The 576,716-nt window shown below is 42.5% G+C and overlaps 4 protein-coding genes across 4 annotated transcripts; 2 read left to right on the top strand and 2 right to left on the bottom strand.

Annotated features, from left to right (window-relative positions):
• Nucleotides 1-82,451: 82,451 nt before the first annotated feature.
• On the top strand, nucleotides 82,452-83,102 carry LOC124545963 (classical arabinogalactan protein 9-like). The gene has a single exon (XM_047124928.1). The coding sequence runs from the start codon at nucleotides 82,452-82,454 to the stop codon at nucleotides 83,100-83,102; it is 651 nt and encodes a 216-aa protein (XP_046980884.1).
• A 37,749-nt stretch (nucleotides 83,103-120,851) lies between these two features.
• LOC124544988 (flotillin-2) lies at nucleotides 120,852-438,965 on the bottom strand. The gene is made up of 8 exons (XM_047123744.1): nucleotides 438,861-438,965; nucleotides 423,579-423,780; nucleotides 180,685-180,917; nucleotides 148,358-148,477; nucleotides 142,707-142,921; nucleotides 140,078-140,261; nucleotides 135,736-135,882; nucleotides 120,852-122,067 (listed from the first exon to the last, which is right to left on the bottom strand). The coding sequence occupies exons 2-8, from the start codon at nucleotides 423,775-423,777 to the stop codon at nucleotides 122,038-122,040; spliced, it is 1,128 nt and encodes a 375-aa protein (XP_046979700.1). The 5' UTR covers nucleotides 423,778-423,780; nucleotides 438,861-438,965; the 3' UTR covers nucleotides 120,852-122,037.
• Nucleotides 438,966-475,779: 36,814 nt separating this feature from the next.
• LOC124545962 (glucose dehydrogenase [FAD, quinone]-like) lies at nucleotides 475,780-518,703 on the top strand (the record flags this gene model as incomplete). Its single annotated transcript, XM_047124927.1, has 9 exons — nucleotides 475,780-476,099; nucleotides 479,027-479,207; nucleotides 487,683-487,939; nucleotides 490,886-490,891; nucleotides 494,830-494,925; nucleotides 500,303-500,493; nucleotides 500,594-500,759; nucleotides 508,958-509,240; nucleotides 517,093-518,703. Coding segments are annotated over 9 exons (3,111 nt in total), but the record flags the coding sequence as incomplete, so codon positions are not given.
• A 20,769-nt stretch (nucleotides 518,704-539,472) lies between these two features.
• Nucleotides 539,473-542,324, bottom strand: LOC124544792 (glucose dehydrogenase [FAD, quinone]-like). The gene has a single exon (XM_047123474.1). It carries the CDS (start codon nucleotides 542,315-542,317, stop codon nucleotides 540,431-540,433), a length of 1,887 nt encoding a protein of 628 aa, XP_046979430.1. The 5' UTR covers nucleotides 542,318-542,324; the 3' UTR covers nucleotides 539,473-540,430.
• Between the last annotated feature and the right edge of the window lie 34,392 nt (nucleotides 542,325-576,716).

Here is a 576,716-nt window from a genome sequence, read left to right as displayed (position 1 = left end):
ATAATTTACAGTCAGATACTAAACTTTAAACCAATAAAGATATTGAAAATCTGATTACATCATCAAAATCGTCGTGCAGATAATGGTAATGTACATGTTTCTTTTTGAGGTATCATGATTCATCTGGCTACTATTAATATCTAAATGAACTGTGAAATGTCTGCCATTAAGGTTTCACAATGTCTGCCATCTTTGGCACTGCCCGCACGCCTCGTTCATCGACACAGTGTCACCGTGGAATTCCCAGCCACTCCGGTCAACGTACAGCACAGCACCGCGTGGCCGCCGACGAGTCGTGGCCCACCGAGAGGCCGCGCCAGCTCCGAACTCACAACACTTTCAGGCCGCCACAGCTCGCCCGTCACCTCACAAGACGTCACAGTATTATCAAGTACCGCAACCTGCCAGTTACCCTACCTGCACGGAGTCGAGACCCAACCATCACACAACTAACTCTTGTAGGTTTTGAATATTAAATGGCGGTAAAATGCCTAATATACTTTGTGAAAGTCCATGGGTAACTCTCTGATATGTCACTTCAAAGCAGGGCCAGAATATTATTTAACTCTTTGACTATTAATGTTGCTTACAAGCAACTTTTGATTTCCTATAACTGAGTTCAGCACTGATGTAAACTGAAAGTTTCTTCCTCTTGTTGGTGCCAACAGCCAGGCTTTAATTTTCACCTACCCTCGATCGGCCACTATAAAACTGAGTGGCAGCATCTCGACGTTTCAGTTAAATTTGTGTCCGTGGAGAATGGCAGTAAATAGGCCACCGAAAGACTGCCATTGGGTGTGGTGCATATAGCCATTTAATATGAATGTGCAAATCACCGAAGAAAGACAGATAATACCCCCTATCCTTCTGCATACAACCGCTTTTAATTATTTGATCTCCGCTCCTCCGCAAGTTTTCCTCCATTTTTTTGCCATTGGTTAAGAAGTAACACAGAGAACGTCAACTGGTTGAAGCCGTTACTTTTTACTTCATACTTCCTCCCAGTTTATCAGCGATTCCATTCGCCATCACAATTCATTGGCATTGCCCTTAAGCCCTTTATTACGAGGGACTCGATTGTCTCAATCGACTGTTTGTAGCAAGTGGGTCTACTACAGCGTCCCAAGCGTTATGTTACTGTACTGAGTCTCGCCGGTTACGAGTGATTGTTCACGTTTAAACGTCACTGCCAGAATTATGTGTGCTGTGAGACCTATTTGCTGTGACTTCGACACTTGAACAGTGAAAGTCAGATTTGACAAAAGTCGTATTGAACTCTTAAAAACTGTAAGAATAGGAAAAGCGTCGTCCAAACATTTCAGAAATCTAAATTTATTTCCTCGAGAAAATACATCCTAAAAACACGTCGAACAATCTTCAAAAGGCAGTAAATAGCGTCTTTTCACTTTATCCTTTGCATCTTGTTTTCTTTCTAACAAGGAATCCCTTGCGTGCGAGATCGCAAAAGGCCAATGATCTTTACGGCATCCGACGCTCCACATTTTGTCTACCATGCAGCCACAATATTGGCTGCTAATGGCAACAGGGTGCGACACTGGAGGTACCCTATGGTGAGCGCAGTGTGAAGCTACGGAGCATAGTTGAACTGCTTACACGACGAGTACACTCACAACAGTGCTACAGTGCTAGAATGGAGAGCAGCTACAAAGGCGGGTGCGTCACGCATTCTGCGCAGAGACAGGGAAGATACGATGCGACGCTGCCAATATTCTTCCGTCAGTTCACGCAATGAGACAGCTGACGGCGCGCTAGTGTACACGTCGTTCCAGTGAACTTGTGGCGTTTTATTTGTGTCGGCTCGATGGTGATGGTTGTCCCAGTCTGGTTGACATGGAACAGCGTCCGTCGAACGCGACGACTCCTCTATCTGTCACTGTTGAAAAACAAACTCCTCGCTTGGTTGATCAGTTTCAGGCACTATCCCCCTTAGACTGATATCAGCATAGCGATGGAGCAGCACGACGGAATGTGTAAGAAGCCCTTGTTTAAAACTGAAGCACTGGCGTTCGAAGTCTGTTGCTCTTCTTTACTTCGAACCCACAGCGACTGCACCGCTCGGTCCTGCAACAACTCCCTTGATTTGAAACAATTAACCAAATATGCTTCGCGTGTTCGCGACAGACTGATAAGCTCACGCGAACTTAATAACTGTAGTTCTTATGACCGGTTTGCGAACGAGTGTTCAAATGCAGATAATAGGATATCATGGATTATAAAGTCCATCACTCAAGCCGATGCCACATCATAGTTTTGCGAGGATGTTGATTTATTAATTAATATGGCGTCGTCAAGGCGTCGCTACGGCATTAATGCAACAGCTAATACGAAGTAATACCAGACATAAAATACTCTTCTGACAACGTACGGAAAACGTCGTATTTCGGTGTAAACTTGCTGTTCACTGTTAATAAAATCACTTTTAACTTCTGTGTTCTCTGAAGAAATAGTTAATTTTGACAATTACACAGTAAATTTCTATTAAATGACGTAGGCGACACGAAGCATTACGGTTATATTGGAGTTCATTGAACTTCTTAATTATTTAAACCTGTACTGAAAACACACCGATCTGTCATTCAGGGTCTTGAATCAATTTGCATCAGCGATTCTAACATTGACAACAGCTTCCGACAACACAGCGTAACTGTAAGTTCTTCATGATCAGGTGCAGCTGTTCACTACTCAAGGCTAATAATAGAGTTTATGTCGGCAGTTGGTATATTGCTGTGTCCTTTGATGCTTGTGACAATCACAGATCACGAAGGCTAAGTACCAGCATCGATCAGATATCACACGATTTACTTTTCATTCACATATAATAACTGCTTCGTTGTCTGGCTAAACAGTAAATGTTATTTTACTTCAGTTCGAAATCCTGTACATCAAAACGATACTGGAAAACTTTTAAAACTTCAGATCTATTTGAAACAATCTATTAGCGTTCAGTAGGCTTACTGCTATTGAGACGTCTACAAGAGAGACTGAATTAACGTCTCGATTGCAATGTTACATTGTAGTCACAGCGAACTTACAACTCGATGTGGCTACAACTCTCTTCTTGAATAAATGTTATCTCTGATCTACTTATGGTCTGGGCTTTAACCTTCATAAAGAATATATTTTGAATTATTTATTTAAAGTTTCAGGCTTTGCATCATCTGATAGTCTTTCATTTAGTCCTTTATTCATAATAAACGTTATTGGTTACATAGTATTCCTGTTAGTCAAACGTGCATTAGTGTTAATTTTGTTGTCAGTAGCTCCCTTCAATGTCAGGATAACTAATTTTGCTATTTCTTTTACTACAAAAGGGCTTTCATTAGAGGTTCCATATTTGAGGTGTTACACATGTGCCCCGGATGATGAAGTGGGTACTTGACTTCCCACTTCAACGTCCCTAACCAGGTAAAGTCTCCTTTTTTTTAATTATTACTGCCTTACTGGCTCACACACATACACATACAAAAAAATCGAATCATTACATTGTTCTTTTTACATCAATACTGAACTTAGGGTTCATGTGCCTTAAATATTTCATCACTTCATTTTAATGTCACAATTATATTTTCGACACATTGCCACACTGCCACTGTACCAGCACTAGACTACACAAAGCTGCGAACATGGTCCGGTTCAATGCCAGTGCCTTCTTATTGATCTACCAGGGCGAAGCTTCAACAGCACTGGACCGCATATGGCAGCGAGTACAATCCGATCATGCATTCTCGTCTAGTTACTCTCGTTGATCAGTGGCTGCGCTCCCATTAGACTGTACCACATGTCAGCACAATCTGTCTGAAGACAGTCTTCGTCACCATTGTTGAGTGTTCTGGAACATCTAAACCACTTCTCTTTTCGGGACTAACTACTACATGACATAAAATCACACCTAGTTACCGCAGTTCTTAATATTTATCATTATACATTGTTTCTTAGCTTAGTCAATAATGTTTGTGGTTGTTGTTGTTGTTGTTGTTGTGGTCTTCAGTCCTGAGACTGGCTTGATGCAGCTCTCCATGCTACTCTATCCTGTGCAAGCTTCTTCATCTCCGAGTACCTATTTCAACCTACATCCTTCTGAATCTGCTTTGTGTATTCATCTCTCGGTCTCCCTCTACGATTTTTACCCTCCACACTGCCCTCCAATACTAAATTGGTGATCCCTTGATGCCTCAGAACATGTCCTACGAACCAATCCCTTCTCCTAGTCAAGTTGTCCCAAAAACTCCTCTTCCCCCCAATTCTATTCAGTACCTCCTCATTAGTTTTGTGATCTACCCATATACTCTTCAGCATTCTTCTGTAGCACCACATTTCGAAAGCTTCTATTCTCTTCTTGTCTAAACTATTTATCGTCCATGTTTCATTTCTGTACATGGCTACACTCCATACAAATACTTTCAGAAACGACTTCCTGACACTTAAATCTATACTCGATGTTAACAAATTTCTCTTTTTCAGAGATGCTTTCCTTGCCATTGACTGACTACATTTTATATCCTCTCTACTTCGACCATTGTCAGTTATTTTGCTCCCTAAAAAGCAAAACTCCTTTACTACTTTAAGTATCTCATTTCCTAATCTAATTCCCTCAGCATCACCTGATTTAATTTTGCTATGTTCCCTTATCCTCGTTTTGCTTTTGTTGATGTTCATCTTATATCCACCTTTCAGGACACTGTCCATTCCGTTCAGCTGCTCTTCCAAGTCCTTTTCTGTCTCTGACAGGATTACAATGTCTTTGGCGAACTGCAAAGTTTTTATTTATTCTCCATGGATTTTAATACCTACTCCTACATTCCCCTATTCACGAATGACTACTGTTAGATCTTTCATTGTGCTCGCGTGCGTTATTTAAACTCGTGCCTCGTTTGTGAAATACAAACAAGTAGAGGCATGTTAATATAAGAATATGAAAACATTAACTGTTACCATGAGAATATCACCTAACAGTTTCTACTTAATTAAATAAAGATCAACTAATACAAATTAGTTACTGTTGTGAACCTGTTGCTCATAACATTTCTTAATTAATTAATTAGATATAACCCTTTTTGTAGCAAAAACTACTTAAAACTAAATGACTGCCCACTAATTCTACATATAAAATAAAATTCACAAACATTGTTGTAACATATTTTTGCATTATATCTCCTCCTACTTTGTGTAATTAAAAGCTAAATCGTCAATTAACTGAAATATCTCTTTAACTCAATATGAGGGTACACCCCTTCCTTGTATCCTCTTGGTTTCTTCACCTTCTAATAGTTAGCTTCCTTCATGTGGTATCTTAACGATTTTATACGGTCCTTTATAAAGATTGTTCCATTTTCGATTGAATTTTCTTATCTTTGAAAACTTCAGATGATTCTTCAATACAATACTATCACCAACCTTATAAGAGATTACTAAGTCTATTTTTTGTCAAACTGATATGTACAAATCCTTGCTCTATGTTGTAAATACAGGTACACCTCCTTTATAATTTCATCACGATCCTTTAGGTCATTTTACATACATGGTAAATTACCAAGCCAATTATCACTATCCTGTTTATTCAATAGAATTTCTTTGGGTGAATACCCAGCTGTCATACGGGATAAATCATTGTACATCTTTTCAAAATCTACAATTAATTCGATCCACCTATGGTGCTGATTCGGTATATAAGTTCTTACAAATCTATTTACTTCTCTAAATACTCTTTCTATTGGGTATCCTGATGTATTAAAGCATGCAATGAATATATGAGGAATTCTATATACCTTCTTTGTTTCTTTCCATGCTTTACTCCGATATTATGAGGCATTATCTGAAATAAGCATTCCCGGTTTCCCTACATTAACCAAATAATCATCAGTAATCTTTCTCGACATGGGTATCACATTGGTTGTTTGCAAAATGTAAAGTTTCACATACTTTGAGAATAGGTCATACACCATGAATATATATTTAAAATTTCCTTTGCCTATGGGAAATGGTCCACACATATCACACAAGACTATACTCAGTGGTTTTGTCAGTGTAATTGGATGCAATACACCCTTAATACAATAATTAACAGGCTTTGCTTTTTGACAAATTTTACATCTTCTGAGTATCTTCTGTGCTCTTCTTAATAAACCCAGATAAAAACATTGTTACTGTAATTTCATCACGCATTTGTGAGCCCCAAAATGTTCCCACCTAGCATGCTTGAACCACAATAATGTCTCAACACATTGTGATGGAATGCATATCTTCCAATCATCCTCCTCGTTCTTTCAATAAACTAGTACATCTGATTGTAGCTGGTAATGGTCACTAAAATTACTGTGATTTCCTTCTTTTAATTTGCTTCTAATTTTTCTCTATTTAGCATCTAATTTCTGCATCTGTCCTATTTGTGAAAACATTTCCTTAAAGTCTTTGCTATACAGAAGTGTTTCAAACTTCATTACTTTAAAGTCCATTACCCTTTCTTCTTCAATCTCATCTACATTTTCAGTCAGCAGTCTTGATAAGGCATCTGCGGCAACATTATCCCTTCCCCTGACATGCTTAACGGTTATATCATACTACAATAGCGACAATGCCCAATGCGTTAATTGGCCGTGCAGCATCCTACTGGTCATTAGAAACGCTACTGCTTTATGGTCGCAATAAACTGTAATTTGTTTCCCATTCACGAAATACCGAACCTTTTTAAGTGCCCAAATAACTGCCAGCACTTCTAGTCAGTTGTGCTGTATGATCTCTCCAACCGGATAAGGTTCTGCTACCAAAGGCGATGATTTTTATTGTTTCTATATTACTCTCATCTTCCATTTGGAATAGTGTACCACCTAATCCTGTTTCAGCTGCATCTGTAACTACATAGAAGTCTTCATTAATTTGGGGATGATGTAATAATGGAGCACTTATAAAAGCATTTCGAATATCATCGAAAGCTTTACTACACTCTTCCATCCAGTGCCACGGAATATTTTTCCATAACAAAAATAACAGACAATATTTATTTAAGAACTGCCATGACACAAACATTCTAAAGAAAGAGGCGAGGCCCAATAATGACTTTTATTGTCTTTTATTTTGTGAATACTCACAATTTTTAATGGCATCCAACTTTTTAGGGTTCATTACAATCCCTTCTGGCGTCACGATATGTCCTAAGAATTTTATCTGTTTTCTACCAAAATTTAGATTTTCTCAAATTGACCATGAGTTCATACTCAAGAAATTTACTAAACACTCGATCAATTAACTCGACATGCTCGCTCCAGGTCTCAGTAGCGATCAGTAGATCATCTACATATACAGGGCTATTACAAATGATTGAAGCGATTTCATAAATTCACTGTAGCTCCATTCATTGACATATGGTCACGACACACTACAGATATGTAGAAAAACTCATAAAGTTTTGTTCAACTGAAGCCGCACTTCAGGTTTCTGCCGCCAGAGCGCTCGAGAGCGCAGTGAGACAAAATGGCGACAGGAGCCGAGAAAGCGTATGTCGTGCTTGAAATGCACTCACATCAGTCAGTCATAACAGTGCAACGACACTTCAGGACGAAGTTCAGAAAAGATCCACAAACTGCTAACTCCATTCGATGATGGTATGCGCAGTTTACAGCTTCTGGATGCCTCTATAAGGGGAAATCAACGGGTCGGCCTGCAGTGAGCGAAGAAACGGTTGAACGCGTGTGGGCAAGTTTCACGCATAGTGATGTGAAAGATTCAGTGTTTAAACCTCCTCTACCAAGAAATGTGCCAGAACTGCGAGCTCGCATCAACGATGCTTTCGAACTCATTGATGGGGACATGCTGCGCCGAGTGTGGGAGGAACTTGATTATCGGCTTGATGTCTGCCGAATCACTAAAGGGGCACATATCGAACATTTGTGAATGCCTAAAAAAACTTTTTGAGTTTTTGTATGTGTGTGCAAAGCATTGTGAAAATATCTCAAATAATAAAGTTATTGTAGAGCTGTGAAATCGCTTCAATCATCTGTAATAACCCTGTACAGTGACATGCTCTAACAAATCAGGTCCTAGCACTGTATCCAAAACACCCCTGGTAATATTGAGACCAAACGACATTACCTTGAAGTGATAACTCCATTCCATGAAGATGAATGCCATATATTTTCTGCATTCTTTTGATATTTTAGTTTGCCAGTAGGAAATTCAGAGGTTGAGGGAGGTTAAAAATTTCACCCCGTGAAATTTTTGCAGCAGTTCTTCTAAGTTTTCAGGGCGATTTCTTACAGGTTTTGTAATTTTATTAGTGTCCCGAGGGCCAAGAACCAGCCAAATATCACTGTTTGGTTTAGTTACTGCTAACAATGGACCTGAGTATTCAGAAGGTGAAGTTTCAATGATTCCCCAATCTATCGTCTTTGTTATTTCTCTGGCCACAGCTTCTCTTTTTTTCCAGGGAACCGAGTAAGTGGTTTAAAAAAACGTGGAGTGTGGATACATTTGAATACAATATTCAAAATCTTTAATAACGCCTGGTTTCTTATTAAATACAGGTAGCTATCGTTGCAAAACTCTTCCCAACTCATCTTGTTGTTCTGTAGGCTGATATTCCCATTCACGTACCTTTTCCATGATGCTTGACACTTTTATCTCAGCATCGTTTCTTTCCATACAATTAATGCTTTCCAAAACATATATCGTTTACTGTAAGACAGTCAACCATTACCTTTTTTCCCACATAAGTTTCCTCTTTAATAAAGTTACCTTTAATGGTTGAGTTTTAACCCTGAAAGTACATACACTGTCCTTAAAATCTATCACTGCACCATAGTCACACAGAAAATCCATTCCCCAACTACACAACATTGACATCCAAGATACTACTAAGAAGGTCCATTCAATAGCCACCCCTTGTAGTTCTACCGTCGCCAGTATCTGTTTAATAATGCAGTGCGCTTTTGCACTAAACACTCCTGACACTGTGCAGCCCATTACCGGTAAGGTGTGTACCTTTTGTTGCTTACCAACCATATTTAGACAACTCATCATCATTATGCTAACTGTCGCTCCTGTATCTACAAGCACATTCATCGGTGTGTCATCGAATTTTACTTCTACAATTGCTTGTAAAATATATCCACTCTCATTTTTATCCTGTCTCAGTTCTAACATGAGATCCTCAAGAATATCACTTTCCATGTTGTAGTCCAGTATATTTATCAGCTTATGATGGGTGCCTCCCTCCTCAATACCAATCACCCGAGGAAGGCCTAAAATGACTGACATTAGTTTGACCGACCATCCTTTAGGTCCCTCGGCTGTTCATACACCTCAACTATATGAATTTCGATCCCCAGTTGTGGATACAAATTATTCGTAACTATAACTCTTTCATCGGATAATGGTATGGGTCTATTAGACTTGGAAGATGCACTCGAAGGGTTTGAATTTCCCCAACATACATTGTGCATCAGACAATTTTCCCACTTCGATTGATTCTGTTGATTCATGAGTAGAATCATGTTGTAGGTTGTAGCTCACTAGCACAATATTAAAATAAATCCTGTATTTTCGTGAAATCTTCTCGGGTGATCAGCCGAGTAAAGGCGTCAGCTTCTTGCAACGTTTCGAAGGGTTTCGTACCCATCATCTTCAAGCGAAGATGATGGGTACGAAACCCTTCGAAACGTTGCGAGAAGACGACACCTTTACTCGGCTGATCACCCGAGAAGATTTCACGAATGGAATACGCCGAGAAAGTCTCAAATCACATTTAATCCTGTATTTTGTAAGTAACTTAACTGATTTTATAAAAATTCAGTATATTTACTTAACTTAACTAATTTTAAAAATTTAACTAAGTACCTAATTTTTATAATAACTCAATTAACTATACTAACAGATTTATAAGTTAATTATTTTATTCACAACAAGATTTTCACACAATAACATGTGTTAGTTAAAAAAAGTAAGTATCTTTAAATTTTACGCTCTGAACGTAGGTAAATTAATTAAAACGCATTAGCTAACGAATGTACATTATTTTAAAAATCGCATTGTGAACGTAATTAGGTAGTTAAAATGTATTAGTTAACAAAAGTAAGTTATTTTTTTAAAAATTCATGGTGAATGTCAGTAAATTAATTAAAATGTATTAGTTAGCAAAGTACATTATTTTAAACATTTAATATTGTGAGAGTAGGTAAATTAATTAAAATGTATTATTGAACAAAAGTAAATTATATTAAAATTTTAAATTTCTATATCCTTCTTAAAATGTTTCAGAAATGTGTATAAGTGTGAAGTTAACACTTTCATAAATTTTTTAAGCTTTTCATTCATTTATATAGAAGCAAATGTTAATAATCAAAATTTTTCAGTAAGTAATGTATGTTGTGCATCATATGTAAGATTATTTTCCCGATACATAATTATGTAAGCAAGTGCATCATTTGGAATTCTATCATTAAAAGTTGCACAAAGTTTCACATTTGTTGTTTGTGTAGTTATAAAATAATTTTCTATGTGAAGCAATTCTTTTAAAATCAAGATATGCTTCATATGCTTTTATAAAATTATTTCATGAATTAATATTCCTCATTTCAAAGAAAAACTTCATTTTTACTATTTTTTAAATATATATTTTGTAGATTAACGTGATCAAATATTGGTGAATCAACCAATTGATTATTTTTACGATTTGTCTGAAATACAAAAAAGCAAAATATGGCATATCAACTTCTGTTAAATTATAATAATTTGTTATATATAGTTCAAAACTGTTTTCACTAGATAAACAAGCAACTTCTAGAGTTTGAAGCTCATAAAAAGAAATAGGAATCTTAGAGTTTTTAAAAATATTTTCATGTTCAAGTTCATAATTTCGTTCATATTTAACAAGAGGCACACGAATTCCTATAGATTCAATAATAAATTTACCTTCTTTAGGAAGTGTATTTTTTATTTCAACATCAGCATCATTTTTATCAAACCAACATAAAATTGCATCTCCAGAAGATGAACTACATATTGAAACTACAGTTAAGTTTCCTTCAAACATAATTTCTTTATAATCTTTAAAAATCCACCAAGTAATAGCAATGGATAAAGTACTTCATTTCTTTACTATTTATTTCTTCTGTATTAAGAATATGTCCTTCTTAACTTATTTTGTCAGTAACAGATGAAGTTAGATGTAGTAAAACTTTTGAAGAAATGAAAGGATGTTCAATTCTATATAATATATTATTTCCTTTTTTTATTGTTGTGAAGTCAAACAATTTAATTACATAATTATCAATTAATTTTTTGTTTGATTTTCCATCATTAGTTGGATTATCTGTCCCATCATTTCCAATAATACTAAAATTCAAGTACGATTGCGCAAGATGTGTATGAAGCCAACCATCACCAACGTTTATTTCAATTTCTGTATCTTTTTTAGGATCGTTTCAATTATTCTTAGTTTTTTTATTAACAGGAAATGAACAAAACTGGTAACTTTCAATTTTATTCCAGATTTTTTTAGCAATAACTTATTCATTAACGAAAAAATTTATTAAAATGTTTCTAAAGTAACCGTTACAGTAGTAACATTAAAGTCAGTTAAATTATCATTTACATCAGTTATAGTAACTTCTAAATCCTGAATTGTGATAAAAATAGGAACATTTTCAGGCTAATTTGGTTAATAAATTATTGGTCCACCAAAACTGCACTATGTTTAAATGAAGCAATAATATTAATTTCCTTATGAAAATGATTATTATGTTTTACATACATTCCACCAGGAAGATAAAAATTTATGTAGATTAATACAAAAGGCATTATTGTAGGAACATCTTTAGCTACAACTTTTTCATTAGCTTGAACAACTTGTTAATTAAAACCAAGTAAACTTCCAATACTATCTTACATATCCATATACAAATTTACATCACTTTCAATAACTATTTTGTTTAAAATAGCATCTGCTTTGAAGTATGTATTCGTTTTTTTTTCAAATGTATATATTTTTTTTTAATTTTTCAAACTATATTGACCTACAGGAATTTCTATTGTTTCTCCATCACCTTAAAGTTTATTATTTTTTGTTGTAATAGTTGGTGTTAAAAAGTTGAAGAAATACCAACTAATGAAACATTTCTATAAATTTCATGTATTGGGACAGTTAATTGTTTTCAAAGTATAGAAGATTTATCACTAAGTTGAAATAACCTACTCACTTACAACTGAAAAATTATTAATAAATGAAAAAATTGTTAATAAGCGAAAAAAATTATTTATAAATGAAAAAAATTAATAGTAACTGAACAAAACGGATTGGGAACCTAAAGTAAGAATTCCAGAAAATAAGTTAAAAAACATACAAGGTAAACCCCTACCATATTTTATAAGATGTGCAATAATTGCAGCAAGTGGATGTGGAAACACAACATTAATGACTGATAATTATATTACAACTGTAGGGTGTTGAATTGCAATAAAATTAAGCCTTTGTATGTTAATTCAAAAAGTTAAGAACAACCAAAGTATCAAGAATTTATAAAACAATGTAAAGGAATTGACGACAAAAATATTGAAAAAATTGTTAGTTTTATTGTAAATAATGAAGAAATTATTACATTACATGTATGTGACAATAATTCAGTTGATAAATTTGATAACTTTATTCTAGAAAATTATTTTGATAAAGGTAGACACAAAAATATAGATTGCTTTTATTTAACTCAATCTCATTCAAAAATTACAAAACTATTTACAAGTTTTAAAATTTTTTAGACAAGATGATACATATTTAAATCATATTTACCATGAATTTGCGGTGGAGACTTAAAGTTTGTTAATTTAAACAATTTTGTAGTTAATGTTGGAATGATGAATTTGGTTTTTTGGCAATAGATATGTCTAAGATATCAAATTGAAGGTAAGTTTACAAATAAAATCCAACACTTCTTAACAACACAAAAATTAAACATAAATGTTATACCAAAACATTAAACATTAACTTTAACTTTTACATTAAATTTTACATCAACATTAACTTAAACATTAAAATTAACTTTAACAAAAACAATTAACATTAACTTTAACGGTTACATTAACTTTAACATCAACTTTAACTTTAACATTAAAATTAACATTAACAAAAACATTAAACATAAATATAAACATAAATATTGACAATATACATTAATATAAACATAAATGTAAACAATAAACATAATTAAAGGTTTTTCGCCAGTAATAATTGTTTGAAAATTATGATAGAAAATTTGTTAAACAAGCTACACAAAATAGAAAGGAATTTTGATTAACTAAATGAACAATTTCAGCTTTGGAAAAGTAACCAAGAACAGCATACAAGAAATATAAAATGGAAAATCAACCTGTTATGAATGCTATTGGAAATGTGAAACAAGGTATTGAAGGTTTAACTGATAATGTTATAAAAGAAATCAAAGAAAATAGGGAAGTTGAAAAACAAGAAATCCATATCAGCATAATATAGAAGATTTTGATGATTTATCCCCAATAAAACGGTTAACAGATTGGTCTGATGATATTCCTGGAAAATATGGTTATATGTTAAGTGAAACAGAAATTAAAGATACATTTAATAAATATCAGAAGACAAAGAAAGTAAAAAGATAAATCAAACTAAAAAGATAAATGTTAGTGAAAGAATGTTGAAGAACATAAATCATAGCGAAAATAAAGTATTTGGTTTAAAAGCTGTTGATATGTTTTAATAGTTTGGTAATTAACCTAGGGAATTTAATGGTGATAAATCAACAATTGGTAAAACAAACATATGAAGGTACAGATGGATTAATGAGACTTTTAACTGAAAAACAAATTACTATAGATGATTTAAATGAAAAGTTTATGGTGAAGATTTATCAAATTATGCAGACATATTATTAAATTCAGGAGCATTGTATTCTGATAATAATCCAAATAAAATAAGTTCAAGTAGCGGTAACAAACACAAATATTTAATAAACCCAATTGTTGATGATTATTTTCCAAACATAAGAAGCACAACTCGAAACGATACAGATATTAGTTGAATGATAATAGACAATTACTTGATAGATTAGAAGTAATTCAGGGTGAAGAACTAGCTGGAGTGAAAGATTATCATAATGAAAAAGTTAGTATTACACAAATGTTAATAAATAAATTTAGTGGTTTTATAATTGATAATCCAAAAGGAATTCCATATTTAATTAGGTTTTAAATAATTTTCCCCATACATATTGGAAAAGTGATACATATGGAAAAGGATTAGTAAATACTTTAATTAACTAATTGCCACTTATATTCCAGGTTATAAATTTTGTGATCAAAGTACCAAATTAGTAGAAAGATTAGCTAAAGTTGGTTAAGGTATAAATCCATTAGGTGAACCTTGTAACAAACATGATAATGCATACTAAGACAAATAAGATTTAGAAAAACCATGTATAGCTGATGAAGAACTTCAGTTAGCAGCAAAAGAAAGAATGTATGCTTCTTTTCGTGAAAAAGTTGCAGCAACAGCTGTTAGAGAAATATTATTTTGAAAAAGAAATTTAGGCACGGGAATTAGTGTTAATCTATAAAAAATCTTTATAAATTTTTAACTATGTAAAATTGATTTTAATTAATTGAAAAAATTTTATAAAATTTTTATTTGTTGTTAACTATGTAAAAATCCTTAGAAATCCTAGTGGTAAAACTAAACGAAAGTCAATTAAATTAAGGTTAAATAATGAACAATAATTGCAATTGAACCTTTTTTAACAGATTCTCAAAAAGGTAAAAGAAAAGAAAGTAGGTAAAAATCTACTTTTCACATTTGCTATTCCACTTGTAAAAAAATTATTGAATATTTGACAAAAAACAATTATGGTAAACAATGAACACAATGAAGGTGGATTTCTTCCATTATTATTAGCTGCATAACCATATTTAGTAACAATTGGTAAATTAGCTGGAGGATCTGTAGCAATTGCAAATGCAGTATTAAAGAAAAAAAAATGTTAAAGAATTAGAAAATCTAAAAAAACATAACTTAGAAATGCAAAATAAATTGGTAATGAAATAAGGAAAACAAAAAATATTAAAATAGTAATTGATAAATATCTTAATGCATTAATTATTTCTGATATAGAAATATTTACTACACAATTACAAATTAAATACTTATGTGTTGTATATATGAGTGATGAATTAAGAAATATACCCAATATAAACTGAATGTGGTATAGTAAATTTAGATACATCTGATAATCCAGGTACTCACTGGATTTATTATTAGAAAATAATGACACAAAAGTTGTTTTTGGTTCATTTGGTGGGAACATACCAAAACAATAAGATAACTATTTAGGAAAAAATGAACCATATTACAATACAGAAAGAATAAATGTTTGATCAAGTAATATGTGGTCATTTATGTCTATTTGTTTTAAAATTGCTATGTGAGAATTATTATTTTAATGACTTTTTGGTTTAATAAATTGTCATTTTTGAAAATGAGATACATCTACCTAAACAAACTTAACAAGTACTTAATAAACATACATTTAATTTAGAAATAATCGAAAAAATTGAAACAATTTAAGATATTATAAAACAACTTCAATCATAAATAATCCATAGAAAACTAATGCAACTACCTAATTTCAAAAATAAATAATAGTTATATTGATTTTAAAAATAGAATACTTGCTAATGTAAATGATACAATTGATGCAAATTATGCAGATAAGAAACTATACACGAATATATTACAAAACCAGAATACACAAATTAATAACTATTTTACCAGAAAAAAGTGGAAAAAGATTTTTCAGATTATCTCTCAAGACCAGATTTGATTCCATACTTAAATAAGTTCAGTAATCTTAAGGATAAAATATATTATAAACAAATAATTGAATTTACTTTTATAACAGATGGTGAACACAAAACGTACAATTGTGAATATGATTTCTTATTTAAAAGGATGAATAGAGATTAAAACTTTGATGCTTTTTTACATAACAGTAAGTGAAGCTGATGAGCTCTTTCAATTAAAGAATAATAATCACTTAATAATTATATACAAATCAAATTTTATAACTGTAACATTGGACGGTTCTGTTAAAACTGTTCCTGTAGATGTAAATATGATTGTATTTTGTGAAATAATTCGAAATATAAAGAATTTTTTATTTACATAAATGAATAATCACAATTAACATTTAGTACTTAAAGATGATCAGATCTATTGCTTGGGATGTAATAAATTTACAGAAACTAACACCTACATAGAATAACAACAAAAAATGGAAGTCAAGCAATTGAAGGTGTTTGTACAATTTGTAAATCTAATAAAAGGAAATTCATGAAAGAAAGTTTGTAAATGGTGAAGGTACAAATAATATTCACGAAAATATATTTAACGAAATAGATAAATCAATTAGAAAGAATTTTAAATGAGGAAAACTTGTTTCTTTTGGTATAGATGATTTACGGCAAGCTGTTCTAGTTGAAATGGTTTAGGTAATTTAAAAGCAATTTTAAAAATAAACAAAGGTTATAAATATTTATTAAGAATAATTGATATTTTTTTCAAAATATTCAATTGGTAATTCTATTAAAGATGAAAAAGCTTAAAATAGATAAGAAAGCCAAATAATTTACAAGCTGATAATGGTAAAGAATTCTATAATAAAGAATTTAATGTTTTATGAAGAAATATAACATTAATAATTATTTTACTTTTTCAAGATTATAAGCACATGTTGTTAGATGATTTTACAGAACTCTTAAAGAAAAATTGTGGAATAATTTTGCTTTACAAGGAAATTATAAATGCTTAAATTTTTTTAAATAACTAATTGATGGATATAATAACACAAAACAGTCTACAAAAGAACGAAACCAAAAGAAGTTACAGAAAAAAATTTAAAAATAAGTGACAATGTGTCTAGTGAAAATGCTAAGTATAATATAGGTGATAAAGTAAGAATTAGTAAAGTTAAAGGACTTATTGAAAAATTATATATAGCTAATTGGTCAACAGAAATATTTGAAATTGAATATGTAATTCTTTCTGATCCAATTACATATAAATTAAAAGATACAAAATTTCTATGAACGAGAACTGCTGAAAACAAAACATCCAGATATATACTTAGTTGAGAACCTTTTAAGAGAGAAAGGTAATAAAGTGTAAGTCAAAGGGTTAGGTTTAGATAATTCACACAACAATTGCGTAAAGAAAGATAAAGTTATCAATCAATTAGTTTTTTAAACAATAAGTATTTTAAACGAATTAATTTACTATTTAGTTTAGCAGTCAAATACTCTTTAAACAATCAGTTTTTAAAAGAATTAATTTACTGTTTAGCCTGAAAATCAATTAGTTTTTAAACAAGTATCAAACATTTCCATCAAATTTTGAGTTTCAACATCTTCTGATTTAACTATTTCGACTTTTACTGTAATTCGTTCAACATTTACTTTAATATTTTCAACTTTCATTTTAATTCTATCATCTTTGCTTTAAATTATTTCATTGTTAATTGTATCAACGTTTTATAGTTTTTGTATACAAATATCTTTGTGTTTTATTTTCTTATTCTAAAAAGTTAATATTTATGTAGAAAAAATGTATATATAACAATTTTTTGTAATTTATACATAGAACTAATTTTTTTAATTTTTATATAAAATATTCTTTTAAAATATTAATAAATTAAAATGCCCATGTGGTAATGTATCTATCGTATTTTCCAATAGATATATTTTATTATCATGAGGACTTAGTGCTTTTTTGTTAACTTGAATTGTATATATTTCATGTTTTTCAATTTTAATTAATTAATTATTTTGTATTGCTCTGTATTGTTAAATAAAAAATCTTTCTAATCTTCTATACTAATTTTGATTTTAAGAACACATTTCTTAATTCCTTTATTTTTTGACTATATTGTCACCAACTTTATAGAGATACCCCTTTGCTCTTAAACCACAAAATTATTCAATTACTTTTCCATTACATTGATCTCTCGTTTTACCAAAAACTTTTTTGTTTACTTGGAGAATACTATATATAATACCTGTAGGATAACTACTGCTATCAGAGTTATCAATAATTGATTTTATATCTTCATAGAAACCTTAAGATTTAATATTCTAAATATAACTATATGTATTTTGAATATTTTCTCCTTATTTACGTTTCATAACTCTATAGTGAAAATCATACATTAATTCTTTACATAAATTAAGTATTTCTTTATCCAACATAAATACGTTTATCAAATGTAATTTTTGTTTTATACATATGAATGAGAGCAAGATTTTCATTAAATATAGTTCTACATTTAAATTTTGGTTTACCTACAAGTTTATCACATACTTTACTATCTATATCTTGTCTGTTTCTTATATATCCATTGTTTTACAATTAGTTTACTTTCATTTGTTCCTGGGACAAGTTTTGTTAAAGGAACTAATGGTAAATCATGAAATTCTTTTGGATATTCTAAATCTACTTCAAATATATAACCATGTTCGCAGTTGTTTGAAATTTCTATTATCTTTGTCCATTTAAGTTATTTGGCTTATCTCATTGAAATCCACCATATGATAAAAATATTGGTTTATAGCATAACCATATAAGATATTTGCATTTACTTATGTTATATAATTCTATATTTCTTTATTATTAAAACCTCTTTAATATTTATTATTTGCTTTTTCATAAATTTTACAACACTATGAAATAACTCCACTTATTCCTTTTTCAACCATTAAAAGTGTATAATTATCATATAATAACTCAACTTTTGTCCAGTAATTTTTAACAATGCATCCCAAAATCAACCTGGTGCTGCAAAATACCAAGGAGGATCTAGATTATATGTTTGTAAACACGTTTTAAAAATTTTTTTTTATCATCACTCAATGATTGTTCATCAGTTTTAACACATGAATCATGGTATTTACCAAGATTTTCATATTGAATTTATCCCAAACTAATTTTGCATGTTTATAATCTTTATCAGTTATGTTACAATTATTTATTTTGCTGTGAAATTTTTCTACACTTGGCATTCAACTTTTAATGTTTTTAATTAACCAATTTGGTGTATGTTTATCTAATTTTTCTTTACAATTGAAATTTAGTAAGCATCAATCACAAATAAATATTACTGTTCATGTTTGGTGATTTGACTTGATACAAGTATAGATAAATTTTTTATGTAACATTATTGTGAATTATTGTCTTTGTTGAAATAAAGTAGATTTGCATGTTCTTCCTTTGTACATTTTGTAATTTTTAATGGATATACTTGATATTCCTCATCATCTAATGAATAGGACTGATAGATATATTAATTATATTTTATATTTTTGGAATTTGATCAACTACTCCAGGAAATTCTACATTTTCAAGTTTTTTTATCGAGATAATTGCCAACCTCCTTATATTTTGTTATTTTTTCAGCAATTTTATCTACAGGATACAAATCGATTATATGGACCACAGAAAACACTTTTGATCACTATTTTTAACATTAACACATAGTTTCTAAATTATAATTTTATCTGGTAAATCAATGTATGATGATCCTTTTCCTAGAATATTTTTATTAATTGCTAATTGCAAACCAATAATTTTATTTAATGACCATCCTGATCTCTGTGCTTGAAAATTACATACATTTTTTCTCAAATATGCACTTTACCTTGTTAAAATTTTTTACAAAATCTTTTTCTGTCATAATAGTATAGTTTCGTGTTTGTTATCCAAATTCTTGAGTTTTTCATTTATTTCAATTTTTGTAGTTGATATTCACAAAAGTGATTAAAATTTGCTCTAAACCATTATGTACTTTCAAATATCCTTTAACACTTTTCAAATTTTTTCTTTTTACTGCAGTTAAGAAATGAGTAGGTTCAAGTATACCTATACTATTTTCAAAATTTATAGTTTGTACTCTGGTTTCAAATGCTTTTTCAACCAAGTAATCTATAATTGTATTTTATTTACAATATGATAAATTTTTCCAAAGATTTCCACTTACTTCAGGTGAATAATTTTTGACAATATTTGTATCTTTTTCACTTATTTCAGGTGTATAATTTCTAACAGTATTTGGTAATTGCTTACAAATATCATCACTGACTTCAGATGTATCAGTTTTAACAATATTTCTAAGATTTTCACGTCAGGTGTATAATTTCTGTCAATATTTGGTAACTGTTTCCAAAAATTTCACTTACTTCAGATGTATAATCTCTAACAATGTTTGTATTATTGTCACTTACTTCAGATGTTTGATTTCTAACAATTATTGATAACTGTTTCCAAAAATTACCACTTTCTTCAGATCTATAATTTCTAACAATATTTATATTATCTTCACTTACTTCATGTTTATTATTTCTAACACTATTTGTATGATTTTCACTTACATCATGTCGATAATTTCTAGCAAAAATTAAACTATTTCTAATTGTAAATGTAATTGAATCACCTATATGTAAGTTTGAATATCCTCATAGATTATTTACTTTGTAAAATTTTTAAGACTTGCAACAGTATATTTTTTTGTTGAGTAGCAATGGATGTTTCCATTGTGCTCTTATTTTACAAAAAAATTCATTGTAACTGTAAAAAATATTTTTTTTGCGATGTGATAATAATGTAATACATTGATAATGATTTTCATATTATCGATAATCAATCAAAAAGAGAATTAGTTTATACTTTAGTTTAACAATCAATTAGTTTTTAAACAATTGGTTTTTAAGAGAATTAGTTTACTATTTAGCTTAACAATCAATTAATTTGCTATTAAATTGAACTATCATTTAGTTTACTATTTAGTTTTACAGTCAATTAGTTTTAATAATTTATTTAATAAATAATAAATGTTGAAGTTAAAGCTTTCTTATTCTCAATGTATTCTAAAGTACACTTCTTACTTTTATTATTATGTTTATCTTTCTGTGAAGGATTTATATATTAACGATTTAAATGTTTAATTTCTTGCTAACCTTTCCTTTTTTTTGTAGTTGTAGATCTTTCTTCAGTTACAACTTCTTCATTATCCATTGTAGATGAAGATGGGGTGGATGAAGAATGGGGTACTTAAAACTCTAGTACATAGGGCGCGAACTATCTCTGACGCCGAGTCTACCCCAGTAATTGGAACATCTGAGAACTGTATTTCGAAAGAATGGGTGCCCAGAGTGGCAGATTCAACGTGCTCTCTGCCCAACCACTGCAGCACAACCTGTTGAGATGGATGAAGTCACGAGGAAGGAGGTAGGCACTGCATTTATTCCATAGACAGGCGCACTCTCGGGGAAAATCGCCCGCATTCTGAAGAAACACCGGGTCAGAACTGTGTTTTGTCCTCCAAATAAAACTCGTGCATTGGTGGGGAGTGCCAAAGATGACCTCGGTTTGAGGAAGGCCGACGTGTACCAGATTTCGTGTCAATGTGGCAAGTCGTATATTGGTCAGACGATGCGTACCGTCGAGGATTGATGCCGTGAACACCAGAGGCACACTCGACTGATGTATCCGAGCAAAACGGCGGTCGCTGAACATTGTTTGTCGGAAAATCACGCCATGGAGTATGACTGCACGAGGATTCTGGTACAGACGTCGAGATACTGGGACAGCGTTGTTAGAGAGGCCTTCGAAATTCGCACCAATGACGTCCTCATAATCCGTGACTGTGGCTATAATCTTAGCAAGGCTTGGGAACCAGCAATCGGGTTAATCAAGAGTAAATCGAGCAAACGTGTAGTTGTGACGACCACGGCGGACAGAGCCATCACACCGACGTCATCTCAGACGCCGTCGCAATCTGTTCCACCACGCGACCGTGGCGCGGGGCGCGGACGGCGGAGGGAGCGCGCCGCGGGCGGAGGGTATTTAAATCGGCCGCCGTCGCGACCGAACCCAGTTCCCTCTGAGCAGCCATAGCGTACGGATCTCCGTGCTGGCACGTTCACAGGAGCTCAGTCCGTCAGTTCACCTGATGATGGCGACATGTATGATCGCCGAAGTATTGTGCCCGTTGGACACTATAGACCGGCAGCATACCCGTGGATATTTTGATTATCAAATACGCCGGGAGAAACTCAAGAATCACAAGATATTTCTTCATTATTCATTGTTTATAATATTTATGAATGTTCTTCACTTGGATTTCAGCATAAATGTTCCTTAAAACAATATTTTGCACCACTTTTTCCACATATACTAGGACTTGGATTTTTATTGTAATTTTTTACATGATATATAGTTCTATAACCCTCTTTTGTATATTTCTGTAAGGTAAAATTATCAATTTATTTCTCCATATTACAGTATTTAGAAAATTTGGATTTCACAGAGGACTCCTGTTGAACTTGCTCCAATGATATATTAAAAAAATTATTATATTTATAAAAAAGTAAATTTTTATAATTATTATAATTTTTATAATTTATGTAAGTTAAATATGAAACTAATCAAAATCATAATAATATGCTGGTTCACCATAAATTGCTGCTTCATCTTAAGCATCCAAAAAATCAAAAATTGTAATTATTTTAACTGTTTTTCATACTTTATTTTAATTATAGTTCTACAATGTTGACAATTTTCTTTTTCCTTTAACCAATCATCAATAAATTTTTTAGAAAAAATATGATTCCAATTTGTTTTAACAAACTGATTGTTATTTTTACTACTTAAACATATAGGGCATCAATGTCTTCAGATTTTTCAATTAGTTCAAATGTTTCTTTAAGTTTGTTTGCTTTTCGTTTTCCATTTATAAGAAATAATTTTTATTAAATTTATTAAAAATAAAAAAGAATAATTTTCAATTAATCATTTAGCTGTTGTTGTTGTGGTCTTTTGTCCTGAGACCGGTTTGATGCAGCTCTCCATGCTACTCTATCCTGTGCAAGCTTCTTCATCTCCCAGTACCTACTGCAGCCTACATCCTTCTGAATCTGCTTAGTGTGTTCATCTCTTGGTCTCCCTCTATGATTTTTACCCTTCACGCTGCCCTCCAATACTAAATTGGTGATCTCTTGATGTCTCAAAACATGTCCTACCAACCGATCTCGTCTTCTAGTCAAGTTGTGCCACAAGCTCCTCTTCTCCCCAATTCTATTCAAACTTTCTCATTAGCTATGTGATCTACCCATCTAATCTTCAGCATTCTTTTGTAGCACCACATTTCGAAAGCTTCTATTCTCTTCTTGTCTAAACTATTTATCGTCCATGTTTCACTTCCATACATGGCTACACTCCATACAAATACTTTCAGAAACGACTTCCTGACACTTAAATCTATACTGGATGTTAACAAATTATTATTCTTCAGATTTGCTTTCCTTGCCATTGCCAGTCTACATTTTATGTCCTCTCTACTTTGGCCATCATCAGTTATTTTGCTCCCCAAATAGCAAAACTCCTTTACTACTTTAAGTGTCTCATCTAATTTCCTCAGCATCACCCGACCCTATTCGATTACATTCCATAATCCTCGTTTTGCTTTTGTTGATGTTCATCTTATATCCTCCTTTTAAGACACCGTCCATTCTGTTCAACTGCTCTTCCACATCCTTTTCTGTCTCTGAGAGAATTACTATGCCATCGGCGAACCTCCAAGTTTCTATTTCTTCTCCATGGATTTTAATACCTACTCCGAACTTTTCTTTTGTTTCCTTTATTGCTTGCTCAATATACAGATTGAACAACATCGGGGAGAGGCTACAACCCTGTCTCACTCCCTTCCCAACCACTGCTTATCTTTCATACCCCTCGACCTTTATAACTGCCATCTGGTTTCTGTACAAATTGTAAATAGCTTTTCGCTCCCTGTATTTTACCCCTGCCACTTTCAGAATTTGAAAGAGAGTATTCCAATAACATTGCCAAAAGCTTTCTCTAAGTCTACAAATGCTAGAAACGTAGGTTTCCCTTTCCTTAATCTTTCTTCTAAGATAAGTCGTAGGGTCAGTATTGCCTCACGTGTTCCAACACTTCTACGAAATCCAAACTGATCTTCCCCGAGGTCAGATTCCATCAATTTTTCCATTCGTCTGTAAAGAATTCGTGTTAGTATTTTGCAGCTGTGACTTATTAAAGTGATAGTTCAGTAATTTTCACATCTGTCAACACCTGCTTTCTTTGGGATTGGAATTATTATATTCTTCTTGAAGTCTGAGGGTATTTCGCCTGTCTCATACATCTTGCTCACCAGATGATAGAATTTTGTCAGGACTGGCTCTCCCAAGGCTGTCAGTAGTTCTAATGGAATGTTGTCTACTCTGGGGGCCTTGTTTCGACCCAGGTTTTTCAGTGCTCTGTCAAACTCTTTACGCAGTATCATATCTCCCATTTCATCTTCATCTATATCCTCTTCCATTTCCATAACATTGTCCTCAAGTATGTCGCCCTTGTATAGACCCTCATATACTCCTTCCACGTTTCTGCTTTCCCTTCTGTGCTTAGAACTGGTTTTCCATCAATGCTCTTGATATTCATGCAAGTGGTTCTTCTTTCTCCAAAGGTCTCTTTTATTTTCCTGTAAGCAGTATCTATTTTACCCCTACTAAGATAAGCCTCTACATCCTTACATTTGTCCTCTAGCCATCCCTGCTTAGCCATTTTGCACTTCCTGTCGATCTCATTTTTGAGACATTTGTATTCCTTTTTGCCTGCTTCATTCACTGCATATTTATATTTTCTCCTTTCATCAATTAAATTCAATATTTATTCTGTTACCCAAGGGTTTCTACCAGCCCTCGTCTTTTTACCTATTTGATCCTCTACTGCCTTCACTATTTCATCCCTCGAAGCTACCCATTCTTCTTCTACTGTCAATTGTTCCCTTATGCTCTCCCTGAAACTCTGTACAACCTCTGGTTCTTTCAGTTTATCCAAGTCGCATCTCCTTAATTTCGCACCTTTTTGCAGTTTCTTCAGTTTTAGTTCTAGTAGATTGTGGTCAGAGTCCACAACTGCCCCTGGAAATGTCTTACAATTTAAAACCTGGTTCCTAAATCTCTGTCTTACCATTATATAATCTATCTGATACCTTTTAGTATCTCCAGGGTTCTTCCATGTATACAACCTTCTTTCATGATTCTTGAACCAAATGTTAGCTATGATTAAGTTATGCTCTGTGCAAAATTCTACAAGACGGCTTCCTCTTTCATTTCTTAGCCCCAGTCCATATTCACCTACTATGTTTCCTTCTCTCCCTTTTCCTACTGGCGAATTCCAGTCACCCATGACTATTAAATTTTCGTCTCCCTTCACTACCTGAATAATTTCCTTCATCTCATCATACATTTCATCAATTTCTTCATCATCTGCAGAGCTAGTTGGCATATAAACTTGTACTACTGTAGTAGGCGTTGGCTTTGTGTCTATCTTGGCCACAATAATGCGTTCACTGTGCTGTTTGTAGTAGCTTACCCATACTCCTATTTTTTAATTCATTATTAAACCTACACCTGCATTACCCCTATTTGCTTTTGTATTTATAACCCTGTTTTCACCTGACCAAAAGTCTTGTTCCTCCTGCCACCGAACTTCACTAATTCCCACTATATCTAACTTTAACCTATCCATTCCCCTTTTTAAATTTTCTAACCTACCTGCCCAATTAAGGGATCTGACATTCCATGCTATAATCCATAGAATGCCAGGTTTCTTTCTCCTGATAACGATGTCCTCTTGAGTAGTCCCCTCCCGGAGATCCGAATGGGGGACTATTTTACCTCTGGAATATTTTACCCAAGAGGACGCCATCATCATTTAATCATACAGTAAAGCTGCATGCCCTCGGGAAAGATTACGGCTGTAGTTTCCCCTTGCTTTCAGCCATTCGCAGTACCAGAACAGCAAGGCCATTTTGGTTAGTGTTACAAGGCCAGATCAGTCAATCATCCAGACTGTTGCCCCTGCAACTACTGAAAAGGCTTCTGCCCTCTTCAGGAACCACACGTTTGTCTGGCCTCTCAACAGATAACCCTGTAAGTTCAAAATTACAATCATTTAAAAAATATGTTAATACAAACTAGAAATTTATTTTTGTAAAACTAATATCATTTTTTTCTATAAAATGGAAACTACTTTAATCAAGAAACTCAACAATTTAAGTATTACTAAAGAAATTAAAAAAGTATATGAGCTAGAGACAAATATTTTATATAATATCACGAAAAGTGAATATTTAAATACTAGATATGGAGAACAACTTTGTCTAGAACTCAATAATGATTTTAAAGTTTTTTATATGAAATAGATTTTCTAAATTAATTCATGATTTTGATTTTGAAATAATTATAAAAAGGACAAATGAAACTGAAAATAAGGGTATGAAGAAACTTAAAAATAGAAGAATGAATTTCATCATACAGAGTTCACAATGTAAAATGTCTAAAAAAATTTACTTTTGTTTTAGCTAATATATTTTATTATCTTACAATCACATCATAAATTTTTATAATTTACCTTTGTTAACCAATTCATTTTAACTATTTTAATTATCTTCACAATGTGATTTTTTGAAATTATATACCTTGTTAACTAATAAATATTAATTAATTTACTTACATTCAAAATGAAAAATGTTTAAAATAATGTACTTTGTTAACTAATACATTTTAATTAATTTACTTACATTCACAATGTAATTTTTTAAAAATAACTTATTTTTGTTAACCAATACATTTTAATTAATTTACTTTTGTTCAGAGTGAAATTTTTTTAAAAATAACTTACTTTTATTATCTATTACATGTTATTGTGTTATGACTGTGTTGTAAATGAAATAATTAAGTTATAAATCAGTTAGTTATTATAATTAGTTGAGTTATTATAAAAATTAGGTGTTTAGTTAACGTTTTAAAAACGGTTAAGGTAATTAATTATACTGAATTTTTAAAAAATCATTTAAGTTACTTATAAAATACAGAATTAAGTTTAATATTGAGCTAGTGAGCTAGAACCTACAAAATGATTCTACTTTCATAGGAATGCAGTTGTTCTTACTATTATTATCATAGTATTGAGGGTTCAGTGGTTGTCACCTACCATACTGTCTGTTACTGGTTACAACATTAACTTGCTGGAAATTTCCCATTCCAGGCATTTGGTTGTTGGTTCCATATTGTAGTGAACTCGTGAAATTATTTTGTGACATTAGATACCGTGAACATTACCCATTAGGTCGCCCCACGTTAGGCGCCAAAGCTATTGTGGACTCGGGAAATTATTTTGTGACAACAGATACCTGTCGCCCCATGTTAGGCGCCAAAAAAAGGAGTGAACTGTACATTCTTCTCTCTGCTGTTGAACGTGAAATGATGATCAAATGACTGATTCGATTGCTCCACATCAGGAGCCAACAATTAACTGATATCAATGAAATCATACACAAAGGGTACAAAATTAAGGGGTTCATGTATGAATGTAAAAGATTGATTATAGTATCAAAACGTGAAAGAAATGTATTTATTTTTCGTGCTGTTCACACAAACCGAGACAAAAGTATAAATCTCAGGGCCAATTTGACTGGGCGCGGCCACGACTCAATTATTAAGGGGAAGGAGGAAGGATCGAATCGCCTCACCATTCTCCGTTATCGTTCGTCTGCCCGATATCGGTTGCGTGGCCGAAGCTGTGCTGTCAGGGTGTCGGAAGGCGGGTGTCGGCGATGGGCGGAAGAGCGCCCACGTCCTCTGGCTTCGGCGGTGTCTCCAAGACTCCCTAATCGCTTCTCCTTCATCTCTCACTGCAATATTCGAAATATTCTACATTTCGGCATGTCATTGGCTGACAAAACTTTCAATGCATCCCAATGACAGATCGCCGTTTCATAGCCACGCCTCTCCGTGTGGGGTGCAAATTTTCTATCTGGCGTGGGCAGCCGTGTGGCTCGTGAATCGGCATCTTTCTCACGATTTCACCTTCTTGAGATGTTTTCCTCCATTCCGAGGCCGTTGGGAAAGCAGTTCCATAACACTTCTTCATAACCGCTCTCCCTTCGTGAAGCCTGGACGACTCGTGTTTGGGTTCCGTCTGAAAACCTACCGGCATCCGTGATTTATAAGGAATTTCCTCACTGTCTAGAAAGATATCCTCTTAAGAACGGTGACTTCTTTCAGGCGCCTTCCTGCGCCAGTTCCCAGCGCTTTTTGCACGTTCCCCCCTGTGCCCGTGGGGTGCTGGAACTGTCGGACATGCCTGCTCTCTAAGGCAGGTGAAACGACTGCTGCCAGGCCAGAAGAACTCAGATGCTTTCGCGCGTACCTTCTCGGCGTTCCGACCTAATGGCAGCAGGTGTCCATCAGCTGTCGGCACGCTTCTCGTTGTCGGACGGGACGCGACCTTCGCACGCTGTGTGCCCGCACGGTGACTGCGGTGCCCGTCCCTCCTCTGTGGGGCTCGCCGCAGGGTGTCCGGCTCCCTCCTCCTCCGAGGCCCGCTCGCGGCGCCTTGGCGAAAGCGGCCGCGGTCGGGCGTACTACAACATCAGACACATCATTACCTACATCTGAATATCTGTAGTCACGTTTACATGTTTAATAAAGTGTGTGCACGCAGTAGTTTGTAACTGATTTACGTTTTCTTTTTTTTTTTTTTTTTTTTCCAGTTCAATAATTGTCACCCTGTAAGCCGCACGTTTATCCGAATTTCGTCCTCGAAAAGGTAGGGTGTAGCTTATATCCTCTACCTTGTCTTCTTACACATTCTTGCTGTAAAAAAATTACGCTCATTTGCAATAATGCGACAAACGTCTCTAACCGAAACTGGCGGCAGGGTATTTTATTACGCAACATAGCGAACTTTTACCGCTGTTTTATTGGTGTTAACATTGCGTAGGTCTGACAACACTGTTTTGTTACCTTATAACTCAATTTCAGTTGGATATTGGTAAAAAATTGTGTGTTTTCTGACGATATGTAAGATCATTTAGAACGAAAAACATTATCAAAGCCAAGGAATTTGGCGCAGCTTTACGAGCTTCAGACTTGCAGTTGTGCGCTATGCCAAAACCACAACCACTAATGCGCGACGTTGGATTGCTTCAGAAGGAAAATGGAAGAAGGCATTCCAACGAGGAAATCGTCTAACGGACCGAAATGTGATAAATATTCGGAACTTTAAAAAGGTTCTTTCCTGTGTGCAAGATACGAGGAAAGATGAGATATCTATCTCGCAAGAAGTAATTCAACTGAAGGTCTAGGAAACCGTAAGAGTCTTAAACGTGCCGTCGAGTATTGGTTGGTGTCGTCGGTATATGTGGAAAAATGGCCTTTCTGTACAAGGAAGTACTACATTAGTACAGCGAATGCCAGCAGATTTCAAGCAGAAACTGGCTAACTTCCAGCGGTACGTGATCCAATTCTGAAAGTGTCACTCACGCCCTTTTCGTCAGACAAGCAATGCTGACGAAACGCCAGTATTTTTTGACGTAGATAGCAATACGACAATGGATATGGTAGGGGCAAAAAGCTAAAAGGAACTGGGAATTAAAAAAAGAATACCTGTGATGTTAGCTGTTATAGGCGATGGGGGAAAGTTAGCCCCTTATGTTAATCTGAAGAGAAAAACTACGCTCAAAGAAAATTTTCCTAAGGGCCTTCGTGCCAAGAGCTGGATGACAACGCAAATGATTGTTGACTGGCTGTCTAGTGTTTGGAATCGCAGACCTGGGGCACTGCTTGCTACGAGGGCCATGCTAATTTTGGATGCTTTTACACAACATCTAAGTGCTGAATTAAAAGATAGACTTGCTGCACAGGAGATAGACTTTGTCGTAATTCCTGGAGGACTGACTTCAAAACTACAGTTGTGGCCATAAACAAGCCTTTCAAGGACAACCTCTGAAAAACGTATTCAGATTGTTCCTTGAAGAAGACCATGTGCTCACACAGTCTGGTAGGTTTAAGAAGCCATCAGTCACCCTTTTGTGCAAATGGGTTTTTGCTTCACGATCCTCCATATCATGAGAGCTCATCATCAAGGGGTTCGTCCGCCACGGTAGCTGAGTGGTCAGCGCGAAGGAATGTCATGCCAAGGAGCCCGGGTTCGATTCCCGGCTGGGTCGGAGATTTTCTCCGCTCACGGACTGGGTGTTGTGTTGTCCGCATCGTCATCATCTCGCATCCATCGACACGCAAGTCGCCGAAGTGGCGTCAACTCAAAAGACTTGCAACAGGCGAACGGTGTACCCGACTGGAGGCCCTAGCCACACGACATTTCCATTTTCCATCAAGCGGGTCAGGAAATGCTGCATCTCGAAAGCGCTGGATTACAACGAGGAAGACGTTTTGCGGGAAGAGAAAAATGAAAATGATGAGAGTGAGGTTGATGAAGTGAAATGCTACTGTAGCGGCCGTTACGAGACTATACGACTCAGGGTCATTTCAAGGTTCTACAGCATTGCCGGCTGGTGATAATTCCAAATGTAGTAAAAATTCTGAACAAATTTTAGATATCTCTGTTTTTAGTATAGAATATGATGGAATAATTTTCAAAAAATGCCCATCTAAAGGTTCTGCCGATGTTTCTGCACTGTCACAGCAGAAAACAGGGGATTCGGAAATATCACACTGTTTTGTTGTCGTGGTATGAACCTGCCCGAAATTTATGTTATTCAAGACATCTTCACTTTTGGTTGGATCAGTACAAAATCTTCAGTATGTTCTATACGACAATTTTAGTTTTTTTTTATCATCTCGGCCGTGGCTCGCCTGCTACGAGTTTCCACTACATTCGTGAAACTCATAGAAACTGCAGTATCATGTCTTAACAGAGCTACGATGAAAGAGGACTATTTGCGAATGTTAGCAGATGGGACATACGTTCTGCAGGACAAATACGGAGCAAGCCAGGGGGTAGTTCCTGCTGGGATTAGTTCAAGGTACTAGTTTAATTTTATTAAGAATTTATGTCAATTCGTATTAGACGAATGATAATGTTATCCGATTTTCCTGAAGTTTACTCTTACAACCATGTCAGATAAGAGTGCTCAAGACTTATTTTCATATCCCTCGTACTTTCTGACCACTGACGGATTAAAGCTTGTAATACATTAGCAGAGCGTTCAGTTTACTTGTGAATATGTACTATTACGAATGAGGACATTGCGTGCTCGTAACGGATATGCGTTCCGAGTAAGTGAACCAAAGACGCTACACTGAGTTGAAACTATTGTTTTTCATGCTTTTAATTAATTCTACTTGCTGACCGAAAACGCTGCTGAAACTACACTCCTGGAAATGGAAAAAAGAACACATTGACACCGGTGTGTCAGACCCACCATACTTGCTCCGGACACTGCGAGAGGGCTGTACAAGCAATGATCACACGCACGGCACAGCGGACACACCAGGAACCGCGGTGTTGACCGTCGAATGGCGCTAGCTGCGCCGCATTTGTGCACCGCCGCCGTCAGTGTCAGCCAGTTTGCCGTGGCATACGGAGCTCCATCGCAGTCTTTAACACTGGTAGCATGCCGCGACAGCGTGGACGTGAACCGTATGTGCAGTTGACGGACTTTGAGCGAGGGCGTACAGTGGGCATGCGGGAGGCCGGGTGGACGTACCGCCGAATTGCTCAACACGTGGGGCGTGACGTCTCCACAGTACATCGATGTTGTCGCCAGTGGTCGGCGGAAGGTGCACGTGCCCGTCGACCTGGGACCGGACCGCAGCGACGCACGGATGCACGCCAAGACCGTAGGATCCTACGCAGTGCCGTAGGGGACCGCACCGCCACTTCCCAGCAAATTAGGGACACTGTTGCTCCTGGGGTATCGGCGAGGACCATTCGCAACCGTCTCCATGAAGCTGGGCTACGGTGCCGCACACCGTTAGGCCGTCTTCCGCTCACGCCCCAACATCGTGCAGCCCGCCTCCAGTGGTGATGCGACAGGCGTGAATGGAAGGACGAATGGAGACGTGTCGTCTTCAGCGATGAGAGTCGCTTCTGCCTTGGTGCCAATGATGGTCGTATGCGTGTCTGGCGCCGTGCAGGTGAGCGCCACAATCAGGACTGCATACGACCGAGGCACACAGGCCCAACACCCGGCATCATGGTGTGGGGAGCGATCTCCTACACTGGCCGTACACCACTGGTGATCGTCGAGGGGACACTGAATAGTGCACGGTACATCCAAACCGTCATCGAACCCATCGTTCTACCATTCCTAGACCGGCAAGGGAACTTGCTGTTCCAACAGGACAATGCACGTCCGCATGTATCCCGTGCCACCGAACGTGCTCTAGAAGGTGTAAGTCAACTACCCTGGCCAGCAAGATCTCCGGATCTGTCCCCCATTGAGCATGTTTGGGACTGGATGAAGCGTCGTCTCACGCGGTCTGCACGTCCAGCACGAACGCTGGTCCAACTGAGGCGCCAGGTGGAAATGGCATGGCAAGCCGTTCCACAGGACTACATCCAGCATCTCCACGATCGTCTCCATGGGAGAATAGCAGCCTGCATTGCTGCGAAGGGTGGATATACACTGTACTAGTGCCGACATTGTGCATGCTCTGTTGCCTGTGTCTATGTGCCTGTGGTTCTGTCAGTGTGATCATGTGATGTATCTGACCCCAGGAATGTGTCAATAAAGTTTCCCCTTCCTGGGACAATGAATTCACGGTGTTCTTATTTCAATTTCCAGGAGTGTATATTTAGTTTGATCTTGTACTTACTTCCAATATTTGCTTCGTCTGTTTAAAATTTCCTACAAATATAGGATCTGTATTTAATAATGGAAATAAATCAGTGTCCACTAGATATTTTCAGTGCATCCTTTAAATTATTACTTCATCACATCAGATGAATTAACTATTGACGCACTTCACTGAATGTGCAGGTTTCTGAAGAGCCCACTTAATGAAAGTTTAACAAAGAGACTAGCATTTAAATTCTAAATTTCCTAAAGTGACTTCTAATAGACTAACAATATTGTGGTGTGTAATGCAACGTTACGGTATGTGGTCTGTTTTTATTACAAAACACGACAAAATTTAGAACCTGCGCTGTGTCATTACGAACCCGATGCCAAGTTTATTTACATTTAATACAAAGCTTTAGAAAGCACAAGTAACGCCAGACAGCCAGGACGTTGGACGTGCAAATTACAAACTAAAAAAACTGATACATTTCTTTCGCTCATAGTCTAAGATAAGTTTACTCAGTTCCGCATAAAGCTGAAAATCTAAGTCACAGACGAAGGCCGCTGTTAAAAATGAAGGACTAATAATCATAATATTTTCCGCTTCAATTTTTGTTTCTTTATAGTTCCCAAAACATAGTATCATTATCTTAAAGAGAGCCGAAAAAAATTAAGAGCTGTATTCGAAAGAACAGATGTTTATTATGGCTAATTTTAATTCGAGGTAGTGGCTGAAAGGGCTACTTGTGATCCTGTGGGTTGCGTTCAGTGCCGAAGAGAGGGATGCAAAGCGTTTCTCGTATATAATTGTAGCACCACCAGCATGAGGAGACATACGTGCAGAAGCATCACACGTCCGACTTCTACAGCAGTTTCGAACAGCGATAAAGAGCCAATCAGCGACGAGTGTGCGTAAATGTGTGCATTGGATTTACGCCGTTCAACATTGTTAGTGCCGAAGGTTTTACTAGCCTTTCACAAGGAGTAATCTAAAAACTCAAGCAGGAGATGATATACTCCTATCAACATAATGTAATGGAGGGCGTAATTAAATTCCTTGAGCCTTTTAAAGAGACCACAATTGACCTGGAGGATGAAACAAACCGACGCTGCTTTTTGTGCTGCCGTGGGTATTTAGTTAACTAGATACATGCTGAAATGTAGATGGCAATACAATAGTTAAATTGCTGAAAGGACAAGCAGATAGCTACCTAAAAGAGAAAGTCGTTAGTTCAAGGAACTCTTGGTACCGAATGAGGAGAACAAAGAAAATATTAATCAAACTGTTTGTCAGAAGCTAAATAGCGTATTCAGGGAAGAAGAGAAAGAAGATCCCACTCCCTCTCCCGAAGAGAAACTCCAAAGCTGGCGTTCATCAACGGCTAGGCGCAAAGTTGAACATGATGAACATTTGAACACAGACTCCCCAGGTGATAACGTCAAGAAAGTTTTGTCGTGGTGGAAGGCCAATGACTGTGTCTTCCACGTGCTCTTTAAAAGTGGCCAAAGAAATCCTCTGCAATCCCGCTAGTAGCACCCCAGGCGAAAGAAATTTTAGCAGGGCAGGATTAATTCCATCCGAACAACGCTCCTGTATCGATCCATTCCTTGTCAATGACATTTCGTTAATTCACAGTAATAAGAGGGACAAGCAAAATATTTTATGAAGACAGTCGTATCGTACGAGATGAAACACAAATAATCTGTATGAATACCCTGCACTTGTATAATATACATGTAATATAAGGTCTGCATTCAGAAGTTTGTGTGACCAAAATAGTTTAGTACTCTAGAGACTTAGATGTCATGTCCTGTGTTACTTTATCTTAAATCTCTGCTTCATTAAATGAATCCGTTCAATTATTCATTGATGTGATTCTCCAGTTTCTCCTGGCACATTTCTTGCTCAAACAGTGCACGGATGTACTGCCGGCCCATAGTGTCCAACGGGCACAATATTCCGGCGATCAGACATGCGCTGACGGACTGAGCTCCTGAGCGCGGCCGGCCGTCCTAAGCCCCCCGCCCCCTCCCCCCGCGAGGCGCTCCCTCCGCGGTCCGCGCCCGCGGCCGCGCGTCGGCGGTCGCTGAGAGGCTGGCGTCGGCGTCTTGTGGTGGCGTCGGTGTAACTGCCTCGTCCGCCCTGGCCGCTCGTTCGTTTTCTTTGCCGAGCCTCTTTTTAATTAAACTCAGTGCTGGTTCCCATGCCCTGCTGAGGCTATAGCCGCAATCTCAGTTGATGAGTCCATCCCTGGTACGAATTTCGATAGCCTTTCTAATGACGCTGTCCCAGTATTTAGATGTCTGTGCCAAGACCCTGGTATGCTGGTAGTCCATTTCGTGATTTTCGGACAAACAGTGCTCTGCGACCGTAGACTTGTTGGGGTACCTAAGTCGAGTGTGCCTCTGATGATCTCGGCAACAATCTTCGATGGTGCGCACTGTCTGTCCAATATAAGTCTTCCCACACTGACACGGAATCTGGTATATGCCGGCCTTCCGCAAACCGAGATCGTCTTTCACACTTCCCAATAATGCTCGGTTTTATTGGGTGGGCAAAAGACAGTCCCTACTCGGTGTTTCCTCAATATTCGTCCTATTTTCCCTGATTGTGCACCAGTATACGGTATATAGGCAGTGGCTATCTCTTCCTCCGTGACTTCTTCCGTCTCCACATGCTGTACTGTAGAGGTGGGGTGGAGAGCGCGTCTGATCTGCCGTTCCGAGTATCCGATTTTCTGGTATACAGTTTTGAGGTGTTCCAGCTCGTGGGGCAGACTCTCTGCGTCAGAGATGGTGCGCGCCCTGTGCACCAGTGTTTTTAGCACCCCATTCCTCTGCGCAGGGTGGTGGCAGCAATCCGCATGCAAGTACAGGTCGGTGTGCGTTTCCTTGCTGTATACCCCGTGGCCCAGGGCGCCATCCGCTCTTCTTTTGACCGAGACGTCCAGGAATGGTAATCTTCCTTCTGCTTCGGTCCCCATAGTGAATTTGATGTTCGAATGTATGGAGTTCAGGTGTGTAAGGAAGTCTAGGAGCTTGTCCCTTCCATGGGGCCAGATCACGAACGTGCCATTTACATAACGGAGAAAGCAAGTAGGTTTCCATCTGGATGACACCAAAGCTTCCTCCTCGAAGTACTCCATATAGAAATTCGCGACCACAAGCGAGAGTGGGCTCCCCATTGCGACTCCTTCTGTTTGATCATAGTATTCTCCATTAAAGAGAAAATACGTATAGGTCAGAACGTGCCTGAAAAGGTCGGTCGTCTTCTCGTCAAATTTCTGTGCAATAAGCTCAACTGACCTCGAAGAGGCACCCCAGTGAATAATGAAACAACATCAAAACTCGCCAGGATATCTGAGTCTTTCAGCTTGAAGTGATCGACACGTTTTACGAAATCTCCCGAATTACGAATGTGATGAGGGCATTTACCCATATAAGGGCTTAGTAGTTCTGCCAGGTATCTGGCTATCAAATATGTAAGTGCCCTAATGTTTCTGACAATTGGGCGTAACGGCACCCCTTCTTTGTGGACTTTAGGGAGTCCATAATGTCTTGGCAGTACAGCTCCTTGAGGTGTCAATTTCTTGGCGACACCCTCTGGTAAATCCGCGTCCTTGAGAAGAGCCCTAGTCTTGTTCTCCACCTTCTTTGTGGGGTCAGCGTTGATCTTCCTGTAGGATTCGTCATTTAGCAGGCTCTGCATCTTCTCAATGTAGTCCTTATGGGAAAGAACAACAGCAGCATTGCCTTTGTCAGCCAGTGAAACAACAATCTCAGGGCTCTGTCTCAGGTCTCGAATGGCTGCCCTCTCCCTGCTGGTAATATTCGACTTGATCGGTTTAGTAAAGTGCATCCTCTCACGAACCAAGGCGAGGTTAGCACGCTTCTCAATTTTCTTAGCTGCTGCAGAATTGATGTGTTGGGTGACCGTAGCAAAGTTTGGCACAACCTGATCGGCACGACGTCTTTACCAGACGCAGCCTTGAGTACAACTCCCTCCCAGAAACTACTTAAACTACATCTACAACTAGACAATCATTTTAATTCCGGGACCTGGGACTGGATTGATGGTGTTACCTGGGTGACTGCCGATTCTGCACATAAAAAGGCCTCGGGATGTCAGATATCTAAATTCTCTCATCTCTCTGACAAACCATCGCTGGAGGCCCCACGGAAGACGGTCATCAGTCTCATGGACATTGAGGTGACTGGGGATGCAGTTTCTGAAAATCATTCATTAGTCTACTAGTTTTAATCTTTTTTTCATTTAAGTTTCCAGAATGTTGTTCTTGGGTTAAACAACCATGAATGACTTCATAAACTGAGTTTGAGAAAGAAATGTTTACTTCTTGGCACACTCTCAATGGACAAATCATATGACCATTTTCTGCTTACACAATGTATCTAATCAAGACAGCACGAAAATGCAAAGATCAAAATATTACGAAGATGAAATTTAATACATGAAACATGTACGCATCGTACATGCAATTTCCATCACAGATCTTTGATTACCACACTTGGTATTTCCCTTCCCCTACAAGTGTGACGAAAGAAAAAAAAATGGGAATGAGCGTATGGCATCGCTTGCCGGGAGGCCCCATTCGGGGAATATGGTTCAAATGGCTCTGAGCACTATGGGACTTAACTTCTGAGGTCATCAGTCGCCTAGAACTTAGAACTACTTAAACCTAACTAACCTAAGGACATCACACACATCCATGCCCGAGGCAGGATTCGAACCTGCGAACGTAGCGGTCGCGCGGTTCCAGACTGTAGCACCTAGAACCGCTCGGTCACTCGGCCGGCCATTCTGGGAAGTTCAGCTGCCAAGTGCAAGTCTTATTTCATCCGATGCCACATTGGGTGACATGCGCGCCGGTGACACGGATGAAATGATGATGAGGACATCAGAACACCCAGTCCATGAGCCGAGATAATCTCCTATTCTACCGGAAATCGAACCTGGACCCGGTTGCATGGGAGGCAAGCACGCTAGCAGCCAGCTCAGCAGGCGGACAGTGTGACGGAGTCGCTTCACTGGTGAGTTCCCGTGCTCAAGCCACGAGTTACTGGCTGCCCACTCCCGAGCCAGCCGCCGTGCTCACGAGTTAACGTGTAAGCTGGCCGCCTATTCTAGAACTGAGGACAACTGTGTGAGCTGAAATGACAAGTTTTATGTCGCAAATTTTAGCACAAAAATTACAGCTTTTACACAGTTTTCAACTCGACAACATAAAAACAGCGCAATGGATAACGCATCTCGCCAACATCAAAAAGTGAAATAAGCCTATACACAACACTATTAAATATTAACTCTCTGAAAGAACACTAGTCCTAAACACAATAATCTGAAAGTTTAATTGGAAGTTTCTTTACAAAATAGCTCCTACACATACGTTATGATGTTGGTCAGATCTACGAAAATCGTCCGATTCTGGTCCAAAGTTCGGTACCATTTAGGATGACAATCAAATCTACGATGAATGGTCAGTTATGTGACAAATTTGAGCGCAACGTTACCCAAGGCAGCTCGAGTTTACAGAGGACGCAAGCTGGTGAACCAACATAGTTTATGCCTCTGCACACAGTATTTACCTTAAGCTGCGACGGGCTGACGACTGCAAGGCTGCTCCTCCCACTGAAATTCCTACAAAACTAATCAGACGTTTGCTGAACTTTTCAGCAGAAACTTTCCCTATGTTTCTCGTTATGCGATAAAACATGTACTCAGCCCAAGTCTTGGTATGTGGCGATATACATTCGCATGGTTGGAGCAGCGTTCATATTATAGTGCCCTCTCAGTTCTCGTAAGAACAATTAACTAATTTGGCTGGTTCGTTTCTCCACAGTTGGAGCTAAACGTTGCTACAGCTAATCTCTAGCTGGATTACAGCCGCTGTGAATGCAGAGTCCACACAAATTTCCTCTCTGCGTCGTACAGAGCGATAAGAGCATCGTTCTGCACTTGATGACAGTTCAGAGAAGAGTCCCTGAAAATTTCTCTCTTGTCCTGCTCATTGCAGAACTTCCTCCCCCACTTGGGTTCATTCGTTCTTCACGTTACGGCCTTTTTCGACCAATAGGAGCGTTCCTCTTATTTTGTAGAAACTCTTTCTATCGATCGCAATGTCCCTTCTATCAAACTCCGTCGAACCTTCAGTATTTTTCTCCTTCCTACTGCGTTTCCGCCAATCGGTCGTTTTGTGCCCGTCCTAGACGTCTAAAGTACAATGACCTTTCTGTGTGTCCCACTCACTGGGCACGTGATCGAAATGCGTTACTAAAGTTTTTTCTCTGTCCCTTGTGCAGATGTGCCGCTAAACGCGGTTCTCCCTCCTGAATCACCTGGTCAGGGTTGCTGACCTTCCTCCTGCCACCCCTTTAAGTGGTTACTGTCGTAGCCCCTGCAGCGTACCTTCGCTACGCCATTGTCTGCCTGGCTTTTCAAACTAAAAATGACTCGCGTTGTCTGTTCCACCTTCTGCTCAAGGACATGCATTATACAGGAACGGTGTGTTAATTACTGTCGATTGACTGTCATCCCTTTTTGCATTACATACTGATAGGCAAATGTTTCTGAAAGTATTTGTATGGAGTGTAGCCATGTATGGAAGTGAAACATGGACGATAACCAGTTTGGACAAGAAGAGAATAGAAGCTTTCGAAATGTGGTGCTACAGAAGAATGCTGAAGATTAGATGGATACATCACATAACTAATGAGGAGGCATTGAATAGGATTGGGGAGAAGAGAAGTTTGTGGCACAACTTGACTAGAAGAAGGGATCGGTTGGTAGGACATGTTTTGAGGCATCAAGGGATCACAAATTTAGCATTGGAGGGCAGCATGGAGGGTAAAAATCGTAGAGGGAGACCAAGAGATGAATACACTAAGGAGATTTAGAAGAATGTAGGTTGCAGTAGGTACTGGGAGATGAAGAAGCTTGCACAGGATAGAGTAGCACGGAGAGCTGCATCAAACCAGTCTCAGGACTGAAGACCACAACAACAAAACAACAGGCAAATGTTCTCATAGCTGCCAAATTACGTTAGATGTCACATTCACCTTCTCGTTGCGATGTATAAAACTCTCATGTAAGGTGCAAATCTGACCATTTATTCTGCCACTTTACAAACGAGTGAGCCAGATGTGCGTACTGACCAACTCTAACGCAGGCCCTTGCACCTGCATTTCGCTCACTACCAAAAACAAGTCAACACACCGTTCCACGGAAAACTGAAACCGTACGTGAATGCACGATATCGCCCAGAAATAGAGAAAATTCGGCTGGCGCTCACCCACTGCAGTGTTAAGTGTGGATGCGGCAACAAAACTACACTCAAGAGCCAAAGAAACTGGTACACCTGCCCAATATCGTGTAGGGCCCCCGTGAGTATGCAGAAGTGCCACAACATGACGTGGCACGGACTCGACTAATCTCTGAAGCAACGCTGGAGGGAACTGACACCACGAATCCTGCAAGACTGTCCATAAATCTGCAAGAGTACGAGGGGGGGGGGGGGGGGTGGGGGGGGGTGGAGAACCCTTCTGAACAGCACGTTGCAGGGCATCCCAGGTATGCTCAATAATGTTCATGACTGGGGAGTCTGGTGGCCAGTGGAGGTCTTTAAACTCAGAAGAGTGTTCCTGGAGCCACTCTGTAGCAATTCTGGACGTGTGACTTGTCGCATTGCACTGCTGGAATTACCCAAATCCGTCGGAATGCACAATGTACATTAATGGTTGCAGGTGATCAGACAGGATTCTTACGTACGTGTAACCTGTCAGAGTCGTATATAGAGGTATCAGAGGTCCCATATCACCCAATCTGCACACGCCCAACACCATTACAGAGCCTCCGCCAGCTTGAACAGACGCCTCCTGACGTGCAGGGTCCACGGATTCGTGACGTTGTGTGGATCCCCTTCGGCTCTGAAAGCCCATATCGATGATGTTTCGTTGAACTGTTGGCATGCTGACATTTGTTGGAGGCCCACCATTCAAATATGCAGCAATTTGAGGAAGGTTTGCACTTCTGACACTTTGAACGATTCTCTTCACTCGTCGTTGCTCCCGTTCTTGCAGGATCTTTTTCCGCCCACAGCGATGTCGGAAATTTGATGTTTTACCGGATTCCTGATATTCACAGTACACTCGTGAAATTGTCGTACGGGAAAATAAAATCCCACCTTCATCGCTACCTCGGAGATGGTGTGTCCCACCGCTGGTGCTTCGGCTATAACACCACGTTCAAACTCACTTAAATCTCGATAACGTGGCATTGTCGCAGCAGTAACCAATTTAATAACTGCATCAGAGACTTGTCTTATATAGGCGTTGCCCGCCACATCGCCGTATTCTGCCTGTTTACGTAAGTCTGTATTTGAATAAGCGTGCTTGTACCAGGTTTTTGGCGCTCTAGTGCGAGAGGCGGCCGAATCGTGGATCTTCGCGCCGGCGGACTGCAGAGAGCGACTGCGACGTCGGGGTGTCTAATTTTGTGGCGGCCACACTACTGTGCTAGGTGCCAATGTGTTAGAACGAATGTTTACAGTTCTTACCTATGTCTTACATTTAAAAATAAGTAAATTTCTAATAATTTTCCCCTCTCGGTTAGTGTGCGGCTTGTTCTCGCTCAAGGTATTTTTAATTAATTAATTTATTTATTTGCTACAGAAATTTCGGGGTGCACGTTATACGGGGTGGCGGCTTGTTGTCGGGCCAGTACGGTAATTGCTAGCTGTGGCGAGGGTGTGTGGTGGAGCGCGAGTGACGGTGTGGCAGGCCCCGCGTGCAGGCGGAGCGCTTCCGGCTGCGCCACGGCGCCTCGCCGGAGGAGATGCTGCGCGACTACCGCCGGCTCGTCACCTACCCGCGCCAGTGCCCCGTGCTGAAGGCGCAGCTCGTGCTGCGCTCGCGCCCGCTGCCGGTCGAGCAGTCGCAGAGCGGCGTCGCCTCCAGGTACCGCCACGCCGCCTCGGAGGTACGTACGTCGCACTGCTCTCCCTTACAGTAGTTTCTCTGCGCTGCTCGGACATAGTCATCGCTCGAGCATGCAGTGCGTGGAGACTGGTGGAACCAGGGGGTAGTTCCTGGGCGACACCGTCTGACCAGAACTCAAGTCTAGAACACAATTAAAGTTGTCATAAGGCGTGATACATTCGTCAACAGAGCTTTCCAAATCGAACACCATAAAGGGGTGCGGTCGAGCTCAGAATAGTCGTATGACACATACACAAAGGCTTCGGAGACTAAACGAGAGAGACAGCCACGTGGCGTCAGCGGCCACGCCCACCTCAAGTGCCGGCTCCACCCACTACGGTACTGTGCCTCAACTCGATGGCTACACAGCTTGAAGATCTCTGGCAGTGCATCTGCATCGACACTCGGGCTGGGTGGGGAATCTGAATCACTGTCAAACCTCCCATTCTTTAATCGACTCGAAGGGCTGAAAATGGCGAGATTTGTTCCTGGCCCGCTGACGAAGTGAACAGAAAGGTGCTCGAATCCCCGACAGAAGGTCCCATAACGTGTCTACCTAATGAGAGGTCGATTTCGGTAGAAAAGAACAGTGCACTGGTGCAGCTGTCACTTTCACTCAGGCGACTCTCGTGTGAAAAGGTTTGCGAAATGACTATGGCCGCACGACGGGAAGTAACAGACTTTGAACGCGGAATGGTAGTTGGAGCTAGACGCAAGGAACCTCCCATTTCGGAAATCGTTAGGTAGTTCAATATTTTGAGATCCACAGAGTTAAGAGTTTCCCGAGAATACCCACTACCTATCACCACCGACAACGCAGTATTTTGTTTTAGGCCACAAAAACAACTAGGGTCATACGTGATAACGCAGTAGCCGACTGCCTTCTCATAAAGACCGAGGGCAGTGACATTTATGTAGAGTTGTCAGTGCTAATAGCCAAGCGACATTGCGTGAAATAAACGCAGAAATCGATGCCAGACGTACAACGAAGGTAGCCGTTAGGACAGTGCCACGAAATTTGGCGTTAATGGCTACGACAGCAGACAATCGACCCGAGTGCCTTTGCTAACAGCACGACATAGCCTGTAGCGTGTCGGTTGACCCCAGACGACGAAAACTGTGACCTCGTCAGACGAGTCCAGTTTTCATTTGGGAAGAGCTGATGGTAGGCTCCGAGTGCGACGCAGACCCACGAACCGTGAACTCAAGTTGTCAACGAGGCACTGCGCAAGTTTGTTGTGTCTCTGTAATAGTGTGGGCTATGTTTACATGGAATGGACTCGGTCCTTTGGATGTTCAGCTACTTGGAGACCATTTGCAGCAATTCACGGACGTCAAGTTCCCAAACAACGATGGAATTTTTATGGTGAGATTGCGCCGTGTCACTCGGCCACAGTTATTCGCGACTGGTTTGAACTACATTCTCGACAGTTCGTGTGAACGATTTGGCCACCCTGATCGCCGAAATGAATCCCACAGAACATTTATGGGACATAATCGATGCACCAGAAACACTTCCGCAATTATGGACAACTAAAAGTCAGCCTGGCTCAATATTTCTGGAGGGGACTTCCAACGACTTGTTGAGTCCGTGCACTACACCGAGTAAAAAGGGGTCCAACACGATATTAGGAGGTATCCTGCGATTTTTTTGTCAACTCAGTCTATGTCTCTGGAGCGCACTTCCGTGGGTACCTCACTATTTTTTTTCCTCTTAGCTCTGCTGGTATTTTTTCGTTCAGATGGAAATCGTTGGTGGTGGTTGCGAACCACCAGTGGTTTTGTGGGTGTCAATGCTTTTATGTCCACCAACTCCCATCGTTGCTCATAGTCAGCCCGTTGCTGTCACTAGAGGCGAGGGCAGAGGGCAGAGCTCATACTGATGGTGGTAGGCAGGCTGGTGATCTTGTTGTGGTTGTCTCTCTGTGCCCAATTCAGCTGCTCGTTGGGGAACCGGCGGTGAGGTGTCACGTCTTGCCACAAGTGTTGGACCAGCTGCTTCTGATAGGTCGGAATTTATCACTGCCTATTGCGGACGGCAAAGCCGTAGGTCCATTTGGGTTAATGGGTCGGAAGTATGTAACCTCCCCATTATATTTGTTTCAGAGTGAAATTTAGCCCAATTTTACCTCCCACTCTATAAAAAGTCTACGTATTACCAAGACTATGTACCCACAAACTGTTACACAACTTAAACTCGTATGATAACCTTTGACTAAACAGAACCTTTGACTGAAGAGAACTTAATTTGAACTGCACTGCAACTAGTCTCAATACATCTTGTCTTTTATATTAAATGTGCAATTGAACTAAAACAGTTATCTGGCCCTAATAAAAATTTCCAGTTACCTGGTGTCTTGGCAACATTGTTGCAGATTTCTGGGAAAGCACAACAGCAAACAGAAAGTAGGCAGTGGCTAAGCTAGATTTCAATTTCTAAATAAAATTTCAAACTATACTCAAATTGTTGCATACCACACGGTGAAATGTGGCAATGGGTAATGATAAACAGTGGGATGGGGAGAGTATCTGCTCTTATGAAATAATATTCCGAGACAACGATTTTAGAATGAAGCATGTATTCAAAAGGACAGAGCAAAGCTTCGCCTGATCATCATACATAACATTGGTCTGAACAATGCTTGACAAATTGAACAATGATTTAAAAAGGAACAATGGTAACAGAGAATTTCTATAAAAAACCAGGCAGTTTAATCAGTTAATATGTTAATGCATAACTCAGGCAAGTAGGGTGATCTTTCTCTTAGGACTGAGCAAGTGAACAAAATTAACTGTCAGGGGCGCCGATTTATAAAAAATATTGGGGGGTGGGGGGTGGGGAGCATACTGAGGGTCTTGCCCCAGGAAATTTTCTAAATTTTAGATAAAAAATAGTGAGTTTTTAAAAGTTTTTTAAAGCATTTTGGAGTCATATGATCACCATTAGCACCCCGAAAAATGGACTCCCCAATAACTCAACACCCTCTGGGACACACCCGACAAGCCCGGCACATTTTTTGGCTTTGAAAAAAGAAACAAAACTTAAAAAGTTACTTGAGTTTACAGTAGTAATCATTCTTATAGACTATTACAGAGCAGTGAATATATAGCTCTGAAAGTACTGAAATTATATTTAAGTAGATCCTAAAGTATCATTAAAAGAACAAAACATAAAATATTGCTGTATGAATGAAGGGTCTCGCGGCGATAACATTGAATAAAATGTTCTCGGGTTTCCAACTGCGTCAATTGGTTAAAACTACACGAGCTTTCGCCCAAGCACTCCTTGGCCATTGTCAAGTGTTATGACTGCCAGTGGGCAGCTGCCGGCTGTGACGTCACTGGTGCCCGTGACATTGTCATATATGGGCATGTTTTGAGTCGGCGTTCGATGTGCCCTCTTCAACCGCGCGATCGCTGGATCCCACGCAGCGCTGAGCTGTAAGCCACCGTCTCTATTCACGGTGTTTGTGGTAATTTTTATTTTAATAGCTTCCTGTATTAAACTGTCCCAGAAGCCGTTAGTGCGAGCCACGACAGAGGTATCGTCAAATTTTATGTGGTGACCGTTTTCTAACGCATGCTCAGCTAACGCAGATTTCTCTGGATAGCGTAGGCGATAATACCTCTCATGTTCTTTCCTGCGTTGTTCCACAGTGCACACTGTTTGTCCGATGTACTTCTGTCCACACTCACAAGGTATTTCGTAAACCCCAGGTGTTCTGAGACCTACAGCGTCTTTAACTGGTCTCAGTAATTGACGGATTTTCGTTGGAGGCCTGAAGATCGATTTGATCTTGTGTCTTTTCAGCAGGCGGCTTATCTTGCCTGACACAGAGCCACAGAAAGGCAGCAAAGCAAGTTTCTTTTCCTGCTCTTCGTCGCTGGTCTTATTCTGATATTTCCCAGAAATCACTTCTTTCACTTGACGGGTGCTGTAGCCGTTATTCCTGAAAACCTTGCGTAGGTGGCTCAGTTCGTGGGGCAGGTTGTCGTCATCTGATATTGCTCTTGCACGATGTACCAATGTTTGCAATACTGTGCGCTTCTGTGCTGGATGATGATGGCTGGTAGCGTGCAGGTACAGGTCTGTGTGGGTGGGTTTTCTGCGTTAGCTGAGCATGCGTTAGAAAACGGTCACCACATAAAATTTGACGATACCTCTGTCGTGGCTCGCACTAACGGCTTCTGGGACAGTTTAATACAGGAAGCTATTAAAATAAAAATTACCACAAACACCGTGAATAGAGACGGTGGCTTACAGCTCAGCGCTGCGTGGGATCCAGCGATCGCGCGGTTGAAGAGGGCACATCGAACGCCGACTCAAAACATGCCCATATATGACAATGTCACGGGCACCAGTGACGTCACAGCCGGCAGCTGCCCACTGGCAGTCATAACACTTGACAATGGCCAAGGAGTGCTTGGCCGAAAGCTCGTGTAGTTTTAACCAACTGACGCGGTTGGAAACACGAGAACATTTTATTCAATATAATATTGCTGTCGCACAGTAATAGCACTTTGATTAATAAGTGAAATAGCAAATTTAACTTGCTTTGAATAAGGCTCAGGGTTCATTAAATAAAAAGAATATCTCAAAGTTAATGTTTAATACAGTTAATAAAGTAATACAGTATGCCTAATACTTTCAGTCAAAAAGTGTGTAAATAGCAGGTTTTATTTGGGTCTTACACCCTAAAAATATTTAAGTACTTGAAAATAACTAATGCTATTAGTGCTATAGTAATATAGTGGTTCACAGTGTGGGTTCCTGTAGTCATGTCCTAGTTCATGAACCACGGGCAATGTATGAGTGGCCAAGTAAGTGGTCCCGACAGTCGGGATACCAGTTACTTTGGAATAAGGCTGGGCATCTCGGACATATTCTGAGTCGTGGTCACCTTTGTGCTCATACGGCAAAGACTACCAAATCCACCGGTTAGTCCCTCAGCCGTTATGGGTAAAACTCAATGGGACCCTGGGCAAGTAAGGCTAGCAACCTGCTTCCCTGGTACTTTAAACATGATGCTGGCAACAATCAGAGCAAAATGCCTCGGACCTTTGGAGGTGACGCAGTCCTATCTCTAACTGACAAACCAGGGACTCCTAAGATACGACTTGGCAAACAAATGGTAATGAGATGGGGAGCTGTTAATATCAATGGGGGCTACTCTGGGAAGAAGGTAGAGCTGGCAGAGGCTGCAAGTAAGATGGGGCTGGACGTTTTAGCTGTTAGTGACATTCGGGTAAGGGGTGAGAAAGAAGAGGTAGTGGGAGAATACAAGGTCTACCTGTCAGGAGCCAAAGCAGGAATAGCACAATGGGGTGTAGGGCTTTACATCAGGAAAGAAATGGAACCCAGCGTAGTTGCAATAAGGTATGTAAACGAACGACTGATGTGGATAGATTTGACAGTGTCCAGCAAGAAAATTAGGATTGTGCCAGTATATTCGCATTGTGAAGGGACAGATCAAGATAAAATGGATAGTTTTTATGAGGCACTCAGTGATGTAGTTGTTAGAGTAAAGGACAAGGACAGTGTTCTACTCATGGGTGATTTTAACGCCAGGATTGGAAATCGAACAGAAGGGTATGAAAAGGTTATGGGTAAATTTGGAGAGGATATGGAGGCCAACAGGAACGGGAAACAACTCTTGGATTTCTGTGCCAGTATGGGCTTAGTAATCACAAACTCCTTTTTTAAACATAAGAACATTCACCGGTATACTTGGGAAGGCAGGGGAACCAGATCTGTCATTGACTATATAATAACAGATCAGGAATTCAGGAAGGCTGTGAGGGACACACGTGTATTCAGGGGATTCTTTGATGACACTGATCATTATTTAATCTGCAGTGAAATTGGGATTGTGAGGCCGAAAGTGCAGGAGGTCAGTTCCATATGTAGGAGGATAAGAGTGGAGAAACTTCAGGATAAGGAAATCAGGCACAAGTACATAACAGCGATCTCAGAAAGGTACCAGTTAGTTGAATGTAGTCAATTACAGTCATTGGAAAAGGAATGGACAAGGTACAGGGACACAGTACTAGAAGTGGCTAAAGAATGTCTTGGAACAGTAGTGTGTAAAAGTAGGATGAAGCAAACAGCTTGGTGGAATGATACAGTCAAGGCAGCCTGTAAAAGGAAGAAGAAGGCGTATAAAAAATGGCTACATACCAGACCCAGGTAGACAGAGAAAGTTATGTTGAAGAAAGAAACAAAGCCAAACAGATAATTGCAGCATCCAAGAAGAAATCGTGGGAAGACTTTGGAAAAAGGTTGGAGACTATGGGTCAAGCTGCTGGAAAACCATTCTGGAGTGTAATTAGCAGTCTTCGAAAGGGAGGTAAGAAGGAAATGATAAGTCTTTTGGACAGGTCAGGAAAACTGCTGGTGAATCCTGTGGATGCCTTGGGCAGATGGAGGGAATATTTTGAAGAGTTGCTCAATGTAGGTGAAAATGCGATCAGTAATGTTTCAGATTTCGAGGTAGAATGGGATAGGAATGATGATGGAAATAGGATCACATTTGAGGAAGTGGAAAAAATGGTCAATAGATTGCAGTGCAATAAAGCGGCTGGGGTGGATGAAATTAAGTCGGAACTCATCAAATACAGTGGAATGTCAGGTCTTAAATGGCTACACAGGATAATTGAAATGGCCTGGGAGTCGGGAAAGGTTCCATCAGACTGGACAAAAGCAGTAATCACACCAATCTTTAAACATGGAAACAGAAAAGATTGTAACAACTACAGAGGTATCTCTTTAATCAGCGTTGTGGGTAAAATCTTCTCAGGTATTGTTGAAAGGAAAGTGCGAGTATTAGTTGAGGACCAATTGGATGAAAATCAGTGTGGGTTTAGGCCTCTTAGAGGTTGTCATAACCAGATCTTTAGCTTACGGCAAATAATGGAGAAGTGTTATGAGTGGAACAGGAAATTGTATCTATGCTTTATAGATCTAGAAAAGGCATATGACCGGGTTCCTAGGAGGAAGTTATTGTCTGTTCTACAAGATTATGGAATAGGAGGCAAACTTTTGCAAGCAATTAAAGGTCTTTACATGGATAGTCAGGCAGCAGTTAGAGTCGACGGTAAATTGAGTTCATGGTTCAGAGTAGTTTCAGGGATAAGACAAGGCTGCAACCTGTCTCCACTGTTGTTCATATTGTTTATGGATCATATGTTGAAAACAATAGACTGGCTGGGTGAGATTAAGATATGTGAACACAAAATAAGCAGTCTTGCATATGCGGATGACTTAGTTGTGATGGCAGATTCGATTGAAAGTTTGCAAAGTAATATTTCAGAGCTAGATCAGAAATGTAAGGACTATGGTATGAAGATTAGCATCTCCAAAACGAAAGTAATATCAGTGGGAAAGAAATATAAACGTATTGAGTGCCAAATAGGAGGAACAAAGTTAGAACAAGTGGACGGTTTCAAGTACTTAGGATGCATATTCTCACAGGATGGCAACATAGTGAGAGAACTGGAAGCGAGGTGTAGCAAAGCTAATGCAGTGAGCGCTCAGCTACGATCTACTCTCTTCTGCAAGAAGGAAGTCAGTACCAAGACTAAGTTATCTGTGCACCGTTCAATCTTTCGACCAACTTTGTTGTATGGGAGTGAAAGCTGGGTGGATTCAGGTTACCTTATCAACAAGGTTGAGGTTACGGATATGAAAGTAGCTAGGATGATTGCAGGTACTAGTAGATGGGAACAATGGCAGGAGGGTGTCCACAATGAGGAAATCAAAGAAAAACTGGGAATGAACTCTATAGATGTAGCAGTCAGGGCGAACAGGCTTAGATGGTGGGGTCATGTTACACGCATGGGAGAAGCAAGGTTACCCAAGAGACTCATGGGTTCAGCAGTAGAGGGTAGGAGGAGTCGGGGCAGACCAAGGAGAAGGTACCTGGATTCGGTTAAGAATTATTTTGAAGTAATAGGTTTAACATCAGAAGAGGCACCAATGTTAGCACTGAATAGGGGATCATGGAGGAACTGTATAAGGGGGGCTATGCTCCAGACTGAACGCTGAAAGGCATAATCAGTCTTAAATGATGATGATGATGATGATGATGATGAGTAATATAGTGATACAGTACCAAACCAGTACTAATATTTCGAAACTGAAAATTTAACATTATGTACGTATTTAATTCTCTATTTTATAAAGATTTTTAATATTGCTCAAAATGCCGTTATTAGGGCTAGAGTGTGTTTAGAAAGGTGCAAATGTCGACCGTCTGACTGGTTTGCTGAATATGAAGTCGTTGATGACTGGTCGGATATCCAATTCATCCAAAACATCTCGGTGGGCATGAAGAACAGCCAAGTTGTTCAATCGCTCCTGTCCCAGTGTTCATCGGAGATATGACTTCAGACGTCTAAGGGCGTTAAAAGATCGTTCTTCTGTTGCTGTCGTGATTGGAACTACTTGGAGAATCTTAATTCACTTCACTACCTCATACAACATTTTTCCAACTGCAGGCTCTTGTGTAATGTACTTTCTTACATGACGCATGTTTTTTAAGACCAGTTGTTTTTTATTAGCGATATCGGCTAACATATTCAGATGTAAGCGCAGTCGTTCAATGTCTAGGTCATTTTCTCCAAATTTGCTTCGCCTCTGTTCACTAAAAGCATGCACTCTTGTTCAACTGCGATGACTCGTGTGAGTCCAGTTGAAGCAAACCGCTCAGTAATGCAAGACTGCACAGTCTCGCTAACTTCAGTGTAAATAGCTTTGCAGCATTACTTTGGGGTTTTGAAAGTGTGCGGTAAGATGGCGTCATTGTTTACATACTTCATTGGTATACTTTGATTCCGAGGAAGCGAAGGATCATCTACTTGTGAAGGTTTTTCTTTTAAACACAATTCCCAAAAGTGTTCAAAACTATCAAGCCTTCCATTCAATATACAAATCAAGCCCTCACATATTTGTTCCAGATCAGCAACACTTAGATGAGGGCATTGAATTTTTTCATTGACATCCTCTACTGGGTTCGTTGCATGGCAATAAAGACGTAAAAAAAATAAGATTTGAATTGAAGCATTGACTCAAGGTAGCTTGCACATTTGTAACCTGACTCTGCTTAGTCCTCTGCAGAAAATGTTTCAAAAAACTATAGAAGTTCTTCAAAATTTTTCAATATTCTCTAGATACTACAAGCTCGCATGTTCCATCGAGTCGGGCAAAGGGGTCGTAGACCAGTTTGGTCGTTGGCGCTCTCGCACCGTTTACTTCAGAAAAGTTCCATCCCTTTGTTGGATTCCCTTATGGTGTTTATTAAGTTCTTGTCAAAAACCATAACATGCCTCTCAGACGTAAGATGCCGGAGACTGTCTACAACTGCCATGTCTAAACTGTGAAAAACGTCTTTAAAAATACTAAACAGAGTTTGTGATTCCGTGTTGGGATGTCTCGTACCAGCCGATAAAGTCTTCGTTGATGATAAGGAATCATTGACAATACGAATACAAAATGACACTTGTTCGTGAATCGAAGAATCACTTGTTTCGTCAACCATAATTGAAAACTGTTCAGTCTTCTTGATTTAAGCCAATACCTTTCTCAACACAGACTTTCCTAGAAGATCAACGATCTCGTTTCGAATATCGTGGGACGTCCACTTATACCCCAAACACCCTAACCAATCTTTAAACTCAGGTATGTCATTCTTTCGGAGTTCCAACAATTGAAAAAAATTCGAGTTTACATCTTCGTGCCCTCTACTTGCTAGTCCTTGTCGTCATAGAAGTTTCACAGTAGTAAAAATTGTCTCAAGAGCTAAACGGTCTTTCTTCATATCACTGTCTAACAGTTCAATCAATTGGGAGGCCGCACTTCAGTTAGTGATAGAATTTAGTTTCAGAACACCTTCTATATGCGTAAACATATTCTCATGAAGGCGGAATTTTTTCAAAGCCTTTTTCCAGTTAGAAAACCCTACGGAAGTAAATAAATCTTTATTTTAAGAAAATTGTAATAATGTTTAGCATCTGCCTCTTTGCAGGTTTTGCAAAAAACTTTTTCGGTAGATGCTTCATATTCTAGCCGTGTATATTTGATCAACGAAAACTTCTGAAATGATCTTCCCTTAACGGATTATCCAGGTTTCGGCTGTGAACGGTTCTCGCCTGAAGACAATGAAGCAATTGACGACACAATAATTGTTGGAGGTTGACTTGCATTATCATCAACTTCCAAGCGCGCCTTTTTGGTAACAAATTTATCCATTGCAAACTTAATTCACAATACACTAAGAGACTAAAGTAAACGAATAAAATAGACTCTAAAGTCAGAACACTAAACACGTCTGCAGCGTGCACTGAACGAAACTATCCACACTGAATGACTGCGACAGCAGGATGGGCTTTATATAGCCGCGGCGTCGTAATGTCTCGAAGCGTCAAGGCGACGCGAGGCGGAGGCTTCCAGGCGCTTCTGCTCCAGTCCTTTTGATGTTGCCGCAGCCGCAGCGGCACCAGACTGTACCCTAAGGTTCGAGCACCGGGATATATTCTAAGTGTGGCCGCAGCACCGTAACACTGTCATGATTTACACCACTCATTTTCTGTTAAACTGCTTACTACCATAGTAATTATTTGTTTTGACTCATTACTGAATGTATTTTAAAAGTTAACTATCGTCAAACAAGGAAAATAAAAAATTCCAACATAATTTGTAATTTTACGAAGCATAATATTGAGAGGCACCCACATGCCTTGCTCATACTGTGGCATCAAGCAGTCAGGCCTGCAAGATGAGTGGTCTGCCAAGCGAGTGGATTCATTCTTATTTATCGAGTAACATGAACTCTAGTACTCACACTTAAGTTACAAGTTATCCCCCTATATGATTAATACGCAACGGAAACACTCATCTGACTATCAGTAATTTACAGAACTCTGACTGTACACTACGCACTGGCAATACCACATTTTCTATTTGGCTTTTATTTAATGGCTTTTGTCAACACGTGGCCACCGCACTGAATATGAATGGCGCACACATTATAAATTCGGGACATTGTGACAACATACAATTCGAAGGAAAAGTCCACCAATCTTTTTCTTTTCACTATCTTATTTATTCCGATAAATTCTCTAACCTAAACACACAAATTCTATAACCTACAACAATAACACATGAGAAATTCCGCCCAGTGGGCATGGCTTTACATTGGTGAATCTCTATATTATGGTCTCGTAATTATTTTTAACACTACAGTGCACTTTCTGGATAGGATGGTGGATCTTTTATTATACCTCACACTTCGACTCTCACAATCATCATCACTAAACTTTCCTCCAGACCGAGCGGTGCCGAAGGAACAAGCATAACCCACTAATCTTTTGAAACTACCTTGCTACTCTCCCATGCAAACCACACATACCCAAATTACATGACATACATCACACGGCAATAAGAAATATAGAACACTAAATAGTCACAACACTATGACTTTCAGCATTCCCACTTCAATTAATATTCATCCCAGTTTCGCACGACACTGCCCCACTTCGCAATTCTACTTTCCTACTATGAACTCTGGAGATATATGCACGTCTTCCTGTGCAATGCAAGCCAAGTGGCGTTGCTGGATAGACGGCCGACTCACCTTGCTTCTCTCTCAGAGTTTGAATCTGGCGTCACACGGAATTATATCACGCAAGGTAATATTAAGAACGTATTCATCACACACGCAAGTCCTCAACTGATACCATGGACGAGTACTTCTCTTTATCCTTTGTCTCATACACAGATTGAGACTCACACAGTACTCACCACGTGGAAGTACTCGTCTCTAATTTCAAATACTGCACACGCCATTTCTTAAATATTTCAACTTATGGTACACACGCTATTTCTTAAATATTTCAACTTATTGTATACACGCTAGTAATTCAGCTTAACTTAAGCACACGGAAGTATTTCAACTTATTGCTACACGTGGTTTCATTGTGACCGTTGGTCACTTCCGAAGATTGCTACAATCCCTTTAATATTACCTGCCTGACATTTAATTCTCCCCCAAAAGTTCCTGAAATAGAGAAATTATTATTTCAAACTACTCTTAAATATTCCACATGCATACCATGTCTCCACTCTTTCATCATTACGGAGCACAACTAAAACAGGTCTTAACAGCACAAGATCCAGCGGCAGAGTGCCGAAACATGGCCGTTCTCTGGGTCCTCTCCCATGTCTGTCAAGGTGGGGGAAGCACCTTTCTACCGCATTGGTCAGCCACATTTCAGGCGCTCAAAGCTCTAGTAAATTTCATCTCTTTGGTCCCACCAAAGGTGGCCAAAGGATCGACTCAAAGATGATCATATATTCACATTCACTATCTGCGGTTAGCAGACGACCATACATTCATTCATTTCACAGATCTCACCAAACTGGATGTAGGGATTTACTTTGTGGAAGTGCACATGTGATCAATTAAAGAAATAAATTGTCATTCTTTCCCACACTGGTATCCGGCTTCACTGTATTAATTGAAATTGAGTTATTTTACAAAAAAAAATGTGTTGTTCTGACAAAAATAATGAAGTATGTTGTACCTATTTTCAATGTCGGGCGGTACTGTACCCTTTCACCACCAGCTACCCATGCAGAAAAAAATGGCATGGTACTATCTTTGCAATGCGAGGGTAGTTCCGAACATTTTTTTAAGAAAGCTGTATTAGAACAAACTTAGCAAGTCATCTAAATAACCAGGAGGAGACCTTAGCCCCTGGTGACCTCAAATTGACGACCAAATGATGTTACTTTACCAAGTTATTGACACAGTTGTTGCATAATTGTACTCTCCACAATCCGGAGTAACGTACACATACAAATTTACATCAATCCAAATGACAAATAAATCATTACATCATACAAATAAAAAAAGTTATGTTGAGATAAAAATTTGCTTAGTTACTGGGATCTTCGTTATTTTTATGAGTAATCCAAACTTCACTAATTCTATGACAAAATAAAAAAAATACTAGTTGTACTCATGAAATTTTAAATAGCTCACCGTCCAAACACAGAACAAGTAATCTGACATTCATAAATAGCGTTGTAATAATCTTTACACGGCAATGTCTAAATACAAAACAAAATCAACAAAAGTTAAAAATTGCGTACACTAGTTACACGTAGAAGTCAGGCTCCATATCAATACACGCAATAAATAGTTAGCAATAAGTGCTTGAATCCACCAGTAGCTCTCGTATCTTACTCTACTGCTCATTTCTCTGTTGTCACACATTTGGACGACAAGAACTTGCATTTCGACTAGCCTTCATTACACTTTAATGTGAAATATCACCACTGTGATAATGCAAATAAGTGGCTTCAGTCAACACACCAACAAGATTATTACTGTCCACGACATCAAAATACATCAGTTAATCCCGATATTTTGTTGTGCAATGCAAACTCTTGTCCCCTGTGACAACCTTACTGACCAATGCAACAAGAGACGCTACATTAGTATTACGCCACCGGCTAATAATTAAAGCATCATTGTACCAAATATTCTAATAAACATGCTACATGAAATTGATAACCCAGAACAAACAAACAAAAAAAAAAACACTAACTATTCTAAACACAAATGTTAATGAAATACAATTACACTTGCTGTCCCTTCAGGAATGAAACATATAAAAAAAAAGCATTTACACAATAACAAATACATTAGTCCCTATCTTGCAAGTCACACGGAAACATTTCATTCTGTGATTTTCTTGGGGTCAAAAAGTTGCTGATAGTTTTCCTAGAAACACTGTCTCGGTGTCAAAGCTCTCCCATGGTTACCCGGACGAAAGTCTTTAAGTCACTGAAATCGGCATTTTGAACACACACTGAACAGTAAACTGGATCTCACATTAAACACAAATGTTATAGTCACTCTCAGCGCACCATCCACACGAATCTGGTCTTCCAGAAATGGCCCTATAACTACTATTACCCACGGTTCTGTCCTTTCAGTTCATGGTATAATTAAAAGTCGTAAGTTCCAACAAACAGCACTTATTCCCGCGCTAATTAAAGAAATGTCTCCTACTACAGACGCAAATGTCAATGTCCCACTTTAGTTTCTTGCGTTCATACAATAATTAGTCACCAAACGACAACTGTCCTCTTTAAGTATACCAAGCGTCCCACCTGCAATTCACAAAGCACACTTAACAAGTCACTGCCAAAAGCTTATGGATCCCACCGTTCAGTGGTCAAGACAAAACAAAACAATCGTCCTGTCTGCTAAAGACAAAATCTTTTCCACCACTCACAACGTGGAAACACCAGTCCTTCACTTTCCACCTTATGGAGACATACGAGCAGTCATCTTGTTTCACGGCTCCACAGTCCAGTACTAGCTAATAGCTGCTGGTAAAAAATGCCCGCCGGACTCTGCCGCGTGTCGTTCATTCTGCCGTGGCGCCGCCGCCGCGCGAGCCGTTCAGCAGAAATAAACCACCCGCTGTTGCCTCCGCGGGATACTTTCCCCAGTCGTAAGGGTGGTGGAGCTTATGAATGGCCAGTGGTACGTGCGTGTCGCCCCAGGCCGTTGACCTGCTGTAGCGGGCGCATGGAGTGTACCCCGACCGGCAGTGGAGTGGGGAGTGCCGCGGCTCTGTCGCCCGTCGCCCGTCGCCCGTCGCCGTTCTGCCGTGGCGCCGCTGCGCGACCCGTTAAGCAGATGAAACCACCCACTGTTGCCTCTGCGGGATACTTTCCCCAGTCGTAAGGGTGGCAGAACTTATGAATGGCCAGTGGTACGTGCATGTCGCCCCAGGCCGTTGACCTGCTGCAGCGGGAGCGTGGAGTGTACCCCGACCGGCAGTGGAGTGGGGAGTGCCGCGGCTCTGTCGCCTGTCGCCATGGTGATGTCAGCTCGGCCCGCTAGCGGTATGGGCGTTACGACACCCAATCAGTCAGACCCTTCCGTGCATCTCGCAACATTACAGAAAAAAGGATATATTTAAATACTCATTGATTACATGTATGATCTATTAGATACATTGGTAATAAAAGAATCTTTGTTCTAAAAAAAAAACATAAAATCATACCCCCTAGTTTTCTACACATACAACATCAACATTTAACCCTTTTCTATATACAGCCCACACTTGTGCTATTGATTGTACCTGTCGTCCCTCATACAAAACATGAAAGTGTAAAAAAACAAAAAAAACAAAAGGAGTAATAAGCAATCTATACTGCTCATAATTACAATATCAAATAGTAGGCTACTCTAACATCCTATCACAGTGAAAATATTAGAAACTGTTGATTCTAAAACTACAATATACAATGAACTTTTGTGCTTGTGACAGACTGAAATTAATACCCCTTTAAAGTGTTCTAACAAAAAAATAAGAAATAATCTACACAGCTCTCAATTACCTACCACATGTTATTAAATAGTAAACTACTTTAACATCCTAACACAATAAACATTTTAGAAACTGGTGACTCTAAATCTACAACATATAATGCACCTTTGTGTTTGTGAGAGACTGAAATTAGTATCTCTTTATACATTTTACATTTTATTATATATAACAACATTTCTAGGACACGTATGTGCCATCCACATGTCAGATGCTGACCTGACATCGAGGTTCATCCCAATCAAACAATACACAATAATGTTTTAGTTATGGATCGGTAGCATCCACTTTACAGGAGTGTGCACATTGATCACACTACTCTACGACTCTCACTCACCAGACATCACATTTTCCTTCTCATTCAATCCATTAATACGCTAACAGAATAGGTCTAGAAGTCAGCTAACCTTAACACCACCACACTCACGACAACATACCATACCTTTGCTCCCTTATACTCAACCACATAACACATGAAGCTGTTTCGGAGATAGCTTTCCAGTCTCCGAATTCGTCCTTTCACTCTGGCACCTCTCTCCATCGGCTTACCTCTGCATTCACTTTACCGATTATTCATCCTGCTAAATATCACTTAGAATTGCGACATTTCATCTAAGAACAAAAAATACACAAATTATTCCTCCTGCAAAATAACTGTACACATTCTTGGTACCGTTTTGATTAGTTATACTGGTACCAGGCTTCAACAACAACAAAAAATATTATTTTCGCCAAATTGCAAATCTTATGGTAAGAATTAGATTTTACACTTATTACATCCTACGTCAGTATTCCACAACGTTCACCATCTGGATCTCATACTCCCTTTGTGTCCTTTCACATTGTGCAGTTGTCCTCATCCCTTCATTCGTATTTCGGCTCTCCGTCCGTCCATTACTCCATCATTTCCTGGTCTTCCTTCGCCATTGGCATCAATCTCTATTGCAGCATACACAGGCCTTTCTATAACATACATCTAAGACATCTCCACATTATTCAATTCTACTCAGCTTTGTTTACCACTGTTTCATCACGTCGAATCTCTCTTTATTAATCGCACTGCCCCACGTCGCTTCTCTCCTTATATATATCACCTTTATCCACTACTATTTATCACGTCGCTTCTCTATCTACCATCTTTATCCACTCATTAATCATCACGTCGTTTCTGCTTGATCCTTATTCATATGACAAAAAATACGTACATACACCACTCTGTCGACTCCTGTTCATGACTCATTCGACCAGTCTATTCCGTCATACTTCCTGACATCCCGCCTGAAAATTCTTATGTTCGATTTGACCCTGCACAACGTTACACACCACAAATAAATACACTGACTATCTACCATAAATTGCCTACTTTAGATCTATCCTTAACTTTTCCATAATTTGATGTTAGAAATGTGATGAAGCCCACGAGATTGTTTTCCCTTGATCGTCTCAATTGTGACAATGATTGTCCTGTCGTGAATGCAATGACTGCCTATCCTCTCTTCGCCCATCATTTTGATTTTCCCTTCTTCTCCCATCTCTGTCCCATCTTTCCTTATTATCTCTACGCATCACGTCCAATATTTCCTTAAACTCCCTATCTCTCTCCTTATTATCTCCATCCATCCTCTGTAAAAACTGCAGTATCACATTGTCATTTGCTACTTTCGACGTGCTCACCTCGTTCGCCTGAGAAACCGTAGCTTCGCTAAGGGTAGCTGCGCTTTCACTGCATACCTGACCTAGTCCCGGCTCGCCCGCGTCGTCGGGAAAAGCCCCCGATTGTGAGCAATGCCCGCCGCATAAAGGATCACCTAGCCGCGGTCCGCTGAACAATTCAGCCCCTTCTGAGTGCTTGCCGTCCCCGCTCATTATCCCATGGTCAACAGCTACTTCCTGCTGCACTGCTACGTCCACCCCAGAATCGCTATTCTCCATGGTGGCTACACTTTTCGACTGCGACCCAGTTACTACGGACACTACGCAAAAAAAATTATACCACGATCTTCCAGCCTTGGACGATATAGCAATTACTTACATTAAAAAAATAAAAGATCCTCACCAATCCAGAAAGAAATTGCAAACAGAAAAAATTTTACTTCTTAGCGCTATCACAATGTATTCCATCAAAATAAAAAAAATCTTAACAGCAAACCCTAACAGCAAAATATCCTGGCAAAATATATCATGGCACAAAAGATCCTGGCAGGGTCGAAATTATGAGAGGCACCCACATGCCTTGCTCATACTGTGGCATCAAGCAGTCAGGCCTGCAAGATGAGTGGTCTGCCAAGCGAGTGGATTTATTCATATTTATCGAGTAACATGAACTGTAGTACTCACACTTAAGTTACAAGTTCTCCACCTATATGAACAACGGAAACATGCATCTGACTATCAGTAATTTACAGAACTCTGACTGTACACTATGCACTGGCAATACCACATTTTCTTTTTTGTCTTTTATTTAACGGCTTTTGTCAACACGTGGCCACTGCACTGAATATGAATGGCGCACACATTATGAATTCGGGACATTATGACAACATACAATTCGAAGGAAAAGTCCACCAATCTTTTTCTTTTCACTATCTTATTTATTCCGATAAATTCTCTAACCTAAACACACAAATTCTATAACCTACAACAATAACACATGAGAAATTCCGCCCAGTGGGCATGGCTTTACATTGGTGAATCTCTATATTATGGTCTCGTAATTATTTTTAACACTACAGTGCACTTTCTGGATAGGATGGTGGATCTTTTATTATACCTCACACTTCGACTCTCACAATCATCATCACTAAACTTTCCTCCAGACCGAGCGGTGCCGAAGGAACAAGCATAACCCACTAATCTTTTGAAACTACCTTGCTACTCTCCCATGCAAACCACACATACCCAAATTACATGACATACATCACACGGCAATAAGAAATATAGAACACTAAATAGTCACAACACTATGACTTTCAGCATTCCCACTTCAATTAATATTCATCCCAGTTTCACACGACACTGCCCCACTTCGCAATTCTACTTTCCTACTATGAACTCTGGAGATATATGCACGTCTTCCTGTGCAATGCAAGCCAAGTGGCGTTGCTGGATAGACGGCCGACTCACCTTGCTTCTCTCTCAGAGTTTGAATCTGGCGTCACACGGAATTATATCACGCAAGGTAATATTAAGAACGTATTCATCACACACGCGAGTCCTCAACTGATACCATGGACGAGTACTTCTCTTTATCCTTTGTCTCATACACAGATTGAGACTCACACAGTACTCACCACGTGGAAGTACTCGTCTCTAATTTCAAATACTGCACACGCCATTTCTTAAATATTTCAACTTATGGTACACACGCTATTTCTTAAATATTTCAACTTATTGTATACACGCTAGTAATTCAGCTTAACTTAAGCACATGGAAGTATTTCAACTTATTGCTACAAGTGGTTTCATTGTGACCGTTGGTCACTTCCGAAGATTACTACAATCCCTTTAATATTACCTGCCTGACATTTAATTCTCCCCCAAAAGTTCCTGAAATAGAGAAATTATTATTTCAAACTACTCTTAAATATTCCACATGCATACCATGTCTCCACTCTTTCATCATTACGGAGCACAACTAAAACAGGTCTTAACAGCACAAGATCCAGCGGCAGAGTGCCGAAACATGGCCGTTCTCTGGGTCCTCTCCCATGTCTGTCGAGGTGGGGGAAGCACCTTTCTACCGCATTGGTCAGCCACATTTCAGGCGCTCAAAGCTCTGGTAAATTTCATCTCTTTGGTCCCACCAAAGGTGGCCAAAGGATCGACTCAAAGATGATCATATATTCACATTCACTATCTGCGGTTAGCAGACGACCATACATTCATTCATTTCACAGATCTCACCAAACTGGATGTAGGGATTTACTTTGTGGAAGTGCACATGTGATCAATTAAAGAAATAAATTGTCATTCTTTCCCACACTGGTATCCGGCTTCACTGTATTAATTGAAATTGAGTTATTTTACAAAAAAAATGTGTTGTTCTGGCAAAAATAATGAAGTATGTTGTACCTATTTTCAATGTCGGGCGGTACTGTATCCTTTCAATATAAATAATAATTTTCTTAAATTATTGGGAGGGGGGGGCTCCGCCCCCACCCACCCAATGAAGTTTTGATGGGGCTCGGGCCCCCTCAGTCCCCATGCAGTCGGCGTATGTGTTATCTGTCAATAACCATTTTAGCAAATTAGGTACACAGTGCTTAAATCTTACCTCTAACACCCCTTCCAAAAAAAAAAAAAAAAAAAAAAAAAGGGAAGAAAGAAAGAATACGTCCATCGTCTGCACACTTCACCTAAGAATGTATCAGACTGCACAGGGGCAAAGACTGTACCACAACAAGACCAAAAATTGTTTAACAGTAATATAACTTGCTCGCTCTCTCTCACATGCATATCGATAACATACAAAAATCAAAATGATATGACCACCTTACAAGTGGAAGTCCTTATAGGGCAGCCCAAACATACATGGCTGTGTGCGTGGTAGTAGGACCACTGGGTCAGGCGCAACAAATCGAAGATGGTACATAGTCTGTCTGCACTCATGTAAGAGTTTAACTAGAGTATTTCTGTTAAGTGAGGTGGACCTATATGTTGCACAGGAAGCTAGTGTGTACTTTCCTGAGAGTTGTGGTCAACACAGTTTTGGACCTCTGCATTTTGAATGTTTTGATCACACGCTCAGCTTTAGAATTAGACGCTGGGTGCGATGAAGTGGTGATCAGTTGCTTTATCCTGTTATGTCCACAGACGTCCTGAAGCGCAAATGCCATAAATTGAAAACTGATAAAGAAAACTATATTAGAAGGTGATTCCTGTCTTGTAAATGTAGTGGATTGGGCGTTGTTGGTAGCTGAGGTCGTTGTACGAGCAATCAATTTCACATATACAGTGAAGAGCCAAAGAAACTGGTAGACCTGCCTAATATCATGTAGAGCACCCACGTGCCGCAACACGACGTGGCATGGACTCGACTAATGTCTAAAGTAGTGCTGGTAGGGATTGACACCAGGAATCCTGCAGGGCTGTCCACAAGTCCGTAGGAGTACGAGGGGGTGGAGATCTCTTCTGAACAGCACGTTGCAAGGCGCTCCAGACATGCTCAACAGTGTTCATGTCTGGGCAGTTTTGTGGCCAGAATAGAGTCCCTAGACCCAATCTGTAGCAATTCTGGACATGTGGGGTGTCGCATTGTCCTGCTGGAATTGGCCAAGTCTGTTGGAATGCACAATGAACATGAATGGATGCAGGTAATCATACAGGATGCTCACGTATGTGTCACCTGTCAAATTCGTATCTAGACGTATCAGAGATCCCATATCACTCCAACTGCATACGCTCCACACAGCCTCCACAAGTTTGAACACTTCCCTGCTGACACGCAGGGTCCATGGATTCATGAGGTTGTCTCCATACCCATACACGTCCATATGCTGGATGCAATTTGAAACGAGACTCGTCCTAGCAGGCAACATGTTTCCAGTCATCAACAGTCCAACGTCGGTGTTGATGGGCCCAGGCGAGGCATAAAGCTTTGTGTCGTGCAGTCATCAAGGGTAAACGAGTGGACCTTCGGCTCTGAAAGCCCATATCGATGATGTTTCGTTGAATGGTTCGCAGGCTGACACTTCTTGATGGCCCGGCTTTTAAATCTGCCAGCAGGCACTTGATCAGGAGTTCGTGGGCGCGCTGCACCTGCTGGAGGAGTAACAACTCGCTGTCAGAGGTGTCCAATGGTTCTGTCGTCCTGGAAGCAACGTGATAGTAAGTCTCATTGAAAGTGGAGGAATACAAGCCAAAACACTGTCTAGCTGCGTCGGAGCACAAGACTGAGACAATGACATGAAAAAAAAACTTTGGCGGCAACTGATATGCCCGCGGAAGGCGGCACGGGAAAAATTCTTATGTGTAATATGGGTATTATGTTTATTATAACACACTTAACCAGCCCCCTTTGACGGGAGGTGTGCTGGAACACAATAATCAAAAGAAGTCAATTTTTGAATATTGAAAGAACAGTAATAAATTAACAGTTCCAAAATCCAATGTCCATACACTAAGCGTACCACAATCAGAGTCACGAATGGATGCACAAAAGCTTAAGTTCAGTTTATTGCCGGTGAAAAGCAATAACGAATGTTAGAAAGTCCAGTTGCCGGTCATGGTGTCAGAGGCCACGTCTCCTGAATGTAGATGCCACGAATGGTGTAGGTCCGAAGGTGGCAGCTCCTGGAGGCGAAGGTCGACGTACACGGGGGCATCATCATAGCGTTGCTCCACAATGAGATCCTCATTGTGAAAATGCTTCCGCACTGGGCGCCTGGACCAGCGAAATGCTCGAGGGTAGCCTGGATGCTGTCCTAAACACACTGACGAAGAAAAAGTAGCAACACCAAGAAGGAGCTGTACGACGTAAGCAACAGTTGGTTTCACGTCTGAAAGATAATGTCTGTTTACATTTCGCACCAGTCGCATAAGAGTAACATTAATTGTGCCAATACGAGAACGAAAATCGGGCCTCTTTAAACACACGCTGCGACGCCCCTGCAGTCGTGCTTTGCCGATGACATCGGAAAGCCACGGTTGTGGGGTAGCAGTTTGCCATCCGCGTCCTGCTTACCTCACTCTGCGGCGCGTGAATGAGTCGGCACTTTGTCTCCCTGAGTGAGCAGCAACGCGAATTTCTGTAGGCAGCCACGGATGCCGGGTCAGAAGCTCACTCTGCTCTAGGGTGGTTGGCCCTGATGCTCTGGCTGAGAACTGCTGCCCTCCAAAGCACAAGTTCGGTGCTGGTGTGGCGCCTGGGGAATGGCACCCCCCGTCGTGTAGCTGGTTGCCCAGACCGGGGTCAGCTGCTGGCTGGGCCAAAGAGTGTCGGATATTGACGTGGACCCGATTCGTGAAGGATGCTGTCACATTGCGCATAACCGTGCTAGAAACAGAGGGTATTTATAGCGATCAGTAGCACCCTTCTTGCACCATTACCCTGCTTCCAGGCATGTGCAGATCGACACCACTGTGTCCCAATGGTGTGGTAATATATGTAGGCCAGACCATCCTAGCACGGCGTTTCTGCCAAGTCACCGTAATTGCGAGGCTTAACCTGGTCACCTTTTGGGGGAGGAACAGGCTCGCTTGTGGAGTTACATATCATCGCCTCTGCGCCTGCCCGGTTGCCTCACACACAGCTGCTAACGAGCCACTTTAATTCAGTAACGCCCCAAAACTTAGCGACGGCGTTATGTATAGAACTCGAGTGCCATATGCACGTACTGCAGTCTGCAATAGTAGAACTCTGCATTGAAAATAGACATAAAATGAATTACCAGCAAACGAAAGTCCTGGCTATCACCGATAAAGTTTGATACTGTATTTTCAAAGAAGCAACTGATATTTGTATGACTGATAATTTAATCAAGAGGGCCACTAGCTTTCATCTGAGCAAGGCACGGAAGCCAGTGCTAATCTCCGTCAAGGCGCAAGATGCGACAGGAATGCTGGGTGAAAATCGACTCTCCCCTCCACCGTCGAAGCCACGCCCCCCACTCCAATCCCCACCCCCACCCCCTTTCCTGTTCACCACAGTCGAGCACAGCGCGGGGCGACGAGGCCCGACATCTGGAGCGGCAGGTACAAACACGCGAACCCGCAGCAGACACTTAACCTCTTAACGTATGTATTATTTACAATATGATGGTCCTTTTTTCAACTAATTTTCTTGTTGCCAAAATGAAATATTCAGTGAAGCACAATAATGACAGTAACAATGAAATTATTTTTTAGGTGCTTAACAATGGACATTTTCATCTCTAAATAGCCCCTGGTTTAAAATCACGGGTATACTCGTAATAGGCTTAACCTTTTTCTTCTTCTTAAAATTACAGTAATTCTGTGCTTCGAAGCACTAAAAGTGAACGGCAACACTAACCATTAAAATTTAGAGCCGTTGTTTATATGTTTGTGGCTGTGTGAAATACCCTGAAGCAAGGATCAATACACAAAGCTACACCACAGTCCTTACACATGTATCTTGATTCCCTCCGTGCCTTCTTCGCTCTGGTATCACACACACTACAGCACATCCTACAGGTTCTTGTCGGATTCTGCTTCTTCTCGGTCGGAGGAATCGTAGATGGAAAATGACGTCCAACAAGTCGCGTTGGGGTTGATTTTGCTGATGGACGGCCCGCTGCTTTGGCTGAACATTCCTCCCCCTGATGTTTGGCAATGACCTGTTCAGCGACAGCCACGCGAAAGTCAAGGGCAGTGAGCTTTCCTCCATGTTTTTTATATAGGACGAAGGCATTCCATTCTGCTAATTCCTATAGATGAAAAAATATCTTCTTGTAATATTTTTTACCCCTCTTGCGTGACAATGGATTGCTTGCGATGTGCTGATCAACTTTATCCACACCCCCCCATTGTGTCATTATAAGCAAATACAGCCACTGGTTTGGCAATATATTTGTTTCTTATTTTCCGTGTTTGTATTTCTGGACTGTGGATAGTGGACAGCATGCAGACGTCTCTCTTATCTTTCCAATTCAGTGCAGTCAGTTTACCTCGCTGGAATGCTGCAACCTCCCCTTTCTTCAGTTTCTTGGTCTGGAAAGAAGGTGGCATTTCTTTTCTTGTAGGATGCACGGTGCCATACATATCTGTTCTTTTTCTTAGCAGAAGGTCAGCAAGCTGAGGAGAACTATAATAATTATCTAGAGTCAAGCAGTATCCCATATTTAGCAAGGGTCGCATTAGTGTCATTACAATTTGTGACGACATTGGCAGATCCTTGTGTTCTTCCTCAAATGTAGTGCCCTTGCCAACGTAAATAATTAGGGACAAAACATATCCAGTCTGTGACTCGCACAACATGAATGTTTTTGTGCCAAACCTAGCTCTCTTGAGCGGCAAATACTGGATCCGTCCCAGTCGCCCTTTATATAACAGCAGGCTTTTATCTACAGTGACATCTCTTTCTGGAACACAGCTGTTTTTAAATTTAGTCGACAGGTAGTTCACAATAGGCCATACTTCATTCAGTTTGGATTGTGGGTGGCTTTCTGCGTTATAGGTTGCATTGTCCGGAAAATGCAAGTTCTTCTTCAAATTGACAAACCTCTTGAATGGTAGAACCTCTCTAAAAATTGGTGTGGCTAATGTAGCTCTTTTTGTCCAGTACATCTGATATGTGGGTTTTTTCACAATGCTTTGTAACAATATTACAGCAACAAACATTTACATCTCATCAATTGTTGTTGGCTTCCATGCCGAGATGTTTGTTTGTGTTGCATATTTGTTGGTCTCGGTAGCCAAAATTTGCATGTAACAGTCATCAGTGAACTGTCTAAAATAATGCAAGACATCTTCAATACAGGGTTCACAATTAATTTGAGGTTTACCTGTAAAAGTGAAACGTGGTGGAGCAGGTGGCAGTGGCTTAGATGGATCTATCTCGTACCACACTCTGGCGCTCGCAATGTCACACTCATAAGAAACTGATTCATCACTTCCTTCTTCCGAACTCTCTTCATAGCTATCTTCAGAACTCTCAGACCCACTAAATTCAATATCAAACTCATCTTCACTCTCCATTTTCATAAAACATGAGGAAATAACAGGCAAACTGCAAGAACAGATTGAACAGATTGTAGAGTGACCGCTAGTACAACTGCCTGATTCAGAGACAACGCTTGCCAGAAATATACACTTCAGAGTAACACACCACAGTGACATCTACCGAAAATATCAAGGAATGTGCCAGCCGGAAATGATAAGCCCGTTTTATTATTTCGTCAGAATTAAAAAAACGAGTATACTCCGGATTTAATGTTAAGCGGTCAATTCCATCAGCACCACCTAGTGGCGGCGGAACGGTTGCCAGCCGAAATATCGTGGATCTCAGACGATCGGATCCGCTAGTGTGTAAGTAAAAATTCACGCTAAGTTCCTATCATTGTGCGCGCAATAGGTGGAGTCTTGTGAAATTGGATGTCTCTTTTTGAGACGCCCTCAATTTTAGCAGATGGTAAACCAGTTTGACTTAATCTGCTCCAGGCGTTCCAGAGCTGTAGTGGAACATACACTGACAGATACACCCATTTTTATACAAAACGGTGAATATTCAGTTAGCAGCGTATGGCGTACTGAATTAAACTGCGATATAGCAGTTTAATATAATTTAATGACACGTAGTATAGAACTTATGAAATGGCTTTCTTTAATGAAAAATAGTTAACTGATGCAAAAACGTTATTGTATAATCATATCTTGTAGCTGATTAAGAATGCGCAGGAAGATGACACTCAATTATGTTTGCTTTCAGTTCCATCAGACTTCAACCAGTACCTCCACAAAAGGCGACGTCATCGTCGTGTCCACGGCCCCTGCGGTGACTGACTTCAGGAACCCTCCAAAACAGGTAACTACGTTTGTCAGTCTGTATCCCACGGCATCAGCAGAAATGTTTTACGTGCGAACGACACTTAGCATTAGGAACCAGTTCGTAAGTGTGTGGTAAATAGCCAGAGAGCTTTAGAAACGTTTCGAAGTCACACACACTTTTGCGAAAATCAAATCAGTACTTAAAATTAGATTTTTAAATTTTTTATTTGTGACGTGTTTATGAAATACTTCGTTCTTACTTGTTAGTGAGTTACCGGAGTGAATAAATATCTCGCCATTAAAATTTGGCCCCATATTCCAGTGGAACGTAAATGGGTTCATGATGCATGTGAAGGAACTGGGGCTCTACCTTCAGGGAAGACCACTGTCCTAAGTTTGCAAGAAACAACGTTGAAACCATATGATGTCGCTGCGGCTAAGTCATCCTCCCACGAGATGTCAAAGGTAAAGGGCATGTGGAACGGGACGAGTTTTGTGATGTCTCAACAAGGAATTTAGGTTCCAAAGCATTTTAGCAGGTGAAAGCCAGCAACGTGCTACTGAAGGAGAAGCAGTGTGATGCGAGATCGCCTTCTACGTCACAGGCTGAACCGAACAGAGGCATTATTGAAATGTAAGTTACGAACAGAAAGTGCCATATTCGATAGTTTTCATGCTAGAAATTGAGAACTGTGAAGCTATACTATTTTAAGGCACTGACAGATTAAAGCTACATCAAAAACGTGCCCGTTTTTGCACATGTACAATACCATATCGGGATATGTCACATCAGTGGTTGAACGTGCTACCATACCAGTTAGTGAAAAGTCACAGAATGGTGCTACAAACTTTCCGACAGTTTTACACAAACAGTGTCTGTATGAATCTCCAATGATCATGTAGAAACGAAGTTGGCAGATGCGAAGAAAAACAAGTTAGAAATGCAAACTTCAAGTTATGTGTTCGCATAGCGAATGTGCTACACATTTTCCTAAGTTGAGCACCTAATGCTTGATCCTTGCACAGACACAAATTTTTGACGCCTCTAAAATGTTTGAAAGTTTTAACTCCTCACAAATACTCGAAAGTTTGTTTTGTTGCTTAAATGTTATCAATGATATTTTATCCTGGAAGGAATCGAATATGGTCTTTTTAGTTATGTGTGTGGAAAATTTTAAGGGCTCAAATTCAGTGAGATGGCCACAATGTCCTTTGGAGTTTTCTTTGCGCAACTTTCAGAATCACTGATTCCGTTACTATATTTGTTTATTTTCGATTCCAAAATCTGAGTGGCGGAGACCCAACAATTGCCACCAGAGCGTTGTGTTCGCAAATCACGTTCCTCGCTATGATTGTTTCTAAGCGCCCATAAAGCATACTTTAAGCACACCTGCGTCTGTGTCCACATGCTTGATCCCTGACATTGAGCTCTTATTCTAGTTACATTGCATTCCGAATATCAGTGTGTTGTATCTTGCCGGAATAGTGGAAATGTCTACTTTTATTTAGTGTGTGAATATTACAGCCGGCCGGTGTGGCCGTGCGGTTCTAGGCGCTTCAATCTGGAACCGCGTGACCGCTACGGTCGCAGGTTCGAATCCTGCCTCCGGCATGGATGTGTGTGATGTCCTTAGGTTAGTTAGGTTTAAGTAGTTCTAAGTTCTAAGGGACTGATGACCACAGATGTTAAGTCCCATAGTGCTCAGAGCCATTTGAACCATTTTTTTTAATATTACATTTTAGTTGAAATTTGGTGACATACGCGGTAATATTTGAAAGAAAGTGCGCTTTTTCGGGCATTTTTTGGCGAGTGCAACTTTTAGGAGTCGTAGAAGCCAGACCACAATTCAGGAAAAATTTCCTTTGCACAGTTTAAAGATGCGACCTTTTTCTATTTGCAAGCGGATTTCCGTTATTATTTATATAGTGTCAAGCGCAAGATTCTGCAATTGAGCTTACCGTTGTATCTGTCGCAGTGTAGGAAGTACAGGTGAAAAGCTTGAACTTTTGTTGTTTACATGGTATGTCGTTACTAAAAAAATACTTCCCATGTTTGTCAGTTAAAGAGTTTGTAAAGCAATTGCCTTTGTAGTTTCAATCCATGCGAAGCTGTGGCAGAACGTGGTTGTCATATCACCACGCCACAGATAGTGCCTGTTCACCTGCAAAATATGGCATCTAACACTCCAATACCGGTACAGCATTGCCATGTTCAGTTGTGGTTGCAAGTTGAGGGCAACAAAATGGAGAACTGTTGATGAATGCTCGATATACAAGCAATAATCATCAACGGCATGTACTGAACAGCAAATGAAAAACCGATTAGATCGAATACATCTTGCAGGAAAGATCGGCGAATACTATCCACTACCCACTAACCTAAGGACATCACACACATCCATGCCCAAGGCAGGATTTGAACCTGCGACCGTATCGGTCGCGCGGTTGCAGACTAAAGCGCCTAGAACCGCTCGGCTACACCGGCCGGCTTGGCAACATAACATTATTACCTATGTACCTCATTATTAGCTCTTCATTAATCGTTTTAATCACATTTTACAACTTTTTATATATTTCTTAGCATATTCTTTATTATTAACTTATTCACCAGCAATTGTACTACATTTAGAATGACATTGTTGTTGTTTTCTATATTATGACAATGATTTGTATGTAAAGTAATAGTTTTATATTGCATTCACATGTTATTTTATACAGCAAAAAATATACTAGAGACTGACTCAAAGAGTTTCGAGTCCTCAGACTTACAGTTTTCAAAGCATTTGTATGCACATCCATTGAATGCAGAATGGGGCTTTGTCCACCAGAAAGGGTTTGTGATTCAAAGATTTGCCTTTGTGAGATAAACAGTGGGATCTAACTAAAACCTTTTGTCCTAAACTTAATGTTTTTCCGTTTATCTGATCACATTGCTGTTTTTGTCTTTTTCTGTTGTTTTCTGATATTTGTCAGTCCGAGATTAATTATCTTGTGGTGATGTCTTATTTCTCAATTTCAATTGAATTTTTATCGTGTTTTAAAGTTAATAAATCAACAGATTGCTCATAGCCATCATACAACACAGTTCCATTGCTCATATTGCTTAAAAGTTCCTTACATAAAGTTTGCAACTTAATTGATAATAGAAATTTTAAAAAGTTCAGATCTTCTTCATCCTTAGATATCTAACCCTCAAATTTTAAATTTACAAATTACCGTTAGTTCCTAATTTTGCCTCAGCCTCGTATAAATATAAAATTGCTTTGTTGTCACTAAGAAATTCAATTCCCAAAATCATTTCAGTTGTAAGTAACAATATGATCAAAAAGTTTGCTGACCATTTATGACTTCGGAATATAAAATCAAGTCTCGTCTGGATTCTTACTTGTACTCTCTTACCTATGGTGGTATCATGGTACCTTTTATTTTGGTGTGCTGCATCGGTAATGTCAGACACTCTGATAGCCTTTGACATTTACTAAATACTGTCCCATTTATTATACTAAACAGACTATCGGAAGCCAAAACAGCAGCTAAAGAAAGTTCCCATACAGATATGGTAACAATCGGATGAGCATCTGTGTTTTATCCTTTGTTTCTAACAAAATATGCAAATAATGCAACAAATTAATTCCCTTTGTCAACATGGATTCTGAATCATTTTGCGCTTCTGTAATACATTCCTCCCATAACTGTACGAGTGTCATTCTTATTTTCTCCTGAGAGCAATAATCGTCTCGCAAGGTCTCCCTGACATGTTCAGAATCAGATACAAGTTTATTTTGACTTTATATATTCTCTGTATTGTTGCTTGGCTGAACTGTGCCCATCCTAATAGGTTCTATATTACCATACATGTCGCTCTCCACTGAAACAATAGGTTGTGACATCTCGTCCTCCGTTATTAACGAGACTAACAGCCTCTTGTTCTTGCACCAATCTCCCCCCCCCCCCCCCCCCCAACCTCCGAGATAAAGCTTTCACTTATTTTAGAGCTGACAACTTGTTCAACTTTCGGCTGACAAAGATCTACTTTATTTATTGTGAGAGTTTCCTGATAGTGAAGCATATTGGTTGATGGCAATATCACAAGCCATTGATCTCCCTGTCTCTCTGGTCTTCCATTACTGGGACGCGGATCTGGTCCACGAATCTCAACTACCTCTTCAATATTTGGCTGATTACATCTTTCCTCCTCTTCTCCCCCCCCCCCCCCCCCAATTTTGATTCAACCTCAGTTGATTGTTGTTATGATTAAACTGATTGTCATTTCCGTATCGATTTCGATCCGAAATCCGCACAGTCAATTTCTGTCATTTACTCTGAACCTTCTGAGTTGTTTCCATTGTTCCTGGGTTGCCATTAATTGCCCCTAAGTGGCTGGTTTCTGCAAAAATATCCGTTATTCTCCCACCTATCATTCAACTGTATCCTTAATTGCCACTGGTTTTCCCTATGCTATTGGTTTCTGAATGGCTGATTGTTACTATTATGGGAGTCACTGCACTAATTTTTTTGTAGTCAATGACAAGATGGCTGATCAAGTTGTGAAAAAAAATTCTATCTGCGATTGTCTAATTACTGTGACTGTAATTATCAGGTGGTCTTTCGTCATTGCCATAATCTATTCTTTGAAGTGAGGTTTTAAATGCTTCTGTGTTATATTTTGAACGTCCCGCCAAAACAATGTGTCACAGATAAAACAGCATTTTCGTTACGCACATTCTTATTAATTCTGAAGGACTAAAAGTGTTTGTTAAGCACTGATTTTTACGAGCCATATGCTCGAAGATGAAAAATCATATTGATCGAAATTTTTTAGTATAATCATTTTTCGTTTGATGCAGTCTTGCATAGCTGCAGACCAGTAGGCCGATAGATATGCATCATAAAATTCATCATAAGATCGGCATTCTCTCACTACACATCGCATTCTTGTGGCTAGTTCTTCTTCAAGGAACCTGCATGTAAATTTTAATCTGCGACCAATCGGCGATGCGCGTAGGAATGAATATTGGAATTGCTAATCCCTTTCTAAGGGGTGAATCTCTTTTGGAGAATTACGTAAAACTTTAAACTTGTCAACAGAGAGAGAATGTTTGCGATCAAATTGATCATTTTGGTGTGTTCATCCACTTTCTTTCAGGTATCAATCTACACTGCAGTTACTTCATCTGTGAAAATTGTTGTTGTGTTCTTGATATGTGTCCCTTATTTCATTATGAATCTGATTGTTGGCCTGAATCAGCTAAGTGAATCGTGTCATACCTATTGTCTAAATGTCAGTGTTCTAATTTTATTTCTATACTAGCTAATTTTTCAAGAACGCTCCTAAACCACTCTTTGTAATATGTGGTATTCATGTAAGAATGATAATTTTCACCTCCTTTTACGCGAACCTATTTTCCTTCACATTGTGGCATGCGTCACACTAACTCTTATCAGTGTAATACACAGACCATCGATTGTTTCACAAGTGGCTTACTTCCCACAAGGACTTGTCTCTTTTCCCTGCTCCTCGATTATTTTTCATCAGCGCAGGTCTTTTGTTGAACTTTATGTATCAGAAGTCCACTTTGCCAATAGCACGCAAAAGGATCGTTTCACTCATATCAGGAAAGTCTTCCATTTCAGTCTATAACTTTTCCAATACGGCTGCTACTGTTGGAAACTGTTTTTTCGCGTAGAAGCCGTGGATTTTTCATCTTATGATTCTCTGCATAAAATCGTCCATTGCAGTCTTCTGTCGCCTGCCAGAACTCCTTCTTGGAGATACAAGAAATGAAATCTCTCTATATTCTCTCGAAATTCACTTCACTGTACTTTCACTAATACCGAAACATTCAGAAGTTCTCTTTAATGACTGTTATAAGGACCTGCTCGCATCCTGCTCTTTATCGGACTTAAAGTAAGCTCGCGCGCTGATAGTCCTGGTCTTTTGACAACTCCGTAAATTATCCATGTTTTCACACATGTTGACAGGATATCTAATTATATCAGGAAGACTGTGTCACATGAGTACGCAACAATAACTCGCAGCGCAGTTGTTTCCTCTCTGGTGCGTGGGGATGGGAAAAAAGCTGACCGGTTAAAACGATTCCGATATTTCAGTTCTGAGTAACCGGTATTTTTCGGTATTTGTTTGGCATCGATTATAACCGGTTCTTTTTATTTTTTGCTAATAATCGGATAAAAAAATCAGTATATCAGTTTGCCACAATACTGATGGTTTTAAAAAAACGAGTAATGGTTGTTCATGAAATTTCTGTTGCTTTGAGATGTTGGGTTATTACAGAAAATGGAGACGTGAGCAGTGCTACTTTAATAACAATTCCGACGGTTAGCAAAGAACAACGAAGATGTGACATTCGTTACAGCACTTCTGAGACGATAAAGTACCCGTTGCCATGTGGCATCGTCTATTAGACGGTTCACATGTATGCGCAGTGCGCAAGACTCGCCCGCACCTGGACCATGCAGTAGCGTCTCACTGTCGTCGCGGGACATAGGCTGTGTTGCAAAGTGGCAACGTCCTTAGTCTCGAAGTACTGAATTGCACTGAACTGTTGTCAGAATTATTGGTTACTATAATGGCTTTCGGCGAGGCCACAAAGGAGATTTCTGGTAGTGAGTACATTAAACAATCTCTTGTTGTTCCCCTAGTGACCATTCTCGAGAACACATTAAGAAATCTCAGTTCTAAACGTAGTGCAGACCACACCCTAAGTCAAAAGCTTCTAAGCAGCCTTAAGACACAAATGCAGAAGCATTACAGAACAGTATGTGATATTCAAGGCGATAAACAAGTTTTTCGAAGTATGTATGTGGAAACAAGCCTCTGTTGCCACATAGTGCTGAATGGTTTTTAAATATGATATGCATGTTACGGAGACAACTGCATTTGAGAATCGCCACAGGCGGAAACTAGACATAAAAAAATAGACAAACGGTACGACAGTGTGTTCTATCCCTTTCTGCCCTGAACACCTTTTTTTTTCAATGGTGAATAAAGTTGAATTCTCTGTATACTTGGGCATAGTAGACACTGAGAAAAATAATAAAAAAACTCTTCCATAAAAATATAGCGGGAAAACAACTAGGACAATCGTGAGGGTCAGGTTTTATTTCACCAAAATTATTCTCTGACTTCCTGCTATTTGTTTGATATTATAAGTTACCTGAGGAACAGTTATGAATAAAAAATTATTCTTTCATTATTTTTATTTATTAGTTATTATAAAATATGGTACATAGATTGCAAATCATATTCTGTGGCAAAAAAAATTAATAATAAATTTTTTAAATTTATTTTGTAACACAGAGTCATGGTTCAGACTGCTTCACTTTTCGTGAAATAATTTGAAACAATCCTTTCCTTTTGCAAGACATAAGTACTGATTGCATTTTATGCACTTTGTCTTTGTTCTGGAACTGCAGCACTCATACTGACATCTTCGTGGTGACAAAATATCATCCACTGTCGGCCAGTGATCATACCCATCATATCGCTTGTCCAAACCTGGTTTTGGATGGGGTTTGTAAACTTTTGCCTTTGTGGAGGTACTTAACGTATCATCTAACGGTGTTTCAAACTCTTCAGCTCTCCTCTTTCTGTCTGGACATGACAGAAGAGCCTCAGCTAGAGACATTCTAAATTTCAACAGATCCATAATGTTCTTTTTGGCAGTCTGGTTTTCACGACAGTGCTCTCTGTAGAGAAACCAGCAGTTGACCACTGAAAGGTTCAAAATGGTTCAAATGGCTCTGAGCACTATGGGACTTAACATCTATGGTCCCCTAGAACTTAGAACTACTTAAACCTAACTAACCTAAGGACAGCACACAACACCCAGTCGTCACGAGGCAGAGAAAATCCCTGAACCCACTGGGAATCGAACCCGGGAACCCGGGCGTGGGAAGTGAGAACGCTACCGCACGACCACGAGCTGCGGACCCACTGAAAGGTCTATGAAATGCAGCAAGCACTTGAGTGTCCATTTTCTGGTTCTGAACCACGTTCGGTAACACTCAACCTTCTGGTCATGAATGTCTACGCCACCCATATTGGCATTGTACTGCTGAATTACAAAAGGGCAATCTACATCAAGATAGTGACCCTCCTGCTTACACCACCTTTGAACTTTACATTTTGGCTCAATACCAGCACAAGTGGATGCTATCACGACCCTCTGACTGTCCTGCCACTCAGTAATTACAACAGCTTCATCTGCTCTAACATACACTCCTGGAAATTGAAATAAGAACACCGTGAATTCATTGTCCCAGGAAGGGGAAACTTTATTGACACATTCCTGGGGTCAGATACATCACATGATCACACTGACAGAACCACAGGCACATAGACACAGGCAACAGAGCATGCACAATGTCGGCACTAGTACAGTGTATATCCACCTTTCGCAGCAATGCAGGCTGCTATTCTCCCATGGAGACGATCGTAGAGATGCTGGATGTAGTCCTGTGGAACGGCTTGCCATGCCATTTCCACCTGGCGCCTCAGTTGGACCAGCGTTCGTGCTGGACGTGCAGACCGCGTGAGACGACGCTTCATCCAGTCCCAAACATGCTCAACGGGGGACAGATCCGGAGATCTTGCTGGCCAGGGTAGTTGACTTACACCTTCTAGAGCACGTTGGGTGGCACGGGATACATGCGGACATGCATTGTCCTGTTGGAACAGCAAGTTCCCTTGCCGGTCTAGGAATGGTAGAACGATGGGTTCGATGACGGTTTGGATGTACCGTGCACTATTCAATGTCCCCTCGACGATCACCAGTGGTGTACGGCCAGTGTAGGAGATCGCTCCCCACACCATGACGCCAGGTGTTGGCCCTGTGTGCCTCGGTCGTATGCAGTCCCGATTGTGGCGCTCACCTGCACAGCGCCAAACACGCATACGACCATCATTGGCACCAAGGCAGAAGCGACTCTCATCGCTGAAGACGACACGTCTCCATTCGTCCCTCCATTCACGCCTGTCGCGACACCACTGGAGGCGGGCTGCACGATGTTGGGGCGTGAGCGGAAGACGGCCTAACGGTGTGCGGGACCGTAGCCCAGCTTCATGGAGACGGTTGCGAATGGTCCTCGCCGATACCCCAGGAGCAACAGTGTCCCTAATTTGCTGGGAAGTGGCGGTGCGGTCCCCTACGGCACTGCGTAGGATCCTACGGTCTTGGCGTGCATCCGTGCGTCGCTGCGGTCCGTTCCCAGGTCGACGGGCACGTGCACCTTCCGCCGACCACTGGCGACAACATCGATGTACTGTGGAGACCTCACGCCCCACGTGTTGAGCAATTCGGCGATACGTCCACCCGGCCTCCCGCATGCCCACTATACGCCCTCGCTCAAAGTCCGTCAACTGCACATACGGTTCACGTCCACGCTGTCGCGGCATGCTACCAGTGTTAAAGACTGCGATGGAGCTCCGTATGCCACGGCAAACTGGCTGACACTGACGGCGGCGGTGCACAAATGCTGCGCAGCTAGCGCCATTCGACGGGCAACACCGCGGTTCCTGGTGTGTCCGCTGTGCCGTGCGTGTGATCATTGCTTGTACAGCCCTCTCGCAGTGTCCGGAGCAAGTATGGTGGGTCTGACACACCGGTGTCAATGTGTTCTTTTTTCCATTTCCAGGAGTGTATAAATGACACTCTCCTCTTTTCATTCTTCCCTCTTTCAAATTAACATTCTTAATTCTGTTTACCATTATTGTGCCAGTAGCCTCAATTCCTTTCTCCTTAAGCTTTGCTAAGAGAGGAATTGTGGTAAAGTACCTATCAAAATAAACAAAACTTCCTTGTAGGAGAGTCTGTGTTAGTCGTAAAATAACAGAAGGGCCTAATACTAGTGTCTTATCACCCAGAGGTGTAGTAGCCCCCTGATAAATTTCAACATCTAACACTATACCTGATGCTGAGGTCATGATAAAGTTTTTAAGACCTACAGGCCTTGGTTTTCCTTTAACATATTGCTTCAGTTTGGAACACCCAGTAAAAGGGAACATTTGCTCATCAATACTGTAGTAGTTAAAGCTACTAGGCAAACTGTGACATCTTCTTCTTAGTGTCGATCACTGGCTGAACTTTCCACAGTCTATTAGTTTTAGACTCTCCAGGTGGTTTTATAATATCAACAAAGCGCACATTATTGATGAGTACAAGGAACCGGTCTCTAGACATAGTGTCACTAATAGCTGATAAAGAAATACATATCTTCCAGTACATGGGTAGCCTAGGATACCTTATGCACCCTATCATTAAATTTATCCCAAAAAACACCTTCAGTTCATAAGCTGTAGTCCCTAGGGATTTTCCTGTCTTTGCAACACTATAAATATTTGTATATTTCGCTGCCTCTTAAAAAAACTTTTCACTGAAATATCCACAGAAATATTCAGCAGGAGTTCCAATTGGCGAAGGACTCTAGAATTAAAAAGAAGATATTTTAGTAAGAAAATTGGAATGATACACGACATAGGTACTTCAGATCGCACCTCTTTGTCACTGACCTCAACAGCACTGTAATGAATGTTTGGTGGATGAAACTTCTGAACAAAGTTTGATCTCCGAAAAAGCAGTGGTCTGACACTTTTTGTGACACTGTGTGAACTCCTGCGCTCTTCAGGAACTTCAGGAACCTCTTCGGCACTCGAATCATCATCAGGCGAGTCGTCTGCCTGCTGAACATTTGAAGGAGAAGGATCAAACTCGCCGTATTCATCTGACGAAATGCCACTCAAATCCGAATCCTCTACTAGAGAACGGATTTGATTGTCTGGTAAACCTGCATACAATAACGGGAATGGGCATAAAAACTTTCCCATTCAAAACTGTATGAAAAGCAGTAATATAGGGAGGCCAATGACACAATCAACAACACCCACTCGAGGATGAAGTTACACAGTCACCTAACCCGCACAATCGTGCTAGTACAAATTTAACGCACAATTACTGTAATTATCAATATCACAACGTTGTACACATTATTACAAATAACCAGATCCAGCAAATCGCCGAAACAATTCAATTTAACTTAATTATGAGCTACTAACCAGGCGCCGTCATAATGCTCACTTCTCGATCAACTTAAACCAACATGTGCTGCAATCTGTTGGCGCCGAATGGCAACATAAACATGAGAAAGCACACAACCTGCGCGATCGTTGCAGGTCGGTTGGAAGCAAGGCAAGAGATTCAGTTTGTCGTAAAAAAAATAAAAACCGAACCCTCACGATCGTGTGGGCTCGGGTGGAAACGGCGTGGTCTCCCCCGGCTTAAGCACAAAGGATAGAACGTTCGTACAGCCACGTGGAACTGGCGCAATAGTCCTTCTTTTTTATGTTTTTGAACTTGCGCTTTCACACTGGCTTGGATGCTGGTTGTCTTCAGCGCGCTGAGCCTTCGTATGAATTTCTGCACTTTGTCGTTTTGTGGTAGGTTCGTATAGTTCACAACTCTCGTCACTCGTGATGAATTTTTTCCAGAAAAGAATTGTTCAACAGGCGTCCATGAGTAGTCAAGGTTTTGTATACATTTTTCTCTTCGTCAACACATTCTAGACAATGTCTTAAACACTTGATTTAGAGGTGTTGCTTCATTCCGATCTGTGATACAACAACATTGACACACTACGGCCGCACGTTCACTATTTAATACTGCCGCCTCCAGATGACGTCGGTAGAACATCTATTGTTTATAGTTATTAGTTCAAGCTGCCACCGTAGTTATTGTGATGATGTCGCTTGTACGGCAGGAATAAAATCAGTATCTGAACTTTATGAATGTATGATGTGTGGTGCAGTCAAGTTGAACTGTACAAAAAGCCTGGCAGCGCACGTTGGACATTAAAACAGTTTTAACATTCAGAAATTATCTCGAGGCTGTGGCCCCAGTGAAGGAGAAACTAATTTCTGAAGAAATTCCGACTCATTCGTGACCCCGTTTTATAATTTTGGCATTACCCAGATGACAGACTGTAGAATGTATGGGAGATAAAAAAAACTACCAGAATACACAACTAATAGCATCAGGAGAAGTGTGTGAACCACTGTATAACCGCTGTATTTCCAGATGTTGCATCCTAGGCCAACTCTTTCAGCATAGCATAAGTGAACAACGTATAACGCCCAATCTGGGGACATGTGTCTTTAATTGTGTACCAAATGTAAGGTAATAAATAATACTTGACTCCTAAATATCGCTGCTACATGTAAACACCTTTCAGCTAAAAATTCGTATCATCTGCGGTAGAGACTTGTCTGTAATAGCAATGTTTCAGAAAGAAAAATTGAGAAATCCCGCTGAAGATACCAAAGTGCTGAAACATGACTGCGTAATAACAGAACTCTAATGGTGACTAGACAAGTTCACTACATGCCTGACAAACACACATGCGTAAGTGTACACAAATTCTTTGCAGCTCTAAAAGCTCAAGCATGCTTGTAAACGCATCAGCTTGTTTACCAGAAAATGTCGACCTCAGACAACGACGCGCTGACTTCGGAAGCGTTGCTGCCTGTGTTACGAAAAAAAATAAAAGAGAAAAAGAGATATGTGGAGTAAAGAGTGGTTAAATAAGTTAAAATATTAAGTCTCTGTGTGTCCATACTTTCAGAGATGGTTGCGGGACTCGGCTGTTCAGTACAGAATTTCAAATCAAACAACGTTCAGCTATCTAATTTCCAAACTGTTTTTTATTAGGTTACAAGTTTCGGCGATATACTGTGCCATCTTCAGGCCCCTCTACATGTGAGTAGCCCTTGAGCAGGTGAAGACAAAGGATAGCATCACCCTGCCGACGTGTAGGAGCATTCCAACCTCGGTTGTGGTCAAAACAGGGACCAGCATTCAAAGACTGGTATCTGTAGATTTCTGCTCGATACAGCGGTCACTTGAAAGACCATCTGCCGAGTGCACAAGGCCATTTATCTTATCTAGGAACACACACAGGTTTTTACTTCACGGAAGCATAGGGAAGTTTTAGACTGTTTACTTAAGTCAGAGGCCAACATAGTTTTGCTAGATCGAGAGGTACCAAAGGCGACGCTCGCAACAGCAGACCGCCGACGAGACTGTCGCTGCATTCTGCGAAAGGCATTAAATGGTCGAGTCACCAGTGTATGCATTAATTGGCGTAATTATTCCAATTCCGTCGCGACCGTGTCAGCCACGTAATTCATGTGTGATTTTGAGGTTTAAATTTGAGAAAGTGATTCGGCAGATAGGAATCATTGCTACAGTAATTTAGATTATATTGTCAGTTTTGGTTTTGACAGCAATGTTTATTAAAATCTTTTAGTACATTTTCGGTATTAAGTTGTTAATGACCTTAATCGCTGTTTTCCTTGTATTTGTTTTTCTGCAGGGTCTTCCTAGTTTCTATAGGATTTTACTAGATTATCATTCCCGCAGCTTGAATGCAAATCAGCTGGTACTTCATGCAATAAATTGTTTTGTACAGGAAACAAGCTGTTGTTTGTCATAACGTAGAGTTCCTGCCCCCCCCCCCCCCCCCCTCCCCCAAATCCCGTTGCTCACTGTTCTTCTGACGTCTAACGTAAGTCGGCGTGGCTCGAGGCTCCATACCTGGCAGGACCTGGGTTCATCAGCTTAACATTTATTTTTCCGTTTTAGAGCATTCATTACACGCTAAGTGGTGGGGTGGATCACACCACACCAGCAGCGGCTCGTTAGAACTTTATAAAATTTAAAATACGTTCCTGTTGTTACATTATTTTGGGAAAGGTTTCTAATGGCAACGTTTAGGTAACTGAACTTCCGAATTTTGTGTTTTTGGTCTACGTGTCCTCTGCACGTTAGCTCGTTTCCTAAAAATTTAAATCTGTCTGTGTTACTATTGGTTATCCGTTTCGAGATGACAACTTTAATTAAAAAGAATTACACCAGACGCGTTTCACTTTTGTTTATAAAGCACCTTCCGCGGTTATTGTGCAAATTGGATACACACGTTTCTAATTTTTGGATGTTTTAGGGTAAAAACAGCGTTTTGTTATAAAGTTGCTGTGCAAGTTACTTACGGTGTTTCTTTACATATACTGCTCCTTGTCTCCTCGCTTAACAACGGTTGACGTCAAGAGACTGGGATTCCAGATTTGAACTTGGCAGTTACTGTCATTCTGGAGCGTTTCTTACGCTGCATTATTTACACTTCACTTTTGTAAAACATTTCTCATTCCTTACAGTAACAGCGTCTTCGTCTGTTTACTCACAACGTGAACAGAAACAAACGAACAGACATAAACACTGTTACTGTGCGTAATGGGAAACTGTTTGCCAAAATGAAGTGTAAATAATGCGGCGCAAGAAATACTGCAGAATGGCAAAAACTGGCGAGTGCAAATGTGGAATCGAAGTCCTTCGACGTCAGCCGCTGCTAGCGAGGAGGGAAAAAATGGCTCTGAGCACTATGGGACTCAACTGCTGAGGTCATTAGTCCCCTAGAACTTAGAACTAGTTAAACCTAACTAACCTAAGGACATGACAAACATCCATGCCCGAAGCAGGATTCGAACCTGCGACCGTAGCGGTCTTGCGGTTCCAGACTGCAGCGCCTTTAACCGCACAGCCACTTCGGCCGGCCAGCGAGGAGGAAAGGAGCAGAATGTGTGAAGAAACACCGTAAGTAGCTCGCACACCGACTTTGTAAACAAAACGCTGTGTTTAACCTAAAACGACAAAAAATTTACAAACGTACGTATCAAATTTGCAGAATAACCGCGGAAGATGCTTTAGAAATAAAAGCGAAACGCGTCTGGTGTAATTCTTTTTAATTAAATTGCCGTCAGCTCGGGACGGATAACCGATACTGACAGATTTTAACAGCTGCTGCGGCAGATGGCCACGCAAACAGACGTATCGAATCTTCCCGCCTGCCACACAATGAATGTCGAGCGGCCGGCCGCAGGGCACGTCGCGGCTGCCGCCCCCGCGCTGGGACCGCTGGCTGGCCAGCCGCCACCCGCCGGACCGCGACGACGCGGCGCTGGTGCCCGCCCCCGTGCACATGCCGCCGCTGGCCGGCGAGGCGGCCGGCTGCAGCGTCTGGGCCGCCATCGGCGCGCGCGACAGCTGGACCTCCTTCAAGCTGGACTCGCCGCCCCCGGCGCGCAGCAGCCCGGCGGCGCGCGCGCCGCCCCCGCAGAGCGCCCGCCCGCCCCCGCCGCCGCCGCCGCCGGTGCTGCGCCCGCCGCCCCCGCCGCCGCCCCCGGTCCGGGCGAGCGCGAGGCTCGACCTGGAGAGCTGCCTGTCGGTGGTGTCGCTGCAGGCGCCCGACGTCGCCCCCGCCTACCGGCCGCGCCCGCAGCCGCCCCCGCGCCGCTTCGAGCTGGTGCGCAACGTCGCCGCCGGCGTCTCCGTCGCGCCCGTCGCGCCGGCAGTGCGTCGGCGCCACTCGCCGCCCCCGGCGCGCCTGCCGGAGCCCACCCACTCGGAGCCGACGTCGCTCTCCACTTCGCCGACGTCGTCGCTTTCGGTGCCGTCGTCGCATTCCGCGCCGACGTCTCCGCATTCGAGACCTCGCCAGGGGAGGCGGTGACGCGACCAGCCGTACGCTACTGTGCGCCCTTCTAAAAACTGACACTCACCGGAGGAAAATCTGACTGGTCTCGATCGTATTACGAACAGCTCTGTCACGTATCGCGAGTGAGAACTGCACGATGATAAAAGTCACTGAAGGAAAAGAGTAACTGTTCTGTTTATTGGAGTAAAACGCGACATTCGTTGCATTTCTCTTCACATAGCTGCCGGCCAGTAGCGCCGACAGCTCGGCGTCTGACGTGCCCACGCGTTCCGAGGTTCTGCCTCGCCTACTGTTCTCGCAATTCGCGGCTTATAGGCCGCCTGCCCTCTGTTAGATGTCGGTTTATTCCGAGTCCCGACTAATTTATTTCCTCGGCAAACGCGATACACTTTATTCTCTGCCATTTTTGCCACAGTTTTTCCGTCGTTCTGTGGCTTTACTGCCGCATTTGGTTGTGCTTCCTCATTCTGTGCCTAAAGATTATTTGCAGTCTGTGTCGGCTTCGTCGCTTATCTCGTCTACCACTTTTATTTTGCTACGTATCTTTTGATCTAAACGGCAGCAATTAGTCCTCGAGCCTGTACATGTGACTAAGGTATACTGTCAATTACTTCCACTCCCTTCCCAAAAGTACCCACTCTTCCTTCCAGTGAACCACTCTTCCGATTCATTTTCCCACAGTACCGCCCAGTACCTTTTTCTAGTTAACTTTCCACCGATCCCAAATCGTTGCTCAGTAACTGTTAACCAAATTGAAATCGGTGCTCGACGACCTTCCACTTTCCGTAGTCTCGAAATTTAGTTCGTCGGACAGTATACGTGCACCCTGTCCCGTTGGAGGAATCCTGAGCCTCTACATTTACACGTTCGAACAGACACTTCGTCCGTGGCTCGTGACACAGTCTCGAAATTTCGATGAGGAACATCGTCACTGTTGTATCTGACGTCACGATTAATTACGTAGTTGGTATTATCGTCGAAATTGTTACTGCCACCACCACCCACACACACAATGAGTACCACTTCGTCTCGACCGAGACCTTTCCCCGGATGGCCCGAGTCGCAGGTGGCGTAGCTGAGCCCTGCGTTCGGATAGTAAAGAATATCGATCGGTAGTCACTACTCGGGGAATACCTACAAATTTGGACTTTCTCCTCCTGGGAACACTTCTTAGCAGAAGGATCTTCTCGGTTTTCTATTAGCCTTCCGTTGAAACTGTTTTCCTGCTTTGCCCAATTGTTCCCGAATTCTTTGGATTGTCTGTACTATTTTCTCCTCAGTCTTCAGAGCAATGAAGCTGTTGACGACAACTAGACAAAAGCTAGCAACATTGCAGGATCCCCTGAATCTCACGTTTGACCACACTCCACTGGCCTACCCTACCCTAACGTCATTAATGCCAACTGCAGCTCTCAGCTGCTCTGATTCTGCTTGTCCTGTTGCCAGAACAGCTTTCAATTTTAAGATCAACTGCTCCTTCTCCACTGTCACGAAGCGAGATGACTAGCTACTACACGACAAAACGCCAGCCATTTTAACGTAAATATTTGAGTTCTAGAGAGAAATGTTACAGAACAGTATACATAAACTTAACTCTACTTACTTGTAGCCATTTACTGAAGTTTTGATTGTCAGTGAAGAAGTCATTAAAATAAATATTTCAACTCTAATCGTGCCTGCAAAACAATCAGAGACTACACTGTCAACAGTATTCCACAAATGACTTAAAACACAATTCGTCTTTTATCTGGCACAAAAATTCTGCAGCAGAACTGAATTACTTAGTTTCTGTGCCCAAAACAACTCAAACGAGGCGTTCCCACTGGAAGTTTGTAAATGACTCTGTCTCTCTGAGTACCAACATATTATCCCTTCTACTTCTTGTCCAACAAGTTTCACTACTAACTTCTGTTATCTGATAACTCTTCTTATAATATGACAAAGTTAATGAAGTGGTTTTACATATCAACCATTCTGAACATACTACTACATTCTTACAAAATTCAGACAACGTTAATATTAAGTAAACAAAATGTTTGTCTCACTGCTAATATGGATGCTTCTTAAACACTATATATTGTTTTTGATTGCATTGATCCACAATCGTGCAATACATTTTAAACAAGTAAACTGCCTTTTCACTGTAAGTTGTTACATTTATCTTCGGTGCTATCCAGATTTCGGCTTTTATGCTATTATCAAGTACAATGCTAAAAGCTGTTAACCCATTACTAAGTCATATGTGTTAAGGCCTCATCAGATATGACTTAACAATGGATATGACTTAATAAGGGTCTAACAACTTTAAGCATCGTACCTTGGTAATGTTGTTAGTCCATTACTAAAGCATATCTGTTAAGGCCTTAACAGATATGACTTAATAATGGCCTAACAACTTTTAGCATTGTACTTGATAGTCATAAAAGCCGAAGTCTGGATACTACAGAAGATAAATATAATGATACACAGTCAAATGGCGGTTTACTCTTTTAAAAACTATATATTGTGTTCCACTTCTATTTTACTGCTCCTACTCTTAGATGACTCTGTTAGATGCACTCAGCACGAATGCATGGGGCATGCTTGGCTAAAACAAGTATCAATGTAATAAACAGTAATGAATAATTTAAAAAATATATATTATAGGATTTTAATGTAAGAAACACTTATCTTGCCATACTTGCCCACCCAGTTCAGCACTTTTTTTTTTCCTTTTTTCCTGAACAACTTCAGTATACATTAATGTTTGAAGCAGCCATAGAAACGTATATTTACCTTTGTTACAGTTAGAAAACAGCAACATTGTTTTAACCAGTATCTGTACTAAACAAATGTAGGATACAGAATTTCATTTGCAGAATTTAAAATGCAGTATTAAACTGCGCGTATATCATCAGCTTTTGAAGTGACAAAACCTGCGTCTTCGTAATTGAAATTTAGTAATTCTATTTGAAAACAAAAAGAAAGTTGTAGCTTATGTCTATAGATTAAAGTCAATGCAATCTACTCACAGAATTATACAAAGTGTACATTATACATTTTTCTGCTTTGTATTATGCAGCTACTGTGAAAAGGCCCATAGAAAACTGTATATGACTTTAAAGTAATAACATGTAAAATTATTTAAATACAATAAGAACACATATTCATATATGAAATTATCTACAGCTAAATGAGAGAAAACTTACATACTACAGTTGTCACCACTTTTACACTTCAGCATTTCCGTAAAAATTATCATTAGTTTTTATACTGGGTATTTCATCAGATCACAAAGAAACGAAATGTGCAAAAGAAAGTCAGTCTCGTACCTAAACTCCAGTAGTGTGTTCACACAGTACCAGCAAATTCTATGTATCGCTTCTTTTATCTACAACTGTGAAATATGTTTTACTGCCATAAACGTTACTTTCAGAGTTCAAAATCTCAATCCAACACAAGAGCTTTACGTAAAGTACCTATTTTTTGTAGATAAACTGTATTCAGTGTCTTATGTTTGGAAGCAATACACCGTCACTCGTTGCTGACACAAACTGTATGTTCACAATTTCATCTCAAAAATTTGTTCATAATGATACTATATTCGTGCAGGACTCAGCAATTTTCACCTTAACCTAGTACGGTATTAATGGAGTGCTCAATAACAACAGACACAACATATTAACTCATGCCCGTAAAATGTGCCAGTAATATTATAGTTCTCTCTTACATATATGTTCTCGGATTTATTACATCAAAGTGACACACATGAGCAGGATGTTAAGTGCATCTTTGTTTGTCTAAATTGACATTAGTAATGTAAGCTACTGTACTCAGATGAATACATAAACAAAGTAACCATCAAGGAAGGATGCAAATATTTGGCTAAATAATGTTAGCTGAGCAGCTGAAATGCACAGTCTTTTATTTCAACTCATGACAACATATGACAGTGAGACATAATTCCCAATATCTGCAGATGATCAGTTACAATTTTCTTTTTCTTAATGTTTGGTTACAACTGAGTTCTTTCTCTAAGGTGATAGTCTTTTTACTGGCTCTAGTACCGATTCTGGTTTAGTAGTTGTAAAGTCCATTAAGACTGATATAGAAGGTTCTCAATAGCCGCATCATACTCACTGAGTTTAGTTAAAGATGACATACCTTAGAATGTTGCAGCAATAAAATCTGTGACACCAATACAAAAAGATGAGCTACCACCTAAGTTTTAACCCTTTCTGACCCTCTCGCTACAGTTGTGTACATTAAATTTTACTGTGTATTCACTGCAACAGAAGTATTTTTTCCCTGGGGAAACCTGAGCTACACATTTGTGAATGCTCAATCTTTCCATCATATGCAAGTGCTGCCAACCGTTGAGCAACACTATGAAAAATCAGCAGCTCGTCACAGCATGTAGCAGCTTGTGACCATGAGAATATGTGAATGTGTTCGGTTCACTATACAGGGTGACCCACTCAAACCTCCCTGATTTCAAAGACCAAGGGAAAAAAAAACACAGTAGATACGACAATGAAAAATGCACCACAATGCAGAGCATCTCAAAGAATTTATTTACTTATCATCAATAAACCTCTACATGTGTTGTAGCACAAAGAATATTGAGTCTATATTCAATTTCTTGCCAAGTTCTTTGCATTTCCTCTGTTATTGTTGCAATCGCATTAGTGATACAATGTCACAACATAGGAATATCATCCATTTTGGTCACATACATGTGGTCCTTCATGAATCTGCACATGAAGAAATGAGTCGGCGTAATGTCCGGAATGTCCGGTGAACATGGTGGCCAGGCAATGGGTCCTCCATGTCTGATCCAATGACTGGAAAATTTACTATCCAGGAACTTACGAACAGCTGTTTACCAATGCGGTGGAGCTCCATGTTGTTGAAAAGCGATGTTGGGTTGCAAGCCTTGTATCTGAGGGTACACAAACTGCTCCAACATGTCCAGATACATTGACCCATTCATTGTTTGTTCTGCAAAGAAGAACGCACCAACAATCATGTCGTGCACTAGCCCACATCAGACGTTTAGTTTAGGGCTATCACGAACATGTTCAATGACAATGTGCAGATTTTTGAACTCCAAATCCAAAAATTATGCCTATTAACCCTTCCTGATATATAAAGGTTGCCTCATCTGAGAATAAACATCTTTCCAGGAAGCTGGCATCCATATCAATACGCTGCAGCCTATCCGCAGCAAATTGTTGTTGGCACGGTTTGTCGTTCGGTGTCAGATGTTGCAGAATTTGCACTTTGTAAGCACACATACAAAGACGCTGGTGAACTACATGACGCAGTGTTGATTGAAGTACGTCAAGTTGCCTAGATGCTTGATGAATTGACTTACAAGGGCTTCTGGGAAACGTTTGTCTGATGTCCTCCACTGTCTCTTCTGAAACTCTGTAACGTGCACCGCCAGAATGTTTCAGAACACTTCCTGTTACCAGAAACTCCGTATACCATTTCTTAATTGTTTTCACATCAGGTGGATCACATTCATACACATGACAATAATTTCTTTGCACGGTAATTGGCGATTTTGTTTCTGCAAAGCACACTGCTGTGACATCACCATTTTCACTTCATACGATCATGCTGCACTCTGGCGACAATACTTGGCACTTCTGACGTGGGAATATAAGATCTTTGATATGCTCTACAATGTGGTGCATTTTTCACTGCTGTATCTACTGTTGTTTTTCTCTTCTGGGTCCTTGATATAAAGGAGGTTTGAGTGGGACACCCTGTATTCTATTGTATAGCTGAATATTGTTATTGTTAGTTAGCATGATAATTATTGAATGATCATTTTACTATTTATTACAATAGATAATATTTTGAAATTAGTTGTTTTAGTACTTAAATGAAGTGAAGTGTACAAAGTATGTTTTGAAAGTGGGTACATATTTTTGTGTAAATCTTGCATCTAAAAACATTAAAAAATCACCTAAGAGCATTAACACATCAATAAAAATTTTCCCTCCTCCAGAAAAAATTTAGGTCTGAAAGGGTTAACCAGCAGATTAAAAATTCAACATGATGGAGCTGTATGCTGGGAGTATACCATTAGAGATGCTGTAAATTTCAATTATTTAGTGTTCTCACTAACAGTTATCAACAAAGATAAAAAGTCAGTCCTTGGCTGCACAGGAAAATCTTTATTTGGCTCACTTAATAACCAAACAAGCGTTTCCCTCTTCAGTTGATGACTGACTTTTTGTCTTTGTTGGAGCTGAACTACAGCTATGAAAAAAATCAAAAACAATTGTGCACTATTAACAATTGCACCACAGCATGAACACACATTGTATTGTATTGTATTGCATTGTATTGTATTTTTATTGATCCAGGCAATCATAGTATTGTACAGCTGTACATATGATATTGAACAGGTCAAGAGAGCTATTTAAAAGTAATTTTTACAAATTGATTTTACATTATTTTGTATCAATGAAATTATCTATCTTAAACAAAACAGTTAATACAAATCATAGAATTGTACGGTTGTACATATGATATTGGACAGGTCAAGAGAACATATTTGCAAGTAATTTTTAATAAATTCATTTTACATTATTTTGTAATGAGTAAGTTAGCTATCTTTAACAAAACAGTAAATACAAATGTTGTATAGTAAAATAAAAATAGCCAATACAAATGTTAGAGTAAAATAATCCAGTATATTTCATAGACATGCACAGTATGTAATAATCCAGTATATTTCATAGACATGCACAGTATATAATTTTCAGACCTAACTGAACATTTATCATAAAATTGTTTACAAGTTTAACCCCTTTCAAAACGATGATTAACTGCATAAAAGCAATGGTCCAAGAGATATTTTTTTAACTTATGTGTGAAGGCTCTTGGGTTCTTTGTTGTTTTGATTTGATTTGGTAAATTATTATACATTTGTATCCCAACATTTAAAACACTTTTTTGGTAGCAGGTAGTTCTGGACTGAATCGTATGTAGGTCAGATTGCTGCCTTGTTGCATAGTTATGAATATCTCCATTGAATTTTAATGTGCAGTCATTGTTTAACAGGTATGACTTGACAAATGAGACGATATTATAAGTGTAAGCAGAGAGCAGTGTCATAATACCATTTGTTTTGAAATGTTGTCTGCATGGTTTGTTACTTCTTGGGTTACATATTATGTGTATTGCCTTTTTTCGCATTTTGAAAATATATCTACCTCCAGGTGAGTTTCCCCAAAATATGATTCCATACTGTAATGTAGAGTGGAAGTAAGCGTAATATACATGTATAAAAACAGATTTTGTGACTGATTTTTTTAGCATCCTTAAAATGTAACATGCAGTTGATAGCTTTTTTGAGATATAATTTATGAGTCTCCCACTTAAGCTTTTCTTCAAGCCATTTGCCAAGAAACTTGACAGAGTCCACACACTTAAGCTCTTGGTTATTTAGAATCACATCGGGCATTTCTTGTTTTTGGGATGAGAGTCTGAAGTTAATGTACGTTGTTTTCTTTATATTTATAATCAGTTTGTTCTCATTGAACCATTTGCTGAGTGACGACATAAGCGGTTTAATTTGTTGGTTGTGGTCCTCTGTATCAGTATCTGTTATTAGTATACTCGTGTCATCGGCAAATAGTGTGGTATGTCCTGTAGCAAGCTTCATGCTTATGTCATCAATGTACAGCAGAAACAGTATGGGTCCCAGAAATGAGCCTTGTGGCACACCATATCTAATAGGCATTGTGTCAGAGGAGTGGACATTACATTGATGGGTGGTTGTATTCTTTTTTTCAAAATTAATTTTAACTTTTTGTAATATGTTTGACAGGTAAGATTCTAACCATTTGTTTGCAACTCCTCTTATACCTTTATCTGCTAGCTTCTTAAGGAGTATGGTATGGTCAATTACATCAAAGGCTTTGGATAAATCTGAAAGGATACCAGTAGTGATTTCCTTATTATCCAGTGCTTTTAAGGTTTTGTTGAGATACTCATAAATAGCTGTGGTAGTTGTCTTTTGCTTTCTAAAACCATGCTGGTGTTTTGTTAATAAGGATAGTTTATTAGTAAAGTCTTCCAATCTGGTGTAAAATCATTGTTCAAATATTTTTGAGAATGAGCTGAGTTATGCTATGGGCCTGTAATTGGCTACATCATTTTTAGGGCCCTTTTTGTGAAGTGGGGTAATTTTAAAAGTCTTTAGTAGGTCAGGGAAAACTCCATTTGTAAAGGATGCATTTATTATGTGGGTTAGGGGTTCTACAATGGATTCTCCATATTTCTTTACAATTAAATCAGGAATGTTGTCACTGCCACTGGAGTACTTATTCTTTAGTCCTTTTATAGCTGTAAGTACTTCAGTATTGTAGACTTTGTGAAGAAACATTGATGCCTGTACTGGTGTGGTTACTATTAGTGTTTGGTGTTGAGTATTTGGTCTGTGCCAGTTTTTATCAGGTTTTCTGCTATTTTGCTAAAATAGTCATTAAAACCATTTACTATTTTTTGGGCATCTGATGTGACTTCATCATTTAGGTTTAGTTTTAATGTTTTGTTTATAACATGCTGCTTACTGTTTGTTTCATTTTTACAAATGTCCACAAGCCTTTCATTTTATTGTTAGATTCCTTTATAAATTTATCATTGTATAATTTTTTTGCTTGTTGGATTACTTTTCTGTAGATTGCAAAATAGGTCTTACAATATGACCTAAACTGATCATCGACTTCATGTTGTTTCGTGTGATTTTTTAAGTCACACTTTTTTTGGCTGGAAATCCTTATCCCTTTTGTTACCCATGAGTTTATGTGTTTGTTTCTGATTTTCCTGGATTTCAGTGGAAATGCAGTATTGAAGTGGTGGAGAAATGTTTCATGGAAGTAAGTAAAAATGTAGTTTGCATCATTTTCTTTATAGACCTCTGCCCAGTTTTCAGCCCTTAATAGATAGTTAAAAAGCCTTACATTATCATCATCATCATCAAGTATCTTTCAGTGATTACCAGGTGAAATGTTGCCTCTAGGGCTGACTCACAGTCCTGATCCAATTTAAATGATAAAACACAATTTAATTCTTTCCCCCTTCAAAACCTCACTTAATCCTCATGATTTTCTCACTCCATCTGTTTCATTCAGTTCATCTGTCTCTCCTGTACTTATTTATTTTATTGTGATTGTCTATGTACTCCATATATTATGTTGTTACAATTGTCAGTTCTACCTTTTACTCTGTTCTGTATCACGATCCACATCTAACACCTACTCAAGCTATTCTTCAGCACTGTTGTCACATGCTGATTTTATTTTTAAACAATGGAAAGTCCAGGCTGGGATAACATCAGCAAGGGAAGGATAGATTGCTACACACCACATAGAGGAGCTGTTGAGTCACAATGCAAACAGAACTAGAAATATTTAAGCTTTTGGATAAAGATCTTCCTAAGGAGCAGAACATTCAATCAACAAAATCTCTTGCACACAAGGCTACTCTCTCCAGCCATTAAGGCCCATTGGAATTTCATAGCAGGGGCAGGAAGAGAAGGAAAAATAGCAGGAGAATATGGACTGGTGGAAAGGAATGAAAGAGGAACCCACATGGTAGAATTTTGCACAGAGCATACTTTAATCATACTGTAATCATTCTTGGTTTAAGAATCGTTAAGAAGATTGTATACACAAAAGAGATGTGGAGACCTTGGAAAGTTTCAAATTGATAATGTAATGGTAAGGCAGAGATTTTGGAAACAGATTTTAAACTGTAAGACATTTCCAGGGCAGATATTAACTCTGACTGTAATTTTTTCATTATAGGTTTAAGTTAAAACCAAAGAAATTGCAAAAAGGTAGGAAATTAAGAGAATGGGATGAGCTGCTAAAGTGTGAGTTCAACAGTCATAATATTTGTTCAGAAAATCATAACTATCACTGGGGTCAGGGAATGGTCATACCTTCTGGGCCACTTCATAACTGACTTTATGGTAACAGTAATAGAGCATATGCAGAGGTAAGATCAACAGTTTTACTAACCTCATTGTAATCAAAGAAACAACATGAAAGTGTATCCCCCACCTCACAATTGTTAAATGACTGTAGTGGAGGAGACGATGCTGAAGCTTTTAGTTGAACCATTGGCAACAATCAAAACACAAAATCAGCAAAATTACTAGACAGCAGTGAGTGATTCAGTCTTCAGGTGGCAACAGAGTGTCATCCTCTCATTTTGACTAACAGTTACAAAGCAAGAAGTCAATAATAGGCAGTCATGTAGATAGCTGAACAGTACTTAGCACTAGCACCCTACAATGGTTTTAATGCCCATGGCTCAGGGCACATAGGTCGCTATCATTCCCGTTTGGTACAAGTAACATCCAGAGTTGTCTAAGCCTCAAACTGTAGTAAATGATAATTGCCAGTAACATCACATAAAGCATCTATACAGCTATAGTAGCCATCTATTGCAGCAGTGACTCAATTGCAATGCACTGTACTATACTTGCACCTGGAAGGGAGACCTGGCTGCTCTGTGTCTCAGCCATTTAGCAATGGTTATGAAATATGGTGTACCACTGCACAGAATCACACTGATGTGCACAGTGCATAACACTGCTGGAAATCAGCACATGTCAAACTGGGTTCCAGTTTGACTCAGGAGGGGCAGTGTCACTCATCAACTCGGAGATGGACCGGACTATGGGCTCGTCAGTGCTCAGAGCCCCACAGCAGTGAGTGGTCACACGTGACAACCAGTCCATGTCACTCATCAGCCAAACCTGTACGGTGTTGCAGGTAGGTACAAGAATGTTTGTAAAACTCTAACATTATTAGTGGTGGCTTTTCCACTGTCAACTGATGTTAATGGGTTGGACTGCTTTTCACTCTTTGGTTTCCATATCCACAATCAACTTAATAAGGCTTCGAGGTACAATGACCTACTTACATTACATCAAACGTGTGGGCAGTTGTTCAAACCCATGCTGGGATGTGTGTAGCATATGTTTGTGTTCATATGTCTTTAAAACTGTAAGCCCAGCTACACCTCTATTGAGCCTCCCTTGCGTGATGCTGTGAAAATACTACTTTACTGATAACAATCTATAGGTGTAGTCTCCCTGGCCTGATCAAGGCAGTGGGTGTTGCTTACAGCATTTATTAAAAACCTAATGTGACTGTATGCATTTGTGACAACTTCAAAGCGACACTTGGTACAATATATTGCAATCCTATATTGTATTATGCACCCTGAAGAGACACTAATCAAATTAACTGTATGCTATTATTCTTCCAACATAGTAGACACATAGTTACAAATGCCTGTGAATGCAGTTATGAAGACACTAGAATCAAACACGTCGTTGGGGATTTCATGAGCATTCGGAGTTGCAAGTGCTCTCACAATATTTCAAAAGCACTTAGAGAAACTCATCCACATTATATTGCAGTGTGTGAACCCAGATCACTAAGAAACAGATTGCCCCATCGCTTGGTCTAGCAGGCAACCCTTGTCAGGGAACGGCCACCAGGCGGCAACAGCGTCACACCCTTACTTGTGGAATCAACCACTAGATGGCATTCCGTTCTGTGAAACATGTGGCAACATCAGCCGAACGCGTGCAGCTTTCCACTATTTGGCGTCTGTGAAGTACAGCTGTTTCTGACATACCAGTGGTAGTGGATCGAGTCGTCATGCCGAGGGCCTGCGATTATATCAACTGTGGGAGGAGTAGAAGAACAAATCCTGAATTGAAATTGTTCAGATTTCCCGTCAAAGATAAAGAAAGGTTACGCGAGTGGATTTTAAATTCACATAAATCAATAAATTAGTTACGAGTAAGAACTAATAAAGAGCCCTAAGCATTCGATCCTATCTAAATTTTGTCCATCTTATATTCTGATATAACGTGGCAGCCCTTCCTGTACAAGAATCATATGATATAATTTTGAAAAGAAATCATTGCTGCGATTTGGACTTTTTTGAACTGTTTATTCACTTCACTATCGTAATTTTAGCTGTAGAGGCATTTTTGTGTGCAATGTGAAAACTGAAACCAATATAAGATATGGATAACAAAATGCAAAGCATAGTGTGGTAACATTTGGTAAACAATTTAAGAAGCATTACCTTACAAGACCTTTCCCTTCGTACTTGAAAATGGCTCTAGAGCTGAAACCACAACAGTGAAATAAATGAATAATAGCCGTCATCTAACTGCTAGGTCATCGGTCCCTCTAAATCCTGGTATATACTAGAGCTAAGGAAGTGAACGAGTGTAAAACCTCGTTTACAATGCTGCAAATGAGTATTCATAGATACTTCGCCGATGTTCACTGCCATTCGTTTATACGTGTGAACAAGCGTTTATACTGGAATGAAGGGAGGAGAATAGAAGAGAACGAGCGTAGCTTTTTTTTTTTTTTATCTGTGCGCTAATAACCCTCACACAGCCTTCACTCGAAAACAACACTACTTACAGTAACAGGACTGCGCGAGTGCCGATATCCCCAGTAATAACTGTGTTGCAGATAACAGCGTACGTCTGTTGCGAATATTTGCGGGTTATCTTTAAACTGTACAAAGTAAATTTTTAACATAATTATGGTTCGCAGTCTGTGGCTCTTCAAAGTTGACACCGCAAAAATTTGCTCGAAAAACACGCTTTCACTTGTATATTACCGCGTTTGCAGCCCCCTTTCAACAACAATCCAAAATCAATCGTTTTGTGCCACTCTTATATCATTTACGATAAGTTACATGCAAAGTAAAAGTAATGAAATTTGAAATGACTGTCACTGAAATATGTCCAGCCTTAATTCGCATCGTAACTGAGTGCAGGCATCAGCTGACAGAACTTCAGGCCAGGCACAAGTCTCTTATCAGAGCAGTGGTGGGTTAAACTGCTTTACAAAACGTTAATATCTGAGAATGCGGACAAGCAACTTGGCAGATGTGGATAATGATCTTGTGGATGCGGTGCACATACGGACGGCGGCATTTTTCCTGTCCGCGAAAACTTCTAGTTACAGCTACGATGTAAATCTTTGATATTGAGATAAGATTATTTTGCCCGCTGGTTTTGACAAAGCAAACAAAGTGGCGTAGGAAAATAAATATGTTGGTGGCTTAATCTGTTACGTAGATGTGAAACGCTTGGAAGCAGTGCCAGTGCACTTAACACTGAATTGCAGCTCCAGCCTTCTTTAGATTTATTCCAGAATTTTGCACATATGTCGGTTGACGCCTTTCGCTGGCTTCTCATTACACCTGACGAGGAAATTTACTAGCAGCAACATAAAGCAGTTCGCAAGAAGACGAGTACTCTCCGTGCTGGTAACGCCAAAGGGGAGACGAGGCAAACTTCTTTTGATGCTTTGCTCAAAAACCGACAGCCAGCTGAACACTAACGAACACTACCGAATGCGTACCGAAAAACACTGAATGTTATTGTCTCGCAGTGGTGAATGGAATTGAACACTACAGAATCAGCATTTCATCACGCAAACACTTGCAAACATTGATGTTATACTTTCGCTACTTAGTTGTTTCTCACTGTGAAAAGCTCAGCACTAAAGGGGAAACAACATTATAGGCAATGTTTTTTTTTTTTTTTTAATTACGAAGCAAGTAATGTCACGCAGAAGAGGTTAGAAATCAAGTGTTTCTTAACTTTTGCAGGAACTTCAGAGGCACTGTGGGCACCGAGTAAAGTTTACGAACCAAACACGACAGAATGTCGTTTGCTCAAATTCGCCTACACATACGAGAATGCAGTTTTTCCTGTTTTAGTTCGCTCAGTGTTGACCAGGCTTAAAACGCCATGGTACCACATTCCCAGAATTAATCATAATATTTAAAGTCCAAAAATGGTTGCACACAAAGATCCCTCTTAGCAAATATTTAATGAAAGATTCCTTTCTCTCATGCTAATGCAGACTGAGCTACTAAATGTGTTAATGGTATATACATATATCGTATTTTTCTGATAGATAGTTATTGCTACAGGCAATGTCAAACTGCTGGATATGGACCCAGGAAAACTGCGCAATAGTCTCCTGTGTGATGTCCATTTTGATGAAAAGTCATTCATGAACAGTACGAGACAACGGCTTATACACACAGCAGTTCCTGCTAAATTTACATCTTCTGCAGTATGTGAGGGAACTAGTGATAAGAATAGTTTGTCATCACCTGAACCGAAAGTGAACATTCCAAGGAGAACATACAGTGCAGCTTGTCACCTTCTGGTAGAAACAAATGCGACACCACAAAAGTGTGAACCATTTCCATACCTGAAAGAAATCATAGAAATGCCTGCGAGACAAGTTAAAAGAAAGCTCTGTATGCTACGTCATGAAGATGAGGATACTCCAAGAAAGCAAAAACTGAAACAGAAAATACATAAAATGAACAGATCACTGAAAAACAAAACTTCCTACTTGTCAAAAGTTAAGAATAGATTTTTGCATTATAGGAGCTCAAATAATATTGCCCATGTGTTAAGCAGTTTCTGCTTCCCATCTGATTACTCCAGGGCACTGGCCGCAATGCGGTGCCAGAGCAAAAAACCTCCGTGGTCTTCTATCGAGAAAAATCTCTCTCTGATGTTGTTTTACAAATCTCCTGCAGCATATAAATTTTTGCGAAAATTGGGTATCGTATTACCTGGACTGTCCACAATTAGACGATGGATTGGCGTCACAAAATTTCTACCAGGGTTTAACAAAAACCTTTTTAGTCAACTTAGCAAGAAATTTGAGGCACAGACTTATTTAGAAAAGGCATGTGTAGTATCTTTTGATGAGATGTCGATAATGCGTCATCTGGAATATTCAAAAGATCTTGATTTAGTAGAAGGTCTAGAAGATTTTGGTGATAGGGGAAGGAAACCACTTCCTGCAAATTATGCACTTGTTTTTATGATTAGACGCATCTACAGTAGCTGGAAATTGCCTGTTTCATATTTTTTGTCTAATTCAGGAGTAAAACATGCGGATTTATTGGGACTCTTACAGGAACTAATTATTTTATTGCAAAATGTAAACCTAGAGCCAAAATTAGTCGTTTGTGATCAGGGAGCTAGTAATCGAAGTGTTGTGAAGCATTTACATGTTACGCCTGAAAAACCTTATTTTATTGTAAATGGACAGAAATTGTTTTACATTTATGATGTCCCACATTTATTCAAAAGCATACGAAACAATCTGCTTAGTGGCGACTTCATTTTCAACAATGCTGTTGTTTCATTCGAAGATGTCAGGAAAACATATGACATTGATAAGAAGAGCAAAAAAAGCAGAATGGTGGTAAAACTCACTGATAGTCATTTGCAACTTTATTCATTCCAGAAAATGAATGTTAAAATCGCAGTCCAGGTCCTCAGCCACTCTGTTGCTGCAGCTATCAGAACTTGTGTAGCGACTAAAGAATTGCAGAGTGATACAGCAGAGAGCACAGCCACTTTTATAGAATTTACGAACAATTTGTTTGACGTTTTGAACAGCAGGACAGCATTTTCCTCTAATCCATATAGGTGTGCATTATCAGAACAATGCCCAGTAGTAATGGAAACGCTACAGAATGCAAAGGATGTCTTAAGTACCATAAATGAAATTGAAAAAAGGGCAGGTAAAATAACGACACCAACATGCATTACGGGTTTAATCCAGACTGTGAATGCTATTGCTCAGTTTTTTTCTTGAGGAACAAACTGTCGGCATTAAATTTTTACTGACCAGCAGATTGAATCAAGATGCTCTCGAGAATTTATTTTCTGTGTACCGTCAGAAAGGAGGCTACAACCGTAATCCAACAGTTAGAATACTAAGGTGCTTGTTCCGAACAAGCACTGTTAACTCACTAATGAAGCCTTCTGACGCTTCAAATTGTGAGAATGACACTGACAAGATGCTGTTACTGAACAACTGTATGTTGCAAAAAGAAGGTGACGAATCTCTGCTGTTGGAGAGCTCTGGAAACGTCGGAATTCCGAACACCCCTGGTTCCTCTACGGATGAAGAAGAGAGTACCACCGAGACCGACGAGTATTTGTCTTCCTCACAGCAAGACCTTTCCTCTGAACGGTGTTCAGTAGCATATTTTGCTGGCTACGTAGCACACATATGCATCGAAAGGTATGGTTGTTTGGACACTTACTTGTAGCAGTGAGCTTCAAGAGAAGAGGGAATTATTTATTCTCCATAAAAAATACGCAACTGGGAATTTGTGTCATTCTTCAGTGGGACTCAGCGCTCCAACTGTTGAGTTTAGCAACATTATTGAAATGTCTTTACAGGCATATGAGTCCTGTTTTTTACAGTTTATTTATAAGAGAAATATAAAGTTTAGGATTGTTAATTACATCAAATCAAAACTTGAAAACTTTCACTGGTTGGACGATGAGGAATGTGGAGAACACAGACTTTTCATTTTGAATCACCTTGGGAAATGTAAATTGTATTACAGTTGCAGAACAATGTTCAAAGACAAGTGTAGTAGAACTGTCTCAAAACTGAAAATTATAAAAAATATGTAGTTTATTCATATTGTATTTAAGTACCAAATAAAGATCCTCCGTTAGGCTGCACAAATAAGTTTCGCTGCCTTTACTTGATCACTCTACCACGTTTAACTAGAAAGAAGTAATGTGTTAAATCTGAGCAAAACAGTACTGCTTGTGACAATAGTAGATGTGCTGACCGCAAAGTTAAGATGTTTATCATCACAGATTTTTTTTTCTTTTTACTCACGATATTTAAAGTTTCACAATATTTATTTTTTTCCAAGATATCGTTGTTAAGTGAGTACATGAAATTATATTCGTTTACAACTAACAGTAATCAAATCCAAAATGTGGTTATACTTAAGAACGCTTACAGAAATACGTAGAGAGGAAACAAAATCTGTTTTTTAAACTTATTTACAGTCTCAATGTCAAAAATATATTGTAGTTATAATTCACCTAATCCCTATACATACTCTATGCAAAATAAATAATTATGTCGGTAATGTCAGGACGCGAAACCCACTGCTCAGTGCAATATTTGTCAGTAAATTTTAGAATTATATTTCAAAGACGTTGAGAAGGATTTGAAAACTTTCTAGTGTCAATCTGCACGTGGAGACCATAATCTGTATCAGAAGAGCTGTATAACAAAGAGGAAATAGACGGCATGGAAGGCGAGTGTAAAACCTATGCGACAGCAATACAGTCTGCATTTAAACAGTAACTCACGAGAAATATTTGTGTGTTACTTTTCATTTATTTCATTTCGCATATGATTGTGAGAAGTATCCCTACAGTAGAAATAAACTTAGTTTGTAGAATTACAGGAGCTAATCTACATTCTTCGATTGAAAACTCGGGAAAAACCATAGCCGATCATGGTCTACAGTCAGCTGTGTGACGAATGCATTTCGCGCGCAATGCTCTAGCCGAACACAAATCAGCGCCATTCACGTCACCGAAGATGCAGCGTTGCCAATTCCGCGACATGGACAGATCAGTTAGCGTTGTAGCGTCGCCTGCGACATCTGTTGACCGACGGGAAAACTATTTTTACGGTTGCCTGTTCCGCCGTAAGGACGGTCAATCTGTTTCTTACGTGGTCTGGGGTGTGAATTACTTGGATGATATTGCAGTGACAAGGGCTAGCGAGGAATATCATTTTCCAAACATTAAGGCTATTTTTCTTTAGTTCTAACAAACTGGATTCTGCTGCTGACTTCAGAAAAGCCACTTCTTTCACCTAGAATTAAGTATTCAGCCAAATATTTAGCAACTTAGAAAGCACACTGACAATACAGCATATTGCATCATAGATACATCGCTTGTTCAAAAAAAAATTGAATGAATGTAGATCAATTTTGGATAAGGTTTTGTATTATAGTAAATTTATGCCTCTCACTGAAAGAGTTGTGTAATAAAGGGATGAGATTTGAGTGCACTGTGACTTTCCAAAAGACCTTTACACAAATGAAGCAATGTTTCAAATCTGTGCTATGCCTGATGACATTTGCACCTCGCAAAACTGTAACACTCATGATTAAAGTGCCACACTAAGGCACTGGCATGGTACTATTTCATAAAAATGCCATCAGCAGAGAAAATTGAATTGCGTGAGGCTCCAAAACATTATCATTGGTGCAATTTAATTGCTCTCAATGTTTCATGCACTGCACTAAGGCACTGGCATGGTACTGTATGAGCAAAGTGTTGGTGGCAAAGATAAACAGTTGTTACGTCTCCAAAAAGTCGACAGCGGTGCCATGTGATATTTCCCAAAATGAGAAGAAGCCCTTCGGCATTGTTGTTGGAATGACAAAATTTTGCGTGTGGCTGCAAAGTAGAAAATTTCATCTAATCATAGACTGTAAGCCTACATTTCATTGTTCTAACCCCAGTCAATCTTCTTGAAATGACAATATAATGTTTGAAGTGGAAGCCACTATTTCTCAGCAGCTACCACGATGTTAGACTATTCCTGCAGCTCAAGACCCAACCCTAATGCCCTCTTCCACTTACCTCTGTGTCCAGATACTAGCTTCAGTCACTAGGGATCAGTGGGCTTTCTGGTCAACAATGCAATGGAGCATGTTGTTGGATAAGTTTCCCATCACATCCTATGAAATAGCTCAAGCCACATGTAGGATCCATTGATTCACTGGGTACTGTCATCAAAATTTGTGTGTGTGTGTGGGGGGGGGGGGGGGGGAGGAGGGGGCAGGGCCTATTTCTTTAACAGCAGAGCCTGGCTTCCATGCACATCTTTCCTTGTGCTACAAATCTGAAAGTGAAGTATGGCATACCATTGTTGAATAAGTGGAATGCAGGGTCATTATACTGCCCAGAGTCCACCCCAAATCCTCCCAACTGCTCCACCAATCATCGCATGAAGGCTTTGGCTCAGAAACATTTTTACTAGCCAAGTGTTTATACAGACACTGAATTAGCAGTCAGGAACTGTGAAGTCCACAGCCAGAATCAGGCAGCACCTTTGCAGTGCTTCTCACTAAGCTCTAGCTCTGAGGTTGGGTCCACATTAACTGTCAGACCACTCAAGGGAGTAATGTGGATGTTAAAGTTGAATACTCTTTCTAATTTTCCATATGTGGGCTACATACCAACTGCCAATTTTTACTATTGAGAGATCCCCATACACCAGGCAGTCTGATCAATTTAGCCAGTGTAACATTCTCAGCACCTGACCACCACACCATTCCAGATGACCACCAGTTCTGAGGTGGAGCAGTTGGTCAGTATGTTCAAGATGCAGATGATTAAGACGATAATGGAGGAAGCCTTACAATCTTCCTTGCCTCTGACTGGCCCAACCCAATTGACAGTCACAGCCAGCAAAACTGACATGTGGGTATGAGCACTACATGCTACTTCATCGTCTGTGCCCAACCCGCGAAGCCCAGAGCCTGCATACCAGCTGATATTTCACATGGGCACCCACATCTGAACCAACACATTCAGATGAGCACCTGGTTGGACCCTGGATGTCATCATTGGAAATAGGTGTCAAATGTTCAAAATTGTGGATGGTCAGGCTATCTTTTCCACCAACTGACTGTGATCTGTCAGTGTCACCACACTTAGCACACATACTAAAGCAACTCTGCACAATGCCCATCTAAGCATAAGCCTTTGCCTGTTCTTCAGTGTATCAGCTAGCATAGGTCATATCTTCAGCCAGAAAGCAATATTATATTTGTGGCCAACACTGGTACTGTAAGCTTACCAATTTACACAAGTAGTAGTCATTCTGCCAGACAGAACCAACATAATGGGTGAAGCGAGTCCCACTGGATACCTAGACATCACAGTGGCTAGACATAACTGTTGCTACAAGGCTTTGTAGTTCGCGCCATAGCTGTCTGCCAATAACTTGCCTGCGAGCTACTTGTATTTGACAACAGATATTATTGCACTATTTATGTTAGCCATAATAACCTTGCCATTATAATACTTTCAAAGAAAGTTTGACATCTGAATTTGGTTGCTTTGCTGTTAACTGTGTGCATAGTGTTTTGGTGTATCTGCAGAGATACAAAAATTATCTTCTGGGCAATCAGGCTAAAGCAAATATCGTAGTTATACAGAAAAATCCAATAGTACAATATACTGTTAAAATAGCTGACATAGCTTCCCCACAGATTTTGTCTCCTTGTCTAGGAAACATAGAAAGGCTCTGCAATATGATTCTAAGATCTCCAATGATAAAATACATAATGGAACTTCATTAGCCCTCAATTTCTACAAATTATCTGATAATCTGTATTTAGGGATTGAAGATTCAAGCTAAGTTCAGAATGAGTAGCTATACTGTAAATGTTGGGAAGAAGGGGCAAGTCACTCAGACTGTAGCTTGAGAGGGACATAGCTGTTGTGCTGATGAGGGCAGACCAAAAAGCACTTGGAATTTTGCGTGCTGAATTTAAGTACTTAAGTGCTAACTGTTGTTATATTTTATTGCTGGTGTCCTAGAACTATCATCAAATGGGGCCAGCATACCTGTCACACGAACAGAACATAGGGAATCAATGAAACAAGATGGCGGAACACTTGCAGCTTTTTACTTTTGAATACATTATGGGAGTGGCAGTGATCAATGTGTTACAAATATTTACTATTAAAAACAGTCTTGATCACGATTTATTTATCAAGGTGGCCGGTTTCTACCACTGCTGTGGTCATCTTCAGACCATTGAGTAGGAACCTCTTTCTGTCGGAGAATCACCTTGATAAATAAATCGTGATCAAGACTGTTTTTAATAGTAAATACTTGCAGGTTTGCACCAATGTGAAGCAGCAGAGTGTCATTAGGTTTCTGTTAACTAAAGTGTTGAAACCAACTGAAATTCACCATCAGATGGCAATGCAATATGGTGAAAGCTGTCTGGGTTAAACACAAGTCTGCAAGTCGGCTGATAAGTTCAAATGTGATGTAACAAGTATTACAGACTCACCACACCTAGGTCGTTCTATCTGTGTAGTCACAGAGATCAACATTGTGAGAGTTGGCACAGGCAAACAAGTAGTTACAATGAGTGATGTTGCTGCAGTGATGAACACTAGTGTCGGATCAACCCACCATATTGTTCATGAAATACTGATGTTCAAGAAAGTGTACATGAGGTAGGTTCCAAAACATCTGACATCAGAAATGAAAGATAGGTGCATGGATGTGTGCAGGGAGACCAGAAGTTCTTCTGCTTGCCCCACCCACCCGTATTTCCTGGATCTGGCACCTTCAGATTATCACATTTGTAACCCACTGAAAGACGCTCTCAATGGCTCAAGGTTTGCCAGTGACAGGGAAGACAGGCAGCAGCACATAATACATGCAGACATTAAGCACACACCCCAGGAATTCTTTGCACATGGAATTTAGTAGCTTGTCCAATGCTGGCATAGGTGTATAGAACTTCAGGGGGACTACATTGAAAAATGAAGACGTCTTGTATTCCATTCTTGTAATAGATTCTTTTTAAAAATTCCAGTTTTTTATTGAATGACCCTTGTAATCTTACTGTTTTCTCAATTGACTTTTGTCTCTGATACAAGTTAATAACACATTATTATAAGCATAACATAAGGAAACAAGTAGTAGCTACATAGACAAAGAGTGGGATGAATGGACATGAAAAATATTGCATTGAACAAATGTTTTGAGTGCTGTGCTTTGATGATAGACTTGAAAAAAGAACATAGTAGGTATCAGTTGTAACAGTCCACAGGTCCCATCAGGAAATGTTTTAAACTTCACCAGGTAATTAGAGACAGTATTAATAAGTTTTAGGCGGAATTACAGAGAAGTCATTGTATGTGACAATTTCAACATTTATTTTATCTCATATAGTACACATTGAGGACATTGAGAGTTAAACTTGTCTAGCTTTTTATATTGTTCCCCTCAGTAACATTACAGCAAGAACAGGAGGACATAACCCACCTGTAATTGATCAGTTTTTAATGAAACAGATATGCATCCCACAACAAGTGGTTTGTCTGACCATGCTGTTCCATGGCCAGCATTAAATCATTTCCATCAATCACAGTTAGCTAAGAAGAAGAAAGTATAGTTTCTCATAAACATCAGAACTGACTCAGACAACCTATTCCGAGACACTTACTAGATGGACAATGGGAAGAAGTTTACCAAGGGCACACTGTAGATGAGAAATTTAATTCTTTCCAAGAAATATTTTTGCAACACTATGAATCTAGTTTTCCTTTAGAATGTGGAAACTGAGACAATTGATGTCTAACATCTGGTATCAAAGTAACTGTGCCAACAAGAGACAAATTTATTTAATACAGAAAACTATACTAATCAAGGATTAGAGAGGCATTAGTTGCAATATTACAAAATTCTTCCTGTGTTAGGAGGGGAAAAAAGCTATATGAACAAAAACTTAAAAATTTTAAGAACAAAGTGAGGGTGAATTGGAGCATTATTATGTATAAAAATGTTGGCAAGGAAAATGACATTTAACTCACTGAAAAGAGTATTAATGAGATTGTATTAAATTCAAATTATTGGCCACTAAAAGCAATGAATTCTTATTAAAAGTGGCTGAAAAACAAGTGACAAAAAATATCCCATTAAAACAACTGTGTTAAATTTACTCATGCAGGCATTGCATATTCCATTACAAACATCAATTTTGCCAAAGCAGCCATCAAAATATCAATAAAATCATTATGTCACTGAAAAGCTACAACTCTTCTGGTAAAGAGTGGTTCAAAAAGAGCACCAGTTTTGAAACGGCTGGTAAATTTTTGTTTGTTGGTTGGTGACATTGTTTTCATTCATTTCTGTTTCCAGAAACCTTCTGATTGTTGGCTCAGCTTGAATTTTTCGCTTTTGGTGTCTAAAAATGGAGCAGTTCACTTCTGCACAACATATGCTAATTGTGAAAATCTTTTATCGGAATGGAGAAAGTTATGCAGCAACTGTCAAGTGACTTGTGCAATTCTAGGGTGTTATGGAACACCAAATGGATCAACACTTTGCAGACTTATGAAAAAGGTCTCTGAGATGGGTTCAACAGTTAATCTTAAAAGTCCTTGGTGTTGTCGCTCTGGCCAAAGTAAGCAGAACATTACCATGGTTCGCGACAGTGTGGCTGTTAACCCAATGAATCTATCACCATTTCTTCAGTACAGAGAATTCTTTGGTATGATCTCCATTACCACTCCTACTTAACTCAGCTGACACAGCAACTGAAAGTGACAGATCACCAGAAGAGACAACAGTTTGTTGACTGGGTTCTGAGAGGATGACAGAACAATGGCAGCTTCACAAACAAAATCATCTTCTGTGATGCAGCACATGTCCACTTAAATGGGTTTGTGAATAAGCAGAACTGGGGGTCAAAAAATCCTTTCATAATCAATAAGGGGAAACACATCAACAACAAGAGACAGTTTGGTGCGACTTTTGGTTGCTCCATGAACAGTTCCAGGATTGCCTCATTTTGCACAATGCTCATTATCAGTGGCCACCAAGGTCATGTGATTTAACTCCTTGCGACTTTTTTCTCTGGGGTCATCTTAAGTCTCTTTCTCTTTTTTCATCTGTTAACAATGTAAATTGTATGGATGTAGTCCATTACAATACAGTTTCTTGTCTTTCATTTGTTTCAAAAACTTGGATAATAAATACAAATATTTTTTATCAGTATATATAAATAATATTACTTTTCCATATTCAGATATTCTTCAATGCTATAAAAACTATGTGTTGGTAAAAATTGTTTAAGATCTACCTTGAATTTATGAAATTCTTTAATTTTCTTTATTGTAGAAGGCAATGCAATATAAAGTATTTTGGGCTGGTAGTTTACACTTTTTTGGTAGAGTGCTCCTTTGTGGGTGTCTCTGTGAAAACCATCCCTGTTCCTTGTTTCATGGTTATGAGCCTGATTATTTGATGTTGAAAAGTCCTGGTGAGTTTTCAGAAAGCATACACATTCATAGTCAATGGTGTACGCCAATAAACCCCAAAACATCCATGACTTGAAGAAGGAAATCTGACAAGCTGTCAATGAAATGGATGTGAAAACTTGCTATGCAGTCATAGTGAATTTCATGGACATAGTTTTTGCATGCCAGTGCTGTAGAGGTCACCATATGCTTCACATTTTTCATACATGAAATGGGGAGGTTAGCTGAATATGTTTGCGTATTTTGTTTGTGTTTTTTGTAAAAATGAACATCTTTCTTTGATATATCAAAACCGGTGCTCTTTTTGAATCACCCAGTACAATGGTATTTCAACCAAAATACTGAAACCTTCTTCTGTCTTGATATTCCCCCATTGATTTAACTTTGCAATAATGCAGAGATTAAAGATGTATGTCCTGAAATTCTGAAATGTACGTTTGGGGCATACATTTATAAATATGGAAAGAGAAAGTGACCTTTTGCTACAGACCCACATCCCTCTTTCCTGTGTTTTCAAACATTTTCAGAATGTAGCTCATAGCATAGTATCAAACCATCTTTGTGAAAATAGCCTTTTAACTGCACCTCAGCTTGGTTCTGTAAAGACATCCTTACAGAGGATATGCTCTCACAAACTCAGGTCAGGTAAAATAAAACAATAATTTGTCCTTCGGAAGGCCTTTATTGTGTTGACTGTAAATTTTACTAGTGAAACTGAAATGTTAAAATATTAAAGGCATTCCCTTTGTACATATGTTGATGTCTTAACAACAAAAATCAGTCATATTGATGATGAAACTAAATTTGAAATGGGGAAATATTAAATATGATGCCTCACAGGATATGATTCTTGGTCCAGTCCTATGCTTGACCTAGATAAAATTATTCCTTAGACATTCTGGGTAATTTTTAAAAGTTAATGTTTGTTGATGATATAAGTAAACAGATTAAAGGCTGTATATATACCAGTCGAAGCTGGGAGAGGAAAGTTTACAGCCAAACTTTAATCTTAAAAGACTTATATTATGCTGTTCCATACAATTAAAAGTGACATACACATACAAGAAGTAAAGAACAATGAACACACACTACATGAAACTCCCAAGTGTAAAGTACCTAGGCATGTAGAGAAATGATAAACTGATGTGGCACCTGCATATGGAGAGCATGAGCAAAATGCTCATTTCACTGCATTGCATATTTTCACTCAGTACTGCCCTATGGAATAATATTGTTGGGAAATGACCCAAGGCCAAGGAGAATAAAAGGATGCAGTAAGAGAATTATGATATTGACAACCAAACATCTTGCAAATCATACAAGCCTCTTCAGGGAACCGTGGGTTCTTATATTCAAGTGCCAATATACAAGGGTTGAATGAAAAGTAATGCCTCCATCTTTGTTAATTGGGTTTGGATGGGAATATTTTAATAAATCAAATGCAGAAATAATCCTTAGAATGTGATCTTTAATTACCAATATTCACTTTTCCACATAACCACCAGCCAATTGGATACATTTCTGACAACGATGAACAAGTTTTCTTAAGTCGTCATGGAAGAAATCGACACACTGTTTCTGCAACCACAGCCTCACAGTTCTCTCAACGTCTTCACCAGAAGCATAGTGATGTCCCCGTAGATTGTCTTTCATTATCAGAAACATTATCGTCCTGAATCAATCTGCCAATATTTGTGAAACTCGGTGGTTGCTGTTGAAAGATGTCCAACTCTTGTTTGTCACACAGGTCAGATGTTCCCACCTCAACATTTTTAAACTTACTCACCCAACGATGCACAGTACTCACAACACAATCACCATAAACTGCTTTCATTCTCTGATGAATCTCCTTTGGGGTGACACCTTCTGCTGTCAAGAATTCAATGACTGCACATTGCTTAAATTGCATTGATTGGCCATCTGCACAGTGTTCCATACTTTACACTGTAACAACATAACTGTTCAATGCTAAGGCTTCTCGCAAACTGGAGCTGTAGAGAAGAGGCTATGGAACAAGCCAATACCTGCCGCATACCAATGCTGCCAACTGTTGAAGAGTTACGAAGATGGAGGCATTACTTTTCAGTCAACCCTCGTATGTAGTCCCTAATTGTTTATATGGTTAATAATAAGAGTGAAATTTGGGTGAACAATAAACTTCACAACTCCAGTACTAGAATTAAAACTAATTTCCATAGAGACTATGCATTTCAAGCATTGAGTTTTATATCTCACACAACACTCTATAACCAGCAAAAATCAAGCAAAGAACTGGAAATCCCCAAATATTAAAAAAAAGTAAAATGGTACTTTAATAGCACTCACTCTTATGATTTATCATTCATAAGGAGAGTTATGAAATATAGTGATGTGTCTGACTACACAAATGAATAAAGCAGTATGAAAAATATGGTTGCTGCATTATTGTAGGAAAAACATACAACAGTTCCCTTCATGCTGCGGAAAGTGTTGTAAGTAGTTCAACATACTAAACACTACTAAACGTCAAGACAGACTGAACCCACTGTGAATTGAAGATGAGATCATGACTTTTAGCACAGTCTTTTCAGTTTAATTTTCCGATGCTACATGGAAAAAAATATAAACAAGCATTTTTTTGTTTGTTTAATAAGCTTTGATGAATCTGTAGGTATTAGAGGGAGTAAATAATTTATTCATTCAATTTAGGGTGTTCTTACACCATAATTTATTACAAAATATGCACTCAGTTTATATTTATCTTACACAAAATAACTGGGAAGCTACATGGCACTACTAATACATATAAAAAACATCTGATTCCAATTCTGTATAGTAAATTTAAATTTCTTTCTGGAGTAGTTCCAGGAAAATTAATTCATAAAACATTAAAGTTCATTGAAATTGTAAAACAATACTATAAATTTTTTATTCTTTATAATGTTAACAAAAATAAAGAGAATATATTTTGCTTTAATCATAATAAAAAAGTTTCTAACTGCTCAGTATTTAATAAACAACACAAAAAGGGTACAACAAATGTTAAATATGGTGACACATGAAACTCACTCTGAATATCTGTTTTAGCACTATATTTGATATTTTTCTACATTACAGACACCTTATAGGCATATTTTGGTGTTCATCACAAAACTCACAAAAATGTAAGTTGTTTTATAACAGGATACTTGTTACTCAACTTCCAATGAGTCAATGGGTAATGAGTGTAATAAAGTAAAATAAAAGTAGATCATTAACATCTTAGGCAAGCATCACCAGTCAAAATCAGAAAGAAATGTAAATCAGTGATCTATATTAGTTTGTTATTGCTTCCATTAATATTTTTGAAAATAAGCAGATAGTCTATATAGTGAAGGAAGATTAACTTTGTTTTGCACTGCACAATAACATCGTTAAAAGTGCTTTGGTGTTTCTTACTTGCTGCTGGCACTTAATCTTTAATTTTAATGCATTAATTGTATTTGAACATATTTACAAAAAGAAATGAGCCTTATTAAAAGATTTGGGATTTGCTTTAGCAGAAATAGCAAAATATTATTTGAGAAATGACAAATGTAGCAATTCGAATAATATGGTTTGTATTTGAAGCACTAGTACACATAAGATCTGGGCCTCTCAAATTCCTATTTTCTCCTATTTATTTATGAATCATGGCATCTTATCATGGTACTACACGTAGGAATAGCTCCAGAACATTGACTGAGATGGTGAATATCAAGCAAGCTTTCCATCAATAAAATTACTATGATAGTTTATGAAGAATTTGTAGAAAGGGCAGAGATTAAAACCTTGACGTTCTTGGTAATTTTTGTTATATAGACATTGTTCCTATGGTCTAAGGCATTTTTCTAAGCCTAGCATTTCATCTTCTAATACATTCTTGAAAGCCTAGGTTGTATGATAAACCTTCGACAATTTCTCCTGCAGTTCATCAACAGAATATTTCTTCAGTTTAAATACTGTTAGTCAATGCATTATTTAAGTAGGTTAGTATTGATAGCAATGTGAAACATTGAAGTCTTGTAATGATTACAAACATTTGAGAGAAATACGTTAGACAACAAAATCTGGAAAATTATTCTCAATTAACAAAAAATAAAATAAAATACAAGTAAAAATAAAAACTGAAGATTTGTAATTTTCATGTTGTTTTACAACTGAAAACCATAACTTATTTCACCCTTGTGTGTAGAAATTGCAATAATGTAACAGTTTTTGCAGTTTTCATATTTTTAAAATTGGATCTAGATGACAGGAGAGTATGAAACATTACTAAGACGTGAAACCCTCTGTCTTTTACTTGACTTTTCTTCTCTCCCCTTTTTCTTTGTTTTTGTTTGTATAATCTCATTATCCTTCACTAACAAGTGACATATTTCTGTATTTTAAGAAAACTCTTAATTGCATCCTGTTTTCTTGCTCTCATGTAGTATTATTAAAAGGATTTTCCCTTTGTTACAAGATGTCACAGCTGAGGCCGAGGTTAGTATTTTATACAGGAAAGTAATTTGTAATTTATAACAAAACATCAATTTGTCAGTTGAACTTAAAATATGTAATTACAGTGTATCTTGCTCATTGGAAGCAAAGTAATTGTACATGTAATTATGTTCACTTTCTTAATAAATACATATGAACAATTTTTGGCAGTGACTTTCCATAGATACTGAATATCAATTTAAGCAACAACTAAATTAATTTTGTATTCAAACTGGCAGCATTGCTTCCCTCTAGTCTATACATATGTATAAAAATGTTAGAACACACAAATAATTAACAATATGAAACACCATTCACATTAATAGATAATTGCACATAGATTTTCTATGATGAGAAACAATGGGTTAGTTGAAATCAGTTTATCAGTGCTTTCACACTTATTAAGACAGAAACCCTCATATGCATATTTCATAATGACATTACAAAATTTAACACACTGTATTATCAGCATTGATAGGCATAATTAAAATATATTTTAAACTTTTTTGTTTATTTATTTATTTAATAATCGCGTATATTATACTGTTAAGTTGCTGCTAGATTTTTTCAGTATGTTTCTAAACTGAACACTTAAGTTAACTCAAGAGCACTTTAAGTGGACTCTCTGTATGTGCTTACATCTTGAAGACACTTCAGTTACATAAAGAAGTAGTTTAATACTGAAAATTCTGAATAACAAATCTTTTACAGATTATGAAAATATTTTAATCGAACTTTTATTAACACAATAAATGTTTTTTAACATAATCATGTTGTCGCAATTCAAATATAGTTTATATTTGAGAAGTATGCAGTACAATAAGTAATCATTTTAGGTACATACTGAAATTTACAGAAAAATCTAAACTCTTTCAATTAAGTTCAGGAACTTATGACTAAAATTTAGATAAGGTAAACCAGTCTGTGTAAATCTAAGATAAAGTACATAGAGCAAAAAGAAGAAAACTTTCAGAAGCGCCTGTTAAGACCAGGGCATAAGTTTTCACTTACCTCCAACTCACATAGGGAATTCTCTGTACATAACATAGCTCTTAACAGACAAGGTAAAGGGAAGTGAAGGATGAAGAGAAGGAAGATAATGTGAAGCAAAAAATAATGAACATTAAAGGAGAGAAATGATAATGGTTGCAGTAACATGTCTATGGTTGTGTTAATGTGTGGTATTGTCACAGTAGCCATTGCTTATAAGAGAATGCAACTGTGCCATATGAACTAATGTACCTCCTCACAAGGAATTTCTTAATATCAGGAGAGTATGAAACATTACTAAGATGTGAAATCCTCTGTCTTTTACTTGACTTTTCTTCTCTCCCCTTTTTCTTTGTTGTGTTTGTATAATCTTATTATGCTTTACTAATAAGTAACATATTTCTGTATTATTCATGTCTTCTTTTCCTGTCTGAAGTCCAAGGAAGAGAATCTAGTTTTTCTTAAAGCTCGAAACTGAGTTATGCATTTTGCACTCGGCTTGAACCTATTGCAGCTTAATAAAAAGCATAACCATCTTCCTCCTCTTTCTAACCTGTGTTAGTTCATTTTGCACCTCAAGAGCCAGACAGTATAAATCACATGACATCTACAAGGTAATTTTAAATTATCTTTTGAAAAGAGAAGGAACTATTTTGATATAAATCTGCAGGCTTCCATGGCATTCAAATTCTGCTGGGCATAATGCTGCAACGTCTTATAAAATTTTTAAAGTGCTGAAAAACCAACATTTCAACCATGTTTCAGTGTCATTTTTCAGGGTATAGATTAATTATCTGGGGAGAAGCATGTGTCAGTACATTTCATTTACAATTTAATTACAAGACCATTAACATCATATTTCTTAGATTTTATTGGCAATAAAACACCACTGATCAGTGTTTGGAAAGAGTGGTGTTATATGTGGCAGACTATGTGTGGATTACATAAATTGATGGTAATTGGTAGCCTGCTATGAATCAGTGAGAGGGTTTTGGGCTGAGCTATGAAGTTCAGCAAGAAGCCCTGTAAAGAGAATACAATAAAAGAAAAGCTCTCTATGGTACACTTGGCTGCAGTTAAGGGCATCACTGACTGAGTAGGTAAGGTATTTCACAGAGGAGACTTAAAACAAGTTTTCTAGAGTGGCTTCAAGATCCACAATTTGGCAGTGTCCATGATTTATGCAATAATATTCTTCAATGCTGCAGGTGTATGAGAGATATGTTGTAAGTGTGGTGCTGGCTACATTGGGGAATCTGGAAGGTCTATTGCCACCCACACAGCACAGTATGAGTGCTATGTTTGGTTGGGGTGGCACAAGACTTTGGCACTAACAGAGCTCCACTGGGATTCTGGACAGGCTATTCATTTTCAAGAATAATAAATGCTTGCATGATGGCTGTGGATGTGCACTCACAAAATAAGAGATCAGTATGTAGTTAGAAGGCAACAATTATGAAAAAGAAAGATTGCTACTCACCATATACTGCAGGCAGATGCTGAATTGCAGGCAGGCACAACCAAAAGACTGCTAAACACACAAGCTTTCGGCCAGAAGGCCTTCTTCTGAAGTCTGTCCTTCTTCTGATGTAGGTTAACACACACAAACGCAATTCACACACACATGACCACTGTCATTTTGTGTGTGTGTGTGTGTGTGTGTGTGTGGGTGTGTGTGTGTGTGTGTGTGTGTGTGTGTGTGTGTGAGAGAGAGAGAGAGAGAGAGAGAGAGAGAGAGAGAGAGAGAGAGAGAGCTGCATTTGCATGAATGTGTGTGTGTATCTTGCCTGTTTCAGAAGACGGCCTTCTAGCCAAAAGCTTACATGTTTAGTAGCCTTTTGTTGTGCCTGTCTGCAATTCAACATCTCTGCTATATGGCGAGTAGCAATCTTTCCTTTCCAATTAAATAATCTTTCCTTTTCAAAATATTGTCATTATTCCATCTTAGATTTTCCATTGTTTGATAAGACTGCTATTACTATTCAAACAAGAGTTATCATGAAATGTTTTGCTGATATATAAAGCTTTTGCTGCATGTTGTAACATAATATTGCTATCATAAGCCATTTAGAAACATGAAATAAGCCACTTTTGAGTCACCTTTCAAACTTTTATCTTGATACTGTTTCAGACATCAAAACAACATGCAGAATAATGTTCACAGAACAAAACGAAAAGTTAAAACTAAATTGTTTGGTTCAGCTCACTAAGACCAGTGGTTCATTGTTAAAAACATTAATATGCTTCTTGGTCACACTTGAGAAAAAATTTTATTTCTTAATGTTTTACACCACATTTAGATACTTTCTGCAGAGATAGTTCAACACAGTAGGTGAAGGAGCTGTGAAATGGACTAGTATGTTTAGTGTGGATCAGTGATGAAAATCCTTTAAAAAGAGATAAATCTATTTCAAAGATTTTAATAGTGCTAACACTCACTACAGAATGAATTTTTTGATATGACAAATGTTGTTTGTCAGCTGTGCAGATATGCACTTACTACTGAATGTCATTAAAGTTCAATTTATGTCTCTAGAGTAAAAAATTTTGCTTTCAGACCATTGTCTTGCATATTATTATAATGATTATTGATAGTAATTTATAATCACTTCACATGCTGCCTATTGCTCAAGAATAATATTCATCATTGGCTGTTGACTAATTTTTATCACTTACTCATATTCTTCTCCTTGGGCTCTCAGGATATATTTCGATTATAAGCATCACACATCCTTGACATTGTTCCTTTAGAAAGACTCCAAAAGACCTCAAAATCACTCATACAGAATTTTGCTTGAAATACTAGGAATCAGGAGATTATGAGCCTGATAAATCAAAATAAAACTGTGGTCATTTGAAAGCAGAGCTAGATTGTTAAGAAAATGAACTTACCCTCTTAGATATTGATTTCTAGCAAATATTCGCATTATAAGGAACAAAGCTGCAAAATCAACAAAAACCTAAAAAACTGACTTGCATGAAAAAACTGTTACTTTCTGCTACAAAAGGAAAATAAGTGACTGAAACAGACCTGTCAAGTTATAAAGATACAATGTACACTAAAAAAAAGAACTTTCTAGTGCTTCTTGAAGAGCATACATGGAAATGAAGAATTGACAGTTTCTCAAGTTATGAAGGGCATGATTTCACAAATGTTTAGTAACAAACTTATCTTTTGAAATGTTTGGAACATTCAATTGCTATTGTAATTAAGATTTCTAAAAATGAATAAAAAGTATCAAAGGAGAGAGGAAATTTGAAGTTTGGTCATCATTATGTTTAACTCCTTGTGTATGATACATGGTGCGAATCTGTGGGACTTTTCTCATGTGCATATTAATCATGTTAACATGAAATAAACATGACAGAATTCTCAATGTTGAAACAGAGCTTCTTAATTATTTTATGACTGATACAAGAGAAAGACTTCTACATTGTACCTGTTTACATGTTTTACTCAACTAGGTTCCATGATGGAATGTTGAATGCAAGCATTTGATAGCTAAACAGGACTGTAAGATTAAAGCATGGAGGCAAATTCAAGGATATCAAACTGGTGATATGCACTTCTACAAATAATAAATGCCATTTTCTTATTATGATGAATGGAAGTTAAGTTAATCTGTTGTTCTTAACATCAGAATTCAAATAGCTCACAACACAGTGGATAGTTAAAAAGTGTAATCACTATGTTTGTAAACAGTAGCTACTGTTGGTACTCCATTACTGGAAGCATCTGGTACATGGAATGAAAGAAAAATGTCATTTCATACCCTGCCGAAGATGCTATGCCCCTAGATAGTTTTGTCAATGAACACAAAGTGATGTGCAATACATTTCCGGATATTCACTGTGGCAAAACTTCATATGAATACATTTGTGAAATATTGTTGCAATTTTAGTTTATTTTGAACACTTATTAAGAGTCATAAGGATGATTGTTGTTGCTGATAAAACCCACATATGGGGAGCTTAATCATTCAGCTAATGGGAAAAGAATGTTAATAGATAGACTCAGTAATCTATGCACAATTAAATGTATGTAAAGAGGAAATGGTAGTATTGCTGTGCATATTCTCAACAACTCGGTGTGCCAAAGGTGAGCAATACAGTGCAAAAAAAATGTAAGCTGCACTTTCCACTAATTCCAACAACATGTTCATTCAGTATACAGAACACCACTTGGTGACTTCACTATTCATAATCTCAAGCAGATGTATGTATGTAGAGTAGATCCTGCATGAAATCATTCACAAACATAGTGGAAATACATCTTTACATCATGTAGAAGGCAAAACAATACCACACATGATGCTAAAGGTCAATTTAGGAGAGTGAAAATACCAATAGGAAAGGGCATGATACGTGACATAAGGTATGTCAGATGGGATGTGTGCATATTATTGTCTAACGTTTCATGCATGAGAAGTACAGAAGAATACATCATCAGACAGATAGCAGATGTAATTGATGTTACTATACATGTAAAGAACAAAAATATACTTCAAACAGACTGAAAGGTCAAGCTCAATGGTTAAGCATATGAACTTCCTTAATACATTACCAAACTCCAGTACAGTTATATTGCCTCAGACAGCAAAATTAATTTTAAAGATTGTAAGTTAGGAACTGTACTTGTTGAAATATACACATTACTCACACAAACGCTCAGTTTGAACAGGAAAAATGCTATAATGAGACATTAAAGAGAGTGTCTACTTACAGGTCATGGAGCAATAATGATGGAATATTTTAGATTATTTGGCATGATGTTTTTGCAGTCAATGGCTTCACATTTAACACAGTGGGATATGAAATTAACATGAGAAAATTGTGTCTACTTTTACAACACAATTACTATGGAAGGTTTGTTGTTCTTTTTATAATAAGTATAGACAGTTCATACAATAAACTATGGTTCTCTTTATCTGTCTCCTTTTGGACAGAAAGAACATCTGCAGTGTTTCCAGAAGTTTCATCTGCAGTGTTGCTAACACAGTTGGTGAAGTATATTACTGATAATGAAGATGGCATAAAAGGAACAAGGATGAAGCTACTGATGTAAATTCTAGTTACTCTAACGTAATCATACAGTTATCTTCTTCATATATGGTATTTCTGTTTTTATCTGTTACAGCTACATAAGAAGTAAAATGGTGTTTTGCTATTTCAGTAAATAAAATGTAGGTATGAAGAAAGAAAACACTTAACTGGGCAGCCACATAATAGGAAAAATAATTATTTATTCTTGGGTAATTAATTTTAAGTATCAGTGCAGCGAGTCATCTAATACAAGTGAACATGACAGTAAAAAGTGCTTTTTTTATAAAATAAAAAATAAAAAAAATAGAAGTATCTAATTAAATTTAAATTTATTTGCTGCTGGTCACTTTTAGTATCATAATCAACCAGCCTAAAACAATCCATGACAACAATGTAAATATTTTCAAAGAGATGGATAAGCAATGACATATTTATAGTAGCAATTTGGAAAATACTATCACAGTACTTTATTGACAACCACACTGCCTATCTGTGTTCATCATTCCACACATTATGAAGGTATTCCTTCCCATTTGTTCTCTGCATATGTGACATCATATATACAGACATGCAGAGTCATTATCAGTCATACTTAATAATATTATCACATTGCAGCTTTGTGCTACTCTTTGCTGTGGTCTGCTATGTTATTGATTGTCTATATATCTTTTGGTGCATTCACTCACATTTACTGAATTTTTACTCTGCACAAACAGGGCATGTTTCAGATTGCTTTATAATAATGTCAATGTCAAAACTGTCCAGTAGCAAAAGAATTTGAATGAAATTAACAACTGCCAGTGGAAAATGATAAGCTCTAATTGTTTATAAAGTCTGAAAGAAAACCACCAATTAAAGTAACTGAATAAAATAACACATGCAAATAAGAATAAAATTAATTGCTACAGCCCAGTGTTTAGATGCAATACATAACAACAAAACTTCTGCTACTAACAAATAAGTGGAGTGGAGAGAAAACGAAAATTGACAAAGAAGATGGCTATCTCCTGCCAATATATTTTCTACTGAATTTTACAGGCAGCGAAATTTTCTTACCCTTTTCTCATTTTAAAGATAATGAAAAATACAAATATTGATAGACAGATACGTCAATATGCTGATTCAAGGATACAGCATCACTAAACTGTTATCAGTGCTGGTCACACGTGGTAAGTATGATAAATATTTAAAAGAACTTTACACAGATTTAAAGCACTGTAAATGAGAGGTCTAGAGGCTCACTCTAACAGAGATATGTGAAGTCACACTTTTGTGAGACAATGGAATGAAACTATGATCCAACTAAATCTACTGTGGCCACTATGCATACAACGATGTTGTGAGGGCCATGGAAATTACTTGGAAACTGAAACATTTTATGTCCAACTTAGTACTGTGCTAGCAATTCTTCAAGCAGGAAATTACAGTTATGGGTTGCACTATCTTAAAGAGTTACCAATGCTTATTTTAAGATCATAAATCATCACTTGAATTACTGCACCATTAATTCCTCTTCTTGAACCTAATGATGACAGCACATTTTTACTAGTTCTTAATGTCTTTAAACATTCTTTTATCTAGAACCACCCTCTGCATATATGCATGTGTGTGTGTGTGTGTGTGTGTGTGTGTGTGTGTGTGTGTGTGTGTTTGTTTTAATCCCTCGCATCCATTATGAGAAAAACACAGTTCTTCATTATGCACATTGTATCTTTATTGTATGTCTCATGCTTTCTGGTACAGATAACAGGAAATGAATAAAACACGAAAATAAAAATACAGGAGCCAAGGGCTGGAAGTGGGAAAAAGTTTGTGAGCTTATACAAAAATAATCAGGTTCAAGCATCCATAAAGATATACACAGAAAAATTAATGTCAGTGTAATAAAAATTATTGCTTGCAATACTAAACACCAATAATACCTACAATCTTTTGGCTTATAACATCTCTAGATGACCAATGAAATACAAACAAATCTTACATCCTGTAGCCTTACATTATTTCTTGACTTCAGATAACATTCATCTCCAAATACAATTACATATAGCCCAACTTTTAACATAAAATATACAGTTTCTTCAAGACTAAAGTCGTATCTACTTGAAGGTACAGGAAGGCGTCTGAGTATTATACTGAAATATTTGTTACATTTTCTTTGTATTTTAATATCATCAGCAGTATAGAACAACTAATTTTTTAAAAAAAGGACCGTACACTGTATTTGGCAATTATCTGATTCCATACTGAGAGAAATGTTTATTAAAAAAATTAAGTTATTAACTATACATTGAAAATATGTGTATATAAAATTTTAGTACTACTTTTTATGTACATTTTTCCTCCTACTAAAAATATACACTAAATGTCTTATTTCCAACATCATAATTGGCAATAATTTTAGTATCTGCATTTTCAGTGACTGTTTTTGTCTGCAATATATTTCTCATTTTTTTTACTTATTGTTGAATTCCATTATATACATTTTCTTGGTTCATGTCATTGTCTTCAGATATTCAAAATAAAAGCTGTAGGCACCGAAGTTTTGTGACTGTACAATACACACAGGAAAATAAGCATCACTTTAGTAGGCAGTGCTGCAGCTGTTTCACCAGTTTTATAGAATAAGGTACATAAATGCATCCATCACTTCATGCAGTAACAGCAGAAAAGTAGCTGCTGAATAATATGAATCCAGAAAAAGCTATAGCTTGTGGCAGTGCTGGTTAACAACAATTTTGTTAGCCTTGGAAGGCATACTACTATTCTTAGCTAAATTCTTTACAAATCTTAACATAATTCAAACAGAGCACTTCTATCAATAAAAACTGTACACACTGTGCCCAGGAGATAAACCTTAATTTTCAAGGACTTAACATCAACCTATCTTTCTCTCCATACAGATGATAAAAACAAGACTTTTGTTAAATCTATTAAAATCAAAGTATAAATCAATCATTAGTGTTTTGCATTGATAGAGATGAGTAAACAGTTCATAAAGAGTGTGATGAAGCCACCTCAAATGCATTTACTTTTTGTCGGAGAGTTTAACTGCTGAAAAAGCAGTAGCTGTTTTTAAGTGAGCCATGATAAAATTACCATTTATTAAGTCTTTTAAACATATTTTTACAATTTTGTGATATAACTTTTAATATTTCATTATGAAATAAGCAGTTTTCCAGAGAGCAATAGTGTCTCATTATTTACTGCTGTTGTATATATATATATATATATATATATATATATATATATATATATATATATATATATATATATATATATATACCTCTGTACATGTCACACCAGAAAAAAAAAACAGTAAGTACTTTCAATGAATTTGCACACAAAAAAACTGCAAGAATTTAGAAAGATTCATAACAGCACAAAGTGTCTGTTATGCATGTTACAAAAATTTGATGAGGAAATTTACTAATAACAAAGTTCTTTGAAAAAATTTGAGTTGTAAAAATATATTGCGCACTTTTTTTCTAAAAATTTCACAAGAAAGTATTATTATCTAATTTATTACAACAGATTTCCAGACAGTTGGCAAAAATATTTGTTGATGTACCTGATATTACTGTTATCAGAATGGAACAGATGAAGTCTTTGTGAACAAGAAAGTAAATATATCAGTTTAAATTATTTAAGGGATAAAGGCACACTATTTGTGCAAAACATCTGCTACTTGTTAAGTCCTTGAAATTGGAATCTTACACACAAAACAGCCTGGCAGTAGGGAAAAAAACTGTGATGAGTGCTCTGTGTGAATTATGCTCACTGAAAGGGGGCGGTCATAATGTGCCCATAAGCATAGACAAATTATGTGATTAACTTTCTGAAATGTGCTGCAATAGTGACAGCAGCTGAAGTACAATTTAAAAATTTGAGCAGTCCTTTCAGGCACAAACATAACAAAATAAATGAAAACAATGAGCATTCATCCACGAGAATCTATATAACAGTCTATCATGTGGGTGCATAATGAAGCTAATTTTGCATGTAGCATTAGAAAATTTGATAATCATGATTAAATGTCAGATTTTACTTGTGTTATTCAGTTTTCAAGAGAGATATGAATAAGAACAGATAATATGGGAATTTCATAAGAATTTTTGCTTGGCATTTAGTATTTAGAAACTTGTGCTTCATGATTTGGATAAGCAGTTGAAAGACTGGTCTGTTACTATAACAAACCATGTATTTATTTTGAAATAAAAATATTTTGCACAATGTCTTTTGTAATTGTAGACATACTTTTGAATAATTTGAATTATGGATGTACATACAGCAAGCAATTAGGATGTATAAATTTTACATTCATCTAGGCGCCAGACAAAATACCTGAGGAAGAAGGCTTATGTTTAGAGTTCTAATAAACTTTCCCATTACTTCTTTTTGATCCCTTGTTTTCAGAAATTTAAAAGAAGTAGAGATTCTATCTTAATGAGAATCACTGTACGGTGTAGTTATGCAGCTGGTTTGCTCCCTGTATTATTTAGCACCTGGGACCTTACTTAGGACCTGAAAAACACAAAATTACATGTGTTTATTAAAAGCGAATAATGTCTATGAAATAAAAAAAATGAAAAATTCTAGTGAACACTGCAAAACAGTTTAGGAGCTAACAATTATAAATGGCAACCACATGATATTATGAAATGCCAGCTTTATAATGTGAATGACAAAACACTTTAAACTCAGATTAAATATAGAATAATTATATATAAAAACAAAGATGAGGTGACTTACCGAACGAAAGCGCTGGCAGGTCGATAGACACACAAACAAACACAAACATACACACAAAATTCAAGCTTTCGCAACAAACTGTTGCCTCATCAGGTAAGAGGGAAGGAGAGGGGAAGACGAAAGGAAGTGGGTTTTAAGGGAGAGGGTAAGGAGTCATTCCAATCCCGGGAGCGGAAAGACTTACCTTAGGGGGAAAAAAGGACAGGTATACACTCGCACTCACGCACATATCCCTCTCCTTCCCTCTTTCCTGATGAGGCAACAGTTTGTTGCGAAAGCTTGAATTTTGTGTGTACGTTTGTGTTTGTTTGTGTGTCTATCGACCTGCCAGCGCTTTCGATCGGTAAGCGACCTCATCTTTGTTTTTATATATAATTTTTCCCACGTGGAATGTTTCCCTCTATTATATAAATATAGAATAAGTTAGAATATCCATTTCAGTAAAATCATTTATATTTTTATGAATATAATAGAGGGAAACATTCCACGTGGGAAAAATATATCTAAAAAGAAAGATGATGAAACTTACCAAACAAAAGCGCTGGCAGGTCGATAGACACACAAACAAACACAAACATACACACAAAATTCTAGCTTTCGCAACCAATGGTTGCCTCGTCAGGAAAGAGGGAAGGAGAAGGAAAGACAAAAGACAAAAGGATATGGGTTTTAAGGGAGAGGGTAAGGAGTCATTCCAATCCCGGGAGCGGAAAGACCTACCTTAGGGGGAAAAAAGGACAGGTATACACTCGCACACACACACATATCCATCCACACATACACAGACACAAGCAGTATTTTGTAAAGGCAAAGAGTTTGGGCATTTTTTGGGCAGAGATGTCAGTCGGGGCGGATGTACAGAGGCAAAGATGAAGTTGAAAGACAGGTGAGGTATGAGCGGCGGCAAATTGAAATTAGAAATTAGCGGAGATTGAGGCCTGGCGGATAGCGAGAAGAAAGCATATGCTGAAGGGCAAGTTCCCATCTCCGGAGTTCTGACAGGTTGGTGTTAGTGGGAAGTATCCAAATAACCCGGACGGTGTAACACTGTGCCAAGATGTGCTGGCCGTGCACCAAGGCATGTTTAGCCACAGGGTGATCCTCATTACCAACAAACACTGTCTGCCTGTGTCCATTCATGCAAATGGACAGTTTGTTGCTGGTCATTCCCACATAGAACGCTTCACAGTGTAGGCAGGTCAGTTGGTAAATCACGTGGGTGCTTTCACACGTGGCTCTGCCTTTGATCGTGTACACCTTCCGGGTTACAGGACTGGAATAGGTGGTGGTGGGAGGGTGCATGGGACAGGTTTTACACCGGGGGCGGTTACAGGGGTAGGAGCCAGAGGGTAGGGAAGGTGGTTTGGGGATTTCATAGGGATGAACTAAGAGGTTGCGAAGGTTAGGTGGACGGCGGAAAGACACTCTTGGTGGAGTGGGGAGGATTTCATGAAGGATGGATCTCATTTCAGGGCAGGATTTGAGGAAGTCGTATCCCTGCTGGAGAGCCACATTCAGAATCTGATCCAGTCCCGGAAAGTATCCTGTCACAAGTGGGGCACTTTTGGGGTTCTTCTGTGGAAGGTTCCGGGTTTGAGGAGATGAGGATGTGGCTCTGGTTATTTGCTTCTGTACCAGGTCGGGAGGGTAGTTACGGGATGCAAAAGCTGTTTTCAGGTTGTTGGTGTAATGGTTCAAGGATTCCGGACTGGAGCAGATTCGTTTGCCACGAAGACCTAGGCTGTAGGGAAGGGACCGTTTGATGTGGAATGGGTGGCAGCTGTCATAATGGAGGTACTGTTGCTTGTTGGTGGGTTTAATGTGGACGGACGTGTGAAGCTGGCCATTGGACAGGTGGAGGTCAACGTCAAGGAAAGTGGCATGGGATTTGGAGTAGGACCAGGTGAATCTGATGGAACCAAAGGAGTTGAGGTTGGAGAGGAAATTCTGGAGTTCTTCTTCACTGTGAGTCCAGATCACGAAAATGTCATCAATAAATCTGTACCAAACTTCGGGTTGGCAGGCCTGGGTAACCAGGAAGGCTTCCTCTAAGCGACCCATGAATAGGTTGGCATACGAGGGGGCCATCCTGGTACCCATGGCTGTTCCCTTTAATTGTTGGTATGTCTGGCCTTCAAAAGTGAAGAAGTTGTGGGTCAGGATGAAGCTGGCTAAGGTAATGAGGAAAGAGGTTTTAGGTAGGGCGGCAGGTGATCGGCGTGAAAGGAAGTGCTCCATCGCAGCGAGGCCCTGGACATGCGGAATATTTGTGTATAAGGAAGTGGCATCAATGGTTACAAGGATGGTTTCCGGGGGTAACAGACTGGGTAGGGATTCCAGGCATTTGAGAAAGTGGTTGGTGTCTTTGATGAAGGATGGGAGACTGCATGTAATGGGTTGAAGGTGTTGATCTACGTAGGCAGAGATGCGTTCGGTGGGGGCTTGGTAACCAGCTACAATGGGACGGCCGGGATGATTGGGTTTGTGAATTTTGGGAAGAAGGTAGAAGGTAGGGGTGCGGGGTGTTGGTGGGGTCAGGAGGTTGATGGAGTCGGGTGAAAGGTTTTGTAGGGGGCCTAAGGTTCTGAGGATTCCTTGAAGCTCCGCCTGGACATCAGGAATGGGATTGCCTTGGCAAACTTTGTAAGTAGTGTTGTCTGAAAGCTGACGCAGTCCCTCAGCCACATACTCCCGACGATCAAGTACCACAGTTGTGGAACCCTTGTCCGCCGGAAGAATGACGATGGATCGGTCAGCCTTCAGATCACGGATAGCCTGGGCTTCAGCAGTGGTGATGTTGGGAGTAGGATTAAGGTTTTTTAAAAAGGATTGAGAGGCAAGGCTGGAAGTCAGAAATTCCTGGAAGGTTAGGAGAGGGTGATTTTGAGGAAGAGGAGGTGGGTCCCGCTGTGACGGAGGACGGAACTGTTCCAGGCATGGTTCAATTTGGATAGTGTCTTGGGGAGTTGGATCCTTAGGAGTAGGATTAGGATCATTTTTCTTCGTGGCAAAGTGATATTTCCAGCAGAGAGTACGGGTGTAGGACAGTAAATCTTTGACGAGGGCTGTTTGGTTAAATCTGGGAGTGGGGCTGAAGGTGAGGCCTTTGGATAGGACAGAGGTTTCGGATTGGGAGAGAGGTTTGGAGGAAAGGTTAACTACTGAATTGGGGTGTTGTGGTTCCAGATTGCGTTGATTGGAATTTTGAGGTTTTGGAGGGAGTGGAGCTGGAAGTGGGAGATTGAGTAGATGGGAGAGACTGGGTTTGTGTGCAATGAGAGGAGGTTGAGGTTTGCTGGAAAGGTTGTGAAGGGTGAGTGAGTTGCCTTTCCGGAGGTGGGAAACCAGGAGATTGGATAGTTTTTTAAGGTGGAGGGTGGCATGCTGCTCTAATTTGCGGTTGGCCTGTAGGAGGATGCTCTGAACAACAGGTGTGGATGTGGGAGAGGAAAGATTGAGGATTTTTATAAAGGATAGGAGTTGATGGGCGTGTTGATTGGCTGAGTGGATGTGTAGGTGAAGGATTAGGTGGGTGAGGGCAATGGATTGTTTGGTTTGGAACTGGTATAGGGACTGATGGAAAGAAGGGTTGCAGCCAGAGATGGGAACTTTAAGTGTGAGGCCTTTGGGGGTGATGCCAAATGTCAGACAAGCCTGAGAAAATAAAATATGGGAGTGTAATCTGGCTAGGGCGAAGGCATGTTTGCGGAGGGAATGTAAATAAAACTTAATGGGGTCGTTGTGAAGGTGTTGTGAGGGTGACATGGTACTAGAAGGTGGAAAGTGGAACACGAGGCTGAAATGAAAATGAGAATAAATATGAAAAAATATATGGGGAGAGATAAAGGTAAAATTAGAAAGCAAACGGAGATCTGGTGTGAAAAAAGGCGAAAAAGGGTTGGTTAGGGCTGGGCTATGTTGATCCTATGGTGAACTTGTGTAGGTAGATAATGATGTGCATAAAGGTTAGGTGGTTGTGTTGCCGCCAAAACACGTTAAAGGGTGGAGAAATTCGGGAAAATTTCGAAAAAACTACGTGAGGATGTATTAAAAGGAGTGGTTTGGTGGTGGCAGATTATGGAAATGAAGCTAACAATTGTTTGATGAAGAAATAATGACGTTAAAACCTGTGGGAAGCGGCTAAAAATGATCGGTGATGTGAGAAAAACGGAAATGGAAATAAAGCAAAAGTTATTAAAACTGCCGAAAGGGTTGTTTAATAGCTGAAAGGAACTGTTTGTGGACTGGAAACGGTGGATTTTATAGCAGCAAAGCGGAAAAAAAATTTTTTTTTTTTTTTTTTTTTTTGGTTATGGTTTGGAAGTGATTTACGTATTATTACGTATTATTGAGTGTATATCGACGGGATAAAATTGTATACTGGATTACGGTAAAAAAGGAGAAGGTGAATAGAAAGTGAAACTGCTGGCAAAAACAGAAGGAGGAAATAAGACGACAGAAAAGACTTCGAAATGTAACAGTGACAATAACAATAACGATAACAATAACAAACGTGATTGTTGGCTTCAAATTAATGATACGAATATAATAGAGGGAAACATTCCACGTGGGAAAAATATATCTAAAAAGAAAGATGATGAAACTTACCAAACAAAAGCGCTGGCAGGTCGATAGACACACAAACAAACACAAACATACACACAAAATTCTAGCTTTCGCAACCAATGGTTGCCTCGTCAGGAAAGAGGGAAGGAGAAGGAAAGACAAAAGACAAAAGGATATGGGTTTTAAGGGAGAGGGTAAGGAGTCATTCCAATCCCGGGAGCGGAAAGACTTACCTTAGGGGGAAAAAAGGACAGGTATACACTCGCACACACACACATATCCATCCACACATACACAGACACAAGCAGTATTTTGTAAAGGCAAAGAGTTTGGGCATTTTTTGGGCAGAGATGTCAGTCGGGGCGGATGTACAGAGGCAAAGATGAAGTTGAAAGACAGGTGAGGTATGAGCGGCGGCAAATTGAAATTAGAAATTAGCGGAGATTGAGGCCTGGCGGATAGCGAGAAGAAAGGATATGCTGAAGGGCAAGTTCCCATCTCCGGAGTTCTGACAGGTTGGTGTTAGTGGGAAGTATCCAAATAACCCGGACGGTGTAACACTGTGCCAAGATGTGCTGGCCGTGCACCAAGGCATGTTTAGCCACAGGGTGATCCTCATTACCAACAAACACTGTCTGCCTGTGTCCATTCATGCGAATGGACAGTTTGTTGCTGGTCATTCCCACATAGAACGCTTCACAGTGTAGGCAGGTCAGTTGGTAAATCACGTGGGTGCTTTCACACGTGGCTCTGCCTTTGATCGTGTACACCTTCCGGGTTACAGGACTGGAATAGGTGGTGGTGGGAGGGTGCATGGGACAGGTTTTACACCGGGGGCGGTTACAGGGGTAGGAGCCAGAGGGTAGGGAAGGTGGTTTGGGGATTTCATAGGGATGAACTAAGAGGTTGCGAAGGTTAGGTGGACGGCGGAAAGACACTCTTGGTGGAGTGGGGAGGATTTCATGAAGGATGGATCTCATTTCAGGGCAGGATTTGAGGAAGTCGTATCCCTGCTGGAGAGCCACATTCAGAATCTGATCCAGTCCCGGAAAGTATCCTGTCACAAGTGGGGCACTTTTGGGGTTCTTCTGTGGAAGGTTCCGGGTTTGAGGAGATGAGGATGTGGCTCTGGTTATTTGCTTCTGTACCAGGTCGGGAGGGTAGTTACGGGATGCAAAAGCTGTTTTCAGGTTGTTGGTGTAATGGTTCAAGGATTCCGGACTGGAGCAGATTCGTTTGCCACGAAGACCTAGGCTGTAGGGAAGGGACCGTTTGATGTGGAATGGGTGGCAGCTGTCATAATGGAGGTACTGTTGCTTGTTGGTGGGTTTAATGTGGACGGACGTGTGAAGCTGGCCATTGGACAGGTGGAGGTCAACGTCAAGGAAAGTGGCATGGGATTTGGAGTAGGACCAGGTGAATCTGATGGAACCAAAGGAGTTGAGGTTGGAGAGGAAATTCTGGAGTTCTTCTTCACTGTGAGTCCAGATCACGAAAATGTCATCAATAAATCTGTACCAAACTTCGGGTTGGCAGGCCTGGGTAACCAGGAAGGCTTCCTCTAAGCGACCCATGAATAGGTTGGCATACGAGGGGGCCATCCTGGTACCCATGGCTGTTCCCTTTAATTGTTGGTATGTCTGGCCTTCAAAAGTGAAGAAGTTGTGGGTCAGGATGAAGCTGGCTAAGGTAATGAGGAAAGAGGTTTTAGGTAGGGCGGCAGGTGATCGGCGTGAAAGGAAGTGCTCCATCGCAGCGAGGCCCTGGACATGCGGAATATTTGTGTATAAGGAAGTGGCATCAATGGTTACATGGATGGTTTCCGGGGGTAACAGACTGGGTAGGGATTCCAGGCGTTTGAGAAAGTGGTTGGTGTCTTTGATGAAGGATGGGAGACTGCATGTAATGGGTTGAAGGTGTTGATCTACGTAGGCAGAGATGCGTTCGGTGGGGGCTTGGTAACCAGCTACAATGGGACGGCCGGGATGATTGGGTTTGTGAATTTTGGGAAGAAGGTAGAAGGTAGGGGTGCGGGGTGTTGGTGGGGTCAGGAGGTTGATGGAGTCGGGTGAAAGGTTTTGTAGGGGGCCTAAGGTTCTGAGGATTCCTTGAAGCTCCGCCTGGACATCAGGAATGGGATTGCCTTGGCAAACTTTGTAAGTAGTGTTGTCTGAAAGCTGACGCAGTCCCTCAGCCACATACTCCCGACGATCAAGTACCACAGTTGTGGAACCCTTGTCCGCCGGAAGAATGACGATGGATCGGTCAGCCTTCAGATCACGGATAGCCTGGGCTTCAGCAGTGGTGATGTTGGGAGTAGGATTAAGGTTTTTTAAAAAGGATTGAGAGGCAAGGCTGGAAGTCAGAAATTCCTGGAAGGTTAGGAGAGGGTGATTTTGAGGAAGAGGAGGTGGGTCCCGCTGTGACGGAGGACGGAACTGTTCCAGGCATGGTTCAATTTGGATAGTGTCTTGGGGAGTTGGATCCTTAGGAGTAGGATTAGGATCATTTTTCTTCGTGGCAAAGTGATATTTCCAGCAGAGAGTACGGGTGTAGGACAGTAAATCTTTGACGAGGGCTGTTTGGTTAAATCTGGGAGTGGGGCTGAAGGTGAGGCCTTTGGATAGGACAGAGGTTTCGGATTGGGAGAGAGGTTTGGAGGAAAGGTTAACTACTGAATTGGGGTGTTGTGGTTCCAGATTGCGTTGATTGGAATTTTGAGGTTTTGGAGGGAGTGGAGCTGGAAGTGGGAGATTGAGTAGATGGGAGAGACTGGGTTTGTGTGCAATGAGAGGAGGTTGAGGTTTGCTGGAAAGGTTGTGAAGGGTGAGTGAGTTGCCTTTCCGGAGGTGGGAAACCAGGAGATTGGATAGTTTTTTAAGGTGGAGGGTGGCATGCTGCTCTAATTTGCGGTTGGCCTGTAGGAGGATGCTCTGAACAACAGGTGTGGATGTGGGAGAGGAAAGATTGAGGATTTTTATAAAGGATAGGAGTTGATGGGCGTGTTGATTGGCTGAGTGGATGTGTAGGTGAAGGATTAGGTGGGTGAGGGCAATGGATTGTTTGGTTTGGAACTGGTATAGGGACTGATGGAAAGAAGGGTTGCAGCCAGAGATGGGAACTTTAAGTGTGAGGCCTTTGGGGGTGATGCCAAATGTCAGACAAGCCTGAGAAAATAAAATATGGGAGTGTAATCTGGCTAGGGCGAAGGCATGTTTGCGGAGGGAATGTAAATAAAACTTAATGGGGTCGTTGTGAAGGTGTTGTGAGGGTGACATGGTACTAGAAGGTGGAAAGTGGAACACGAGGCTGAAATGAAAATGAGAATAAATATGAAAAAATATATGGGGAGAGATAAAGGTAAAATTAGAAAGCAAACGGAGATCTGGTGTGAAAAAAGGCGAAAAAGGGTTGGTTAGGGCTGGGCTATGTTGATCCTGTGGTGAACTTGTGTAGGTAGATAATGATGTGCATAAAGGTTAGGTGGTTGTGTTGCCGCCAAAACACGTTAAAGGGTGGAGAAATTCGGGAAAATTTCGAAAAAACTACGTGAGGATGTATTAAAAGGAGTGGTTTGGTGGTGGCAGATTATGGAAATGAAGCTAACAATTGTTTGATGAAGAAATAATGACGTTAAAACCTGTGGGAAGCGGCTAAAAATGATCGGTGATGTGAGAAAAACGGAAATGGAAATAAAGCAAAAGTTATTAAAACTGCCGAAAGGGTTGTTTAATAGCTGAAAGGAACTGTTTGTGGACTGGAAACGGTGGATTTTATAGCAGCAAAGCGGAAAAAAAAATTTTTTTTTTTTTTTTTTTTTGGTTATGGTTTGGAAGTGATTTACGTATTATTACGTATTATTGAGTGTATATCGACGGGATAAAATTGTATACTGGATTACGGTAAAAAAGGAGAAGGTGAATAGAAAGTGAAACTGCTGGCAAAAACAGAAGGAGGAAATAAGACGACAGAAAAAACTTCGAAATGTAACAGTGACAATAACAATAACGATAACAATAACAAACGTGATTGTTGGCTTCAAATTAATGATATGAATATAATAGAGGGAAACATTCCACGTGGGAAAAATATATCTAAAAAGAAAGATGATGAAACTTACCAAACAAAAGCGCTGGCAGGTCGATAGACACACAAACAAACACAAACATACACACAAAATTCTAGCTTTCGCAACCAATGGTTGCCTCGTCAGGAAAGAGGGAAGGAGAAGGAAAGACAAAAGGATATGGGTTTTAAGGGAGAGGGTAAGGAGTCATTCCAATCCCGGGAGCGGAAAGACTTACCTTAGGGGGAAAAAAGGACAGGTATACACTCGCACACACACACATATCCATCCACACATACACAGACACAAGCAGTATTTTGTAAAGGCAAAGAGTTTGGGCATTTTTTGGGCAGAGATGTCAGTCGGGGCGGATGTACAGAGGCAAAGATGAAGTTGAAAGACAGGTGAGGTATGAGCGGCGGCAAATTGAAATTAGAAATTAGCGGAGATTGAGGCCTGGCGGATAGCGAGAAGAAAGGATATGCTGAAGGGCAAGTTCCCATCTCCGGAGTTCTGACAGGTTGGTGTTAGTGGGAAGTATCCAGATAACCCGGACGGTGTAACACTGTGCCAAGATGTGCTGGCCGTGCACCAAGGCATGTTTAGCCACAGGGTGATCCTCATTACCAACAAACACTGTCTGCCTGTGTCCATTCATGCGAATGGACAGTTTGTTGCTGGTCATTCCCACATAGAACGCTTCACAGTGTAGGCAGGTCAGTTGGTAAATCACGTGGGTGCTTTCACACGTGGCTCTGCCTTTGATCGTGTACACCTTCCGGGTTACAGGACTGGAATAGGTGGTGGTGGGAGGGTGCATGGGACAGGTTTTACACCGGGGGCGGTTACAGGGGTAGGAGCCAGAGGGTAGGGAAGGTGGTTTGGGGATTTCATAGGGATGAACTAAGAGGTTGCGAAGGTTAGGTGGACGGCGGAAAGACACTCTTGGTGGAGTGGGGAGGATTTCATGAAGGATGGATCTCATTTCAGGGCAGGATTTGAGGAAGTCGTATCCCTGCTGGAGAGCCACATTCAGAATCTGATCCAGTCCCGGAAAGTATCCTGTCACAAGTGGGGCACTTTTGGGGTTCTTCTGTGGAAGGTTCCGGGTTTGAGGAGATGAGGATGTGGCTCTGGTTATTTGCTTCTGTACCAGGTCGGGAGGGTAGTTACGGGATGCAAAAGCTGTTTTCAGGTTGTTGGTGTAATGGTTCAAGGATTCCGGACTGGAGCAGATTCGTTTGCCACGAAGACCTAGGCTGTAGGGAAGGGACCGTTTGATGTGGAATGGGTGGCAGCTGTCATAATGGAGGTACTGTTGCTTGTTGGTGGGTTTAATGTGGACGGACGTGTGAAGCTGGCCATTGGACAGGTGGAGGTCAACGTCAAGGAAAGTGGCATGGGATTTGGAGTAGGACCAGGTGAATCTGATGGAACCAAAGGAGTTGAGGTTGGAGAGGAAATTCTGGAGTTCTTCTTCACTGTGAGTCCAGATCACGAAAATGTCATCAATAAATCTGTACCAAACTTCGGGTTGGCAGGCCTGGGTAACCAGGAAGGCTTCCTTTTGTCTTTCCTTCTCCTTCCCTCTTTCCTGACGAGGCAACCATTGGTTGCGAAAGCTAGAATTTTGTGTGTATGTTTGTGTTTGTTTGTGTGTCTATCGACCTGCCAGCGCTTTTGTTTGGTAAGTTTCATCATCTTTCTTTTTAGATACATTTATATTTTTACATTTATAAATGTCCATATTCCTCAGATAACGGTATAAGGTGTGCAAACAGGTACTTTGATTTTAGGCAAGGTCGTTATAGGCCACTGTGGTACAATTATTAGAACCTCAATAAAGCAACCTCAAAAGTCATACCACAGATGCACAGCCAAAGGCCGATTTAGAAAAGATTGCTGTATGGTGTGGCAGGTGGCAGTTGACGCTAAATAACGAAAAGTGTGAGGTGATCCACACGAGTTCCAAAAGAAATCCATTGGAATTTGATTACTTGATAAATAGTACAATTCTCAAGGCTGTCAATTCAACTAAGTACCTGGGTGTTAAAATTACGAACAACTTCAGTTGGAAAGACCACATAGATAATATTGTGAGGAAGGCGAGCCAAAGGTCGCGTTTCATTGGCAGGACACTTAGAAGATGCAACAAGTCCACTAAAGAGACAGCTTACATACACTCTTTCGTCCTCTGTTAGAACATTGCTGTGTGGTGTGGGATCCTTACCAGGTGGGACTGACGGAGGATATCGAAAGGGTGCAAAAAAGGGCAGCTCGTTTTGTATTATCACGTAATAGGGGAGAGAGTGTGGCAGATATGATACGTGAGTTGGGATGGAAGTCATTAAAGCAAAGACGCCTTTTGTGGCAGTGAGATCTATTTACGAAATTTGAGTCACCAACTTTCTTTCCGAATGCAAAAATATTTTGTTGAGCCCAACCTACACAGGTAGGAATGATCATCAAAAAATAAGAGAAACCAGAGCTCGAACAGAAAGGTTTAGGTGTTCGTTTTTCCCGCGCGCTGTTCGGGAGTGGAATGGTAGAGAGATAGTATGATTGTGGTTCGACGAACCCTCTGCCAAGCACTTAAATGTGAATTGCAGAGTAATCATGTAGATGTAGAAAAGAATGAAGTAGAACAAAAACTAAGTGTTTTGAAAATGCCAATGAATTCTAGAAATTACAACGTATAGGATGCTTTTCAGGTGCTTGTGTGAGGGCATAGTTCTGTAAATATTCTTGTGGCATGAACACCTCTCAAGAACATTCCAATAAGGACAATGCACACATTCAAAGGATGCTGTCAACACTGAAACTAATGTGGTTTTTGGACTCACAAAAGCAACCAGCAAACCACATGAAGTTTAGTAAACCAAGAACAAAAGTGAAACAGAATGACTGACTTCCTCAACATGTTGGAATCAACTGAGCGTAATAAGCTTAGAAGATAAACAGTAGCTACTTAATATAACTGGGGAGGCAGAAGCATTTTTTCTACGTGGAAGCTTTCCTTCTGATTTACTACTTGAAAATTAAATTTAGTTAGCAAGAGCAGAAATCTTATTAAGCAATTTTATGACAAGTTACTGTTAACAAAGTTTAAAGATTAAGTTTCAATGATTTACCTGTCTTTTGTTGATGTATGGCATGACTTTTATCACATCTGTGAAGGTTTTCCTTCTTGATGGGATTTTACAGAACACGAGGAGCAAGCGAGTGATTGAATGAATGAATGAATGAATGAATGAATGAATGAATGAATGAACTAGCCCAGTAGAACAAATAACACAAAATTGTGTGCAGTCTATTCAAAGGAATGATCAAAGAATCCACCTGAAGTGATTTAGGGACTCTCAGAAAATGTTTCTAAGTGTAGGTGCTTGATTGGGGGATCTGAAACCCACTTCTACATATAAGTCCAGATTTTCAACTACTATGGCCACCTCATTGTCTGATAGACATTTTCTATAGAATTATATAGGCCATCAACTGCATCATCCTTTGGTTGCTGTTTGGAGCGATGCTAGATGCATCAGTGCACACACATCAAAAAAATTCTGCATCACCTCGTTTCTGAGAGTTCTGGAACCTGTACAGAAAATTGGAATAGAGATCAACATAAACATCATTTCCACCCTTTTTACTTCTCATGAAAACCGCACCTTGCATGTTGTTCCACCATACAGTGAGACCTTCAGAGTTGGTGGTCAAGATTGCTGTACACACCGGTACCTCTAATACCCAATAGCACATCCTCTTGCATATACATTCTGTTCCACCATACAGCCTGTGCTGTCACACAGTGTAAATGCAGCTGATAAACACAATGCATTCTATAATTAGTACACTTTACACAGTGTAAACACAGCTGAGTACTGTGCTGTTATACAGCTTGGCATGCCTGTAGTCATCATGGCATACTATCCCCAAGTTCATCAAGGCACTGTCGGTCCAGATTGTCCCACTCCTCAACAGCATTTTGGCATGGATCCCTCGGAGTGGTTGGTGGGTCATGTCATCCTTAAACAGCCCTTTTCAATCTATCCCAGGCATGTTCAATAGCGTTCATGTATGGAGAACATGCTGGCCACTCTAACTGAGCGATGTCATTATCCAGAACAAAGTCATTCACAATATGCACACGATGGGGATGCAAATTGTCATCGATGAAGACAAATGCCTCACCAATATGTTGCCGACATGGTTGCACTATGTCAGAGTATGGCATTCACGTATCGTACAACTGTTACAGTGCCTTCCATGGCCACCAGCAGTGTATGTCGACCCCACATAATGCAACCCCAAAACAGCAGGGATCTTCCACATTGCTGCACTCACTGGACAGTGTGTCTAAGGCATTCTTCTGGACTGATCTCAAAATATTCCTTAACGCTGTACATACATGCTGTTTTTAAGTACTCTCTTAGTTTTGTTTTGATAACTGGTAATGTTTTTATATTTTTTAAACTGCTACTCTATGCAACAGTCAGGTCCAGACAGTCTTCAGACATTCCAAGATTTACAAGTTTGCTAGAATATCGAGAAATGATGTATGCAGGAGGAATGAACTTGGTAGTTTGGAATATGAGAACCGTGAGATGACTAACACATTTCTTTGAATGAAAGGAAGCACATGGTTTACTACTTCAGTGTGGTGGTACCAAAATGGATTCATCACCAGAAATGTTTCCTGCTCCAGTTATTCACTGTTACAGGAGTTTGGTAAGTAAGTTTAGAATAAAAAAACAACACAAATAAATCCTGAATATTCAGTACAAGTATTGCTTGGTCACATAACTCACCTTTGAGAGGTCCACTCCTGTTACAGCATGCACTGCAGGTGGTATCTGCCCAACCAGTCTGGTTACCTCAGCTATTCCCTTTGACTCACCACCGAGCAGCACAATCTCCTCTGTCTTTGCCAGTGGAGCTGCCACCTCTGCCGCAATCTGTCACAATGAAATCGCATTATATTTAAGACTGCTCACAATAATATCAGAACTGCTTCTTATCAAGCATGTTCCATGTAATTAGGTACATTACTTGTTTCACTGGTTCATAAGGATGTGTACAAGGCATCTTTCGATAATCAGTGAAGTATTATAACAACCCAAGAATAGATAAATACAGAAATATAAACACAAGATATAATTCAGAAAAAACCATTAGCATGTAGTTACCAGAATTGTGAACCAAATATAAGAGCAGGGTAATCAATTAAGGCCAACATTTGACAATGGAAGCATGTTTGTTACACAAAAATGATGTGTGCACCTACTGCAGCTGAGAAAAGGCAGAGATTCTTCCAGTTTTTAAGAACTACATATTTATATTACTTTTGTTGTAAAATTACAACAATAATGGTAATTCATGGATAGAACAATACACAAAATATGGGAAAGGTAACCATGAACCTACAGCAGATCGATGCATGGAGCACTGAAACACTTAACAGAAAACAACTTTCACATTAGCTTTTGACCTCTAGCTCTTTCTCTAGCTAAGGAATACACATTCTTGTACGCAGGCATGCAGGCACCCATTGATAACAGTCAATCAAAACCCAATACAGAAGCCATCAACCCTGAATTTCTACAACTGTCAGATAGTGAAAAACATATGATAATATATATATGCAACAGCAAATTATCAAACAGTTTTAAAACATTTCTGGAAAGAATATTACAGACAACAACTACAGACAACAATAATAGTTTACTCAAAGTCGACGTATGTCCATCTACAATGTCACAACATGCACTGATGACGGCAGTAAAGCTGAAATAACCTTATATACCAAAATTATCCAATTATCTACATAATTGCTTAAAACAGTTCCAACCTTCCCCTAACTGTGATCCCCCCCCCCCCCCCCTATTCCAACCAGATGCACCCCAGTAATTTTTCAGGAATTCCTTGCTTCTACCCTGGTCTTACCTTCCTTTTCTAAATCCCTCTCCCATGAATCCAGTTTCACTCCTGTGGAACGCACAGCTGTCGGTAACTGAAAAACAATCCATACTTCATCATCTTTCCCGTAGACAACAGCTCCACCATAGTGGTCATGTATCGTAGTGACTACATGGCTGACAGTCTCTGCCAACTTCCTGATACTTCTGCATACAAACTTTGCAGACATTATCCCATTCCAGAAGTCCAAATTGACCCCAGGCAGCTCCTCAAGGCCTTAGGTCTATCCGAAAACCTGAATCCATCTTCCTCCTCACCTACTGCCCAAACTCCAAAACCCCAACCCCATAGGTATCCCTACTAGTAGCCCCGTTGCTCCCACAGAGTGAACCTCTACCTTTGTTGACCAACACTTTCAAAGTATTGTCCATTACATTTCATCCTACATTCATGACACCACTCACTTACTTCACTACTTCTCCACAGTTTCTGTACTGTCATCACCAAACACCTTGTTGAGCACTGTGGACATGATGTCCTCGTACATGAACATTCCCCGTGCCCATGGTCCTGCGGTCATGGAACACTACCTTTCTCAATGTCCTCCTGATACCAAACCCAATACTTCTTCCTTAATTCTCCCAGCCAAACACATCATGACCCACAATTATTCTGCTTTTGAAGGCCAAATCTACAAACAAATATGTGGCACTGCCATGGTACCTGCATGGTACCATTCTATGCCAACTTATTTGTGGGCCATCTGAAGGAATCCTTCCTGTTGAGTCAACACCTAAAACCTATTACCTGGCTCACATTCACTGACTATGAGGGATGTCCTACCCAAAATCCTACCCACATCCCCCAAAGTAGTGTTTTGCCACCCACATAGCCTGCAGAATATCCTTCTCCATCCCTATTCAATCCCACTCCCAATCCTGCAACCCTTATGGTCATCCCAGGTGCAAGATCTATCCCATACATCCACCTACACTACCACTATCCAGTTACAGGCATTTCCTACCCAATAAAAGACAGGGTGACATATGAAAGCAGCCATGTTATACATGTTGGGGCAAATAAAAGTTGTCCAGATGAATGGATACAATTGGAGGTGAATTTATTGTCACCCAGGTCACCTGATCTGTCAGTGTGTGATTACATTGTGTGGAGACCCTTAAGTCTAAGGTGTATTGCAACAAACCTCATAGTCCTCAAGAACTGCAGCATAACATTTCAGACGAGACAGCAGTAGTTCCAGCAGTCCAGCTTTGATCCACCTACAGCAGCTTGCTGACCAGGGCTCAAAAATGCCAAGAGATGAATGGTCACTTTCAACATCTGCTACAGTCAGGTTAGTACTGTATTTCCTGCTGTGTTTCTTTGTACCCTGGAAACCTGTTCTCTGGGTCACTTTTATTTTATTTGCCCCACCCTGTCCGCAACTCGTGGTTTTGCGGTAGCGTTCTCGCTTCCCGCACACGGGGTCCCGGGTTCGATTCCCGGCAGTGTCAGGGATTTTTCCTGCCTCGAGATGACTGAGTGTTGTTGTGTAATCTGCATCATAATCATTCACCCCCATTATGGTCAGAGGAAGGCAATGGCAAACCACCTCCACTAGGGCCTCGCTTAGTACGGCGGTGCGGGTCTCCCGCACCGTCCCCTATGCTCCTCAGAGTATGGGACCCCATCATCATCAGTATATCAGTATATCAGCTATGCTGCAATTACTGTACAGAATTCTGTGTGGGAATGACAGGTAATCAACTGTCTACTCACTTGAGTGGCCACCACCAAACTGTGGATCATATCCCTGTGGCAGACAAAGGCGCAAGACCTGCCCAATCCACCCGGCCAACAACTTCTATTCCAGTCTGTTGGTATGACTACCACCAAAAAATCCAGAGGAAGACAGAGATTGGAATACATCCAGAAAATAATTGAGGATGTAGGTTGCAAGCTGTTCACCAGGATGAATGGCCACTGCCAAATTGTTGTCAAGAACAAAGTTTATTACTTGGTGGCACAACATGCAGCTGAGTGCAACATGCTTAATTTCAATGGCTGCTTCACAACCTGAGCCATCTGGATCCTTCCCTCCACCAAAGCTTCTTTGAGCTACACAAATGGGAGTTATCAATACAATGTATCCTCTGCTTTCATAATCATCCTGGCCTCAATCTCAGGAACCCCAGTGCCCCACACTCTCCACCCAACAATTTCTCCTTCTTCCTTTGTATCACCCTCTCCCAATTCATGATCCCACACCACCTTCAGCGTGTGCTGCTGCCCACCAGCTGCTACAATCCTGCCAGCCCATATACCTGCCACCCTTACCTCCCACATTCATAGTGAGCAGACCAGCTGACTACCCCCCCCCCTCCCCCCCCCCCCAGCCTCGCACCCTCAGCTTCTCTCCCCGTTTCCCACCTTCCTCTCCCTCTACCCACACCACTTGACACTGCCCCCACCACAATCAGTCTACCTGCTGAAAAATAGCCTTAGTCTAGCCACCACCACATAGGGGCACAGGTGTGTGTGTGTGTGTGTGTATTTTACTCTAGTTCATCAAAGAACAACTCTGAAAGCTAGCAAGTTTTCTTCCTTTTGTGTGTGCCTACAGACAACACAATGCTTCTGCTTTTCAGTGATTAGTCTCCTTTAATCCATAAGAATCTTAGATTCTACAACAACTTTTGTAGGACATTTAAACCATATTATCAAATACTTCAAGAAAATGATGTGTGAATTACTACCATGGAACACTAGTTCCTAAAAAGGAGCAATCTTTGACCTGATTTTTCTTCTATCAGCATATGATGCAAGCACCTTCAGTCTTATTTGAAATACTAGCTGTACCTTCATAAAGCACAGTAAGGTTTTCAAACCCAAGACTACAACATACAGACATACGTTCAGGAATCCACAGGGCAAGCTTCAAAGCATAGCTAGCCTAGATGGTCAGAGCAGTATCATTCATGTAATGGGACACATTTAAAGGACTTGATGTTTGGAAAGCAAAAACAGTTGGCTACAATAAACAAATGATATAAAACTGCATTATCATCTGATGTGTATGATCAACTTTCAATGGAAGCTTTATTTTCTTTATGTTGTCATTGTGAGATCATCCATTTCTACAAGAAACCCTCAGCTCTCCTTTAAACTCTCACAGAGCTAGTTATTCACCACAACACTGGATAGAAAGGACCTGTCTGTGGCTCTTGAGCTCACCTTAGGTAAGGCATCCAATACAAGGGACATGATGGCAGCATCACCATATTGCTTGTAGACAGCTGCCTTCATACGCATGCGCTCAGCCTCCGCTTTTCCCACACTCTCTATAGCATATGCTTCTGCTGCTCCAATCTGTTTTATCTTCTCTCCTTCTGCTTTGGCCACTTCCACAGTCTGGGTCCTGGAAAATGACAGGAACTCTGCAAGTCTTATCAGAGACCAAACATGTTACAGTTAAGACTCATTATCTCTTTGAGATGCCCATGATCATAGTAACCATGCTAACAGTTATTATTATTAGGATAATGTCTGTGTTGTACAGAATATGACACCAAGAAGAGACAGTAATACTAATTATGAGTAACCATAAAAAATGTAACAAGTTAAAAGAGTGATAATTTGCATGAAACATGGACCCACAGTTGTAATGATGGCTATGGTTGCAATGGGTGTTTCGATAGAAGCAAATCTGATGACTAAGTAGAAAACTTGCATGATTCTTTTCTGGTGATCTTGGTTGCAGCTGTAAGTGAAGTGTTGCTGCCAACAGCAGAATAGTTTACGATAGTTGAGCACAGACTATTCCACCACTGCACAAATGGCGAGTGTGATGCCAGGGCATCCCTCAGCTCGCTCACAGCCAGGCGCAGGTTGGGTAGGCTACCTGTCAGGCAGTTCTATTGCATGCCTTCTGTGCATGCTTTAGCCACTTGGCCACCCCTGCCCATAGGCTCACAGCTGTTCCAGTACAATCACGCATGCCACAGACCAACTGTCTGATTGTGTGTGCATCAACTGTTTCCCTATTCCTGCTCTCCGGTGTCCACATGTGCCCAGCTGGTTGCTGGTGGGCATATGAGCTGGAACAGTCTGAGCTAGCAGATACGAGAGAGGACTAGAAAGCAACACACAATAACTTTTTACTCACCTGGTATTATTGGACAAATAGCGACAAGTCAAACCCATATACTGGTGACAACAATAACACACAAAAGAATAGAAATAAAAATTGAAGGAGTACTTGACAAAGACCTGCTTTCTTTTGGGAAGGGAAAGGTACCGAGGAAGCAAGTCTGATATTGTACTTAGTAATGGAAGCCGGACTGAAGTAAAATCAGGATACTTTCCTAGTGTTTGTGAACTTAAGAGAAAGTCATTGATAATGTACGGTGGAATATGATGTTTGCAATTCTTAGTATATTGACGCTAAGCAAAGACAAAACTGACAAACGGGAGACTAACAGTTTGCTTAACATCAAAATTGGGAACAAAATAGTGAAAGAGAAATCCAGAGAATAAGGAACAAAGTATTTGAAAAGTGGTGCTATTGGGGGAAAAAAGAAGTGACAGAATAATTTGATTTAAGAAGTAAAGTCACACAGGATAGCCAGAGAAAGGAATAAATCAGTAGTATATGGCACAGGCCAAAAGAGCTTTCTTCAATAAAGAACTCTATGGGTGTACTGAAAACATGTGCTAGCCTCAAAACATTAACCAGCGTGTACTACGCTTACATACAAGTCCACCTAAAATATGGTGTAATATTCTGGGGAAATTCTCCAACTGCTCTGAGCACATCCAGAAGAGAGCAATGAGGATTATTACTGGGAGCAAACCCAGAGACTCCTGCAAACCCATCTTCAGAAAGTTGGAAATCCTTACACTGCCTTGCCTCTACATTCTCAAGACTCTAAAGTTTTTCAGAAACCACATAGTGCCAACTGACCCCAGAGTCGTAAAAAATAATGAAATACATGAACACAACACCAGGAAAAATGCAAATCTGCATGATATATGTACAAACACTCAACTGTGTAAAAAGGGAGCTTTCCACATGGGCCTCCAACTGTTCAACAATCTTCCCATTTGTATTAAGTCCATCGAAGACAACATAAAATTTAGCAAAGCTGTGGAGTCAGATTTGTTGTGTCACTGTTTTTACTCTGTAAATGAATACTTAGAACAGTAATTTTGTTATTTGTGTTAAATTGAAAACATTGAGCAATATAATACATTAGGATACTATAGGCCTATGTTAATATATGTTAACAATGTTAACTGATGTTTTCCGACACCTGCAACACACTGTGTACCATCAGATCACATGGAATAAATATCAGATATTTATTGGGAAAAGAGGAAGACATTCCTAAGACCGTATGTCTGGAGAACAGCATTGTATGAAAGTGGAACATGGATCATTGGAAATCTATAGAATAAGAAACTGGAAGGAATTTAAATGGAGTGCTACTGAAAAATGTAAAAAGAAAGAAGTACATGGCAAATATGTATGACATGTAAAAGAAATAAAAATGATAATCAAGGAAGGAAATTAATGGAAGATCCCTTTTACCAGACCAGGGGACGGTTAAGTGGGACACCTTCTATGACATCCATGAATAGTTAATTGGGTACAGGAAGGAGCACAAAAAGGGCAAAAGTAGCAGAGGCAAATGGAAAGTATAATATGCAAAACGTATGTTAAAGGAAGTTGGGCATAGTAGTTATGTACAGATGAAAAGATTTGCACAAGTTAGGAAGAGATAGAGAACACCAGAAAACCTCTTGAAAGACCAGAGATTTAAAGTGAAAGAAACGACAGACCAACAATGCTAGGGGTACACACCTCTTTCCCTCTGCGATGGTCTGCACCTTGTAGCTCTCCGCCTCGGCAGGCAGACGCACAGTGGCATTGAGCTCCCGCTCCTTGCGCTCCACCTCCTGCGCTTCAACCTCAATCTGTTTGCGCCGTTCCACCACCTCGATCTGGATCTCCTCATTACGGATGTGCTGGCGGATCTTTGCCGCCTGCAGCTCGTAGGCCAGCTGTGCCTCTGCTTTCTGCAAAGTACCATCCATTACACTTACTCCATAAGTCAGAAGTGAAAAACGAATATATGTGCTCCAATCACAAGTCCTAAGTCACAGTTTTTCCCCATTTGCTAGTTTACAAGCAATAAATAAAATATTTATTAAGTAGGAGGCACATTTTCTGGTGCTAATTTACATCTACATCTACATCAACATCTACATCCACACTCCGCAAGCCACCTGACAGTGTGTGGCGGAGGGTACCTTGACTACCTCTATCGGTTCTCCCTTCTATTCCAGTCTCGTATTGTTCGTGGAAAGAAGGATTGTCGGTATGCCTCTGTGTGGGCTCTAATCTTTCTGATTTTATCCTCATGGTCTCTTCGTGAGATATACATAGGAGGGAGCAATATACTGCTTGACTCTTCGGTGAAGGTATGTTCTCGAAACTTTAACAAAAGCCCGTACCGAGCTACTGAGGGTCTCTCCTGCAGAGTCTTCCACTGGAGTTTATCTATCATCTCTGTACTGCTTTCGCGATTAATAAATGATCCTGTAACGAAGTGCACTGCTCTCCATTGGATCTTCTCTATCTCTTCTATCAACCCTATCTGGTACGGATCCCACACTGCTGAGCAGTATTCAAGCAGTGGGCGAACAAGCGTACTGTAACCTACTTCCTTTGTTTTCGGATTGCATTTCCTTAGGATTCTTCCAATGAATCTCAGTCTGGCATCTGCTTTACCGACGATCAACTTTATATGATCATTCCATTTTAAATCACTCCTAATGCGTACTCCCAGATAATTTATGGAATTAACTGCTTCCAGTTGCTGATCTGCTATTTTGTAGCTAAATGATAAGGGATCTATCTTTCTATGTATTCGCAGCATATTACACTTGTCTACATTGAGATTCAATTGCCATTCCCTGCACCATGCATCAATTCGCTGCAGATCCTCCTGCATTTCAGTACAATTTTCCATTGTTACAACCTCTCGATACACCATAGCATCATCTGCAAAAAGCCTCAGCGAACTTCTGATGTCATCCACCAGGTCATTTATGTATATTGTGAATAGCAACGGTCCTATGACACTCCCCTGCGGCACACCTGAAATCACTCTTACTTTGGAAGACTTCTCTCCATTGAGAATGACATGCTGCATTCTGTTATCTAGGAACTCCTCAATCCAATCACACAATTGGTCTGATAGTCCATATGCTCTTACTTTGTTCATTTAACGACTGTGGGGAACTGTATCGAATGCCTTGCGGAAGTCAAGAAACACGGCATCTACCTGGGAACCCGTGTCTATGGCCCTCAGAGTCTCATGGATGAATAGCACGAGCTGGGTTTCACATGACCGTCTTTTTCGAAACCCATGCTGATTCCTACAGAGTAGATTTCTAGTCTCCAGAAAAGTCATTATACTCGAACATAATACGTGTTCCAAAATTCTACAACTGATCGACGTTAGAGATATAGGTCTATAGTTCTGCACATCTGTTTGATGTCCCTTCTTGAAAACAGGGATGACCTGTGCCCTTTTCCAATCCTTCGGAACGCTACGCTCTTCTAGAGGCCTACGGTACACCGCTGCAAGAAGGGGGGCAAGTTCCTTTGCTTACTCTGTGTAAAATCGAACTGGTATCCCATCAGGTCCAGAGGCCTTTCCTCTTTTGAGCGATTTTAATTGGTTCTCTATCCCTCTGTCATCTATTTTGATATCTACCATTTTGTCATCTGTGTGACAATCTAGAGAAGGAACTACAGTGCAGTCTTCCTCTGTGAAACAACTTTGGAAAAAGACATTTAGTATTTCAGCCTTTAGTCTGTCATCCTCTGTTTCAGTATCATTTTGGTCACAGAGTGTCTTGACATTTTGTTTTGATCCACCTACTGCTTTGACATAAGACCAAAATTTCTTAGGATTTTCTGCCAAGTCAGTACATAGAACTTAACTTTCGAATTCATTGAACGCCTCTTGCATAGCCCTCCTCACACTACATTTTGTTTCCATTGTTACAAAAAATGTATTATATAAACAGACATAAGGCTATTGATTATAAACCTTCATGATTAAGGCTGTAAATACGTGAAGTCCAAAATTTTTAGGGTCTCTGGGATGATTATATACAACACCTGTAACACTCTTAGAGATGGAGGTGAGGGTTAGAGAGAGAAGGGGGTTGCTTGTAAGCACCATCTGAAACACATGAATCTACATCTACATCTACATAGATGCTCCACAAGGCACTGTTGGTGAGTGGCAAAGGATACCTTCCTGTTCCACTCACAAAAAGAGCAAGGGAAAAATGACTGTCTGTATGCCTCCGTATGAGCCCTAATTTCTCAAATCTTACCTTTGTGATCGTTACATACAATGTACGTTAGTGGCTGCAGGATCATTTGGCAGTCACATTCAAATGCCGGTTCTCCAAATTTTCTAAATAGTGTTTCTTGAAAAGAATATCGCCTTCCCTCCAGGGATTTCCATTTGAATTCCGGAAGCATCTCCATAACACTTACGTGCTGTTTGAAGCTACCAGTAACAAATCTAGCAACCCCCATCTGAATTGCTTTGATGTCTTCCTTTATCTGACCTGGTACAGATTTCAAACACTTTAGTAGTACTCAAGAATAGGTCACACCAGTGTCCTATATGCGGTCTCCTTTACAGGTGAACCACACTTTCTTAAAATTCTCCAAATGAACTGAAGTTGATCATTCACCTTCTCTGCCACAGTTCTTTCATGCTTTTCCCTTTCATATTGCTTTGCAACATTGTGCCCAGATAATTAAAAGGACTTGCCTACCTCAAGCAGGGCATAGTAACACTCTAACCGAACATTACAGGTTTGTTCTTCCTATGCATCCATATTAACTTACATTTTTCCACATTTAGAGCTAAATGCCATTCATCACGCCAACTAAAAATTTTGTCAAGTAATCTTGCATGTTCCTACAGCCATTAAACTTTGACACCTTACCGTACACCACAGCATCATCAGCAAACAATGCAGATTGCTGCCCATCCTGTCCACCAAATCATTTATGTATACAGAGAACAACAGCAGTCCTCTTACACTTCCCTGGGGCATTCCTGGTAATACCTGTGTCTCTGATGAACATTCACCATCCAGGACAACAAACTGGGTTCTATTACGAAAGAAGTCTTCAAGCCACTCACATATCCGTAAACCTATTCCGTATTCTGGTACCTCCATTTACAGCCTGCTGTGGGGTGCCATGTCAGATACTTTCCAGAAATATAGAAATATGGAATCTGCCTGTTGCCCTTCATCCACAGTTTGCAATATATCATCTAAGAAAAGGGTAGCTGAATTTCACATGAGTGATTCTTTCTAAAATCATGCCGATTTGTGAACACAAGCTTCTCAATCTCAAGAAAGTTTATTATCAAAACTGAGAATATGTTTATGGATTCTGCACCAAAACTAAGTTAGGGATATTGATCCATAATTTTGCAGGTCCATTCTTTTACCTTTCTTATATAATGGAGTCACCTCCCCTTTTTCCAGTCACTTGGTACTTTGTTCTAGGCTAGAAACTCAGGATAAATATGAGTTAGGTAAGGGAACAATGTCATCGAGTACTATTTGTAAAATCAAATTGGGATTCCATATGGACCTGTTGATTTATTTGCTTCAAATTTATCGGTTGTTTCTCTACACCATGGATGCTTATTATTATGTCATCCATATGGGACTCTGTTCAATGGTCAAATGATGGCATATTTGTATGATTCTCCTGTATGAATGATTTATTGAACGTGAAATTTAAAACTTCGGCTTTCATTTTGTTATCTTCAACTGCCACACCAGACTGGTCAACAAGAGACTGAATGGAAGCCTTAGAATCACTTAGTGACTTTACATATGACCATATTTTTCTTGGGTTCTCTGCCACACCTTTTACTAAGGTGTGATGGTGATAGTTGTATGCTTCATGCATAGATCTTTCCACAGATGCATGCATTTCTACTAACCTTTGCTTGTCATTATTTGTGTGTTCCCTTTTGAACTGATGGTGCAACAGCCTCTGCTTCCTTAGCATCCACCATGAAACCATGGTGGGTCTTTTCAATCCTTCATCCACTTACTAGGAACATAACTCTCCAGATCACAATTTACAGTGTGCTTAAACTTTGGCCATAATTCCTCTACATCTATCTTACTGGTACTAAGAGATGTAAATTCATTGTCTCTGTGATATGCTAATGACTGCTTATCTGCCCCATCTAGTAGAAACACTCTCCTAGCCTTCTTGCTGATTTAGTGACTTTCATAATCATAGCTGCTATAATGACATCATGATCGCTAATCCCCTTTTCTATACTGACACTGTCACTAAGGTCCAGCCTATTTGTAGTTACAAGATCTAAGATATTTCTATTGTGTGTGGGTTGGTGAGCTACCTGTTCAAGATAATTTTCAGAAAATGTGTTCAAAGGTATTTTGTGTGAGTGTCTATCTGTAACATCTGCCCCCACAATGAATTCATAGAAATCCCTGTCTATACTCGGCAGGTTAAAGTCACCTCCAACTAGTACTGCATGATTTCCATGCTACGGACCATAGTCCTTCTTTGAATGTCTCTGGAAATGTCACAATGTCTCAACAGAGTTGGATGGCTGGTATAAACATTAATAAATTTCAGCTGAACTTAATGCAGATGAAGCTTACTATCCAGGAAAAAATATAGTATGGTTACGACACACATAGCAGCATTCAAAAGCATTAAAAAAGTATATGGGAATGGGAAGAATCTGCTACACAAAAATAATCAAAAACTTTTATTCTCAATCACAATTAATAAATTACAGGAGCAGTCTTAAGTACCGAGGATTTGAGTTCACCATGTTTCTCTTGAGGACAGATTAATGTTGCTTGCTTAATGGTGAATTCACTCAAGAATTTATTTATTCTTGCACATGGGGTGGAAAGCAAAAATATTATGTATAACCAAGTTATGCAATAAATTAATATTACAAAGTATTTGTAAAATATTTTATAATTTGTATATTTCATTCATACCTTTAAAAACTTATAAGGAAACTATGTTTGTTTTTATACTGTAATAAATTTTATTATTTTCTTCTATAGGACAGGGATAAATATAAAGTGGGGCAACACTAGGTAACCTGTTAGTGATCAATGAAGAACTAAATATCACTGTGAATTTCATATTGAACTTACATGGGATAAAAAGCATGTGAATTCCATGAATCATGCAAAACAAACATCCATCTACACCTACCTAGACAGTGTGATGTATTTTCTTGATGCCTATAACAAAACATTCCAACTTGTCTAGAAAAATGTACTGACTGACTATCAATATTGTCATATTGTTGCCTCTAAACAGTACAAAATTTACAAGTTGTTCTGATTTGTGAGAAACTTAGACCTACAGAATATTGCAGATGCTAATGTACTTACAGCAGTGTTGACTTCTTTGTCAAAGTTGGCCTTTTGCAGCTTGAACATTCGAGAGTTGTCCTCAATTTTCGTGTCGGTCGTATACTTTATGTCCATGGCTGACTTTTCACATTCTGCTTCCTGAAAATAAAATACATTCTTTTTAACATCATAAAATATACATTACTGGTTAAAAGTTAGGTTGTTAATGACTTGTAAGTGTTATCTTTCACTAGATATATTGTAAAGGCATGGAACAACCACACTATCACAACCAATAAACAAACAATTTATTATGAAGTGCCTATGTCATGAAACACTGTGGAATTATTAAGTACCAGTTGTAATGTGTGCTAAAGAATGTCTTCCAAGATTTGAGTCATATACAGATGCAGAAGATACCACAGTGCCTCTAAATGGAAGTATATCCCTGAAATGATTTTGGAAACGGGCTGGTATTTTGGAAGAGTGTTTTACAGCCCAGAAATTATTTTAGTGGAAAGGTGTAGATATTAAGCTTTCTGGCAGATTCAAACTGTGGGCCAGACCGAGACTCAGACTCGGGAACATTACCCTCTGCAGGCAAGTGGTCTACTGAGCGAGCTCCTCAAGAATGACTTGCATCCCATCCCCACAGCTTCACTTTTGTCAGTACCTTATCTCATACATTACAAACTTCACAGGTGCTCTCCTGTGAAACTCACAAGACTAGGACTTCTGGTAGAAAGAATATTGCAGAGACATGGCTTAGCCACAGCCTGAGGAATATTTCTAGAATGAAATTTTCACTCTGCAGCAGCACGTGTGCAGATATGAAACTTCCTGGCAGATTAAAACTGTGTGGCCACACCAAGACTCAAACTCGGGCTCTTTGCCTTTTGCGGGCAAGTGGTCTATCAAATGAGCTACTCAAGCAAGACTCACGAGCTGTCCACACAGATTTTAATCTGGCAGAAAGCTTCATATCAGTGCACACTCTGCTGCAGAGTGAAAATTTCTTTCTGGAAACACCTCCCTGGCTGTGGCTAAGATCTCTTTAATATCTTTTCTTATATGAGTGGTAGTTCTGCAAGTTTTATAGGAGAACTGCTGTGGAGTTTGGAAGTAGTAGATGACGTACTTCCAGAAGTAAAGCTGTGAGGACAGGTTGTGAGCTGTGCTTGCGGAGCTCAGCTGGTAGGGCACTTTATGATGAAAGGCAAAACTTCTAAGTTTGAGTCTCGGTCAGGCACACAGTTTTAATCTGCTAGAAAATTTTATATCACTGCACACTCTGCTGCAGAGTGCAAATTTCAACAGAATGAAACCTTATAATTAATTTTGTCTTGGTAAGAATGATTGAACTGTGTTGTAGGTGCCAAGTTCAAACATAATTCATTGTTACTACAAAGAGCGTGTGCATGTGTGTGTGTGTGTGTGGGCACACGCGTATGAGGGTGGGGAAAAAATCTGGAAACACATATGTGTAGGAAAATGGCTTTCATCTGAGGTGCTTGTCAGAGAGTATTTCTCTACTTTTGCTGGTTCTATGGTGATGAGTACCTTCTAATACACTGTGGGTCTTACCACAACAGAAAGAAAACAGTGACTTGAGAAATGTGTGTGTGTGTGTGTGTGTGTGTGTGTGTATGTGTGTGTGTGTGTGTGTGTGTGTGAGAGAGAGAGAGAGAGAGAGAGAGAGAGAGAGAGAGACCACTTGGCCACCGAGTAAGGTCTTTTCTCCACAAGTATAATAACGGCGAAAGCCAAGACAGTGGAAAAGGAGGAAGGAATGGGTAAATGAAATTTATAAAAGAAGAGGAAAAATACGTATGTAATAATCCAGATGGTTTCCACAGTTATTTTAGAATGATTCTGTAAAAATTCTAGTACATTCTGAAAAGTGTGGAGCATCAGCTTGGTAAGTTGAGAAACTTCCAGAAACCATATCTCCAAGTGAACATCTAGTCATCCACAAACAAACAAATAATACTAATAAATACTGTTAATATAAGAGATGTTTTCAGAAACTGTGTTTTTCAGAATAATTGATACGGGTTAACAGCAGTGCTGAAATGTGGGGGACGTGATGAATTCAGTATCTACTTGGCTGTTACCAGCAGTGACGCACTTTTGACAACGAAAATTTGGAAATCTTGGGGATGTTACACTATGTAAAATATTGATACAGCTTTAAGTTCTATGATACATGCTTTGTGTTGTTGGCATTTTCCAGACGCCACAAATAATTTACAATAGCACTACGCCATATACGGACTTTGCAGTTTGATGCTGTGTAGTAAAAATCACTTTTGAAATGGTCCTCTTAATGATTTATCTTGTAGAAGATACAGTAATTAACTACACTTACTGGTAGGTTCATTTCTGAGGTAACCTCAAACTGTGCAGCTCTCTGACGGTTCACTTTGGCCGTGTAACGACCTGCACTCGTACACTAAATGAGCGAACTTTCAGAAGTCCACCTCGGTAGCTGCACAGTCAGCGCGACAGATTGCTATCCGAAGGAGCTCAGGTTCAATTCCCGACTGGGTCGGAGATTTTCTCCACTCAAGGTCTGAGTATAGTGTTGCCCTTATGTTCACATCATCATAATTGACATTCCACAGTTTAGATGGCCGTATGGGCACTGATTCTAAAATCCCAACAGGAGGGGATCCGTTCGCCAATCATATGTGGGTACACATATAGTCTGCGACTCATTTATTACAGTGCAAGTGCTCCCATTGGTGACCTCATGTCAGGTTGCTGGCGAGATGCCGTGCGATAATGGATGACTGTGATTCTTTTTTTTTTTTTTTTTTCTTTATTTATTGTATTTTTTTGCATGGAGACACCAACTGGTGTCTTTTGCAAACGTCATAGCATTTTTTTACAAGTTTAGTACAGTCATATATACATATGTGGTTACATATACATGATACAAATGTACCATTGTAGCTAATGAGGCACAATATTGGGTGTTACATCGTACCTATTACAAATATTCAGATTTTACACAACTATATATATATATATATATATATATATATATATATATATATATATATATATATATATATATATATGGTTATAATAGAAGGAAACATTCCACATAGGAAAAATATATCTAAAAACAAAGATGATGTGACTTACCAAATGAAAGTGCTGGCAGGTCGACAGACACACAAACACACACACAAAATTCAAGCTTTCGCAACAAACTGTTGCCTCATCAGGAAAGAGGGAAGGAGAGGGAAAGAGGAAAGGATGTAGGTTTTAAGGGAGAGGGTAAGGAGTCATTCCAATCCCGGGAGCGGAAAGACTTCCCTTAGGGGGAAAAAAGGACGGGTATACACTCGCACACACACACATATCCATCCACACATACACAGACACAAGCAGACATATTTAAAGAACCATATAAATATGTCTGCTTGTGTCTGTATATGTGTGGATGGATGTGTGTGTGTGTGTGCGCGAGTGTATACCCGTCCTTTTTTCCCCCTAAGGTAAGTCTTTCCTCTCCCGGGATTGGAATAACTCCTTACCCTCTCCCTTAAAACCCACATCCTTTCGTCTTTCCCTCCCCTTCCCTCTTTCCTGATGAGGCAACAGTTTGTTGCGAAAGCTTGAATTTTGTGTGTATGTTTGTGTTTGTCTGTGTGTCTGTCGACCTGCCAGCACTTTCATTTGGTAAGTCACATCATCTTTGTTTTTAGAGGGAAACATTCCACGCGGGAAAAATTCCACGCGGGAAAAATTCTACGCGGGAAAAAGGTGTCTGTGTATGTGCGGATGGATATTTGTGTGTGTGCAAGTGTATACCTGTCCTTTTTTCCCCCTAAGGTAAGTCTTTCCGCTCCCGGGATTGGAATGACTCCTTACCCTCTCCCTTAAAACCCACATCCTTTCGTCTTTCCCTCCCCTTCCCTCTTTCCTGATGAGGCAACAGTTTGTTGCGAAAGCTTGAATTTTGTGTGTATGTTTGTGTTTGTCTGTGTGTCTGTAGACCTGCCAGCACTTTCATTTGGTAAGTCACATCATCTTTGTTTTTAGAGGGAAACATTCCACGCGGGAAAAATTCCACACGGGGAAAAGGTGTCTGTGTATGTGCGGATGGATATTTGTGTGTGTGCAAGTGTATACCTGTCCTTTTTTCCCCCTAAGGTAAGTCTTTCCGCTCCCGGGATTGTAATGACTCCTTACCCTCTCCCTTAAAACCCACATCCTTTCGTCTTTCCCTCTCCTTCCCTCTTTCCTGATGAAGCAACCACTGGTTGCGTGTATGTATGTGTTTGCTTGTGTTTCTATCGACCTGCCAGCGCTTTCGTATGGTAAGTCATATATATATATATATATATAAAAGAGAGGGAAACATTCCACGTGGGGAAAATTTAAACGAAAGCACTGGCAGGTCGAAAGACACACAAACAAACACAAACATACACACAAAATTCTAGCTTTCGCAACAAACTGTTGCCTCATCAGGAAAGAGGGAAGGAGAGGGAAAGACGAAAGGATGTGGGTTTTAAGGGAGAGGGTAAGGAGTCATTCATATCTCGGGAGCAGAAAGACTTACCTTAGGGGGAAAAAAGGATGGGTATACACTCACACACACACACTTATCCATCCACACATATACAGACACAAGCAGACATATTAAAAGGCAAAGAGTTTGGGCAGAGATGTCAGTCGAGGCGGAAGTGCAGAGGCAAAGATGTTGTTGAATGACAGGTGAGATATAAGTGGCGGTAACTTGAAATTAGCGGAGATTGAGGCCTGGTGGGTAACGGGAAGAGAGGATATATTGAAGAGCAAGTTCCCATCTCCGGAGCTCGGATAGGTTGGTGTTGGTGGGAAGTATCCAGATAACCCGGACGGTGTAACACTGTGCCAAGATGTGCTGGCCGTGCACCAAGGCATGTTTAGCCACAGGGTGATCCTCATTACCAACAAACACTGTCTGCCTGTGTCCATTCATGCGAATGAACAGTTTGTTGCTGGTCATTCCCACTTAGAATGCATCACAGTGTAGGCAGGTCAGTTGGTAAATCACGTGGGTGCTTTCACACGTGGCTCTGCCTTTGATCGTGTACACCTTCCGGGTTACAGGACTGGAGTAGGTGGTGGTGGGAGGGTGCATGGGACAGCTTTTACACCGGGGGCGGTTACAAGGATAGGAGCCACAGGGTAGGGAAGGTGGTTTGGGGATTTCATAGGGATGAACTAACAGGTTACGAAGGTTAGGTGGACGGCGGAAAGACACTCTTGGTGGAGTGGGGAGGATTTCATGAAGGATGGATCTCATTTCAGGGCAGGATTTGAGGAAGTTGTATCCCTGCTGGAGAGCCACATTCAGAGTCTGGTCCAGTCCCAGAAAGTATCCTGTCACCAGTGGGGCACTTTTGTGGTTCTTCTGTGGGAGGTTCTGGGTTTGAGGGGATGAGGAAGTGGCTCTGGTTATTTGCTTCTGTACCAGGTCGGGAGGGTAGTTACGGGATGCGAAAGCTGTTGTCAGGTTGTTGGTGTAATGGTTCAGAGATTCCGGACTGGAGCAGATTCGTTTGCCACAAAGACCTAGGCTGTAGGGAAAGGACCGTTTGATGTGGAATGGGTGGCAGCTGTCATAATGCAGGTACTGTTGCTTGTTGGTGGGTTTGATGTGGACGGACGTGTGAAGCTGGCCATTGGACAGATGGAGGTCAATGTCAAGGAAAGTGGCGTGGGATTTGGAGTAGGACCAGGTGAATCTGATGGAACCAAAGGAGTTGAGGTTGGAGAGGAAATTCTGGAGTTCTTCTTCACTGTGAGTCCAGATCATGAAGATGTCATCAATAAATCTGTACCAAACTTTAGGTTGGCAGGCCTGGGTAACCAAGAAGGCTTCCTCTAGGCGACCCATGAATAGGTTGGTGTACGAGGGGGCCATCCTGGTACCCATGGCTGTTCCCTTTAATTGTTGGTATGTCTGGCCTTCAAAAGTGAAGAAGTTGTGGGTCAGGATGAAGCTGGCTACGGTAATGAGGAAAGAGGTTTTAGGTAGGGTGGCAGGTGATCGGCGTGAAAGGAAATGCTCCATCGCAGCGAGGCCCTGGACGTGCGGAATATTTGTGTATAAGGAAGTGGCATCGATGGTTACAAGGATGGTTTCCGGGGGTAACAGATTGGGTAAGAATTCCAGGCGTTCGAGAAAGTGGTTTTCGTCTTTGATGAAGGATGGGAGACTGCATGTAATGGGTTGAACGTGTTGATCTACGTAGGCAGAGATATGTTCTGTGGGGGCTTGGTAACCGGCTACAATGGGGCGGCCGGGATGATTGGGTTTGTGAATTTTAGGAAGAAGGCAGTAGGTAGGGGTGCGGGGTGTCGGTGGGGTCAGGAGGTTGATGGAGTCAGGTCAAAGGTTTTGCAGGGGGCCTAAGGTTCTGAGGATTCCTTGAAGCTCCGCCTGGACATCGGGAATGGGATTACCTTGGAAACTTTGTATGTGGTGTTGTCTGAAACCTGACGCAGTCCCTCAGCCACATACTCCCGACGATCAAGTACCACGGTCGTCGAACCCTTGTCCGCCGGAAGAATGACGATGGATCGGTCAGCCTTCAGATCACGGATAGCCTGGGCTTCAGCAGTGGTGATGTTGGGAGTAGGATTAAGGTTTTTTAATAAGGATTGAGATGCAAGGCTGGAAGTCAGAAATTCCTGGAAGGTTTGGAGAGGGTGATTTTGAGGAAGAGGAGGTGGGTCCCGCTGCGATGAAGGACGGAACTGTTCCAGGCAGGGTTCAATTTGGATAGTGTCCTGGGGAGTTGGATCATTGGGAGTAGGATTAGGATCATTTTTCTTCGTGGTAAAGTGATATTTCCAGCAGAGAGGACGAGAGTAGGACAGTAAATCTTTGACGAGGGCTGTTTGGTTGAATCTGGGAGTGGGGCTGAAGGTGAGGCCTTTGGATAGGACAGAGGTTTCGGATTGGGAGAGAGGTTTGGAGGAAAGGTTAACTACTGAATTAGGGTGTTGTGGTTCCAGATTGTGTTGATTGGAATTTTGAGGTCTTGGAGGGAGTGGAGCTGGAAGTGGGAGATTGAGTAGATGGGAGAGACTGGGTTTGTGTGCAATGAGAGGAGGTTGAGGTTTGCTGGAAAGGTTGTGAAGGGTGAGTGAGTTGCCTTTCCGGAGGTGGGAAACCAGGAGATTGGATAGTTTTTCGAGGTGGAGGGTGGCATGCTGTTCTAATTTGCGGTTGACCTGTAGGAGGATGCTCTGAACAGCCGGTGTGGATGTGGGAGAGGAAAGATTAAGGACTTTTATTAAGGATAGGAGTTGACGGGTGTGTTCATTGGCTAAGTTGATGTGTAGGTGAAGGATTAGGTGGGAGAGGGCAATGGATTGTTCAGTTTGGAACTGGTATAGGGACTGATGCAAAGAAGGGTTGCAGCCAGAGATGGTGTAAAACCTGTCCCATGCACCCTCCCACCACCACCTACTCCAGTCCTGTAACCCGGAAGGTGTACACGATCAAAGGCAGAGCCAAGTGTGAAAGCACCCACGTGATTTACCAACTAACCTGCCTACACTGTGATGCATTCTATGTGGGAATGACCAGCAACAAACTGTCCATTCGCATGAATGGACACAGGCAGACAGTGTTTGTTGGTAATGTCACATCATCTTTGTTTTTTGATTTTTATATATATATATATATATATATATATATATATATATATATATATATATACACACACACACACACACAGATGATGTGACTTACCGAACGAAAGTGCTGGCAGGTCGATAGATACACAAACAAACACAAACATACACACAAAATTCAAGCTTTCGCAACAAACTGTTGCCTTATCAGGAAAGAGGGAAGGAGATGGAAAGACGGAAGGATGTGGGTTTTAAGGGAGAGGGTAAGGAGTCATTCCAATCCCAGGAGGGGAAAGACTTACCTTAGGGGGAAAAAAGGAAAAAAGGACAGGTATACACTCGCACACACACACACACACACACACATCCATCCGCACATACACAGACACAATCAGACATTTGTAAAGGCAAAGAGTTTGCCTTTACAAATGTCTGATTGTGTCTGTGTATGTGCGGATGGATGTGTGTGTGTGTGTGTGTGTGTGTGCGCGAGTGTATATCTGTCCTTTTTTCCTTTTTTCCCCCTAAGGTAAGTCTTTCCCCTCCTGGGATTGGAATGACTCCTTACCCTCTCCCTTAAAACCCACATCCTTTCGTCTTTCCCTCTCCTTTCCTCTTTCCTGATGAGGCAACAGTTTGAAACTTCCTGGCAGATTAAAACTGTGTGCCCGACCGAGACTCGAACTCGGGACCTTTGCCTTTCGCGGGCAAGTGCTCTACCATCTGAGCTAACGAAGCACGACTCACGCCCGGTACTCACAGCTTTACTTCTGCCAGTAAAGTTTGGAAGGTAGGAGACGAGGTACTGGCAGAAGTAAAGCTGTGAGTACCGGGCGTGAGTCGTGCTTCGGTAGCTCAGACGGTAGAGCACTTTCCCGCGAAAGGCAAAGGTCCCGATTTCGAGTCTCGGTCGGGCACACAGTTTTAATATGCCAGGAAGTTTCATATCAGCGCACACTCCACTGCAGAGTGAAAATCTCATTCTGGAGGCAACAGTTTGTTGCTTAAGCTTCAATTTTGTGTGTATGTTTGTGTGTCTATCGACCTGCCAGCACTTTCCTTCGGTAAGTCACATCATCTGTGTTTTTAGATATATTCTTCCCATGTGGAATGTTTCCCTCTATTATATATATATATATATATATATATATATATATATATATATATATATATATATATATAATTTATTTTAGTTTAATATTAATATTCACTTAAAGAATATAAACACTTGTCAATCAAGAAATATTTCAGTTTCACTTTGAATAAGTTCCCTTTGTGGCACCTTATAGAGCTCGGTAATCTGTTGTACCATATTTGACCACTAAGGCATGGACTATGGTCTGTTGTTTTTAATTTTGTTCTCTGTCTGTAGCAGCAGTCTTTATTTCTTGTATTATAGGCATGCATATCAGAGCACTTTGTTGCTTTATTTTGATGTGTCACAAAAAATATAATTAATTTGTAAAGATACAGTGAGTAGACTGTGAGGTATTTATGATGAACAAAGATTTCCCTGCATGAATCTCTATACCCTAATCCATGGATAATTCTGATTGCTCATTTCTGTAGGGTTAATATTCTGTTCATATGTATGTCGGCAGCACAACCCCATATCTCTATCCCGTAATTAATCTGTGCAAAAATGGTTCCATAATAAATTGTTTTTAATGTCTGACGTGGGACTACTTTTGATAACTGGTTGATTAGATGTAATGAACTGTTGATTTTATTGCATAAAAATTTGATATGGTTTACCCATCTTAGATTTTCATCTAGGTGAATACCTAGAAATCTGCAGCCTTCTGTGTCCACTACTTCAATTCCACCTATGTTACTGATAGAGGTTTGGTATGAGTTTGTAAGTTTAAATGGCAATAACTGAGATTTACTGATATTAATTTTCAAACCTTGATCTTGGAAATAAGTAGTTATTTGACGTAGGCCCTCAGTTGCTACCAACGTTAACTCATCATTTTGTTTACCAAGAAATAACAGTGAGGTATCGTCTGCATAAGTTACCAATTGGGAGTTGAAAGGTTGCTCTATATCATTTATGTACACTAGGAAAAGGAAAGGGCCCAAAATTGAGCCCTGGGGTAAACCTTGTGTGACTGTCTCATATTTGGACTGGAAATTAATGATCTGATTATTGATTTTGTAAGTCAGTGTTGTACACTGCTTGCGGTTAAATAAATATGTAGTCAGCAATTGCATGGATGCAGCATTTACATTGTATGACTCAAGTTTACTTAAAAGTAACTCATGGTTTACCGAGTCAAAGGCTGTAGTGAGGTCTAGAAATATGCCAGCTGTTTGCATTCCTTGATGAAGGGCACCATACGTTTTTTGAAGAAATTCCGTAATTGCTGTGATAGTACTATGATCTTTTCGGAATCCATGTTGTGTGTCTGTTAGGAACTTATTTTTCAAGTAATAGTCACTAAGTTGTGTCAGCAGCACAACTTCAAATACTTTGCTGAAGACAGGTATTAATGATATGGGCCTGAAATTTGAAACCTCTTCATTGGATCCTTTTTTATGCACTGGTTTAACTGTGCTCCATTTCAATACATTTGGAAATGTATGTTCTCTAATACTGCAGTTTACCAGGTGGGTGATTATTTTAACTAATTCCTTATTACATTTTTTAATCATGATACTACTCAAACCATCCCATCCGGATGAGTACTTATTCTTTAAGTTATTTGTTATCCTGCCTATTTCTTTTTCACTTACTTGTTTGAATTCAAAAGGTGGCTCTTCAATGGGGCAGAGCTTTACCTCACTACTCACAATTGTGTTATTAACTGGACTAACAGCTGCAGATATAAAGTATTTATTGAAAACATTGCAGACTTTATTAGGATCTTTAATTGTGTTTCCTTCATGTCTTATATTTACAATTTCAGTTTCTGGCTTCGGTGTGGCTTTGCGAAATTGATTTACAATTCTCCATGAGGTCTTGGCTATATTGTCTGATTGAGCTATTTCAGTGCTGTATATCTGTTTTCTTAGAATTGAAAGCTCTTTCTTAAAGATTTTCTTGGCTTCATTGTACTTGGTCTTAAAAAACCTGCAGGTTTGTTGACTTGTGTAACACATCCAGGTCCTGGATGTTTTGCCTGAGTTTTATCATATTTGCTGGAAGTATCAGTCTGTTGGTTTTTGCAATTTGGTTATGGGTGAACTCTCTTTGTATTTTTTTAACAGGGCAGCATCTGTCAAAGTGTCTTAGCATAGTATCATAGAATTTGACCCATTTGTTTTCAGATCCTTCAGTCTGGTAAACCAGATCCCAGTCCTCTATAGCTAATTTATTTCTTAGGGCAAGGATGTTACCCTCTTTTAGGATTATTTCATTTTCGGTAACTTTTGTCATTTTTGGGATGCTTGTGTTTACATACTCTACAAGCTGGCATTTGTGGTCAGAGTAGTGAAAATCCATATTCCAGCACCTAACACTGTCTTTAATATGTTTACATAGTATAACATAATCAATTCTGCTAGATGTGGACTTTGTTACCCTGGTATCACTATTTACTACATTTACGAGATTATATGGCTTAAGAGTATCTATTAACCTCATATTACACAAACTGGAAGATTTTGCCTCAATATTCAGATCACCAAGTGTAGTTAGGTCACTGGGACCACAACGTCCCACTACTCTACTAAATATGTCTATGAAGCTAACAACATCAGCCTTTGGTGGATGGTAAATCCCAATAACTTTATGTTTTCTCATAACCTCTCTACACTCTTTGGTGTGGACTTTGATGCCTGTCACTTCAATCAAGCCTTCTTTATTGTACTGGTCTAGATAGTTTAATTTCTTGTACTCAAGATTCTCACTAATGTAAACTGCCACACCACCACCCTTATGTTGCTGTCTACAATAACTATTTGCTAAGGAGTAGCCCTCTAGTTTACAGTAAATAATTTCATGTCTGTCTAGTTGTCAAGGTAGCTGTCGAGGTGCCTTCTCGCTCCGTACAGTCTGAGGAGTTGCCGAGCTGCCTGGTGTTGCAGTGACTGGAGCTGTGTACTCCACCACATCTGACTGAGTAAGTGATGCTGAGGGGTCTGCAGTTGATGCCACAGCTTCTGTTGTTTTGACTAGCTGGCTTGGCAAGTTGTTTTTACCCAGTCCTGGGAAATTGTTAGTTGCTTTACTTTCCCACAAAAACATGTCACTTTGAAATCTGGGTTTTATTGGTCTTGAGGATCTTCTAGGAGCACAATGTGTTTCTGGACTTTTGAATATCCTGTTGCTGCAAACTGATCTTTCTACTCCATTGTTCGTTACTGTCCTCTTGACAACATTGTGGTTGATTTCTGCTACTGTAATTTTTTCTTGCTGTGGTATTATTTGCTCAGTTCCATCTGGATCCTTCCACTCAAGTCATATTGCAGGCTTTAGTTGATTTTTTGGAGAGATGACTGCAAGTAAAGTTCTGGCCATTTCTTCCTTGCCATTAGCATTTAGGTGTAGTCCGTGAGAAGTGTACCAGTCTCTGTTCTCAGGGACTGTTACAAACTGATTGTTTTGGAAAGATTTCAATATTTTGGCTATTTTCCTATTTGTTCGCCTGGTTTCATCGTTCACACAAGACCAGTTTTCAAGATCATATCTATGGGGTATCCCTACTATGATTACATTTGTGTGCTGAAGCTTAATTAATGCTGATGTTATAGCATTTAATGCCTTGTCTGCTTCGTTTCTGGCTACATCATTTGTGCCACCCCAGATTATAACTGTGTCATTCATTGTGAGATTCTGTAAGTTGTTACAGCTTTCAAGTATTGAAGTTAATGGTGCACCTGGTATAACATTTCCTTGGATTACGAAATTACTATGACTTTGATGCATTAAGTTAGCTGCAACTGAACGCCCATGGCTGTCTGCAAACACTGTTATTCTTTTTTTGTGTTTAGGTGAGCTTTTTATGTTACTGCTGTGTCTGTTGTACGAATGTTTCTTGCTACTTATCGTCGCTAGGCAATGAAAACCTCGTAACTCAAATTGGTCAAATTTTACAGGAGAAGCAAGAAACTAATTATAGAAATCACATGAGGACCTGATTAGTCAAATTTAGTGGTTTCTTCTACACAATATGGATCCGGTCATTGGTACATCAGACTTTATTATGCACTTCAAATTGTCTGCCGGTTTTTGGAGTTACGAGGTTTTCACAGTTATTTTTTTGGTAGTGAAGGAGATAAGAGGCATGTAACGAGTGCACGGTTAGGAATTGAAATGAATTTATTTTAAAAAACTTACTTAAATTTTGCATTATTTGTGTATTATGAAACATCTGTAACGATACATTGTTACAGATGTAAAGTGAAATGAATAATTTCACATTGATCAAAATATTCGAATCTGGATGTTAACAAATTACAGTGTTTAAAAAACATAGAAACAATGTTGTTAACTTTAATTAACCTTTTATTACTGTAAACATTTGTGCAGTTCATTAACATTTATTATTGTTACTATTGCTGTTACACTGACAGTCATAGGTGGCTGTAAACAAGTTTATTTTCGGCTGCATTTTTTTAGACACGGACATGTTCTCTCAGTACAAATGTGATGCAGTGTGTCATAAAATGAATGCACATCCTTAGGAAGGAGCAGCTTTAGTTGTTGCAAATGCGCAAACTTTTCTGCGCTGATCTTTAGTGGTGAATTGTAGAGAGGGGGCACTGTAAATGAGCTGGGTATGTTTGACATCCTTCTTGGAAGTGGTTCCCATGTATCGCTGAATTTCAATTTATATTCCATTTTTCCGGAGGAATCATACTTGAGACACCGGATATCAGTCACTGTTGGATCCCCAATTTTGGATCCTGGCCGTATAGACGAATACAACGAGAGTTTATCATAGGACTTGCAAAACGTGTGGTCCAAATAATTGACAACATAAGGTCTAGGACTTTGTCTTGTGGCAGCACAAACTTCTACATAGCCAGCAGGAGTATGTGTGTTTTTTAGCTTCCTTTCTATGGTGTAGTGCATAGAGTCACACTCCATTTGAATGTGACCTTTCTCCAGAAATTTTTGCACTGTTGTAATGCCTTTCTGATTGGCGAGATAAGCCAGTGCATTACTCATGACTGAGTTTCGATTCTGGTACGTGCATCCGTCGCTGTAGAAAATAGCTTCTGAATGATTTTGGACGAACGTTTCTATAAAATGCACGAGTATACTGGCAAATTCCGAAGCTGTTAGTCCACTTTCACTCTCGTGCCAAAGGTAACAATAACCATCGTTACTTTTTAAATCATAGATGGCAAAGTTGTGGACCTTTAGTTTGCTTTTATAGTACAGTGCAGAGGCTTTTAGTCTGGGAGAAAGCAGAAGTGCTTGAAGGTCCATTGTAAACACTCTAGCTAATTAATTTATCACGATTTTTCGCTTCCCTTTCCTCAGTTTTTCGGGCCATATGCAAAGAGTATTCATTGTCTGAGAGATTGCCTGTCTAGTGAGAACAACAAAGATCGCACTGGTCCTTTTTAGGCGAAAATAAGTTAAGATTATTTTCATCGAATACCTCGCAGAACTGTTTGTAAGCAGCTGGGATTTGTCCTCTTTTCTTGCAAAATTGTATATATTCCCTATGTAGTTCTGATTTACTCTGCCAGTTAGGTTCCAAATAGAGTTTTGTGGAAGAACGACGGCAGTAATGCGATTCCAGTTATGGCAACTCTGCAAAAAAAATCTGATGCTGATTGTCGTCCACCTGAAACTTTCGTTGCATTTGAGGCCCTTCTGCAAGCGTTCTTCCTGATGCACTAGATGCCCATGTTCTGACACTCCATTCGCCTAAGCACAAACTATTCAGAAACATAGTCGTGCAGACAGTTTTTCTCTGTCCTATTACGAAATTGTAATATAGTGTGTTAGAACGGTGAGATTTATTGGATTCTGAATTATTTCTGCGTCTTTTAACTGGAACGTAGTAGACATGGCTTCTAACAAAAATTTTTCTTTCACCCCAAAACATATCCTGCCAGAAATGATTAAATATTAGCTGTCTCTGCTCTTCTGTAATATCCTTGCAGTTCCTGTTCCGATTTAAGGAAGAATGTTTACAAGTACATCGTGGTCTCATTTCCCTCCTACTTCTGCTCATTGTTGGTCTCTTTTTGCATTCCTAAGTAATCCTGTCCCCTCATACGTTTTTCTTTCTGCAAAGTTTGAAGTGATTGATTGCTTTTCCTTTTACGGCGCTGCTTAGTACTTTTTACTCCCGCATCAACTTCGTCATCGTCCTCTTCCGTGTTGTTGTTACTGCTATGGTCATTTTTGTTTTTATCTGGATCGTACGCATCACAATTGCCACTGGAGATATCATCCTCGCTGCAGTGTTCGAAAAGACTTCCAAACTCAGAAGTGGAATTCGCCTCTGTATTGGCTTCTTTTTCCGCATTATCTGTAGTGTAAACCATAACGTCATCAATAACATTTAAATAACTGAATCACCTCAGCTTCCAAACAAGGATATTACTTCAAGTTACAACAATATAAACTACGGTTTACCTTCATTTTGTAGGTCTACCCTTTCTTTTGGTGCAGGACAAGGAGGAACCTGACTAGAATCTTCTTCCGGTGATTTTATACGATATGATCCGTTGTCGGCTTGTTTCACAAGGTGAAGAGTGAATTTACTCTTTCTACACATAGCTGAAAACAAAGTAGTTACTGTAGAATGTATAGGATTCTGTTCAGTTCTGAAATTAGAACCTCGTATGTACCGAGTGCAGTCTGCTTTACGCGCGATGAAAAACTCGAAGTCAACATTGTATTTAACGAGGTCATTATTAATTCTGTATATTAAAATACAATACATAAATACCTAGAAATACTAACACGTACCTGTAGCATTAAAGCAGTGTTGGGTCTGTCAGTCAAAAAAGTTACTATCACATCAAAAAACGTTTTAATCTCGGAGTATGTGTTCGCCCTGCACACTAACAATGGCAATTATCGGAGATGCGAGGTTTTCAGCACAAACTACATATCGCTGGAGATGTGAGTTTTTCATTATTGCCGCTAGATGGCAACACCGTTCAACTCGAAGAAGGAAGGTTTCAACAGCCTATGTGGCATAATTTTCTACATTTGGTAATGCAGTTACGTGGATTTCATTGTCAGATGGAGTTACGAGGTTTTCATTGCCTAGCGACGTTATGCTGTTTTCTTGAACTATGGAGTTTTTATTTAACTCAGTGCTTTGTTGTTCACAATTTTCATTTTTTTGTAGCACATCATATCTGTTCCTTGTTATAGTGTATAACGAGGAATCATTCGCAATTTTTTTCACAGCTTTAGATGTTGTTTTAGGCGTAATATACTGATTGGTTTTTGCAGCGATTTCGTTAATAGAGTTTTTGTTTTCGCATGATTTGGAACCTTTTTTTGTGTCTCTGCGTGTTTCACCATCATTTTGTAACTTCTGTCGTGGCAGCTCGTCAGATTTACTTTTTAATTCTTTAACCTCATCAATGAGCACATTGATTATATCGTAAATACAGTCTTTGTTATTCAAAGTCTAGTCCTAACTCGTCTTCCATACACAGCCAGAACTTTTGTTTTAGAGTTCACATTTACACAAGAGAAATGAAACACAGTTTTACATTTTATGCACATAATTCCTTTACAGACACGATGTCCACAGTAGCAGGGTCCTGAAACTTTTCGACTCAACGTTGCGTTTTGTTCGTTAGATGTAGTTGCTATACACTGGAATTTCTCCGACTCTGCATGTCTCCTTTCCGCAACTTTTGATATTTTAGCGCAAGCTAAGCACATCCTATCACTGAAAGTGCTATACTTTTTACACACGCAACACGTATTTTCGTAGATTTTACTCTTGTTTGTCGAGTAATTCGACTGATAAATTACAATTGGCGCCATGTTGTGAGGGACTTTCAGATGCTCAGCATTTTCGTTTCTTAAACGCGAAATGTCATATCTTAAAACGTCCACAGTTTTTTGTAAACTTGAAATTCGTTCTTTTAGCTTCACGATTTCACTACTACAATTCCCATAGACACCTGTTTTTAAGGCACAACTGTAACTTTTGTTCACTTGATCACTACACACAACCGCAATAGACGCCATCTTGCTTTTCAAAGCCATACGACTACACGTCCAGTGTGCAGGCACTCTAAAATGTCTGGAAGTAACCATCCGAAGCGACCTAAGTTGGAACGACCACATAGAGCTAGCTGTGAGGAAAGCAGATGACAGCAGGAGATTAAATGGAAGAATCCAAAAGAGATGTTATCACTTTACTGGACCGGTACTGGGCACTGGTTGTAGTCTAAGAACATTTACCAGTGTGATTAATAGAGGAAATGTAGAAGTTCCTACGGAAAACGGCGGGTTTTGTCACAGGCTCTTATAGCAAGCACGAGAGCTTCACAGAGATACTTATCAAACTGCAGTTGCATCCACTATAAGAGAGTTGTTGTGCATCACAGAGGTGTTTAAAATTCCGAGAGCGCACGTTCCGAAAGTCAGGCAACATACTCAATCCCAAAAACACTGAATGCTCAAAGGTATCTGGACACCTATCAGTGGCTATTAATATGGGGCACGTCCACACTTTGCCTTATGACGGATTGAACTCTGCTGGGGACACTTCCAGAAAGTGTCCGAATATTTCTGGAGGAATGGAAGGCCATTCTCCCTCAAAAGCCGAAACCAGAGAACAGAGTGATGTTAGAGGTGTTCCATTGGTTTCAGGTCAGGGCTCTCAGAAGGCCAATCCATTTATTGCCTCACAGTTGCTGGTTACTGACGGAGTGCATTATCATACTGAAACAATCAGCATCTCTGAACTGTTCCTTTACTCTAGCAGTACACAGGGCTGCAAAATCTGTCCATATGCTTCCGCATTTATCGTTTTCTTAAGGGGAATGAGGGGACCACGCCTTTATCACGAAAAACTCCCCCATACCGCAACAGCACCTTCTCTGTACTTCACTGTAAGATGGCTGGTTACGTCCTCTGTCCCGTGATCCACTGTCCTGTGGCGTGGCGTCAGTCTTTACTCCACCTCAAAGGTCGCTTAACATTGACTACACAAATGTGCTGAGCACTTGGACCGTTGTACCTCAATCTTTTACCAAACCCTAATTCTCCTTTTTCTGTTGGTAGCACTTTGGAACAGTTGAATATTTATTTCCACGGATTTCATGTGATTTTTTGTAACCAACCTCTGCAATGCTCGATGGTCCCTGAGCATCAGTATATCTGGTCTGCCTGGTCTCTGTTTAGCCGCGATTGTTCCTTCGCGATTCCACTTGAAAACCACATCACCGACAGTCGTCTCGGCCCGCTGGAAGGATTGAGATGTCCTGGTAGACTTGTTGCCCAGCTGACATCCAGTGACCAGCACAGGTTGGAAGTCACTGAGCTCCTCTGAGAGATCCATTCTCGTGATACTGCTTCTTTAATGATGACACAGTACCCACAGCCTCCAATTGTACTGGCGGATCAGCCTCTCGTAACATCTAGTGGTCGCTTCTGCATTACATACGAGTGCCCAGATACTTATGACCAGATAGTGTACAGCTCGGGAAATAACAAGAACGCGAGAAACATATAAATTCAAGCTGTTATAGAAGCTATAAAGTTAACATGAAAATTGGGAACTACGAAGTCAATAAAATGAAAGAATTCTGCTACCGTGGCTGCAAGATAACACACGACGACTGAAACAAATAGACAAAACCAAGTAAAGAGAGCATCCACAGGCAAGACTAATACTATGAGATATTGGCCATAATTTGAGGAGTAAAAATGGTTCAAATGGCTCTGAGCACTATGCGACTTAACTTCTGAGGTCATCAGTCGCCTAGAACTCAGAACTAATTAAAGCTAACTAACCTAAGGACATCACACACATCCATGCCCGAGGCAGGATTCGAACCTGCGACCGTAGCGGTCACGCGGTTCCAGACTGAAGCGCCTTTAACCGCACGGCCACACCGGCCGGCTTGAGGAGTAAATTTCTTGCAATGTATGTTCGTAGTACAGCACTGTACACTGAAGTGACAAAATTCGCGCATATACAGATGGCGGAAGCATCACGTGCGCAAGGTATGAAAGGGCAGTGCATTGGCGGAGCTCTCATTTGTAGTCGGGTGATTCGTGTGGAAGGGTTTGCATCGAGATTATGGCCGCACGACGCGAATTACCAGGCTCTGAACGCGGAACGGTAGTTGGAACTGGACGCTTGGGGCATTTCATTTCGGCAACCGCTATGGAATTCAATATTCCGAGATCCTTGGTGTCAGCAGTGTGGTGGGAACACCACATCTGGGTCACCAGCTCTAATCACGGACAACGCAGTGGGCGACAGCCTCCACTTCACGACCGAGAGGAGCGGCGTTTGCGTAGAGTTGTCAGTGCTAGCAGACATGCAACACTGCGTGAAACAACCACAGAAATGGATACGGGACGTGTCCCTTAAGAAAGAGCGCCGTAACCTGGCGTTGATGGGCCGCGGCAGCACACGGCCAGCGCAGCGCGACTGCCTCTGCTGACAGCCCCGCGTCGCCTGCAGCGACTCTCCTCGGCTGGTGGCCCTACCGGCTGGTCCTAGGCGACTGGGAAGCCGTTCCCCGGTCAGACGAGCCCCGGATTCCGTCGGTGGCAGCTGGTGATGCGGTCCGAGTGTCGCGCAGACCTGACGAAGCCGTGGACCCGAAAGTCGGCGGTGGCTCCGGGCTGTGTTTGCACGAAATGGACAGTGTCCTCTTGTCCTACTGAACCGATCGTCGACTGGGACAGACTGTTTGCTGCCATTCGTGGACTTCATTTTCCCAAATAACGACGGAATTTTTATCTATGACAATGTGCCGTGTCGCCGGGCCACAACTGTTCGCAGGTGGTTTGAAGAACATTCCGGACAACTCGAGCGAATGATTTGGCCACCGAGATCGCCCGACACGAATCCTGCAGAACATTTATGGGACATAATCGACACGTCAGATCGTGCACAACATCCTGCACCGGCAGCACTTGTGCAATTACAGACGGCTGTAGAGGCAGCGCGGATTAATATTTCTGCAGGGGACTCTCCAGCGACCTGTCGAGTCCACGGCACGTCGAGTTCCAGCGCTGCGCCGGGCAAAAGGAGCTGCGTCACGATACGAGGAGGAGGCGGCCCTCGACTCTTGTCACCTCACTGCGCGCAAGTGGGTCACGGATTGTGGGAAAACTGGAAAAGAAGCATTTGAGATGAGGCGCTACAGAAGGGCGCAGAAAACGAAGTTGGCCGACAAAATGAGAGATAAGCAGGCTCTCTGCAGAACCAACAGGGTGAGCAACACGAGGAAAACACTGACAAGAAGAAGGGGCAGAACGCATAATACGTGTGTCAATACAATAACGATTAACTTCTGTGGTACGTGAGGGAGCGTAAAAACTACATAAGATAAAGAGGTTGACACAGGAGCCGCATCAAACCAGCCAGAAGACTGATGGATAAAAAGGAGGATTACCGTCAATGGTTCTTCTCACGCACCAGTCGCTTATATAGGATGAAGAAAAATTCGCGGACTTTGCGGCGCAATACAAAAATGTCCGCCACAGAGTTTCCACCTGCGCGTATTTTGGGCAGTAAACGGCCGTTCAAGACTGGCGAATTCCGAGTGCGCGAATTTTTCTTCACCCTGTATAATAGGGATAGGGAGCGAGTAGGGATATGTTGTGGTTCCCAGAGTACCCTCCGCCAGACACCGTCAGGTCACTCGCAGAATACAGATGTAGATCACGAACATTTCAAGCTTCACTACGAAATATGGAACACATGCATTTGCTTTACACGTGGAAATGTCTCATTCCTGTTTGACAGACAACACAATGCTTGGTGACAGCGCCTCCCACCGTTGTGCTACAGCCACACCTTTGAAACCCACGGTGTCTGAAATCTATAAAGTAATAAGAAGGCTGGCCAAAGGATGAATGTGCTACCGAGCGCATCAGAGTTACACATCAATTTGCCCAACAGAATTGTTTATCAAGCCAGTTGTTAGTGCTTCAGTGTGTATCGTAATAGACAGTACACACGTTCGCCGACCGTGCCATCTGCGGTCATTTTACAAATACTTGCACTTACGTATGTTAATGTGTTGTATGCTGGTGCAGTGACACAACCCACTTAAAGGTGGCATGTTTTTTTTCCATTTTACATACGGATTTCACGTCTGAGATAGCAACTTGACTATGCCAAGGGGGAGGTAGCAGGAAATTAGCTAAATCGCTAAATTATGAAGTAAATTGGTTCTTTCAAAATAAAAACAAAAGCCTACGCAAGAAAATGACTTCCCTTAAGGTATTTAGGACAAGCGCAGAAAATGCAAACCAGGTCGGTCAGAAAGCAAGCCACAGCTGCGCCACGCTTGATTCTTTAAGTGAAAGTCTTGCAAGATGCAGGCGACCTCGTAATGTCTTCCGCAGTACAAACTGTAATCTCATCGTGTTCGGTGAACGGAACGAAATGAGGCCTCTTTGGCTGGTGCAACAGGTGTGAACTAAGCTTTACAACGAGAACGTCCCACGTCGATCTATGCACCAACGCCGACGCGTCAACTCGAAACTGTCATATTCGCAACTTACGCCCGCGTTGAAGAAACGGCTGAAATTACCTCCAGCGTTTTCTGCTTGTTCACCTACACACTATTTTTCGTTTGTCTTACGTCATTTCGATGGGCCTGTGGTAACTTATCTGCCAAAGAATGAAATTTGGAGCCATTTTCTGACTGAACGTCTGTAATATAGGATTTAAGGTTTGCCGGCGTACAAGAAGCATTTGTTTCCTTCGAAAATAGGCCCAAAACTGGATGCGTCTTATACGCTGGTAGCAAGTTAATGCAGGAAACCACAAGCACCATTCTTTCAAGATTGTTATGTTTCGGCATGAACTGTTAGCTTCCTTTAGCTTTCTTGCGAATTTTTAGCATTCCAGTTATATAGAGTTCAGTGCATGCGCAACACCGTCCTTATCGGTTTTTGTATTGTTGGTTCAAACTTCAGTTATTGTTGTGTTTACTGTGGAGTTCCACTTGTGCCGTATCTATATTGAGGGTTGCAAACTATGGCTGAAAACTGTCATTGCTATGGACTATTATAGCATTTAAGCTGCATGTGATTACATATGAAAAGAACATGGAAACAGGGCTTCAGAAAGGCATTTTGGGCCACCTCCACCTGAAAAAATGATAAGACATTGGCGGAATCAAGAAGTTGTTTTATAGAAAGCAACTCGCAGTAAACATAATCAGAGCAGTGGAACTATTAAATGGCCAAAATTTGAAGCAGAATTCAGTACTTGGATTTTGGAGAACAAACAAGCAGGAATTTCACTTTCTACGAAAGTGATCATTTATCAAACAAAGCTATATTCCATTACAAAGGGATCGCCGAACGTATCGGATCTACAGCATGGTGTTCAGCTTTGTATGCGGACCAAGACAAAAATATCGCAGAAGATGCTAGCCGAGTACGAAGAACAAATTGTTGAACTGCATCGATTCATCATTAACGCAAGGAAAGGGGAAAAGTTTGAACTCTCGCAATTAACATGACGAAACTCCATTAACCTTTCGGGAAGACTCACTACACTGTCGTTCAATCCTGCTGCGCTGACGGGACAAAGCTGTCACCACTTTTGACTTTTAAAAGAAAGACGCTTCCTAACTGATTTGCGCGTCACTTCATACCAGTAAAGCTTCATTACTTAGTCGTCTTAAAATGTCGCGTTCAGTACTGAGCGAAGCCAAACAGTTTAATTTGTCTTCTAAGATAGTGATTCGAAGCCTAATTTTAATTAACTTCGATGCTGAACACAACATTATCCCACTGCTATTTGTAACCATAAGTGACAGGTAGATTCTTAGAGCTACCATGATATTAAGAAAACAATCCTTCACTCCGTTATTTCCTTCATTCGTTTTTTTCAAAGAGTAGTTCATACACCCCGCCGCTCCAGACTGATTACTTTTTCATTTTTCCTCACCATCTCCATGAATCCGTGGAAGGAAGTCTTGAATTGAATCAGTTAATTTCCTAGTCCGTCGTTTAAGACATTGTTATAGGCCTTAATTGATTTTGAGCTATTGCAATTATTTCTTTATTGGTAACTGCACCCAAACTGTTGAGAAACCAATACGAGAAACAACTAGGTCGTGTGCCTCAAACCTCTGAGGCAATTTTGATTTAAACTGATTCATAATAAGGAAGAAACTACTCGTTGGTAATTTTTCTGGCGGAGACAGCTCAGTATATGGTACCAGAATGAGATTTTCACTCTGCAGCGGAGTGTGCGCTGATATGAAACTTCCTGACAGATTAAAACTGTGTGCCCGACCGAGACTCGAACTCGGCTTGCCCGCGAAAGGCAAAGGCCCCGAGTTCGAGTCTCGGTCGGGCACACAGTTTTAATCTGCCAGGAAGTTTCAGTATATGGTAATTCGGCTCAGTCATGTGGGGACAAACGTACGTTTATTTTGCATTTGCGCCGTGTTTCAATTTCTCACTCAATGCAGTCCACTAACTCAGCAGGTTCACCTCACATTCTTCAATGCCTTTTTCCACGTCCAATTTGGGATTCTAAAAAGTTTTGCAAGGTATAACATTATACTGTGTTTGCAGGTTTGCCATTGTTTTTTGTAAAATTAGAACAATATCACGTGATCTGATCTCTCAGATTTCCTTGGCGTGACTGATTAATGGAACAGCGTAATACACTGAGGTGACAAAAAGTCATGGGACAGCAACATGCACGTACACAGATGGCGGTAGCGTGTAAAATGGGAGTGCGCTGGCGCAGCTCTCATTTGTGCTCATGTTGTTCACGTAAAAGGTTTCCGCCGTAATTAGGTCTGTACCAAGGGAATTAACACACTTTGAACGCGGACTGTTTGTTGGAGCTAGACCCAGGGGAAACTCCACTTCGGAAATCGTTAGAGGTCTACAGTGTCAAGAGTGCGCCGAGAATACCAAATTTCAGTCACTTGAACTCACCACGCACCGTGCAGTGGCCTATAGCCTTCAATTAACGAGCGAGACCAGCGGTGTTTGCATAGAGTTGCCGGTGCTAACAGGAGGCAGCAGTGCGAGAAATAATCGTAGAAATCAATGTGGGGCGTACAACGAAATTTGGCGTCAATGTACCGAGGCAACAGACGACTGAGCGAGTGCATTTGCCAACAGCACGGCATCGCCTGCTGCGCCTCTCCTGAACTCGTGACGATATCGGTTGGATCCTAGACGATGGAAAACCGTTTTCTCTTTAGATGAGTGCCGATTTCAGTTGTTAAGAGCTGGTGGTAGGGTTCAAGTGTGGTCCAAGGCCACGAAGCAAGGCACTGTGCAAACTCTTGGTGGCTCCATAATGGTGTGGGCTGTGTTTACACGGAATGGACTGAATCCTCTGGTCCAACTGAACCGACCATTGACGGAAATGGTTATGTTCGGCTACTTGGACACCACTTGCAGCCATTCGTGGACTTCACGTTTCGAAACAACGATGGAATTTTTATAGATGACACTACCCCATGTCACTGGACTACAACTGTTGGCGATTGGTTTGAAGAACATTCTCGACAGTTCAAGCGAATGATTTGGTCACTCAGATCGTCCGACATGAATCCCATCTAACATTTATGGGACATATCGAGAGGTCACTTCGTGTACAAAATCCTGCACCAGCAACACTTTCGCAATTATGGGCGGCTACAGGGGCAGCGTGGCCCAGTGTTTCTGCAGGGGACTTTCGAACGACTTTTTGAGTCCGTCCCACGCCCAGCTGGTACACTGCGCCGGGCAAAAGGAGGTCCGATACGGTGTTCGGAGGTGTCCCGTGATTTTTTGGAGATTCAGGGGTCGACCGAGAACCAGACGGGTAGAAGGAGTCATGGAGGTCTAGCAGAAAATGGGCTGAATGGGATGGAAAGCTCGAGCACTGCATCGTGGTAAATGGTGAATAATTGTTGAAGACGTCAAGGTCCACAATGAACTGTAGGGTCACAGAAGAAGAAGAAGAAGAAGAAGACACAATAGAATCAACGAGGCGTAACACCCGACAGTACTACCGGAATCTTCTTTGTCTTCTGAAATTTTAAAAAGTACCGTCTTTACTTCTTTATACCCTCGTATGAGGTCTTTTGCAACATCAATTAGCGTAACCAACAGGTTATCTTTTTTGGTACGAGAATGGGGTTACCAGTTTCTGCTTTTTTCAAGCAATTGGTTAGAATTTTATACCTGTTGGTCGAAGCTATAAAAATGCATAAAGCTGTCCCAATAAGTCAAATTGCCTTACGGCACTGGTACAGCGCTTGTTTGCTGGCTGTACTCCCGGACTGACTGAATGCATTCTGCAGGTCGCCGACACCCTTAAATTACTTTATGCCAGAACCGACGCTTGGACGCAGTTGTAGTTTCTGCAGTTGGAGTAGTATTATCGTAAAACTGATTATGGTAGTTCTTAATGTCTTTATCAATCTCTTTGAAAAATTTGCTCTAACACTGAAACTCAATTAAAGCTTAACGTGGAATGCGAACCACGTCTCGTTTCTGGAGAATCTTCACATCACTGAGAGATGAAGGCTAGGTTAAAGGCAGACTGAATTGATCCCGCGACCTTCCGTTTTCCAAGCAAGTGCATCACCACTAGGCTACCGGTCTGACAGTGCTAGAGAACTGCACTCGCGTATTTAAGAAAGCTAATGAAATCCAGAAACCTGTTGAAACGTCAGGCAAGAGCGAAGAAATCGGGACAATAAGTGGTAAGTCTTGTGAGCTGTGGCCTTCTAGATTGCGGTTAATACAAAGAGAGGTGTCATCTTGGGAAATGAAGAAGCAACTGTGGCGCTACCTGCAGAAGTTAATGGGGAGATCACAATGATAGCAAATCACAGGGCGCAGGTGTTACTTCGACAACGTCTAACGTTTGGGAAATGGACGTAATCGTCAAATATTTTACCTCTTTTCGTCCATTTGACCTCATTGTTACAATGGGCACATGCAATAATGGTACATTTAATAGCCACGACTAAAATCCACAGAAGTGCGGTGTACGTTGTTCATCGTCCGCTACACAAGGAGACTGCAGTCGGTCGTTGACTGTGCACACAAGATTGATACATCATTGGAAACAATAATGTGGAGAAATTACATCGACGTTACAGTGCCAGGGTTGGGTTCTTTTGGGAGAGGAGACCAGACAGCGAGGTCATCGGTCTCATCGGATTAGGGAAGGATGGGGAAGGAAGTCAGCCGGTCCCCTATTCAGAGGAACCATCCCGGCATTTGTCTGAAGCGAGTTAGGGAACTCACGGAAAACCTAAATCAGGATGGCCTCTCGAATGCTAGTCCAGTGTGCCAACCACTGCGCCACCTCGCTCGTACGATGCCAGGCAAACCATCTGTTTAGACCCCGTTCTTTGACATGAGAATTCGTGTGTGGTGATCAAATGGCTGGAAACCTTAACGCCACATGTCCTCTCGACTGTCACGTGTGTTCTCTGGCTAATGCGACCGGCAACAAAACGTCCGCACGTGTGCACCAGACGACTGCACACCGCACGCGCGCCTCTCTCGACTCCACACGACAACCGATTGCGGCCTGGGAGCAACGAACCCTGGTATGTTTCTCCTGAATCCATTGCTCTGCAACTCTCAGTGTACAGGTATCGATTTCAGGCACTCGACAGACTGCTGTCGTCCGAACTCTCTTTGTTTTTTTTTAACACAAATTTGAATATATTATCCGGTGGTTGTGACGTAACATAAAATACAGTCTCAGTTAGACCACAAAATAACTTGGAATTTCTTGTCGCTTTTATAAAAATCATTTCACTTATGTCTATCATACAAGTTGTCATCACGTGATTCCAGTTTCCGATTTTGGTTTCCTTCTTACAAATTAACGCACCGTAAAGTGGCTTGTGAAGTACACAGTTTGATGTGGATAACCAGAACTTCTGTCGTTTTACCACTGGCAGTCATCGACCTCTTGGATAATACACCCGTCCACAGATTCGCAAACCTTCCCACCCCCACCCGGCCTCTATTCCAGTTCGCTGTCGTAACTATTACTGACAGTGGTGGCAACTTGTGCAGTTGAAAAGTTGCAGAAATATCGCAACTAGTGACGGTCGCATCAACACGCAACATTTAATATTCCTTTAATAAGAAAGATACCAATAAATAGCCTAAATCCTAAAAAAATTAATATTCATAATGGTACTTAATTGATTTTGCTGTGACGTCATAGCTGCTGGTAGGTTTTCAGAATTCTCCGGTTATATTGTGTATTTTTGATACTTTGAACGTCTTCTCGAATAATTTCTGTTTAATAATTCTATTAAGAGTATTGTGGTAATTTGTTACAACATAATTTGCATCTTCTGTGAAGTGCAAACTACTTGATGTTCATGTATACAGTACATGTAAACTGAAGCGGTAGAGAAACTAGTACAGGCATGGGTATTCAAATACAGAATACGGCGCTGCGGTCGGCAACGCCTGTATAAGACAACAAGTGTCTGGCGCAGTTGTTAGATCGGTTACTGCTGCTACAGTGGCAGGTTATCAAAATTTAAGAGAGTTTGTTCCGAGAGAGCGATGAAGCGGGGATTTTCCCGTACGACCATTTCCCGAGTGTACTGTGAATATCAGGAATCCGGTAAAACATCAAATCTCCGACATCGCTGCAGCCGGAAAAAGATTCTGCAAGAACGGGGCCAACGACGACTGAAGAGAATCGTTCAACGTGACAGAAGTGCTAACCTTCCGGAAATTGCTGCAGATTTCAATGCCGGGCCATCAACAAGTGTCAGCCTGCGAACCATTCAACGAAACATAATCGAAATGGGCTTTCGGAGCCGAAGGTCCACTCGTGTACCCTTGGTGACTGCACGACACAAAGCTTTACGCCACGCCTGGGCCCGTCAAAACCGACATTGGACTGTTAATGAATGCAAACATGTTACCTGCTCGGACGAGTCTCGGTTAAAATTACATCGAGCAGATGGACGTGTAAGGGTATGGAGACAACCTTACGAATCCACGGACCCTGCATGTCAGCAGGGAACTGTTCAAGCTGGTGGAGGGTCTGTGATGGCGTGGGGTGTGTGCAGCTGGAGTGATATGGGGCCTCTAATACTCTTACAGGTGACACGTACGTAAGCATCCTGTCTGATCACCTGCATCCATTCATGTCCATTGTGCATTCCGACGGAATTGGGCAGTTCCAGCAGGACAATGCGACATCCCACACTTCCATAATTCCTACAGAGTGGCTCCAGGAACACTCTTATGACTTCAAACATTTCCTCTGGCCACCAAAGACATGAACATTATTGAGCATATATGGGATGCCTTGCAACGTGCTGTTCAGAAGAGCTCTTCCACCCCCTCGTTTAAATACAACCTCGCTGTATATTTGTGCAGTGGTTGGGGGCACAGGCTGCACTGCAACCTATATAGCCCGCAAGTAATGTGGCGCTGTTCTCCACATTAGAAATGAAACTGCCGGAGCGCCTTCTCTTCCTAATGGCCTTGGTGCCAACTGCCGCTTCCCACTTTTCCGTACTCACTCTCCTTAAGCTCTGCAGTTCCTGTGTAGCTTCTAAACTCTGCCTGGTGTACGCAGCTTCTCATTCTTGCTCCGCTTTTAATATGTTACTGTCTTTATGCCTTGCATCTCCCGGAGAGGGCATCGCTAGATTGCCTATCATCTCCAGAGCTACATTCGCCCCGGCGAAACCACTTTCTACACAACTCCTAACGCACCCCACTAGTCACAACTGCTCTTGACCAAATTTTACAGTATCTTGGATTAATAACAGGAAATTTCGACACACATAAACGGCTTTATACACTATCAATAACGTGTCTACCTTAACTTAATACAAACAGGAAAGCCTTATAAGAGTATGTAGCTTAGCCTTCTTCAGCTATAGTCCAACTCATCTAAACTATGTGAGTACTCACTATTCCGTCTGTCTACTAACGGAAACCCTGGGTCGCTATAAAGTATATACACAGGGTAAAGAAAGATATTTTGTCAGCGTTAGTATAGAAAGTAAGAAAATTCAAATGAAAGGCTTCTGAGATAGAGCTACACTGAAAGAAACTACTGAACGCTTGGAACGGAACTTGATGCACCTGCGACGTGCCTGGGCAGTGGCAGCTTCACCGATCTACGGGCAGAAGTGTACACTGAACAGCCAAAGAAAGAAATGTGAACTGAAGAGCCAAAGAAACTGGTGTAGCTGACTAACATCGTGTAGGGCCTCCGCGAGCACGCACAAGTGCCGCAAAACGACTTGATGTGGACTCGACTAATGTCTGGAGTAGTGCTCGACGGAACTGACAGCATGAATCGTGCAGGGCTGTCCATAAATCCGTAAGAGTACGAGGGGGTGGAGGTCTCTACTGAACAGCACGTTGCGAATCGACACATATCGTCACCACCATCATCGTCATCAACATCATCTATCTGTCGTTGTTGTCGTCTTCAGCCGGAAGATTGGTTTGATGCAGCTCTTCACGCTACTGTAACCCGTGCAAGTCTCTTCATCTCCGAATAACTACTGCAGCCTATATGCTTCCGAATCTGCGTACTGAATCCAGTTCTGGTCTCCCTCTACTATTTTTACACACCCCACACTTGCCTACAATACTAAATTGGTGGTACCATGATGTCTCAGAACGTGTTCTATCAATCGATCCCTTCTTCTAACCAGGTTGTACCACAAATTCCTCTTCTTCCCAGTTCTATTCAGTACCTTCCCATTAGTTGCGTCGTCTGCCCACGTAATCTCTATATTCTTCTGTAGCACCATATTTCAAAAGCTATTCTCTTCCTGTCTCAACTGTTTATCGTCTACGTTTCCCTTCCATAGATGGCTACACTCCAGATAAATACTGTTTCATGACTCTTAAACCAAGTGTTAGCTGTGATTAGGTTATGCTCTGTGCAAAATTTTACCAGGCGGATTCCTCTTTCATTCCTTACCCCCAGTCCATATTTAGCTACTACTTTCCCTTCTCTTCCTTCTCCTACTATCGAACTCCAGTTCCCCATGACTATTAAATTTTCGTCTCCATAAGTATCTGAATAATTCTTTTAGATCCTCATACATTTCTTCAATCTATTAAGTATCTGCGGAGCTAGTTGGCATATCAACTCTTACTGCTATCGTGGGTGTTGGCTTTGTGTCTATCTTGGCTACAATAACGCGTTAACTATGCTAGCTTACCCGCATTTCTATTTTCTTATTCATTATTAAACCTATTACTGCATTAACCCTAATTGATTTTGTATTTATAACCGTATTCACCCGACCAGAAGTCCTGTTCCTCCTGCCACCGAACTTCACTAATTCTCACTATATCTTACTTCAACCTGTCCATTTCCCTTTTTAATTTTTTTAACTTACGTACCCAACTAAGGGTTCTAACATTCCACGCCGCAATCCGCAGAACGCCAGTTTTGTCTCTCCTGGTGATCACATCCTCCTGAGCAGTCGCCGTCCCGCGATCAGAATTTGGGGGGGGGGGGGGGGCTAATTTTACCTCCGGAATATTTTACCCATGAGGATGCCATCATCATTCAACGATTCGTAGAGCTGCATGCCCTCGGGAAAAACTACGGGTGTAGTTTCACCTTGCTTTCAGCCTTTCGCAGTACCAGCACTGCGAGGCCGTTTTGTTTCATGTTACACGAGGCCACATCAGTCGGTCATCCAGACTGCGGCCCCTGCAACTACTGAAAAGGCTGCCGTCCCTCTTCAGCAGCAAGCCACCCCACCGATGGCAAAGTCCACGGTTCTATTTATACATTAAAGTCGATTTACTCACATCGCCACGAATAATGATATTTCTTAGAAGCAGATCAAAAAGTTGAGATTCACGTCCACGCAAAAATCAGATTTTCAGTTTTACAAGTAACGTCTTGTAGGTATAAGCGAACAAGAAACACGGCCGTGTGGAGGGAAAGGAGTAAGAGGAACAGACTTCACCCTCCACAGCAAAGTACGTAACTGCCGAGGTTCAGCAGCCGCCGGCGCTCTGGCAGCACGACGGCGGCAGACTCTGAAGAGCCGTCGCCACACGGGCCGCGGATTCGAACGTTGAGCTGCGAGCGTGCCGAGTTTCCGACGTCATATCGTGGAAGAAGAAAAAAAAATACGTTGGGGCATCTTTCCGAACGTGCAGCGCAATAAGTAGTATGTCAGAACGTGCGTATGAACGATGATCAATGAGACGGAAGCACGCTACCTACGTCAGATGACGCAGTCTCTCTTCAGTACAGAGTCGCGAGACGCCATTTTGGCTTCCAATTTAAGCCCGTAATTATTATACATGCCGCTTCTAAGTAACAACAAACTGTGGATATCCCAAAAACCAGTTGTTAATTGTAGGATTTGTTGTAATAAAATGGCGAGAAACATCATATTGGTGGTTAATGGATTACTGTAATTTTGTATTATGAAAGTATGCCATTCCGAGGCAATAAAGTATTGAGTATCCATCAGAAACGCGTTGTCCTTTGTATAATTTGTTATAATCAAATATGAGTTAATAGCACATCTATGATTAAAACTTTCAGGAGCGGACAAAATGCAAAACATGACCAGATATATTTTACGGTCAGTGTTGCCTAGTGAGCACATATGCAGACTGGTAACACAAGATGTATTGTTGGATGCAAATATTTTTTTACTGACCTTCGCGTTTTCCAATGCGTTCAGATACTTCATTAGTTTAATAGAAGAATATTCTATAATCTTTCTTGTCTCACGTTTTTTACTTCACTTTTTATAAAGATTCTAGTACTTAATAGGGTTTTACTAAAAAGTGAGAATGACGAAATAATTCTCATCTTATGTGAAGAACTACTGTACATTTGCATCGCACTATTTGTAATGTAAGTTTTATAAGCCGATGTATTTAGTGACTACACACGGTACTTTCCTTGTTGCCTTATACCACGTTCACGGATACTGAAATTTTTATTTTTTGCATTACGGGCAGAGCACATCACTAGCCTGCGGACGAGCGACGGAATATGCGTGTCGACAGAGGGAACGTAGGGATTTTACGCGTGTCCAAACAGTGTTGATGATGTTTGGGGGGGCGCTCAACTGCGCGGCCATCAGCGCCCGTACAGTCCAATCGAGCCACACTCACAAATGATGAGGACGTAACGATGAGGACAACACAAAGACCCAGTCCCTGGGCAGAGAAAATCCCCAACCCGGCCGGGAATCGAACTCGGGACCTCGTGATCCAGAGGCAGCAACGCTAGCTACTTTTTTTGTTTTGGGACCTAGAGAATTTTATTGGATCAAATTCACTTATATATTCATCGGGATCCTACTACCGTCGCCAGAAGCTTCCGAGTCGTCTTCGCGTAATGAATGTAAGGGGGATTCCCTCTAAACCGTTTGCTCTGAGGATCAACAGGCCACGAGCTGCGGACTCGAGACATGGTGGTTCGCGAGCCAGTTACGGCCCGCATCTGCACCTGCAGCTGGAGCGCGCCGCGGTCGAGTCACCACGGCGAGCCACACGCGCCGTATGCACGAGTCGCACCGTTTCTGAGCGTTCGGCACCACGCCGGAGTCGGCACGCTCAACGCTGACGTCCGACAGGGGGCTTCAGTGTGTGGAAGGACTGGACTCACCCGGATGCCGGCGTCGCGGTTGGCCTGCGCGACGCCGATGTCTGCGTCCCGCTTGACGGCGGCCGTCTGCGCCTTGCCCAGCGACGCCAGGTACTGCACCTCGTCGTACACGTCCTTGATGGTGAAGGAGAGGATCTCGATGCCCATGCGGCCCACGTCAGGCGCGGCCACCTCCCTCACCAGCGACGCGAACTGGTCGCGGTCTTTGTACACCTCCTCGACGGTAAGAGTTCCTGCAACACCACGTGTCACCGTCTCACTCACTGTTTCCAACTCTGTTTACACTCGGGCTGTCTGCAGCAGACCGTAGTTGGCCTGCAGCTAAAGCACAGAAGACAGTATACAATAAACTTTTCGTAGTGTTTGTAGTGATCTTGTGTTCAGCCCAATTTTGGGGAGCTATTTAGTGGCACTGGATGGCTTGAGAAGCTGCAAATTTTATGTTGTTAAATTAGCTTTTTGATACAATAAAATCAAATGTCACATACCGTCCATCCGAGATGTTCCGAGGCTCATTTTATTTCTGGCTTATAAACAATGTCACCCAAGTAATTGCGATGGAAGCTCGAACTGAAAACTGTATACAACAGACGTGCATTCGACCAGTCAGTTGTGAGCAAGCAGTGGTAAAAACTGGACGTGCAGCCCGTGTGTTTCGACGTTCTTGTTTCACAAATCACAATGGAGCAACATCTCTAAACCGACTGCTCAGTACCTTCTCCAGTATAATTCGAAGAAGAGAAAAGCGTGTGCACAGTTTGTCTCGGACACCTCGACTCCAGAACGAAAACAATGACACGTGGACGCCTGCCAAGACTTTTCTGTAAATAAAATCGTCACTGATGACGCGACTTGGTGTTATCAATACGAACCTATCACAAAACGACAAAGTGCAGAAATTCACACGTACGGCGAAAGCATTGGCAACATAACCGACACTCCAACCGACGTGGCGCGCGAGTTGAACAACACGTCACAGCAGAACTTGTCGGACAGTTTCACGTGGCAGTATAACGCTCTGTGCCTTGTACTCAAGTGGACGAGGGGGGAGGGACTGCAGAACACGTGAAGCATTAAAAAATTCTTCTCTATTTTTATTAACCCACTCTCTAGACTTATTGGACTGTGCATCAGCCAGAGGACCGTTCTCTTGTTGTAGCTGTTGATGACGCGGTCTTCAGTGCGAGTCCTGCACACTAGTCTACCCTTAGCAAGCCTCTTCATCTCTGCGTAGCTACAGCAACAACAATCATTCTGAACCTGCATACTGTACTCGAGAAGCCAAACGGGCAGCGGAGCGCGTTAACGCGCGGCTTCCACGATTCGGGGTGCCGGCCTTCGCCCGATCGAGTCCGCCTCGCGGATTAGCGACGAGGGCTGATCAGTCGGACAGCCTGGCTATGGTTTTCACGTAAATACGGGGCTGGTACCAACGTCCCGCCTCAGATAAGCGCTCCGAAAACATTTAGAAAACGTTCTCATACTTGAACTTGAGATTTACTCTAGATGCACATAAATAGGGGTACAGAAATTCAATCCCGGCAGGGGGCGGGAGGGAGGGGGTGAATGGAGGAGACAGACAGGGCATCCGGCCACCAACTGTCACTAACATCGCCAAAACCCACGTAACAATACCGACAACGTTGAAACGGGAACAGACGAGGATGAGGAGGAAGCAAGAAGGAGAAGAAGAATAAGAAGAAATCCATACTCAAGCCTTGCTCTCCCTCTATAATTTTACGTTCTCTCTCCCGCTCCCCCCTCCGCAACACTCCCATCCATAACCAAATCGACGTCTCCTTGGCACCTCAGAATATGTCCTATCAACCAATCCCTTCTTTTACTGAAGTTCTGCGGTAAAAGTATTTTTTTTTTTTTTCCAATTCGATTCAATATCTCTTAATTAGTTATTCAAGACACCCATCTAACCTTCAAACATTCTCCTGTTCTTTCTTGTCTGAACTGTTTATTACCCACATGTCACTTCTGTACAAAGTTAAACTCCATATAAATACCTTCACAAATGACTTGATAACACATTTTTATATTCGATGTTAACAATTTTTCTTTTTGAGAAGCGCATTTTTGCTATTGCTAGTATGCATTTTACATACTCCCTACTTCGCACATCGTCAGTTACGTTGCTGTCAGAACAGTAATACTCATCTACTACTTTTAGTGTCTCATTTACTAATCTAATTCCCTCAGTATCGCTTGATTTAATTCGTCTACATTCGATAACCTTTGTTTTTTCTTTTGTTGATGTCGATTTTATAATCTCTCTCGATCCATTCCGTTCAATTGTTTTTCCAACTCCCTTTACATCACTGACAGAACTACCAAGTTATACACGCACCTCAAAGTTTTTATTTCTTCTCCTCAACTTTAATTCCCTGTTCAAATTTTTCGTTAATAACATTTACTACTTGCTCAATATACAGACCGAACAACTCCGGGTAGAGCCTAAAACCCTCTCACCCTTCTCAATTACGGCTTCCCTATAATGTCTTTCGTCTCTAATATCTGCAGTCCGCTTTCTGTACAAGTTGTCGACAAGTTTTCGCTCCCACTGTTTTACCCCTGCTACCTTCAGAATTTCAAATAGAGTATTCCAGTCAACACTGTGAAAACCTTCTATCATACACTAATATTTGCAACAACATAACTGTACTGTTAATACCGATAGGGACGCTTCCAAGGGTGTTGATTTTTTCTTTGAGATAAACAGATTATACCCAGACAGTGCTTTACCTGGATGTTTCGCTTCACTGTGTTCTCATTTCCAGACTAATGCACTGGTGCTGACGCTGGTGCTACGGGGACTGTAGTGGGGATCCCTGGAGAGGAGACTGTAACGAAACACCCTGCGTTACGAACACTCCCAAGATCGTCACATGCAGTGAAGAGCTCGTGGACGCCAGCGCAAGGCCGGACACAAAGAACGAGTCGAGATGTAACCAATGAATATGAGCTCAGGTGACAGGTTGGCTACCTTTTGACGAGGAACAGACTACTCCTCTACCCATAATTTACACATCGATTTTATTTGGAAGTATCTACAGATGCAACCCCGAATTAAAGCATCTAAGTAATCACAGAAACGAAAGAATCCTCGAAATAATTCTAGACTGCCAGGGAAAACAATTACAAGCCAAAAAATGACATTCTTCAGGAGACAACTTTTATTGATTTTCGTGAAACAAACAAGTGGAAGAACTTTTTCCACGTTGTTAATAACAACGATTTGGACTAACATAATTACCTGGAAGAAATTTATATCCAAAGCATAGTATTTAAGGTTTTACGTGATATTCTATTTCTTCCGTCCTAAGAATTAGACTTGTACTATTGTGACTGCTGAAGACAATAACATGTACATAATTTTAAGTGAAGGAAAAAAAAGAATAAAAGAAATAATAATTTCATCAGAACTAAGTCTGTACAGAGTCTATAACTAAATGATTGACGTGTTAGCAGCACCAATTCATTCCCCATGGATTTGTTCAATGTCAGGGTACTTGTTCTCGTCTTCATTTGTTTTGAGATCTTTGTAAAAATTACGGAGTGTAGGTGGAGCAAGTGGGAGGAGATCCAAAGGACCTTTCCATCTTTCTTCTGAAGTTGGTAGTGTGCCACGACAACGTGCTCCAGTGTGCAGTCGAGCACCTGTCTTCCCGCTACGAATGAAGCATTTTGATTGAAACAACTCATCCTCATCGAGACTCTTTTTCAAATACACTGTACCATACTTTTTCATAAAACAAAACCTTTTGACATCCCGCCACGTTAATAATTTCCCTCGGTATCTTTCTTTCGAAATTTTAAGGTGTCTTTCAGAACACCACAAAATCCAAGAAGTCGGTATGTGACAGTTCTCCAATTCCAAATTTCCTTTCCTTTCCAGTAGATACCAGTCATGTGGATGAGCCACTGGTAACTGCAGCTTCTTCTTTTGTTTTTTGATCAGGTCATGGTCAACATTATTTTCTAAGTGATTGTCACCATTAACCACGAAATTACGATCAAGTGTATTCAGATTTCGATTTCCGTGTGTGGCAGACAAGAACACTGCAACCGCGTGAGAGTAACTGCCATCCGCAGGTGCCAGAGTATACTGTCATTTGTTTCATTCTTGGAGGAACTGACCACAGTTCCTTGAAAACACAAGTTACACCCTCTGCGGAATGCCACTTGTAGCATGTTACGTTACCTGTACAGGTATCATGTATGGTCAAATTGTATATCCACAGTGGCCGTTTATAAGAAGGGGTCGGCAAATACTGCTGTAAGTCGAAAGTGTAACACAGCATCGAACTGTCTGAGATGGAATGTTTCTTGTCTTCGTCCTTTTGGAGGTATGCATTGTCTGCCTCAGTGTGATGAGCAGCTAACTCGGCGTCAACTTCCTGCATAGAACTGTCGTTGACCGACGCAAGGTTCCTTCTAAGATGCAGAAAATCACATTTGTGACACGTATCCACTTTAGGCTCTTTAAATGAGAGATTCGTCTTACGGAACTCTCTCTCGTATATTCCTCTGGAAACTGGCCTATCCTTTCCATCACAGTAGAGCTTATACACAGTTGGTAAATCCAGATGTGAAGATAGATAAACACTATCACTTTCTTTGTGCACGTATTACGATTTATAATGATGAAATGTGATCTCTTATTTCTTTTAGTTTCTCAGGAAGGTGTTTGTTACCGCGTGGTATTTTTCCCCTGTTGTTCCAGAGACATTAGCCTTTCGATTGGTAAGTGCATGTGTAACGAACATCTGGGACTCTTCAAGGATATTCATGAAACATCCTCTGCAAACGCGAAATCGTTCTCCTTTTTCTCGGAAATGAAACAAATGAGTCACCATGTGGCATTCTGCTTTTTCGGGTTCCTGGGTCATTTACGTGATGCTGCAGGTGCTTTCCAATCAATGAGCCTGATCACATAACTTACCCTTTTGTCTCGATCTCCAATATTCATTAAATTCCTCGAATTCTCCAAATATTCAATCAATATTTGTGTTCCAGCAGTGTTCTGTTCAACAATCATTTTGTCTAGTTTATCTTTACATTTCAAACGGCACATTTTTAGAGGTTTTGGGGTTCTAGCTTTAATTTCTTTCCCTTTGGCCGTCATTCTGTGAATGTGTGTGTGTGTCAGTGGAGACTCCTCTCGCTAATTTCAGAATATAACTATTTGTGCTAGTTTCTAAATCTAAGGTACACGATGTATGAAAGGTGGTCGCGAAGAAATGTCTGCCTTTCAGAGCTGAGACATGGCCCTTTTGTAAACAATACAAACTGCGTTACGTCTGGCACCACGGTACAGCGCTCGACAATCGTTTGACAGAACTGAACCCCTGCCTCCATTGCTTTCACACGTCGTTTATGATAGGAGAATGAGTGCTGCTCCCTCACTCTGTATTCGTCGATATGTGCAAAAAATGGTTCAAATGGCTCTGAGCACTACGGGACTTAACTGCTGAGGTCATCAGTCCCCTAGAACTTAGAACTACTTAAACCTAACTAACCTATAGACTTCACACACATCCATGCCCGAGGCAAGATTCGAACCTGCGACCGTAGCGATCGCGCGGTTCCAGACTGTAGCGCCTAGAACCGCTTGGCCACTCTTGCCGGCCGATATGTGCATATCGCGGGGGTGTCCACGGGTGCTTACTGATGAATCATCTTCCACATGACCCAAAACCATCTCGTGAATTACCACTGAGCGAACGATTCTTTGCCGTGAGCTTTCGTGAGCTTTCTGTGGCTTAAGTGAACCTTCTTCTCATAAGTAAAATCCGTAACGATATATTTCTTGCATTTAGGATGACGCCTGTTGCAAAACTTTTCTGTGTCCATTTGATTAGCTTTCTGGGCGCTACATCGTGCTGCACGCTGCTTTAAGCGCTTGTCTGCAAGTTTCTGTAATGAGCAGTGCTCCGTCTTCGACAATCAGTTGCGAGATGTAAACAGTGAGTAACTCCAATTGTAGACACATGACAAGGAAGTGCCATTGACTTCGAGGCAGAAGGAAGTTGTTTGTTATGAAACATGAGCAGTTTACAAAAAAAATGGCTCTGAGCACTATGGGACTCAACTGCTGAGGTCATTAGTCCCCTAGAACTTAGAACTAGTTAAACCTAACTAACCTAAGGACATCACAAACATCCATGCCCGAGGCAGGATTCGAACCTGCGACCGTAGCGGTCTTGCGGTTCCAGACTGCAGCGCCTTTAACCGCACGGCCACTTCGGCCGGCTAGCAGTTTACAAACATGTGACTCACACACACCGCTCATTCAACATCACGTATTGCCTGAAATATTCGTTTACGAGTATGGATCCTTACGAGAGACAATCAGTTTAGGTTCCTCTACTGCATGTATAACGACGACTCTTGGTTTAAAATTAACTGAAATTTTCATAAAGGGCATGAAAAGAAATGGCAAAGGAAAATTTGGGATTGGAAATAAATTTCCAGGAAGACATTACAAAGCGTACACGAGAATTTCGTATATGAAATTATATACTTTTATTACTTTTCAGTTGATTATTTACACGTACTAGGCTGATATTCATCATAAAAAGAAGGGAAACAGAAGTTTTCTCGGGATCTTGTACACGTTATAAACGCCGCAATTTTGCAATTACATGATTGTTTTACGCATATATGGCGATGGACTATGGAATGTATCATACTTTTATGCAGTCAACTTGAGATGTGATTTCTTTTTGTCTGTCTGTGAGATAAGAGCTGATTTGAAGCTTTTTGAACTAATTCTTTACCTCACTATAGAAAGAGACAGGGTTGCGCTAGGGGAGTGCGTTTACGGAGAATCACTTTAATACGGTAGGACGGCAAACTTTCTCCATCTTGAAAAATCTCGTTATTTAATTGTGGATTTGTTTGTGTATGTCTTCACTACCGAGTCTGTTAACAAATTCGACCTCCTGCACGTACGGCTTCATTACATAGGCCAAAAAAAGTTGCCAAAGCTTTATTGCAAGTTTCCCAGATTTTGAGGAAGCAGTGACGACATCCCACACTTTGCCGCGCACTCATCTACCGCTCTTCTAACCCTCTGTCCGAAAGAGCCAGTACTCTCTTGTAGGCATAAGCACACTGTTGGCAATAAATTTCCACAAAGGGTTATGGCATATTGCGCTGTATACGAGAAGGTTACTTTATCATGTTTCAGTTTAACTCCAACGTAAATATGTACAAATTGGAATAAAAAAAAGTTTATACAGAAGAACTCGACTCCACGACCATCGGGATAACCGTTTTATAGTCTTTACGCTGCGCCAGCCGTAGTCTGGAAGCTACGCTAACGTTAATGGCTCAAGCCTCTCCCGATCGGCGACAGAATTGCTATTCTTTCTAAGCGCTTGGCCATCTGCAGCTCCGTCTTCTGTTCCTTTCATTTCTGGGCAAGTCTTGAATCTACATACAGCAAAAAAAGTTTTCCATCACTCCAGTTCCAAGAACCCCTGAAGGTAAACGTTGACCGTGGATACTGTATCACAGACACAGTCCCTTTGGCTGTTCAGAGATGTCACTAAACCCGTCCACAGATGTAAACAACCGTGCATGAGCAGCGCCTATTAGACGGAGGGGGTCCGACAGCCGATCAGCTCCAGTCATTCCACCAGGAAGCAGGTACACGGCTCGCGTTGTCCGTAGTTCAACCACGCCTAGACGGTCAATACCGTGGTTCGATCGCGTCCGCATTATAACTTTGTGCCAGAAAGGGCTCTCCACAAGGGAAGTGTCCAGGTGTCTCGGAGTGAACCAAAGCGATGTTGTTCGGACATGGAGGAGATACAGAGAGACAAGAACTGTTCAAATTGGTTCAAATGGTTCTAAGCACTATGGGACTTAACATATGAGGTCATCAATCCCCTAGACTTAGAACTACTTAGACCTAACTAACCGAAGGACATCACAGACAGCCATACCCGAGGCAGGATTCGAACCTGTGACCGTAGCAGCAGCGCGGTTCCGGACTGAAGCGCCTAGAACCGCACGCCCACAGAGGCCGGCACAGGAGCTGTCGATGACGTGTCTTGGTCAGGCCGCCGAAGGGCTAAGGGCTACTACTGCAGTGGATGACCGCTACCTACGGATTATGGCTCGGAGGAACCCTGACAGCAACGCCAAGTTGAATAATGATTTTCGTGCAGACACAGGGCGTCGTGTTACGACTCAAACTGTGCGCAATAGGCTGCATCATGCGCGACTTCACTCCCGACGTCCATGGCGGTCAATCTTTGCAACCACGACACCGTGCAGCGCGCTACAGATGGGCCCAAAACAACAAGCCGGATGGACCGCTCGGGACTGGCATCACGTTCTCTTCTTCATTCGATGAGTGTCGCATATACCTTCAACGAGACAACCGTCAGAGACGTGTTTGGAGGCAACCCGGTCAGGCGTTCAGCAAGTGCAACAACGTGGAGGAGGGTTCCTGATGTTTTGGGGTGGCATTATGTGGGGCTGGTGGTCATCGAAGGAGCCGTAACGGCTGTTCGATACGTGAATGCCATCCTCCAACCGTATCGGCACCATATTGGCGAGGCATTCGTCTTCATGGACGACAATTCGCGCCACCATCGTGCACACCTTGTGAATGACTTCGTTCAGGATAACGACATCGCTCGACTAGAGTGGTCAGCATGTTGTCCAGACATGAATCCTATCGCCATGCCTGGGATAGATTGAAAAGGGCTGTTTGTGGACGACGCGACCCACCAATCAGTCTGAGGGATCTACGCCAAATCGCCGTTGAGGAGTGAGACAATCTGGACCACTAGTGCCTTGATGAACTTGTGGATAGTATGCCACGACGAATACAGGCACGCATCAATGCAAGACGACGTGCTACTGGGTATTAGAGGTACCGGTGTGTACAGCAATCTGGACCTCCACAACTGAAGGTATCGCTGTATGGGGGTTGTTGTTGTTGTTGTGGTCTTCAGTCCTGAGACTGGTTTGATGCAGCTCTCCATGCTACTCTATCTTGTGCAAGCTTTTTCATCTCCCAGTACCTACTGCAACCTACATCCTTCTGAATCTGCTTAGTGTATTCATCTCTTGGTCTCCCTCTACGATTTTTACCCTCCACGCTGCCCTCCAATACTAAATTGGTGATCCCTTGATGCCTCAGAACATGTCCTACCAACCGATCCCTTCTTCTGGTCAAGTTGTGCCACAAACTTCTCTTCTCCCCAATCCTATTCAATACTTCCTCATTAGTTATGTGATCTACCCATCTAATCTTCAGCATTCTTCTGTAGCACCACATTTCGAAAGCTTCTATTCTCTTCTTGTCCAAACTATTTATCGTCCATGTTTCACTGCCATACATGGCTACACTCCATACGAATACTTTCAGAAATGACTTCCTGACACTTAAATCAATACTGGATGTTAACAAATTTCTCTTCTTCAGAAACGCTTTCCTTGCCATTGCCAGCCTACATTTTATATCCTCTCTACTTCGACCATCATCAGTTATTTTGCTCCCCAAATAGCAAAACTCCTTTACTACTTTAAGTGCCTCATTTCCTAATCTAAATCCCTCAGCATCACCCGACTTAATTAGACTACATTCCATTATCCTTGTTTTGCTTTTATTGATGTTCATCTTATATCCTCCTTTCAAGACACTGTCCATTCCATTCAACTGCTCTTCCAAGTCCTTTGCTGTCTCTGACAGAATTACAATGTCATCGGCGAACCTCAAAGTTTTTATTTCTTCTCCATGAATTTTAATACCTACTCCTAATTTTTCTTTTGTTTCCTTTACTGCTTGCTCAATATACAGATTGAACAACATCGGGGAGAGGCTACAACCCTGTCTTACTCCCTTCCCAACCACTGCTTCCCTTTCATGTCCCTCGACTCTTATAACTGCCATCTGGTTTCTGTACAAATTGTAAATAGCCTTTCGCTCCCTGTATTTTACCCCTGCCACCTTTAGAATTAGAAAGAGAGTATTCCAGTCAACATTGTCAAAAGCTTTCTCTAAGTCTACAAATGCTAGAAACGTAGGTTTGCCTTTCCTTAATCTTTCTTCTAAGATAAGTCGTAAGGTCAGTATTGCCTCACGTGTTCCAGTGTTTCTACGGAATCCAAACTGATCTTCCCCGAGGTTGGCTTCTACTAGTTTTTCCATTCGTCTGTAAAGAATTCGTGTTAGTATTTTGCAGCTGTGACTTATTAAGCTGATAGTTCGGTAATTTTCACATCTGTCAGCACCTGCTTTCTTTGGGATTGGAATTATTATATTCTTCTTGAAGTCTGAGGGTATTTCGCCTGTTTCATACATCTTGCTCACCAGATGGTAGAGTTTTGTCAGGACTGGCTCTCCCACGGCCGTCAGTAGTTCCAATGGAATATTGTCTACTCCGGGGGCCTTGTTTCGACTCAGGTCTTTCAGTGCTCTGTCAAACTCTTCACGCAGTATCATATCTCCCATTTCATCTTCATCTACATCCTCTTCCATTTCCATAATATTGTCCTCAAGTACATCGCCCTTGTATAGACCCTCTATATACTCCTTCCACCTTTCTGCTTTCCCTTCTTTGCTTAGAACTGGGTTTCCATCTGAGCTCTTGATATTCATACCAATCGTTCTCTTATCTCCAAAGGTCTCTTTAATTTTCCTGTAGGCGGTATCTATCTTACCCCTAGTGAGATAGGCCTCTACATCCTTACATTTGTCCTCTAGCCATCCCTGCTTAGCCATTTTGCACTTCCTGTCGATCTCATTTTTGAGACGTTTGTATTCCTTTTTGCCTGTTTCACTTACTGCATTTTTATATTTTCTCCTTTCATCAATTAAATTCAGTATTTCTTCTGTTACCCAAGGATTTCTACTAGCCCTCGTCTTTTTGCCTACTTGATCCTCTGCTGCCTTCACTACTTCATCCCTCAAAGCTACCCATTCTTCTTCTACTGTATTTCTTTCCCCCATTCCTGTCAATTGCTCCCTTATGCTCTCCCTGAATCTCTGTACAACCTCTGGTTCTTTTAGTTTATCCAGGTCCCATCTCCTTAAATTCCCACCTTTTTGCAGTTTCTTCAGTTTTAATCTACAGGTCATAACCAATAGATTGTGGTCAGAGTCCACATCTGCCCCTGGAAATGTCTTACAATTTAAAACCTGGTTCCTAAATCTCTGTCTTACCATTATATAATCTATCTGATACCTTCTAGTATCTCCAGGGTTCTTCCATGTATACAACCTTCTTTCATGATTCTTAAACCAAGTGTTAGCTATGATTATGTTGTGCTCTGTGCAAAATTCTACCAGGCGGCTTCCTCTTTCATTTCTGTCCCCCAATCCATATTCACCTACTATGTTTCCTTCTCTCCCTTTTCCTACACTCGAATTCCAGTCACCCATGACTATTAAATTTTCGTCTCCCTTCACAATCTGAATAATTTCTTTTATTTCATCATACATTTCTTCAATTTCTTCGTCATCTGCAGAGCTAGTTGGCATATAAACTTGTACTACTGTAGTAGGTGTGGGCTTCGTGTCTATCTTGGCCACAATAATGCGTTCACTATGCTGTTTGTAGTAGCTTACCCGCATTCCTATTTTCCTATTCATTATTAAACCTACTCCTGCATTACCCCTATTTGATTTTGTGTTTATAACCCTGTAGTCACCTGACCAGAAGTCTTGTTCCTCCTGCCACCGAACTTCACTAATTCCCACTATATCTAAGTTCAACCTATCCATTTCCCTTTTTAAATTTTCTAACCTACCTGCCCGATTAAGGGATCTGACATTCCACGCTCCGATCCGTAGAACGCCAGTTTTCTTTCTCCTGATAACGACATCCTCTTGAGTAGTCCCCGCCCGGAGATCCGAATGGGGGACTATTTTACCTCCGGAATATTTTACCCAAGAGGACGCCATCATCATGTAATCATACAGTAAAGCTGCATGCCCTCGGGAAAAATTACGGCTGTAGTTTCCCCTTGCTTTCAGCCGTTCGCAGTACCAGCACAGCAAGGCCGTTTTGGTTATTGTTACAAGGCCAGATCAGTCAATCATCCAGACTGTTGCCCTTGCAACTACTGAAAAGGCTGCTGCCCCTCTTCAGGAACCACACGTTTGTCTGGCCTCTCAACAGATACCCCTCCGTTGTGGTTGCACCTACGGTACGGCTATCTGTATCGCTGAGGCACGCAAGCCTCCCCACCAACGGCAAGGTCCATGGTTCATGGGGGGGTGTATGGGGGTACAACATGCAATCTGTGGTTTTTATGAGCAATAAAAAGGGCGGAAATGTTTATGTTGATCTCTATCCCAATTTTGTGTACAGTTCCGGAACTCTCGGAACCGAGGTGATGCAAAACTTTTTTTGATGTGTGTGTATATAAATCAAAATGTAAATGTCTGTTTGTTCACAATCGTGTATCTCTTAAAGCCTCCGTGCGCGCTCGAATCTCTCTAATTTTACATTCGTGATCTCCTCGGGAGGTATAAGTAGGGGGAAGCAACATATTCCATACCTCATCCAGAAACGCACCCTCTCGAAACCTGGACAGCAAGCTACACCGCGATGCAGAGCGCCTCTCTTACAGAGTCTGCCACTTGAGTTTGCTAAACATCTCCGTTACGCTATCACGCTTACCAAATAACCCTGTGACAAAACGCGCCGCTCTTCTTTGGATCTTCTCTATCTCCTCCGTCAGACCGATCTGGTACGGATCCCACACTGATGAGCAATACTCAAGTATAGGTCGAACGAGTGTTTTGTAAGCCACCTCATTTGTTGATGGAATACATTTTCTAAGGACTTACCCGATGAATCTCAACCTGGTACCCGCCTTACCAACAATTAATTTTATGTGATCATTCCACTTTAAATCGTTCCGCACGCATACTCCCAGATATTTTACAGAAGTAACTGCTACCAGTGTTTGTTCCGCTATCATATAATCGTACAATAAAAGATCCTTCTTTCTATGTATTCGCAATACATTACATTTGTCTATGTTAAGGGTCAGTTGCCACTCCCTGCACCAAGTGGCTATCCGCTGCAGATCTTCCTGCATTTCGCTACAATTTTCTAATGCTCTGTACACTACAGCATCATCCGCGAAAAACCGCTTGGAACTTCCGACACTATCTACTAGGTCTGTCCAGGGTAATACGATATTTAACTCTGCACCCCCACCCCCTCCCTCCTACCCCGTGAACCATGGACCTTGCCGTTGGTAGCGAGGCTTGCGTGTCTTAGCGATACAGATAGCCGTACCGTAGGTGCAACCTCAACGGAGGGCTATCTGTTGAGAGGCCAGACAAACGCGTGGTTTCTGAAAAGGGGCAGCACCCTTTTCAGTAGCTGCAGGGGCAACAGTCTAGATGATTGACCTGGCCTTGTAACACTAACCAAAACGGTCTAGCTGTGCTGGTACAGCGAATGGCTGAAAGCAAGGGGAAACTACAACCGTAATTTTTCCCGAGGGCATGTAGCTTTACTGTATGGTTAAATGATGATGGCGTCCTCTTGGGTAAAATATTCCGGAGGTAAAATAGTCCCCCATTCGGATCTCCGGGCGGGGACTACTCAGGAGGACGTCGTTATCAGGAGAAAGAAAACTGGCGTTCTACGGATGGGAGCGTTGGATGTCAGATCCCTTAATCGGGCAGGTAGGTTAGAGAATTTAAAAAGGGAAATGGATAGGTTGAAGTTAGATATAGTGGGAATTGGAGAAGTTCGGTGGCAGGAGGAACAAGACTTTTGGTCAGGTGAATACAGGGTTATAAATACAAAATCGAATAGGGGTAATGTAGGAGTAGGTTTAACAATGAATAGAAAAATAGGAGCGCGAGTAAGCTACTACGAACAGTATAGTCAAAGGATTATTGTAGCCAAGATAGACACGAAGCCCACACCTACCACAGAAGTACTAGTTTATTTGCCAACTAGCTCCGCAGATGACAAAGAGATTGAAGAAATGTATGATGAGATTAAAAGAAATCATTCAGATAGTGAGGGGAGACGAAAATTTAATAGTAATTTGGGACTGAAATTCTATAGTAGGAAAACGAAGAGAAGGAAAAGTAGTAGGTGAATATGGAATGGGGGTAAGGAATGAAAGAGGAAGCCGCCCGGTAGAATTTTGCACAGAGCATAACTTAATCATGGGAACACTTGGTTTAAGAATCATGAAAGAAGGTTGTGTACGTGGAAGAGGCCTGGAGACACTGGAAGGTTTCAGACAGATTATATAATGGTAAGACAGAGATTTAGTAGCAGGTTTTAAATTGTAAGATATTTCCAGGGGCAGATGTGGACTCTGACCACAATTTATTGGTTATGAACTGTAGACTAAAACTGAAGAAACTGCAAAAAGGTAGGAATTTAAGGAGATGAGACCTGGATAAACTGAGAGAACCAGAGGTTGTAGAGAGTTTCAGAGATAGCATTAGGGAACGATTGACAAGAATGGGGGAAAGAAATACAGTAGAAGAAGAATGGTTAGCTTTGAGAGATGAAATGGTGAAGGTAGCACAGGATAAAGCGGGTAAAAAGACGAGGGCTAGTAGAAATCCTTGGGTAACAGGCAGTGAATGAAGCAGGCGAAAAGGAATACAAACGTCTCAAAAATTAGATCGACAGGAAGTGCAAAATGGCTAAGCAGGGATGGCTAGAGAACAAACGTAAGGATGTAGTGGCGCATATTACTAGGAGTAAGATACATGCCGCCTACAGGAAAATTAAAGAGACCTTTGGAGAAAAGAGAACCACTTGTATGAATATCAAGAGCTCAGATGGAAACCCAGTTCTAAGCAAGGAAGGGAAAGCAGAAGGGTGGAAGGAATATATAGAGGGTCTATACAGGGGCGATGTTCTTGAGGACAATATTATGGAAATGGAAGAGGATGTGGATGAAGATGAAATGGGAGATATGATACTGCGTGAAGAGTTTGACAGAACACTGACAGACCTGAGTCGACACAAGGCCCCAGGAGTAAACAACTTTCCGTTAGAACTACTGATAGCCTTGGGAAAGCCAGCTCTGACAAAACTCTACGATCTGGTGAGCAAGATGTGCGAGACAGGCGAAATACCCTCAGACTTCAAGAAGAATTTAATAATTCCAATCCCAAACAAAGTAGGTGTTGACAGGTGTGAAAATAAACAAACTGTCAGTTTAACAAGTCACGGCTGCAAAATACTAACACAAATTCTTTACAGGCGAATGGAAAAGCCGGTAGAAGCCGAACTTGGGGAAGACCAGTTTTGATTTCGTAGAAATGTTGGAACACGTGTGGCAATACGAACCCTACGACTAATCTTAGAAGATAGATTAAGGAAGGGCAAACCTACGTTTCTAGCATTTGTAGACTTAGAGAACCCTTTTGACAGTGTTGACTGGAATATTCTGTTTCAAATTCTGAAGGTGGCAGGGGTCAAATACAGGGAATGAAAGGCTGTTTACAGTGTGTACACAAACCAGATGGCAGTTATAAGAGATGAAGGGCACGGGAGGGAAGCACTGGCTGGGAAGGGAGTGAGACAGGGTTATAGCCTATCCCCGACGTTATTCTATCTGCATATTGAGCAAGCAGTAAACAAAACGAAAGAAAAATTTGGAATAGGAGTTAAAATCCATGGAGAAGAAATTAAAACTTTGAGGTTTGCTGATGACATTGTAGTTCTGTCAGAGACTGGAAAGGATCTGGAAGAGCAGTTGAATGGAATGGACAGTGTCTTGAAGGGAGGATAGAAGATGAACATCAATAAAAGCAAAACTAGGATAATGGAATGTATTAGAATTAAATCAGGTGATGCTGAAAGAATTAGATTACGAAATGAGACACTGAAAGTAGTAGATGAGTTTTGCTATTTGGGGAGTAAAATAACTGATGACGGTCGAAGTAGAGAGGATATAAAATGTAGACTGGCAATGACAAGGAAAGCGTTTTTGAAGAAGAGAAATTTGTTAACATCGAGTATAGATTTAAGTGTAAGGAAGTGTTTCCTCAAAGTATTTGTATGGAGTGTAGCCATGTATGGAAGTGAAACATGGATGATAAATAGTTAAGACAAGAGTAGAATAGAGGCTTTCGAAATGTGGTGTTACAGAGGAATTCTGAAGATTAGATGGATAGATCACGTAACTAATGAGGAGGTAGTGAATAGAATTGAGGAGAAAAGGAATTTGTGGCACAACGTGACTAGAAAAGGGATCTGTTGGTAGGACATGTTCTGAGGCATCAAGGTATAACGAATTTAATATTGGAGGGCAGCACGGAGGGTAAAAATCGTAGAGGGAGACCAAGAGATGAATACACTAAGCAGATTCAGAAGGATGTAGGTTGCAGAGGTACTTCGGGATGCAGAAGCTTGCACAGGATAGGGGTAGCGTGGAGAGCTGCATCAAACCAATCTTTGGATTGAAGACCGCAACAACAACAACCGCTAAGGGAGGCAACCAGATACTGCTTGTCTCTGCAAGAATGTGACTGCTCAAAAATTAAAGTACGCTTGGATGGAAATGAATTGTAAGTGGAAAGCAGTGGTTGTAGTATAGAAAGTGTGTTAAGGCTCGACAGACTAACTTGGGGGACGTGTTGAGGGCGAAAAAACAGTAGGAGCAGGAAGAGGTTGAAACAGATGTTACAAATAATTGAGGACGTCGGATGTAAATTCTCCTCTGACAATGGGACCGCGCATACCCGCCACCACCGACTTATGGTGTACCAGCTGTCCCAGGCCACGCGCTGCTGTGGTTCAGTCTGGTTAAATGGAAAAGAAGGAAAAGAGTTGGATACATGTCCTAATCAACCTTCCTGGCCTACCTCTGTCCCTCTGCTCCTCCCCCTTTCTTCGCCCATCTCCTCTTCCTCCCCCTCTCTCTGTTCATCCTCTCCATCTCCTCCTACCCCCTCTCCCCCCTGTTTGTTCATCACCTCCTCCCCCCTTTAACTGTCCATCTTGTCCTCCGCTCCTCCTTTCCGCTTTCTGCTGCATTTACTCCCACCTCTCTATACCCCCTGCGCTCATCTCGCTGATCTTGAGCCTTATTTATTGTTATTCCAAATTCATGTTCTGTAGCAACATTCAAATCAAGAGCCGATAACCCACGAACACAAATTTTAGCTTTGCTGATAATGTTTCCCTGTTTTTATACACTATGTGATCAAAAGTAGCCCGACACCTGGCTGAAAAAGACTTACAAGTTCGTGGCGCGCTCCATCGGTAATGCTGGAATTCAATATGGTGTTGGCCCACCCTTAGCCTCGATGACAGCTTCCACTCTTCCAGGCATACTTTCAATCAGGTATTGGACGGTTTCTTGGGAGCAGTCCGTTCTTCACTTAGTGTTGTACTGAGGATAGGTATCGATATCGGTCCGTGAGGCCTGGCATTAAGTCGGCATTCCAAAACATCCCAAAGGTGTACTAAAAGATTCAGGTCAGAACTCTGCGCAGGTCAGTCCATTACAGGGATGTTATTGTCGTAACCACTCCGCCACAAGCCGTGCTTATGAACAGATGCTCGATCGTGTTGAAAGGTGCAATCGCCATTCCCGAATTGTTCTTCAATAGTGGAAAGCAAGAAGGTGCTTAAAACATCAGTGTCGGCCTGTGCTGTGAAAGTTCCATGCAAAACAACAACGGGTGCAAGCCCCCTTCATGAAAAACACGACCACACCGTAACACCAGCGCCTCCGAATTTTACTGTTGGCACTACACAGGCAGGCAGATGCCGTTCACCGGGCATTCGCCATACCCACACGCTGCCATCGGATCGCCACATTGTGTACCGTGATTCGTCACTCGACACAACGTTTTTCCACTATTCAATCGTCCAATGTTTACGCTCCTTACACCAAGCGTGGCGTCGTTTGGCATTTACCGTCGCGATGAGTGGCCTATGAGCAGCCGCTCGAGCATGAAATCCGAGTTTTCTCACCTCCCGCCTAACTGTCATAATACTTACAATGGATCGTGATGCAGTTTGGAATTCGTGTGTGACGGTCTGGATAGATGTCTTCCTATTACACATTACGACACTCTTCAACTGTCGGCGATCTCTGCCAGTCAACAGACGAGGTCGGCCTTTACGCTTTTGTGCTGAGCGCCCCATTCTGCTCTCTCACGATGTCTAATGACTACTGAGGTCGCTGATATGGAGTACCTGGCAGCAGGTGGTAGCACAATGCATCTAAAATGAAAAACGTATGTTTTTGGGGTGTCCGTAAACTATTGGTCACGTAGTGTATGTACTGTACTTGTCAATCGGATGTATGAAATCAGCACTGTACATCGGTCGACGTGACGGAAACGCGTAACGGAGTGACCAAACCGCGAATAAAGTTGCTTAATTTGTTTGTGCATAAGCGCAGACTGCCCTGCACCCCTACAAGAAAATGTGTATCAATCGCAGCCGTAGAACATGGCGAAAGAAGAGTGGTCGTAGAAAGATGCGAAGTGACGCGGGTCGGAAACTGGTGTCACGCCTTGTCAACGACAGTCGGTTTCAAGCCCGACAGGGATTTCTGCTGCCAGTGAATCCAGGTTCACCTGAATCAGTTTCAGAGCGAAAATGACAAGGGGAGCTGTAGGGAATGTACGTTAGGAAACCGGAACCCCCCCAGGAGGCCTTTGCTCACAATGGGGCTTTCAGCAGCACGTCATCAGTGGGCCAACCAACGCATGCACTAGTCAGTGACTGATGGGAGACGTGTAGTGAGGTATGACGAGTAGTAATTTTGCTTCTTTTCAAATGATGGAAGGCTTGGAGTGCACCTGTAGCGCAATGAGATGTTTAACCCGCAATGGTCCAGAAGAGATTCTGTAACGTTTTGAGTGTCATTGGGTGGTGCGCTGTCTCAGGCCATCTAGATCGTGATCCAGAAAACTTCCTGGAAGACGAAAACTATTTGCCGGACCGAGACTCGAACTCGTAACCTTTGTCTTTCGGGGGCAATTGCTCTACCGACTGAGCTACACAAGCACGATTCACGAGCCCTCCTCGGAGTTTTATTTCCTCCAGTACCGGTCTCCTACCTTCCAAACTCCACACAAGTTCTCCTACGAAACTTGCAGGACTAGCGCTCCTCGAAGAAAGTATAATGCGCAGACAAGGCTTAGCCACAACCTGTGTTACCAGAATGAAATTTTTATTCTGCAGCGCAGTGTTCTCTGATACGAAACTACCTGGCCGAATAAAATCTGTGAGGACGGGTCGTGATTCGTCGTTCGGTAGCTCCGTTGGTAGAGCACTTGCCCGAGAAGGCTAAGGTCCCGAGTTTGAGTCTCGGTGCGGCACACAGTTTTAATCTGCCAGGAAGTTTCACATCAGCGCACACTCCGCTGCACAGTGAAATTTTCACTATATGATCCAGGAAGTTTATTTCAACATTATCGGTGACCGGTTGTTGCCCTGACGTCTACAATGGTGAGCCAAAATATTATGACCTCTGTCCACTGCGAGACCGGGGAAACGACTGTGGTAGCATTCCGGAGAATTCCGCTCGCATAAACGACTTTGACAAGGGGCACATCGTTATGGCCCGGTGCCTGGGAATAGGCATCTCGGAAGCGGCGAAGCTGGTCGGCCGACTGTTGGCGTGCTACTGTTATGAGCGTTTATGGAAAGTGTTTGATGAACGGCGCAACGGCGAGTAGGCGCCGAAGTGTTGGACATGGACGCCTCATCACGGAACGTGGAGGTCGGAGGGTTGCCCAGTCTGCAAAGCAGGATAGGCGGCGATCAGCGGCAGATCAGACAACAGAGGAGAGTGCTGGTGCAGCCACAAGTAGTTCGGAGCACACAGTTTGGCTGACGTTGTTGAGTATGAGGCTCCCTACATGTTCGCTTGTTTATCCAATGAGACCGTCAATTACGACTGCGGAATCATCGACATTCAAACTGGATCGATGGAAACGCCAGAAGACTCACGTCTCTTGTTACACCAGGTCGATGATCGCGACCGGGTATGCAGTCATCCAGGCTGCTCGAAACACGTACTGCACTACGGACGAAGGCTCATGGAGTGACATTAAGTTGTGGCTCCATCAGACTTGTGGCACCAAGAGAGGTGTGGACCACGTGGACATTGTGGTGGATCACCAGCATCCCTTTATGCCTGATGCCTTCCCCGACGGCGTTGTGTTCCGGCAGGATAACTGTCCGTGTCAAAACGCGAGAATCTTGCTACATTGGTTTGAGGAGCACGGTTCATGTCCTGTTACCAATTTCGCCAACTCCATGCCCACAAACCACCGGCTAGTAACTTACGGGAACTACGTGACCTTCGCGTTGACACGTGGTGTGACGGAGATTCAGAAACATACCGAGGACTTGCACAACCAGTGCCGCGCAGAATAGCTGCTACGATGCGTTCTAAAGGTGGACCAATACGCTATTATAGTGTTTTGGCTCATCAGTGGACGTGTTGATGATGATTATGCTGGGGGCACTCCCATCTTTCAAGATGATTACAGCCGTGTGCGCAAGTCTGCAGGTATAAATTCCTGATTTGGCGGACACTGTCGTTCCTATACCAGCCCACAATATCGTGTAGTTGTAATCCCACAGAAAATGTCTGGGCGACGTAGGGACAGCAGATAGAAAGTAACATCGAAACCTCTGAGAGATTGTAGCTTTACCAGATCCACTGACGAATGAGCCGCCTCTGCTGGATATGGCACGCCTGAAGAGATTTCTTGGCCTCCTGTCGCCGAATTGAGGCCGTTGTCATGGCTAGACGTCGTGTTACCCGGTGTTAGCGTTATGTCTCCTGGGAACGACTAATTTTTGTCCGGTCTGCTCAAAAATATTATTTCAAAACATTGCAGTGTCGAGTAGCGACCTCCGTCTGCCTATAAACCGGCACTTAATTTTTCTGTCGCGCCGACTTTTCGAGGAGTGCTTCAATACCGGCAGAGCTCGCCGCAGAGACGTTCGCGTGGCAACATGTTAGCAGGGGCGGTTGTAAGGGGCCGTCTTAGGAGATACACCCCTTCCCTTCTTTCCTCCGAAATAACATTTTAATCGAGCGTTCATATGTTTACGAAGGGAGTTTCATAAATAATGCTATTCTTTGCTTTCTCGGCCAGTTTCTCTTGAAAAAATGCGGAATTTGTTACGGGACATTGTGGAATGTTCTGGCCTCAGTTTTAGTGTTATGAAGTTCCGGCAGGTGGCGGTGCTTTCATAAAGGCGTTTGTAACGGAGGTGCATCCAGCGCACACAACAGCCATCGAGTTTCTTTTCGCGGAAACCAGAGCATCGCAGGTATTCATAGGCGCTTGCAAAATATCTACGGAGACATTGCAGTGGGGGAAAAGCACGGTGAGTCATTGGACGTCTCTGACGGTGCTGCTGACACACTTGCCCACACTTGTGGTAGTCGAAAATGTGTGCGCGATGGTTTCCTCGCTGCCTATCACAAGACCATAAACAGCAACCGAGGGCCATCTGTGCAGAATTGCTTGACCATTACGAGGCTGGTCATGACATTTTTTCGTCGAACATAGTCACAAGCGATGAAGCACGGGTTCATCACTTCGAACAGGAAAAAAAACGGCAATTCGTGGAGTAGCTCAACTTCTCAGAAGAAAAAGTTCAAAGCTGCACCCTCGGCCAGTGAAGTCATGGCGACGGTCTTCTGGGTCTCTGAAGCGGTTATTCTGTTTGATGTCCTCCTCCGTAGTGGAACGATCACCTCTGAGGTGTACAGCGCTACACTGAGGAAATTGAAGAAATGACTTCAGCGTGTTCTTCGCTACAAAAATACGAACGAACTTCTTACCGATGACAACGGAAGGCCTTACAGAAGTATGGGCACCCGAGAGAAGCTCGTAAAACTTCAGTAGACTGTCCTTCCTCATCCACCTTACAACCCGGACCTCACACCTTCCGACTTCCATCTGTTTGGCCCGATGAAGGATGCACTCCGCGCCAAGCACCATGCAGACGATGGGGAGGTTGTTGATGCAGGAAGATGTCTGCTCCGACGTCGATCAACAGGCTGAGACCGTGCGGACACACAGTCCCTCCCAGAAGGTGTCACATGGCCCTGGCATTGAGCGGAGATTACGCTGAAAAATAGGGTTTTGTAGCCAAAAGACTGGGGAGTGATACGGTGTATTAGAATCCTGAATAAAGCCAACGCTTTCAAAAAAAAAAAGTGCTGCTTTACTTATTGAACACCCCTCGTACACACAACAATTTGCAATTCCTCAGCTCCTTTTGGGAGAATTAAGTCGCGTGAAAAACTAAGAGTATTTCAATGGCAAAGACTCTAGAAAGTTACATGTTTAACACAGGCTACTTTCCAGCTCCTGCTTCACAATCGTGGTGCCAAGTTAAATACTGGCAAAGGCGAGCACACACATAGATTTTACACCGAGTTAACTATGAGGTTGTCAAAATTATGTGAGTTTGTTGCTCTTACATCTAAACTGCATGGCACCTGTAACTCTTAAATTTTTCATACGGATGCCTTTCAAATTATGTATTTATCTGAAATGTAGTTTCTTGGAATTTATGCTAAGGCGCTGTACTAAGCACTGATGTAAACCTTTTTCTTCTTTCTTCGTTTCGATCAACTAGGCACCACGTCAATTCAAGTGTCTTTTTCCTGCATTCGTTAACGGCGTTGTTCTTTTCTCTCTTGGGTCCCAATGCCGGGATGGTTCCTTTGAAATGGCACACCCGACTTCCTTTCCCATCCTCCCCTTATCCGATGAGACCGATGACCTTGCTGTTTGGTCTCTTCCCCCCAAACAATCAAACCAAATCTCTTGGGTCCACGCCTTCCCTGTGTTCATCTTCGGCTTTTCTTGGAAATCTATGGATGATTGTACTTTTTCCTTTGGAAGGAATGTCCAGTTGTACTAGATCTTTTTCAACTTCTATGAACCATGCCGCTTTGGCTTTTTTTTTTATCTTGAAGGTGATTTATAATATCCTTTCAAATACTCTTGCTCGGCTCATTCGTATCATGTGACATAAAAGCCGATCCTTCTTTTCCGAAACGCGTTACTCATCTTCTCCACGTGCCTATGTAGTTCGTGGTCGTGAAGCCTTCTGTGCTTGCTGCTTTCTCTGAGAGGCCTCACCGTTTCTCTCAAAATCTCTCTTTCCTTCGCCTCAGGTTTCTCCATCAGAACTTTCCTGTTCGCTGTGCGAGTCCCTGCCGCATATGTAACAGTGCAGCAGGGTCTACTGACGTCCTTTAAGCACATTGGACCGAGCGAGGTGGCGCAGTGATCAGCACACCGGACTCGCATTCGGGAGGACGGCGGTTCAGACCCCCGTCCGGCCATCCTGATTTCCCTAAATCGCTTCAGGCAAATGCCGCGATCGCCACCTTGAGAGGGCACGGCCGACTACCTTCCCCGCCAACCGTAATCCGGTGGGACCCCAACCAACCAACCAACCAACCAAAGTATATCGATCTCGTATTGTAGATGCCTTCAGTTAGTTTGTAAGCCACTTCCCTTTAGTTAATATGTGGCATGAAGGCTTCTTCCCCTGACACGCTGTGCTCTGTCCATTCACCTAGATATTTAAACGTTTTTGCCAGCTTAATTTTTCCTAGTCCAGCCTCTAGTTCTCCTGGTGCTGATTATTTTGTCATAGACTAAGTTTTCTCAAAGGAGATCTGACAGCTAGCCTTCGCTGCCTGTGTCTTCAATTGGTTCAGCATTTTTGCTGTCTATGGAGTCTGGAAAGATTACTAGATCATCTATAAAGACTAGACAGTCTATTTTAAGATTCACACACATGTAGTCTACCCTTACTCCATTTTCTACCATGAATTGTTCATTTCTTCATAAAATTACAACAATAATTACTACAAAACTTTAATGCAATCGAACTACATAATTTATTATGATATTATTTTTTCAAAATGTAATTTATTTTCATTATTACAATCCTAGCCATATGCGGTACTTTTAAAGTGTGGGTAATAAGGAGTTACACTGGAAGTGGGGACAGTAACAAACCAAACTGTGCCGCCAGACCCTACTTCCACCCCCACCATAGGACCGAACCCCGGGTCCGCGCCTGCGTGCAACATACATGTACACCTACACCTACACACATATCCCACAATCACCGTACAGTGCGTGGCAGAAGATACTTGTACCACTACTAGTCACTTCCTTTCCCGTTCCACTCGATAATAGAGCGAGGAAAATACGACTCTCTATGAGCCATCGTATGAGCATTAATTTCTCGTATCTTCGTGATCCCTATGTGAAGTGTATGTTGGTGGCACTAGAATAGTTCTGCTGTCAGCTTCAAGTTACGATTCTCTAAATTTCGTCAATAGCATCCTTCAAAAAGAACGTCGACTTCCCTCCAGAGAATCCCATTTGTGTTCCTCAACCACCTCCGTAACATTTACGTGTTGCCCCAACATACCAGTAACAAATCTAGTAGCCTGCATCGATGTCTTCTTTCAATCTGATCTGGTACGGATCCCAAACTCTACAGCCCGCAGCTCGTGGTCGTGCGGTAGCGTTCTCGCTTCCCACGCCCGGGTTCCCGGGTTCGATTCCCGGCGGGGTCAGGGATTTTCTCTGCCTCGAGATGGCTGGGTGTTGTGTGATGTCCTTAGGTTAGTTAGGTTTAAGTAGTTCTAAGTTCTAGGGGACTGATGACCATAGATGTTAAGTCCCATAGTGCTCAGAGCCATTTGAACCATTTTTTGAAACTCTAGAGCATTACTCAAGAATAGATCGCGCTAGCGTACTACACTATGTGATCAAAAGTATCCGGACACCTGGCTGAAAATGCCTTACAAGTTCGTGGCGCCCTCCAACGGTAATGCTGGAATTCAATGTGGTGTCGGCACACTTTAGCCTTGATGACCGCTTCCACTCCCACAGGCATACGTTCAGTCACGTGCTGGAAAGTTTCTTGGGGAATGGCAGCCCATTCTTCACGGAGTGTTGCACTGCGCCGGCCGCGGTGGCAGAGCGGATCTAGGCACTTCAGTCCGGAACCTCACGACTGCTACAAAATGGTTCAAATGCCTCTGGGCACTATGGGACTTAACATCTATGGTCATCAGTCCCCTAACTTAGAACTACTTAAACCCAACTAACCCAAGGACATCACACAACACCCAGTCATTACGAGGCAGAGAAAATCCCTGACCCCGTCAGGAATCGAACCCGGGAACCCGGGCGCGGGAAGCAAGAACGCTACCGCACGACCACGAGCTGCGGACACGACTCTTACGGTCGCAGGTTCGAATCTTGCTTCGGGCGTGCATGTGTGTGATGTCCTTAGGTTAGTTAGGTTTAAGTAGCTCTGCAGAGAGGTATCGATGGCGGTCGGTGAGGCCTGGCACGAAGTCGGCGTTCCAGGAATGTTATTGTCGTGTGACCACTCCGCCACAGGCTGTGCAATACGAACAGGTGCTCGATCGTATTGAAAGATGCAATCACCATCCCCGAATTGTTCAACAGTGGGAAGCAAGAAGGTGCTTAATACATCAATGTAGGCCTGTGCTGTGATAGTGCCACCCAAAACAACAACGGGGTAAGCCCCCTTCATGAAAAACACGACCACACCTTAACACCACCGCCTCCGAATTTTACTGTTGGCACTACACACGCTGGCAGATGACGTTCACCGGGATTCGACATACCCACATCCTGCCATCGGATCGCCACATTGTGTACCGTGGTTGGTCACTCCACACAACGTTTTTCCACTGTTCTGTAGTCCAATGTTGACGCTCCTCACACCAAGCGAGGCGTCGTTTGGCATTTACCGGCGTGATGTGTGGCTTATGAGCAGCCGCTCGAGCATGAAATCCAAGTTTTCTCACCTCCCGCCTAACTGTCATAATACTTGCAGCGGATCCTGATGCAGTCTGGAATTCCTTTGTGATGATCTGGATAGATGTCTGCCTATTACACATTACGACCCCTTTCAACTGTCGGCGGTCTCTGCCAGTCAACAGACGAGGTCGGCCTGTACGCTTTTGTGCTGTCCCTTCACGTTTCCACTTCACTATCACAGTGCAAAAATTGAACCTAGGGATGTTTAGGACTGTGGAAATCTCGCATACAGACGCATGATACAAGTGACACCCCGCCGCGGTCGCGGTGGCCGAGCGGTTCTAGGCGCTTCAGTCCGGAACCGCGCGACTGCTACGGTCGCAGGTTCGAATCCTGCCTCGGGCATGGATGTGTGTGATGTCCTTAGGTTAGTTAGCTTTAAGTAGTTCTAAGTTCTGGGGGACTGATGACCTCCGATGTTAAGTCCCATAGTGCTCAGAGCCATTTGAACCATTTTTGCCGCGCGGGATTAGCCGAGCGGTCTCAGGCGCTGCAGTCATGGACTGAGCGGCTAGTCCCGGCGGAGGTTCGAGTCCTCCCTCGGGCATGGGTGTGTGTGTTTGTCCTTAGGTTAATTTAGGTTAGGTAGTGAGTAAGCTTATGGACTGATGACCTTAGCAGTTAAGTCCCATAAGATTTCACACACATTTGAACATTTTTTGAACCATTTTTGGACACCCAACCACCGGACCACGTTCGGAGTCCGTGAGTTCCGCGGAGCGCCCCATGCTGCTCTCTCACGATGTCTAGTGACTACTGACGTCGCTGATATGGAGTACCTGGCAGCAGGTGGTAGCACAATGCATCTAATACGAAAAACGTATGTTTTTGTGGTGTCCGTAAACTTTTGATCACATAGTGTATACGCTTTTTGAAAATATGGAAATATAGAACCTGCCTGTTGCTCTTCATCCATAGTCGCAGTATATCATGGGAGAAAAGGGCAAGCTGAGTTTCGCACGAGCGATGCTTTCTAAAACCCTGCTGATTCGTGTACATAAGGTCCTCGGTAACAACAAAATTTATTACATTCGGACTTAGAAAGTGTTCAAGGATTCTGCAGCAAACCGATGTTAGGGATTTTCCCGCGTGAACGACTTTTTAAAAGCGAAATTTAAAACTTCGGCTCTCGTTTAAGCTAGTTTCATCTGCCATTCCAGACCGGTCAACGAGTGACTGGATTGAAGCCTCAGAACTGCTCATCCATTTTGCAAGGAGTTCTCCGCCAGATCTTTTTGCTAAAGTATGACTGTGGTAGTGTTTGTATGTTCGCGTCCAGATCTTTTTCACAGAATCTACACTAACCTTTGCCTGTCATCGTTCGAAGGTTCTGTTTTGAACCGAGAGTACCACAGCTTCTGCTTTCCTCAGCAATTTCCGAATTTCGTTGATCAACCACGGTGGGTCTTTTCCGTCCTTGATCCACTTACTAGGGACGTAGCCCTCCAGACCACGACTTACAATCTGCTTAAACTTGGCCCATAATTCCTCTACGTCCATCTTACAGGAACTAAATGATGTCAGTTCATTGCCTAAGTGAGACGCTAACAACTGCTTATCTCCTCTTTCTATCAAAACACTCCCGTAGCCTTCTTGACTTGTTTATTTACTTTCGTAACCGTAGCTGCTATAAAGACACCACGATCACTAATCCCCGTCTCTACATGGCGCTGTCAGTTGACTTCCGAACTAGCTGCGCACGACAGTTTTCAGAAAACGTGTTCAGAACTGCTTCGCACGATTGTATCACTCCTTAATGAATCCATAGCCACACCAGTCTACAACTGGGATGCTGAAGCCGCCACCAACTAGTATCGCATGATCTGGGTATTTACGCGCTACTGCTTATAGATTTTCTTTGGGCTCTAGAACTGCCACCGCGGAATCAGGTGGCCGGTACAAACACCAGCCGGCCGCGGTGGTCTCGCGGTTAAGGCGCTCGGTCCGGAACCGCGCGACTGCTACGGTCGCAGGTTCGAATCCTGCCTCGGGCATGGATGTGTGTGATGTCCTTAGGTTAGTTAGGTTTAAGTAGTTCTAAGTTCTATGGGGCTGATGACCACAGATGTTAAGTCCCATAGTGCTCAGAGCCATTTGAACCATTTTACAAACACCAAACAATTAACTTGCTTTCACCTAGACCTCTTACACTAGCCAACAGTGAAATGTAACTGGTATGAAATATTTGTTAACTATCGACCACGCTGATAACGAAAACGTCAACGAAAAACTCGAGTTTGCTCTCGTTTCCAAATGAAAGAGGGGTACATTTATTTATCATTATATTTTATTAGCATTGATTGTCAATCCCTTCCTACATACGCTTCGAAATCCCGCTGACGGTAGACAGACTGCTGAAGTTCTGGGCAGCAGGGCAGCAGTAGCCGTGTGTATCTTGTCGCTACTTTTAGCTCAGGTTCGTAGCAACCACCAGAAAAGCGAGAGGAAGGGAAGAGCGGAGCATGTTCCGTTTAAGCGTACTTTCAGTCTGTTACGAGCTGTGTTTTGTTCGTGTGCTGGAATAACGTGTAACTTAAGTATAGTTAGCGCGTGCGGTCACTGTAATTGCTATGCCTCAATATGCCCCGCAAATGCTATACAGTGCTGACAACTTTGGCTGCATTTGTGGACAGGCTACAATGGAATCGCAAAGGAGGCCAATGACACCTTATATTAGGAAGGCGTACAGATTGCACTTCGGCTGTGAAACCGGGGACCGGGACAAGCCATGAGTTCCTCGTGTATGTTGCATATCTTTTGTCTCGAGTCTTCATTCATGGTTGAATCGTGAAAGATTTTCCATGGGCTTTGCTATCTACATCTACATTTATACTCCGCAAGCCACCCAAAGGTGTGTGGCGGAGGGCACTTTACGTGCCACTATCATTACCTCCCTTTTCTGTTCCAGTCGCGTATGGTTCGCGGGAAGAACGACTGTCTGAAAGCCTCCGTGCGCGCTCGAATCTCTCTAATTTTACATTCGTGATCTCCTCGGGAGGTATAAGTAGGGGGAAGCAATATATTCGATACCTCATCCAGAAACGCACCCTCTCGAAACCTGGACAGCAAGCTACACCGCGATGCAGAGCGCCTCTCTTGCAGAGTCTGCCACTTGAGTTTGCTAAACATCTCCGTAACGCTATCACGCTTACCAAATAACCCTGTGGCGAAACGCGCCGCTCTTCTTTGGATCTTCTCTATCTCCTCCGTCAACCCGATTGGTACGGATCCCACACTGATGAGCAATACTCAAGTATAGGTCGAACGAGTGTTTCGTAAGCCACCTCCTTTGTTGATGGACTACATTTTCTAAGGACTCTCCCAATGAATCTCAACCTGGTACCCGCCTTACCAACAATAAATTTTATATGATCATTCCACTTCAAATCGTTCCGCACGCATACTCCCAGATATTTTACAGAAGTAACTGCTACCAGTGTTTGTTCCGCTATCATATAATCATACAATAAAGGATCCTTCATTCTATGTATTCTCAATACATTACAATTGTCTATGTTAAGGGTCAGTTGCCACTCCCTGCACCAAGTGCCTATCCGCTGCAGATCTTCCTGCATTTCGCTACAATTTTCTAATGCTGCAACTTCTCTGTATACTACTGCATCATCCGCGAAAAGCCACATGGAACTTCCGACTCTATCTACTAGGTCATTTATATACAGGGTGAGTCACCTAACATTACCGCTGGATATATTTCGTAAACCACATCAAATACTGACGAATCGATTCCACAGACCGAACGTGGCGAGAGGGGCTAGTGTAATTGGCTAATACAAACCATAAAAAAAATGCACGGAAGTATGTTTTTTATCACAAACTTACGGTTTTTTTAAATGGAACCCCGTTAGTTTTGTTAGCACATCTGAACATATAAACAAATACGTAATCAGTGCCGTTTGTTGCATTGTAAAATGTTAAATACCCGTACATCCGGAGATATTGTAACCTAAGGTTGACGCCTGAATACCACTCCTCCGCTGTTCGATCGTGTGTATCGGAGACCACCGAATTACGTAGGGATCCAAAGGGAACGGTGATGGACCTTAGGTACAGAAGAGACTGGAACAGCACATTACGTCCACATGCTAACACCTTTTTATTGGTCTTTTTCACTGACGCACATGTACATTACCATGAGGGGTGAGGTACACGTACACACGTGGTTTCCGTTTTCAATTACGGAGTGGAATAGAGTGTGTCCCGACATGTCAGGCCAATAGATGTTCAATGTGGTGGCCATCATTTGCTGCACACAGTAATGAATGTCGTACACGCCGCAGTACATCTGGTGTAATGTCGCCGCAGGCTGCCACAATACGTTGTTTCATATCCTCTGGGGTTGTAGGCACATCACGGTACACACGTTACATGATGGCCACCACATTGAACATCTATTGGCCTGACATGTCGGGACACACTCTATTCCACTCCGTAATTGAAAACGGAAACCACGTGTGTACGTGTACCTCACCCCTCATGGTAATGTACATGTGCGTCAGTGAAAAAGACCATTAAAAAGGTGTTAGCATGTGGACGTAATGTGCTGTTCCAGTCTCTTCTGTACCTAAGGTCCATCACCGTTCCCGTTGGATCCCTACGTAATTCGGTGCTCTCCGATACACACGATCGAACAGCGGAGGAGTGGTACTCAAGCGTCAACTTTAGGTTACAATATCTCCGGATCTAATTAACATTTTACAATGCAACAAACGGCAATGATTACGTATTTGTTTATATGTTCAATTTAAAAAAAACGTAGATTTGTGTTAAAAAACATACTTCCGTGCATTTTTGTATGGTTTGTATTAAACAATTACACTAGCCCCTCTACTCACGTTCGGTCTGTTGAATCGGTTCGTCAGTATTTGATGTGGTTTACGAAATATATCCAGCGGTAACGTTAGGTGACTCACCCTGTATATCCGTGATCTGGCGAGAAACATCAAATCATGTATGTGAATGATTGATACTTTTGTACGACGACTCCATTAGCACATGGTATTTCCAAGAAGAAGAAAAAATATTCCCTGACGTATCCCGACACACATCGGCCATGCGACCAGTGTCTCACAGAGGCGGACCGCCTGCTCGTGTCCCATCTGACTGCGATAGCGACGAGGGCTGTAGTGAAACTAAATAGTGCTGCACGATCACCTTCAAAACGCAGTTCTTCGAAGGGTCCCGATTTTTTGTGCAACGATGAATGCACAGAGTTTCACAAAAGAACACAGAGCGAACTTAATGACGTATTGAGAGATCCGCACTTGCGAAAAGGTAAGGCTGAACTGTTGGCGTCAACACTACAGCTGTGGAACTGTCTTGATAAGACAGTAAATGTGACTGCTTTCCGTAACTGCCACACGCCGTCCCCTCCATTTTTCGCAAGTTAAAAGAACTTGGTATTTTGCAGTCATGTACAGGGACTAATGACAGCTATGGACATCGGCTGTAAAAGTGAAAAGTGAACAGTGGAGGTTGTTCATCGACTCCTCCTAAGTGATGGCGAGGTGCTACCATCGATTCCGACTGGGCATGAACCTTACATGAGAGAAACATACTATAACATGAAAAACTTGTTATTGCGATTGAAGAAGAATGAGAAGTTTAAACGGAAGATTTCCAGGGATCTGCAAGTTATAGGCGTGCTACAACACAGCTACACGGAATTCTGTTGCTTGCTGCGCCTCTGAGGTAGCCGCGCCAGAGCACTTCATTGGCCTAAGCGTTAGGATCTCACAATTTCATGCACGAAGCACCTGTCGAATTCAAGAACATAACTCGCCCTGATCTTCATATAAAATTGGACCTGCTGATAAACTTCGTTAAGGTCATAGACAAAATTGGGGCAGTATTTCTCTATCTGCACGAGGAATTTCCACGTCTTAGTGAGACAAAAAGTAAAAGAGAGGACTTTCGTGGGTCCCCAGTTCACACAAACAGTAGAAACAGGAGCATTTCCACACCATCCAGGCAAGTGATGAAAATTTAGCTTGGGATGGTTTTGTTCAAATGTCAACAAACGTTCTAGGAAGTAAGAGAGCAGAAAACTACAAAGATCTAGTCCCAAATTTTCTGCAGTGCTACAGCAGACTGGGATGCAATATGTCCTTAAAGTTACGATTCCTCGATTCTCTCTTGGTCTTCTTTTCTGACAACTGTGGTACTGTAACCGACGGAGAACGCTTCCAGCAGGAAATGTCGAATATGGAGATGAGATACCACGGAAAGTAGAGAGCATCGGTGTTCGTCTTCTGGAAGGTAATCAACGAATCACCAGTAGAAGAATGCTAACGTCAGGAAGCGGTTGCGCCTTAGTAACCTTCCTCCGAGGGTTAACAGCAAGGTAAATACATGCATAACCTTATGTAGGCAATAACGTAAAGTTATTACAACTTCAAAACAAGAGCTAATCTTGCATTTCTATTACAGCTTAGCTATTTTCATACCAGTTACAGAAAAAAAGTAAATTTTTGTTGGCTAGTGTAATCTAAGCGCGAGAAGTTTCCTGGAGGGCACTAAAGGTGGGAACTTTATTACGAATACTTCGACAATTCACTGATGAAATTTTGACAGTTAAAGTGTTTGTACTCTGAATAGGGCCTGACTTACCTTTCTGCGTATGGACTGTCGCGTGTTGATTACAGTACGACAAACTACTACCTAGCATAAAAAACTCTCATGTGCACTCCACAAGTACTCTGCTACCTGAGTAGCTGCTTCCTGGAATGTTCAACAGAGAGTTTCGAGTAGGGATGGCGGTTGTTACTGAAGCAACCGGTTTTCTGTTGTACAAGTTTTTTTTTACAACTCCAGTTTAACCGGACTATTAAAACCGCTCAAAATAACCGGTTTCTGAAATAAGCGATGTTCGATTTTTTATTTCTATTACTCCGTACACTAAATGTCGAAATGAAATAAAGAATTTTTACTCCTTTGGTTTTAAGATGCATAGAATCAAAATATGAATTAAATAGGCAAATAAAAGAACATGTAGTCCGCGCACCGTTTGGTGATTTCTCGAAAAGTGATGAGTGGTTGGTTGCTACTAAATACCATCAGTATTCTCCTATTGACCCCAATTTATTGAAACTCTGCTCAAAAATCATCTTGTAATCGGGTATCATACCACTATTTGGGCACTGCGAATAGTCAGTGCTGAAGAGAGAAAACTGAGGTTGAAGGACCGTATTTTCCGTGTTACTTTGTCCGACCCAAAGGGCGACAAGCATGTAAAAGCGTGTTATGTATACACGGGCCCCTGCTCAGGTGCTTTCTGTATTTATTGCAGACTACGAATGAACTGTTAAGTTAAAACTTTTCACCTTTTGTGTGGCAAATTTGTTGTGGCTCCCGCCGCTTTTAACCTTTTAAAGCAAATGAAGCATTGTGCTTTATTGATACTGCAATCCGTAAAAGCTTCCAGACTACGGAGGGTGCTATTCTGTAATACAGCTGATGTCCAAACACGACAGTGAGAAAGTACCATACAGACCAGATAGGGCAAATCTTGAACACTGCATATACACACGTAGCATCTAACAGGAGATACCTCACGGTAACAGGTACATTACTGTCTTAGCAATGCTGCACCAATTCTTATGCCACGTGTTTTTGCTCGTTTCTGTCGACATTGTTATTAAAATGGCACTGACCGCTTTCCCCATTTTCTGTAATAACGCAGTATTTTTCAAAGCAATGCAAATTTTACGAATAAAAATTACTTGTCCTTTTGAAAAAGGCTTATTTAAAAACGAAAAATTTTAACACTGCTGCAATAACTAATAGTTATTTCGATTTTTTTTATCGGGTTATCAGTAAATAATAAAAGTAGCTGAGGAGACAAATACAGAAAAATACTGGTTATTCGGGACTAAAATACCAGTCGGTTTTTCGCATCCTTAGTTTCGAGTACGTGGCAGAGAGAAGAGTAGATCCATTTAACCTACAGCTGTTACGGCGGTAGCTGGGCACGGCGTGTCTTCAGAGCGAGGTAAGTGCGGCGCCGTGCTGTGCTGCTGCAGAGCGCGCAAACCGGTTGTCCGGCCGCTGCGCCTGCTGCGCGCGGCTTGCAGTTGGCCGAGGGCCTGCCTGCACGCCAGCCCGAGTGACGTAACAACACCTGCGCTGCTGGTCGCGTGCGGTTGCGTGACGTGTAACCCACAGCACCGGCCCCGCTCTACCACCAATATCGTGTCTGTGTCTCTGGGTTCGTTGTTGCTTCTGTAACGACCACTGTTACCTGACCGGTACTGGGACACACGGAGTGGTGCTAATTTTCAAAGCATGCTTAAAAAAAAGTTTCCACCCCTCGTATATCTGCAAAGGTATTTGTACTTGGCTTCAAGGGAAGCTGTAATGGCAGAATAACCATTATAAAACTTTAAGAACTTTTGCTGTGAAATAAAACTCAAACTAAAAACTTAAAAAACCCCGGCACGAAAAACCTCTAAAAAGTAAAAAAAAGTAATATGTATTGCCCCGTTAAGTTTAATATAAGTAGTAACATTCTGATCCAAGCATCATCGCGTCGGGGGTCCGCTACGTAAATAAAAAAGAAAGTTAACAGCAGCTATCGTTTCTAGAACAACATACTTTCATTTTTGCTGGGTATAAGCATCTTCTGTCAGGCGACACCCGTTCTGGGCCTCTGCGTCCCGCATCCACACCTCAAAATAACCAGTGATGTCATAATTCCATGCGTTTTTAATTATCCTAACACTGATAAAAACTAGAGATCTCTCTATTTTGTGTCATATTTTTACGTAATTACGTGGGAATTTAGTTTCATCCACCAATCCGTGTTACGAGACATATGTCCTGCAGTGATCTGATGATAGCGTACTAACTTAAACTTCTTATTGTATGATGTACCGTGGTCGCCCTTTCATGTTTTGTCTTTTACTATAGGGCCGTATCCATGTTTCTCGTAATATTCCTGTATAGTGCTGCTGGTAATTCTGCTTCAATGTCATTGTCATCACTGTTGCCGGCTGCCTCGTGTTTGTCCAGCTATGCTTTTATTGTACTTTTAAGAATGTGTTTGTATGCTAACTTCGTAATTTTGTTCTATTCTGGTTCTTTGCGATTACGTTTCTTTGGCATTTTATAACCGTTGTTGGCTGTACGGTCCCTGTAACCCAAAGCCAAAATAAATAAATTAAAAAAGAACTCACGCTTCAGTAAAATGCGTGCGCGAGTCGTACGGTGGGCGGTGGGCGCCGCACGCGGCGTGAGGTGAGGTGAGGTGGAGGTGGAGGTGGAGGTGAGGTGAGAGGTGAGCTGCGGTGAGGTGAGGTGAGGTGAGGTGAGGTGAGGTGAGGTGAGGTGAGGTGAGAGGTGAGCTGCGATGAGGTGAGGTGAGGTGAGGTGATGTGAGAGGTGAGGTGAGGTGAGAGGTGAGAGGTGAGGTGAGGTGAGGTGAGCAGCCCGCGCGGGCAGTCGCGTGAGGCGGGGGCGGCCGTGTCTGTACTGCCGACTCTTCGGAGTGAACTAATACTTACACTCAGCGATTTAGTACTGTTGTTTTAACATTTACCTACATTGCCTAGGTAGCCGACTTGTATTTAAATAACCCGGCCGGTGTGGACGAGCGGTTCTAGGCACTTCAGTCTGGAGCCGCGCGACCGCTACAGTCGCAAGTTCGAATCCTGCCTCGGGCATGGATGTGTGTGATGTCCTTAGGTTAGTTAGGTGTAAGTAGTTCTGAGTTCTAGGGGACTGATGACCTCAGATGTTAAGTCCCATAGTGCTCAGAGCCATTTTTGTATTTAAATGTCATGCTTTATCATTTTTAGATGTATTCTGATTTCATTTTATTTACTTAGCGCTTGGATCAAAATATTACTACTTACATTAAAGAGGCAACACATCATTTCTTTTTACTTTTTAGAGGCTTTGTACGTTTTCTTCAATTTTTTAGTTAAAGTTTTATTTTATACTTCTTAAACTCCATAGTTTACTGGTAGGCACAGTACGATCGAATTTTATCCCCACGTTTACACGAATGCTTTACGAAATGAAACACGAAATTGCGACGCGAGACTTATGCGATTTATGTGTTTCTTTTTTTGATTCTCAGCTATATTCACTGACCATGTTTTTATATATGGTTAGCTAATTTAGGTAACATAGGCAATAAGCAGTGGCAAAATTCTAAATCAAGTCGTAAGAAAATGGGCTGCTACTGCGCTCTCATTCAATAGCTTACTTAAACTGTTAGGGTAATATCATTAGATTTAGTACTGAATTTTAGACCTCAGGAAAGACCTAGAAAAAAGTCTGTGACAGCACGTTATTGTATTTTTCAGTTGAGTCACAATCACCCCTTTTCTGCTTTGTAGGTGCTGAAACGGGTGATTTCTAAATTCAAAAATCATGATTATTGCTCAATCGTAAAAAACAAACATATGGTCTTTCGGACTTTTATTTAGATCTTTTTGAGCTCTGCATTCTGGTACTCCGTAACTAGATGTACGGAAGCTCTTACGTATTACGAATCGCGCATCAAGAGAGCGCGCTGGCGGATAGCATTTTTACTTAATTTAGCTGATCAAATTTAAACGGATGAACAGACATTCACGGAACATAGCTACTAACCATCCCGATTAAATCAGCTTTCAAATAAAAAAAAAACTGTATTAAAATCGTACCTTTCATTTGGAAGCTACGATCCGCAGAAAGATACACAGATACATACGTACACAGATACATACTCGTACATACGTTAAGCTTTTAACATCCTCCTGTTTCAAAAAAATGGTTCAAATGGCTCTGAGCACTATGGGACTCAACATCTATGGTCATCAGTCCCCTAGAACTTAGAACTACTTACACCTAACTAACCTAAGGACATCACACAACACCCAGTCATCACGAGGCAGAGAAAATCCCTGACCCCGCCGGGAATCGAACCCGGGAACCCGGGCTCAGGAAGCGAGAACGCGACCGCGAGACCACGAGATGCTGACTCCTCCTGTTTGCGTCGGGGATTAAGAAAACTAAAGACAATCGAAAATAAAGGCATCTGTTCCGAACTGGTGCATTCTTGCACTTCTGCCAAACCTAAATCTGCTGCTAAGTAACACTTAATGCCGTATTTCTCCACCCCGCTCATTCCGACGTAATTGTATCCTCCTTGGCATGCTGACCACCAGCTGGTCCAGACGCTGCTGCTACAGCTGGCCTACACGTCGACGGCACACCCCCCACCCTCGTATGTCATCCGGAGTGCGAGGAAGTCTACTGCGACGAAAGACTGCAAGTTTCAGCTGATACCTAGCACGCTCAATCCGATTCACATCGACAGATACCGCAAGATCCTCCTTTCGGCTGATTCCTGCCTCTTGGAAGAAGCTGTCCATGAGGTAGGCACTGTGCGCTCGTACATTATGGTCTTGTATGGAGAAGGACACCTTGAACGGAAGGAAACCCCAGTTGGGTGCTAGTGGGCGGTTAGAATCAGCCAGCAAACGAGAACGCACGCACTTCTAACACGATTTCATGTTCCAATGTCTATCTGATTGCTCACATTTCTCTCTTTGATGCACAACGTATTCCGACGACTGAGTTAAAAATTAATCCTTCCTAACGTTGACTGTGTCGTTCTACCTGTACAGTGGTTTCATCATTAATCTTGATTAATCATTGTACCATCTGACGGTCTAACCCAACCTGTAAGCAGGATGTTTCTGAGGCTACACGAAACGGCAACATCTTATCTTGGTTCAATGTACCGCCACAACCGCAAAGTAAGAAGGCAATGTCTGTTGTATCGTAGTAGTCTAAGACAAAAGAATATCAAAGCGAAAAGAACAGAGGAAAATGAATTCCCGACACGTACACAAGCTTTGCTTGGTCAGCCAGTAATGTATGCATTTCCAGGGTTCGTGCATCTTCTCACCACAGACTTTAACGATGATGGTCAATTGCAGTGTGATTAGTTCCTCTGTGTCCAAATTGACACACAGTAGACCTTTCAGAGTTCATTTTCACCCACAGAATGTTGAATCATCCTGTCCTTCCGTAAATATCCAGTCGAGACGCTGCGTTTTCGCTTTAAATGTTACGTTATTGAACCTTGGCTCCACTTTTCGAGCCCTGAAAAACTTGTGGGGAGGGTTTGCTGTGGCGTTACATTCGTTCCGCGGCGATGTCACAGTGCCCTTGACAATGCAAGCCTCGAAGTCTTCTTATGTGGCGCGCTACATTGCTCTCTGACATCAGTCACCTCTTAGACTGTCAGCCTTTTTACAGGTTTTAACTATTTCTGTCTGGATTACGTGGATTACTTCTAACCATGCGTCAATCATACACCATGTGAATGCAAGATGCATATTATTTCCTGTATATTTGTAACTACTGGATTGTCAAGGATGTGGAAACAGTTATTTTTCAAATACACACATATTTTCAATGTTGCCACCTCTACCAGGCGTTTGGTGCAGGCTTGCACATATGTTGCCAAATTTTGGAAGCGATCTCCCATTCGTGAATTTGAGTGACTAACAAGGAAATACCGAACAGTTGAGTGTGAATAAATGTTAGTGTAAAAATATACTTCATCTGTAAAGATTGTCACGTGCCTAATATACACTGACGGAAAAAAAATCGCAACACCAAAAAATAATTAACGGGTAGGAAACTTTCGGGAATACATTTACAGTATCTAGGTGTTCAAAAAATGGTTCAAATGGCTCTGAGCACTATGGGACTCAACTGCTGTGGTCATAAGTCCCCTAGAACTTAGAACTACTTAAACCTAACTAACCTAAGGACAACACACAACACCCAGCCATCACGAGGCAGAGAAAATCCCTGACCCCGCCGGGAATCGAACCCGGGAACCCGGGCGTGGGAAGCGAGAACGCTACCGCACGACCACGAGATGCGGGCATCTAGGTGTTATATTTAAGTGTATGCATAGCAAGAGCACAGGTTAATGTAAGCGCGAGATAAGCTACTGCAAATGTGAAATGCTGGTACTTTAATAACTGCTGTAACCTTCAGAATGTCGAATGCAAGCGTGGAAACGCGCATGCGTTGTGTTGTGCAGGTGTCGGATGTCAGTCTGTGGCACGGAATTCCGTGCCTGTTGCACTTGGTCGGCCAATGCAGGGACGGTTAACGCCGTTTATTGATGGCGCTGGAGTTGCCATCCGGTGATGTCCCATATGAGCCCGACTGGATACAGAGGTGACGATCGGGCAGGCGAAGGCAACATGTGAACACTCTCTAGAGCATGTTGTGCTTCCGCAGCAGTATGTAGGCGACCGTTTTATTGCTGAGAAACATCCCCAGCAATGTTGTTCGCGAATGGCAGCACAACAGGTCAAATCAGCAGACTGACGTACAGCCTTTTGCAGTCACGGTGCGTGGGATAGCCGCGAGAGTGCTCCTGCTGTAATGTGAAATGGCATCCCAGGCGATAACTGCAGGTGTAAGGCCAGTGTGTGTGTGTGTGTGTGTGTGTGTGTGTGTGTGTGTGTGTGTGTGTAGACAGGCCGCTTGCAGGCCCTCAACTCGCCTGCTTCTCACCAACACACGAGGCCACCGCTGGCACCGAGGCACAACCAACCGGCTGTCCGCAGAAAACACAACAGGCCTCCAACCTGCCCTCCAATTAGCTCTCGGTTGGCACCACTGAAATTGCTAATGGCGGCGGTTTGCGGTCAGCGGAGTGCACGCTACGGAGGTTTACTTGAAGTGACCCATTGGTGACAGTTGGTATCGCCTCTGCGGCGCCACGTGCAGCTGAAACTGCGACTGCAGACGCAGTACGACGCGCCAGAGCCACACGCTGAACACGGCGGCCTCCTCTCTCGGCAGCGCCACGTGGCTGTCCGGAGCACGCCTCTTCTTGCGGTCATACATTCTGGCGACCACCGCTGCTAGCGATCGTGTGAGCGGCTAGCTTCCCGTCAACTCTTTTCGCAGCGTCGCAAAAGGAACATCCAGGTTCTCGTGGCCCTATTACACGACCTCCTTCAAACTCGGTGAGGTGTTGATAATGGCGTCTTTGTCGCCTTAAAGGCATTCTTGACTAGCATCAACTCAGCACGCCCAGTCTGAAAGGCAAGCAGCGCTCACGCCCGTTACAGCGTGCAGTGTGCAGCGTGTACCGAAAAAGCAGACACGATCTGGGTCCTCGTAGTGACGCTACTAGTGCCACTGGCGCAGAACTGGAGTAGGCTTCACCTGCCAGCCGTGGGAACACGGCCGGCAACTTTCGTCTGTGTCGCACGGCTCCTTCATCGTGCTGCAATTTTTTTTTTCCCCGTCAGCGTAGAAGCAAACGTACTAGAGTGTTGTAAAAGGCCGGTTATAATGGGTCTCAGTTACATAAATCAATGTGGGGACTATCTCCAGTTGCATCGTTAAAATCGATTTTACTGATTATTACTGACTTGATGAAGCTATTACAAATTCATAAAAATTAGGCCGAATAGGCTATTATCTAACGATTGCTAATTACATTCAGGAGAGGTTTGAAAATTTATGTGGTACTCGTAATATATTTAGATCCATTTCTGAATTCCGGAAAGTGCCTAAAGAAGAACTATGCCAACAAACCTTGTAGAAATTAGACAGTGCTCTTGTAGTTAACGCCAGAAGCCACGATGACCAGCGCAGACGCGTGTGGAGAGCCCCGGACAGAGGTGGACACCGGCCTGTCTGTCGCCCCCAGTCCGCCCGACCGCCACGAGTGATGGTCTGGTGGATCGTTGCTTTTCGTAGCCGGACCCCTCCCTTCCCTTTGGCTGCAACCCGCAGTATCCTCACAGCACAGCACTACGTCGACGCTGTTTTGTTACACTTCAGGGCCAGCCATCCTGTACTTACATTTCAGCAAGATAATGGGTGCCCATACAGGGCGAGAGTTTCCGCTGCTTGACTTCGCGCTCGGCAAACCCTAACTTGGCCAACAAGGCGCCAGATCTCTCCCCAGTTGAGACCATTACGGGCAGGGGGGCTCCCCTACCAGCCCGGGACCCTGACCACCTAACCCGCCAAGTGGACAGAATTTGGTACGATATACAGCAGAAGGGCATCCAACAACTCTGTTAACCAGTGCCGACCCGAATAATAGCTTGCATAAGGGTCACAGGTGGACCAACGTGTTATTGACTTGTTTGTGAAGGTCTTTCTCTAGAATAAATAATCCAATTTTTCTGAAATTGTAACCATCTGTTTGACTGTCGATGTACATCACGCTTTCCGATTTCTACCCATTCGGATAATTCCTTCGTGGTTGTCGTTTATTATACTACAATTTCTAAGAACGTTAATTCATATCAACTTTTATATGAAAAACATTACACACACACACACACACACACACACACACACACACAAAACACTCCAAAGCTAATATGCCAAATTTCTTTCTGGATATGCTTTTTCTGTTGAAAGTAAAACTGAGAACAAACAATACATATTACACTACGCTTTATACACCCGCCAAATTTAATCCAGATCGTTTATTTACACTTGGGAATGTTCGCTTGCAAGTGAGAAATAACGTGGAAAAGTAGTTTTGTCCTTCCTTTTTACGGTTGAAATAATTTTCATTAAAAAAAACTTCTTTAAATTTATTACGTTTTTATTTACGCGCAGAGTACAGTTTTGCTTTGTCAAGGTAGTGCAAAACCAGATTCGTGTTGTGCTTCCAGTTACGGGTATCTGGTCTTTCTTATGGGACAACTCTCACAAGAAAAAACATTACGTTCTCATACATTCTTAGCAATGTGTCACGAAACCAACGCACACAATAAAATGTGGATTCGGAAGACACAAAAGCATAAAATCCACGAAACTGTAGAAATTAATGTCTTGGCCATATACGAGTTTATTAAATAAAATTCATCATTTCGGCTTTTTAACCATCATCAAGACATGTACTGACTAGTCGCCCACGTGTCACTGCTGTACTCTTCGGATCTGATGGTTGCAAAGTCGAAACGAGTCATGAGTTTTAATAAATTAACATATGACGAAGACAGTGATTTCTTTCATTTAATTCGCTGCAAACCTCACTGGCTTCCTCTGGGCGTCCAATAGGATACAGCGCGGCGATAACTTATATCGACAGAACACGACGCGACTGTTTCCCCTTTTTTGAGCATGCGCAGTGTCTGGCGTACTCAGGAGTTTTACACTCGGCACAATCACTTTATCACTGTCGCTACTGTCTCAGGCCCCTTTAGCATGATAGACTTTCTTGTCTCAGTTGACTACTCGAGACAAGGAGTCTACTAATGCAGCGCCCCTAGCATTTTATTTCTGTACTGAGACTCGTCTTCTTCGAGTGGTCCTTTTCGTTTACACGTCTCGCGCAAAACTGCGTGTGTTGCGACAGCTATCTGCTTAGCAATTTGGAATCTTAACGGTGAAAGTGAGGTTATGAGGAAGTATCCTTTTAATGAAAAAAATAGAAGTATAGTAGGAAAGTATTGGAAAAATCATTGAAAATAGTGTTTATCATTGTCGACAGCAGAATTCTTAGTGATCGTGCAGTAAATGCTTCTCACTCCTGAGAACTGAGAGAATAGGAAAAGCGTCATCGAAACATTTCAGAACATGCTACTGGACACTTACTTGCTCAAGACAATATATGCTTGGCAAGTGCAGACACATCAAACAATATCCAGAACGCAAGAAATAGCGTCTTTTTGCTTTATATCTTGTTTTCTTGCTAAGTGCCAAATAACTTCTAAAATTCTTTTTTCTTTCAAATAACTGTGATCTGTTCACTGTTGAAATAATTTTCATTAAAACACTTTATCTTTTTACGTTCTTATTCCCGCACAGTGTAGGCTTTTTTCTGTGTAATACGTAAATATCATTTTGGTTTCAGATACTTCGTTCCTCTTGTAAGAGGACACTAATAGGAAAATATGTCAGGACCCAGTATGAATCAAACAACACAATAAAGATTAAGGGGACACTGGTACAAAATCCATTTCTATAACAGAAGTGATCTCGTCCAGAATATGGTAACTTTCAGTTTCAGCAGACGCCTCCAAAGTCCGTTGTTCCTGCGCACACACACACACACACACACACACACACACACACACACACACACACGCAGTGTGCAGCACAGTCGGACATTTAGAACTCCACATTTAGTACAACTTATAGATCACTGACGTGTTGGTTGGTTACTGGTTTTTACTTTGAGTAGTCGATTTTGACGAGAAAGTCGCTCGTACAAAAAGTGCTTTAGACGGGAAGTGACGGACAACTCCTTTAGACGCTGCCATGACTCGCACCCGACATGCCAACATGTGTAGTCATTTTGACCGGAACGTAGGCCGTGTAAAATGTTAAGTGCCGCTAGCTCAAGTACCGGCAATTTCAGACGCCGTTTGACCAGCGGTATAAAGAGAGAACGTCCTCTGCGTTCGCAAGCACAGACAGGACGCCTCTGGACAGTTACAAATCAACTTCAGTTTCTAAAATGGAGACTGAGAAAGGTACCGTAATACTGGGATGGTGGGCTACCAATTAGAAAAAAAAAATTGTGAAAAACTTAATGCCTCAAAACTTACAGAGACTAATTTGGGGTTTTAAACTGCGCCTTCTGCAACACAGAATGTGTTTCTTTTTTCTGTTTACCCAAACATGTTAAGACACCTATGTATCATGTTCTGTGTGTCTCGATCTACTTCTCCTTCTCTAAACATTCTGACGAAAAAAAAAAAAGAAATCGCAACACCAAGAACTGGTTGTGCGACTTAAACGGAAATTCGTGAGAGTCGCGTGAGAGCCGCGCTAACAGCGCCACTATGAGAACACAAATGAGGTTCGCTTTAAATACGCGTTGGAGTGATGGTGAGTGTTGGTTGCCTCAGCTACCTTTGAGAGTGGCCGTGGTGAGTTGATATTAGTCAAGAATACCTTCAGGGCGACATAGACACCTCTCTGATTTTGAACGAGGTGGTGAAGCTGGGTGGTCCTTGTGCGATACTGCAGAAAGACACGGCAGGAGCGTCGCCACTGTAGATGAGTGCTGCAGAAGGCCAGACTCCGGACGGCCACGTGCTGCTACCGAGAGGGAGGACGCCGTTGCACTCGGCGTGTGGCTCTGACGCACCGTACTGCATCTGCAGCACCAACCTGAACAGCACGCGGCACCGCACTGATGCGCCGAACTCTTCCACATCGATTGCTTCGAGAAAAGCTCCGATCCAGACGACCCGTAGCGTGCACTCCACTGACACCAAACCACCGCGGTTTGCGACTTCCGTGGAGTCAACCGAAAGCTAACTGGAGGGCAGAGTGGAGGTGTGTTGTGTTTCCTGGCGGAAGCCGGCTGTGCCTCGGTGCCGGCGACGGTAGTGTTGTGGTCAGGAGGCGGCCGGCTGACGGCCTGCGGCTAGCCCGTCTCCGGGCCGGCCACACACACACACACACACACACACACACACACACACTGGACCCACACCTGGCGTTGTGGTGTGCGGTGCCACTTCGTACGACAGTGGCTATCCCACCGACCCTGACTGCAGAATTATACTCGAGTCTGGCGATTCGACCTGCTGAGCTGCCACTGGTCAACAGCATTCCAGCGGGTGTTCCCCAGCAAGGCAATACTCGCCCACACACTGCTCTACCCAACATGCTCTGCCTGCTTGGCCTGCTCAATCACCGGATCTGTCTCCAGCCGAGCACATACGCGACATCATCGGACGAGAACTCCGGCGTCATCCGCAAACAGCATTAACCGCCCCTGTATCGACCGAACAAGTGTAACGGGCATGGAATTCGCATACCACAAACTGACATTCAGCACCTGTACAACACAATGCATGCACGTTTGCATGCTTGCATTCAACGTTCTGGCGGTTCCACCAGTTTTTAATGTACCAGCATTTCACATTTGCAATGAGTTATGTCGCGCTTACACTAACCTGTGATCTTCCACCAACAATCACTTAAATATGTTACCTAGACTAATGTATTCCCGAAATTTCATTACTCTCCGTTAATTATTTTTCGGTGTTGCGATTTTTTTCTAACAGTGCATATTAAGAATGCTGCGGCTGTTTTTATATTTTAGCCCTAAAGGCAATAACATAGCCTGCTTTTGTAGCGTAACGTGGGCAGCGCTAGCTCGAGAGAGAGCAACTGGACCAGACCCGGACCGAACCCGCGCCGCAGATTTGTCACCATGGGCTGGTACACCGGCCAGCCTGAGCGTGGTTTTTAGGCGGTTACCCACGCTTTTTTTTTTTAGCAAATGCTGGGCCGTTCCCGAAACTCCACCTAATTTCGCCTCAGAGAATGCTATACACAAACAGCTCAAATACGTTAATACGCAGTACAGAGTTCACACGATTAACAGACAATGGTGGACAGGACTTCACTCCCTCACATTACCTTGACGGTCACAAAGTTAAATAATAAAATAAAAATTTGTCAAATACTTATAAAGCAGACTCTACTGGACGAGATTAAAGTTGTTAAGGAAACCTTTGGCAACCGGTGTCTCAGCGTCCACGTAAACGCATACAGTTTCCTGCTCACATGACGTGCTGTGGGAAAAGATACACTCGAGCACAAGGAAACGCTTTGTTTACATGCTGGGTCTAGTAGCGGCGTTCCTTTTTCATCGATTAACGCTACGCTCCACAAACGCTCTTCTCTCCACAGCAGTATTCTCTACTCTGCAGACACAGTGCGAAGACAGCGGATACTAGCATCGATTGTTCGCAAGTACATTAGTCTTTTATTTAACTGTTATTTCTCTAGTTAACGCTACCCCAGGGAATGAAAGTAATCTTTGTGCCCTCGAAGTTTCCATCTAGGGACTTTGGCATTCCTACGAAGCGCACTATTACATGATTTGTAATTGCTATCTTTATCTGGAGATAATAACGTTACCAGAAGTACATCTACACCTACAGCGATGCTCCACAAGCCACTTTACGGTGGGTGGCGGAGGGTACCCGGTACCACTTCTAGACATTTCCTTTCCTGTTCCGCTCGCAATTAGAGAGAGATATGAAGTGGGATGCTATATTTGGTACTTATTTTCTGATAGCGGCTATCGAGACGAATCCAACGATGTGTAACAGTAAGATCTTTGAAGGTTAACGAAGGTCACAAAGGTGGCATGAACGTCCATTTACAGAAGGTGTTCGAAGTGATGAGAATTGGCACCAATGCAGTGCTGCAATCTTCTTATTATGGATTGAGTGGTATTGTTTATGACTGCGGCACTTATCGAAGTACATGCTCTGACAGTTCTCTCTCGTATATCGTGCAAATAGTAAATATTCGCCGAATACGGCGTATACACCTAACGTGCCACTGAAATGTAAACACCATTCGACGGGTCGCAACACAACACTAATAGGAACGGTAAGACTAGCATCGTCGAATCAAACGAATGTCAGTTATGTATTCCTTCGAAGAACAAGTCGATATGTTTCTCATTTACGGAGAATTCCAACGAAATTCAGTGACAGCTAGAGACTTATACTCTGAAAGATATCCTCAACGCACTCACCCTACACGTCGTACATTTCAATGTGTGCCACTCTTGAGTTATTCTTGGTGGCAATAGTTAGTGACTGACTCTGTATACAGAACAACAGCGGTCCTGCCACACTTCCTGAGGCACTCCTGACGATATCCTTGTCTCTGATGAAAATTCGCCGTCGAGGACAACACACTGGGTCCTATTATTTAAGACGTCTTCAAGCCACTCACACATGTGTGAACTTCTACTATGTGCTCGTACCTTCGTTAAGAGCCAGCAATAGGGCAACGTCTCAAGTGCTTTCCGGAAATCCATAAATATGGAATCTGCATGTTACCCTTCATCCGTAGCTTGCACTGTGTTATGTGAGACAAGGGCAAGCTGAGATTCGCATGAGCGATGCTTTCTAAAACCATGCTGATTCGTGTGCATAAGCGTCTAGGTCTCAAGAAAGATTATTACATTCGTACAGAGAAAATGTTCAAGGATACTGCAGCAAAGCGAAGTTAGGGATATTGGTCTGTAATTCTGCGCGTTCGTCCTTTTACCCTTCTTATATACTGGAGTCACCAGCGCTTTTCTCCAGTCGTTTGGGACTTTGTTCTGGGTGAGAGACTCACTATAAATGCAAGCTAGTAAGATTAGATTAGATTAGATTAGATTAATACTAGTTCCATGGATCATGAATACGATATTTCGTAATGATGTGGAACGAGTCGAATTTTCGAATACATGACATAATTAGGTTAATTTAACAACATACTTAAGTTAATATAACAACTTTATTTTTTTGTGTTTTTTTCTTTATTTTTTATTTTTATTTTTATTTATTTATTTTTTTATATTTTTGTTTTGTTTTTTTTTTTCTTTTTTTCCTTAATTTATATCTAAAAATTCCTCTATGGAGTAGAAGGAGTTGTCATTCAGAAATTCTTTTAATTTCTTCTTAAATACTTGTTGGTTATCTGTCAGACTTTTCATACTATTTGGTAAGTGACCGAAGACTTTAGTGCCAGTATAATTCACCCCTTTCTGTGCCAAAGTTAGATTTAATCTTGAATAGTGAAGATCGTCCTTTCTCCTAGTATTGTAGTTATGCACACTGCTATTACTTTTGAATTGGGTTTGGTTGTTAATAACAAATTTCATAAGAGAGTATATATACTGAGAAGCTACTGTGAATATCCCTAGATCCTTAAATAAATGTCTGCAGGATGATCTTGGGTGGACTCCAGCTATTATTCTGATTACACGCTTTTGTGCAATAAATACTTTATTCTTCAGTGATGAATTACCCCAAAATATGATGCCATATGAAAGCAATGAGTGAAAATAGGCGTAGTAAGCTAATTTACTAAGATGTTTATCACCAAAATTTGCAATGACCCTTATTGCATAAGTAGCTGAACTCAAACGTTTCAGCAGATCATCAATGTGTTTCTTCCAATTTAATCTCTCATCAATGGACATACCTAAAAATTTGGAATATTCTACCTTAGCTATATGCTTCTGATTAAGGTCTATATTTATTAATGGCGTCATACCATTCACTGTACGGAACTGTATGTACTGTGTCTTATCAAAATTCAGTGAGAGTCCGTTTACAAGGAACCACTTACTAATTTTCTGAAAGACAGTATTGACAATTTCATCAGTTAATTCTTGTTTCTCAGGTGTGATTACTATACTTGTATCATCAGCAAAGAGAACTAACTTTGCCTCTTCATGAATATAGAATGGCAAGTCATTAATATATAATAAGAACAACAAAGGACCCAAGACTGACCCTTGTGGAACCCCATTCTTGATAGTTCCCCAGTTTGAGGAATGTGCTGATCTTTGCATGTTACGAGAACTACTTATTTCAACTTTCTGCACTCTTCCAGTTAGGTACGAATTAAACCATTTCTGCACTGTCCCACTCATACCACAATACTTGAGCTTGTCTAGCAGAATATCATGATTTACACAATCAAAAGCCTTTGAGAGATCACAAAAAATCCCAATGGGTGGTGTTCGGTTATTCAGATCATTCAAAATTTGACTGGTGAAAGCATATATGGCATTTTCTGTTGAAAAACCTTTCTGGAAACCAAACTGACATTTTGTTAGTACTTCATTTTTACAGATATGTGAAGCTACTCTTGAATACATTACTTTCTCAAAAATTTTGGATAAAGCTGTTAGAAGGGAGATTGGACGGTAATTGTTGACATCAGATCTATCCCCCTTTTTATGCAAAGGTATAACAATAGCATATTTCAGTCTATCATGGAAAATGCCCTGTTCCAGAGAGCTATTACACAGGTGGCTGAGAATCTTACTTATCTGTTGAGAACAAGCTTTTAGTATTTTGCTGGAAATGCCACCAATTCCATGTGAGTTTTTGCTTTTAAGCAAGTTTATTATTTTCCTAATTTCAGAGGGAGAAGTGGGTGAGATTTCAATTGTATCAAATTGGATAGGTATGGCCTCTTCCATTAACAGCCTAGCATCTTCTAATGAACACCTGGATCCTACTATATCCACAACATTTAGAAAATGAGTATTAAAAATATTTTCAACTTCTGACTTTCTGTTTGTAAAGCTTTCATTCAATTTGATGGTAATACTGTCTTCCTCTGCTCTTGGTTGACCTGTTTCTCTTTTAATAATATTCCAAATTGTTTTAATTTTATTACCAGAGTTGCTGATTTCAGACATGATACACATACTCCTGGATTTTTTAATAACTTTTCTTAATATAACACAGTAGTTTTTATAATTTTTGATAGTTTCTGGGTCACTACTCTTTCTTGCTGTCAGATACATTTCCCTTTTCCGGTTACAAGATATTTTTATACCCTTAGTATGCCATGGTTTGTTACAAGGTTTCTTACGAGTATATTTAACTATTTTCTTGGGAAAGCAGTTTTCAAATGCATTTACAAAAATGTCATGAAATAAATTATATTTTAAATTGGCATCAGGTTCACGGTACACCTCATCCCAGTCTAACTGCTGTAGGCTTTCCCTGAAATTTGCAATTGTTAAATCGTTGACTGAACGTACTACTTTGGAGGACTGTTTAGTATTGCTGAATGGAGCTATGTCATATATTGTAACTAGCTGTGCATCATGATCAGAAAGACCATTCTCAACAGGCTGAGCATTTACCTGGTTAAACTTATCTTGGTCTATAAAGAAGTTATCTATCAGTGAGGTGCTATCCTTTACCACCCGAGTAGGAAAATCAGTAACGGGTGTCAAATTGAAAGAACCGAGTAATACTTCAAGGTCATTTTTCCTATTACCCTCTTTCAGAGAATCTACATTGAAGTCCCCACAAATAATAATTTGCTTCCCCCTGTCTGACAGATAGCACAACAAGGAGTCCAAATTTTTCAGAAATAGATGAAAATTTCCTGATGGGGACCTATATACAGTTACAATTATAAATGTGCCTTTATTTAAATTAAGCTCACAGGCACATGCTTCTATATGTTTCTCTACACAAAACTTTTTTGTTTCTATACTTTTTGCACAATGATAACTTTTGACATATATGGCAACTCCTCCTTTCTCCATATTTTCTCTCATTACATGTGCAGAGAGCTTATAACCACTTACATTTACCTTATCCATATCGGTAACAATGTGATGCTCAGACAGGCATAGTATATCTATTTCATTCTCAGCTTCTAAATCTTCTAAACAAACCAGAAGCTCATCTACTTTATTCTTTAAACTCCCAATATTTTGATGAAATATACTTACATTATTTTTAATTATACTTTTATGAGAACCTTTCCTTATTCTAACATTTGCAGTACTCTCCTGTCTGAGTTTCTCATTGTGCTTAGGCCTAGTTCCTATACCAGTGGTCACATGGTGTTCAGAGAGGCAGATTATGTCAACTGGGTTGGGTGACTTTAATTCATCAATGCAATTACCTAGGACTGAGATACAACTTGGTGGAGATAAAATTTCTGGTGATTGGTGAAAATTTATAATTGGTAGCTGTGATTGGTGATCCAATGTGCTAGAATTGTGCTGTTTAATTTCTTTCCTAAACTGAAGATTTGTTTCAATCCTGACCTCTCGTAGAACTTGACATCTTTCTGTCTTACCTATCCTAAAAAAGGTGCTGCTCCAACACCTGTAACCACTGGTATTTTACCATTCATGGCAGTGCCTCCCCCCCTTAAATTTCCTGCTATTACCCCAGCCAGTTTCCCCTTCCCTTTCCTGTTGAGATGTAGGCCGTGCCTGGTATAGTCCCACCTACTGAGATAATCAACAGGAACCACACCAATATGAGCCCCCGCACCCGACCCAAGCAGCCGTTCCAACTCCAAATTAACTCTCCCAACAGAAGAGTTCAAATGGGGCCGGTCATGGCGTCTCAGGACAGATACAAATTCAACATTGGTGTGTCTCGATGCCGACGCAATCTTTACCAGGTCACACTCTATACTGTACCCAGGATCTCTGTCGATGCTGTTCCCTGGCCCTCCCACAATAACCACGGTGTCTTCCCTGGTAAATCCTTTACAGAGTGAACCTAAATCCTCTGTCACCTGATCCAGACTAGCACTTGGTTTGAAAAAATTTGTGACCTGGCATTCTGGTCCTAATTCCTCCTGCAGAAGTTGGCCTACACATCTGGCATGAGAACTGCCTAACAACAAAACTTTCTTCCTTTTCGATGACTTTCCTACATTCTTTTTCAATTTCCTATTGAAAGTTTGTTGTTTCCTGTCTACACCTACCTCTGCTTGAGGCTCATCAGTTTCTAACTGAAGCAACAGGTCAAACTTATTTTTGACATTCACCACAAAACTGTCAGACTTAGTTCTAGGCCTGTTCCCTCTGCTACCTGTTGCCACTTCCCACCTCTCTTTGCCCTTCTCCCTCCTTAACCTGTCCAGATCTTCCCTAGCCTGATCTAGCTCAGCCTGAAGGGCAGCAATTTTCCCCTCCCGTTCCACTATCTTCCTATCTCTGCTGCAAATCCTACATAACCACTGATGAGCCTGATCCACTTTCCCAACACCCACGCCACTCCAGTCCCCCCAGTGAAAAAAACTACTGCATCCATCACACCAAACCCCGGAACTAACAATTCTACGGCAAGTCAGGCACTTCTCACTCATGGCAAAAATAATACTTTAGCTAGAATAAATCAATTAAATTACCGAAAATCAAAAAAGACGTTACAAGAATTAAGCCTATTCACAAATGTATATAAGCAAGTTTCTGATTTAAAATTCCACTGTTTTTCTGAGATCTGTATAAAACAACGAAGGTATACGCTATTTATTATATATTTCACTCGATGGAATGAAAAAAAGGACAATTAAACGAGATACTTTAACTTTGATTCTCCAAAAACGTTACGAGAATTAGGCCAATAAACAAATGTATATAGGCAAGTTTCTGATATAAAGTTACGCTGTTTTCTGAAATCTGTATTAAAATAATGAAGTTATACGCTATTTACGGTAGTTTACTTATTTGTTACCGAGAAACTAGTTAAATTACCGTGAAATAAGAAACAAACACGTTTACAAAATTTAAGCCTAAGCGCGACTTCGCGAAGTTACGATCTTTTCGTGTTTTCTGAAAAAATACGCAAAGAAAAGTCAAACCTTTAACGGCAAGACTAAACGATACACTAATGCACGTATTTAATTTGTTGTCGGCGTTAAACTAAATTATATTCCTGTCTAAATCACTTAACTTTCTGGAAATGGTTTCTGGCGTCACTTACTTGGCGGCCATAGTCTGTAAAATCGAATTGGGATTCCATCCAGACCTGGCAATTTATTTGTTTTCAAATCTTTCGGTTGTTTCTCTACGTCAGGGATGCTTATTACTACGTCGTCCGTAAGGGAGTCTGTGCGATGGTCAAACGACGGTATGTTTGTACGATTCTCTTGTGTGAACGATTTGCACGGCGGAGAGCATACCATTGCTCGATGTACTCCTTTCAGTTCGACCTGCTAATCTACGGAAGGGAATAAAGCAGTTGGAGGAAGCTTTCTTACCATTAGCAAATTCGGAGCTGAAAGCTCACACTGGGCGTGATAGTTCCACGTTCCACTAAACGCCGGATGTTTTGTACTCTTCGGCAGTTTGACCCCGTCTTTTGCTGAGAGTACTCGCAACTGTTCCGGTATTGCCGGCATATCAAGCTCAATAAATAAATACAGAGTTTAATTCAAAATAAAATAAGTCTACTCGAGAAAATGACTTCCTTTAGGAAATTCTCAGCGGCTGTGGAACCGCATATACAAAGGACTATTTGTATCGGTGGCTGCTCTTCAGGGGTTGAGGTTTCCGTTTACACGACGAGTTCCAAGTCGTAAGGTACGACTGTCGGAGATCAGTCAATAGCTGTCGGAGAGTGCCGGAGAGCTAACTTTTGGTGCTGTTTCCACGGTGACTGGCACTCGCAAAAGACTGCATGATTGGAAAACTCTAGCGTGTATCCCAGTATACTCGTTATCCCTGTGCGAGGTACACAATGAAGGCAGCAAACCTGTCGGGCTGCCTTCTATGTATACAGAGTCGCTACACAGCGTGTTTATAAATTAGTTCTATAAAAGTAACCTTTAATTGTGAGAAAGGTAAATAACTTACAGAAATATAGCACTGAATGCAGTATATCTACAAACTTCATTTACGTATATCCCATGGGGACACCTTTTGTAGCACGACAAACGTCCCATCTATAATCAGGTTCCTACTAAATAATATGAAGCAAGTTCTGACGTATGGTGGCAGCCGACTGTGTTATTCGTTGTCTCAGCTCGTCGACATTTCCTGGAAGCGGACAGACAAACACCGTGTCTTTAATGTAATCCCACACACAGAAGTCCATTCGGGATAAATCAGGTGACCATGGAAGCCAGAATACTATTCCAACACGTCCATTCCAAGTCGGCACATTCCTACGGAGATGCGCGACAGTTTCACGACGACAACGTGATGGCGCGCCATCTTGCTGGGAAATAAACTCTCTGCACGTGTCCTGTCCTAACTGAGTCGTCAGGTGAAGTTCAGGCACGCCCAGGTGAGGTACGCCAGTTACAGTTGGCTCGGCAAAAAAGAAAGAAAAGGACCTTACAGCCGGTTCAGCTTAAATCGCAAAAAAGTGGTCTCTGCTCACTCCGTATCCGAACATTATGCCAATTCACTTTACCGCTGGTACGGAAGGTGCCTTCTTAAACATTTATGTACAAAACTCTGTCTTGTAGCTTGCAACAGTTCCAATTTGTAGCATTTGAATGACACGCCTTACCGTAATACCTTCTACAATGTAACACTAGGCATATTCACTTCTTAGCTGGCACATCTCGTTGATTTAACCGGACTACGAAAGTAAAAAAAATTGCTGTACTTGTCAAATTGCTGCGTCAGAGGCTGCTGACCGAACCTGATACGGCGTCCTGTGTGATACCCACCCAGTTTCGGTGAAGTGATTGCAACAGTTAATAACAGTTTGTCTCCGAGGTGGTGGCTTGCGATATTTAGTCCTGAATTGTCTTTGAATTGTAGTAGCGGATTTGGATTTATGAAACCATAAACAATACTGTACACGCGCTGCACCGTTGTACAACTCCATAATGACCACTGGAATAACTCATTTGCGCACGCCACCTGGTGGGAACGCCGGGAACTAACAGTATTAGACAGCAATAAAAGCTGAAGACATACTACATTCAGTGCTTTATCAAACATTTCTGTAATTTATTTGCCCTTTTCACAGTTACAGATAACTTTAGTGTAACTAATTTGTAAACATCCTCATCTATATACGAAGGATGGTTTCCGGCGATATGTACTAATAGAAGTCTCTGGAGCTTCCAGCCGCGTCAAGTGGTTTGAAATGCACGTTGCTTTCGGCCGATTACTCGTCGGCCTTATTCGTGTGATGACTGTCTTTTGGTTGCCGCTATCGTCCTTCGACAGCCGCGCTGCTTTCTGTGACGTCACTGGTTATTGCTTCAGTGACACACAGAATAATCTGTTGATCCATCATGGACTGGGGACATCGGCTGATTAACTAATTGTCGATATCAATGATATTCTCCAACAGCCAAATAACTGCGATGTTATTTTATTTTATTTTGAAGGCTACCAGTTTCGGCATTCCACTAAGCCATAAACAGGCCCCATACGCATGTCTCCAAATAAACGAATGTGTCATATAGTGTCATAAATCTCCGAATGTCGTGAATTCAATCGTTTCAGTAGTGCTTCATTCGAAGTCTTGATAGCAACTGTTACTATCAAGTCATCGAGTGGAGCACTAGTAAAACGACTGAATTCACGACATCCAGAGATTTATGACACTACCGTTTCTTTGGAGAGATGCATATGGAGTGTGATGATGACATAGTGGAGCGCCGAAACTGGTAGCCTTCAAAATAAAATAACATCGCAGTTGACATCTTCAACTTTTGTAGTCCTGTCTTCCTCAGTTGCGTGTAATATTACGGTATATTGATAATTTTTACTTATGGACCGTCTAACAGCAACTGAATAAAACACAATTTTAGTGCCATACGCGCTTCGCCTTTATTTTCTGCAAGGCATCATCAGTGGCAGGTTCCGTGGACAATTTCTTACATATTACGCCCTGTTGCATTTTTGGTGTTGTTCTTCTTCTTATGAATGCCAATTTGTGGTTTTTTCCCATTCCACAGCACTATGAACTGAACGCTTGTTTCAATGCAATCAATGCGTACTTTTGGTACTCTGAAAAACCAGCGGTATCAGGGCTTGCTCCAGAAAACGGACATTCGAAGAGAAATAGAGAAATGAGTTATTACACGGACTAGTAGGTTCTGGGATAGCGTAGTTAAAGAAACGATCGAGATAAAAATTTGTGCCAACACCCTCAATAAAGACGGCGGTCTACAGGTGAGCACGGCTTGGGAACTGGCCACCGGAAGGTTGAAGCGAGGGCGGCGGACGCGCAACGAAGGCGTCATCCTGTATCAGCGGTACCCAACTTGGCGTAATTACCCCCTGAGGGGCAAAAGGAAATTTTCTGACGGGTAAAAACTAAATGATTCAATTCTGATTCAGTCACAAAACTACCCAATTTTCCAAAGATCATTACTATTATCACAATTTTGTAAGACTCCAATGCTGATTATGTAAGTTATGAACAAGTACTTTTTCTCAATTAGTAGCATTAATGCGGTGGAGGTTGCAGGTTTCTCACGTAGTCCACTCATTACACACGTACGTTGTGCTTTGTCCCGTACATCGCTGATGGTAAAAGTGAGACATATACGTAACAAATGTTGCATATCTCAAGAAAATATCTTCTCCAAGTTATAGATAATATCTGCAGCAGTCTTGAAACTGCTTCATTACTCGCTTCGAAACAACAGCAAGACACAGCAGTAACTACATAAGGGCTACTATAGTGCTGTACGGAGTGTTACTTCTATTATAGTGCACAGTTTTAAATTGGTTGATGTTAAGTTGGGTCGGCATGTCCACGTCAAGCAAGTGGCGGAATGGAGAGGAATAATGCAGGGGGACTGTGTTTTGTAAAAAGTGTCTGTCCTCACAGTAGGTAGCTTTCTTATCTGAGGTGTAGGTAGCACTGGTGCTGCACCACGAATTCCTTCGTCACTCGTTCCAACAATCCCCCCCCCCCCCCTCCCCCTCCCCCGCACACAAACAAATCAAATGTCAATCATCTTTCATCATTTTAAAATATTAAAAGTGTTCCAAGAAAAGTCTTTCATTCTCCAGTTAGGTGCTAAAGTTGGTGATAATGTAGGAGAGGGGGCGGAAACAGACGACAGGGTGGGGGAGAGAGCGGGGGTACTAGCTAACGTCTGACTGCACACGGCGCTGGAGCGAGCAGTAGTGACGTCATAGAAGGCAGCGCGGCCTTATGCGACGGTAGCAGCAAGCAAAAGACTGTCACTACTTGAAAATGGTCGAGGAATACTTGGCCGAAAGTTCGTGGATTTTACACCACATGGCGCGGCTGGAAGCTCGATAGAATTTTACCCTGCATTTAACCATCAGGGTTTTGAGGGAATAACCGCCTTTTAAGTTCCCTGGACATCTCTGTCACCCTATTTATGAGCTGTACTGACCTGTTACCACCCTAGATGCGCTTCTTTGAAAGTCTGCTCTCATCCCTACTTGACAAGGACTCCAAAACCTGGAGCAGTACTGTAGAAGTGGTCGCACTATGTGCCTCAATGGCGAAATCTCTTTAGAGATCCACTGCAGTATCCTGAACCATTCCGACAAATTTGAATTATCCATTCGCCTTCTCTGCTTGTCCCGTTTCATATCGCTTCTTAGTTTTAAACCATGTAACCCGCTAATCTTGTAATGGTATGCCACTGTAATTTTTAACACGGTTTTAGAACATCGCTATCTTGTCGGTGTGTCAGCACGGTACAAATTTTTCAACTGATTTTAAACTAACTTACGGATGAGCTAGAGATTTGAAATTTTCAATATATGTTAGAACTGGATGACAATGCGATACTAATTCGCTTTCTTGTCTGGTGTGTGGCGGAGGGTGCTTTGTATACAACAGCTATTTCCCTCTTTTTTTTGTTCCAGTCGCGAATGGCCCGAAATAACAACGATTGCTGGGGAGCCTCCATGTGACGTCCAGTCTCTCGAATTCTTATCTTCCCGTCTTCTGCAGAGATATATGTAGCAGGAAGCAATATAACGGATAACTCAGGAGAAGAGAAATTGAAGTAAATCTGAAACGTAGCACGTGTCTCTGTTGTAATCTCGTCAAAATGTTTGAAAAAGATTGAAAGATTTCTCTCTCTCTCTCAAACACACACACACACACACACACACACACACACACACACACACAAACGCACAAACGCGCGCGCGCAAAAAACTAAACACATGAAAATAATTATTTAAATAAAAACCTTTTTAATATAAGACCTTTTTTAAAACGGATTAAAAAGTAAAATAATTTCTGCATACCCCAGACAGATTTCTAACCCAATACATACAGTCCCGTAAATTTGTGCTTGTGAATTTTTAATGGCTATGACAATATTTGTAACATTTAAAACGAAAAACATGGCGCATGCAACAGATAATAGTAAGGAGTGTAGAGAGTAGCTGTCGTTGAGAAAAAACATACAATGGTTCACATCATTTGCAATGCTATAAAATTGTTGGTAACTTAGCTGAACAATTAATGCATCAATTATCTATCGTATGCTCTCCATGCATCTCGTTTGAAATTTCGCAAGTACTGTCACAGCAATTAAAAATCCAGAAGCACAAATTTTCAGGTCCATGTGTGTGGAATTAGAAATTTGTATGGGGCTACGAGAAATTAATTTTGAAATGATTATTTTCTTTCCTACGGGCACTACCTTGCAAGTACCTACATTTGAAGAGAAATACCTTTTATTACACCGAGTATCTCCCTATTACTATCCAATGACGATATTTTCCTGTAGATAGCAGCATCATTACAGTGTGACGGTGCTCCTGGGCCTATGTGATGAGAACATAAGCGATCGTAATACACCTCCTTCGTGCACACCTGATGTTACCCCTCTCATTCGCCGTCCAGTGCAATGTAGTGCCTTCTGTTGGATAAAAATACTTTCAGTCGATCACAAATCAGCGCAGCGGACGCTAAGGTAATGTCGAATGCCTTTCGAAAACGGGATCTACCTGTTCAGCTGCATCTGCTATTCATTATAGATACCGATTGTGAATAAACCGAGCTGTGTTGCACGCAGCGTGGTTTTTCTTCGTTCCTTGGTGTTTCTTCGAGACATTCTTTTCTTCCAGAGGCGCCATAATGTACCGGCTTCAAATATGCTCCACAATCCTGCAATGGACGGACGCCTGTGGCATTGACCCGTAATTCTGTGTATCCGTCCTTTAGCCTGCGCAAGAGATTCTCGGTAAACATGAGACAGTGAAGTGTTTAATTCCTAAGGATATACAACGTAAAACCTGACTGAACTTTGTGAGCGCCTGGTGCCCCTGTGGGGTGACTGTCGGCAAAACACTAGTAGCAACAACCGAAACATTCGGCTCTTTTCGAGGAATGGAAACTTTATTTTGTGTTCATTAATACACAAAGCTAGTCGTGGCCACTTTTCCTTAACACAGTACTACTTACCATTCAGTCTTGACTACTCAAAAATGTTTATCTGCCATTCACGCAACAAGAGCCTGCAGAACACACGAACAGGTAACATGAAGACTGTCTAAAAGAGTTTATTACCTATAAACCTCAGCCAACTTGTTGAAAACTCGGGTAACTGATGGCAGGCTATGTTTTTCGCGAAACAAGGTAAAGTTGAATCTGGTAAAATATACGTCTATCGCGTATTGAACGTTCATAGATACACCATGCCCTTCTACAAGACTCAAACAGGCAGCAACCGGTAGTTTCACAAGTTGAGAGTCTGGCGTTGTTGTTGTCGTGGTCTTCAGTCCAGAGACTGCTTTGACGCAGCTCTCCATGCTACTCTATCCAGTGCAAGATTCTTCATCTCCAAGTACCTACTGCAACCTACACCCTTCTGAATCTGTTTAGTGTATTCACCTCTTGGTCTCCCTCTACGATTTTTACCCTCCACGGTGTCCTCCAATGCTAAAGGATGTAGGTTACAGTACGGATGAAGTATTCCATAAATACGGTGTCCCTATGTGTTGCAAATGAGGCGCCCGCAGCGTATAACATTTCCCTTCCACGCTTCCCTCCAATATTAAACTGGTGATCTCTTGATGCTTCATAATGTTTCCTACCAACCGATCTCTTCTTTTAGTACCACAAATTTCTCTTCTCCCCAATTTTCTTGCAAGTCTGATATTATTCCAGATTTCCATTTCTATTAAATAACTACTGGCCGGTGAGTTCCAAAGAGAAAAGTGCCATTATTCCTGTTGTCACGCAATATTTTCCGCAGGCGCCGCACAGAAATTTATACGAAGTCTGAACCGCCTGAAAGGTCTAAATACAAAAATGTCACTCGAAACGGTCACATTCATAAACAACTACAAAACATCAGCACTGTCCCTTCCACAATAGGACATTTAACAAAAACTGCCATGCGATGCTCCACGCACACTAGTACGGACTGACTGGGCACGGTGCTCGACACAGGTTTATCGCCAGACAGCGCGGCGTAGCCGGATCCACTGCTCCAGAACGACACGGACGACACGGACGTCATGCACGGGCGTGGACGGCTGAGCGAGCGCCGAAACTTCCCCCGGCAGGCCCTCCGATTGAGTCTGAGAGACGCTCGTCGCGCCATACAGAAACTTAAATGGCCCTCCGAAATTGGAATTTACTCTGGTGACAAATTTTCATACAGAAGAGGAAATTTCCATTGACATGACGAAGCTGATTTGAATCCTCTACTCTTATAAATATGTAAGGTACTATGCTTCAAACTGAACCGTTGCAGACTCACCTCCGACAGTGCCGATTCAAAATATTCTACACCTTGAACTATTACAATAACAAACATGATAATTGGTACATTTTTTTAATATCATATAATAATCAAGATCCTGCAATTTATCATTTATTCAATTATCGGAAATGGTTAATAATCTGTGAAGTTTTTCTATTTTCGTACAAAAAATTCGAACTTTATTTAATACTACGGAAAATATTGAAAATTATTAAACGACCTTTTCAGGAGGATTTTTCCTTGCTCAAATACACATATTAGTAAAAATTTACTTTTGTAGCTTTTGTAGTTCCGCGGTAATCAAAATCACGAAAAAGCTTTATTTTCTCATCAACCAATATTATACTGCTTACAAACTATGGATACTTTACTTTTGTATATATCTTATAATATGACACTACTTTCGAGTTAAGTTAATGAACATTCACTTTAATGACAAGGTGTTGCGCAACAGCTGTCACGGCTGGTGCACTGACAGGCAGACTCCAGCAAGACGATGGTGGCCGGAAGGGGGGCAGGTGGGGATTCCCGTTCTCTCTGAGCGCGTGAAGAAATGAATCACCGTACTGCTAGCACGTAACAAGCACACTTGTTCCCCACACTTCTTTTTCGCCCTTAGCACATTATGCGAGGTGTGTACACTGCAAGTCAAGACGCCTGGGACGGATTAATACACCTTTAGGAACCTGAGGAACTGTTTACAATACGGAAGAGATTAACTTGCCTTCTCGGAGCAGCAGCTTATTCATGTGAAGTGCAGTACATGTTGTTGATTGTTTCGCTGCAATTTAAATAATTTCGGATCGTCGATGTAATTTTGTTTCGATTCAAATCAACACATTTAGAAGCTTACTTTCTTGTACACGTATTGTTTGGGCTGGTTCTGGTGAATATTATTAAGGGAGGAGGAATTGACGCGAAGTCATTTAATTCTAGTTTCCTCTATTTAGTGCCCCACTGAAATCTACAGTTTGATGTAAGGTACAGTTCAAAAAATGGCTCTGAGCACTATGGGACTCAACTGCTGAGGTCATCAGCCCCCTAGAACTTAAAAATACTTAAACCTAACTAACCTAAGGACATCACACACATTCATGCCCGAGGCAGGATTCGAACCTGCGACCGCAGCGGTCGCGCGGTTCCAGACTGTAGCGCCTACAACCGCTCGGCCACTCCGGCCGGCTGTAAGGAACAGTCAAATGAAAACGAGACACATGGAAAAACGGCAAAAAAGCGTTGATTATTGCGTCAAAAGCAATCGCCACAATTGTTGATACATTTATCCCACTGAGAGACAATACAGCCAATGGCTTCATGGAAGAATGTTTGCCGTTACCTGTGGAACGATGATTGTACCCTGGCACGCACTTCTTCTTCCGAGGCAAATCGGCAGCCACGAATGTTTTTCTTCAGGGCTCCAAAACCAGGGAAATCTCGTGGGGAGAGATCGGAACCGATTTGAGTATGTGTAAGGGCTTCCCAGCCAAACTTCTGCAGCACAGCATGTGTACCCGCAAACCTTTTTCTATGGTGGCACTGACCGTCTCGTCTGAGTGGGATAAATGTGTTAACAATTATGTCGATTGATTTTGAAATAATAAACAGTTTTACTTACTTTTTTTCCAATTCTCTCCTTTTCATTTGACTGGCCCTCATTTCTTTGTAACCTGTGAGTATTTATTTGATACTGACTTACTCTTCCTAGTTCCAGTCACTCGAATTTTCTTTCCGCAGGACCATTTTTCCCACCAATACATATTACAGTATCATGATTTGAGGCAGAACGTAATCGGGGAGAGGTGATTGACGAAAAAAATTCACGAACCTCAATTTAAAAAAAAAAAAATTTCGGAACGCATGGAAGTCGGCCAGAGTTCCGTACTATTTAACAGCCGTATCCATGTAAGTGGTCGAGGGTGACGCGAACAGAGTAGCGTTTCGCCATCTTTATGCTAGATTGACTATCGCAGTTGGTGAGATGTCAAGATGGCAAGCAAACTTTTGAAAGACCTGTCTCCTTTGTTCTTTTGACATTTATTTTTTATATATGGTAATATTTCATGAATGGTTAAAATAGTAACTTGCTTAATAATACGGGACTGTATGTAATGTACGTGTAGTTTTCAGATCTTCTTTTAAGTTGCGCTTACCAGTTAGCTAAAGCCAATATCATCAGACACTACGAATCAAGACTTTCATAGTAACCAATCACTGAAACGTAATCTTCGAGGCAAAGGAATCGTTTTACCCACACAGGAGAAACTGGGAACAGTTACTGCATGTGTGTCGACGTGTGTGTAGGTGGACAGGTGCTTTAATCGTCCTAGCATGCACACAGTAACGCGCACAAGGGGCGATATGTTTCCTACGTTGTGCTTCGTCGCCATGTGCAAGAGTTAGTTGAATCTTTTCCGTGCTTGTCAAATCTATCGAAACCGTTGACTTCCTGAACCTTAACAAAATATAAGTTTTGGCATTTCGGACACCTTCAACAGAGAGAACACGTTTAAAATCTCGGCACTTTCCGCAATGCAGATTAGTCGGCTCTGTCAGCAGACCACACCCATCTGGCTCTCGGATAACCTTGCCGCGGTTCCTCTGTTCCACCTCCGTCTTGCTGGTGACGGCGGTCTGCCAGTGACAGACAGAAGGCGTGTCAAACCAGCGTACCGATTAAAGTGCGCATCTCTTGTATACTTTATGTGGTATACTTAATAAGTTTCATCATTTGTCGCGCTACTGTTCTTGACCTACATAAATGATTTACAAATGACAAGAGAGAACTAGCAGAGGAAACTGCGAAGTTCGCTGACGATACAAGTGTTTTGATAAAGAGAATCCGTAGCAGAGATCGCCAGGAGAAAAGTGGTACAGGCTTACGAGGTGTGATCGAAAAATACGGTGAATGTATTTTTAGCTGCAGTTGCTGACGCTACAACCATCTGACGTAATTTGTCCGACAGCCTGATCCGCTGAGAAAGGCAGCATCAAGTTGGAACGTGTGCCGACTATTGCCTCTCAGCGTCCAGAGACGCTAGAGTGAGGCTGTGTTTACTATTTCTGTCGCGCGTCATGGATTTAGAACAACGCGTGAACATTAATTTCTGTTTCAAACTCAAAAAAACGCAAAAAAACTCACTATATGTTGAACTTTGTGTATGGCGATAATGCTATGACTCTCAAGACTGCTTACAAGCGGTATGAGCGATTTAAAAGCGGAAATGAGTCAGTAGAAGACAGGCAACATTCGGCACGTCCACTAACCTCAAAACCAGAAGAAAACGCGCAAAAATTTGTTCGTTCAAACAGGCGAATAACTATTCGAGAACTTACCGAAGAACATAGTACCTCGTACGACTCAGTGCAAAACATTTTAACGGATAATTTGCGGATGAGACGACTGACTGCAAAACTTCTTTCCATACTTGAGAGCGATGAACGGAAGTAAGACGGCGCGTCAGTCTGCACGGAGCTGAAGGATCGTCTTCATTCAGAACCGGACCCTACATCCAAAACTGCAACTGGAGATGAAACTTGCATCTCTCGGTTACGACCCTAAGACAAAAATTCCGTGTTCCAAATGGAAAACCAGCGAATTTCCTCGCCCTAAAACGGAACTTCAGGCAAAATCGAATATGAAACTCATGGTCACTGTTTTTGCGGAATTGAGGGCGTAATGCGATCGGAGTTCGTTCCAAGGGGAACAACTGTAGACACCGAATTTTGCAAGGGCGTAGAGTAACGCTTGCGAAACTATGTACGAAGAAAGCGACCAGAAAAATATGGGCCAGTGGTTTCCTTCTTCACTTTTGATTCGTGAATTTTTTGCCACCTGTCCGCATCCGTCTCTCACCAGATTTAGCGGCATGCGACATCTGCCTCTTCTCAAACATTAAAACCGTGCTCAAAGGAAAATGTTTTGACACCAGTCCTGACACTAAGAGGGGTACGACAGAACAGCGCCGGCCGGTGTAGCCGAGCAGTTCTAGGCGTTACAGTCTGGAACCGCGCGACTGCTACGGTCGCAGGTTCGAATCCTGCTTCGGGCATGTGTGTGTGTGTGTGTGTGTGTGTGTGTGTGTGTGTGTGTGTGTGTGTGTGCGTGTGTGTGTTGTCCTTAGGTTAGTTAGCTTTAAGTAGTTCTAAGTTGTAGGGGACTGATGACTTCAGAAGTTAAGTCCCATAGTGCTCAGAGCCATTTTTTGACAGAGCAGCTGAACGCCCTTGCAGAATAAGCCTTCCAGAAATTCTTCCAGTGATGCATTCAACGTTGGAATAAGTGCATTGCTAGCCAAGGACAGTGCTTTGAGGGAGATTGTTTCTAATAAAATTATTCACTGTATTATTTGTTCACAACTCATACCATTTGCTCACAGAAAACTAATTCTTAATCTTACAAAAAAGGCTTGCAGTTAGTTTCAAATAAAAATGACAAAAGGGTCACAGAAATTGAGATCAATAGGCGCGTTCTAAACGAAACTCAGTGTACGTCAAATTCCTAGGTGACCAGACTGCTAACAGACTGAACCTGCATTAGCACGTGAATAAATGAATGAAAGAGCTGTATTCTTCCTGCTTTGCACTTAAAGGTAGCTTTCACTGTGTGGAGCTGTAGACGGAACTGCTTGCATGCTTGAAGGCCTCGTCCACGCTCTCTTCCTTGTTCTGCCGTTTATGTAAACTCCCAAGTGCTATATATACTGGGAATTTTGTCGAGGAAACAGGAGAACGTCAGGCCTTCAGGACGACAGGCTACTTGCCACATATTAGAACATTTTCCGGGAAGATAGGCAGAGTACTTCGAAAACGTAGGGTTAAAGTGATATTTCGTCCTCCATCAATAAGGCCGGCGTTTCTGGGATTGGTGGAAGTGCGACCTAGAGTTGCCAAGGCAGGTGTTAACGAGATTCCGCGCGAGTGCAGAAAATCGCATACAGGGCAAACTGGCCTGGTCCAGACCAGCTAAACAGCTGTCGCAGAACACTATTTATACTGCTCATTCGTTGTAATACAGTGCGATAAAAATTGTGGCCCATACTTTTAACTTTAGGAACTCCATTGCCAATGAATCAGGAGAAACATGACTGTCTGAGGCTCTCGTTTAATCGGGACGGCTGTTTCCAGTTGAATTCTACACGGAATCCTGTCACAGAAAAACTTCATGCTCTGCGTAGCTGACGCCGTTCTGCGGTTTCAACAGGTGAAGACGGTCGATCTGACATCGAAGAGGCGAGTCTTCGCCACGGAGGGCGCTGTCAGCAGCGCACAGATTTGCGCAAGCGCTCAAGTAACTCGAGCGCAGCGACAGCTGGGTACACCACGCATGCGCCGGAGAGGTTTCAAGTACGAGCGCCCAGTGTTCTGTCGCCAGTATACACCTGAAGATGGGCGGAAGAATGTGCCCAAATATCGTGGCAGCAAGCTGCTGACATCTGACAGTTCCCCATAAATTTTAAGGAACAGTCTAGCCTCCGAGAAAGTTGTGAATTCCGCTAATGTTCGTCTTAAATAGGTTAATTTTCTAGCATACCAGTGACAAAATTTCAGAAGTAGTTTAGAGATATTTTCTGAGTGGTGTGGGAGAACCTAGGTCTCTGGTGCCTCACTAAGGAGTGTTTGCATTTCGTATATTTCTGATCTCCATTACTGCTGTATATTTATAGCATAGAAAAGAAGTGTACTACAGCAGTGCAGATGTTGACGGTGTGCACCTTGTGTCTGGATACAATGCCCTTCCATTCACTCACGGCAATTGCTGTCGACAACGGTAACGCCCACTTTACTCTTAGTCCTGAAGCCTGCATTCGGTACTGCTCGGTTGTGTGTGGGATTTGTTTTTCTGGCACTATTGGATGTATGTTAACAATGATATTGCACTGCGGATAGGTTCAGTGATGCACTAAATGTAGTGGTGGAGCAGCATGATGACGTTATGCTGAGATGCTCCCACAACGAGGACAACCACCTCACAGTAGTTTTGCATCGCCTGAGGGTGGTTGCATATTAGGGTTTTTTCACTGTTGCAAGGTATTTTCACAGAAACAAAGATAACTGGGGTAAGAAAGTGAATAAATCATACCTACGTAATTACTCTTTAACGAGGCTTCTGATATTACGGGCCACTTACACGAAAATACTAAGAAAATATATCTGAACAATCTCCAAAATTTGGTCAACTGTGTTTGAGTGCACCCAGTATAGACACCTCACAGTATTCGCTGAAATCAACAACCAATAGACGAAAGCACCTGCGTAGCTTAAGAGAGAGAATAGTCTCCTTATTACTCATGTTGTCTGGCTGTGTCTGTATAACTTGTGGGGCTCACCTTCATCACAAAACTTTAGACACGGTGTGTGAATGAACTGTTTCACAGGCCGAAGCAACGTCTTCAGCTTCTTAGAGTATGTAAAGGATTCGAGTATTTCCTTACATGTATAATGCTGGTTACTTTTCTGTGTACCGTAAAGTAAAAGCAACGATTTGTCACCCGCTTTAATGTCTTGTCATTCTGCTAAATGGGTCTATTACTGCGTCAAAAAGTCTTAATTACAATAAAATGTCTCGACAAAGTGTGTAAATATGTATAATTACATAGTCTAGTGCTTAGCGAACTGCGTGTTTACAGACTGCGCAATTGTGTGTTGGTGGTGCGTTTGCTTTCCTGTGCTACGTTCTTACTCGGTAGATAAGGAAGTAACAGCGTCGGTGCATCTGATCAAGACACATTGGAGGATAAACATGAATACCTCACCCGCCACTGGCGGTGATCTTTGTAACAAAGGCTGTACTCCATGTTTCACATACGCAGTCACTAACTGCCAGGACTGACCTGTGACGGCCAAACACAACCACCGTTCCCCGGACAACCTAACCATCCATCCACGAGTGAACGCTGTTTGGCAAGCAGGCAGACGTTACGTCGCCCACTACCAGGGCCGAATCTCCCGCGACAGCAGAGTTTACGGGGATGTGCGCCACTGCCTGCCCTGCTGAGACCGCGACGTTCACCAGCGATCATCCACAATTCCGGACAGTATTCATCAGTCTCCATAGAAAGCACAGCGTGCAGCTGACGAAGACATTTTGTAGGTCAGTGACATCCCCCGATCCTTTATTTCTACTAAAAAACGGCGCGACAAGCTCCTGGGACGTCACATACGAGAGGGTACTCAAAAGAAACCGAAGTTACTCTTTAAACTTATTTAATCACATTTTAAGCACAAACCTTCAACCCCATTCAAAAAACTCTCCGTCTGCACTAACACACTTGTCTGATCTCCTATTCCATTTTTTTTTTTCGAAACATTGCTTAAATTCATCTTTTGTGATGCTTGACAGTGCCTCCGTCGTTTTTTCCCTTCATCTCAACAACATCAGCAAAACGCTTTCCTTTCACGTCTATTCTCATTCTAGGAAGCCAAAAAAAGTCGCACGGGGAGAGATGGAGTGAATATTGGGGGGGGGGGGGGGGGGTGTTGTGTTTATACGAGCAGCGGCATTGTCATGACTGACAAACCAGTCACCCGACTGCCACAAATCAGATCGCTTCCGCTGCACACTGTAATATTTTCGAAGCTTCCAAGTAGGAAGCCTGGTTACTTGCTTGTCCCCGTGGAACAAACCCTGAATGAATAAACGACTCCTCTCACATCGAAAAAACAAGCCATCATTGTCTTAATGTTTGATCTCACCTCACGAGCTTTCTTCGGGAGACGCGAACTTGAAGCCTTTCATTGCCTTGATTGTTGCTTTGAATCGGGACCGTAAGCATAGCACCAAGTTCCGTCATCTGTGGTAATTTTTGAAAAAAAAAAGTTTGGATAATTGTGGGACTTTTCTTTCAAAGCACAGCACGCTTCCACGTGACCTGCTTTAGTTCACCAGTCAGCAGTCGTGGCATGAGTGTGGCAGCCACGCTTTCCATTCCCAAATCGTCTCTCACAGTTCGCTGCACTGAACTCCAAGTCACTTATTACAGCTGCGCAACTTATTCAACGGTACATCGTCGATCTTTGTTGACGACTGAATCAATGTTTTCAACATTTTCATGTGTTCGGGCATTGGAAGAACGACCAGAACGTTTGTCATCAAGTGGCATTTCACCTTTTTTGAAGCCGGAAAACCACTCAAACACTTCATTGTTTTACCCATAGCATAGTCCTTGTACACCGTTTTTATCATTTCAGTAGTTCCTGTTCCACCTTTCGCAGTGGTTAGCACACTGGACTCGCATTCGGAAGGATGACGGTTCAAACCCGCGTCCAACCATCCAGATTTAGGTTTCCCGTGATTTCTCTAAATCGCTTCAGACAAATGCCGGGATGGTTCCTTCGAAAGGGAGCGGCCGTTTTCCTTCTGCATCGCTCCCTAATCCGAGCTTGTGCTCCGTCTCTAATGACTTCGTTGTCGACGGGAAGTGAAACATTAATTTCCTCCTCCTCCTGTTCCACTTTTCCCGAGCAAAAAGCAGAATTTCAAATTCAGCCACTGCAAAAACGACAATCACATAAAACAGTTATCAATATAAACTCTGCCGAAGGTAGTCCTGACATTCACCGACGGCTCTCGGCTTACCGACTTCGAAATTTTCTCCCTACGCGCTCCTAGCGATAAAACGCGGTACTGAAGAATCTCTGCCCACTAACAAATTATTTGTGTTTCTTCTAGGTGCTCCCTCGTAACAGATCTCAGAGACAGCAGTACTGGCGCTGCAGAGTCTGTGGAAATCCATATCATTCAGATACCGACGCCCTTGAATATCACTGACTAGTGGACCGATAAAATTCGAAAAGTAAACCTCATGTTCTGTATGGCGTCGGTCACAATTGTCCAGCTATACCTACAGTTATCAAATGGCGGCTTCAAAATAACGCTTAAGATTGCAAGCGGTAGTACTACCAGCTGCACCTTACTCTGCAGACTGTGAAACTAAACCACAATGTAATGCTGTTGGCCACTAGGAGCTCTGCTACCAGCACTTGGACTCACCAGCTGGAGAAGTACAGACCCATCGCAAAACTCACGCAGACAGCACTCCTAATAAGGATGACGGGAGCCTCCACTAACACACTCTCAGAGGCTTTTCTCGTCATTCTGCAAATTTGCCCCACTAACTTCAAAGTAAGATATCTTGTCGCAATATAATGGTTAAGGAGAGGTAAGTAAGATCAAGTAGAAAAAACTGCAGATTCCAGAAAAAACTAACTCGTTAGACCTTGATGAATGGCAGCGCGACTGGGACAAGGGAAATGTACACGTGTATACGTGGCTGTAGATGTTGCAGAAGATGCAGGCAAAACTCGTGAGGTAGCCAAAAACCCAAGGGCGTCAACAGAATTCCACACAGGCAAAATTTTTAAAATCAGCTAGTCATTTCGTTTGTTTTTTATTAATTACTAATTTTCATTAGGTTTAATGCCAAGTAATTAGGAATTTTTACATTATTGTTAAGTTGTATTTTATTAATTATTAGCTTCAGTACTACAAGGTCCGGCAGAAAAACCTCCCCTTTAAGGAAAGCTAATAAAAACAAAACCAAATAAGGTAGAACAATTTTATTTATACTAAATAAAAGTACATATTATGCCATTTTAGAAAATACTCTTATGGTCTTACTTTTTAAATAAAACATCCCTTAAATGGCTTCCTGCACTGTCGACACACTGTTTGAGTCTTTCCCTGAAGTTATTCATTACTCTTTGAGTCATTTCAGGTGGAATAGCTTCAACCTCTTGTGTAATTGCTTCTTTCAGGGCTCGTAAAGATTGTGGACGTTGTTCATAAACTTTTGCTTTTAAATAGCCCCAAAGAAAGAAATCACAGGGCGTTAAGTCCGGCGATCGTGGGGGCCAGCCAATGTCTCCACGCAACGAGATCACATGTCCAGGAAACATTTCGTTCACCAATGCCAGTGACTGCCGCGCTGTGTGGGCAGTAGCACCATCTTGCTGGAACCACACGTTCTCTATTTCACCAAAAAGCTCCCTTAGATGCGGTTGGAGAAAGTCGCGGAGCATGGCACAATAGCGTTCACTGTTGACGGTTAAATTCCTGTCATTTTCTTCGAAAAAGTAAGGACCGATCACTCCGGAATTGTAAACAGCACACCATACTGTTACTTTAGGGCTATGAAGTGATCGTTGATGAAGTTCTTGGGGATTGTGTTCACACCAGTACCTGCAATTTTGGCTGTTCACTGTTCCGGCAAGGTGAAAGTGTGCTTCATCAGAAAAAATCACAATATCGTTGGGACGAATGTTCCGAAGAAGGTCTTGGCACAAACTTACACGGACACCAGTCTCGTTCACTCAGTTCCTGCGTAGTTACAATTTTGTAAGGATGCATTTTAAGATCTCGATGCAAGATTCTTCTCACACTTCGATCAGATATCCGTAATGCTGCCGCATGCTTTTTAGCGGATCGTCGAGGAGATTGTTGAACTGAAGCTCTAACTGCATCAACATTTCCGGGGCCTGTTGCAGTCCGTGGTCGTCCAGGTGGTTTCCTTTTTAATGCGGAACCTGTCTCACGAAAGTTAGCAACCCAAGAATAAATTGTTTTCTTATCGGGAACAGGGTCCCATCGTCCGAGCGCCGCGAAAAGCACGTTGAGTATTAATAGGCGATTCGCCATTTTGAATAAAATCTTCCACTACGAAGGCACGATGTTCACCAGACCACGCCATGGCGTACACTGAAAACGGCACGTAGGCAGCTACTTAACGACGCGCCCCCCACCACTCTGCTCCTTCTACTGTCCGCTGCACGTTACTTTGTAATCGGGGAGTTTTTTATGCCGGACCCTGTACATGAGCAGATCTAAACATCGAAAAAGTAATACTATTACGTAGGAGATATTCAGTATACTGAATATATTGAACGACCTGCTGTAGACTCAAAAAACGGCTGGCTTTCTGAAAATAATAAATGAAATGAAAGAAAATAATAATATATCTTCGCGATGCAGTTGTTTCCAGTAATTTAAGACAGTGATTACTGTTAACTCATATGCTCAGAAGGGAATACGAAATCTGAAAGTAATTTTGAAAAGTCTTGTTTATTTAGTCTCAAACCAAGAGACATGAATTTTACAAATGGAAGGACTTCAACAGAATTCCACACAGGCAAAAATTTTACAATCAGCTGGTATGCATTTTATCTTTAAATGCGCTCAGCTACGAGGAAATTTTTGCAGTGAAAGTACTTCGTTAAGCAGCTGATCCTCTCTCTTGCTTACAGAGAAATCCACAGTTTCCGAATGGTCTGCGCATTACAAGTCAATGTCTCAAAAGTGACAATACACACTGATCGTAAGCTTTCCCTTCCAGACACGTTGGAAACTTTGTTTTTTAAAACCCAGCGAAGATTACCACAAGCACTCTAGGCAATTTACACTCTTCTGTTTATTTCATTTCCTGTCCGTCCATTCGCTGTCACAGCATGAAATTTCAGAAGTCGGTCATGTGACCGATTCACGATTCCCGTTCTTTCTTTAGTGACGCAAGGCGAGTGACACGACTTTAAGGTAACAGCAGTTCATCAGCCGGCGGTTATGAGTTTGCAAAGACATCCGAAGAAGTTGTAACTGCAAGGGAACGTTGCCATCCACTAAGCAACTTCGTGACTCCCGTGACAGACTGCCGGGATAAACTACAGAAACGCGAGATATGACAATCTCACATGTGGACGTTTTTACGCTGATGCGTTAACAAGATTGCTTTTATTTGACTGTGTCTCCGACTAAAACGACAACGCTGGTGTAGGACTAAAGGCTGAACTTTTACACCTGCAGTGTCTTCATCGTGTATCGACTTCATTCTGCAGATGTGACAAAACTGCCGTGGCACAGTCGAAAGAGAAGTAATCAAAACAAATACCTTACTTCTGCCGCTTTCTCAGCTGCGTACCTGGAGTATAGGAGTTCTGGAAAATTAGCTAGCAGATAGCAGCCAACGAGGACTGCGGTATATCAAACGTGACAAAGCGACGCATTCATCAGCGGGCTGTCTTAAAAATGCCATGCATTGTAAGTGGGACTTTTGTTCTGTTGTATCGGACGATGAGACGAGATGAGAAAGGATTCCAAAATTTTTGAAACTGTCTTGACTCCAGGCCAAGATCATGGGTTGGAGGGTCATGCCTTGGTATCCTGGTAACTTCTTCAGTGTGTGTGTGTGTGTGTGTGTGTGTGTGTGTGTGTGTGTGTGTGTGTGTGCGTGTGCGCGCGCGGGTTTAAAAAATATTTTGTTATTTTAGTAATCTTACAATCATTTTAAGCTCACTCGTATCATCATATTTAAACACCTCGACGTCGTGCACCCATTTTCAGCCTGCTCGTTATCATTATAGTCTGCTGCTCTGAAATCCAATGACTCACAGCATTCAGCAGCAGTGGAAACGCAGCAAATCGCCCACTAGTTGGCAACTCGGAGCAGTGAGACGTAAGGACGATAACGTGGCTGTGCAAGCAAAAGAACCGTGTGAGGTTATCACATAGTCCGCTAATTGCCCTCTACGTGTTTATCGCAACAGCTGTAAACCTGGTTTCGATCTGTTGATGTTGCCAGCCAGCGATTCACAGCTGTGCTTATATCGACATTCAGCACTCCGCACCCTGTGTGTAGCTTCCCGAGATGGAGCACCAACGCCCAGTCAGAACTAAAGTAGCAACTGAGCGTGCCGTAACTTTCAAAATAGACTGCCGGACCCAGCCCCGAAACATTTTTCGTATGGTGAAAGTTCTATTAAATCGCACATTCAGCTGCAAAGAGCTGGAAGCAAATCGCAGAGTGTGGCCAGTTCATTCTTCAATATTTCTTTTCTTACACGAGTGCTGATACAGAAAAGTACGCAAGATAAGTTTAGCGAGCCTGGGAAGAGCAGGGCATTGGTACTAACACACGTTTAAGCTGTCAGTCGAGCAGTGGTACGTGCTCGGTATGCGTGTTGCCCAAGGTAAGCTGGGGTCCTGGGTCGATTCACGTCCAGCGTTGATCTGTCAGGGAGCTCGTTTACAGCGCACGCCCCGCTACAGAGTGAAAGATACATTCTATGTTTACGATGGCAAGACTGGACAAAGATCTTATAGGTGTGGACAGAAATTACCAAAAATAAATTTTTTATAATATTAAATTTACTAACGTAACATCTACGCCGATGCCAATAAAGACGCAGCAGAAGCTCCACTGGGGAAGGGTGCGGCCAAGCAGCTTTTAAAAGAACCATCTCGGCATTTGCTTTAAGCGGTTTAGTGAAACCACACGAAAGGTAAATCTGAGTGGCCGGACGGACATCTGTACCACCGTCGTCCCAAATGAGAGTCCAGCGTCGCAACCACTATGCCATCTCGTTCTGTCGGCGATGTGTGGAATTTATTGGCAGATAAAAGGTTTCTCTAGTGGACGAGTCAGTACCGGCAACACGGTGACATCAGGATAGTTAGCGTTAAGGAAGTTAAAAACAATACACTACAGCCGTCTGTCAGAACAAACAAAGTAAAACAATGTGGCTCAGGAACAGAGCAGGATATCATCGGTCAAGGTAATTGTCACAACGTGCCTGAACGACATCACAGATGGAGAAATGAAGAATATATCTTTCAGAGACCTAAAAGGATATTAAGAAGACACTGTCAGTAATACGACGTGACACGAGAACTTACACCAATCCAAAGGAGTGAAAAATACAAAGTGGGTGATTTTATTTTATTCCAGGAGACCTTTTCAGTAAAAATACAGGGTGAACATTAATAACGCCGACAAACTGAACGGACGCGTTCCTGGCTGGAAATTCAGGAAAAAAGGTCCTACGAACATGTATCCGGGAATGGACTGTGTGCGCCCAACAACAACAAATCGTCCCGGAAAAACAGTACAGAGCTGCATCGCATCCACGCCATAAAAGATGTTCAAAATGGCCTCCATGGCATCGCAGGTGATAGGGATGGTAGCGGCTGTCAAGCACGATACACGTAATCGCAATTTGACTTAGACCATGTTCGCAGGCCACTTTCCTGGAGCTTGTACTGGGGTTCATCTCAGTATCCTGTAACACCCGGTTCCCTAAATCTGGTGTACGCACAGTTGCCGCCTCAATGCATAGTCGTCTGTCGGAAAGGACCCATGATCACTCCACCGCCTAAAAAGGGCTTGAAATGTCGTGTGCCGTGGTCAGTGTCTGTCAGGGTACTTGTTTTGGTACAGCCATCCCGCCTGTCGACCGTTCCCATCTGCTTGTCTGTACACAAACACAATCTCGGCTTGTTCCCGACATGAAACCCGGACCATTCTGCTACTTACAGTAGGCTGCGTCGATCACACAGCCTGCGACGCACAAAGAACGCACGGCACGTGGCCACAGGGAACAGACGCTCGCCAGCCCCAGCTACCGCAGCAGCGACGCACTTCCCGACACAAGTTCGTAGCATCTTTTTCCTCCATTTCTGGTCCGAAATCCGTCCCTGCACTTCGTCGGTTTGTTAATGTTCACACTACATTTATATGATCGTTCAGCCAATGAGGTTTAGAATTTTTTTTTTAATTTGTGGTAAGGTCTTATGGGACCAAACTGCTGAGGCCATCGGTCCCTAAGCTTACACACTACTTATTCTAACTTAAACTAACTTACGAAAACCACTCGGCTACCCCGCGCGGCTGAGGTTTAGAGCTCGCAAAGTGCCGAACTAGAACTTGCCGTAATTACACGGGGAAAGATTAGAAGTTTACACCTTCCAGTAATTACGTTTTCTTCGTGAAAGTGTCCACTGTGACAACGATGGCGCCTTTTTCCAATGAACTCTAGCTATATTGTGTATCGAACTACACGTGTCTGAGCAAGAGATTCGCGTAGTACTTTTCTTGCTATACTATAACTTGCTGCCCACGAACTGTGACTGCAATACAGATAAAAATGCTTTCCTAGTCTACGTCTCCCGCAGGCTATTACATAGGCTGTTTTAGGTTTCAGGAGAAAAACAAATGGAGCTGTTTCAAAACTAATGCAAAATATGGTGACAGCTTTGCTGAATCATTTCAAAATCTTAGCACGATTCGCATATACATTCAGTCATCATGAAAAAAAAAAAAAAAAAACTGCCTTGAAATGCAGATGGAATCGATAAATTAGGCACTACAGTAGTCAAGTGTTACGAACAAAACGAGCACCTATTAATAAAATTTACGATATTTGTTCGGCCAAGGTACAACTCGTGGCAAATATTACGAAGCAAGTACTGATTAAATATCAACTGATATTAAAATTTCCAAGGCCAACTACAAATGGCTCTGAGCACTATGGGACTTAACATCTGTGGTCATCAGTCCCCTAGAACTTAGAACTACTTAAACCTAACTAACCTAAGGACATCACACACATCTATGCCCGAGGCAGGATTCGAACCTGCGACCGTAGCAGTCGTGCGGTTCCGGACTGAGCGCCTGAACCGCTAGACCACCGCGGCCGGCAGGCCAACTACGTCTCAGTCCAAAGCGACATGCATGTTTGCATACTTGGTATCTACATTTGCGTTGGCACTAGTGTCAAGAGGGACACGTGTTGCAAATGCGAAAGCGCATTTCCATCGACCGGATGTTATGTATCTAGTTTTCAGAATGATTATCTGCATTTCTGCTTACCACACGCGGTCCATTTTGATAACGAGTATATCCACTGACTTATCCTACGTAGAAGTAAAGAATACGGCAAGGAAAAAGTAATGATAGTATTAATGAACCAAACAGTAATAAGTTCGCAACTCTTTCGAAAATCACACCATGCTGACCCTAACGCTTAGTCTCTGCAGCAGCGTTGAGTGACTATAGTGGTCGTCACGGAACGTGGAGGGTCACGGTCATCTTATCTACAGGGTGACAGTTATTGAACTGTATGAAATAAAACAGTCGTAACTTCTGGACGGTTTGCGTCAGGACGTTCAAACTGCAAGGTTGGCTGCGGGGCACGATTGGAATTAGCGTGCGCATGCATAGTTTGGTATAGCGACGAAGCCCACTTTAATTTGGATCGGTTCGCCAATAAGCAAAATTGGCACATTTGGGGGACAGAGAATCCTCATTTCGCTATTGAGAAGTCTCTTCACCTTCAACGTGTGATTTTGTGGTGCGCAGTGTCCAGTCACGGAATAATCGGTGCGATATTCCTTGGTGGCACGGTGACTACCGAACGGTACGTGAAGGTTTTGGAAGATGATTTCATCCCCATTATCCAAAGTGGCCCTGATTTCTACAGTATGTGCTTCATGCAAGACGGAGCTCTACCGCATCGAAGCAGGAGAGTGTTTGATGTCCTGGAGGAGCACTTTGGGGACCGCATTCTGGCTCTGGGGGTACCCGGAGGCCACTGGCATGGGCCTCGACTGGCCGCCACATTTTCCGGATCTTAACATAGGCGACTCCTTTCTGCAGGGCTATGTTAAGGACAAGGCGTACAGCAACAACCTCAAAACCACTGCTGAGGTGAAAACAGCCATTCAGGAGGTCATCGATAGGATCGAGTCCGACACTTCAGCGGGTCATGCAGAATTTCGCTGTTCGTCTGCGCCACATCATCGCCAATGATGGCAGGCATATCGAACATGTCATAACCTAAATCCGAATATCTGCAGTGACGTTTGCATGTTGAGTAAAGTGTGTGCACGCCGTAGTTTGTAACTAGTTCACGTTTTTTTATATAGTCCAATAACTATCACCCTGTACTTACAGCTTAGGCAGTTAGTGATCATTTCAGAAAATATTAGACATCTCTATTGTTAGTATAAAACATGACGAAGTACTTTTCAAAATAAAATTTTTGCCAGACGTTACGAAAAATGTTACTAACATTGTATGAAATTTTCGACCAAAATATTTTTTTGAAACTTCCTGGCATATTAAAACTGTATGCCGGACCGAGACTCGAACTCGGGGCGTTTGCCTTTCGCGGGGAAGTGCCTACCAACTGAGCTACCCAAGCACGACTCACGACCCGTCCTCACAGCTTCAATTCTGGCAGTTTGGAAGGTAGGAGACGAATTACTGGCAGAATTCAAGCTGTAAGGACGGGTCGTGAGTCGTGCTTGGGCAGCTCAGTTTGTAGAGCACTTGCCCGCGAAAGCCAAAGGTCCCGAGTTCGAGTCTCGGTCCGGAACACGGTTTTAATCTGCCAGGAAATTTCATATCAGCGTTCACTCTGCTGCAGAGTGAAAATCTCATTCTGGAAATATTTTTTTACTTCTCACTGCGAGGAAAACCAGAACCACTAACACACACGGACTGGAAAAAAATCCATGAACATTAGATGCATGAAATATACTTTTTATCGTGAAAAGGTAATTAACCATATGAGGTGTGCAGTTTTCTCGTCTGTGTAACGAAAAATGTCATCGTTGATGAACTTGCGCTCTGTTGGACCTCGTAGAAACTTCCAGCGAGACATTTGTTAGTTGAATTATAAAATTAATTTTGTTAAAATCTGAGACATCGCTATTGTATGGGATGCGTGAGAAAAGTAACGAGACTGACAACAATGAAGTGTTGTTCTGCTTGTGTAGACCGGTGTGTTCACCACTTCCAAATGCTCAGTAGGGCTCCCTCCTTACAGCCACCACGTGATGTTTGAAAGCGCCATAAGTGAAATTGTCTTTACTGTGAGTTGCGAAAATGGAACAGCGGAACTGAGAGCAACGTTATCTCATCGAGTTTTGTGAGGAACTTGCGGAATTCACGAATGTGACCTTTGAAAAGTTGGAACGGAACCATGGGGAGCACACAAAAGCACAAGTTTTGTCACCGGCACAAATCATTTCTGGAGGACCGAGAATGCGTTGAAGATGAACCTCGCTCTCGCAGACCTTCAACTTCAAAAATCGACGAAAACGCAGAACGTGTGCGTGCTCTTGTGAGATCCGACCGATGTTTAACAATAAGCATGATGGGTGACCTGCTAAACACTTTCACCGTACATCAAATTTTGGCCGAAGTTCTGCACAAGCGAAAGTTTTGTGGCAAAATAGTGCCGAAAAAGCTCACAACTGAGGAGAAGGAGATTCGAAGATACACGTGCATTGATCTTCTCGAGAGGATTGCAGATGAGAACGAATGGTTCAGTCGTGTGTTCACAGATGATGAACTCTAGATTTTTGAGTACGATCCTGAGACAAACGGCGAAGTGAGGAGTGCAACACTGAGACATCTCCACGACCGAAAAAAGGATCGAATGATCAAATCAGAGACCAAAACAATGCCGATTTGCTTTTTGACAGTAGAGGTATCGTGCCTAAAGCATGTGTTCCTCCAAACAACTGCCAACCAAGTGTTTCACAAAGCTGTCCGTGAAAGGCTCAGGAAAACGGCGAATCGAGTGAGACTGCAGACAAGTGGATGCTGCGTCATTACAACGCCTAATGCCACACGGCCACTTCCACCACGGAACTGTTTACCTCAAAAGGCACTCCTGTTGTTCCACAGCCCTCCTACTCACCTGAAATGACTCCTTGTGAATTTTTTCCCCGAAATGGACAAACTGTTAAAAGGACGTCATTTTGGGACTCTGGAGAACATTAAAAAATGCTAAAGGCACTACCAGTTGAAGCCCTTTAGCGCTGCTACCAAGACTGGGACAACGTCTCCGCTGGTATATTGCTGCCGAATGGAACTACTTTGAAGGGGGCAATATTGTCGTTTGAAAAAAAAAAAAAAAAAAAAAAAAAAAAAAAAAAAAAAAAAAAAAAAAACTTTGGTAGATAAAAGAATCAGTCTCATTACTTTTCCCACACACCTCGCATAGCGTCACCTATCTAGCCGATTTATTTACGAGGGACGCTGGCAGGATTCGTGTCTCGACGGCTCGCCTTAATAGGACCGAGAATATTCTCTGCCTCCCACAAGGATTATACTTGCAGCTGTTACAGACTTTGAATCATTGCGCCCATCACCCAAACCATCGACACACACACTGCACAAAAGCGCATCGGTGCAGGAAACTAAAGTGTCCGTAGGGAAATTTGCAGGCAGATTAAATGTGTGTTCCGGACCGCGAATCGAGCCTGGAACCTTCCCGTTTCGCGGGCGAGTGCTCCACCGACAGAGGTATGCAAGCAGGACTCATGGCCGCCCTCAAAGCTGTACCTCCGTAAGAAGTTGGGAAGGACACGGTTTAAATCTGCCAGGAAGTTTCGTATCAGCGCACAGTCCGCTGCAGAGTGGAATTTCATTCAGAATATCTGTAGAGACTTCCATGTCACCGTTTCCCCTGGAGTCTTCCAGATACATTGGTTCTATGGTTTTGCGAAACCAGGGTTCTGTTCAGATAAACTACGGTCCTATTGTCCTCAATATACAGGATGGTCCATTGATCGTGACCTGGCCACATATCTCACGAAATAAGCGTCAAACGAAAAAACTACAAAGAACGAAACTTGTCTAGCTTGAAGGGGGAAACCAGACGGCACTATGGTTGGCCCGATAGATGGCGCTGTCATAGGTCAAACGGGTATCAACTGCGTTCTTTTTTTAAAATAGGAATCCCCTTTTTTATTACATATTCGTGTAGTACGTAAAGAAATATGAATGTTTTAGTTGGACCACTTTTTTCACTTTGTGACAGATGACGCTGTAATATTCACAAACATATGACTCACAATTTTAGACGAACAGTTAGTAACAGCTAGCTTTTTAAATTAAAATACAGAACGTAGGTACGCTTGAACATTTTATTTCGGTTGTTCCAATGTGATATATGTACCTTTGTGAACTTATCATTTCTGAGAACGCATGCTGTTACAGCCTGATTACCTTTAAATACGACATTAATGCAATAAGGGCTCAAAATGATGTCCGTTAACTTCAATGCATTTGTCAATACGTGTAACGACATTCCTCTCAACAGCGAGTAGTTCGCCTTCCGTAATGTTCGCACATGCATTGACAATGCGCTGACGCATGTTGTCGGTGGATCACGATAGCAAATATCCTTCAACTTTCCCCACAGAAAGAAATCCGGGGACATCAGATCCGGTGAACGTGCGGGCCATGGTGTGGTGCTTCGACGACCAATCCATCTGTCACGAAATATGCTATTCAATACCGCTTCAACCGCACGCGAGCTATGTGCCGGACATCCATCGTGTTGGAAGTACATCGCCATTCTGTCATACAGTGATACATCTTGTAGTATCATTGGTAGAACAATACGTAGGAAATCAGCATACATTGGAGCATTTAGATTGGCATCGATAAACTGGGGGCCAATTATCCTTCCTCCCATAATGCCGCACCATAAATGAACCCGCCAAGGTCGCTGATGTTCCACTTGTCGCAGCCATCGTGGATTTTCCGTTGCCCAATAATGCATATTATGTTGATTACGTTGCCGCTGTTGGTGAATAACGCTTCGTCGCTAAATACACTCCTGGAAATGGAAAAAAGAACACATTGACACCGGTGTGTCAGACCCACCATACTTGCTCTGGACACTGCGAGAGAGCTGTACAAGCAATGATCACACGCACGGCACAGCGGACACACCAGGAACCGCGGTGTTGGCCGTCGAATGGCGCTAGCTGCGCAGCATTTGTGCACCGCCGCCGTCAGTGTCAGCCAGTTTGCCGTGGCATACGGAGCTCCATCGCAGTCTTTAACACTGGTAGCATGCCGCGACAGCGTGGACGTGAACCGTATGTGCAGTTGACGGACTTTGAGCGAGGGCGTATAGTGGGCATGCGGGAGGCCGGGTGGACGTACCGCCGAATTGCTCAACACGTGGGGCGTGAGGTCTCCACAGTAAATCGATGTTGTCGCCAGTGGTCGGCGGAAGGTGCACGTGCCCGTCGACCTGGGACCGGACCGCAGCGACGCACGGATGCACGCCAAGACCGTAGGATCCTACGCAGTGCCGTAGGGGACCGCACCGCCACTTCTCAGAAAATTAGGGACACTGTTGCTCCTGGGGTATCGGCAAGGACCATTCGCAACCGTCTCCATGAAGCTGGGCTACGGTCCCGCACACCGTTAGGCTGTCTTCCGCTCACGCCCCAACATCGTGCAGTCCGCCTCCAGTGGTGTCGCGACAGGCGTGAATGGAGGGACGAATGGAGACGTGTCGTCTTCAGCGACGAGAGTCGCTTCTGCCTTGGTGCCAATGATGGTCGTATGCGTGTTTGGCGCCGTGCAGGTGAGCGCCACAATCAGGACTGCATACGACCGAGGCACACAGGGCCAACACCCGGCATCATGGTGTGGGGAGCGATCTCCTACACTGGCCGTACACCACTGGTGATCGTCGAGGGGACACTGAATAGTGCACGGTACATCCAAACCGTCATCGAACCCATCGTTCTACCATTCCTAGACCGGCAAGGGAACTTGCTGTTCCAACAGGACAATGCACGTCCGCATGTATCCCGTGCCACCCAACGTGCTCTAGAAGGTGTAAGTCAACTACCCTGGCCAGCAAGATCTCCGGATCTGTCCCCCATTGAGCATGTTTGGGACTGGATGAAGCGTCGTCTCACGCGGTCTGCACGTCCAGCACGAACGCTGGTCCAACTGAGGCGCCAGGTGGAAATGGCATGGCAAGCCGTTCCACAGGACTACATCCAGCATCTCTACGATCGTCTCCATGGGAGAATAGCAGCCTGCATTGCTGCAAAAGGTGGATATACACTGTACTAGTGCCGACATTGTGCATGCTCTGTTGCCTGTGTCTATGTGCCTGTGGTTCTGTCAGTGTGATCATGTGATGTATCTGACCCCAGGAATGTGTCAATAAAGTTTCCCCTTCCTGGGACAATGAATTCACGGTGTTCTTATTTCAATTTCCAGGAGTGTAGAAAGCGTGCAAAAAATCTGTCATCGTCCCGTAATTTCTCTTGTGCCCAGTGGCAGAACTGTACACGACGTTCAAAGTCGTCGCCATGCAATTCCTGGTGCATAGAAATATGGTACGGCTGCAATCGATGTTGATGTAGAAATCTCAACACCGACGTTTTTGAGATTCCCGATTCTCGCGCAATTTGTCTGCTACTGATGTGCGGATTAGCCGCGACAGCAGCTAAAACACCTACTTGGGCATCATCATTTGTTGCAGGTCGTGGTTGACGTTTCAAATGCGCCTGAACACTTCCTGTTTCCTTAAATAACGTAACTACCCGGCGAACGGTCCGGACACTTGGATGATGTCGTTCAGGATACTGAGCAGCATACATAGCACACGCCCGTTGGGCATGTTGATCACAATAGTCATACATCAACACGATATTGACCTTTTCCGCAATTGGTAAACGGTCCATTTAAACACGGGTAATGTATCACGAAGCAAATACCGTCCGCACTGGCGGGATGTTACGTGATACCACGTAGTTGTACGTTTGTGACTATTACAGCGCCATCTATCACAAAGCGCAAAAAGTGCTCCAACTAAAACATTCATATTTCTTTACGTACTACACGAATATGTAATAAAAAATGGGGGTTCCTATTTTTAAAAAAACGCAGTTGATATCCATTTGTCCTATGGCAGCGTCCTCTAGCGGGCCAATCATAACGCCATCTAGTTTCCCGCTTCAAGCTAGACGAGTTTCGTTCTTTGTAGGTTTTTCGTTTGATGCTTATTTCGTGAGATATTTGGCCTGGTCACTATCAACGGACCACCCTGAATAATAAGTGCACAGTTCGCTAAAATATATCTCTCTAGGCAGCGAGATCCTTTCCATAAGAAATTTGGTTACTTTCACTGAACCTATAGCCGCTGTCTTTTAAGAGGGGAAGAACGTAAGTTTCCGAGCCCTCATATTTAATTTTGTGTTGTAGTTGTGAACAGACTTCAGTAGCTGCAGGATCTTCTCCTCTACTGAGACTCCACATACTTCGGCCGTCAATTTTTGTGCTAGGGCAAAGTTAATCTTGCGACTGACATTCAAACGATAAGCACGTTTGTTGAAAATTGCAAGACATTTGATATTATTTATTTAATTTAGGTTTCTAATGTCCATTTGGTTCCAGTATATACAATATGGCCTAGACTAGCAATAATGCTATGCGCAGAACGTAGCTCCCAATTATCACTCATAACTATTGGTAAAGCAGAGCCTCGGGGGATTAGCCAAGCGGTCTAGGTCGCTGCAGTCGTGGACTGTGCGGCTGGTCCTGGCGGAGGTTCGAGTCCTTCCTCGGGCATGGTTGTGTGTGTTTGCCCTTAGGATAATATGGGTTAAGTAGTGTGTAAGCTTAGGGACTGATGACCTTAGCAGTTAAGTCCCATAAGATTTCACGCACATTTGAACATTTGGTAAAGCAGAATGAGTTTACGGAACAAAGCGAAACCAACCGCACGGAAGTAGCGAACTCTGACGATTAGCCAGCTGTTAGCCGATGCGGAAACACTGCCAAGGCCAGGGGCGAAGCACGCGAGACGTGAGGGGAGGGAGGGACGCGTGCGGCATCGAGGCGCCTGCCCGGTTTCGTGACGGCGACTATAGTTGAGTAGTCTGAGGACATCGCGGCGGGACTGGCTGGGCGCAGACGGAAGCCGCAGGTCTCCTGAAGACGGAGCTGATCGCTGCCGGGGCCGGGCCATTCTGAATATCATCTGCCCCCGCTCAGCGTAAGACACCTCTGCCTCATTCGGCAAGTGGTGTCCGTTAATACAATCTAGCAAAGGACGTAGAATTCAACAGTCAGTGAAGCGGGTATTTTGTTGAATTAAAGTTCCTTACCGTTTTGCTGGTAAGTCTCAGTCTAGCAGCGTTCCAAGGCTAGATCTACGACGTGGCTTCACCTTATCGTCCAGCACAGATACTCGGCGATACTTTACCATTTAACCGAGAGCAGTATATCGACCTTATTTTCGACTATTTACGAACGTAGCATTACCCTTACTTATTGACACTAAGAATAATTTTGCCTCAGACTGAAATAAACTATCTTCGATTTTATTCGAGACTTGTAGCCTGATCTTCAGGTGTACCTCTTCACCTTAAAGAGTTACAATAAGCCAATGCAGGAATAATACAACTACTGTATTTATTGATTTTGTTTTAAAAACTTCCTTGACCTCCTCCAGCCGTGGGATTTTTAATGCTCTTGTACTGAAGTCAAAAATGTACATAGAATTAGAACTTTGTACAGACGCAGACAAAAAATGCAAAATGATTATGTCCGATCAGCGTATGTTATCACCTGATGGTGTTAGCATTTAGTTGACACATCAAATTAAAAGAAATTTGCAATGAGAATGTGTGTGTGTGTGTGTGTGTGTGTGTGTGTCACACTCCAGCGTCGCGCGTTTTTGCGCCACAAACAGAGTCATAACCTTATGATAAACAGAACATAACGCAACATAACATTTTATTCTAAGAGACACGGGAATGTGAAAGGCGCACCAATTCAATTTTTAAAATACCTTAGTGGAGTCTTATTAAAGTGTTGTGGAAATTTGTGCAACATCCTCGTGTTACATGCTGCCGGCGCCTCATTTACAACACATAGGGACACCGTATTTATGGAATACTTCATCCGTGGCAGTTCAAAATTAATATTATTCTATGGTACATGAGCTAAATGGTCTTCAGCTCAAATCAGGTGTGTTGTTCACCCAGTGCGAGAATACCAGGGTGAGTAACAGTTACTAAAACCAACCAGGACCTAGCACGTTTACTACACGATATACTGTATATGATATTTTGACATGTGTTTAGACCTAATCCGCTAAAAAAATGGTTCAAATGGCTCTGAGCACTATGGAACTTAACTTCGGAGGTCATCAGTCCCCTAGAATTTAGAACTACTTTAACTAACCTAAGAACATCACACACATCCATGCGCGAGGCAGGATTCGAACCCGCAGCCGTAGCGGTCGCGCGGTTCCAGACTATGGCGCCTAGAACCGCTCCTCCACTCCGGTCGGCTAATCCGTTAAAACAATTATGCTCATATAAGACAAACTCCAGTCAGAATGGCGCTGTCCCGTACTATCGAGAAGATACTGAAATTCCCTCAGGGCCTATCACACTAGTATCGTACCAACGGAGGGATCTCACTTGGTAAAGAATGTGCAGAAGTGCCTACTATATTTTACGCGTCCTTTCCCATCCTGCAGCTGTCTGAAAAAAACCTCCTGTCCTCGAGATAAACGTAGCGACCGATATAATAGTAAAATAACGACACAGTAGTATGTTGGGTATGAGAGTTTAAGGCCCACTCTCCATCTTCATGTGAACTGTGCTGCTAAGAGGGAGGGAAGGAAGGTATATAAGGTTTAACGTCCCGTCGACATAGAGGTTATTAGAAACGGAGCACAAGCTCGGATTGTGTCAAGGATGTGGAAGGAATTCGGCCCTGCCCTTTAAAAGGAACCATCCCGGCATTTGCCTGGAGGCATTTAGGGAAATCACGGAAGCCCTAAATCTGGATGGCCGGACGCAAGTCTGAACCGTCGTCCTGCCGAATGCGAGTCCAGTGTGCTGACAACTGTGCCACCTCGCTCGGTTGCTCAAACGGAGACCAATTATACTGTCAAGAGGGGAGCTACATTAAATGAAGTAGCGCTATCCACAGCAGGAATACACCGTAATCACCAGCTGTCTGCCAGCTTACTACGGGACCACGACTACCCGTCGTCATCGTTTTCGTCCAGATTTTATCGTATCTGCAATGCTCGGCCAAAATTGAAAGCGACAGAAGTGGAAGTTCCAGACAGCTAAGGGGTAACATTTTTGGCGCGGGTCGGAGAGGCATGAACCATTTATGCCAGCGTAGAAACCAGACAACGGCTGCCGCACCGGAAAGAGCACAGAAGAGAGTTCCGAGGGTAAACAGTTTTTGATGTTGCTGAGCAACAGTCATACAGTACTTTTTAAAGGAACACGCCATCATTTGACTGTTTTATTGTTTATTTGAGGGCAACGCAGGTTTCGGCCTTTTATGCCGTTTTCAAGTATTTGTTTTTATGCCTTTAACATATATTGCAGGACACTTGACATGATGTCAAGCTCACAGTTGGCCATAAATTAAGAAAATTCTTGGTTCCCCACGAAATGCGATATAAAATCTCCATCTTGTAACAGATCAGTAAATAGTCGTGGGAGCACGTCATATTTAGTAAAAACAGGCTTACGTTGGTAAATAAAAGACGAGTAAATGTCCATAAAACGTAATGACAGTGAAATCAAAGAGTATGTATTACGCTGCGGGCGCCTAATTTACATCACACAGGGGTGCCCTATTTATGGAATATTTTATATTTATGGCATATTATATTTTTATGGAATATTTTATATTGTTCTGTTACTAATGCTCTTTGATTTCACTATCATTACGCTCTAAGGATATGTGCTCATCTTTTATTTACCGATGTGAGCCTGTGTTTACTAAATATGACGTGCTCCCACGATTGTTCACTGACCTGTTACAAGATGGTGATTTTACATATGGCATTTCGCGGGGAACCGATATTTTTCTTGATTTATGGTCAACTTTGAGCTTGACAACATGTCAAGTGTCCTGCAATATATGTTAAAGGCATACAATCAAATACTTGAAAACGGGATGAAATGCCGAAGCCTGGTTGTACTTATATAAACAATAAAACAGTCAAATATACGTTCCTTTAAAAAAAAATTCCGAGGATCGTTGGGTCTAGTTTCTATGCGGGACATTTTTCAAATTTTTTATTATTTTTCCCTTACCCTGCAAATAAACTTAAATAATGCTCAATACATTGTATTTATTCACATTTTCATAAAACGCATAAAAAGGAAAAGCAAAGAAAAATTTGGGATTGCAAATAAAATCTATGAAGGAAGAGTAAGGTGTAAGCGAGAACTTCGTATATAAAATCAGATACTTTTATAGTTTTAGAGTTGGTTATTTACACATGCTAGGTTGATTTTTGTCGTAAAAACAGGGGAAGTACTGATTGTCTCGGCATCTGCACATGTTACAAATTTTACAAACCCATTGTTGTTCTACATTCCCAATAGAAAAACAAAATTCGTTTACATTCATCTAGCATTCATGTAATCGCAGAGTTTGGCAGCAAACAACGGGTAACCCAAATGTTGGTGAGAACAGCTGGTGATGTGCAATGGAATGTATTTTGATACAGTCTTCTCGAGATGAGGTTTTATCCGCACCGAGGGCTTCTCGAAGGTCAAAATCAAACTGACACAATATTTAATCCTGTACGTTTGTTGGTAAGTTATTTTTAGAGTCCTCGTGGACGCTGTAAGTACAATCCTTTCTCAGATATCCTCGGTGTAGTGAAGCAGCTTAAATCACTTAATGGGGGCAAGGCTTCCGCTGTAGACAGCATACCAGTCAGGTTCCTTTAAGAAAATGCTGATACAATAGCTCCATATCTAACAATGATTTACAACCGCTCGCTCATTGAAAGATTTGAACCTAAAGACTGGAAAGTTGCACAAGTTACACCAACATCCAAGAAAGGAAACAGGAGTAATCCACTGAATTACAGACCCATATCACTACCGCCGATTTCCAACAGGGTTTTGGAACATATTCTGTATTCGAACATAATAAATTACCTCGAAGAAAACGATTTATGACCAACAGTCAGAACGGATTCAGGAACAATTGGATCTTGTGAAACACAACTTGCTCTCTATTCTCACGAAGTAATAGGTGCTATCGACAGAGGTTGTTAAGTTGCTTCTGTATTTTTTGATTTCCAGAAGGCTTTCGACACCGTTCCTCACTAGCGTCTTCTAACCAAACTGCGTGCCTACGAAGTACCGTCTCAGTTCTGCGACTGGATTCGTGAGTTCTAGTCACGTAGGCCACAGTTCGTAGTAACTGCCGTAAAGTCGTCGAGTAAAACAGAAGTAACACCTGGCGTTCCCCAGGAAAGTGTTATAGGCCCTCTGCTGTTCCTGATCTACGTACACGACATAGCAAACAATCTGAGCAGCCCTCTTAGATTGTTTGCAAATGATGCTGTCATTTACCGTCTTTTAAAGTCATCACATGATCAAAACTAACTGCAAAATGATTTAGACAAGACATCTGTATGATGCAAAAAAGTGGCAATTGACTCTAAATAAGGAAAAGTGTGAAGTTATCCAAATGAGTACTAAAAGAAATCCACTAAATTTCGGTTACACGATAAATCACATAAATCTAAAGACTGTATATTCAACTAAATACTTAGGGATTACAATTACAAATAACCTAAATTGGAACGATCACATAGTTAATGTTGCGGGTAGAGAAAACCAAAGAACAAGATTCATTGGCAGAACACTTAGAAGGCGCAACAGGTCTACTAAACAGACTGCTTACACCACGCTTGTCCGCCCTGTTCTAGAGTATAGCTGTGCGGTGTGGGATCCGCATCAGGTGGGACTGACGGAGGACATCCAAAAAAGTTCAAAGAAGAGCAGCTCGTTTTGTATTATCGCGAAATACTGAAGAGAGTGCCACGCACATAATGCGCGAATTAGGGTGGCAGTCATTAAAACAAAGGCACTTTTCTTTGCGGCAGAATCTTCTCGTAAAATTTCAATCACCAACTTTCTCCTTCGAATGCGAAAATATTCTGTTGGCTCCTACCTATGTCAAGAAATTATCATCATCACAAAATAAGAGAAATCAAAGCTCGCATCTACATTTACATCTAAATATATACTCCGCTAGCCACCAAGCGGTGTGTGGCGGAGGGCACAATTCGCGCCAAAGTCATATTTCCCCCCTCTGTTCCACTCGCGGATAGCGTGAGGGAAAAACGGCTCAGTACGAGCTCTTATGTCCCTTATCTTTGAATGGTGATCATTGCGCGATTTGTAAGTTGGTGGCAATAATATATGCTCTACATCCTCGGTAAAGATCGGATTTCGGAACTTGGTGAGTAGCTTCTTCCGTTTAGCGCGCCGTCTATCTGCAAGTGTGTCCCCTTCAAACTTTCTATGAGATTTGTAACGCTCTCGCGATGGCTAAATGTACCAGTCACGAATCTTGCCGCTCTTCTTTGGACCTTCTCAATCTCTTGAATCAGACCCAACTGGTGAGGGTCCCATACAGACGAACAATGCTCTAAGACTGGACGAACTAACGTATTGTAAGCTATTTCCTTTGTTGAAGGACTGCATGGCTTCAGGATTTTACCAATAAACCGCAATCTAGAGTTCGCCTTACCCGTTACTTGTGTAATCTGATCATTCCATTTGAGATCATTTCGAATAGTCACACCCAGATACTTGACGGATGTTACCGCTTCCAAAGACTGGGCATTTATTTTGTACTCCTACATTAATGGGGATTTTCGCCTTGTTATACGCAGTAGGTTATACTTACTAATATAGAGAGACAGCTGTCGGTCATTACACCACGCATTTATTTCCTGCAAATCCTCACAGATTTTTTCACAACTTTCGTGTGATACTACTTTCCTGCAGGCTACGACATCATCGGCAAACAGTCTAATGCCGCTGTCAGTATCATCAACCAGATCGTTTATGTAAATCGTAAAAAACAGCGGACCTATTTCGCTGCCCTGGGGCACACCTGAAGTTACGGTTGTTTCTGTTGACGCCACCCCGTTCAGGACGACATACTGCTCCCTGTCTGTTAGAAAACTTTCTATCCAACCGCTTATGTCATCGGATAGACCGTAAGCGCGCACTTTTTGAAGCAAGTGGCACTGCGGAACTGAGTCGAACGCCTTTCGAAAGTCGAGAAATATGGCATCAACCTGGGAGCCGGTATCTAGAGCCTGTTGTGTATCTTGCACAAGGAGGGCCAGCTGTGTCTCGCATGACCACTTTTTCCAAAAACCGTGCTGGTTTTTGCAGATGAGCTTCTCAGAGTCTAGAAAGGTCATTATGTCTTAACACAAAATATGTTCCATGCGTCTACAACAAATCGATGTCAGTGAAATTGGCCGGTAATTATGTGCATCCGATTTTCTCCCTTTTTTATAGATTTCTATGACCTGGGCCTTCTTCCACTCCCGTGGAAGCTCCTGCTGTTCCAATGATCTCTGATAGATGATGGATAAGAATGGTGCTATATTTGTAACATAGTCAACATACAATCTTACGGGGATACCATCTGGGCCAGATGCCTTTCTGGCGTCTTAACTGTTTTACAATCCCAGATACACTAAACACTATGTCACCCATCCTTGCGTCCTCTACCGTAAACGAGTTTTTGAAAGCTAGGTCTAGAATTTCGGTCTTCTGTTTATCATCATTACCCGTACTGTCAGCAAGAGAAGGTATTGAATTATTTGTAGCGTTCATACATTTTACGTACGACCAAAATTTTTTGGGGTTATTTTTAGAATATGCGGATAAGATATTGATTTCAAATTCGTTAAAAGAATCTCTCATTGTCCTTCTGATAGCTGCTTTCATCTCGCATAATTTCTGTTTGTCAGCGGGGCAGTGACTACGTTTAAAACGACTGTGCAATTTCTCTGCTTTCTCAGCAACTTCCTAATATGTTTGTTGTAGCAAAGTGGATCCTTTCCCTCCCCTATATTTTTGCTAGGCACATACTTCTCTAGCACATGGTGGAAAATACCTTTAAATTCCGACCAAAGATGCTCAATATCTTTGTATCCCGCGGTGAATGCTTGGAGCTGACTATGAAGGTATTCACTAATGACAGCTTTATTTGCTTCCCCAAACAGGAAAACTCTTCGCTGTTTCTTTGGGTTTTTGGTACGGGTCCCATACACTTGAGCAATAGTCTAGAACCGGTCGCATGAATGATTCGTAACCACTCTCCTTTGTAGACTGCTTGCGCTTCCCCAGTACTGTACCAACAAACCAAAGTGTACCAGCAGCTTTGCCCACGGCTGAACCTATGTGATCATTCCCTTTCATATCCCTACAAAGTGTACACCCCGGTATTTGTACTCGTTGGCTGATTCCAACTGTGACTGACTGATATTACAGTAATAGGATACTACATTTCTTCCTATTGTGGAATGCACAGTTCTACATTTCTGAACATTTAAAGCAAGTTGCCAATCTTCGCACCATTTTGAAATCTTATCCGTATCTGACCGAATATTTATGCAGTTTCTTTCAGGCAGTACTTCGTCACAGATAACTGCATCATCTGCAAAAAGTCTGAGGTTACTACCAATATTGTCTGCAAGGTCATTAATATACACAAGTGTCGAAACATACTTCCCTGGGACACGCCTGAAGTTACTTCTACATCTGATAACTTTATGCGTCCTCCATACCAGAAAGTCCTCAATCCATTCGCAAATTTCACTTGAAACCCCACGTGATTGTAGTTCTGACAATAAGCGTAGGCGTGGTACTGAGTCAAATGCTTTTCGAAAGTCAACAATTACTCAATCTGCCTCATAGCCTTGATGCAAAGCTTTCAGTATGTCATGCGAGAAAAGTGCGAGTTGAGTTTCACAAGATCGATGCTTTCGGAATCCAGAAATCCATGCTGGTTGGCACTGAGGGGGGGGGGGGGGCTGAGGGCGGGGGGGGGGGGGGGGTGATGGGGGGGCATTCTGTTCAAGATAGCTCATTACGTTTGAGCTCAGAATATTTCTAAGATTCCACAGCAAATCGATGTCAAGGATATTGGATGGTAGTCTCGTGGATGACTTCTGCTACCGTTCTTGTGGACGGACGTGACCTGTGTCTTTTTCCAAGAACTTGATACGACTTTTCGTTAGAGGATTTGCGATATATTACAGTTAATAGAGGGACTAACTCAGCCACAAATTCAGTAAAGAAACTTACGGGGAGTCCATCAGGCCCTGGAGCTTTGTTCAATTTTAACGATTTCAGATGTTTCTCAACTTATGTTACACTGGGTGCTGAATTAGGATAAGCTTGTTTACATTCTGGGTCAGTTGCCATTCTTTGTATCCAGCGCTGATCAAATGGAAGTCTCTCTCTGTTTTTGGTAACAATTTTCTAATTACGTCGCCTCGCTGTAATAAACTGCGTCCTCTGTGAGCGGTCAGCGAGCGCGCGACGTTCTCGTGTAGTTTACGTACACACAGCGAACAGTGGCGGTCTTATCACACTACCTGCGGGTACGCCGGACGCCACTTTCCCTTTTGTCGACGTCTACGCTTTAAGAACGACTCACCGACTTATGCCAGCCATTCTCCTTGGTTTCCTTTCCTGTTTGACTAAATTACATTGGGGACATACAACGACTTTGTCCCACATCTTTCTGAACTTCTGTTTCCCTCTAGTGTCTTCCGACGTTTCTAACTGCCGTCTGGTTTCTGTATAAGTTTTAAATAGCCTGTCGCGCCTACATTTTATTCCTGAGAACTTCGAAATTTCATACAGAATTTCTGTCAATGCTGTCGAAAACTTTTTATAAATCTACATATGTTTTTCTTTCTTCAACCTATGTATAGTAATATTTGTGTCAGAATTGCCTGAAGCTTTCCTTCTTTCTCCGAAAACCATACGGATCTTCCCTCACAACGGCTCCTCCCAAGCCCTTCCATTCTTCGTTTTAATATCTATGGCTGGCTTAGGTTTCGGGCAACAACGGTAAACCTAAACATGGGAGCCAGGACGAAGAATTCAAATCCTGCGAAATTTAAAATTTCTCGGCGTATCAATTGTTCCACGAAAGTTCCGGCGAGCTGTCTGATGTTCTTAACTTGCTGAGAAGATATTTTGGAACAGAGTCTTGGGGCCACAATCATTTTTTACCCCTGTTTATTGAATTCCTGTTATTCCCTGGCTCGATACTAGCAAAGGTGGGATTCGAAAGCCACATCCAGTCGAATGGACTGGCACTCTGGTACAACTAACAAGGGGACCGCGCTAATCGTTGTCGCCGATTTCGTCCAGATTCGTGGCGCATGCAGCGGAAGCTGCGGGCGGCCAGGCGTCCAGGAAACAAAGCAGCAGCAGTCTTGGCGTGGGTCGGGCGAGGCACGCATCAGCCATCAGCGTCAGTCAGTGTAGTCTCCAGACAGCGACTTGCGAAGCGGAAAACTACAGGACGGTTATACGAGGATCGTATGATCTAGTCGTTGTAGCAATTTTTTGTTTTAAATTTTTAAGTCCTTTACACTGCAAATAAACTGCAATAATGCTCGGCACATTGTAGTCTATTTATTAGCATTTCTATAAAAGGCACGAAAGGAAAATTTGGCTTTGCAAATAAATTTCGAATAAATGATTGTGCTTACAGCGTCCACAAGGAGACTCTGCAATCCAAAAGGGGATTGTAATTAAATCGTACGTGACTCCCTATTCTGTTAGTTTCATTTTGACCTTCGAGCAGCACTCGGCAGCTAATTCTATCCTCCGACGTCTATTTTTACCCTCAAGTGAAGCAGGCGAATAATTTCCTCAAAAAGCTTCAAAAGCGCTTTTACCTCATCGAGAGAGAAAAAGAAATCACATGTCGAGTAGACTGTGTCGAAATACACTCCACTGTCGTCACAAGCCTTCCTCGCCAATTTTTGGCGAAATGGTGGGTTACGTGTGGTTTTCTGTCAATCTGCGCTATGGGAGTTCAAGTTTGTGATACAACCAAGTAATTGCACAAATGCTTACAAAATTACCCTGTTTTTATTATGAATATTACCACTGAACGTGTAAATCGTCAACTGTAAAATAGTAAAACTATCTAATTTTACATACGAATTTCTCATGTACACCTTACATTCCCTTCCTGGAAATTTATTTGCAATCCCAAAGTTTTCTTTGCCTCTCATTTTCATTTCTTTTATGAGAGTACCAATACATACAATATTCTGAACATTATCTCGATTTATGTGCCGTGTAAGTAATGTAAAAAATGAAAATAAAAAGTTTTCATGTGGGGTTTTGATCCCACGATTCTAGGATGACCGTGCTGTGCTTTCTACGCTGCGTCAACCGCTGTCTGAGAAGTATACTAACACAAATGGCTCACGCTTCGCTCAGTCCGCGCCAGAAATGGTACTTTTTCTATGTGCTTGGCCATCTGGAGCTCTCGCTTCATTTCTGGCGAGGTTCTGCACACACCACAAATATGGACAAAGTCGGTGACGACGAGTAGGCGCTGCCCCCTTTTCAGTGGCGCCACTTAGGCCATCTTGTTCTTTACCTCCATACATACTCTGCAAACTTCTGTGAAGTGAACGGTAGAGGGTACTTATTACTGCTCCAGGTATTAAGGTTCCTTCCCGTACCAACCGCAGGTGGCGCGGGAAGGAAGAGTGAATAAAGGCCTCGGAGCACGCTGTAATCGTACGGGATGCTCTAAAATTCCCCTACATACGTACATCTAAGACTAGGGGGACTAAGCACACAATATTCTGAATTCAAACCCATTCCGGAAACGTGCCGTTTCCGTGCTACAGCCGTTTGAAAACGTCTTTGCTAGGTACGTAACCAACATCGTAACCGTGGGGGGGGGGGGGGGGGGGGCAGGTGCTTACGTTCGATGGGCTGATGTCATTTGACGTCTGTCTGATTGCTCTTGTAGGTTGGCGGGTTCTCTTCTACGTGATGCAGTACGGCCTCTTCTAATTCGGGTTTGCGGCATCTCCTTAGAGCACCGCAGAGACGTCTGCTAGTAGCGTAGGAACCTTTCTCTCGAAGCCGTTGCGTAATTGTGGCGAGAAAGGGTATGCGATGGTGTAGGACGTTGTGAATAACGATCTAGATAAAGGCAACTAGCAGCTCTTCCATTACTGTGTGCTTCGCCATACAAAAGGATTACGTCGACGTATTCTGCAATCGTGTCCTCAACCACATTGTTCTAACACCCACAGAGAAGCGAATGAGGCTCGAACCAGGTCGGAGAGGAAGGGCAGACGTCAAATAACATCACCCGATCCGAAGTAACCACCCCTCACCATGACTACCCCGTTGCATATCTAAGTAATAAACGCTACCAGTGGTACGGAAACGGTACATTTCCGGAGATGTGTTCCCATTCATAGCATTGTCTACTCAGTCCGCTCTAGAAGTCCTGGAAGTCTGTCTCCGCGGACCCTACGAGAAGGATGCCTAGGGGGGCAGAGAAAATGTCTCTAGACACTTGAATTGATATTAGTTTTTGAAGCTTCGTACGGAGGCTTCCGTGGGATGATTGCCGTCTGTCTGGAGCCACTCGTGCCGCCCTTAATTGCATTCGTTCAGTATTCTGTATCAGTCATATTTAGTGTGTGTACCACACATCTGAGAAATACTACTAGATGGGACACCAAAGTGTTCTATAAACAGTCTACTCTGTACAGTGACTACATCTTCTTCACTATTTTACGTACTATGTGATCATTCCACTTCATATCCATACAAATTGTTACATCCACGTATTTATCTGATCTGACTAAATCAAATAGTGACTCACTAAAGTTTTAGTTATAGGATACTACTTTTCTATTTTCGTACAGTGCAAAATTCATGAACATTTAAACCAATTGCCAATCTAAAACTACTGTAGACTGTCCTAAGTAAGTGTAGAATACGGTGGCATTCCTGATAGCCTTGGTCAGTCAAGGTCGCACCCGCGTTACCTGTAAGTTAGATAAGTTGCATACCTATTGGGCGCTACCTCATATTGATCGCTTTGTTTTCGTATGCGAACCGTGTCTTGATTCCCCTAGAAACCGAGGCGGTAAACTGTCTGGAAACTGGGTGAGGATGTATAAAGGCCCGTGTAAACTACATAGTTATCCTCCTGTCGATTTCCCAAAAATAAACAGTAGTTATAGAAAAACTGTATTTGTTAATGTTTAATTCGTGTTTTATTCGAAAACTGCCGATTTGTAACGTGAAACAGAGGGATGTTGTAGTAAAAATTCAAAAAAAGCAATGCAGATTTATCATATAGCGCTAGAAAGCGCAATTTCCTCTATATGTAACAGGAAACTCTTGCTTCTTGATCATGATGGAGAACGTTCTATTGAGTACAAAACGCAACAAGAATTATATAGAGTTTTATGTTAGAGCATGTAAACTGTACTTGCATCAAAAGGCGCAGAAGTTACGCGATCAACTAATTTTTATTACTTACAAATTGCAATTGACATTCTGTAAGCATATAAAATATGCAGTCGACTGACGCCGAATGATGTGTGGCACTAATTAAGTGCACAACAAAGAACCAAACAAAGAAAGACAAGTCGCCGGCGCACAGTTTCTCTCTTACACATTCACTTATGTATCTTTCCCTAACAGTGCTACCAATACTACCAGGTAATCCTACCACTTACTAGGTCATTATATACTCTACCAAAACTACCAAACCATAATTTTGGTAGAGCGCAAGTCTAGTTAGTACTAGCATTGTCTGTAAGGTCATTAATATGCAGCATGAACAGCAATGGTCCCAAGACACTATTCTGCTGTACACCTAAGTTACTCCTACGTCCGTCGATGGCTCTCCCTCCATTCAATATAACATACTGCGTCCTTTCCACACAGGAATTCTCAAGAGAGCCACAAATTTTGTTTGATACCCCGTATAATCGTACTTTTGTTAATAACCATTCGTATGGTACAAAGGCAAAGTCTTTTCGGAAGTCGAGAAGTACTGCATCCACCTCGTTACCTTGAGGCATGGTTTTTAGGATGTCATCCGAGTAATACGCAAGTTAGGTTTCTCATGATCAATGATTTTCGGAATCCACGCTGCGGCTGCGAAGGAAGAGCTCATTCTGTTGAAGATGCTTCGTTATGTTTGAGCTCAGCATATTTTCTAGGATTATACAACAGTTAGATGTCAATGAAACTGGACGGTAGTCCCTGCATGTCAAGGAGATTCGACGGAACTTGACTGATCCGTATGCAGCTGTTCTTGCACACGGGTACGGCCTGTGCTCTCTTCCAATCACTGGGCACAACTTTTTGTGCAAGGTATCTTCAGTACAACATGGTTAACACGGGAATTACCTCAGCTGCAGATTGTAATTAGTATTACTATCGATTGTGCTACGACGTTGTTGCCCGCGCCCCTTACGCTTCGCTGGTTCTCTGCAACATTCGGAGCTGACTGCGCCTTTTCCGGGACAAAGTACTGACTGCCTCGCTGCTTCGTCCACCGACGCCCAAGGCCGCCGTCCACGCGCCTTTTTGCGAAGCGGGGGCAGTCATCGTTCAGGCTTGCGTGGATCGGTAGTGAGCAGTCGAGTCGCAAAACAACAATAAAATACCAGTTTGGAAGTTTTCCGTCGAATTGTAGGGCAACAGTGGGGGGTTCCTTCGCGGAGGGTGCGCGCAATCACACATTAAATCAACAGACAAATGAGTACAGTCATTCTTAGTAGCATCACTTGGCGGGATACATTATTATTTGAACAGTAAGGTGCAGTGTAAGCAGAGTACTCGCAAAAATTGAAAATTAGTGGATATAGTTTCAGCCTTTTATGCAAAACACTGTTTTTTGTTGTTACCCATACAAGTTTCGGCACCTCCGTGGTTTTTGTTTGTTGGAAAACTGTAAAAGTGAAAATATTTTGGGTTGTAACTGACCTAACAAAATGAGGCCTAAAGACAGTTTTTGTTCGTAATTTGATTTTACATTATAAGGTTTTGCAGGACATCTGTATGCTGTCCTATACTGATAGCTTGCCATCTGCAAACCAAACGATGTAAATGTGAATTTTTATCAGTGAGTTAACTTATCTCTTGATTTTTTAAAAACGTGATTTTGGTCTGGCAACACGTTTTGTGCACACATCTCTTATTACTCACGTTCTATTGTGACTAATGTTTCTTCTTTCTCGTTCCAAGGGCACTGAACATACATACGAAATGTACTTCGCGTATTTTCGGTTTTACGATCGCCTTTCACTCCGTAAAACGCGGAGCGAGAAAGAAGAAATACCAATCACAACGAAACGTGAGTAATAACAAATGTGTACACAAAACATGTTCCCACACCAAACCCACGTTGTTAAAAAATTAAGGGATATGTTAACTCACTGATAAAATTCACATTTACATCGTTTACAGATAACAAGCTATCAGTGCAGAACACCACACACAGATGGTCCTGCAAAACCATATGACGTAAAACCAAGGTACGAACACAAGCTATTTTTAGGTCTCATTTTGTTAGATCAGTTACAGCCTAAAATATGTTCTTTTTCACAGATGTCCAATAAACAAAACCATTGATGATGGCACAGAGATGCTGAAACATGTTCGGGAAACAAGAAAAACCAATGTTTTGCATAAAAGGCGGAACCTATATACAATAATCTTAAGTGCAAACGCGGAAGAAATACAAGAACTGCAAATCCAAAAGATGAATTGAAAGTAAAGTTTTCATATAGGGACGCGATAACACGACCCTCGGATTACCGTTCTCTACTTTTTCTGCTGCCGCAACCGCTGCCTGGGTAGTATGCTAACACAAATGGCTGATGCCTAACCCAACCCGCCCAAAAAGTTTTTTTTTTTTTTTCCCTAGTCGCTTGGCCATCTAAAGCTTAAACTTCTGTCAAAATTCAACAGGCCCCAAGCACTATGGGACTTAACATCTGCGGTCATCAGTCCCCTAGACGTAGAACTACTTAAACCTAACCAACCTAAGGACGTCACACACAGCCATGCCCGAGGCGGGATTCGAACATGCGACCATAGCAGCAGCGCGGTCCCGGACTGAAGCGCCTAGAACCACTCGGCCACAGCGGCCGCCCCACTTCTGTCACTTTCATTTCTCGCCAAGCCCTGCATGTACCCTAAATTTAAATGAAATCGGAGATGACGTGTAGGCGGGGCCCCCTACTCAGTGGAGCCTGTTAGGCCAACTTGTTCTTTATCTGCATTGGTACTCTGCAAACTACCGTGAAGTGCGTGCTCGGGGGTACTTGCATTGCACCAAATATTAGGGTTTCTTCTCGTACCAATAATTTGAAAAAGCAATACGGCAACGCCCACCTTCATTGGGAAAGTGGAACTAAATTTCAATGCTGATACGAGAAAGGTTTGTGAGGTGACAACTCATGTAGCACGTCACGGTTAAATCAACTGCCTTACCTAATTACGTACCCTCTGTTAGGTAGGTATAATCATGTGTATTTTTTTATATTGTTAATGTGTTACTTATTTCGTGTACGAAGAAAGTGTTGCTGTGGATAGCTGACGTACGATGGCGCCGCCGTCTGGTGGTGGGCGCGTGTTTTCCGGCCCGACGCAGAGCAGCGCATCACAGGGTAAACAGCGAGAGCGAGCTGGCCGGCAGAAGCGTCAACCGAAGGTGCATAAGAGAGAAAAAAAACCTAATTGTTGAAATAAGTAATGATGCTGTTCTAATGGTTCGAGATGGTTTTAATATGGTCTTAATGGACGCTGCCAGTTTGCCTGGTAGATTATGTAACAGACTGGATAACTGGCCGAGGGAGCTGTTTGCTCCGCGGATAGTGGGGTGTAACATTACGAGCCGGCACGTCAACTATCTAGTTTGACTTTGCGATAGTTTCGTATCGATGTTGGGGGTTCTGCGACGTATTGCCGGCCGAAGTGGCCGTGCGGTTAAAGGCGCTGCAGTCTGGAACCGCAGGACCGCTACGGTCGCAGGTTCGAATCCTGCCTCGGGCATGGATGTTTGTGATGTCCTTAGGTTAGTTAGGTTTAACTAGTTCTAAGTTCTAGGGGACTAATGACCTCAGCAGTTGAGTCCCATAGTGCTCAGAGCCATTTGAACCATTTTTTGCGACGTATTGTGCACAGTGAAAAATTTTGTCACCTTGTTCTGAGCTATTAAACGCGCTGGGGCGTAACGAAGTGGTTTGTCATCAGGTGGAATATAGCCAAAAATTGTCGGTTTGAGAAGGTGTCATTTGACGCATTATGGTCTGGTATTGATTTACGAATCGGTTTGGCTGTGATTGGGTTTCAACTACCTTAGATTACTCTAAGGGAGTTGAGTGGTTTCTGGTGATTTTATTGGATGGTAAAAAGAACCTTGAGTACAGTATTAAGTAGACTCGAAGAACCTTACTGTTTAGCAGTATCCATTCTGTAGTGATTACGGAACGTAATAGTTGTGAGACAGTTTTGCAACAACCCAACAGAAAATGTGATGAAGTCCCGAGTGAATACTAGAAGATTTTAACTGCAGCACTAAGAGCGTCATTATTCTCGTAAAAGAACCAGGTGTCGAGGGGCTCAAAATGGTTCAATGGCTCTGAGCACTATGCGACTTAACTTCTGAGGTCATCAGTCGCCTAGAACTTAGAACTAATTAAACCTAACAAACCTAAGGACATCACACACATCCATGCCCGAGGCAGGATTCGAACCTGCGACCGTAGCGGTCGCTCGGTTCCAGACTGTAGCGCCTAGAACCGCACGGCCACTCCGGCCGGCTCGAGGGGCTCAGTTTAGGACGACAGTGGTGGGACTTTGTGTAGAAAGGCACCACAGCCAGAAGTGGCTGAGCTTTGCTTTCAAATACTAAATAAAGTGGTGGTGGCAATAGCTTTTTATTTTTGAATTGACTAAACTTACACTAGTGTCTTGGGGAACTCAGGTCCCCGTACAGAGTTTGTTGTGTGATATTCATTTTTCTAAAATAAAGCCTCGTGTGGAAGCATCATAGGAGAGAAAACAAACAGAAAAGGAAAAATTTTAATCTGTTAAAGTAAGAAGTAAAGTATCGCGCGAAGTGATCAATGATTGTAGAAAACTTTGATAAGAAACTAATGAGTAAAACATGTTCCAAAGATATGAGCTTCACAAGAAACAGTAGTCGCTTTCTGTTTTACGATATTAATCTTCAAAAGAGACCAGAAAGCAAATTCCCGATAAATAAGCAAGACAAACAAAGCGAATGAAAAGTTGTCGTTTAATGACACGGTAGATTACATCTCTGACTCCGTTATAGGCATACCTTTGTCCAATTTGCCAGTAAATTTAACATAGACGGTAATGAAGCCTCTTTCTTCTTTTGCTTATTGAGTCTGCGACACGATCATTGCTTCACTGCAGCTAGAAAGTTTGTATCACCAGATATTCATGGGCAAGTTTCATAAAATCGTACTTTGTACTTAATACTTACAGCATCAATAATAATAAAGTACGCATATCACTTTTCAGAGTTGATCGCTGACTCTAGTATCAGTAGAACTACCGTATCTAGTACTGAGCTTACGAGAAGCGGCGGCAGTAATCAGTTATTTTAGTGTCTCACTGCATTGATCAGAACAAGCAGCAGATACCTAGAAAAGATGGTCGGAAACCGACTAGAAGATCTTGTGAGGATGTTGCAGGGTAGGTTGCGCTACAAAATAATTGTTAAGAAAAAAACTGAATACGTTGCGCCGTTTCCGATTTAATTAGCACCGACGCAGCCACTCAGGTCGTTTTTCTTAACAGTTATTTATCATCAGCACAACCCACCCTGCAGTACCCTTGTAAGCTTTTTAGACTGTTTCTGACCAGCCCATGTAGACGCGTACTAAGTTAGCTTAGCCCGAAATACGCTAATGATCGAAGAGAAAATTAATATATTGTGTTGTGGTTTTTAACGTATGGTGTGGTTCACTATGTGCGAATAAAAGTTGGACCGAAATGCGTTGATCGAAATATACAGAGTTACAATTTTATTCTCTCTCTACTGTAACCTAACACAGGATTTCCTTCACCACCTAGAGTACTTAGTGGGTAAGTATTGGCTGCTGTTGGATTAAACATTATCCGTGCGGACTGTCTACACAGTCGACGGTACAGCATTTCACCTGGAAGCAAGCCTGTCCTGTTATTTGATCTCACGATAAAGTTATTTTACACGTATTCAGTATTCTTGCAAGATTAACCTAACAGAGCCTGGAAATTTCTGAAACCAACCACGTAATCCTGATGGTGGCGCGTTTGAGATTACCGATACTAGCGATAGAACTGAAGAATAATAGACATTAACTGTATGTGTCGGAAAGGAGAGGTCTTCCAAGTACAGGGCTAGACACCTCTCTATCCGCGGCCGTACAGCTATCACTCACCTGAATACACGAGGGCGTTAGGGCTCCACTTCCGGGGTTCGTGAAGGCGCGTCGGATCGAATCCGCCCAGCGGATTAACGACGAGGGTCGGGGCGCCGACCAACCGGGATGGATTTGTAAGCGGTTTCCCACACCCAAGAAGGTAAATACCGGGCTGGTTCCCACGTACTGTAACATTTATTCAACCCCTATAACAATGCTGAACGCGTAGTCGAAGGAGACTAGGCGATGGTCGTCATCATGATGATGAAGAATAATAAGCATGGTTGTGTCCAACCATTGTTAGGGAGTGTGTTACTTACGAAGGAAACGATATGAGCTGTTATCGTTTCAGAGCGACCTTGTCATTTTAGGCAGCAAGGTAAGGTCTCAAATAAGAATCAGGAAAATATAGCGGGTAGGAGGTTAAAAAATTCTGTATAATACCTGCGAGACACTCCGTCGGGTCCTGGAGCATTGTTTTAATTTGTTTTAATTTCTGCTATTTCAACTGTTCCTGGACGCCACTGATACTGACGTATACCTACGAGAGGCGACCTCGTGGTGCGAGGAGTCAGCTGGGGCAGTACTCGTGGGTACGCACCTCCTGACGTGGAAGACGGTGGCGGTGACTGTGACGGCGACGGTGAGCGCCGGCAGGGTGACCATGGAGAGCGGCAGCGACATGGCGCGCTCTAACCCACCCACCACTGTGCCCGCCGTGTGCTGTGTGCTGGCGAGTGCCGCCGCGCCGCCAGCGCCAGACTGGCTGGCTGGCTGGCTGGCTGGCTGGCTGGCTGTTGTACAGCCGGCCGCCGTTCTCCCGTCTCCCGGCCGCGCCGCGTCGCGTGGCGTGGCCGCGAGGTGGGGGCATTTCGCGGAACGAACCCGCTTCGCTTCCTCCGCTGCTCTGTTGCTGCAGACGCCGAGACCAGGCTGGCCCCAAACTCCCGCGCACTGGCCCTCCCGTCTCACAGCGAGGCAGCCGCCTCTTCTCTCATACAGATTCACCGAATTTCCACTCACCTCGCACCAACTGGAGCGCCTATAATGGCTTGGCCAATCTTTCTGTTGGCTACCGAGTCATGTTAGAGCAGATATGCTACCTACTCATTCTAAATCTACATCTAAATCAATACTCCGCAAGGCATCGGACGGTGTGTGGCGGAGGGGGGCTTCAGGTACCACTAACTGGAGCTTTCCCCCGCGAATGATGCGTTGAAAGAATGATTGTCGGTAAGTCTCTGTATTAGCTCTAACTTCTCGATTTTTCTCGTCGTGGTCATTTCGCAAGTCGTATGTCGGAAGAAGTAATATGCTGTCCGACTCTTCCCGGAAATTGCTCTCTCGACATTTCAACACTGAAGTTGTCCGTGATGCACAAAGCCTCTCTTGCAGCATCTGCCACTGGAGTTTGCTGAGCATCTCTGTAGCGCTTTCGTGCCAACCAAACTGTTCTGGGACGAAACGCGCCACTCTTCGTTACATCTCCTCTCTCTCTCTCTCTCTCTCTCTCTCTCTCTCTCTCTCTCGCATCAGTCCTACTTCATAAGGTTCCCAGACTGATGAATAATGCTCATGAATCGGTTGAACAAGCGCGTTATAAGCCATGGCGTGTAACACCTGAAAACAAATACCCAACAACAACAACCGTCGGAAGCCTCCAGGCCGGAAGAGGGAGTGTTGTACTCTGAGAAATGTCTTCGGGCCATTCCCTGGGTGATCTCGTCATTTTGGGGGGCACAGTGGATCAACACAATTATGTTTCTATCCTTGGGGACAATGTCCACACCAAAAAGCAGTTCGTCTTTCTTCAACACAGTGCCATCTACCAGCAGAACAATGCAACGTGTCACACAAGTGGCAGTGTACACGCGTGGTTCGAAGAGCGGCAGGGTGAGTTTACCGTACTGCCCTGGCCACCAAACTCCCCGGATTTAATCCCAGCTGAGAATCTGTGGGACCTCCTCGACAGGGCTATGTGCGCCACGGATCTCCAGCCGAGAAACTCAGAGCAGCCGGCCGCGGCGCCGCACATCCCTGTCGGTGCGCTCCGGAACATCTCTGGCCTCCATCCTGCACGTCTCGCAGAGGCCGCGCTGAAAAAGCTGCTTATTGAGGCCACTGACAGGAGCTCACATTAATGAGACTGCACGAAAACATTTAGTATTAGGAACTGGGCAAGCAAAAAGCTTTCCGTTATCACGATAATCGCCAAAAATAGGAAACGTGAACCAAATTTTGCGACTAGATTCGAAATTTTTCCGTGACGCTTAACACAACGCTTTTTCCCGGATTACTGCACGCTTCACCATTTTTTCTCACCAAACTCAAGAGTACTGACATACAGTAATTTACCGACTGTTCGTCTTTTCAACACTGGAGCCTTAACCCTCATCTAGGAACTAGATATGGACCGTCAGTCGACAATTGTCTGCGTATGATTCTCGAGGAAGGTTAAGAAAGAAAGGCGACGATGAAGAATACGCATTAGTCAGTAAAATAATCATTTGATGAAACAAAAGGCTTGAGAAAACCATTTTAAATTACGAAGAAAAAGACTTAAAATGCAGGCTGTTTTAAAATCACATACCAAAATGCAGCAAAGTCAAATCACTGTTAGGTATAACTGTCTTTTTTTCCTTTTTAAAATTTTATTTATCATTATTTTTATTATTAAGCGTAACAAAAGGAATTGGCATGTTTTGCATATGCATAAAACTTTGTAAAATCTTGTAATTCTTATTTCAGTTCGGTAGAGGATTTAGCACAAAAATATTGCCTGCACCGCCCCAGTTCTGCAAGTATTCATTTTGTAAATGTATTATTTTACAGGAAAAGACAGTAACTTGATTTTGGAGTCTTTAGCTAATATAATGAACATTACTCAAGGCACTAAAATTGCTCACCACTAATGACAGTAGGGTTCATTCACAGAGCAATGAAAGTCACTGTATACGAATAATAAATCACTCCATCATAAAACTGAAAAAAAATATTTTTGATGCGTAGCAACTTAGACTATTTATGCACTGAAACTGCTAAAGTGGCCAAGGTGTTCTTACTCTTTCTTTGTCATTATTATTAAACGAAAAAATAGCGATTGAAACTTTACTATTAACAGTCACAATTCATTTTATTTTATTTCCCCTACTGGTCTAAAATGTTTAAACCTCCATAGTTAGGTGTATTTCCGTAACAAGTGCGTGTTGTGTTAACAACTTGGAGGTAGTCTGTGGCACGGTCTGCAGTGGTCACAAGCTCCTTTTCCTGTCCTGTTACATCACGTACACTTTGCCCTCCCTTTTTTGTTCTCCCTGCAGCATTTACAGAGCTGACTCTTCCGCGGACGCCCTGTCTTTCCGAGTGTATAGTACAACCCGTCAAAGGTGTATACTTGGGTTACATTCTTAACTTACGTCGATCTTATATTATTAAGATGTTGTGCGATGCTCGGGTTTCAAAATGAACAGCATGACCCAAAGTTTTGGAAGACTGGGCATGGTCAAATTCGTGAAATAGGCTATATTAAGTTTCAATGTAAAATATTCTTGGTCTCGATGGCACTTTTATATGAGGATATCCGGCGTCGACTGATCAGGCAATCATCTTCAGATCGTTGAGGTATCACTGTAACGAGCTTTAACTGTTCTGAAGACGATTACCCTATCAGTCGAAACCGCTCATTCTTGAATAAAATTTCGATCAAAACAAATATAATTTTATGACACTAAGTGCATTATGAACAGCTGTAATGTAACATACCTCTTGGAAGTATAGGAGCATTCATTAAATCGGAGTGAACAAAGTCGGCCAAAACAGACCACAAGGAGGATATAATAACTATAGCGAGGAAAGCACTTAAATAGAACTACTACACTAATTACACTTTATTTACTTTGACACAACTGGTCTCCGTGTTCACTTAGACCAGTGCTAGAAACTTATTCCAGTTGCAGCACCTTCCTTTCCAGTCTGCGATCAAAAACTCTGGTTTCCAGTTATTTACTATAAGCCCTCTCCATGCGTTATAATGCCTCTCCATTTTCCAGCAAACGACACTCGTCTAACTTAGATGAAACGGTTCGGTTAATTATTTTTGTGTCGGTATGATGGTTACTTGCTGCCCCGGGCTGTACTCAATTGCTGGCTGTGCAGCTCCTTCATTCTGTCGTCACCAGCGCACACCTTCGGCAACGGTCCCATTTTCTGTCCCCACGTCCTATCCACTCCTCATGGCAACCACCCTACCGTCATCCAGTCCTTGAGCACTTAACAAACAGTTCGACAGTCCTTAAACCGAACGACTGGCTGCCTCGGCACTGTTAATAACTATCTTCTAGGAGTGCTGCACATATTCCATTTCAGTGCAAAACTATGAAGGCATCATGCTTGGAGGAATCGATAAACGGCTACGCTAAGCAGGCTGGAACATCTGCAAGCCCACTTTCCCAGCTTATCTGCGAGTTCCTGAGGACACACGCGCACCACCGGACACCTGCAGGAAAGGCCCACATCTCGTTTCCACTTTCCACCGAACGTTACCTTCCGAATTTCCGAGGCACTAATCGCTTCGTCTTCAGTACAGAAAAACTGACGGACTGCAAACTCGCTGTACTGCAGTCCTGAGGGTAACATATGATCTAGCTCGCTTTCGATCGTTGAGTGCAGGATACATTCTTTTGGTTGGACCACCTTGCTTTACTGGATGCGACGGTAAGCTCTTGCCATGCCGGACGCCAAGGGTCTTCGAGTGACCCGGATCAGAAATAGACGTCCACCGAGGACGTCGATTTCCACGTCGACAGGTACGGCCTCTCACGTGGCGGTACGGAAGCCCTTCGGGGCTGCGCGTTATCCTAGTCAGCTGGCCAAGACAGCCGTCAATACCCGTCAATACGGCTGCCGGGAGGGTACATACCAGAGGCAACAATTAAGTCTCACAGCCGCACCTCACTAGTTGGTTAGTTAGTTTCATGTTCCATGGATCATTTGCATATCGTAATGATGTGGAACGAGTCATGAATAAATTATTTTTTTCCCGTAGTCACGTAAAATAATGGAGGGGGGGGGGGGGAGGGAGGAGGGAGTGTGGTGTGGCTAAGAAAGGGCAAAGCGTTTTTATAACTCATAGAAGAAATAGCGTGTGCACACACACACACACACACACACACACACACACACACAGGGGGAGAGAGAGAGAGAGAGAGACAGAACTAAACTTACGCAGTCACTCTGCTGTTAAATCACACCATATAGGAGAGCAAAGTGGAGCAACAGCAGCACCTGTGAAGTTACGGTTAACTCACTGAAGAACAGTAACCAAGAACATTACTATGGGAATTTAACCACATGAGGCGCCAGAAGCTCGAGATTTCATTAAGACCCTTTACTGTTTCGGTGTATTTCCGATAAACACTTCAACTGAACACTTGAGTAAAATCGCCGCCTACGTTACATCGCTTAATCATCCAACTGAAGTACGTATAACTTCCTTCCTAGCAGCCTTAATTTCGACTATAGCCCTCTGCGTCAGCCTCTATTTCTTAATTTCAGTTCAAAAGGAACGAGACTGTCATATGTCTTACCGCTACATAGTTTTCTCCTTTCTGTAAAATGCTGTGGTTGTGTGATGGATGGTGTGAGACATTTTTGTTTGCTTCTTAGTATACATTTAGGAGTGATACTGCTGTTTTTGAATTGTACTTATTTATTGATCAAAAAGTCTATAAATGAGCTGTGAGGCTACTGGCAATATAGCCAACATGTTCGAGAATGGGCGCCGCACAATATTCTTATTATCTCATGCAATATTCTGTTTATGTCAACCCCCTTCCACCCCCAACCCACCTCTAGATGTTTAATGTCTTCGAAACTGCCACCAACGAGTTTAGCAACGCCGACAAATGTGGATATCACATTACCATGAATTATTTTCTATTATTTTCACAGGTCACACCTTTTCCAAATAAATTCTCACTCACAAGGGTGATAACTAATGATATTAGAATATCATTTAAGAAGAAACGCGAGCTGTATCATAATATGAAGGACAGTAAAAAGCCGGTAACAGAATTTTATTATAGACAATACTGCAAAATCCAGAGAAATGTCATCGCACAGACTAAAACAATGCCTTACTCTAAGAGAATAGAAAACTCTCATGACAAAATTAAAACTATGTGGTTAATTATGAAGAAGATATCAGGGCAGGTTGAGGGTTCTGAAATTGTTATACCTCTCCTGATTGAGAATAAATCTGTTAGTGATCCACCAGAGTTGGGCAAAATGTTTAATGCTCATTTCTTGTCTACAGGGTGTCAGATAAATCACTCCCTATTTTTAAACAGTTATGATTTATTTATTTATGAATCACTTAAGTTAGAAATACACGCAACGGGCTTGCCACAGTGGATACACCGGTTCCCGTGAGATCACCGAAGTTAAGCGCTGTCGGGCGTGGCCGGCACTTGGATGGGTGACCATTCAGTCGCCATGAGCTGTTGCCATTTTTCGGTGTGCACTCAGCCTCGTGACGCCAATTGAGGAGCTACTCGACCGAATAGTAGCGGCTTCGGTCAAAGAAAACCATCGTAACGACCGGGAGAGCGGTGTGCTGAACACACGCCCCTCCTATCCGCATCCTGATCTGAGGATGATACGGCGGTCGGATGGTCCCGGTGGACCACCTGTGGCCTGAAGACGGAGTGCTATCTTAGAAATACTTTTATTAGAAATAGCACTCCTTGAGGTTGTGTTTAACATCATTTCTCCTTTTTACAATTGGAAAATGCCACCTGTGCTGGAACGGGCCAAAATAGCTGGGAATCTGTTGTGCGAATACAAAGCTGATGGAGGGCTTAATGACAAATCCATGCAACACTGGATGCAAAAACAGTTAAAAATTGCCATTCCGAATCACTAACAACAGGGAGTGCCGCCGATGCAAGATGATCAGGAATACCGCCAACTTCGAGGACACCAGCGAATATTGACAGAGTTCGTAAAATATTCACGAGGAGCCCTAAAAAATCACTGCGTCAAGGATCTCGTGAAAGTTGCAACGATTCTTAAGAAAGATCTCACTCTTGCGCCGTGGAAGCCGCATTATGCGCGAAAATTGTTTTCTGATGACTGTGACGGAAAACTGGAGCTTGGAGAAATTTTCCTGGTTTGAATAATGATTGACCTGCACTTGTTGAGAACACTGTGTGTGGACTGATGACGCGCATAACTGTCATTACTGGGCAGCCAAAAACGCACACGAATGTGTTGAAAATGCACAAGGGCGTCCGAAAGTGACAGTGTGGTGTGGTATCAGGTCATCCGGAGTTGCCGAAACACAATGAATGGCGAAAGACATGTGGAAATCCTGCAAGACAGTGTATGGTCAGTAATTTCATGCTGGAACAATCCACAGCCTCACTTCATGCAGGAAGGAGCACCTGCACAGTTTGCAAATGATGTAGGCGAATGGCTGCTTGATCGTTGTGTGGTGGACATGAATGGCCTGTCAGGAGCCCTTGCGTTTTTTGGCTAAAGAGGAGGTTTACAAGAGAAAACCACGGAGCTTGGTAGCGGTAATACCTCATGTGTTAGCCAATGTACCACCGGACATGTTGCAGCAATCAGTATCGGACGTACCAGTTCGGTTAAAAAAATGAATGCGTAGACAATGATGGAGCTTGTGTAGAGGTTTAAAATGATGTTAAACACAACCTCAAGCAGTGCTGTTTCTAACAAAAGTAGTTCTAAGCAGAGCGGTTCATAAATAAAGAAATTATAACTATTTAAAAATAGGGAGTGAGTTATCAGACACCCCTTATAGCGGGGAAGTTAATTTAAAATTTTGTTTGTACCTGTTTCAAGCTGCTCTCTGCTTTCTTGTCTGGAACTCTCATATGTCCTCACAGGTCACGAGGTTAGAACAACAAATTCCGTTTCTGCAAGGTCAGCTGAACGAGTACAGAATTTTGACTTATCTTTCTTTGTACTGTTCACCGTCGGTTTGCAGAATTGCGTTGTTTTTCATCAAATTTAATGTTCTTGTGTAGTTTCTGTTTTAATTTCCTGCGTTGCCGTCTCTTAAAATAATGAAAAGGCTGTTGATGCTGGTAAGTATCTTCATTTATTCAACTGTAGGGTAATATCTATTCAGCGCTTTTCACCAGTGTTGCGCTATAGACAAATTTACAGGGACTCTTTCACACACGTCTGATCTCCAGAAAGTACACACGTCACTTTTACCTGAGATGAGTTCAAGGTCTTTGAAAGACTCCCAGTATCACAAGATACCTTGCAGTGTTCCTTTTTACCCAGGTGCTTTTCTCAAACATCAATATTAGCATTAAAAACAGAACAGATGTTAATGGTTCTTTTAAATAAATTAAATGCTGTTACAGAGGTGCTTAATTATGGGAACATGCTTTTACGATTTCGTTTGTTCACAGTATATGTAATTTGACCACAGAGTGAAATACTGAACTAGCTCAACGACATTATAATTTTAAGCTAGTGTTCTTAAAGTTGGGGCTTTTTCAGTTCTCTTCAATTATTTTAACAGTACAACAATATAAATGAAATTTTCGTATGACTATCAAGACGAATCAGTTGTGTTTTGAAGATGTTATTAATGGTGCAGTTTATTTGTTACTTATTTCCAATAATCCTTAATCCAGCAAATATGATGGAAAGTGGAAATTTTTCCGAATTTTTCCTCACCGGAATTTTCTGCTGAAACATGAATTCCAGACAAAGTAAATAATTTTTGCAATGCGAAATTTCGTAAATTCTGTATTTCTTGAATTTCAGTGTTGCTTTCATGTTTTGGCAACTATAAAGGTAATTTACGATCTTGGGTCAATAACAGAGTACATTGTGAATAATTGAGAATTAAACTGCTTCACTATTTATTAGTGTTGTTTTATTGCGTAGTTTCAGTCGTAGTAGGGATTTTAGCTTGTTATCAAACATCGCTAATTCCAAGAGATTAATTCGTCAATTACGCCAGTATGTATATGTTAGCATTCTGGATCCTGACTAGCACAGACAAGGAGTGTTCATTTTTAACTCATAGGGTAAAAATGTCAACTGGAATTCTCGATGCTCAGCTCACTGAGCTGCGGTGCTCAGCCGCCAGTTTGATTATAAAGTGAATGGACCGATACGACGCTAAAAGTGTTGCAAAGTAAGTATGTATGACTCTTGGAATCTGATGTTCCCAGACAGGTACATAACATTCAGCTACAGGAAACAAGCAAGGATCAAATTCAATCAATTACTAGGTTATTAAAGAGTACAGACTCAACGGGAATGGTGAAATTTCAAGTAGGATTATGAAGATCAAAACATCATACATTAGTTCTGTGCTTAGTCACCTGTGCAATGTTCCTTTCAGTTGTGATCAGTTTCCTCACAGATTTAAATATTCGTTAATGAAACCACTTTATAAAAAGGGCCGAAGAGACAAAGATTACAGTTATCGGCTAATTTCTTTACTACCAGTGTTTTCAAAAGTTTCTGAGAAAGCAATGTATAGGAGAGTAGTGCTACATCTGCATAAACATAATTGACAGTCATACTCTCAGTTTGGCTTCAGGAAGAGAGCAGCGTAACAAAATGTTATTTATTCTTTTGTGTGGGAGACAGTAGCTGCGCTAAACGATAGGATTAGGACAGCAGATATTATCTTTAATTTAGCAAAAGGATTTGATTGTGTGTACCTTACAATACTTTTACCTAAGTTGGAGCATTACGGAATTTGGGAGAAACATCAACAGCAGAAGGCTGTCTCCAGTGTCAACGAAGAGGGAAAAATTTTTTAATCTGACTGGGGCGCAATAGATTTCACTTTTCGGCCTGTTTTTCTTGATATGTGTCTATTATCTGCCACTAAATCTGAAAGATGACATGAAAATTGTTCTCTTTACAGATGAAACAAGAGTTATGTAAAAGACGTGGAAGGGAATATAAATTATATAGCTAATGTGTAGTCATTAACATCAAAACTTGGCTTACAAAACACAGATTAACGCTTGACTGTAACAAAACTGTATACTTTCTGACTCGGAATTCTTGGAAGAGTGAACTGTTATTGCACGAAGGCGGTCAAATACTCAGCAAAAGTAAATGCAAGCTGACCTCCAAGTATCACGTTGAAGATCTAGTGCAGAAACCGAATGCTGCTATCTTCACTTAAGAATGATCACCACCGTCTCTGACACTGAAAAGCGAAGGCTTTTTACTTTGGTTACTTTTATCTTGTTACCTCAAACACACTAAGAAAAAAAAAAGAACACGTAGCACAAGGAATCATTCGAACGGGACGGAAATCGGTAGATGTGATATACATGTACAGACAAATAAATGATTACAATTTCAAAAAAAGTTGCATCGTTCATTCGAGAGAGAGAGAGTTTCATAAATCAACCAATTCAGTAAAGCACTGGTCCACCTCTGGCCCTGATGAAAGCAGTTATTCGGCTTTCCACTGACTGACGGAATTGTTGTGTGTCCTCCTAAGGGATATCGTACCAAATTATGTGCAACTGGCAAGTTAGATCGGCAACATCTCGAGCTGGCTGCAGGGCCCTGCCCATAGTACTCCAAGCGTTCTCAACTGGGGAGAGATGCGGCGAACTTGCTGGCCGAGGTGGAGTTTGCAAACACGAACGCAAGCAGGAGAAACTCTCGCCGTATGTGGACCGGAATTATCTTGCTGAAATGTAATTCCAAAATGGTGTGCCATGAAGGGCAACAAAACGAGGTGTAGAGTGTTGCCGACGTACCGCCGTGCTGCAAGGGTGCGGCAGATGAGAAGCAAATGTGTCCAGCTAGGAAATTAAATGGCGCCCCAGGACGTCACTCCTGGCTGTCCGGCCGCACGGCGGGTGACGAACTGACACCCAACCACCGTCTGGGGCGCCTCCAGACACGCCTTCGCCGGTCGTCGGCTCCTGGAACCTCACCGACTGGAGCAGAATCGTCTTCAGCGGTGAGTCCCGCTTCGAACTGAGGCTCGATTACCTGCGAAGGCAGTGGAATACCAACCTGACTGGTCGCCAAATCTCTCCCCGACTGAGAATCTTTGAAGCATTATGGGCACAGCCCTTAAACCAGCTGGGAAATCTGACGATCTAATGCGCCAATTGGGTAGAATTTGGTATGATATCGCTCAGGAGGACATCAACAACTCTCTCGGTCAATGCAAAGCCGACTAATTGTTTGCATATTAGCTAGAGGTGGACCGACGTGTTACTGACTTACTCAATTTGTCAAGCTCTTTCTCTTGAATAAATCATCCATTTTTTTCTATAATTGTAATCGTGTATTTGTCTGTACATGTATTCGTACATCGCACCTACCGACTTTCGTTACATTAGGATAATTCCTTCGTACGGCGTCATTCTTATTTTTTGTCTTAGAGTGTATTTTGGGGCAATTCTGTGCACAGGCCCAAGTGTTACCTCAGTCTAGAAATGGACAGTCAGAATGATGTGCGGTGTCAGTTCGCGAACTTCGTGCTGGCTGTTGTTTAGGGGTCTCGCAATTCTAAGTTTGCAGTACTTGTACATACACGCTTCACCACATGTTTCATTGCTGCCAATACAGATTCATTCAGTAGAAACTGCAACATCAATTCAGCCAACAGTAGGCGGAATAAATGATATACGCTTCGGTAACACTTCTTTAAGTATTTTACAGAAAAGTGTAAAGTATTCAGCCTACTTGGAACAAGCTTCCACCATAACTGAAAAATTAAATCTTAATCCCCAAGTACCCAAGTTGAAAGGTTTCCTTGCAGAACACTACACCTGTTACGTAGGAGAGTTCCTCTCACTAGTTGAGAACTTCTCTGCAAAGTATTATTTATTCACATATTCTATTTCTTGTGCTTTATTAATTCTTTATTTTTTTGTTTATGAATTCTGTAACCAATATTATGCACAAATGTGTATTGACTCGTTCGATGACCAAGCAGCTTTGGCTCGCATGGTCCCACGATACTTGATAAACAAATAAAAATATCATTAGAATTGTTGTCAGTAAAGCTTACAACACTGAGAACTGTGGCCTGTAACGGTCGTTCTTTTTATTATTTTTGCACTTCTTTTCCACCCAAATCATCTTTTATACCGATGCTTTGAGCGTGTAACCCCCCCTCCCTCCCTCCCTCACCTCCCCCCTCCCCCCCCCCCCCCACCACACACACGCATGCACAGATTTTTTTTTTTTTTTTCAGATAACAAACTATATGTATATACAAAGTTTGGTTGCAACTGCTCGAGGCGTTCCAGACATATGCTAAAGCTCCCTGTCCCTCCCACGCAAAGATACACAGCTTAGACATACACTCTCTCATCAAACGTATCCAACCAACCCTACGCAATGTGGGACTGGCTACTAGGCGTCACGCCGATATGAAAGGAGCCAGGGAGTACTGGATAGCTAACAGAGCAGCAGCACACTGGGTCGGTGAGGAGCGCTCACAGACTTTGGACGGCAACTAGTCATTGGATCTCACGTGAGTAACAAATCCATCACTGACGTTTCAAGTCTTCTAAAGCTTCCCATGCTGACTGACGGTGATGTGATTGTGTAGGCCGGCCGAAGTGGCCGTGCGGTTAAAGGCGCTGCAGTCTGGAACCGCAAGACCGCTACGGTCGCAGGTTCGAATCCTGCCTCGGGCATGGTTGTTTGTGATGTCCTTAGGTTAGTTCGGTTTACCTAGTCCTAAGTTCTAGGGGACTAATGACCTCAGCAGTTGAGTCCCATAGTGCTCAGAGCCATTTTTTGATTGTGTAGTGGAAATGCGAAGTAACAACCGCAGCTAAACAAAGACCATTTCAGAGGGTGGCTGTACGAAATCCTATGAAATCAGCAGAAGGAATCACTCGCGAGTTCCAGTGTCCTACCATCAGTCCAGCCAGCACAGTGGCTGTTAAGAAGGAGGGGGTAGGATGGCAGAGCTGCTCCACACGTCACTGTAAACACAGTCCTGAGCGGCGCTCGGAGTGGTGCAAAGAGTGGCGCACTGGACAACGGGGGGCTGGTGAGGAGTGGCTTGAAGTGACAAACCGATGGAGAGATCTTGGTGTGGCGAACGCCTCGAGAACGTTACCTACCGTTACGTGTAGTGCCAGTAGTTAAGTACGGAGCAGGTGGTGTTAGAGTATGCGGATGTTTCTCGTGCTTAGGCTGTGCTCCCCTTACGGCACTTAAGAAAACGTCAAATGGGCGAGGATGTGAACATATTTTTCAGCACTGTGTACAGCGTACAGTAGAGGAACAGTTCGGAGACGACGATTGTTTGCATCAGCATGACAATTCAACCTGTTGTAAAGCAGAATCCGTGACGGAACGGTTTGTGAATAAAAATATTTCTGGAATAGATTGACCTCTCCATAGTCCCGACCTGAACCCAATGGAGCGCGTTTGGAATGAGTTGCACCGCCGACTTCCCTCCAGATCTCAGCGCCCGCCATCACTACATTTTCTGCCGTCCGCTTTTAGTGTGTATATATGTATGGTCATTTTGCTAAATGGGAATAAACTGTAGAAAACAATTCCTGATATGATAAGGAGCTGTAATGTTCATAGCGACTTACGGCCTCATATGAGTTCCGAGGGAGGTCAACTCACTTCAAGATGGAGATAAAAGATCTTTGACAGTGACACCAATATCAGCATCAATGTGACCAACCAGCCAGCTTGGAGTAAGCCAGCTGACCACGTGGAACATTCTCCACGACAGCTACCACTACCCCTATCGCTTACAGTGTGTGCAGGCTTTATTGTCTACGGACTTGCTTCTGCCGGACTATTTTGTTGCTGGTTCACCGCTCGGGCCACTACAGTGCTGGCATTTCTGTGATCCATCCTCAATAGGATGAGGTTACTTTTACGAAGGGTGGTATTGTCAAACTTCTGAACACCTACCTGTGAGGTATGGAGCATTCCCACGGAGCGGTGGCACCGCACTATCAACACCGGTTCAGCCTCGGTGTGTGCGCGCGGAACATCAGCAACCATCTCGAGGGACCAGTTGCCCTTCTGCAACGCCCCAGAGGCGAAGCGTATCTGCCCTTCCTACGCGTGACCGTGCCTCATGCCTCACCTGATGAAGTACATGCCTTTGGTGGTACGAAGGGTAATTAGGCTGCTACATGTTGGGGGCTCCAGCTCACTTTTCTCTTGAGTGTGGAGATAAAACACAACCACAGTGAGAACATCCCCTTGGCCAGTATGTTCTCACTTGTGTCTTCAAGCATAGAAAACTAAACTGTCAAAGATCTTTTACCTCCACTTTTAGGTGAGCGTACCTCCGCTTGGAACACATTTCGAGCCATATGTCCACATGACCAATTTTGCCCCTTACCCTCTAGGGGATCGCTTCCTGTAGTTTGTACTCATGTAGCAAAATCACCCTACATAGAGAGTGTGTCACGTAAGATGTAACATCCCTTTTATTTCCTGAATGGTTACAGACATCGAAAGAAGGTTTTCGGCAAATGACAGTTCACTAAGGGGCAGCTACTTCTGATACGTGTTAAAGCCTTTAGCTCTTTGAATCGATCGAGATTTTGAAGAAAGCGTGATATTTTACAATAGAATTATGTATTTTTCTTTAACGGCACCCACAAGCGCTTGAAAAGGCGAGTGCTGTGATACAATGCTTGTTAATTTTGTTGTTGAAACTCTTCGCAAAAGAAGCATTCTAAAACCGAAAGGCAAGTCGACCGGAATTGGCTATTGCGTTGTAAACACACTCATGCGAGGCTACGTCGTTGCATCAAGTCTTTCGGCTGTTCACTTGTCTGCGTTCTAGAATTAGCAGAAACTGTGTTGTCTATAGGTGAGTCATTTCTGCTTCAACGTTCACTCACTCATATAACGCAGTGAGGAGAAGTTAGACATTCCACTTTTATACCGTCACAGACGTTGTCGAAACGGTTAGGGATGTGTATCCTAATCACGACTGTACGTCGCGCCAGGCGCTTGCACGAACTATTAGATCACTGTTGCGAAAGTGGAGCTCCAGCTTCAACTTCAGAGACGAGGACGAAGAGTTCAACCGACAAGGCACATGAAGAAGCAATTCTGGCTACGACAGTTATCAATGCACACGGTCGCTCGAGACGTATTGCCAAGGAATGTGGGATCAGCCAGACGAGTGGCGTAAAATAGATTGCACCCTTCTCACCTGTCACTACACCAGGCATCCAGCATGTGATCTCGAACGTCGTATAGAATTTCATCGGTTTGCTCTGCAGCGCCTCAGGGACTACGTTTTTGCAGTACACTGGCCGGTCCCTTTGATTTTACTCTTGATTTCTGATGAGGAGCACTAAAAGATGCAGTCTGACACGAAGCCCCGCTGCCCCAGACGATAACCGCTGTCGAATAGTCACAGCATTTAAACGCATATCATCCAACGTACTTTCATCTGTTCGTCTGTAGATCGAATGGCGATTTCCCGTGTGCCTTGGGGTCAATGGTAAACAATTCGAGCACAGGCTTACTTCAAGTGTAAAACTAAGTTTCATTAAGAAAAGTATTTACTTTGCGCGTGACATGTCAGTCATTCTGAATAAACCTTATTTTATTTAAAGCTTATTCCGTCTAGTTACAGTTTTGAGTAGTGTTTACAGAAACATTTTTCGACAGCAAGTGATTTTGTTTACAGACACATTTTTCGACAGCAAGTGATTTACTTAAAGAAGCATCCAGGCGTCTCCAGGGAAAGGCCAGCTGACGTTCTTTTTCTTTTTCTCTTCCAAATGTAAGAAAGTTAATTCGGTACTTTTCATTTTCGCTTGTATAGGACTGTTTATCATTATGAAGTATGAATGACCGACATTTCTGTTTCAGATCTGACAGGTAAGTAACAACGGAGAGAGTTTAAATGAAAAACTACCTGGCGTGACGGTAACTGTTTCTGAAATAGTTTTTCCAGGCCCTGTCTGATGCACTACAGGCTAGCATATGCGGTAGTTCCAAGAACAAAAATCATAGCTGATTCTGTACCCGTGTCGTACAGAAATGACGTTTTATCTCAGTTGCGCAGTTGCTGCACGTAACAACAGAATCTGGCATCGGAGCTCTGCTTGGCGGTGTTTATACCGCAGTGGCCGACTCTGGCCGCACCGATGTCCAATTTTAGTACATTTGTCAGATTGTTTTGATGGTTTCAGCCTCAATATTAACAAGCGCTATATCACTATACTTGTCTTTGCAAGAGCTAATAAAGTTAGTTATGAAAAGTATATGGTTCAATACCTCTGTAGATACTAGAGTTCAGAGTATTTTCCATACAAAGCATTACATGCCCCTCAGTATACTATCAATTGCGGGAAACCTCGTTCCAGCATCTGGAACCGTTCACGAAATAAAATATGATCGTACTTTGTTGCGGTTTTGAGTCACATAATTTCATAAATGTCGGCCACTACAGTTAAAAACGGAACCACAGCGCAGGCGAACTTGACACCCGACCTGTGTCGTTGCGCAACTTGTGCCAACGTAACAGAAACAAAGTATCGAGTGGCACACTGCTGGTTGTCAACCTCGCCCCTGCACGGGCTGACCAGCGAGAAATGGCCCCCGCGGCGAGAGAGAGACGGGAGCTGGGGCCTTGGCGTGATCGCCAGCGGCGACCTCCGGCCCGCCCTACGCCACACAGTTTCCCCCGGGCAGGCGGCTGCGGGAAAGCTGGAGTGTGGCTCGCGTGTGGAAGTGGGGCTTCACCAGCCAGCTACGAGGCCGCTCGCGGCGCGCGTCACACGTGCGGGGGCGGACGCGTGCAAGGAGGAAGCGAGTTGCACCAGGTGTGGCCAACAACTCCGCGCCTGACGGCGACGGCTGTGGGGCTTTTATGACGCCCATCAAACGCCGCCAAGGAACCTCGCGCGCTTCTGCGCAACCGTCACGCCTTTTTGAAGTTCTTATTAGTACTCGTTTCGAAGGTTTAGGGTTTAACGTCATGTAGACGACAATAACATTAAAGGCGGAACACAAGCTCAGATTCGAGGAAGGCAAAAGACAAGATATGTCTGTCACAAACGTGGTGCTCTACTATTCCCTGTTCAGAATATAACATGCGAATTTACACTTCGGCAGGAGCACGTGGAACAGCCGAACTGATTTTCCACAATCCGCACGGTGCACACGGAATCCTGCATTTCTTTCATCTCCCTCAAACTGACCAACCATTTGGTGTACGAAGATGTTCTGGCATCTGTGTGTTCTGGAAGACCTGTACTTTGTTTTCAGTTTGCGTACGGCAATAACATTTTAAGGCATTATACGGAAGGTTTATGAAAATGCGTTTCCTGGTATTCTCGAATTTTTAGAATACGAAAAACTTTTTGTTTTTGCATTTAGGTGAACACATTGTGCGAATGAAATCTTATGAATATATCATATTTTGATCTGGTTTAAATCAGAACTCTTTCAGTGTTTTCATTCACGGCGCAATTTGAGTTAAATGTGACGCACAGTGATGCCTCGTGTGTCAAAAACGGTAAGCGATCACGCGTTTGCTTACACTACGAGAAACACATTTCTAGGTGTCTAATTCATTACGTTTCCTGACGAAACTTTCTACTTATCTATAACATAAGAACTACTACTGGCATTACGTCTTATGTAATAATGTGGTCATTTCCTCTGGTGGCTTTTCGAAAAACAGCTATAGTCTGCCACGATTTTCCCCGATGGGCACTGTCGACGGTTTTCTTCCAATCTTCAGGGAGACTTTCCTAACAGTGACGTTGGTGAGTCCTTCGAGTGCAGACGGAGTATTTCATTTTTATTTTTTCCGGCAATGTAACGCTTAATTTCGACCAATATTTATTCAACTGCGTTGCAGCTGCTCGATAACGTGTTGCCCCGATGACTGTACGCCCAAGTTTTTTCCTCGCTTGTAGATTTCGGATCTGGGAAACTGTTGTTAGTTCCACACGGTTTTTAAGATTATCATTCAGTTCGAAGTGTCGACGCTGAAGCTAACCCATCATCTCCTCCTTTCACCTTGCCATGGTAGGCATGTTGCCAACAACAGAAGAATCGCTAGGTGCATGATCAAGAACAGTTATTGACGGTGTAGGCACGTAACGCGCAAATTCATTTCTCTCCACTGCCCTCGGACAGGAATGCCCTGGCAACTTATTGACTTTTTCCTTCATGACAGTTGACGAACTTGCTTCTGATATTGCTCAGCATCACACAGCAGACACCAATAACAGACAAAACATTTTCTTTTTCTTTCTCGAATAGTTGTCATGAAGTTTCCTCTATCACTCTATCTCTTTCAAGACATCTTCACTGAAACTTTTTTTTTTGTTTTTTTTTGTTCAGATAACCCTATTAAGCTGTGCAAAGTCACATTACCATCGCTTCTAAGCGCATACACAGTGTTTTAGGACACACGATTCATGTTGTTTTTCGTTGACACAGTCTTCTACACGACGTCTGAGTTCTTGAACACCAATGACGCAATATTTTTTTTATGCGTGTACGTCTTTGGTTCGATTGACAATGTAGCATATGATAACGTTTACCATGAATAAGGTCTACGAGACCCTTAAGTACCTACTAAACTAAGAAACTAATCGAGGAAGAAACTGCTGGCATTTCTGACCTAGTGCTCCACGTGAGTTTAAAATTACGTGAACAGATCAAAGTACCATATGGAAAGGTTCCAGAAAAGAACGCGAGAGGAAATGAATCAACTGAAACCGTTAGCCGAAGAAGGAAGAGGGTACCACGAAATGTAAACTTGGTACTCCAAGAAGCAGCACAGAAGACAATTAGTTGAGGCCAAAGAAGAATAGAACAGAGTGATTCGCCACAACATGACGACCACCTGCCTAACAGTCGGTGTGCCCACCTTCAGCACGAATAACAACGGCGATGCGTCGTGGCACGAAAGCAAAGACGCCATGGTAGGTCGCTGGAGAGAGCTGGTGCCACAACTGTGCACACAAGTCACCTCATTCTCGAAAATTCCGGAGAGGAGGGTGGTGAGCTCTGACGCCACGATCAGTCGGCTTCAGACCTGGCGACTTGGCGGGGGGCCAGCACGTCAACTGCAACTCGCCACTGTGTTCGCCGAACCACTCCATCACAGTCCTGGCCTTGTGACATGGCGCATTATCTTGCTGAAAATGCCATTGCCGGCCGGAAACATGATGTTATCGAGGGGTGACGTGGTCTGCGACCAGTGCACGGTACTCCTTGGCTGTCATGTTGCCTTCCACGAGCTCCACTCGACCCACGCATGCCCAACTGAATGTTCCCCACAGCAGAACAGAGCCGCCGCCAGTACGAGTGTCAAAGATCTGTTCTGCTGCAAGACGACGGATTCGCGCCCTCCCATCGGCACGATTCAGAAGGTATCGGGATCCATCAGACCGTGCAGCGCTCCGCCACTGGGCCGACGTCCAGTGCCGACGGTCGCGCGCCCACTTCGGTCGCAGTTGCCGATGTCGTGGTGTTAACACTGGCACACGCACGGGTCTTCGGTGCTCTGTGTGTTCAGGTGCATTTGTACTCTGCTCCGCCACAGTTCGCCGTCTGTCCTGTTTTACCGGTCTGCCAAGCCTACGACGTCCGGCATCTGTAATGAGGCGTGGCCGTCCAACCCCACGATGTCTGGACGTGGGTTCACCGTGGTTTCGCCACGTGTTGAAGGCACTCACCACAGCACTCCTCGAATACCCGACAAGTCGTGCAGTTTCCGAGATGCTCGTGCCGAGCCTACGGGCCGTCACAATCTGTGCTCTGTCAAAGCCAGACACGTCGCGCGCCTTCCCCATCCTACACACAGGCAGCAAGCCCACCGATACCACGTGCACGGTGCGTGTGTCTGGCTGGCAGTCACTCCTCGCCACGTGACGCTGCTGTGGCCTGGACGGGTTTATACCGATAGTAGCTCGGTGCTCATAATGTTCTGGCTGATCAGTGCATGTAGACTGAATTATTAAGGATACCGGTTGCAATAGAGACGCAGACACAACGTGCTAACGTATGCAGACCGCCATTAAACGGTTTGAATAAATTAACGAAAGCTGGTTTGGTCAACAGATAAGCTTATCACGTACTGAAAGAGCAATTCTGATCCAGCACTTAAAACAGGCTGATCAATCACTTGCTCATTTAAAATTTCACATGACGAAATGGTAATGGTTCGAACAGGACAGAACTGGACCTCCAGCAGCGCCCTCTGCACAAATGAGGCTAAGCAGCACGCGCACGCCGCACATGTCAGGGCCTGCTCAGGCGCCGAGCCAACAGGAAATTCCCTTCCACGAAGAAACGGCGTTCCCTCTCTTATCCGGGCGTCTCACATTTATTGTGAAATAAGCTGCAGTACGTTACAGCCGGCCGGTGTGGCCGAGCGGTTCTAGGCGCTTCAGTCTGGAACCGCGCGACCGCTACGGTCGCAGGTTCGAATCCTGCCTCGTGCACGGATGTGTGTGATGTCCTTAGGTTAGTTAGGTTTAAGTAATTCTAAGTTCTAGGGGACTCATGACCTCAGATGTCAAGTCCCATAGCGCTCAGAGTCATTTGAACCAGTTGCAGTGTGTTACAAATATTTACTTACCTCTGCAATAGCCTGGAGAATGGCAATGTTTGCTTATCTGTGCAACAGCCTGGAGAATGGCACAAATGTTTACTTTCTGACGGACTGTTGTTCAGTTCTTTGATTAAGTTACACGATACTTAACAGTGAATCATGATTACTCCAAATGAACTTTTCCTCTTCAGCGAAGTGTAGAGTGTAACAAAATTTCCTGATAGATTTAAACTGTCTGTTGCACAGCAAAACCACCATATTACCACTGCGGTCAGTGCTAGTTCAGTAAATCATACAGTAGAGCTTATCTGTGGTGGTACACACCGGTACATACATAAAGTTCCGAGACTGATTTTATTCCTCGTGTATAAGCGACCCCGGCGCGGTAACTCCGGTAGCTGTTTGAACTGGTTCAAATGGCTCTGAGCACTATGGGGCTTAACTTCTGAGGTAATCACTCCCCTAGAACTTAGAACTACCTAAACCTAAGTAAACTAAGGACATCACACACATCCGTGCACGAGGCAGGATTCGAACCAGCGTCCGTAGCGGTCGCGCAGTTCCAGACTGTAGCACCTAGAACCGCTCGGTCACTTCGGCCGACGCTGTTTGAACTAACAACTGCAAACAACAGATGTGCGCCCGACCAGTCAGTCGTGAGCAGTTAATGTTGAGTAGTGGACGTGCAGCCGTGGTGTATAAACGGTGTTGTATCATAAATCGCAATGGAGCAAATTCTCAAAATCAAGTGTTCAACAATTCTTAACAATGTTTTGAAGAAGAGAAAAGTGTGTACAAATACGTGTCAATACGAACCTACCACAAAACAACAAACTGCAGAAAGTCATGTTGAGGGTCAACTCTTAGACAACACAACAGACATTCAAGCCAATGTGACGTGCGAGTTCAACAACATCCCAAAGAATTTTTCTGACAGATTCACATGGTTGTATGAATGGTGTAGTCTTGTGGGGGGAGACCAATCTAGTCTGGAAACTTTTTGGACAGACGATTTACCATTAATCACACTGATAAAAGTATTATTGTCACAATACCGATGAAAACAAGTCAGGATAAATGTGAAAACAATCGGACGATTAACCTCATAGGACAAGCCTGTAAACTGCTGACCAGGATAATATAGGGAGGAATAGAAATGAAAATTTAACTGGAGGAAAATCAGTTTGTTTCCAGGATGGGAATAGGTGTCACAGAAACAATTCTGACGTCGCGCTTGTTGGCGAAACGCACACGGAAGTTAAATAAGGGTATTTTCCTAGCGCTTGGGGACTTAAAGAAAGCCTTAGACAACGTGAGGTGGAAACAGACGTTCACAGTCCTTAGGAGCTAGGGTACAGAGCACAGAGAGAGATCAATAATCTAACATCTAAAAGACGCAATTGGGAGTGATAAAAGTGGAAAGTAAAAAAAGATAAGTTCAGGTTAACCGTTCGACCGGGCAGTTCCTTGCTCCCCCCTATCTGTTCCCAACCGTGTAATATTATTCCCGTGCCTCGCGGCGCTTTCTTGCAGCACGGCATAATCTGACACGTTTCGGTGCACTTCTCTCAAATCAACTGACTGTTGCAATTGTAACTAGTCAACAGTTCGCAGCTTTTGGTAGCAGTGTGTACTATGAAAACAAGCACGTTACAACCGATTTATTTTGACTATCTCGTGAAGGTTTTTGCTGAAGGAGCAAACGCGCACACAATACTTTACGGACAATAGATGTTTCATGAATTCTTTCCTTGAGTAATACATTTCAAAATCGGGTTTCTGAACTACACCTTGTAGTAATAACAGTTCTAACAAAGAATAGAATCTCAATTGTTGGTTGGTATCCAGCTGTGCATATGCGATCGTTGTTTTACTGTACCCACATATGAATTTACAAACTGTTCTTCCTATTTGTTCGTCTAATTAATTATTATTGTTGACAACTTATCGTCGAAAACGAATGTGTTAAAACCAAGTGTCCTCTTGCGGCTGGTGTAAGGCTCTGAATGCACGTCGCAGAGACTCCGGAATGTTGGGGAGTGCTGCAGGCCCCAGCACGCAGCGCGGGGCTGCCCGGCGTGTCGAAGCAGGCCGTCGGGCACGACGGAGAGGTTAACGAGGGAGCAAGGCAGGGCGGCAGCTTACCAACTCCTCCGCGGGAGAAGCAATAAAGGAAGCGAAAGGACATTTCCGAACAGCGATAAAAGTTCAAGGGGAACAGTTATCGATGCTGAGATTAAAGCTGTGTGCCAGACCGGGAGTCGAACCTCTCGTGGGAGAGAGGTACAGAGCCTGCCGGAGCTATCCCAGCAGCACGACTCCGGTCCCGCCCCGACAGTTTCACTTCCGCCAGTACCTCTTCTGCTGCCTTCCGAACTTCACACATGTTCTCCTGTCTACCTTGCGGAACTAGTCCTCCTGGAAGAAAGGATATCCGGAGAAATGGCTCAGCCACAGCCTAGCGCATTGTCACCAGAATGAACGTCACTCTGTGGCGAAGTGTGCGCTGAGTTGAACCTTCCTGGCACATTAAATTCGTTCTGGAAACAATGCGAAAACTGTTCTTTAAGATTTCTGGAGAACTGTCGGATGGCTGTAACTTGCTGGTACGATGATTCGGCGCAGAGCCCTCTCATCATGGTCAGGTGAACACTTGGAGCAATAAGCTAAGTCCGCCCATTCACCACCCCGTCGGCACATGCGTGGTGTCACGGCTGGCAGTGCGCACGCCTCGCTCGAGCGCGTGCGCTTCTGCTGTTCTGCTGTCTGCGCGCAGCTCTGCACGCCCTGCGTCGTGACAGCTCGCCTCTTCGGTATCAAAACTATCGTGTTCGCGCTGTAGAATCGCAGGATGACGCCGATCACGCAGAGGACGAAGTTTTTCTACGATCAGGTCCCACGAAGAATTTAAATCGAAACCGCCGTCTCTATTTACGTGGGATCCAGACAGTCGTATTTCCAGTGATTCACTGATGACTGAGCTCCAAAAGTGTGAATGCGGGAAGTCTCACATAGGGCGAACGACAAGCACTGTGCAGGATCGCGTTATAGAACACCAGCAGCAAGCTCGCCTTCTCCGAGCAAGTGCCGACTGCGAGACCACGCTCTGCCGCCGGGGTAATAAACGGGGGAGCTCGGTTTACTCGGTTTATTGCTCGTCAGTATTCACCTGTAGGTAGCCCGAAGACTCTGCGCCGAAATACCGTACCGGTAAGTTACAGACATCCGGCAGGTCTCCTGAAATTTTATAGAACAATCTGTGCGCCGAGAAAGTTTTAAATTTCACAATTCTAAGATTCTCAGACGACACAGTCCATCTGGCCGTGTAAATAAGAGACATATCTACCAGACACACGCACCCACGTCGAAACATCCCAACGACCATTTCGTTCAGCATTACAAACGAACGGAGCTGAATCATTCGATTAATTTAAAATACAAGTACTGATTCGGACTGTAAAAGACACGTGAATCAAATGACTGGAATATTGCAATAACTGATTGCATGCGTAATTACTGGTTGTGCTATTTTCATATTCAGATTTGGTACGCCGACTCGCTTCCGTGGAGGGGGACACTGGTCCTCCCTGGGGCCTCCCCACTGTGGCCAACGTAAAGCGCCAGGGGTGTCCACCGCTGCAGGGAGGACAGCGCTACGCCCTGCCCACGCTGGCAGTGTGTAATTACTTTTCTTCAGGAGTAGCCACACAACTGGCAATAAAACCGAGAGACATAAGCTCCGGAGCCCCACTTTGAAGACACTCCTGGGCGCGGTCAGTTGTTCACGGTACATCGGATGACTGGCGTACAAGTCAGGCGCCATCTTATTTGCAATATGTTCTAGAATTCATTAATTTCAAGCCACACGCTTATAGTAAATACGCGACAGGAATCCGATTCGATTTTAAGAAGATGCACGCTAAGCTCACGAATCGCGGTGAAGACACGCACTCGTTTTTGTTTCTGCAAGCATTCATCCGACAGTATTTCAAGACAACTGTGTTTAAGCGAAGCGTTGCCGCACCCGCAACTTCGTAGTTGGTCTCAATCGCTCTCATGGCTCATTAAATGTTTGTGTATTTGCCCTGGATTGGTTCTCCCTTAATAGCTCGATTATTTCCTTGAAAACATTATAAATTCTCACCGTTATTTCCTTGAGTAATTTATTTATTCTTTTTTCCTTGGAAGCTTGCCTGGCCAGTAGTATTCCAGAATGGTCGATTCACGGCTTTACCCCTAATTGTGAAAAGCTGTCTCGCTTATTCCCTTGTACTTAAGAGCAATATACATATTTCAATTGAACTGCACCATCTCTGTTACTTCTGCAGCTCTTCGCCTGTTCCTAAATAAATTAATCACGCCTCAACTAAAATACCTGTTTTCGTTCACGAGATCGGGAGCTGAAAGATCAAGGAGACACGCAGCGTTCTCGGTAAGCCCTATCTTGTATATAAAATTGTAGGAATCAGCGACAGAGTTGCAAGTACGTTTCCGATCGATTGTACCCCACATCTTCATCTAATAAATGCTTCACAAAGGGTGCCTCACAGGCTTTAATCAACTTAATCATTATTTATGCAGGTGCTACATGATGCCATCGAAGAATGTAACAGATTAAGTGGATGTACCAATTAAGGAATGAAGTACTAAAAAGAATTGGTGAAGACAGGAGTCTACGGAAAATTCTTAACCGAAGAAATGACGGGCTAGTGGGGCATCTGCTCCAGTATACAGGAATAGTTGACCTCTTGTTGGAAGCAGCAGAGGGGCAAAATAGATATGTGTCCAAAATTAAAGCAACAAACGGAAATTGAGCTAGGTTTGGTTTATTTTGCACTAACAAATGGTTCTAAGCACTATGGGACTTAACATCTGAAGTCATCAGTCCCCTAGACTTAGAACTGCTTAAAGCTAACTAATCTAAGGACATCACACACATCCATGCCCGAGGCAGGATTCGAACCTGCGACCGCAGCAGCAGCGCGATTCCGGACTGAAGTGCCTAGAACCGATCGGCCACAGCGGTCGGCTTGCCACTAACAGTATAAACAGGTGACAGTACAGTAGAAACAATGTAAAGAATACAGAACGTAAACCACCGCAACATGAATAACGGTAGATAAAAATGTTCTCCGTTTTTCCAACTTAATGGATTTGCACACACTTGCGACAACTGTTTAACACGCTCAGAATGAGGTGCGAGCACCTCTTGCAGCAACATAGGCCAGACAACGACGGGGAATGCTGTGAATGATGTCATCCGTCTCGTGTTGGGGCAATAACGCCCCTTATTCCTGCACAGCTGCTCGCAGTCTTGGGGAGTGGATGGTGGATGCTGACGTGATGCAAGCCGTCTCCCTAGTGCACCCCAGCCATGCTCTATGGGATTCGGATCGGGAGAGCGAGCAGGCCACGCCATGGGTGCAATAATACCTTCCGTTTCCAAGAAGACATCAACCACACATGTTCTATGAGGTCTAGCATTGTCATCCATCAATACGAAGTCTGGGCCCTTAACACATCCCAACAACCGCAAATGAGGTCCCAATATCTCGTCACGATACCTGACAGCGGTTGAACCTTGCAGATTCACCCGTGCAATTTCATGAAGAGGGGTTCGAGTGGTAAACATAATCCCTGCCCACACCATTAGCCATCGTCCTCGATATCGGTCTCTTTCCACAATATTTCGGTCCCCAAATCGTGTTTCACGTCCCTCCAGATGCGAATGCATCGAGATTCACTCTCAGACCAAATCGGGACTCATCTGTGAAAACAACACTGGCCTACAGTTCGACTGTCCAGGTGACATGTTGATGACTCCACTCTACACGATCCGTTCTGTAAAAACGCGTCAGACATAGACAGACAGCAGGCCTTCGACAATAAAGACCATCTGCCGAAGCCTTCCGCACAGCGTTTGCCTCGATACAACACGTCCAGTGGGTGCTGCGAGCTCACGTGCCAGTTGCAGTGCAGTACTGTCGTGGTGTTACAGTCAAATAATGGTCTCCTCTTCTGAACTCACACAAGGTAGGGCCAGCTCTGGTCTTCGGGATACAGTTTCGGTCTCTATAAACCGTCGCCACATCCGAGAAACAACAGAACGCCTCAGATTCAGCCGCCGGGCCACACCAGTTTGCGACTCTCCTGCTTCCATTCTTCCTACGGCCCTCCACCACAGAGAGTGTGGTAGGCATCCCCTCTGTGCCACACTGCACCGTCTGTGACTCTGTACAGAGCGATTTTGAATGTGGGACGACCCGGCAAACTCTACCTCGTTCCGTAGGTGCCCTGACGTCATCGTTGGTAGGGTTGTTCATTGACTGGAATGCCATCTGCCGTGCAGAACACGATCGTATTGACATCTGGCCGACAGTCTTTTGCTTTAATTTTGGACACCAGTGTAGTAGAGGCAGAGGGAGACTAGAAAATACAAAACAGATTATAAACTACGTTGAGTGTAGTAGTTACGTTGAGATGAAAACGTTAGCACAAAACAGGGACAGATGGAGAAAGGCACTAAACTAGTCGTAAGACCGAGTACTTAAAAAAAACCATGCAGGGTATCTTCTGTAGAGAAACACAAGTCCGAGTGCATGGAGGAAAGTTCTCGACTCGTCCCACAGAGCTGACATTGACGATGTTATCTTTCTTTGCGTTGGTAATAGTCGTGCAACATTGCAAGTCGAGTAGAAATTTTATCTGCAAAATATTTTTGTATTTAACGGATTTTTAAAATAGTCTCATACGTGTTTCCTTTCCAGTGGATAGTCAGGAACACTGAACTGTAGTAAAATTCTTTGGTTTGTATCGTCTATCATCAAATTACAATCGCTGAAAATTCGTGAAGGTTTATAAGTACTACAATCTCCCTTTACCTGTGCTCAATAAATGTGCAATAATTCAAAGGTCCTGACTTCTCTAAAAGACTGTTCCACGGGAAGGATGTTGAAACGATTTAGTTTCGCATGTTCTTTATTGCGCTCTAAATAGTCAGTTTAATATCCGAAAGGGGACATAACGAATACTAAACGGTTCCTGAGTCGTAAGAGAAGGTCGACAAGTGGGAAAAACCTCTTTCATTAATCTGTCTGTAAAAATCTGTTAGACGTTACAACTGGCGAAGAACGTCCGAACCGCCACCTACCACAGCATACCTGGAATCTGCGGAATATCGATCCAGCTTTGTGACTGGATTCACGACTTCAAATCAGTTAGAACTCAATAAGTTCCTCCTAACGGAGCGAAATCGTCAGACTTAATCGCTATCAATTAGTATAAACATCGAACAATAGGATTTTCCTACATGGGGTACAACGTTAAAAAAAATTAACGTAATTTTTGTGCCTAAAAATACGGCCTTTCACTCCATATTGAGAAATTTTTATTTTCTCTAACTGGAATGGTCAAAACCATGAACAGTAACTGAACTGAACTGAACTGTAACCTGCTAGCTTCTGGGGAAAATGTATCCGGAACTGATTCCAGTAGAACGACTCAGTATTACAACAAGGTGGGCAATAACCCTGCCCCATGCACACACGTCAAATACACACAGGGGGTATTGCGCAAATATTGCACCTCCAGGCGTCAACTTTGTTCGGTGCTAAGTGTTCACTTCGCTAGGAGTACATATGGTGCAACGCCTGAGTAATGAGGTGTACTGGAATATGTGAGTGAGATTACCGTAGCTCACGTGGCAGTTGTTACTCAAGTGTCCCGAAGAGCGATTTCACAACGGAAGACTAGTTGCTCCTCGCATGATTTGTGCCCTCTGGGTGTGCGATAGCACACGTACCTGTGTAAGGTGCTCTTCATCACGGTATGATGAAAACAATGTGTTCTCGAATAACGCTACTAAGTCACACTCTCCATTTCTCGAAGGCATCGACAAACTACAACAGAGATACCGTGGTGTAGGTGTTTCTTGCTAGGAAGACGATGGTCGTGGGTTCTTCCGCTATGCCTCGCGTCACAGCAAGGCATGCCCACGTCAGTGGAACCCAAACAGCTCGCAGTCCGTGCTGCGTCAAGAACGTCGCCCGTTAAGTAGAAATGATAAAGCGCAGGAGCGAACAACAAGCGGGGTAAAATGTGTTACGTGCGAAGACCAATGCACTTCACTCATGTGCAAAGTAACGACGAGTTATAAAATGATGCGCTCCACAAGAAACAACCATAAAATATTCGTTGACTACTCGCCCTCATACGTTCCAGTGAGGCCCTCGAACACCGTGCAGGCGCAAATATTCAGCGCAGTACAAACCTTCCGCCGTGCAGAGTACTAGTAACAAGGGGAAGGCCCCAGATACGGCCAAACAATTCGTCTCAGATTTGGCAGGTCGCCTGTGTAGAACCTAAAACGAAGGACCCCACGAAATATTGGTTCAATATCCTTCAATTTTTGAGAAATCCACCGCTAAAGTTCATTACGCTCTAATGACTCAAAATTGACAGGACCGGTAGATAACTGAAAATGAGCATTTTTTCGTAATCATGTATGAGGTCTCCACACCCATATTTTCCTAGAAATCGAGGAAAGGAACTTTTATGGCTGCTGCGTATGTACCCATAAGGCAAACTCTGTTCACCGATAGCCAGCGTGGCGACCAAGGTATGTCTGGGAAGCAGAGAACCTGAGTTCGAATTAATACTTGTATTTTTTCTGTATCGAAATTGATAGGAATATGAAGGTTAATAAATTAAGTAAGCGAATAAGGGATAATAACAAGGTAGGTAAATTTCTCAAAGGACTTGGGTTAGTATAGAATTACATTTTTAATCCTGGTCGTTTTACAATGGCTCTTTCACCTGTTACACGTCCACAGTTTTCTTCGAACTAGATGGATGTTACTTGTCACATAAAATCGGAATCACCAAGAATATCTACTGACTCCAATCTTGACGCAACTACATCGTTCCTTCCGAAGATTCTGCCAAAAGCAAACTTAATTTAAGTTTAAAAATATTTTTGAAGCGTACAATGCATACAATAACACAGCCCGAAAAATCAATGCTGAAAGTTGACCACGAATTATGCTACGAATAGTTAATGCATCTGCGAGGTTGTAGAATTCCGCTGGGGTTCCAGAAGCAATCTGTTGTTTCTAAGCTTCAAAAAACTTGGCGATAAGAATAAAGGTCCTGCGGAGAACACAGAAATGTGCAGTTTGCCGATATTACTTTTACCGTGCAAGGCGGCTGACCCTCGCCATCCATAAACACGGTGACATACACGAGCGTACTACTTTATCCGCCTCAGATGCATACCTCGGTTGCTACGCCAGCCACGCTTTCCTTGAACAGCGTTTACCTTACGGGCACATAAGCAGCAGGCGCGAATGGTTCTTTTCTCGTTAACTAGGAAAATATGTGTTTGCTGACCACATACACACTGCTGAAAAAAATAATACACCTGGAAAGACGACGTCCATTTTGATCAGACGACGGCATATGCCACAAGGAGAATAGCAGATGTACTGGTAATGGCTTAGCGTCGTCCGCCAATAGATGGCGTAATGGCATGGCTGCCTGGGCGCCACCCGTGTCTACCCTTTAACTGGGAATGCTCGCAGTCAGGAGGCAGCCATCCAACGGAGATGCACTCGTGCTTCCTACAGCCAACAGAGCGAGGTTGGAAGGGGTCAGTTACGGCCTTCTGAGTGGCGGGATGGTCCTTTCGGAGAAATGCCAAAAGAGTTGAACGTGCTGCGTGAGTCGTGCACCGATGTCGGTATCAGTGGTCACGTGAACATTCTCACAACCGTATATGAGGTTCTTGTGGTTGTCCACGCAGCACAGAGACCCGCCAGAATCGTTGCCCTGTACGGGCAGCAGTGGCTGATCGCACAACAGAGGGCCTGTGAGCCGATACGTTTCAACAAGAACTGCTGCACAGCACTTATTAGCAGTGGGGCTGCGGACACGCACACCTCTAGCCCGTTTTCCACGCACGTCACAGCATCGGCGCGGCTTTATGGTCTGGGGTGCGGTAAGCTACAACTTTCGTTCACCTTTGATGTTCCTAGAGCAGACGCTAACCAGTGCTCGGTAAGTGCAGAATGTTGTTAGACCCTGCTCTTCCGCCAGTCTTGCAGCAGAGAGGTGATGTGTTGTTCCAACAGGATAATGCTCACCCACACACTGCCCGTGAAACTCGACGTGCGCTCGGCCGGCCGCTGTGGCCGAGCGGTTATAGGCGCTTCAGTCCGGAACCGTGTGACTGCTACGGTCGCAGGATCGAATCCTGCCTCGGGCACGGGTGTGTGTGATGTCCTTAGGTTAGTTAGTTTTAAGTAGTTCTAAGTGTAGGGGACAGGTGACCTCAGAAGTTTAGTCCCATACTGCTGAGAGCCATTTGAACCGTTCGACGTGCTCTGCGAGACGTGCAGCAACTTCCTGGCAGCAACACACCTCCCGACTTGTCCCCTATCCAACACTTGTGAGATATGATGAGACGAGAAGTGACTTGTGCAACTCATCAACCAACAACTCTTACAGAAATACGTAAACAGGTTGAACACGCGTGCATAACGTACCCCCGGACAGTATTCACCGTCTATACGCTCGACTGGATGCCAGATTCGCGTACTAATATGGGTGTTTCAGCACGGGCCGACACCTGGTACCTCAGAACCGCCTTTGCTGTTGATCTGTAAATGTAATCATTTCGTGTACTCCATGTGCACTGTTGCAACAAAAAATCTCGCGTGAACTGGAAACTCCTTAAAGGGTGCACTATTTTTTTTTTTTTTTTTTCGGGCAGTGTACGATGGTCAAAAACGGTTATTCTTCAATTACCTATAGTCCGTCAATTTTGCGTCGATTGGGCTTCGTGAACTTTGTGGTTGTTTTTCTCATAAACGGGAGAGTTTTGGGTCAACATATCTTAGGATCTTTCGTTTTAGGTTATACACAAGTGACTTGGCAAATGTGAGGCGTATCGGTTGGCCTTCCCCTCTAAGTCGCGCGCCGCTCTGTCCCCCGTTTTGTGTCATAGCGCTGACTCAGTGATTTCTCGTTGTTTTTGTACCGCCAGGCAGCCCTCGCACACGTATAGAATATTGCGCACTTCCTTCGACTTCAAGGTCACTACATTCGAAGCATTAACATTAATTACATAATAAAGAAGCAATCAGTGGTAGCCTTCTGTAACCTACGTCTGCACTTGTACTCCCCAAACGAGTTTGCGGTAAAGGGCGGAGGGGCTTCTTGTACCACTGTCATCTTCCTATTTACTGTTCCATTTCCGAATGGTGCGTGGGAACGACGACTGTGGTTATGCTTGCATTTGACCTGAGAATTGTTTTACCCGTCGTACTCACTTAGCGTGATGTGTGTGGGAGGAAGGAACCCGGTGCGTAACTTCTTGGAACGTACGCTGTCGGGATTTTAACGGTGAATCACTCCGTGATGTACATCATGTCTCTCGTAGCGTCTGCCAGGGGGGTCTGATGATCATCCCTGTAGCCCTGTCGCGTTTACTACACGAGCCCGTGATGGTACACAGCCCTCTGCCTTATACAGGGTGGAGAAAAATTGTGTCACGAAATTTTAACCTTGGATGACTGATGACAGTAGGGACCAAAATCACTGATGTTGGCCGCGGGATTGCGCTGTTGCCGGCTGCCGGAGATGGCGACGTATCCGAGGCTGCGCACACGCTCGGTGGTGGGGCTGCCCGTCAACCGACGAACCGCAACAGGGCGATCCCGCGGGCAATCGGAGAGAGTGGCGACAAGTTTTCGTAGTTTAAAAATGGTGCCTTGCCAACCTACACAATATTAGTAATTTTGGTTCCTACTGGCATTAACTTTCCAGGGTTAAAATTTCGTGACACAATTTTTCTCCGCCCTGTATTGGGCTTATCTGCTATATTAAACCTAAATGGTAAGAATTCCAGACTGGTGAGCAACACTCGAGAATCAACTGAAGGCGTTTTGGGAGCCACTTCTATCGTGAATGAATCACACATTTCCTTATGATTCTTCCAGGGACTCACAATGGGGCATCTGCTTTCGCCACAAGTAGTTTAAAGTGGCTGGTTCACTTTAGTTCACTCCGGACTGACTCATCTGAATATTTTATGGGTTTAAATATTTCCACCAATTTCCTGTAAACAGTGTAATCGAACAGTAATGAGTGATTTCTCGTATTTATGCGTAACGTTCGTTTATTTACGTGTATCGTCAATTATCATTCCTTGCACCAACCGTGGGTGCTCTGCACGGCTTATACCAACATTATTATATACACTGCTTGACAAAAAAGGAGCCTCAGTGTGGCTCACCATTTGGCCGGCTGGTCGAATCATGCGATGTGCAGATGTGTGGGGCACTCGGATGTGACAGTGACCCAGTGTTCAACTGGACGAGAACGCCAGGGCAGGCCCACCCGTCCTCAGGGTTCAGGTAGGCAACGTCCAACCGCCACAAAGGGGGAGTAACCGCACTGTGCACCGAAAACACCGTAACCCCTTCACCTGTATGCCTGCCATCCGAGAACAAGTAACGGGCCTAGTAGCAGTCGAACTAGGCCGTCACCGTCCACGCGCAGTCTCGCGTTAGGTTAACACCACAACACAAACGGCTGTGTAAGTGGTGGTGCCGCGATCGGCCAGCACGGACCGCCGATGAGTGTCGTCGCACTGTTTCCAGTGATGAGTCGCGGTTCTCCACTCCCCCGGATAACCATCGTCAGCGAGTGCGGCGGCTAACTGTGGAACGGTCCCCGTCTTCCGACGTTTTGGAGAGGCTCAGCAGTGTTACGCTTGGCGCCGTGGACTGGACCACTCAGTTCACGGCTGGTACTCATTGGCCGGCTGCTGTGACCGAGCGGTTCTAGGCGCTTCAGTCCGGAACCGCGCTGCTGCTACGGTCGCAGGTTCGAATGTTGCCTCAGGTATGGATGTGTGTGGTGTCCTCAGGATAGTTAAGTATAAGTAGTTCTAAGTCTAAGGGAACACAAGAGGCAATACTGACCCTACAGCTTATCTTGGAAGCTAGATGAAGGAAAGGCAAACCTACGTTTCTAGCATTTGTAGACTTAGAGAAAGCTTTTGACAATGTTGACTGGAATACTCTCTTTCAGATTCTGAAGGTGGCAGGGGTAAAATACAGGGAACGGAAGGCTATTTACAATTTGTGCAGAAAGCAGATGGCAGTTATTAGAGTCGAGGGGCGTGAAAGGGAAGCAGTGGTAGGGAAGGGAGTGAGACAGGGTTGTAGCCTCTGCCCGATGTTATTCAATCTGTATATTGAGCAAGCAGTGAAGGAAACAAAAGAAAAATTCGGAGTAGGTATTAAAATCCATGGAGAAGAAATAAAAACCTTGAGGTTCGCCGATGACATTGTAATTCTGTCAGAGACAGCAAAGGACTTGGAAGAGCAGTTGAACGAAATGGATGGTGTCTTGAAGGGAGGATATAAGATGAACATCAAGAAAAGGAAAATGAGGATAATGGAATGTAGTCGAATTAAGTCGGGAGATGCTGAGGGTATTAGATTAGGAAATGAGACACTTAAAGTAGTAAAGGAGTTTTGCTATTTGGGGAGCAAAATAACTGATGATGGTCGAAGTAGAGAGGATATAAAATGTAGACTGGCAATGGCAAGGAAAGCGTTTCTGAAGAAGAGAAATTTGTTAACATCGAGTGTAGATTTAAGTGTCAGGAAGTCATTTCTGAAAGTATTTGTATGGAGTGTAGCCATGTATGGAAGTGAAACATGGATGATAAATAGTTAAGACAAGAGTAGAATAGAGGCTTTCGAAATGTGGTGTTACAGAAGAATTCTGAAGATTAGATGGATAGATCACATAACTAATGAGGAGGTATTGAATAGGATTGAGGAGAAGAGAAGTTTGTGGCACAACTTGACTAGAAGAAGGGATCGGTTGGTAGGACATGTTCTGAGGCATCAAGCGATCACCAATTTAGCACTGGAGGGCAGCGCGGAGGGTAAAAATCGTAGAGGGAGACCAAGAGATGAATACACCAAGCAGATTCAGAAGGATGTAGGTTGCAGTAGGTACTGGGAGATGAAGAAGCTTGCACAGCATAGAGTAGCATGGACAGCTGTATCAAACCAGTCTCAGGACTGAAGACCACAACAACAACAACAACAAGTCCAAGGGACTGATGACCTCACATGCTGAGTCCTACAGTGCTTAGAGCCAGTTGAAGCAGTTGGTACTCATTGAGGGGACTCAGATGGTACACAGGTACGTTGCGGACATGCTGCGTCCTTCTGCGTTGCCTCTTACGCAACAGTAGGGTGGTGCCATTTTTCGCCACGACAGTGCTCGCCCACACACGGCGCTTGTCTCTATGGACTGCCTGTGTGATGTCGAAGCACTGCAGTGGCCAGCGAGGTCCCCTGATCTGTTCCCAGCAGGACACGTGTGGAACCAGCTGTGACGTCAACTCCACCCCACTGCCAGTACCCAGAATATCGAGGACCGACTACTACGGCTGCCAGTAGCCAGTTTACCTCAGGAGAGGATACGGCGGCGTTACGACGCACTTCCCGACACAACAGCGCACGCACCGAGGCCACAGCGCGTGCCACGTCGTACTGCTAAAATCTCTGTAAACCGGATGCAATTTTCTAATCACTAACATCACATACGCTCTCAAGCCGCGAAATTTTATTTCGTTTTCTCCTTCCCTTTTAGGTGCTGCACTTTTTTGCCCGGCAATGTACAACAGCAACACTCACTATCAGCCTCACAGGACTTATCCAGTAGATCGATTACACATGCAACGTAAACAGGGACGGTCCCGCAACATTCCCTTATGTGCTCATTGTTACTTTTACACCTGATAATTCCGCTTCCTTAAGAACAACGGGCCGGCCAGTGTGGCCGAGCGGTTCTAGGCGCTTCAGTCTGGAACCGCGCGACCGTTACGGTCGCAGGTTCGAATCCTACCTCGGGCATTGATGTGTGTGATGTCCTTAGGTTATTTAGGTTTAAGTAGTTCTGTTCTAGGGGACTGATGACCTCAAATATTAAGTCCCATAGTGGTCAGAGCGATTTGAACCATGTAAGAACGATGTGTTGATTTCTGTCTGCTACGAAACCCCGAGTCTAGTCACAAAGCTAACCCTCTGGATCTCACGGACGAACACAGCGAGCCAAGTTTCATAACGTGTCTGTTTTCCAAGTCCACGACGATTGCAGTAGAGGATCTGTTCGCTCTCCTCGACAGTGATAATACGCGAGCATCAGACATGTTTCATAATACTATAAAAAATTGATAACAGCGATTTATATCGAAATTTCGCAGTTGCTTGGTAGCCTTCGTTGTTCCAGCGACCTAGATAAACATCAACTCTCCCTCCATTCGTTTGACACGATTTCAGAAAGCTTCGGAAGTCCAAAGTCAAGACGGCCGAACAGGAAACTGAATCCAGATGGTGTCGACTGAACACGATTCTTGTCCAGTGCGAGGATGTTAGTTAAACCACCGGCCAACTCCCGCCTCCTGCTAGAGAGATGGGCCAGAGTCACGTGCTCATCACTATCTCTCAGTAACATGTCAGCGGCTTCGGAAAGCGAAAGCGTTAAACCAAAGTAGTCGTGAACCTTCTCGTAACTGAAAGGTCTGCTTTCATTGTAGGCGCAATGGCAACGACCTGCGAAGCACGTGAGTGCGCTGAAATTCAAGGGCGCCGCGACCGCTAAGGAGAGGGAAGCTTCCGCGACCTCCCGCAAGGAGCGCTGCCGCTGCCCGCCAAGTGGTACCTGTTGTTACGTGATGAACGAGCGTGCACTGGTGGGACCAGTTTTGCCAGACCGAACGAAGCCTCTAACTAAAACACAGCGAAACGATTGTTTCGGCGTTGCCAGATATCGTCTAAAGCGACAAACAAAGAAGGCCGGAGAACGTATTTCTGTACTAGAACATCGGTTCGAAATATTTCGCACCCGCCAATATTCGGGGTTACGTGCCGCAACTAAATTTGTTGAAGGAATGTCGCGACCGTTGGTTGCGCAAAAACTTAGCGCATTATCCTCTCGGCTTTTATCAAACTTCGTCTTTAATACTACCGCACCCCACCTTAGCGCCAGCCGGTGCTTTTAATAAGAGACAGCATATATTTATGCGGGAACAGTGAAATCACTTTGGTAAGAATGAGAAATACGTTATGTAAAGTATTAAAACATCCTTCAGAAAAGGAAGCGGAAGTTATGACTGCATCAATCAAATTAAGTCAATTTACGAAATATCAGAACAGAATAATTTAAGCATTTAGGACAAAATGTCTTGCCTAATGGAGAGAAACAATCAGTTCTAAAAAAAATATTACAAAAGTTGACTGTATTTCACTCAACAAAATGCGTTTAAAATTAAAAAAAAAAGACATTCTCTAGAAATGCAAATGCTTTATCATTAACAGACAGTAATCCAGCCAGAATACGCATGTGCAACATAAATATCCATTTTAGTATCGATAAAAGAATGTGCACAAATCAGGGAAAAGGACAGAAAGAATGTGAGACATTAGGAAAAAGAACAACACAATCATGTACATACATGTAGAAAAATTACATATCAAATTATGAAAACACAGTTGTTATCAGTGGACATATTGAAAGATTGAGAGTTATAAGACTAAACTGAATATTTTTCAATATTTTGAAAAATTATTAACATGCGGAAACGCATATATACCTACGATAAATTGCCATAAATAAGCTAGAAAACGAAGACGGAACATAGAAACACAATTAAGAAGTGGTAAGGTTTCCAAATCAAAATAGTTCCATGGAGGCATGGAAGAAAATGGATTGAACAGATGAAGGAGCACTGGAGATCTAAGGTGGCGTATAAGTGATCCTTAGCCGGCCTGTAACGAAAGAATGTACTATAACAGTGCATACACGATCAAATACTCTCGTTTGCGTTCTAATGACATTTGTCCACAATTTGTGGCAAGATTTCCCTAAGGAAACAGAGACGCAAACATTATGAAGCTTTGAAACATATATAAGATGCAATTTGTCCAAACTGTTGCAACCATAACTGAAGGAGACTGGTTACTTACATTTATTATACAGATTACTACTGACTGAAAGTGTAATTAATTTTGTTTTCAGCTGTACACAACAATTTCGGTTAGTAAAATTAGTTATAGATGACTTCCTACCCAAAGAATCATTACATTCTACACAGCAGCCCGTTTACTTGAAACCTTCCCTGCACGCAGGTGCAGTGATAAGTGTGGTACGTTTAAATAAAATAGAGAAAACTTAGTTAAACAACGTTATTGTTAGTAAGTACGATCCTCGTAGCAGTTTGGTTCAAATTTTCACATACCTCAAGCAGATATTGTTGCACCAATAATAGTCGGTGACTGATGTCACAAATATTGATTCGGCGGATAAAGATGAGTGGGCGCATGCGAAGTCGACTTTTATGTCTAATTTCAATCTTTGGGACCTGGATAAACTGAAAGAACCAGAGGTTGTACAGAGTTTCAGGGAGAACATAAGGGAACAATTGACAAGAATGGGGGAAAGAAATACAGTAGAAGAACAATGGGTACCTTTGAGGAATGAAATAGTGAAGGATCAAGTAGGTAAAAAGACGAGGGCTAGTAGAAATCCTTGGATAACAGAAGAGATACTAAATTTAATTGATGAACGAAAAGGAATACAAACGTCTCAAAAATGAGATCGACAGGAAGTGCAAAATGGCTAAGGAGGGATGGCTAGAGGACAAATGTAAGGATGTAGAGGCTTATCTCACGAGGGGTAAAATAGATACTGCCTACAGGAAAATTCAAGGGACCTTTGGAGAAAAGATAACCACTTGCATGAATATCAAGAGCTCAGATGGAAACCCAGTTCTAAGCAAAGAAGGGAAAGCAGAAAGGTGAAAGGAATATATAGAGGGTCTATACAAGGGCGATGTTCTTGAGGACAATATTATGGAAATGGAAGAGGAGGTAGGTAGGAGATATGATACTGCGTGAAGAGTTTGACAGAGCACTGAAAGACCTAAGTCGAAACCGGGCCCCGGGAGTAGACAACATTCCATTAAAACTACTAACAGCCTTCGGAGAGCCAGTCCTGACAAAACTCTACCATCTGGTGAGCAAGATGTACGAGACAGGCGAAATTCCCTCAGACTTAAAGAAGAATCTAATAATTCCAATCCCAAAGAAAGCAGGTGTTGACAGATGTGAAAATTACCGAACTATCAGTTTAATAAGTGACAGCTGCAAAATACTAACGCAAATTCTTTACAGACGCGAATGGAAAAACTGGTAGAAGCCGACCTCGGGGAAGATCAGTTTGGATTCCGTAGAAATGTTGGAACACGTGACGCAATACTGACCCTACGACTTATCTTAGAAGAAAGATTAAGGAAAGGCAAACCTACGTCTCTAGCATTTGTAGACTTCCAGAGAAAGCTTTTGACAATGTTGACTGGAATACTCTCTTTCAAATTCTGAAGGTGGCAGGGGTCAAATACAGGGAGCGAAAGGCTATTTACAATTTGTACAGAAAGCAGATGGCAGTTATAAGAGTCGAGGGGTATGAAAGGGAAGCAGTGGTTGGGAAGGAAGTGAGACAGGGTTGTAGCCTCTCCCCGATGTTATTCAATCTGTATATTGAGCAAGCAGTGAAGGAAACAAAAGAAAAATTCGGAGTAGGTATTAAAATCCATGCAGAAGAAATAAAAACCTTGAGGTTCGCCGATGACATTGTAATTCTGTCAGAGACAGCAAAGGACTTGGAAGAGCAGTTGAACGGAATGGATAGCGTCTTGAGAGGAGGATATAGGACGAACATCAACAAAAGCAAAACGAGGATAATGGAATGTAGTCGAATTAAGTCGGGAGATGCTGGGGGTATTAGATTAGGAAATGAGACACTTAAAGTAGTAAAGGAGTTTTGCTATTTGGGGAGTAAAATAACTGATGATGGTCGAAGTAGAGAGGATATAAAATGTAGACTGGCAATGACAACGAAAGCGTTTCTGAAGAAGAGAAATTTGTTAACATCGAGTGTAGATTTAAGTGTCAGGAAGTCATTTCTGAAAGTATTTGTATGGAGTGTAGCCATGTATGGAAGTGAAACATGGATGATAAATAGTTAAGACAAGAGTAGAATAGAGGCTTTCGAAATGTGGTGTTACAGAAGAATTCTGAAGATTAGATGGATAGATCACATAACTAATGAGGAGGTATTGAATAGGATTGGGGAGAAGAGAAGTTTGTGGCACAACTTGACTAGAAGAAGGGATCGATTGGTAGTACATGTTCTGAGGCATCAAGGGATCACCAATTTAGCACTGGAGGGCAGCGCGGAGGGTAAAAATCGTAGAGGGAGACCGAGAGATGAATACACTAAGCAGATTCAGAAGGATATAGGTTGCAGTAAGTACTGGGAGATGAAGAAGCTTGCACAGGATAGAGTAGCACGGAGAGCTGCATCAAACCAGTCTCAGGACTAAAGACCACAACAACAACAACAACATCTTTTCTGTTCAAGTTTTTCTTGTGCTTTTGAATTTCTATAGCAGCAACAATGAGGTTCCTGTGAGTGAAAGAAGATGATAAAACATGTTTGTTTACGGAAATAGAAGCGGTCATTCATTCATTCATTCAGTCATCGCCTTCCGTAGATCCTATCATGATGGACAAGCTTCGGCGAGTGAAAGTATATATTAACATGAGACAGAAACATCACAGTAACTTATTGCATCTTCATCTACAACTATATCACTACTTTGCAATTCACGCTTAAGTTCCTGGCAGAGGGTTGATCGAACCACATTCAGACGATTCCTCTACTGTTCTACTCCCGAACTCCCACGCGGGAAAAATGAACACCTAAATCTTTCCGTGTGATCTCTCATTTACCTTATATTATTAAGACGATCATATTTCCCTATGTAGATCGGCGGAGGATAAAGTTGGTGATGGAAAGAACGCACCACATAAAAAAAAAGCCTTTGTTTTAATGACTGCCAACCCAACTCGCGTATCACATCCGTGACATTCTCTCCCCTATTTCACGACAGTACAAAACGAGCTGCCCTTCGAACTGCCTCGGTGTCCCCCGTCAATCGTATCCGCTAAGGATACCATACCATACACTCTTCTGAGTGTTCTGCCAATAAAACGCAGTCTTTTGTTCACCTTCCCTACGACATTGTCTATGTGATAGCTCCAACTTAAGTTGTTCGTAACTCTTATCCCTAGGTATTTAGTTGAAAATTGTTGTTGTTGTTGTTAATGTTGTTGTTGTTGTCGTCGTCGTCGTGTTGAGTCCGAAAACCGGTTTGATGCAGCTCTCCATGCTTATATATTCCGTGTAACTCTCTCAAGCTCCGAGTAACTATTGCAGCCCATATCCTTCTCAGTCTGCTAACTGTATTCATCTCTCGGTCTCCTCTACGACTTTTATTCCCAAACTTCCTCCAATACTAAATTGGTGATCCCTCGATGTCTCACAATGTATGCTATCAAATGAACCTTCCTTTTAGTCAAGTTGTGCAAGAAAATTTTTCTCCGTAATTCTATTCAGTACCTCCTCATTTGTTACGCGATCTACCCGTCAAATGTTCAGCATTCTTCTGTAGCACCAAATTTCGAAAGCTTCTATTCTCTTCATGTCTATTTATCGTCCATGTTTCACTTCCATACATGGCTACACTCCAAATACCTTCAGAAAAGACTTCTTGACACTTAAATCTATGCTTTATGTTCAGAAATTTCTCTTCTTCAGAAAAGCTTTTCTTGCCATTGTCAGTCTGCTTTTTATATCGTCTCTAATTTGGACAACATCTATTATTTTACAGAGCAAATAGCGAAACTTATCTACTACTTTTAGTGTCCGTTTCCTAATCTTTTTCACACAGCATCGCCTGATTTAACTCGGCTACATTCCGTTACCCTTGTTTTGCTTTTGTTGGTATTCATCTTATATTCTCGTTTCAAAACATTGCTCATTCCCTTCATCTGCTCTTCCAAGTCCTTTGCTGTCTCTGACAGAGCTGCAATTTAGTCGGCACACCTGAAAATTTTTATTTCTTCTCCCCAGATTTTAAAGCGTACTCGAAATTATTCATTGGTCTCCTTTAATGATTGCTCAATGTGTAGACTGTAGAGGACCAAACATTATAATAAAGTTTAATTCCGTTACATACACTGTGTTCCAATTTTTACTACAACTCGCGTATTAAAACTGGTATGGCTTTGTAACTTAATTCTCCTTCATTAGGAAATGTCATACAAATCTTCTACAAGACATACAATTCCTTAACGCTGCTGGAAATTTTGGTCCAGCAACACGACCCGTGTTACGTGATATACTTTTGTCACGTGTACCACATTAGGCTACTCGATGTTTCAGGCGAGAGGAAACGTCGTCACACCGATACGCAGTGTCCCCTACGCTCATCCGACGCTTGAGAGACGGAACGCCAGCTGCGCAGCGACAGACAGGAAACTCGATCGCCGCCACTTGAATACGGCGGAACGCGACGAGGCCGAGGCCGTCAGTGGAGGCTGACAGGAGCCGCGGTGGGCAGGCAGGACGCGCTGCCCACGCCGTCAGCTGCAGGAAGCCCCTAACCACGTGCACTGGTCGAGCGGGCCACGAGGACAGCTCGGGGGAAAGGTCAGGGACGAGCTGGGCGCGACATCCAACCGCGCACTACCGACACGCAATCGGAATTTTGTATTCATAATCCACGGAGAGTTCTGGTTGAGAGCAACGAATTATTTAGGAATAAAGAAGCGACTCACCGAAAAGCAGAAGCGATGGGTCGTCGACAGATACACAAAAAATAGGTACAGAGATTTGCTTTGCTGGCTTTCGGAATGATTTTCTTTTCTCAAGCTCTAGGAGGAAAACCACACGCCTGTGTCCTTACCTTGCGCTCATTCGACTGCCTGGCCCACGGTCAATGTACTGGGGTGATGTGGTGGTGCAGGGTGGGGTGGGGTGAGGTCTATAGAGACGTGGGAGTCAGGGAGGGGTGGTGGGGGGGGGAGGGGGAGAGGAGCGTCTAGCGGCTCATGGAAGAGTGGGCAGCGGTCCGTGGGTCAGCTAGGGGCGCAGATAGAAGGGGCAGGTGCCATAGGGCTGAGCACACTACTTCACAGACTAGGGTGTGAGATGAGAGCACTAAGGTAATGGCAAAGGGATGGTCTACACACACACACACACACACACACACACACACACTATTGGGTGGGACGATACCGAGTTACCTCAGGCCGAGGCCAGGGAGGTTACGGGAACAAAGGATCTGCTGTAAGGACAGCTCTGCCTGCCCCGCTAGCCGTGCACTCTAAAGCCGTCGGCACACGGACCGTGCATCCGAACGTTGAGCGTACCGAGTTTCTGACGTCATGGCGTGGAATAGGAGGTTCGGGAGTCTCCCCGAACGTGCAGGGCAATATCTAGCAGGTCATATATTCTGAGCGTGCGTCTCAGCGTTCACCAATGAGATGGGACAACGCCACCTACGTCACATGCACACCATCTTCCTTCAGCACAGAGTTGTGAAGCGCCATATTGGCATTCATTTCAAAATAGTTCCAATCGCTCTGAGCACTATGGGACTTAACATCTGAGGTCATCAGTTCCCTAGACTTACAACTACTTAAGGCTAACTAACCTAAGGACATCACACACATCCATGCCTGGGACAGGATTCGAACCTGTGACCGTAGCGGTTCGCAGTTCCAGACTGAAGCGCCTAGAACCGCTCGGCCACAACGTCCCGCCATTCATCTGAAACCTATATGTATATATGCCGTTTCTGAGCACCATCAAATTGAGAATCACTCGAAAACCCGTTGTTAACTGTGTGATTCGTTGCAAAAGTATTATTGTACCTTGTGTGTTATGAGAGTATGCCATTTGAAGGCAACGACACACTGACGATCCACCAAAAACGCATTTTTCTTGGTACAATTTGTTACAATTAAATTTCAATTAGTAACATAGCTACGATAAAAGCTTTTAGCAACTGGCAATATACTAGGTATGGCTGAGTAAGGTTTGTTGTCAGTTTAGCACAGTGGATAGCGTTACCGACTTCTACCCAATTGCATGAAATGCCGATGGTTCGCGGCGTCTCGCCACGTCTCTACCCCCCCCCCCCCCTCCCCCCCCCTCCTCCAGCATTCGCGTAATAGGTTCTGACCTTTTTATGAGGAGTGAGTTTGTTCGATTGGCTTAATCTACAGGACAGCTTGCGCTAACTGTATAACGATATTTTGCGCCTTTTTCTTTTACGTTTCGTAATTCACATGTTGCAAAAAGTCTGCTACTGGGTAGGACCAGTGATCAAGTAAGAATGACCTTAGAGTTTTACTAAAATGTCGGAATGGTGAAATAATGCTTATCTTATGTGGAGAACTATTGCAAATTTGTATCGCACTGTTTCTAATAGAACTTTTATACGCCTGTGTCCTTACTTACTGGACATCGTACTTTCCTTTTCGTCTTAAAACATGTACATCGATACTGAAGTTTTTATTTGTGTATATTACATACAGAACAACGTGACTAGTTTATGGGCAATGGAGGAAATGTGCGGTTTGATATAGTTAATGTGGGAATTTTACCCGCACCCGTTTAGTGAACAGTGTGATTTACGAGCTAGAAACATCCCGCAACTGCCGCTGGAGTGCGTTGTGATCGCTTATACCACGCTGGCGCCCACGTACTCTATGCACGAGCCGCGTCGTTCCTGGGCCTTCAGCAGCACGTGGAACTCGGCACGCTCAACGCTGACGTTCGACAGCACAGCTCGGTCCGCGTGCCGACGGCTTAACGCACTGCTTCCCGAGCCGGAAGGCGCGCCGGTCCCCGGCACGAATCCGCTCGGCAGATGGGTGTCAGAGTCCAGTGTGCCGGCCAGCCTGTGCATGGTTCTATCTGCCTCGGCGAATGCGGGCTGGTTCCCCTTATTCCACCTCAGTTGCACTATGTCAGTGATTGCTGTTCAAACACTGTCTCCACATACGCGCACACCATAATTACCATGCAAACATTGGGGTTACACTCGTCTGGAATGACACGTTCCCGAAGCGGAGGGGGGGGGGGGGGGGGGTTGTCCACTGGGTGCCGAACGGCATAAGAACACTGGGTTCCCCGGCCAGAGTGGCCGAGCGGTTCTAGTCGCTACAGTCTGGAACCGCGCGACCGCTACTGTCGCAGGTTCGAATCCTGCCTCGGGCATGAATGTGTGTGATGTCCTTAGGTTAGTTAAGTTTAAGTACTAAGTTCTAGGGGACTGATGACCTCAGAAGTTAAGTCCCATAGTGCTCAGAGCCATTTGAACCATTTTGAACCCTGCGTTCGGTTTGGGGTGGCGGTGGGATGAGTGGGTGAGTGGACTGCTGTAGCCTGTCGTGGGGTTGTGTATCACTGAGGGCCACGGCGCGGACGGAGCCTCTCTGTCGTTTCTAGGTCCCTGGTTCAATACATACATACATACATACATACATACGAGGATAGCTCCCATCTGTACAGCTCAGAAAAGCTGCTGGTGGTGGGGAGGATCCATATGGCATGGGTTGTGAAGCAACCACTGAACTCTCGCATGTTGTGCTCTGCTGCATGTTGTGCCATTGGGTGGTCCACCCTCTTTCTGACAACAGTTTGACAGTGGCCATTAATTCCGGTTGACAGCTGGTTTGTTGTCATGCCAACGCAAAACGCTGTGCAGTGGTTGCAGCAGTGCTGCTTTGACAGGTGGCGCGGCCTCTGATGGGGTAGGATGAGCCTGTGGTGAGACAGGAGTAGAAAGTGCTGAGTGGGTGGACAGGCAGGCCTTACATCTGGGTCTCCCACAAGGGCAGGGGATTGGGGATGGGAGTGGCATAGGGATGGACTAGGATGTCAGGAGGTTGGGTGGGCGGCAGAACACCACTCTGGGAGGGGACGGAAGTATCTCCGCTAGGATATCCGTCATTTCAGGGCTTGATGACAAATAATCAAAGTCCTGACAAAGACGTGGTTCAGTCGCTCCAGTCCTGGGTAGTATTGAGTGATAAGGGGGGCACTTCTGCGTGGTTGGTTCTTGGGATGGATGTGACGATCAGGTTTGTGTGGGGATATGGCATGGGAGATATGTTTCTGCATCAGGTCTGGGGGGAGGGGTGGGGGTATTGCCTGCACATCCAAAAAATTTAGTTGTCCATTACTCTCTTTTTTTGGATGTATTGGGACTTTAGGGCACAAGGTATATAAGAAAGACACACGTACCGATCGTTACCTACATAAGAATTCGAATCATCATCCTAGGGAGAAGGGAGGAGTCATAAAAACTTTAGTGGACAGAGCTAATAACATCTGTGAGCCAATTTGCTTACAAGATGAATTAAGCCATTTGCGAACAGCTTTCAAGAGAAATGGGTACACTGACAAGGAAATAGACCGAGCACTCCACCATAGAAGAAAAGTGTCCGAAAATACACGACAACAACAACCGTCGGCTGGAAAAGTTTTTCTTCCATTTATTCATAACATCACGGACCGTATTGGTAAAGTTTTGGCCAAGTTTCAAGTGGAGACAATCTTTCGACCTACCAAGAAAATTAGTGAAACTTTAAGATCGGTGAAAGACGCACGACACCCCTTAGGTACCCCAGGTGTGTATAGAATTCCGTGTAGCTGTGGCATGGTTTACATTGGAACAACTAAAAGGAGTGCTAATACCCGCCTAACGGAACACAAAAGGAACTGTAGGTTGGGACAGATTGAGAAATCAGCTATAGCGGAACACGTTTTCAAAGACGGTGATCACGAAATAAAATTTAGTGAGACAAACGTGATAGCTAGGACCTCACATTATAATACTCGCGTGTATAGAGAAACTATAGAGATCTACAAGCACGGAAATAATTTTAATAGAAAAGAAGAAGGATTAAAACTAGACAAGATATGGCGTTCGACTTTGTACCAACGAAGTGACAATCGATTACCTGTAATCGAGAGAGATGGCACTGGCCAGAGATAGTTTTAAAGTCGAAAGCACGTGACGAGTGGTGGCGCCATCTAAGCGCTCTATATAAGTGCGACCTCCAGCGCCTAGCAGCCAGTCGCCGACTCACCTCAGAAGATGTTACCCGTAGCCGGCAACGAAACGTCAGGAAGGAGAAGGGGTTCTGTATATGGAACACGGCAATTCAGCCCGGAAGTTTTAATTAGGACATATTTGATTAATTTTATATTTAAATTTCGTTGGTGTTCGAAATGAACGAATAATGACGGAAATAGCACTCGAACCATCAATTACCAGTCTCAAGAGCTACCAATTTTTTCCATCTTCATGTATTTTACACTTCAAGGATATAAGCGTAGAGCGAGCACCTTTATTTAAAAATTTGTATCAGCAAGGAATCGAAACTAGACCCCCGCCCTACACACACACACACACACACACACACACAGACACACACACACACACACACACATATACACACACGTTGCAGGAGAGTATTCTACAACAGTGTCACGCTGATCGTCGAAAATTCGAGATTAACTTAGGTATTAAAGGAGATAGGAAAACTTCAAAGTTGATTTTGTAGTGAATTTTTTTGGAGTTGCACCAAACAGCTTTGTTAGACTGATATTTGAGTTCTGAACTTCACATTCGAAAAGACAGAAAAATTACAAAAATCCGGTAGCCCCGTGGTCTCCTTGTGAGCCGTGACTATCGAGGCTCCGTTAATCGCATCTGCCAGAGCGCGCTTCCTCGCTCCCTTGGCTCCACCTACCGCCAAGTGGTATGAGGCACATACGCGGAGGGATAAGGAGGGGAACGTAACACGGAAGGGAGTACGACCAGTCGGCGGTGACCGAATGTGTGGCCACAGCTCAATCAACAGTAGCCATGGAGACGACGCTAGTACGAGGAAGACAGCTGTGGATAGTATCAGCAGAGTCGCCCAGGTCGACAACACACGGCCCAGTTACTGTGTCCACAGCGTCACAGCCGTGTATTGAGGTCAATTTCCGTAACCGAAATGGCCGAAGACGGCAGCGTACGGCGATGTAGTACGTTCTGTGTCTGCCGTTATTGCACAGCCGTGTGGTATCGAGGTGAGAACATTTTGATATGGGCAAATAAATGCTTGCCTCACATTTATCAATTAGAGGATCACAGTACACGGGTGACTGATCTAGCACTGCACAGTCTTGGGTTATAGCTCAATTAAATGATCTTCGTTCGTGTAACGGCAGTTGCTTGAAATCAGCTTTACTTAACGGTTTATAATCTAAGACGCTGTGGGTAGCGTGTTGAAAATGTGCTTAAAAGGAACTCTTCATGTGTTGCTTGCAGGCTAGAGCTGTTGTTTCAATTATTTCATCATGATTATATGGTTAATTTTTAGAGTGAGTATGTCGCCTAGGGCAATGGGGTAGATTCTGGAATGACACTGTGGGGTGGCGGGTGGAATAATTGTTAATGTTCCTATTATTTATTTAATGCTGTTGTTTGCCGTTCTCAACACTGGCTCTCTAACTACAATATTGGCAACCAGAAAGTGATTAGCAAAACGTGAAGCATGTAATTAGAATTCCTAGTGCCCACTTCATCTGAGAAATACATTCATAGCTACAACTTATAGCTCTGAGGAATTAGGAGATTGTCAGGGATTCATAATCAAAAACCATTTTCTCTAAAATGTTCACTATATTCTCAAAGTCACAGACCAAAAAGAATCCACACAATCCAACTACCAGAGCAGTTCAGAGTCTAATGCGCTGATGCCACTATAACTCTTCAAATTAAATGTTTAAGTGAATGCTCGCCATAATTTGATGATAATGTTCATCAAATGCCACGCTAAATAATGGTAGTATGTCTGTTCTGCGGCGGACGTGAAAATACGACATAAGCAAACTAAAGATAGATCATTAACGTCATCCCAAAATTAACACTTCACTCGAAAACGATTTCATGGTTACGCGTATCCCGAGTAACTTATTACTGCATCCGCGGCTGTTTATATCAACGATACCCACGCGACGCGACGCGACTCCCGGCACAGGTGGTGCGCGTATCAGCGTCTGGAGAGAACTGTGGCCTTTTTTCTCTCGCGCAGCTTTCTTACATATAAAGCCGCGGTGCGGACGGCTAAGGGAACGCCTGATCAAATCTGCTCTCCCGACTAGCCGCTGGGCTAGTCAGTAATGCACCACTTTAAGTTATCGAATAAATCATTGCTTCCTTTGCTGATGGCCGATGAAGCTCTCAATTTAATTGTGCAATCAGCACACAACTAAGTAATCATAATAAAAGTCTGACGTGGCTAAGTCAAATATTTTGGGCGAGAGAATTAATTTAATTACACTACACGCAGTAGACGAGCTCTGAACTTGCCCTTCGGAGATACGCTATCGCTATAGTTTTATAGTTATTCTGTTGAAGCTTCTCACATTTTTATAATTATAGCGGATCTCCCTTCTACTTAAATTTAAACATCCTAGCTTTATTTATTCGCCTATTTAATCTATCTAGCTTCCTTAATTTCTAAGACCAAAACCAGAAAATCATGAAATTCAACTAAAATTTTAATTTGTGAGATCCAGAATACTGTTTCTACTAAATTATTATGCAAGAGGAATCTAAATATAACTTTTTAAGTTTCCAGCTCTTTTCTGTTGCGCCAATGATTTTTACAGAAAAACATCCAAATTTCGAAAATGGTTAACGTTACTGAACTGACATTCAACACTTATTGATTTAGTATTTCTCCTGACATGCTAGAACCGTTTCAGGTTATTTACTTGATTTTTAAAGTATTGCGCAACATTTATGACGTCAGAGCCAGTTACAGCGAACTGGGTGGCACACAATGGAAAGACTGATGTGAATTTCATAAGGCGTGAGTAGGCTGCTTCCCTACAACACTACTGATTATAAGAAACTAGCTACTCCTGGCCACGTCTTTCTGTGCCTCAGTCTGGTTAAATGTAAAAGAAAGAAAAGAGAAAGCACACGTTCCTAAATTGTACAGGAATTGGATATACGTCCTAATTTCCTTCTCCCCTCCGTCTCTGTCCATCTCCTCATCCTTCCCCTCTCTCTGCCCATCACCTCTTCTCCTCTCTCTGTACATCTTCTCTTCCCCCATCTCTGTCTCCCTCTCTCTGTACATCACCTCCTCCACCCTTTCTCTGTTCACCTTCTCCTCCCTCATTTCTCCATCTCCCCTTGTCCCTCTCTCTCCCCATCCTCTTCCTATGTCCATCTTCTCGTCCTCCTCTCTCCATCCATTTCCTCTGTTCTGCTTTCTACCTCCATTTCCTCCCACCCCTCTCTCCAACTAGTCTTCTTTCTGTTCTGACCTTGTGTCTTGTTTATTGTTATTGTATTAGTATTTGAATCATACCCGATAAGCAATAAATCCAACTTTCATGTTTGCTAATTTGCTAACAACATTTCACGTATAGCCTTCGTCCGTTCGAATGTTCATTACAGTATTGTGTAACAAATTAAAGTAATTAAATGAAACAACAAGTTTATTGTTACCAGTCACTGTTTCTTTACCTTCACGGCGCGTTTCAAAGGTTTAAACCTCCATCATCAGCTTGATATACATTTGTTAAAAAGACATTTATGCGTGTGTTGTGCTACGATTTTTGGAGGAACTTATGGCACTGCCTAGTGGAGAAACAAACAAAACACTATTTCAGAACATAGTTTTGGGTTTCTTTTGAAAATTAAACGTATATCTAACAGAAAACATAAAATAAGTAAAATGAAGTACCTCCAGTGGTCACAGGTTCCTTTTACTGTCGTAACACATCACATGTACACTGTCATACTTTGTAAACAAATATGGCGTCTGGAAACTACTGCGGGCAAGGATCGAATAGCAGAACAGAAAACATTGTCACAAAGTACAAATAATACACAACGTAACAACAATAGCACAGAATAAATTTTAAAGGATTTGGAGGTGTCTGTTTTGAGGTGTCGAATACGAGCGTTGGAATAAATACCTCAGCTTGTATATAAATCCGATTTTGACCAGTTAAAATAGCTTAAACTTTATATTCGTTTATACAATCAGGTGAAATATTACCAACTTTAAGTACAGTAATCATATTTACAACAGTGGTAAAATTATACACAAATAACAATTTTTGTTGGAATTTATAGATGGATATGAAAGGCTGGAGGCAGAGACGACAAAGAGAAAATGAGAGGGAGAGAGAGGGTGGAAAGAGTGACTGCATGAGAGCAAACTTTACAAGGCAATGGATCTTAAGATTATATCTGTTACATGTAATAACTGCCTAAAGGTTGGGGTAATGCATTGGTTAATGCATTAAAATATGCAGATGGATTTACAATTTGTGCCAGTAGTTGATGTATCGTACATGTAGTTTCAGGCTGAAAAGGGTTACAAGCTGTTGGTGTGATGATATATCTGTAAATGAGATCAATCTATTGTACACTTGGCGGCTGTCATGGTAACATAACTAAATATTTATGGTAAATATTAAGGGGGGGGGAGGGAGAGAGAGAGAGAGAGAGAGAGAGAGAGAGAGAGAGAGAGAGAGAGAGAGAGAGAGAGAGTGCATTGCAATTTCAATGACGTAGGCAAATGCTGAAAACAGAAATGATACTAGAATGAGATTTTCACTCTGCAGCGGAGTGTGCGCTGATATGAAACTTCCTGGCATATTAAAACTGTGTGCCCGACCGAGGCTCGAACTCGGGACCTTTGCCTTTCGCGGGAAAGTGCTCTACCATCTGAGCTACCGAAGCACGACTCACGCCCGGTACTCACAGCTCTACTTCTGCCAGTATATCGTCTCCTACCTTCCAAACTTTACAGAAGCTCTCCTGCGAACCTTGCAGAACTAGCACTCCTGAAAGAACGGATATAGCGGAGACATGGCTTAGCCACAGCCTAGGGGATGTTTCCACAATGAGATTTTCACTCTAAAGTTTGGAAGGTAGGAGACGAGGTACTGGCAGAAGTAAAGCTGTGAGTACCGGGCGTGAGTCGTGCTTCGGTAACTCAGATGGTAGAGCACTTGCCCGCGAAAGGCAAAGGTCCCGAGTTCGAGTCTCGGTCGGGCACACAGTTTTAATCTGCCAGGAAGTTTCAGAAATGATACTATTGTAAATAATATTATTTTTGTCATTTAAAATGCTGCTTGTATATGTGGAGTGTTTCAAGGATGTCTATTTTTCTGCCTTTTGGTTGGATGTGAAGGATGCTGATACTTGTGTTGTTGACATGGTGTTTTGTTTAATGCAGGTGGGTGGCTACTGCTGATGTGTGGTATTTTTTGTTTTATAGTGCTGCCATGTGTTCTTTGAATCTAATCTCAAATGACCTGCCTGTCTGGCCTATGTAGAAGCAGTCACAGTCCAAACATTCATTTTTGCACACACCTGTGTCATGAAGTGGGTTTCATGTGCTGATGTTGTGGGGTAACTTCTGTCCAATATTGTTGTCTGTGGTAAAGGATGTGCTTATGCCTTTTTGTTTGAAGACATTGGCAATCTGATGTGAAATGTTACCTAGAAAGGGGATTGTATGGAAGATATTATCTTCTTTTTGTTTTTTGTGTTGCGATTGTTTTTACCATTATAGAGTGTTTTAGGGTGTCTGCTATGGAGCTGTTATAACCATTTGCAATAGCTGTTTGTTTTATTATTTCAATTTCTTGATCACATTTGTCTTCGGAGAGTGGTAGCTGGACAGCTCTATATTGATCATGTACCGTAATGCTGCCATTTTGTGGGCTGTGGCGTGACAAGAGGAGATGTGGATTGTGGTATGTGTTGTGGTAGGCTTCTGATAAATTTCAAACTGATGTCTGTTATCCTTTATTCTGATGGTAAGGTCTAAGAAATGTATGCTGTCATCTCTTTGGTGTTCGACTGTAAATTTTATGTTTTCATGGGAGTTGCTGAATAAGTGGTTCAACTCGCTGATGTCATCTTTAATGCCTTTGGTTAAAATGATGGTATCATCTACATATCTATAATAGTAGATGATATTTTTGAGGAGGTGGTGATTGGAATTTAGGATTTTGTCTTTTAAGTTACTTATAAATATTTCAGCTAGCAGTCCAGAAAGATTCAACCCCATTGCCAGACCATATGTCTGTTTGTAGATTTTATTGTTACATTTAAAATAGTTGTGTGAAAGTGTGAATTCAAGCAGGTCCATTAGTTCAGTAATGTGAGTTGAAGGGATTTTTTTGTACTTTTGTAGGTTGGCATTGATTATCTGTAGTGTGGGATCTATTGGCACAGAGGAATAAAGGTTTTGTATGTCAAATGAGGCAAGTGTGGCTCCATCAGGTACTTCTATGGTTTTGACATGTTGTGTAAATTCTGTTGTGTTTTTAAGAGTTCTCCCATCATTGAATATGTATGCTTCTTTGAGAATTTTGAAGAACATTTTGTTGAGTTTGAATGTTGGGCTGTTCCTACAGTTCACTATAGGACTGATGGGTGTGCAATTTTTGTGCATCTTGGGTTGTGATCTAAGGCAAGGTGCTTGTGGGCTCATTGTCACAATATTTCATGCTTGTTGGATGGTGAGTAGAAAGTTGATGTCGTTTGAAATGTGTTTAATCTCTCTTTCTATTCTGGCTGTTGGGTATTTATGTATTTCTGTTATGCTGTTGGTTTGGAAGAAGTCTAAAGTTTTTTCTACATATATTGCTCTGTTCATTACTACACTTGTGTTACCCTTGTCAGCTTTTGCAATCATTGCATTATTCATGTTTAATTTAGTCTTATGGTAAGTGTAAGGGCTTCTTCTGTTTTCTTGTATGCTGGGAATGGTTTGGCATTTTCCTTCTTAATAAATTCGTTAATTTTGTGGCAGGCTACTATTCTGTCATTTTGCTTCTTAAAGGCGATGGCTGAGATGTGAGTGGCACTAGTGGTGAGCTTTTCTTTGTTCTTATGGTCCCTCACGCCATAAAAGTTGCAACGATAACCTTAGCATGCGTTAACCACTCCACTTGTCTTTCCCATAGCTTTCTAAAGACGTTAAGAAGTTGACCGTCCCATAAAAAAGGAACTCTGGGTAAATATACGAATTAAAAAGATTTAAACATTAACAAATTACATGTCCCCATCCGTACATCATCTTAGGTGACGCACCCTTAAGCGTGTCAGAGTGAAGTGCATAGTAAGATACGTCTTTAAAAAAGAAAAAAATAACAAAAGCTTGTGTTCTCATTTCCTTGTTCTGACTGAATAATTTCACGCGTTTGCGCAAGACCTGTTTGTAATGGCTGTATGACGATTAAAAGGCCAAACAACGTGTCACACAGACTAATATCGCAAATAAAAAGAAACACAGAAGAGGATTCCGCCTTATGCAGGACACCGGTGTCCAAGGTTTTTTTTTAAGCAATCATAGAAAAGATGATTAAAAATAAATACACCTTCACTTGGATTCGACTCCTTCAAATGGTTCAAATGGCTCTAAGCACTATGGGATTTAACATCTGAGGTCATCAGTCCCCTAGACTTAGAACTACTTAAACCTAACTAACCTAAGGACAGCACGCAGTTCCATGCCCGAGGCAGGATTCGAAACTTCGACCGTAGCAGCAGCGCGGTTTCGAGACTGAAGCGTCTAGAACCGCTCCGTCACATCGGCCGGCTCGACTTCTTCAGTTCAAGTGCGAGTGTTGTATGTAGCGGAACACACTACCCAATGCCCTAACTGGATATCGTTGTTGTAACATCTTGAATAAAGCTACTTTTGTACATGTGATTACTCTGTTGCCAAATTGACATTATTTTACGTCCATTTTCTACCGAATTTTCGCATATGGCGAAATCCAGTTACGGACTTTTTGAATTGCTAAAATGCAAAGCTTGCGATCTATAGTTTTCATGTGTGAATTTTTTTCACCCTGCATACATCAAGTACCCTTCACAGTAATTCGTGGTAAACGACTGCAGGTGTAAATGCAGAAAATAATGCCTCTTACGGTTGGCAACACTGCGCCGACCCGGACTCTTCGAGTATTTGCTGCACTAAATAATTATAAAAAAACGTTGTTATTAAGCTATTTTTAAACGTGTACAGGTATTATAAATATAAGTGTTGTTAAATTAGTAGAAGTGTTAGTGAAGTATAAATTAAGATTAAACGGGGTAAGAAGCGTATTTTTCTTCTCGCGCCTGTAGCACGAATCCTAGGCCTAATTCCACGCGCGCGAATAGTAAGTAAACAGTGACTTAAACTTATATGTAATCACCAGTTTTTTTATTCAGTACTCTTTCAATTTATTTATATCTGCCTGAATAGTTTCTAGAGTCCTTTGTTTACGTTTTAGTCAGTACTCAAATCAGTTTATACGATTTCTGTTTTTACCATGAGTGAGAAGTGTGTGACATGCCGTAGGATCGTTAGTTGCGGTGTGTGGTGTGATGGGTGCTGTAGTTTCTTTCATTGGGGCGAATGTAGTGGCGTGGGAAATGGGGACATAAATGAGGCTCACCAGTGGCATTGTAGGATCTGCAGTACAGATAGGAAAATACTGGAACAGGAAAGGAAAATTGTAGCTATTCAAGCTGACTTAGACAAGGCAAGGGAGGATTTGGACAGGTTAAAGAGGGGGAAGGGTGACCAGAGGTGGGAAGTGGCAACAGGTAATAGGAAGAACAGGCAAAGGAGAGCATCAGACAGCATTGTAATAAATCTTGAAAATAGATTTGACCTGTTGCCTCAGTCAGAATCGGATGAGCCTCATGTAGCTGAAGCTGTAGAAAGGGCACAAAAAGCTTTCAAGGACTTGAAAAATGTAGGGAAATTTGTAAAGAGAAAGTTCTGTTGTTAGGTAGCTCCCTTGGTAGAGGTGTTAGTCAACTACTGCAGGAAAATCTAGGTCCAGAGTACCAGATAACAAACTTTTTCAAGCCTAGTGCAGATATGGGTCAGGTAACAGAGGATGTAGGTTCTTTTTGCAAGGATTTCACAAAGGAGGATACCGTGGTTATAGTGGATGGTCCGAGAGATAGCATTGACAGAGACTCTGAATATTCCATAGAGAGTGACCTGGTGAAGATAGCATCAGCAATGAAGCATATGAGTGTGGGATTTGTGTCTGTGTTGAGATGCCATGATCGGCCTCATTTGAACTCTTCCGTCAGGGGGGTGAACTTGGAGTTGGAGTGGCTGCTTAGGACGAATATAGGGCCCCATATTGGTTTGATTCCTGTGGATGCTATCGATAGGTGGGACTACACTAGGCATGGACTTCACCTCAGTAGGAAAGGGAAGGGAAAACTGTCTGGGTTGGTTGCAGAAAACTTAAGGGGGCACACTGTCACAAGTGGTGAAATACCAGTGGTCACAGGTGTCAGAGGGATGTCATTTTTAGGATAGGGAAGGGGGAAAGAAAACGAGTTTTAAGAGAGATTGGCAGACACACTCAGTTTCAGAAAACAGATGAACAGGAGTCAGATTTTAGCATACAGCCTCCATTTAAACAATGTTTAACAGAAAGTAATCAGAAACTGCCAGTTCATCTTCGCCAAAGCGGCTATAATCCCATTAGTATGCAGTATCAGTTATCTTTATTACACCAGAACATTCAGTGACTCAGAAATAAAGTTGATGAACTACTCATTTGTATTGATGAAATGATTTAATCTAACCAAATTGCCATAATCTGCTTCTCTGAACATCAAGTGACCACTGGTATAGGTATGTTAGACATGTCAGGATTTAAGCTAGCTTCCTTCTTCTGCAGAGTAGATATGGATGGAGGAGGAGTTGACACATTTATTAAAAACTGCCATAAATTCAAGAACATTGACATTAATAAATTGTGTTTAGAGCAGCATCTAGAAGCAAGTGCAACAGAAGTAGAGTTCCATAACAGATCCTATATAATAGTAACTATTTACCGAGCACCTGTAGGAAATTATAATCTATTCATAAATCATCTAGAAGCTCTTTTGGGTTATTTAACAGGAAGAAACACAAAAATTTTGATTGCTGGTGACTGTAATACAGATTTTCTAATGCAATCTTCCAGTAAACATTTACAGCAGTTAGTAATGTCTTTCAATCCAACTCACACTGTAAACTTTCCAACTAGGATCACTAAATCCTCAAGGACAGCAATTGATAACATTTTTATTGACAAATCTTTTATTGACAAATCAAAGGAACAAAATCATATCATAAAATCTGCTATAAATGGACTATCAGATCATGACATGCACCTCCTTGTTTTAGATGTAAATTCTAAGCAGATTATCAAGACTGCTAAATCTGAGTACAGGAGAGTAGTCGATCAACCAAAAATTGAGTGTTTTAAAAAACTGCTCAAAGATATGAACTGGAGGGATGTTTATAGTGCTCATGACATGAATGAAAAATATAACACATTCATGAACAATGTCAGTACCATGTTTGAAAACTGTTTTCCTCTAAAAGTTACTAAAATTAAACAGAAGTCTATAATAAAACGATAGATTACACAAGGAATGAAGATTTCCGGTAAGACAAAAAGGAAAATGTATCTCTTGACCAAGAATAGCTCCAATGCTGACGATTTAGCTAAATACAAACAATACTGTAAAATATTTAAAAAAGTAATTCAGGCATCTAAACAAATGGACTACGAGAAGAAGACAGCACTGTCAGGGAACAAAATAAAAACAATATGGGATATAGTGAAAGAGGAGACTGGTAGAACCAGAAAGGAACAGGAGCAAATAGCACTAAGGGTAGATGACACAGTAACCGATGGGCATAGTGTGGCAAATCTACACTCCTGGAAATGGAAAAAAGAACACATTGACACCGGTGTGTCAGACCCACCATACTTGCTCCGGACACTGCGAGAGGGCTGTACAAGCAATGATCACACGCACGGCACAGCGGACACACCAGGAACCGCGGTGTTGGCCGTCGAATGGCGCTAGCTGCGCAGCATTTGTGCACCGCCGCCGTCAGTGTCAGCCAGTTTGCCGTGGCATACGGAGCTCCATCGCAGTCTATAACACTGGTAGCATGCCACGACACCGTGGACGTGAACGGTATGTGCAGTTGACGGACTTTGAGCGAGGCCGTATAGTGGGCATGCGGGAGGCCGGGTGGACGTACCGCCGAATTGCTCAACACGTGGGGCGTGAGGTCTCCACAGTACATCGATGTTGTCGCCAGTGGTCGGCGGAAGGTGCACGTGCCCGTCGACCTGGGACCGGACCGCAGCGACGCACGGATGCACGCCAAGACCGTAGGATCCTACGCAGTGCCGTAGGGGACCGCACCGCCACTTCCCAGCAAATTAGGGACACTGTTGCCCCTGGGGTATCGGCGAGGACCATTCGCAACCGTCTCCATGAAGCTGGGCTACGGTCCCGCACACCGTTAGGCCGTCTTCCGCTCACGCCTCAACATCGTGCAGCCCGCCTCCAGTGGTGTCGCGACAGGCGTGAATGGAGGGACGAATGGAGACGTGTCGTCTTCAGCGATGAGAGTCGCTTCTGCCTTGGTGCCAATGATGGTCGTATGCGTGTTTGGCGCCGTGCAGGTGAGCGCCACAATCAGGACTGCATACGACCGAAGCACACAGGGCCAACACCCGGCATCATGGTGTGGGGAGCGATCTCCTACACTGGCCGTACACCACTGGTGATCGTCGAGGGGACACTGAATAGTGCACGGTACATCCAAACCGTCATCGAACCCATCGTTCTACCATTCCTAGACCGGCAAGGTAACTTGCTGTTCCAACAGGACAATGCACGTCCGCATGTATCCCGTGCCACCCAACGTGCTCTAGAAGGTGTAAGTCAACTACCCTGGCCAGCAAGATCTCCGGATCTGTCCCCCATTGAGCATGTTTGGGACTGGATGAAGCGTCATCTCACGCGGTCTGCACGTCCAGCACGAACGCTGGTCCAACTGAGGCGCCAGGTGGAAATGGCATGGCAAGCCGTTCCACAGGACTACATCTAGCATCTCTACGATCGTCTCCATGGGAGAATAGCAGCCTGGATTGCTGCGAAAGGTGGATATACACTGTACTAGTGCCGACATTGTGCATGCTCTGTTGCCTGTGTCTATGTGCCTGTGGTTCTGTCAGTGTGATCATGTGACCCCAGGAATGTGTCAATAAAGTTTCCCCTTCCTGGGACAATGAATTCACGGTGTTCTTATTTCAATTTCCAGGAGTGTATTTAACAAGTACTTTATATCCGTTACTGATAGAATGGGATTGTCAGGGTCAGTAAATAATGCCCTTGAATATCTGAAACGAGCCTTTACAAATAGCTTCAGGTACATGAATATGTCACTCACTTCACCAAAATAAATAACTTCCAAAAAAAATATAAAAACAAAGCATTCTAGCGGTTACGATGAAATACCAACAAAATTAATGAAAGCATATTCTTGTGAGCTTAGTACAATTCTAAGTTACTTGTGTAACCAGTCAATTGTAACTGGAACATTTACTGACTGGCTAAAATATGCAGATGTTAAGCCTCTATTCAAGAAAGGGGATAAAGAAATACCATCAAATTAAAGACCAATTTCACTTTTGCCAGCATTCTCAAAAATTTTAGAAAAAGTAATGTACAGGCAGCTTCTCAACCATCTGACCACAAATAACATATTATCAAGAACACAGTTTGGATTTCTGAAGGGTTCTGATATCGAGAAGGCTGTTTACACCTACAGTGAAAATGTACTTAATTCATTAAATAACAAGTTACAAGCAGCAGATATTTTCTGTAATTTGTCAAAGCCATTCGATTGTGTGAACCACAACATCATTTTAAATAAATTAGAATTCTATGGAAGTCACGGGCAGTGCTGCAAAATGGTTCAAGTCATACCTCGCTAACACGAAACAAAGGGTGTCAGTGCAAGGGATTAGTGAATTAAGTCATCAGTCATCATCAGAATGGGAAGGAATTACATGTGGTGTCCCACAAGGGTCCATCTACATCTACATCTACATCTACTACATCTACATTTATACTCCGCAAGCCACCCAAAGGTGTGTGGCGGAGGGCATTTTACGTGCCACTGTCATTACCTCCCTTTCCTGTTCCAGTCGCGTATGGTTCGCGGGAAGAACGACTGTCTGAAAGCCTCCGTGCGCGCTCTAATCTCTCTAATTTTACATTCGTGATCTCCTCGGGAGGTATAAGTAGGGGGAAGCAATATATTCGATACCTCATCCAGAAACGCACCCTCTCGAAACCTGGCGAGCAATCTACACCGCGATGCAGAGCGCCTCTCTTGCAGAGTCTGCCACTTGAGTTTATTAAACATCTCCGTAACGCTATCACGGTTACCAAATAACCCTGTGACGAAACGCGCCGCTCTTCTTTCGATCTTCTCTATCTCCTCCGTCAAACCGATCTGGTACGGATCCCACACTGATGAGTAATACTCAAGTATAGGTCGAACGAGAGTTTTGTAAGCCACCTCCTTTGTTGATGGACTACATTTTCTAAGCACTCTCCCAATGAATCTCAACCTGGTACTCGCCTTACCAACAATTAATTTTATATGATCATTCCACTTCAAATCGTTCCGCACGCATACTCCCAGATATTTTACAGAAGTAACTGCTACCAGTGTTTGTTCCGCTATCATATAATCATACAATAAAGGATCCTTCTTTCTATGTATTCGCAATACATTACATTTGTCTATGTTAAGGGACAGTTGCCACTCCCTGCACCAAGTGCCTATCCGCTGCAGATCTTCCTGCATTTCGCTACAATTTTCTAATGCTGCAACTTCTCTGTATACTACAGCATCATCCGCGAAAAGCCGCATGGAACTTCCGACACTATCTACTAGGTCATTTATATATATTGTGAAAAGCAATGGTCCCATAACACTCCTCTGCGGCACGCCAGACGTTACCTTAAGGTCTGTAGACGTCTCTCCATTGATCGGAAGGCCATTGCGTTTTCTTGTGTACATTAATGATTTCTCGTCAGTTACACTGCCAGAAGCAGAGTTCGTTTTGTTTGCAGATGACACAAGTATTGCAATAAATAGTACGTCAAGTGTAGTTCTAGAAAGATCTGCTAATGATATTTTCATGGATATTAATAAATGGTTTAAAGCCAACTCACTGACATTAAACTTCGAAAATACTCACTATATGCAATTCAGAATCTGTAAGAGGTTTCCACCCAGCATACGCTTAAAGTATGAAGAAGAGCAGATAGAAGAGGTTGACGGTCTTAAATTCCTGGGATTACAAATTTATAATAAATTCAGTTGGGAGGAGCACACCACAGAACTGCAGAAACGCCTTAACAAATCTGTATTTGCAATTCGAGTGTTAGCAGACATAGGCGACATAAAAATGAAAAAGCTTGCATACTTTGCCTACTTTCATTCCATAATGTCATATGGTATAATATTTTGGGGTAACTCTTCAAGTCGTACGTATTGTTTGTGCAGTAAATTCAGGGACGCCCTGTAGAAACCTCTTCAAAGAACTGGGTATATTAACTATTGCCTCTCAGTATACAAGGTGTTACAAAAAGGTACGGCCAAACTTTCAGGAAACATTCCTCACACACAAATAAAGAATAAATGTTATGTGGACATGTGCCCGGAAACGCTTAATTTCCATGTTAGAGCTCATTTTAGTTTCGTCAGTATGTCCTGTACTTCCTCGATCAACGTGAACAAATTGTAAATTTTCACAATCAACATGTGTGGGCTGACGAGAATCCGCACGCAATTGTGCAATCACGTCATCAACACAGATTTTCTGTGAACGTTTGGGCAGGCATTGTTGGTGATGTCTTGATTGGGCCCCATGTTTTTCCACCTACACTCAAAGGAGCACGTCATTATGATTTCATACGGGATACTCTACCTGTGCTGCTAGAACATGCGCCTTTGCAAGTACGACGCAACATGTGGTTCATGCACGATGGAGCTCCTGCACATTTCAGTCGAAGTGTTCGTACGCTTCTCAACAACAGATTCGGTGACCGATGGATTGGTAGAGGCGGACCAATTCCGTGGCCTCCACGCTCTCCTGACCTCAACCCTCTTGATTTTCATTTATGGAGGCATCTGAAAGCTCTTGTCTACGCAACCCCGGTGCCAAATGTAGAGACTCTTCGTGCTCGTATTGTGGACGGCTGTGATACAATACGTCATTCTCCAGGGCTGCATCAGCGCATCAGGGATTCCATGCGACGGAGGGTGGATGCATGTATCCTCTCTAACGGAGGACATTTTGAACATTTCCTGTAACAGTGTTTGAAGTCACGCTGGTACGTTCTGTTGCTGTGTGTTTCCATTTCATGATTAATGTGATTTGAAGAGAAGTAATAAAATGAGCTCTAACATGGGAAGTAAGCGTTTCCGGACACATGTCCACATAACATCTTTTCTTTATTTGTGTGTGAGGAATGTTTCCTGAAAGTTTGGCCGTACCTTTTTGTAACACCCTGTATTTACTCCTTAATGAAATTTGTCCTAAATAATGTATCTCTTTTTCCAAAAAACAGCGCAGTTCATACATACAAAACTAGGAACAAAAATGATCTGCACAAGGACTTAAAAGCACTTACTTTAGTTCAAAAAGGGGTCCACTACTCAGGAACACTCATCTTCAATAATTTGCCAGCAAACATAAAAAAATTAGTTACAAATAAAGATCAGTTTAAAAGGAGCCTGAAAGACTTACTAGTGGCCAACTTCTTCTACTCCATTGACGAATTTTTTAATAGAAGCAAATGATGTATTGTATGTATTCATATTATTAGTACTGTTATTTTAGCTTTAAAAAAAATTGACATGTTCCACGTCCACAAGGATCTCCTCAGCACGGATCTATGGAACTAAAAACTAATCTAATCCAAATCTAATCTCATCAATAATGGCTTGCCGTCTGGAATGCGCAAGTATGGCTTTTTATAAAATCCCTTTCGTACTTCCATGTTGGCATCACAGTTTTAGAGTGGGAGAGATATCAGTACAATTTTTCATTCAAACTCATACGCTTAACTGCCAGAGACGGTCCTCTGAAAATTTCATTGCTGGTCGAACGAAAACATTTAACATGTAGTCTTCGGAGAATGAACTGTTTCTCTGCAGAGGTCGGTTATCCATAACTTCGAGGAATTTCCAGTGAAGGAAGGAGACAGTCTAATGTTCTCCAGCTAAAACCAAACAATTTGAAGAAAGATTTGTCGACATAACTATATCATAAATTACATGTAACTTTAGTGGCACAGGGACAAGCCAGAGGTGAACTTTTAACACTACAAACGGCGCGAAACCGCCTGCTTAACGTGTAATTTTATTTACGAACGCCTTACAAAGTGCCACTGTGCCATGAACATCACAAATTGTTTCGAGTACGCACGGCAAGATTTTTTTCAGTGCTGGAAAAATCAAATGTCTTTCACATGGGGTCATATTACCAACCTATTTCATTATAGAGGGTGAAAGCAAACACCAGCGACACTTCGAAGATGGTTCAGGGATGTTTCAACAGTATTTTGGAATAACCTCATGGTCACCGGTGGCTCGTTACAGAGTAATAACGTTACCCCAGTTACCTTTGTTTCTGTGAAATACCTTCACAACAATGGAAGAATCTGTTATTTGCCATTCTCGAAACTTACAACACACACAGCAATGCAACAACCATCAGACAGTACAGAGAGACCGCAGTGTGGTTACCGTCGCTGCGGGACCAGCTCAACGAAGCGTCGTTCTGCAGTCCTTCCACCGCATTCGGTGAACCCCCCTACACGAGATACATATCGGCCAAATGTTCATCGCGAAAAACCGGCCCATACTACCTTAACGTACAACTAACACTGCCGGGAAAACACACCAGACACAGAAACAAACGGCAGTAAATGCAAGCAAGACGGCAAAGACGGAAGTGGGTATTAATGCAGTGAAGAGCGAGTATCGCGAGTGAACTGGGCAGGTTTGACTCGAAACAAGGCAGCAACGAGTACAGCTGACATTTGCCATGTTACGCAGATATTCTCAGTGCAATACAGCAGGTTATATGTCGTTACAGAGCACTACAATCCACAACATTATACGAGTAGACAGAGCTCACTACCGTAGTCAGATACAAATATACACAAAACAGCAAGTAAAGAATTCATGGAAAATTGTGCTTTTATAAGGAGTTTTTGCACATCGTGCCAATGGACGGATCCTGGAGAACTGTCGCTCCTGGAAATGTAACGAAGCAACGATCACTCCGTCGTAGCTACATCAGATGTTTACGGTAACTTATTTCTCAGAACGCCGTCACAATGGCTTTAATCTCAGCTACACGTCTCTGGTCTCAAGCAGTCTTTCCAGGGAATCACTTTAGGACTGAAATTTATTTCTATTAAATAGACGTGACACGGAATTTACTGTCCTAGAAGAGTGTGCAAAATCAGCAACGCTCTGCGCCATGCTGGCTAGCACCGAAAACAGCCCAACTCTGGTGCACGGAAGTTCTAAGTTTCGCCAGAGTGGAAGGCGATCAAGGCCCGGTGCAAAGACTGGCAGCTGGTCCCCAACAAAAATGAATGTAATGAAATGGGCGTATGCAAAGTTCCTCCAATGTACACAGATAGTATGATAACCATTACTGGCAATACAGAGAGTATTTAATTCCATTTGTGCGCCTTTCGACCTAATAAATGTACGAGGAGCGTAATACGCTCTTAAAATCCAATGAAAAAAGAAAATTCCTTAATTTTTGAAGCAGTTTTCCTAATATCTTATTGATCGATGCATTGATTCTAAAAATACCCCAATTTTATAACCCTTTCCCGGCTGCTATCACTCTGAAAATAATGCATACGTTTATGATAATCATAAGACGGTAATTTAGTTGCAACACGGTCCAAAACTGTGACAAACTCGTTGATAGAAATAATTTTTCTGCATCGGTTGTTTTACATTTTATTTTTATTTTGTATACTACAGTGGTTCAGTTGTGTGGCCATTCTCGGTTAACAGCATACAATCGGAAAAATATATGCTTAGAAAACAAACTACAATGCAACCAGAGTAAAATCAAACTAGCAACAGAATAAAAAGAGCACTTACAGTGTTTAATTTTTATTCACTTTATGTATATCAGATCAATCGCAGATTGCCTATGAAAATGCCTATAACCCTAAACATATGTAGTTAACGGTTAAATGTTGTAAGTGCTCTTTTGATTCTGTTTTCAGTCTGATTTCATTCTGATAACTATAACCAGGAAATGAGACACTTAAAGTAGTAAAGGAGTTTTGCTATTTGGGGAGCAAAATAACTGATGATGGTCGAAGTAGAGAGAATATAAAATGTAGACTGGCAATGGCAAGGAAAGCGTTTCTGAAGAAGAGAAATTTGTTAACATCGAGTATAGATTTAAGTGTCAGGAAGTCATTTCTGAAAGTATTTGTATGGAGTGTAGCCATGTATGGAAGTGAAACATGGACGATAAATAGTTTGGACAAGAAGAGAATAGAAGCTTTCGAAATGTGGTGCTACAGAAGAATGCTGAAGATTAGATGGGTAGACCACATAACTAATGAGGAAGTACTGAATAGGATTGGGGAGAAGAGAAGTTTGTGGCACAACTTGACCAGAAGAAGGGATCGGTTGGTAGGACACGTTCTGAGGCATTAAGGGATCACCAATTTAGTATTGGAGGGCAGCGTGGAGGGTAAAAATCGTGGAGGGAGACCAAGAGATAAATACACTAAGCAGATTCAGAAGGATGTAGGTTGCAGTAGGTACTGGGAGATGAAGAGGCCTGCACAGGATAGAGTAGCATGGAGAGCTGCATCAAACCAGTCTCAGGACTGAAGACCACAACAACAACAACAACTATAACCAATGTAGCTTTGTAATTTGAATCCTAATTATGCCTTTTCTGGTACGTGTGCAGTTACTAGAAAATTGCTACACAGCCGAAAAGTCTCAGTACACAAAATACAAAATTAAAATGGATATGAAAAACAGCCAATGTAGGGGTTTTTTTTCCTTCCTAGAATCGTAAGGAGAGACCAAAATGTTAATGTGAATGCGAGCAAGAAGCGTTTAACATTTCACGCAGGTGCGGCCCTTAATAAAGTTCCATTTTAAGTTCGTATTAGATGAATGGGTCGGCGGATGTGAAATCAGTGAAAATGCAACGACACGGAATGAAATCGGTAATCTGCCCATAATCACTGAATAAACAGTCATGGTCTGTCACGAATTTTTAGTTGTCTCTACATTTCCCTTACTGTGTGTTCGTATTGTTCAATATACGAAGACGCAACTAACGGTGCTATTAATTTCACCAGCTGCAACAGAAAGCCGACATGTGCAGATACTATTACCGAAGCCAGTTCATGCCACCCCCCACAATATAATAGGGCCTTTTTCACCTCTATGATCCACCGAAATTTTAGATTACCATTGGCCGACAATGAAATACGCCAAGAACTTAGTATATTAAGGCAAATTGCAGTAGCCAACGGTTTCTCAGCTAATGATGTTATGCGCCCGTACAATAGGATAAAAAAACAGAAAGTAAATAGTAAGCAGACCCACAATCATCTAGAAAAAAAGGAAGAATAAAGAAAACCTGAAAACTATTCCAATGAAATTTTACGGAAAAATGTCCAAACAAATAGAAATGTATTTCAGTAAATCTAAGGTTAGATGTGGTTTTCAAGTTAACAACACTCTGAAACTCCGTGTAAATCATAGTTTGAGTAAAGATTCTGATAAATTTGACGGTTCTGGGGTTTACAAGTTCGTTTGTAGTAGTTGTGACAAATTTTACATCGGTCAAACTGGCCGTTCTTTTAAAATAAGATTCAGGGAGCATTTGCAGGCACATAACAAAACTGCATTGGGAATGCATTTGGCAGAAATCGGCCACACTGTAGGCAATATTGAGAGTTGTATGCCTATTCTACACAAGGCAGAGAAGGGGCGCGCTCTTCTTGTTGGAGATTTACAAATCCAAAAAGCATGAGCCCACTATGGCACTCAATAGACAAAGCGATTTTGCGCCCAACGCCTACTTTGCTTTGTTTGATAACATACTACGATAATCAAATAATGCCTCGCGTATTTATACCTAGCCTTGCTTGATGATTTATGTGGAGAACAGTAGGCATTTTGCCCTACTGCCATACATTAGTCGCTCTAATCCTGTAACTGATTATGACCTACCTATTCATGGAATGTGTGGCCAGACTATATAATTTTATTTATTGACTGTTAATATGTTGTTTAAACGTTTTCTGTGAGAGACGTATGACGATGAATGTAAATCCCTCTAGTGGCTAAGGTCTTACGATCGATGCGCGCCTACATAACATCCTGGCGGCAGACCCAACAGAGGGCGCTGGTCATTGATCTCTCTTTTTCAGCTGTCATACAGACATTTAACTTTCATAGGTAATTTATAGTTTGCTACAGGCAATGTATTACGTACATTAATTTTTGACCGTAAAATAACCGAAAAAGGTTCGGACCTATTATCTTCATACATTTCCTTTTAATAATTTTATATGGGTAACTGTATTCGTCTTTTACTATATCACAATTGGTTTCTATGTTATCAATATTTAAAAGTCTGCTACATGTATTTAACCCAATGTGTTTTTATCAGATTATGTTTTTTGCGTAAATGATGACTACATCCAACCCCACAGTAGCGACATCTAGGTAGGATGTATGCAAACAGATTTCTGCACTTCCAGTAGCCAGTAGCAATAGTGGCTGTGTGGACGATGTGGCCTGTTCTACACCTTATTTTAGATCAATGTGACGATGCTGTGCTGACTATAGTTACATGTTTTGACGATGCCATTATGGCCTTATCACTTTAGGACATGGTGCAGAAAAGGTACGTTTTACTGTATTTTATCTGTACATTTCCCTGGTTGTATGATAGTACATTGTGATACGTGATGCTGTACTGTGTTGAAAGACACACTGCTTACTAGGTGTATATATTTGTATATAGTAGATCTGAGGATGGTCATCACCGACTGAAACCGGTCATCGTCAAATGAATTGATATTGTGATCGAAGACTGGAATAAAAGACATTTGGTGCTATTAATGTCAAGTCAGTTTACAACAACAAACACCGATTTAAGGACATCGCTGTAGCATCGGCTGTTTTTCCTCGTCTTCTTCTTAACTGGAAAGTCTTCCTTCTATTGAATGTTTTCTATTCCTGTTTTCAATAAAGGCGCAGCAGTGAGTCTTTTTATCGTCCAATGCTGAATTACAGCTACTCGTTAAAAGCGCTACATAATGGGCTCGGTCTCAAGTATCGAAGCAATAGAGACCATGATTTTGTGCTCGTTAGTTCCTTAAGACGAAACAAAGAAACATTTGCAATGCGAATGTATTCAGTTCAGGGTCGCTGTTCTCATGTTTAAGCATTCTCGAGTAGTAGCACCAAACGATGGAAAATAAATTTTGTGTGGCCTTTTAGTTTACGGAAAACTGTCATTACACCTTAAGCGTGCCACGGCCATATGAATATTTTTTTCTTTTTTTTCCAAATGGTTGCTTGACAGCACATACGTTAACGCGAAGCTGCTTAAATGGAATTCAAGTATGGAGACATTTCGTAATGCCGACCAACATCTGTAAGACATAAAGACGTCCGAACGTCATTTTGGATCTTTTCCAGGAGAACCGGATGTTCAGTTAGTTTTCGGAAGCGTACACTCGCTATTACTAAATCTTATTATACCCGAGAACCAATGGAACAGCCGTATAAATGTCTGAAGGTGCTTGCCTAGGACGTGATAGATACAACAGATGAGAGGGGAAGAGGGGGCGTTGCGCAACTAGGCAACACTCTGGGGCCGCCACTTGCAAAAGGCATTTCACAGAGCTCATTATGGACTCTCAACACGGAAATTAGAAGCTGCTTGAATTGAGGATAGGACGGTGGCTCAGGAAAAGGCATTTCTACAGGGCAGAACATGTCAAAGAAAGTGAACCTAGTGTCAGGAAAAGTGAAACTAGTGGTGGGGATCCCAACGGTATTGTGCTGGAGACACTAATTTTCGTAATATACGGTGTATTAATAACACACGTTGATGTCTGCTGAATTATTAGACTGTACATGAAATGGTCGTATAACGTAGGATGACGACATTCGGAGACCGCAAAGCTCTACAGGAAGACCTTGCTACAAAAGAAAAATTGTTTAATAATAACGAGATTACAATTAAGAGGACTATACGTATAATCAAGAAAATATTACCAGCTGTACGAATACCAAGAGCTCAGGTGGAAAACCGGTACTAAGCAAAGAAGGGAAAATCAGTAGAACAAAACCAGCGTACTTGTTATTCAACCTTAAATAAAGGAGGGAAAGCTGGGAGGTGGAAGGAGTGCGTATGCAGACAGGCTGTACAAGGGAAGGGCACTATTATCGAAAGGGAAGATAACTTACATGAATATGGGATTGGAGATATGATAATATGAGAAGGATTTGACAGAGCACTGAAAGACATTGAGTCAGTACTACTAATATACTTAGCAAATTCCACACGGTTTGTAAGACATTTGAGACAGTTGAAAAACCCTGGGACTTCAAGAAGAATATAATACTTCCAATTCCAAAGAAATCAGGTGCTTACAGGTGTGAATATTACCGAACTATCTGTGAAATAGCTCATGGCTGCAAAACATTAACACGAATTCTATACAATAGAATGGAAAAACTGGTAGAAGCCGGCCTCAGGGAAGATCAGTTTGGATTACGGAGAAATGCAGGAATGCGCGAGGCATTACTGACGCTATGACTTATCGCAAAATGTATGTTGAAAAAAGGTAAACCTACCTTTATAGCCTTCGTAGGTATGGAGAAATCTTTTGACAATGTTGACTAGAATATACTCTCTGAAATTCTGAAGGTGTCAAGGGTAAAACACAGGGATCGAAGGCTACTTAACAACTTGTGCAGAAACCACATGGCAGTTATAAGAGTAGAGGAGCATGAAAGGGAAGCAGTGGTTGAGAAGGGAGAGAGAGAAATAACAAATCTGAGGTTTGCTGATGACATCGTAATTCTGTCAATAACAGCATAGAACTTGGAAGAGCAGTAGAATGGAATGGACAGCGTCTTGAAAGGCGGATATAAGAACAACATTAACAAAAGAAAAACAAGTGTAATGGAATCTTGTCGAATTAAATCTGGCGATGCTGAGGGAAATGGATTAGGAAACGTGTCACTAAAAGTAGCTATTTGGACAGTAAAATAAATGATGATGGCCGAAGTAGTGTGGATATAAATTGTAGACTGGCCATCGCAAGAAAAGAGTTTCTGAAGAAGACAATTTGTTAACATCGAATACAGAGTTAAGCGTTAACAAGCCTTTCTGCAGGTATTTGTCTAGAGTGCAGGGAAGTGAAACGTGGATGACAAACAGTTCAGGAAAGAAGAGAACAGAAGCTTTTGAAATGTATTGCTGCAGAAGAAGGTATGTAGAAGAATGCTGAAGATCATATGAAGGGCTTATTTCAATAGTGGCAAAAGTCTATTTTTGTTCATTTTGAGATACAGAGTCCTAAAGTTAAATGAGCGCTGAAAAATCAGCAGTTGAGATACCAGAAATATTCAAGCATATGGCTTCTTGCTAGTGATCAACCTTTCCTTCTGTTTGTTTGAATCATTAATTTCAGAAGCATTATAGGCAGAAAGTGGAGGTAATGGACTTGTACCACTATTGAAATAACCCCTTCATATGGCTAGATCATGTAACTAATGAGGAGGTACTGAATCGAATTGAGGAGAAAAGAAATCGTGGCGTAACTTGACTAAAAGAAGGGTTCAGTCGATAGGACACATTCTGAGATATCAAGGGATCACCCCCTTAAGACTGGACGGGAAGAGTGGGGGGGGGGGGGGGGGAGGGGGGGGGGGGGTAAACAACAACAACCAAACTGCCGATTGATAAGCTTCTGCTCCAGTAGATTAAAAGCAGCATTTCGTCACAATCAAGGAGAAGTACTGCATAGAAAGTCAGCTTATTTTAAGTACCTAAGTGTGGCGTTTGATGACAAATTGCATAGGGTTATACGACTGGGAAGCACAGAAAGAAAGTGTGGGATTCAGTGTCCCGTCAACGAAGAAGTCATTAGACGGACGGAGACGGGGATCATATCAGATAAGAACGGCAAAGGAACTGGCCGCGCCATTTCAGAGGGGCCATCCCGGTATTCGCCTTAAGCAAATGAGGGAAATCACGAAAAAACAAAATCTGGATGGCAGGACGGGGATTTAAATAGTCGTCCTCCAGTGAGAGGCGTAGTCTTCAACGGGAACAAGGTGCTCTTCCAAGTAATGAGGCTTCTAAGGAGCTCCTCGAGGAAATCAAGAGGCTTACTGTTCCTCGGATAGGCTCCATCTGGAGTGCTACAGCACTGTGTGGAGCCCACGTCAGTCCCGTCTGATACGAGGATGAATAAGGAAAAGCAGCAAGGTCTGTCCAATGTAATTATGAGCGCTGTATTAGGCAACTGTTCTGTTAAAGAAATGGTACTCATTAATAAACTGCAGAAAAAGGGATATCAGACAGTATGTATAGAGTTCTTTCATAATTTAGTGCATGGGCAGATATTAGAGAAGTGGAGGAGAAGCCAGAGACTAGGCCACCCACATAGAATAAAAGTATTATGCTGGAGCAAGTCAGTGGGGGGCAAATATACAGTTACATGTAAAGGAGCCAGGGAGAGGAACTTGTCACCAAGACAGGTCTGGCGCTCTTGGGCTGGGCACTGCAGGGTTTCACATGGAGACGGAAGACTATCTGTAGTGATAAAATAACGGAACCGCAGTCAGAAGTATTCGAATATGTGTAAGGCGTAAATAACTGAGTATGTGTATAAGAAGAATGTAGTCAAAGAAGCAAGAAGGCTTCATCGCAGTTAATGGTAATGGTAACACAACAGAACAGGTTGGTGTCCGACATAGCAGTTTCTACAGCTCTGTTGCTTTCCCGCGAGGTTACATCTGATCTAGCACCCAACTGTACTTCATTGCCTGGGCACAAATGGCTACCATTTTAATAGCCAGGTACTGGAGTGCAACGCATATTCAAGTACATGCATGTTCTCAGGTCATGAACCAATTATAATTAAAAGTAGGTCGAAATAGAAAAAGTAGAATGAAGTACAGAATTCATGCCATCGACCTAACTGCTACTTGAAGCAACTGGGCACTCTAAAGCTACAAACTGGCATTCGGTGAACTGTACTAACCATCAATGATGTTATTGCACATGCCCTCCCGTGGCCGTTATCGGAAACACATGGTGACTTACAGTGAACGAGTACAGTGCTGTCGATACTTTTCCAGCAGTCGTGCATATACGGAATAGTAGCAAGTGGTTAAGTGTGTCCTCGTGAAATATCATCAGCAGTGCAGTGCAGTGTTGTCCTTAATCACGAATAACCCTGAGAGTGGCCAGCAGGGGAAGATGTCATGAAGGCAGACACATTCAGGCGAAAAGGCCGTATATTCAAAGTCGTACAATTTTGCCAGGAAGAAGAAAAACAAATTCGGGTCATGACAAGGGCGCCCGCACGATATTTGTTATGGCAGTGGGGGTGGGTTGGGGACGGGAAGGGGTGCCAGACATGAGATGGAATTTTTTTTTTTAAATATTTTGGAAGACGACTGGTGTGCTTGTAAATAGCTATAACAAAGTTCCAATTCCGACCCCGTTAAAAACTTGCATAATACCGACTTGCAAACATTTTCTTGAAAGAAAATCACAAGACTACAGTATACAAAGTGTTTCAAAACGAACAGCCTCAATTTGGAGGGCAATAATTACGAAACATGGGACGTGCCGGCAAATGAAGTACGTAGCTTGAATCGGCGTGGCCTAGAGTTTCAGAAAACCGCCGTTGGATGTCAGTCAATACGTCTTCTCAGTCTGCAGTCAGTCACAAGTAAGATAGCGTCCGTTCAATAGAATCCATTCGGTGAGATGCAGTTTGCAAAGAATCAGTGATTTCGGTCCAGCTTGCTTTTCGTCAGCGTTTTGGCATTGATCCGCCTGCACCCAAGAACATTCGCCGTCGGCATCGCCAACTAGAAGAGAGAGGCTGCTTGTGCAAAGGTAAGAATTCTGGTCGATCTCGCACTTGCGATAACATGGTGGAAAGAATTCGGCAAACGTTTGAGCAGAGTCCATAAAGTCTACTCGCTGCGCAAGCAGAGAATTGGAAATGCCTCACACGACTGTGTGGCGAGTGTTACGGCATCGTTTGTCTATAAACCATTCAGACTACAATTAGTTGGAGTGTTTGGGGAAGGAAACCAGACAGCGAGGTCATCGGATAAGGAAAGGACGGGGAAGGAAGTCGGCCGTGCCCTTTCAAAGGAACCATCCCGGCATTTACCCGACGTGATTTAGGGAAATCACGGAAAACCTAAATCAGGATGGCCGGACGCGGGATTGAACCGTGCTAGCCACTGCGCCATCTCGCTCGGTGACTACAATTAGTGCAAGCTCTTCGGGTTGGTGATAACAGGAAACGGATTGACTTCAGTAAAGTTCTGCTAGAGGGCACGGAAGATGAAACATTTATACAATTGTTAATTTTCAGTGATGAAGCAACATTTCATGTTAGCAGTAAAATGACATACGTGTGCATATGGGGACTTCAGAACCCTCATGACATTACTGAGCACGAAAGAGACTCAAATGTTGGGAATTCTTTTGTGACCTCTTTTTTTTTTTTTTTTTTTTTTTTTTTTTAAAGGAAATCAGTGACTGGAATGAGCTTCTTGAAACGTTGCAGAGCTGCCTTTTTGGACAACTTCAGGACGACTCCGCTGACTTCATCGTCCAACACGATGGGGCTCCACCATACCGGTACAGCAACCTATCTTTGCTTCTCAGTGACAGTCTGCCTCAACACTAGACAGGGCACACGGGACCCCGAGACACTGTCCTGCATTCTTGGCCTCCAACATCGCCAGACATGACCTCATGCGATTTTTTCTCGTGGGGATATGTGAATCGTTAACGAGATATTGTGCGAACGTACATGTTGTCGTAAGACCCAAAGTGTGTTTATCTTCCCTTTACCTCGTGACACAGGAAAAGTGAAGACCAGAGCAACAGTTGCCCTAACTTATCTAAAAACAGATACATTGTGTAAAGTTGATGACGAATTTAGCCATCGCCTCAATGTTTCGTCTGCTGCTGGTGGTGGGCACACAGAGCATCTGTAATGGCGTAGCTAAAACTTCAGGATTTTGAGAGTATTTTGCAATTCATCCCATGTTTATAGTATGTTTTTATCAATAAATAAGGAGTTCTGAAAACAGGTCATTCTTTTCAAAACACCCTGTACAAAAAGAAAATGATAACGTTTATGACTGAAGAAACGCAGAGTGTAGGGTGGGACCTGAGTACCTGAAAAACATTCTAGTTAATCAAATAAACCAGACATTTTAGAATGTACTACTTGGTGATAAACATAATCGCACAGGTCGATCCAGCAGCTGCTGAATTGAATCACTTATTTTGTTACCAGTTTCGATAATAAACATCTTGCCCCGGCGGAGAACTTATCACCTTAGCATCCCTATTTGTAAACAATCTTAACATCGGAGATGACAGTTCTATGCTGAATTACTTCTTATGGAAGCAAATCTACTTAAAGAAATTTTACCGCTCGAAACTATCACTTCTAACCAAATCCATGTTGGAATTGTGTCATTCCTGCCACAAATTACTGCTTCGTTATGGCAGAAAAAACACCATAAGTTCCTATAATAGACAAGTGCCGGTAAAGATTTCTCATCGAAAAATAGCTTTACAGTGTCCAGCCTACTTTTATTTGAAAATAACTTGGCTCAGCTGTATTGCAAAACACCATACTATCACACACCTCACGCCCTAACATCATCTGGTTTATCTTAGCAGCTGTTGGTGTTTTTCGGTGCCGTTTTCGTTCTACTATTATGGCCAGGACCGCATTTACGCGCAGCCTCGGTTCAAGCACCACAAACCGTTGAATTAGAATAAATGTCGTCGTTTTAACACTGCGGTGCAGCGCTTCTTGTAATCGTATTATGTTCTATGCGCTGATTCGGCTGACTTTCCCAGAGGGCAGCTGCTATGCGTCGTCATTCACCTCTGAAACCTCGTGTCAGAGACGCTGTGGCGTCCGGGCAGACGTTCAAAACTTCAGCGGGCACAATCACAAAACACTTTTTAAAAAGGATGTTTGTCGGGAGTGTGGCAGCTTGAAGTAAGTTCGCTTTCGCAGACAGATTTCTTCCGTACCTCTTTTCATACAGATCAGGACCCATAAGGTCTATTCCTACCCGGACTCAGACATGGATTCTTGAACTCTTGGAGCTGGGAAAAACCATTACAGGTAACTTTTATCGTTAACGAGATATTGTGCGGAACGTACGTGTTGTCGTAAGACCCAAAGTGTCTGACAGATAGTTTACTAACTCATGACGTCACATCAAGGTCTGCATCTGTACTCTGCGAATCACAGTGAAGCGTATGGCAGAAGGTTCGTCCAGTTATTAGAGCTTCATCTCGTTACATTCACCTGCGAAGTGGGACAAGAACGATTGTTGAAATGCCTCTGCGTGCTCTGTGATTAATCTCATCTTGTCCTCACGATCCGTACAGGAGCGATACGTGAAGGGTTGTAGTACATTCCTACAGTCATCATTTACAGAAGTGTCTGGAACCTTTGTAAGCAGGCCTTCTCGCGATAGTTCATCTATCTTCTACAGCACGCCTGTTCAGCTTCTTCAGTATCTCTGTGACTCTCTCCCACGGGTCAAACAAACCTGTGACCATTCCTGCTGCCTTTCTCTGTATATGTTTTCAGTGTCCCCCGTCAGTCCTGTTTGGTGCATGTCCCACACGCTCGAGCAGTATTCTTGGATGACTCGTACGAGTGGCTTGTAAGCAGTCTCCTTTGTAGACTGCCTGCATTTCTCTAGCACTCTCCCAATAAACCGAAATCTTCCACCTGCTTTATCTGCAATTTAGTCTATGTGATCGTTCGATTACATACCCTTACAAACTGTTACATCCAGGTATTTGTACGATATGATCAATTCTAACTGTGACTGATTATACTGTCACAGCAGACTACGTTTCTTTCGTTTCGTGAGGTGCACAACTTGACATTTCTAAACATTTAAAGCAAGTTGCCAGCCTTTATGCCACTTTGAAATCTTATCAAAATCTGACTGAATATTTGTGCAGCTGCTTTCAGACGGTCACGATACAACCACGCTAGTTTCAGCAAGAAATCCGGAAGACAAAATTTATGAATCTCTTTGTATAAGAAATACTGTCTTAGTAATTATGCTACTATCGATTGCTTATGACTACAATGGCATTTTTAATTTCTTGTTCTTTACTTTTTAAAGAAAATATGGTTAGTCTTAGCGATTTAAACAAATCGCGTTGCATACCTTAAAGATATCAGTTTCTTTCATTTTTAAAATAAGTAATAAAAATTAAATGTTGCGTTATATGTTAATTCGAAAATTGCTCAAAATTGCTTTTTTCGAGTTTAGTTATCACAAAATTTCCCTTGGTTGGGCCGGCACCACAGTCTCAGTCCTACGGCCCTGGTTATGAGAGAATATTAACGTGCGTTATTCAGAGAGAGAGAGAGAGAGAGAGAGAGAGAGAGAGAGAGAGAGAGAATCATAACCTCTTCCTTCTTCGGTTTCTATTTATACGTTACTTGCTACTTCTCTTCTTGCTGAGAAATCGTCCGATGTGTGTTCTACATATGTTATCCATATAACGAGACAGTGTAAAATTTGTTTTTTTTTTTTCATCTTTTGATAAATGTGTTTAGTGTGTGGGATATGTCAGCATATAAATGTTACAAAGTCTTTGCTGTTTACATAAAAGCATAAAATGTACACAGTTTTTCAGGGATTTGTAACAAAACCGTGCAAGATTTAAAGTTTACACCACGTAACATAAAATTACGTTGTGCACACAAACACCTGCCAAAACATCATCTTTAGACGAGAGTACATGGAATTTGCAGAAAAATCTCTTATTTAAGGATTTTGTATACTTGGATATAAGAACAGATCTGTAAATAAGACTGAGAACGGGTGACGTCTTAGTTTTTGTTTGAATGTACATGGTGTTTCTTGATGCTGCGTGGAAGCATGTTATAAAATACATATGTCCAATTAGATCTTTGTCACTTAAGTCTACGTGTATACATGTGGTTGGTATCATTACACTCAGTGCTGTGAATATGCATAATTTTGTTCAGCAAAGCCGCGCAGTTTATTTTCAAGAACATAATTGTTTCGTGGATCTACAGTGCTGGCATGTACGGTGCAGGTACTGTCAGTATTTGGAATGCTTTCCTTTTATTTCTGGAGGGCTGTCTTGGTGATAGATTTGCAATGCAACTAATAGCCATGTAGATTATGTAACTCACATATGTGTGTATTAGCTGCATTACACGACAATGGTATAAAATGTGAGATGTGTGGATAAATAAGACATTCCTGGTAATGTGACAGTTTGAGAGATTTTTCTCAGGAGAAATCAGAAAAGTCGCGACAAGAAATCGTAAAACACAGTAATTTTTTCTAGTATTATAATTTCTTATCAAACAGTTTGTCGATCTAGGACCAACTCTGACGAAACTTTGATCGCTACTAGAGACAGAGGCGGTGCCTAGAATCATGAGGGCGATGGGGAGTTTACAAGAGTTAATACGCCCGAGGCCCCCACTGACATCACAAGATGCGAGCAGAAGCCGAGCTCTGCCTCCACCAATTCACTGATTTAATATCGTCGATCAATAGTCATCAGTTTAAATTGCCGCCGAAGGAACAACATGTGCGAGTTACGCTTTAGTCGTCGTACCTCCACGGCTGTCGTAGTCTGGAACTGCTACAACTGATCAGGCAATAATCTATTAAATATTACTTTAAATGTTTTTGTAACCTTAAACTTATATCTATTTCAAAACTCAGATCTAATTTCAGAGAATCGACGATTATCTGGGTGCGGACGACCGGTTTGGGGATCATCCTTTCACAGTTCGGTAGTTTTAGATGAAAATAAAACACAAGAATCCTGAAGTACTCTTATATTTTCCGCAAATAATTTCGACTGGAGTACGCTCATGTTTCACTTCTGGAAAAGGACGCGGGTCCCAATCCCACTGTCGGGATCCTTCAAATATTTTCGAATCGTCTCTCATTTCATTTCATGCGGAAACTCTACTCTTGTAATGTGTCCACTGCCGATTCCCAGTTTACATTTTTGTGTAATTTACAACCCGTTGCTTCGGGCGAGTAAAGCGTAAGTAAAGCAGTGGCCTTTCAAGTGAGACATGCAAAGCGTACCTAGCAGTTTGCGGTAGAAATGTTTCTAGTCTGGATTGTGTGTGTTTTTCGGCTATTCGTGCTGTTTCTATTCCGTACTGACTCGTATAATTGAGTGTCCGCCGTACTACCGCTTGGGCTATTCATTTATTTTAGGCGCCTTTATTGTACCGCGTTTACGTGGTTCCATATTACTCCTGTTACAAGAAAACGCTCTTTGGGGGCATTGTGTGACGCTTCTTCAACCGCTAAGTCTTTTCCGGAAGTGTGGACATAATACTGTCAAGTTTCTTTCCTTTGGATTGCCTCCTCTATACTCTCACTTTTCAGCCTATTATTCTTTGCTTAGTACTGGTTTGACAACTGAGCTCTTTATGTTCACACAGACGTTTCTCTCTTTTTTTTTCAATGGTTTCTTTAATTTGCCCAAATGCGGAATGTACCTTTCCTAACAGTAATGCGTTCTTCTACAGGGTGTAAACAGTAACTATGAGGTAGGGGACGTCGAGACGAATTGTTTTATATACGTGGTCTGTCAAACCAGGAAACAACCTCAATTCGCCTACAAAAGCCGACTAAGACGCGGCGCGGGTTTCTCGCTCTGTTAGCCCCTGCTCACACAGAAAGGGCGTGACGCGGGAACGGTCGGGCCGAGAATGAATCAGAACAGGTCTTCCTCACCAGGCGTCCATGTTGATGCGCTGGATCTTTTCTAACTCGTAAATGTTGAGCAGCTAAGACGATATTGGGTACAACCGGTACTGAAAAGACTATGTCTAGCTTACGTACAAAGATACGGTACTGTGTACTGTTTTCTCCTTTTTTGTGATGTAACAAGCACCTGTGAGCGATATACATACGGACATCGCCATCTGCACAAGGTGCTTTATGCTTTTAAATATTTTAGTTATGGTAAACCTTTTATAATTTGCCGAGTTTTAACCACATAAATTTTCGTGAGATCCAACGAAAGATAAACACGTTTGATAACAAAAGCATTTTTTAATACCTGAAGATGATAGCAAAGTCTGTCGAAACCAGTTCTTTTAAAGACAGAAATATTTATGCGATCTTGGTTCCTGAATATTTTTAGCAAGTAAAACAGATACCACTTTCGCTCTTCTCAAAATGAAAAAATTCAATGCAACCGTTATGTTGAAAAAAGAGAAGAAATATGGCACATTCGACGTAGTGAAAGAAAATTCGATTAAGTGAAAGAACTGAAAGTATATCCTGACTATTTCCAGCATTTATACTGAGTGCCTCAAAAGTGTTTCTATATTGTGTTAGACAAACTGAAGGATTGCATCCAGAGAAAAGCAACAATTCTAGCATATTTTGATCGTAATTCCTATTTTTCATATGTTTTTCATCTAAACGTAAGCCTAAACATTGCCGATTTTGTGACATGTTCAGTATATTACGACACTTTTCCAAAATCTGGTCATTCGTAAATATTTACTGCTGTAGGCCAGAAATTCCACGTTCCAGGGCCTAGTTTCCTACCATGTGATAGAGATTTTGTCCTCATAGAGAGGAACAAAGTATCCTTCCTACCAGAAAACTGGTTTTCAATCATTACTAACGCCAATGACAACGGATTCCTTTTGTGCAACATGGAACCAGGGGATTTCAGGTATCTCAGCGCACTAGACCGGGGGGACCACAGAGGCTCATCCAAAATAAATTGTGTATGTCTGGCTCCAGTTTCATCTCACAACCTTACTACACTAAAGGTAGAAAAAGTCATACGATCCAGCAACCGTGGATGTGTCAAAGCATTCCAAAGAAGCCGAGAGGTGCTGGGAAAAGAAGCCTGCAGCTAGATAACGTTACAGTTTTCCCTATCTTGTGTGATAAAACTCTGTCAGTAAAAAGTGCCTTACGTGGGATGTGACAGTATATCCCAACTGAAAAACGGAATTTCTATGAATCAGTACCAGGTGAATAGTGAACTTACACGTCTGCGGAGGACAGAAAATGTGATGCTGACTTTACATGTTCGGTGTAAAAGCGACAGGAATAGTGATAATTTTTTCGGTATCTTCTCTTGTTTGCTTGTGCAGATTTGTACTGCAGTAAAAATTATATGTTTTGACCTCTGTTGTTATACTTTCTCAAAATAAGGATTCTATTTCTGCAATAAACAACACACAAGAACCACAGTGTTGCAGCAGTACAACGTTGTAACTGCACAGATTCAGTTCTTCGTCAAGGAAAATTTTTAAAAAATAATGCTATTTTTCGAAACTATCATAAGTAATTGTGTAATAACGGTTACAAAAATCTGTAAAATGGCGTTTTATCTCATATACACTTCCTGCGTCAAGCAAACCCAAATATGTAAGCATAAAACAGGTAAGGAAATAGGTAAGCATAAACCATCCAGAACACACAATATTTCCGTTATATCAATGGCAAAATCCCGTTTCTTACTTGCTGTCCACAGCTCGTGGTCGTGCGGTAGCGTTCTCGCTTCCCACGCCCGGGTTCCCGGGTTCGATTCCCGGCGGGGTCAGGGATTTTCTCTGCCTCGTGATGACTGGATGTTGTGTGATGTCCTTAGGTTAGTTAGGTTTAAGTAGTTCTAAGTTCTAGGGGACTAATGACCATAGATGTTAAGTCCCATAGTACTCAGAGCCATTTGAACCACTTTTTATTCGCTGCTCGCTGGAACACAAGTCATCTGTTCGACAATATGCGAACGAGAAAATATAAGTAGTTACTGAATGTTTTGTGAATTAAATAGTAAATTACTTTGAAGAAAACAAAATCTTCACTGATAGTCAATTTGGCTTCAGATCAGGGTTAGGAACTGTTAAATCTGACTTATCACTTTTAACACAGTGTGTGAAGTAACTAGAAAGCAAGCTAGTGGTTCAGAATAAACTCTTTGATTTATCAAAAGCTTTCGACACTGGGTCTCATGAAATATTATTGAAAAAACTGCAATTCTATGGCTTTACAGGAAGTGCTCTGGAACTGATAAAATCTTATCTAAGTGATAGAGTGCAGAAGGGGCTTTTTAATGGAGCAGAATCAGATTACCTACATGTGGGCATGGGTGTCCCACAAGGTTCTGTACTTGGCGCGATTCTATTTATTATTTATATAAATGACTTACCATGTAACACAGTTGGGCAGTCAACTAGGACTGACTTATTTGCAGATCATATTGCAGTCTGTACAGCAGCAGAAACAGCACAGAAGGTGAAATATAAAGCAGACCAGTGCACTGTCAAAGTTGAAAATTGGTGTAAAGCTAATTCCCTTTGTGTCAACCGAAAAAATATACAACACCTGTATGTATCGTGGAATAATAACACTGAATTTGAGCAGAGTTCAAATGCTGTTAATTTCCTTGGAATCTCAATTGACTGTGGCAGCCATATAGAAAAAAATGGGAAGCAACATTAGCAAAGGAATATTTGCTCTAAGGAAGCTTCGTCTTTGTCTAAATGTGCCAGTACTTAAAGTGGTTTATTTTGTTTTAATACAGAGTCACATTTCCTACGGCGCAATACTGTCGGGACATCAAAGCAAAGCAGCCAATGTCTTCAAACTACAAAAAGCTTTTAAAAATTACCGATTATGACCCTATCATAAATATTTATACTACAATGTGTAATGCATATTAAGGAAAACTATTCCAGTTATCAACAGTATGATATGCAACATAACTATAACACAAGAAACAAGCAGGACATAGTTTCTTTCCAACGTAACTATAAAAATACACAAAAGTGCTTCCTATACAAGTCCATACAATTTTTTAATGCCATACCCCAACATATCAGGGATTTTCCAATTCAAAAATGTTTAAAAAAAGTAAAAGAATCTCTTCTTGAGCTCAGCATTTATGAAACTGATGAATTTTTAAGAGAGGCAAAGAATATGATACGACTACACTTTATGTGATCAGTTTGTATATGCTTCTATATCTGAGTAAGTCTGTAATTGGCTAAATTTACTATGCAATATCAATTTGTACCAGAAGTTTCTCTGTTTTGTATTTGTGTGACGGTACTATAATTGTTTGTGTAATATTTATATTGTGTAAAATTTTCTTGTTTTTGTAATTATTCGTGTAACATTTATAGTGTGTAATATTGACTTTCATAATGCCTCAGATGATCTCTGAAGTCTCTACAACACTAAAAATCAAATCACATCAAATTATTAGCGTAGGGAAGACAAATTTACGCATACAGTATATAGCTAACACTGACGCTGAATCTGCCATTGTTTACCTTTAGGTTTAAAATGAAAATAACTCTTAATGCAATATTAACTTAAAATGTGATTATAACTGACTTAAACCACCTGCAGTAGAGAAACACGACGCAAAAATCCACCTAGCGCGCAGTCGTAAGCCGTAGCTCGTCGCGACCAAACGTCAAAATATGTCACTTATTTACTCGCGACTTGAAAATATTAACTTAAAATGTGATTATAACTGACTTAAACCACCTGCAGTAGGGAAACACGACGCAAAAATCCACCTAGCGCGCAGTCGTAAGCCGTAGCTCGTCGCGACCAAACGTCAAAATATGTCACTTATTTACTCGCGACTTGAAAGATATATCACTCTTCTTCCATCTTAAAAATATTTCCGATGCATTGTATTGTATTGTATTGTATTGTCCCCGCCGCAGCCGCAGTGGTCCACAACCCCACGACGACTACCGCAGTCCACTGCATCCCTCCGCCACCCCACACCGAACCCAGGGTTATTGTGCGGTTCGGCCCCCGGTGGACCCCCCAGGGAACGTCTCACACCAGACGAGTGTAACCCCTATGTATGTGCGGTAGAGTAATGGTGGTGTACGCGTACGTGGAGAACTTGTTTGCGCAGCAATCGCCGACATAGTGTTGGCTCAAATGGCTCTGAGCACTACGGGACTTAACTTCTGAGGTCATCAGTCCCTTATAACTTAGAACTACTTAAACGTAACTAACCTACGGACATCACACACATCCATGCCCGAGGCAGGATTCGAACCTGCGACCGTAGTGGTCACGCAGTTCCATACCGTAGCGCCTAGAACCGCTTGGCCACCAAGGCCGGCGCCGACATAGTGTAACTGAGGCGGAATAAGGGGAAACAGTCCGCATTCGCCGAGGCAGATGGAAAACCGCCTAAAAACCATCCACAGACTGGCCGGTTCACCGGACCACGACACAAATCCGCCGGGCGGATTCGTGCCGGGGACCTTCTCGCGCGGAAAGCCGTGCGTTAGACCGCACGGCCAACCGGGTGGGCTTCCGATACGTTAGTTGTATTTCGTACGCAGACACCTATAACCTAAAACCCACCAAACGTAAACTCGACAGCGACTAGTACTTCATTGAAAACTTTTCAAAATATACCAGATGGTTTACGTATTTGGTAGATATCACAATAACTATGGGCAATAACGAAAATAAAATCGGTTCAGTATGAACCTGTGATGCCGAAACATCAATTTATTTGCCGAATAGTTTCCTCAAAATCGAATGAGAAAGACTGCACGGCTGGAAACGCGCGCCAATCCCAATACGGTGGTTTTTATTTTTTCGCGCGAAGAGTAAGAGTCTTTTGAAAAACTGCCTACAGAGACGGATGTAGCTTTGCTTCATCTACATAAAACAATTTTTTCCCTTTGTCGCGCCGTAAACGGACGTAAAGCGTAAGCGCAACGCCATCTCTGTGTAAATTGCTTCATTTGTTAATGTGGAGGTGGCGCGAAACAGCACAACGTCCCCGCCAGCCGTCCGCACCACGCGATTTCCCTATGAATTGGGCCTTACGCCACCAGCTTAGTCGCCGTTTTGTTAACTTTGTTTATTTAAACTTTCCCGTGAGTGTAACGAAAGAAAAACTATTTTTGTAAATGTCGTGAAAAAACTTACGGTTACAATTCGATTTAAACTTACTCCTTACAAGCACAGTAGTTTCATTGTAAGGTCAGACAAATAAAAACTGTTAAAACTTACAATATTTTGAAGTAAAATGTATACAAATATCAATTTTACATTTTGCAAGCTCAAAAACAAGCGGTTTTAAATATTCAAAAGCTATTTTTGCCAAAATCTCGCGCAGCGCTGGTGCTTAAGTGCCTCCTGTAGGCCAATTTGAGGCTGTTACCCGGTTTAATAGACTACAAGTGTCCAACACGACTGTGGTACGTTGTAAACAGTTATCATTTACACTACGTATAGCTTAGCTTTTCTCCTCTGTCCATTTCTGCTTTGCACCTTTCAACTTCCTGTCAATCTCATTTAAAGACGTCTATACTCCTTTGTGCCTCCTTTCCTCAATTAAATTCACTACTTTGTGTGTTGGCCAAGGATTTCTACTAGCTTTTCTTTCCTTCTTTTTACTGTCTGATCCCCTGCTGGCTTCACTATTTCATCTCTGAAAAAGATACTGCATTTCTTTCCCTAATTTTAGTCAGTCATTGCCTAATGCTCTCTTTAAAAACTATAAACATCCCTCTTTTTTTCAAACTGCCCAGGTCCCATCTCATCTCATTAATATTCTAAGTTTTTGTACTTTCTTCAGATTTGGTCTTCATTTCATACACTATAAATTATGGTCATTGTCTACATTTGCTACTATAAATCTTTCATAATTTTAATCTTGTTTCCTGTATTCTGTCTTACAATTTTAAAACCATAGAGTGTCTCCAGGTCTTTTCAACACAACTTTTCTTCATGATCCTTAAATGTAGTGTTTGCTACAGTGAAATTGTTTGTATGTAGAACACAATCACATCAATTAAATATCTAGGTCTAATGTTGCAAAGCAAACATATAAGGTTGGTAGTAGGGAAAGTGAAAGGACAACTTCAGTTTATCAGGAGAATGTTAGGAAAGTGTAGCTCATCTATAAAGAAGACAACATATAAAACACTTGTGAGACCTATTTTTGAGTAATGCTCAAGTACCTGGGATCCCCGCTATAAAACACTTGTGAGACCTATTTTTGAGTAATGCTCAAGTACCTGGGATCCCCGCCAGGTTGGGTTAAAGGAAGCCTTTGAAGCAATTCAAGAGGTTTGCCGCTAGATTTGTTGCCAGTAGGTATGCTCAACAAGCGAATATAACAGAAATGCCATGCGCAATCTAGTGGGAATCATTGGAGGGAATACGATGTTCTTTTCATGGAACACTACTGACAAAATATTCTACTGCTGCCAACTTACATTTTGTGTAATAACCACAAAGATAACAGAATTAGATCACACACAGACAGTCATTTTCCCCTCACTCTATTTGCAAGTGGAACAGAAAAGAAAATGAATATTATTGGTACAAGGTACCACAGTCATGCATCATTCCATGACTTGCGGAGCAGAGGGAAACATTCCACGTGGGAAAAATATATCTAAAAGTTTTAGTAAAATGTCTGCTTGTGTCTGTGTATGTGCGGATGGATATATATGTGTGTGTGTGTGTGTGTGTGTGTGTGTGTGTGTGTGTGTGTGTACCTGTCCTTTTTTCCCCCTATGGTAAGTCTTTCCGCTCCCAGGATTGGAATGACTCCTTACCCTCTCCCTTAAAACCCACATCCTTTCGTCTTTCCCTCTCCTTCCCTCTTTCCTGATGAAGCAACCGTTGGTTGCGAAAGCTTGAATTTTGTGTGTATGTTTGTGTGTCTATCAACATGCCAGCGCTTTCGTTTGGTAAGTCATATCATCTTTGTTTACACACACACACACATATATATATATATATATATATATATGAGCCCCACACACCCAAAAAAGCTTCAAAATATCATGTATAAAACAACTTCACACATCTGATTACTCTATAAATGATTAATGTTCAAATATTTCACGTTACACATGTAAGTGAGAAAAAGTTTAGTAAAGATTTTAAATTATGCATCAAGTCTGTTGGAAGTGGCTAAGTGCTCTGATGATCAAAAACTCAAGAAAAAGAAACCATTGGAAAAATCAACATTGGACATTTCACAGACTCAACAACCCTTTATCAAACGTGCAATCAATAAAAAATAAAATATAAAAACTAGAAGTTGAGCTCCAACCGTAGAACTGCACAGTAGTTTGTGTCACTAAGCACTGGTCTAGACAGAAAAATCCAACATGTAATATTACTATTCTATGAAAGGACAAACTTACTGTAGGAAAATGGTCAAATGTGTGTGGAATCTTATGGGACTTAACTGCTAAGGTCATCGGTCCCTAAGCTTACACACTACCTAACCTAAATTATCATAAGGACAAACACACACACCCATGCCCGAGGGAGGACTCAAACCAGCTGCACAGTCCATGACTGCAGCGCCTTAGACTGCTCGGCTAATCCCACGCGGCTTTATTGTAGGACTATGTCAAAGACTGGAGGTTCATTCATTTATATAAGAAAAGGATGACAGTTCAAATTAAGACATTAGCTTAGCACAGTAAGTGAAGACAGATACTTTGAAATATAAGGCACTGAATATACAGGGCTTGATAACACCAGGAAGTTAATCATTTTATGTTTGTATCAATCTCCTAGTGGTAGCGTATACCTCAAATAAGTCTTAAGTTTTAGTAAAATACTTATCAGAGCCAAAATACATTAATAAAGGACTTGCTCAGGTTAGTATTTCAGAACCAATACTGTTCCTGCTATAAATCAATAACTTTCCCACTAGTGTTAGTCATGAGGACAAAATTCTCTTTGCTGATGACAACAACATTATAGTCACTGAGGAAATGAGAGAACTCATTGCAGAGAAGAATGAAGTTTACAACTGATAAACAAGCAACAAAGTAACACTAAACATAAGGAAAGCAAACACCTTGGATTTCAGTTTGAATGTGGAAAATGGGACTATTAAATTAAATGTAGTGGCACCTCTACAATCAGTGTAACAAATGTAAAATTTATAGGAATGAATACTGATTCTCAGTTGAAGTGGTGTGAGTATATTTACCAAACAGCTGTACACATAAAAATAACACTGGTAATTACTGCACTAACAGCTCTGCCCATACCACAGAACAAAATCTAGACTAAACTTACATTTACCAAGAAAGAATAAATATAAAATGCAAAACAGTATTTTCTATCAAGGAATAAAACCGAACATTAAACTGCCAAATGAGACTAAAAAAATTGCTAAAACAAACTGCTAACCCACATATTCTATATATTGAAGGATTACTCGCAAGGGAAACTCCCCATTGCACCCCTCTCAGATTTAGTGGTAAAGTGGCCCAATGGGTAACCTGTCAAAAACTGAACACAGAACAAGCAAGAAAGCAGGAAGAACGTGTACTGAACTGTGAAAAAAAGAAGAAAAATAGAAGCAATGAATGGCCCAAGCTCAAGGTGTGCACCATCAAGCAAATTGCAAGAATGATGTTGTGTGGTCACAGTGTTGGACTGTTATGTGGGAGACCCATGTTTAAATCTCCCTCATGCATCTGTTCTCCTTTAGCAGTCTTGTCATACTGTACTTTGGCTACTGAATATCGGTCATGTCGTAAGAATATATTATCGCCACAAGTAAATGTGATGAATTGTGGGAGCAGAGGAGATACCACATAGACCTCTCAAAGAAATAAAAACAACAAATATATGGGTGTGAACTATGTTATAATAAAGAAATGCAAGAGTAAAAAATTCCAAACAGAATGCAAGGGCCACAACATCTGGTACTTGTGTAGAACAAATAGGAGGTATGTACATGTGGCAGTCCCTTCCTCACACCTCACTGTTGCAAATGGACATCACAACAAAGACAGAAATTTGAATACAGCAAACAAACACATCAAAGAAAAGATGATTAGTTCATAATTTTGGAAAAAATAAATAAATAAAAATGGGGGACAGAGAAATTTAAACAAGGCCTCCCCCTTTACAGCCCATGCCATGGCAACATAACCACAATGCCATGGGTTTTCAAATTTGCTTGATGTTACATATCCTGAACTTGGACCATTCACTGTTTCTATTTTGCTTCTTTCTTCACAGTTCAGCACACCCTCTTCCTGTTTTTATGCCTCATCTGTATTCAATTTTTGACTGGCTAACCACTGGGCCATCTTACCACTAAATTGGGGGGTGGGGGTGGGGGTGATGGGGTTTATCCTTGTTAGATAACATGGTAAAACATGTAACACAAATAATAATAATAAAGACAGTAAAACAGCTAACATTATACATAACACGTTCACACTATACTTTTTCCTTTTCTCCAAATGCTATACAATAAATAATACTGACAACTTATCCTCTTTCTGAGTTCAAATCTCACTTGTCATAGACGGATGCTGACTCAGTTTTCAGGTCAGCAAATGGGAAGTTGCAGTGCACAATATGACGCCAACATCAGCTGACAGTGCATGAAGTGTTACGAAACAATGTGTGTATAGTGTGTGTAGTGCATATAGAGACTGGGAATGAGAAATGAACAGTGCAGCATTAGCCTTTTATCATTGTTAAATAACTTATCCATAAAGCAGTGTTGTACATTGGGCTAAAGTGAGTAGAACTGTTTTAAACATAGTGAATTTGTATTCTGGAGAGTGGAAACTCCAATGTTCAAAATTTTCATCCAGATATCCTCATTTAGGATTTCCGTAGTTTTCTTCATGCCAACTGAAGTGATGAATGAAAATTCATACCAAGGCCATGATTCACAAACCATTAAATAATTTCAGGCAAATGTTGGGACGATTTCTCCTACTATAAGGTCATGGCAACTACCTTTCCCGCCCTTGTCATTCTAAACCTGTAATTTTTTTTTTTTCTGTTCTTAAATTGTAATACCAAGACATGTCAAATATCCTTCTAAAAGAGACCACAGATAAAAAGAAATGCTACTACTACTGGATGAATACAGTTTGTGTAATTAGCACTCCATTTTAAATAAAAGTTACTTTTTCACACAGCCCAATGTTTATGGCGTCATCTCTCCCAACTATGTTTTTTACACTGACATTATTTTGCAGGTACATTCTGTGGTATAAATGGATACTGTCTGCAAATTGTGTTGTGAGTACACTTAGTAGTAAAGAAGTAATAAGCTGAAATATCACTCCTGATGCTAAAGTTTTACTGTATGAACAGCAAAAATGTATGATGATAGCATTTTACATTTTAAAATTTGGTCAATAATTACGTATTACAAATCATATTTTTGTTGCCCCTGGAAGCAAACTCACAGCCATCCCACTACTGGGAATGTGTACTGTGAACCAAGTTAGCTGTTCAGTACTATAGATACTTTTATTATCATGGTGAGTAATGGCTTTGTGTCTAAAACTGTTCACTATGCTATAATAGTGGTTCACCTGCCTTAATATTTTCTTGTTCATTATTAGACTACTCTGACATTAACCTGACCACATTTTTCCCCCTTTTACCACATTTCATTAATCCCCACTATCATATACTTAATTTCATACTATTCATTTCTCTATTCGAGTTCTCTAAATATTTATATGATTAAGGGATACCACATTCCAATATGCAGAATGACAGATTCGTTTTCTCTGATAACATTCTCATATGTTCCTAAACGGGGACTACTTTACCTAAAGAATATTTCATCCACAAGAACGTCAACAGTATTAAACCATACAGTACAGATGCGTATTCAAGGGAAATAAATGGCTTTCAGCCATGCCAAAGTACCAGTATAGCAAAGTGATGTTGGCCAATGTCACAAAGCCAGATCAGTCAACAACCTGGACTGTTGCTCATTCAACTAGTGAAAAGACTACTGCCACCTTTATCAACCATATGTTAATCTGGCCTCTCCACAGATATCCTCCTGAGATGGTTGCACCTATGGTTCATTTATCTGTATTGTTGAGGTGTACAGGCAGTCTACCTCATGAGAGTCCATAGTTCTTTGAGAGGAAGTTTGATTAAGTGTGGAAACACTGAGGTATGCAGTAGCCAGCTTAACTTATGTTGTATGGTCCTAAAGCCATATTACCACCTCGGTACTGTATACAGATTCTACACTTCTTGTACACTATGCTCGTAGTTACACATATTTTGTATTTCTAGCACTTTTGTGTAGAGCCAAAGAACATCTTGTTGTGGGTGTTTTTCAATCTTATTTGTGTGCCTATTGATTGCTCAGCACTCAGTAATACAATGAGTTGTTACTTTTAATCCTTCCATTATTAACGTTAGATCCAAAACCTTTTATCATCTCCAGAGTAACTTATATCTTGACTTGTTCCAACATCCACTTAAATAACTGATGGAAATGATGACAAAAACACTTAGTAAAATAATGAGGAGGAAGAAGAGGCAAATGGCAAGGAAGAAAGAAAGAAAGAAAGAAGGAAAACTTGCAAATGTGAATATTTTTGCTATTAAAATAGTTTAGGGCAATGTTTACGAGTGAGTAGAGAGATGATAATGATAATATGGGAAAAGACAGGCAGCTTGGTCAGATTTAACTGACATGTTTGTGACATTTCAACAGTAACAGACGATCTTCTTCTCACATGAATGCACGAAGTGTCAACTATGACAAGTTATAACTAGTAGTAGTAGTAGTAGCGTATCTCATTTTATTCATCCATGGATAACTTCTACTAGGACATCAGAATTTTACACTTACAGTTCTAGAATTAATTTTCATTCCGCAGCAGAGTTTGCACCATTTTGTAACTTCCTGTCAGATTCTAGGAATAGAAATACATCACCAATGATTTTTGTCAAGTTGGAGAACATGCAATAACAACTACCATACATCTAATGGCCTTATAACAAAGGTGTCAAAATCATGAAACAAGTATCATCCCATGGTGGTAGGTAAGTTTCCTTCAGTAGGCAACATGCAGAGTGTGAGGCTGCAACATAAGCACCAATATAAAATAGAAAGCACACAACAACATCCACAGGATGTTTTCTGTCTACAAGTGCCAACTTGTTTCAGGTTACCTAAGAGTGTACAGTGTACATCAGGGCATGGAACACTGCAAAGTGCAAGCAGAGTTTGGAAATTTCGTTGAAATTTTACATGCTACGCTTATTAGAATGTAGAACATTTTCACTTTAGCAACTTTATATCATCTGCTTCACATTAATTGTCACACAGCTTCTTCTCTTCCAGCATACTGGTAAGAGGCATAGTGAGTACCACAGCACTATGAGAATCATTTTATCCTTCATCTCTATTACTCTGCCCAAGTGACTCCATCTGCTTACCTAAGCAAATGTTTTCATTTCTAAGCTTATCTTATTTATTAAACTACCTGTGAACTAATGAAAATTATGAAATCTAACACATGATCGTGCAAACATCAATAAATAGTTTAGAAAATTTATACATCCCATTTTTTCACAAGGCACATGGTAAATTCCATTTTTAAAGGAGATGGAAAATATTGTATTGAAATAGTCTGAAAGGCCACTGGGAAAGGGGGGGGGGGGGGGACATTGTTTTGCTTAATTATCTGACATGCCAATTTCCAGAAAGAGCAATATGTTGTGATAGATTAATGCAGGTTAATTAATTAGGAAGAGGCATTTCATAGGGCAAGCTTCAACGTTTCCATGCAACACTGTAGAATTACTGTCCCGAACACAGCATCAGATGTAAAGCTCCATCTTCCACTACTTTAACTTTGTAGCTATCAGACTTGAATATGGGAGCTTTATGAAGAGAACACACTTCCTTATGGAATAAATCTGACTATGTGCTTAATATGAACGTGTCTGTTACACTTTACAAATATCACAGTTGTTCAAGTGGAAAAATGAAATACGTAAGTATGAAATAATAACAGTATAAGCCCAATTACTTTGTTTCCTTTTCCTTTTAGCATGTAACAGTTTCCTAACAATGCCTAAACTCATCCAGTCTTGTGTTAGGAGTTAAGTTCATTGCACATTAATACTGAAGTAACCATTACCATATTGCATTTCCACATTAATTACACAAGTAATCACGGATCACGGAAACCTTTTCATATCTATTTAAATCGTAATATGTTCCAATGACAAAGTTATTAATTATGTAAATCAATGTTATTTCAACCATCAATCTCGTAATTAATACCGTACGCTTTTTGGTGAAATAACCAAATCACTCAAACAATTTTCCACTGCGAACCAACGTAACACTTTTAATTATACTTGCGAGCAAATTATTCACATTATTTATACATGCAACTGCTCCGGGCTGAAGCCCAACGGTGATTCTCCACACATGCAACGATGATGTGATGAGCAGCACTGGGGGGACTGTTTACATTATACTGCAAGACAATGTTCCCTCCACAGAAAAGCTGAGCTCAACTTTGAAAATAGCACAAGCTATTGATAAGAAGTACAATATTGCCATGTCTTAATGTCAAAGATAGTAGTACTCCTTATGACACTCATATTCACAAAATATGTGAGTGCATCCAAATATTTCCAAATTTAAAGGTCTGATCAGCTACAAACTAAAGATCAACAAAACAATGTAGATGTACTTGTTAATTCAAAATTTGCATGTATTATGTGGCAATGCAAACTGAAGCACTGTCATATTTATGCCTTAGGAACAGAGATGGGAGGTAGTAACGGCATACATTCTAGTTTTGAAAATATGTTGTCTCATTCATACATGTCAACCTTTTTATTCTGGCACTTTTCAAATCAAAACCCATAGGCAGCATGGAGTTTTTTCTCAGAATTTTATGTTGTGAAATTTTCACAACACTGCTGTTCTACTGTTCTATAAGACTACTGTTCTATAAGACCACAGAAACTGCTGGATAGTAACACGTTTATCTGTAACATCAATGGGATATTTATTGTGCGAACTTTTCATTTTCTTCTTCTTCAGGTTATACACTGATCAGTCAGAACATTATGACCACCAATCTACCTTCGACATATGCCCATTCAGGTGACATCAGCGTTGCATTCTGGAACAGGACAGGCAGCGAACTGTGGCAGAACTAACATCAGACTTTAATGCTGTGTGAAAACACACAGTGCAACAAACCCTCCTAACGATGAGCCTCTGTAGCCGATGACCCACTCATGTGTCACTGTTAACACCACAACATCAGCAACTGTTGTTGTTGTTGTTGTGGTCTTCAGTCCTGAGACTGGTTTGATGCAGCTCTCCATGCTACTCTATCCTGTGCAAGTTTCTTCATCTCCCAGTACCTACTGCAGCCCACATCCTTCTGAATCTGCTTAGTGTATTCATCTCTTGGTTTCCCTCTACAATTTTTACCCTCCACATTGCCCTCCAATACTAAATTGGTGATCCCTTGATGCCTCAGAACATGTCCTACCAACCGATCCCTTCTTCTCGTCAAGTTGTGCCACAAGCTCCTCTTCTCCCCAATTCTATTCAATACCTCCTCATTAGTTATGTGATCTACCCACCTAATCTTCAGCATTCTTCTGTAGCACCACATTTCGAAAGCTTCTTTTCTCTTTTTGTCTAAACTATTTATCGTCCACGTTTCACTTCCCTACATGGCTACACTCCATACAAAAACTTTAAGAAACGACTTCCTGACATTTAAATCTATACTCGATGTTAACAAATTTTTCTTCTTCAGAAACACTTTCCTTCCCATTGCCAGTCTACATTTTATATCCTCTCTACTTCGACCATCATCAGTTATTTTGCTCCCCAAATAGCAAAACTCCTTTACTACTTTAAGTGTCTCATTTCCTAATCTAATACCCTCAGCATCTCCCGACTTAATTCGACTACATTCCATTATCCTCGTTTTGCTTTTGTTGATGTTCATCTTATATCCTCCTTTCAAGACACTGTCCATTCCGTTCAACTGCTCTTCCAAGTCCTTTGCTGTCTCTGACAGAATTACAATGTCATCGGTGAACCTCAAAGTTTTTATTTCGTCTCCATGGATTTTAATACCTACTCCGAACTTTTCTTTTGTTTCCTTTATTGCTTGCTCAATATACAAACTGAATAACATCAGGGAGGATAGGCTACAACCCTGTCTCACTCCCTTCCCAACCACTGCTTCCCTTTCATACCCCTTGACTCTTATAACTGCCATCTGCTTTCTGTACAAATTGTAAACAGCCTTTCGCTCCCTGTATTTTACCCCTGCCACCTTCAGAATTTGAAAGAGAGTATTCCAATCAACATTGTCAAAAGCTTTCTCTAAGTCTACAAATGCTAGAAACGTAGGTTTGCCTTTTCTTAATCTATTTTCTAAGATAAGTCGTGGGGTCAGTATTCCCTCACATGTTCCAACATTTCTACGGAATCCAAATTGATCTTCCGCGAGGTTGGCTTCTATCAGTTTTTCCATTCGTCTGTAAAGAATTCACGTTAGTATTTTGCAGCTGCGACTTATTAAACTGATAGTTCGGTAATTTTCACATCTGTCAACACCTGCTTTCTTTGGGACTGGGATTATTATATGCTTCTTGAAGTCTGAGGGTATTTCGCCTGTCTCATACATCTTGCTCACCAGATGGTAGAGTTTTGTCAGGACTGGCTCTCCCAAGGCTGTCAGTAGTTCTAATGGAATGTTGTCTACTTCGGGGGCCTTGTTTCGACCCAGGTCTTTCAGTGCTCTGTCAAACTCTTCACGCAGTATCATATCTCCCATTTCATCTTCATCTACATCCTCTTCCATTTCCATAATATTGTCCTCAAGTACATCGCCCTTGTATAGACCCTCTATATACTCCTTCCACCCTTCTGCTTTCCCTTCTTTGCTTAGAACTGGGTTTCCATCAAAGCTCTTGATATTCATGCAAGTGGTTCTCCTTTCTCCAAAGGTCTCTTTAATTTTCCTGTAGGCAGTATCTATCTTACCCCTAGTGAGATAAGCCTCTACATCCTTACATTTGTCCTCTAGCCATGCCTGCTTAGCCATTTTGCACTTCCTGTTGATATCATTTTTGAGACGTTTGTATTCCTCTTTGCCTGCTTCATTTACTGCATTTTTATATTTTCTCCTTTCATCAATTAAATTCAATATTTCTTCTGTTACCCAAGGATTTCTACCAGCCCTCGTCTTTTTACCTATTTGATCCTCTACTGCCTTCACTATTTCATCCCTCAAAGCTACCCATTCCTCTTCTACTGTATTTCTTTCCCCCCATTCCTGTCAATTGTTCCCTTATGCTCTCCCTGAAACTCTGTACAACCTCTGGTTCTCTCCTTAAATTCCCACCTTTTTGTAGTTCCTTCAGTTTTAATCTACATATCATAATCAATAGATTGTGGTCAGAGTCCACATCTGCCCCTGGAAATGTCTTACAATTTAAAACCTGGTTCCTAAATCTTGGTCTTACCATTATGTAATCTATCTGATACTTTTTAGTATCTCCAGGGTTCTTCCATGTATACAACCTTCTTTCATGATTCTTGAACCAAGTGTTAGCTATTCTTAAGTTATACTCTGTGCAAAATTCTAACAGGCGGCTTCCTCTTTCATTTCTCTCCCCCAATCCATATTCACCTACTATGTTTCCTTCTCTCCCTTTTCCTACCCTCGAATTCCAGTCACCCATGACTATTAAATTTTCGTCTCCCTTCACTACCTGAATAATTTCTTTTATCTCATCATACATTTCATCAATTTCTTCATCTTCTGCAGAGCTAGTTGGCATATAAACTTGTACTACTGTAGTAGGCGTGGGCTTCGTGTCTATTTTGGCCACAATAATGCGTTCACTATACTGTTTGTAGTAGCTTACCCGTACTCCTATTTTTTTATTCATTATTAAACCTACTCCTGCATTACCCCTATTTGATTTTGTATTTATAACCCTGTATTCACCTGACCAAAAGTCTTGTTCCTCCTGCCACCGAACTTCACTAATTCCCACTATATCTAACTTTAACCTATCCATTTCCCTTTTTAGATTTTCTAACCTACCTGCCCGATTAAGGGATCTGACATTCCACGCTCCGATCCGTAGAACACCAGTTTTCTTTCTCCTGATAACGACGTCCTCTTGAGTAGTCCCCACCCGGAGATCCGAATGGGGGACTATTTTACTTCCGGAATATTTTACCCAAGAGGATGCCATCATCAATCTAATCATACAGTAAAGCTGCATGCCCTTGGGAAAAATTACGGCTGTAGTTTCCCCTTGCTTTCAGCCATTCACAGTACCACAACAGCAAGGCCGTTTTGGTTAGTGTTACAAGGCCAGATCAGTCAATCATCCAGACTGTTGCCCCTGCAACTACTGAAAAGGCTGCTGCCCCTCTTCAGGAACCACACGTTTGTCTGGCCTCTCAACAGATACCCCTCCACTGTGGTTGCACCTACGGTCCGGCTACCTGTATCGTTGAGGCATGCAAGCCTCCCCACCAATGACAAGCTCCATGGTTCATGGGGGGCAGTATATGTTCACGCCTTGTGCAAAAATAACAGTAATTACAGTATATTGTAATTACTAATATTTCCACACAAGGCGAGAAAAGCAAAGCCACATAAAAATTTCTCATTGTAAATAAATTTCCAGAAAGAGATTTACGGCATACACGAAGACTTCGTATGCAAAATTAGATACTTCAATTACTTTAATAACTGCAACAACTGAAATGGGCACATGACCACCGGCACTGGACATTGTCGCATTGGCAGAGAATTGCACGGCCTGATGAGTCGCAATACTTCCTTCATCATGCCGATGGTAGGGCATGAATCTGTTTTCTTGCAGGGGAACAGCTCCTTGACGCCTGTACTGCGGGATGGAGACAAGCTGGCAGCAGTTCCATTACGCTCTGGAGAACATTCATGTAGGCATCCACGGGTCCAGTGAAGGTCGTGCAAGGTACCGTAACAGCCAAGGAGTATCGTACACTGGTTGTAGACCATGTACACCCCATCATGGAAATCATGTTTCCCGACACAGTGCCATTTTTCAGTGAGATAATGACCAACATCACAAGCATGGAGTGTGAAGGAGTGACTCGAGGGAAACAGAGGATAGTTCCAATTGATGTGCTGGCCCCCAATTCATTGCTTACATTTTCATAGCAAGAAAACATAATGCTGTTGAAGTGCAGCAGAACTTGTGAAATAATAGTGTCTTCTAAGTGACAAAAAATAAAGTGAGTAGTTTGACCTGCATATTCTTTGAAGTGGAAGCTCAACCTTCAGAGTTCAGATGTTTAAAGTAGCCTCTTTATCATGGCCTGATGAAGCTGTAGCACCTATATTTGTGAATGATGTCTTTCATAAAAAAATCTCTGTTTAATGATTTTTTGTTACACTTTTGATGAGTGTCAAATGCAGTGTTGCTCAGAATACAGATGATATGCTGTATACACTGTATATACATATCTTATAGTGGCCAATAGTGTCAAAAACCAAAACCTAATATCTAAATATGATTCCTTTGCATCTTTTGCTTAGAATGAAGGCAAATCTTCCCTTCCTTCCTTAGCTATGATCTGAAATGGAAAGTGAATTGCATACAGAAGCATTGAATGGAGGGGACTGTTCGTCGAGTGGTTTTGTTTTGTGTCACAGAAGTGGGGGGGGGGGGGGGGGGGGGGTGACAATTCAAGACAACTGGGGTGAAAGGAAAAACATTCATTTTGCATAAGTAGAACAATGATTGTACCAACATGTTCATAGTGAAAACTTTTCAAAAGTATGACAGAGCATTCAAAGCTTACAACCTCCTGTGTTGAAAACGGGAATCATTTTCCTTAACAATAATGCACATCATCAGACTTCTGTCTCTACAATCAAGACAGTTTAGTTCTTCATATGGGAAAAGTTAAGATCATCTACCTTATAGTTCTGAACAGTATATAGCAACCACCATTCCTCATGTGATGCCAGTTGTGCTATTATCTCTAGCTGGCACCATCTTTCTTGAGCAAAGGTAATTGATCGTCATTCTGTTTTGTCTCCACAGATGTCTGACACAGTTGGAGCCGTAAAATCAGGAAATAGAAGTTTTAACTGAAGTAAACACTGGTTGTGAAACTATACATTGTAAGACTTACTATTTCACTTATTACTATTTTAAATACTTCATTAACATCCCACTGAGCAATTAATTCTCCATATTATTTAGTATCAGACTTCAGATATTTGTTTAAGTATAAGACGAGTGGTGGTCACTAGATACTGCTTCAGAACTATAAGGTAGATGATCTTAACTTTTCCCATATGAAGAACTAAACTGCCTTGATTGTAGAGACAGCAGTCTCATGATGTGCATTACAAAATGATTCCCATTATCAACACAGGAGGTTGTAAGCTTTGAATGCTCTGTCATACTTTTGAAAGTTTTCACTATGAACTTGTTGGTACAATCATTGTTCTACTTATGCAAAATGAATATTTTTCCTTTCACCCCAGTTGTCTTCAATTGTCCCCCCCCCCCCCCCCCCCCCACTTCTGTGACACAAAATAAAACCACTCAACGAACAGTTCCCTCCATTCAATGCTTCTGTATGCAATTCACTTTCCATTTCAGATCATAGTTAAGGAAGGAAGGGAAGATTTGCCTTCATTCTAAGCAAAAGATGCAAAGGAATCATATTTAGATATTAGGTTTTGGTTTTTGTCACTATTGGCAACTTTAAGATATGTATATACAGTTTATACAGTAATAACCCAGTATATCATCTGCATTCTGAGCCACATTGCATTTGACACTCATCAAAAGTGGAACAAAAAAAAAATCATGGAACACTTTTTTTTTTTTTTTTACTTGCAGAAGTTTATCAACTCTTCCATATTTCCATTTTGTGTGTTGGTGTACTGTTACATTACAAAAGTCATCATTCACAAATATAGATGCTACACTTCATCAGGTCATGATAAAGAGGTGACATTACACATCTGATCTCTGAAGGTGGAGCTTCCATTTAGAAGAATATGCAGGTCAAACTACTCACTTTATTTTTTGTCACTTAGAAGACACTATTATTTCACAAGTTCTGTTGCACTTCAACTGCAGCATGTCTTCTTGCTATGAAAATGTAAGCAATGACTTGGTTTGACAGATTGTGGTATTCTTTATTTCTACACACACCATACGCCACTGTTACAATAAAAAACTGTCTGGTGAGAAATGTATTACAGAATAAATTAAATACCCTAACATAAAATTAATGTATGATTTGAGATGAACACAATGAAGATATGATGATGTCAAATATTAGTGCAAATGGTTCAGATATGCTGAAACTGCAATGTAATGAGTATGCAAGGAGAGCTGAAAATCTGTGCCATCCTGGTCTGCCACTACATATTCTGAAGTCTGATTAGTTGCCAGACTAATAGATCAAACACTGCTGCTCATCATGGACAGTCTAATCAATAGTGCAGACAGCTCTTTCTAACCAATCAAACCTGCCTTGTGAGACAGGGATACCTTTTAACAATCTTTATTAAGGATACAGGGTATTTTTCCGGATTAATATTATGTAAAAATCAGCACCTATTTTTTTCAGGCACTGTTTATAATGTATATATGTTTTACAAATTTTTTGGTGATATCAGGTAAAGCAGAACACTTTCTAAACAAATTAGAAGTATTTTGAATATTTCTGAACCTGCTTAGGGCTATTAAAAAAAATTACAAATAAATTGACGCAAATTTTTTTCCAAAATGCTTCCTCAAATTGAGGTACCATTTAATATAATGTTATACATTTGAAGGAGACCAAATTTTTACCAGATATGCAAGACAGGATGGCTGAGGTACTAGACCTATTTAATTCCACCTATTATACATCAAGGATAAAAATATCACATCTTACATCTTAATTCTCATGATTTTTTTCCTAATAAAAATGTTATTTTTTTCTACAATTTAGTTGATTCTGCAATAAAACTTAGATCTCCTACATAAGTATGGACTATTGCAAGTTACAGAAAAAATCAGAGCAATGCTTTATGAACTTAAGGAAATATTTGTACCTGAATTCTGAAAATACAACTTATGGTAAATTGCGAACGAAGATATGAGTCCAATTAAACTGTGCCTCAGTTCATTCCTGAAGCACAGTCTTCATCTTGCAGCAGTTATTTATCTTCAAGCTTCCTCTTGGCTATTCTTTAAGCACTTCTTGCTTCTTTGGTAACTTGAAGAGCGAATCTTTCAGCTTCATGCACCCGTTGTCTGTCACACGCAAGCAATTTATCTTCCATACGAGAGCCACATTTTATGCCTAAATTTTTCAGGACTTCCAACCTTCCTATCACTCCGTCACTGAAACATGTCACTGCATCTGGTACACCAACTTTTAATGTATTTAGTCCTACAAAAACATTCTTGGGTAATCTTTCCCATATGCAATGGTTGAAACTTTCATTTGTATTCTGAGTGTCCCCATAAAGACATTTACTAAGCAAAGCAGGGTCACTCAAGTCTCTAAAAATTGGTTTTATTTCATTCATAACAGGCTCAGGAAGAGAGTGCTTATGATGATATATTTGACCACTTTCTTTTGTTTTTTGGTGACCACACCAAGAATCTGCTCCTTTAGGGCAAAGTCTGGACAGGATGGTCTTCTGTGGACAAATTATGAAAGTAGGTGGCCCGTACAGTTTTTCTCATTGCTGTAACATCATTCAGAGGTGCAGTTCATCTAATGGCCAGTCCATAATAACTCTGAAGGAGGTTTATTTCAGTTTCTGTCAATCTGCCTCGGCCAGACAGAGATTTTGCATCAGATAGCAACTTTCCTTTCATTTCTTTTTGTAGCTTCCTCAATCTAGCATGAACGAGCGAGGTGGTGCAGTGGTTAGCACACTGGACTCGCATTCGGGAAGATGAAGGTTCAATCCTGCGTCCGGCCATCCTGATTTAGGTTTTCCGTGACTTCCCTAGATCACTTCATCCTTCCCTAATCTGAGCTTGTGCTCTGTCTCTAACGACCTCGTTGTCGATCGGACGTTAAACACTACTCTCCTCCTCCTCCAATCTAGCACCCATCCTCTTTTGCACATGTCCAAAACACTCCAGTTTTGTTACCAAGGTATGACCATAAACACTGAACTCATTAATTTTATTGAAAGCTTTAGAGTCCCCGTCGTCTAGGTACTTTGTATATCTAACGTTATAAATAGGCACTGTCCGCCCCAGGTAGCTGAGTGGTCAGCGCGACGGAATGTCAATCCAAAGGGCCCGGGTTCGATTCCCGGCTGGGTCGGAGATTTTCTCCGCTCAGGGACTGGGTGTTGTGTTGTCCTAATCATCATCATTTCATCTCCATCGACGCACAAGTCGCTGAAGTGGCGTCAAATCGAAAGACTTGCACCAGGCGATCTGACTACCAGACATCACACGACATATATATATATAAAGGGCGCTGACCTCTGAAATATTTTTAGAGCTCCAATACACTCCATACCACCACTGTAACCATCATAATTCTTAGAACACTGATGTTCAATATGTCCTTCAGTGTTACCATGGCAGGTGTGGCAGTACTTAGATAAGCACTCAACATCAACAACTTTTCCATTCTCCAGAGAAGTTGCATTTACAACACCATTCAAGGAATGATGTTCTCAACGTTGCCAAGTCCCATCAAGTGCAACACCAGTGTCCCTGGTTCCACTAATATTTACAGTTTCTTCTACCACGCATTTTGTAGATGCTTTAGACACAAACACCAAGGCATCTAAAACTATTTTTATATATTTGCTGAACCTACTAGGAGGAGGAGGAGGAGGAGGAGGGGGAGGAAGGTCCATCAAACCACAAAACGTTTGAGCAGCCTTTTTTCCTTTTACTATTGCATGCAATGCATACACTAACTTCAAATTCACATCATATGCATTATGCACAATGTTTGAAGTCATCTTTTAGGTAGATTTATTGCAGAATCTACACAGAACATCTAATTTTGGCGTTAAACCCTTCCTGCTACTTTGTTGTTCAGTTATTTCCAGACAGTCTGCACCATCACATTGTTTACATTTCGCCACTTCCTTTATCAAAGAAGATGCCCATATCAACAACAACAAATCCACTATAAACAGCGTCATTGTTACCACAAAAAATTAGTCACCAGGAGGCGTGCCATGTGGGCGTTTCTTCCCCGAAGAACAGATACACAGGTTACTTTCAATGGTGTGGCTTGCTTTGTTTGTGAACTGGTTACCACGGAATTTCCTTTTATTGAATTTCTTGATTTGTGGCATAGTTTGCATTTATTGCACACTAAAGGATATGTACTTCCACAAATATACGTAGCACTTTGGCAACAAACATTCAGTAACCTGCTTCAGCGAAACGAAAGTAAATACTAGCAAGGATAATAATTTACAGACACTAGAAACCTGCACTGTTACCAACATATGCAATGTATCATACATATAATTGCTGGAAACAGAAAGTTCATGGTTCTTTTCGAAATAATACTGGTTTCTGTAACAGAAATGAAGGGGGGTGGTGGCATACTTGACTGTAACATTAAAATCTGGTATATATAGGTCATTTTCCATTTGAAACCCTATAATGTATATATTAATGTAATCAGGAAAGACTGTAGAATTTAATAAAGTCATGAAAAAATTTTGATTTTTCCACCATTTATAAGTACCTTGCATCCTTAACAGTACAGCAAACAATGCTAGTTCTAGATTTAAATTAATCAGAGTAGGCGATGAAATTTATAACACAGAATACCAGCTCTAATTAAGCACTTTCTGTGTAATTATACAGGGTGGTCAGAAACAGCCTGGAAAGCCTGTAAGGATGCTCCAGAACAGGTTGTGCTGAGAAATAATTGGTAAGACTAAAATTTTATACATTGCACCTTCTCGAATTTAATTAGCACTAATGTTGGCCAATCAGGTTGTTCTGCATGCAAATTCATGTAGCCTGCCAGAGACAGTGTCACCAAATGTGTTCTTCATTTGGTTTCCTTTAACTGAAAAAATGTGGCTTTTGCTTATCTAGCTAAAATTTATCACTGCCAAAAAATGCACATTTCTAACTGGTAATGACCATTTGAACAGGTGGTAACCCACTAAGCCACAGATGTCAGTGCATTACTGCATTTTAGCTCGTGCAACTACTTGAATTTGTGCATGCAATGAGCTGATTGGCTAATGTCAATGCTAATTAAACCAGAAATGGCGCAACACATCGAACTCTTTTGTTAACAACAACAACAGGCAACTTTGAACATTGCTTAAATCAAAAATCTATCGTGGGCACCAAAAACATAATCATCCTTCAATGAAACAAAAATTATGTGCTACCCATTATTGACTTGCAACTATTTACATATTTTCCCAAATTCCTTCAAAAACACTGAAATCATGTCATTATCAGGAGACAGATGATGGTGGCAAGTGTGGAAACATATTTCATGACCAGATTGCTTCCAACCCATACTGATAGCATATGAATGTCTTAAATTTGAGCATAGCAAAATAATCTCATGAGGGATCAAGACAAAGGACACCAATTAACTTCTCAAGTAAATACTGAAAAAATAAGTAGTAGTAACACAAATATAACTCCATGAAAAGAATTTACTATGTCTTACATGCTGAACAAAAAATAAGCAAACCCAGAACGAAGAAGAGAGCTAATTTAAATGCCCCTACTACACACATAATCTGTAACCAGAATCAATGTATGTCAGTGCAGTGATAATTTACAGTAATAGAATTAACAGAATTAGTCCTTACAGTATATCTCTTTGTCAATGTATGCCTTGTTTTACTCCAGTTCCTGGATGTTCTCCTTAGCAGTGCAATCTACAGAACATGATGAAAGACTTAAACAATGATAATTAGATACATAAAATATCTACTTACCAAGTGGCGGCAGGAGAAAACTCATATGAAAGTTAAGGTAAAGTGCAAGCTTTTGGAGCCAGTGGCTCCTTCTTCTGGTGGAAGGGTTTAAGGGTAATGAAGACGGACGAAGCAAAAGGATAGGCAAAGTTTATGAAATGGGGAGAGTAAAGGAAAAGTTGCTCAGAACCCTGGATCAGGGGAGGCTTACCAGACAGATGAGAAGGAAAGACTGATTATTAGAGGATTGAACCAGGCAACATTTGAAAACTGTGAGCTTGCAGGTGGAAGATAGGGTAATTTGCACAACTGAGATTGCTGGCCAACATTGGGTGAGAGTTAATAAGAGCAGAAAGCTAAATGCATTGTATGTGGTAGAGGTGGGGGCTGGGGGGGAATAGGAAAATCAGAAAATAAAAGATACAGAAAACTAAAAGGGAGTGAAGAAAGGATTAGTTACTGAAAAGAAATGCTAAAACTCAAAAAATTAATGTAAATTAAGGCCAAGTGGATAGCGAGAACCAAGGATGTGTTGCCACAACCTGTGGAGTTCTGAGAAACTGGTGTTAGGATGAAGAATCCAGATGGTACGTGTGTGAAAACAGGCACCACGATCAGGACTGTAATGCTGCAGAACACTCTCTGCACCATAATATTGTGTATTTCCAGTACAAACTCTTTAGAATATCTTTTCATCCCCCCCCCCCCCCCCCCCATCTCCGCAATAAACTAGTCAGACCCTATGCTCCTCCTGCACCCACTCCCTACGCTGCCTCTCCTCTGCCTGTGACCATCCCCAATGTAAGACCTGCCCTGCTCACCCGCCTACCACCACCTATACCAGCCCCGTAATTGCCAGAACATAATCTATAAAAGAGAGAGCAATGTGTGAAACAACAGACATTGTGTACCAGCTGTCATATAAACACTGTTCAGTCTTCTACATTAGTATGACTACCACTAAGTTGTCAGGACGAGTAGCTGTAGACACAGAGGGTGTACTGGCAACACACACTATCCTGTTGCAGAGCATGCTCTACAACAAGCTTGTCATGATGTTGACATCAGTTTCTCAGAAATCCGCAGTTGGGAGCTGGCATTAGAACATGTCCCTTGGTTCTCGCCACCTGCCTGCCTTAATTAACACTAATTTCTTCAGTTATAACTGTTTTCACTCCCTTTCAGTTTTTTATATCTTTTACTTTCTGGCCTGTCTATTTTTCGTTGCCCTCCATCTCTACCATATACATTGCACTTAGCATTCCACTCTTACTAAATCTTACAAGATCTGGGCAATCACAGAGGGTGGAATTATTGGTAGTTGGGAGCTCCAATGTTCAGCACCTTATAGGGACCCTTAGGGACACTGCTGCCAAGGAGGGAAAGAAAACCAGAATGCATTCTGTGTGCATACCATAGGAGTCCTTCTGGATGCCATGAAGAGCACAGGCTGCAGCCAACTACAAGTAGTGGCTCATGTCGGTACCAACGATGTGTGTTGCTTTGCATCGGAAGAGATTCTCTCTGGTTGCGAGCGGCTATCAGAACTGGTAAAGGCTGCCAGCCCTGCTTGCGAGATGAAAGCAGGGCTCACCATTTGCTGCATAGTCGACAGGACTGATTTCGGGCCTCTGGTACAGAGATGAGTGGAGGGTCTCAATCAGAGGCTCTGACATTTTTGCAACCATGTAGGTGCAGATTCCTCAACTTGCGCTGTAGGATGGTCAGGTTTGGGTTCCACTAAATACATCAGGAGTCCAGTACATGCAGAATGCAGCTACAGTACATGGGTAGCAGGGGCTGTGTGGTGTGGACTGGGTTGTTTTTTAGGTTAGAGGGTCACAGCTAAATATGAAATGGGTTTCAGTCTCAAAGGGTGCAGGTCAAAGACAGGAAGAACACAGATCCACGAACCATCGGTATAACAGTTGGAAATTGTCATAGCTGTGTTGGTAAAGTACCAGAGCACCAAGCCCTAACAGAAAGCACTGCTACTCAAATCCTCATAGGCACTGAAAGCTGGCTAAAGCCGGAGATAAGTTCAGCCGAACTTTTGCGAAGGACCTAATGGTGTTCAGAAAGGATAAGCTAGTTAGTTGGTGGTGGCATGTTTGTTGCTGTTAAAATTAGTTGATCTTGTACCGAAATCAAATAGTTCCTGTGAGTTATTATGGGTAGAGGTCATTCTTGGTAACAGCAATAAAATAATAACTGAAGAATTTTGCCGACCTTTCAAGTCTAATGATGTAATTGCTGAAAGGTTCTAATTTCTAAGTTCAAACACATACCTAACTCATACAATTATAGTTGGAGGTGACTTCAGTTTAACTTAACAAAAATGCATGTTTAAATCCAGAGGTACGCATAAAACATCATCCGAATTTCTGCTAAACACATTCTCTGAAAATTATTTCAAGCAGTTAGTTCACGAGTCCACTCAAATAATAAATGGTTGTGAACACCTACTTGACCTCTTAGCAACAAATGATCCTGAGCTAATAATGAGCATCAAAATGGATACAGGGATTAGTGAACACAGGGTTGTCATAGTGAGACTGAATATCGTGAAGCCCAAATCCTCCAAAAATAAACGAAAAATATACCTACTCAAAAAATCAGATAAAAATTCACTCAATGCTTTCCTAAGAGACAATCTCCACTCCTTCCAAATTGACAATGTAAATGTAGACCAGATGTAGCTTGAATTCAAAGATCTAGTATCAACACCAATTGAATGGTTTATAGCAAATAAATTAACAAATGACGGAGCTGATCCCCCTTGGTACACAAAATTGGTCAGAACACTGTTGCAGGAACAATGAAAAAAGGACGGAAAATTTAAACGAATGCAAAATCTCTAAGATTGGCCATCTTTTACAGAAACTCAAAATTTAGCATTAACTTCAATGCAAGATGTTTATAATAGTTTTCACAATGAAACCTGGCAGAAAATCCAAAAGATATTCTCTTCATATGTAAAGAATGCTAGTGGCAAGACACAATTAATGCCTTCACTGTTTGATAACAACGGAAATACTATCGATGATAGTGCTGCTAAAGCACAGTTACTACACACAGCCTTCTGAAACTCCTTCATCAAAGAAGATGAGGTAAATATTCCAGAATTCGAATCAAGAACACCTGCCAGCATGAGTAACTCAGATGTAAATATCCTCGGAGTAGTGAAACAACTTAAATCAGTTGATAAAAGCAAGTCTTCCGGTCCAGACTGTGTACTAATTAGATTCCTTTCAGAATATGCTGATGCAATTGTTCCACACTGAACAATCACGTACAACCACTCACTCGATGAAAGATCTTCACCCGAAGACTTGAAAGTTGCACAGGTGATACCAATATTCAAGAGAGGCAGTAGGAGTAAGCCACTAAATTACAGGTTCATATCATTAACGTTGATTTGCAGCAGTATTTCGAAACATAATTATTTTGCATTTGACCATTATGAATTACTTCTAAGAGAACAGTCCACTGGCACACAGTCAACACGGTTTTTGAAAACATTGTTCTTATGGAACACAATTAGCTCTTTACTCACACGAAGTGTTGAGTGCTACTGACAAGAGATTTCAAATCAATTCTGTATTTCCAAATGGCTGTTGACACTGTACCTCATAAGCAGCTTGTAATCAAATTGTGTGCTTACAGAATATCATCTCAGTTATGTGACTGGATTCGTACATGTAGATACGTGATAATTTGTCAGCAATCTTTGTCTTGTGAATTACCCTATCTTCATCTTTAAGCTCTTATGTTTTCAAATCTTGTCTGGTGCAGTTCTCAACAATTAGGCTTTCTTCCCATCCCATCCAGTATCTCTCCCCTGATATGGGATTCTGGATGACTTTTCTGTAATTCTCCCCTTTTCCTAAACCTCAACAGTTCTTTTCCTTCATCCTTCCACTTAAATTCTTCTGCCGGGAGGAGCCATTGACTCTAAAAGCTTGCATATTTCCTTAACTTTTATATGGGCTTTCCCCTGCTGCCTACTTGAGAGTAGATTTTTTTATCCATCCAATTATTTTACATTTAAAAAAAAAATTATAATTTTCATTGACATGATAATAAGTAATTTTCATGATAGACTTGAAATTCAGTGTCTTCTTTTCCCCTCTACAGTGTAATCCCTTAACAATAGATCTATGTTTTATGTTTGCTCCAAACTGAGAACATCATATCACTGAATATGAATTTCCCTGAATATGGAAGTAAATAGGAATATAAAAAAAGGGAGGAAAGTTTATCTGTTTCGCAAGAGTAATAGAAGGCAGGTTTCAGACTACCTAACAGATCAAAATGAAAATTTCTGTTCCGCCACTGACAATGTTGAGTGTTTATGGAAAAAGTTCAAGGCAATCGTAAAATGCATTTTAGACAGGCACGTGCCGAGTAAAACTACGAGGGACGGGAAAAACCCACCGTGGTTCAACAACAAAGTTAGGAAACAACTGCGAAAGCAAAGAGAGCTTCACTGCAAGTTTAAACACAGTCAAAACCTCTCAGACAAACAGGGGCTAAACAATGTCAAAGTTAGTGTAAGGAGGGCTATGCGTGAAGAGTTCAGTGAAATCGATAGTAAAATTCTATGTACCAACTTGACAGAAAATCGTGCGAAGTTCTGGTCTTACGTTAAATCAGTAAGTGGCTCGAAACAGCATATCCAGACACTCTGGGATGATGAAGGCACTGAAACAGAAGATGACATGCGTAAAGCTGAAATACTAGACACCTTTTTCCAAAGCTGTTTCACAGAGGAAGACCACACTGCAGTTCCTTCTCTAAATCCTCACACAAACTAAAAAATGGCTGACATCAAAATAAGTGTCCAAGGAATAAAAAAAGCAACTGGAATCACTCAACAGAGGAAAGTCCACTGGACCTGATGGGATACCAATTCGATTCTACACAGAGTACGTGAAAGAACTTGCCCCCCTTCTAACAGCCGTGTACCGCAAGTCTCTAGAGGAACGGAAGGTTCCAAATGATTGGAAAAGAGGACAGGTAGTCCCAGTCTTCAAGAAGGGTTGTTGTTAGATGCGCAAAACTATAGACCTATATCTCTGACGTCGATCTGAGGTAGAATTTTAGAACATGTTTTTTTGCTCGCGTATCATGTCGTTTCTGGAAACCCAGAACCTACTCTGTAGGAATCAACATGGATTCCGGAAATAGCGATCGTGTGAGACCCAACTCGGTTTATTTGTTCACGAGACCCAGAAAATATTAGATCCAGGCTCCCAGGTAGATGCTATTTTCCTTGACTTCCGGAAGGCGTTCGATACAGTTCCGCACTGTCACCTGATAAACAAAGTAAGAGCCTACGGAATATCAGACCAGCTGTGTGGCTGAATTGAAGAGTTTTTAGCAAACAGAGCACAGCATGTTGTTCTCAATGGAGAGATGTCTACAGATGTTAAAGTAACCTCTGGCGTGCCACAGGGGAGTATTATGGGACCATTGCTTTTCATAATATATATAAATGACCTATATAAATGACCTAGTAGATAGTGTGTGAAGTTCCATTCAGCTTTTCACAGATGATGCTGTAGTATACAGAGAAGTTGGAGCATTAGAAAATTGTAGCATTGTAGCGAAATGCAGGAAGATCTGCAGCAGATAGCCACTTGGTGCAGGGAGTGGCAACTGACCCATAACATAGACAAATGTAACATATTGCGAATACATAGAAAGAAGGATCCTTTATTGTATGATTATATGGTAGCGGAACAAACACTGGTAGCAGTTACTTCTGTAAAATATCTGGGAGTATGAGTGCAGAACGATTTAAAGTGGAATGATCACATAAAATTAATTGTTGGTAAGGTGGGTACCAGGTTGAGATTGATTGGGAGAGTCCTTAGAAAATGTAGTCCATCAACAAAGGAGGTGGCTTACAAAACACTCGTTCGACCTATACTTGAGTATTGCTCATCAGTGTGTGATCCGTAGCAGATTGGGTTGACAGAGGAGATAGAGAAGATCCAAAGGAGACCGGCGCATTTCGTCACAGGGTTATTTGGTAAGCGTGATAGCGTTACGGAGATGTTTAGCAAACTCAAGTGGCAGACTCTGCAAGAGAGGCGCTCTGCATCGCGGTGTAGCTTGCTGTCCATGTTTCGAGAGGGTGCATTTCTGGATGAGGTACTGAATATATTGCTTCCCCCTACTTATACCTCCCAAGGAGATCACGAATGTAAAATTAGAGAGATTCGAGCACGCACGGAGGCTTTCCAGCAGTCGTTCTTCCCGCGAACCATATGCGACTGGAACAGGAAAGGGAGGTAATGACAGTGGCACGTAAAGTGCCCTCCGCAACAGACCATTGGGTGGCTTGCTGAGTATAAATGTAGATGTAGATGTAGATGACATAATATTGCAGTAATGAGGTTGGTCAAAATGAGATGTTTACTATTAATGACAAACAATCTCTCATGTTATATCTGGTAGTGGTCTGATACACATTGTTACTTTGAAGGTATGATTTCATGTGCCATTTTTCGTTTTAACAATTTTACCCATACTTTTTAATTGCATTTATTTATTTGACAGGAAAAATATGAAAATTTATTGTTAACAGAATATTATTTAATTAAAAAGGGAAATATTTACCCAAAATCAAAACTGAACGAGATAAAATCTAGTAACTATGTGGTTATACAACATCTTGTGAAGAGAAATTAAGAAAAAATGTCCACAATGAAAAGAAGCAAGAATGCAACTAAGAAATATTAAAGTTAAAACACTGATACTTAATCAGCAGTAAAAACAGGAAGTTATGTCACTTGCAAAATCTACTTTGTCAGTGGGATAGCACTCTTCAAAAATAATAATCTGTATCATTAACCCAGCTGATATGTGATCAGTAATCACTGCTCAGCTTTCTGTGTCAGCACGACAATTGACTTTAACTAACAATGTACACCATGAAAATGTCTACTACAGTAAATTCATGTAACTGACACATCTGGTAAGTAACAAATAATTTTCATTTTACAGAAATGCATGTGGACGACAGAGATCATAGTTTCCTTTTATTTCTTCTGAAAAGAAATTTTCTTCTTACTCTACGCAACACTTAATTGCAGCACAAATAGCCTTTTCATTCAACGAAAATTTCTTGATTTTAGAGACGTTTTATGTTAGGAAACTGCAAGGGGTCTATTCTGAAAAATGAGGTGAAGGGGTTACTTGTGAAGCTCGGCTCAAATGATTCTGTCACTAGAATGGCTACTGTGTTAGGAACTGCTCTGCCCTGCTGAAAAGGCAATTATTTTCATGCAAGTATCAATTGCTTTTGCTTCAGTGTTTCATACAGATAATGGTTTTCCATTTTTGTTGCATTTTTACTTTCAGCAACCTGGTGTTGTAAATTTTCTCTAGATTGTAGTGATTGATCCAAGTATCATCTACATTTAAATAACACTATCAGAAATTCTTCATACTATGCTTCAGCAATAACAAATACAACTTTTAAATACCCTGGAATCAACAAACACAACACTCATCACTCATTTTACTTGTTTTTCTGTAGAGCTTCATTCAGGATTTTATGTATCCATTCAAATCAGTTGTTTTACCCCCCAAACTATCTACCTCATCAAAGTGTGCTGATCAATATGGATACGAAAATCATTTGCGCCACATTATTTGTAAGTAAATGAGATATACTGTGTTTATGTAATTGTTCCAAGAATGTTACAACAAGAATTGTAAGCTAAATGACTGCTTCTGCCAACAGACACACATAAAAATAAAAGAAATGACACTATCCTAGTTCTTGGGACAGCCTTTAGTTTTTAACCTTCGCTATTGTGTCCCTCTCTCCTTGCAAAGGAAAGAACCAAAAGTTCCAAAAGCTAGGATAATATCATCAGTTATACTTTTACGTTTGTCTATCGGCTATACTAAACATACCATCTCCGGAAGGTAAATAATGGTCAGAAAGTCCATCTCATATTTATTAGTTTTCTTAATATATTTTTTTATACATACACAACTATTTCTACAGAATAAACATCTGCTGGATACCCAAAATACGTCAGTTCTGCAGTACATGTATGATTATGTTTAAATTCAAACACCGGAAAGTCCATGATGCAACAACAACAATATGGAAAGGGTAGATTTTTACGCACCACATATAGGAGGTGTTGAGTCACAAACAGGCATCAAGAAGAACAAAGAAAGAAAATGAAACTATAAATGGTTCAGTTTTTGGACAAAGTCCTCCTTCAGAAGTAGAAAACACACGCACATTCACACAAGAACAGTTCACATGTAAGACCACTGTCTCAAACTGCTAAGGCCCAACCATCAGGCCTTAATGCCTGGAGATAGTGGCCATGTGTGTGCAAGTTGTTCTTGTTTATTTGTTTCTCACTAAGTTTAAATTTATTTACCAAGTAAGAAATGGTTCTGGGTGCAGGTCATACACTGGTCACAGGCAGTATCCTGTTGCGGAACACATTCTGCAACTCAACAGCCAAGATTCTGGTGCATGCTTCAACAGGAAAATGATGTGAAGTTCTCCTTTTTGGATCAATAATTCAGAGCTTTGTAGTTGATATCCCACTCTACAGTATGGATTTGACTCCCACTGTCCTTAAAACAATAACTATCACTGCTGTCTTCCTCCTACTCACAAACATTGCATTACCATTTTGTTCCCCGACACATGCACAATTACTTTTTCCTATCCTGTGTCTCTCTTACATTTTATTGTTTCTTTTGACATATCTTGTTCAGATATCTGTCAGTTGCTGGTTGTCCTTGTGTCATTTCTAACTTATCACTTTAACAAATCAAGTCTGTTGCAGTCAATTAGATAGATAAAAAACTACTCAGCAAACAGTGGCAGGAGAACACACACATAAAAGAAATATTTGCATTTGCAAGCTTTTCAGATCCAGTGGGTCCTCCTCCTGGCACAAGGGTTGAAATGCAAGGAAGATGGGTGAAGGAAAAGGACTGGAGAGGTTTAGGAAAAGGGATAGAGTTCAGAAAAGTCACCCAGAACACTGGGTCAGGGGAGACTTATTGGACGGGATGAAAAGGAAAGACTGATTGCTGGGGACTGCATTGGACACGACCCCCAACAGTCAGTCTTTTCTTTTCATCGCGTCCAATAAGTCTCCCCTGACCCAGTGTTCTGGGTGACTTTTCTGAATTCTATCCCTTTTCCTAAACCTCTCCAGTCCTTTTCCTTCACCCCTCTTCCTTACCCTTCAACCCGTCTGTCAGAAGGAGCCACCGGGTATGAAAGCTGCATACGCAAAACCTTTTTTTTTATATGTGTGTTCTCCTGCAGCGGCTTGGTGAGTAGATTTTTTATCTATCCAATTACATTATATTATTGTTGTTATAGCCAGCCACAGTGGCCAAGCGGTTCTAGGCGCTTCAGTCCAGAACTGCACGACTGCTAATGTCGCAGGTTCGAATCCTGCCTCGGGCATGGATGTGTGTGATGTCCTTAGGTTAGTTAGGTTTAAGTAGTTCTAAGTTCTGGGGGACTGATGACCTCAGATGTTAAGTCCCATAGTGCTCAGAGCCATTTTTGTTCTTATACAAATCTGTTGCTGGCATCTCAGTTCTGAGGACTCTTTCAAATCATTCTAATATTTTTACACTCAATTGAGTTCCTGGAAACCTTCCCTGCCTAAAGCTTTGGCACAACATTGTCCTTTCTTCTTCTCCTCCTCCTCCTCCTCCTCTCTCTCTCTCTCTCTCTCTCTCTCTCTCTCTCTCTCTCTCTCTCTCTCTCTCTCTCTCTCCCCCCCCCCCCCCCCTCTCTCTCTCTCTCTCTCTCTCTCTCTCTCTCTCTCTCAATTTGTTCTCTGAATATTAAGCTGCTGTTATAACAAATGCGGATAACCAAAAACATTTCTGCAATGTTTTCAGTGAATATATGTATATCAGTAAAGCACTATCATTTTTAAGTTATCTTAATATCATGACAACGTGATGAGAGAATAATAAATTGCTCTAGAATGAATTACAAAAATGATTACGTCATTTAACTTCAGAACAAATAACATATCTTTCATGCATGAATTGCCTGAACCAAAACTGCATGAATGTAGATGGATCATCATGCTGGTAACAAAACAAAATGCTGTGAGAAGCTATAGTGAATCATCCTATTTTCGCAAAGAAGTAACCGCGTCCAAACTAGTGACTCTGCACCACATTGAAGGTGGTAATGGAATTTAACTAACTCAGGAGACGTTAAGGAAATCAGGTTAGGAAATGAGACACTTAAAGTTGTAAATGGGTTTTGTTATTTGGGCAGCAAAAGAAATGACGAAAGCTGAAGTACTGAGGATATAAAATGCAGATTGCTAATGCATTTCTAAAAAGGAGAAATATAAATTTAAATTTTAGGAAGTCCTGGTATGGAAGTGAAACATACTTGAACAGTTTAGAAAAGAAGAGAATAAAAGTTTTTCTAATACAGTGCAACAGAAGCATGAGATCAGAGGAGTAAATTGGATAGCTAATGAGAAGATATTAATTGAAATGGGTAGTGTATCCTTCTAACTAGTATTCTTTTGTGGTATATGTGAAGTGTTCTCAAGTAAATCCAGTGCACCATTTTTATTTTAGTTCCTTAGTGTCTTCTTCTTCTTCTTCTTCTTCCAGCAAGCCAGTAGGAAGTTCAGCTTTCTCCTCTAGTCTTCAGATATGATCCAGCCATATTTTTTCTGGGTCATTCTATTGGTCTTTTCCCCTGCAAATTTCTATTCAAGAATTGGTTTAGCAGGCAGTTATCCTTCTTCTTCTTCTTCTTCTTCTTCTTCTTCACATGTCCAAAGCACTTGAACTGTGCAGTACTCAGTCTCTCAGTCAATGGCATAGCCACTTGCATCTACTGATGTCTTTATCCTCAATTGTATCTCTTTTTGTTTTCTGTAAGGCTGATTGCAGAAACCTCATTTTGTACATTTGTGGCCTTCTCAAATCTGCCTTGTTAATTACATAGCATTCCAAGCTGTACGTCATAATCAGAGGGAGATGCATATTAAACATGGTATGTTTGGCTCTCACAGGAACTCCCTTGTATGACAGAAGGTTCTGCACTTGATGAAAAAACTTAGATCCCTTTGTCACTCTGTACTGTACTTTTGGTATGGCAGTTCCATTCCTTGATATTGTACTTCCCAGGTAACTGAAAGCTTCCACACATTGAATTTTCTCTCCATCTAGCATCAGGGTGCCCTGGGCAGGTGACCTGCTCGTAATCAGTGCTACAATTTTGTTCTTCTTTACTGTTGGCAGTACACTTTTAAACTTGAGTTTCACTAGTCTTATCTTCCCTGTACATCGAGTTCTGTTTCTTCCCAAATAGTTACATCGGCAGCAAGCACTAAACCATTGAGATCACCATTTCCTATGTCCTTGATTTCCTTTGTAATCATATCCATAAATGGAATAAAAAGTAATGGGGAAAGTGAACTTTCTGTTGCACTTCTCTGTCTATCTGTCTTTTCTAAACCACTCTCATATGCTGTTAGCCACTTGCAAAAGACTTTTGCAGCCTTCATATAGCATTTGCACTTCTCTTACAGGGAGGTTGGAACCACTGCTTTTCTAAACACACACAGACCTTACACCTTGGCACACGGTCATATACTTTTTCCAAATTCAGGAATACGATTATGGCAATTTTACTCTTTTTCCCAATAATGTCTTGAAAGTAAGAAATCAGTATTTGGAGCTCACTGGTTTTAAACGGTATCTGTTATTACTCAAGGCCTTTCACATGTAAATGCATTTCATTTTCATCAAACGTTTATCTACTTTCAGTTTGCTTTTGATTCATTATAGGTCATGTACAGTGCACCCAGCTTTTCTCACAAAAGTTCACAACAGTAGAGAATTGTCTGCTGTAGTCATATTCCTTCACAAATTATGTAGATATTTCTCTTCCTGGCACAAACTACTTTGGTCCCCGAGGTCATCTATTCTTTCGCCCCATTTCTGGTCAATTTTACCCTAATCTGTCATAAGATACACTGTGTTCAAAGCACCACTTAAATATATTTCGAAAGCCATTCAGCCTATTGTGTCTACAATTAATGCAGTATTCTTTATAAACCTCTTCCCACTAATCGACTTACTAAACATGCTAACCACTCCAAGTCACTTTAAATATTTCTGGTGTAAAATATTTTTCTTGCATTCACTAAGCCTCACAGATCAAAATAGTTGTTGTCATATTTTTAACAGTAGTTTAAACAAATAAGTGATCATCACATTCAAAGCTTAATGAGTAATTCAGTGTGCGTTGCACTTTGGTATCCGTCACAAAAATTTGTATCTGAATTTCGAACACAATGACTCTTCAGATATTCATAAAGTTCAGAATATGTCACCTCTGTGACTTTCTGTGTGAATTGAATTAACTTCATCTATAAGCCCTGACCTAATAACACATCACTTCATTGAAACAAATTCAGTAACTTTTGATGGCTATCTCTGCATATGCTGTATATAGCCACTGCTGCTTTCCTAGAGCCAAAATAATGTTATGTTAGTCTGCACTTCTCCAAATAGTGTCCGCAGCTCGTCGTCTCGTAGTAGCATTCTCGTTTCCCAAGCACGGGGTCCCGGGTTTGATTCCCGGTGGGGTCAGGGATTTTCATCACCCTTGAGATGACTGTGTCTTATTGTGTCGTCATCATCATCATTCATCCCCATTACGGTCGGAGGAAGGCAATGGGAAACCACTTCTGCTAGGACCTTGCCTAGTACAGCGGTGCGGATCTCCCGCATCGTCCCCTACGCTCTCTATCAAGGAGTGTGGGACCTAATCATCATCCAAACAGTCATGTTGATATGATTCTATGTGGTATTTTTATAGCCTTAATGTGTGTGTAGGTTATGTATGATCCTTTGATTTCTTGCATTTTATTTAGGATACTTCTTGTATTTCTTTGAAATGTACTTAGGATACTTCTTGTATTTCTTTGAAATGTACTAAGTTTTCATTTACACTGCTGGCATTGCCACAAGTGCATTTGTTCACCTACATACAGTTTTACCTTGGCGTGTTTTACCATGGACTTCATCGCTAAAATCATTTTAGTGGTTGTCAGCTTTGCACCTATATACAGTGCTAGTCATAAAAAAACTGAGTATTGCATTCCATTTGGTACAGGTTAGCCAGTGCTGTATTATCAAATTCTGATGAACTAGTACACAACTTGACACAAAAACAAAGTCATACAACAGTTACTCTGACAGAGAAATAAACAAGGTGCTACATTCTAAAAGGTCTAGGGCACCACTGAAGTACTCAGCAAACATGCTATTGATACAAACAAGAAAAGTGTGCAAATATTTGAACACTGCAAAGGACTTACGCCAATCACTTGCCACAGCAGGAGTATAAAAAACCCATGCACTTGCTGCCAAGTTTACATAGGAACTACAAACTGAAGCATTAACACTCACCTAAAGGAACACAAGAGCAACTGTCACCTGGACAAGACAGATAAATCAGCAGTGGAAGGTCACACACCAGGACCAGGAAACCACTAAATTTGTTTCTCTGACGCTGTGATTTAGCAAGAACTAACAATTAATATGCTAGGAAGTACTTTAAGAGCACAGAAATTCAAAAGCACAAAAAAATTTCAACAGACTTGAAGAAGGAAGGAAACTAGACAAGTTGTGGGCCCTTCTGCTAAATAAAACAAACATTGCCAACTCTTTCTCTCTCCAAATTCCATAGCATATGTCAGTACGAATCCGCAATCTGAGGCAGTCATCTGATGGCATCACGTACCAACTGTTGTGTGGATACAAACATAAAATTCAGCTCAATGGGCTTGTTTTGAGGCAGTAACAGGTTCCTGATGAAGTTTCTAGCAATGTAAGATGAAATGATATGCAGAAAAATTATGCTTTGGACAACTGCCTTCTGCTCACAAATCAAATATCAGCCATATCAAAAATAAAATCAATATAAATTTAGCCTCCTTACCTAAGCTTCACATTGCAAATTCTGTGTTCACTGATAAGGTCTTTATCAAGCAGGCTGCAGACTTGAGGTAATAAATCACCAAAGTAGAAAACAAAATTAAAAACGTACTTTTTAACTCATACGTTAAAAGCTTACATCATTCGCAAATTATATGATATTAAAGGTTCATGAGTTACAAATCTCTTGTAGCCCCTAGATAAACACCAATACCAATACTAAATACATCTCTGTTGTCACCATACATAAATAATTGTTATCTAAGAACAAATATGATGAGACTTACCAAACAAAAGCGCTGGCAGGTCGATAGACACACACACAAACACAAACATACACACAAAATTCTAGCTTTCGCAACCAATGGTTGCTACGTCAGGAAAGAGGGAAGGAGAGGGAAAGATGAAAGGATGTGGGTTTTAAGGGAGAGGGTAAGGAGTCATTCCGATCCCGGGACCGGAAAGACCTTAGGGGGGAAAAAGGGCGGGTATACACTCGCACGCACACACATATCCATCCGCACATACGCAGACACAAGCAGACATTTGTAAAGGCAAAGAGTTTGGGCAGAGATGTCAGTCGAGGCGGAAGTAAAGAGGCAAAGATGTTGAAAGACAGGTGAGGTATGAGCGGCGGCAACTTGAAATTAGCGGAGGTCGAGGCCTGGCGGGTAACAAGAAGAGAGGATATACTGAAGGGCAAGTTCCCATCTCCGGAGTTCTGACAGGTTGGTGTTAGTGGGAAGTATCCAGATAACCCGGACGGTGTAACACTGTGCCAAGATGAGCTGGTCGTGCACCAAGGCATGTTTAGCCACAGGGTGATCCTCATTACCAACAAACACTGTCTGCCTGTGTCCATTCATGCGAATGAACAGTTTGTTGCTGGTCATTCCCACATAGACAGCTTCACAGTGTAGGCAGGTTAGTTGGTAAATCATGTGGGTGCTTTCTCACGTGGCTCTGCCTTTGATCGTGTACGCCTTCCGGGTTACAGGACTGGAGTAGGTGGTGGTGGGAGGGTGCATGGGACAGGTTTTACACTGGGGGCGGTTACAAGGGTAGGAGCCAGAGGGTAGGGAAGGTGGTTCGGGGATTTCATAGGGATGAACTAAGAGGTTATGAAGGTTAGGTGGACAGCAGAAAGACACTCTTGGTGGAGTGAGGAGGATTTCATGAAGGATGGATCTCATTTCAGGGCAGGATTTGAGGAAGTCGTATCCCTGCTGGAGAGCCAAATTCAGAGTCTGATCCAGTCCCGAAAAGTATCCTGTCACCAGTGGGGCACTTTTGTGGTTCTTCTGTGGGGGGTTCTGGGTTGAGGGGATGAGGAAGTGGCTCTGGTTATTTGCTTCTGTACCAGGTCGAGAGGGTAATTGCGGGATGCGAAAGCTGTTTTCAGGTTGTTGGTGTAATGGTTCAGGGATTCCGGACTGGAGCAGATTCGTTTGCCACGATGACCTAGGCTGTAGCGAAGGGACCGTTTGATGTGGAATGGGTGGTAGCTGTCATAATGGAAGTACTGTTGCTTGTTGGTGGGTTTGATGTGGACGGATGTGTGAAGCTGGCCATTGGACAGATGGAGGACAACGTCAAGGAAAGTGGCATGGGATTTGCAGTAGGACCAGGTGAATCTGATGGAACCAAAGGAGTTGAGGTTGGAGAGGAAATTCTGGAGTTCTTCTTCACTGCGAGTCCAGATCATGAAGATGTCATCAATAAATCTGTACCAAACTTTGGGTTGGCAGGCCTGGGTAACCAAGAAGGCTTCCTCTAAGCGACCCATGAATAGGTTGGCGTACGAGGGGGCCATCCTGGTACCCATGGCTGTTCCCTTTAATTGTTGGTATGTCTGGCCTTCAAAAGTGAAGAAGTTGTGGGTCAGGATGAAGCTGGCTAAGGTAATGAGGAAAGAGGTTTTAGGTAGGGTGGCAGGTGATCGCTGTGAGAGGAAGTGCTCCATCGCAGCGAGGCCCTGGACGTGCGGAATATTTGTGTATAAAGAAGTGGCATCAATGGTTACAAGGATGGTTTCCGGGGGTAACAGACTGGGTAAGGATTCCAGGCGTTCGAGAAAGTGGTTGGTGCCTTTGATGAAGGATGGGAGACTGCATGTAATGGGTTGAAGGTGTTGATCTACGTAGGCAGAAATACGTTCTGTGGGGGCTTGGTAACCACCTACAATGGGACGGACGGGATGATTGGGTTTGTGAATTTTAGGAAGAAGGTAGAAGGTAGGGGTGGGGGGTGTCGGTGGGGTCAGGAGGTTGATGGAGTCAGGTGAAAGGTTTTCTAGGGGGCCTAAGGTTCTGAGGATTCCTTGAAGCTCCGCCTGGACATCAGGAATGGGATTACCTTGGCAAACTTTGTATGTGGTGTTGTCTGAAAGCTGACGCAGTCCCTCAGCCACATACTCCTGACGATCAGGTACCACAGTCGTGGAACCCTTGTCCGCCGGAAGAATGACGATGGAACGGTCAGCCTTCAGATCACGTATAGCTTGGGCTTCAGCAGTGGTGATGCTGGGAGTAGGATTAAGTTTTTTAAATTGGCATGGGATTTGGAGTAGGGCCAGGTGAATCTGATGGCCACTTTCCTTGACGTTGACCTCCATCTGTCCAATGGCCAGCTTCACATGTCCGTCCACATCAAACCCACCAACAAGCAACAGTAGCTCCATTATGACAGCTGCCACCCATTCCACATCAAACGGTCCCTTCCCTACAGCCTAGGTCTTTGTGGCAAACGAATCTGCTCCAGCCCGGAATCCCTGAACCATTACACTAACAACCTGAAAACAGCTTTCGCATCCCGCAACTATCCTCCCGACCTGGTACAGAAGCAAATAACCAGAGCCACTTCCTCATCCCCTCAAACCCAAAACCTCCCACAGAAGAACCACAAAAGTGCCCCACTTGTGACAGGATACTTTCTGGGACTGGACCAGACTCTGAATGTGGCTCTCCAGCAGGGATACGACTTCCTCAAATCCTGCCCTGAAATGAGATCCATCCTTCATGAAATCCTCCCCACTCCACCAAGAGTGTCTTTCCACCGTCCACCTAACCTTCATAACCTCTTAGTTCATCCCTATGAAATCCCCAAACCACCTTCCCTACCCTCTGGCTCCTACCCTTGTAACCGCCCCCGGTGAAAAACCTGTCCCATGCACCCTCTCACCACCACCTATTCCAGTCCTGTAACCCGGAAAGTGTACATGATCAAAGGCAGAGCCACGTGTGAAAGCACCCACGTGATTTACCAACTAACCTGCCTACACTGTGAAGCTTTCTATGTGGGAATGACCAGCAACAAACTGTCCATTCGCATGAATGGACACAGGCAAACAGTGTTTGTTGGTAATGAGGATCACCCTGTGGCTAAACATGCCTTGGTGCACGACCAGCACATCTTGGCACAGTGTTACACCGTCCGGGTTATCTGGATACTTCCCACTAACACCAACCTGTCAGAACTCCGGAGATGGGAACTTGCCCTTCAGTATATCCTCTCTTCTCGTTACCCGCCAGGCCTCAACCTCCGCTAATTTCAAGTTGCCGCCGCTCATACCTCACCTGTCTTTCAACAACACCTTTGCCTCTTTACTTCCACCTCGAATGACATCTCTGCCCAAACTCTTTGCCTTTACAAATGTATGCTTGTGTCTGTGTATGTGCGGATGGATATGTGTGTGTGTGCGAGTGTATACCCGTCCTTTTTCCCCCCTAAGGTAAGTCTTTCTGCTCCCGGGATTGGAATGACTCCTTACCCTCTCCCTTAAAACCCACATCCTTTCGTCTTTCCCTCTCCTTCCCTCTTTCCTGACGAACAACCATTGGTTGCGAAAGCTAGAATTTTGTGTGTATGTTTGTGTGTCTATCGACCTGCCAGCGCTTTTGTTTGGTAAGTCTCATCATCTTTGTTTTTAGATATATTTTTCCCACGTGGAATGTTTCCCTCTATTATATAAATAAATGTTACATACACACATGTAAAAACGTATGTTAAATATATAAATACCTAACAAGGAGTAGGAGATAAACAATAGCTAATTATTGGAATAATGAAAGCAGCAGATTTTTTCCAAAATACAAACATTAATGATAAACTTATCATTCTCATTCACATGCTAACAAAGCACAAATAAATCTCAGCAGATTAATGATAGTTAATGTAGTTTATGGAAGTAGCTTCTGGTAGTAACCCCCCCCCCCCCCCCCCCCAATAAGCCTGGAGGGTTTCCAGTTCTACTCGAATCTACATAAGGTATTGTTTGTATGCAATAATCAAACAAATAGTAATGATTAACAGTTCTCAGGAATACATGTTACAGTAATTTAACTGAAATCGCATGAACAAAAAAACCCTTTGTCCTCTCACGAGCAATAAGAAACAAGAACTGCACTTTCGATAATCAAAACAATTGAGTCTCCCAGCTTGATACTTAGAAGTATCTCTCGCTGTCTTACCCTCAATCATCAATGCAAACATAATTTGCATGTTCTCGATCCCTGTTATTTTATGAGAGTGTCAATTCAGGCATTGAAGCTAAATTATTTATGATGTAAAAATGAGTAACACTAACTGTCTACCCTCAATCTTGCAAGAGGGGGTTCCCTCTCATCCTGGGTCTAAGTGACCTACCTTTCCTTTTTAATCTTCCTCAACCTTATACTCATTGCTCCTTGGGGAAGGAACCAATAGCTCTGATGTTAGGATTATTTCATATTCTTTTGTTTGTGTTTATCAACAGTACTGGCCAAGAATCCGGCTCATACTTTATAGTTTTCTGAAGTGGATATCTTTTTGAAACAATAATTATATTATTCAATAATTCACTTCTCATATTCTGTGGCTAACACCAAGAAGAAAAACACTTAGTGAAGTGGAATAAGTCACAGTACACATCAACGAAAGATAAGCAACATTCAGAAACCTAATCTGAAGACTACGTCAGCAATAAACCGTTGCTACACTCCTCAAAACAGTCTGTAACAATGGCAGGCAAATGCAAAGTCCACATGAAATTCATTTTTGTGTTTTGTATTGCAATTTTGCTAACCACAGTTCACCTGGAACCAGTGTCCATTATCAGCAAAAAACCATAAAGGGGTAATGGGAAATGAGTGTGACAACTCCAGGGTAGTTCTGGGGGTCTCTGCAAATTGCGCAGTTATCTATATTATACAGCATTCCTGTATCTGTACCTTAGGTACATTGCCCCACAAGGTAATTCTGTATGTCAACAACCATTCAATACACAATGGTGATAAAATACTGAAATCAGTCACACATTTGTTGAATGATGATTTATGTGCATGTCTAATTTTGGTTTCCATATCCATCTTCAGCTGGCAGAATGGGGTTCTTAGGGAAATTACAAATTGCTGCTCCTGCATTACGAATAGACAAATACACGAAAGATGTGTGAAACACATGTTGCCAGCAGAGTCAGCAATATGGAGCTCCAACTTTGAATTTATGGCACTGTTTTACAGATAACTAATCTACACGGTATCTGTTCACACGTGACTTTCTCTTCAGTTTTAACCATAACACTCCAAGAGCCACATTCAACTCCACATTTCTAAAGTTTTTGGTGTTACATTTCCTATGTTATTATGTTGGTGATTACAAAAGTGGGGAAAAAATGTTGTTTTATTTATGACATCCACAATATTGTTCATGAATTTTATTTCAATGTTACTGATGCTTTCGAAATCTCCTTTGTATTCTGTTTTAACTACACCACAGATCTGTAAATAAGCACGAAAAATATTTAATCTTCAATTTCGATCACTTCATGTTTCTGATTTTTTACCTGAATATAAATAAGAGTAGCGAATGAGATGCATAGGGAGCAAAAATGGAGATCATTATCAGTGTTCCTCAACTGTGGGCTCAGGTACAGACAGAAAACCTCGACAAAATCTTCCTACGTTTAATGAGGGCACTTGACCACTGGTATACATTTCATATCACACACAAAGCAACGAAGAAAAGTTTCTACAGACACTTTCTGAACCCATTACTGTCAGTATGTGTGCAATTTATTAAAAAAAAAAAAAAAGGAAAAAAGTTGTCTCAGTTAGTTTCCTGAACAAAGATGTAAATAATAATTTTAACAGTTCACCTCTTTTTCAATCGTGTAGTAAAGAAATAGTTGTTTGGCAATATTGGCTGGGAGACAGCAAGAAGTAGATTCAGCTGTCCAATCAAAAAGAGTTTTATTTTTCAATGCGCAACATCCCTTTTCTAATGAAGTCTGACAGTTTTTTTCACATGTATCTGTTGGGTGTAGGTGACTGTAATGGATGTGTACAGTGGCACGGCAGGCCTTGTGTTGTAAAATGGTAAATAATGGAAAGAGGTGAAATCCAATGCCAAAATATACCCTACTCCTCTCGAACAGCACCAATGCACTGAGATTTCTATGTTCATCTGTCGCAGTGTCGCATGCCTGCACTCTACAAGATACTGCAGAGAGGTTTGTAATTTAGTCAAGGGCTTTTGTGCAAAGTCTTATGACCAAGAACTTTTAAACCACCACCTCTCCTACCTTTCCTAGCCACATACTAGCATCTAAAATTTCTTCAAACACCAGGATTCAAAGAAGCTACCTCCAAGCTGAGAGTCTCCCAAAGATGTGCATTAGCATCTTCACCTACAGATGCAAGTGTTCAAATAGTGTTTTGGGATATATTAAGGGGAGTTGAAATCAGTTTCTACAACTACTTAGAAACTTACTTTCGTTCAACAGTAGTAGGTTGATAAGTAGCAATAACTGGAGTGTTTCATTATATCCTTCGTAGGAGTAGAGTGATTTTGGTTTGTATATGTATCAACATACATATATCTAAAAACAAAGATGACGTGACTTACCAAATGAAAGTGCTGGCAGGTCGACAGACACACAAACGAACACAAACATACACACAAAATTCAAGCTTTCGCAACAAACTGTTGCCTCAACAGGAAAGAGGGAAGGAGAGGGAAAGACGAAAGGATGTGGGTTTTAAGGGAGAGGGTAAGGAGTCATTCCAATCCCGGGAGCGGAAAGACTTACCTTAGGGGGAAAAAAGGATGGGTATACACTCGCGCGCACACACACACACACACACACACACACACACACACACACACACACACACACACACACACGTCTGTATATGTGTGGATGGATATTAAAACCCACATCCTTTCGTCATTCCCTCTCCTTCCCTCTTTCCTGATAAGGCAACAGTTTGTTGCAAAAGCTTGAATTTTGTGTGTATGTTTGTGTTCGTTTGTGTGTCTGTCGACCTGCCAGCACTTTCATTTGTTAAGTCACATCATCTTTGTTTTTAGATATATTTTTCTTACGTGGAATGTTTCCCTCTATTATATCAAAATACATATATTTACACAAAACATGTAGTTTTGCCTGTGTTTCACAAACTCTTATTATAATTTATCTAGGATTAGATTTCAAAGCTAGTTTTCAGGGTTTGAATCTGAGCTTGGAAAATAAAACCTAGGTCGTGTACTACAAAAGTTTGTCAGACTTGGGCAAATGTCTGTTTTACTGTAGAACTACGACAGTGTTCCATCAATAATCTTCAGTCAACTCAGTTTAAATGAAATATATATTTGATCACTTTCCCAATAAAATTCCATGAGTAAAATCCTTTTCTGATCAGATGAAGAATAAAAAGAGGAAACCAATAGTGTAATATGATAACACAGAAAGGAGATAAATGAAACAATACACATGGAAGATACTGTGCTCAAGACTATTTAAATGTAACTTAACTCAGACTTATTTCACAGATCATAATTTTGCTGTTTCTAATTACTTGGCAGAATGTTCACTATTTCCTCGTTAGTACTTGTATAAAACTACATGATCACCCCGTGCAGAATTTTTTCTACATAATGATGACATCATAAAAAATTGAAAATATTGAAACATTGTTTTGGACAAGTTGTAGTATGGCAAAGATCACTAAGTGCCTCAGAAGGAAAGTGCCACATTACATATCGAAAGATCCAGGATTTGAACCCCTGTCAGTCCTACAATTTATGAAACACTCCTAAATGTGTGTTATCAAGATCATGTAATGCAACTTTTCTACAAACTCAATTGAGAATGTTTGCACCAGAGAAAAGGCTAGAAAGTGATACACTGGATACTTAGTCTGTTGAATTGATCTCTTTTAGAGCTATGATGCTAGCAGCAGCAGCAGAAATTACTGTAGTGCCATTTGAAAATGTGAAGTTGATGCTCATATTTCTGTTATTAATATGCCCATGAAACGCAGTCATTTAGTTAGGACTTACTCACAAATCATCAGTGTGAAAACAGAATTACGATATCTTCAACAGTTCCAGAAATATCTGAAGTTAACAGCTTACACGAAATACCTTGTGTGTGACTTTACTGGTTATCTATTTACAATTAAAGTACCAAGCAAGATAGCACAGTATTATAGCATTTTACTCACATTCCAGAAAAGATGGTTCAAACTTCATTTGGCCATCCACACTTGGTTTTTCTGTGGTTTTTGTTAAGTTGCTATGGTATATCAACCACAGTTCCATTGAAAAGGCCATTGCCAGTTTACTGCCCCATCCTTGTTCAGTCTGATTCAAGTTTTTAAATATTGTATATTAGTGTGAATGTACATGTAATGTATTTGACAAGTCCTATACTACTACATTAAATGATTGAGGGATCAACAAATAAAATAAGTAACTTTGAAAGTCTGTTAGAAAGTACATAGGCCTGCTTATATTTCAAGGAAATAAAAAGTTACAAGTGTAAAAAAAATACAACACAATAATTGACCTTCAGAACACTATCACTCTAATAAATTCTTGTTTTGATATCTCAAGAAATTTATGAAATATCAGGTACATCAATCTTACACAGAATAACACATATTTGCTTAAGCTTATGACTATATCTGCAGAAACGGAAGTATAATGTGGTTTTATGTGCGGTTTGTTTTCAACTGTAAGACCTAAATCATTGATGACTAGTTTGAATAACTCATGTCACCCGCTAAGGACAGAACAAATTTCTCTTTAAGTATATATAGTTGTGGTATCTCTCACAGTGAAATGTCATTCACAGTTAATACAATGTGTCTCCAGTCACATAGTTTTGTCGTGGGACAGAATTCTTTTACACTGAACTTATCAGTTATCAATGGACTACTTTAACGGTAGATTTACATTAATACAGTACTTGGAATGTAATCTGAATCATTTAACTCATAGCGGTTTCCAGCAACTGAGTGAGTAACATATTTACTCGACATGGTAACAACTAATCCACCAACACTGGCAGTAATGATAACAATAACTGTGTGGCTACTAAGTTTGTGGGAACTAATGACTCTTTACAATTGGAAGTAAACAATCTCTGAGATATTAAAAAATATAAATGCTTAGAAACAAAAACACAATAATGCTTTTAACATGTACACAAAACTCTGAATGCATATCTTGTAGTTTTTAATGTTATGTTGGAATGGGTGATGAGTGAGGGTGCATGTGGCTCTAGCTCATGGGGGCATAAGAGTAATGCTTTTTTAAGTACCTTGCTGATTGGAAGACAAACCATTAATAACCTAGCAAACAGAAAAAAAATCAACTTGAATTAAAGTTCTGGATCTCTTGGCCTAAAATTTGGCATCTTCTAAATATTCCCTGATCTAGATGGCTACCCAGTTTGTCTTTAAGTATGGACACACTGGTTTCACCTTGCAATCAAAATGTCATGTTCGCTGCTGAGAAGAAAGCACATGACAGGAATAGGGCTATGTACATCCTGATGCACTGGATGTAGAGGCTTATCTCATGAGGGGTAAGATAGATACTGCCTACAGGAAAATTAAAGAGACCTTGGGAGAAAAGAGAACCACTTGCATGAATATCAAGAGCTTTGATGGAAACCCAGTTCTAAGCAAAAAAGGGAAAGCAGAAAGGTGGAAGGAGTATATAGAGGGTCTATACAAGGGCGATGTTCTTGAGGACAATATTATGGAAATAGAAGAAGATGTAGATGAAGGTGAAATGGGAGATATGATACTGCATGAAGAGTTTGACAGAGCACCGAAAGACCTAAGTCGAAACAAGGCCCCGGGAGTAGACAACATTCCATTAGAATTACTGACAGCCTTGGAAGAGCCAGTCCTGACAAAACTCTACCATCTGGTGAGCAAGATATATGAGACAGGCGAAATTCCCTCAGACTTCAAGAAGAATATAGTAATTCCAAACCCAAAGAAAGCAGGTGTTGACAGATGTGAAAATTACCGAACTATCAGTAAGTCACAGCTGCAAAATACTAACGCGAAATCTTTACAGACGAATGGAAAAACTGGTAGAAGCCGACCTCGAGGAAGATCAGTTTGGATTCCGTAGAAATGTTGGAACACATGAGGCAATACTGACCCTACGACTTATCTTAGAAGAAAGATTAAGCAAAGGCAAACCCTACGTTTCTAGCATTTGTAGACTTAGAGAAAGCTCTTGACAATGTTGACTGGAATACTCTCTTTCAAATTCTGAAGGTGGCACAGGTCAAATACAGGGAGCGAAAGGGTATTTACAATTTGTACAGGAACCAGATGGCAGTTGTAAGAGTCGAGGGGCATGAAAATGAAGCAGTGGTTGGGAAGGGAGTGAGACAGGGTCGTTGCTCTCCCCAATGCTATTCAATCTGTATATTGAGCAAGCAGTAAAGGAAACAAAAGAAAAGTTTGGAGTAGGTATTAAAATCCATGGTGAAGAAATAAAAACTTTGAGGTTCGCCGATGACATTGTAATTCTGTCAGAGACAGCAAAGGACTTGGAAGAGCAGTTGAACGGAATGGGCAGTGTCTTGAAAGGAGGGTATAAGATGAACATCAACAAAAGCAAAACAAGGATAATGGAATGTAGTCTAATTAAGTCGGGTGATGCTGAGGGAATTAGATTAGGAAATGACACACTTAAAGTAGTAAAGGAGTTTTGCTATTTAGGAAGCAAAATAACTGATGATGGTCGAAGTAGAGAGGATATAAAATGTAGACTGGTAATGGCAAGGAAAGCGTTCCTGAAGAAGAGAAATTTGTTAACATTGAGTATTGATTTAAGGGTCAGGAAGTCGTTTCTGAAAGTATTTGTATGGAGTGTAGCCACGTATGGAAGTGAAACATGGACAATAAATAGTTTAGACAAGAAGAGAGTAGGAGCTTTCGAAATGTGGTGCTACAGAAGAATTCTGAAGATTAGATGGGTAGATCACATAACTAATGAGGAGGTATTGAATAGAATTGGGGAGAAAAGGAGTTGGTGGCGCCACATGACTAGAAGAAGGGACCGGTTGGTAGGACATGTTCTGAGGCATCAAGGGATCACCAACTTAGTACTGGAGGGCAGCGTGGAGGGTAAAAGTCGTAGAGGGCGCCAAGAGATGAATACACTAAGCAGATTCAGAAGGGTGTAGGCTGCAGTAGGTACTGGGAGATGAAGAAGCTTGCACAGGGTAGAGTAGCATGGAGAGCTGCATCAAACCAGTCTCAGGACTGAAGACCACAACCACAACAACAACAATAGAACAGAACATCATGCAGTATTCAGTTCCATAAATGCGATTACTGTTGAAACTTGAAACTTCCTGGCAGATTAAAACTGTGTGCCCGACCGAGACTCGAACTCGGGACCTTTGCCTTTCGCGGGCAAGTGCTCTACCATCTGAGCTACCACTGCAGAGTGAAAATCTCATACTGGAAACATCCCCCAGGCTGTGGCTAAGCCATGTCTCCACAATATCCTTTCTTTCAGGAGTGCTAGTTCTGCAAGGTTCGCAGGAGAGCTTCTGTAAAGTTTGGAAGGTAGGAGACGAGATACTGGCAGAAGTAGGGCTGTAAGGACTGGGCGTGAGTCGTGCTTCGGTAGCTCAGATGGTAGAGCACTTGCCCGTGAAAGGCAATGGTCCCGAGTTCGAGTCTCGGTCGGGCACACAGTTTTAATCTGCCAGGAAGTTCCATATCAGCGCACACTCCGCTGCAGAGTGAAAATCTCATTCTGGCGATTACTGTTACTGGCTTGATTAGACCACACTCACCACAAGAATAACATGTGCAGTGATAGTGAATAAGTGCAACACAAAAGATAAAATGCTTTCTCTTCTTGCATCAAATAGTGAAGTATATTAGTATAAAGTGTTTCTTCTTAGTGAAATCAGTTACACAAAGTGCTTCTCACCAAACATCTGTCATACTCACAGCCAAAACAGTGTCAAAAGTATGCACAGTAGTACAACCAGTCTTTTTTTTTTAATTAACTTTTCTTCCATTATTTGTACTATACTGAATAGGAAACAAGCATTACTTAGTGGAAAGTGCCAACTACTCATTATTATTATTAGATAATTTTTTTAAATGATTTCCTTTACTTTGTGCCTATAAAATTCTATTGATTACTCACACTATCCTTTCTGCGTCTCTTATTTAATATGAAAAAATTTTCTCTCTTCTTCAATTTAGGTATATTCTGTAGTTTGTGTAAGAAAAGCTTCTTCCACTTCTGCTCCACCTATCATGGTGACGTTTCCCTCATACTATCCCACTTATCAGTGTAACTAGAGGAAGAGATCAAACCAGAATACACAATGTGCCTGTGGCATCACAAGTGCATCACATACGGAAACATGAACTCAAAATCAATGCATCGATGCCAAATATAAACTGTTATGCCTGTCCTGGAATGTCTACGCTCAAAAAAAAAAAAAAAAAAAAAAAAAAAAAAAAAAAAAAAAAAAAAAAAAAAAAAAAAAAAAGACGACAAATGGCCATGTAAAAGGGTTTAAAAACGAAAAAGGAAAACATAAAAACCAAAACATATAAAATGACAGTAATATTAACCAACACTAGGAATATAATAGATTAATAGAATAAAATGTCTTTTTTTAAATGTATCGTTGTTAATATATTTAAATAAATATATATGGTTACAAAGAGACAAAAAAATAGATCTGGGGTATCCGCTAGCGTCCATCAATTTGTCAAAGTGGTGGGCTTATCCCTTTACACGACTTTTGAATCAGATCACATTTTTTGAACTTTAACAATTATGGAGAGGACAGATTGCTGCTGACTTCATCAGAAAAGAAAAACTCAAAAGCATTCACACAAGCGCACAAATACATTGCTGGCAAGAGAAACTAAACACGACATTAAAGGATTAATGATTATAAGAGGATTACTGCGCAAAGTGTCATTCGTTCGTCTACGTTAGCAGCTCGAATCTAGGTGCTCTCTACCGATTCTGTGCCACAGATACAAGCCAAGAAAATGAAGGCGTGCTGTACTATCTAAACAGATAGTGCTCATCTTTTGATTTTTTATCTTGCATGTAAAATGAAAACAAAATATGTAAAGATTATTTAAGAAAACATTACAGCGTAATTAAGAAATTATTTCCCTTAGTTGCTAAAATATAAATCATGCTCTTTCTCTCTTCCCTTGTGACTATTCATGTATCATGTATATGATAAAATGGATGATAATAAATTAAACTGAGCTGAATTGTACTGATAGTGAGGATACGAACTGCACCAATAAAAAGACGAAAGCTGATCCACAAACTTCAATTATTTGTGAGCAGAAAGCAACAATTTCATTTCGTTTCGTTTATAAGATGGCTATGATTTTAAGACAAATCATTTTTCTGACAAAAGTACACCTTATTGTTTGAAAGTCTATGGTCGTCAGAAATACTAATAAAATGCATAATTTCCTACGATATGTGCATGGAAAACATGAGCTTCAATATACCGCGGGACACAGTCAACCCTCTGACCAATGACTACTTTAAAAAAAAAATCACGACAGAGCTCACGTGTCAAAGAAACTTCGTAAATAATGTGTAATTTTTAGTGGTATGATCTCCCTGTAACTACAAGACACATTAATTCATTCTCGTCAACACAAACCGTCTCAAACAATCCCTGAAACCAGCTTGGATAATTCATTTTCAAAGACAATGTTATCATATGTAGAACTGGAGTGTCAAAGATCTCCACTAAATAGACACGCATGTGAAAATCAATGTTTTGCGCCAGCAAAAAGGTGAATTCAGTTTGACGCCTGTGTTTTGGGTGCCACGTATTGGCGAAATTCAGATGTTTGTTGATGACTTACCTTCTGCTATCGTTGGTACGTGCTCTTACTTTTATTTCATGGGTTTCTCGAGATTTTGGTTATTGGGGATACACACTTCCATGCAGCTCGCTATTCTTCTCGCCTCATATTGATGCTAATGGTAAGCAACGGCTTGTGCCGCTACAGGCATCCCTGTATTGTTGACGCTTGGGTTACATCGCGCCCAATTTGTTTTGTTTACTCTTGAGAGGATATGCGGAAAGTAATCACGTAACACTTACAGGTTCTAACCAGCGATAACAACAGGGGCGTAACTCGGTAGGTGGGACTGGGGCAGTGCCCCGAGGATAGGATGCCTCTACGATTAAAAAAATAGGAAAAATTAAAATGGGAAGGAAATGTGGAAAATTTGGTAAAAATCTATCAGTCAAGAGAAGTCTTTCGTTGTGTTAAAATAATGAAAGACGTTATGAAAACCATTCTGAAGTAAAGATGACAAGTTAAATATCTCCTTTATCCACGACGAATATCAGTCTGTATTAGGATAGGAACATAAGTTAACTATGTGGAACGAAAGGGACTAAAACTGGTCAAGTGTTTCGACCAGGACTATAACTAAGCATCCGTCATGAGTGGCCCATAACAATGATGTGCAAAAGGTAATCAAGTCATAATTTGAAGTTAGTCGTTAGGGCGCTGAAGAGGCTAATCAATAAACAGCCCTACACTTCGAAACAGTCGAGAACTTCTACCAACTTTTTGGTCGCAGCAAGCTACGGTGGCAGCAAACTTGTTTCCTGACTACCCTCAAATTAAGGGTAATTTAAAACCTTCGTTTCCTGAATACTCTCAAGTTAAGACAAAAAAAAAAAATCAAATTCAAAGCGTTGGGCAGGCACATAAGACACCACTAAACACTTGAGATAGGCTTATGATAAAAATAATTCGTAACAATAAAAAATGTAACGAACGAAGTCTTAAACACACACTCTAACTCTTCCCAGAGTCGACATAAACCTCTAGAAAGAATTAATTCATCACTTAAGCTCAGGCAGTCTAAGAGCATGGCCGTTGCAGCTGCAAATGACTCCATACGAACAACGCTGTGAGAAACATGCACGTAACGATAGTTTGCAGAGTATAGATGTACATGTAAAGATGATGGTTAAACGTCCCGTCGACGATATCATTAGCGACGGAGTGCAGACTCGGGTAGCGGAAGGATGAAGGAAACGGCTGTGTCCATTTTCCTAAAGCTATTTTTTCCTAATGCTAATTTGGTGGAGGGGAAGGTTAATAGAAAATCTCAATCTGCATAAGTGGATAGGTATTGATTCGCCCGTTCGCATGTGACTCCAGTCTCTTACAAAGGTGACACACCGCTCGCTTGCTCCCTGAACTAGTTGGCATCAAAGGATCGTGCGATAAACCACATTACTTGACGGAACTTTCAAAATCTGTGAAAGACAGAACGTCGAGTGAAAAATCGCCTAACGAAGGAATTAAAGCAGTAGAGAAGAAACTTTACGAGCTTTGCGAGGACAAGAAGCTGATAGGATCCGTAACTGGGCAAATAGCACTTTTTTATTCTACGACTGGCAACATTTATTCGCAGTTAAATAGTTGGTCATAAAGAACGACGTGTGCTACGGACGCATACGTTGCATATCTATCATCTGTGACGAAGATCTTAAAAAAAAGTACTTCAGTTTTTCAGCGACATTTTCTCATGACATTTCTCTTCTGTGTAAGGGCAGCCAATGTTGGTAAGAACTTTATTTCAAGCCGTCCTGGTGTATCTGACAAAGCTCGCGGCTCTTGCAAAAGATGAGCGTTGTTTTCCCAAGACAACTTTTTTTTAAAGTACTCATGTTATACAATGTTCCAGGAATGCTTATCCGGTCTGGGAATACAGGGCTACAACACTGATGTGCCAAAGAAACTGGTTTAGGCATGCCTATTCAAATACACGAGACATGTAAACGGGCAGAACACGGCACTGCGGTCGGCAACGCCTACACAAGACAAGTGTTTGCTGCAGTTGTTAGATCGGTTACTACTGCTACAATGGCAGGTTATCAAGATTTAAGTGAGCTTGAACGTGCTGCTATAGTCGGCGCACGAGCTATGGGACACAGCGTCTCCGAGGTAGCGATGAAGTGGGGGTTTTCCCGTACGACAATTCCACGAGTGTACCGGGAATATCAGGAATCCGGTACAACATCAAATCTCCGACATCGCTGCGGCCGGAAAAAGATCCTGCATGAACGGGACCAACGAAGACTGAAGAGAATCGTTCAACGTGACACAAGTGCAACCCTTCCGCAAATTGCTGCAGATTTCAATGCAGGGCCATCAAACGCGTGTCATCGTGCGAACCATTCAACGAAACATTATCGGTATGTGCTTTCGGAGCCGAAAGCCCACTAGTGTACTCTTGATGACTGCACGATACAAACTTTTATGCTTCGCCTGGGCCCGTCAGCACCGACATTCGACTGTTGATGACTGGAAACATGTTGCCTGTTAGGACGAGTCTCGTTTCAAATTGCATCGAGCTTATGGACGTGTACGGGTATGGAGACAACCTCATGCATCCATGGACCCTGCATGTCAGCAGGGGACTGTTCAAACTGGTGGAGGCTCTGTAATGGTGTGGGGCGTGTGCAGTTGGAGTGATGTGGGACCCCTGATACGTCTAGATACGATTCCGACAGAATAGGCGTACGTAAACATTCTGTCTGATCATGTGCATCCGTTCATGTCCATTGTGCTTTCCGACGGACTTGGGCAGTTCCAGCAGGACAACACGACACCCCACACGTCCAGAATTGCTACTGAGTGGCTCCAGGAACACTCTTCTGAGTTTAAACAATTCAGCCGATCACCAGACTCCACAGACAAGAACATTAGTATATCTAGGTTGCCCTGCAATGTGCTGTTCAGAGGAGATCTCCACCCCTTCGTACTCTTACTGATTCATGGACAGCGCTGCAGGATTCATTGTGTCAGTTACTTCCAGCACTACTTCAGACATTAGTCGAGGCCACGCTGCTCGTGGGGCCCTACACGATATTAGGCAGTTGTATCACTTTCTTTGGCTCTTCAACGTAAATATGTGTCATTAGTTTTCAAAGCTGTATATTTTACAAATTATTGCATGTATATATATGATTGGTGCATGAACAGAACCTTAAACTCACCAATTTTGCATTTTGCACTCTACAAATGTTCTATGAGTACCAATTTGGTTACACGACACACATCCAAGCGGTAGTCAGATTTGTTCCGTGTCTTATGTAGCAACATCCTGTCGATATCATCACAGCAATACTGATGCGTTCTCTGAAATGTTTCAGTGTTCTTGGCAGTGGGGGTGACTTAAAGGAATGGAGCGACATCATCTTCACAAGTATGCCCAATCAAGCGACGCGGAATTTCGTCGTTTAGATTGCGACGAACGTCGATGCTCCAATGACGGGGTCCCCGCCGTGCTGGACAATTAAAGTCTCGGAATGAGCAAAAAATTTAGAAATTTTTGGTAAGTTATATGGGACCAAACTGCTGAGGTCATCGGTCCCTAGGCTTACACACTAGTTAGTCTAGCTTAGTTAACTTACACACCCATGCCCGAGGGAGGACTCGAACCTCCGACGGGGGAAGCCGCACCTCAGACCGCGCGGCGGGAATGAGCAGTCATTCATGGAAATGACCACAACATATCAAAGTAAGAGGTATCTGTCACAGTCTTCTCTCAGAAGAAAAACGGCCCATACAGCTTCGTCTGTGATACTGTACAGATATCGGCGAATCTCATTCATGCTCCACAACTTCATGAGGATGTTCAGTGTCCTACAGTATCACACTGTGGCGATTAACCTTTCCAGATAAAGGGAAGGTTGCTTCGTCGCTGAATATCAGCGTGGAGGCGAAATGTTTATGCTCAAGTGTTTTCTGCGTTGTGATGCAAAATTGAAGACGCCTGCCATAATTTTCCCATTTTAACTGTTAGTCGAGCTGCTGACGATAAGGTTTTAAAAGTGGTCGCCGTATTCCAAGTTCGTGGCCTGCAGGTTCAAAATGGCTCTGAGCACTATGGGACTCAACTGCTGTGGTCATCAGTCCCCTAGAACTTAGAACTACTTAAACCTAACTAACCTAAGGACACCACACACATCCATGCCCGAGGTAGGATTCGAACCTGCGACCGTAGCAGTCGTACGGTTCCGGACTGCGCGCCTAGAACCGCGAGACCACCGCGTGGCCTGCAGGAACCGTTGATTTTTTTCGACTGCGTACGAAACATATCTCATCCTATCCACTGTTTTATCTAGCACAATCGGTCGACCGATACTTCTTTGGGTACAGATACAACCAGTGTCCGTAATTTGTTGATAATAACGCACACTTCTTTGTTCACATGCCGATTCTTTTACGCAATTCCTTCTAAATGCTGCACTGTTGTAACAGATAACATCTCGCACATTTCATCACACAAAAACCTTTTCCTTGCGTTGTCGCCATTTTGTCAAGGAACTGTCCTCGTGACAGCAACTGCTGTGCACAATGCGATCTCTCTGAGTTTATGGTTCTACCCATGCATCAGTCATATTTGTACCTGTAATACATGGGAGCATATAAAACTCGGAAAACGAATGAGTCATTCATAATAGCCCTGTACTATGAAGAGGAGAAAGGTGGAGTTTGTTTGACTGTGGAGAAAGACTAACATAAACGGTGAAGAACCTTAATTGCCAGAAGGGAAGCAATACACTGTACATCTCTGAAGAACGTGCTTGGAAAATTACAAGACTCATCTTTCAGCGTGCAAACCACGAATGTCCGTTAGCCGCCTACATGTTTATCCCGTAGAGATCGTGCAGATAAAATTACGAAAATAACAGCTCGCACAGAGGTGCAGAAGCATTCACTCTTTCCACTGAAATGTGAACGGATCAGGAAGAGACCTTAATGTATCGTCCAGTGACAAGAATCTTTTGCCACGCTGTTTACAGTTATTTAGAGCTACGCATGAAGGTATAGACGTGTGAGTTATGTAGAAAATGAAAAAAACGCTAAATATAGCCTTCCCTGGTAATCTAGTGGATTCGAACCTGGTTACTTCCGTAGTGGTGGATTGGCTCAATGGCTTAGGTATAAAGACATAAACTGTACTTTAATGTGTCTGTGGTACTGTATTTTATGTGTTATTGTGATTGTTATGTATCATAAGCTAAATAAATAAATAAATTTTTCACATACATGAACGAGGAAAACCATTTGTGTAAGACAAGAATTTAGTTCGATAAGCAAATACATTTCATAACCCGTTTATATTTTTACATGGATCTTTAAACTTCGTTCTCCTTTGACATAATCTGTTCTTTCTTGTTTCGTGTTACAATGAAGTATTACATAGTTCACGTTATTCAGTTTTTCAATTAATTAGGTTTTATTTTTATTATGAACTAAGAAGATTGTTTAGTTGGCCGGCCGGAGTGACCGAGCGGTTCTAGGCGCTACAGTCTGGAACCGCGCGACCGCTACGGTCGCAGGTTCGAATCCTGCTTCGGGCTTGGATGTGTGTGATGTCCTTAGGTTAGTTAGGTTTAAATAGTTCTAAGTTCTAGGGGACTGGTGACCTCAGAAGTTAAGTCCCATTGTGCTCAGAGCCATTTGAACCATTAAATTAGTTAAATTAATAATCTCATAAGAAACAGTTAGGGTTTCCATTTAAATAAAATGTACCTTGGTTAGTGTGGAATATCTGTTAGTTGCAGTGCCGAACACCTTTTTCATGTATGGATAAATCTGGGAAAAGTTGTAGATTTTGCTTCACCAAAGTATTTGAAAGAATATAGACTTCTTGAAGTTTTCCCTACTTAGTTTGCTTTTTGACTAAAGTGGGAGGAGGGTGGCCAGAGTAATGGTGTACTGTAGTGTGTGTGTGTGTGTGTGTGTGTGTGTGTGTGTGTGTCTTTGGGAGGGGGGCGGGCTAGCTGTGAAAGACAATGTGTGAGCGACGTTTTGTTGAGTTGAGAGTGGGCTTGACATGTAGAAAGTGGAGAAAATCGACTTTATGAACTTGCACCGGGACTTCAATGACTGTAGTTGCACTCCTGCACAAAACTTGTTCCATCTGAAACGTCTGTCAGTTATCCAGTATTTTTTTGCCATCCAATGTAGCTCGGGACCTACATTCGACCAGACGAAGGTGGAGCACTGCCCAGAACAACCGTCAGATTGAGTGCTATCTGACTTCAGAAGCTCCTCGTCTTCCCCGTCTGGTACATTACTCGGCAGTCGTGACAACTAGACTGCCGAATTCGTAAATCTGACGGCAGGCAGAGCGGTACTGCACCCCATACAGTTTGAGAAAGTGATATACAGACTGAGAAAGTGTCAACTCGCATATATTTCGAAAAACTCTCTTGTAGCATAGAAAATGGTATTTCATCTCGGCGACTGATCCGCACGAATCGATAAATGAAGTATAGCTGAACTCCTATACTATTGCAATTTAACTGTCATTTTTGTGTGTGGCAAAACACGTCCGGGTGCGCAAGACAAATAAAGAAATTTAATGTGCAGCGTAAAAAATACGTTTTTCTTTTGAGCCACTGTAATTTACTTTATCTTACATCAGATGAATCAAAATCATAAAAGTTTTTGCAAAAAAATAACAGAACGAACTTCCTCTGTCCACTTCACAGACAACAGTGGTGGTACGCACCACCCGACCTTATTATTCATTGATGGCCTACATAAATAAGTACATTATATTAATTAAAAACAAGAAACTGCAATATGAGACAAAATCACAAATGTTTATTAAATGTTTTGAATGTTATTTTTCTACTGCTCATTGTGTTTTATTAAATGGTTCAAATGGCTCTGAGCACTATGGGACTTAACTTCTGAGGTCATCAGTCCCCTAGAACTTAGAACTAATTGAACCTAACTAATCTAACGACATCACACACATCCATGCCCGGTGGCAGGATTCGAACCTGGGACCGTAACAGCAGCGCGGTTCCAGACTGTAGCGCCTAGAACCGCTCGGCCAATCCGGCCGGCGTGTTGTATCACAGCAACCTTAATTTGATTTCATGTCACTTGCTATAAACAGGTAAGACACTTGAATATGCCCATCCCTGTAATGCGCATTCACGAATCCATGTCACTTCCGTTTGAAATTTAGAGGACAGCAGCTGATAGCTGCGAGTTGTGCACGCTCCTGAGTTGTCAGTACTGGAACACAACAACATTCCCCCACTCACGTCCTCTAACCCTGCAGAGGCCACGCTACTTCCCATTCCGCCCCTGAAGTAGGTGGCAAACTTTAACTCACGGGCCAACTCGCCAACGCTAATGAAAATTAAGCAAATTTTAAAAATTACTGTCTCTGTAAAGTATTTTTGTTTGTTACTGAGCAAGAAAAATACACTCCTAAAAGGCCCTTAACGTTAGCTGACGTTTTTGGTTTCTGCTGTTAGTTGCTATACTCTGTTCATCGTAAGAATAAACCTGGTGTAAACATTACGCCATGTATTCTTCCGCGTTTGCTTGAATCTCATTGGATTTCGTTTCACGTGGAGCGGAAGCCAACCTGTGACCAGTACAGTCAAGTACGATCATGAGGACGCGTTTTATGCTGTGTCACGCGCACATAGGCTGAGCGTTAATGCGGGACAGCGGCTTTACTGGCTCAGTAAACTTGGACAGCACCGGCCAGCCAGCGGTCCGACTAACCTGCAAGGATCTGAGCAATTGCACTTCAGACGTAAAATGAGACGAGCAAAGAAACGCTATAGCTTCGAATGTCTTTTGATTTTTAAAGAGAGTAAAATAATATTCGGAGAAACTCCAGCACTACCGCGCGATTCTTAGCTGACAGACGGAAAGCACAAAATGCCATTATTGTCACCTGACATAGTATTCTAATTACAAACAAGAGTGATGAAAATTTCTAACTTAAACATATGGTAATTTTTCTGAGCGAGCTGTGTGTAATGCAGAAGCATACTGCAGGGATTTCACCACACTGTTGAATACTGAAGCCACTGAAAATATTAATTACAGTCAATCGTCTGGAAATCTCTTAGCTCCTTCCTTATCCGAATCCGAGAAATACATTCTGGAAGTGTCACCTGCTATGTTGATGGCGAGCCTATCAAGAACAGAATCCACGAAGGCAACCAGGCGCCGCATTTTCTCCTCTTCTTTTATGACGCGTCATTCTATATCCCGCCAGCGTTGTGCAGCGACATGTGAAGAAGTGGCGTGCGTTAGTTGCTTCCAGTAAGTACGGCAGCTCAACAGTCTTATTACTTCTCGGACCACCACAACTTAGCTCCAGATCAGTTCTGTTGGGTTCATGTTGTAATGGTACAGTAGCAAATGTAAAAATGCAGCATTTGTATGATGTGCTCGATGCTGTGAAAATGATTGTTTTCCATGTTTCCATCTCTGTGGTTCAAAAGGATGGACATAGTCCAAATAAAGAGGATTTGTTTTGTTTTTCATTTTGGCCTTAAAAAATTAAATTTTTATGTTTTCTTAATTTAAGCTACTTTTATAAACAGTCTTTCATGAAACATCGATAATTAAGAATTTGTATTTGAAATGAAGACAGGAATTTCGTGTCCAATATGTAATTAGAAACAAGAAGACTTGCATATTCATTAAAAATAGTGATGAGTTTTATAATTACTGTAATTAGTTAAAACTGACTGTATTTAGTAAAAATTCCATTACACTACCGACTGCGTTACACGTACGATGTGTATTTATGTATCAACTGCTGGGAAACCTTCAGAGTCGATTATCCCCGTAAATTTATAAGAAAAACATTAACAACACGCTATTTCTCGGCACTTTTTAACCGTGTTCCACACGCGTGTTTCAGTACGGAACAGAGAGCAGCCTCAGCCATTTTCATACTGCGCATTAACAGCGCGACAATCAGAGCACAACAGTGCAGACGCTGTGAATGCACACGATTTTTGAAATAAAAACTACGTAGCTAAAGCGTGATTAAGAAAAACGTTGATGGCTGTTAATACAATTGAACAGCTTAAAGTTTCATTTAACGTAACTTGGTAATAATATATCTAAAACACACGTAGGACCTGCTTGCGTGTGCTGCGGCTTCTGACCAATCATTGCGATTGTGTTTGTTTACATCAGATTTATTCTCACGATGAACGGATTATAGAAGCATATTGCTACATTAAAAAACACGGCTGAGAACCGTGGCCAGCACCAACACTTGAACGAGGCTGCAAGGCTGCAGTCTGCCGGCCACTGTTCTGCGCTGATGGAAAACCTGAAAGCGTGCAGACGCACGTGCACGTGCTTCCCAGCGTCCAGATTTCGCTTTGGGCTGGGAACGCGGACGTTTCTGCTTGCTGCTCTTTTTGCTGCACTCACCCAGGATGGCGCGCAGGTGTCCCTCGAGCGTCTGCAGGACGGTGGACTTGATGTCCTTGACGGTCTTGCCCAGGAACTGCTCGGAGGCGGTCTGCAGCAGCTCGTCCGCCTTCATGATCTTGCACTGCGCGACGCCGGTCACCGTCAGCGGCACCCCCTGCGCCGTCTCCACGCTCTCGCACATCGGGTTCAGCGTCATCACCTGAAAGCACGCCGGTCAGCCTTCGGTTCTGGTGGAGCTCACACTTTGTTCGTCATTTACGGTGATTCTCAAGTACACTCACTATCTGACGGAAAGTCTCCGAACACCCTTGTAATGCGGAAATGACCGTTAGACCTCACGAACGGTGGCAGGGAGTACTCTGTTGTCACTAGGGAAGCAGTAAGAGCAGAATGTGTCGGCGAGTAGAACTCGAACGTGAACCAGTCACTGAATACTGGAAATGCGGAGGAGCAACCGCAGCTACACCGAGACTACAAGACCTCACGTACTGGCGGAGCGGACAGTCGACTGTCGAGCACTGCAGAGAATGGCGGAAGTAGCCGCTCGTAATGTCCAGAGTACCACCAGCCGTCCAGCCACCAGAATGACTGTGTGTAGAAAATTAGAACGAATGGGGTGCAATGGTTGCCCAGCTCTCGCTAACCTACCCGTTCCTGTACTCAATGCTAGGCGACCCTAGAGGCTGAGCAAAGAGCGGTGGATGACTGGAAACAAGTGATTTGGGATGGTGAATCACGTTATATCCCGTGGGAATCCGATGAAAAGTTTTACGTTTGACTAGTGCCTGCAGAACGGTACCTGCCACCGTCTTTAGTGCATTTCAGCCGGATAATGCTCGTCCGCACACGGCGAGAGTTTCTACTGCTTATTTTCGTGCTTATCAGTCTATCTCGGCCAGCAAGGTCTCCGGATTGCTCCCCAACTGAGGACGTTGGAGTACTATCGACAGGGTTTTTGATGATCTAACGCGCCAGCTGAACAAAGTTTGGCACGATATCCCTCAGGAGGACATCCAAAAACTCTCTCAATCAATGTCAAGCCAAATAACTGCTTCCACAAGGGCCAGAGGCGGAGCAAATCGTTATTGATTTGCTTGTGGAGGTCTTTCTCTTGAATAAATCATCCAGTTTTTCTGAAATTGTAGTCATTTATATCTCTGTAGATGTACATCACATCTACTGATTTCCGTCCCGTTCAGATAACTCCTTTGTGGTGCGTTTCAGAGCGTTTATGTGGCCAAGTCGCCACGTTTATCATACTAATGATGCCTATGATTACAATTATAATAAAAATAACAATACAGTATATAAAGTGTTTGACTACAGCATTTTATCACCTTCAGTGCTTAGAAAATCTTTATAGCACGACTTAAAAAAATTAAATTCAAATTATTTGAAAGATACTAGTCACAAAATTTGATAAATACCGCAGCATGAAACTGATTCAAGAACTATAACTGCAACAAAAATTCACAACATTAGCAACCATATAATTTATTTCACATAAAATTGAAGAGTACACTCAGTTTTATCAGTATTTCTCTTAGCATTACTATTGTGAATGCAACTTTCTACAATATGGTTACGAAAGCGCGCAAAGGAGGAGAATGCTTTTTCCCGCATACGTCTGGGAGAGGTCAAACTGTATGTTGTTATTTTCTTACCAGAAAATCTTTCCCCCTCTCTCTCATCCCACTTAGCTTTCTTGCAGTCACGAACGTGACTGATTTGTTGCTGTCAGCAGGTGCTATAACCTTCGCTGGGACGCTTTAGTTGACTGGAATGTTTTCTGCTGCCATTCAGGTCACAAGATGATCTCCGTCGGCTATCTCTCACACAAGCAACTAAACATTGGATCTCCTTACCATTACAGAGAACCCTAATGTCCGCGCTACGTTATTCTCCTAGATTTGGCTAAAACGTCTGGAAAGTGATACATGTAACAATACAAATGGTTTTGGTAAATCTTTGTTTGGAGGGCGTCGTCACCCCAGTGACACTCCCCTTGGATCACGCCCGATGCATAGTGTTAGGAATTCCTGAAGGGAGAGAGACTGGCGGATGGTGAACAGAAAGAGGACACGGGCGTGCCCTAGAAACGCGCAAAGAGCCCGAGAAGTACTTTTTGTTCACTACGACGTGAACGAGGGCTCCCTAGTTTCGGATCAGCTGAAGCCGGTAGAAGGCGATCGACTTCGGGTCACAACTGGTTTAGGCCCAGCAGCTGCTAACGTTGGCGGTCTAACAGTACAGTTCCTATTTGAACCGTAGCGGTTACAGAGTTACTATCATGCAGTGCCACGCCAAACCAGTAAGCACACATTCAGGGTCAGAACTGAGTGACGAAGGCGCGGGTTCTTCCTCGCGTACCGCCGCGCCCCCTGTCGGTAGCCGATGTTCTGCGAGTCTATTGGCGGAGCTTGATTCCTCCGCTCCCCACACCTGCCTGAGGATCAGTCGGGGACTTTTCGAACAGACTATACGTTCAGCTGCCTGCCGAATCGGAATGATATTTTATTCCTCCCTGTACAATACTCACATTCCTCACGGCCTGTCAGAGTTGTCTTAAGCGTATCTTTTGATCATAGGTGGTGGTAACGAAAATATGTGTAGTATGTTGCCATATTTTTTTTATATTCTATGATGAGTACGGAAGCAGTCGAGCTAAACGTCCCCATCCGATGGGCAAATCACCATCACCACCTCGTGACACACTACAGAGAGATTTGAAATTTTATCCAGGACCATGGTGCAATGTTTGGCGATCAGGAACTTTACGCTACCACCTCATCTCCCCTTCCTATACAAATACTGACGGTGAACATATTTTTTCCGTCGTCACGATTCAAACTGGCTACCTCCGACTCTAGAGCCAAGGCGCAGATGTCACTTAACGACCTCGGCTAAGGACACGCAATAGAACCATTAATATTCTCAATATACATAAATGATGTATCAGATATTACCATCAGAACCAACAAACTGGTCGCTGACGACGCTATGGTCTGCAGGAAAGCATCGTCTTTGGATGACTGTAAAGAAATTCAGAAGCATTTGTACAAAACTTCAGTTTGTGCAAAGTTTAACATCTTTCTGCTAAATTGGCTTTGGGAATGTACGAATAGATGTATGTATAGATTTACTATTTCTAATTTACATTAACAATCTCCCATGGGGATCCTGTAAGGTGAAACAGTAACACAATAATTACGGACGGGACATCACAGAGGTTAGGAGCGAAACCTGACAAGGCACTTAGAGCGATCAAAAATTGATCGACAAACAAGGTGGTCTTTATGTACATCCCTGCTGTTTAGACAACATCAGCATGTGTACAATCATGTGTGTTGTGAAAATATGTTCAGTTCTTTTATAAACAATAGTGTAGACAAGATCAGTTACAGAAAGGCAAAAAATGAACCAAAAAACGAAAAACGCATGATAGTTGGAAGAAACTAGTTGAAATTTGTGGGGATAAATGATAAACTAAAAACTGAGAAATCAGTTGCAATCGGCTGGTATTTACTAGTATCCTCTACAAGAGAACATTTTCCACTTTGTAATTGAAGGAAAACACATCCGTGTCAAAACATTTATTTGTTCATTCCTGCTAACTAACTAAACCTGCAGTCGCGTTACGTAATGCACAGTGTGTAACACAACCTGCAACTGTACAAATATTAAAGGAGGCAATCATACAATCGTTATTTGGCGTTGAATAAATTTGCTAGAGCTAGCATAATCTGCCGTAAGAACCCACCACCTAACTCTTTAAAGTGAAATATCGGCATTATGTCACTTTGAGTACATATGCCGTTTTACATGGAAATTATGGTCTAGTATTTGTGGAGCAACCTGTGCTCCGGCACTCCGAATCTATATTCAGCCATTCAAGAAAAACAAAGTATAAGTGCTTACTGTAGCTAAACGCTGTTATTACACTCGGAGAGCTAACGACTTATTCTGTCCAACATTACGCCATCGAGTCTGCTGGAAGTCTTTCTGACACGAAACAGTTTTCTCTTTCTGAGCGTAAGATGGCCAGCATGTCATGAGGGAAGTTTCCCTGGGTTCACATCCGTGGTTCTACACCTTCAGAGCGGTCCTGTGCCAGCATCCACCTCCGGAGGCATTTCTTACGGACTGGCACTGAACACTCGGCTCCGGCCCCTTACTCACATTCACAATGTATTTGTCTTCTATTAGTAGTTCTTTTGTCACTGATCTTCCGTACACTCTTTACTACTCGCATCATTGGAAAGGCCATGTCCTGATATTGGGTTTGTTGCAACTTCTGATGATGTTTCACCATGTGCAGCTGTGTTAGAATTCGCTGGTCTATAATTCCTAATGAACTATTTTGACTGCTACTGACTTCTTTCTTATTCGAGAATTCCTGTATCTTGATATGCATCTAGTTTGATTGTAGATGCATTATCCGCTAGAGTATCAAGCAGCTGCCAGTTTTCTTCATTAAGGGCTATGCAGCACAGAATACCAAACCTTATGTTCTCTCCCTGTCTACACTCTGTATACTGGTCACGCCAAATAAAATATGATCAGGTGTGTCCACCAACCCACAGTTGCAGGTCTGTCTCTCTATCTTCATAATTCTACATAAATACACAGTATAAGTGACATGTCATGCCGGAAAACGTTTCATCCCTTTGGAAGGCTTTATATAATTTAGAAGAAATCTTTCATGGGTGTTTGAGAGAAAAACCCATGCACCACGTCAGAACACTGCAGACACTTTTTATTTGTAACTATTTCTAGAGAATTCACATTGTTATTTTTCTGCGCAGTATTTTCACGTCTCGTACGGTGCTGACGTTGCAAAGTTAACAAAACCGCAGCCATTTTATTGGCACATTGTTCTCACCAAACTCTCATATTGTATTTATTTCAGTTCCGTTTTCTCTGTTCTTTTTTGTGTTTGCGTTCCTGCACACGGCTTTCTACTGTGTCACGTGTAGCAAACACAATGGGGGTACCGAATTAGGTATGGTTTTTGAGCGAGCCGTTGCAATTACCGCTACTGGGAAATGAGGAAATTTATATTCTCCAATCGCATGCGATCCACTTACAAGCGAGTTTGCGCTTGCCTCCCTTTAGGAAATATCTTGCAGAATTTGGATATTTTAGACGTTTAACTATCTTTTGTAGGATTTGTTAATCAGCGTGATTTGCAATTAATTCTGCTGTATTCATTTGTTCCAATGTGAACAACTTCCGGGAGAATATCTTTGATACCAATGCACTTTTACAAGGAGCTGAACACATTCATATAATACACTTATGTACGCAAATCATTCCCAGTTGCAAACGGTTTGTAAGCGTGCGATTGTACTTCACTATCTCGTCCAGCATTTAAAACAGACACGTGTGTTTAATAATGGGGCGGAATGTACGCATTCAGATTTATGTTTCATCTTCAGAAATAATTAATTCAGTAATATAGTATGCAACATCGTGGAATAATGTGTCTTAATTAGCGTAGACACGCTCCTTTCTTAACTGAGAAAGTAACGGATTATGCACTTTACCCGAGAATATTGTCACACTGTACGTTAGATGTGCCACTTGTACCTAAACTCACAGCGCCTTCACAATTAAACACGGTAAGAATGCACCAAACAAATATGTCGAAGTTGAAGGTACAGGAAATGTGACAGGCGCAGCCAAAAGTGCCCGACTGAAACTGCTCACGCCTGAAAATTTGAACAACGCAAAAGGTGCATATTCTTTGAGTCCCACGAAGTCTGTGAAATGGTTTTTTAGTCAGTATGGCCTATTGGTAGCTATTGCTACTCGTATGTTCAATAACTTATCAGAGCATATCAAAGGTCTTGTAAGTGACAAAGATCGGTTTCAGAGTGAATTAAAGAACTTCCTGTTGGCCAACTCCTTCTACTCCTTCGATGAATATCTTCACAAGGATTATAGCTCATAACTCTGTCTGCATTAGAATTGTACAATATCCTTGTATCTGAGGAAAAAAAAAAATCGAAAACTTTGTGGATACATGGCTGCACAAGAATTCAAACGTCTGGGCAACGGAAAACTCAAATCAGCTCCACGAGTCCCTTTTGCACGCACGCGCAAGAAACAGGTATTTACTGTACAATGTAACGTAGACACATCATTGTCACATTCTTTCGTGGCAGAACACCGAGTACTACACGCATTGATCAGCCAGGGCCTGTCGATGTGAACCCTTCCAAGGGATAGCAGCGTCACCTGGCCAGGAATGACTGATAAGACACGAGCACGATGTATGTAATACCAGTGAGCGTGCTGTCCGCGTGTAGAATGTGGGAGGCGCGCGACCTTTCTGAGTTTGACCGAGAGCAGATTCTGATGGCCCGGAGGCTCGGCACGAGCATTTCGGAAACTGCACGACTTGTCGGGTGTCCGAGGAGTGCTGTGGCGAGTGTCTTCGAAACGTGGCGAGACAAAGGTGAAATCACGTCCAGACGTCGTGGGGTTGGGCATCCCCTCTTTACAGATGTAGGACGTCGCAGGCTGGGAAGACTGGCAAAACAGTACAGGCGACAACTGTGGCGGAACTACCATCAGACTTTGATGCTGGGCAGAATACAAGAGTGTGTGAACACACAGTGCACCGATCACTCCTAAAGATGGGCCTCAGCAACCGACTACCCATGCATGCATCAATGTTAATGTCATGACATCGGCAACTACGACTGAAATAGGCAAGTGACTATCGGCACTGGACGTTGGCGCAGTGGCAGAGCGTTGCACGGTCTGATGAATCCGATAACTTCTTCATCACTTCGAAGGGAGGGCGCGAATCCGCTATCTTCCAGGGGAACAGCTCCTCGGCACCTGTGCTGCGGGACGGAGATAGTCCGGCGGCGGCCCCATCATGCTGTGGGGAAGGTTCACTCAGCCTTCTGTGGATCCAGAGGAGCTGGTGCCGTGCATCACGGAGGCCAGGGAGACTCTACACTGGCTGCAGACCACGTACACCCTTTCGTGACGATCTTGTTTCTCGACGGCAGTGGCATTTTTCAACAAGATAATGCGCCATGTCACAAGGCTAGGAGTGTGGGTCGCCGACAGAGACAGACGCAGCAACAGGCAAGTAAACCACTTTTCTGACATTTACGAGTTCCTAACCAGGAGCGAATTTTATTATATCATCTGTGTGCTTTAATAGTTTAGTTTCTCGAGTTTCTGCATGTAAATTTAATATCTAATAGCTACAGTTCTTGCGTCTTCGTTCGCATCGGAAAGTAAACCGATATATTACACCGATATTACAAGTTCCTAATCAGGGGCGAGTTATCTACACTCCTGGAAATTGAAATAAGAACACCGTGAATTCATTGTCCCAGGAAGGGGAAACTTTATTGACACATTCCTGGGGTCAGATACATCACATGATCACACTGACAGAACCACAGGCACATAGACACAGGCAACAGAGCATGCACAATGTCGGCACTAGTACAGTGTATATCCACCTTTCGCAGCAATGCAGGCTGCTATTCTCCCATGGAGACGATCGTAGAGATGCTGGATGTAGTCCTGTGGAACGGCTTGCCATGCCATTTCCACCTGGTGCCTCAGTTGGACCAGCGTTCGTGCTGGACGTGCAGACCGCGTGAGACGACGCTTCATCCAGTCCCAAACATGCTCAGTGGGGGACAGATCCAGAGATCTTGCTGGCCAGGGTAGTTGACTTACACCTTCTAGAGCACGTTGGGTGGCACGGGATACATGCGGACGTGCATTGTCCTGTTGGAACAGCAAGTTCCCTTGCCGGTCTAGGGATAGTAGAACGATGGGTTCGATGACGGTTTGGATGTACCGTGCACTATTCAGTGTCCCCTCGACGATCACCAGTAGTGTACAGCCAGTGTAGGAGATCGCTCCCCACACCATGATGCCGGGTGTTGGCCCTGTGTGCCTCGGTCGTATGCAGTCCTGATTGTGGCGCTCACCTGCACGGCGCCAAACACGCATACGACCATCATTGGCACCAAGGCAGAAGCGACTCTCATCGCTGAAGACGACACGTCTCCATTCGTCCCTCCATTCACGCCTGTCGCGACACCACTGGAGGCGGGCTGCACGATGTTGGGGCGTGAGCGGAAGACGGCCTAACGGTGTGCGGGACCGTAGCCCAGCTTCATGGAGACGGTTGCGAATGGCCCTCGCCGATACCCCAGGAGCAACAGTGTCCCTAATTTGCTGGGAAGTGGCGGTGCGGTCCCCTACGGCACTGCGTAGGATCCTACGGTCTTGGCGTGCATCCGTGTGTCGCTGCGGTCCGGTCCCAGGTCGACGGGCACGTGCACCTTCCGCCGACCACTGGCGACAACATCGATGTACTGTGGAGACCTCATGCCGCACGTGTTGAGCAATTCGGCGGTACATCCACCCGGCCTCCCACATGCCCAATATACGCCCTCGCTCAAAGTCCGTCAACTGCACATACGGTTCACGTCCACGCTGTCGCGGCATGCTACCAGTGTTAAAGACTGCGATGGAGCTCCGTATGCCACGGCAAACTGGCTGACACTGACGGCGGCGGTGCACAAATGCTGCGCAGCTAGCGCCATTCGACGGCCAACACCGCGGTTCCTGGTGTGTCCGCTGTGCCGTGCGTGTGATCATTGCTTGTACAGCCCTCTCGCAGTGTCCGGAGCAAGTATCGTGGGTCTGACACACCGGTGTCAATGTGTTCTTTTTTCCATTTCCAGGAGTGTAGTTTCACCTGAGTGCTTCGGTAGTTAGGTTTTTGAATATCTGCATATTATTAGACGCAGTTCCTGCGTTTTCGTAAGGGTCTACAGTAGAGTTGCGCAGCACGTGCCGATAGTCCGTATATCTGCAATCTGCATAGTTTAGTTTTGCACGGTCTTTAGTATGGACAGGGACTGCGATTGTTGTGTGCGTATGCGAGCCGAGTTGGTGATACTTCGCTCTCAGCTCCAGGCTGTGATGGCTTCGGTTACACAGCAAGAGGCTGCAGTGGATGGCTGCCACTGCTGTGGGCCGGCCGTGGGGATCCAACGGACGTCCAGCACGTCCAGACCTCCAATCGGTCCTCACTGGTGGCCAACCCAGTTACTGCTCGCTCTGAGGCTGAACCCTCACCCCGGGGCGAAGCAGGCGGCGAAAGACTTCCCAGGCGGCCGCACGTAAGGCCTCCCCGTTTTGTCTGACAAACAGGTTCCAGGTGCTGTCTGTGGCTGACTCTATCGCTGAGCCAGATGCTGTCGCCGGCCCTGTTTGAGAGGAAACCACTCAGCCTGCAAGATCCGGGCAATCGCAGAGGGTGAGATTATTGGTAGTTGGGAGCTCCAACATTAGGCGCGTTATGGGGCCCCTTAGGGTTTTGGTTCACAATGTGCACTCCGTGTGCATACCGGGTGGAGCCATTCCAGATGTGGAAAGGGTCCTCCCGGATGCCATTAAGAGCACAGGGTGCAGCTAACTGCAGGTGGTTGCTCACGTCGGTACCAACGACGTGTGACACTTTGGATCAGAACAGATTCTCTCTGGTTTCGAGCGGGTAACAGAAGTGGTAAAGGCTGCCAGTCTTGCTTGCAAGATGAAAGCAGAGCCGACCATTTGCAGAATAGTCGACAGGCCGGACTGCGGACTTCTGGTACAGAGACGAGTGGAGGGTCTGAATCAGAGGCTCAGACGGTTCTGCGACCGTGTAGGCTGCAGATTCCTCGACTTGAGCCAAACGGTGGTTGGGTTTCGGGATCCGCTGAATAGGTCAGGTGTCCACTATACGCAGGAGGCGGCTACACGGGTAGCAGGGGCTGTGTGGCGTGGACTGGGCTGCATTTTAGATTAGAGGATCTCGGAAAAACACAATAAGGGCTTCAGTCAAAGAGGGTGAAGGCTGAACACAGGAAGAACGTACATACAGGAACCATTTGTATAACAGTTGTAAACTGTCGTAGCGGTGTTGGGAAAGTACCAGAGCTCCAAGCGCTAATGGAAAGCACTGATGCTCAAATCGTTATAGGCACTGAAAGCTGGCTAAAGCCGGAGATAAGCTCAGCCGAAATTTTTGCGAAGAACTTAACGGTGTTCCGAAAGGACAGGCTAAACACGGTTAGCGATGGTGGCGTGTTTGTTGCTGTTAGAAGTAGTTTAACTTGTCGCGAAATTGAAGAAGATACTATCTGTGAGTTAGTATGGGCAGAGGTCATTGTCGGCAACTGGAATAAAATAATAATTGGATTCTTTTACCGACCTCCCAATTCAGATGATACAGTTGCTGAAAGGCTTGAGTTTGATTTAGTAAACGGTAGTAAAAACGGTAGTAAAAACACACTTGACCTCGTAGCAACAAATAATCCTGAGTTAATAACGAGCATCAAAACCGATGCAGATATTAGTGAACACAGGGTTGTCGTAGCGAGATTGAATATTGTAATCCCCAAATCATCGAAAAATAAGCGAAACATATACCTTTTCAAAGAAGCAGATAAAAATTCACTTGACACCTTCCTCAGAGACAATCTCCACTCATTCCAAATTAATAATATAAGTGTAGACCAGATGTGGCTTAGATTCAAAGAAATAGTATCGGCAGCAATTGAGAGATTTATGCCAAATAAATTAACAAACGACGGAGCTGATCCTCCTTGGTACACAAAACGGGTTAGAACACTGTTGCAGAAATAACGAAATAAACATGCCAAATTTAAACAGACGCAAAATCCCCAAGATTGGCGATCTTTTACAGAAACTCGAAATTTAGCGCTGACTTCAATGCGAGATGCCTGTAAAAGTTTCCACAACGAAACTTTTTGCAGAAAATCCAAAGAGATTCCGGTCGTATGTGAAGTATGTTAGCGGCGAGACACAATCAATGCCTTCTCTGCGCGATAGCAATGGAGATACTATCGAAGACAGTGCTGCCAAAGCAGAGTTACTGAACACAGCCTTCCGAAATGCCTTCACAAAAGAAGACGAAGTAAATATTCCAGAATTCGAATCGAGAACAGCTGCCAACATGAGTAACGCAGAAGTAAATATCCTCGGAGTAGTGAAGCAACTTAAAATCACTTAATAAAAGCAAGTCTTCTGGTCCAGACTGTATACCAGTTAGGTTCCTTTCGGAGTATGCTGATACATTAGCTCCATACTTAACAATCATATACAACCGTTCGCTCGACGAAAGATCCGTACCCAAGGACTGGAAAGTAGCACAGGTCACACCAATATTCAAGAAAGGTAGTATGAGTAATCCACTAAATTACAGGCACATATCGTTAACGTCGATATGCAGCAGGATTTTGGAACATATATTGTGTACAAACATTATGAATTACCTCGAAGAGAACGGTCTATTGACACACAGTCAACATGGGTCTAGAAAACATCGTTCCTGTGAAACACAACTAGCTCTTTATTCGCATGAAGTGTTGAGTGCTATTGACAAGGGATTTCAGATCGATTCCGTATTTCTGGATTTCAGGAAAGCTTTTGACAATGTACCACACAAGCGGCTCGTATTGAAATTGCGTTCTTATGGAATATCGTCTCAGTTATGTGACTCGATTTGTGATTTCCTGTCAGAGAGATTACAGTTCGTAGTAACTGACGGAAAGTCATCGAGTAAAACAGAAATTATTTCTGGCGTTCCCCAAGGTAGTGTTATAGGCCCTTTGCTGTTCCTTATCTATATAAATGATTTGGGAGACAATCTGAGCAGCCGTCTTCGGTTGTTTGCAGATGACGCTGTCGTTTATCGACTAATAAAGTCATCAGAATATCAAAACAAAGTGCAAAACGATTTATAAAAAATATCTGAATGGTGCGAAAAGTGGCAGTTGATCCTAAATAACGAAAAGTGTGAGGTCATCCACATGAGTGCTAAAAGGAACTCAAACTTCTGTTACACGATAAATCAGTCAAATCTAAAAGCCGTAAATTCAACTAAATACCTAGGTATTACAATTACGAACAAATTAAATTGGAAGGTACACATAGAAAATGATGTGGGGAAGGCTAACCAAAGACGGCGTTTTATTGGCAGGACACTTAGAAAATGTAACAGACCTACTAAGGAGACTGCCTACACTACGCTTGTCCGTCCTCTTTTAGAATACTGCTGCGCGGTGTGGGATCCTTATCAGATAGGACTGACGGAGTACATCGAAAAAATTCAAAGAAAGGTAGCCAGTTTTGTATTATCGCGAAATATGGGAGAGAGTGTCCCAGAAATGATACAGGATTTGGGCTTGACATCATTAAAAGAAAGGCGTTTTTCGTTGTGACGGGATCTTCTCACGAAATTCCAATCGCCAACTTTCTCCTCCGAATGCCAAAATATTTTGTTGACACCGAGGAGAATAAGGGAAATGAGAGCTCGTACGGACAGATATAGGTGTTGGTTCTTTCAGCGCGATACGAGATTGGATTAATAGAGAATTGTGAAGGTGGTTCGATGAACCCTTTGCCAGGCACTTAAATGTGATTTGCAGGGTATCCATGCAGATGTGGATGGAGAACACGGCGGCGAGTTCCAGTTGATGCGCTGGTCTCCCAACTGGCTAGATGTGCACCCCGTCAAACACATCTGCGATGTGACTGAGCGTCGCGTCACAGCTCATCGCTCCCCTCCCCGGAATTTACGGAAATTAAATCAGGTGACTTGTGTGTGTGTGTGTGTGTGTGTGCCAGCTCCCTCCAGCTACCTACCAAGGCCGTATTGCTTCCAAGCCACGACGCATCGCCGCTGTTATCCCTGCCAAGGGCGGACATATCAACTACTAGGTAGGTGGCCATAATGATCTGGCTAATCAGTATAATGATGGTGCAACAGTTTTAAAGAGTCATTTCGTGGAGTTGCAGTTCTTCTTTTTTCCGTGTTTGCTAAGATAATTGGATGAGGAATTCCGCCCTACGGAAAACACCTTTGGAATTTTATTTTACCCAGGCATGTTTTAGCACGTTTTGCGCTGTCTTTAGTGGGTTACTTTATTTCCTTTCTGTAAACTTATTATTACCTATCAGCGTTTAGAGGAAACATTTGCTACAAAATCTGCTATGCTAAGTAAAGTAGGTATTGCATTCTATACACACTTCGTATGTTCAACATTCACTGATTTGACTAGAAGTGAGCCGAAGAAAACAAGTTTTTGAGTAGATATATAACGCCTTTCTGCAAAAGGTCAGGTCTTCCGCTGTTCACTAGCAATTTTTTATTCTTCTGCAGTAAATGTCTATAACGCACAACAAAATCGTAAATAAAGTGTCTTGTAATGCAGCAGTGCACACCTCCTCGGGTCGTTAGGAAACCTACAAAAAGACAAATGTGGTGTCTTCTTCTTCTTGTTGCTGATATTTATTGCGCTACAGACGTTCCCGTTTGTAAAAACAGTTCTATAGATCGTTAGAAACAATAAAGTTTCACTTTCGCTTTCAAAGATCTCGCCGAACTCAACATTAACTTCCTGGCCGCCTGGAGCGCTGCAGTCGCACAGGGTGAAAAAAAAAAAAAAAAAAAAAAAAAAATTCGGAGCGTTGTGACTCTTATGTTGCACTGTGCTGGTAATACTATTTGGAACACACTTTGCAGACAGCATCCACATATACCACTGAATGTAGCTGACACATACATCACTGCTCGACACATAGTTCGGGTGAAACAATGCCATAACATTGAAATGTGTGAAAAACTAGCTCTTATTTGAAAAGGAGAGGAAATTAGACTACAGAGTCATACATGTTTGATAATGAGACCACTTAGCGAATTCCAACAAACTCTTTCTCGCTTACGCGCTTAATGTCAAATATTAAAACATTCATTCATTCATAGTGTTATCGGAAGTTTGAAGCTGTTTTACACATAGAGTTCGATTCTTTACATAATCGGTGGTTCATTAGTACTAAGTTTGTTGCGAATCAATTTGTACAAAAGTTTTACTTGCTAGATCTACGTTAGTAGTTTTTTAGCCTGGTGTAGGTGTCAGTATCTCTGTGTCGCCACATGTGGTTGCAGTAAGAGTGTTATCTTTTACATTACTGACAGGACAAAAGAACTAACTATAGAAGTAAGCGAACTTTGATGGATTATTACCATAGTTAAGAATACAACCAAACAAACTAAGGTGTACCAAGCACAATAACATGAAATTTTAAACTCTTATTGTTACTTGTATAAGGACACACGTTATGCAGAGTGTGTATTAAAAAATATTGCTGTCTTTTGCCACAAACGTCTGATTTGCCGCGTCTTTTGAAATGTCTGCACATGGGGCTATTTCGCCCCATACACGTGGGGCAATTTCACATCAGTCGAATTATTAGTTTAATTGATGTTTTACTGCGAAATTCTAGGGAACACGTTTTCTTGGTTTCTTTTCAGATGACCCGTACGTGTAAAAGAAAACAGCCAAGTGCTTCATGGTCCGTGGACGATGTGAGACAAGCTGTTATAAGTATTATAGGCAGCTCCTCTGGATGAAGTGCCAGCAATGTGCTATACGGTTTCACGAAGTGTGTGTGAGTGGAAAAGTACGAAAAAGGTTTACATGCTGTAAATGCTTATGATTTTGACACTAAATACACTGGGCGGAATAGCCTCTTGACTGGGTGGAATAGTCCCACCATTTTTATATATTGTGATTTCTGTCTTCTTCAGAAGATTAATACTTTGTTCGTGTAAAGTAATTTCGACGTTTTATATAATAGAACTTATTCACAATTAACATACCATAATTGTATCACATTGACAGATTTTTTATAAGTTTCATGTCATATTATGTAAGATTTATGGTTGAAATGAGCGGAATAGCGCATCTGTACCCTATCGATTATTAATAAGGGCAAATAAGCACGAAAGAACGTTGCTTCCGAATATATTGACAAACCACACTCCCTGTTTCGTGTAAATATTTGCCCTCCCCCATTTATGTGTATTAACGTACATTCGTGCTTCATTTGTAGCATGTCATGTCTTAAGCAACTGACTATGTTTTATCACATTCGACCACAGAATCTTTTGAGTTACAGTCACTTTCGCGATTTTTTCCTGTTTTATGGAAACCATTGCATCAGGCCCTTATTACTACGGAAACGAAAACGAACCCCGCTGAAGGAAATCAAGGGTCTGAAACAAAGTTTGACATGTTCTTACTTCTACACTGGACGGTCCTATTATTGTAGACACACTTTGCGTCCGCAACATTACGATCGCCAGTTCTTGGTAACTGTACGTGCCGCGAAGAGTAACGGAGAGGTGTTTTGTGTTGTGCCGGCTCAGCCGGGACTCACCTCTAGCGACAGGCGCTGGACGTCGGTCACAAACCACCAGGCCCACGCCCAGCCGCCCACGATGGTGTCCTTCTTGGTGGAGCCGCAGCATCCTCCTGCAACACACAAGAGCACCGCCACTGTGTACCAGCGCACAGACTCTCTCTCAAGCGTCCACCAGTATCGCCCCACAATCAACAAATCATAACACAATCAAATACACAGTCCCTCAGCGAATGCTGATGTTCACTATTACAAATACTAACGCGTGAAAAACGGACGGGAAGCCGAAGATTAGCACGTGATTCTACATCTAAAATTATTTACAGAAGCACGAGGGAGAAGAACTAACAGAATAGGGAGTTTTCTCTTAATCTTTGTGTAACTACTCTGACCTACATTGTTTGAACCTGCTTTCTGTATTCAAGCCTTGATCTATCTCTGCATTTTTACTTATTCCTTGATGCCTCAGGATGTGCCCTGTCAATCTATCCATTCTGCCATACGGCTCTTTCCCCAGTGTTAGATTTACTAACTGTCCGTTGGTTATGTCACATACAGTGACGTGACAAAAGTCAAGCGACACCTCCTCATTTCCTGTCGCACCTCCTTCTGCCCGGCGTGGTGCGACAACTGGACGTGGCATGGAATCAACAGGTGGTCGGAAGTCCACTGCAGAAGTACCGAGCCACGGTACCTCTACACTCGTCCGTAACTGCGAAAGTGTTGCCGGTGCAGGATTTTCCACGCGAACTCAACTCTCCATTATGTCCCACAGATGTCCGACTGGATTCACGTCGGGGTACCCGGGTGGGCAAATCTTCCGCTCGAATGTTCTTCAATGCAATCGCAGGTAACTGTGGCCCAGTGACATCGCGAACTGTCATCCGTAAAAATTCCATCGTTGGTTCGGAACAAGGAGTCTACGAATGGCTGCAAGTAGTAATCCAAATAGCCCAACATAACCGTTTACAATCACTGATCTGTTCAGTTGGACCAGAGGATCCGGTCCATTCCACCGAATGCAGCTCACACAATTATGGAGTCACCAACAGCTTGCACGGTGCCTTGTTGACAACTTACGCCAGTGCCTTTGTGGGGTCTGTGCCGCTGTCGAACCCTACCATCAGCTCCTACCATCTTAAATCGAGACTCACTTCACCACGCAACAGTTTTACTGTCGTCTGGGGTCCAACCGACATGGTCACGAGCCCGGGAGAAGTGCTGCAGGCGGTGTCGTGCTGTTAGCAGGGCCACCAGCGTCCGTCGTCTGCTGCCACAGCCCTTTAACGCCAAATTTCGCCGCACTCTCCTAACGGATACGTTCGTCGTACATCCCACATTGATTTCTGCAGTTATTTCACGAAGTGTTGCATGTATTTTAACAATAGCAACTCCACGCAAACGCCGCTGCTCTTGGTCGCTAAGTGAATGTCATGATGGGAGGTAACGCCTGAAATGTGGTATTCTAAGAACACTTTTGATACTGTGGATCTCGGAATATTAAATTGCCTAACGAAACGGATCATTACGAAATACGGGGAGTAGCTCACAATTGGTTCACCTCTTACATTAACAACAGACGGCAATAGGTCATTCTTCTCAGTGTTGAGAATGGCTTTGAGTCGGGTACGGTCAAATAGGGGGTGCCCCAGGGGTCAGTGTTGTGGCCACTTCTGGTCCTTATTTATATATATGAGCAGTTACGTCCCATAAGATTTCACACACATTTGCGCATTTATATAAATGATATGTCCTCTACTATTACGGGTAACTCTAATTTTTTTAATTTTTTTATGGTAGTAAAGGATGTTGTGTGCAACATTGTCTCTGTTTCAAATCGTGCAGTTCAAGACCTAAGTTCATGGCTTGTAGAAAATAAACGGACGCTAAATCACAGTAAGACTCAGCTTTTACAGTTTCTAACGCACAATTCAACGAAACCTGACGTTTTAATTTCACGGAATGGGCATATGATTGATGAAACTGAACAGTTCAAATGCCTAGGTGTTCAGATAGTAAACTGTCGTGGAAAGCCCACGTTCAAGATCTTGTTCAAGCACTTAATACTGCCATTTTTACTATTCGAACGGTATCAGAAGTGACTGATCGTTCGACACGAAAATTAGTCTACTTTGCTTATTTTCATTCGCTTTTCTTGTATGGTATTATATTTGCAGGTGAGTTATACTTCCCGGGAACTCTCTCAGTAAACTGCTCCATTCGCATTCTATCTAATATTGAGCGTTCTTCTCTAACACATTTGAAAAACATGTTTTCTTCCTTACTGTTCCATTTACCGTTGACGTTTATTTTCCATTTATGACTACACTACAGACAAATATCTTCAGGGGTGCCCGCTGTTAATAAATTTCTCTTTTTCAGAAAAACTTCTTTTTGCAATTATAAAAGGTTTTCCATTTCATCATGTGGTGGTATAGCAACCTGTATTTAAAACGAGGAGATCTTGGTTGCGATATTGAAACTGCTGTTTATTTATTCATCAATGACGCACGTTTCGTCTAATTCAGAGCATCTTGAGACTGGCATACATCGAAATTGCATTTTAATGTAGGGCAGTCTAAAAATGCCTTGTATTAGGCGAAACGTGCGTCATCGATGAATAAATAACAGCAACTTCAGTTTCGCAATCAAGACTGTTTTCCCCATTGTTTTGAATTGCCAGTCCTAATTTTATATCATCCTCAGTTCAGTTATTTCTTTGGCCAAATAACGAAATTCGTGTATTAGTTTTCGCGAAAACAGGTGATTGTTACACCGTACAGATTGCTACAAAATTAGCAGAGACGAAAAGACAACTGCTGGAAAGCAATACACGAACAAATCTAGAAAACCACTCAAACAACTTATGACGAAACAGAAAAGAAAAATATATTCTTGGAAAAAAAAAGAAATATGTCGAGTCGCACATTGTCTCACAGACTCCAACCTGCGCGCACTCTTAAACATAGTTGTCTGAGAGGCAACGCCCGTCCGTTGCACTCTTTACTGTTGCGTCACGCAAGCTTTCCTTATCGCAAGACAATGGCAACGAATCAAAGCTGTGGGACAAGCTGAGGTGTCGCGTCTGTAAGTACGGCGCGAAAGGGAGGAAACCAGGTTCACATCGGGGTCATCTGCGACAGGGCGTTGCTGGGCAGAATATTTATCACTGTAACACTTCTCCATGAGCACTGGATGGATTCCTTGAAATCTACGTGCAGATATTCTAGAACAAAGCAGGCAACTGTCAGCCACATCACTACGGCTTGTAAAATATTTTCAGTATTTTCAAAACTATTACACACACACATATGACACACCGAGGATGACCATAACTGTTTTACCCAAGAGCATAAATTTATAAGCAGCACTCACTCAATAAAAAGGTCAAATGTTAAAAAAAAGTTATTGTTGACGGCCACTACAAATTTCGAAACACCTGGACGGCTTAAATGCTTCCCGTCTTGTGTATTAAACCTCGCAAATAGCAATGAATACGATTTTGCTTTCACGTTGTGTAATTTAAAATTGTTTTTCACTCTAGGGCACCGTGACATTAAAAATGCGTGCAAGGAACACCAGTATTCTTTCTCAAGTTGTTAAACGTGTTGAAGACACGTGAAGATGAAATGTCTCACGTTAGAAATCCGTAATGGCGTTGGGCAACTCAGTTATTTCAATATGCAGTCGATGTGTTGTCTGGTGGCTGTTTAAAAATTGACGATCGAGCACAAGTGTTCACCGATTTCACAAGAGTTTGTGATAGCGCCAGTAGTCACTAAAGGTAGTCAGGTTGTGCACAGAAAATGAAATCACTAGTTTCCGAAACAGTAACAAAGCTGTCATTATTACAGCTTTGTCCTGTGGGTATTTGGAATGTCCAAAGAACTTGTGGTTCGTATTGAAATGAAAAGTTTCCGCTAGGAAAGGTAGGGCGCGTTGAAACGTGCATCAAAATACACTGGAATGGCGGCAGTACTTGTAGGCCAACAAGGGAGACGCTGCAGGCAGAGCACCACCATTTGAGAGGTTTTATTTTAATACGCTTGTAACTAATTCTTGCAACAGTCGCCCTCCTCGTTCTGTTCACATCTCAGATTTTAATACAGAACAACAAGCACATTTTCGAAACACACTAGACAGGGGAAAATAATGTAATTTTTAACAGCACGTTTAATTCCGTGATACGCTTCCATATCTTTCTGACAACGTTCTTTCCAAGTGATCTCACATTTGTCGCTGAAGCTCTACGTCAACGCTGCTTTTAACAACTTCCTTCAGTTAATTTCTTTGTGTAACACGAAAAAAACCCACTTACCTGCCACAGGAATAGAAGCATGTGTAACACAGAGTTATTTTTTTACTTCTGTAGTGAATTTTAATTTCCGTAGAACATTTTCACGATACATCGTAATTATGTGCAACAGATCGTTTTAAAGGCTATTATTTTGCAGGTCACTCAACATAGTTCCATTTCACACATGCAATCTATTTACAGGGGGAGTACAAAGTACTGGAAAACAAACAGTAGCAGTAGGTACATTATTGTTGTACAGTATTTATATATCTACGGTATACAAACATGCCCAACTGAGATTTATTGGAAGGATCCTCATAAAGTGCAGTTCACCCACGAAGGAGACAGCAGCTCATAAACGGTCGTTCGACTGATAATTGAATATTGCTCGTCGGTTGTGGATCCGTACGAGGAAGGACTGATGAAATAAATACAGACGATAAATATACAACAATAAATTAATGAATAAGTCGGAGTCTCCTTAATGTGCGATGGATCTCCTCGAAGTATAGTAGGAGCAATGCAGAGTCCTAGATTTCCTCAAACAGTGTCAGATTTGCCCCGCGTATTATCTTTCAGGTTTTATGCATCCACGTATTATCGTCAAAGTTAGCAAACAACCTATCTGAGATTCTAAGAACTGTCTTTCTCGGACGATAATTCCCGAATATTTCATAAGCAAACGCAGCCACTTCGGAAATTTGGGAGGAATGAGAAGAAGATTTAGTCAAAACAATGTAGGTAAAGAGAAAAAACTCAGATTCACTTATAGACTGTAAGCAGGATACGTCAGTGTTTTTGTTGTAGACTCGCCGAGAAACGCTCGTCTTGTGGCGACCTTGTGAGCAGAGCCGTTTTCGTGCTGCTATTAGGTCCACCCACTACTGGACCCTTTATGTAAAGCTGAACTTGGCAGATGCATGTCCGCGTTTGGAGGCTTCTCTTGGATCCCTTTGTGAAGCTTAAATTGGCGCACTCCAGAACATTAACCGAGACACGTGGTCCTAGTGGTTAAGACAATCGACTCGCATTCGGGACGACCGTTGCCCAAATCCTCATCCAGAGTTGCTTTAAGTGGCTAAAGGCAAATGGCGGTATGGTTCCTTTGGGAAGAAGATGGCCCATTTTCTGCACGATCTTTGCTCGGGTACCGCCGCCTCTAACGACTTCGTTGGCGTCAGTATTCCTCCTCCATTCCTTGTTCCAGTAAGTCGGTCTCTCACCATTACCCTACCATTCTCAAGTGTGAGTGTGATGTGTCAAGTAGCGACGATGGCTGTGCAGGCAACAGTCTCGTCCACGCCCTCTTCCGGTTTGTTGAGCCCCGTCATGTCAAGCATACTTGTCCAACGCGCTGCTTTCCGAGCGGGAAGGCATGCCGGTCTCCGGCACGAATCCGCCCGGCGGATTAGTGTCGAGGTCCGGTGTACCAGCCAGCCTGTGGATGATTTTTCAGGCGGTTTCCCATGTACCTCGGCGAATGCAGGCTGGTTCCCATTATTCCGCCTCAGTTACACTGTGTCGGCGATGGCTGCGCAAACACTGTCTCCACGCACGCGTTCACCGTAATTACTCTGCCACGCAAACATTTGGGGGCTACACTCGTCAGGTATGAGACGTGAGACGTTCCCGGGGGGCGGAGGGAGGGGAGGGAGGGGGAGGGGAAGAGGAGGGCGGGGTTTCGGTGTGAGGAGGCGGTGGGGTGGGTGGACCGCTGCGGCCTGTTGTGGGGTTGTGAACCTCTGAGGGCTACGCCGGGACCAAGCCTCTCCGTCGTTTCTAGGTCCCCGGTTTCAATACACAATACACAAATCATACTTGTCAAACCTCGAAATTATGACTGAAAAACTATCTGACACGGAGAACCCCGTTTTGTCATGAGGCAGCAACCTTTTCAATGCGAATGTACACGCATTTACTGATAGGAGCAGATGCTCTCTCTTCAGTGATCCTCAGGACAAGGAAAGTTATTTCCTCGTCAACGGCTGTTCCTGGGCGCCCAACTGACTTCCACCTGAGAAGAAAATTCTTTCGCGTCTGAATTCTTTGAATGAATGAACTAATGATGCCATGGCAGCAAGAATATCGTCAAATCTCTGAATGCATTAGTTTATACTTTAGCTCACCTAGAAATAAAAAAAGTAAGAAATTGGCGCGCTTCACGGTTGGCAGAGACTGAATGTCGTATCGAAATGAAGGCTCTCTCACGACTTTTAATAGTTGGACATGGTTAAATGTTATGTAGAAGTGGATGGTTTTTTGTCTATTTTAGAAGTGCGACAGTGGACGTAAACTCATGACTCTAAAAAGTATTAGTGTGGCCCACGTAAAGAAAAATTTCATCGAGGAGACATCAAAGGGGTTCGGAAAAAGAGGGCAAAAGTGGAAGAGGTGGCTGCTGTGTTTTCATGCATCGGAAGGCAGACTTCGTGTTGAACACACAGCAACTACCGCACCATAGAGCAAGCGCTGGTGCAGGGCATCTCTCAAGGTAAACACCTGAATTCTGTGGCAGTATAGACCGTCAAAACGGCAGAGCAAGATAGCAATTTCTTTTTAGTTTATCTAAATATTCATATTTTGATCTCTGTCAAACTTTACAGTCAGCGTGCTTAACAATTACTGAAGCAGTAAAGATGAATAGTGGCTGAATAGTAAACATATAGTAAAGAATAAGAATACATAGACACGTTAAAATGTAGTATTACATGAACAGTGACGGACAGTAAAATCAATTTTTGCTCATTTTACATGGTTTGATATTTCCGTACTGCCATCTCCGTATCCTGAAATGGGGAATACGACTCCCAGTTCCCTTGCCCACTTCCTCTTGCTCTTTCCAATAATTTTTGAATGCTAGAACGCTACGGTTCAAATCGGCTGTCTGAAAAGCCCCCTCGGGGCAACACGCGCCGTGTTTAACTTGAGCCTGTTCTAGGCGCACCCTAACGTCGGGTCTAGCACGCCTCTTGTTGAGAGTCAACTCAAAAAATCCACGAGGTGACCGCTGTTACACCGTTCGTATGAGGAGCCGGTACATTCCCGTAGAGAACGTTTCTTGGTTACAGGAGTGATGTCAGTACGAAACAGGACTACGCCTTGTAAATGGCCTTTTCAAGACTCTTAGCATCATCGTTTCGTTATGACGGGTCCCAACATGAGCCACAATACTTATTGTGACAAAAAATAAAAACACCTACAGCCGTCCTTATGATTTTAATTTATTTTGTCGCTACCAGTTTCAATGCTTCATTGCGTCATCTTCAGGCTGTCTTTGATGCGGTACAGGCTGATAAGATCCCCACGCATAACCCATCAGTTGCCAGAATTACTGGATGCGCAGATAACGTGTCAGCACTCCAACCATGGCCGTCGTCCCAGAGACCTCCTGCTAAAGGGATGCACATACAAAAGAATAATCGTTATTAATTTCACCTCTCCAGGTTTAATATTAGCGACTTATACGTCGTTCGAAATATTTGATTCGTATGTATTTGTTTGGCTCACGTTATTTAGAAGTTCCATTTGTTGTGAAGCATCTCAACAGTCTAATCTTTAATAATAATAATAATAAATCTGTAAAACCTCCTCCCTGTTTCTCTGTTTGAACACTCTGATCTCCAAAACGTCTAGACTAATCTTCATGAGGTTTTCGCAGGTGACTTGAGCGTAGCTTGGGGGACGTGTAGGCTGTATTTCATCAAAATCGGTTCACGAAGAAAAAAAGATATCTTAATTTAAAGTTTTAGGAGGCTGCTCAGTTTAATAGTTTGAGTGTTCACCTTAGCAACGGCATAATACTTAACACCAAGGAACCAACTGATGGCGCTCTCTTGAACCGCACGACCGCTACGGTCGCAGGTTCGAATCCTGCCTCGGGCATGGATGTGTGTGATGTTCTTAGGTTAGTTAGGTTTAAGTAGTTCTAAGTTCTAGGGGACTTATGACCACAGCAGTTGAGTCCCATAGTGCTCAGAGCCATTTGAACCATTTTTTGATGGCGCTCTTTGTTTCGTAGTACAGCAGAGAAGCAATTCAAGGCGCTGTTAGTTTTTTTAACTCAGTGACAGAAGTACTTTCGGAAGTTTACGCCGCAATCTTTCTTTACGAATAATGAGTAACACTGAATTTACTTCGCTAGGATATACAGATTTACTGATTTAGCTTTGTGTATCAAAAACTTAACGAATTTCATTTGTATCTTTCCATAGATTTCATTTATATTTGACTTCCTGGCTAGGAAAAGCGAATTTATAACAAAGTAATCCTATGAGAGCTCCGTTTTTACCCATCGAGGTACGCAACCCTAAAAAGCGACAGTATGCACAGGCTCTTTAACTTCCGCTGCGAAGCACTGGCGTACAGCTACTTAATATTACATTTTTAGGAGTTGTTTAACCTAAGAGTGATATGTGAACGTACTTGTTGCTGTTTGTTAAATCGAATAATTGCCTCATGTCTGCACCTACATCCATGTTCCATGTTCTGCAAACCATTGTGAAGTGCTTGCGAGAGGATACGTTCCACGGTACCAGTTATTAGAGGGACCTTTTCCCGTTCGATTCACATGTGGAGTGCAGGTTGGGTAATTGTTTAAATGCCACAGTGAACATTCCATTAAGTCTAATCTTGTCTCCGCGATCTCTATTGCAGCAATACGTACGGGGTTGCAACGTATTTCTAGATTCATCACCTGAAGTTGGTTTTAGAAACTTTCTAAGTAGGTTTTACGGCATAGTTTGCGCCATTTCAAACGTCTTTCAGTTCAGTTCGTTCAGCTTCTGCGTACACTTTCACATCGGCCTAACAAACATGGCATCATTCGTGCTTCCCTCCCTTATAACCTTAGGTATCCTTTCTTAGTGCTATTTTGTTCGTGGCTCACATACTTGAGCCATTTTCGTAATCATTGCAGTGAGACGCTAGAAAAACATTGTCATATTAAATGGAGCGAGGACAACTGATGCTCAAATAAGGGACAAAAAAAAAAAAAAAAATACGGAACGTGTAGACGCTAACGAGCTTTCAGTAGGCGATACTGATTTGTGGTGCGTGATTTTTCAGTTTATGTTGTGACGGGAAAGCCAACCACGGATGACCCTGGTGAAATAGGCACGTGTGCCGCTCACCAACAATGGATGGCGTGTGTCCAAAACTCTGGCACCGGAGCGATTACTGTAATCGTGATGTTTCTCAAGGGTGCGAGTTTCTGTTTACAACTTCCGCAGTGTGTGGAAAGCAACTGGACGAAAACAAGTGCCCTCGCACCTGAGCAAGGGCTGACTAAGCGACTTAACACCGCTCTCGCCGCCGCCGCCGCCTGCGCTGCAGGGTTAAACCCGCTCACTGCTTGGCGCGTAGTTTCGGCGCCAAAGCCTCCTTAACCCAAGCCTAGCCTGTATCATCGAAGCAGTGTTCCAGTGTCCTCACAGACAACTTTGCAATTGTCTCTGAGGGCATGAAAGAAGGGGAGCATTAAGCCGATAATGCCTCGAAGTGAAAATTTCGACATGTCGTTAATCCAGACAGCCAAGCAGGCGAGCTGCGGGAGAAGTTCTTAGTCAAGGACATGAATACTACCTGCCTGAGTGATAGGAGGCAGGAAACCTAGGAATCATGTTAAAGGCATGAAGGAAAAGCTGAAATGGAAATAGAATTGTTGTTGGTATGAAGTCAGTTTCCTGGTGCATCGAAAAAGAACAGAATAAGTACAGCGTTGTAATGAAATACATGTACAGAACACCCTAAGCTAATTACTTGAGAGGTGACCTGGAGTTTAATGTCGCGCCGACACCGTGATCTTTAGAGCCGCAGGTGAAGTAGTGGTGTACTTCTAGAAATCATCCCAATTTTATCTGAAATGATCTGCGAAAATCGCCGAAATACTATCCTAATATTTGGAAGGATAACAGAAGGCTCCCCCTCCCCCCCGAATATGGTGGCGCTGTCTGAAGTTCGCAAGGAAGCTTTCAAAGACAGATTTCGGCAGTACAGTCATGAGGGATACCGTTCACATCTTTGGAGGAAGATGCACTTCTTTCGTCCCTACCCTGTTAGCTAATAATATTGACGCTGGTGGAAATTTCCCTATTCATCGGCGACTTTAATTCTTAACAAATACAGTCTTACCTCAGATACACACATCATAAAAAGTTTCGCTTAGGACGGTTCCGAGAGTTCCGGAACCTCTACAGAAAATTGGAATAGAGATCAACATAAACATCATTTCCGCCCTTTTTATTGCTCATGAAAACCACTCACTGCATGTTGTACCACCATACAGCGAGACCTTCAGAAATGGTTGTCCAGATTGCTGCACACACCGCTACCTCTAATACCCAGTAGCCCGTCCTCTTGCTGCGATGCTTGCCTGTATTCGTCGCTGCATACTATCCACAAGTTCATCAAGGCACTAGTGGTCCAGATTGTCCCACTCCTAAACGGCGATTCGGCGTAGATCCCTCAGAGTGGTTGATGGGTCAAGTCATCCACAAACATTCAATTTATCCCAGGCATGTTCGATAGGATTCATGTCTTCGGAACATGCTGGCCACTGTAGTCGAGCGATGTAGTTATCCTGAAGGAAGTCACTCACAAGATGTGCACGATGGGGGCGCGAATTGTCATCCGTGAAGACGAACGCCTCGCCAATATGCTTCCGATATGGTTGCACTATCGGTCGAAGGATGGCATTCACGTATTGTACAGCCGTTACGGTGCCTTCCACGACCACCAGCGGCTTACGTCGGCCCCACGTAATGCCACCCTAAAACATCAGGGAACATCCAGCTTGCTGCACATGCTGGACAGTGTGTCTAAAGCGTTCAGCCTGACTGGGTTTCCTCCAGTCACGTCTCCGACGATTGTCTGGTTGAAGGCATATACGACACTCATCGGTGAAGAGAACGTGATGCCAATCCTGAGCGGTGCATTCGGTATGTTGTTGGGCCCATCTGTACCGCGCTGCACGGTGTCGTGGTTGCGAAGAAGGACCTCGTCATGGACGTCGGGAGTGAAGTTGCGCATCGTGCAGCCTATTGCGCACAGTTTGAGTCGTAACACGACGTCCTGTGGCTGCACGAAAAGCGTTACTCAACGTGGTGCCGTTGCTGTCAGGGTTCCTCCGAGACATAATCCGTAGGTAGCGGTCGTCCACTGCAGTAGTAGCCCTTGGGCGGCCTGAGCGAGGCATGTCATCGACAGTTCCTGTCTTACTGTATCTCCTCCATGTCCGAACATCGTCGCTTTGGTTCACTCCCAGACGCCTGGACACTTCCCCCGTTGAGGCCTTCTTGGCACAAAGTAACAATGCGGACGCAATAGAACCACGGTATTGACTGTCTAGGCATGGTTGAAGTACAGACAACACGAGCCCTGTATCGCCTTCCTGGTGGGATAACTGGAACTGATCGGCTGTCAGACCCACTCCGTCTAATAGGCGTTGTTCATGCATGGTTGTTTACATCTTTGGGCGGGTTTAGAGACATTTCTGAACACTCAAAGGGACTGTGTCTGTGATACAATATCCACAGTCAACGTCTATTTTCAGGAGTTATAGGAACCGGGGTGATGCAAGACTTTTTTGAAGTGTACAGTACCGTCTGGAACATACCAGTGATCTCCACTCGAAACTATTGCTAATTTCTCTTGAACTGCACTGCTTCTGTACTGTACCTAACTGTAGTCCTTCAGTCATTGCGATGTAGTTTTTGTAGCCGCCCTCCGTCGATCTGCCGTCGTCGACTTCTCTGACGTAAGATACTGATGTTGTTATCTACCGTATATGCCCGACGGTTCTTTATATCTATACCTCAGATGGAGCAGCCACAAACATCTTCACTGTAACGGCGACTAAATTCCGGGTTTTGATAATAATTACTGTTAACCTTTTGCTCAGTCGAACACTCTTCGTTTGTTACTGCGTTACCGAAGACAAGATAGTTAATAACGTCCTTGGATGTTAGTTGTTGTTTACTAATACACATTTAATTATGGAATCATTTTAGTTTTTTATTAACAACATTCAAAAACAATTAAATGATTATGAATGAATGAGTTTTGTATAGAGGGAAAAGGAGGGTTAATCCTACAATTACTCTCAGCAATTACGACACAAAAATGTACGTGGTTTTTATAGTTCATTACTCAAAGATATTATAGCAAGGACCATTACTATACTTCGATACAGTCATTCAAACTTCGTACGCTTTTATTGTCACAGAGCCAAGTGTCCATTTCCGTTCTTATACAGAGTGTTACAAAAAGGTACGGCCAAACTTTCAGGAAACATTGCTCACACACAAATAAAGAAAAGATATTATGTGGACATGTGTCCGGAAACGCTTAATTTCCATGTTAGAGGTCATTTTAGTTTCGTCCACCTACGCTCAATGGAGCACGTTATCATGATTTCATACGGGATACTCTACCTGTGCTGCTAGAACATGTGCCTTTACAAGTACGACACAACATGTGGTTCATGCACGATGGAGCTCCTGCACATTTCAGTCGAAGTGTTCGTACGCTTCTCAACAACAGATTCGGTGACCGATGGATTGGTAGAGGCGGACCAATTCCGTGGCCTCCACGCTCTCCTGGCCTCAACCCTCTTGACTTTCATTTATGGGGGCATTTGATAGCTCTTGTCTACGCAACCCCGGTACCAAATGTAGAGACTCTTCGTGCTCGTATTGTGGACGGCTGTGATACACTACGCCATTCTCCAGGGCTGCATCAGCGCATCAGGGATTACATGCGACGGAGGGTGGATGCATGTATCCTCGCTAACGGAGGACATTTTGAACATTTCCTGTAACAAAGTGTTTGAAGTCACGCTGGTACGTTCTGTTGCTGTGTGTTTCCATTCCATGATTAATGTGATTTGAAGAGAAGTAATAGAATGAGCTCTAACATGGAAAGTAAGCGTTTCCGGACACATGTCCACATAACATCTTTTCTTTATTTGTCTGTGAGGAATGTTTCCTGAAAGTTTGGCCGTACCTTTTTGTAACACCCTGTATTGAGTTTAACGTCCGTTCGTATAGTCCACATGTCCTACTATCAGTCATTCGGCATGTAACAGACACTGAACATTACTTTTCTTGCGCACACACTCCTTAGATATTCTTAGTCCGTGACCTTACTGCAAAAGTCTGTCCAGTATAAATTAACTATAGTCAATTTTCTTGCAGTTTAACAAAAGTCCCCCTACCCCTTCCGTAGCATATCACACGGAAATGCCCGCCATATCGCACGCCGCAGCTACGTAGATTTATTCAGAGCGCAGAAAACAAGGCAAGAGAACTAACAATACACGCACATGGTTTATATAGTGGAATTTATAAACAAAAGTAGCCGTGTTAAACCGTCTCTGATTTTCCTGAAGCGGCTACTTTTCTGTGGGTGTTGTTCTGATGAGAGATTGTATATTGATAATTTTAATTAAAACTTTTTCAATGCTATTAATTATTTCCGACGTTATCGATCACCTCTGCCCTATATGAGAATAAGCCTGATAATAGCGTTCTTAATTAAAACAGCGGTTATATTTTTCCTAGCGATATTTTAAGATTTTTGTTGTATGTATAGCACCTGACTATTATTTCTTGGTACTATTTTATAGGTTTCTTTACAGATGCGCAATGTTTGATTATTAATTCACTCAGGAACCTGAGGCCACGGAAGCACGGTCTGATCGGATGGCCGTGTTCCACGTTTCCCCGGACTGCTGCTGCCCGTGCCACCGCCTGCCTCGACACGCGCCGTCGACGTGCTGGTCGCTGACGCTGCATTCCTGTAGCCCCGGCAACGCCGACGCCGCTGTCGCACAGTGCTCGCCGACGCTTCCGGCGAAGGACACCTCACCCCAGTGCAGAAACACGCCCAGGAGCGCGACCCTCATTCTCCACACTCGCACCTTCCGTTCACCTAGTGACTGACCTCGTCTCGTCATCGTTGGCCCTGCGACTGCAACTGATTTATACAGAAGTTTTCAAGAACAGAGCGACGGGTGGCTGCGGCGTTCGTTTCGCCAGAGAGCGTTAAAGATAGTTACCAACGGACACTGAGACAACGGATACGAGCATTTCCGTGGCGAGAAAGCAGTAAGGATGAAACCAGCTGGCTTAGGACGGTGAAGGCAGATCCATCCAACTGGTTTCGCAGCACTAAACGAGGTAACGTTTGTTTCTTTTTGTAACACCGATTAGAAATGCATTTGTTTACTTACTGAAAAGCAGACTTCCGCTTCGTCTAACAATTGCATTATGGATGTACTATTACAAAATTTACTTCTTTTTCTCGAAAGATATGTTTTACGTACTTATCTGACCTTCTTCCCTAAGTTTCACTTGTTTTAATGTGTCAATATATTACTCCTGCAGAATGGATCTTTCACTCTGCTGCGGAGTACGTGCTGTTTCGAAACCCGTTAGCAGATTAAAACTGTATGCGGGCCTCGGGCTCGAACTCGGAACACTTAGAGGACAATGTTCTTCACATTCATTTCAAAGGCAGGGTTTCACGTTCGAATCCATTCGGTACACAGTTTTAATCTGTCAGAAGGCTTCTGCGCCACGTGTTAGGCACCTAGCTCTTCCCGATTAAATAACATTCTAGAATCACTTAGTACGTGACAGAACGCCTGTACTGAGAAATATATTAGTATTTTGTCTGTTGGATGTCGCGAGGAATAAATACCTGTAGCGAACAGTGTAAGCATCTCGTACATCAATATTCCAATTTCAAATGCGCGCAGCTGATATTTCAGCCAGCTTTATTTTTTTTTATTTTTTATTTTTATTGTTATGTAATACGTGACTCCGACGTGTGATGAAGTTATCTATTTGTTGCAAAGTTCAATTCCTCTCAGGTCTGAATATTACATTAAATAACAGGTTCAAATATTCCTCCCCCTTTGCTATACCAACTTTTCTTCTTTTCTTAAAATTTTGTGTCTAAACAATAATCACTATTATTAGGTGATGTGAGTGGTAGTATTAAGCAACACTGTTCTAATATTCTGCAAAATATTATTTATTTAGTCACGAACAAGCTTTCGGCTTCTTAGTTCGTCGTCAGATGACAACTACAAGACGCAACCACGGGTAAAATGGCTGCGGCTTACACAGCTTTTACTGACACAAATGATACAGAAAATGGTGACGTATTCAGTGATTACGGAGGAAAGTACTACACATTCCTGTCACACAGAAACGTGACACTTAACGAAAGTTCAAAAATAAAGTTGAATTTGCAATTGTGATCCAATGTTTGTACAACTCAAACATACTTTATCACAGGGGAAAGAAGGAAGTAATTTTGGGTGCTGTAAAAGTAAGCTGGTATTCTGTGTCATACCTTTATTGATTTCAGGTGCTTCCAGTACAGTTATACTTCCGCTTTTCTTAACAGTATGTGAAACTTCACAATCTACATCATGTGGGCGATTTTCTGTTAAAAGATGGGCCGCAAAGTTTAAATCGGTCCAGTTACTCTCGGGTTCTGACAACCTGGTTGTCACAGGTCCGCCTGGCTGACCAGCTCATCGTTTTCCACAGTGCTTGCACGTGACTTTATACACACCACTCAACTGTCACCGGACGCTGGTCTAAGAAGCCGAAAGTCGGTTCGTGATGAATAAGTAATATTTTGTAGATTATCAGGAAAACGTTTCCTACTTAACACTGTTGTTATGTTGGGTCAAGTACCGACAGAAAATTCAGTTAATGTTATGGTGGTGGTGGTGATGGTGGTGATGGTGGTGGTAAGTTTCTATGGGACCAAACTGTTGAGGTCATCGGTCCCTAGGCTTACATACTATTTAATCCAACTTAAACTTGCGCCAAGGACAACACACAAACCCATGTCCAAGGGAGGACTCGAACCTCCGACGGGGGCAGACGCGAGATCCGTGGCAAGGCGCCCTAGACCACGCAGCTACGCCGCGCGGCAGTGTTATAGTGTAAACGAATTACATACGCTTATGTACTTGCATTACTTCGGAGGCCAACGTACCGTTACAATGACTTACTCCAGGTTGGCGCGCGAGCTATTAGCTATGCCTATAATGAACCTGCAAGGTCCAGCATGAAAATCCACTCTGCAGCGGAGTGCGCACTCATCAGAAATTTTCTGGTACAATAAGTCTGTGTGCCGGACCTCTGCATCTACTGGCTGAGCTGTACAAACACGATTCACGACCGCCTTCACAGCTTCTCTACCACAAGAACCTCTTTGGAAGGAAGGAGATGAGGTACTAGTGAATGTAAAACAGTGTGAGGGAGTCGTGCTGTGATATCTTAGCTGGAAAAGCACTTGTCGCGGAAGGCAAAGGTTCCAAGTTGGAGTCCCGGTCCGGCACACAGTTTTAATCTCCCTGTGCACCTGGAAGTTTAAGTCTTTAACCTACAGCGGACGCAATCTGTACGCAGGGTAATTCACGAAGACATGCAAATATTTTAATATGTTGTTCTACAACTAAAACTAAAGAAAAAAGTTCATACAAATATAGGTCCGCAAATGTTTGGTTACGGAGTTACGGTTAATAAAAGGTTTTGCCTGAAATTTAGCAACTTCGCTATTGTGTGTAGCCATCTCAAAACTGTACGAGGTTAAAGTGAAGCACGATTTGCAATCATTCTGTTGTTATTGATCTGGTGAATCTAATTAAACATGTCCCAGACGTGTATCTCCAGTAGTTTTCCAGAACACCCTGAGAATCAAAGATTATTGTACAATAAAATTTGTTTACTTTCCATTAAGAATTTAGAAACGTTTATGTCATTGTTCGCAACCGTTACTGAATTGTTTCAGTCGTTTCCTAATCTTGGTTCAAATGGCTCTGAGCACTATGGGACTTAACATCTGTGGTCATCAGTCCCCTAGAACTTAGAACTACTTAAACCTAACTAACCTATGGACATCACACAAACCCATGCCCGAGGCAGGATTCGAACCTGCGACCGTAGTAGTCGAGCGGTTCCGGACTGAGCGCCTGAACCCCTAGACCACCGCGGCCGGCTTCCTAATCTTGAAACGAGATAGTTTTCTATATTGTTCATTGAAAGAACGTAATAACAACAGTGTATTTAAGGCCAGCCGTTGTGACCGAGTGGTTCTAGGCGCTTAAGTCTGGAACCGAGCGACCGCTACGGTCGCAGGTTCGAATCCTGCCTCGGGCATGGATCTGTGTGATGTCCTTAGGTTAGTTAGGTCTAAGTAGCTCTAAGTTCTAGGGGACTGATGACCTCAGATGTTAAGTCCCATAGTTCTCAGAGCCATTTGAACCATTTTTTAATAGTGTATTGAAGTGAAACTACATAGTAACTGTTGTAGTTTGTAGATTATTTATGAAATAGGGACGCCTTTCAAATTTAGGACAGAGGAACAGGCCGATATGGTGTTTATTTACGACAAATGTGATGTAATGCTACGGCTGCAGTTAACGAATATCGCGTATGTTATCCAACTCAGAGGATTCAGAATCCACTAACCATTATTGGAGTATTTCGAATGTTACGGGAGACAGAAAATTACTGCAGATGCACGACTGGGAAATGTTTAATTAGATTCACCAGATCAATAACAACAAAATAAACGGAAATCGTGCTTTACTTTAACCTCGCACAGATTTGAGATGGCCTCATATTAGCGAAGTTGCTAAATTTCAGGCAAAATCTTTTATAAATCGTAACTCCGTAACCAAACATTTGCGGATCTATGTTAACGTAAACTTTTTTCTTCAGTTTTACTTGTAGAATAACATATTAAAATATTTGCATATCTTCGTGAATCACCGTGTATATATAAGGCAATCTCCCAAACCGCTACGGATTGAAACTTGATATTTGGAGAAGATGTGGAGCTTATACAGTAGGTGTCGTTTAAGAAGAGATTTTTTGAATTTCAACCTTAAGGGGAGGAAATAGGGGATGAAAGCTTCTTTGTTTTGTTTTTTTTTGAAAAATGTCGCTATTATGGCAGGTCTGAAGCTAGACCAATGGTCAGAAATAAAGAAATACTTGTTTCAGCATCTTTGGAAATTTAACCCCATGGGTGTGAAATAGTGGGTGCAAGCTTTTTTAAAAAAATATATCATTATTAAAGAACTACTAAAATGTTTTTGAAGCTACTTCAATGAGCATTGGTATTTGACTTCTCGGTTACAAATGAAAAAAATACGTGTTTCCGGGTTTTTGGAAATTGACCCACTCAGGGGATGAAATAGGAGACGGCATTTTGTTATGAAAATATTTTATTATGAAAGAATTTTTAAAGCTAAATCTATGAAAATTTAAATTACCTTCTTAGTTAGAAATTAAAAAAAACATGTTTCACTGTTTTTGGAAATTCGAACCCTATGGGGGTGGGATGAAAGTTTCTATGGAAATATTTCTTTGTGCAAGCATTTTTGAAGATAAATCTACCAAAATTTGAATTTGTCTTCTCTGTTAGAAATAAAGCACACGCATGTCACTGTTTTTGGAAATTCAACCACTAAGGGGATGAAACGTTTTATGAAAATATTTCATTGTGAAAGCATTTTTAAAGCTAAATCTTTGAAAACTAGTGTTCGGTTTCTCAGTTGGGGATGAAAAAATGCGTGTTTCACTGTTTATGCGAATTCAACCCCTAAGGCGGGGAAAAAGCGTCAGACTGATTCACTGACTCATCACCGCCCAGCCCTAACCGCTGTGGATAGACACTTGAAGTTTGGAGAGGGTGCCGAACTTTTGCTGTACGCATCGTTTAAGAAGGGATTGTCCGAAACTCCATTCGTAAGGAGGTGATGTAGGGGATGAAAAGCTTTTTGAAAGTACGCCACTATTAAGGGAATTTTGAAGCTAGAACTACGAGAACTGATATTTGGTTTCTCAGTCAGAAAAAAAATTCGTGCTTCAGCATTTTTGGAATTTCAATCGTTAGGGGGGCATAACAGGGGTGAAGGCTTTTTGAAAATAATTATTGAGGAAATGCTAAAGGATTTTTAAGGCTACATCTACGACATTTGGTAACTGACTTCTTGGTTAGAAATAAAAAATACGTTTTCCACTTTTTCTGGAAATCCAACCCCTAAGGGAGTGCGGTAGGAGATGAAATTTTTTAAGAAAATATTTCGTTACATAAAAAAAATTTATAGCTACATTTATGAAAATTAGTGTTTCACTTCTCGGTTATATATAAAGAAATATTTGTTAGGGGATGAAAGCTGCTACGTAATTATTTACACAAGGACGCAAAAAGCATCAGTAACAAAAATGTCTGCAGGTCCTACAATCTACGCGAGCGAAACAACTGGTGCTAGGCTAGTAATTAATATGGCAAAGAGACAACATGTAGAAAGGTAACAGTATTCTATTGTAGAGCCACAAAACCACTTGAGGACAGCCTAGACGGCTGAAACTAGCTGTGAACTAATAAAATTATTACAACAAAAATGGAAAATTCCACCTTCTTTTAGAGGTAAAGTTGTTCTCAACCCGAAGGTCGGTTTGGATGCTTTGCTAGATATCGTCCTATTACAGTTAAACTTGGCCCTTGCTTACCTTCGACTCCTGGACGGACTTGTCCAGCAGACCTACAGTTTGTTGTGGATTTTGAAGCACGGTGCTCCTAGGTACTTTTCACATACAGAAATTACTGCCAGAGATGAAGAAATCAATGACAAAATCTAGGCCCAACAGAGGATTGAACCCTGGACTTTTGGATTGGCCCTCTGACGCTTGCCCACTATTTCGTACTACATTTTATGCAATAAATAAGCAGTTTACACGATAACATCACAGTAATAGGAAATTTCATAAATTTTTGACACGGTTAAGCATTCGCAATCCAGTCTTCGGTTCATTCTTGAATGAGCTCTTAGTTGGCTGGACTACATTCAAGGCCTCAAAATGTACATCGAAATATCAGCATCCGCTATACAAGCAGTCCGAAACGAAAGTGTAGTTCCAGTGCACAACAGGAGAACATTCACTGTTATATTACTGATCTGTTCCAGTGTTACGGGGATCTTGTGCGAATGGGGCGCACGTGAAAAAATAATATTTCACAAGCAAGGAAAGTGACAAACAAAACTGACGAAAAATCTGCGAGCAGAACCATTGAACAGCGATGAACACCACGAGTTCGTTAATTTTGTGCGTCTTCTGTTCGGTATACGTGTAAGGCAGAACACGGTTTATAGATTTTGTTAGAAGTCACATATCTCGAACAGAATACGCACAAAATTAATGAGCGCGTGGTATTCATCACTGTTAAATAGCTCTAGTCCCAGACTGTTGATCTGCTACATCTTCATTACAATTTATCACACTCCTTGTTTATGAAATCGTATTCCTTCCTTTACAAAGAACATAGTTCAGAAAGTAGCCGTACTGATACACAATAACATTATTTGTTTATTTGAAAAATACAACGCATCTGACACAATCAGTTTTTAACATAGTGCCTAATTTTCTGTTGTCATCTCGTCAAGTGTTCATCATTGTTCAATAGTTCCGGTAACAGATTGCTATTCTGCTTCATTTTCATTATAATTTATTATACACCTCGCTTATGAAACACCAATTTCTAAAAAATACTAATTTTAACATATTGCCAAATATTCTTTACAGAATTCTGTTTCGATATTCCTCATTTAAGTCTAAACCGATTTTGTAGATCACATAGTAGAGAAAGTTGGCGTACGGTCATCCAATAACAATATTGTTTCGTTTTGGGAAATGCAACACGTCTGGTGCCATTAGTTTTGCCGTAAAGATTTCTATCCCCGTTATTTCTTCTTAGAAATGGTATCTGTGCCTTTACACAGTTTCGCATGAATCGTAAATCGATGTATTAACGTTTCCACTAATCCAGATTTGAGACCCACTTAGCCATCGGGCTGATAAAGAATTCGTTAATAATGAAACTGGCAGTGTCGGACTATTTGGGAATACGTCACGAAATAAACGTTGTCCCCAGATCGTCCTGGAAAACGTGTTTTTAGAGTTTCCTTTTTTTTTCAATAATAACAGTATTTTTTACAACTAAATTAGTGGTCTGCAGATCCAGTCAATTGCTGACTTTAGTTGGGAAATGTCGGTGGCTAGGATGAGGGTCTAGAAAATCCAGATTCGAAACGGAATGTGGGAATGCCTGCCAACGTTCCTTTAGAATGGTCCCAAGTGAACTTATGGCGAGATGAAATAAAAAGGTGATTGTGAGTTTACACCGGTACGCAGGATGCGCAATGGCAAGCAGTTACTTCGAATGCTGGTCCAGATCGGTTACAACTTAAGCACTGGCGTCAACTAACTTGCGCCAAATAACTGAAGCGTGTGAGGTTCGCAGATGTTTCACTCAGGTGTAGGAGAGAAGCCAGTCTACAAGCCTAGCTGGCAGAGAGGATTTAAATTTGAGCTAGTAATCGTATTTCTTATAAGAAGAGCAAAACGGTGATAGATTAAAAGAAAGAATACAGCTTGTCCCATCAAGAAGAAAATTAGACACGAAGAACTATCTTAGTTGAAGTAATGGGGGGAGGGGGAGAGGGAGGAATCGGCTGTAGCCTTATTGAACAAACCATCCCAGCATTCATTTCAAAAGATAAAGCGAAACTATGGAAATTGTAAAGCAGTACACCATTTCCTGTACACATGATGTTCTACATCCACATGACTGCTCTACAATTCACTCTTAAATGTTTGGTACAGGCTTCATAGTACCACTTTCAGATTATTTCTCGAATGTTCCACTCATAAGCAGCACGTGAGAAAAATGAATACTAAAATCTTTCATGCGAGCTCTGATTTGTTTTGTTACGGTGGTCGATTCCCCCTCTGTAAGTTGGTGTCATCAAACTACTCTCGCATTCGAAGCAGTAAGTTGTTGATTGAAAGTTAATGACAAGAACTCGCCGCAGCGAAAAACGCCTTTATTTTTATGATTGGCCTGCCGGTGTGGCCGAGCGGTTCTAGGCGCTTCATTCTGGAACCGCGCGACCGCTACGGTCGCAGGTTCGAATTCTGCCTCGTGCATGGATGTGTGTGATGTCCTTAGGTTAGTTAGGTTTAAGTAGTTCTAAGTTGTAGGGGACTGATGACCTCTGATGTTAAGTTCCATATTGCTCAGAGCCATTTTAACCATTTTATGATTGCTACCTCAATTCACGGATCAGACCCGCGACATTCTCTCACCTGTTTCGGATAATACAAAAGCAGCTGCCGTTCTCTGAATTTTTTCGATGCACGTCAGTCCCACCCGGGAAAGACGGCATACTGCTCACCAGTAGACCAGAAGAGGACCGAGCGAGGTGGCGCAGTGGTTAGACACTGGACTCGCATTCTGGAGGACGACGGTTCAATCCCGCGTCCGGCCATCCTGATTTAGGTTTTCCGTGATTTCCCTAGATCATTTCAGGCAAATGCCGGGATGGTTCCTTTCAAAGGGCACGGCCGATATCCTTCCCTAATCCGAGCTTGTGCTCCGTCTCTAATGACCTCGTTGTCGACGGGACGTTAAACACTAATCTCCTCCTCCCCCACCAGAAGAGGACGGACAAATGCAGGCAGCCACTTTAGTAGGTTTGTTACATCTTGTGTGTGCGTGTGAATTCCTATGGAACCAAACTGCTCAGGTCATCGGTCCCTAGTCTTACACACTATCTGAATTAACTTGTGGTAAAAACAACAAATACACCCAGGCCCGAGGGAGGACTCGAACCTCGGGCGGTAGGGGCCGCGCAGTCCGTGACATGGCGCCTCAAACCGCGCGGCCTTTTTTCGTTACATCTTCTAAGTGTCGTGACAATAAAACGCAGTCTTTTGTTCGCCTCCAACACAACATTCTCTATGTGATGGCCCCAGATTAAGATGCTCGCAATTGTAGCCCCTCGGTATTTAGTCGAACCGACAGCCCTTAAATTAGTGTGATTTATCGTGTAACCGATATTTAACGGGATATTTTAGCGCTCATGTTGAGTACCGCACGGTTTTCATTGTCTACGGTCAATTGCCACTTTCCACATCACACAAATACCTCGTTTAAATAATTTTGCAATTCGTTTTGGCCTTGTGATGACTTTGCTACACGATAAACGACAGCGTCATCTGAAAACAACCTAAAACGATTGCTCACATTGTCTCCTAAATGGTTTATAAAGATTAAGAACAGAAGAGGGTCTATGACACTTCCTCTGGAAATACCAGATATCACTTTTGTTTCACTAGATGATTTCTTAACATTTATTACGAGTGTCCCTTTTGTAATACGCAATCGAGGATCCAGTCACGCAAGTGCGAAGACACTACATACGCACGCAATTTCATTAGAAGCCATTTACGAGAAACAGTGTCAAACGCCTTTTGGAAATCTGGAAGTATAGTATGATGGTGTTAGGACAGCAACCAGCCGCAAATTTACTTTCAGTTCCTTTATTCAAAGGCTACCGTTACCGGTTTCGAATCATTGTGATTCATCCTCAGACGGTTTACACGCTTTCTTTATGACATGTGGTGTGTTTTTTACATATTAATTGTCCTAAAATATAAATAATACATAGTTATAAACATGCCACACACAGATGGTTGCATTACAGATTTTCGTAGCATGTGACTTACGTGAAATGTCGGTTTCGAGTGTTTGTTTTCATAAAATTAGTCCAGCAGATGTGAATGCACTTCCACTGCATTCTTATAGTTGAACACGTAAATTGTTTTCACTGAACACTTTCACTGAACACTTTGACCTGAGCAGATTTGTCACTGAGATGATTTCTACCACGCACCACATGTTTTGATACATACAAAGAGCTTACAAACATATAAGTATCACAGATCCTATGATATATCGTAACATTTGACGATGATGTCCTATGTTTGGAAAGGATCATATATTCATTTACACAATTGTAATGCCTTTTACACTAATACAGAGACATTGAAATTTTTTGAAGTTAATATTGCTAAAATAATTATAAAGTTATATATATATAACTGTATAGGTAAAATAGTATATTATTTAATTATATTTACCATCATGAGAATTATAGTAACATATAAATTTGCTACTTGATCTGCAGATAGGTGTACTAATATTATTTGCTTTGGAGCAATATCAACTCAAAAAAAAAAACACCATCAACATCTGTGTTCAAACAACAGCCACGGTCTCCATCATGTCATCATATGACAAAATTGCAATGTAGTATGAACCTGACATTCCATATCGATAGCACCCATCACTTCGTTTAAATAGAGAGCCAGTCGTATTTCACAAGAAAGCTTTTTTTCTGAATCTGTGCTGGTTGTGTGTCAATAGATCGTTTTCTTCGCGAAGTTTCACAAAGCTGAAACACATTGTGTGTTCCAAAATCCTGCCGGAAATAAGTGTCAATGATCTGGGTCTGTAATTCAGAGGATTGTTCCTCTTTCCTTTCTTGGGTGTTGGTGTGACTTGTGCAACTTTCTAGGCTGTACACAGGCACGGATCTTTCGTCGAGTGAGTGGTTCTACATGAAGGACAGATGTTGGGCTATTTCGTAAGAATATTCCGAAATTAACCTAACTGTTATAGTGGCGCCCAAAGCATATGAAAAGTTATTCCAAAGAGTGGCTGCAAGAACAAATTAAGAAAAGGAACATACGAGTGGAATTTTCGTCCAACGATGTTCAGGCTCAAGAGCGGGAAGGGTTACTCATTTACTCACTCACTTACTCATTCGTTTATGCAAGACAATCAGTTTTATTTACTAGCAATCAGTCTTTCGAGTGGTTTGAAGTTGTTTCCCATCCTTTCCTACCCTGTGCTAATCATTTCATTTCTCCGTAATTTCTGCACAGTCCAACTCTGTCTATCCCTACTGTTTCCCCCCCTCCATGCTCCTTCCAGAAGCAGGTTAACTCTTCTGGGACACCGCAGTACATGTGCCACTAATCCCTCCCTCTTTCTCTGATGGTCCATGTTTCTCTTCCGTACAATGATATATTCCACGCGTGCACTTTCAAAGATTACTGCATCATTTCCATTTCAATATATGTTACCAGCAGAGATGTAATGATGAAAAAAAATCTTCTTGGTTAGTGCCAATCTACTTCTGATACTTTCCTTGCTTTGGTCGTACTGTGCACACTTACGTTCTTGATAGAATACCTCTCTCACTTTTTTCGCTACTGCGTCGTTCCTAGAATTGGTGTTCAGCAACCCATCCTCCTCCTTTCATATTCTACTCACAATAACGGCATCAAGTCTAATCTATTGTTTGCAAATTTGAACAGTTGGTGACCACGAGAAGAAGTGCAATAGTATTCCGCTGTTAGTCAGGATGGAGATGAAATATGGGTGTTTCAGCATGTCGATTCGCCTAGCGTTAAGAGGCGAGTCTGACTGAACCAGTGGCTTGAGTGATCACATTTATCACATCGCTATTCTTCTACTTTCGCTGTGTCGATAGTTCAACAAATAAGCGATAAGCTTCAAATCCTCTTCAGGTAGTTCGAGTGAGAGTTACCACCACGTGAGGTAAAATTCATCAGGCGAAGGTCGAACATATTACTTCAGCAAGTGCTCGCATGATTCCTTGTCGGAATTGCTTTCGTGGCACACGATCAGAAGCCTTCTAGCTCCTGCATAACAGCGTAATTTGAAACTTCCTGGCAGCTTAAAACTGTATGTCGGGCGGGGTTCGATCGCTGAGTCGTGCCTGTCGGAGGTGAAGCTGATACGAGTTAAGCTACCCTGGAACGAACTGCGACCGGTCCTCACAGCTTCCACCGTTCGTGAAAACTGTGAGTGCGACGCGCTACTGGTGCCGACATCGATCAACCGGTGAGTTTTTTCTTGCACAAGGCGAGGTTCGTAATTGGTGTTGGTCCGGTTCACAGTTTTAACATGTCGAGAAACTTCAAAGCAGCACACATTGCCAGTGAAGGTTTCATTCTGAGAACACAGTAACTGTTGATTTCGCCCGGCAAAGGCAAATTGCATCGTTTGTTAAGCCTATTTTTTGTATTTTTTGTTATAAGATTAAGACAAGTACTTTTAAGGGGAAATGGCTTACGTTGCCTCATTTCGACAGAATTATACTAGTGATTAAGGTATATTCCTTGCACGGACGGAAAACAATGAAGTGAAACTTCGGATATTAGAGCAAATAATACACTGAGGTATATTTTGACGTATATCATATCATACCCACATTACATGTTGTTTTAGACCCGTCAGTTGTAAATTTTCGGGGCAGTTTTCTAGCATTATTTCATAGTCGAAATATTGAATGAAATGTTACAATTGGCGAAATAAAAATATCGAGTGTCTTTTATACAAAAATATCGAAGGAAAAATATTTCGTCCGCAATACTCTCTTACCTCTAAAAAAAGTAAAAAATACTGAAGGTTGAGTTGAAAATATTCTTCTACAACTCTTCTTGCTATCTAACAAAACATGTAGAAATACTTCAGAGATGCTGCTCTCTTTTGAAAAGTTTCGGCTTCAGTCTTAGTCTCAGGAGGTATCCTCCTTTAATTTATAGCATTTCTTGTGAGTACGCTAAGACCTCTATTGCACAGTCCGTATCTACGGTGATATAGCGGCGTACAAGGCACGAACAGCACAATAAACACCAAATTTCCATTAAAACGACAACTGGCGAGAAAAGAGGTAATAACAGGTACAGAAAGTATGACACGCAGCTTCCTACTAGGATTATGTCGGTGACTGGACTGTGAAGTACGCAATGTGCACTAATAACTTTTGTCGTAACCGTGACTATATCTCACGCTGGTCGCGGCACTTGAAAGCAGAGCCTCGGTGTTGAGGGACTACGGAGACGCCGTGTTGTTTGGATTTCAGATGTATTAGTGACACGAGTAGCGTCCCACCTTGGCAGCTGTTGACATTTTTCCTGGTAGCAAGCACATATTGCTTGTTTTCTGTGTGACGTCACGATTACATACGTCACAGAATCATATGCTTCCTACTGGTAATAAATAGAGACAAAGATAGCAATCACGACATTCATTTGATTATGATAACGAGAAGGTATGAGTCATTGAAAGCTCAAATTTGTACTCAAATCTGACGCTGCTGAAGACCGAGAACGTTTTACACTTATTGCGTTACATTTATACAACTATCAAAAACAAAGACAGCTAATTGTGGATTGACGTAAGGTTACGAACTCTCAGGAACAACTTACTCCTACAGGTGCCCTAACCAAGAGACCAAAAAGCAGCGAAATTACCTACTGTAAATCGTACACCGAGGTAATTTTTTTGGTGTTCTAATAACATGTGAAAATTTTCTCAGTGTTAGAAATTGTACATATTACATTAGGCTCGTTATTTCACGTTACTGAGACAAGTATGTCGCGCTGAAGAAGTGCTATCTTTTCTTATTAAAACAGCTTTTTTCTTATCCGCACTACCTGCTACAGCAACAATCATCTGCATACAGTTTAGCGTTCTGCACTTTCTGACCTTGACCCCTCGCGGTCTGATAAGACTGAAATTTCTGGCATTCTGACAGAAAGAGACAGCCTGCTATCTTGTGCGACCAGCTTCATTTTAAGACTTAGGACAAAGATGGTTTTTTTTGTGGTTTGACACGCTTCTTGTAGTGTGACATGCCACTTGACAAAAAAGAGTTTTTTATACGAAAACTTCCAAAGCTTTTTTAAACAAAAGGAACTTTGTTAGCATTCTACATCTTTATCTTTCATTTATACATCTGTATTCCTCAATACAGTCACCCTGGCACATTCTCCCGGCGAGAGACTAGTTTGTTGATAACGTCGCTGTAGAATGTTTGACTTGGTTGACGACGCAAAACCTCATCTCTGCTCGTACTCCTCTTTTTGTTTTCTCACGCACAGAGATAGTCACGCTACACACCGCCATGGTACAAGCTACAATTCGGAACCTTCAAGCGGCAAAGGGCTGCAAACAATATGTAGGCATGAAGAATAAAGACGAAGAATATTAATAACGTTTGTTTTATTTAAAAATCTGTAAGAGTTTTCACTTAAAAATTCGGAAGCATTACTTTTTACCAAGCCCTCATATTTTTCTGCGTATCATGTTATATTTTGTGTGTGTGAGTGTGTGTTTGTGTATTACTCAAAACGTTTTTGCCACTGGAAACCAAGTTTATATAGGGATTTATGTCGTTATTAATACAAACACTTCTACAGGCTGCGTATGTGTTCGTACGACCGCACTCACGCACATTCACTCAACGCATATAACAGCCAATATTCTTCGTCATACGCTAATTCCAATCTTACCTAAATTAATGCTCTGTAATCTTTTACGCCTCTGAAAAACTATAGCTTCTTTAGGTAAGTGGAGTGGTTAGCTACTTAACATAATGGTGCTTTTTTACACACTAGCTTCTGCTGACAATATTTTGTGCTCAAATGTGATGTAATTTTTATCTTCTTCTGGTACTGCAGTCATCTTCAGGAAAACTTTTTATTTTCCAAGATCGCAAGGAAGGATATATCGATTACGAATTTCGAACAGTTAAATGTCCATCTTCAGAGCACACAACAAAAATCAGTGTCTACATCGACTACTGAAACAAGATGCTTTGTCAAAGTCATTTTTACACTTCCAGACTGAAAATTGTGGTTACAATATATTACATATGCTATGGACCATTTCGTTGTGCAGTAAAGCAGATACAAAGTAGATCATAGTGATATAATGGGACAACATAAGGAGCCATTTTATCTATTGACAGTATCGGAAGAAGCTAACACGAACAGGAACAGGCACAAAGCGTCTTGCTTCCGTTATCGAAGTAGGCACTGCTTTCTACTATGTGGTCTGAAGATGGCCATTTAACTGGTCGAAACTAGTAATCGATGTATCCTTCCTTGCGACCTTGGGAAATAATTTTCCTAAAGAAGACTACAACACTAAATTTGATGGCTGCCTCCTACATCACTGACAATGTTGACAACGTCAGGTAATTATATTTTCTTCCTTGCAGCAGTAGCAATTTGGAATATCCACTACGCCCACAGGAAAAAAAAGTTCCTTTATAGCACCCGCGACAAAAGTACAGTTACTAAATAACTGCAGATGATTTCTTGCAATATTTTGGCTGTCAATTACCACTGCTGTCACGGAATCTCTATCTGTACGTGTATAAGGAGCCGCCTTTTATACAGAGTATGTGTTTGCACTGGTTTTGCTTCTGTTGGGTTTTTGCATTAAGGGTGATGGAGTTAGGTGTCACGATTTTGTTTTCACACACTTCTTTTTCAGCAGTGGAAGTTTTGCTAATTGGTCTAAACTGTCCTTGTATTGAACGCTACCAAGCGTTTCCTTCGCCATAACTGTAAGAGTTTGACTACGTTTATGTTAAACGAAGGAAGGATTGAATCTAACGCCCCGCTGATGAGTAGCTCACCAGAGACGGAGCAGTAACTCGGATTGGGCAAGGATGAAGGATTGGGGGGGAAAAGTTACGTATGCCGATGAACATGCAAACATTCTGGAGCAACCGGATAAAAAGAAAAACACCATACAAAATCACTTGGATTGCAGAAGAAGGGAGAAAAATCATCTTTCATCAGGTGAACGCATCTGCCAATATATGTTCTTACATATCGGAAGAAAATGATGTTTTTTTGGGTACAAGAATAGATCTCGAGTGGTTGCCTTTGTCATTAGACGCCACCGGGTCGGCTTCCCATTCGGCCTCACGGTGCAGAGTTATCCAGTTTCTAACATTTCCACCACAGAAAAATCTGAAGTGGCCTCTGCGATCTCTACCTCAGAAGCCAGTAATGATTTCCGCTTTAAAAATATTCCTTAGTACGTCTTCTTCTTTACGAAGGTAACTACTAGTCTGCGTCACCTAAAATTGGTTATCTTAATCCTTACGTGTTTGAGTCTGCCTCCTGTGCGACAATTAAAAATGTATGCTTTAATTGGTAATATTGGGTGTTTACTCGCACTTGGTAGTGTTCTGCAGTTATATTTTGTCGACACTCCAACACGGAAGGCACTTTGTGGACTACAGTATTATGTACAAATTGACACAACGGACGCAGCACGTTATTGCTCTTAGTGTAATTAGGACCAGTTACGTATTCGATGTGTTTCAGTAAAATAGGGATGTCTCCGTTTCTTGTGATCACAGTTTCATTTCAATCATCGAACTCCACGTGACTTTCTGTTCCCTACACACAAATCAACGCTGCAGCGAGTCCGTTAGATGGGATTCCGAGCATTGCGGTGCAGGCCTTACGCCAGTGTTACGTAGTTTCTTTATAGTGGGGATCGTACCCTCAACTACCTCGTGACTAGTACCACGGGGGCGGTCTTTTAAAGTTGGAATATCAACCTTATTATCCAGATTTGAACCCATAACTTCCATTTATTCCATTGTGTAAAGAAATGTTGGCCGGAAAAGGCTTTAAATGGAACGAGAGATACGAGTATATGACAACGGTATGCGGACATTTGCAGACTTTCGGATGTTACATCAGGGATGGTATCCTTTTAATGTGCAAACGTTCGGCAGAATGCGTGGACCTACAAGGGACGTGCATCAAAAAATGAATCCTTTTTTTTCTTAAAAGCACTGTCTATCGCCTTGGAAGTGAACAAACACGACCCCATTCACCAGGAGTATAATCTGCAAGAGAAATTGTTTGCTGATGGCGCTTTGTGTGCAGGGAGTCTCGTCGCCGAGTGACTGCGAAAGGATTCCGACTGACTTGGACAGTTTGTTTAATGCGGCGAACGACAGATTCTTCCAGACGTGGATAAATGTAACGTGGATGGGTGTGAGAAAAATTCATGGTGACGTTCAAACACTAACTGACGCTGTCACGTCGATTAAATATCTACGCGTACAACTGCATGATGAGATGAAATGGATGGAGCTCACAACGTCACTTGCAGAGAATACGAATGGTCGGCAGCAAGTTACTGGGAGAACTCGCGGACGTCATAACGCACCTACACTGAGGTGACAAAGGTCATGGGCCAGCGAAACGCGCGTTCACAGACGGTGGAACACAAGGTGTACAAAACGGCAGTGCACTGACGGAGCTGTGATTCGTGCCCAGGTGATTCACGTGAAAAGGCGCCCGACGTGATAATTGGCCGCACGACGTGGGAGATTCGATCTCGGAAACCGTTAGGGAGTTCGATATTCCGAGATTGAAGACGCCAGGTTTGTGCTCACAGTACTACATTTCAGACATCACCCCTCACCACCGGCAGCGCCGTGGCCGACGAACTTCACTTAGCGACCGAGAGTAGCGGCGTTTGTCCAGAGTTGTCAGTGCTAGCAGACAACTCAACAGCTCTGCGTGAAATAACCGCAGAAATCAATGTCGGACGTACAAGAAAAGTATCCGTTAGGACAATGCGGCGAAATTTTGTGTTAAGGGGCCATGCAAACGAGTGATGGGAATGGCTTTGGTAACAGCACGTCGTCGCTTTGGAGCGCCTCTCCTGGCCTCCTGACCATATCGGTTTAACCCTTGACGACTGGAAAACCGTGTCCTGGTCAGCTGAGTACCGGTTATTCAGTGGGTAAGTGCTGATGATAGGGCTCGAGTGTGGCACACACCCCACGAAACAGCCGGCCGGAGTGGCCGCGCGGTTAAAGGCGCTACAGTCTGGAACCGCACGACCGCTACGGTCGCAGGTTCGAATCCTGCCTCGGGCATGGATGTGTGTGATGTCCTTAGGTTAGTTAGGTTTAACTAGTTCTAAGTTCTAGGGGACTTATGACCACAGCAGTTGAGTCCCATACTGCTCAGAGCCATTTTGAACCCCACGAAACAATGGGCCCAAGTTGTGAGCAAGGCACTGCGCAAGCCAGGGGCCGCTCCACAGTGGTGTCGGTCATGTTTACACGGAATGGACTGGCCCTTCCGCCCAAATGAACTGATGACTGACTGCAAATGATTGCGCTCGGCTACTTGGACACCATCTGGAGCCATTCACGGACTTCATGGTCCCAAACATCGAAGACATTTTTATGGACGATAAGGCGCCATTTCACCAGGCTCACAACTGCTCGCGATTTGTCTTAAGAATATTCTGGAGAGTTCGAGCGAATGATCTGGGCAACCAGATAGCGCAGCATGAATCCCATCGAACATGTATGAGCCACAATCGAGAGGTCAGTTCGTGCACGAAGTCCTGCACCGGCAACACTTTCGCAATTGTGGACGGCTATAGAGGCAGTATGGCTCACTATTTCTGCAGGGAACTTGCAACGACTTTTTGAGTCCATGTCATGTCGAGTTGCTCCGCTGTGCCGGGCAGAAGGATGTCCGACACGACATTAGGAGCTATCCCATGATTTTTGTCACCTCAGTGTATAAAGGAGACTGCGTACAGAATGCTTCTGCGTTCCATTCTTGGGTCCTGCTCGAGTATTTGGGATCCTTACCAAGTCGGATTACTGGAAGACAGCGAAGGAATTCTGAGTCGTGCTGTTACATTTGTTTCATCTCGGTTCGATCAGTACAAGCTTCTCACGGACACCTTCCGTCAGTTAAGATGGGAAATATTTTTGCGAAACACTATTGAGGAATTTCAGAGAACCAAGATTCGGTCAACGACTCCGCCACCTCAAATGTCAATCCCGTGTACAGACCATGAGGGAAAAAGTTATAGGGGCTCATACAGAGACATACTGACATACTATTTTCGCTGGCTCCATTTGCGAGGTGAACACAAAATGGAAAGACTAACACTGGTATAAAATAAACCCCCAACATGCACTGTACAGTGGCGTGCGGTAGTTGTGTACACATGCAGAAATAAATGTACACCACTGACCATTAAAACTGCGACAACATGAAGGTCGCGTGCAGCAAATAACGAAATGGCATGAAGTGCACTACATGCCTGGATATGCAAATGATGAACACTTCAAAAGTAGATTGGAGCAACGACATGCACATTCTGTATTACGTAGTGTGTTTCTCATTTCATCCACATCTGCATCAATACTGTGCAAACTACTGTGAAGTGCATGGCAGAGGGTATTTCCCATTGTAGGAGTTATTAGGGTCTCTTCCCGGTCATTCACGTAAGGAGGAAGGTTCAAAATGGTTCAAATGGCTCTGAGCACTATCGGACTTCACATCTGAGGTCATCAGTCCCCTAGAACTTAGAACTATTTAAACCTGACTAACGTAAGGACATCGCAAACATCCATGCCCGAGGCAGGATTCGAACCTGCGACCGTAGCGGTCGCGCGATTCCAGACTGAAGCGCCTAGAACCGCTCGGCTACAACGGCCAGCAAGGAGCACGGGAACAATGACTGATTGAGCTATACGTAAGGGTTTTAGTATATTCATAGAGTCTTCTCTTAATGTTAGTTCTTGAAACGTTGCAAGTAGGCTTTCAACAGTTAGTTTGTGTGTCTGTTTTGAAGAGTCTGACAATTCAGTTTTTCCAACATCTCCGTCACGCTTTCCCAGGCGTCAAATAAATTGCCACCATTCGTGCTGCACTTTATGTACGTGTTTGTTGCGGGTCCCACACAACTTAAGTCGCACGAGTGTTTTGAAAGCAGTTACACGGAGACTGCATTTTTCTGTCCACCTCGGTAACTGCACGGTTAGGGAGGCGGTTTGTACGCAACGGCGCCCGGGCTCAACTATCGGCTGGGTCGGAGATTTTCTGCGTTCAGGGACTGGATGCTGGCGGTACCGTCATAACCGACATGGCCGAATGGGCACGCGCCGAAAGCCAATAAATTGGAAAAAAAGTTGCATTTTTCTTGTATCCTATCAATTAATTGAAGTCTATCAGCTGCTTTACCGAAGATAGTCTATCTGACCGAACCGTTTTGTATCCCTCAACCCACGCATTCGTGTGAATTGACTCCAGTTGTGACTCGTTTGTGTTGTAGTCATAAAATATTACGTCTCTTAGTTTTGTGAACTGAACTATTATACATTTCTGAACATTTGAGGCAAGTTGCTAATCTTTGAATCATTCTGAAATGTTATGAAGGAATCGTATTTGAATGTTGGCTGCTACTAAGAAGATCGTGTTATGTCTCATAGGAGCAGAAGAAAACGAAAACGAAGAAGAAGAAGAAGAAGCGTGGATCAGAAAATGTCAGAATCCGTCGTTGAAATTACTGTGGCCTACAGTTTATCGTTCTACAATATTGCTGCTTTCTTTGGTGGGGATCTCACGAAAGTGATGCGAATATGGAATCAGTGGGTGCAGGAGGGCCACGCTCAGCGCCAAGCGGGATCTCAACGGCCCCGAACGCCTCGACAGGTTGTGCGGTGTCTTGAGCCAGGAAAGAGACTTGTCTCCACCTGGAGTAGCATCCACGTGGACAGTGCGACGTCTGGAGCACCGAGGACAGTTGGCACTGCTGCGGCCTCCTTGACGTGGCAGCAGAGGCACGCCGATGGGACGGTGGTTGTCCAACCACAAAAGACACTAGAGCAGGACGACGGTTCTCTTCATACAGTGCTGCGTGAAATTACAGGATCACGATGGATACACCACCGCGTGGGGGTTCTGACGACCAACGAACACTGCAAGACTACATTCGTCACACGCGCTCAGTACGTGGTGACTTGCTATGTGGAAGCACTGGTTACTGAACACGATAACCTCTATCACTCACGGCCACTAATATGGAAAACGACTGATACATTTCTGATACGTCGAGGCCGTTGGCTGTGCTGTATGTGGGAGGTGCTTCAACAAGATAACGGAAGACCGCTTGTCCTGACATACCTCGACCGAGAAGGTGTTATAGGGCGCCGTTGGCGACACATCCTCCAGACTTACCACTCACTGAAACGCCCGGTCACTACGAGTGATGAACTACGGCAGAGACTTGAAGCAGTAGGGAATTACTTACACGTAACTACTGTATAAGTTCAGGTCGACTCAATGCACGAGCGATTTAGAGCCACTGTTGCTGCCAGAGGTGGCAGCCGTGTGCATTAAATTTCGCAGTCAGTATATCTCCAAATCAGTTACAAATGTAATCATGCGTTCCTCCTACTATAGTGCATGCGCACAAGTAAAATTTCGTCATATGCTATCTTACCGGTGCTGCAATTTTACTAGCCGACACAGTACCGCGCGATTATAATTAAAGTGCAGACACTCACAATGGTCTGGGCTGTAAATTCGTGTGACAGAGAAACTTTGTAGATATTCTAATGCGTTAGTGCAAAACCGATTTACGTTGGAAAAAATTAAATTCGGTTTTGGTCACGAGGTGCAAATGTGGTACTGTGAATGCAAGAAAGACGTAAGGAAATGTTTCCATGTGTAATGGATTAGGAACGGGACGTAAGTAGAAAATGTCAAACACGTTAGAAAGGTATAATGTTGATTTTGTTATTAACAGCCGCTTACACAATTTGTTCAGTATGAACACCGGGCGATCGACAAGATGCTGAATCCGTAAACCAGCGTAATCAGCAGTTGCTAACAGCAGTTCCAGTGGAATCCGAGCAATGTGTTCCTGTATACTGGCCGTCGAATCAGGTTGAGACTAAACATGTCCGTTGTAAACGCATTCTTGTAGATATCCACAGAGCCAAAAAACACACGGATTCAGATCAGGTGATCTTGCAGACGACGCATCCGGAAAACCTCTGGAGATGACACATTCGTGGAAGACTGCATTAAGGAGGTCTTTCACTGAGCACGCAACATAAGGTGTTGCCCCATCTCGCATGAGAACAGTGGTTTCCACGCAGGTGCTCTCTTCCAGACCAGGAATCACGTGCTGTACAACGACGTCTGGATAACGTGCAGAACTCGTGATGTTCCTGACAGGGTCTGACAGTTTGGGTGTATTCTCTTCAAAGAAGAACGGATCAAGAATAAAGATGCTTACGGGCCCAGCACACAGTCACATGTCGTGCGTGCAGTTGCACAACATGCGGTTCAACAGTAACTTCCAGCGGGATAGGACGCCCTCCTCTTCCAGGTGTCACACCAAACTCGCCAATGTTTTCGAACTCTATTATCATCTTCCTTAAAGCTTTTATTGATATCTGGCCTCTCCTCACTTCTTTCAATCGGCGATATTTTCTCAACGCAGAACTGCAATTGCAACCACTCACATAAAACAATGTCACTAAGAGCGGACAGTCTCTCTTCCCTATAGCCACAATTTTTTTTTTTTTTTTTTCGGTGTGTGACCATACAGCCGTCTCAATGGTCGAATGTCAGCTGTGACGATACGAACGTAAGGACAACTCATCAGCCAGTCTCTGAGCGGAGAAAATCTCCGACCTGATCAGGAATGGAACCCGGGCCCCTTCTGGTAGCAGTCCGACGCACTGGTCGCGGAGATACCGAGGTGGACGTAATCGTACTCTTCACTCACATTATGGCTTGTCTGTGTCAAATGACACCGAGCTGTCTTACCGCCATACAAACAATGTGCAGTGTCAAATTTGTACCATGTGGTCAAAATTGGAACAAATTTTTTTTCCAGCGTACATCCCTTCAACATTGACGAATTAGCGTAACTACCAAGTTTCGCTGCCATACGTCAGTTTTATAACCACCAGGCAGACGTAACGCCGTGCAGAAGTTGACCGTGGCCCTGTGTCCGTGCGGCAGGTGGGACTCGGCTGCGGCTGCGGCTGTGACGATGGCGCCGCCCCCACGGCGGTACTCGGCGGCGGCGACGGCGGCGCGGATCGCGGCCGCCTTCGGGCCGGGCATGGCGTACATCCTGCTGGTGCGGCTCACCATCCACTTCTCCAGGCCGGACATCACCGACTCGTGGCAGCGGCCGCACGACGTGCGCGTGCCGCACGACACCTACGACGTGGTGGTGGTGGGCGGCGGGTCGGCGGGGGCGACGCTGGCGGCGCGCCTCTCCGAGGTGCAGGGCTGGCGGGTGCTTCTGCTGGAGGCGGGCGGCGACGAGCCGCCGCTCGCCGACCTGCCGCTCATGTTCCCCGCGCTGCAGCTGTCGCCGCTCGACTGGAGGCCAGTAGCCTGCGCACAGTAGCTGCTCGCTAGCGCCCTCTTGCTCTCTCTACGGCGTCAAGTGGTTTGAGATCTACCTACTGATTATTTAAAATCAGCATTAACACGAGCCCCCCACTAACAACGTTTTCACTGAATGAGAATTCCATCAGGAGTTGCGTGCACCGCGACCTCCACACCAATATTAATAACACGAGGAGGATCAGCACTGGTCGTCGGAGTAGAAATCCTTATTCTTTCTTTCTTTCACTGGTGCCATGTGCCGCGTCGACGCAGGGTCGGAATTGTTAGGAACGGATTTGGCAAGGTTAGTGGAAAGGGTTGGCCGGATGCCCTTCCTGCCGCCACCCCGTACCCCCGGGGCGGAATTAGTGTACGCCTGCCGTCTGCGTCTAGTGTAATTCGTGGAAAGGTGCGAACGTGTTCAGATGTCTGCGACTCGTGTAACTGAGGCGGAACGTGGGGACCAGCCCGGTATTCACCTAGCGGGATGTGGAAAACCGCCTAAAAACCACATCCAGGCTGGCCGGCACACCGACCCTCGCCGTTAATCCGCCGGGTGGATTCGATCCGGGGCCGGCGCGCCTACCCGAGTCCAGGAAGCAGCGCGTTAGCGCTCTCGGCTGCCCTGGCGGGTAGAAATCCTTATTGCCGTTGCAAATCTATCTGAGTCACTGCGTGATCCTTATCAGTGCTATTATAAAAGCCCTTATAAATAGAAACAGTAAAACTGCATTATCTACACATCTCCAACGAATGGTACTTGTCAGACCGGCCGTTGAATTTGTACCTTCGGTCTGTCGTTGATGTATGCAGATGTTGCAGTTTTACTGTTTGTCTTTACAAGTCCACAGGGCTTTAATACTAGCACTGATGATGGTCACGCAGTGATTGAAATCGATTTGCAACAGTAACAGACATTTCTAGTTCAACGACCAATGCTGACCGCCCTGTTGTTATTAAAACGTTTTGATTTGCCAAATCCACAACTCCCGCGGGTGTATAGCGCTTTCCAGAAGGATCTTTACAACTTTGATTCTAAGACAATGGAAACATCGCACCACGAAGGAATTATCCGAATGGGGCGCAAATCGGCAGATATGATGTATATTTACAAACAAATGATTAAAATTTCAGAAAATTTGATAATTCATTCGAGAGAAGCAGTTCACAAATTGTTCAAGTCAATATCGCATTGATCCACATGTGGCGCTTATGCAACTAGTTATTCGGCTTGGCACTGATTGTTAGCGTTTTTGGATGTCCTCCTGGAGGAAGTCACTGGGGCTCAGTTTGAAGCGGGACTCATTATAGAAGACAACTACACTCAGTTCAATGAGATTCCAAGCTGCAGACGTCCCGCGCGACTGCAGTGGGATACGAACTCGACTGTCGGTCCCCATACGGCCCGACAAACAGCAATGATATTCTGGGGTGCCCTTTATTTCCGTAGCAGACCCTCTTTCACTGTCATCCGACGCATTCTTACAGCAACTGTGGTGCGTCGACGATATTCTACGCCCCGTTTCGTTACTCTTCATGGCAAGCCAGCATGGGCTTACATTTCAGCAAGATAATGCCCGACCGCACACGGCGTTGGATTCTACTGCTCGTCTTCGTCCTTGACAAACCCTGACTTGGTGAACAATGTCGCCGTATTTCTCCCCAAATGAGAAAGTTTGGAGCAGGCAGGGCCCTCCGACCAGCTCGGGATTTTAACGATCTAGCACACCAGTTCGAGAGAATTTGGCACGATGTCCCTAGGGGGACATCCAACAACACTGCCAATCAAATCTCAGCCGAACAACTGCTACCATAAGGGCAAAAGGTCGTCGTTTTCGTCAATAACTAAAAATAAGCAGGGAAAAATCTACAAGGGTTTTTGAACATTATGCCGCAACCCGCACCTTTCTACCTTTTCCCATTTCGGAAATATATGTAATCAAAGTTGTAAGAATCATTTTGAAACACTAGTCTTGTTGTCGTTGATTTTCCAGGGTTACAGGTGATTGGATATTTTACGTGGCCTTTCTGGGGTAAGAGGGTGCAGTAAATGCTTCAGTTCCATTTATCTAACAATCACATCCCTCCCGCCGTAGTTTGCTCGGCACTGATTTGCCCAGCTTTAACGTTTGTTTGCATGGTTCGTTACCTTTTCCGCCTACACTAGAAATGCTTTCTCCTTCTCTCCACCAATAAATGTAATGCTGGAATGAAATTTTTCACTCTTCTGAGGCAGATTAATACTGGGTGCAGGACGGAGACTCGAACACGGGAGCTTTGCCTTTCGCGAACAAGTGCTCTGCTGACTGAACCACCCAAGCACATCTCAGGATCCGTCCTCATAGCTTTACTTGCTCCAGTACTTCGTCTCCTAGCTTCCAAACTGCAGAGAAGCTCTCCTGCGAAACCGGCGGGAATAGCACTGCTGGAAGAAGGATACTTCGGAGACATGGTTCAGCACTGCCTGGAGGATGTTTCGAGGATAAAGTTTGGAAGGTAGGAGATGAGGTACTGGCGGAAGTAAAGCTGTGAGAAGGGGTCGTCAGTCATGTTTGGACAGGTGAGTTGATAGAGCACTCGCTTGCAAAAGGCAAAGGTCCTGAGTTCGAGTCTCGGTCCGGCACACAGCTTTATTCTGCCAGGAAGTTTCAAATTTAAGCTGTTAACAGCAGACTTCGTCTGTCTGGTGGCAACGCGCGTCTACTTTAACTGGAGCGTAGCAGTAACTTGTCAAATGACCAAGTTAGCTTCCGCTACTGCCGCATATTCGGTTTGCTCGGCCAGGTAACAGCAGAAATGCACACATGTAGCTGCACACAAGGAAGGCATTAATTACGAAACAGTATGTTTTCGAGGTGACGATTAAAACTTGACGACTGCCCCTACTAGCAGAACTACGTGGTAAGCGGACGGTCGGGCCGCAGGTTCCAGACGGAGCCGTCGGACCGCTACTGCCTGGCGATGCGCGGCGGGCGCTGCAACTGGCCGCGCGGCAAGGTGCTGGGCGGCTCCAGCGTGCTCAACGCCATGCTGTACGTGCGCGGCAACCGGCGCGACTACGACCGCTGGGCCCAGCTGGGCAACCCGGGCTGGAGCTACGACGAGGTCGGCGGCCCGACTACCAGTAGCCGCGGCGCCTGCGTCTACCTCCATCCCACCTCATCCTCTCCTACGCCTGGCCACTCCGCTCCAGCCAAGTTCTGTCACTCCCTCCACTTTCTTGAAAGATACGTCTCCATTCTGCCTTCTGCATACGGTTACCTTCCACCATACGGGTCCCTCATCCTTGCTCTCATTGAACACTTACCTATACGCTACACTATCACAAAGCTGACTTCAACAATCCCATTGTTCGGTATCTTTATTTTCCAATCCTGGTATGCTCTCACATCTACCAAGATAAAACCCAACAACCCATCACCTACACATACTCCATAACCTCTCCCATTAGATCTCCAATCAACTGGCTCTCCCAGACGAAGAAATCAGTCAGAATTATTAGTCATCCTATCAGTTCCAAAACTTCCCTCCCTAGCCTATCCCTCATCAGATATCTCCCAACCCTCCTAATTTTTCCGTATTCTCTTCCCTTCCGTATCATGGCTCGATCCACAATCCAGTACCCGACTCCCTTTCTGATATCTAAGACACTACCCCCTCCCCCACCCTCCCGAATACCTTCATCTCCATATTACTACCCATTTCAGCTCTTTTTTTACATCTACAATCTAATCACTCTTCAAAACACATCATCTCCTTCTTCTTACACTATCCTTTCCTAATGTTGGTCCTTCCAACTTAGTGAATATGTGATGCTTCCTTTTTAAGATCTTTCACCTTTCTCCGCCATCTTTTTTTCTATTTTTTATGTTTTAAAATCGAATAATTGGTGACGTGTATCTGTTAATACCATAAATGAAGAAAATCATCTTTTATTAATTGTAAAAACGCCTATCAGTTAGCCGGCCAGAGTGGCCGAGCGGTTCTAGGCGCTTCAGTCAGGAACCGCGCAACCGCTGCGGTCGCAGGTTCGAATCCTGCCTCGGGCATGGATGTGTGTGATGTCCTTAGGTTAGTTAGGTTTAAGTAGTTCTACGTTCTAGGGGACTGATGACCTCAGATGTTAAGTCCCATAGTGCTCAGAGCCATTTGAACAACTTGAACCTATCAGTCCTTCAACTTGTGATTGTACTGCAGCAATTTAATTTATTCTGAAACCATTCGGACGAAGTGAGAAATTTTTGTCCTCCTGACAGTCCATATTTCGTCCAAGTGGTGTTAGCTTTATTTATTTTGAGTGGTCAGTCTTCTGGCTGGCTTGGTGTGACCCGTCACGAATTTCTCTCCTCTGCCAACCTTTTCACCTCACAGTAGCGATCGCAACCTACTTCCTCAATTACTTGCTGGGTGTATCCCAATCTCTGCCTCCCTCTACAGTTTTTACCCTCTACAGCTTCCACTAGTACCATGGAAGTTATTCCTTGATGTCTTAACAGATGTCCTGTCATCCTGATCCTTCTCCTTGTCAATGTTTTCCATATATTCATTTCCTCGATGATTCTGCAGAGAAACTCCTCATTCCTTACCTTATGAGTCCACCTCATTTTTACTATTTTTTATAGCACCACATCTCAAATTCTTCTATTCTTTTCTGTTCGGCTTCCAATTGTCGATGTTTCTGTAACATATAGTACTGTACAAATGCACGTTCTTAGAAATATGTTCCTGAAATTAACGCCTATGTTTGATACTAGCAGACTTCTCTTAGCCAGGAATGTCCTTCTTGGCCACGCTAGTCTGCTTCTTATGTCCTCCTTGCCCAGTCCATCTTGGGTTATTTTGCTGCCTAGGTAGCGCAATTCCTTAACTTAATCTACCTCGTAATCACCAATCCCGATGTTGAGTTCCTCGCTGTTCTCATTCCTGGTACTTCTCATTACTTTCCTGTATCTTCGACTTACTCTCATTCCATATTCTGTTCTCATTAGGCTGTTCGTTCCATTCAACAGATCCTACAATTCTTCAGCACTTTTACTGAGGATAGGAATGTCATCGGCGAATCTTTATCACTGATATCCTTTCACCCTGGATTTGAATCGCACTCTTGAACCTTTCTGTTATTTCCGTCACTGCATCTTCGATGTACAGTTAGATCAAACAACGATCAAGGGAAAAAAAGCTCTCTCCAGATCAGTCCTGCGAGTACCTGTTCGGAGCGATTCAGAATGGAATAACTACGTAAATCCAGTCACGGGAAAGGCAGATGCCACACTCACAATTACTGTATCAGAAAAATCCTAAGGCAGCATAATTCACTCACAAAAGAGACGCATGCATAGTACTTGTTAGACCAATTCCTGAGTATCCCTCGGCAATCTAGCACTGTTACCGAATAATGAAAGAGGTTACGATAAAAGGCTGCACAATCGGGCACGAGTTTATTTTTGTCGCAGCCTTACATAGCTCTGACTGTCCCTTTTTCAGAATCAGTCAGGAGACATAATACTACCTCTTTCCTCCTACATACACCCATCAGCCGAAACATTACGATCCCTGCAAACAGCGAGATTCAATGCCGCTTGGTGGCGATACGGCAAGGAAAGTATATAAGCGGAGCAGAGATCGATGGTAAATAATTCTTGAGACGATGCAGGCCGCAAACGGGGAAATCTACTGACACAGGCGACTTTGACAACGAGCAGATCGTTAATGTCCGGAGCGTGAGAACTAGCATTTCGAAAACGACGGAGCTGGTAGACTGTCCGTATGCCACTGTCGTGAGCGTCTATGGAAAGTGGTTGAGGCACGGTGAAACCGCGAGTAGGGGAACAGGTGTTGGCACGGAACGTGGAAGAGAGAGACTCGCGCACTCTATAAACCAGGATAGGCTGCAATCTGTGACAGAACTGGCGACACAGTACAAGACTGCAGCAGGCGCAAGTGTTTCCGAGCACATTGTTGAACACGGAACTACGCAGCAGATGAGCCATACGTGTTAACTTGTTGTTTCAACGACCACAAGTATTATATATAACATCTCTTCTGTGAAGGTCACGCAGATGAACTCTCGGATATCAAAAATATACTGGGATGTTCATGATTCGGAGGTCAGTGGGACAGACCTTATACGGCAACAATAAAAACAGGAACAGATCTGCCTACGACTATTACGGCGATGTTTCGGCATGTACGTCCCGTGGCCTACACGTCATACTGGTTAGATTTTTGTCAGAAGTGGACATCCATCTATGAACAGGTGTATGAACGCCAAAATCAAACAATGGAAAATCCGGGATGGAATGTAACAGTGTTATGAGAAGGAAAGTTGCTACTCGCCATACAGACTCAGCTTCTCCGCTGTATGTATGAAGACCAGTATCACTACCGAAGCATGAACCACGTGCCTGCCGACACCTGCGCAGTTCCAGTCCATTTTGGCAGTTTCTTTTCACATTAACTGTGTACTTTTATGTAACGGTGGTGTTGTGATCAGTCCATAGACTATTTTGATGCAGCTCTCCGCGCTGCTCTATCTTGTACACGTCGTTTTTCATGTTTGCATAAATGCTGCAGCCTACATCAGTCTGTACCTTCATACTATCCCCTACACTTTGTTCCATGACCGAATTAACTGTTACTTGACGCGACAGCGTGTGTCGTATCACCCTGTCCCTCCTCTCATTCGCACTGTGCCGCGGATCTCTCTCCTCCTCAATTCAACGCAGTATCTCTTTATTACACAATCGATCTACCGATCTAATCTCAAGTATTCTTCTGCAGCACCACATTTCAAAAACTTCTACCCTCCTCCTGTCTGCACTGTTTCCGGTCCGCGTTTAACTTCCGCATGAGGCTACACTCGAGATAAATCATTGCAGAACAAGCAGTCTAACACGTAAATTCGAATTTAGTATTGACGTGCTATTTGTTGTCAGGGAATATTTTCTCTTTGTGTACTGCTTCTGCCGTCGTCAGTTACTACACTGCCCAAATGACAAAACTCGTCGTCTAGTTTTAGTGTCTGATTTCCTAATCTAATTACCACAGAATCGCCTAATTTAATTCGACTGCATTCCATCACGCTTATTTTACTTCTGTCGGTGTTTATCTTATAATCTCTTTTCAGATACTATCCACTCCTTTGAAGTCCTATGTCGTCTGTGACAGAATTACAATGTCATCGGCAAACCTCAAACTTATTTTTCTATGAATTTCAAATTCATTTTTGAAATGTCTCCTTAATTTGCTTTACTGCTTTCTCTGTGCACATACTGAATAACTTCGGTGACAGGATACACCCCTGTTTCATTCCTTTCTCAACAACAGCTTCCTTGTCACCTCCTTCGATTCTAAGAGCTGCAATCTGGTTTCTGTGCAAGTTATAGATAACCTATTACTCTTTTTTTACACTACACTGCATTGCTCGTATTCCATGAATTCCACGAAGAATGAACGCTAGCGTATGGGGAGGGATCAAAGCTGTACATTTAATTTAATTGTAAAATGGTGAAGTGACATTACATTATACTACTAAAGAGCTAATTCTAATTATATGTAACCTAAAACATTAAATTTGAAAATTTCTGTGAAGATACTCTTTAACGAAGTTGAAGAAGTTGTCCAATAGAAAGTTCTTTAAGTCTTCAACTCAACCACATTATCTACTTTGTATTTAAGGCCTCTGGTAGGTTGTTGAATACATGTGTAGCCATTTATACTTCTTTCTGTACTAGTGTTAACCCCTTGAACGGATTGTAGAGGTTGTTTGTTGTCCTGCTGTGACAGTAATGATTTTCACTATTTTTTGTTATGAGAAAAATATTGGTGATGACAAAGGACATTAATGAATGTAAGCACTAAGAATTTGTCAAAATGTCCAGTTTTCTGAAGAGGTCTCTGCAGGATGTCCCTACATTAACACCACATATAATTCTTACAACACGCTTCTGGATTCTCAAAATACTCTTCCTTTAACTCACCTTTCGCCAAATAATGGTTCCACAACACATTAGTGAATGGAAATATGCGGGACAATCTAATTTTTTCATTTTTAAATCGACAACAGCAATACTGAAAATATAGCTGAACCAAGACTCTTCATTAACCCTACAAGTGACACTATAAATATTTATACCACAGGTCTTAAGTGCTGTTTATTACCTTATTGACTACAAACAGTGGATTGTATTGGTAATATACTCACAGTAGTTTTTCAGATAAGTAGGAATACTATTTTTATGTTTCTAAGTCGGCAGACTGGAGATATTAGGTTCAAATGGCTCTGAGTACTGCCGGCCGAAGTGGTCGTGCAGTTAAAGGCGCTGCAGTCTGGAACCGCAAGACCGCTACGGTCGCAGGTTCGAATCCTGCCTCGGGCATGGATGTTTGTGATGTCCTTAGGTTAGTTAGGTTTAACTAGTTCTAAGTTCTAGGGGACTGATGACCTCAGCAGTTGAGTCCCATAGTGCTCAGAGCCACGACGACACGACGGCTCTGAGTACTATGGGACTTAACATCTTAGGTTATCAGTCCCCTAGAACTAGGTTTAATTAGTTCTAATTAAACCTAACGAACCTAAGGACATCACACACATCCATGCCCGAGGCAGGATTCGAACCTGCGACCGTAGCAGCCGCGCGGTTCCGGACTGCAGCGCTAGAACTGCACGGCCACCGCGGCCGGCGGAGATATTAGGAAGTACGTGAGCAGTGTTCTGTATATTTATCGATGGCCTTCGAGACACTCGTTTTCGGAGCTGGATCTACGTTCAGCCACAATTTCTCCCTTGTGGCTTTACTATTCTGATGTTTTCTGACACAGAAAAACGGTAAGTTCACATTGTGTAGTATAAAATCAACGCGTGCGTCGTTTGTAAGCACATTTACTGACGATTACCTTCCGCGCCGTGCATGCAGGCAAACACATTGCCGTGAATTCAGTTCCTAGTTACATTCAATTTTACTGATTATGTCTGTGTAATACTGCTAACAATGAACAATAATACAGAAGATGATATTGCACACAAATTATGTTAGGCGCTGAGGTACTATAATTTCACACAAATTATGTTAGCCGCTGAGGTACTATAAATCATTTCCGCTGACACTGCACTTGTACGATGATAACTGAAAATATGCACCATGACGAAAACAGTTTATTCACGTATCTGAATGTAACATGCATATTATTCACTCAGTTTTTGTTGGTTTTTATAGTTTGGGAGATAATACTTAGATTTGCGAATATTACATTTGGATCTACGGGGCCGTGTTAAAAAGTAGCCCCTCCTAATTTTTTTAATGTGAAAACTCTTACAGAGTTTTAAATAAAACATGCGTTATTAACACTCTTCATCTTTATTCTTCATGGCTGTTCAGTACTTCCTCATTAGTTATGCGATCTACCCATCTAATCTTCAGCATTCTTCTGTAACACCACATTTCGAAAGCAAATTAGTTATCGTCCATGTTTCACTTCCATACATGGCTACACCCCATGTAAATACTTTCAGAAATGAGTTTTTGACACTTAAATCTATACTCGATGTTAACAGATTTGTCTTCTGCAGAAACTCTTTCCTTGCCATTGCCAGTCTACATTTTATATCCTCCCTACTTTGACCATCATCAGTTATTTCGCTCCCCAAATAGCAAAACTCATTTAAGTGTCTCATTTCCTAATCTAATTTCCTCAGCATCACCCGACTTAATTCGACTACATTCCATTATCCTCGTTACCTTTTGATCATGTTCATCTTATATCCTCCTTTCAAGACACTGTCCATTCCGTTCAACTGCTCTTCCAAGTCCTTTGCTGTCTCTGACAGAATTATTATGTCATCGGCGAACCTCAACGTTTTTATTTCTTCTTCAAGGATTTTAATACCTACTCCGATTTTTTCTTTTGTTTCCTTTACTGCTTGCTCAATATACAGATTGAATAGCATTGGGGAGAGGCTACAACCCTGTCTCACTCCCTTCCCAACCACTGCTTCTCTTTCATGTCCCTTGACTCTTATAACTGCCATCTGGTTTCTGTACAAATTGTAAATAGCCTTTCGCTCCCTGTATTTGAACCTTGCTACCTTCAGAATTTGAAAGAGAGTATTCCAGTCAACATTGTCAAAAGCTTTCTCTAAGTCTACAAATGCTAGAGACGTATGTTTGCCTATCCTTAATCTTTCTTCTAAGATAAGTCGTAGGGTCAGTATTGCCTCACGTGTTCCAACAGTTCTACGGAGTCCAAACTGATCTTCCCCGACGTCGGCTTCTACCAGTTTTTCCATTCGTCTGTAAAGAATTCGCGTTAGTATTTTGCAGCTGTGACTTATTAAACTGGTAGTTCGGTAATTTTCACACCTGTCAACTCCTGCTTTCTTTGGGAGTGGAATTATTATATTCTTCCTGAAGTCTGAGGGTATTTCGCCTGTCTCATACATCTTGCTCACCAGATGGTAAAAGTTTTGTCTCAAGCTGATGATACAGCTACAATGTCTAGTTTCAAATGCTACTATTGTAACTGATGGCAGTCTGGGTAAAAAGGTGTCAGTTATACAAGCAGGTGAAACGCCTAGTCAGATGCAGCATGTAGGGTACGTTGTTTACCTGTGCTTGAGGCATTTCATGAAGTCGTGAGACCGACTGTGATAATGTAGTGGTTGCAAATGTGCATTTATGTGAACCCCGGTGCTTTGGAAAATTTCTTCCTCCTGCTTTCATATGTTTACTAATTGAGGCTGAAATTGCTAATTTGCTCCAGTTTTTTCAAACTTTTTCAATACAGATTTTGTGTTCCTGATTCATTGGTACCCGACGGTTGTAATTGAAGTGCGGCTATTCACAGGGTCCGCTGTTGGCTGTGATTATCGTAGGGCGGAGCGAAACTTGGCAGATACGCTAATGCCGTAATACGGAAGCGATTTACGTTGGGAAAAATTAATTCAAACTTTGGCCACCAGGTGCAAATCTGACGCTGTGATTGCAAGAAACCGTACATAAACGTTTGCATATGTGACTAATTAGAAACGGGACGTGGGCAGAAAAGGTCAAACAGTGAGAAAGGCATAATGTTGAATCTATTATTAACCACTACTTACACAGTTTGTTCAACATGAGCACCGGCGACGTCGACGAGATGCAATACAGACCCAGATTTGCACCAGGTGGTCGACATTAGAGCTAAATGTTTTCCAGCATAGACCGGTTCCGCATTAACGCTTTAATACATCTACCAAGTTTCGCTGCCGTGCGATAATTACAGCCCACAATGGACCGCCGCGAATAGCTGCATCTTAGTTACAACCACCCATAGCACATGGCGACTGCAAAAACAATAAAGAATCCAGCAGTTCTACTGATTATTCTTGCCAACTTGCACAAAGTGACACGTATTTGTTACGCTCGATAAAACATTCTGTCACTTAAAGGGTTAATTCTCGACAATGGGCTTTCCAATTGCGGTTGTGATCTATCTGTAGCCTCAAAAACCATAACACTTGCTAACACTTTCCGCTGAATGCGTCTCGCAAATGGGCAGTACGTCAGCCGGTACACGGCGGCCGCTTCGTGCCTCTGGCTGCAGGTGCTGCCCTACTTCAAGAAGACGGAGGGCGTGCGCATCGCGGCGCTGCGGGACTCGCCGTACCACGGCAGGTCGGGTCCGCTGACGGTGGAGGAGTTCCGCTACCACACGCCCATGCTGGAGGCGTTCCTGCGGGCGGGCCGCGAGATGGGCTACGACGACACCGACGTGAACGGCGCGCGCCAGACCGGCTTCACCAGAGCGCACGGCACGCTGCGCGACGGCCTGCGCTGCTCGCTGGCCAAGGCCTTCCTCAGGTCAGGCCGCGCACGCGCCTCTCAGACACAATAACGGCCTCAGCTGCGTACTGTCCACCAGCAGCAGCACGAACAACATCTAGACCAGTGGTTACCAAAAACCTCTCTTAGATCATTATCCCTGAGTGAAATCAGACATTAGTAATACCCCTACACTCCCCCCACCTCCACATTATAACCAACTACAGCACGTAACTAAACTCTAGACTTTTCTCGGAACACTTTTATTTTTCAAATCATGTAAGATGAATGATATATAGTTTGTGTCTGTGATTCTGTAAGTGTGTGAGTGTGTGTCTGTGTTTCAGAATGAATGACGGAGGAATTCGTCGTGAATCGCAAGTGCTACTGACAACTGCTCGTCAGATAAGAAAGACAACTATCCACAGTGAGGGTACATACTTGTTACAAAACGTACCTCCCCTGCATTAGTTCTCCCCATAGTGGGACTTGCTTGACCTGCACACTGCAACACCATGTAAAATCAACCACGTTAAAATGTGTCCACTGACTTACAATCCGTAAATCACTTGACTGCTGCACTCCTTACTTCTGAAATGGCAGAAGACTACAGGCTGCTAACAATTTGTGTCTCAACACAACCACTAATAATAATAATAATAATAATAGTAATAATAATATTGCGTAAAGCACTATGGCAGTCCTTATGTATACAGTACGGTGTCGTTCTGTCAATTAATTCATTTATATGTTTCGAACCGAGTAACGAAGTAATTTCTGGACTACTGCAGGTACTATCTACAACTTCAAGAAGATATTTTCTTCTCATATTTAGCATTTCTTACGTATATCCCTCACTTCTATCATCAGCGATGTACGGGACAAAGAACAACTTACGTGCGTATTGGGTGGACTGCGTGAGGAACCTCTAACCTCCATTGCATTAATGCTACTAATTGACAAAAACTAATTATTCATAACTTCTATAATCAGTATCAGAGTCTTAAAAACTCTGATAATAGTAATGATCTTTTGAAAATAAATTAGTTTCTTGACTGAAGCAGAATCGAATCGCTTGGGTTTTACCCTTCACAAAATTTCATTTTACCCCTCAGGGGGTAATTGGGAACCACTGATCTAGACGATAGCTAAATTTGTTATGCACTTTACACACCGTCTATTCTTTTACAGAACTTGCGGCTGCTGTTATTCTGTTCTTCTTTTCCTGTATGTCGCGATATTTTCCTTCGCATATCCTCGCAAGGAAATACCGCATGCAGTCCATGTGCCGGCCGGTGTGGCCGAGCGGTTCTAGGCGCTACAGTCTGGAACCGCGCGACCCCTACGGTCGCAGGTTCGAATCCTGCCTCGGGCATGGATGTGTGTGATGTCCTTAGGTTAGTTCGGTTTAAGTAGTTCTAAGTTCTGGGGGACTGATGACCTCAGAAGTTGAGTCCCATAGTGCTCAGAGCCATTTGAACCATTTGGAAGAATATACGCTGTGTAAAGTTTATGGCGAATTTAGCTATCGTCTAAATGTTGTTCGTGGTGCTACTGGTGAACACACAGAGCATTTGCAATAGCATAGCTAAAACATTAAGATTTTATAAGTATTTTGCAACTCATCCCAGGTTTATAATATGTTTTTCAACAAATATGAAGAAATCAAGTCATTCTTTTTGAAGCATCCTCCTAACATATAAAAAAGGTAGTACTAAAGATATAAAGAACTATCGGCCTATCAACATGCTATCCATACTGCACAAAGTTTTCACTAGAATTCGGACTACCTGATTCAGCTCTACATTTGACCTGAGCCAAGCGATTGAGCAAGCTGCTTTCCGCGCAAGGTTTTGTACAATTCATCATATCCTCAATCTACACGAAACAATTAGTAGAACAAATGAGTACCATCTACGTCTTTGCCTTGCCTTCAAAGAATCTGAAAAGGAATTCGATCCGATCAGTCACGCAGCTGTGTTTGAGACTCTAACACAACAAGGAATAGAATAGGCCTATATTAAATCTTGCACAACATACACAAAAACTTCACAGCGTCTGTGAATGTATTTGAAGAAAAGAGTGAATTTACCACCGAAAATGTTGTAAAACAATGTAACACTGTATCTCCAAAACTATTTTCGGCAGTCCTTGAAAAAACAATGTCTAAATTGGATTGGAAAACACAGAGTCCTAATGCTGGGAAAGAGACTATATAGCGTGAGGTTCGCTGGTGATATTATTCTGTTTGCAAATAGTGTAGAAGAACGTCAAATATTGGTTAGTGAACTTGCATTAGTCTGCTTTGAAGTTGGCTTATAAATGAACAGTGACAACATCAAAATCACGACGAATGAGTGGACACCGGAGGGAAATACATCTGTTGGAAATACACAACTGCAAAGTGTCACTGAATATGTCTATTTGGATCAATTCGTCAGTATGAAAGGAGACATAACACCAGAAATATTTCGACGTATTAGGCTGGCAAGATTATGGAAGATACTCTTAATGTCTAAGATGTCGGTCGAGCTGAAGAAAACGGTATTTGACTGATGTATAGTACCAGTAATAACTCACGGCCGTGAGATATTGATTGTTGGAGCACTAATAGTAGCCCAAAGAGGAATGGAAAGACCAATTTTGGGCTACAAAAAGAGAGAAAGAAAGAAAGCAGCTGATATCAACAGACAATAAAGGTCAAGGAAAGAATGAATACGTTGAAATGGCAGTGGGCTGGAAGCTCGACGAAAAGAGGGCAAAACAAGTACTAGATTGGAGCCCACTTTACCAAGGGAAAGACCACCGAGCCGATGGTGCAGGGACTTAAGAAAGACAGCATGACTGAAATAGCAAAGAGAAACTCAAGATCGGCAGAAGTCGTAGAACCTATGTTGCACGCCGACTCAAAGAGACCACATCATCAAGTGATCGAAGTCGCTGATGATGTGTGGTACAGTACACTAAACTGGGATCGTGTGCCAGACCGGGGTTCGAACATGGGATCTTTTACCTTTCGCTTTACCGACTGAGGTATGCAAACACGATTCCTACCCAACCTCAGAGCTTCACATCTGCCAGTATCTCTTCTAATGGTTTCCAAAGTCCAGCGAAGTTATCCTGCATACCTTGCACGACTAGCGCGCTTGGAAGAAAGGATATCGCAGAGAAATTGTTCAGTCACGAGCCCAAGTCGTGAGTCGTCCTTGGATAGCTCCGTCACTAGGGTATTCGCCGGAAAAGGCAAAGGTGCGAGGTTCGAGCCCTGGGCCGGCAGACAGTTTTAATCCGCCTGGAAGATTCAAATCAGCACATACGGTACTCTGCCTCAGAGTGAAAAATCATTCTGGAATCATTACTCTAGCTGTCGCTAGACCATTTCTCCGCAACCAGTAAACCAGCCATTCTTTAAAAAATCGAACTCGCATACATAAAATGGCTTCAAAAGTAGTGTAGTCTGGCTTATTTGTGTTCCCTTTTGAAGCAAAAGCTATTTTTTCACGCACCTGTATGTTTATGCTAGTCTAATTAATTTATGTAACTCACTTTTTATCAACCTTAGAATACGTCTCGCGGAATGGTAACAAAATTAATGACAGCGCACACTTTAGCGTCTGACTTGTATCAAGGATGGAATCCACCAGATACTGTTTCGGGTAGCTTCTATATGCGTCCTTGTTCCTCTTGAATCACAACAGAAACTCAGGGGCCGGCTGGGGTGGCCGTGCGGTTCTAGGCGTTTCAGTCTGGAACCGCGTGACCGCTACGGTCGCAGGTTCGAATCCTGCCTCGGGCATGGATGTATGTGATGTCCTTAGGTTGGTTAGGTTTAAGAAGTTCTAAGTTCTAGGGGACTGATGACCACAGATGTTAAGTCCCGTAGTGCTCAGAGCCATTTGAACCATTTGAACCAGAAACTCAGCGTCAGCAAAGATACAGGCGATCATGTTGGTTGCTAATCGACTGCAAAAGGTGTACTAAAAGCTTTTGTTGCCACATTTCGTTGTAACACATAGCTCATTAGACTAATTTGTGGCTGCTGTGTCGAATGACACACAAAATTGCACTTTAAACAACATTTCATTTTCTTTAACGAGAAACACGTAGACATGCGCACACACACACACACACACACACACACACACACACACACACATTTTCCATTGACATAGGGCGTCACATGAAACACATGGTGAGAAGTTGTGGCTGACGCAATCGACAGGTTGCGAAAGGGATCCATCGACGGTTGTCGAGGACGTTGCCCAGCTGCATATCCTCAAGTTATTTTTAAGGTACTGATACAAACTAAATGGCTAATATCTAAGAATTTAATGATTTAATGTAAGAAGACGTTTATCTTGTCTTCCACTGAAAATTTTTGTTTCTTACTTTTAGCGGGAAGCGACGAAGCTGCAGTTGCAAAATTCTTCGTGTTAAATGCAAGTCTCGGTATTTAGCATCACATTTGAGTTAAGTCTAAAAAGGGAATTGATGCGTTGGCAAATGTGCCAACACCTTGTAGATAGAGGAGGCCGGAATGCACGCTATCTAACGCAGACGGGCGTGAATTCTGGAACAGGATAAGTAGTGAATGCTAATAAGAAAAGTATGCAGCTCCTCGAATACTTAACTTTTATTCCTTCATGTGAATACAGCATTCTTGATGAGACATTTCATACGATAACTATCAAATTATGTAAGGCTAATGGCGCCTTGCTAGGTCGTAGCCATGGACTTAGCTGAAGGCTATTCTAACTGTCTCTCGGCAAATGAGAGAAAGGCTTCGTCAGTCTAGTCGCTAGCAAAGTCGTCCGTACAACTGGGGCGAGTGCTAGTCCGTCTCTCGAGACCTGCCTTGTGGTGGCGCTAGGTCTGCGATCACACAGTGGCGACACGCGGGTCCGACATGTACTAGTGGACCGCGGCCGATTTAAGCTACCACCTAGCAAGTGTGGTGTCTGGCGGTGACACCACAGTAATACCTTAAGCAAAACAAGATTCCACTTTGCTTTACAAAGTAATTTCCGGAATGCTGTAAACCAGTTTGCGAATTCAGGTATTCTAGGACTGAAGATCTCGGAAGTACGTGATATAATTTACGATGTGAGGGAAACAGTCACAATCCGCCTTGAAATACTTGCACGGTCCGACCGCGGCATCCTAATGGCAGTGTGTTTTTACTTCTGCATCACAGCCGCTTTTGTCGCAACACATGAGGCAAAACCTGCGTCTGAATAATGTAATTAGCACGCTTTTTTCCTTGCGGCATTTAGATGCAAATAATGAAATGACCCGAATTTCATTTGCTATAGTATACAAAGTGAAGAACGTAAAAAAAGTCACAGGAATAACACGACCATTTTAGTGATGCTTCAGACAGAAGTGGCTGGATGTGAACGGGAATACTATACGGTGTGAACAGTATGTGCGTTGTCGGACAGGCAGAACAGCTGATGCCTTATATTAAATGCTTCTGCACTGTGTTCTCCTCTTACAATGTCAGTCCTTTGTATGAAAAATACAGTGATGGAAATATTTTGCATGTCTGATAAATCACGAAGAATATACGTATTTAAAGCTGGGATTCCGTTTTTCTCCTTATGCTGGGCAAAATTACACGTTGCTCGGAAGTTTTACTTCTAACACTAAAACTACACTCCGTTCGAACAAGCCTCGGAAGACCCAAAGGTGCGCCTATTGGCGTCACCGGACGTGGACACGTGGCCAGCACACCGCTCTCCCGGAGTCGGTCCCCCTCAGTCAGCCGGATCCTCAGTTTGCCTCACAAGGGCCGAGCGCACTCCGGCTGCCAACGGCGCTCGGCGGACCGCGCGGTCACCCATCCGAGTGCCGGCCGAGCCCGAGTGCTGGTGGGCGTTTGCCAAAATCAGACCGAATCATTGCGATGGAGAAACGATTTAGACCGGCCAGCCACACGTTCATTACACAGCTGCTGGTTTGGTTCCCGATCCCCGCGTCTGAAAATACGATAACAATAATTTATACAATTCACAGAAAGGCTAGCTAACGGCTGAGCCAACAAGAAGAGTATCAGTCCCAAAGATAAGTAAAAAAGCCGGCCGGGGTGGCCGAGCGGTTCTAGGCACTACAGTCTGGAACTGCGCGACCGCTGCGGTCGCAGGTTCGAATCCTGCCTCGGGCATGGATGTGTGTGATGTCGTTAGGTTGGTTAGGTTTAAGTAGTTGTAAGTTCTGGGGGACTGATGACCTCAGAAGTTAAGTCCGTTAGTGGTCAGAGGCAGTTGAACCCTTTTTGTAATCGACAATCACGTTCCTTCTGTCAGCCTACGCGCTTCCTCATCTTCTGACACAGGTTGAATAGTCTTTTTTCTCTTACTCTTCATCTTCGCTCATATACTGTTCTACTAAGTTTTCCCCCTTGGTTTCTCTCTTTTTGTCAGATATATGCTAATTTTTGAAATCTAGGTCTACTGTCAATTCTTTTACCTGTCGATAAAACGGTTAAATTTACTTCTACATATGCTATCTGATGGCAAACATAGTTTTTGACTATGAATCTGGAAATGTTATTATTTTTACTGTTTCCGCTATGTTTGAGTAAATTTTCTCTCTTCCATTCACCATAACACTGTTTGTAACTAAAACTTAAAGACTGATGCCTGGTCCTCTATCCGCCGTAACGCTGTTTGTAATTAGAATTTAAAGAACGATGGCTGGAAGTATCGTAAGGCCGAGGGCACACCAAATGTACGCAAAAATTAATAAAAGAAACAAAAAGCGGAAATTTTAAGAATAGTGTGCCTAATAAGATAGTTTTCATCCTTAACATGCGTCTTACAAAAGTAGCGCACTAAAGCGTGACCGCTTATGTTGTATGTAGTTTACTATGATGCTATTCTTTTAGTTTGCCCTTATTGCTAATTTTTTGTCGTTAAATATTTTCGCAGGTGCCATAGACACAACTTGGACATTAGTATGCATTCCCATGTTGTGAAAATATTGATAAACCCAGAAACCAAGGCTGCCTACGGAGTCACGTACAGGTAAGTGCTTATCTGCAGATATATTACATTTATTTGCGTCTGATACGCACAGCATGCAGCCAGAACCACATTACTTTACCATGATTAGAACAGATTGCTGTAAACATACAGATCACGTATTACCCAACAACAGATCATAACAACACATCGCGGTAATAGAAAACAGGAACTCATTTTTACCTTTTTCCCTCGAAAACATAAAAGAGCTTTAGAAATAGAATAATTTTTTTTCTGAAATGATATTTTGACATTATCTTCTAGTTCGAAGGTTTGCGTAGGGCAATGTTTAGACTACTCATGCACGGTCCAGTCACATTAATGTGAGCACCGCCTGTGTTCGACGTCAACGTGCAATGACCACTCACAGGCGGCAGCGCCATTTGTGGGGATATATATATATATATATATATATATATATATATATATATATATATATATATATATATAAAGGTGTGCCAGGTGTGCCAGGCGGGAGGGGGGCGGATAGCCGTGCAGTCGACGTCGTAAGCAGAGTGATTTAATTGACGTGAGAAATGGCGCGACTATTGGTCTTTGGGCCAAGGGTGGAGAAGCATTTGCGAGTGGATTAGTTTTGCACACTATCGACGTGCCATTGTGGTTAAAGTATGCCGTGCGTGAGAGAATCCGTGACCCGGAAGAGGCGTCGCTGACGTGGTGCACCGTGGGCCACAGATGACAGGGATGGGCGGCGGCTGCGGAGACGTGTACGGGCGAACGGACGTGCACCTGTCGAGCAACTGACCGCCCATGTGGAGCAAGGGGCTGCCCACAGTGTCTCCCCGACGACCGTCCAAAGGATCTCGCTGAGTATGGGCGTCGGCAGCAGGCGCCTGCTTCATCCACCCATCGGCTACGATGGCTGGAATTTGCACGCCAGTGGCACATCCGGACGTGACCGGAGGTGACCTTTTCGGATGATTCACTTTTTATGCTCCAACGGGCAGATCGCCGTTGGCGCGCACGGCCCTGCAACAATCGTGGATAGAGTCCACGGCGGAAGGAGGGAGTGTTATGGTGTGGGGAATGTTTTCATGGCATTCTCTGGCCGACATCATTCTGGAAGGCACAATGGATCAACAGAAGGATGCATGTAGCCTTGGGGACCATGTCCATCCCTACGTGCAGTTCCCTGATTCTCGTCACGAAGGCATTTACCAGCAGACCAACGCAACGCGTCACACAGCTTGGAGCGCACGTGCATGGTTCGAAGAACGCCAAAATCGGTTCACCGCATTCCGTTGGCCACCAAACTCGCCGGATTTAAACCCAACCGAGAATCTGTGGCACCCAGTCGGTCGCGTTGTTGGCGCCACGGATCCTCAGCCGTGAGCCCGGAGACAGCTGGCCACGGAACTGGCTCAACATCCCTGTCAGTACGAAATTTTCACTCTGCAGCGGAGTGTGCGCTGGTATGAAACTTCCTGGCAGATTAAAACTGTGTGCCGGACGAGGCTCGAACTCGGGACGTTTGCCTTTCCCGGTCAAGCGCTCTACCAACTGAGCTACCCAAGCACGATTCACGATCCGTCCTCACAGCTTCAACTCTGCCAGTACCTCGTCTCCTACCTTCCAGACTTCACATACGCTCTCCTGCGAACCTTGCAGTCGTGCTTGGGTCGCTCAGTTGGTGGAGCACTTGCCTGCTTAAGGCAAAAGTCTTGTCTGCCAGGAAGTTTCATCCCTGTAAATGTGTTTCCAGAACCTGACTGACACTCTACCTACAAAAGGTGGTACTCAGGCTTCTGTCATTAATGAGACTGGAAATTGTAGATATGGTACTTTGGCATGGTGCATAGTCCGTGGAGCGGTATAGCAGCTCCCGGTGGACAGATACACTGTTTTGTGAACGGGTTACAATCTTTTAAGACGCGTAGGATAAATGTGTAAAATTTTAAGTCTTCTGCTGCGAATACTGTTGTGGTATTAGAGGGAAATTCATGTTCCTGCTTGCTTAATCTATTGCACAAAATTACTTGCTGAAGCGATTCCGCTCAGTCGAGAACAAAGGGTGTTTTAATTTAGCTAATAATGTTGAGTAATACGACAAAGTTGGGGACTCTGTAACGCCTACCCCGTGGAGGTCACTGGAGAAATATCCGCGATGAAAGCACAACGGTCCTCCGAAATTTTATCGATGGAGTTCGGGTTCACACTGAATATGCTAAAAGGAGATCCTAAATGTTGTCGTTAAAAAGAAAAAGAAAAAAAGAAAAGGAAATGGCAAGTCGTGCACCGCCTACCCAACATACTATAGATAGCTTGCGAAACATAATAGCAGCTCACTTGTCTCACGTCTCTTGTCAAATGGAATATTACAACAAAAATTCGTTTTTCTGTGTCCGTGTATCTATAAACGGCGAATCGTTGGCTCGTCCTTTGTGCGAGAATAGACAAACACATTGTCTTCTCGCTAGGAAGTCTTCCGCCCAGCGGCGGTGCTGAGCAGGTTGAAACGCTGCTTCAGTCCGTATTCGGAGCTGTCGAGGCGCCTCGGCCAGTGCCAACTGCGCCCGCGGCCCGACTCCACGCGCTGTCCAAATTCGTGTCGCCAGCCACGCTTCGGCCCGCGAGAGAAGGTCAAACTTCTCTCTGCACCGATGCCAATAATGAAAAGCCCTACTTTCAGAAAGATCCCGAAATCTGACCACTAGACTGGAACATGTACACAGTTCAGTTTACACAACGCGACCAGGAGTATCTTACCAAATTTCGCCAGTAATCTTCGCAACAACAAAACGAGAAGTATTTAAAGCCAACATCTAAAAACAATACGAGAACTTCACACTTCAAGTTTCCACAGAAACAATGGAATTTATTGGCTCCATCTAAAACTCGCCGTAACTGTAAAGGAATACACATTCTCCCAGTTAGTTGGCGGCTGTGCGATTTGACGTAAGCGCCCTGTGTACCGACCGTGTCCAGGCTCACGACACCGCAACACTCGGAAAGCGTCTAAGCAGAGATCCAAGCTCGGGCAAGAGATTGCACTTACAAATGCTTTTAGGCTCTCCGCACTGGAAAAGTAATCTCGTCGATAGAGAACGATCACCATCTGCTGGCTTCCAAAATGATAAATGCGAGTACTTCAAAACAAAAGTTCTGCTCCAGAAGGGCGCCCTGACCCCACGAGGGCCGAGGATTGCGAGAACTCGAGGCTCCTCTGGAATTGTTTGTAACATTTAGCTCTTTGAACCAGTCATCATCAAGAAGAGGACTGAGAAATTCCCACTGGCTCTTCTTGCTCCACGGTTGCGGAATCGTCGTTTGATAAACAACAGAAGCAATGCGATACAACTTGATTTGTTATTTGTATTGGCACTTTTTCGTCATACAATTCCATATCATGTGCCACAAAACGATCGCTTAAGAGCAAAGCAGTTTTTCCACAAATATTCGCAAGGAGCACGCTAGAGTGATTCCAACATTAAAAGTAAGTGCGCGTCCGGATTTGACCCGTACTGTTTTCGCTACTAATTGTAAGAAGCATTCTATAAAAATCTTGCACTTGGCCTCTTCTGGCGCCGCTCTCACATTAGCGTCCCAAGCGGCGGCTTACGTCACTTGGGCCGAAACCCTAGCAATACAAACGCATTTTTCATAACACACATTACTAAGGGCGGTACTTCACGCCTACCCCAAAAAACTTAAAAAAACAATAAATTCATTGACTGCTGGTGACTTATGTTTAGAACATCTCTTTAAAGAGGTACTGCTGTGTTAATAAGGTTCAGAGCATGAAAATATATTTTAGCACACGCTTAGCAGGGTTAACACATTTTCGGGAATATGGACAACCAAGAAAGGATACTTTATGCTCAACTGGAGAAAAAATTGCAAATGCAAATTTCGTTATATGTTGTTGATTTTTACTCACAAGATTCTTTTTAAAAAGAGACTGATGTGTAAGTTAGGTGCCTGAACCTCAAAATATTCAACGTGACTGTCATTGGGGAATGTGACATCTATCACTGAGAAATAAATTTTAGCTTACCAAAAAATGTAAAACTTTTATGGAATCAGGTAGAAGATTTAATTAGAAACAATATCATTTTTTCAAAATTTAAAAGAATAAAGTAATTGACTAGACTACAACAGTTTCTAAAGTTGGGCAAAAATTCCTCCCCCCCCCCCCCCCCCTCCTCCTCCTTCTGCTTGGTACTGCGGGTTTAAACCGGCCCTGCGTGCTCTCCTGCATTTCTTGACACAGCAACAGTTACTTCCCGCATTGTCGATGCATATGAATATGCTCTCCTGCGCTATATTACGAGTATGGAGATCAAGCTACATAATCTTACAAGATCTAAAGAAGGGAGAGAAATGTTTTATAATAATCTTCAAGCTGTAACTTACATCGTTCCCGAAAGGAGAAAAATCTTGCACATTGGCGACCTCATAGGACGTATTGACGATTCAATTATTCCAGGCATGAAACAAAAATTTAGTGAAACAGAAATAAATGACAATGGAGTGGACTAAATTCATTTATGCAAATTGATCGAACTACGTATTAATAAGACATACTTCGAACATAAGGAGCAGCATAAATACATCTTGAATAATACAACAGCCGGCCGCTGTGGCCGAGCGGTTCTTGGCGCTTCAGTCCGAAACCACGCTGCTGCAGGTTCAAATCCTGCCTCGGGCATGGATGTGTGTGATGTCCTTAGGTTAGTTAGGTTTAAGTAGTTCTATGTTCTATGGGACTGATGACCTCAGACCTTAAGTCCCATAGTCCTTAGAGGCATTTGAACAATTTAATACAAGAGGTCAGTGCGCGATTACTGATTACATTATTACCAATAAAGCTGTTCATTCAAATCAACGGCCAATGTAGGATCGGATAATGGGCTCTTGTATAAACTTAACATGGAACTTGGACCAAAAAACAGAAAAATTAACAGGCTTTTCAAACTGAAGTCGTAGAGGATGAGAGTATTAAGATGTAGTATCAAAATAGATTAAAGGAGAAAACCATTAGAGAAGCTTTAAGTACGATTAAAGTAAATGCAATAGGAGGCAGTACTACAAACGGAACACCCTGGTTAAACCAACATGTTATAAACTAGCTATGCAGAAGAAGAAAACAGTGATATGGGTCTGTAATTCAACAGATTACTTCTATTTCGTTGCTTGGTGTGTCCTACGCAATTTCTCAGTCTTAGGGTACGGATCTTTCGTCGAGGGACTTGTCGGAAATCAGAGCTCGCAAGTGCAATAGTTTGAAAGTGGTTCTACGAACCTTCTGCCTAGCACTTAGTTGTTAATTCTAGTGTAGTCACTTAGATATAGTTGTCGCTAGCCGTGGTGAGCAGAAGTGCGTGCGGGGTGTCGGCTGTGACACGTGTGTGTGCGGCAGGAAGAACGGCGCGCTGCGCACGGTGAAGGCGGCGCGCGAGGTGGTGGTGTGTGCGGGCGCGCTGCACTCGCCGCAGCTGCTCATGCTGAGCGGCGTGGGCGACGCCGGCCAGCTGCGCCGCCTGCGCATCCCGCCGCTGGTGCACGCGCCCGGCGTCGGCCGCAACCTGCAGGACCACGTCTGCCTGGCCGGTGAGTGCCGCCGCGCCGGCCCGCCCAGCTGCTGCCCAGCTGCTCTGCAGTCTGCCGGGCCGCTCACTCTCTCTCTCTCTCTCTACCTGCTCGTCCCCAGGCACGGTGTTCACGATGCACCCGCCGGCCGGACAGTACCCCGTGGGGCCCGCCTTCGTCGTGCCGCGCATCCTCACGCTGTCCGCCCTCATCAACTTCGCCGTCAACAACAGCGGCCCCTTCTACGCGCTGCCCGAGTGCGAGGCCATGGCCTTCATCAGTACCAAGTAAGGTCACAACCAGACATTCTGTCAATTCGGTAAGGACGCTAGTGCATATGCAACACGTTTCAAAGTCTATGCACGAAACGCTTATGGATCACAGATCACGTCATGGGGAACAACTTTTTTTTTTAGAGAAACAAGTTTTGCTGTAGTTCTGAGAAACGGCAGGACGTAGGATAGCCACTCTGCGGAGTCTCTGTCTAACACGTGTTGCCTAAAATTAAGTCACCTACCCCGCACGAAAGTTGGTAGACCGAGTCAAATTAAACTTCCTGATTTGCTCCTGAAAAAAAAAAAAAATAAACCTTAAATGAAATGAAATAGTCGTGTGCCATTGTTGGCGGGGAGGCCCTATCCGGGGAAGTTCGGCCGCCGGTCGCAAGTCTTATTCCAGTCGACGCCTCACTGGCCGACTACCGCGTCGGTGACGATGACGAAAGCATGACGAGTACAGCACAACACGCAGTCCACGAGCGCGGAACAACACCCAGCCCGGCGCGGAATCGAACCCGGGCCCGCTGCGTGGTACGCAAACACGTTACCACTCAGCTAAGCAGGCGGACATGCACTTCTTGAATACAGTCTAAGACAGAATAGTACAGCACCGCTGATAAACCAGCAATCTCAACGAACTATCGGAAATTATATCGTCCCGCAAACATCTCAAAAACTGAATTTTTTTATCGAGAGAATGAATCACACTGTTAGTCGTGGGTGGAATCCCAATTATACTGGCAGTCTTTTAGTCATCCTCCTAAAGACAGAGACAACAATGTGTCCAGCCAAAGAGTCCAACAGAAGCAATGAATTAATCTCTGGAAATGGTAATAATATATTTCGGAAGTAACATCAAAAGTATTCACTACCATTTTTCCACATTTTCCTACGTCGATTACATGAGTTTTGCAAGTAAACAATTCTTTTTCCAAAATTGTTCGTCCTAATTTGCCTTGATGTTCCTGAAGACAGAAATAAAGTTGCGGAAACAGTAATCCACTGATACTTATCATTGGTATCGTTGAATAGGAATGTGTTACAGCATTCATCGGCTGCACAAAGCGAATCTCTTTCTTTCGTTGGAATGGTAAAGTGTAGTTTGCATGAAACTCCAATGATTCGAAAGCATAACAAAAAAAAACTGATAAATGATCAGAGGAGCTTGACAAACCACACACTCTTTAAACTTATTGACCACATAATAGAACACTAAATATACACATATAACTACAGGCCCCATTTACCGCAACCATTTCCTCCCTGATTCTGTCCTATAAGCACCGTCCAGCCTCATCTCCTTATCCCCCACCAGCCTCCCCAAAAAAAATGTCAACCCGCTTACACTACCCTCACGCCTCTACCTGACATTCCAGACAACTTCACTAATTTTCACTCACTCTCACACACACACACAAACACACACACACACACATACAAAAGTAGTTTCGCAGGTTGGCAACACTCACAACGTGAACGAAGACAAACGAACAGACATTCCCACTGTTACTGTGCGTAATGGGAAATAGTTTATCAAAGTCAAGTGTAAATAATGCAGCGCAAGAAATACTGCAGAATGGCAAAAACTGCCAAGTGCAAGTGCGAATCGAAGTCTTTCGATGTCAACCGCTGCTAGCAAGCAGGGAAGGAGCATAATATGTAAAGAAACACCGCAAACAACTTGCGCGTCAACTTTATAAACAAAACGATGTTTTTAACCTAAAAGAACCAAAAATGTACAAACGTATGAATCCAATATGCAGAAATACCACGGAAGATACTTTGTAAATAAAAGCGGAACGCGTCCTGTGTAAATCTTTTTAATTAAACTGTAGTCAGCTGAAGACGGATAACCAATACTAACAGACCGAATGATTGGCTTTATATGCACCTTTAGGGGACAACAAGAAGCTTCCCTTCACGTCATCTAAGAATTCGTTTTTAGTATTACCTATTAATGACATCTCCTCTACGCGTTTGCTTCAGGTGGACTTCGTAATTTTGCCACCTCCTTTTCTGTATAGTTTGCAGAATCCGTTTAACCAGATCGAAGAAACCTGGAAGTTCGTAACGTTCATCTAACTCGCAACTCAGAGTGCCCAGTTGTGCAGATTTCTTCGGTGATGGTGCACTCACTCTCAGATCAGTTCTAAATCTTTCGAATAGTTTTTCTTTCAGACATCTGCCAATTTCATTTCGGCCGATTTTCGTACTTCGTGTAACCTTTCTTCCACTTACACACTTCATGTTCAGACTTTATGAAACGAAATCAGCTTTGCATACTGCTTAAGTTTAAGTGTTTTCAAATGGCTCTGAGCACTATGGGACTCAACTGCTGAGGTCATTAGTCCCCTAGAACTTAGAACTAGTTAAACCTAACTAACCTAAGGACATCACAAACATCCATGCCCGAGGCAGGATTCGAACCTGCGACCGTAGCGGTCTTGCGGTTCCAGACTGCAGCGCCTTTAACCGCACGGCGACTTCGGCCGGCTAAGTGTTTTCTTCTTCCTTCGTCGAACACGAAAATGTACATACTTTTCTTTGTCGGTGACAGCTATTGCTGTACATGTTTTCTTTGCGCTTGGGAAGTACTCTGTTTGTTTTGCGCTTTCATTAGGACAACAATCATTGTTAGAATAACAATTCTTGGAACTGCTGTGTCTTCCAACATTTCCAAAATTACCTACGAAATGTCGACATTATTGGAATAAATGTCCAAGAAATTCAACCAATAAATGGCGCCGGCCGGAGTGGCCGTGCGGTTCTAGGCGCTACAGTCTGGAACCGAGTGACCGCTACGGTCGCAGGTTCGAATCCTGCCTCGGGCATGGATGTGTGTGATGTCCTTAGGTTAGTTACGTTTAATTAGTTCTAAGTTCTAGGCGACTGATGACCTCAGAAGTTAAGTCGCATAGTGCTCAGAGCCATTTGAAGCCAATAAATGGCACGTATATAAGTCTTCATGAAAAGTAAGTGATTTAGATTTCATACCATGTTCTTCGTATTTTATATTGGATTCCACTATACTGTGAAAACCTGGAAGCTGCACAAGGGCAGAAGCTATTAGCAAGTATAAGCGACGAGATCACAAAGAAAATTGATTCAGTTTTATCTCCGTTGATAACATTTAGCGATAACGCAAGGCTGATCAGGGGCGACGTTTGGTAGCCTATCTCAAGTTTACATATTCGTTCCTTGTTCAAATGGTTCAAATGGCTCTGAGCACTATGGGAGTTAACATCTATGGTCATCAGTCCCCTAGAACTTAGAACTACTTAACCCTAACTAACCTAAGAACATCACAGAACACCCAGTCATCACGAGGCAGAGAAAATCCCTGTTCCTTGTCCATTTTTTTTTTTTTTTAAGTATCTCAACCGGGCACCTAAATTTTTCTGCTGTGTTGATAACTCCATATTTCATCGGGAATTTTGCGGGGGCATTTTTGATGCATTGCACTGTATTGTATTGTATGGAACTGGGGACCTAGAAACGACGGCGAGGCTTCGTCCCCGCCGCAGCCCTCAGTGGTTCACAACCCCACAACAGGCCACAGCAGTCCACTCACCCCACACCGAATCCAGGGTTATTGTCCGCCCCCCCCCCCCTCCCCCCGGCTAGACACGAGTGTAACCGCAAATGTTTGCGTGGTAGAGTAATTATGGTGTACGGCTACGTGGAGACAATGTTTGCTCAGCAATCGCCGACATAGTGTAAATGAGGTGGAATAAGGGGAAACAGCCCGCATTCGCCGAGGCAGATGGAAAACCGCCTTAAAAAACCATCCACAGGCTGGCCGGCACACCGAACCTCGACACTAAGCCGCCGGGCGGATTCGTGCCGGGGACTGCCACGCACTCCCGCCCGTAAAGTAAGTGCCTTAGATCGCACGGCTAACCGGGAGGGCTATCTTTGATGTAACTCATGAGTTCTATTTTTTGAAAAGATGTCTGCAAGGTCAATTTGTTTGGCGGCTTCTTTTAAAGTTCGATTTGAATTCTACTACTTCCTACGTCGTTTGAAAGAATGCCAATGTCATCAACAGAAGCGAGAGTGTCTCCCGTGATGCTCTTGGATTTAGTTCAAGTTCTCATCGGATTATAATGGTTTCTATCCATCTGTTTTTGAAGAAAACAGTTGAAAGGCATCGGAGAGATCCCATCGCCCTGTCGGACGCCTGTTTTGATCTCAGACGAAGCTGAGAGGTATCCCAGGAATTTTCTCTTGGAAGTTGTGTCAGTTAGCGTAGCTCTAATTAATTAACAATTTAAGGTCCACCCCATATTCATTGTGGATGTTTAACAGGACTTCGCGGTCTACTGAAATATATGTTTTCTTGAAGTCGTCACACACTGACAATACTGTAGCAATTAATCTGATGATGCTTTTGAAGTTATAATAATAACTTTATTGGAACACTAGCACTGTTGCATATCACCATAAGAAATTCACGGAAACGAAAATGTGGAAAGAAGTACTTACAGTAACAATATACTGGGATATGTGGTGTGCCAAGGATGCTGTTAGTGAAAAACACAACTACGTCAAACAAGTTGGGACCTGGTGTTGAACATGTTTCTACCTGTCCAAAGATCAGCTGGAATCTGAAATAAGAAATTGCTGGCACCTCTTAAGGCTGGTTCACACTAGGCCAGTATTAGTCAAGTGGCGAGTGATTTAGTTACTAAAAGCGCCTGAACGATATAGTTTAGTAGAGTTAATAAGTAAAACAGTTTAAGCGGCCTGATCCCTTAAGCTGAACAGCAGCCGATCAAGTAGCATCTCGCACGCCAGGTCACTTGGCAATGGCGCGCCACAGGACAAGTGTGAACACACCACCTGTTTAGTCGCGCGCAGTATTGTCTGTCGCCGGCCGGTGTGGCCGAGCGGTTCTAGGCGCTACAGTCTGGAACCGCGCGACCGCTACGGTCGCAGGTTCGAATCCTGCCTCGGGCATGGATGTGTGTGATGTCCTTAGGTTAGTTAGGTTTAAGTAGTTCTGAGTTCTAGGGGACTGATGACCTTAGAAGTTAAGTCCCATAGTGCTCAGAGCCATTTGAACCATTTTATTGTCCGTCTTGTCACGCTATCTGTTTCCTGTGGATCAGCAACATGGCTCGCTGGAGTGACGATACCACGGTTAATTTTGTTTTTCTGTACGCAGAACAGGAGCGCTTGTGGATCGTCAAACGTCCACTGTACAAAAATAAAGCACTCAGTACAGCCGCAGTCACACACCTGGATGAGACGACGGGAATACCGGAGTTTCAGAAGATGGAGATTAAACATAAAACCAAAAGCACCATGTCAGTATTTATTCTAAGATTCTGAACATCTTACTACAACGAGAAGATCGGATCTCTTCTTAGATAAGATCAGTGCACTAGATTTTACTACGCACTTTTTCCAACAGAAAACTAAAACAGCAGTCCCACGTTTTCAGTGTGGAAAAGTATTCTTTCGGGTCATCAGTTGCGAGCGCTTTCGGAGACATGTTGGAAGCTCCATGCAAATCCCTTCGGCCAACAGATACGCATAAGAGAGACTTTAGCCATCAATTATATCCTCCTTGAATATTTGTAACAGTCTGACAACTCTGGGGTAACTTTTCGATTCCACGACTGTGCAAATCACGTGATTTTGAGGCGAAGAACTCGTCCAGCCATGTATGGAGCGCATTGTCATCCGGAAAGGAACTTCCTTGAAGCTTGTTCCATAGAGAGCGGAAAAGGTGAAAATCTGTGGGCTCAAGATGAGGTGAATGAGGTGGGTGCGGAACGACTTCCCAGGCCTACTTCTGTACAGCGTCTTTTGTCAGTGTGGCAGAATGCGGGCGGGCTTCACAGTGGAGCAGTATCGCTTCACGCAGCCTTGCTGGTCTTTGTGATGGGACTGCTCCTGCAAGACGCCCCACTTGTTGACAGTGACTGCCAGTAATGACGCTTACACCTCGCGGAAGGAACTCCTGGCGCGTCACAGCGTCGTCTTTCACGGATGCGTGCGGCTCTTTGTACGGACAGTCGCTGCTTTGTCTGGGCTCAACCAGTCCTTTCTCTCCCTTATGTTAGCATAAAAAACACCATTTATCGTCACCAGTCACGATGCGGGATACGAATAGTCGGTGTTGTTGACGAGCCAACTGATACGAGCAAGCAGAGATGCACTTATGGCCACCCGCTGATTTTTGTGATTTTGGTTTACAGTACGCGGTAGCCACACAGCCTACTTTTGAACCTTCCCCGTTGCATGCGAATGTCGCACGTTGGTGGAGTGATCGCAGTTCACAGCATTTGCCATTTATGGAGTACACTGAAGTGGCTCATTACGGATTAAGGCGTTCAAACGATCTTCGTCAAAGCCCGAAAGTCTTCCTGCACGTGGAGGGTCACTAACGTCAGAACTACCCTCCCTAAAACGAGAAAACTGTTTTCTTGCCGTGCTCCGCTCAGTGGCCTTATCCCCACAGACGCCGCAAATGTTTCTGGACGCCACCGCTGTTGCCAACCTCTACTGAATTCAAACAGAAGAATATGTCGGAAATACTCCGATTTCCCCCCTTGGTATCCCATTTTCTAGAGTTCACAGCTCTACTCACTACCTCTAAATGACAAAATGACAATACATTAACTCAAATAGCAACACTGAACTAGAAATAAAAAATGAAAATCGGTAAATAAACCGACAGTAACCGATACCGACATGCAAAACAAAAAACGTTAAGAATTTATACACCAACCTAATAAATTATCTATGAACGCTCATTTGCTTACTTGCCGTTTAGCCGTCAGCCAGAGCTACAAGATCAGATGCTACTTGACTAAGTTATGTCTTGTGAACCAGCCTTAAGAAGTGCACTGCTGGCCACCCAAAATGCAACACCGTGATGGAAGCACCCGGATCAGGTGAAATTTGCGGCATCCATTTGCGCCGACGACAGACACACGTGACCAGCACTTCAGCGCAGGCGCACATCACGGCCAACACTAGCGCCACCTGCAACCGCTGTGCAAAGGGAAAACAGGCGGCCGTGTGCAACTATTGGCAATTTTTCTTTCGCGCCGTTGTTTTGCGTTAACAGGTTCAATACGATTTGTAGAAGACAGAGCGTCTTTCGAGCACATTTCGGAGTTCGACCGAGGGAGAATGGTTGCCTGTAGGGATTGCGGATTGTCCTTGGGGCAAATCGGTGACCGTGTCGGACGGAACCAAGCAACTGTGACGCGGACCTGTAATCGCTGAATGCAGGAGGGATCGATTGCACCCACCTCGTTGCACCTCTACGTGTGACGAAAAGCTTATTGTGCGCACGGCAGTGATGGATCGCTCTGCCACATCAAGAGCCATACCACAACAGATTCGGTCTGTTGTGCAACAAGCAGTCCGCGCGTACCATCCGATGTCGTCTGCAGCAGAGTGGACTGTCCAGAACGGGTCCGCAGCTGCGGTTACCGCCGAGTCGACGCCACATGTGTTTGCACCGTCAACGGTGCGATGAACGGCGGACACGAGCAACTGAACGGCACGACATCGTATTTATCGACGAATCCAGATTCTGCCTGCACCACCACGATGCTCGGATTAGAGTCTGGGAACAGCATTGTGCGAAACTGTCGAACTGTTGCCTAGCGCGTCCCCATACCGCTCGTGCACCCGGTATTGCGGTTTGGGGCGGTATTGGATTGCATCCTCGCATCCCCTAGTACGCACGTGCCGTTAAACTTACCAGTCAGCGTTACATCGCTGAAGCGTTGGAGCCTGCTGTCTTCACTTATCTTCGGAGCTTGCCGACGGCCACACTCCAACGATATAATGCGCGACCACACGTGACAAGTAATGTTCCAAACTTCTTCGCCGCCCACTGTATTGGATTGCTGCCTCGCTGTCTCTGTTCCCCCGATCTCTTCCCTGTCAGAGAGACTGGTCGACGATTGCGAAACGACTGACCCGAGATACACCACCCGCTGCTACACCAGATCTACTTTGGCAATAGGTGGAAGCGGCATGGACTGCTTTACCCCAGCAACACATCCAGAGCCTCTTTGATTCAATACCGAGGAATGTAGCAGCTGTCATAGCCAGCAACGGCGTCAACATTCAATACTGTTTTCATAATGTTTCCCGCTTCACATGGGACGCGACGTTTGTACGACGTGTTCGGCTGTGACGTGTCCAGCCCTGGCTGGCCAGCAGTGCGCCGGTTGCAGGTACTCGAACGCGTCCGCCGACTGGCCGGACGTGCAGCTGTTCCTGGCGTCGTACGGCGACAACACGGACGGCGGGCTGTTCGGGAAGCGCGCGGCCGGCCTGCGCGACGACGTGTACGCGGCCGTGTTCGAGCCCGTCCTGTACCGCGACAGCTACTCCGTGCTGCCGCTGGTGCTGCGGCCGCGCTCCAGGGGCGCCGTCACGCTGCGCTCCAGGGACCCGCTCCAGCTGCCGCGCGTCGTGCCCAACTACTTCCAGGACCCGCACGACCTCCGCGTCCTCGTGAGTGCCGCCACAGCCAGCCGCCTCTCCTGCCTACTTGGCGGTCACACGCCAGTACACACGAGAACGTCAATTTTCTTCTTCTTCTTCGCCCTCTACCTATCCATTCCTGAATCTAGTCCCGTTCCGGAGATTTCCACGTCGAGCTTTGCTAGCCGGTCTGGATCCAGTTTTTCCAGCACGTTCGCTGGACGGCGTCTCTCCATCTCGTGAGAGGACGTCCGATACTCCTCTGCCTCGGACGCCACTGCGTCAGTGTTTTGGCTGATTTGAAGCTGCTCCTGGGCGCGTGTTCTGCCAAATGCCACTTCAGTCCCTCTGTCCGCTTGAGAATGTCGTGGACCCCCGTTCCTCAGCTGGCCGGTGTGGCCGTGCGGTTCTAGGCGCTTCAGTCTGGAACCGCGTGACCGCTACGGTCGCAGGTTCGAATCCTGCCTCGGGCATGGATGTGTGTGATGTCCTTAGGTTGGTTAGGTTTAAGTAGTTCTAAGTTCTAGGGGACTGATGACCACAGATGTTAAGTCCCATAGTGCTCAGAGCCATTTTTGAACCCCCGTTCCTCTCCTTATGTCTTCGTTCTTGACCCTGCCTCTCACATTCACTCCAAGCATTGCTCTCTCTCTATTGCCCTTTGCCAGACCCGGAGTCGATTTCCGCTGCTTGTTGGGTCATTGTTTCGAGCCCTTATGCTGTTACTGGCAGAATGCGCGTGTCATAAACCTCGCTCTCTGAATATAATGTTTTTTCAACGTATGTTTGCCCAGACATTTAATAAATGAACGAGAGGCGCTCAGAAAGTAATGCATTTTTTCCGAGCCTAAGTTGAATGTATTCAGGATTCCAACGCACCGTATTATCCCCCACTCTTTTGGCTACAAAACCCTATTTTTGAACATAGTCTCCGTTCAGTGCGACGGCCTTACACCAGGTACTGACAGGGCGTGTACTCGTGCACGGTACCACTCCACTGGTCGACGTCGCACCCAGCGTCTTGCTGCACCAGTCATCTCCCCGTCATCGACGTACTGTTTCTCGCGGAGAGCGTCCTTCATTGGGCCAAACAGGTGCAAGTCGGAAGATGCGAAAGTCGAGCTGTACGCTGGATGAGGAAGAGCAGTCCAGTGAGGTATTGTGGGCTGCTATCGGGTGCGCAGACTCGTGTCAGGCCTTGCGTCGTCATGGAGAGGGAGAAGTCTGTTTGCATCTTTGTGGCGCTGAACACGCTGAAGCACACTGCAGGATCACAGCTGTGCGCGGCAGGTCGGACAGGCCTGGGCGACGTGGCTGCGACGACGACAGACGCCTGCCCCCTGTAACGACTTGCCGTGCTTCGCCCGCTGGCGCGTATCCGCAAACATTCTGCGAGCGCCTGCACACACCTGTGATCTGCTCTCACTTTCCGCCAAAAGAAGCTCAGTGACAGCTCTCTGCTTCTGGCGCACCTCTGTCACAGACGCTACTCTGACGGCCAGCTATAGCGCCGCTACCTTTCAGAACTTTATGAGACTGTAACAGCTGAAGCGGAAATATTCCACAATGTCCCACAACAAATTCCAAATTTTTCAGACGAAACTGGTGGAGAAGAGAAGTATTGTATTGCTTATTGAAAGTCTCTCGTATTTATTCGCCACGATCGCGATTGCGGTCTACTATGCCATTCTCAAGTGACGTGTGTCGCTTCTCTAAGAGGACACTGTGTCCAAGTCAATTATGTTTACATACTACATTTGTACGTGGTGGGTAAAATGAAACTGGCCCGCATAAGACTGACGCGGAATGAGCCCATCTTAATGAACAGAATTGCCCGTCACAGTAAATGCTCGAAATGGCGAATTCGATGCACCACTCTGTTAGCCCACATGTTTCTGAGTGACTGAATCAGGACTTTTGGATCCTCGGCTTTTTTTCTTCAAATGAGACGTGGTTCAGCCTGTCGGGGTATGTGGACTCACAGAACGTGCGCTATCACGCATCAGAAAATCTCCCTCAGTACTTTGAACAGTTGTTGCACAGTATCAATACTGGTGCTTGCTGCACAAAGCCTCATGGCTGCATGGTTACACGGTTCTTATCCAAATCGCTAATGCTAACCGGAGTGCCTGGGAACGGTTTAATCCATTTTGTGATCAACTCATAGGATATGAACAACTGTATGCACATTTTCAGCTAAACGGAGCGACAGCACACACTGCCTCGATACACTTGTGACGAGAGGAAGAGGTGTCTTGGTGATGAGTGGATGGACGGTCAGCTGAGGCAGACCAGTCCCCCCGCCATCCAGATCGCCTGACCTCCCTCCCTGTGGGGGAAACTGAAGGGTCAGGTGTACTCAAATAACCCTCACACACAGGAAGAGATGCAGCAGAGCACTGAACGCGCTGTTACTGCTCTCCATCGGGGAGAGTTGCTACGCGTGTCTCACAGTTTGCACTGCTCTAGACGGTGGCCGTTTCCAGTACCTTCTGTGATGTCCACTGACAAGGATCAATCCCTCGCCGGTCTTACTGTAAATACTGGGTGTTTATTAAATTAGTTACACAAAGTAACCTTTAATTGTGGAAAAGGTAAATAACTTTACAGAAAGGTTTGATACAGAACTGAATGTACTATATCTTCAACTTTTATTTCCAGTGTCCAGTGCGGCAACCTTTTATAGCTCGACAAATTTCCCCTCTGGAATCAATTTCCTGCCAAATCCTGTGAATCATTTCTTGGTGTGAGACAACTGCTTGTGTTATCCATTGTCGTATTTCCTCGACGTTTCCCGGAAGCGGAGGAACAAACACGCCGTCTTTAATGAAATCCCATACATCGGAGTCCAATGAGGTTAAATCAGGTGATCGTGATGGGACGTGCCAAATCGCCAGATTCCTACGGAGGTACGCGACAGTTTCACGATGATAATATAGTGGCGCGCCATCTTGCTGGAAAATAAATCCTGTGCCCATATTCTGTTGTCACTGACACATTAGATAATGTTCAAGCACGTCCAGGGACAATATGGCAGATACAGTTGACTCGGCACAAAAAACAACCTAAATCTTACAGATTACAGCGCAAAACACATTTACATGTTCGATTACGTAACGTGGTTTCTGCTCTCCCCATGTCCTAACATTATGCAGATTCACATCACGTATCGAAAGTGGCTTCGTCACTGAACAATATTTTACTAAGAAAATCACCTGTAGCCTGCATTTTGTTAAACATTTCTGCACAGAACTCAGCTCGTTTTTCTTTGACACTTTCTCTTAAAGCTTGCAGCAGTTCCAGTTTGAAGGGTTTGAGTGACAGGGGCGTACGCAATCCTAAGTGTAATCTGGCACGCCTCGTTGATTTATCCGGACCGTGAAGTAAGACTGGCAGACTTGCTCAACTGGTGAGTCAGAGACTGCTCGTCGACCCTGATTCGGAGTCCTGGGGATGCCCATACAGTTTTGGTGAAATGGTGCTACCAGTTAATGGCAGTTTGTCTCTGTGATATTTAGTCATGAACTGTCTCTAGACTGTAGTAACGTATTTGGATTCATGATACCATAAACGACGCTGTGCCGTTGTAAGACTAACAGTGTTAGGCGGGAATAAAACTTGAAGATATACTACACCCACCGCTGTATCAAACATTCCTCTAAGCTGTTAACCCTTTTCACAATTAAAGGTTACTTTATATAACGAATTTATGAACTCCTTGTATTTTCTGAGCCTGTTTTATTTTACGATCCTGTATAATACGACAGAAGACTGTCATTTGTATAAAAGAACGTAGCACTTCATGTAATAATTAATATCGAATCCATGCCACCTGTTTACATAATTTTTACTTTGCGTCCACCAGGTGTGACATTTGGCAACAAAATTTCTCGATTCGACCACTGTGTTCTACACCTGCTGTAACATTTAACAGGAGCAAGAATCTAAATCCTTCAACACTATCGCAACGCATTTCTTTCATCCAAGTTTATGAAAGCATAAATAGTAAAGCATATGGCTACATATTAAAATCAAGTAAAAAATGCAATTCGAACTAAAGACTATGGAATCGATTCCCGTTTGGGAAGGGGACAATTTTTCTTCTTTAAATTTCTTTAAAGTCAGTACCGCCATTTGACTGTTGTTTATTTGCAGTGTTACATTTACACTTACACGATCATGATTTCGGCTTCAAAGTGCCATTATCAAGTGTTTTAAGTGTTATACAGTGCCCAAGATGGCATACACTCGTATTTAAAATACACTATTAGACACATTGTCTAAGAGTCGATATTTCTGGTAAAACCTACTAATTGTTCCATCAGTGAGTATACCATCATGACTTAATTATTAAATTTTTCTTCTCTTTCAGTCTGGCGCTTTTAATTCAGAGCGTAAGGACTGTAATCAGTGCTGCCAAATTAAATGCCTGCTGGAACAAAGCGCTGATTACTCCTTGCTGCTGGTCGCTGCAACCAAACGACACCCAATCTCGCGCTCCGTTACTCCGTAAGGGCTAGGGAGCAAGAGAATGCAAAAAACAGGGAGAAGCAGAAACTCGAAACAGCCGTCTATGTTTTTCACTATATGCTGTCTTAAGAAAGAGACAAATGACTATTTAAAAACGATAGTTTATGTGCAGATTGGTAATGTCTAGATAAATTTCCCTTACAAAACCTCAGTAACAACTAAAAACAGAAAGGATGTCCAAATTCTGAAGCCAATATCCAGTTTTCTTTAATATCTTGGTTGCAAAATATTACCTAGAGCAGATATACAAAAAATGGCTGCATTTAAACGTATGACCTGCCGAAAGCCTGAAAACCCCCTTCTGCAGTGCTGACCACTCAGAGACGAGCAGGCAGAGAGTCGGCGAGGTGCTGGCAGCCGTGTGCAGCCGCGGAGACTCCACGGCCGCGCCGCGTTCCTCGGCTGAGGATCCGTTGCGCGAACAGCCTCAGCCTGATCGAGGTTGTCCCACAGACCCTCGATTGGGTTTTAATCCGGCGAGTTCGGTGGCCATTTTTGAGATCGTGTCCGTAAAGGCTTCACGGGTTAGGTTTGCCAGTTTAGCCTGAACTGCAAGTTGCAGGGGTGACTTTATCTAGTTTTCTTTATCAACAGAGTGAGATCTGCTCTGGCTTAAGGCATAAAACTGTGAAAAGAGATGGATAATTTGAAGTACTTTTATGTTGTGGCTGAAAGTATTTGTTACAGTGTCTGATCCACAGTATCTGGACACTTATTTGTGCTCATTAATATGAGGGCTCGAGCTCTGTTGAAGAGTCCTTCAATAAGATGTCTCATTGTCTATGGAGAAACGGCAGCCCATTCTTCCTCAAGTGCTGGAACCCGAGAAGGCAGTGATGCTGGAGTTTGGGGTCTGAAGCGAAGTCGACGCTGTAGCTCACTCCACAGGCGTTCCATTGGCTCCAGGTCGGGACTCTGGACAGGCCAGTCAATTGCGAGAACCTAATTGTCCAAAAACCATTGCCCCACAGATGGTGCTTTATGACAGCGTGGATTGTCATGTCGAACCAATCAAACATCGTCTCCGAACTGTTCCTCTACTGTACGCAGTACAAGGATTATAGCTCATAAGTTTGTCTGTATTACAATTGTACAATATCAATGTATCTGAGAAAAAAAAAAACGAAGAAAAGACATCACTGTTGGCACTATACACCCACGTGTCTGATTTCTACAGGGTACAGAGTGATTCACTTGTTGCTAGTCATCCACTATGCAATGATGTTGATCTTTACACCACCTCGACATTGTGACATTGTACTGCCTTCCTTAGGACTCCCTATGCACATTCATTGTGCTAGGTGGACTGTGGCTAGCACTTTGGAGCTCACGGGTGATTCCTTCCGCTGATTTCACGGCAATTTTTTACAGCCACCCTTCGCAATGCTCGACGGTTCCTGTCCATCAGTACAGGCGGCCTGCCTCTTTTTGATGTAACTGTGGTTGGTCGTTTGCATTTCCACTTCACTATTGCATCACCAACAGTCGACCTGGGCAGCTTCAGGATGGTTGAAATGTCCATGCTCCGGTGACATCAAGTTGTCAGTCACTGAGCTCTGCTGACGGCCCCACTCTGCTGACACTGGTCGTCTCTTGGCAACACAATCCTCCCCGCCTCCAACAGACTGGCGGCTCTCTGAACATTTAGTGGCCAATTCTGCCTTACGTTCGGATGTCCGTATACTTTTCATCATACACTGTATGTTACATCAGAACCAATTTCGATTAGATTTAAATCGAATGATTGCATCGATCTTAGTTTGGCATGAAAAGTTCAGAATCTGACGGAGTTATTTCATAAGAGTCAAGACCTAGTTAATTATCACTGTTAATTGGACTAGTTGTTAGTTACACGTTCCATAAATCATTTGATTGATTCTTTTATCCAAATGATATCGAGCGAGTGAGTTTACACTCACTCCGTCTTCAGGCCGCGAGTGGCCTACCGGGACCATCCTCGGAGGAGGATGCAGATAGGAGGGGCGTGTGGTCAGCACACCGCTCTCCCGGTCGTTATGATGGTATTCTTGACCGAAGCCGCTACTACTCGGTCGAGTAGCTCCTCAATTGGCATCACGAGGCTGAGTGCACCCCGAAAAATGGCAAGAGCTCATGGCGGATGGATGGTCACCCATCCAAGTGCCGGCCACGCCCGACAGCGCTTAACTTCGGTGATCTCACGGGAACCGGTGTATCCACTGCGGCAAGGCCGAGTCAGTTTACAGGATATTTTAATATGGTTACTGTTAACATTAATGAACTTTTGGTCCTTCTCATACAACTATGTTTAAAAATACTTTTTTTTACTAGCTAGAAGGTTTTAAATGGAAATTCGTCAGTCGAATAGAATGAGCTGTCCAGAGCTGTCACACATTTTATGGTATTGTACAAATGATAATTTTTGTTGCTGCATATTGATATCCTTTCTGAGCCACTGACGACTTTAATAGTGGGTAATAACGGTTATTTTTCCCACTTCGTGGAAAGTTCCTCTGATATTCTCAAACTAGGGTGGATTATTTATGACTAATTTAATTAGCGAATATATGTATTGTGACAGTGCAGTTAAAATGCCCACCTACTTGAAGGCGTACGTACATGACGTCCATCGGTTAATACCACGAATCACACTTACTGCTCGGTTTTGTGCAATCAGTATTCTCTAAGAAGTCAGTTAGCGTAGAAAATAATTCCACAAGACACTAATGAATGGAAATAAGCAAAAAATGTCAGGAGGTTAAGCCTTTCGTTTCCAAGATTAGCAATATAAACAGCAAAAGTTGTTGAACTTAATTGCTTGAGAAACTCAGTAATACACTCCTTCTGGTTCAAGTTTTTATCAGTATGTACACCCAAAATGTAGAGCATTCTATCCTATTTACTGACTCCTGCTCTTGTGGTACATCAATTGTTGATTTGACTATTTTTTGTACAGATCTGAATATAATATGGATTTTTGTTCAAATTTAGGCAGAGTCGATTTCTGAGAAGTACTTTGTAGTTACTATATCTCTAATGGATTTTGTTGTAAAATTAATATCGCCTGCTAAAAGTATGAATCCTGCTTCTCGAATGTTAAGTGGAAGCTCATTCTCTTGTGTGAGGAACAGTAGTGGACCCAATATTGAACCCTGTGGGACTCCTTCGCCGATTTCTCCCCAATCACTAAAATTTTCTACTCCTCCAACATTATCTGAATTATTCAGCACATCTTTTCGTATTCTGTTCATTAAGTATGATGCATACCAACTGTGTGTAAAATCATCAAATACATAAGACTCGAGTTTTTCTGGACGCGGATGTTTACATTCGAGAGTGTGATAATAATACTGTTTTCACTTGTCGCCGACAGGTGGAGGGAATGAAGTTCGCGATGGCGCTGAGCAAGACGAAGGTGATGCGCCGGCTGGGCGCCAGGGTGAACCAGCGGCCGCTGCCCGGCTGCGAGCATGCGGGCGCCTTCGGCTCGGACGAGTACTGGGCGTGCGCGGCGCGCCACTACACGCAGACCATCTACCACCCGGTCGGCACGTGCAAGATGGGCCCCCACACCGACCCGGAGGCCGTCGTCGACCACCGGCTGCGCGTCTACGGCGTGCGGCGGCTGCGCGTGGTCGACGCCTCCGTCATGCCGCACATAGTCAGCGGCAACACCAACGCGCCCACCGTCATGATCGCCGAGAAGGCCGCCGACATGATCAAGCAGGACTGGGGAGAGCTCCACGACCGGCAGTGGTCTGACGAAGAGGAGCGCACCTGGGACGTCGATGGCAGCGCACAGCGGCAGAAGCGGTTCTCCAAGGAGTTTCAACCCGAGGATGCAGAAGAGATAAACTGGAGCCAACAAGTAGAGTCCCAGTGGCCCGCCAAACAGTTCCCGAGTCCGCAATCTGAAGAAATGGACGGGACCCGTCAACTAGACCTTACCTCTTCTTCTAACGAACATCAACCCCCGATCACTGAAGTGGGCTGGTCGCATCGTGATGAAAATATTAAGTCCCAGGTTACTCGTGACAGGAACTGGAGCGAAATGTATGAGAACAAGGGTCTTTACGGCGACTTCAAAGGGCGCGATGATACAGAAGTCCAGGGTAGCTACTCTGAAAAACAGCAGCATAGCGCAATTGAACCACCAGGCACTGATGAGGAAAATGAGGGCTACAAACTGGAACAGCAATGGATCTCCAGCGCCTTCCAACCTCTTAAATTCGAACAGAACAGTAACAAGCACGAAACGGATAATGAGTTGACATCCGATGTTCTACAGCCAGCAGAAATTCATCAGAAAGCTCAAGGACAGGGTCCGAAAGAAAGAATATGGCCCTCTTATATCATGGGGCCAAAGGTCATCAAAAGCAAGGAGCAGAGCTTACAAAATAAGTGGTCTTTGGACGCAGCAGTGCTTCCAGAATTAATGAGAGACACGAAACCTGAAAATATTGAACATTTCGTTCCTTCAGACCAGATGAACGCAAAATCTGTAGTTAAAAGTTCAAATGCCTTCTCTGGACAAAATGAGAAGATTGGAGCCACATGGCTCTCTGAAGAAACACGTAAGCCAGAGATTGAGAGGAACGATTTGTACGACGCCAGTCGACAGAAGTCGCCTAGCGAGAAACGCAAGCAACCAGGCGGCGTGTCTAAAAGGAAATGGACTTCTGAACATCAGGAGGCTTTGGTCTCCAAACAAAAGGAGGAGGGAGAGAAAACGAAAAACATGTGGCTGACAGAAGAAACTCAGAGCACCATTATGGGACAAAAGGACTGGAATCGACAGACAGCAACCAAACTATTTTCGGAGGGGTCTGGACAACTAGTTCCCGAAGATCTTTTGTGGACAGACAGTTTCGTAAAGCCGTACTCTGGCAATCTTAAGTACTCCGTCTCTGAACGAAATGGTAAGACCACTACGATGTGGTTATCAGAAAAAATTCAACCAGCTATCGTTGAAGAAATGGGATAGAGAGATAAAATGTCATTAGCCAATTGAAACGCTTCGTCACTACGATAAAGTTTGGAACAGCAACGATTGAAATACATTGCTTACTGCGGCAGCATGTGCCTCACTCACTGTATCGGTTACTTTGTTATGAGATTTTTCCGTCAAAGAAATGTTAAAGAACATTAGGCTTTGGTGATTAAAGACAATGAATAGACCGCACCGAAGTGTAGTTATAATGAAATGACCAAAAGGAACGAGTGGAGAGATGGTACTGAAGATGCACTCGTTCACTGAGGAGTCAAACAGCTTTTTTCTTCGTGGTGTGTTCCTTAGAATGAAGTGGCTAAACAGAAGTGATATCAGACTCCAGTCCAATAGATACCCACTGAGTAAACCATTCAGTAAGCATCCTGAGAAACCGTTACTGTGGATCACGTAATGGTATAAGCCGCATTTAAGGAAGTTCGCTAGCAGGAAAGTCGACGAATTTTACTAATCAAAACTCAAAGTTCATGAGACTGAAAGAAAAAGCAGAATAACACTGGAGCCTGGGAAACAGTACACCTCAGCTATAGGGGCAGGACAGCTGTGGGTAAGGGGCCGTGTGATGAACTCCAACCTCTGCTTTCTTCTGATAGCGCCGGTAGGTGTTTATGCACATACGTGCGCTTCGTGGAACTGCAGACCATCAATTGAAGGTCAAAAGCCCTTAACAGACAATGATGAACTTTGTTACTTTGTCGCGAGAACACAGCGAACGACGTCAATGCAGCGTGAAATAGTATAGTGCAAATAATAGTGTTATTTAAGAAAAGTGCAAAGACGGATAAATGATGTAATTTATACAGAGACAGCGTGTCGCCACATACTACGATCCGTGAAACTGTGCTTTGATAAACACATTGTGTACCAAAAGTTCACACGTATCGTTCCACTGCACTGGAATGTATTCCTTCTAGCCTCCTGGGAACAGACTCGGTGCTTACACGTCACAAGTGAGGCCTGAGCGCCTCCATCCCCTGCGAGCAGCGAGCTGCCCGTGTCGTCTACCCCGGCACGCCTCGACAACTGACGCTTGCGGGTAGTTGAGGCTTTCCCTCGCTCCCTGAGACGTACTGCCTGGACCCGAGAACCAGCCGCGCACACTGAGCCAAACTGTCGCGCGTAATCACCGGTTTGCTGTACTCGAGTGTTCTCGAGATAGAGACGGTAACTTTGAATATTCATTTGCCGCTTCAGCTTGGAGATCTTCCTTGCTCTGCGAAATAGGACAAGTGCCCGCAGAGGACATCATTTTCAAAGAACGATGTAACGCTAAAGCCTCTCCTAAGAGAAGTGGAATATTGGTGCGTTTTCATGCAACAGAATAAACGTTAGTGACAATTCAGAGCTATATAAGACAGTACGCGAGAAGTTTTCTACGAACGCCGTTGTCAGTAATATACAAACTGTTCTATTTATAATTTCCTATTTGTTCCAGCATCTGAAAGTAATTGTACAAAACACATCTTATTCAAAATTTTCTGTCTCTTTTGTGATCACCTTAGCCGTTAGCTTCTTTTATAAGCAAGGAAAAATCTCCGCTGTTCGATGACACTGACACCTCATAACTATTAACCCGCAGTACGCTTTGAGAAATTTAAGGCTGAGTGAATACATGCTACGCATTTGATCCTGTTACAGCCTGTCACTTCGATAATCTGAATACTGGAACTCTGCGCAACAATCACTCTGGTTTTGTATGTCATGCTTTAGTTCCACACAGATTTAGTTCCTCGGAAACCGTCAATTAAGCACATACCTTAGCGCTTGTTCAGCGACACACGAAGACCACTAATAGCCTTTTACGGCTAACGATTTCGTCATTTAACAACTCAAACTTCTAGAACGTGTACTTCCTACTTTCTACGTGAAAGTTCCGTGGCAGTTTTCTTCTTAGGAACAACTGTCCTTCATACTTTGTTGGTACTGCAGCTCAGACCTTGACAACAGTACACATTCCTTAGAGTACGAACAGAGTGTTGTGGTAATGCATCTCTATTAGTGTCTCTACAAGATAATTACGTAAGAATGTAAATGTTCGACGCCGATTTTTAAAGAGAATGTGTTACATTTCAATATGCAAAAACTCGACATATAAACAGCTAAATGACTTAAGTTACACTTGTATTTAAAAGCAATAGCATTGGTTACTGATTTGTGTAATGATGTAAAAACTTATTTCGTTGATAGAAAAGACATGATTATTTTTTAAATCTCGCTGTGCGAAAAGATTGTTGTCAAATAAAGAATTCGCTTTGTTGTACCTACTTAGAACTCAAAATCTGACTTTCCTCGTAGTAAATTTTTCACCATCAGCCGTGACGACTTAATGAGGTTAAACACTTCGTCTGAAGCAATAAAATGATCTAAAAATTTCGAATGAGGTAAGAAGTACGGATCAAGCATTTCTGCGTCATTTTTCTGTTTATTCTGTTAAATATAAAAACTACAGGTTTGCTCTACTTGATCATTTACGTGTATTCATAGATCTATAAAAAAAAGTGCTTTGCATTTACTCCTGTCCACGCCAAGTTCTCATCTTTTGCCACCCTGAAACGGAAGCAGTTGCTGAGAAGTTCACTTCTCTGTAATCCTCAACACGGTAGCCACATCTCGAGGTGGAGAAGTAGTTTACGTATAAAAGCCAGAACTCGCGGGGAGCTGGAATTTAAACGTCAGTCACTGTCATGGCAACATAGAAGATGAGAGACGAGGTGGGGGTGGGGGTGGGGCGCCACTATGAACAAATGTTCTGACTTTAACACTCTGAGCAAGTAGTGGAGGATAGATAACATTAGTAAAAAAAAATGTGTGTACTTGGATTTTTATAATCGCCATCAACAAACGGTAAATTTGAAGTTTTCTCGTACTCGCTTATAACTTTCGATGCATCCCTTTCCCCACAAGGGGGAGGAGATTAGTGTTTAACGTCCCGTCGACAACCACGTCATTATAGACGGAGCACAAGCTCTGACTGGGGAAGGATGGGAAAGGAAAGCGGCCGTGCCCTTCCAAACGAACCATTATGGCATTTGCCTTAAACGATTTAGGGAAATTATGGAGAACGTAAATGAGGCTGGCCGGACGTGGGTTTGACCCATCGTCCTCCCGAACGCGAGTCCACTGTGCTAACCAATGCGCTACCCCCATCGCAGAGTCCACTACATCAGACTGACAGGTTTGCCTGTTTTTCCGGTTGAAGAGATACGTCATGCATTTTGTGTGACTTCAGTGGAAACGCTGGCATAGGTCCAGAAATTACTAGCTGGAGGCTGTGACCAAAAAAAAATTGAGGTCGGGGACGAAGCCAGCTGCACCTCGACACCAACTGCCGGGAGCCTGCCGCGGCGGATTGCACACGGAGCAGGCTGGTCGACCTTGAGCACTGGCGCAGCAAAATCCGCCTGTGTGTGTGTGTGTGTGTGTGTGTGTGTGTGTGGTGCTCTTATGAGACAACTTTCATATCAGTATAAGCATTCTTGAGCGTGTGGGCTGAAAAGTAACCGCTTTTATAGATTACATCCAGCCACGGAGGCATTCGCACACAGAGAGATGTTCTCTGTAGAATACGGTCTCGGCAATGTCATCCCCCGATAGTGATTGGAATTAATGTCCCGATCGCTTGCACACATTAATCATACGGAATCGACACATTACTATCCTTTCGTTTTGTGCGAGGATAGACCACAATTAATTTTAAAAAAGTACGAGAAATCATAAAAAAAACTAGACATTTCATGTCGAGCCAGTCCAAAAAATCCATTTGCTATCGTCTAATATAGACATATGCTCACTACTCCATTTCGCTTAATGAAGAAAACCATATTCGATGCTCAGTGTACTGCAGAGAGCAATACGAAGGTTGGAAATTTGATAGTGGAAACTGTTTATTTGCAACTCATACAAAACAGATGCATGTTTCAAAGTTTCACTGTCCTTCAAAGAAGTCATCAGCATTGTGTATCATCGGTTGTCAGCGAAGTGGAAGTTGTAGGATACTCTTAGCAGCGCCTGGTGTGTTGATAGTTCGAGTGGAGCGGTCTACTGCCTGACGACTCTCTGTGACAGCTCTGAAGCTAGTGCCATGAAGCGCTTCCTTCAATTTAGGACTCAAGTGGAGTCACAAGGGCTAAAGTTCGGGGAGTGTGATGGGTGGCAGAACACTTCCCAGCCTCATCCAACGAGAAAATGAGTAAGTTGCGCTATATTTGCCCGACCATTGCCCTGAAAAATGATGGGCGGGTTCTGCAGAAAGTGTCGTCACTTCCTTCCCTAAGCACTTCATTTTTGGAACACAGCCTGCGACCAGCTTAGAGTAGGGAGCAAATGGCGCAGGTTGTGACTGATTGTTCGATCGTTTGAGCTGCAAACTGCTGGTCCCCCCACCACACACAAGCCCTTGTGATTCAACTTGATTCTTTAATTGCAGGGAGCACTTCACGGCATTCGCTTCACAACTGTTACAGAGATTCGTAAGGCAGTAGACCCCTCCCTCTCACTGTCAACATAGCTGGCGCTGCTACAACTGGCAACAGTTTACACTTAATGCTCGCGACTTTCCTGAAGGAAAGTAAATCTCTGAAACATGTATCTGTTTTTGTAAAAGTCGTGAACAGTCAGCACTATTAAAGCTCCAATCCTCGAAAATCACTAGTCAGATCTTCAGGTACTTCGCTCTACTCTGCACGGTAACGACGTTGCAACATTGTTGTTCTAATCTGAATGTAAATAATGTACTGCTAACAGCTTGAATTCCTGAAATCAGAACTACTTTGTACCTACATTTCAACGGTCCGTCGTATTAGAAGTTCTATCGACATTTCTAAAATGTCATCATTAGGGCCCAGATTTTAATTACCTAAAAAACAGCGAAATATGCAAGCATTTATGACCTAAAACTTACATAAATATGACCTTAAAAATGACTTAATAGAAGTTTATTTAAAGCATTCTTGCTTGTTTAATTAATTTTTTATTTACCATAAAGTAATACAAAATTCACTTCTCAAAATATTGAAAGTATAGTTCTTTCTTTCTGTAGGGTTTGTGGCTAATTTGCACCTGTTTTTTGAATGTCTTAATGTTTTATTTTCTAAACACAAAGCACAGTGAAAAGATCATCTATCGAAACAGTAAAACAATGTTTTTATTTCTAAATAGTACACTACTGGCCATTAAAATTGCTACACCACGAAGATGACGTGCTACATACGCGAAATTTAAGCGACAGGAAGAAGATGCTGTGATATGCAAATGATTAGCTTTTCAGAGCATTCACACAAGGTTGGCGCCGGTGGCGAAACCTACAGCGTGCTGACATGAGGAAAGTTTCCAACCGATTTCTCATACACAAACAGCAGTTGACCGGCGTTGCCTGGTGAAACGTTGTTGCCGGCCAGTGTGGCCGATCGGTTCTAGGCGCTTCAGTCTGGAACCGCGTTACCGCTACGGTCGCAGGTTCGAATCCTGCCTCGGACATCGATGTGTGTGATGTCCTTAGGTTAGTTAGGTTAAAGTAGTTCTAAGTTCTATGGGACTGATGACCTCAGATGTTAAGTCCCATAGTGCTCAGAGCCATTTGAACCATTTTTGAAACGTTGTTGTGATGCCTCATGTAAGGAGGAGAAATGCGTACCATCACGTTTCCGACTTTGATGAAGGTCGGATTGTAGCCTATCAGAATTGCGGTTTATCGTATCACGACATTGCTGCTCGCGTTGGTCGAGATCCAATGACTGTTAGCAGAATATGGAATCGGTGTGTTTAGGGGGGTAATACGGAACGCCGTGCTGGATCCCAACGGCCTCGTATCACTAGCAGTCGAGATGACATGCATCTTATCCGCATGGCTGTAACGGATCGTGCAGCCACGTCTCGATCCCTGAGTCAACAGATGGGGACGTTTGCAAGACAACCATCTGCGCGAACAGTTCGACGACGTTTGCAGCAACATGGACTATCAGCTCGGAGACCACGGCTGCAGTTACCCTTGGCGCTGCATCACAGACAGGAGCGCCTGCGATGGTGTATTCAACGACGAACCTGGGTGCACGAATGGCAAAACGTCATTTTTTGGATGAATCCATTTTCTGTTTACAGCATCATGATGGTCGCATCCGCGTTTGGCGACATCGCAGTAAACGCACATTGGAAGCGTGTATTCGTCATCGCCATACTGCCGTATCACCCGGCGTGGTGGTATGGGGTGCCCATTGGTTACACGTCTCGGTCACCTCTCGTTCGCACTGACGGCACTTTGAACAGTGGAAGTTACATTTCAGATGTGTTACGACCCGTGGCTCTACCCCTCATTCGATCCCTGCGAAACCCTACATTTCAGCAGGATAATGCACGACCTCATGTTGCAGGTCCTGTACAGGCCTTTCTGGATACAGAAAATGTTCTACTGCTGCCCTGGCCAGCACAGTCTCCAGATCTCTCAACAACTGAAAACGTCTGGTCGATGGTGGCCGAGCAACTGGCTCGTCACAATACGCCAGTCACTACTCTTGATGAACTGTGGTATCGTGTTGAAGCTGCATGGGCAGCTGTACCTGTACACGCCATCCAAGCTGTGTTTGACTCAATGGCCAGGCGTATCAAGGCCGTTATTACGGCCAGAGGTGGTTGTTTTGGGTACTGATTTATCAGGATCTATGCACCAAAATTGCGTGAAAATGTAATCACATGTCAGTTCTGGCGTAGTATATTTGTCCAATGAATACCCGTTTATCATCTGCATTTCTTCTTGGTGCAGCAATTTTAATGGCCAGCAGTGATTTAAAGCGTTTCACATTATTTAATACCGTATGTCGATCTTCAGTATCTGCATAGTTGCACTGGATCATAAGGTGCATTTTCAGGTTTTCCATAGTCAAAGATCTACGGTTGTCGCTGGGATGGTTTCGTACCTGGAAAAGATCCTCTCCACTTCACAAGACGTCACTGGAGCGTATTTGAAGGCAGCCAGGTCACTGGAGTTCAGCTTTGTTTCAGTATCTTCAAATGTTGCGACATTCTCTGAAAGACTGTCACTAATTTTGCACAGTGTAGAAATCCAGGATTCCGTTGGAGAACACTTTGCAATTTGATTTTCACTTTGTCAGCCACATGACCACGAGCTCGACCCAACTCACTCTGCACATGTTGCACAATGCTCAGGGCCTCACATAGCTGAGTGCCAACAGCTTCCAGTCGTTTGATGGTTTTTTATACCACTGAAAAATTGGCGTTGATGTTTGCCAGGTTTCGAGACAATGTATCTGTAAAAACTTCTTTCGCAATTTTGATAGCAATTGATTCATCGCTATCAAGCTCACAGAAGATTGTCTTTATTTGGGTGTAGCTGGTGCAGTAATACTCAGCAGCATTGAGCCAAGAAGCCCATCGTGTAAGAACAGGTTTCGGTGGGAGGGGCGTTGAAGGTGCTTGTTCCCTGAATTTCTGCACCCGTAGCGGAGCCTTCACATAGATTTTCTTGCCACAGGAAATTAATTTGTCCACGTCAGGGTAATTTGATCGCACCTACTCGGCAACTCTGTGCAACGCATGTGCAAGGCAAGTAGCGTACACCACACTGGGGTAGAGAATCTGAAGCCCTTTGGCTGCTTTAGCCATATATGAAGCACCATCTGTTACAAGCAGCAAAACGTTGTCTCTTTTCACACCATCCGGCCACAGTAGCTTCAGAGAGTTGTCAAACAAAATAGGAATCGTCAAATTGTTTACTCTATCGAGAACTTCACACGTTAGTAGGATCTCCAGGGCCATCAACATTTAGAACACCAACAACAACATTTGCAATATATCGCCCACTAACATCCGTAGTTTCATCTATCGACAGCCAGATCTTTTGCTCAGCAATAGTAATTTGTATTTTGTTGAGCACATCATTGTAGCATACAGATAAATTGTTCTTTCTCAGTGTAGCATCATCTGGAATTGGATGTGTTGTGTACTTCTCCATGAACCGTCTGAAGCGTGGATTCTTCAGCTTTTCCAATGGGATGTCGCAGGACACCATCATCTCACACAAATCCTTGCAGAATGATTGGACGGTTGACGATTGACCTGCCTGTTCAAATAACAGCGTTTGCCTCCTGTCATTTTCAGCACTTCGTTTCACGCAGCTGCTGCGTTTAGCGGTATTACAGTTTTGTTGGACATTAAAGCGCTTTTCTGCACTAACTTCACACAGTTTACAAAATAATATTTTCCCATCAATACTAAAGAACATCTCTCCAAATTCTCGAACATATCCTCGCAACTCCACGCTGTCGGAGCACTTTGCTTTAGGCATGTTGAACAAGGCAAAGGCTGTATTCAAACTGGTTACTGGGACCACCTGTGCGACTGGGATGATTATTACGGCAGAAGCCGCCTTTGTTGGCTCTGAGAGTGTATTGTCGACTCTGCGCAACAATGTTTTATGTTCGTGAAACAACTGTTGTGGTACACCGATTTTCTGCTACAGTCCTGTGTACCAATTTATCTGTTTATCGTTCATAATAGCACGTTAAATAATGTCTCGTGAGCAACATATTCATTTTCTTATCCGTGTGTCCGTAAGATACGAGAAAAACGGTATATACATTTTTGACAAAAGTTGACGGAAATATGACCTCTTATATTAAAAGTTAGCCGCAATATGACCTATTACTAAAATTTGTTGAAATATGACTTTATATGCACAATCAAAATACATTTTTCGACACTAAAATGCCTAGATTTGTGTATAAATTGTTCTAAAATTCACCCTGTAGTTCATAAAAAAAAATGACTTGTCATTAAAATCCGGGCCCTAGTCATCATCATCAGTGTTCTGCCTGCAGGCAGGTTTTCACGTGGTAGTTCTCCAGGCTGTCCGGTCTTCTGCCATCCTCTTCAGGTCTGCATAATTTCCTCTGCCCTTTATGTCGTCTATCATCTTGTATCTCCTTCTTCATCTTAGTCTGCTCCCACAAACCAATCCTTCCAAAGCATCTGCTAGCAAGCACTCCCTTCTCAGTGAATGTCCCAACCAGTTCTTTTTCCTTTCTCTTTCAACCTTCAGCAGACATCTTCTCTCATCAGCCCTTTCCAATACTCTTTCATTACTCATTCTTTCCATCCAGCTTATTCTCTCCATTCTCCTCCACATCCACATCTCAAATGCTTCTAACCTTTTTTCATCCTCTCGTCTCAGCATCCATGTTTCTGCCCCATATAGTACCACACTCCAGACAAAACATTTGCCAAACCTTTACCTTAGACCTTTATCTAATTTGCCACATCTACTCCTTGTGTTGAATGCCTTTCGCAATAATCTCTTCAAAGTATGTGTCAAACAACAGTGGGGAAAGGGAACAACCTTGTCTAACACCTCATCCAATGCTGCTTCCTTCTGACATTTCATTTCCAATCCTTATCCTTATTTTCTGGTGTAAAAATAGATTCTATATCAGTCGTCTCTCTTTCCAACCTACTCCTTTCCTCTTCAAAATATCCATCAGCTTGTTCCACTGAACTCTGTTCAAAATGGTTCAAATGGCTCTGAGCACTATGGGACTCAACTGCTGTGGTCATCAGTCCCCTAGAACTTGGAACTACTTAAACCTAACTAACCTAAGGACATCACACACATCCATGATGCCAGAGGCAGGATTCGAACCTGCGACCGTAGCAGTCGCGCGGTTCCAGACTGTAGCGCCTAGAACCGCTTGGCCACTCCGGCCGGCACTGGACTCTGTCAAAAGCCTTTTCTAAATCTATAAAAACAGCAAAGATTTTCTCCATATATCTTTCCCCTATAGTTCTTAACAAGCCAGTAGCATCTCTTGTTCCTTTTCCTCTTCTAAATCCGAACTGCTCCTCTGCAATCCCTCTATCCAGCTTGCCATATAGCCTTCTATTCAACACTCTCAGCAAGATTTTAGCTGTATGAGAAATTAGACTGATGGTCCGGTGCTCTTCACATTTTTTAGTGTTTCTCTTTTTCTCTACTGGTGTCGTAACTGTTGCAAGGAAGTCCTCAGGCCATTCCCCTTTGCCATATATGTCGTTACAGAGGTAGACTATTTCTTTTTTTGTCTTGTTTCCCAGACTCTTCAACAATTCTGCTGGCAAATCATCAATTCCACATGCCTTCCTATTCTTCACCTACTTCAGCGCTTTTTCTACTTCTGCTTCCAAGATAGTGAATCCCTTTCCATCTTCCGGCACATATTACTCCTCTTCAACCTTAATTTATCTTTGTATTTCATCCCCCTTATACATTCAATACATTCTTGCCATCTTTTCAATACCTCCTGTGGTTCTTCTTCTAAAATGTAAACACACTTAAAAGGCAAAGAAACTGGTACACCTGCCTAATATCATGTAGGAGTCCTGCGAGCCGATGTGCTCGATAATGTTTACCCTGGAGAGTTTGGTGGCCAGCAGAAGTGTTTAAATTCAGAAGAGTTGTTCCTGGAAACACTCGGTAGCAATTCTGGACGTGTCCGTCTGAATACACAATGGACACGAATGGATGCAGGTGATCAGACAGGATGCTTATGTACGTGTCACGTGTCAGAGTCGTATCTAGACGTATCAGCGGTGCCATATCACCCCAACTGCACACGCCCCACCAACATGAACAGTCCCCTCCTGAGAAGCAGGATCCATGAATTCGTAAGGTTGTCTCCATACCCGCAAGTCCATCCAAACGATATAATTTGAAACGAGACCCTTCCGACCATGTAACGTGTTTCCAGTCATTAACTGTCTAATGTCGGTGTTGATGGGTCCTGGCGAAGCGTAAAGCTTTTTGTCGTGCAGTCATTAAGGGTACACCAGTGAGCATTCGGCTCCGAAAGCCCATATCGATGGTGTTTCGTTGAATGGTTCGGTCGCTGACACTTGTTGATGGCCCAGCATCGAAATCTGTATCAATTTGCGGAAGGCTGTCAGTTCTACAACGTTGAACGATTCTCTTCAGTCGTCGTTGGTCCCGTTCTTGCACGATCTTTTTTCCGGCCGCAACGATGTCGGAGATTTGATATTTTACTGCATTCGTGATATTCACGGTACACTCGTAAAATGGTCGTACGGGAAGATTCCCACTTCATGGCTACCTCGGAGATGCTGTGTGCCATCGCTCGTGCGCCGACTATAACACCACGTTGAAACTAACTTAAATCTTGATAACCTGCCATTGTAGCAGCAGTAACCGACCTCAAAACTGCGCCAGACACTTGTTGTCTTGTACATATCTCTGTATTTGAATACGCATGCCTATAACAGTTTCTGTGCCGCTTTAGTGTAGTAAAAGTGTATCTCCAAGAGCAAATTTTCCTATAAGCGTTGTGTAACTTTGGGGGGAGGGGGGGGGGGGGGGGGGGGAGGTGGGGCTGATGGCCCCACGTGTGGCAGTTCAGAAGGCGGCGGCCAGACCGGTCAGACGAGAAGAGTGCAACGACTGCTCCGCACCGCTCGCGAACGGAGCACGTGCCAACCTTGACCCCCGGGCGTCAGGTAGTTCTGTTGACAATGCCACTCACAGTTATAGTATTTCATAAAGGTCGCGCGGCTGCCGCACTCAGCTGCAGAGCTGACGCAGTTTTTGTTGTTCTATGCACGACGCTCCGGAAACCGGCGAACTGTCCTGTAGGATGATAGCACATGACGCAGTTATATACAGCAAGATGGCCCTGCTCAGAAACTGGTTACGAAACGCACGGAGCCTTGCAGATGATCAGTGCGAGGTTCAAAGTTTCGCAGCTATCTCCAAACATAAATCCACGCAACGTAACATGCGTAGATAGACGAAAAGGTTACATACAATTTAAATCGATGCTTGGCGATCAGCAAATAATAATAATAATATACCCCAGAAGACATGACAATGTAGCAAAAATAATACATCAACAACTTGCCATACAACATAAACTAATAAAACAACACGTTCCCATATACAAGTATGCACCACAAAATGTACTGGAGAATGATGAACACAAATTATACTGGAACAGAACTATTACAACAGATAAAACAACACCACATAACAAACCTGACATCATACCCACCAACAGAAAGAAGAAATTAACACAACTAATCGAAATATCCATACCCAATACAACAAACATACAGAAGAAAACAGGAGAAAAAATTGAAAAATACATCCGACTGGCTCAGGAAGTCAAAGACATGTGGCATCTGGATAAAGTTGACAGCATACCAATTATACTATCAACTAAAGGAGTCATACCACGCAATATCCACCAGTACATCAACGCAATACAGCTGCATCCAAACGTTTATATACAACTACAGAAATCTGTAATTATTGATACATGTTCAATTACCTGAAAGGTAATACAGTTAAAAGGAAGTTACGCTTGATCAAGGTCCGCCACACTTTCCATTTTTAACCAGACATAACGTCTGAGAAAGGAAAGAATTAATAATAATAATAATAAATAAATCAGGAAGAGCTTCCGTCCGGAAGGTAGAACGACCACATAAATCTACCAACGAGTAAGGCAGATGCCAGACTGTGATTTGTTGGAAGAATCTGAAGCACGGAATAGCGGAATAGGTAGCTTACAGTACTTTCGTTCGACAGATTCTTGAGTAATTTTGTCGGCCTGACAACCTCAACCATTTAATAAACGCAAGAAATTGAAGAGTTTCAGAGAGTAGCTGCGCGATTCGCGACAGGTTCGTTTGGTCGGGGTGAAAGTGTCGCAGGAATGCTTAACAAACTGAAGGGTCATAGCCTAGAGCCTAGTCACTAAATTTCGAGAGCTCACTTTCCAAAGCACTCAGAAAACAAAGAGATTCCGCTAACAGACATCTCGAGTAATGTCCACGACGATAAAATTAGAGAAATTCGGTCTCATACCGAGGGGTACACAAATTCATCTCCTATGTATCATTCCGAAAGGGGATGTTAAGACGTGGAAAAGATCTCAGTACACTATGTACTCTTCGCCACATAACAATAAAATTTGTCTGTAAAATTTTGAGTGTCTGCCCATGGGATTATCAAACAAGCGCGCAGAAGAACAAACGAAATTTATCAAATTTAACCACACTTTTGAAACAGGTCTCAGGCCATATGTACACCGTCGCGGCGTATTTTGACATTAGTAGGGTTGGGTGCCAATAAAGACAAAGCATTTTTAGCATTGTGTATAAAGCAGAAAATAAATCAAGACGCTGATCCACGGAATGTTCAGATTGGGAGCTAAATATATCAATTAAAATCTGAATCACGAAATATCACACTCAGACTCTGATGACTGCATCAGTTTTCTCCGAATTGACAGTCTAACTTTTGTTAAGTTGTTGAAATTACTTCGCCTTCACATCGATGCCAGTTTCTCAACCATTAAATGTATCATTGAAATACCTGGCAAGTGGAGCAGATTTCAAAGTCTTCAAATTTGTGGATTGTACGTCATGCATAAAACAATGATTTTTTTTCTTCGTGTCTTCCTGTGTAATGTTTGGATGGGAATCATGCAACCTCTCCCCTGTTTTGGTAACGACCTGTGATATTTTCTTTTTCCCATATAATCCTTTGATCGTAATGGCCGCAACTGTGACAACTTAAAATACAAAGAGGTAAGCAACAATAAAAAATCTTTTTCGGTTAAAATTATGCTTCGAAATATCTACATTCGTACGGTCCGTCACTTCGGAAGTCCGGCAATTAGCCGTCTTTTGACAAACATACGCCTAAACGGTCAAATGTATTTCTCAAACCAGATTTCAAACAAAACATCTTTCAAGCACGTTAAATAGTCTTTTTTAACAAGCACGTCAAACATACCAGCACAATGCCAAACAATTTGACAAACAGACGAAATTTGACAAACTGTTTCGTCATTATGGGGAGCCTTTAATATTCGATGGAAAGTGGAGAAAATTTTGCGAATTGCAAAGTTTAATATAGGAAGATTGCACAAAAATTACCATACTTTAGATGACTAGCACCCTCAAACGAGAACATTCATGTCCTCAGATTTTCGTATTTTGCTGTCATTCGACTGTACTATCAATACAATCTTCCTGCCGCTGACTGAGTTGAACAACGTTTAAAGAAAGAAATATAGAGTTCAAGAGTAATGTATACGATTAAAATACATATTTAATTTTGAGAAGGATACCAACTATTTCTTTGTACTCTGTGTCTTAAAAAAACGTATTTTTCAGAAATTTTGAATCAAATTATCTAATAATGAAAATGTAAACCTTATATGCGGTAATTATCACAAAACAGCGAATTCACCTCTTTTCATCTTTCAGTGGCAATACCTTTCCGCCTCTTATAACTTCACTTAAAATGACCAAAACAGCTTCGACATACGAGTAAACAACGACAGATACGAGGATCGTTCATACAGGAAAAACAATTGCAATTTCAGTATTAGCTGATAAACTTGTTTCGGTGTTTTCAATTGACACAAAATATCTGAGGCTGGCAACTTAAGAAAGTCAGATTGTATATTACTAACGGTTATGAAGCACAGGAACTTGATGGGTATCATTAGTAGATGCAAAACTAAAAGCTGTCTCTCAGTGTGTAAGGTAATACATTTTTTATTAACAGTTATAAAGACATTACATTGTTTGCAACATTACTGCACTAAAGTATTGTTTAAGCATTAGTAGCGACTTCAAGTCACCGGGAGAGTATAGAGAATTTAACTAATCTGAAAGGATACTGCATTCAAGGACTTTATCCTTTTACATTTTACATCATTCTTCTACTTAAGAAGGTTGCCAAACAGAATAAACAGGAGGGGAGAGAGACAGAGAGAGAGAGATTAAATACAGATATACACGATTCGTGATTAGACATAATCAAATAATCAAGAAACTCGGAGAGAGATGGTAAAACAAGGATGCAAAAGTTTTTGTATTTCCTTTCGTCTTCCTATTTCACGCCACTCCAGTGTTTATATTTGTAAAAATAAACCCGAAGGCTCAGAAAGGTTTGGTCTTCATTTGGAATTGATTTTAACTAAGTGAACTTGTAATATCTAGCACTGTGAACCGAAGCTGCAGAGTTCATTTGAGCTGCAACAAATTCTTCGTGGGCATGTACGGGGATGACGTCGGGCACGGAGTTGTATTTACAACTACGTTCGCCATCCTCCATGAAAAATCCGCGAATTATACTAATGAAGACAGTATTGGGTGGTTCAGACGGAATCGACTATGCAGCAGTACCTACCTATCGCTGTCGAGTGGTGCAAACACTTTAAATGTGTCCACAGCAGCTTCAGCGCTGAGCAGAGGTCAGGGACGCCTCTGCTAGCAGTGGACGATAAAATGTCAACTGCCACTCGCCAGTCAAAGAAGGCCGCCGCGTATCAGAAAAGAAGATGTCACGTAAGAGAAGATTACGTAAAGAAATAAACTGCCCATCATTAACACTGACGTGCGTCATACTGTTCTGGATGCCTCGTTTACTTACTTCTTGAACAAAATCCAAGCAATAAAATTCACATCTGTGACGTCTAGGACGAAAAAAAAAATCTATTCTTTCAGCACTGCCAAACAGGACAAAACCCATATTCGATCGCTTTCACCTGCACAATGAGGTTCTGTGCAGACGGACCGCCGCCATTTTCTTTGCCACTGGACCAGTGTTTCTTGAAAGGATAAAAGTAGTTCCGATATCTTTCGTGTTCAGTGCTATATTAATCTGATGTAACACCTTCCATGAATATCCATGATTATCTAGGGAAATCGCACAAACCTTCCTAGAAAACTGCGTGACGAAATTATTACTTGCATGGTAAGAATAATCAGAAAATGGAAATGGAAAAGGTTCTAAGTGCCAAATATCGCAATTCTCAGGAGAATCAGAAAACAGCCTGTCTCTTCTTGTACATAACTTATTTGTATCCAAAAAAATTAGAAAGTATTCTGCTACCACAGAAATATGCCGCTCAGCCCATTACCGCAAAAAATTAGAGGAACGAGAAAATAAATAATTTACGAAGAATGTTCTGAAGGGCCGTACCAGGAAACTGGCTGGTTCTAAGTGTCAATAAGAAAGTTATTGTTTGAAGTGCCATTAATACTGAGGAACTAAGTTTTATTTGTGATAATACAAGTATATACATACAGCAGCAATAGCTTAACTAGTAGAAATCTAGTGAACAAAAACCATTTCTCATTTCTTTTCAGTTTTCTACAAAAGAATAACAAAATTAAATCCAAGCAAAAAATCCTTTGGTATTGACTTCTGTTCCGTACACATCTCAATTCTTGGGATCAGATGTTACACAGTTTAGTATAATTTCTTATGTTATTGAGGAAGAAATGGCAACATCATCATCAAGTTTTTCTGCTTTGTAACCTACAAACATTTGAAAAGAAAGACGGCTTGGCATACATCTGCCATAATCTTTCATCTTATGAAGATACTAGCATTTTTTCGCTCTTCTGTTTGAGAGTAAGAATTTTTAATAACTGTTCCAGATGGATGAGTATGAAACACTTTGATCATACTGCATTTGCTAAACGCCTGCATTGACAAAAACGTTTCAGCAGCGCCTTTAAATAAAAAAAATTCAGTTGTATGCATTGGAATTACAGGGAATGGCTTTAGCGGACTCAACAATATCTTGTGTACATCTTGCGAAACAAAAGCCTTGATTACCTTTCTACGTTCCTCTATAATTGAAAAACCTGTCGCTGCTCAAAACGCAATGCCCACTCAGCAAAAACTTGTGTAATATGTCACCAAACCATCCTAGGCTAAATTGAGGAGGTCTTGACGCACAGCACTTGGAACTCAACAGGGAAGGACTGCTTGCCACATAGACAATGCGCCATGCCATCTGGTAATGTCTGAATCGTTTCCTCCGTGATTCGACACTTGGACCAAGTCTAGGGAAATGTAACAGAGTACCGAGAACAATAACTCTAACACAATAACTCTGAAAACACGTTTCGAGGAAAAAGTGGCAATTTCCACTGTTCAGTTGTCGAAGGTGTTTCATTGCGTTCCACAGTGTACATCATAGCTCCCAGAAAAACAAAAGCCCTCAGCATGGAATGAGATTTTCACTCTGCAGCGGAGTGTGCGCAGATATGAAACTTCCTGGCAGATTAAAACTGCGTGCCGGACCGAGACTCGAACTCGGGACCTTTGCCTTTCGCGGGCAAGTGCTCTACCAGCTGAGCTATCCAAGCACGACTCACGCCCCGTCCTCATAGCTTTACTTCTGCCAGTATGGAGCTGTGAGGACGGGGCGTGAGTCGTGCTTGGATAGATAAGCTGGTAGAGCAGTTGCCCGCGAAAGGCAAAGGTCCCGAGTTCGAGTCTCGGTCCGGCACGCAGTTTTAATCTGCCAGGAAGTTTCAGCCCTCGGCATGTTTATTTTATTTTGACACCTCCACTAAATTCATCGGATCTTGTAGCTTCAAATTTTATTCTCTTCTCAAGCACGTTAAAATTTTTTCTTTGACTTTGAAGGATTGTCCATCGTGACTCCGTGCCACAGGTGCAACTGCGAGAAAATGTGAGAAGGAAACGGTCTGAAATGTGGCGAGACAAATCATGGCTCTTGCATCACGATAGCACACCCATCCCTTTTGGTGGGTGACTATCGGACAAAAAACGAAAGCAGTGTGCTGCCTCATCGTCCGTGCTGTCCAGCCCTGGCTCCTGCGGACTTCTGTTAATTTGCAGAGTTGAAAACTCCGTTGAAAGGACGAAGATTTGAAACGATAGACGAGATAAAAGAGAAGACGCAGAGGGGCGTACCGAGACTGCTTCTGGAAGTGGAAACGGCGGTTGGAGCGGTGTATCCGTTGTGGAGGAGAGTATTTCGACAGAGAGCATGCAAGACCGGTAAAAGGTAAGAGCAGAAAATTTCTGAGGACGAAGTTCTGGAATTTTTTGAATTATCAGTCATACGAATTTTGCGAACATGGAGTTCTTAATTTTATTGTAGTGATGTGTCACTACTCGAAGGAGTAAGGAAGATCTGGAATTGGCTACCCTCCAACTTTGGTCACGTTATACATGCAGTTCTGGATCAGTTTGTCAAGGACAGGGGAAGAAATCGAGTGCTGCTCTGTGTGAGTGTGGAAGGTGGGGGGATGATCCAGTTGAATCATTTAATGCCTAAGGCAGCATGTCCAGGGTGGAGCCTGAAACCTGGTTAGGATTTTCTCGGGTTTCTAGTGGGTATGGTAGAAAAGAAGGAAGACAGGCTTTAACATCCCGTCATCAAAGATGTCATTGGAGATGAAATGAAAACTGGCAGATAATCCGGACGGAAAGTTTGTAACGCCGGAAATGCATATCCTCCTATTTCCATCTATTGTACTATTATTTTTTATCCTTGTTTTGTTACCTCAAGATATGACATTTCTGTCTCTTTATATATTGTCATTGTTTTACTGTTTGTATATATATATTTATGCACTTACGTCGATGTATAATTGCTTTGTTTCGTAAATATTATTTGTATTTTTACGCTGGGTCTTGCCTAGGGAAAACTGCTATCGAACGATTACATCGATGGGTCGTGTGAAGAATCAAAGTGTGTAGGATCTTTGGTAGTGTTAACTCTGCCGCGTGGAGCGCGGGCAGAGCAAGAGGGAGTCCGGCTGGAGTAGCGAGTGGAGCAGGTGTGTTGTGTGACGCTCCCGCGAGTTGCCGCGCTTTCGGGGTTTGGCAGCATGTAATTGCGCTCGACTTGCGATAATAGTTTCTGACATGGTGTCGCGGACGGGAAGCATTAGCCGGCGCACATCAAGAGCCCGTTTCGTCTGGTGACCGTGTCGAGAAGAAGGCGCGCCAACATCCAGCTTCTGCAACAGCGACGGCCGACAATGAGTGACTGTCGCCACCTCCTCGATCGACGGCTTCAAACCTTCAATCAACCAACAAGGAAGACTAAAAGCACGTAAAGTTTCAGAACTGTATGGCAGACCTCAGCTTTTCAAATTGTTCCATTTGCTTCGCAAAATTACAGCAACTTAGCATGAACCTTTGTTGCTCATTGTCCCAATTGCATTGCCAAGCAGGGTCCCTTCCTTTTCCGAAATGAACCCGAGTGTCGTTGAAATTCAAACGCCAGCATTAAAATAATATAATTAGATTTCACTGCTTTAATTTCAAAGTTCAGTTAAAGTATTCATAGCTGGCTACAATATTTAGGTCACACGAGCACAAATTAAGAGTGCGAGTTTTGTTAGCATATTTTAGCTTACCTGTGACTGCAGCTCAGCTTGGTACGTACTAAATTTTACTATTGTTAATTGTTCAGAATCATTTAATTCAAGTTCAAAGTTAAATCTCTTGTTTCTAAATTGCGCAAAGTCAAGTTGCTTTTGAAATGATTGTTGAGGTAGTCCAAGACTAACCGTATTTTACTGAATTTCGATGTGCTTAAGAAAGAAAGCTTCTTATTAATTTCAGTCACTAAATTAACTTTCAGTTTTCCGGTTTTATTAATTCTTTTGCAAAATTAAGTCAGAGTGTAGCGAAATTTATTACTTCTGCCAAACTTTCAGTTTTCACACTACACGTGTCAACCTTCAGTTGCCACGCTTCTAGTGCTAATTATATGTGTAATTACCTTTCTTTTTCAGTTACTATAGTAACTGTCCTTAGGTCTGGCGACCGTAATTTCCCCCAAATATCTAATTACCGCTAGTTAATTGTTAACGTAACGGCCGCACATTTACTTTCTTTATTAACTTTACCCCTTTTCAAAATTAATTTCCACCAGTTTCATTTGCATTTTTCCTTTCATTTAGATGTAACCCTTTCCTCCCTCTTTACCGACAGATTAACTTCGGTGACGATTGCTTTCCCAAATTTCCATTAGGTACAAGCGGTTTAATTTTTCACTGTCATTAAGGTCGATAAGTGAGGGGGAGGTTACAAGTTCCGTTGACGAATCATATAAATACAATACCGAGGCAGCCATTCTCAACAAATGGCACTTAATGGCTGCTGTTTCGACTGGATAACACAACATGTGAATATAACAGACGATAATGGGAGGAGGAACAGTGATCTGTGACGAGGGTTGCTACTGGTTGCTGCTTAAGAACGAATGATCTGTTTACAACCCTCTGCGTTCACCAACGCGCGGAATGAACAAGACAAATACGCATATTTTTGAGGAGCTGTTTTACCTGGACAAAAATTCGTTATCTTGTTTCTGTCATCCTTGCCACAGCTCCCATCTGAAGCATACTGAACTAGCATGTAATTTAACAGTTATGAAATATCTTTAGGTTTCTAATTTTATGCTGCTAATGTTAAAATTGTACATTCATGAGATTTTACAAGAAAAACTTATTTATTCTTGAGGTGTATTAGTATCAAAATACTTTAGAAATAGTATTACACGATGAGATTACAATACGAAGTAAAGACGAAGACTAGATTGTGACTTACAGAGATGACACAGGTCACTACGAAGCAGTCTGGAAGGAAATGGGGTGTCACTTGGTTATTCTGTAACTCAAACTTAATTTGTGGAGAAAGTATACACCCACCGTTTTCCACTGTTAAGCTAACACCGAGTCGTAGAGAGAACACAGCAGTAGCTTTCGCCACAGTCGACGACTGTATCACTAACCAGTCGACTACACCACACGCAGCCTGAAGATTGTTTCAAACGATCGCAGATTCAGAATGTCTCGAACCTCCTTCATCTCGTCGCCATTGGACTATAAGCCGCAATCCCAATGCTGCCGGCGTTTGGTTTCCGCCCGAAGCCAGGGACACAGACAGAAACATGCCAGTTAAAACAGGACTTTATGTAATATGTGAAAACATACACGAATGCACAGAACTGTAGGACAGTGTATTAAGGTATTTACACAATACTATGTTGACGAGAAAAATGTCTGCATCAATGAAATTCAAACGATGTAAATGAGGTGGTCGTGTTTGGCGCACTGCACTTTGGTATCTTTACAATGCATTAAATGATAAAAGTAATCATTTCCACCTCTACTGTTTATTACTTTAGCTGTATAGTTCTAGTTAATGCTTGTACGAGATAGACTTGTTGAGGACACACGGGCTATTTTTAAATGCTACAGGTATACAGTATGACAGAGAGTGTGTCAGCAAATTCAAAATATCGGTTCTCAACATCTGACATGGTAGATGAAGACACAAAGAGACAAGATATATATCGGAAAGCGTAGTGACGCTGTCCTTATCGCGAAGTTTCGTTTCCACAGTGGTTTACTAGTCAACGTCCTATAGGAAGTGCTGTGATCTTGCGTTCCTCCAACTTTTAGACTGATAAATCGACCCGTTTACTGGAAGCCTGCAGTTCAAGGTGCACTGCGAACAATCTCCACGTTTGTAACATTAGAATACGAGTACCGGAAGCGAAACAAATGATAAGTGATAGAAAAAAAATTCTAGGACCAACTGAGGATTCATCTAGTCCACAGGAGTATAATGACAAGATGAGCGGAGCTCGTTGCTCAGTTCCGATACATAGCAACTGTTCGTGCATCGACGTACAATGGCTCTAATATTTTAAATGGGTTAATAGTGTGAAACTGATTTCCACACACCTGTCGCACTTCAGAATAACCTGTGAGTCCAGAACTGGACAATCTCGTGTACGGGTTCGATAAAAGTTTGCAGATAAAGTAATAAACAGACGAGATGGAAACAGTGACTTGTTCGTTTAATCAGTTCATGCGTGTGAAGAAAATTGTTTTTCCGCACTGTCTACCCAAAGAGGTCGCCAGGAGTAATCCACTGGTCTCGTATCATGTCAGAGGCTTTCTCTGCCACCATGATGGTCGGAGCGTTGGTGTTGGCAGTGGGCAGCACCGGCAGTACGGAGGAGTCGGCGACCCGGAGGCCGTTCACGCCGCGCACTCTGAGCTGCGGGTCGACGACGGCGGCGGGGTCGGAGTCCGGGCCCATTTTGCACGTGCCGCCGAAGTGCCACAGGGACATGGTGTGCTGGCGGAGCGCGCACTCCAGGTACTCGTCAGACATCAGCTTGAGGTGCTTGCAGGCCGGGAACGGGTACGGGTTGACGTGGGAGCCCAGCTTCTGCATCGTCTCCGTGGCGCTGAGCCTACCGCCGAATTTCGCCGCCTCGACCAGCGTCCGGACGTCGTCCGGGTGCGCGAGGTAGTTGGGGAAGATACGCGGTGGAGAACTGGGGTCGGCGTCCCTCAGCCGCACGGTTCCCCTGCTCTTGGGGTGCATCAGAGTGGCGAGCGCGGTGAAGCCGTCGCGGTAGAGCACCGGTTCGTAGACGGCGCTGTAGAACTCGTCGCTGAGGCCGAGCACGCCCTTGAGGTAGACGCCGCCGTCGACCGTCTCCGGCACAGCCGAGAGGTACAGCGCCACCTCGGGGTACGACGTGTCGTTAGAGTAGTCGGTGTTGACGAAGGCGAGGGTCTCTGCGATTCCAGTCGTCATGAGTGGGCCCTCGTTACGGACCAGGAAGTCGAAGACATTCTTGGTGTTGAGCTGGCGCGGAACGACCAGAGAAACCGGGAACTCGACGAGATAGAGCAGCCCGCCCATTGCGATGTGATCTTGTAGGTTGTCTCCCACCCGCAGATCCGCCACGACCGGGGAGATGCCTACTTCGTCGAGGTGCTCCTTCGGCCCGATGCCGGACAGCATGAGCAGCTTGGGCGAGTTTACGGCGCCGGCGGAGACGACGATCTCTTTGGTGGCGCGGACCGTGTAGCGGCGACCGCCCTTGGTGAACACCACGTGCGTGGCGTTCTTGGACTGGGGGTCCACCAGCAGTCTCTCGACGACGGAGTGCATGCTGATGTCGAGGTTGGGCCTGTCGGCGGCGGGCTCCAGGAAGGCCTTGGCCGTGCTGCACCGGAAGCCGTCGCGCACGGTGCCCGCGAAACGCGCGAAGCCGTACTGCGTCTCGCCGTTGTAGTCGACGACGTCGTAGCCCAGCTCGCGGCCGGCGTCGAGCAGCGCGTCCGCCATCGGCGTGCGGTAGCGGTACTCGTCGACGGTGAGGTAGCCGCCGGTGGCGTGGTGGCGCGCGTCGGCGCGCAGCCGCGCCGGCCGCGCGTCCTCCGACTTCTTGAAGTAGGGCAGCACCTCGTCGTAGGACCAGCCGGCGTTGCCCGCCGCCGCCCAGCCGTCGTAGTCGCGCCGGTTGCCGCGCACGTACAGCATGCCGTTGAGCAGGCTGGTGCCGCCGAGCGCGCGGCCCTGCGGCCAGCGGCAGCGGCCGGCGTCCATGGCGCGGCAGAAGGCCGGCGACGGCTCGGCGCGGAACTGCCAGTCGTCGGCGGAGCCCGGCAGCGTGGCGCCCAGCGCCGGGATGTCGGCGAGCGCGGAGCCGCGGCCGCCCGCCTCCAGCAGCAGCACGCGCCAGCGCGGCGCCTCGCTCAGCCGGCTGGCCAGCACGGCGCCCGCCGAGCCGCCGCCCACCACCACGAAGTCGTACTCGGGCGCCAGCTGCCGGCCCAGGGCGGCCAGGTCGCGCGGCCGCTGCGCGTACAGGTCGGGCCGCAGGTGGCGCACGGCCAGCTCGAAGACGGCGGCGGTGACCAGGCCCAGCTGCGCCGTGATGAAGATGCGCCGCGCCGTGAAGCCGGCGCCTCGCGCCGCACCACTCATGGCTGACGCCACTGCTGCGGTCACCACACACAAACGTCTCAGCTCAGCACTAGGCGAGATCATTGTTTCGAAGACAAAACTGCTTCAGCTCGAAGTACTTTCTTTATACAGGGTGTTATAAAAAGGTACGGCCAAACTTTCAGGAAACATTCCTCACACACAAATAAAGAAAATATCTTATGTGGACATGTGTCCGGAAACGCTTAATTTCCATGTTACAGCTCATTTTAGTTTCGTCACTATGTACTGTACTTCCTCGATTCACCGCCAGTTGGTCCAATTAAAGGAAGGTAATGTTGACTTCGGTGCTTGTGTTGACATGCGACTCGTTGCTCTACAGTACTAGCATCAAGAACATTAGTACGTAGCATCAACAGGTTAGTGTTCATCACGAACGTGGTTTTGCAGTCAGTGCCATGTTTACAAATGCGGAGTTGGCAGATGCCCATTTGATGTATAGATTAGCACGGGGCAATAGCCGTGGCGCGGTACGTTTGTATCGAGACAGATTTCCAGAACGAAGGTGTCCCGACAGGAAGACGTTCGAAGCAATTGATCGGCGTCGTAGGGAGCACGGAACATTCCAGCCAATGACTCGCGACTGGGGCGGACCTAGAACGACGAGGACACGTGCAATGGACGAGGCAATTCTTCGTGCAGTTGACGATAACCCTAATGTCAGCGTCAGAGAAGTTGCTGCTGTACAAGGTAACGTTGACCAAGTCACTGTATGGAGAGTGCTACGGGAGAACCAGTTGTTTCCGTACCGTGTACAGTGTACAGTGTATGCAGGCACTATCAGCAGCTGATTGGCCTCCACGGGTACACTTCTGCAACTGCTTCATCCAACAATGTGTGAATCCTCATTTCAGTGCAAATGTTTTCGTTACGGATGAAGCTTCATTCCAACGTGATTAAATTGTAAATTTTCACAATCAACGTCTGTGGGCTGACGAGAATCCGCACGCAATTGTGCAATCACGTCATCAACACAGATATTCTCTGAACGTTTGGGCAGGCATTGTTGGTGATGTCTCGATTGGGCCCCATGTTCTTCCACCTACGCTCAATGGAGCACGTTGTCGTGATTTCATACGGGATACTCTACCTGTGATGCTAGAACATGTGCCTTTACAAGTACGACACAACATTTGGTTCATGCACGATGGAGCTCCTGTACATTTCAGTCGAAGTGTTCGTACGCTTCTCAACAACAGATTCGGTGACCGATGGGTTGGTAGAGACGGACCAATTCCATGGCCTCCACGCTCTCCTGACCTCAACCCTCTTGACTTTCATTTATGGGGGCATTTGAATGCTCTTGTCTACGCAACCCCGGTACCAAATGTAGAGACTCTTCGTGCTCGACTGATGACCATAGATGTTAAGTCCCATAGTGCTCAGAGCCATTTGCTCTTCGTGCTCGTATTGTGGACGGCTGTGATACAATACGCCATTCTCCAGGGCTGCATCAGCGCATCAGGGATTCCGTGCGACGGAGGGTGGATGCATGTATCCTCGCTAACGGAGGACATTTTGAACATTTCCTGTAACAAAGTGTTTGAAGACACGCTGGTGCGTTCTGTTGCTGTGTGTTTCCATTCCATGATTAATGTGAATTGAAGGGAAGTAATAAAATGAGCTCTAACATGGAAAGTAAGCGTTTCCGGACACATGTCCACATAACATATTTTCTTTCTTTGTGTATGAGGAATGTTTCCTGACAGTTTGGCAGTACCTTTTTGTAACACCCTGTATACACGACCGGTTTTGTAGCCTTTAGCTGCGTCGTCGGATGTGTTAGAATCAAGTCACGCTCTCAGCAGAAAAACGAGGGCATGATATGATCCAGCGTTCAGTTAGCAAATTCCGATGAGTAGCGGACGTCAATTATAAAACAGCATGAAGCAACACAGAACGCCCCCGCCATACGATTCTGTGATAACTGCTGAGTTAACGTGTCTCCATATACCGAAAAAGTGATCAAAGAACGACCGTACGTGATCATCCATGGGATTATGTAAAATTAACTAGCAGTGGTCCTTCACGTAGCTGGACAGGTCAATCGGCAGAAAGCAAACGCGCGGTACTAAGTGCAACCTTTTGGCATCTGGCTTTGCAAGGGGTTGCTTTCTGCCATTCGAGCTGTTTAGGTAAGTAAGATCCGGTGCTGCTTAATTTTACACAGTCCCGTAGACCATGTACAGTCGGTTTTTGATCACTTTTTCAGTACACGGGGACCTGATAGCTGAGCGGCTCTCAAGGAGCGTATCGCGGGATCATTCCACATTGTTTCATGGTGTTTTATATTTGACATCCACTACTTAGCGAAAATTAATATGAAGGCTAGGTCATCCCATTGTCTCTTCTGATCAGAGCATGAACTGATTTTATTCCACCTGATGATGCAGCTAAATGTTGCGAAACTGGTCATGTTTATAAATAAAGTACTTACAGCTGAAGCGGTTTTATCTTCAAAATGGTATATCCAGACTGTGGCTGCCCTGACTACAAGGTCTTCTGCAGGGACAAGATTACGCGACACTGGCCAGTTCTAACAGGTGTTCGACACGTTAACTACCAAAAGCGTTCCCACAAGGTTTCATTTCAGGTCCACAGTTTCTCATTGCGTATGCCAGCTGATTACCTTCCGTTACGAGGCTACGAAAAGGAAAAGGAATGAAATCTGCCTACAGTATAAATACAAAGTCACTCGATTTATAGCTTTTGAAATATCAATACAGTATACAAGTAATTTAATTCAAATCTTTTAACACTGTCCATACCACGAAATCTTTTATAGTATTTCTATACTATTAACAAGTCAGCTGTCATCAGGACTGTTAGCGACCAGCATAGGTACACGAATGTTAGGGATTCGATTTTAATATTCGTCCTTATCATTTTACATCATCCTACCCTTCACCCACGGCAGTGAATTGTCCGCGGGACTGTGATCAGTCAGCCTAGTTACAAAGACCACAATGTGTCATCATTTTCCATTATTTTTATGTGGAACATTCTTCCCACCAGACTGCTGCTTTTAACTATGTCTCTTTCCAGACCACTTTTTTCCTCTACACGGATAGCCATATATGTACAAGGTTTTGCTGCAATTTCGTCATGTTTTATCGAATTATGCTTACATACACTGCAATATGGTCCGATTCCTACATCATATTTTCCCCACAAAGTAACTCGTGTGTGTATCAATGTCAGAAGACATGCTCTAAGTTATATTCACATATTTAAAGTTTCCCTGCAGACAACGAAAGTATTGTAATAAATAGCAGATGATTTCTAGGACGAAGCATTAAAATTTCACTGCAACAATTCTATATTCGACTAGTAGTACATATAGTTGTGGTACGTTGACCTACAGGAAGGGTGATGAACTGAAACTGGCAACTTTTGAACGGCCGTTAACAACAACAACAACAAAATTGATCTTATGAGTGACCGCGTAACACAACAGTGGTGGAGGATAAAATAAGAGGTAACTAAGGGATTAATCCTCTCATCGCAGAACTGAGATGTCAGAACGTTTGCAGATAAACGGCAACTCTTTCTTCCCCAGTAGTCGAAACGAGGGAAGAGAGCGGCCGCTGTGGTCAGGAGCGAAGCAGACGTCCTGAGTCATTGCCAGGGCGTCCCACTGGGTCGAGGTGAGGACTCTGGGCGCGCCACACCGTTTAGGACAACTCACTGCCTCACACATGCGGGGCATACACTCTGATGCTCTTTAACGCTGTTGACTCGGGTCATTTCGCTTTTTTTCCCATACTAATTTAGTACTGAAAAACACGAATCGGATCAAATTGTATTATATACAACGCGACTAGCAGTTCATAACGTATTACGTGCAGGTCAAGCTTCCCAGCCTGCGCTGTTAGCCCGCTCTTTTGTTGGCTGTTTCCGCTATGTTCATCTTGCAGCTCACAGTGTGGTGTTGACTGCATCACTGTGCACCTTCGATCACAGTGGAGGGCTATTTGCTGTATCTGTGGGAGAGCGATCGAAAGAAAGTGGAACAAGAATTAGAGCTGCAAAAACTAAAAGACAACGTGAAAAGGAAGCTAAGTAAGTAATAACACCCGATGTATTTAACGAATGAGCATTTAACTAATGATAATAACAGCCGATGTATTTAACGGTTGATCATTTTCAGTGAAATTTTTAATGTCTGTGCATTGATGTGTTATTCGCGTTGGAAACATTGCAGAAATGCGTGTTTTTGTACTTGGATTGAACTTTACTATCAGAAGTTATGACGTGACCAGACGTATTTCGTTTCAGGTACTTCAACCCAGACGCACCTCTAAGTAATACTGAATGGTCTTGTAATCACTAAAAAGGCAGATTCAGGTGTGAAAGCATAGCAGTACTCTACCTGGAGAAAGCAAAAAATAAAGTTTAAAGTGAACTTATATGATGAAAACTACAACTCCAAAACCACTAAGAACAGGAAGCGTTACGCGAAAAGGCGCGGTCAAAATTCCACTGATGAACCGAGAAAATTGCTTGACGCTGAGAAACTGGATGTAGATAAACTGTTGAAAACAAGATTTGTAGACAACTGGAAAGAGGTTGATACTTCGCAGTTTTGTGTTTCGGCACTAAAGATCGATGCGACATCAGCTGAAACTTGTAAGCCGACTCGTGAGGGCGATGTCTGAGACTGTTATCACGACGAAGATGGTCTCAGTGCAAGACTGCAACAGATCGATCTACCGTCAACAATATGTTAATAGCTTTATCATCTTACGTGATGGGCTGTGTGCAACAATTAAAAATCAATAAAAATTGAAATGAACGTTTCAAATCATATTATGTAAAATGATTGGGTCGAAATGTATTTCGTTAAGTGAATTGGTTCAAATGTATTAAGTGCAATTTGAAAATTAAAATAGCATTTTTATGCAGTGGGAAATGATTTCAATTATGACAGATTGTAGAACACAAACACCTAGGTCCTGCCGCCGAGAATTTAGACAGACTTCATTTGATTCTGAAGCGAAACGTTTCTTTCGCTTCCTGTAGAGTCACGATCTGTGTACTAAATCGATTTGAAACGCAACTCCTCACATATAAACAGTAAGCATTTACAAAACACCCCCAATTAGTATAACGCAGGTGTTGAACAGCTCTGTAGAGGCGGAACATTGCGCGTAAATTTGTGGACGCTGAAGATTGAGTTTTCAGTCTGAAATACGTAGGAGTCGAACAAAGCTCAGAAAGACTCGTATATACAATTGAAGGACTTTTAATAATGAGATAAATGTGTCTGAAAGTTTTTGGTCAGTACATTTTCTTAATATATTTTTCATTATTTACTGTAATGGGCAATGGGTTTCTCGAGATCACGTTCGCAATGGACTGACGGTTCTTTTCAGTCAGATAACAGGAGAGCTGGTGGTGGGAGAAAAGGTTTCCGATCGGGAATTCAATTACGACGATTTTGTAGCTAAATTACGGTTTGTGATTATTGTGGGTATAAATTAATACCGATATTCGACAATCTGCATGCATGACGTTCTGAACCAGAAGGCAGCGGAGTGGAAGTCGCGAAGGAAAGGAACCAGCGATTTCTCAATAATAGGAATAAGTTTAGAGCACATCACTGTTGTAGAGGGCGTTTCACAGTGTTTTGACGATTACAAATTTGAATAACACACAAAGTAATGGCGAAACAAAGTTGAATATTTTATACTAAGTACAACACTTATTCAAGGTTACTAATGAAATACTAAAGCGGACAAATGAAGACCATTCGCGGCTACACGATACTCGAGGGGTTTCACCCGGTAACTGCTGGAGGAATTCTGGAAATTTCCTCGTGGATTCGATCTTTTAACAGTTGTAAGCTTCGCGGCCGCTCGGAGTACGTCCTCGCCTTCAAATAACGCCACAGGTGAAAGTCTGGCACTGTTAAATCACAGGAGCGAGGCGGCCACTCGACAGAATCGCGTTTGGAAACTGTGCGGTTGCCGAACGCTTCACGGCGAACTTGGAGGGTCTGGTCGGCGGATGTGTGCCACGTCGTGCCGTGTTGTCGGAACCGAGTGTTCGTAACGAACGGCGAGGGCTTGCCTGTAAACTGCTACGCACACGTCCGATGTTCTCGCGAATTGGGACGGCTTTCCGAGAACTGGTCGACTTTCGATTCGATGCCCCGACAGTTGCACGGAATTTTGTAACCTGTTCAGTATTGTTATGCGAGTAGGAAATTCGATATCGCGATTGAATCGCGAAATGCTAACGGCAAGGCACGTTTCACGCGGACGACAGATTCGTCGTAGCGACAATAGCAGGACTCCACGCGAACGCACGAGCCGATTACTGATCTGTATAACGGATGAAAACAGACACTCCGCATAACCACTAGATGGCGCCACCATCACTGCATTTATGAAATTCGAAATTGTCAAAACATTGGAAAAACTCTGTAGGTACAAAATTTTTCAGAGCCGCTAAGAGTGATAAATGACAGTGCCGTAACATGTTGGGAGGCGCGTATCGGAGTTGCGAAGCGAGGGCGGCAAGGAACAGCCCCCACTGCACTGTGCGCTTCTCTGCCAGGACGCGGACTAACCTTGTGGCCAGTGGTAAGCGCGGCAGAGCGGCACCGCACGCGGGTCCAGAGAGTTGGCAGCAGGTGCGAGGAGCGGCCGTCGGAGAGCGACTGGTGTGCGTCCCGAGCCGGCGCGGCTGGAGGCGGGCTGTAAGAGCCACCGGGCGACCTCGCGCCGCCGAGCGAGGTGGAGGCGGAGGCGGAGGCGGAGGCGGCGGCGGCGGCGGCGGCCGCGCCTCGGGCTCGTCGTGTGCCAGAGTGCAGCTGCACGTGACTGCTGGCCCAGTGCACGCAGGCGCGCCGGTGGACACCACTTCCCAAGCGAGAGACACGCGCATCCTAAGTACAGCGCAGTACGCTAACTGACCAAAAGTATCCGGACTCCTATTAGCGGACGTTAATAAGAGTTGTGTCCGCCCTTCGCCTTTACTGTGGGTTGATCTCGGCTGAAGCATCTAAATATCTATGTGGGGATGACAGCCGTTCCCTCTTCAAGAGCAGAAACCGAAGAAAGAAGTGACTTTGAACGCTAGGGAGAAGTCGACGTTCTGACTAATCTCATAGATGCTCCGTCGGGTTCGGGTCGGGAATCTGGGAAGGCCAGTCCATCTATTTAATTTTACTGTCGAGAAAGAATTGCATTACAGATGACGCATTGTGACAGAGCGCCTTGTCATGCTGATACAATCATCGTCTCCCAGCTGTCCCTCTGCTGTGCGCAGCACAAGATGCTGTAAAATGTGCTCCTATATCTTTCCGCGTTTACTGTTTTTTTTTTTTAATCGTAATACGGGGATCACACCCTAAACCCGGGAAACAATCCCAAACCGTAACACCACTTCCTTCCACAGTATTCCCACAGAGTACAGCGTTTCCAGTCACCCACTGGCCAGTGATGTTCTGTATACCATCTCAAGCGTCGTTTAACTCCGACTACACAAATGTGTGGCTGCTCGACCACTGTATTCCACTGTTTTTATCTTCTTAAGCAGAGTCACTGTGCTGATAGCACACTGGAACTCACGAGTGGTCCTTCCGCTGACTCATACGACTTTTAAAAGCACCCTCCGCAGTGAGGTCTACCTTGTCCTCCTGTAGCTGCGTCGTTCCTTCTCTTTTCCACTTCACAGCAACATCTGTCGACTCGGGCGGCTTTAAAAGCACTGAAATGTCCCTAATGGATTTCTTCTACCCAATGACTAGCTCATTCTGCTGCTTCTCTATTGACAACACAGTACTCCGTGCCTGCTTCTACACACTGGTGGGTCTGCCTCTCGTGACATTTAGTCGTCAGTTCCGCATTGCACACATGTGTCCATACATTTTTGATCAGATAGTGTTCAGCAACATCTAATGTGCCATGAAGAACGTGGTAGATCAAACTTCCGCAGAAACTGTATACGCCCATAAAAATTACCTACACAGGTCTGCGCAGCCATATTTGTCAGACAGCAGATTTAAACTTATTATCCAGATAGCAACTTATTTGCGAGTTAGGTAACTCCAAACTTATCTCCAAGTTAGGTGCCGCGCGGGATTAGCCGAGCGGTCTGAGGCGCTGCAGTCATGGACTGCGCGGCTGGTCCCGACGGAGGTTCGAGTCCTCCCTCAGATTTCACACACATAAGAACATTTTGCTAGTTGCGTAGAACCGTATTAGCAAGTTACGAAGGCCCTACCTTATTGGCCAGACCAGTAGGCCGTATCTAATACGATAATCAGGTAAGTGGAAAAATATTTGCCAAACCAATAGGTCCAACCTTATTTACAAGTCAGGTAGGTACAAACGTGTTTCCAAGTCAGGTAGGTACAAACGTGTTTCCAAGTCAGGTAGGACCAAACTTATTTGCAAAACAGCTGTCGCCCCGAATCACCCTGAAATCATCTTTTAACAGCTTAGGATTCAACTAAGGTTGTTCTCCTGTACCTAATGTGACATCATTGTAGAGCCATGCCAACGATACGGCAGGATATGTGAACCCGCGACTCCATGTTGCGTTGCGCTCCACCCCGTAGACTTTGACAAAATTCCAATTTGTTTTCGGCCTTTTCAAAGTTCTTTTTGTTTCTCGACTGATGCAATTTGGTCCATAGACGAAGTACAGATGTATCCACGTACAGTGTAGCATCGTTATGATCTCCAGAGACTACCACAACAACATTACCGCGTAAAAGTCAAGTTGTCCACGGGCAGATGGTTAGCAACTTTTGTTACTAAGTTGTACAGTAGGCGGAAGAAGCGCCCATTTGCACCGCAGCCAAGTTTATGTTAGTTTGGGAACAGTTACCAGAATTGCGCCAATGTTCGTCCGATCATTTTCTTCAGATCGATAAGGGATACGCGAAGAAATGAGAGAGAAAAGTTTGGAGGCTGTTTCGGTTCTGTTTCGTAAACATTCGCTTGCAACTCGATTGCAAGATACCGCCAAAACCGCAACCGCACCAAGCAGACGGCATACTTTCCCGGGAGCTGCGGAACAGCCAAAAAATTCGTGTTATATACTGTTTTCTACAAACACTTTATTTTTCCGTCGCGCTCGGAAATGTTTAATATGCGGTCTTAATGAATTAAAATCTGCAGTTCCAGATTCCAAGAGGGGAGAAATTCAGTGTAGATCAGGTCTCCTAAAGCGATAATGTTGGTTCAGTCATGGAAAGCTTCACAACGTCCAGCGGAGTACCCTTCGTTCTTTGTGAGTACTGATACTAATTCATTGTATAGGTAGTAATGGGTAAGAAAACAGATGGCGCGTGTGTTCTGGCTTAGCCTGATCAGACAACTTAATGACACGAGAAAGTGTGTGGTTTTCTTTAAAACACAAAAGTAATCACTGAAATGGAAGAAGCTTTGAATCTCAGTTCATAAGAGTACAAGGACAGACCTTAGCGAATGAGATATAGCGTGGAGAGAAACTACTGAAAACGAAATGTGGCATTGAGCATTTTAATACTGATACGCTTGCAGAATGTTTTGGGGGATCCTGGTCAGGAAGAAAACAGACGTTCATGAGTAAAGGCCTAATCCAATGTACGGACACCTACGCGTGACGGAGAAGGAATTAAAACGAGAAATTGTGTAGCTTATATAGTTAATATTTTCGCAGTAAAAGAAAATAGAAGAATTGATCTCTGACTCTGTGGCGAGGGCAAATACTCAGATGAGCTACAATTCTATGAATCAAGACATTAAGAAATTAAAGGCATTAGCTGCCATTGGGCACGATTTATAGTCAGGGAAGTTGAAAATTTGTACCACAGCGCGTTTCGAACCCGGGTCTTCTGATTACTAGGCAGATACGTCGACCACTACGCCATCCAGACAGAGTGGTCTCCACAACTGCTTGGACAACCCTAGAGCACCTCCTGTCAGATGTAAATTCTCCATTTATACCAAGAGCTACTGACGTAGTGCCCCTGTTCATCAGCCTCATTTCTCGCGGCATCTCGCCGATTCCAGTAAGAGTTTGAGCTCGGTCGAGGGGCACTACGACGGTAGTGTATGGCATAAATCGAGAATTTACGTCCGACCGAAGGCACGCTTGGGTAGTCGGTGCAGTTGTGGTGACCTCTCTGTTCAAACGGCGCAGAGGTCAACGCACCTGCCTAGTGGTGAGCAGGAGACCCGGGTTGGAATGCAGGTGTGGCGCAGATTTCCAACTTGCCCCATCAAAGGCACTGTCAGCTAACGTCTTTAATTCCTGTGTGTCTCGATTCATACTAGTTGCAGGGTCAAAATGGCGTCTGTTCTTTCGCGATACTGAACGCCGCTTGGTGACGTTGCGACGAAGTGACGCGGTAAGGAAAGTGTATAAGCTGAGCAGAGGTGATTGGAGAATCATTATAGTGGCGATGCGGGAGGCAAACGGGGAAACCCACTGACATGAGAAACTTGGACAAACTGCAGACTGTCACGGCCCGGCGCCTCGGAACGGCAGCTCGTAGTCGGCGAAGCAGGTCGCTGCCCGGTCTGTGTGTAACGCTCCCACCCTAAAACGGACGTACGTTATCTCTATAAAGCCTGTACTGCAATAAGTTCACGGGCTTCACCTTATAAACAAGGATTTTAGTACAGAAGTTGACCGCGTGTACCTAATAGAAGCAAGATTGGACTTATATTCAGTCAATAACCACAGTGATGCGTCAAGCAAATGTAAAGTATAATTACTCTTTCGCATTGACAAGAAGTACACACAGTAGATGCTACCTATAATTAACAATTCGGTCGCCAGCCTACTTAGGCAATGAATGAGTTTTTCCTTGTACAAGTGGGTGCATGTACAAGCATAGTAACACGTAGTAATGATGCGTTATATGGCAAAGTTTGAAACCCGAAAAATCCACTGAACTAAAGTTTTCTCCTTTAGTACTAATTTGAATGAGCTATAAATACACAACACCACCCAGGAATGATTACTACAAACTGCATTTGGTATATTGATCAGACTGAAATCGGGCATAGATTGCCCTAGCACTGACAATCTTGAAAACACACACACAATGTCACTATTAAAGATGGAAAAACATTAATACAGTTAGGATTAATATATAATTAAGCTTTACTGGTCAAATCTGATCAGCACATTTCAAGGTTTGCAAGAATGGACAAGAGAAGGGGTGGGGCCCTGAAACTGTTATGGTCGTTATACTGAAACTATTAAGTACTGAAGGCAAATTAACACTCAAAATTATCAATCTATGGATAACTACTCTTTTGTCTTACTTCTGAATAATTTAACTGTCATTATTTCTGTCTCAAATTAATTAAATAACATCGCTAACTCAATTAAAAAAAAAACTCTCTTCCAATTTAGTCATACTTTTTTTCTTTCTCAACATTTGCAATAACTCACCGGACTTTAAATTCCTTTATGGTATAGATTAATCTGCTGATAATTTTCATTAACACTAACATTAAACTTTCAGTTTATGATACTCGGGTTGCACAATACGAGGTAAGGATCCTGTCTACGTCAGTGATCAGGATAAGTCATGGCTATGGCAATTCTGGTAAAAGTCACGTTATTATTGAATAGTTAGAAACAGTTTCGACACTGGTCCACACGGATACACTTCTAAAGATGAAATAAATGTTTGACCTGTGCAAGTCGGTGCGGCGGTTGGCGGGCAGCGAGATAGCGGGCAGCACGGCACACATACAAGCACGGCTAAGGCTTACACAACATCGGCACTTTCCATCTTCTTAGCGTCGTAATCTTTCCAACTTTGTGCCTCAGAATATAGCCATGCCAAGTAGTCGTCGGAATCGGTTCATCCGAGGCTCAATGGAATCCACTTTTCCTGGGTAGCCTCCTCGGTACAGTACGTTCACTTCCGACTGTTGCTCGCCTCCGACTGTTATACTGAGCCCGTTGTGCCGAACCGCGCCAGTGTGCGTTTTCCCGCCTCGCCTGCCTCCACCTTTTCCCGCTCCCCTACAGGTAGGGTATTCACCACAGGTTTTCTACTACACATATCCTAATGCATTACCTACGTATGGACCAAGTGTATAAATTACAATTTTCACATCTTACAATAGTTTTAACATTAAATACACTTTCCTTTGATTACCACATTATTTGAAATCTAACATAAATAATAATATTCGTTTCAAAAGTTGCTCACAGTTTCTTTAACATGACACGAAAAGAATCGAAAAAGAAATTCAAAACATTGCTTATATTCATTTATCTAAATTCATAAAGAAAAAAATTATTATATGTACAGTTGTCGTTACATGTGGAGCAGGATGGTCGGCGACCCGAGGCTGGCGACAGAGCACAACGCCGGTGCGGCCGCGAGCGCTCCGGAGCACGCTGTCCAACGCACATCCTCGAACAAGGGGTTTCGCAGCAGACGAGCTTTACGCCCTCCCGTGCTGATCCAACGATATCGTCAAGTACGACTGCACAGAATCATAGGTACCGGACCGTAAATCTATGGAAACGTGTCACCTGGTCGGATGAATCATATTGCTTATTAGATAAGGCAGATGGTCATGTCCGGATACGGCGCTAAACATGCACCCTCCCACGGACGGCGAAGGCAGTAATATGCCAAGGGAGACCTTCACCTGCGCTTCCATCCGACCTGTGGTAAGAGTCGAAGGCACCGTGACAGACTGGAGTACACGAGCGTTATTGTGTACCACGTGCAGGTCCTCGCGCTTGATGCCCTCCCCGAAGGCGGTGGCATTTTTCAGCAGGATAACTGCCCGCTTCACAAACCAGATTCGTGATACAGTGGTTTTGGGAGCACGATAGTGACCTGAAGTTGATTTCTTGGCCATCAAATTCGTCTGATATGAACCCTACGGAACACATCTGCAACGCTATGGGAGCCAGTTACGCTCCCACAACCCAGCGAAGCGCAATTTACGGGAACTGTGTATCGCATGTTTAGACATATTACTAAGGACTTGTCGAATCGACACCACGCATAATCACTGCTGCACTGCTTCCCATACGTGCACCAACACGCTACTGAGGAGGTCGTAATGTTTTCGCACATCACTGTATACTGCTTGTCCAATAGACTACATTGTTCCAAATTTTAACGTAAGAACTGTTAATGAAAACGCATTAATCTGGTTTGGGTTTCTCTTGTTTCCGCAACTGAGATTATCCGAATGTTGGTTTTATTTTCCCACCACCACACACATATTAAGATTCGCGTGGCTATGTCGAGGGTTCAAATGGTTCAGATGGCTCTGAGCACTATGGGACTTAACATCGGAGGTCATCAGTCCCCTAGAACGTAGAACTACTTAAACCTAACTACCCTAAGGACATCACACACATCCATGCCCGAAGCAGAATTCGAACCTGCGACCGTAGCACTTTCGCGGTTCCGGACTGAAGCGCCTAGAACCGCACGGCCACCGCGGCCGGCTATGTCGAAGGTATATCAGTTTATACAGGGTGTTACAAAAAGGTACGGCCAAACTTTCAGGAAACATTCCTCACACACAAAGAAAGAAAATATGTTATGTGGACATGTGTCCGGAAACGCTTACTTTCCATGTCAGAGCTCATTTTATTACTTCTCTTCAAATCACATTAATGATGGAATGGAAACACACAGCAACAGAACGTACCAGCGTGACGTCAAACACTTTGTTACAGGAAATGTTCAAAATGTCCTCCGTTAGAGAGGATACATGCATCCACCCTCCATCGCATGGAATCCCTGATGCGCTGATGCAGCCCTGGAGAATGGCGTATTGTATCACAGCCGTCCACAATACGAGCACGAAGAGTCTCTACATTTGGTACCGGGGTTGCGTAGACAAGAGCTTTCAAATGCCCCCATAAATGAAAGTCAAGAGGGTTGAGGTCAGGAGAGAGTGGAGGCCACGGGATTGGTCCGCCTCTACCAATCCATCGGTAACCGAATCTGTTGTTGAGAAGCGTACGAACACTTCGACTGAAATGTGCAGGAGGTTGATGCTAGTACTGTAGAGCAATGAGTGGCATGTCAACACAAGAACTGGCGGTGAATCGGGGAAGTACGGTACATACTGACGAAACTAAAATGATCTCTAACATGGAAATTAAGCGTTTCCGGACACATGTCCACATAACATCTTTTCTTTATTTGTGTGTGAGGAATGTTTCCTGAAAGTTTGGCCGTACCTTTTTGTAACACCCTGTATACGCACCTGCTCTGCAGTATATTTCCTTGCACGTCACGTTTAAGCGTAAATGGAGCCACATTTGGTCGGTGGTGACAAGAATATGAGAGAAAAGAGCTCCCGGAATCATCTGAAACATGTTAAAAAGTATGTCTATGTGTTGCTGTGGACAAAAAGTATGTGTGCACCATTTCTTGATAGAGACGAAATGGCAGTCAAAGCAGTAGGTGGAACACGGATGCCATGTCGAAACACAGGCGACGTCAGTTCCGTCTACCAGAAATGTTATGGTCAGTGTTTTCTGGGAATAAAATGGGTTCACTTACCAATTACTTTGCAAATGATGAACATTACGAATTATGACGAATACTATCGAATCCTTCTGGAGCAACTCGATGGGAAATGCCTGTGGAAAGGCTTAGTTTGCACAATAAAAACATAATGCAGGATTTAATAAAGAGAGCACCTGCACATCAAGATAATTTCACGACAGGAAAACTGAGGACTTGGACAGATTTGGCTCCATCTGACAGGGTATTCCCGCTGTTCACTTATTGGCGAAGCAATGTCATTAACATCCACTTCTCCACCCATCCCGCGTCTCCTGGAGAAGGGTCTGGCAGCCGAAAAACGGGAGTCTGTGCCGCTTTCCACGCGTTTTCTAACTGGAGCACTAATTTGTGGCAGGATCTTGAAAATTGTAAGCTAGATTAAATGCTTGATGGACAGAAGCGGAGTAAGCTATTCGAAGCTATTTGTGTATAGTTTCTTTAGGAGTGCTGCCTGCCAATCTGTACAATCTCATCAAAAGTATCCGAACACCCATACGCAACGTGGATGTGACGAGAGACAAAAGCAGACGGAGAAGGGGGGAGGGAATTAGTGCTTAACGTCCCGTCGACAGAGAGGTCATTACAGACTGACCACAATCTCGCATTAGGAAGGACGGGGAAGAAAGTCGGCCGTGGCCTTTGAAAGGAACCATCTTGGCATTTGCGTAAAGCTATTTAGGAAATTCATGAAAAACTTAAATCAGGAGAGCCGGACGCAAGTCCAGTGTACTAACCACTGCGCAACTCGCCCAGTAAAAGACAGACGGGAGGTATTGTGTTGTCAGGAAAGAAACAGTAACAGACAAGTGGATCGCTCGGGAGAGCTCAGTGAATTGGATATCAAGTGAGCAAATAAATAAATAAATAAATAAAATCCACGAGGGGCATTCAAAACATTCTGAAGATGGCTTAGTCGGCTGCTGGCGATGCGGCTGTGAAGAGGAAATGTCCAGGGACAACCGCAGCTAAACGAAGACGGGGAAGACCTTTGTACTGAGGGGCAGCGACCGTCGAGCGTCGTGGTCTGTGGTTGTGAAAAATCGGATGAAATCAGAGGAAGGAATCAAAATTCCAAAGTGCTACCCGTAGCGTAGGGGGCTAAGAAGATTCGGGCACAGTGGTTTAGCAGCCCAGCACAGTCAGTGCTAAGCGCTGTTTGACACGCTGCGAAGAGCGATGCCGCTGAACAACGGTCGACTGCAAACAAGTGACTGGGAGCGATGAATCACGCCAGGTCCTGTGGCAGTCCGATGGAAGGGTCTGGGCTTCACGAACGTCTGGATTACATTCTCGCCACCGTCAGTAGCGCCAGCAGTGAAGTCGGTAGAGGGTTGTCTCCTTAATGCGCTTAAGAAAACGCTACATGCGGAAGCATACGAACATATTTTGTAGCACTGGGTACTGCGTACAGTAGAGGAACAGTCTCAGGACTGTTATTGTTTGTATCCGCTTAATAATGCATCCTGTTATAAAGCAACATCTGCGAAGCAATGGTTTGTGGACAAAAACATTCCTGAAATGGACTCGTCTGCCTGAGGCTCTATCTGAACCGAATCGAACCCCTTCGAGATGAGTTAGGATGTTGACTTCGACCCAGACCCCAGCGTGCAACATCGCTAGCCTCTCTAATTTCGGCTCTTGAGGAAGAATGCCTTCTGCTCCGAGTGTCCCAGGCAGAGATCAAGCCGGCGTAAAGGCGTTGGGTGGTGTCCGGCGCCGCTGCCGTCTTGCTTCCCTCTGTCGTCGAATAGTGAACGACTTAATTCCCACTTTCAACAAATTCGCCGAACAGTAACATCCATGTCGATTCCGCTCACTGTCGGCAGGCGGCGATCCGCTGCCCCACTCCACCGCTGCGCAGACAGGTCAGTCAGTGCACTGTGTGTGAGCGATGGAGGCTGGTACAGAAGGCCGAGAAACTGTTGGTGACAGGCTATTATAAATTCTGTTCCCGTAAGTGTCTCGTCGATGGGGTTGATAGATACAAGTGTAAGAGCAGAACACGTACGTCTTTTGTGAAATTAAATTTTTTAATTGTCTTGTGGTTCGCAATTAGACCGTAATAATGAAGAGGATGACTGTGGTGCATTAAACCGGCAGAGAGGCAGTAATGTTGTGAATAGAAAAGCTGATGAAAATTTGTGTGAGTGCACCTCCTGACTTCCACGCTAATGGTCGTACTGACACACTCACAACTCACTATTTGGTTCGAATAAGAAAAAATTATAATGCCCCTCGATCAATCAAACTTCCGAAGTTTTCCAATAACTTACCGGAGCTACATGAAGCACTGGCGAGAAACAGGGAGGATTTTATTGATAAGCGTCTCTGAAAATAATACTGGGGGTTTCACACGTTAAAGCAATTTCAATTTTCTGAGGGAGTTTGGGGCTTTATTTATAGAGTTCAGGAGTTGTCCTAACCTGTTCCACCAAATATTGATAATTCATAAATGGAAATGGAAAAACTATTTTCCATCGGTAATTTTTGCTCCCAAAACAAAAATATGAAACATATAAGGAAGCTTTGTCCTTAATTGGAAATAACACCAACCGGAAGTTATATACATTGACTTTGAGACGGCCATTCACCAGGCAACTGCTTACATTTCCAAACGAATATAAAATACTGCAGATTTAATCTTGGGCAGACATGGTGTAGAAAAATTCAGTCCTTGGGACTATAAAATTATTTTAAATCAAAGGAATCTGATATGGTGAGTCTTCTGAAAACTTGGTTTGGACTGCCTCTCCTGCCCTCTGGCCACACTCAAGACTGCCTGAGTCCTGCAGGTGTGGATGAAGTTTTCGATTATTTACTTCACACATACATTTTTGCGGATAATGACTTTCTACCCATTATGTGGGCCGAATTGCGTAGTAGTTCTGAACGGACTATTACCTGCTGTGAGGCATTCCACTCTGAACTGAACGCTCAGTTTTACTCTTTCCATCCCAACACATTCCATCAGCTAAAGACATTAAAATGCGTTAAAACTGAAACTTAACGTTAAAATGAGAAGCGAAAAGAAAACTATTTCCACAAATTGCGGGAAAAACAAAATTACGTAAAACAACAAAGGCATAATGTGTGTCATTCAACCATTACCCGGTATGACTATCTTTTGCTACAAGTTTCTCCCACCTACGTAGTTTTATTACTTTTGCTTGACAACTGCAGCTTTGCTCGTACTGTACTCACATAATGAGAATGTCGAAAAGCCAAACTTCTTGCGCATACCTACTGCATGTAGACAGTCCTAAGTCTGCGTAAAATGACCTTAGAGGTCGGGCAACCACAGATAAAAAACTTGTAGCTAATATGAAGGACAGTCAAACGATTTAAAATCAGAGACGATAAAATATTCTATATTAAACTGAGTGTAAGTCCGAATCCGCAATAGCTGTTTATTGTGTTTTCACTGTATGACGACCGGTTTATACCTTGGAGGTCTATCTTCAGGTCACATAAAACTACCACTTCATGTGCCACGAATTCCAAGGTACAAGTGAGCTAAAAACATGTCACTCCATGGTAAAACCTTGGATGAAACGGCAGATGGTCCGCATCGGATGTCAATCTGTCTTTTCATCCAAGTCGTTTACGAGTAACGTTGTTACAAAAAACCTAAAGCGTTCATAGCTATTTTGCTAGAAATTTTTCCACAATATTGTAATGAAAATATAGACCGACATGGGCTGCATATTTATAACAAGGGGAAACGCTGTTAGCAAAAATCTAGATTTATATTGCGTGTATTGAATTGTGGACCTAGAAACGACGGAGAGGCTTCGTCCTGCAGTAGCCCTCAGTGGTTCACAGCCCGACAACAGGCCACAGCAGTCCCCTCCCCCCCTCCCCTCCCCCAGGCCGGGAACGTCTTACACCAGACACGAGCGTAACCCCAAATGTTTGCGTGGTAGAGTAGTTATGGTGCACGCTTACGTGGAGACAGTGCTTGCGCAGCCATCGCCGACATAGTGTAACTGAGGCGGAACAAGGGGAACCAGCCCGCATTCGCCGAGGCAGATGGAAAACCGCCTTAAAAACCATCCACAGGCCGGCCGGCACACCGGACCTCGACACTAATCCGCCGGGCGGATTCGTGCCGGGGACCTGTACAGCTTCACGCTCGGGAAGCAGCGCGTTAGACAGCGCGGCTAGCCGGGCAGGCGATCTAGGTTTATTAAAATTTTTACACGATACAGTAATAAACATTTGGGTGGACATAATAGGCTACAAATCTTTTAACGATAATGAACAGATTTTCTGTTAAAACAGCAAAGTAGTGTCTATGACTTATAATTACAGTACCATTACAGAATCTGAATAGTACAAAACTTTGTAATCCTACCCATTCCCAGATTAAAACTATGTGAAATACTGCCATCAGAGCTACTATCCTCACAGATCTAGCAGCTGGAGAGGCCTCTTTCAAGCCCTGTATACCAGTGATCCCCTGGAATTTAACTATTCATTTTAGCCGCAATAACAATAAGTAAGGCTTACGGTCCTCTAGAGGGCAGAAGAGGAAATTGCAAGGAGGGGGGAAGGGGAGGAAAGGACACAGATAGTTGGAAGGAGGGGATGTGATGGACAGAGTGGGGGAGAAGGAGATGGGCAGAGATAAGGTTGAGGAGGTGATGTACAGAGAGATAGTGGGAGGAGACTGAAAATGAGAAAAGGAAGGAAGAGATGGACAGGGAGAGAAGGGGAGGAATTTAGAATGTATACCCAGTATGCCATACATACGAGCCGGCATTCAATAAGTAATACAACACTTTTTTTTTTGCTGAAAGCAGGTCGGTTTTATTCTGGATTTCCGTAGACCATACTATTTCCCACTCTTCTGGCTGGAAAACCGTGTCTTTCAACAAAATCGCCCTTCAGTGCGACGGCTGTCCGCTACTGTACTGTGTTTGCCCTCCTGGGACCACTATACTGATCGACGCCGGAGCCAACGCCTTGCTGCATCAGTAACCTCCCAGATGAAGTCTTAAGGTGCGAGATTCGGACTCTAGGGTGGATGACGAAGACAGTCCAGTGAAGTTTTGTGAGCTCCTCTCGGCTGAGCAGACAGGAGTGAGGCCTTGCACTGTTAAGGAGAAGGAGAAGTTCGTTCGCATTTTTGTGCAGGCGAACACGCTGAAGTCGTTTCTTCAATTTGCTGAGGACAGTATAATACAGTTCAGAGATGATCGTTGCACCTTGTGGGTGGGCATCAAACAGAATAACCACTTCAGAGACCCAGAAGACCGTCGCCTTGAATTTATCGGTAGAGGGTGGGGCTTTGAACTACTTCTTCGGAGGAGCGGAGGTGTGGCGCGACTCCACCGTCTGCCGTTTTGTTTCTGCTTTGGAGTTATGAAGCCATGCTTTGTAGCCTGTAACTATTTTCAGCAAAAACTTGTTACGATCACCCTCGTAACACGCAAGCAAGCAGTTTCTATTTAGGGTCTTCTGTTAAGCGGCGACGAACTCAGTGGGCACACATCTTTGAGCACCCCAGCTGCTCGACGAGTGTGTCAACACTACTTTCAAAGACGTCCAGCTGAGCAGCAAGATGTCTGATGGTGATCCATCAATCACTGCGAATGAGAGTGTCCGCACGTTCCAACATTGCACGAGTCACAGCTGTGAGTAGCCGGCCGACACACAGGAGATCGGGCAGGTTTACGCGACTTCGTTGCGATGATGACAGACGCCTCGGCCAACGACTGATCGTTCTCTTGTTCACTGCCAGGTCTCCGTAGATACACTGCAAGCCTGCGACGCTCTGATTTTTCCCCCAAAAAGAACTCAATTACAGCTCTCTGCCTGGAACTTACCTCCTATACAGACGCCTCAGGTGTCAGGTCAGACGGGTGTACTGATCACAATTTCGACACAAAGCAGCTCAATAGGCTGTGAAGTGGAAGGGTTAGGCTAGCAATAGAACAGTGCATCACCATCGACTAGACACTCATTTATTGAACACGTAAGTCAGGTATTACCCAAAAGGAACAATCAGTACAAATTACAAAATAATATTCCTTTCCTTTAAGTCACTCAAACATTTAAACAGGCAAACAGAAATCATTTAACTGAAAGCCTCTTAAGAAAGCAAATCTAGAAAATTTGAATAACGAGTTAAAATCATATTTAAATAGGCTCTGACTTAGCACATATTATAAAACGAAATACTTCCTTTAAGGAACCAGCGATCAAAATTAATTACATAATCCTCAACAACCATATTACATCCAAGACATTTAGGATTAAACAGTAATATATAACATCAGAGAGCAGCAGTCCCAAGTTTTAAGCAGCACGTTTCAGATGGACTGCACTGCAACAGTACAATACAAGTCCCTCAGAGGGTCTCCCCACACAGGAAGCTATCGCCGCAATCGACAAAATATCAACATCATTCCATGTACAGACCTAAAACAGACTAAAAGCTCTCTTAAGTTTGGTACAGTTAATTCCCTTTCAACATAACATACATCACAAGTCTGGCCCTAGGACGGCACCGACACCCCGCAATTTAGCACGCGAAAAGCTACAGCGATGCACTCATCACGTATCCTTAAAAAATCCAAGGACAGAGAGCCGGCTCCCCAATAGCGGAACATTTAACCACGCACAGCGTGCGGGTTCGCGGGATGCTGATCTCGCCCTTAACCTCAACACCAGTTCAGCCTACAATCTTGAACCACCATACACATTCCTTCAGTTACTGCATAGAAGCCAATGTGATAGGCAAACAGACCACCATATGATAGAAGCTTAAGCAATTTGCTTACTAGACAACCCTTATGAATAGTAGCCGTAATTTTTTTTAAACGTGAGCACACCCACAATCAAAAGACAAACAACGCCAATCATAAGGACAGTAGCACGTAAGCAAGTAGTAATGGTAACTTCTGCTTAGATTGGCTACAAATCAGCGCGTGATTTAACACACCAGACAACAGTCTTTACGACATAACCATCAATACAATAGCAAATTACTCACACGTGTACTCCCCCAAGATCTCGATTCGCAAATCCATAGACAAAACGTGCAGAACGTATCACTTAGACCAACATAATGGTGGTCCCTCAGTTACCCCACGGCCGTGGTGGTCTCGCGGTTCTAGGCGCTCAGTCCGGAACCGCGCGACTGTTACGGTCGCAGGTTCGAATCCTGCCTCGGGCATGGATGTGTGTGATGTCCTTAGGTTAGTTAGGTTTAAGTAGTTCTAAGTTCTAGGGGACTGATGACCACAGATGTTAAGTCGCGTAGAGCTCAGAGCCCTCAGTTACCCCAAATAACTGACTCCCTTAGTTGCACAGCAAAGAACCGGACGTAATGAAACCACCACAGTTTTCGCCTCTAAATTGTTACAGTACAAGTGAGACCCAATCACAAATGTAATTTTACATCACCAGTTCCCGTATAGTGAATACAAGCGCCTGATTTCCACCCGTTTATAACGGCAGGCAGCAACATCGTACGGAAAAGAGCGTAGACACAAGCTCTTACCAATTCTCTCCTCCGAAAGCAGCCACCGCAACTCTCGGGAACCACTGGGACATCCAATGCAAAAATCGTTACTCCTTCACACAAGTTACAGGACGCCCGCTTCCCGCTGCTTGCTACGACGCCTTCCGTTCAGAGCCAACTCGTATATCTCCGTGCGACAGGTCCGGTCCCACACTCGCTGCGTCAACCCGACAACCGTCTTCCACCACGTCCTGGAGCACATCCCCCAGAGGGCGCTGCTTATCGCCTTGACCGTGGCAGGAAAGATAAACCACCAGAGTGGCACTATCGATAGGAGCCGATCCGCCACGACTCAACGCCATTTTAGAGGCTGCGTACAGTGCTACCACCTACCGTATCCTCATGAAACTATAGGGGCTCAAGCGGAAATATTCCACGGTATTCCATAGCAAATTCCGGATATTATGAAACGCAATTGGTCGAGAAAATAAGTGTTCCATTACTTATTGAACGCTATTCGTATTGTACAGTAAATGGTATGACGCCATTAATAAATATAGACCTTAATCGGAAGCATATAGCTAAGATAGAATATTCAAAATTTTTAGGTGTGTCCATTGATGAGAGATTAAATTGAAACAAACACATTAATGATCTGCTGAAACGTTTGAGTTCAGCTACTTATGCAATAAGGGTCATTGCAAATTTTGGTGATATACATCTTAGTAAATTAGCTTACTACGCCTATTTTCACTCATTGCTTTCATATGGCATCATATTTTGGGGTAATTCATCATTGAGGAATAAAGTATTTATTGCACAAAAGCGTATAATCAGAATAATAGCTGGAGTCCACCCAAGATTATCCTGCAGACATTTATTTAAGGATCTAGGGATATTCACAGTAGCGTCTCAGTATATATACTCTCTTATGAAATTTGTTATTAACAACCAAACCCAATTCAAAAGTAATAGCAGTGTGCATAACTACAATACTAGGAGAAAGGATGATCTTCACCATTCAAGATTAAATCAAACTTTGGCGCAGAAAGGGGTGGATTATACTGCACTAAAGTCTTTGGTCACTTACCAAATAGTATCAAAAGTCTGACAGATAACCAACAAGTATTTAGCAAGAAATTAAAAGAATTTCTGAATGACAACACCTTCTACTCCATAGAGGAATTTTTAGATATAAATTAAGAAAAAAAAGCTGTTATATTAACTTAATTATGTTGTTAAATTAACTTAATTATGTCATGTATTGGAAAATTTGACTCGTTCCACATCATTACAAAATATCGTATTCATGATCGATGGAACTAGTATTAATCTAATCTAATCTCTAATCATCAATTGTGAAGCAGCGCCGGGTTCTCTAGAGTAAAATAAAGATATGGAGCTCAGAAGGACCTGCTCTGAACCAAGGATTTCGTTGTCAGACCGGAAGTGTTCTCGATGAGGAATTGCACAAGGCGTGGACCACAGTTCCCCGTCAGATCCCACACGGGAGCGAAGCGGGAGCAGGGGACGGGAGACGGGAGGTGGAGTTTGGTGACCGCGGCTGCCCTGACCTGTTCCGCTCCGCTCCGCAGCCCCGGCTGGCCCGCTGCCCGCTGCCCGCTGCCTGGAGCCTGGAGCCCGCTGCCCGCTCGCCGCCAGTGCGGCTCTGGAGGGCGCGCCGACTCCAGCACGCGCCGCTCACCTGCGCAGCCATCCCGTCCCTGCCGAGCCACGGCGTCTCTCTCTCAGGTAGGACAACGGCGCTCCGTATCTCGCACTCGCTACCTTCTGCCTCCTTCCGTTCTAAAATTTTCCGTCGTCACGACTACTTCGTCCAGTAACGACATCTCTTATGTCTTCTCACTAATTTCTCCTATCATTGCCGGCACATCTTACAGCGACACACCTACTCTCACCAAAGACTGCGCGCAGATAATAACCGATTCAAGATTGTCGCTTAGCGTCTGAGACATCCATGTTATTATTGTTGTGGTCTTTAGTCCTGAGACTGGTTTGATGCAGCTCTCCATGCTACTCTATCCTGTGCAAGCTTCTTCATCTCCCAGTACTTACTGCAACCTACATCTTTTTGAATCTGCTTAATGTATTCAGCTCTCGGTCTCCCTATACGATTATTACCCTCCACGCTGCCCTCCAATGCTAAATTTGTGATCCCTTGATGCCTCAGAACATGCCCCAGCAACCGGCCCCTTCTTCTAGTCAAGTTGTGCCACAAACTCCTCTTCTCCCCAATCCTATTCAATACCTTCTCATTAGTTATATGATCTTCCCATCTAATCTTCAGCATTCTTCTGTAGCACCACATTTCGAAAGCTTCTATTCTCTTCCTGTCCAAACTATTTATGGTCCATGTTTCACTTCCATACATGGCTTCACTCCATACAAATACATTCAGAAACGACTTCCTGACACTTAAATCTATACTCGATGTTAACAATCTTCTTCAGAAACGCTTTCCTTGCGATTGCCAGTCTACATTTTATATCCTCTCTACTTCGACCATCATCAGTTATTTTGCTCCCCAAATAGCAAAACTCCTTTACTACTTTAACTGTCTCATTTCCTAATCTAATTCCCTCAGCATCACCCAACTTAATTCGACTACATTCCATTATCCTGGTTTTCCTTTTGTTGATGTTCATCTTATACCCTCCTTTCAAGACACTGTCCATTCCGTTGAACTGGTCTTCCATGTCTTTTGCTGTCTCTGACAGAATTACAATGTCATTGACGAACCTCAAACTTTTTATTTCTTCTCCATGGATTTTAATACCTACTCCGAATTTTTCTTATATTTCCTTTACTGCTTGCTCAATATACAGATTGAATAACACCGGGGAGAGGCTACAACCGTGTCTCACTCCCTTCCCAACCACTGCTTCCCTTTCATGCCCCTCGACATCCATAGTACGTAGGAATTCTAGAAATAGACCTGTTTCAGTCTATTGGGCATTGGGTACAGTTGGCTGCGTGTCTCGATCTTTATTTCTTCCATTTGGTCTACAAAACAGATTCATGCACTTTCAATGATTGACTCTAGACCCCCCAAAAATTTTGAAAAGTTTTTAGGGCTTTTTGGTCTACACCTATTTTGGGTAAATTATTGCAATTCGGGTAGATGCCATTGTGCCAATTATGAAGTATCTTTCTCGTTCTTTTTACGTATAGAGAAGAGGGAGAATAACATTTTAAATCACACTCAGTAATTTCTCTCCTCATTCTGCTCCCCAATGGAACGCTTCTTGACTGAAAACTGATTGTTGCCAGTTTCTCAGTCACCTTTTGTGATACCATAGGAGTGTGTATTTTAGCGTTTAGCTTCATCTTTTCTATATAGTCAAAGAAATACCTCTCAGCGCACATAGCTATCCCTGCTCCTATCACCTTTACGTACTCCCATAGAGTCGAGAAAATTACCAGCGATTGTCTTAAAAGCGTTTTTACAGCCAGTCTCCTTTCCAATAGGTTATCAATGAAATGAACTGCCACTTGCTACACACACGACCGGCTCTCTGGTTCCATTGCTCGCTGCCATGCGTTCTTAATTCCACATACAAATGGAGTATGACACTGACTTTGACACCGACTCATTATTCCTGCACTCAAAGATTACTGCATTTATACGTTTCATGGAGCATAAAAGCTAAGCAGTTACAGAGTCTCGAGACGTGCAGAAGTTAAGACCTTACAAGGCTTTCGTGAGGTATGCACGTGAAGCATAACAATGTTTGTACCTGTTTCAAGCTTTGTTAATCAGATCCACTGCAGGTGTGCTCTTCATTGCCACATAAGCATGTAGAGTCTCTGTGGTAATGGAAACACGAAACCAACATTCGGATAAACTTCTTACTATAACAGGAGAATCCTAAACAGATTAACATACTTTTCCTTAACACTTTTTACCTTATAATTTCGACCCACTCAGTCTAGTGTCGGAACAATAAACGTGCTCACGCCACGGAATACGACTGTATAAAAATTTCTCCGTCAATTCTGGATAAAAACTCAATCTTTCCACCATTACCGCCATCCGTTTCGTCAGGAGCAACTGTCTTCGAAAGTTTGATGCTTTATCCAGAACTGATACGACAAGAAGACCGAGGATGTTTTATACAAGACTGTTGTCGCAAAAAAAAAACCAAAAGAAAACGTTCTCACAGAATAAGAGTTAACTACGTCAACTAGCCCAGTATTGGTTTTACGCCTCTTGCCGTCACTTGTGTACGAGTATAAATTCCTACATTGCCGAATCTCACTCCTTACATTGTACTATGCCGCTACCCCACGAAAGTCTGCTTGATCCTTTACCTTAATTCCCAAAATCCTCCACAAGTCTCTCAACACCAAAATGGCTGATACTACACATTATTTTAATTATTTGTTATCATACTGTAATTTTGACTCATGCGCTAAGATATCCTTTTTGTTCTTTTATGAACTGAGATACAAAAGATTTTTCCATTTCAGTAATTACTTTTGTATTTCGAGCAAGATCACACACTTCTGCGGCACATTAAGTCGTCTTCTCGTTTTTTCAGCCACTGTGTTGTCTGCAGTCAATACGCCACAGGTTAAGAGAGGTGCCCCAGTTGACTGTGCGTAGTTCGAATTACGATGACTGAATCCGCATTTAGCGCTTTAGGCGGTGAGACGTTTACAGTATTCTACGAAGAGTCCCTGTGTCAACGGCCTGCCATGTAGACCAGTCTTTGCAACGAGGGCATGGCAGGCGCCGGTAGCGCTACCAACGTCACATCCTTCGGCGCCTCTTCGTTCGATTATTTTGCACTTTTGCTCTCCATTTCTTTCTTTGTCTCAATTTTCTTCCTGTCCTCAGTCACGAACAAGTTAATCAGCACAGTGCCTCGCTTCAAGCAGTCACGCCTATCTCACCACTGACTACTAGTGTCAGACACATACGGTTACTGTCAACAAGTATGGGCCTGAAGACGGTGTTGTAACAACATCGAAACTAGTTGCCAGTAAAACCAACACCTTAATACAGCTGGACGAATTTCATTATTTTTTAACTTACAGATTTTATTTGCTGACGACTTGGGCGGGTTATTCTTGTAACCGATATATTCAGATCTGAATATGGTTCGCATAGATCCGTAACCGGTTACAATTTTAAAAACACATGCAATCGAAACAGGCAATAGTACCTGTTGTACACCCACACGGTGCTAATTTTTTCCTAAAACGACAGTATGTAAATTTTTGCAATAAGCATGGGTGGCGGACGACGCAGCGGCGTTTAATCCTTAAGAGGTATCCTGCAAGCAAGTACAACGACACAGTTAAGTAGATGCACGAAACAGGTTTGACGGCAGCATGAAAACTGTTCACCGGGCAGCATCTGCCCAGCAACGATGGTCTCGCAAACCTGAAACAAGTTTTGTGACTGGTGCTTGGTGCGCCACGTCTGTTGGGCAACGGACCGCAGGCTGAAAACGTCTGAACCGTCTTTAGGTTCGAGTCCCATCTTTTGTATGGAAGCGAGACATGCGTGCTGAAACGCAGATGCAGTCGGCAGAGGTGAGGTTCCTACGAGCAGCTGCGGGCTGCTCCAAAAGAGGCCAAAGAAGAAATGAGTTTATCAGAAAGGAATTAGGCGTCTACTCTTTAAGAGGCAAAATCAATATATAAAAAAAAGGAAAACATGACCGCAAGCAAGATGCAACATGACTTCATTCAACCAGTAACTTCGACAGTATTACCATCGTCAGGGCTGATGAAAATGAGTCACGGTGGCTAATTGACGAGGAGTACACCCCAAGTGCCATAACCAGATTTCCCAGAAACTTCGCTCAGTGGAAGACGAGCCAAAATAAGCGAACTCGTGTCTCGACTTATTCGTAGATAATCGACCGTTTCCGAGAAAACGACGACCTGGTTACTGTTTTGTTTATTTTTAATTTTCTTTCATTTTTCTACTTATGTTCGTAGAAGATTACTGCCAAAACTCTTGAACTGTTTTCAAGAAGTTAGCGGACAATTTGGTGTTTAAGTGCAGCAAGAGATGAACCAACCAGTGGAACAATATTCGAACGTGCACGCAACCCCCACAAAATCCGGGAAGCTGCCAAAAGAAATATACAGTCAATTGTTGGATAAAGTTATGCAATCGTATGCTAAAACGTAGCCATTCTTATTTATTATTGACCCGTTGGAAATTTGTGGTAAGATCTTATGGGACCAAACACTGATCCATTGGGTAGACAGACCGATCCTTAGTTATACAACGAGAAATACCTAAATGAAGATGGAATACCAAACTGTTCGTTGGAAGTAAAGTAATCACAACTAGACGCGTCGCAATAAAAATCCTTGCATTGATTCATAATCAACTGGAAGTGCCACTTTTCGAGAAAATGATCCTTTATGCGCGATTTGCCGCGAAACAATTGCCAACGCGTGAGATCTTCAGGCGACCACGTACCACATTAGAAGGTATGTAGAAGTAGAAAATGCAAGAGGTGGACTGAAGGAGGAGTACGTTTGACAAACCGATCTGGACGACGGTAAACTTGAATTCCGTTTAAGTGAAAACTGGCGGAGAACTGCACAGGACGCAAAATTGCTACAGGTTATTCTTGGGGTAGATAAACAGCGGCCGACTGGTACTACTAAATCAATAAGAACTAGCTTGTAAAGTATTTTTTGATTCGTCGATGGGAAGTGAGGAAAGTCAGGGTTTAGTGTTCTGTCGACGACGATTCATTAGCGACGAGCATAAGCTCGAACAGGGAAGGACGGGAAGTAAATAGTGACCGTATTCTGCTTAGATGAACCATCGCGACATTTCTCCTTAGTTTAGAGAAGTAACAGGAAACCCAAATTTTGGTTGCCAGAGGGGATTTGAATCCCGCTCTTCCGAAATGCGAGCCAAGTGTGTTAACCTGCGCCAGTGGAAAGCGTTAGGAGAACTCAATGTCGGTGTCTGATGTACCTGGACTTCCTGCGGAATACTCTGCCTGGGATGCTCGGGAATGTGCAGTTGACAATACGACAGGTTATGTGGTTTCTGCGTAACGGAACACCACCCCACTTCTGCATCACAGTTTGCTGACACTACAACAATGTCTTCTCCGGACTCTGGGAAGGACGCAGAAGCCCTGTAGCACGGCCTGATAGAGCATCTGGATTTTTATCTCTGCGGGTATCTGAAAAGCATTGTGTGTGCTGAACCAGTTCCTGATGTGCAGACCCTTAAACAGCGTTTTGACGACGCCTGTGACGCGATTCAGAGAGAGGCCAGGACGTGCGAAAGAGTGCGGTAATCCGTGATGCGACTTGTTAACGCGTGCATTGCATCCCACGGAGGCCGCATCTCATCGAGGCCAGTTTGACCATCTGCTGTGAGGCGGACGCGATGCAGCTCTGTACTATGTTCCGGGAAGATTTTCTGTAGTCGCACCCACACCGACACATGTTCACAGGACCTTTTTTCCGCCATTTACGGTCAGAAATTCGTCCCTGCATCCTTTCGGTTGTATTAATGTTCACCCTGTATTTGTTACTCATTCTGTTATTTCCATCACCGCTAAAGAATTCCATGTTAAAAAAAAATACAATGCGGGCTGCTAGTTTCTGTGTTCGAGTCCCAGTCCGACACACAGATTTTATCCGCCAGCAAGTTGAAACTGTCGCTTGCTGTAGCCGCGAAAGCACGTGTGAGATCGTTCAGCGCCGAAGAGGTCAGCAGCAGCGGGCACGCCACGCACCAGCTGGAGCCCGCGTGTTTGGCCGCGCCGCGCGGGTGCCCGAGCTCGCAGAGCCGCGCGGCCGCTCTGGGGGAACCCCGGCCAGCCGCGCCGTCCCTGGGGACGCCCACGCCCTCGCCCCACCCGGCAAGTGGGTCGCCCGGCCGGCGGCGGCGGAGCCGGCGGCCCGAATAGCGCGCCTGCCGGCGTCACGCGCCGCGCGCAGACCTGACCGCAGCTCTGCGCACTTCCGCGTGCGCGCCTCTCCACAGGCATCTGCAAACACTGGGCCGTGTGGCGGGTACCACAAGGGTCGATTCACGCACATCCGTGACGGCGCCAACAGTACTGACATCGTCACGGTACCCTGACTGTCTAAGGAACGATACGCGAGGGCTTTAATATAAACTGAAGAGCCAAAGAAACTGGTAAACATGTCTAATATCGTGTAGGGCCCCCGCGAGCATGCAGAAGCGCCGCAACACGACATGGTATCGACTCGAATAATGTCTGTACAAAGCTTTTGACAATGTTGACTGGAATACTCTCTTTCAAATTCTGAAGGTGGCAGGGGTCAAACACAGGTAGCGAAGGGCTATTTACAATTTGTACAGAAACCACATGGCAGTTATAAGAGTATAGGGACATGAAAGGAAAGCAGTGGTTGGGAAGGGAGTGACATAGGGTTGTAGCCTCGCCCCGATGTTATTCAATCTGAATATTGAGCAAGCGGTAAAGGAAATATAAGAAAAATTCCGAGTAGGTATTAAAATCCATGGAGAAGAAATAAAAACTTTGAGGTTCGTCGATGATATTGTAATTCTGTCAGAGACAGCAAAGGACTTGGAACAGCAGTTGAACGGAATGGATAGTGTCTTGAAAGGAGGGGTATAAGATGAACATAACAAAAGCAAAACGAGGACAGTGGAATGTAGCCGAATTAAGTCGGGTGATGCTGAGGCAATTAGATTAGGAAACGAGACACTTAAAGTAGTAAAGGAGTTTTGCTATTTGGGGAGCAAAATAACTGATGATGGTCGAAGTAGAGAGGATATAAAATGTAGACTGGCAATCGCAAGGACAGCGTTTCTGAAGAAGAGGAATTTGTTGACATCGAGTATTGATTTAAGTGTCAGGAAGCCGTTTCTGAAAGTATTTGTATGGAGTGTAGCCATGTACGGAAGTGAAACGTGGATGATAAATAGTTTAGACAAGAACAGAATAGACGCTTTCGAAATGTGGTACTACAGAAGAATGCTCGAGATTAGATAGTTAGATCACATAACTAATGAGGCGGTACTGAATAGAATTGGGGAGGAGTTTGTGGCACAACTTGACTAGAAGAAGGGATCGGTCGGTAGGACATGTTCTGAGGCATCAAGGGATCACCAATTTTGTACTGGAGGGCAGTGTGGAGGGTAAAAATCGTAGAGGGATATCAAGAAATGAGTACACTAAGCAGATTCAGGAGGATGTAGGTTGCAGAAGGTACTGGGAGATGAAGAAGCTTGCACAGGATAGAGTAGCATGGAGAGCTGCATCAAGCCAGTCTCAGGACTGAAGACCACAACAACAACAACAACAACAATGTCTGAAGTAGTGCTGGAGGGAACTGACACCATGAATCCTGCAGGGGTGTCCGTAATTCCGTAAGAGTACGAGGGGGTGGAGATCTCTTCTGAACACCATGTTGCGAGGCATCGCGATATGCTCAATAAAGTTCACGTCTGTGGAGTTTCTCGTCCAGCGGAGTGTTTAAACTCGTAAGAGTGTTTCTAGCGCCACTCTGTGGCAATTGTGGACTGTGGGTGTCGCATTGTCCTGCTGGAATGGCCCAAGTCCGTCGGAATGCACCGCGGACATGAATGGATGCAGGTGACCGGACTGGATGCTTACGTACGTGTCACCTGTCAGAGACGCATGTAGACGTATCAGGGGTCCCATATCACTCCAACTGCACGCGCTCCACACCGTTACAGAGCCTCCAGCAGCTTGAACAGCCCCCTGCTGACATGCAGGGTCCATGGATTGGTGAGCTTGGCTCCATGCACGTACACGTCCATCCACTTGATACACTTTGAAACGAGACTCGTCCGACCAGCCATCATGTTTCCAGGCATCAACACTGCAGTGTCGATGTTGACGGTCCCGGGCGGGGCGTTAAGCTTTGTGTCGTGCAGTCATCCAGGGAACACGAGTGGGCCTTCGGGCCCGAAAGTCCATATCGACGACATTTCGTTCAATGGTCCGCACGCTGAGACTCGTTGATGGCCCGGCACTGAAGTCTGCAGCAATTTGTGGAAGAGTTGCGCTTCTGTCACGTTGAATGTTTCTCTTCAGTCGTCGTTGCTCCCGTTCTTGCAGGATGTTTTCCCGGCCGCAACGAAGCCGGAGATATGATGTTTTACCGAATTCCTGATATTCGCGGTACACGCGTGAAATGGTCATACGGGAAAATCCCCACTTCGTGGCAACCTCGGAGTTGCTGTGTCCCATTGCTCGTCCGCCGACTACATAACACCACGTTCAAAATCACTTACATGTTGATAACTCGCCACTGTAGCAGCAGTAACCTGCCTGCTTACATATATCTGTATTTGAATACGCATGCGTGTACCAGTTCCTTTGGCGCTTCTGCGTAATTTTAGAGTTTGCATTTGATAGCTGTCTTCTAAAATTTGACAGTGGGCTTTCACGGAGTAATTGGCGTCTACCTTCGAGTGTTTGCCAATTCAGGACTTCCAGCATGTCAAACGCGATGCCGGGAATCAAACAAACCTTACATACGTCTAGTATGTTCTGTAGGTCCCATTTGGTGTGGGTCGAACACACCAGAGCAATATTCGAAGGTGGGACGCACAGTATGCGCAGTCTCCTTTGTCGACCGACTGCATTTTCCCCGAATTCTGCCAATTAGTCGACGTCAGTCGTCTATTTTACCTGCTATTGAGCTATGCGATCATTTCATTTCATATCTATACAAGCTTTACACTGACTGATTTCAATTATGACTCACTGACATTTAAGTCATACGACGCAATTTTTGTGCATGCCGACAGCTGTATAATTTCTGGATAAGGGTAGCAATGGACGTCAATTTTTGAGACACGGCCGTCACCTTCAAGAGGGTTCTCTCAACCTCATGCCGCAAACTGTACGCATATATAAAATGAGAGTGACACTTCGAAACGTCGTAGAACTCTGACACACACCACCTCCACCTGAGCGTGTCAGAAAGGGATGCATGTCTGTAACAATGCTCACATAACGTGCACCTGTCTCTGGCCCCTGCAGACAGACAGTGGCGATTACTCGCGACCACGAGAACGCAGCCCAGACCACAACTGGACCGCTTTCTCCCTGAACATACACATAAGAACTGTAGCTTCTGGGGCACATGGTACGTACTCGTGCCCCCACCGGGTCGGTACAGCTGCAGTCGGGATCCACCGGACCACGCTGCGGCCATTACTGTTGCGCGGTCCAGCGACGATGTTGGCGGATCGGTGGCAGCTGTTCACCTCCGTGTCGAGGAGTCGCCAAAGGAACACCTGACGGTCGACGGCTGGTGAAGCCTGAGCGATAACTTTCTCTCAGTATATTCCTGGTACAAATGAATTCCTGGCGCCCCAAATTCAAACCGACGGCGGCCTGCCTTGCAGTAGGCCACGCTCTGCGGAAGCGACATGACGTTTGTCCGTCAAACACTTCGTGGCCGTCCTGTGCGGCGATTTACGTGTTTGGAAACAGTGTCTCTGCTATGGTGAGAATTTCCTCTACACCCTACTGATCTCGTAAGTACGATTTTCTTTTTGTCATCTTCGATATGCTAAGACCCACGCGTCTTGCACACATTATTGTCTCAGGTTCACAGCTGGTAACTTCGCGACGTGCTGTAATGATCACTACATACCCGTCTGTAAGAAACTGTTCAGATATCCCGTCTACACTCGCGCCATACCCGTCATCTAGCCACAATATTAGGCCGTCATAAACAGTACATCTTCAACTTGGGCAACCGTTCTCCTGATTTTTGGGAAGTCAATTCATTTCGAAGAATCGTTTCGGTATTCTACTGGTACAATGTTATGTGCCTACACGAGACCTTTGTCGGGATTTACGTAATGAAATTCCAGTCCGTGTTTCCAGCAAAGTATCCTGTCAGTGATAGTATCTGTGTAGTTATTCAGTGGGATGAATATAAGAGGCGAGTTCAATAAGTAATGGAACACATTTTTCTTCTGACAGGAAGTTGATTTTATTCACGATTCCAATACACCGTACTATTTCCGAATACTTCGGCTACAAAACCGTAAAGGTAATCTCTCTTTAATGCAACATCCTTACGCCACCATACTGCGAGGGCCTGGTACCATTCTACTGGTCAACGTCGGAGCCAACGTCTCGGTGCATCAGTAACCTTCCCATCGTCCCATATTGCTTTCCGTGGAGTGCGTCCCTCACTATGCCAAATAGATGGAAATCCGAAGGTTTCAGATCCGGGCTGTATGGTGGATGAAGTAAAAAAAAAAAACCAGCCCAATGAAGTTTTGTGAGCCCCACTTGGGTGCACAGACTTGTGTGAGACCTAGCGTTGTCGTGGAAAAGGAGAAGTTCGTTTGCATTTTTTTGCGACAACGAACGCCCTGAAGTGGTATCTTCGGTATT

This window comes from Schistocerca americana, chromosome 8, assembly GCF_021461395.2.
Source record: "Schistocerca americana isolate TAMUIC-IGC-003095 chromosome 8, iqSchAmer2.1, whole genome shotgun sequence".
Taxonomy (NCBI): Eukaryota; Metazoa; Arthropoda; class Insecta; order Orthoptera; family Acrididae; genus Schistocerca; species Schistocerca americana.
This window is presented reverse-complemented; position numbering and strand designations above follow the sequence as displayed.

Coding starts and splice junctions, on each gene's coding strand:
- LOC124544792 (XM_047123474.1), bottom strand. CDS start 542,317: ATGAGTGGTGCGGCGCGAGGCGCCGGCTTCACGGCGCGGCGCATCTTC.
- LOC124544988 (XM_047123744.1), bottom strand. CDS start 423,777: ATGACGCTGAACCCGATGTGCGAGAGCGTGGAGACGGCGCAGGGGGTG. Junction 180,918..423,578: donor ACACCTGCGCGCCATCCTGG/GTGAGTGCAGCA, acceptor GTGGTGTTGCAG/GAACTCTTACCGTCGAGGAG. Junction 148,478..180,684: donor ACCGCGACGCCGGCATCCGG/GTGAGTCCAGTC, acceptor TTTTATTTTCAG/GAAGCAGAATGTGAAAAGTC.
- LOC124545963 (XM_047124928.1), top strand. CDS start 82,452: ATGTCGAGCGGCCGGCCGCAGGGCACGTCGCGGCTGCCGCCCCCGCGC.